The following is a 576716-nucleotide window of genomic DNA, read 5'->3' on the forward strand; positions in this document are numbered from 1 at the left end:
AATGTATACTTGGCTGAATTTTCATATTGAAAAATTCCACAAATAACTCTCTAAACATTACATAAGTCAAGATTTTTGAATTATATTTTACATTTATACCAGAGCACATCTTTTTTTGTTCTATTTAAGAAAAAAAATCATCCGTTTTCCCACAAGGGATTGTTAACAATTATAACCAACTTATACGAAAATTTGATTAGCAAAGCTCAAGTGGAATTTGCAAGTATGGCCTTTTTACTGAAAGAATCCATGAAACTTGCAAAAGATTGATAGTAATGTATAACTTACTTTGTCAGTTTCATTTTTTTTCATGTCTTGGTAATAAATATTATTTTGATAAATAAAGATGATTTTTATTGCATTTATTGCACTGTGATTTTTATACAACAATGGCTCCTCAAGTAATATAAAAGGAGGAACCATACTTCAGTACTCAAGCTGTTAACTCATGTTTCTTTTAAAGTTATTTGTCAACATTTCCACAACTGTATAAGAACCAGGTGAATCAATGATGTGGGTTTCTCTAATTCCTACCAAATGAAAATCCAGTCCTGTAAATAGCCCTGTAAGTATTTCTGGACTATCATTAATTCTACTCTATTTGCCTCTCACTATTGCCTTAGGAACCTTTTCGCTTTGGGTCTATTTGAAAAAATAATGGTTAATGACAGAGAAAAGAGGATGTACAATAAACCAAAGAAAACTTGGGTGGATTTGCGTATGCCCCACTTGGCATCAATCCAGCCATAACAGTAGGTGAAAAGGGAAGGAATTCCAGTCCCATCAGGTTACTTGCTTGTGTCTGGAGGAACCAAAACAGAAACAAGGTAGATTAGTTCTGAGAACAGTTTCTGAGCACCATCAAAGTAACGGCCAGAATGGTGCTGGCAGCTCATGCCCTTTCAGGAGCATCAGAAGCAAGGCAAACACTTCTGAATAAAGATACAACCATATAAAGAAGCTTTTACGTTTGACATAAAACTGTTGTCAGAACATTGTACATAAGACATGTCATTACCCCTGTCAAAGATTCTGTGTTCAAAGCCCTTAGGAATTCAAGGTCAGAAAAAAAAACTTGCCACTGTTCAAGAATTGGTATATGACCTTACAGACGGAAATACTAATGATCTAACTTACAGAAGGTCCTCAGAAACATTTTCCAAAAAGCATCTGACAGCCTTATGACATGGTCTTTATTGATTTTTCCCCTCTGTAGGGGACAGAGTAATTAATAAGATGTGACGATTACTTGTAAACAAGGTTATGGAGAACTGACAGTCAACGTCCATTTTAACCACCTACTACAGTGCCTTCCTGTATTATACTGGCTGGAAAGCTAAGAACCATCTCAAAGATCCCCTCGCAGTTTGGATATGATTTGGTTTGGCTAGTCTCCAAACTGCTCAAGGCTTAGAAAGGTGGAAGTAAAGTAGAGGCCGTTTTTTTGCTGGTTTTGCTCTCAAATGTGACTTTGGAAGCATCAGCAAGTTCCCAGTGTCTGGTCACTAGCTTTGTGGGTGCTGAAAGGGAAGATGGGTATCTGCTATGTTGGGGTAGACAGCAAGGGCCCTGTGCAGTTCTGTAGCTGGCAGTAATGACGGTAGCTTCCAGATCACAGGGACTTTGTGTCAGGAGTGGCAGTGAGGTTCTAGAGCAGCAGCTTCCCAATTGAGCAGGCAGTTCTGTCTCACAGAGGAGGGAGCAATTGCCTTGATGGCCTGTGTCCTGGCTTTGGATATTATTCATAAAACTCAATCTAGAGTGCTTCTTCATTTCTCCCAATGATACTGCAATCCATTTAATATGCCATTATCAGTACTTCTCTGCTTAAACTGAATTCTGGTCTCAAGCTGAACCTTGACCTAAACACGTGCCAGCACATACATACTCCTTTCAAGAAATAAATTTCCAGTTTGTAGTGGAGAGGAAGAGGAATACAGGGTTCAAAGTCTATAGGGAAGGGAGCACTTCAAAATAATGTTCAGGGACTAAAGGATGCTACTCAGCTCTCCCTCACTCAGAATCTTTTGTGCTCTTGGTGACGCTGACATGTGTTCAAGGATGAGAGGCCAATGTTTAAAACAGTTCCTTGATGCAAAGTGTCCAGATTGTTAGTAGAAGTACTTCCAGAATAATATCCAAGATTTAAAACCCCAAGGATAAAAGAACAGTAAGTACAATAAGGACTAAACTTTTCAGAGTCAGTGAGACCCTACTTCCCAGGACTGTGTTCCTGAAGCTGCAGGCCCCTATCAGTTTCCGGAGGCAATGGGGTATTGAGATACGCTATACACACTCCCACCATGCAGACATCCAACTTCCCATAAGATGCTATCTCTCTGGCAATTTTAACTGGAAGCTTAATTTAACCGTACTCTGTGTGTGTGTGTGTTCTTTCCCCACCAATCCACAGCTCACTTGAAATAGCCCTTTGATAAAGCTTCCTTTTTGGGTTGATTATCATGTACGGCTTAAAGCTCCTTTGTTAAGTCTCTCCTTGCTAGAAAATAATGGTTTTTCTATCTATCACCATCAATATCTCAACAAAGGTTAAAAGAAGGAAAAAAAAGACTAAGTTTTTGTGATAAAGGGACAGTTCCCTATTATAGTTTGTGAGGCTTAGCCTGCAGGCTGTGGGTAGGGTTGCCAGATTTAGGACAAAAATTTGAATTTCAGGTTAACAATTGTTTCAGATAAATAACAAACAATATCTTTAGTATCAGTATGTCCCATGTAATATTTGGGATATATTTATATAATATTTTTAAAGTATTTATGGGAAATACTGATATTAAAAAAGTATTCATTGTTTATTGGAATTCAAATTTAACTGACCATCTGTGTTTTATCTGGCAATCCTACTTGTGCAAAACCCCTTGCATGCATTACCACTGCAGAGTGATCTTATTCTGTACCAAGCTTAGGGGTCCGAGATTGTCTAAAGGATTTAAGACACCTCCAGATAAAATGAAAGAGCTCAGTGTGGATAATTCATGGCATTTTAAATAATGGGGAATAAAGACTAAATTAAACTCTCCATTGGCCTTAGACCCTTGGTATTTCCTGGGTTTTGTTTCCTTGAACCTAGATTCAAGTATTCTCTTGCCCAGAGGATGCAGCCCAAGTTTTGGTACTCTAGAACCAGCTCTGCCTCCTTTCTTCCCACTGGCTGTCAGGAAGCTCAGAAATAAATCACAGTACTGACTTTTCAGTTACTTCTCCATGCTTTAAATAGACAAGGTACCTTAAAATCTTTTAAAAAAGAGAGGGACCATAAAATGCTCACTGAATCAAATGAGCTGGCTTTCCTTTATGGTAGTCATGGATAATCAGTGATAGAAACAGCTCTAAAAATTACAGACAACAGTAGTCACCTTCCTAATTTTTCCACCTGTGGGGAATAAAACATAATTATTTCCTTTACTTTAATAGCTATATGTTAGAAATTTGGCTATACAAGCTTTAAAAGAGGGTAGTGTCCTATACTATTGCTGCTGTGATGAACGTACAGAGCAGAAAAGCTATTCCAGAGTTTCAACTTTTATTTACTAAGGCATGTACTGGATAACACAGAGAAGAGAGCAGTATATCAAGAAATTTTGTGTTTTTATTTCTTAAAAGTATTCTGTTGCTAAAGTATGAGAAGTGAAAATGTGGTTAAACTTTGAAATGTAATATATATCTGGAATATAAAATAATTTGCAGCATAGTTAAGTTTTGCTCAAGTCTGGAGAGATAACATGAAAAATTCTCAGACTAGCAGTTTGCTGACTAGAAAATCACTGTATTTTCAATCAGCCTAATATGGCAGTTGTTTTTCATAGGCAGAGAAAAGCTAAAGGGAGACTTACAGCCTGTAGATATTCGGCCTAGCTTCGCAAAATTTAGCTGCTCGTTTCTTCTTATCCTTGTTATATGTTTTCCATATGAGACTTATTATTGTCAACGAGAAATAATAGAAGCAAACAGAAGCAAGAGGAAAGGTCCAGACTGGCATGCATTAACTGCTTGTCAACTATGGTTTTCCTAATGAATTGCCCTGTTGCTCTGTATCTCACTGATTACAGTACAACAGCTTTCATTAGTCACTGCAAATAAGACTTGGTGCCACCTTATTTACATCCTATTGCAAATAATTAGCATTTCATATTAGAATCATCCAAGGCACTTCTGAACTTACAGCAAGACTATTTGACATCATCCAATACTTTTTTCCACCCTGAACAAGCTTAAAAACAGATTCTGTGCTTTTTAGTTACAATGGTGTCACCAATGAATTCTACCATGGCTTAAATTCCTGCCAATATTGTAGCTGGGGATATCAAAACGCTGCAGTAATTAGACCTTGCAAGCCTGACTTCCCTAGTGGTAGAACTGTCACAGAAGGGGGGAATTGATATTCAAAGTTTATAATAACTCAAACCTCTACAATTATTGCTAGAACACGAATACTACCATTTTCAATGGCAGAAAGTGACTTATGAAAAATGGCTTATTACAAAGATAAAAGACAGGAAAAAAATAGCATCATACGCTTTGCTGACCAATGTCTTTTCTCTGCTAAAATTTTACAATTACTTATTAAAACTCAAACCTTGATTATTATTAACTTGGGGAGAAAGTATTTCTTTTGAAAACATAGCTGCCATATTTAACAGATTACGAGGTCCATTCTATCACATAAACTAGAACTTCACTTTACAAGTGTTGTATTCTAGAATTAAATGTATAGATTTACATATATTATTTCATATAACCAAATTGATAGAAAGAATGTTGTACAAAGCCAGTTATTTCCACCCCTATATAAATAATAACTGTGTGTGCATGTATATGTATGGACCTACATATGTATCCACATATGTAATTCTTTATATGTAACTGATGTTTTCTCCAGCATGCACATACAATAAGACAGGAATCAATGAATCAAATGATTCTGAATTTCTGTGAATATGTTGTTCACAGATAGAACTAGCTAATCTAAACATAACACCTCGGGATAGGGTAACCATCACCCCCAGGCAGTGGTGGGGTCCATTTGCCTGCTCTCATTTCTCTGACCTCGCCATCGCTGGGCTCTGTACTATGTGTATAGATCCTTATATCTACTTCAGGGCCTCATGAGATAATTGAGCCTCCTGGTCCAGCTAACCAACTAAGGAATCCCCAACCCTTTCTGTATTTCTTCCAATTCACTGAGGCACAGATCTAGTGTGAGAGTCTTCAGATGGCTGATCTCGCGACCCCTCACTCATAAGAGTGTTGATCTTTTGGACTCTTCCTGTCTCAGAGTTAACTATCCTCACTAGACATTTGAGAAAAACAGGCAAGTGGGTGTTAAAATGCAATTTACTAATAATGATGGTAATAATAATAAAATTAGCCTTAGGTAATACAGAGAAGTAAACACAAACACATTAAAAATAATAATGTATGACTTTTGGCTAAGAGCTCCCAATGAATGTATAAGAGATTAGAGGCTAGAAATCAACGATGATAATAAAATGTACTCAGTTGATAAAGGCATTTCATACAAATTATCTTTTCTACAAAAAGACTGAAGACCTTCAAAGAAAGAGGGTCTCTTTTTCACATTAAATATTTTATTCTTTACCGTGTCTCTCAATGGAGGCAGTGAATTAATTCTATCTAAAGAAGCCTCTTCAAAAACAAAGCCAACCTCTGTTGATTTCTTATAAGGTCAGTGTGACCTGCAGGAACAAAGGGGTGTTTATTTCCCCCTGGCAACAGCTAGGTGCTCAAATCCTTAGGGGTATAGGTTGTTGTTTAAGAAACTGGGATAATAATTAGGTCTTATATCCTTAAGGTCACATAAAGCATAGTAAACAATTATTTAATATTCAGGGAAGAGGACTATTAGAACTTGTCTGGGCTGACACACAGTCAGCCTCTTTCTCAAATGTTTACCTGAAATGAACCGGGGAATTTGGAACTCTTTCCCATAGGAGTCCTTATACTCATTCATCCATTTTTCTCAAGTAAAGAATATGGACAAATGCATGGGTTTGAATCCCACCTCGGACACTTACTAGTTATTTAAACTTGAGCAAGTTATTTAACAACTTTCTGTGAAGTCCCTCTTTTATACACACACATACACACACACACACACACACACACACACACACACACACACAAATATAAATATCTATGCCTTATGGGATTTTTGTGATGATGGAATGAGTTACTACAGGTAAGGGCAAAACGCTACCTAGCTATAGTAAGAGCTACATAAATGTTGGCTGTTATTTCTATTGTTAGGAAGATGTGATGTAGAGAAAATAAACCATCGTGAACTTACGCACTTAAAAAAGGAATATCTTGTCTAGTCTATTATTAAAGTGGCCTGGTTATGGTCTTATGCAGCCAGTCTACCACCATATATAGTTGTCACTTGGTATCCAAGGATACCAGGAACCCTGGGCTCCAGGAACCCTGTGGATACCAAAATCCATGGATGCTCAAGTCCCTTATATATAATGGCGTAGTATTTACATATAACTTACGTAATCCTGGAACATCCTCCAACATCCTCTGTATACTTTAACTCATCTCTAGATTACTTAAAATACCTGAACCAATGTAAATGCTATGCAAATAGTTGTAAATACAATGTAAATGCTATATAAATAGGTGCCAGCCTGCTGCAAATTCAAGTTTTGTTTTCTGGAACTTTCTGGAATTTTAAAAATATTTTCTTTCTGGAACTGGGTTGAATCCGTGGATATGGAGGGCCAATTGTACATAATTTGACGTGCAGCACTAATGTTCACATTTTGGTCTCTAACAGTCTTCTCCATTAAAGAAAGTGATTCCAAGTTCTACAACAGGGAAAAAAAATACTCAAAATGAGCCTGGAGCATCTTGTTGCCAAAATGTAAGGACACATTAAAAAAAAGCCTGGGTCAGTGTTAAAAGGATACAGAAACTTGAAGACGGTTCTTACTGGACAAGTCTGACAATTTGGGCATCAAAAAGAAAACAGAGAAATTAGTCTTTCGGGAGTTGAAATATATTCTCTGAGTTTCTTGTTGTTGCTTTGTGTCATAATATCTGGTAAGGCTAGACCTCCACTGGCCTCTCTCTCTCTCTCCCTTTTTTTTTTTTTTAATATTTTTTCTAGTTTTTGCTTCTTTGTTTTTCCATTTGAATTTTAGAATTAGCTTATCTATTTCTAAAAAAAATTCAATGGATAATTTTATTGTAAATGACTTAATGTTGACTGATATCTTTATGAACTAATACATAAAGAATTCCTAGAAAAAAGTAGGAAAAAGACCAAATAACACAACAAAAATGGGAAAAGGATATAAAGAGATGTAAGATATATAAAAATTAAAAGAGAGAAAAGATACTAGTAACATTAGTTGACTCTGAAAAGAAACTGTGTATAAAGGACAGGGGTGGGAGTGAAAGTTTTATAAAGTTTTAATTTTGGACCATAAGAGTATACTATCTATTAAAAATGAAATTAGTTATAAAATAAATACAATCATGGCTTAGTAGAATAAGTTAAGTATGTATAAACAGTAGTCAATTGTGACAATTAAAATGGAAAATTAATATATAGGACATGAAGTAATACAAAAACAGGTGACTATAATAAGATATATAAATTTTTACTAATTTAATACATAAGGAAGTTTTTTGTTGTTGACTTGTAATGTGTCTTTAATGTAATCACAACTATATTCTAAGGATGGAGGTGTGATCTCAATTTGTATGGATGCACACCGCTTTCTCATTTGAGAACATCATTAGTGTGTTGTACACACCTTGTTGAAATGGGAATCTGCCCTGTGGAAATTTAATGCTCTTAATGTAACCAGAAAACATTAATTGTGACAGAAGGGACTGGGTTGAGTCAGATCAGGCATACAACCGAATGCCCTGATTTTCAGCGGTCAATACCAAAGATTCTAAATTCTGTCCCTGACTGAGAACAATACAATGCACTCTCTTCTGAACGTTGATGTTAAAGGGAGGCCCAGCCACCAACTGCAGTGACAACACAAACCACGTGTCTGGGATGGGGTGTTCGGGAGTCATCTTACATCTCTTGTATATATGATTTATAAACTGGATTTGATCCTTGTTCCATAGGGAAGTATTTATACCTAATGAAAAAAAGCCAATACACTTATGTAGGTGAATTTTTCTCCACCTGTATAAAATAGAGAAGCATCTATTTAGGGCACTATAAGTAAGGAACATAGTTCCACAAAGACAGGATATATTGCAAGAAGTAGGAAGAGTTCCAAAGAAGGGCTGCAAGAGGTCAGATAAACTAGTGTTTTGGCAGGAGAGTAGACTCTGCTCACTGAACTGCTCTTAGCTCCAGGGAGCTGAAATCTCTGGAGGACGTCACTAATCATGAGATACTCAGAAGGCACAATAATGCACTTGGTGGAGTAAGTTGGAACAGCTTGTGACCAAAACATTCACATGGTGAAGAAAAAAGCACCAGGTTTGCTGGCAAGGTGTGGACTTTAGAATTTCCACCAATACAGAATGCTGCTGCAAGAGAAGGTGAACTTTGTAAGGTCCATAATGGCAAAAATAGCTAGAGCCCCAGCATCTACGACAGATGCTACCCGGAGCTGCACAATGAACATCTATCTATTAAGTGAGTTCTCAGCATTCGACTACAAAACATTGACGAAGAAACTGTAGAATTTTGTCCAACAGCAAATCATATTTCAAGCTTAAATGTTTAATGCTAATTAATGTCTCATAAAGTTCAAAAGAAAATCCAATCATGTAATTATATTAAAAGAGAACATTTGGAACACTGAGACAAACAAAGCACAACAACAAAAAACAGTGCCATTTTGAAAAATATTAAGCAATCTAATTAGACAGCCACCATACCTACTTCTGTATAACACTTTTGACCTACAAATTGTACCTTCACACAATACAGGCAACTCTGTAATTACAATGATCACCACAGTTAAAAAGCTTAGAAAGAGAATGAGCTAGTAAATCAATGCAAAAGATGTTAATTGCCATATTCAAAGACCATGCAAGCCTGCTTGTTATCTATAGTTCAATATAATTATTCCAAAAAAAAAAAAAAAAGGAAAACAGCAAGAAGAACCAAAAAGTCAGGTTGCTTGCCTTTTCTTAGCTGAAATGAAAATGTTTGTACCTAAATTTAGGAAGATTTCTAGCTTATTTTCTGCTTGTTTTACTTGAATTTGAAGACTTTTAACATCTAGATAGTCTTTACTGATCATCTGTCAGAACCCTGGTGTCTACGTCACTGAAAATATTTTAAAAGCCTATTATTATGAGAACATTGATCTGATCAATGTTCTGATCATTGTGCTAAACTACGCTGAACTTTGTAGGATATTAGAGTAATTTAGAACCACAACAGTGAGTTAACAATCTCCAACTTTGACCCTCATTGTTCTGTAAAATTTGATTTGTCATGTTTTCTTTATCTGTACAGAATGCTATTAAAACATCTTTCCTAAGCAGTCCTTTTCCAGAAAAAAAAAATTACCTTTCTCTACGCCTTCAAAATTTAGTTCAAATAACATTTTCTTTATAAAGTTTTTTAGTCTATCCATATGCTTTCTCGTTAGTATAATCTAAGTATTTATAATTTTATTTGTTATAATCTGATATTAAGAAGGTTGGTTGTTAATGATGTAATATATACAATTGTGTTTGTCCTGTTTACATTTCAGTCTATACATTCCTTGAAGGCCTGGAGCTCAATTTCTCTTACATTTTAACAGGAGACTGTGGGGTTTGCATTAACTTTTCTTTATAATTAATTAATTAATTATTGGCTGCATTGGGTCTTTGTTGCCGCGTGCAGGGGCTACTCTTCGTTGCGGTGCACGGGCTTCTCATTGTGGTGGTTTCTCTTGTTGAGGAGCACAGGCACTAGGTGTGTGAGCTTCAGTAGTTGTGGCACGTGGGCTCAGTAGTTGTGGCTCACAGACTCTAGAGCACAGGCTCAGTAGTTATGGCGTACGGGCTTAGTTTTTCCGCGGCGTGTGGGTTCTCCCCGGACCAGGGTACGAACCTGTGTCCTCTGCATTGGCAGGCGGATCCTTAACCACTGCGCTATCAGGGCAGTCCTAACTTATTAATATAATTAATTTTTTTTTTTACAGAGTACCTCTCAGTTTGGGCTTTAGTGTCTTAATCAGTAAAATGAGAGAATAAAATTAGAAAAGTATTTTCTAAAATATCAGGTTTCTATCCATCAAGACTGGTGCGACATATTTTATTTTATTTTATTATTATTATTATTATTTTTTGCGGTACGCGGGCCTCTCACTGTTGTGGCCTCTCCCGTTGCGGAGCAACAGGCTCCGGACGCACAGGCTCAGCGGCCATGGCTCACGGGCACAGCCGCTCCGCCTCATGTGGGATCTTCCCGGACCGGGGCACGAACCCGTGTCCCCTGCATCGGCAGGCGGACTCTCAACCACTGCGCCACCATGGAAGCCCCCATATTTTACTTTTAATGAAATACAGTAGATTAGAAGAGATTGGATTAGAAAAGAAAATAGACTACATCACAATGAAGTAAAGGTAAAAACTGAACTTTTTGTTTTCTGGTTTTAAATAGGTGTGTGTGCATGTATATATAGTGGGTCTTGTATTATGTTTTTCTAAGTGTGGGTTTAAGTCAAAAAAGTTCCAAAGTCACTGGGGATAGAAGATCTTTAGGTTCCTTCAGTATCTACATTCTGTAATTTCTAAGGCATTCACTTAGGTGTTAATCTTTTTTCTTACATCACTGCTCATTAAGAACTATTCCTGAATTAGATGTAACTTTGTCCAGAGGAGACTATTTAAAAAATTCGAATAGATAAGTACATTAATGAATAAAAAAATGTTCATTACTGAGTAAAACTTGAAAGAAATAGATTCCTTGCAATTCCTTTTTCTCAAAACAAAGCCAGAACTTAATTTCCATAAAAATTTTCAATTTAAAACACCATAATCTAGTATAACTACTGAGAAGAAAATAATAAAAGCTACTATTGAAAAAGTAGTGTATAACTAGCGTGTTCCATCATTTTATTCTTAAGTTTAAAATAAAAATATCCTGAAAGGTTTCTGGAAGACATCCTTATAAAACAAAAATATATGGTCCGGGAAGGTCCCACATGCTACGGAGCAACTAAGTCTGTGCACCATAACTACCGAGCCTGAGCTCTAGAGTCCACGAGTCACAACTACTGAGCCTGCGTGCCACAACTACTGAACCCCGCGTGCCTAGAGCCCATGTTCTGCAACAAAGAGAAGCCACTGCTATGAGAAGCCCGTGCACCGCAAGGAAGAGTAGCCCCTGCTCGCCGCAACTAGAGAAAGCCAACATGCAGCAACGAAAACCCAACACAGCCAAAGATAAATAAATAAATAATTTTATATTAAAAAAGAGTTAAATATAAATTAGAAAAAGAAAAATATATCACCTCTGATGAATTCATTGCAGATAAAATTTGAAGAATGATATCCAAGATATGGTGGTTTAATTATATTTAATTTAAGTCTTCTGTGCCTGCAGTATCAGTGGTCTCTTAGATTTCTGACATACGTTTACTTAGGAAAAGAAAACTCCAAACAAATATTCACCCCAATCTCTTTCCACTATTAACCTCAACAGGTCGAAGGTGCATCCAGAGAGGGCAAATGTTTCCCTTCCCTATTCAGCATCCACCACAGACATCACTAAATGAGCACAATGTTCTTTCCAACTGAGCCTTTCCCAACCCAGTGCTCCAGGAAATGACTGCCAATCAATAGGTTGTTGAGAGGAAACATTTTCCACATCTGGCCCAGATCATAATCCACGTATGTCTGAAAACTTTGGCATGGAAACTAGGTTGTCAACACACATGCACACACATACACACACACACACCTGTATGTTTGCCCAACTGACTGATAACATACATGCCTTCAGAAATCTGTTTTCATTCAGACAATGAGGCAGATATAGTCAGTAATTCAAACCTTCTACTGTGTTTAGTTCCTGAAGTTGCTTTATTCAAGGAAACTCAACTTATTTATATTCTTCAAATTCAGGAATCAAGGTCATATATGAAGGTAGATATCTGGTCCATATTACCTCCCTTTCTTTGCTCCCCATTAAAGCACACATTCCCATCAAATGGCTTAGTAATGGAAGTGATATATAATACATGATGTTCTGCATTAAAACAAATATAGTAAGCATTACTTATAGGTAACAGAGTCTTGGGGTAAAAAGAAAAACATGAAAGGCTAGTCTAACCCAACAAAAAGCACCATAAAGTCTGTCAAAAACAAAAACCTAATTTTCTCTTTTTGCTCATCAACATCATCTCATATCAAAAGTTAAAGTTTGCGGGCTTCCCTGGTGGCGCAGTGGTTGAGAGTCCGCCTGCCAATGCAGGGGACATGGGTTCGTGCCCCGGTCCGGGAGGATCCCACATGCCGCGGAGCGGCTGTGCCCGTGAGCCATGGCCGCTGAGCCTGCGCGTCCGGAGCCTGTGCTCCGCAACGGGAGAGGCCACAAGAGTGAGAGGCCCGCGTACCGCAAAAAAAAAAAAAGTTAAAGTTTGTGAATTATTGAATTGGTGAGTAAATTTGCCCCTCTAGATCATCTGACTTTGCCTCTGAGGGCTCGTGTCACCTCCTCTTCATGTCAATGTCTTGCATGGCTGAGTTGCCACAATCTGCTTTGGTCACTAAAGCTCAAGTCATTCGGAGCCATCAAATCAATTATAACAGCCATTGCTGTCTGACACGGCCAACCAGTGATTGATAACAAAACCTGTCTGCTTTCAGTTCTCATCTGACAGCAACAAACCAGTCCCAGCCTGCTCTTACTGGAATTTGTCATAAATCAATAGCAATTCCACCAGGCAGAAAGGTGCTGGCAACTCTCTTTAGTCCATCTGACCTCATTTTCTTTTCAAATTTAAAAAATATATAACTATTAAGGTAGATTAATGCCCAAAGTTTATTTCTTGAAGTGTCTAATATTACATGAAAGTAATCTCATAATTTAACACCACATAATGTTCTTATTCTTTAATTTGATTTTTAAGGTGAATGACTAAAACACCACTAAAACTTTGCAAGAGGAAATTTTAGATTCAAATGCTACAATTTTATGTATAATAGAGACAAATGACATTTCCTTTTAGATTATTTCAGATCTGACATCATGTATTTAAATGACTATTTAAGAAATATTTCAACAAAATCTCCCCAAACCAGATTTTTTTTTTTACTATTTAGCTATGACATTATAAAATGCACTAAACATTTAAATACAATATTATAAGCAAATATCAGTCAATAAGCATTGAATATTAATTGCTTGTGGAAGACTGTACTTTGCAGATATGCATACATAATTTTTTCTGCAAAAGTTATTACTTATGGACTAAGACTAGTGCCCTTTAAATATTTTGTGAAGTTGAATAACACTGAGTTATTTGAAGGAAAAGAAAACAACCCTGATTGAATTTGTAGAACTTGGAGAACACTTTGAGAATTTGTGACACCTCACTATGCAATTTTCAACATCAAAAAATACCTAATAAAAAACCTGGATACATCTGGCATTGCTTAGGTAGCAAGCTCATTTAAGCGGGAATGAATGATTCTTGCAGGAATCTTGCACAATAAAAGTAAAACAAAGATCATTCATAATAACAGAAGCATTTATATAAGGGGAGAGGACAAGGAAAGGGAAGAAACATTAAGGACGTATTTTACATACGGCACTGATAGGGCCTTTATATACATGATTTCATTGGCTCCTCAAACACCTAAGGTAGACATTTTTATTCCAATTTTCAAAAAAGGACATAGGGGCATGTCAAACTGAATTTGAAGTCAGTTCAACCTGATTTCAAAGCCTATATTCTTTGTATGTTCATTTATCATTTACTTACTACTAATTGAGAACCTATTATGTGCTCTATGCTAAACTAAGCATCAGACATAGAAAAATGAATAAAACACAGGCACGGGGACTACAGGTAAACAAAACAGACACCAAACCAGAGAGGTTGTAGCAGCCATGGTTATAAAAAGAGAGCATCGCAGTGAGTAAGGCAGTAACAGTTCTACCAGCTCCAAACTCCAACATGTATGTACTCACAAAGCTTGATTTAAATCTCAGTTCAGCTAACTAGATACATGATCTGGGATAAGCCACTCTCCTAGCTTGCCTTTTTCTCACCTATAAAAATGGATTTACCTCAAAAAGGTTGATTTGAGTTTGAAATGAATTAACCTATTCAAGAAAACACTGGGCATTTGATAGTTGCTCATTAAATATTACCTTCACTTCCCCTTTATACACAAATCCTCACCTTCAAACACCTTCCAAGTTTAGTTGCCAATCCTCAGAAACGTACAAGACCTACCTTCTTCACTTAAAATGTAAAATTACCTGATTTATAGAATTCCCTGACCAAAACTGGTACCCGTGGTAACAATGGTTTGAGGTCATTTAAATAAAGATCTTCGTCAAGAAGGTAGCCTGCGAAAATACAGGGACCACAGCAGTAAGAGGGTGAAGAATGGGGTCTCAGCACCTGGAGTGGCTGCTGAAGAAGTAGGAAGGGCTCAGCAGAGCTGCCTCCAGAGGGACTGTGCTCTACATGTTGGCCAGACCCAGAAGATGCGGACTTGCCAAAGCAGTATCTAAGGTGCTTAAGACTTGTCGTGTTCCCTTCAGTGCACTTCCTCTCTCCTTCTGCTGGAAAGGGAAGGGGCTGTTATGTTAGGCAGCCCCCAACTGGTAAAGATTTGCCAGACTGTCAAATACTATGACTACCAAGAAGAAAATATGCACAAGAGACTATATTCCTCAACATTATATAATTAAAACCTATAATTCCACTAACCCATGAAGATAGTTTTAAGTGCCATAAGGGAATTCTGTAGATCAAGTCAGTTCTGCATCTGTTACAATAACAGTTACAGATTGACCTGAATTTCTCTTACTAAATTTTAGTTAGTCAGTCAACAATTGAACATTATTACCTATGTCTCTTTTATACTGAAATATTTTTACCAATACATCATCTGTCCACAAAAACTTGACTGTGTTCACAACCAATGGCTTTCCCACTTCTGGAAGTTTTTTTCTTTCCTTGTTTTTTGGTCAAACAGCAGTGAAGCAATTCAATTTCAGATTAAGAACATTTAAGAACATTTCAGGGGTGAAGTTTAAATTCTCTCCTTAGTGGCCTTCCATTTCTCCTGACCATGCTTTAAGGATCTATCTCCCTCATGCTTAGGTCCAAAGTATCAAAACTGACCACTGTTAATAGAGGGATTATTAAAGGGATTTGAAGTTTTGAATCTGCATTTTGTTAAGAAGGTGATCCTCTAGAATAACGTGCTGTATGAAAATAAACTAATGATATTTCATCTACTGAATTGTAATTTGAATCTTGAATGTATTTGACATTCTAATACAGAACTACTGGAAGCTGCAAGGTATAGTAGAAAACCCGCATTAGATGCAAGAATTAGAAATTCTTTATTCTCTATGTACCCATGCGAGATAGTTAATTACTCCGGGTACCCATTTTCTCATTTATTAACTGGGAATACTAATATCAGCATGTGTGGCTCCTGGTGCTGTTCAGAGGACCAACGACAATACCACCAGTGCCAGTAGCATCAGAAGTACAATGCCATCTACTGTTTTTCAGGTCTGTAAGTATCATCTGGACCAAGCATTCTGTGAAAAGCTTTGAAACACAGAATTTAATTAATACCTACAGCAATCTACAAAACACATGCATTTTATGGATTTTAAAGACGAGGATCCTTGAGGCATAGAGAGAGTAAACATTAAGTAAATATCAAAGCTGGGATTTGAACCCCGGTCTGCTTATCCCAATGCATATCCTCTTACCACAGTGCTACATTGACTCCTGTTAAGCACTACAAAAATGCAACCAAGGGCACTGGAAAATACACAAGAGTGTACGTACTTACATGCCAATCATGGAAGTTTAGCAGACATGTACCATGCACCTTTTTGATACCGTGTATGCACCCTTCTCACCTACTTATTCAAGGTTAGGTTGCAGAATCATCTCAGAATATTCTTTCTTTGTTTCCTTTGAAAACATACTCTTGTCTAAGAACAATTAAGGGACATTTTAAGCACAGAACTCAAGAGATACCTACTTTGGAGTCAGAAAGATCCAAGTTCCAATCCATCCCTACCATACTCTACCTATCAGACCATATATTAATGATTTCACCACTCTTTACCTTGGAAATAGGAATAGTCTGACTTGCTTCACAGCATCATTGTAAGAGTTAAGTAAGTACACAGTGCCTGTCACATAGAGAACGCTCAGTAAACGGTGCCTTCTAATATTAATTACAATGATAGTACTAATGACATTTAATTAGCCTGTGTACTGGGATTTCCCACATGCTATGTCTAACACCCTGGACCAAGGCCTTCTAGAAATTGTAAAATTAGCAAACGATGAACATCTAAGAAGTAATAAAAATGTCATGGAAGAAAGTGAAAGCAAGTTAAATTCTAGCTTTGGTATCTTGAGAAAAATGTCATCAAGTTGTATGTAAAGGTTCAAGAAACTTTTAACGAGCTTGAATTAGATAACTTATCTATCTTTCCTTTATAAGTTAGAATCATTTGATCTATATTACAGAAACAATATATTTACTCCTCCTCTCATATTTTTCACACTATAAGGGAAGAGCAGAAGGGGATAGTGGAACAAGAAGATGAATAGAGAAGGTGTCGCCCAAAAGCATGGAGGGCATTTTCTCTGAGCTGGTGAATAGTGGAGTAGCTCTAGGTATCCACAACTAAGGCCGGGAAGGGAAAAGGAACAATGGGGATGGTGAGCAAACTGGGGTGAGGTTAAGAGGTGACCTGGAATTGTAGGGGAGCAAGGGGGCTAGTTATTTCCTGTGCCCCACTCTAGCCATTAACAGGTCATTTTTACAGTTTAACCACCTGTCATCCCTGAGAAGACAAACATGATCGCCTTAAAGAAAAATTTAAAATCAAGCAGGTGCTATTTAAAAGAAAGATAATAGGTAAAAGGGATAGGGTAATTAGGAAAGAAGAAATACACAGAGAAGTTGTTTTTTTCTCCTTGAATTTCCTCCCATTACAGGGATATTTTAGGAGTACGTGCATGGAAGACAAAAACACAAAGAGAAAATGTGAGTAAATATAAAGGGAAAAGAAAAAATTCTAATAGTTCTTATGCTATTATACTACTTATTTGAATTTCTCATATCTGCATAATACTATAAATTTAATATTACAGACTTAAGAGTATTTTAGAAAGAAGAATACCAATGAAAGGAATTGCTAGTAATCAGGGAACTGTAAGTATTGCTAGCAATTAGAGACAGGGTTGCAAAATGTTACTTATTTAGATATATATTCCACTCTATAACGCTAAATTATTTACATAATCTTAAATAAATTAAAAATGATTAGCTAGACTGATAAAGATTTCATACAAGAGTAAAATCTTTAGCCCAATTCAAATATAGCTAATATGCCTAGAGTAAAAGTTTATAAAATAAAGTCTCTTAAATTCCAAAATTGGACCTTTGAATATTATTCAACATAACATGATTTATAAATAGAAGAAAAGAAGTCTGTGGAAATTACTGGGGAAATTATTCATGGTTTCTTATTTGATTTTTTGTCATGAGCACTACCTTAAATTGACATAAGAATATTTTTCAGCCTCCTCTATGTAGTTTCAACAAAATAATGCTAAATCAAATTCATGTAGTGTAAAGTAAAAAATATATGAACAACAAAAAATTTTCAAATATTTACATTTTGCTCTTTTTTGACAGTTTGCACTTTAAAGTTATGAATTAGGAATTGTAAAAATTTGGAATTAAGAGCAAAATATGTTTTTGTATGCAGATCTGGTATTAATGTTACAAGAAAAGTGGGAAGAATTAAAAGTATTATTGTTTAAAATATATGCATAGGATGTGGAGCTAAGGCTTACCGAGTAGAGAGAGAGTTTAGTTGGAGAAGACTGAAAAGTTCTGAAGATGGAGAGTGGTGATGTTTGCACAACAATATGAATGCATTTAATGCCACAGAGCTGTACACTTAAAAATGGTTAAAATGATTAATTTTATGTTACATATATTTTACTACAGTAAAAAATACATATATGAGAAAAAGGATGAAAAATACAAGATAAAGATGTAAATAAAAGGAATACAAAATAGAAGATTAAAGACTTCATATTCTGAATAGTAGCATTAAATATAGGAGATTTAAAAAAATCTTTTTAAAAAAGCTTTTAGAAGAAAATAACATTTATGACCTTGAGGTAGGCAAGATTTCTTAAACAGGACACTAAAAGTGTTAACCATAAAGAAAGGTTCAGTTAATTGGACTACATTAAAATTAAGGTCTTTTTGTTTTAAAAAAATGAAAAAGTGAAAAAGACAAGCTACAGGGTGGAAGAAGATATTTGTATTACATATATCCACCAGAGGACTTGGGTCCAGAATATATCCAGAACTTCTCAAATTAATAGGAAAAAGACAACTTAATAGAAAAAGGGACAAAGACTTAATCAGGCATTTCATGAAAGAGGTTACAAAATTAAAGGAAATACAAGTTAAAGCCCCAATGTAACACCAATACACACCAGTAGAATGGTTAAAATAAAAAAGAACTTTAAAAGACTGGCAACACCAAGTGTTGCTGAGAATATGAGGCAACTGTAATTTCATTCACTGCTGATCGAAGTATAAATTAGTAAGATTTATTTGGAAAATCTTCTGGTACTATTCGTGAAAGCTAAACATTAGCGTACACTATTATCCAGCAATTCTACTCCTAGGTGTTTACTTGATAGGAATGCATATATCTGTGCACCAAAAGGCATGTTTGAGGATGTTCATAGTAGTACTATTCAGAATAGCTCCAAACTGGAAACCAACCAAAGGTACTTCAACAGCAGAATGGACAAGTTATAGACCATTCAAATAATGGAACATTAGCAGTAAGAATTAGCAAACAGTTGTTCTGTGTAACATCACGATTGACTATAATAGACATGTTGAGTGGAAGAAGGCAAATTCCAAAAAGAACAGACTAATACTCCATTTATATGATGTTCAAAAAGAAGCAACAGTACCCAATAGTCTTAGAAGGCACAGAATGGTTATCCTTGAGAGGTGATGGTGCGGGGGAGGGAGCAGAGGAGTTAGGGACTGGAAGGGTCTAGTAATGGGGCTTCTGGGGGTATTGGTGATGCTCTGTTCCTTGGTATGAGTGGGGTTACATGGCATGTTTATTTTGAGAAAATATACTGAGCTATATACTTCTACAATTTGTAACTTTTTCTGCATGTATGTAATATTTCAGTAAAAAGTTCAAAAATGAAACAGCACATTAAAACTTAAAGTAGAAAACAGTTAATGACAATGTAAAAAAATCCTCAATTTTCAATGAAATAATGGAAAGAATCATAAGGCACTAAAAGGCTTATCTGTAAAACACTGAAATGGAGGATGCTAATTGCTGACACATACCCCTGTAGATTTGCAGCAAACACAAATTCTCTAAATTTAAGTTTCAGAGTCCTGAACAGTATTTGATTCAAAAGCCAAATGAAGAAATGGCTGGGGCAAAGGAGAGACAAGTCAGACACCACAATACAGTACAGAATGTAGGCTTGAAGGAGAAATAATGGTGACATACCACCTTCCTAGCCAAGGGAGACAGGCAAAGCAGTGACAACACTAGGTTCCAAGACAAAAAGCCTGTGACATAAGAAGCATTACCACAAGCCACAACTACCTGGACACTGAAAAGCAAGAGAAGACCCAGGGCAATAAGAAAATATTTGAAGAGATTTGAATCTCAGCCTGAGACTACACGAACTCACTGTCACCACCCACCCATCTCAATCCCTCCTCATACTATTTCCAGCAATCCACAAATGAGTAGTAATCTAAAAAGACCAGCATGTGATTTGAATACAGATCCTGCTAAAAGGAGGGAAAAAAAGAGAAAAAGAACAGATCAAGACATGTCTACTCAACACAGTAGGTCATGTTTTTACTTTATTTTATCATATTTTATGTTTATATTGAAGCAGCTTTGACAATTCACCCTTCATGAATTATGACAAGATTCTTCAGAATTGAAGAAATGATAGACTTTGAAGGTGGCAGTGCTCAGAGTGGGAGTTCACATTTTTAATCTTAATGAAATGTTGAATGTGAAATACAGAGGCACCATTCCGAGAACAGGAAGAAACTGCACAAGTTGAAAAGTTTGGGTCACACTGGGAACTGCAAATGGCTCAAGTATAGCCAAGTGGTGGAGTCCGGTGATGGAGCGCAGAAAGGTGAGACTGGGGAGGTACAGGCAGGATTACGTGAGGGGTTACATTCTGAACCACTGGCATTTACACAGAGCATGAAAATGTCTGTATTTTTGGATGATCTCTTTAGTAGTAGTAGTGCAGAGGAGTGAAGTGGATGGGAGGAAACCTGGAAGGAAGGAGAGTAATGGGGATACTATAATAAAACCAACCATCTAGAAATGAGGATGGATGGGAAGAAGGCAGTGGTGTTCAAAGAGAGGGAAGGCCAGGTGTGAGCAACCTCAGGGAAGTGGGATAAACTGTCCTTGGTGACGAATGCTGTGTACATGTGGTAGTGGAGGTGACAAAGCAAGGGAGGAGGTTTCCATCATAGGGATGGTAATAAAGGTTGGGTTAGCAGGAGTTAGGATGTAGGATAAGAGGCTCCAGATGCACCATGTGGTGGAGGTGCCTGAGGAATGACTCCCCACGGAGAGAACTCTCTCATCCTAGCCTCAACACTTACAGGTCTGCATGACAGCCCAGACTGAGGACTGTCCTGAAAAAGTATGAAATTTCCTTTTCTGAACATTTTAAAGAGAAAGTGGCCAATTATCTTTCTGTAATGGCTACTCATAGATCTACTGAAGGGTCTCTTGTAGCCTTTTGATTCTGTGACAACTGCTCTTTTCAGAGTCATATAGGGATGCTTGGGGAATTAATGGGATATTTGTAAAACATTTTCATTTCCTTTAAAGTTTTTATTTACAATCCATTTACATACATTTAAATGCAGCTAGAAAAACACATTTAAATTCAATTTCCTTTGAAATTGCCAAGGGAATGCAAAAGGGAGAATTTAAAAAGCACTTTAATAGAGGAAAAAACTACACACTACAGGTATCACTGTCACTTCCTTGTCTCAAAACATACACACACACACACACACACACACACACAAAATCAAGTAAACCGGTGGCAAACCATTTCTTACACTAAGTTTGTATTAGAATCAATTCTTTAAGTTTCTGTACTGCTGAAAAACCATACGGGTGCTGGTTACATGGTGAGTTCATTTTGAGGAAATACACTGAACTCATGATTTGTGCATCTTCTGCACGTATGAAAAATTAAATAAGAAAATTGCAGCAACTAAAACTAAAACCTCAACTTTTAAAATAATTAAAAGTGTGATACTCCATGAAGATGTAATATCCAATATCTGGATTCTGATACCAGTCAATTATCCGAAAAATTATGATCTAGAGACAAATTACATTATGGGTAGAAATAATAATAACCATTAAGGTCACTTAATACATGTATCTTCTGGGCAGTCTGCTAAGTATTAGGGAATGGGAAATGAAGACGATGGTCCCCGCCCTCCAGGAGTTCATACTCCAGTAAGAATGACAACTGCATCGACAAATAACCAGGTGGCACAGGGAGCAGCACAGAGCAGCTGGGATTATTTTTCTTTGACCAGGAGTGGGATGGGAGGTGGGCCTGGAAGGTAACATCTGAAAGGGAGCTTTGAAACGATGAATGTGCCTGACAAGGGAGAAAAAGAATCTCAGGGAGTAAGATGTGGAGCGAATAAAGTATTTTAGTTAGGGACGAGTAGAGTCGAGTTGATGGACAACTTGTGAAACTCAGGGCATTTTTGTTCCAGAAAGGTTTCTTGCTGCACTTGCTTTCATAAGACCTGACAACTTTAGCCTGCCTGGAAGTAAGTATTTTAAAACTTAGTTACTTTTTTGTCTTTCTTTTTCCTCTGGCTTTAACACACAGCCTGAGGTTTGTCAGCATGTTAAACAAGAACAAAGCAAGAGAAAAAAAAAGATGGCGAAATAGAAGGGAGAAAGGACCAAAACCCAACATGGCAGGGGCCAGTACTATTTCAAGTGTGAATATTGTTTAACCTAGGGGTTAACTATCTTTTAAAAGCAGAATGCAAAAGGTTTTAGCAATTCTTCTGCTATATCTGGAGGGTGATCCTTCCAATACTAGAGGAGCACTTGGAATAAGTATTTCAGGTAAACAGTTCAAGGATACTGAGTTCTCTTATAATTTTAGTGGGTAAAGGGAAGAAATGGTAAAGGGAAGTAAAGCCATTCACTAATGGCTGGTGTGGAAGGAAACTCACAATGGAGACAGTATTGCTAAGCGAACTCTCTAAGATGGAGGCCAGAAGCCATTGAGGAAGCGTAGCTTACACATGTCCCAGTCTGCATGGAATCTCATCTTTTTACCACTTACTGTCCTAATTAAGGCATCCAGAACATTAGCCAGAAACTCAAAATACTTATCAGACTCTTGTCCTGAAAGAACTTGGGACAGCCATTCCTCAAGGACAAATATTTCCTTTCTTGTGTCAGAGTACCACTTCACGGCTATTGCTTTATAAACCCAACTATTGCTCTTCCCTGAATCTGTGTCTCCCAAATTATAATTCTTAAGACTCCATATAAACTCTTTTCTTACTTGCAGGCTTCTGTGCTTTCTTTTCTTTTTTCTTTTTCAGTTGACACTGGTGTGTGCAATAGAGATATTCCTTGTTCAACTGAGAATTACCTGTGAGCCAATGGTTACCAGTTCCCAAGTGTATGTAATATATGAGGCAAAACGAGGTTGCGAATTGATTAGTATTTATCCAGTGCTGGTACTCTAAAAGACAAGCTCTGCATTGTCTGGATTATGGAAAGCCTTGGTTCCCTTACCTCTAAGAACCATAATCAGCTGAGAGGGATCTGAAACCATGACTCCTCGGATTCTCCATTGAGGATGAAGACTTGGTGTTGTAGATTGGTTCAAGATGGCGGAGTAGAAGGATGTGTGCTCACTCCCTCTTGCGAGAGCACTGGAATCACAACTAACTGCTTAAACAGTCATAGAAAGGAAGACACTGGAACTGACCAAAAAAGATATCCACATCCAAAGACAAAGGAGAAGCCACAGTGAGGTGGTAGGAGGGGCGCAATCACAATAAAATCAAATCCCATAACTGCTGGGTGGGTGACACACAAACTGGAGAACACTTATAACACAGAAGCCCACCCACTGGAGTGAAGGTTCTGAGCCCCACATCAGGCTTCCCAACCTGGGGGTCCGGCAATGGGAGGAGGAATTCCAAGAGAATCAGACTTTGAAGGTTAGCGGGATTTGATTGCAAGACTTCCACAGGACTGGGGGAAACAGAGACTCCACTCCTGGAAGGCACACACAAAGTAGTGTGCGCATCGGGACCCAGGTGAAGGAGCAGTGACCCCAAAGGAGACTGAACCAGACCTACCTGCTAGTGTTGGAGGGGCTCCTGCAGAGGCAAGGGGGTGGCTGTGGCTCACCGTGTGGACAAGGACCCTGGCAGCAGAAGTTCTGGGAAGTACTCCTTGGTGTGAGCCCTCCCAGAGTCTGCCATTAGCCCCACCAAAGAGCCTGGTAGGCTCCAGTGTTGGGTTGACTTAGGCCAAACAAGCAACAGGGAGGGAAACCAGCCCCACCCATCAGCAGAAAAGCAGATTAAAATTTTCCTGAGCTCTTCCCAGCAGAGCAACACTCAGCTCTATGCACCACCATCCCTCCTATCAGGAAACTTGCACAAGCCTCTTAGATAGCCTCATCCACCAGAGTAGACACAGCAGAAGCAAGAATAACTACAATCCTGTAGCCTGTGGAACAAAAAACACATTTACAGAAAGACAGACAAGAAAAGGCAGAGGGCTTTGTACCAGATAAAGGAACAAGATAAAAACCCAGAAAAACAACTAAGTGAAGTGGAGGTAAGCAATCTTCCAGAAAAAGAATTCAAAATAATGATAGTGAAGATGATACAGGACCTCAGAAAAAGAATGGAGGCAAAGATCGAGAAGATGCAAGAAATGTTTAACAAAGACCTAGAAGAGTTAAAGAACAAACACCTAGAAGAATTAAAGAACAAACAAACAGAGATGAACAATACAATAAATGAATTGAAAAATACACTAGAAGGAATCAATAGCAGAATAACTGAGGCAGAAGACGGATAAGTGACCTGGAAGACAGAATGGTGTAATTCACTGCTGCAGAACAAAATAAAGAAAAAAGGATGAAAACAAATGAGGACAGCCAAAGAGACCTTTGGGACAACATTAAACGCAACAACATTCGCATTATAGGGGTGCCAGAAGGAGAAGAAAGAGAGAAAGGATCCGAGAAAATATTTGAAGAGCTTATAGTTGAAAACTTCCCTAACATGGGAAAAGAAATTGCCACCCAAGTCCAGGAAGTGCAGAGAGTCCCAGGCAGCATAAACCCAAGGAGAAACATGCTGAGAAACACAGTAATCAAACTGACAAACATTAAAGACAAAGAAAAATTACTGAAAGCAACAAGGGAAAAACGACAAATAACATACAAGGGAAGTCCCATGAGGTTAAAAGCTGATTTCTCAGTAGAAACTCTACAAGTCAGAAGGGAGTGGCATGATATATTTAAAGTGATGAAAGGGAAGAACCTAGAACCACGATTACTCTAACCGGCAAGGATCTCATTCAGATTCCACAGAGAAATCAAAAGCTTTACGGACAAGCAAAAGCTAAGAGAATTCAGCACCACCAAACCAGCTCTACAAAAGATGCTAAAGGAACTTCTCTAAGTGGGAAACACAAGAGAAGAAAAGGACCTACAGAAACAAACCCATAACAATTAAGAAAATGGTAACAGGAACATACATATCGATAATTACCTTAACCGTGAATGGATTAAACGCTCCAACCAAAAGACACAGGCTTGCTGGATGGACACAAAAACAAGACCCATATAAATGCTGTCTACAAGAGGTCCACTTGAGACTTAGGGACTGAAAGTGCACAGACTGAAAGTGAGGGGATGGAAAAGGATATTCCATGCAAATAGAAACCAAAAGAAAGCTGGAGTAGCAATACTCATATCAGATAAAATAGACTTTAAAGTACAGAATGTTACAAGAGGCAAGGAAGGACACTACACAAAGATCAAGGGATCAATCCAAGAAGAAGATATGAAAATTATAAATATATATGCACCCAACATAGGAGCACCACAATATATAAGGCAACTGCTAACAGCTATAAAAGTGGAAATAGACAGTAACACAATATTAGTGGGGGACTTTAACACCTCACATACACCAATGGACAGATCATCAAGACAGAAAATTAATAAGGAAACACAAGCTTTAAATGACACAATTGACCAGACAGATTTAACTGATATTTATAGGACATTCCATCCCAAAACAGCAGATTACACTTTCTTCTCAAGTGCACACAGAACATTCTCCAGGAAAGATCATATCTTGAATCACAAATCAAGCCTCAGTAAATTTAAGAAAATTGAAATCATATCAGGCATCTTTTCTGACCACAACACTATGAGATTAGAAATCAATTACAGGGAAAAAAAAAAACATAAAAAACACAAACAAGTGGAGGCTAAACATTACGTTACAAAATAACTAAGAGATCACTGAAGAAATCAAAGAGGAAATCAAAAAATACCTAGAGACAAATGACAACGAAAATATGACGATCCAAAACCTATGGGATGCAGCAAAAGCAGTTCTAAGAGGGAAGTTTATAGCAATACAAGGCTACCTCAAGAAAGAAGAAAAATCTCAAATAAACAATCTAACCTTACACTTAAAGGAACTAGGGAAAGAACAACAAACAAAACCCAAAGTTAGGAGAAGGAAAGAAATCATAAAGATCAGAGCAGAATTAAATGCAATAGAAACAAAGAAAACAATAGCAAAGATCAATAAAACTAAAAGCTGGTTCTTTGAGAAGATAAACAAAATTGATAAACCATTAGCCAGACTCATTAAAAAAAGAGGGTGAGGGCTTCCCTGGTGGCGCAGTGGTTGAGAGTCTGCCTGCCGATGCAGGGGACACGGGTTCGTGGCTCGGTCTGGGATGATCCCACATGCCGCAAGGCGGCTGGGTCCGTGAGCCACGGCCGCAGAGCCTGCGCATCCGGAGCCTGTGCTCCACAACGGGAAAGGTCACAAGAGTGAGAGGCCCGTGTACCAAGAAAAAAAAAAAAAAAGAAAAAGAAAAAGAGGGTGAGGACTCAAATCAATAAAAATTAGAAATGAAAAAGGAGAAGTTAAAACAGACACCGCAGAAATACAAAGCATCCTTAGAGACTACTACAAGCAACTCTATTCCAATAAAATGGACAACCTGGAAGAAATGGAAAAAATTCTTAAAAAGGTATAACCTTCCAAGACTGAAACCGGAAGAAAGAAAATATGAACAGAACAATCACAAGTAATGAAATTGAAACTGTGGTTAAAAATCTACCAACAAACAAAAGTCCAGGACTAGATGGCTTCACAGGTGAATTCTACCAACATTTATAGACGAGCTAACACCCATCCTTCTCAAACTCTTCCAAAAAATTGCAGAGAAAGGAAAAGTCCCAAACTCATTCTATGAGGTCACTGTCACCCTGATACCAAAACCAGACAAAGACACTACAAAAAAATAAAATTACAGAACAATATCACTGATGAATATACATGCAAAAATCCTCAACGAAATACTAGCAAATACAATTCAATAGCACATTAAAAGGATCATACACCACGATCAAGTGGGATTTATGCCAGGGATGCAAGGATTCTTCAATATATGCAAATCAGTCAATGTGATCCACCATATTAACAAGTTAAAGAAAAAAAAATATGATCATTTCAAAAGATGCAGAAAAAGCTTTTGACAAAATTCAACACCCATTTACAATAAAAACTCTCCAGAAAGTGGGCATAGGGGGAACCTACCTCAACATAATAAGGCCATATATGACAAACCCACAGCAAACATCATTCTCAATGGTGAAAAACTGAAAATATTTCCTCTAAGATCAGGAACAAGACAAGGATGTCCACTCTCGCCACTATTATTCAACATAGTTTTGAAAGTCTTCTCTGATTTTGGGAATCAGAGAAGAAAAATAAATAAAAGGAATACAAATTGGAAAAGAAGAAGTAAAAGTGTCACTGTTTGAAGATGACATGATACTATACACAGATAATCCTAAAGATGCCACCAGAAAACTAGCAGAGCTAATCAATGAATTTGGTAAAGTTGCAGGATAGAAAATTAATGCACAGAAATCTCTTTCATTCCTATACACTAATGATGAAAAATCTGTAAGAGAAATTAAGGAAACACTCCCATTTACCACTGCAACAAAAGGAATAAAATACCTAGGAATAAACCTACCTAGGGAGACAAAAGACCTGTATGCAGAAAACTGTGAGACACTAATGAAAGAAATTAAAGATGATGCAAACAGATGGGGAGATATACCATGTTCTCATATTGGAAGAATCAATATTGTGAAAATGTGTATACTACCCAAAGCAATCTACAGATTCAATGCAATCTCTATCAAATTACCAATGGCATTTTTTACAGACCTAGAACAAAAAATCTTAAAATTTGAATGGAGACATGAAAGACCCCAAACAGCCAAAGCAGTCCTGAGGGAAAAAAACGGAGCTGGAGGAATCAGACTCCCTGACTTCTGACTATACTACAAAGCTACAGTAATCAAGACAATATGGTACTGGCACAAAAACAGAAATATAGATCAATGGAACAGGATATAAAACCCAGAGATAAACTCATGCACCTATGGTCAACTAATGTATGACAAAGGAGGCAAGGATATACAATGGAGAAAAGAAAGTCTCTTCCGTAAGTGGTGCTGGGAAAACTGGACAGCTATATGTAAAAGAATGAAATTAGAACAGTCCCTAACACCATACACAAAAATAAACTCAAAATGGATTTGAGACCGGCCACTATAAAACTCTTAGAGGAGAACATAGGAAGAACACTCTTTGATGTAAATCACAGCAAGATCTTGTTTGATCCACCTCCTAGAGTAATGGAAATTAAAACAAAAATAAGCAAATGGGACCTAATGAAACTTAAATGCTTTTGCAAAGCAAAGGAAACTACAAAGAAGATGAAAAGACAACCCTCAGAATGGGAGAAAATATTTACAAACGAATCAACGGACAAAGGATTAATCTCCAAAATATATAAACAGCTCATGCAGCTCAATATTAAAAAAACAAACAACCCAATTGAAAAATGTTCAGAAGACCTAGACATTTCTCCAAAGAAGACATACAGATGGCCAAGAAGCACATGAAAAGCTGCTCAACATCACTAATTATTAGAGAAATGCAAATCAAAACTACAATGAGGCATCATCACCTCACACCAGTTAGAATGGGTATCATCATAAAATCTACAAACAACAAATGCTGGAGAGGGTGTGGAGAAAAGGGAACCCTCTTGCAGTGTTGCTGGGAATATAATTTGATACAGCCACTAGGGAAAACACTATGGAGGTTCCTTAAGAAAACTAAAAATAGAATTACCATATGATCCAGCAATCCCACTACTGGGCATATACCCAGAGAAAACCATAATTCAAAAAGACACATGCACCCCAATGTTCACTGTAGCACTATTTACAATGGCCAGGTCATGGAAGCAATCTAAATGCCCATCGACAGGTCAATGGATAAAGAATATGTGGTACACATATACAATGGAACATTACTCAGCCATAAAAAGGAATGAAATTGGGTCATTTGTAGAGATGTGGATGGATCTAGAGACTGTCATACAGAGTGAAGTAAGTCAGAAAGACAAAAACAAATATCATATATTCACACATATATGTGAACATAGAAAAATGGTACAGATGAACTAGTTTGCACGGCAGAAATAGAGATACAGATGTAGATAACAAACATATGGATGCCAAGGGGGAAAAGTGGCGGGGTAGGGGTGGTGATGTGATGAACTGGGAGATTGGGATTGACATATATACACTAATATGTATGAAATGGATAATTAATAAGAGCCTGCTGTAAAAAAAATAAATAAAATTCAAAAAAAACCAAAAATGAGGTTGCACCTACGTATAAGTATAGATTAAGTTGTCACTCAGTATAGTCCCATTCCCAATAGCCCAGACTTTGTTGAAACAATGAGCTGCTAATAGCTCGGAAACTGCAGTCTGGACCTAGAGTCGTCCTTCTCAGCTCTAGGTGAACTGTCACTAGCAAACTGACTAAAAATGAATGCATATAATCAATGCACACTTTAGGGTTTTCTAAAAATTATTTTTTAAACGAAGAAATTTTCTAATGAAATTTCAGCCAATTATGTCTGTTGTGTTTGTTTGGCAGTTTCCGCTAATGTTGAAAGTATGTTTCAAGCTAGTCTAAGTAAATAGTCTGGAAGGATATGGATTGAAAATGAATCTTTTCAATCTACTGGTTCATGCAGTCACAATTATTTTTTTTTGTACTCTGGGGTGTGCTTTTTTTTGTTTTGTTTTGTTTTTTTGCGGTACGCGGGACTCTCACTGCTGTGGCCTCTCCCGCTGTGGAGCACAGGCTCCGGACGCGCAGGCCCAGCGGCCATGGCTCACGGGCCCAGATGCTCCGCGGCATGTGGGATCTTCCCGGATCGGGGCACGAATCCGTGTCCCCTGCATCGGCAGGCGGACCCTCAACCACTGCGCCACCAGGGAAGCCCTGGGGTGTGCTTTTTAAAGAACTTTTTATACCTTAAAAACAGCAATTCTGTCCATGTTCTGTATTGCTAAAAATTTATTTCCAGTCAATAAGACTTACATTACCTATTTAACATCGTTTTTTAATTTTATATATCTGTTATAATCAGATATTGGAAATATTTTCATTTTAAAGAAAAACAAACATCAAAAAAGAACCAAAATGAAAAATATGAGCCAGTTAGTTGTGAATATTTCTGGAATTGACATCAACATTTTAAGACTTTTTTTCACATTGAATCCTGATATTAAAAGGTGAGAGAGATTACCCCCAGACCATTTTTTCCAAAATGTTCTTTCTCCAACTAGGGGTATCTTACGAACACAATAATCATCTTAGAAATTTGTTTAAAAACAGAGAACCTACCCCCAGAGGCTCTGCTTCAGTGGGTCTGGAATGAGGCTTCCCAATGATTATGACACACAGCAAGGTTTGGAACCACTGATAGTTTTTCTCATTATGTATAATTTATAGAGTGCTAGTTTCTGGCTTTTGACTAATCATTTTCATGTAATGACTGACAAGGAGAAAAATGAGTCTAACTTTAAAAAATTTAACCTTGAACTATCATCCAAAAGTTATAAAATCATGCTAAGTTTCAAAAAAGAAAAAAGAATATATAATTAGTAGGTGGAATCATTAATTTTCCACCAGTTTTCTTAGGAGCAAATGCTGGGCACAATGAAAAAGAATGTTGAACTGTGAATAAGACATGTTTGGCTAAAAATAATTGAGAAATAACTGTAAAAATGAGCCAAACTGTAAACCACAAAACTACTAAAAAATATCTAACAGGTTGCTAAGGTGATCCATGTTACCAATTACCAATACATAAAAAAAACAAAACAAAAAACGCCACCATTATTCAGGACTGTCAGTGAGGTGTATGTACTTAAGGAATGAACTTCCCGATAATGTCCTTGGAAGACTTGACTGTGGCATAGATCAAGAATCTTCTAATAAATATCCATATGAGGTACAGATTTTGCAGCTACATTTTTAAGTCAGGCTGCCTCCATCTATGTATTGCTAGAATGGTTCATCAGTCTTCCAGGGAGAATCACAGTGGGACATACCTTCTTTGAGCTTCCTTGATTTAAAAGGAGGGACAAGGAGTGAGTGCTTTGAGCTGGGGTTAAAAACGAATTTTAAAATTTAGGTCACTCATTCCCTCATTTTCCCAGTGGGGTGGTTCTTTTAAGCCATCAGGCTCTGTCTTCCCTGCTGACGCCCACCCTCCTCAGAAGAAATCTCAAGCTGAAATGGAGGGCCACCTAACTTCATGACTGCTCAGACACATCTATCTCCTCTTGGGTTTCCTGACACACACCCTAGCAGGCGCTCTCTCTTCAAGAGGCCAACTATCTCACATGTGACCTATCATTTCAGGAAGTGATTATCCTGTCACCCACACCAGACTGAGGCCAGGAGAAGCAGCTTGGGCCCTGGATTCCGTCTCCTCATAGTCAACTCCTCCTTCCCAGGTGATAGTCCTTGTAAGACTCACTCCAATCAAGTAACCTGATTCTAAAAGCCTGTGTACTGTCACGTCCACTAGAAGTTGTTTGGAAATGCTTTGGTTTGTTTGGCCCAAGTGAGCAAGATGTTGGCATGCTGTATCGCTAAAAGCAAAGGCCTACAGAGAACCCAATAAGACAAGCTGGGCTGCAGGTTTCTACACAGGGAGGCTCTGGAACACAGCCTCAGCAGTGGTCTGGGTCTGCCCCTGGAAGAAAGTTGGTGGGGGCTCTAGGTACCACAAAGAGCTGGCTTTCCGGATGAGGTTTAACATTCATACGATGTGCTTTCAGAACACTGCTTGATATCAGAGCACTCCTCATCCCATATTCAGATTTTAGGACTTTCATCTCTCTGGTCATTGAGAAAGAACTTTGGTTGAGTGAGGATGGATGGTCTACTCTGATTTCTCCAGAGGGCTACTGTAGACCAATCGTGATGGAAATCTACCGTGCCGTTTATCATCCAGTCCACTGCTAAGCTATATGTTAACACAAATTCTCTCTACCAAAAAAATAAAAGAAAAAAAATGGATGTGCAGCCTCATGGTAAGGTTAGACTTCATTTATTCTCTGAACACTATGGGAGAAGTCATGATTGGTAGTAAATTTGACAGTAAGGAACTTCGTTGACTGAGGAATTAAGAGGAATTAAGAGCATTAATAACAAATAAGCTCTCTTCTCATTTATTATACTGAGAATGCAGTGTTTTAGAAGTACAACCAAATATTTTAAAGTTGAGGATTTAGTAACAATAACCTTTAAAAGAATATTCCAAAAAAACTTATTAAGGAATATCTGAGATACCTTACATATAAAATTCACAAAAAAGATATATACATTTAAAAAATAGTATTTATGGGCTTCCCTGGTGGCGCAGTGGTTGAGAGTCCTCCTGCCGATGCAGGGGACATGGGTTCGTGCCCCGGTCCAGGAGGATCCCACATGCCGCGGAGCGGCTGGGCCCGCAAACCATGGCCGCTGGAGCCTGTGTTACGCAACGGGAGAGGCCACAACGGTGAGAGGCCCGCGTACCGCAAAAAAAAAAAAAAAAAAATAGTATTTATTATATAGTTTATAGGTATTTTCTTGTCTTAATTAAAAATTATTAAAAGAAGAAAATAGTACATCTTAGAAAATTTCAACAAGTAAATTTCAAGTCTTTCCTCCTTGGAATTTATGGACTGAATATCTAACCAGTGGGATGGGACTAATTTGTTTAGTGTTTGAAGCACACAAATGACTTACTATGATCACTATCATAGGACACTAATTTCTTTCAGGGCACTGAATGATATTCAGGTAGTTGCCTCCCTGGAAAGAGCAGGACAAGCAATAAAATTATTAAATACACATAGAGTTCTTTCAAGGAAAAAAAAAAAAACAACATTGAATTGAAAGGCCTTCTTTCCCTACTTGCCAGTAAAAAGAGGAATCTGTAGTTATGATAGAGCTATCTTTATACCAATTCTGACCATCTCAATACAAACAAATATAAAGCTATAGTGAGGAATAGCTTGCTAAAACAAGCCTATGATACTAGTTCCTCTACATTTTAAGGACATTTCAGCCAGGATGTACCTTTAGTCTATTCAATTGAGAGACACATACGTTAAATTTATACCTAAAAAAATACTTTGAAATTTATTACTATGTTTACACAGTAGCTGCTTTTAAAAATCTCATAAACTTGACTATTTTTAAGGATCAATACACTTTTAAAGGGAAGATATAATAGTATAATTGTGCCTCACATGTTTTCTGTTACATTATAATATTTTTTTCTTCCCCAAGTACCTATAACAATTAGGCTTTACAATGAATCATGAGCCAGGTTAATAACATTTTCTCAAATTAAAGTAGCACGATAGACCACACAATTGGTAGATATCACTTGGTCATTTATTTTTCAAAAGGGGTCTGTTCTCATTTATGTTGAGTTGATTTTCAGTTTCAACACATTTCTGGCAACTAAATCATAAGTCTCTAAAAATAAGGTTTTATAAAGAGAGGGGGGAGTTACCAGTATTAACTGAATCTAATACCTATATGAATTACAATTGGTTGGTTCTAGACAAATGAATTATTTTGCCTTAGGCCACAGTACTGCAGTTTCAGATGGAAATAAAAGGAAGAACCATTGATCTGTCTCCTACAGCCTCTGGGCATTCCAGTACTGCATTTAGCCCAGATAAACAGTTGTTATGATATGCCTACCACCTACCTCTGAGGGACTGGTGTCAAATTAATCTCCATGTCATCAGTACCTTCTCAACAGGTTTTAAACAGTCTTCTCTTTTTCTCTAAGTCCCAGATCAACAGTTGTCAGGGTCTGAGTCAAGCTGTGCTTCTGCCCACAGTGGCACTGTCAGCACTGTCAGCTACTCAAATAATTTTTTAAGCAGAGCAGCCGGTTGCCTTCAGCAGCAATGCTTTTGGGGGCACTTCGTGCTGTTCACCCAGAGTCTCTGGCTGCTCTACAACTGTGCTAGTTAAGGGATCGACAGAAGGAACAACAAATGGCTACAATTAGCATTCGCCCTGCTCTCGCAAAAGAATTTCATTGCTATGGCAACGGGAGTTGCCCAGACAACATAGGGCTTTGGCTGAGAATAGTGTACTGCATTATACCAAGTACAGAACAAAATAGCCAGAGATCAGGCTCTCGCTTCACGGCACAAAGATCTCTGCCACCATATTTAAGTTTAATTAACGCGAGCTGATTTCTTAATTTTGTAAGACAAGGTTCTGGCTGCTAATAGCCTGAAACAAAATATCATTATTGATCCATTCTTTTAAAACTCCAGTAAAATAATTAGAGTGATCACATTAGGTGATCACATTAGATTTGTCTTAACTTGATTTTTCTATTTCCTACCTTAAGAGTAGGAAATACTCCTACCTTCCTACTTATATTGCTGTTAACAGTGTTATTTACAAACTCATTTTTCCCTCAATCAGTTGCTATGATAGAAATGTATACAATGTTTGAAAAATTAACAGGAGCTTCCTTTCACCTGGATATTCAACCAAGCCTTAGCTGTGTGTAATTTTAGGAAGGAACAACAATATCTAAGCAATTTATATCAAGAGCTACAATCGTACAGTTATAGAAAATCATTTAAAATCAAACAGAAGCCTGTTTATCACTGTTTTTAAAGTAAACTTTTAAAGCAGAAAGCTGAAAATATCTTGAAATTGGTTTGGTAGTAATACAAGTAAAATGGAAAAAATTAATCTAAATGACACAGAAATAAGCTACCTTGGCTACCATTAAATGGCTCTGCATTCAAGCTACATAATTGAATCAGCCCCACTCATAGTCATGTAAACCATTCCGTGGATATGATCCAGGAGCACTTTTTAATGAGCCATGAAGGGGAGGATGTGCAGGCAGCACGGGACAATGAGGCTAGTTGCTATTATTTGGCAGATGACGATCCTCTTTTCTAAAATTTCCAAAACTCAAATATTTCCCCCTCCCAAACCAACATTCCTGTCAGCACGGGACCAAATATTATCAATAATAACAGTGAACATTTATTGAATGCACAGTGTTTTGTATGGCTTGTTAAATTCAGTTTTCACAATTACCCTATAAGGTGGGCATAGTTTCCACCCACTGACATATGATGAAACCAAGGTGCAAAGAGATTCAGTAACTGCCAGCATATAAGCAGAAAAGCTGAAATTCAAAACTAGTTCTATCCTATAGTATTCTCTTTATCTCAGCTATATTGTGTTACACCACAACTACTAATGTAGTAATTTTAAAGCTTCAGTCTTTTTTGAGAACAACAGTAAGTACAAATTCTAAAATGGGAAAAGTCTAAATGAAAACAAAATTAGCAGTACATATAATAAGCATAATGATGCTCAATTTAGTCAGATTTCTTAATTATCTGGGGCTATGGATTAGTCGGTGTGAAGAGAGAGAGAAATGAACTCTCACTGAGCATATTAGCTACTGGTTTTGGTACAAAATGTCTGAAAACATACAAACAATCTGACCAGAAATTATAACCCTTAACTTATATAGACATTTATTTTCATTTTATAAAAGATCATTTTTAAATTTATTATTTATTTATTTACTTTTGGCTGCGTTGGGTCTTTGTTGCTGCGTGCAGGCTTTCTCTAGTTGTGGCGAGCGGGGGGTACTCTTTATTGTGGTGTGTGGGCTTCTCATTGCGGTGGCTTCTCTTGTTGCAGAGCACAGGCTCTAGAGTACAGGCTCAGTAGTTGTGGCGCACGAGCTTAGTTGCTCCGCGGCATGTGGGATCTTCCCGGACCAGGGCTCGAACCCGTGTCCCCTGCAATGGCAGGCGGATTCTTAACCACTGTGCCACCAGGGAAGCCCATAAAAGATTATTTTAAAAAGTAAACACTTTATTAGTAGTAAATAGCTATTAATGAAAAGTAAGATTATTTTATTGTCTGGTAGAAATAATCCTGCTTTATAGTTTTTAAATGATACCTCCAGAGTTCAGGTCATACAGTATTACTTAGCACTTCAGTTAATGCCAGGTCAAAGAACAAAAACAAATAATTTTAGAGTTAAAAACATTGTTTATATATGTAGATAAATAAACTTGACTAAGTCTAATTTTAGTCCAGTCTAATGGTAAGGGGCAAATATTAGAAGACTTTCCAGGAAATTCAGCTTCTACTTTCATGAGTCACTAGATATTTATTTATGTAATTCTAATTTAAGAAAACAAGAGTTTTTGTAAATCATTAAACTTCAGACAAAATGCAGTACAAAGTGCTCTTTTTTTATAGTCATAAAAAATGCTATAGTAATGGAAGTCTGAAAAATATAGTTTTTTATCAAACTGATATTTTGGGACTCAAAACTGTATTACATAGGGAAAATTTCTTCATTTTGAACATGTTTGAGCAGTGGCAGTATTGAGATTTTTGAGATAGAAAAACAATGTGTAAAATGACAGGGGAGAAAAGCAAGATCCTCCATGACACTGCCTGATGGCCACTATTTTCCAAATAATACCTACGTTAATTTGACCATAATTAAACGTCATTTATAACGAAATAAACACATTAAAAAGGTACTGCAAAGAAACTCAGTGCAGTTGTAGCTTCCATTCAATTTGGTATAAATGTTTCTTGTACTTACGGATATTTTAGGATAATAGAAGCAAAATTGTAGAAGTGCCCACCAATACAAGATAAAAAAATTAAAGGAATGTATGTGAAAGCCCTCTGAAAACTGTAAATGTGACATAAAAATGTGTGTTTCACCAAAAATGTGTTAGCTTTCAAAAGCTCAAAGAAATCACTCTTGATGTTTACTTATTTTAAGTAAATCAGTGGAGAAAAGAAGATGAAGTACATAAATTGCCTCCGCTTCTAACCCACCCCTTCCAATCTATCTCTATTTCTAAAACCCTCATCTAAGCCATCTCCAGCCTTCTTCTCCCGGGACACCTTCACTTTTTAGCTATTTTTAAACAATTTAAATACATGCTAAACTCAAGACAAAATTCCTCAGTTGACTGTTCCAATTTACTCTGTCACAAAACAGGAAGTAAACACAACTTTTGTCTCCACCTTATCTTTCTGTACCCTAAATCATATTTTTGAGTGCATCTTCTATTCTAGAAAAAAGTAATCTGATTCTGTTCAAGGATGGGCAGTTTATTGAAGTGATTCAAAGAATGGAATTTGCTGTCACATATCTGGGTTCAATTCCTAGCTCTGCCATTTATCAGCTTTATGATTTGGGGCAAGGATTACTTAACCTTTTTAAGCCTCTGAATGAGACAATGCAAATAATGTACTCAACAATGTCTAACACGTAGTAAGTGGTCAAATACTGGCTGCTTCATTCTTTATGGAATCTTATTTTTTGAAATAGATTCTCACTCCCCTCACCCTTTATGTCTGGGGCAATCTATTCTCTCTGTTTCTACCATTTAGCAATTAGCATCTTGTAGACAGAAGTCCTGAGTTTGAATCCTGGCTCTGCCACTCAGTAGTTATAATTATCTGCAAAAGAACCCTTTCCAATAATAAACATAGCACACTGAGAATGAAAATCTAAACTATTTGCTTACATAAAAACATGCTTAAGCTTGTAAAAACCAAAAGTTCCAGATTAGGGACAGATCCCAGACCAATCATCTCTGTGTCACTTAAATTGTTAACCATCAGTCTTGTCAAACCAAACCTTAAATACCTTCCACTATCAATTCCTCAATTAATTGATTCTTAATCATTACTATTTCTTTGAACTGTTGCTATGTATTAGGCTGTGCTGAGAATCTTCCATGCATTATCTGACACAAATTTTTACAACAAACCAAGGCAGGAATGATTAGAATCACATTTTATGGATGACAAAACTGAGGCACAAGGAGCAAGTAACTTGCTCAAGGTTACACAACTAATAAGAGGCAGATGGTACTCTTGACCTCTATTCTCTACAGCCACAGTTAGTGTCACAACATTCACCTGACCAATGAACTGTAGATTCAATGTTCAATTTTTGTGTTTAAATGCTTATATGTCCTGTGTTGTTCATGCAGCTCATGTTACATACACATTCTCCTTAGAGTTAAAACTACATAGAGTCAGATTCAGCACTTATTTTCAACTATTTAGAAGTCATGGAACTTGATTCAATAACACACAACCTGTAAGCACTAAATAAATGTTCACTGATAATGAAGAAAATGTGCACGGCCAGGGCAGAGTCAAGGTAGCATCACACGCACGCTAGAAATAATTTGCAATAAAATTATAAAATATTAAAACTTAATGAGTACAATCTCAATTAGGAAATTGAAAATCTGCTCATTAAACTGGCAGATGATACTTAGTTGGGCAGGGGTTAAACACTTTCGAAGAAAGAAATACAATTTAAAATGACCTTGATAGATTAGAGAAATAGTTCATCAAAAACAGATAAAGTTCAATTAAGAGAAGAACAAAATGGCATACTTAAGAACCAAAAGCATACCACACAGATAAAAATGGGAATGAGTAGCTAGGCAAATTGATGGGGGGGGGGAACCCAAGCCACAAATGAAACAACCTGATTATCTGTTGGCAATATGGGCTATTCTTCTCTCTACCTATCAGTGTCTTACAACTCTGGCTGCACTTTGGAATCACAAGGAAAGTTTTAAAAAATATTGTTCATCATGGACCAATTAAATCAGAATCCGTGGAAATAAGGTTCTATATTGGTGTTATTTAAAAACTCTCTAGGTGTATTTAATGTGGCCAAGGTTCAAAATGACTGGAAATTATAACCAATCATATCCTTTATATCCATATGAAGAGCCTTATGAAAATAATAACATAGCTGTTATGTGTGATTAGATAGTGAGATATATGTTCACAAATAGAAACTATTTAATAAAAAAAATCTAATATTAATCAATCATGATTCCAAATACTCAAGAAACATGATGATAGAAGATCTGTGGTTCTCCAAGTGTAGTTCCTGGATGAGCAGCCTCTAGGAATTTATGAGAAATGCAAATTCTCATGCCCACCACAAACCTCCTGAATCCGTAACTCTGGGGTAGACCTAGCAACCTGTGTTTGGTTAAGCCTCTCAAGGGATTCTGATAGATGCTAAAGTTGAGAACCAAAGCTGTAAGCTAAGGAGTCAACTTTCTTGTTTTCTTACAGTGTCTGTTTTCTCTTATAATTACAATTAGGATTGTTATATGCTTTCTTTTGAAAGCCATCCCAAATTCTTCCTAGAAGTAAGTAAGGTATATAAATTATAAATTTTTAAAAACTCACATTTTAGCCAAGTGCTCATAATGTATAATGCCTTCATTACTGAAATACCTTTTATTAAAAGGATTCATGTGATAAATTCAGTGGAAAAAAAAATCTGTTAATATTGCTGCCAAAATTGTCCCGAAGCAGTTTGTTGGTTGGCTCAGTTTCTTTACCTTTCAACTGGCTCTGCTGGCATCAAGTAGACTGTTTAGTCACAAGCATCTATACAGATCTATTAGCTGCTGCCTAATGACCCAAAACCCCCAGGGAAGGAGGTGTGAGTCCACCTGAGATTTTAGCTTTCCCTTTACCACTTATGTGCCACTGGGATTTAGGTCTGTCTCTGATTTCCATCCCTCTATCTCTACCTCATTACTCCAATAAATCAAGAGATGGTTATATGTATTGTTATTAACAACCAAAATGTAAAAAAAAAACCTACTCCTGGACTAGCAGCATTGAAAAATCATCACAAATAAACAGTAATAATAACTCTTCCTAGCTGAGAAATAAGACAGAAGAGATAACAACATTAAAATGTATGGTTTTTCCTTAATGGATGACATATTTTGAAAAGAAATACTGAGAAAGTTTCTTTCCTCCTCCTCTGTTTCTGATCTCCCTGCTCCTCACATTTTGTCAGTTATAATAAAAGACAAAAAGATATAATTTAATTGCTAATTAAAAATGCAAAACAATGAGATACTATTTTGTCTAATTGCTGAAAATTGTGAAACACATCTAGTGCTGTTGAAGGTTTGAGGAATGGACACAGTCACTGGATGCTGGTAGGAGTATAAATTAGTATAATCTCTTCACCATTCCCACATCAGTGTGGCAATATGAATAACAAAGCCTTAAAATTGTTCATATCTGTTAACTTGTCCTGAATAAATAGTGCTGTTTATTAAACAGTAAAAATTTTTAAACTATGTAAAGGTAAAACCCTAAAGAAGCTGGTTAAAAATGTAGGGCCCATCCTTACTATGGGATAGTCTAATACCACATTTTATAGAGAAGGAAGCATGGTAAGTAATGAACTTAAGAACACATACTTAGTAAACTACATATCATTTTCCCCCTTCCATAAATTAGAATCAACATTTAAAAACTAAGAGTATGGTTCAACTGCTATGGAAAACAGTATGGTGGTTTCTCAAAAAATTAAAAATAGAACTGCCATATGATCCAGCAATCCCATTTCTGGGTATATATCCAAAAGAATTGAAAGCAGGATCTTGAAGAGATATTTGCACTCTTGTGTTCATCGAAGCGCTATTCACAATAGCCAAGAAGTGGAAGCAACCCAAAGGTTCATCAACAGATAAATGGATAAACAAAATGTTGTACATATATACTATGGAATATTATTCAGCCTTAAAAAGGAAGGAAATCCTGACGCATGCTACAACATGGATGAACCTTAAGGACATTATGCTAAGTGAAATAAGCCAGTCGCAAAAAGACAGATGCTGTATGATTCCACTTATATGAGTACCTATAGTAATTAAGTTCATAAAAACAGAAAAGTAGAATGGTGGTTGCCAGGGGCTGAGGGAAGGTGGAAATGGAGAGTAGTTGTTTAATGAGTTATAGAGCTTGAGTTTTGCAAGATGAAAATGTTCTGGAGATCTGTTTGTGCAACAATGTGAATATACTTAACACTACTGACCTATACACTTAGAAATTATTAAGATAGTAAATTTTATGTGTTTTTTTAACCACAATTTAAAAAAAAATTAATAAAAAAAATAAATAAAAACTAAGAGTAGCTTCTACTTCATATTTATTCTGTATCAGTTTAAAACTACCTTAATTAATATGTTGATATTTGACCTTGGAAGATATGATACATTTTTTTGTGACATATAAATGACAGTGATCTTCTAGGAGAAATGTATACATTCATTCACTTAATCTGGATCTAACTCATCAATCGTGTGCATTGAACTGAATTTTTTCTTTGGTAATAGACTATGTATTCAAAAATAGTTTTTAAAAAAAGCTACTCAAATTTTATCATAAAATTAAATCTAAATGCATCACAAGTTTGTTACTTTGAGAGTTCACCTCTGATAAACGTTTGTGAGTTACAAGTTGAGGACAAGGTTTTATGGCAATAGTTTACCATACTCAATATTTCCTGATTAATAGTAAATATTAGGGCATAATGGAATTTATATCAAGATTAGCATTGGAAGGCCCAACTTCAAGACCCAGTTATGCCATCATGTGTTTATTCTTTCTTCCATGTATTCACATATTCACTCATGTATTCACTCATTCACTCATTTATTCATTCATTCATTTTACAAATGGTTTTCTGAAGTTTTACCATGACATAGCTTTTCTAGAATAATGTTCTTGTAGTGTCCCCAGTTCAGTCAGAAAAGCTAGAGGGGCCCTGAATTGCTCTCACATGACAACAAGGAGGAAAAGACAATGGACAGGTACACCAAAGGGAATTTAACAGAACAGGGTAAATAGGCAGCAGAGTCTACAACATGCTTGCTCTTTTAACATATATTGACCAGACCTGTCATTCTAAGGTCTCTTACTAGAACATCTGAGTGATACGGAATATTATATTACTAAAAAGTAACACAGTCTTTCCTTTAATGGGCAGTTTGACATAAGTGTTACGATGGAGTTCTAAGTTGTACCAAAATCTATTTATTCTCAATATGAAAAACACCTACAAGCCAATAGAAAAATATGCAAAAGACTTGAATAGGCACTTCACATAATAAGATATTCAAAAAGACAAAAGAACATGGAATGGTATTCAAGTTACTCATGAGGAAAAGGCAAATCAAAACCACAATGAGCTATCCTACCAGAATTGCTGAAATGAAAATTCTCATACACTGCTGATGGAAGTATAAACTGGTACAATCGTTTTAGAAAACTGTTGGTCAGCATCTACTAAAGCTGAAGATACGCTTATCCACTGAAACAGCAATTACACATCTAGGTATATTTCCTTTTTTTTTTTTTTGGAGTATAATTGCTTTACAATGTGGTGTTAGTTTCTGCTGTACAGTGAAGTGAATCAGCTATATGTATACATATATCCCCTCCCTCGTGGACATCCCCCACCCCACACACACACATCCCACCCATGTAGGTCATCACAGAGCACCGAGCTTAGCTCCCGGTGCTATACCACAGGTTCCCACTAGCTATCTATTTTACACATGGTAGTGTATTTATGTCAAACCTATTCTCCCAGTTCATCCCACCCTCCCGTTCCCCCGTGTCCACATGTCCATTCTCTAGTTCTGTGTTTCTATTCCTGCCATACAAATACGTTCATCTGTACCATTTTTCTAGATTCTACATGTATGTGTTAATATACAATATTTGTTTTCCTCTTTCTGACTTACTTCACTCTGTATGACAGACTCTAGGCCCATCCACATCTCTACAAATGACCCAATTCCATTTCTTTTTATGGCTGAATAAATTGCATTATATATATGTACCACATCTTCTTTATCCATTCATCTGTCGATGGACATTTAAGTTGTTTCCACGTCCTGGCTATTGTAAATAGTACTGCAATGAACATTGGGGTACATGTGTTTTTTTGAATTATGGCTTTCTCAGGGTATATGCCCAGTAGTGGGATTGCTGGGTCATATGGTAGTTCTATTTGTAGTTTTTTAAGGAGCCTCCATACTCTTCTCCATAGTGACTGTACCAATTCACATTCCCACCAACAGTGCAAGAGGATTCCCTTTTCTCCACACCCTCTCCAGCATTTATTGTTTGTAGGGCACAAAAACAGAAACATAGATCAATGGTACAGGATAGAAAGCCCAGAGACAAACTCATGCCCCTATGGTCAACTAATCTATGACAAAGGAGGCAAGAATATAAAATGGAGAAAAGACAGCCTCTTCAATAAATGGTGCTGGGAAAACTGGACAACTACACGTAAAAGAATGAAATTAGAACACTCCTTAACACCATACAAAAAAATAAACTCAAAATGGATTAAATACCTAAACGTAAGACCAGACACTATAAAACTCTTAGAGGAAAACATAAGAAAAACACTCTGACATAAATCACAGCAAGATCTTTTATGACACATCTCCTAGAGTAATGAAAATAAAAACAAAAATAGGCAAATGGGACCTAATGAAACTTAAAAGCTTTTGCACAGAAAAGGAAACCATAAATAAGACAAAAAGACAACCCACAGAATGGGAGAAAATATTTGCAAATGAAGCAACAGACAAAGGATTAATTTCCAAAATATACAAACAGCTCATGCAGATCAATAGGTATATTTCTGACAGAGCCAGAAGACATGTATAAGAATGTTCTTAGCAGCACTATTTGTAATAGCCCAAATCTAGAAACAATATAAATATCCACGAACAAAAGAAAAAAAATTCACATATTCAGAGTGGAATGCTAAATAACCATTAGAACAAACAAATTACAACCTCACACAACAACATGGATACAAAGCGTAAGGTTGTATTTATAAAAAGGACAAAGTAAGTCTAGTTACTGCTGTCACAGTCAGGATATGTGTGGGATGCGAGGTTATGAAAGGGAGAATCTGGAAGGGGCTCTGTGTTTCTAATAATGTTGTTTCTTGATCTGGGTATTGGTTACATAGGTAAGCTTACTTTATGAGCATTCATCAAGCCAGGTACTCAGGAAGTGTGTACTTTTCTATATGTTATTCTTCTATATACAGTATACATTTAAAATGCAGTAAGAAGTATAAGATAAGAAATGTTTAAACAAAACTAAATAATACTTCCCAGTGCAGTGAAATGCATAGTGCCAAGTACTTTACTGAAACAAGGAGAGGGCTTTGCTGAGGCAACAATTTGTACATTTATAAGTCTTTTATTCCTGATTTTGAAATACTAATAAGAACAGATACTACACTTGATCTTAGGCAAAAGGCTGAGAAGCGATAACGGAATCACTTTACTGTACACCTGAAACTAACACAACATTTTAAATTAACTATACTCCCATATAAAATAAAAATTAAATTAAAAATTTTTTCAAATAATAAAGAATAATTTTACTTAAAAAAAAGAAAGTAGAAATAGTATTCGGTATTTCTTGAAAGAGGACAGTGAAGGGTTAAAGAAGATCTTAGTGTAAAACTATAAAGACATTCTAGGTAGGACTACAGATATGTTTAGAAGAGGAACACGTGACTAACCCTATAGGTCTACAACATGGAAACAAATAAATCACACTTTTCAAAACAGATAGGCCTGGACCCAGGGGCAGAGAAACTACCACAAAGAGAGCATACCAGCAAGACATGAAAACTCATCACAAACTAATAATTAAAAACATTACTCTCAAAACCTTCCCTTTTCCTGGCTTTAAAACAAACAAATATGTAGAAGACACAGAGTTAATTTCTAGGAAACATTACAAGTTACTATGACATAGTACCTAGGGTTACTGACTCTGCCTACTTAGTTCCATTACTGAATATATTTATCTCTCACCCTGAGCAGATCATGTCTTTTTATATTTAGGTGAGGAAAGGGAATGGGGATCAGTGAATGAAGAGAAAGGAGGTTAATAGAATGGAGAGTAATAGGCCTTGTCCAGTTTCCAGCAAATGAGTAGCAAACAGACAGAGCAGTGTTCAGGAAGTGATGAAAACCTTGAGACTTATTAGAGAGGATACTGCTGCCAACGGCTGCAAGTGTAGCACGGATCCCAGGGGCTCTCTTGGGCGGTGCTTCTCTCTGCCTGGGAGACTGTACTAGTTACCCTTTCACGCCCTATGCCCTTCATTTATTTCTGTCTGCACGTTCAAAAATAGAGCCTCATCATCATTATTTGAGAATTTGCCTCATGACAGGTCACAATGAATTTTAAAAGATACTTTTCTCTTTTTTTCTCCTCCTTTGGGACATGGGGAAGACTAAGACAAAGGGATGAAGTTATACTTTTCACCCAATGATAAAATATAGTTTGGATTAAATAAAACCCTGCTCATGGTTTAACAAACATCAGCTTAAGAATCCCTTAGCCTAACTATATTAACAAGAATAAGAAATAAAAGGACGAATAATAAAAGTTTCTTGGTTGTGTCTTATACTTGTAACCTTAAAATTCTATGGATTTGGAGTTATTAGCTTGTCAGAATCAAAGTACAAGGTGTTATTAACATTTTTAATGCTTAATCTAAACAGTGTTTTTTGGTTCATCTTTCAATATGGGTTATGAGAATTTTGTTTTCATTTGCATATTAGCACTTTTCTGCTGCATACATGCTTTAATGGGAAAAGTGTGAACATATAATTTAACGGCCTAATCATATTTCAAAATAAAAAGAATTGCCAGAATCTTTTAACCTTGAGGCTACGATAATGCACTGGGTGAGGGTAAATGAAGTCGATATATGAGGTAAACGGTGATGCGCTAACACTTTCTTTAGCATACTTCAATGTTCCTTTATTTCATTATTCCTCTAGAAATCGGGATTAGGCAGCTCCTCTAATTAACCCAAAGATGTTTGACTAATAGAAGGAGATTGCGAGCATAATTAGTTAAATGATAATGTACATAGCATTTAATGATCATTGTCATTTATTCTAATATCAGAGCTAATAAATGGTGAAACTGTTTAAGCCAAATGCTATCATATCACAATAACGTACATCATGGTTAACACTAATAATTTCTAATTTATTTGGGAATCAATGGGACATGCAGCTTTCCTAATGCATGTGAATGCTTTCTTAAATAAATTTATAGACCCTCATAAAGTAGAAAAATATTTACCTCCTTACCTAGACTACATAACAAGTAGTCATACCACCATTCCCCTCCAAAGCACAAATAGTTCTTCTAGCTACATTAGCTACATCCTTGGCTTTCATGAGGCCAGTGTAATGTATTAAGACACTAATTTACAAACACTCACTCAATAACTGTAACTAATATGAATTCCAAATGCAAATCTCATCCCATTCTCTTGTTTCCTAAGGAGTCAGTGAATACAGATTAGCCATCAATTTCTTATGCAGCACCGGAAGGCTACTTTTGCTCTAAAAGGCAAAAAAAAAAAAAAGAAAAAAAAGAAAAAAAATAGAGTGGTGTTTGATTTTCTCTATTATGCATTTCCGTCATTTTCTCTCACATTAAGAATTACAAAGGACAAATATATTCAGATACGTGCTGCAAAATCACTGGCCAATGCTATCTACAGGACACAAAAAAAGTGGGAAGACTGTATGATTTATATGGAGAAGCACAGTCATTATCCTGAGCTAGAGGTACCACCGTAACTCACTCTTATCACCCATATCATCACTCTTTAAGAATGCATAGTGAAGAGCACTTTAGTCTCTGGATCACATAAAAATGAAAAGCTGAAAGCTAGAACAGAGAGAAGTCTCCTTTATACACAGTTATTAGAAGAGAGAAAGTGAAAAAGAAAAATGAAAAATAAAAGTAAAATCTGTGTATTTTAGTAAAGAAGGAGATAAACAACTTACGAGAGATTTTAGCTTCTGGTTATTCTCAATAGGGATAAACTGAGTCATTAGGTGTTTCGCCATCCTGACTGCCCACCTGCTGCCCATTTAGATGTTTCATACTTCTAACTTTAACTTTCTTTAAAGTTAATGGTTACTTTATGAAGAAATCCAAAAGGCTGCCAATGAAACACAGCAGTCCACTGTCCCTGACTCTCTTCCTTATTGATGCTTCTCCTGCTACCTCTTGATTCATCAATTATAGACATTACTTATTGATTTTCTATTGTGATAGATTGAAGCTTAATATCCTCACAGCTTGGGTCTCTCCATAGGGCTGCTCACAACATAGCTTCTCCCAGAACCAAGAAACGGGGAGACACAGCACCCAAGACGAAAGTCACAGTATCTTTTGTAACCTAATCTCAGACGTGACATACTATCATTTCTACCCCATTCCGCTGGTTATACAGACTAATGCTGGAAAATGTTTGGGGGGTGGGTTACATGAGAAAGAACAACAGGAGGCAGCAATCACCGAGGGCCATCTTGGAATCTGCCTACCACAGTGCTTTTACTATTATGACTGTAAAATAGCATACAAGGCCATGCCAAATTCCAGTAGTGTACCATGATTATACAGTTGACCCCTGTACAGCACGGGGATAGGGGCCCCGACCCTCCACGCATTTGAAACTCTGCATAGGATTTATAGTCAGCCCTCCATACACGAGGTTCCTCCCAACTGTGGTTCCACATTCATGGACTCAACCAACAGTAGATCGTGTAGTATTATAATGTTTACTACTGAAAAAAAAATGTGCATATAAGTGAACCCATATAGTTCAAACTCATGTTGTTCAAGGGTCAACTGTACATCACTTTTTTCTAGAATTAACAATTGCTTCTTATTTTCCTAGTGCCTATCACTCTTTCCATACTTGTCCCCAAAGCTTTATAATACAATTATACAATTGTACACAGTCGTATACAGTTATACAAATATAATAAAAATTGTACAGTCAGATATATCAGATTATCTGTAAATTCTACATTTTCCCCCTTATCTTCCCTAGAACTCTGTATGTTTATGCTTTTCAAAATACTGTACTGTTTTTTTCTGCTACTATATTTTTCATATCCAAAAGATTTTTGTTTCTAATCCTTTTATACATATATATATATATCTTATATATATGACATATATCATCCTATTCTTTTCATCATTGAAATATTTGACATCTTTGCAATTATTATGGTGTTATTCTCTGTTTACTAAGAGTTCCTCTGGTTTGTTTCCCTTCTTTTTTCATGTTGAATGTTTTCGTCAAATGTCAGCTGATGAGTCCTTGGGCCAAATTAATATTTCAGAGAAAATAATTTGTGTGGGTAGGCTTGTTAACTAGTGGGCTTCTCTGTGGAATGCTCTTGCAGTAAGTTAGCATGTTTTGAGGGAAGGGGGCCCATAATGCCAGTATCTGAAGGCCTTTTCTCTAGACTGTTCATTATCTCCAGAAAAATCTTCTGTCATCTGCTTGGAGTATAAGCTTGGCTTCCACTGAGTGGTGGCTGGGGCCAGAAGAGGACTGTGCTATTCACGTCTCCTCTTTTCTCCTGGAGATCCACCTCTGTGTTCAGGTAACCCCTGTTTCCAGTGCAGCACCTCACCTCTGGCTTGCACCCCATTTATAGTTTCCAGCACAATTTTTCCAAACAACATCTGTACCTCCCACCTCCTGGAGGGGAGGAGGAAAGGAAGGGAGGGAAGTGCAGCCGGAGGGTCACAAGTCTGGACTTGGGAGCCATGCTGCCTGGATGGAGGTTGACCTGCTCCTTTGCCATCACCCCCACTTTCAGCTGGGTGTCTCATTCCTCTTGTCAGTGGTTCCTGGCACCCGTGACTCCTGAGCCCTTATGTGATGCTGTGAGGAGCGCATCAGTCTGTTTCTCATTGGGATCCCCCACTGTTGGGGATTGAACAGTGTCACCCAAAATTTATGTTGAAGTCCTAACACCTGGTACCTGTGAAAGTGACCTTATTTGGAAATAGGGCTTTTGCAGATGTAATCAAGCTAAGGTGGGGTCACACTAGATTAGGGTGAGCCCTAACCAAATGATTCGTGGCCATATAAGAAGGGCATGTGAAGACACAGAGACACACAGGGAGGCCATGAGAAGACGGAGTCTGAGATGAGAGTGACGCAGCCACAAGCCCAGGAACATCGAGGACTGCCGGCCACCTCCAGAAATGTGAGAGGGGGAATGGGTCCTCCCTCGGAGCCTCCAGGAAGAACCAACACTGCCAACACCTTGATTTCGGACTTCTAGCCTCTGGAATTGTGAGAGAACAATTTTCTGTTGTTTTAAGGCCCCCAGTTTGCGGTAATTTGTTTGGTAGCCTTGGAAATGAATACACCTGGATTCCAATTTCCTCTCTCCCGCAATATCTGCTTCCCTGTCTTTATATGCAGTTGTTCCAGGTTAAACATGTCTTGACTTCATAGAAGTTGACACTGGTTTTCATTACTCCTTTTCCTTGTGGCTTTGTGGTGACTCCCATGGGGAAAAGGAGGTAAAAATACCTTTATTATTTTATTTTAAAACCAAAAGTCTCTATAGACTTTTAATTTTTTGTCTTTTTCTTTTCTAAACTAATTCATACCAATTAATGCACTTTAAGTGCAGTATAGGAACTATTCATAGTAACAGAATTAATTTCAATCTCTCCAATTAGCACACCCATTCTGCATACTACTGTCACTTTGCTCAAGAATTTATAATCTTTCTATTGACACATGCATCATGGAAGGTAGGCAGAGAAGGGGAAGAATGAGGAGGAACTAACATCTATTGAATTTATTAACTATCTACTCAACTGTAGGTACTTTAGTATAGTCCCTATTTAATCTTCCAAATAGTCTATGAAGCACATAGTGTAATTTCTCTTACAGCTGAGGAAAAGGAAATCCAAAGGTTAAATAAGCTGCTAGGGTCACCCTTTTATTAAGTCAAGAAGTCAAACCAAGGCCTGTCTGCCTCTAAAGCCCGAGCCTGACTCCATGCTGTTTTCAAGTCATTCTGTTTGACCAGATCACCCAAGGCTTCTATAAGCAGGATTCAAGAATCTGGCTAGTTTTATGCTTTCACAAATAGTCAGCGAGTAAGAACAGCTATTGCTATTTTTTAAGTAACTACAATACCTGACAGGCACTTGGCAAAACCTTTATTTCTGATACTGATGACAATCTTGAAAAGTGGTTTCTGTATCTGTGGCTACTCCAGACTGAACTTTAATGAGGGGCAAATAAAATAAAATATAAAAGTAAATCTAGTAGTACCTTAGAAATATTGAGTTTAGCACCAAGCGTTGTTTTTGTAGGAAAAGATCTCAGACACATGATGTAGTTGGCACATGCCTGGAGGAAAACCAGCTGCATTAGGGTCCCCACCATCCCTGCTAGAGTGCCTTCCTCATATGTAGCACGACACCCAAACAATGCTTAAACACACTGTTTCAGCATCGTGTTTAGATGGCATAGATGTTCCAACAGAGTGTCCATTATTTTCCTAATTAAGTACTACGCTATTTTAAAACATGAAATACCTTATCCGCTAAAAAAGGGATGACTCTGCTTGGCTGGTGCTCTAAAGCAGCAGTCCCCAACCTTTTTGGCACCAGGGACCAGTTTCATGGAAGAAAATTTTTCCAAGGACGGTGGGTGGGGGTGTGGTTCAGGTGGTAATGAGAGCATGGGGAGCGGCAGATGAAGCTTCACTCGCCTGCCCGCTGCTCACCTCCTGCTGTGCCGGTTCCTAACAGTCGGCGGGCCGGTACCGGTCCGTGGCCTGAGGGTTGGGGACTCCTGCTCTAAAGCACACTCAGTTGGCCTACTGCCAAACTGACCCCTATGGTTACATCTGGAGATTAACCTTTAGAACTTTTAGGCAGTTGGAGAACAAAATGCCCTTTGTCACAGGGCCTGTGAAGCACCTGGGCTACTTTTCTTTCCCTCAGACTTTACGGACAGCCATTATTACACAAGTAATAGCCTCTTTTTTCAGCTGGGCCATTGATGCAAATATTATCTTGCATCTCCCTGAGCAGTAACCTCTCACAATCCATCTAGGAGACATGCCATCCTCCACTGCCCTTGCCTTCCTTCCTCACCCAGAGACTGTCACTTTCAGGAGGAGACCTTATATCCTAGTTCTCAGAGAAAAAAGACTTCATCACGTGAGACCTCCAAACTCCCTTACTCAATATTTGTATCCACTTCTCTCCATATATCCTTTCTTTCCGCCGTCCAGGTGCTCTCCCATCCCATCCCCCAGCAACCTCACCCTCAATACTGCCCCACCAAACACTCATCCCTCCCTTCTGGAGCTCCTTCCCTTCAGAATACAGACAGTAAAGCCAGAGCCACACGAAAGGCAAAGAAACACAACCCCTTCATTGAACTACAACCTGTTCTAGTTCCAGCTATTTCCCTTCTGTTTCATTCTTTCATACCCAGGCTTTTAGAAAGGACAGCCTCCACTACTCTAACCAACACTGTCTGGCTTCAGTCTCTACTATTCTACCACAACTGCTCTTCCAGAGGTGAACAGTGACACCTGTGTCCTTCAATCCAATCTGTGCCTGGGCACTCCTCCATCCTTTCCTTACCTGGCCTTTTTGAAGCCTATGGCTTTGCTGACTGCTCTTTCTCTTGGCCTCTGGGAGACTGCTCTTTCCCAGCTGCATAACCCAGTGAGCCCTGCACACACACCTTCCTGCCTGGGAGATCCAGCAAGACTAATGGCAGTCCTGGGTACAGGTGATGTCTTCCCCTCCCTGCCTCCTGAGTGAACCTCCACAGTAGCACAAGTTCACTGGACCTTAACTGTTTATCCTAAACAATTTATTTGTCACTAAAATTGTAGATCCGCCAACCATTTGATATGCTTTCCACATTTGTGATTATGTCAATGAAAGTTTAGTTTTCAAATGACAAAAAAATAACAGTAAAAGTCATTTGAGAACTAGACTCTTATTGACGTAGTCACAAATGGGGAAAACACGTCACGTATATATGCATAAAAATGTAACATGTAAAAATAGAGAAAATTTGTAAAAAACCAGTAATAAAACAATAAAATAATTATTTTTTATTCTTTGGAGAATTTGATAAAATCAACAGATCCTTTGAGCAGGAAAAAAAATATGCCCAAGCACAAAATCTAAAATGAAAGTACAGAGCTAAAGGAGCTTCTAGAGTCTATCCATTGACTCCTTATAAATTCAGACTCTGAACCTATGCTATAAGAAAAGGAGAGATTTAGAATGGGCCCCCAAATTTAAAGATAACAATTATAGTCCACTGTGTAACACAAACAGAACAAGAGACATATTAATCATAACTATTTCAGAGAAGTCAAGGACATAACTTTTCTTATAAAATAGTTCTTTATCTCCTTTCACTCAATTTAGTCTCAGCCTTCAACTTACATCTGTGAGTACTCATTAAATGAGAGGCATTTGCTATTTCTTGCATAAATGTCGTTTTAAAACAACTTGAGGTCCTCACTACTTGAGAACTTTCTAACCTGTTCATGCTTAAGAGTCTGTTTGATAATGACTAGCCAAAAGGTTGTCCTGCCCTGACTATAAATTAGAAAGGCCTTTCTGTCTACCCACAGGGCATCCTTACCCAGGCAGGAGCCCTGCTGAGTTTGTTCTTCCTTTTGCTTGACTACATAGTAAATAGCAGAGACTGATGTTTGAATAAAATGTGAAATCACCCAAATTGTTTTATATTCTTGGGCTAGAAAAGTCTCCTTAAAAAATGTTTAAGTCTTTTGACACTTACAGGTAGTACTTAATTCTGCTTGAAAGCCCAAGTGTAAGGGTGTCAAAAACAATTAGTATTTTAATAGTTCCCTTCCTTAGGCAGGCACAAATTCATCAGAAAGAGAACAAAAAAGATTCTCAAGAAATTAAGCCAATGACATTTAGCAAAATCATATAATTTGACTATATTATTCTTTATGCTCTTTCTACTTTAAAGTAGGATACAGTTAAAAAAAAATGGAAATAGTAGTTGTCACCATTTACTACTTTGATAGATAAGGTTTTCTAGACAAAGACTGGTTTGGTGTCATCCTCACTGTTTTCAGAAAAGCCTTATGGTAGTTGGCGCTCAATAGACACCACTGAAAAGCTTACAAATTTCATAATTCTGCCTCAAGACAAATTCTTGCTGTTTCGGAAAAAGGTAGGTCAAGAAATAAGGGGACCCAAGGCTGAGTGAAGCAGGGAGGGGGGATGGTTGTGTGTGAAGTCTTAATATATCAACAACAAAGCCTGTCTTGTGCGCCCCCCTTAGTGTTATTTTGTGGGAAATAATGCCAATTCAAAGATATCTACCTAGCTTCACATTTAATTCTGACTTCCAGTCTTGGAGTGGCAAAGCAGCTGTGCCTGGAGGCAATACAATCTTATTTCTATAAAAATCTCTCAAAGCTCCATACATAAGTGGAAGAGTCAAAATAGATAATCAAATCCAAATTAAGGCTATTAAGAATTGATTTGGTGTAAAGATAATATAGCAAGATTTTGTTTAGGTTATGGATGCTCACTGAAAATGTGTAATCCTTGTTTGCCTAAAATTTTGATTATGTTTTATCTTATTTTGTCACAGTTAAATAGTTTTATCATTAGGGATTTTAATTGCATATAGTTTATAGAATTCTTTCTGATTACTCTATATCCAGTTAATTAAAAAAAAAAAATCCCACTGTACCACTTAATGAAAAGAGAACCATCTAATGAGATGCAATCAAACTGCAGGCAGATGCACCATAAGGTGTGGCCGAACAATTCATATTTGTGAAAGCTTTGTCACAAACATTTTACAGAGTCTACAAGGGAAAAGAAGTCCCTGAAGAGAGTAGAAATCACTGTACCCTGAAAAACACTAGTCACTCAGTGGTAATACCACTCAGTTTTATAAAGAAAAAAAGAAAGAAACAACCAAAGAAAAAGAAATGGGAGTCATACCAAGTCATTTCAAGGACTTGGAGCATACCAAGTCCTTGAAAGTCTTCTTTCAACCTTCATAATGTGGGCTCCACTATTATGCAATCCTTCCCATCTTCATCCTTTTTCTGTCTCTCACTCACTCTGTTACTCACCTGTGTCCATTCCTAAGGCTCAGTCCTTGACTTGCATTCTCTAGCTTTGAAGACTTCCTGCAGGTAACTCATCTGCTTATGCAGTGTTAGCAAGTCTTTGTGAGGGTATCAACACAGAGCTCTAGACTTGGCTTCTCCCCTCGCACCTTGATCAGCTCTCTAACTCTCCCCATTCCTTGCAGCCAAACCATGTCGGCTCAAAGCGGCTACAAAGTCCTTTCGATTCTTTCTTCTCTCTAACATTTGTCACTTTGATTCCATACAAACTGCTCAGACCTGTCATTTTCCTGCTCAAAAACCTCAGTAGTCCAAGTTCTTGGTCTGGCATCAGACTCTCAATATACTTATTCCCTATCTGGTCCTTTATTTTTAACCAGTCCAGGTGATTCACTAACACTGATTTCCCAACACCCAAATATGGTATGATTTTATTAAAATCCGTTAATAAATATTTTGATTATCTTGACTTACTATTTTCTACAAACTATAGACAATCTTTAGATTTCAAATGCACTGTATTAAGTAAAGAAATGAGATAATGCCCTGTACTCATTAGCAGATGCTTTCATTTATTTACTGTTGTTAAACTTTGCTTGATTAAGCAAGGGAAAGAAATCTAATTAATAAGTAACTCTCCACTGCTAAGGAGTAAATAATCCAATCAAGATTGAGCCTAACCCTTCACATCTAATGCAACAACCTTCAAACCTGTGATGATCAAATATCTCCTTTTGATGACAGATAACATATTAGGGAGAAGATGAGAAGGATAACTCCTTCTAGCTACAGATAGAGCTTTAGCAATTGGCATACTAAGTCCTACTTATTTGGGTGACAACCGCAGACCCGATTTTGCTCAATGTACACTAATTGTTCTATGCAAGCCTAAACGTAAGCATGTCTGTTCATTCAAAACATTCTTACTAAATATCCATGTGTCGGGCACCAACCCATGGAAGAACTGGGGTTACAGCAGTAAACAAGCCAGAAACCCTCCTTTATTGTCTTGTCTGCACCCTGATGGATCTCAGGAGTAGTGTGGCAGACACTGAATAAGAACATTTTAAGGCAAATGTGTGTTGCATAATAGGAAAAACCAGGATGCTAGTAAGAGCATATAGGTGCTTATAAGAGCATACAGTTTTACAGGGTTCAGACTAAGGTTCAGAAAAGACCTCCTGGGAAAGTGTGTGCATGCTGCTTCTCCTTCTTCGCTCACGTTTGCCCTCAGGGTTTTGCCTCATTTCTACTTATCCTTCAAAACTTAGCTTTGATTTCAGGTCCTTCTAGAAGCCAAGTTTGAATTGTCCTCATAAAGTCTGGATTGGTCTTTCAGACTTCTTGGTGTTCCAAAAGCTCTGTGCATTACCGCTATCTTGGCATTAATCAGATATATGAGAATTGTTGCTCATCTGTCTCCCAACTGGATAGTGGATTCTTAGAGGGAATCACTACATATTAAGTGCCCAGCAAGTGCTTAATACATTTTGCTAAATAAATGAATGAGTGAAGGTTTAGCAAGGAAAAATACCAAATACGTAATTTCTTCCTAGGTCTTAACAGACAAAGCAAAAGATAAAACAGGGAAAGGTTTTAACCAAAGTATTTTGGGTAGAGATTTGGAGCACAACACAAGGGCTGAATTATTCAGTGTGTACAATTTCTGGAGTTAGAATATTGTACTTTTGAGGTCATCTTTTGCCAAAATATATTCCGTGATATTTTAGCCCCAAGGTCTCACAGGATACTTTATCAGGATTTTCTCATTCTGCAATAAAAGATGATCTCTGTCTCTCTCTCTACACACACACACACACACACACACACACACACATATAGTCTAAGTCTATATTTATAATCTATATATAATCTAAAATTTCCATGATCTTTCTAACAGAGTATAAACTTATTAGATTAATTTAGATCTTTTAATAGAGAGTTTATTAAAAGAAATAAATAGTGGTCCTCATTCAAGAAGGTGGTTTATCCTTGTAATCCAAGCCTCAGATAAAGAAAAGAATGCTATCTAGTGGTTCAATCTGAGAACAAGGGAGAAGATAGACCAGAGGCTAGAAAACCTCTGAGAGGGTGTGAGGGTGTATCTCAATAGCTCGAACTTATGTCACAAGAGAAAAAAATGTACACACGTGGTCCACCCAGATGATGGGAAGAGGAAAAGATAGGGATTCAAGCAGTTGTATTCAGAGCACGACGTGGGAGAGAGATTAAGAGCTTGGACTCAAAAGTCAGATGGACCTGGGTTTGAAATTTGGTCATAGGACTGGACACAAACTATCAGACCTGTTCAATCCTTGGTTATTTTTGACTATAAAATAGAGATAAAAACATTGACTATCTAATAGGATTATTGAGAAGATTAAATGGGATATGTATAAAGCATTTCAACATATTGCTTGGCTTTTAACTTAAATAACTCAAGCAAAGTAACAGTAAATATTAACTTTATTATTACTATTAATATTATTATTTTATTTAGGATGCAAACAAATTTAAAATAATTGTAGAAAATCTCATATATCTTTTAAAACTAATGAGGTAATATCAACTACTATATATTTTTAGAAAATATAAATATCAGGTGTTAGTTTTGTTTAAGTACATGAAAGCAAATTAAAAAATAAACGGGGTTTCCATGTTACATTTCAGTTGCATAGTTCAGTTGTAGGGTTAGTACTTCCAGTGAAAACACACTAATTTTTAGAAAAAGATTTCAAAATGAACTCTGAAATGTCACCTTTTTCTAAAAAATATGCATGATGCTTGTTGCAATGTCCTTAACCAAATTCTGCATTTTTCAATGTCTAGTCGGATAAATCTAACTTTATACATACAATCCTTAAAGATTAGTCTGGTGGTTTGAATTTTTTTCACTTGGTTAGAAGTATAAAGGGAAAACAAAAGAAATATCAATGAAAATAAGTTTTTAAAATATTCTAATCCACTACATTTTTATTAGAACAGAGAATTTGATCTTTATGGTATATCTCCTTTGGTTTGCTGTATAATCTACTTGCTTAGTTATCACAAAAGCCTTAGAACTTACGATAGTACATTGGCCTTGGTAGAGATAGAAATGTAATGCTCACCTGCTTTTTTCATCTGGACCAAAAGTATCACAATTTACAATTATAGATGAACCTTTGTAGCCTGGACACTTTACTAACATTACAGTCACAGAAGGACTGTGTTTCTCAAGGCCAGTACACAAACTTATCTTAAATAATTTCCCCCTACAAAATGGCCAAAATATTTATTTTAAATTAAACACAGCATGGGTATATGTATGCCATTATAATCATATCATATCATGGCTGTGGGTCTTTTCTTTAATGACTTACAATGGGGGCTGAGTTGTTTATTTCATATATTGTATTGATAATAATAATTAAAAAATCTAAGTACCTATATTCAATCAAACAAGAAACATGATGGAAATCAAAACTATATTACGGTTGTGTCACTAAAAAGCTCTGTACTCTAAGAAAGTTTTCAGCCTCTCTGAGTTTCTCTGTCCTCTACAGTTTTTGCCGTTATTTAGTATATCACAATGACTCTAAATAATAACCCAAAGCTAGGGATTAATTATCCACAATGAATTTTTCTGACTTATTACAATTTTTTCTTCCTATTGTTAGACTAGGAAAAGGCAAAACAATAAAAACATACTATTGAAAAAAAGTCAAAAGATCTATTTAAAATTTTGGTGTAGATTTTTACCTTTTCTCTCATTTATTAAGCATGTATTATGTATACTTTACCTTGAGCAGTCAGGATCTACACAGCTATTAAAAGATCATTACATCCATGTCTTTTTCTTATTTACCGCATACTCTTTTTTATGTTATCCTAGAAATTCTACTTAAGTTTCTCTACTCAGTCAGACATTAATACTTCTAGAACGTAATTCATCTGTACCCAAAACAACTCTCGAAAAAAATCTGTCAAGTATCTTTTCATTTCTAAATCTGGTAAACTTTGGTAACAATCTCACTGAATAAACGGCAATCACGATGGATGAATTTGACTTTAACTATGAAAGGTAAGCAGAACCCTGTAACACATAACAGTGAGGGAAAGGGAACCAAAGTAAACAAAACCCAATCAACACAAAATGGCATCTTGAAGACAGGAAGAGGGCTCCATGAGGTTGCGTGTTCAGGAGCCAGTTAGAGATGTCTGAAAGGAGTCAGTCTCAGATAAATATCGGAGACTAAGTTAACTCACCTTCTTTTTAGTGATTCTAGCACATCCCGCCACAATAATATCACATGAAGCTCACCTGTATTAAAGATTTTGCCAAAATGCTGGTCACAGTGTTTCACACTGTACTGGCAAATACGGTAGAGTAAAACAGGTAACAATTCAATATTTCAAATTGTATCTTAATGTAAAGCAAATCCACTATTTAAAATAGTTCTAAGAAAGCACAATGCTTTTGAAAGGATACACTGGACAACACTGATCAGAAATGTGTGAGCTAACTTCAAATAATAATATTAAAAGTAAAACATGCACTTGAGACCTGAAAGAAGAATCCTCGACACTACCTCAAGGCAATAATGGAAGGATGGAAAATATGAGTGCACAATCGCATCGCAAATATGTACATCCACACATTTTTACTATTTTAGTCATACTGAAACTCGAGAACTTCACAGCAACCTACTAAAATCACAGATCAAGAGGATAAAAGTAGATAAGGATAATGTGCAATTTATGAATACAGTTTATTACCATGGTTACAAACTTTCAGAACAGGCTGAGACGCTGGACTGAGACTTCGCCGAATATCTGTTAAAAAATATATATAAAAGAATCTTAATATAGAGGTCTGTTCATCTCAGGAAGTATAACAGTATTCGACGTATTTCCAAGGTTAAGTATTTCTGGAAGCAAAGCAATGCTTCAATACCCTGAAATACTTGAAGCAATAATGTTATGACTTTTACTTCTCATTTAATTATGCTACTGTGAACTCCACTGGGATAAGGTACATATGGTTCTTTAGATGAGACCTGTCACACTAATCAGGCTTTTCCAGGTTCAGTGCATTGATTTGTTAATGCACTACTGACACTGGCCAACTGGAACGCTTCTCTCTCTGACACTTGCAAGGGAAGGATTAAACAAACTTATAAAACTTCTGAAGAGTTTTTGCCCACTGCTCTGCATTCTTGACACATGACTTTAAAAGAATTACAAAAAGTGGGGGCGGGGGGGGATGTTGGCGTGCGCGGGGTGCTGGGGGGGGGGTTGTTCTTTGTGATAGTCCCCTAGAAAGGAACAGGAAACAAGTGTAATGTTCACCTTTCGGCTTCGGTGTCCTTTTCCTTCGGTCGCGGAAGGCAGCCCCCGACTGCAAGGCCTCCAGCAGACTATCCATCACTCCTGTCTCATCACCCTCTGTGAAAAGAGATGCAGGGAATTCCATCAGCCCTCGGGGTTACCATAGCAATGTCAAAGCATGCGCAGAAACTGGTGATGGTATGGTAGGGGGAAAAAAGATCAGATGCCAGGACTAAGCCAGCAATTTCAAAATATGATATGACTTAACTCTCTCATAAATCAAATATCTTTTAATGAAATCTGTCTCATTAGTGTCCGTGTTACTGTCACTAAAGACAACCGAGTTCGACTGATTCACTTCAGAGCACTGCTTTTATAGTCTCGTGGCAAAATAACTTTAAATGGAAGGTGGGAAGAAAAAGCTCTGCTTTGAATAAGAATGTGAACCAATAGATGTCAAAGATATAAAGAGGACCGAGTTCCATTAATATAAGAGATAGATAAGGGAAACAGAAAATTCACCATATCACAACTCACACAGTAAGAATTAATTAGGCAGAAATCATCAATGGTTACAAAACCCATTGTATGTAAGGTTATGGAGGAACATGGTATGGAGAAATCTCAAAGATATCACCTTACCCAACTAATCAAATTTGACATCACCAGTAATGGGGCACACTGACAATAATTGTCTCCTGAAGTGATGCACTGAGATGGACACAATATAAACTGTGTAAAAATATTTAACCTGGGAATTCCCTGGAGGTCCAATGGTTAGGACTATGCACTTCCATTGCTGGGGGCACAGGTTTGATCCCTGGCTGGGGAACTAAGATCCCACAAGCCGTGCGGCACGGCCAAAATAAATAAATAAATGAACAAAAGCTTAAAACCATCTTTAACAGAAACAACAAACAACAAAAAAATTTAACCTGCATCTAAACATAAGGAAACCATCTTACAAATCCAAAGTGAGCGACATTCTGTGAAACAACTGGTCTGGTTTCTTAAAAATCATCAATATCATGAAACACCAAGCAAGAGAAAGAGAGGAGAAAAGCTTAGGGAAGCAGCATTCTAGCTTAGAGGAGATTAAATAGACATGGCAACTAAATGCAAAACACAATCTTCCATTAGCTCTCGGATTATAAAAAAGTCACAGGTGACATTATTGGGATAATTAGACAAATTTTAAATTTGCTGGGTATTAAGTAATTATATTGTACCAATGTTGGTTACCTGAGTTTGATAATTATATTATGATCAGGGAGGATAATGTCACTGTTCTTAGGAGATAGATGCTGACATGTTCAGGCTCACTAAACAACTTACATCACAGTTCCACGTTCCCAATTTCACACCTTTGATCATGCTGTTTTGTTTACACAGAACATCCTTCCCACTTTCTTCACCAATCTAACTCCTTCTCCTTCAAGATAGATAACTGAGAATCCTTTCCTGAGCTGTGTGTGCTGAACTGGTTGCCTCTCTGTGTCCTAATGACTTGTGGTACATATAGCAATAAATCCTTTACAATATTGTTTACTTGATGGTTTCTACCACAGAGAGTTTGTTGAGGGCAGGGATTGTGGTTTCCATTTATCTTTAACACCTAGCAAAGAAAGTGTTCATTAACGTATGCTGACTATATTAACAAATGAAGCACTAGCGTGGTCAGCTGGAAGGAGTCACCACGTAGAAGAATAAAGGTCACGATGGGGAGGGAACCAGCGGGAGCACATTCCCACCACCACTGTAAACAGCAAAGCTTTGTTCCCTCCTTTCCCTGGGCTCACACAACCATTCAGTTGCCAAACCTTGCTCATGTACATGCCAGTATCCCAAGAAGTGATCCATTGTTTCCTTTTCTGACTAAACTTAATGTTGGTGGTCCAGAACTGAATTATTTTTCACCTGAAATATCGCATGAGTTGCCTAAAATGATGTTGCTTCTCGTTTCTCCCTAATTCTAATTCATCCCATAGAGCACTAAAGCGGAATTATGATCCCCTGGTCACAAATTTTCAATATCACTCACTTCCCACAATATAAAGTCCCAACCCTTTCTCTTGGCCCTGACACTGACTCCAACTGCTTTCTAAATCTTATCTCTGGTTTCCAACATCACAATCTGTTCTTCAGCTAAAGGCAACTGCCTGTGATTCTCCACAAACATTTTCTCTCCCATACATCAGTCTCTACCTGGAACTTCTATCCTTTGGTCTTGTCCCCCAGAGCTAATGGCTTTGCTTGGCCTTCATTCCCCACTCCCGCAATGGAAAGAATAGTGTATCAGAGAAAGAAGATCTGCATTCTAGTCTGAGTTGTCAACTGGCTACATGTTCCTACATGTTCCTGACATGTGTAATAGAGATAATACCTATCTAGGGTTGATGAGAGGATCAAATGAGATCATACAAATGAAAGCAGTGGTAAATTGCTGAGATAAAAAATGTAGGGAAATAAATTCATAAATGAACTCCATAGTGCACTATAGGAAGTTTATGTAATATCTGATTAGGTTTTCAGCATTGTTTTAGATCCATTATAAATTAAATAACTCTTTAATAGCATATGTGATTAATAACATCATTTCTAAGGGAAGCTCTGATCAGAAATACAGGTAGACTCTTAAAACAATCCAATGTGTAACATGGAGACATAAAATGAAGATGTTTTCCCAAACGCTGAAAATGCATTTAGAATATTCATTTGACACATGTTTATTGAGGGCTATGATGCACCAGAACATTACTAGGCATGAAGGACATCTAGATCCCAAGAATTAACAAGAAATGTTTTCAGCTCTCCAGAAGCAGAACAGTGTGCTAGGTATGGGAGGGTTCTATCGGAGATGTACGTTTTCTTAGTGAATTATGACCTGGTGAACAAGCAGAAGTTGACCATGGCAGGGACTGGGGAGGGAACAGCATACCTGGCAGAAGAGATAGCAGGTTCAAAGGCAAAAGTTATAAATAAAAACAAAAGTGAGGTACAATAAAGTATTTAAAGGACTCATATTTACATTATTCTAATACAAACCAAAGAAATAAAAACTAGCCATTTTTATTGTAGACTAGAATTCAACTTCTTTAACTACAAGTCAATTGATATTCAAAATATTTATTATAGTCTCTCTCCTGCTGTTAAAACTCTTTTAAATAAATAGACTAACTGCAATAGTCAAAGCTGTGCTTTGTGTGAATAACATATCACCTTGTTTAATTTGTAAATCGTATTTTAAGAAGTCGTACAGCATCAAGGGAAATGGAGAAGGGAGAGGTAGGGATGAGACATTTTTAAAGGAGAATCAAGAGGATGTGAGGACAGGCAGAGGGGGATCTGCTAAGGAGATCACATGGGAGACAACTGGGCCATAGGAAAGAACAGTGGCTGAGAAACTAAAAGCAAATCTGCTGGGTTGACCATTTGGAAAAAGGATTGTTCCTTATTTCACAGACCTGTCAGAGAGTTTGGATAAAACAGTGACAGGTATATATACACAAATACCCAGCACATTTTTAAAAAAAATATTAGTATAAACCTAGAAATAATATTGTTGTCCAATAGGAAGTAATCATGGCATGTTAACTGGAGGGGTGAGGAATATTTACACCATTGCACTATTATAAACACTGGCTATTCGTCTGACCATCAGGTATGATAAAATTATAATGTGAAGACAGCAGAGGTAAAGGAGAAGGGGTATACGAGGAAAGTATAAGCGGGGAGAGGGTATGAGGGAACTAAACCTTCTACCACTTAGGAACTCAATGACTAAAATGAAAAACTGACAAATAATAATCTAAGTACATTATCTAGAAATAAGGAAGAGGTAAATATCAGAAAAAAAAAACCCACTAAGAATTAAAAGTGGTTGCCTCTGGGAAAGGGGAGGAAGTTGAGACGGTGAAGGAGAGTGTATTTTATTTTGCTATAAGCCTACTGTATTTCATTTAGGAATGTGCAGAAATCACACTGATACACACAAAGAAACTAAAAAATTCCTGACAGGAAGAGGCAACCAAGAAGGAGGAAGAGGAGAGAAAGAGGTTGCTTCTTGACCTTAACGTGCTTTCCTATGACGAGGGGAAGAAGACAGGTAACAAATGGTCCAATATACAATGATGAGCATTGTGATGGAGATCTCCACCAAGGAAGGACACCTGGCATAGGGCAGAGGGAGAAGGGAAAACCGTCACAGAAGGCCTCCTGAAGACCTAAGACTTAAAGGAGTCTTTACATTTGCCAGAGCTTCCTGAAGAGGGAAGGCCCTGCAGAGTTCACAGAACAGCTGTACGGGGGACATGAAACACTTGGGAGAACACTCATGTCCATGGGAATGGAGGGCAGCTTAGAGTAGGGGTTACTGAGAGGTGATGCTGAGGAGACAGGTAGTGGCCAAATCACCAAGCGCTGAAGAACATGCCAGACTGTGGAGTTTGGAAGGGAGCCATTAACTTATTTTAAATGAAGAATTAACATGGTCAAATTTCTACTTTACAAAGATCACTCTGAGAAGAGACAAGACAAAGGGCAAGGAAAATAAGGAGAAGGCAGGTTTCCTGGTTTAAGTCCAGGCAAAATGCGATTGTGGGAATCAGGTAAAGAACAGAAGTGGTGAAAAAGGAAAAGAGAAAGGAGGAAAAACAGAAAAATCTTGGTCTGCGTGGATGTGAGTACTAAAAAATGAAGTCGAGGCTAATTTCCAAGTATCCGGTTCAGCCAGTTGGATATATGTTGGTATTATTCACCAAGTACTGAATTATTTTTGTTTCATGGTAGAATGGGGCTGAGACAAGAGAAGAATTCAGTTTGGATATGTTGAGATCTTCATGAGATATCCAACTGCAGGTGATTAAAGGTGTCTAGAAGGATGATGGTTTCACAGGTTTAAAACTTGGGGGAGAGGAATTAATTATACTAACAAGTTGAACTTAGAAGCATACTGGTCATACTGGAAGCTATAGAAAAGAACATAAACATAGTGAAATGGTAATGAACACAAGTTTTGAATTTAGACAACCTGTATTTAAATTCTGGCTTTCCAATTAGAAATCAGTGTGGCTTTGGGCAAATTACTTAACCTTACTAATCTCCATTCTTTTTTCCTCAACTTTGATGTGAGATTAATAATAGCGCCTACTTCACAATATTATTGGGACGATTAAAGGAGATAAATCATGTGTAACACTCAGCAGAGTGCCTGGCACATCATAAGAACTTAATAACAGTTAATCTTTGCTGTGGTCATTACTGATGTTATGGCAGAGCATGAGTTCTGTTAGGAAGGGTGTGTGTAGACATAAGGAAAGAGCTGAGGGGAAGCCACATGGCAAGCTAATATGCAAAGGGGATTTTAGGAGGAACCAACTGTTCTCAACCTATGACCATTTTCCATTGTGTTCACTTTGCATGTGCTTCCAGAGCTCCCCTTTTCACTCCCACAGTCTCTGGCACACTTTCTTTAAGTCTCATCACATTTGATATGACTTTAGTAGTAGTAAGACATATAATAACCACCTGGAATTTGGCAAGAGGATAGGGAAGGAAAGCTCAGTTTCTCCAAAGAATTGTTGAAAGTGCACAGCTGATACTCAAAATTCAGAGACTCAGAATTTAACCCACCTCTTTCTAAAAGAAACACGAGACAGTTGCCCCAACAAAATTACATGAATTTACTGTTCATGCTGCTAGTTACAGACCTTCTGGGGACAAAGCTGTATTTGATTTACTTGCTAACCTAGTTCAGTCTTTAACCTTCTAGAACAAAGCTCAAAATACTACTTAACCCAGACAGCAAAAAGACAGGAATAACACAAAACATCTTCGAACATGTCTTAATCTAGATGTGAAACTGAAAATTTATTTGAGTCAAGGGAATTAGCCAATTTTCATTGGGATTTAACTGATAAAATGATAATTAGAACAGTTCTCTTGTATATTATAATGACTGACTCAACCATGAGAAGTGGAATTTTATATTTAGAAACCCAATACTTTAATATTTCTGGTTTTATTCACTATTCTTCATTATTTGCATATCTTGAATTAAATATATTTCCTGTTACAAGTTAGAAGGAAAAATGTAGCATCTTTTACAACGAAGTAAGGTTGTTTTCCTTTTTTCCAAAAGAAACTTAAGAGCAAAGTCAAGGAGCCAAAGTGTTGGGCTTAAATCTTGGCTCTTGCCAGCTGTGTGCCCCTTAAAGACCATCTTGTGCCTCCCTATTTCCTCCTGTATAAGATGGGGATAATAATAGTACGCTCCTCAAAAGGCTGTTGTGAGGATTAAGTGAGCTAATACATGTAAAGAGCTTAGGATAATGCCTCACACACAGTAAGGCTTCAATAAATATTACTATTATTTTTAATATTATGATGACTCTTCTTTTTCACTAATATGGCACACATTGCTGAATGGCCAGTGCAACACATCCATTCCCTACCCTCTCTTTGTCTGCTTCCACTACAGAAGCTGGAAAAGTTAAAACCTCATTTTCCAAAGCTTCCTTGTAGTGAAGCTGAGGGTGGCCCTATGATGCATTTCTGACTGATAAAGTGTAAGTGATCACCTGTATGGTGCTGCTAGAAACAGAAGAGGCAGATGCTGATAGCCACTCTCCCCCTTCCTCCTATCTTGAATATCTACCGGAGCTGTGACAGCTGTGGCTGCCATCGCACGTTGCTACCCCTTCTCGCTACCTTGAATATGCTTGGACATGTGACAGTCATCATAACTCTGAGCACAGACCACGGGGCCATTCTTTTAGTTGCTCTGGATAAAATATAAGGCTATATTTTTCAAAGCTTCAGTGAAAACTATTTTGCAGGTACATTTGAATGTGTAAACCATAATTATTATACTATTACATTGTATTCAGACTGGAATCTAAATGATTTCATGTCTTATAGTAAGTAGAGTTATAGAGATATTTGTAAAATAAAGAATTTTTCTTATATGAACTCTCCAGTCTCAAAAAGAAAAAAAAATCCATTACTGGATGTCATATATAAAGCATGGTTCTATTCTAATTATACAAACCACCAAGAAAAAGGGGTAAAATAAATATACTGTTATATATAAATCAAAGTGTATTGTTATTAACTTTTAATCTCCAGATTTCTTATGATCTAGATTCTGTTGTACGAAAGTGATTTTGGCATCATAGTCATTCAGCTTAACTCATGAAGATATCTAATTTACCTTCTTCTGGAATTTTTTATGAAAGTTCTTTCATTTTAAAAACTAATAGAAACAATTGCCCAAATTCCAGAAAAATAAGTTACTTGTCTGCTCACTTAATTCTCCTCTCAAATAAAAAGGGCATAACCACTTTTGGAATGTAAGCACACTTAAGGCACAAAATTTAAAGAAACCATATAGTCAATGAATGAGTTTGTCATTACGAAATATTATAGCAAAAACTTAGTTGTGCTGTATTAAATAGACATCCAACATTAAAAAAAAAAAATACACCAAAACACAACTTCAATCAGACAGACAGAATTTCCCAAAATGTGTACCACAGAACGCTAGACCCATGAGAAGCTCTGTGTGTGTGTCCACGTGTGTGTACTGTGGGGGAAGTAGGGCGGTTCTGTTGTCAGATATGCTTGGAAAATAATGTATAGTATATATTGCTCTTGGCAATTCATATTGAGTATTGAAACGAAATTCATGGTTGAATTTCACATTGACTAAGAAAACTCAATTCATGATTCATGATAAATGTGGCGTTTCAAATCAGTAGAGGATAAGAAAAGATTCAATAACTACTATGATGGTAGTTTATTTGGATCCCACCCTGCTATTTATACCAAAATAAATCCCAGTGGATCAACTATTTCAACATGAAAAAATTAAACTGCAAAATATAGCAGACAGTATAGAAAAGTATATTTTTCATTGGTTCTGAAAGGAGACGATTTTCCTGGGAAAAATCTGAATAGCCAAATGTCATATAGTTTGTACTATAATAAATGTCTATAAATCACAAGAACAATAAGAACAAAGTCTACACATAAACAATGAAAGGAGAAACCAGGGGAAAAAAAAATTGAAAACAGGTATTCCCTAAAACTGATTTTCTTGAAATAAAGAACATTATGACTCAGGAAAAAAAAAAAAATCAACAATCAATAAAAAAATAACAAAAAATCAGGCAAATAATATGTTCAGGGAATCCATCATAAAGACAAACAAATAGGGCTTTTATATAGAGGATATAATCCACAACGTCATTCATAATTAAAGATTTTCCACGTACATCAATGAGAGATCATTTTTACCTATTAGCATGGCAATAATAACAACTGAGGATAATTGGTAAAGGTTGGGAAACAGATCATTCCACACATTATTGGTGGAAATATAAAACTAATGCAACCTCTTGGGAATGCAATTTGGCAATCTGTTATCAGAAATAAAACTGCACATACCATTTGATGAAATGATTTTTTTCTAAGAAAATTATCTTACTTGTAACTCATGAGTGCAAGGGCATATGTACAAGGATGTTTATTACAATGTTTATAATAACAAGTGATTGAAAATGACCTAAATGCCCATCTGCAAGAGACAGACTTAATAAACTATGACATTCATATACTAAAATATGCCGAGATGAGGAAAAAATAATGAAGCATATTTAAATTGTTGATATGGACCATATCCAAAACATAGTAAGTGAAAAAAGCCAATCACTTATCAATGAGGACATTGAGTACAGACCTTTCTATGATCACTCACGGCTATTAGCTACAAAGCAGAGGATAAATTTCCTGACTTCCTGCTTAGCAATTACTCCACCACATGATGTTGAAGAAAGGCACTAACTAATCATTCTTTCTGTGTTAAGTGTTTGTTAAAATATCTCGCATGTAAGTATCCAAGTGACCAACTCTGATTAGCTTGTTCACAGTGACCTTTTCTAACAATTACGAAAGAAAACAAAATTTAAAACCAGTATTGTCTCCCTGGCAAAAAGAACATTGCCAAGGTTGTGTGTTGTACAGGGCTGAGTGTGCTGAACAGAGGTCTTCAGATGCAAAAGTACAGAGTGTCTGGGGAAAAATAATGTATCTATTTACATACATATGTAGACGTGAAATGATAATGACATTTAACAAGATGTGACTATCACTCACAGTGAACACCCATGACCCTATAATCACAGAGTAACCCAGAGAGGAAAAGGTTAATTACACGGTAGAACACCACCATTCTAAGCAGAAGTTTAACTTGTCACCCACAAGAGCTTCATTTTATCCTGAGAAATTAGTCTGACAGTGCTTAAGCTCGGCAATTGCTTACTTCCTGTTGAAAATATATTAGATGTATTTTAAACTTGTTTTAATATTTTCATATATTAGAAAAATCTGAAAAGACTTTTCAATGGCTTTGTTCCTCATGAAGTTTTTGAACAAAGAATGAAATGATTTCAGATAGAGAAAATAAAAATGCTTATTCAATACCAAGAATCAAGGGGAGGCTAAGCTAGGGAATAGAGGTGATTTTGCAGGAATTTTCTTTCAGGAGAAGCTGGGACAAACGGACTTGAGGCCATGAGAGGCCACTCTCAACCAGCGGTACCTGGAAGAGTGAATGGGGCCCAGAGGGAACCACCAGTCATGCTGTGACAGCAGCATATGGTGCATACTGGAAGAAGGGGAAAATAAGGTCAGGAAGGGAGGCTGAAGGAGCTTGGATTCAAGGCTGAAGAACTGCCATAGAATGTTTTTGAAAGGTGTGAAATAATCAAAATTGGACTTCACTATGATTAAAGCTGGCACAGTGTGAAGGTGTCAAGCCTGGGTGACTGGGAAAACAGTGGTATCATTAACCCAAAATGAGAACATAAAAATCAGGTTTTATGTGGAACATGACAAGTTAGGTTTTAGATGAACTGATTTTGAGGTGCTGGCAGAACAGTCAAACTCTTTTGTCCAGGAAGTAGTTGGAAATATAAAACTATAAAGTCTGTAGTTCAATTCAATCTTACAAATGTGCACCAAGGAATATGTGGCAGGCACTGAAACCAGGCTCTGCCCTGTTCTCATGGGACTTGCAGTCTTAGGGCAATTTCAACACATAATTCGTCACTACCTGTATGACAAATGTTCCAAAAAAGAAAGCCAAGTGGTATGAAATTGCTTAATACAGAGGCAGTAGGTTAGAGGTATAGCTATGGCTGCCCAGTGATGATTTCAGGGGTTATTCTTTGGTACCTGTACTTGTATTTGCACTTAAATTTCTGAAGATAGGTTTTATTTGTACTTTAAAACACATGACCCTATAGATAGCACAGTAAACGGTGGAAATTTGTGTATTAGTATTTTGGGTGCCAAGAATGTAGTCAAGTGCCACCTCACTACTGCCAATCCTGCCCAAAGTAATTTTACTAGATTCAGGTTCTAGGTTCATTTCGAATATGAATTTGTGGTCCAAGTATTAAGTATTCATTATTTTTTCAGTTCATTTCAAAGGAGAAATACAGATTTCTTCTGCACAAATATAGTATTCCTTCCCCAATCAGATGCAGGAATTATGACATTAATATTACAAACTGAAGATATTTTAAAATCCTAATCAGGTTAACAGCAACATATTTTTGAAAGAAAGGAAGTCAGAAAAGATAATAAGGCAAGTCTGAATGAGTGGAAAGTGAGGAGGAAAAGGAATTGACATATGCTTTGAGAAAGCAAATAACACAGAAAAGAAAAGAAAATGGGAGACAACTGAACTTTTGATTAACTCATTAACAATTGCAAAGAAACTGGAGGCAAAAATGTGCTAAACTCTCTCAATAGAACAATGGAAGTTTTTCCCTCAGCTACAAAAAGCTGACAAAATGAATATAGAAGCCCCTAAATAAAAACTGATATTAGGTAAGTTTGAGAACAATTTTATTTAGAAAAGAAAAAATGCATAACAAAAAGAACATAAACTAAATGTGAGTTAGATATATGAGGAAACATCATTGAATGCCCATGTACTAGGATCTGTGTGGAGCGTTTTACCTAGATTTTCTGATGTAAGTCCCCAGCCCTGCAAGGTAGCTATTATCAGATCCATTTTAAAGCCAGGGAACCTGAAGTCCGCAGAGGTAAAGTAATGCACCAAAAGCCCTACAACAGGTAGGTAGCAAAGGGGAGGTTTGAACCAAAATCTTTTGATTCTGAAGCTGACATTCTTTCCATTACACTCACTTTTCTTGACCCTCTGTATTGTGACACACTGATACTACGATCCTCTAGATACTCCACATCTGCGTTGTGTGATAACTGAGAAGTACTCAGACCCTCAGCTTTGTTGAGCTGTACTTAGAGTTGCTTTAGGAAATGCCTCAGGGCACAAAGAGACAGTGGCTTTCATAGCTGGGAACTCAACCAACAAGCACAGATTAGGCCTCCCCAAATTCACTGGGAGCCAGGCACCTTTCTCCAGAACCAGGTGATAAATGAGATGCAGGTCACTGATGACTCCTTCCTTATAGGGAAAGGCCAGAGACATCCTCCTTCTCCCAGGACCAGGAGTACCTGGACATACTAGAATCAGTCCAGTCTGCAGTGGCCTCCTGGTCCCTCCCTACAAGCCACCTACTGGACAACTGCTACAGTTGGATTAAAACGTTGAGGCCAGTCAAACCACTATCACTATCATTCTCAGTTGCTCCATCTAAGAGATAAGTTCTTTCTGATCCCTATTTCTTCCAGTATTTATTAACATAAGCAACTTCTCTACTATCTTGATGTCTTCAATGAACATTCCTTTCACTGCAACTGGAAAACTGGAGGGATGATCTCCCTGCCCCCTTCTAGCTGACATTGCTCATCCTCTCATACTTCTGTCATCTGACTTTGTCACCTGATTCAGTCTTCCTCTGTCAGTCAAGTCTTGCCATCATCCTGCATGAATTCAACTCCATGTGAACTACTAATCCAACAGCAAATGAGTTCCTTGACCTCCCTCATCTCCAGGGACGAATCCTTTCCCCCTACTTTCCATCACCCACCCTCACATCCATAATCTGAACTTTACTACCATCCACAACTATTTTATTTCTATTAATTTGGATTCATACAAGCCATCTGTCCTTATTTTCTCTCTCTTTGTCCCTCTCCCTCCCCCTAACCCTCGTCCTGTCATCTATCCACGGAAATCTCCTACACCCTGGCCCCACTGTCTTCACTTCCTTGCCTATCCGTGGTTCATCACTTTGACCACGGTTCACTGGCCAATATCTTATTTTCCTCCTCCATTACGGTCCTTTCTCAGACTACTGGTGAAACTTAAATGAACTGAAAATTCTATCTTCTTGGCACTACACACTAGCTGCTGAATAACTGTGGTGAAAAATAATACTGCAGGATCAGGGCTGGTACATAGTCACAGCTACCAACCTCAACTGGATTCTTAGTACTATCCAACACACCATCTATGTTTTACCTGGAGGCTCTCACTCCCACTCCCTGAGAGGGGCTGTTTCAATGCTTCTTTCAAGGCTTTCAACCGACTACCCTTCCTCAGCAGAGCACTTGCTCTATTTCATATATAAAATAGAAACTACTTGATGAAAAAAACCCTTAACTTCCTACCATCAAATCTACAAATGTATCTGCACCTGGGCCCAGCTTTTTCTCCTTCCCACTCATCACATTAGCAGAGCATGTCACTTTCCAGGACAACTTCCTCCACCTGTGCTGATATCGCATCCTCCACACTCTTTCCAGCTGCCCTCAGGACCTTGCTCTACTGAGTATCATTCTTCCCCAACCTCCTTTCCTTCCTCATCTTCCCCAACCTACAATTAAACAAATTCAAACACATGCTTTGCCCTCTCGACCCCAAACCCCTCTAGCTACTACCTTTCTTACATCTCAGTCTCCGTTCCCATGCTCATTTATCAACCCTCTCCTCTCTCCTTAGAGCTGATGTCAATGGGACAATTGTCAGTCTGTTTATTCTATGATCTCTTGGCAGCATTTGACAATATTGACTACCCTTTCTCCTTTGAAATGGTCTCTTCCCTGGGCTTCATGATACCAGAATTTCTTAGTTCCCCTCCCACCTCCACGGCGACTCCTTCTCACACTCTCTTCCCGGCTCCTCTTCCTCTGCCTACACGTACACCATTCCTCACAGTCTCCACTGGCATTTTAACTCCCACAGCTTTGCATGTTGAGAACTCCAAGTTTCCATCACCAGAGCACAAGCTCTACTCCTGAGCTCTGGCTACAGTGACCAACAATCCCCATTTGCCAAAGACTAAGGGGTTTCCTGGAATACAGGGCTTACAGTGCTAAAACTGGGAAAGGCTCAGGCAAACTGGGATGAGTTGGGCACCCTAGACCATACCCAATCATTCACTAGACATGGTGACACAGGTGTCCTACAGATACTTCATCACCATTTCCCCCAAACTTCATCTTGTCCTGGTGTTCCTTATCTCAGTGAAAGGCACCACCTGTTAAAGTCAGATGGCAGCTGTTGAAGACAGGTATACATAGAAGGATCTCTCTATCTCAAAGCACTGAGTTCCCAGTCTCTTTTCTTACTGGGGAAATATCCAATAAGTTTCCTATAGAACCTGTTAGCACTTACAAATTCTCCCCAATGAAAAAACAACAAAAACTAATGTATCTTTTATCTGAAACGTTACAGATCTACTGGAGAGCTCCAGTGGGGCAACATTTCTTTCCTCGATGCTGGTGCCACGTTCTTTTGCCATTCATGTTCTTGACACTAATTCTATAAATTATAAAATTATAAAATTTATAAAATTTCTTCTTTAAACTCCTTTGGATATTTCTAACATGCTGTTATGGAATGGTTAATTTTCCTCTTCAATAAGCTAAAATAAAGCAATGTTTCTCGAGTAAGGAAACTCTGGGAAACAGCTTGTATTAACTTATGAATACCTCAGCCTGAAGACATGGTACATATCCTGCAGGTCACTGGGAAGCAAAATGGTTGCGCTTCACAGCTTATTCTGTAAATCTGGGGTCCCCAACCCCTGGGCCACGGACCGATACCAGTCCATGGTCTGTTAGGAACCGGGCCGCACAGCAGGAGGTGAGCCGAGGGCGAGTGAGAAGCTTCATCTGTATTTACAGCCGCTCCCCATTGCTCACATTACCACCTGAGCTCCGCCTCCTGTCAGGTCAGCGGCAGAATTAGATTCTCATAGGAGCATAAACCCTATTGTAAACTGCTCATGTGAGGGATCTAGGTTGTGTGCTCCTTATGAGAATCTAATGCCTGATGACCTGAGGTGTAGCTGAGGTGGTGATGCTAGCGCTGGGGAGCAGCTGCAAATACACATTATCATTAGCAGAGAGGTTTGACTGCACAGAGACCATAATAAATCAATTGCCTGCAGACTCATATCAAAACCCTATCAGTGAGTGGCAAGTGACAATTAAGCTGCATCTTACGGAGTAGACTAGACATAAGCAACAGACTTCGGGTGTCACTCTCTCCCATCACCTCCAGATGGGACCATCTAGTTGCAGGAAAACAAGCTCAGGGCTCCCACTGACTCTGCATTATGGTGAGTTGTATAACTATTTCATTATATATTACAATGTAATAATAATAGAAATAAAGTGCACAATAAATGTAATACGCCTGAATCATCCTGAAAGCATCCCCCCACCCTCCTTCCGTGGAAAAACTGTCTTCCATGAAACTGGTCCCTGGTGCCAGAAAGGTTGGGGAGCACTGCTGTAAATGGTCTGTGGACCTCAGTTATCTCCACATGACTCCTGACTCTGGGTGTGCTCAATCAAACAATGCCTTTAAACTGCTTGGACAAGTAAAATACAGCCCAGTGCACAAAGGAGAATGAAGAAAAGTTTCAGATTAAGAACCTACAAGAGAAGAGCAAGATCTAAGACTCTTTAGACTGAAGAAAATAAGGGAAATAAATAACTTCATGGTACTCAACTTATCATATTTACATCTCCTCATCTTAATTCAGCACCAGACAGTAAAGAGGCTTAAGTTACAATGAAAACTTGAGACCAAATTACAGTTATTGGAAAAGAAACAATTAATACAGGATCAGACTGCCTTATGGGAAAGGGAAATGGTGTCCTTTCCTTTTTCTCAAATTTAAGAAGATATTCTCTTCTATTTCTGGGAGTTTAGGTATAACGTTGAAATGGGAGCCTTGCTGTGCTTTCACAACTTGAAACCTCTTACTAGACACACAGCTACAAACGTATATGATGATTTTCCATGCTCCATATATTCATCTAAGCGTGAACTTCCCATTTTCATCCTCTTGCCAGCCATCTTGTGATCACATTTGTACATATTAGTGCTTTCACCAGGGGGTATATGCATCAGTAAGAGGAGAAGCTGAAATAAGATTAGTTAATTTGCTACTTCATTAACAGCTGTGGTAAAAAGTCCAAAGAGAAAGGAGCTTGAAACTAGCTAAAATGAGGGGTTTGCATTGTAAGCGAATCTAAATTATCTATGTCCCCTACTCCTGCGGATAACTGGGAGTCAGCTGTGCACACATCTGTGGGTGTTTATACACATTCACCATCTGTGAGAAGCTTATGGGTTGTAAATGGTGAGCTAATTAGTGAAATGTTAGTCATTCCTAATGACAGTTTTTATGGATAAAGGTTTTACCCAGGTTAAATTGATCTCGGAACCTTGTTGATCACTGGAGGCTACTCTACGTTTTATTACAAGACTGAGGACCTACACTACGCTGTATAAGTCACACATTAAAGATGCATTATAACTAGATCAGGCTGCTAGTTTATGCATGTTAATGAGTTCTGCTCTTAATAGACTGAAGTGCTGATTGAGTATATGTCAGGGAAGATGAGAAGTTGTCAATCTGTAAAAAGGTCAACCGGTTCTATAATAAATGGCATTTTCATTTCTGTTCTACATAAATACTAACCACGTTCCATTCAGAAAATTAAGATAGCATAGAAGCAAACTAGTAATTGACATGAGACAATTCATTACTGAAAAGATTTGTCCATATACATACATACATACATATCTGCATATATACGTATTTCCCTAAGTTCCCCATATCAGTAACTTTTTCTAAACTCAGGTCTCTCTTTTACTGATCAAAAATGTGGGGAAAACATTCGAAACAGGTTAACTTTCAAATACATTTGTCCTATAACCAAATGGGAAGCAAAACAAAAACAAAAACAATACGCTGCACATGGAGAGAAGACTCCTATTTACTTACTGCCAAATGGAAAGAGTCTTACCATAATAGAGTTTGTATTTTAATAGAGGACAGTGTTGTAGAATGAGTGAGTGGAGAACTAAACAAAGTTTGATTGCCTGGACTCTAACAAGGCTCGTTTTTTTACTTAAAAATTAATTTGCAGAATATAAATGAGATTTCAGAGGCCAAAGGAACCTTATTTTATGGATGAGAAGACTTCTGTTCTGGGAAGCTACCTGGTCTGCAAACCTGGTCACGCTGACCACTAGGCTGGGCCACTCAGCACTGTACCAGGCTGCTCATAGTCCAAGGGGATAACAGCACTGTCCACAACATGGTGAACTGGGGCAAATTAAAAAAACTACCCTATATAAAATGTTACTCCTTCCCACGCTTCCAGTCCCCACGACCCTGCTCTATTTTATTCTCCTCAGAACTTACTGACTTCTAACACTATAGTATATTTATCTTAAACACTGTCTTCTCCACCAGGATACAAGCCCTCAAGTGGCAGGGATGTTTGCTCATTTTATAGTGCCGTGACATAATATGTCTTCAATAAATATTTGTTAAATGAAGGCAACATTTTGATAGGAAGGATATTTTTCACCATTACAGTAATAATTCTGTTAATGAAGGAAGGCACTCCACTGCCAAGTTTTATAAATTTTTGGTCAGAAATTTAAAACCACAAGAGCAAATCACACAGGAACCTTAGGAATGTCTTTTGTTATGCTAGATAAGGTGTGATTAATGCTTTAAAAAAATCACAAAATACTGAAACATCGCATATGCCAGGTAAATAAACAAGAAAACAAATTTTAATACTGAGAATCCCAGAGCCTTGGAACTGAATATCTGAGCTGATACCAGCTGAAGTGGAAGGAGGAGGAGTGACCCATTTTCCTTCAAAGGGGAGAATGGGACACATACTCTGTCTTACTTTACCGGCATCCCAAGCCTCTGTCAGACTCCAGGGGAAGGGTACCCCCAGCTTATCCTTATGATCTAACATGATTTGTTATTAAATGTTCTTGGTTAGTGTAGTTACTAAAACACCTAAACTGTCTTTGTTAACAAAGAAGTTTGTTTCTTTCCTCTAAGAAAGAAGCTAACATTTATGTGCAGTTGTTGTGTTTCATAATCTATGCCAGGCCCTTTCAGGTAAAATTACCCCCCAAATAAAAAGGCTTTAAATTGGAGATGCAAACTCAACGTGTCCTAAAGCTAGTATAGGCATAATCCACCCTGTCGTGGAAGTTTCTCCCTGCCTCCCCACACCCAATCAGCGACACAGGCCTATTGGTACTACCTCTAACTGCCTTTCCAGTCTATCTTGTCTTCCCGTTTTCAGTACATTCTAGTTTGGGCCTTTGGCATTTAACTCCTGCAAAATTGCAACAGATTCCTAACTGGTCTCAGTCTTTCTACTCCCTCTACATATACTCATCCATCTGCCTTTTTGCCATGAGATCCATCTCTCTAAAAGAAGACAACGCCCTTGGAGGATGAAGCAGAAACCCAAAACAGCACACTCCCCAGTCTTCCAATTTAGCTTCATCTTTCCCCACAGCTCTACTCAACGATCATTCCAGGCCTGCTAAACTGTTTATTGCTGTCCAAATATGAATTTGATGCCTCTGTGTCTTAATTTAGCCCATGGATTCCAAGGTTTATTGGAAGGCTCAGTGGAAGCCCTGACTTATTTCAGTTTGTGTTCACTTGGTATCCACCTAATTCAAGATTCTGGATTTCTAAGTACGAGTAGAGGTCTGACCACTACTGCTCAGATGTCAGCCCACCTCCCTTCTTCCACCATAATGTGGAAGCCAAAAGGACCTTTAAAATATAGGGCCTATCCACATAAGAGAGGACGCAAACCACATACTTGGGTTTTTTTTTTTTTTTGGTCACGTGGCACACGGGATCTTAGTTCCCTGACCAGGGATCAAACCCACACCCCTTGCATTGGAAGCGTGGAGTCTTAACCACTGGACTGCCAGGGAAGTCCCCATACTTGGGTTATAAATGGAAAAGATGCCCCCATCTGCTGGGAGAGAGACTAGAAAATGAGGAGAGTCCATGCAGCATAGGATCCCAGCACACTGCTCCTCATTCCAGAAGGATATGGGACTAAAGGGCAGAATTTCCCATGGAGTCACAGAGAGTGGAATCCAAGAGTGGAAGCATCTTGTGTCCAACGAGCAGATCTGGGAGAGCGGCGGATCCAGGGAAGCATCGTGCGGATGCACCGTGTGCTCCCGAGAGGTGGCCCGGGAACAAGTCTAGGCACAAGAGGGCTGCAGAAGCCCCCCTAGGACTTGAGAGCTGTGGGAGGAACACAGGAACTCCCTATGGGCACTGGCTGGGGAGAAAGGAAGTTAGAGAGAAAGTCCAACCAAAGAACACGGATATACTCCTGAGAATCACCAATGTCAGGGAGCAAAGGAGGTAGGTATCTATGAGCAATCTGACAGATCTCCGGCATCACCATTCAAGAGCAAAACAGACATCACCTTTACCAAAAGCAGGCAGGAGAAATTATGTGGAAGTAGGGAGGGTGTTCTGGGCCCAGACAGAACAGAACCAAGAAGAATGCACATTCTTAGATGTGTACCCCAAGCCGACTTTCAAGCTTGGGGTCCCCTTTAGGGAGAGAGCTTGGCAGGGAATTTCAAACATGAATAACTGAATTCTACACTGGAATTACTGAGCTAAAGCACACAGAGACAGAGAATTGACTAAGTTGTTTACCATTAGGCAGGCTGGTGGTTCAGAGTCAGAAATTAAACTGTATTTATAGAAATATTACATCTTTGCGTGTAATATTTCTATTACATCTATAGAAATATTACACATGGATTTGTTCTCTTGACTGAAATACCTATTTGCTACCAATACTATAAAAGCAACAAAACAAAACAAACATGACAGATGTCATATCTCATCCTAGGATTGGGTCAATTTACCTTTAAGTGAGTCTGCTCAAATAGAATATGTACAATTGAGGAATTTTTGTCCTGCAGCCATGAATTCCATAAATATTTTAAAAGTGCTTATTGAATACCTGCTAGGGAAAGATACTATATTAGAAACAGAAACTCACTTTGAAAGGTTTATTGTTTTTTTAAACATGACTAATTTTGTATGAAAGAATTTTATTTTTGTGAGATTTCTTGAGAAATAATAGTATGTTTGATTTTCATGTATAAAGAAGCAGATTTTTTATAGCTAAATCAGAACATTAATTGAAGTATCATTCCAAATAACTATAGCAAATGTTTCATGTCATTTTCTTCTTCTTTCACATTTTATAGAAGATAAATATCTAATTAGTGAAATGAGATAAACCTTTTACTCCAAAGAGGCCTCTGATAAGTTTTTAGGAGGAATACAACAAATTCTCAAATTTTTTGATTTTTATTTTCATAATTAACTGACCTCAGATTGGAGAAGGCTAAAAGCATGCACACACACACAGGCCTCCCTTAGCTAAGCTGTAATTCTCAGATGGAAATTTTTCTACCTTGAAGAGTTCCTCAGATTCTAACAATGTAAACACTGTTGCAGATATTTCTCCCTTCTCTTCTTACCTTTCTCTTTTTAAAGTTGATAGATGGCAACTGAGTTGGTATTCCATTTCTATTCCACCAAAGTGCACTGCTTTAGGAATAGGATGGTGCCAAACATAAAATGGGAATTTCCTCCCCGGGAGGAGGAAAGATTGGAAAAACAACACTCCTTCCCAGGCTCTCCCTTATGACATGAGTGCAGTAGTTCTGAACAAAGCTTGATGTCATCTGGGCTCTTCTAATTTTCCAGGAAGAGAAGAAATAGTTCATAAACTCTCTACTATGCCTCCAAATATAACATGAAGCCATTTTATGTTCAATCCCAGCAGATGATTTAGGAAACATCACTTCCTCAGACTGCAATGCTGGGCACAGAAAAGTGCAATGGGAAAATCAGTTAGGACACAGTATAACCCCAACCCCATGTTTCCTTGGACCAAGTTCCTTGAGCATCCCATGGAAAAGTTCTCCAAGGGCTGCAGTCTACAGGGAAGGTGAGCAACATTAGGGTCTTTCTGAAAGGATGAAAGGTGCTTCCAATGATCATAAATGATATTTTCATCTACCAAAGTTGAAATCAGAGGATAATGATAGAGGCACAGCAAAATGGTAGAATCATCTATTAAAACATTTAACAGATCTATTTATTTACTTACTGATTTAATATCTATCTAATAAAAATACTCCACGCAAACAAGAAATAGTGAGCGACTACTATCAAAAGTTGCCATGTTTTTTTGAGAGCTTAACATTGTTCCATTTAAAATAAATAATGGAGGGCAAAGAAAATGAAAAGAAAGTACTTTTATTCACTCATGAAACCAACAGAAAATATAATCTAATTAGCATTGAGAATATCCACTGGAAACGAGCTAATAACTGCAATTCAGCACTAACACAATCAATAGTTATAAAATATATCTGAAGTGCAATAGAAAAACTCCCTTTTTCTTAATTCTTAGCTTTTGAATACAGAGAGTCCCTTTTGTTCACCAATCTTCTTGACTTTATGACATTTGAAGGCTATTCTGAGTTAACTTAAAAAAGAGGAACTGTTGCACATTTAGAAGCTTAGAACTAACGGCAAGTCAAAGAATCAGAGTGGGAATGGCTTTGGAGGGAAACTATCCAGCCTCCTAATGCTGTATTTCCTTTACACAACCCTCTTGAAAGTTAGTGATGGAGCCTCTGACTCAACACTAATTTGACAAAAAATGTTTCCACTTTGCAAGAGTTGCTGCATGAATACCACTAATAGTTTAAAAATGAACATTCAAAGGATTATATTACTAAAATTACTGTCACTTTTACCCATTAATGATAATTACTGGTGACAGTTCTATGGTGACACAATTTATTCTAGCCAGTAATGTCTCCCAAGAGTTGCTTGTTCCAAAAACAGTCAGTCATCTGTTTTCTGTATTACACTAGTCTGTCAAATTCTTCCTGCCTTGGGGCATCCTCTCCTGTGTTAAGGCTGCCCTCGATGTTGACTTCGTTAATATTATGCTGCTTCTAATTTTCTTGAAGAACATTGGGTACCTGAGGAAGGAAGCTATTCAGGAAACAATATTTTAAAATCCTATCACAAAATAATGTCTAATTTCATCTAAACACTAATGCCTATTTATACCACTTTCAAGTAACACATAAATATTCAATTTCTCTGCTTAATTTTCCCAGTCTGCCCTAGGGTATACTTATTTACCATCAAAAGCCAAATACTATTGAGTTCCTCTTTTACTCAGCAAGATAATCACTTCAGACTTTGAGCAACCTTCATGACCAAGTTCAACGCCACTGAATGGATTTCCTTCAACTTTAAGGATTTAATGTCAAAATGACCAAAAATAGGAAGAGAAAAGAGACAGCCTATTAATAAAGAAAAAGCTGGCTCCCCCTATGACCTTTTGACACATTGATATTTTCATCTCAAAAGATATACAAACAATAGTACAGAAATACTGGGGACAAAAGCTGGGATAAAAGGATAGGAGCACAATGGTTGTGCTAGGTTGGTTACTGGAACAATTGACAGCCCAGGCTCTTGTTAGCATTTCAAAAGTTCAAGTGCACAACTTTCCATTTCAAATTAACAGAATCTAAAAGTCAGGTAATTTTTCTGCTGTTGGAAATGTGTTGAAAGATTAAGTTTTCCCTAACAATTACCATGATTTGTGTCAATATTTTTACTCATTTAACTACTAGATCCTCGTTTTGCAACACAGATCAGCCATTTTGCAAATGCATGCTTTGGCTATAGGAAGATAAGAAAAAAGTTAACAGAACAATTTTTTTACTCTGTGTCATAAAACTCAAAAGAATAGTCTCTATAGATTATTTATATTAGGAGTTGGCAAACTTCTTCTGTAAAGGACCAGATAGCAAATATGGGACAAATGGTCTGTGTCCCAATTACTCAACTCTGCACTTGTAGCAAAAAGGCAGCCACAGACAATAGGTAAAGAAATGAGTGTGTCTATTTTCCAACAAAACTTTACTTATAAAAAGAGGTGCAGGCTGATTTGGCTCAAGGGCTGTAGTTTGATCTACATTTTTACTTTACATATAAATAACAATATGCTCAACTGAACACAAAATGGAAGAGATGTCTTTCAGCCAATTAAATATGTATCATTTGTTTGGCAAATCTTCTGACTGCCTTCCATGGTATTTACCATGTGCACACAGTGTGCTAAGTCCTACGAGAAGAACGCATAAGGCCATATTCTTGAAAAATGCACAAACTATTAGAAGCACAGGACTAAAGCAAATAAAATGAGGATAACCAAATATTCTACACATAATTTATATGGCAAGACTATAATGGTTTATAAAAAATAGACTATTATCAAGAGCAAATGTTAGGAGAAGACTTTTTGGAGAATGCAAGAATTGTTAAATCACATTTTGTTAGATTCAGTCAGTTAAGAATTAGAGAAAAGGTATTTATGGGAGAGAGAACATCAGAAATAAATTCAGAGAAGTAGGAATAACTATGCCAGAGGTACACTGGATAGTATAACCAGTTCAACAGAGACAGAGGACAGTCACTGAGAATTTCAAGTTCATGGTCTCTTATCTGTAACCTCTTCAGTCAGATATTTCAGAATTGAAGTTTTTCAGACTGCAGAAAGGTCAAAAAGGTGTATATGCCGTAAAATCATAATACACCCAGAGCAACTTAGAGCAGCATCCTCTAATTAAAAATTTTATTATTTCTGCAGCATGAATATTCACATTTGATGGAACCTCTTATCAGTTCAGGTCAGATTTGGCATCAGATCAGTTTGGACACTAAAGTTACTTTAAAAATTTTGGTTTTCAGAGCATCCTGCATTTTTGAATTATAAAAGGGGATGTAGACATATTTAACTGCTTGAAGGACCTAAGAAATTCTGTTTTGGTTGCAATTTTGTCTGATTGTTTGCTATAGTTTTTTTGACTAGCATACACACACACACACACACACACACACACACACACACACACACACACACATATATAACAATTGGAAAAAAGGTAAAATTTATACCATCCCTGGTACGTGTGTGTGTGTATATATATATATTACACACACACACGTATGTATATACATACACACATATACATACATATACGTGTATACATATGTATGTACATACATATGTGCATATATATATGTGTGTGTGTATATATATAGTGTAAAGTGTTGGGTTGGACTCTATTAAGGTAACAACCAGGTTCAAAAGTCTATCTTCTATGGATCTAAAACAATTGGAGGTTTATGGAGGCCTCTGTTTCTCAGGGTAAATGCTAAAAACAGAGGTTTAAAAAATGTTTAAAGGGAATACATTAGATTACAGAAACAAGATAAGTCTGTTAAAAGACAAAGAGATTTGTGATTATGTCTGAAATAAGATAACATTCAATGTCTATCTCTGAAATTGAAGAGAACAACTTCCCATCAAATACAAATAATAATTCCACTCAGAACTGGCAATCTGACTTGGAAGGGCTCATGGTGACAACAATCCACTGGCTTGGAAAGTGTACACTGTGTAAATAACTACTGATTAGGGAGACAGTTATCTAAGGAGTACTCAATGTTATACACAAAGAAGATGCTACTGTGATTGAGTTCTCAATTATAGTACAATAAGTGTAACTGATGTTATCAAAGTTATAGCATCTCCATATTGTAATAAGATCAGAATTACTGATTGATATGATTTCTGCCTAGAATATAAACAGGGTGAATCTAGGCTTAGTAACACAAAAATTTATGAATAAGTGATGTTAATATAAAGATTTCTTTGGTAAAATTCGTAAAAGAAATCTGTGCTATAAAGATTTAAATGATTTTCCCCCGATGATTGGCATTTAATCTCTCACTCCAAAACAAACCTAAACAACAAAAAACGGAGTCTATTTTCTACTTGGCATGTAGTTAATATTATATAATATTCATAAAAAGGGCAATGCAAATGATTTTTATTCATTTATTTATTTTTTGCGGTACGAGGGCCTCTCACTGTTGTGGCCTCTCCCGTTGCGGAGCACAGGCTCCGGACGCACAGGCTCAGCGGCCATGGCTCACGGGCCTAGCTGCTCCGCGGCATGTGGGATCTTCCCGGACCGGGGCACGAACCCGTGTCCCCTGCATCGGCAGGCGGACTCTCCACCACTGCGCCACCAGGGAAGCCCTGGTTTTTAAATATTGGATGAGCAGTAAACCAATCAGTGTGAGGATGTACCATAATGATGTTTAACAAAGAACTACACACATAGCTCAAAGTTAAAAAAAAAAAAAAAGAATCAAGGTTTCAAGATATGTTGTGCTAGAGAAGTCTGAGAGCCTCCTCTCCTAATTTCTCTTCTCTGAGGCATTTTGGAAGGAGACAAAATGGTATGTGAGCCTTGCACAGCTACACAGAGAAGCCATCTATGAGTGCACACAAAAGCTATTCTCTAAATGAGTTTCCACAAATTGAAGCTGTGTTTTCCAGTGAGAGACTCCTGCACACAAATGAAAACCTGTATAACTATTAGTGAGACTCTCTAGGAAAAGTCTCCCACCAGACACCCCTTGATACTATTCATGGGGTCTCAGTCTCTTAATACCATCAGAAAAAGAAATGTCACATGGTAGAGATGGGGGGTGGAGACGGGGTGTCTCAGGGCATTTGTGCTCCAGTAAAGCACACTAAGGTGTTTGTGCCCTTTCAAAAATACTATACTGCAAGTTCCCTGGGTCCTTAACTTCTAACGTGGGTCAAACAGTGAAAATACTGAAGACAGTTTCACCCCTTTCAGAGCTGTTGAGCTCTGGGCCCAGAACTATTTAGACTATTGAAAAATCCCTCCTTCAAGAGGGGCAGGGTGGGGCAGAAGACCTAAATAGACATTTCTCCAAAGAAGACATACAGATGGCTAAGAGGCGTATGAAAAGATGCTCAACGTCACTAATTATTAGAGAAATGCAAATCAAAACTACAATGAGGTATCACCTCACACTGGTCAGAATGGGCATCATCAGAAAATCTACAAACAACAAATGCTGGAGAGGGTTTGGAGAAAAGGGAACCCTCTTGCACTGTTGGTGGGAATGTAAATTGATACAGCCACTATGGAGAACAGTATGGAGGTTCTTTAAAAAGCTAAAAATAGAATTACCATATGACCCAGCAATCCCACTACTGGGCATATACCCAGAGAAAACCATAATTCAAAAAGACACACGTGCCCCAATGTTCACTGCAGCACTATTTACAATAGCCAGGTCATGGAAGCAACCTAAATGCCCATTGACAGATGAATGGATAAAGAAGATGTGGTATATATATATACAATGGAATATTACTCAGCCATAAAAAGGAACGAAATTGGATCATTTGCAGAGACGTGGATGGACCTAGAGACTGTCATACAGAGTGAAGTAACTCAGAAAGAGAAAAACAAATATATTAATGCATGTATGTGGAATCTAGAAAAATGGTACAGATGAACCAGTTTGCAAGGCAGAAATAGAGTCAAAGATGTAGAGAACAAATGTATGGATGCAAAGGGGGGATAGTGGGGTGAGGGTGGGGGGATAAATTGGGAGATTGGGATTGACATATATACACTAATATGTATAAAATAGATAACTAATAAGAACCTACTATGTAAAAAAATAAATAAAATAAAATTCAAAAAGAAAAAGATACAAATGAACTTATTTACAAAATCGAAACAGACTCACAGACTTCAAAAACAAGCTATGGTTACAAAGGGGAAATGTGGGGTGGGGGGAGGGATAAATTAGTAATTTGGGATTATATATACACACTACCGTATATAAAATAGATAATCAACAAGGACCTACTGTATGGCACAGGGAGCTCTAGTCAATATTCTGTAATAACCTATATGGGAAAAGAATCTGAAAAATAATGGATATATGTATATGTATAACTGAATCACCTTGTTGTACACCTGAAACTAACACAACATTATAAATCAACTATACTCCAATATAAAATAAAAATTAAAAAAAATTAAACCTCTTGTAAATCATGTATACTTCAATAAAAAAATTAAAAAGAAAAAGTGGGGCAGGGAGGTGCTAGTTCTAGGCATTGGGATATACAAATCTTTGGATAAGCAGAAGAATCAAAGTAGAATCTGAAGCATTTGGGAAGCATTCCTAATTTGGCAATTCTCTCAAAACTTCCCAAGACAGAGGAAGAGGCTATCTAGTTTAAAACCATTGATATGGCACTAAAGAGATAGTTGTCCCTCTCACAGGTTTTAAGGGAAGACAATTCTCAACAAATGTATACAATACATAGGTATAGTCTAGTGCCAGTCACCAATTACTAAAATTGTTTTGGTCCCTATTTTCTATACTATAGAAAATTTTTTCTATAGAAAACAGCAACTATTGTGCTGTTTTCTATAACAGCACAATAGTTAAAAATACGACTTCTGGGACTATCACATTAAGTGAAGTAAGTCAGATGGAGAGAGAAAAGTATATCACTTAGAGATGAAATCTAAAAAAATAATATAAATCAACTTATTTACAAAACAGAAACAAACTCACAGACATAGAAAACAAACTTATCGTTACCATAGGGGAAAGAAGAAGGGGGAGGGATAAATTAGCATTATGGAACTAACAGCTACACACCACTATATATAAAACAGATAAATAATAAGGATTTACTGTATAGCACAGGGAACTATATTCAATATCTTGTATTAACCTATCATGAAAAAGAATCTAAAGCTGTACACCTGAAATAACACAATATTGTAAATCAACCATAGTTCAATTAAAAAAAATTTAAAGAACTAAAAATAAAAACATGACCTCTGGTCAGAAAACATGAGTCTTGGCTTCACTTCTTGCTAAAACTGTGACCATGTACAAAAGGAATTAACTGACTCTTTGATAAAAATAGTCTTCTAAGATCACTGCAACTATTGCATGCAATAATGAACACATACAGAGCCTGGCAAATATGTGATACATAAAATGGTGGTGGTAGTGGTAATGATAGCAGTAGTAGTGGGTGTTGTTGCTTTTATTATTATTATTATTCCTTAAAAGATGAAGGTAAGAAAAGAGAAATAATCAATGCCAATGCAATCTAATTTATTTATTCTTCTAAGTAGAGAAATAATTAAAACTGTTTGATATGCATAAATGGCCAAAAGATGCTAAAAAACTGAAAGCACTACTCTATAAAACTAGAATGTATGCAATTATGGAAAATAATCTAAGTTTTACGATATATGTAGAGGACACGGTAATTGTCAAGCCTTTGAAAGCAAGTACACACATTAATTGCATAACTTTGAGACTGGAAGAGACATTCCCAAGTAGTATTTCTGTAATATGTACTTCCTCTAAAATGGAGGCCTAATTGCTTAGTTATTCTAAATTGCAGAATGGAAAACAAAGGAGCAGTTTTGGCCATGTAGGTAAACAACAGATTTCTAAAAGCTAATTATCTCTTTATTTAATAGACTGAAGTTGTACCAAATGAGACATTTAAGTTTAATAAATAATAAACAAATTGTAACCTAAAGACTAAAATATAGAAGCTGCTCATACAGTTTTTATTGCTCCATTAAATAAGCTCTTATTTACTTCCTTCACAAAACATAATTATACAACACTGGGTCCATTTCAAGACCATTCTGATGTGCTATTTAAAAATTAAGTGAATCAACTTACATACTCAGGAAGTCTTAAAGCATAATATTTGAATTCTATTATCAAACACCCTATTCATTTCCATGATTAAGAAACAGAAGTGCAGCTTTGAAAAAGTTGTACATAATCACATAAAATCACTATGTGTCTTACTAGAAATGATCACACATAAGGATAGCTACACACTTTAAATAAATTTCACTGTCTACACTTTAATTTCTACATCAGATGTTTAATACTTTCAGTATCTTCTAAATAAAAATAATTCAAATTTAAACATCAACCTCAGAGAATGTATTCAAAATTCAACCAATTAAACAAGGACATCGTGAAAATGTAGTTAATTTGCTTGTTTGTTTAATGTAATACCGAATCATTCAACAGAAATAACCACAACTGCGTATGTGAATATTTAAGAGACCTCCAGGCTCATCATTTTTAAAGAAAACAAAAATGAGACAAATGACCTTTTAATGCCATTACATAATACAAGATGCTGTGCTTCTTAGTTTTGCTGCTCAAAAGGATTTTTAATGCTTCATTTTTCTTCTTAGGGAAACAGCCCCACCATCCCATGTTTATTTTCATTCTACTAACAAAAATAAGATTCTGAAATGATAGTGATAATAAATAGTAGACTTGAAAATAGTTGCTTGCTGTCTTGCCAAGGGCAAGTAGTGATTTATGATGGATAAGAAAAGCAGGGATTGAATTTACTCTACTGCCTCGGGTGATGGTACAAGAGTTTGTACATCTGTGAAAAAACACAGTTCTTATTTGCATGGTGAAAATACTAAAGTCATGAAAATATACGGAAGGAAGCTTCCTGTGGGTTTAGGGTAGGGTTATGTGAAGATTTTTCTCCTTCTCTATCATTCAGGGGTATGTGCTCTACATACAGAAATAAGAAAAAACAAGAAGTTCCTGGTCCAGAGAGGTGGCAAAACACTACTATAAATTGAACAATTTGCCCTTCTACATTCTTTTGAAAAAAGGAAAGCCAGGGCAACAACTTCTACAAAGATTAGAGCAATACCATATTCTGTATGAAAATATAACACCCAGAAAGAAAAATAATATAAAGTTTTAGCTGATCCTCACAATAAGATGTTTAAAAAATGCCTACTATTAGCATATATAGCATAGTAAATATACAGGAGACCGGTTATCCTATCAGTTTATAAGGAGTTTTAAAACCAATATTTTAAATGAATAAGTTTGATATACATTAATATTCTCTTTAGTTCTGAAGACCAAATTTCATCTCCAGCACACACCAACACAGCCAGTCTCTATTTTCATCTCATTATCCTGTCTTACTTTACTTCTCATAACTTTTTATAATCTGAAATTATCTTACATATGTGGTTGTCTGATTCACTCATTATAATTATAAACTTCATCACAGCAGAAACCTTATTTATCCTTATTTACCACTGTAATCACAGCACATAGGAAAAAAAAACTGTTGATGAATAAAAGAAACAAAAGTGGCCTAGCTAGTAATTTTTTCTATACCAATAAAATAATAATGGAAGACCACTGCAATTATATTTTTCATAATAATACAATGTATTGACGAAAAGCATGTTCTACATCTAATATGGAAACAAAAAGGTGACTTCATATTTGTACTATTTTTAAAACAGTACTATTTTTAAATATGAAAAAAGGTATCAACAAATAGTAATAATATATTTGATTCTTATATGACTTACTTGGCTATAACCACTACATTAATACTGAGACTGAATATTTTGTTTTTCTGTGCTAATAATCATGTTATGGTTAAAGGAAAATTAAAGACCATTCAGAATAATCATCATCTACTGGGATTTTAGAAGAGGTCTTTACTTCAGTGAGAAAATTATATATTTAGGTGCTATGAAATTTGGGATATAGCCCTAAATTCTTTAAAATTCTACAGTACAGGAAAATAATTCAAAGTTGATTTCCAAAATTTTCAAAAGAACTGCATCATAGCTTTCTATTGTATCAAATGCTGTATGCTCTTTATCAAATGATTGATTAAATCTATTAAAATATTCACATAATATATAGTATTAAAATATTTATTTAATATTGTTTATATAAATCAATGTTAGCCAGACTATCCTTTGAAGAATACTCTCCGGAAAATGTCAAAATGTATGGTACATATGGACCTCTGCATATAAAGGCTTTGGGAGCTCCCATCAAGTGAGAGCCTTACATTTATTTGAAACCCATCTACGATAATTTCCAGACCATGTTTGGGAAGAGATAGTATAGAAAAATCTCATAAAATAATCCAATAGGTCGAATAAGATGAGCTCCAATTTACAAAAGATGTAATAGAAAACTTTCCTTAAATTTATCTGAAAAATCAAAAATATTCAAATTTATTTTAATAATTAAGAATAGAAAAGTAACAACCTCAACATAAAATTACGTATCTGAAAACAAAATAAACCAGCTATTAGCCATAATTGATCGTCAAATTTTAGAACAGTTTTGATAGAATTCAGAAACAGACCCTAGTAAATTAAAAATTATACATCAAATATATGAATGATTAAGAAAGAATTACAAATAAATGGAGCAGAATAGTATTATGAATAACTTAAACTAAAAAAAGATTGAAGCAGAATATGAAATTGCTGAAGGGATGATTTTCTAAACCTAAAGATGATAGAAAAAAATCACAAAAACAACGATTATAATAAAACATTACATAAAAAGAAACACATGTCAAGATATAAAAATAAAAAGCCAAATTGAGAAAATCTATTTAAAAGGTAAATATTGATGCATAATAAACTAACACATAAATCAATTAGGAAAAAGACTAAGACAACACAATTCACCAAGGAGGATATACAAATGCACCATAAACACTGAAAAAATGTCCAGATTCAGTAATATTCAAAGAACTGCAACTGAAGATAATGAAATACAACTTTTTAATCTATTAAATTAACAAAAACCTTAAAAAATGAGAATACTCAACTAAGACACATTCATAAACTAACTAAATGTTAAAAGTTGGTGAAATTAGAATAATACTTCTGGAAATCAATTTGGTAACATGCACCAAAAGTCTTAAAAATATTTACCCTTTTCTATTCCATATTCTAATAATTACAAATAGTTTCAATTAGTTATAAATAAATAAATATCACACTGAAAAGTTGGAAATAACTATTGTTCTATGACCTCACATTGACAAATGTAACATGGTATATCCAGTGGAGGCAACAACATAGATATTACAAATTACAAATTAAAAATCACAAGTTATGTAAAACATGAAACATTCAGAAAGTTCAGCAAGGTAATGTGAGACACTAAGTTCACGTTGTTAAAAGGTACAAGCTTTTAAAACTGAAGGAAAAATGTGTCAAAATATTAACAGTGATTCTTTGGATTATGGATAATGGTCTTTGATCCAATACTTTTTAGGTGATTTTCTATAACATGAAAATATTATTTTCAAATTGGAAAATAAAATAAACTTAATTATTTTTAAAAATGAAAACTTCCTTCAGGAGAAATAGAAATTTAAATGAAAACATTATTAAGATTACATTGGATGTGAGGTTTCATTAAAATTTTTGCTTCCTGTCAGGTTTCAACTTTCCAGACTGATTGCTAAAAAGGCTCTGTGTGACAGACGCGTAGGTAAAACCCACAAACAGTACACAGCCAGTCTGCCATCAAGTAACCCATCTAGATGACTTGTTAACCAACACAAAATGAGCTAATGTTCAAATATCAGAATGTCTGGTAAATTAGGCAGTAATACATTATTTTAAAAAGGTGTTCAGAAGTTTCTTTTAAAAATCAGTGCTAAGTTTTCCTGATCTCCATTTTGTTAACACTTTAAGATACCTCTGAGAACACTTCCTGAATTTCAAATGTACTCCTGTGAACAAGAAATTGTGCTTGGATAATTTTTTCCCCTAGAAGAAACATGTACAATACATTAAGATACTCAGCTTGCTTTATTAAAGATAAAATATGCCTGTAAAAGTGAAAGTAAAGAAGGCAAAAAAGGCACCTCGGTTTACCCCAGGGAAACCTTAGGTGAATTTGCAGCCCTGAGTTGTAAACTATGGTAATTGAGCAGTGAAGTTGATGGATTTTAATTAAAGTTTTCTGCAATCCTTAGTGGCTTGGAGGTGGAAGAGACGGAATTTTGAGAGGGTAAAAATATAACTACAATTTACTTAATTCTTTTGCTTCTAACTTAGTGGTAACTTTTAGCTTTAGAAAATATACATATACGTCTCTGTAAAACAGTAGTTTTCCTACGTTTTCTTTTAAATTTTTTCCAAGAACTTTTTTTTTTTTTTTTGCTGTATGCGGGCCTCTCACTGTTGTGGCCTCTCCCGTTGCGGAGCACAGGCTCCGGATGCACAGGCTCAGCGGCCATGGCTCACGGGCCCAGCCGCTCTGCGGCATGTGGGATCCTCCCAGACCGGGGCACGAACCCATGTGCCCTGCATCAGCAGTAAGACTCCCAACCACTGCACCACCAGAGAAGCCCCCAAGAACATTTTAATAAAGAAAATTTCAGGGATTGCCCTGGTGGCACAGTGGATAAGAATCCACCTGCCAATGCAGGGGACACAGGTTCAATCCCTGGTCCAGGAAGATCCCACATGCCACACAGCAACTAAGCCAGTGTGCCACAACTACTCAGCCTGCACTCTAGAGCCCGTGAGCCACAACTACTGAGCTCATGTACCACAACTACTGAAGCCCGCATGCCTAGAGCCCATGCTCCACAACAAGAGAAGCCACCACACTGCAACGAAGAATAGCCCCCACTCACAGCAACTAGAGAAAGCCTGTGCGCAGCAACAAAGACCCAACGCAGCCAAAAATAAATAAACAAAATAATTTAAAAAAAAAAAAACAGAAAATTTCAAAATACAAAGGTAGAGAAAATGGTGTAGTGAACACATCCAACCCTCCAAGTACCCATCACCCAACTTTACCGCGTAATATTTACAGCCAATCTTGTGTCATCTATACACCTGCCTACTTTCCAGTCATGCTAGGCTATTTTGACTGAAATCCCAGATATAATATCTTTTCATCTATAAACTTTCAGTACGAGTCTCTAAAAGAGACTTTAAAACATATTCACAACAATGTTGTCACGTCTACAAGAAAAAATAAAGTATTGAAATTTTTCAGACTACTTTTTTCTACATTTGTTTGGATCAGAGTATATATAAGTTTCATTTATTACAATTAGTCGATATGTCTCTTTAAGTCTCTTTTAATCAGTAAGTTTCCCCTCCATCATATTTTCCCCTTCCTTAAGAGTATTTTGTTAAAGAAAACAGGTTACTTGTCCCAGAGAATTTCCCACAGTTTCCTATAGTTAATTTATTCACTGACATAAATTCTTGCAGATTGATTATTTAAGTAGTAGCCAAAGAACTGGTTATTTAAGTAGTTGCCAAAGAACTGCTAATATAATGGAACTACAACAGTACACCAGAGGACCAAAATCACCTATGACCAATATCAGAATTAAACCACTACTTGTTAGTAAACTAAAGTGGGGAAAGCCCATAAAAGAAAGAATTGCTCTACTGTTTAACTATACAAATAAGCGATCCTGTCTTCCTTTTTCACAGAAGTATATTAAACTGCTGATAAAGTAACCCATATTAATCTTGGTGTACACAGTATAAATAGCAAATTTGATAGTACTCACCAGTCTTCATTTCTAACAGGCGCTTTTTCTTTCGTTGGCGTTCAAGTCTTTCCTTCTCTGCCAATTCTTTGGCTATCCTGGCACGTTTTTCTTTTTCCTCTGCTTCTCTTTTTTTGAAATTGTCCTTCATTGCTTGCTATTACAAACAAATTTTGGAAAATGATCAATATTAACCACAGGGATTCCACAAAGAAAATGGAAAATTATTAATCTGTAGAATTGTGATTAAATGTCCTTTAAGTAATGGCTACTTCTTATATTAGTAACACAGTCTTTTAAAATATTAGCACATGAATAGCTACCTTATATTACAAACCATTATTTAACAATTTCTTTCATACAGAGAGAAGTGTCACAAGGATGACTAAAGAAATATTTAGCATTTCAAAGTCAGGCCCTCTGACTGTTCATCAAAACCAATAATGACATGTGAACCATAAGAAGATCTCAATAGATATGTGATTAGTTACTTTCTTATTTTTTAAATTTTTATGCAAATCAAGAAATGCCACTCATGTGGCATTTGTGGGAATTAGCAGGTAATCACAGATATTTCAAAGTGCCAACAAACAGCATGGCATAATATTACACTCTCCTGTGGAGATCATATTCTCAGGACCAATGAATCCAAACAGGTTATCTAATTGCTAGTTTATCACTAATAGAATTAAGTAGAAAAGTATATAATTAAACTTTAGCAAGTAGGTGGCATGTTATTTTGGGGGGAGGCTTTAATTTCTTCTTTACTATAATATTCTTCTTTTTTCTTTACCCTAGGGATAATGCAAGTTTTTCTTTAGAAATAAAATAAAAAACAGAATAAAGTATTATTGATCAAAACAATAAAAGGAAAATTGCAAAGAAAAAAGGAGGAATAAAAAGCACAGAATAAAGGGAATATTAAACTCAGCCATTCATCCATCCATGCAATAAACATTTACTGAGAGACTGAATAGTAAATGGTACTAACCTAAAGACTTGGGAAATAGAGATATAGTTCTAAAACAAGTTTACATTCTGTGTGATAGGGTGGGACAGGAGGCAAAGACAGATGATAAACAATTAAAATCTTTAATAAATATAGTACTACAAAAAAAAAATTAAAAGAATGATGTGATAGAATGCCTGGACAGTTAACTTACATTAGGTGGTCAGATAAGGCCTCCCTTTCTGATTTGATTCAAGCTCAAAGTCAAGGACCTACCCAGATAATGATCTGGGAAAAAAACAAATGCAAAGGCTGTTGGGTTGGAGAGAGAAGAAAGAGGCCAGTATGGTGGTGTTAGATAAGGTCAGAAGATATGCTGGGGCCTGATCATTTAGGATCTTCTAGAACAAGATAGGGGGTTAGAGTTTCTTTCAAGGAAGTAGGAAACAACTAAAGACTTTCAAGTAAGAGAGTGCGAAACTAAGTACTCTAAGATACAAGTACTAATGAAGCACCTTTGTTCCAAACTATTTTTTCAAAGATATTTATATAGTGAACACTCTTGGTAGAGGTAGTGTCTACCTCTTAAGCAAATGGATATGTTTACTGTCCAGTATGATAAACTGGAGCAAAGGTCAAATAGTCTTACTAATTCTGAAAAACGATTGGGTTCCCTAAATTCAGGATTTCCTTCCAGTAATACAAAGCACTATGTGTGTAGGTATTAAACCCAGCCCTCTTCACATTGCCCTGTGGGAACCTGAGATCAGTAATCTATGAAAATATTTACTCTAGCTATGACTAGTGCTGTAATAAACCATTCTTTGTTTCTGACCCCATGGTCTTTTGTTTTTACCAACATCTACGAAACTATGGAAATCATGAAACTTTGATAAATTCTCAGATTCTTCACAGTTCGTGACATATAGTAACACTAAATATTATTGCTAAGCTATGAAATACCAGCTGCAATAATACATATTTTAATATGCAATCCGTCCTTTCCTCAAAATGGAATCTGCATCCCCCATTCTGACTCAGAATGATTGTGTGCTTGTTCACTACAATGAAAGTAAGAGGCAGAAGCAAGACTTGAAAGCTATCTACAGTTTATATTTTTTCCACCATGTGGCTTCATATTGATGCAGCATACGTTAAGCACCAGCTATAAGACGACAGCTGCTAAAAAGTCAACATAAGTTAGGAAAAGTGAAGGCAACCTATAAAATGGACAACCACGAATAAATGGACAAATTCTTAGAAAGGTATAATTTCCTAAGACTGAAGCAGGAAGAATTAGAAAATATAAGCAGACCTATCACAAGTAATGAAATTGAAACCATAATTAAAAATCTTCCAACAAACAAAAGTCCAGGACCAGATGGCTTCACAGGCAAATTCTATCAAACTTTTAGAGAAGACCTAACAGCGATCCTTCTCAAACTCTTCCGAAAAACTGCAGATGGAGAAACACTCCCAAATCCATTCTACAAAGCCACCATCACTCTGATACCAAAACCCGAAAAAGAAATCACAAAAAAAAGAAAATTATAGAACAATATCACTGATGAACATAGATGCAAAAATCCTGAACAAAATACTAGCAAAAAGCACATTAAAAGGATCATACACCATGATCAAGTGGGATTTATCCCAGGGATGCAAGGATTCTTCAATATATGCAAATCACTCAATGTGATATACCACATTAACAAATTAAGGAATAAAAACCGTATGATCATCTCAATAGATGCAGAAAAAGCTTTTGACAAAATTCAACACCCATTTATGATAAAAACTCTCCAGAATGTGGGCATAGAGGGAACCTATCTCAATATAATAAAGGTCATATATGACAAACAAGCATCATACTCAATGGTGAAAAACTGAAAGCATTTCCTCTAAGATCAGGAAGAAGACAAGGATGTCCACTCTCACCACTATTATTCAACATCGTTTTGGAAGTCCAAGCCATGGCAATCAGAGAAGAAAAATAAATAAAAGGAATACAAATTGGGAAAGAAGAAGTAAGACTATCACTGTTTGCCGATGACATGATATTATACATAGAAAATCCTAAAGATGATACCAGAAAACTACTAGAACTAATCAATGAATTTAGTAAGGTTGCAGGATACTAAATTAATGCACAAAATCTCTGGCATTCCCATACACCAACAACGAAAAATCAGAAAGTGAAATTAAGGAAACACTCCCATTTACCATTACAACAAAAAGAATACAATATCTAGGAATAAACCTGCCTAAGGAGGCGAAAGACTTGTACTCAGAAAACTATAAAACACTGATGAAAGAAATCAAAGATGACATAAACAGATGGAGAAATATACCATGTTCTTGGACTGGAAGAATCAATATTGTGAAAATGACTATACTACCCAAAGCAATCTACAGATTCAATGCAATTCCTATCAAACTACTAATGGCATTCTTCACAAACTTAGAACAAAAAATTTTACAGTTCATGTGGAAACACAAAAGACACCTAATAGCCAAAGCAATCTTGAGAAAGAAAAATGGAGCTGGAGGAATCAAGCTCCCCAACTTCAAACTATACCACAAAGCTACAGTAATACAGAATGGTACTGCTACAAAAACAGACATATAAATTAATGGTACAGCATAGAATGCCCAGAGATAAACCCACGCACATATGGGCACCTAATCTATGACAAAGGAGGCAAGAAAATACAATGGAGAAAAGACAGCCTCTTCAATAAGTGGTGCTGGGAAAACTGGACAGCTACACATAAAAGAATGAAATTAGAGCACTACATAACACCATACACAAAAATAAACTCCAAATGGATTAAAGACTTAAATGTAAGACCAGACACTATAAAACTCTTAGAGGAAAAACACTCTTTGACATAAACCACAGCAAGATCTTTTTTGACCCACCTCCTAGAGTAATGGAAATAAAAAGAAAAATAAACATATGGGACTTAATTAAACTTAAAAGCGTTTGCACAGCAAAGGAAACCAAAAACAAGACACAAAGACAACCCTCAGAATGGGAGAAAATATTTGCAAATGAAATAAGAGACAAATGATTAAACTCCAAAATATACAAATAGCTCATGGAGCTCAATATCAAAAAAACAAACAATCCAGTTAAAAAATGGGCAGAAGACCTAAATAGACGTTTCACCAACAAAGACATACAGTTGGCCAAGAGGCACATGAAAAGATATTCAACATCACTAATTATTAGAGAAATGCAAATCAAAACTACAATGAGGTATCAACCTATGCAGGTCAGAATTGCCATTATCAAAAAATCTAGAAACAATAAATGCTGGAAAGGGTGTGGTGAAAAGGGAACCCACTTGCACTGTTGGTGGGAATGTAAATTGATACAACCACTATGGAAAACATTATGGAGGTTCTTTAAAAAACTAAAAATAGAACTACCATATGACCCAGCAATCCCAGTACTGGGCACATATCCTGAGAAAACCATAATTCAAAAAGAGACATGTACCACGATGTTCATTGAATCACTATTTACAATAGCCAGGACATGGAAGCAACCTAAGTGTCCATCGACAGATGAATGGATAAAGAAGATGTGGCATATATATATATACAAGGGAATATTACTCAGCCATAAAAAGAAATGAAATTGAGTTATTTGTAGTGAGGTGGATGGACCTAGAGTCTGCCATACAGAGTGAAGTAAGTCAGAGAGAGAAAAACAAATACAGTAGGCTAACACATATATATGGAATCTAACAAACAAACAAACAATAAAACATGGTATTGATGAACCTAGTTGTAAGGCAGCAATAAAGAGGTAAACATAGAAAAAGGACTTGAGGACATGGGGTGGGAGGGTGAAGCTGGAGTGAAGTGAGAGTAGCATAGACATATATACACTACCGAATGGAAAATAGTTGGCTGGTGGGAAGCAGCAGCATAGCACAGGGAGATAGGCTCAGCTCGGTGCTTTGTGATGACCTAGAGGGTGAGAGAGGGAGGAGCGGAGGGAGGCTTAAGAGGGAGGGGATATGGGGACATGTATATGCATATGGCTGATTAGCTTTGTTGTGCAACAGAAACTAACACAGTATTGTGAAGCAATTATACTCCAATAAAGATCTATTAAAAAGAAAAGACATGTGGTTTCACAGACAAGTGTGTATATCTGTATGTGTGTGTGCATGTGCACCTGTGTATGTATGTATAAGGGAGATGGGAAAGGAAAGGTGGATTGTGGAGGACAAAGGTTAGGCAAATATTTGGGAATCAAAGCTTATTTCTTGTTTGAGGGAAATGAGTAAGAGGAACGGGTAATAGATAAAAAATATATCATGTAGCTTATTTTTCAAACTTATTAAAGCATACAATTTCCAGATGTGAATTTTCTACTTTAATGACTGGATGCATTTCAATGAGAACATTGAATAGATCACCTATTACCAGATATAACTGCCACACCCTTTTAATATTCCATTGGGCAATAAAAAGTCAAATTTACTTCTTAGGATCTATAAAAATAATGTCTACCTTTAGAAATAAGGTCTGAAGTAGTTCTTAAAGCTATTCTGTTTTATGGAAAATGCACTATAGAGTTTCATTTAAAAGCCTATCTCATTGAAAACATATCTTATTCTAACATTATAACTATTAGAAGAATTTTAGCTGGAAAAATACCAACAGACAGCACAGAAATAGGCAGTTAGTCTGAAAATACTATCTCAGTTCAAATAGTAATTTGGAGTTTTCTTTTATTCTAAATTTTGAGAAGTAAAAGCAGCCTAAAACAGAAAAGTTTAGAAAACCGCATTGTTCTAGATATAATTGCCTCTTAGTTACTTCAATTCTAAAATTTGAAGCCAGAAAGGAAAGTTACGGGTGAACCATATACATAGTTATCTATAAGACAACAATTTCTTTTTTAATCAACTTATTCTTGACCTGGTTTTCCATATAGTCAGTTGGTAAATAAATTGCCCTGCCACTAACTACTTTCATCTATGTAAAGCCAAAAGAAATTCTTTGAGTGCTTGCAGAACTTCCAGACACACCCTGGTACATGCTCTTATCTGAAAGATCTATGGGCTTACCAGTCTAGAGGATTTTAAAACGTCAGTCACATTTTGACTGTTCACTTCAAAGGTATAACCAATAATTTACCTGGGTTCCTAAGGCTCACGTGCTTTTTATGGTAATAGAAGATTCTAAAATATCTCTAAAAAATACAGAGGTATATTAATAAATGTACATATAAAAATATATAGATATATGTTAACAAATATACATGTGTCTGTATGTGTTCATGTCTGTGTATTTTGGAAGAAAATAAAATACACCAGTTCACAATTGTTTTCCTCCTATAGTTTGTTTTCTACATGACTAAATGTAATAACAAGAACTTTCCCACAACTAGTTTAAATACACATTATAGCATTATACAACACATTTTCTCTCAGAGAAAGCAAAATAAACCAAAGTCAGTAAATTTAAATGAATGTGTGTATGTGTATGTATGTAAAATTTAGAAGTCTAAAATTTAGAGTATAATCCTCCAGAAATCGTGGCTATTATCATAAATGTTATCTTTGAGTTTTTTATATTTGCATTATCCTTTATTATAAACTTCTATGACTTGCTTTTTTCACTCTACATTTCTAAGATTCATCCATATTTTTATGTATAACTTGTGTTTTATTATTTATTCTCCTATCAGTGGGATTTGGGTTGTTTCCAATTTGGGGCTATGATGAACCATGCAGTTACAAACATTTTTGTATGTTTCCCTGTGTATATGTGTTAAGAGTTTTTCTTAATGGCAGGTCTCGTTGGCTCTTAGATCTGTTTAGAAATTGTTGAAAGATACTCTTTAAGTGAAAGAGAACAGAACATTTTAGAACATAACATAAGCAGTGAGGATAAGTATTGCTTGTTTCTGTTCAAAAAAATATATAAATATAAGAGTTCTGGGTCCCATTATAAAATATTATTTTACAATGTGGGTTAGGGTCAAATACTTTGAAAGCCACTGCTTTCTAGGATAGGAGCACAACTGACGAATGAAAGGAGAGGGTTGTCTTCAGTCTCACTAGGTGATGTAAAAGTGTTTTCAAAGTGCTTGAGTCAAAGTACACCCCCACCATCAGTACATAATCATAGCCTACATACTCACCAAGACTGTTATCATCAGTTTTTACCTATATGGAAGGTATATAATAGTATCACATCATGCTTTTAACTTGTATATCTATGTTATTAAGTATTTTCTCACATGTTTATAAAATATTTGTATTTCCTATTCTATGAAATGCCTATTCCTATCTCTTATCCACTGTTCCATTTGGCTATCATTTTCTTAATGACTGTAGTTCTTTAAATATTTTGGATGCTAATTTTTGTTAGCTTTATAAATATGTCCTGGATTGTAAATGTCATTGTACTTTATGTATGTTGTCTTGCAGTAAACAGAAGTTCTCAAATTTATGTAGTAGTCAAAAATCTCTTTTCCCTTATTGTTGATACCTTTAATATATTATTTAAGAAATCCTTCCCTACATCAAAGACAACAATATTCCTCCATATTTTCTTCTTAAAATTTTAAATGATGCTCACATTTCAGTACCTACTTTATTTAACTGGGATCAACATTTGTGAATACAGTTGTGAATAAAATGAGCTGGGAATCCAATTTCATTTTTTCATATGAAAAATGAGTTGACCCATAACAATTTCACAAGTAGCCTGTCCTTTCCCCCATTGATCTACAAAGCCATCTCTTCTGGATTTCAAGTGTCCATATACATGTTGATGTTTTGGGGCTGTTTTAATACATTTGATCAATGTATCCATGTTTGTACCAATAACACTCTGTCTTAATTATGATAGCTTATATATTCTTCTTTTTCTTCCTTTTCTTCTTTAGAAATGACTGCACTATTCTTGGGCCTTTGCTTTGTCATCTATATTTCAGAATAGACTTATTAAGAGTTTTGAAAAAGCTTATTAGGATTTTGAACAGAATTGCTGATTCTGTAGATTAATTGAGAATTGATATCTTTATATCAATATCTTTATATCAATATTGAATCTTTCTATTTATGAACATGATGTGGCTCTCCATTAAGTTTCATCTTTTAAAAGTCTATTGAAAAAAACTTAGAATTTATCCCATTCAGGTCTTGGACATCTTTTGTTAGATTTATTGTCTGTATCTTCTCTTCCTATTTCTTATAAATGATGTATTTTTTAAAAATTATGATTTTTCAATATTTTGTAACTAATGTGTAAAAATGTATTTGATTCTATACATTCCATTGACAAAATTTATTTTTAATAATTTTCCTGTAGGTTCATTTTTGCATTATTCCTATGATTTTTTCCTATGAATAATGCAAAAAGGAACCTACAGGAAAATTATTAAAATTATTAACAATAAGAAATACATAATGGACGATTAGTTTCTTCCTTTTCAGTTTTTATACTTTTCATTCTTGTCTTATTGTACTGTAGTAGCTAAAAGTTAAATTTCCATTATTAGGTAAAGAAGGTTCCCTTTGTCCTACATTTCATATTTAGGGATAGAGGGTTCAACCAGTTTATTGTTCGTGCTTTAAAAGATGAACAACAGTTGAATTTTATCAAATGTTTTCTCAACCTATTGAAACTCTTAATGTAGTGACATGGATATTCTAATACTAAACCACACTTCCATTTCTGAGATAAGCTCAACTTGGACATGAAGAATTTACCTTTTTGAACATTTGGTCATAATTTTTTTTACACTCTATTAGTTTGGAATAATCGTTTAATTAAAATTTGGGAAAACTCATTTGTAAAACTTTCTGGGCCAAGTATTTAATTTGTTGGAAGATTTTAAGTCATTGAATTAAAAATTAGTCATAGACCTATTCAAGATTTCTATTTCTTTTAAAGTCAGTTTCAATATGTAATTTTTTTCCTAGGAACTTATCCATTTCATTGACCTTTCTAATTCTGGCCTACAAATTTTTACAATATGCTCTTTTTATTAGTATCTTCTATATCTATAGTTATATTCCTTACATTCTCAATATTGTTTCTCTTTTTTCTTGATTAATCTCTTCAGAAACTTATCTAATTAACTTGTCTTATTGAAATAAGCACATTTTGGTTCTTAAAAATTCTCTAAAGTCATTTTTTTCCCCTTCATTTCCTTCCATTTTTTCTGGATTGTATAATTGTTTTTAAATTTCTGAAGTCAGATGCTTACCTTATTAACTTTGTCTTTCTGATTTTTTTTTTTTTTTTTTTTTTGGTGGTACATGGGCCTCTCACTGTTGTGGCCTCTCCTGTTGAGAAGCACAGGCTCCTGACACGCAGGCTCAGCGGCCGTGGCTCACGGGTCCAGCCGCTCTGCGGCATGTGGGATCTTCCCGGACCGGGGCACGAAACCATGTCCCCTGCATCGGCAGGCAGACTTTCAACCACTGTGCCACCAGGGAAGCTCTGTCTTTCTGATTTTTTAATATAAAGACTTAGGGTATAAATTTCTTTACACAACTATTATTTTGGCCCACAAATTCTGATGTATTTTCAGTACTTTCAGGTCTGTTTGTTTCTATGATTTCTTCCTTGATACATGAATAATTTAGTATGTTTTTAGAATTTTTTAAAAAGGTTTTAAAAGGTCACCCTTTTAAAATTTTATTTCTAACTTCATGTTATTGTGGTCAATGAATAAACCTGAAACTTACAAGATTTGTTTCACAATCTCTAGTATGTGATTAACTTGACAAAAGGTCTACCTGTGATTGAGAAGAATATGTGTTCTTTAATTGCTGGGTTGGGTTCTATACACATGTATCAAATCAAATCAATTAATTGAATTGTGTAAAGCTCCCATATCTTTGGCAATATTTTTATGCTTGACACATGAATAAGTTAGAGAACTTTGTTGAAGTTTTCCAATATAATGCTATCTGTCAACTTATTCCTACAGTTTACTATAATTTACATGTTTATTTTGATGCCATGTTATAATGCACATGCAAATTTTTGAATCATATCTTTCTGGTGAATTAAGCTTTTTATCATGAAATAATAGTCCTTTAAGTCTATTTTATCTGTTATTAACATAGTTTCCCTTTTTCTTTTAATTAATATTTGTCTTGTATTTCACTAACTGTTTTGTTACTTCAAACTTTTCCATATCCTTGGGTTATTGGTTATTTTCTTATAAACAGCATAAGACTATATTTTGTTTTTTGTCCAATCTTATGGTCTTTTAAAATGTTATTATAATTTATAAAATATTTGTGTCCACAACTTACATTATTTCTTCTATTCTGTTTAATCTATCCTCCTTTTACATGTAGTTTTTGTCTGTTTGTTTTACTTCATATGTCTTTCTTAGTCCATTTCTCACCCTATAGTTTGGAACTTATACTATTTTTTACTGACTATACTTGTAATTTTATCACACAAATTAATGATGTTTAAAGTTAATTGATATCTTGACCTCCCTTTCTCCCCTTTGAACAATACAGAGAATATAAAATACCTGAACTCTAAACATATCATTCAATTTACTTAACAATTTGTCCAATAGTTAAGCTCTGTCTCCCCTTCTCTGCAAAACAAGCTACACATTGTTTTATTGTATACTTCATTTCTATACATTTAGTTTCATGGTAGGTATGCCTTCTTGTCTCTCAACTTTTTCTTTAAGTAAAAATTCTGCTTCTTTAAATGCATCCTTCAGAGCAGGAGTGAGTAAACTACAATACTTGTTCGGCCACCTATTTTTGTACATGGAGTTTTACTGGAACATAGCTGCACCCATTCATTTACCTACTGACCGTGGCTGATTTTGCATGGCTATAGCAGAGCTAAGTAGTTGCAACAGAGGCTGCATATATTTAATATCTGGCCCATTGAAAAGTCTGCCAATCTCTGCTTTAGAAGGTCTTTTAACAAAGGGATATTCACAGAAAACACCTTTATTATCTGTTTACATGAAATTAGTTTAATTTTGCCCTTGTTCTATAAAGAGCTTATGCTGAATACCCCAAATTAAGAGAACAGTAATTTTTTTTCAACACTTGAAAATATCTCACTTTCTTCTATTTTCCATTTTTGCTAATGAGAAGTCATCTGTATCTAACTGTCGTTGCATTAGTGATTGTATCTTTCTCTTTGGCTGCTTTTAAGATTTTGTCTTGTAGTGTTCTACAGTTTCACTACAATATTTGTTAAGTGAATTTCATTTTATTCATCTGGCTTGGTATAGGCTGTACTTCCTATTCTATGGATTCTTGATCTGGAAAACTCACAGCCGTCATTCTGAATATTGTCTTTCATTCATTCCTTCGAGTCTATCTTTCTGAGACTCTCATGGTACAAGGGGTAGCCCTTCTCACCCTGTCCTCCATGTTTCTTAACATGTCTTTTACACTTCTTATCTTATTGTCTCCCTGGATTGCACTGGACAATTTCTTTAGATCTATTGTCTAATTCACCATTTCTTTCTTCAGCTGAATGTAGTCTGCTGTTTAATACATGTTTATGTTCAACCATCATGCTTCCATTTCCTTCAATTCTATCTTAATTCTTTTTCAAACCTACTTCGTCATTTTTGGTAATTTCCTGTTTCTTTCTCTCTCTTTAATCTCATCTGTTATTTACTTCAACATCAAAAATTGTTATTCAATATCTAGAGTCTTGGGGGTTTATATCTATTGTTCTGTTCTATCATGATCATTTCACCATACAACGCCTTGTTTCTTTGTGTGTTTGTTGATTGCAATTAAGTGCTCTTATTTGATTAAACTTAATTTGCAAGAATCTAGAGGATCAAAATTGTAATTGCCTCTTGCACAGAGATTTTAATTTGCTTCTGTAAATAATCAGGTATCATTTGTAACCTGTATAAGTTTAATTTCCTTTGTCCTAGGCTTGGCATATAAATCTTATGCAGTGTACCTAACCTGCATTTAGCCCTGGTCTTAATCTTGGCATCCCAGGGCAAGCTTGGCTTTCCCCCTTGTGTACCTATGTTATGTTCAACATGTAAGTTTCAGCTTTGTCCTTTTCTCTTTAACCCTTTTTACCCTCAGAGATCTCCCTTGCTTTCACACAAAACAGCCATGTTTTAAAATGCTTTGTTGTATTGCAGTGGGATGGATATTTAAGAATCCATATTAACAGATCAATGGGACACGATAGAAAGCCCAGAGATAAACCCACACACATATGGTCACCTTATCTTTGAAAAAGGAGGCAAGAATATACAATGGAGAAAAGACAGCCTCTTCAATACGTGGTGCTGGGAAAACTGGACAGCTACATGTAAAAGAATGAAATTAGAACACTCCTTGACACCATACACAAAAGTAAACTGTAAATGGATTAAAGACCTAAATGTAAGGCCAGACACATTTTTTTAGAGGAAAACACAGGCAGAACACTCTATGACATAAATCACAGCAAGATCCTTTGTGACCCACCTCCTAGAGAAATGTAAATAAAAACAAAAATAAACAAATGGGACCTAATGAAACTTAAAAGCTCTTGCACAGTAAAGGAAACAATGAGCAAGGTGAAAAGACAACCCTCAGAATGGGAGGAAATATTTGCAAATGAAGCAACTAACAAAGGATTAATCTCCAAAATATACAAGCAGCTCATGCAACTCAATATCGATAAAACAACCCAATCCAAAAATGGGCAGAAGACCTAAATAGACATTTCTCCAAAGAAGATATACAGATTGCCAACAAACATATGAAAGGATGCTCAACATCGCTAATCATTAGAGAAATGCAAATCAAAACTACAATGAGGTATCATCTCACACTGGTCAGAATGACCATCATCAAAAAATCTACAAACAATAAATGCTGGAGAAGGTGTGGAGAAAAGGGAACCCTCTTGCACTGTTGATGGGAATGTAAATTGATACAGCCACTATGGAGAACAGTATGGAGGTTCCTTAAAAAATGAAAAATAGAACTACCATATGACCCAGCAACCCCACTACTGGGCATCTACCCTGAGAAAACCATAATTCAAAAAGAGTCACGTACCACAATGTTCATTGCAGTACTATTTACAATAGCTAGGACATGGAAGCAACCTAAGTGTCCATCAACAGGTGAATGGATAAAGAAGATGTGGCACATATATACAACAGAATATTACTCAGCCATAAAAAGAAACGAAATTGAATTATTTGTAGTGAGGTAGATGGAACTAGAGTCTGTCATACAGAGTGAAGTAAGTCAGAAAGAGAAAAACAAATACTGTATGCTAACACATATATATGGAATCTAAAAAGTTTTTAAAAAATGGTTATGAAGAACCTAGGGGCAGGACAGGAATAAAGACGCAGACGTAGAGAATCGACTTGAGGACACAGGGAGGGGGAAGGGTAATCTGGGACAAAGGGAGAGAGTGGCATGGACTTACATATACTACCAAACATAAAATAGATAGCTAGTGGGAAGCAGCCACATAGCACAGGGAGATCAGCTTGGTGCTGTGTGACCACCTAGAGTGGTGGGATGGGGAGGGTGGGAGGGAGATGCAAAAGGGAGGTGATATGGGGATATATGTATATGTATAGATGATTCACTTTATCATAAAGCAGCAACTAACACAACAATGTAAAGCAATTATACTCCAATAAAGATGTTAAAAAAAAAAGGAATTCCTATTAACATATTGTGAAAAGCAAAGTCCTCAAAAGTTTGTTCTTATAGAAGGTTGACCAACACATAATCTTTATTTCTTAAGTACTTTCGTAGGGACTTCCCTGGTGGTGCAGTGGTTAAGAATCCGCTTGCCAATGCTGGTGACACGGGTTCGATCCCTGGTCCGGGAAGATCCCACCCGCTGTGGAGCAATTAAGCCCATGCGCCTCAATTACTGAGCCAGCATGCCCAAACTACTGAGGCTCGCGTGCCTGGAGCCCTGGCTCCGCAACGAGAGAGGCCACCTCAATGAGAAGTCCGCACACTGCAATGAAGAATAGCCCCGGTTCACAGCAACTAGAGAAAGCCTGCATGCAGCAATGAAAGACCCAACGCAACCAAAAATAAATAAATTTAAAAATAAGTAAATAAAATGAAAAATAAATCTTTAAATACTTTTGTATAATGTGGCAGTTCTTATACACTGTATATTTCTCCCTGGGTACATTATACATGTATGTTTTAGAATCTAAAGGTAAACAATTTAACATTGCACAGCCATATAAAGTCAGTCCTAGGCAGGCACTCAAAACAGTTTGCTGAATGAAAAGAATGTCTTAAAAAATACAGTAAATAATACCTTTCACTGTTTTCAGAAATTATTTTTAAAAATCTATCTGAGCTTATTACTGTATATTAGAAAGAGCATACTGGTTAGAAGGAGGAAATCTGAAGTCATATTGCCTTTGTTTGAATCTCCACCTGACACTAAATAGCTGTGTGACTTGTATCTCAGTTTCCTCTTCAGTAAAATGCGTAAAATAATACTTACTTTATGAGGATATTTTAAGAATTAAATAAATTAATGCATGAAAATGGCTTACAGAAGTGCCTGGCACATAGTAGGACCTATATAAATGTTAGCAATTATTAATATTATTAGTAGTAATATTATATTATTACAAACTTATAAAATTATTTTCATTATTACTATGTCATTAACCAAATACCTCAAACACACAATTATTTGTCTAGTAACAAATCAATGAAGAGCCATTTCTAGCTTACATCATTTATATGTTTCTATCAAGAAAAAGGGGGGATGCCAATTTTCACAGATCTTATGAGAATATAAATTCCTTCCATCCAGAGACGTTGGAATATGATTGTACATGGAGTTGATAGGAAGTACCAAAGCATGCATCCAATACAGCTAGATTACTTGGCAGGGAAGATAAAGAGATGAACTAAACATGGAAGCTAGGTGTACTCTTGACCTGAAGTCTAGCTATTTACTGCTAAAAATTTAACATATATATATATGAATTATGTATAAATGTACACATACACAGCTTATAGGGATATTTTAAGAATTAAACGACCTAATACATGTAAATGGCTTACAGAAGTGCCTGGCATACACACACACACATTGTTTTTAATACTCTGGTAAACTTTAAGAGATTTTTTCTGGAAAAGAGTTTAGTTTCCTGTGTTCTTCCCCTCGATAAATTCCTCACTTGAAATTTGACTTTTCTGATAAACTTAAAATATTGCCCAATTATACAACAGTCGTTTTATTTTCCCCAAAAGTAAAATTTTAAAAAATCAATGTGCATATTACCCCCTCCCAAAAAAGCCTAAGAAATAGTCTATATTCCAACTACGCCTTTACTTGACAAATATATTAGCCTTAAGTTATAAGATAAAATTGTAGTAAAATAAAATTTTGAGTATAAGACACAAGCAGACTTCCACAGATCCTGACTTTTTATTTTTTAAAGAAGATGGTGGGGGTAGGAGTTTATTAGTTTATTTATTTTTGCTGTGTTGGGCCTTCGTTTCTGTGCGAGGGCTTTCTATAGCTGTGGCAAGTGGGGGCCACTCTTCATCGCGGTGCGCGGGCCTCTCACTATCGCGGCCTCTCTTGTTGCAGAGCACAGGTTCCAGACGCGCAGGGTCAGTAGTTGTGGCTCACGGGCCTAGTTGCTCCGCGGCATGTGGGATCCTCCCAGACCAGGGCTCGAACCCGTGTCCTCTGCATTAACAGGCAGATTCTCAACCACTGTGCCACCAGGGAAGCCCGATCCTCACTTTTTGATTGCATTTCTCCATTTGATTCTTAGCCTATTTAAATAGTTTAATCTGTCCAACTCAACATTTTTCAACATATGATAATGTCTTATATATTTTTGTAACAGAAAATTTTGGCAATTTTATTAAATGAAAAAAATATTAAGTTTATAAGTATCTTCTTGTTCAGAGTTATATTTCTTTCACCATTAATGGATATTTAACCTATGTCAGCCAGGGATCTCTTAGTACAGTTTTTACTAAACTCAAAAATCTTTTCTTCTTGCCTAAGTATTCAATTTTGTCTCAAGTCCCTAAAATGAGATTAGACAAACTGAATTTAAATCTGCATGCCTTCCAAAGAGATGGATGTTAGGACTATGAAGACATAGGCTAATTCTCTCAAAGTAAACAACCACATAAGAGTCCAGCACATTCCCACTAAATGCTTGTTAGGACTTTACCTAACCTTAAGAGGCAACACTCAGCCATATGGAATGACTGCTTCCCAGAAATTCCTGATGACTACTTTAAAAACGCATTCCTGTACTCCTGTATATACACAACATGAAAGAAAAAACATTTAGATAATTAATACCAGTCATAAGTCTCTAAGAATGTAAAAGGTATGTGATCTACTTATCAGTTTTCCATCAAAATTACTTTTTTAACTAAATAGATTATAACTACTTCATGGAAAATACGTTTATTCTTAGAAACCTTTATTTGCAATAATTATAAGGTAGATGCTTTAGAAAGGAATCTAGAATGACAGTTAAAATTAATCAGATTATTTTCTCTGGTATTACCAAATCCAATTAAAAAATGCTATCAGTGAGAACAGGAAAGCATGATATACTATACACCGGCACCAACGCTTCATCACCTTAACATTCAAGACAAAGTGTTTTTAGTTGAACTTTCTACGACCCGAGAAACTTATGAAAATGGAAAACTATCCTTTGAGAATGTCCCAAAGGATGTGCAGGTGCTGATGATTAAACAGTTTTAGCTTCAAGTTGCTCTTTATTGTAAAGTCAGCCTCAGATGAAACACCAAATTACTTATTAGCCCATCAGGGACTTAACATTACTGGCCCTTCAATAATTATGCCATGAGTTTGTTTGTAATTCGTCCAAGTACTTTGCAAAATTTTCAAGCAAATGAGATTTTTCAAACTATTAAACAATGTCTTTAATAAATAAAGTATGAAATGTTCACAATTAAGGTTTTCCCAAAGTAGAACTTGATTTTTCCATTAAATATGTTCTCTTCTCTTGTGTTCTGAAGTGATATACTATAAAAATATTCTTTTTCTTTTTATCGGCCAATCATGAGGCTAAATAAAGGCACGATTAGGCACAAGACAGCAGCCATGAAGAATGGTGCTTAAAGATAGGCCTGTTGATAGGACAGCATGGTTTTTTTTTTTTTTTTTTGAGCTATTGCTAATCAGCTCCTCAAGGAAAACATCCAACCAAAGCCCAACAATATTCCATATAAACATGGTAATATTTAAACATAACATAAAAAGTAGCCTTAAGCCAATAGTGTTTTTTCTGTCCTTCTCTCTCTCTTTTTTTTTTTTTTTCGGTACACGGGCCTCTCACTGTTGTGGCCTCTTCCGTTGCGGAGCACAGGCTCCAGACACGCAGGCTCAGCGGCCATGGCTCACGGGCCCAGCCGCTCTGCGGCATGTGGGATCTTCCCGGACCGGGGCACAAACCCGTGTCCCCTGCATCGGCAGGCAGACTCTCAACCACTGCGCCACCAGGGAAGCCCCTGTCCTCTCCTGTTCAGGACATGGAAGACCAGTATATCTGATGTACAAAGAATATGCCGTTTTATTCATTTTCATTTGTGGTATCCTCGTTTAGTGCTATCTTTCCAATTACATGGGTTAATATACTTATTATGCTGTATCAGTTATGTAGTTGATTTCTTTTTTCTCCATTATCAATTGTGGTTCTTATTACAGTATTAAAATAATTCAGTCTTTACTTTTTGCTATATTATTTCCATATACAAAATACTTAAAATGTAAAAGGGATATACAAATCACCATTTAGTCATACAGAAATCTGTCAGTCAAATGCATTTATTATCCCACTAAGCAATGCATACTAAGAATAAATCTTATCAGTAAAGAGAAAAATTAAGCCAAGTAATCTAGGTGTGTTTTTATTGTGAAAAGCCTAAAGAACAAGGATTAGAAGAACCAAACAGAATTCATTTTCAAGGCTGCAAACCCAAATATTCAGCACCTGGAATTGATCTAGTTCTTTAAATAAACAGATGCTAACAGGTAAGAAGAAAAGAAGATTCTATAGTTAGAATATTTATTTTGTTCTAGGTTTGGAGCTTTATACCTCTAAGCTTTATACCTCTAAGTACGATCTCAGAATAACAATGGTGCCAGTGAAGATAATTTTCAAGTCGTAACCTCACTCAAATCAGCAAGGATAGAAGATACTTCCTATTATAATTACCTAAGCTGGCTCAACATCCAATCACAGGACTTTTACATGATTTTCTTTTCTCTGACAGTGTTAATGAGTCCATCTACAAGATTTAAGGAGCATACAGAAAATGCTAATGCCTTGGAGTTCCTGCTGGTCACCCAGTTGGTCTATATAGTAATCATCAGAAATGACATTTAGAGTTGAGAAGCATCAAACTGGGGTAATTTAAATGATTCGGCAAAATGAGTTTTGTTCTAGCTGTACTCTATATGAAAAAAATTTACACTAAAAATACCCTCTCATTGGATGATTTCATTTTTGTTTGGCAAATCACTACTTTAGTCTGAGTATTCACTAGAAGGATAAATTGTATTTGATCAACACATGCAGCAAGACAAAATGAGTTATAACTGATTTTATATTTGTTTACTACACGGTATCTTTCAATTGTGTGAACCAAAAATCAACTTAAAGTCTGCAAACAGCATGAATGATAAATCTTTAACTAGATGAAACATAACTTTAACAAAACTGTAGACATAATCTAAAGACAAAGCTATTGATGGAAAATAGATAGCCATTTATTTCAGAGTATTTTATATGGAAGCATAAAATTAAAAAGAGATAAAATCCTTAAACTATAGATCTTATTAAAATGAAATGGGAAAGGTAAAAATTAATTCTATTCTATGTAGAGAGATCACTTATTTTGAGGGTATATGAACATTATGTTATTTGATCTTCAAACTGTAACATCCTTAAGAAACACATGCTGTTATTAATGGGGAGCTGAGACTCAGGAGGTTAAGTAATCTGCCTAAGTCATAACACCCAAGGCACTCGGATGCCAAAGCCTGCACTCCCAGCCACTGCTGTCTCCCCAGTAGTGACGTGGACAGGAAAAACATCACTATTTAAAACAAACAAAGTGTGAGGCTTATCATAGGCAGAATTCAGCAATCATTTAAAATGTGAAGAAATCAGAGGAAATTATTTTTCTTTGACTGTCATCACACAATTCAGATGGGAGGTATATATGTGGAAAACAAAATTTAGGGAGGAACAAACTGGACTTTATAGACTTTAATAACTGCAAATTTCAGCACATATATCTAAACCCAGTGCAAAAAAAAAAAAAAATACAAGGCACCTCCACCTTTTGTGTATGCAACAGTAATCCCTTTTAAGGTAGGGATTGCTTTCTGCTATCCTCAAAATCCTAACGCTAAAGTGGGGTGTCCAGATATGCAGGGTCTTTGAACCTATTAATAAAGAAGGATGTCTAGTGACTTTTCTAGTACTTCAACATCCCAACAGAGAATGTTTATGTGCTCAGGATAAAAGCTACGTGAACAAAAAAGTTTGACTTCTTTAAGTGTAATCACATCAATTCTATACACGAATATATAATATTGTAAACTCAAAGGGTCTACATAGTTACATATGTCTAATTAAAACAGAAAAATGACATATTCTTAATAAGTAAAATTTATTAGAAAATTTGTTTTCAAACATATTACTTATAAGAAGACAAATAACAAAGGAATCCTAAGCATTCGGAAGTATTTCTCTAAGATGAGATGTTAAGTAAAATAAATGAGGTGTCAGGTGAAATTTGCTCAAGGAGTTAAGAGTGTTGTTGTACTGTGCTAATAATTCTGGGTAAAGAAAGAAAATAGCAAAAGACCTTCCAATGATAAAAAAGAAGCATCATCAGGATAAGACATGAGTGTGTTGAAGAAGAAACCATGTAATTTGGGCCCAAGGGAGTAAAAGCAGTTTGAGCAGCCTATGTAATATAAAGATGAGTGGGAGGTGGGACCAGGACATACATATGCTTCAAAGCCACAGTGACCAACGAGAGACACAAAAATTAGTTTTAAACTCAAATGACAAACATGAGCCTGCTACAGCTGTTGGATAAGATAAAGGGAAGTAAGTCAGAAAAAGAAAAACAAATATCGTATGCTAACACATATATATGGAATCTAAAAAAAAAAAAAAAGTGGTTCTGAAGAACCTAGGGTCAGGACAGGAATAAAGACACAGACGTAGTGAATGGATTTGAGGGCATGGGGAGTGGAAAGGGTAAGCTGGGACGAAGTGAGAGAGTGGCATGGACATATATATACTACCAAATGTAAAATAGGTAGCTAGTGGGAAGCAGCCACATAACACAGGGAGACCAGCTCGGTGCTCTGTGACCACCTAGCGGGGTGGGATAGGGAGGGTGGGAGGGAGACGCAAGAGGGAGAAGATATGGGGATATAGTGTTATAAAGCAGAAACTAACACCATTGAAAGTAATTATACTCCAATAAAGATGTTAAAATATATATATAAAGGGGGACAAGAGGGTCTTTGTAAGATCCAACCAAAATTCCATAATGAGCTCAATTCATCCTGGAGAAGCATGTTATCTCTTTTAATAACAGGTGCATTGGTAATGGCATACAACAATGAGTCTAAAACCAGACCACAGTGGAAAACGATGATTTCTATGTAACACTACACCACTGAAGGCACGAATTTCATTTGGTGAAGTTTGATTCCTGGTGGGTCACCAATTTGCTCAGCCTATAGTGTGAGGCCAAACATTTCCACCTAGTACCTCCAATTTGAACTTTATGCCTCACATGAGTCCTATGGGAAATAAAAATCTATTACAGAGAGGTGCTGACTCTGTACCGCTCACCTTAACCCTCATCCCAGCCACAAGGCTTTGCATTAATAGGCCTATAATTTTAAAAGTGAACATTTTATGCTTTGAAATAGAACCAGACCTGCAAACATTTTTCTATCGTGAGCTCATCAATGTAAATAGAAAGTTATTCTATCAAGGGGTGAGGAAATAAGGTGAGCCTTGTGCTGATTCCCTCTAGTAAGTTATAAAAAACAACCTTAAAAATTACATTTTGATTGTTCTTACAAACTCTCTGAGAGCAATGTACTTGGAAATGGTAAAAAAAAAAAAAAAGTACAGGCTTTGGAGTCAGGCAGTCAGGCCTCCATTTAATCCTGCCCCTGCCAATTCTGAAGTGCGTCTGCCAAGGCATGGATTTTCTTTCTCTGGCCTGTAGTTCCCTCCAGGTAACATTCTGTATCTCATAAAAATGTTGTGAAGACTAAGTGGGATGACACATGAAGAGCACCTAGCACAGGGTCTTAGCAATTCCATCAGTGGCAGCTGTATTTGGTTGAAGATGATAGAAAAGGGGTAAGTTAAACTGTCACAATGAACAGCTGTTCCTCAGAGGAAGCCACAAGATCATGAAAGCTTCCCCCCTTGGTCTACTGGGCTTGAGGCAGCAGACTGAAACAGATGTTCCTTTGTTACCTATTGTAAAAAGTCTCTCAGGGAGACAAAAGGAAGGAGGGAAGGAAGGAAGGAAGGAAGGAAGGAAGGAAGGAAGGAAGGAAGGAGGGAAGGAGGGAAGGAAGGAAGGAAGGGAGGAAGGAAGGAAGGAAGGAAGGTAGGAAGGAAGGAAGGAAGGAAGGAAGGGAAGATGCTGAACAGCTCTATCTATGCAAATTAGTTGAGAGATCCTAGTTAACACTGGTGAGACTCCCTGGCTTAGCATCTCCGTTCAGTCACCTGCTAGCTGTCACTATCTATCTAAGCCTCAGTTTCCTCATTTGTAAAATGGGAATAATCCAGTACACATACCACATCTGTTTGTTGTTGTAACGACAAAATGAATGAGAACACCTGGCACTTGGTTGGCAGTATATGTGTTAGCTATTAGAGAATGCCACCCACTGTAGATGGGGGCATCTGATACTAGATGAAGGAAATTCTGAGCACAGATTAGAAGTGCGAGTACAATAAAATAGCCCGGCAAAATATGGAGGGAGTGTGCCAGGCATAGGGAACAAAGAGCAGAGTGGCCAGAACTTGAGAGAAAACATTCCATAGTAAGCTGCTGTAGTGGAGGGCAGGTGTAGAATGAGGACAGTGCTCCAACTTCTTATGTGTAATACAAAACGGACCTCCAATTTACCGGAACATTTGCTGCTCATTCATGACCAGGGATCATGAATGTCAGTGGATGAAGTAATAGTGTAAACATAGTTTAATGTATCAACTATACTTAACAATGTAAACATATCTTAAGTGTATCTTAAAGAGAAAATATATTTTTTGCCTACTGTATTAATGTGGCTTTCCAGAACAAACCTTCAACATATTAAAGGTCCACATCTATCCCCAATATTTTCACACTAACTCATTGAAATTAGCCTGGTTTCCACAATTGAATTATATGGAATTAAATAGCAACCTAAGAGATCAGAAGACATTGACAAATAGACATCTATTTGTCAGTAATTTCTATCAGTCTTGACGCTGTGGTCTTTTTAAAGATACAGTGTCCAAAATTCAAGGAGTATAACTATAAAGAAAGGAAGAAAAAATTTGTGTGTGAAATTATACTTCCTTTACAGTCTTCTTTATGCTTATTTTTATTCTAAAGAAAATTCCCTCTCCAGATTACTTATTTAGATAAAGTGTTTTATACTTAGCTCTAATGATTTTAATTTAGTACAATGTGTATATGAGTGTGTGTGTGTGTCTGTGTCTATATGTATGTGTGTGTGATAGCAGCTACTTCTAGGACCATGTAAACTGTGAAATAGGCAAAGTATAGCTGTCACTCTATGACCCTCCACCTTGAATCCTCCTCCATTCAAACACTTTCTCTCTCTGCCCATCACCTAGTAACAGAAATGCCAAGTCACCCAGAGAACTCCTACCAGATCTCAGGAAGATGTGGAATTAGATCTGGTTTCAAAACCAGACAATACGGCCTTGGTCTCTTTCTTCATTTGCCAAAGGGGGATAGAAACAACGAAAAGATACAGAATTATCATGAAGATTGACTGAGGTAATATATGTTAGGCATTTGGAAAAATGTCTGGTTCATACAAAATACTCAATATCTGATGGGTAGTATTATTTTATATATGCATTTTATAATTTTATGCATAATTGTGTCATGGGTCCCCAAGACCACCCTCAGGCTTGATAATTTGTTGGAAGGACTCACAGAACTCAGAAAAGTTGTTACACTCACTGTTAACAGTTTCTTACAGTGAAAGGATATAGATTAAAATCACAGTTGTCTTCTTCCAGTGGAGTTTCATTATTCCAGCAACAATGTGTGACAACACGTGTGATGTACTGCCAACCAGAGAAGCTTACCCAAGCCTTGATGTCAAGAGTTACTGAGGGGACTTCCCTGGTGGTCCAGTTGTAAAGAATACACCTTCCAATGCAGGGGACATGGGTTCGATCCCTGGTTGGGGAACTAAGATCCCATATGCCTCAGGACAACTAAGCCAACTACTGAGCTCGGGTGCCTCTACTAGAGAGCCCGCATGCCAAAAATACAGAGCCCACTCACCCTGGAGCCTGCGCGCCACAACTAGAGAAGGGAAAACCTGCATGCCACAACTAGAGAGAAGCCCATGCACCACAACAAAAGATGCCACGTGCCGCAACTAAGACACAATGCAGCCAAAAAAATAAATAAAATTTAAATAAATAAATAAATAATAAGAGTTATTGAGGTCAGTCATGCAGGCATGAATATAGACTCCCTGCATGAATGACCTTGGCTACTCAGTCTCCAGCACCCCACAGACGACGAACTGACAGTGTGGCCCAAGGCCCCTGGTGAACAAAAGTAGGTGTTCACCGTAAATCACATTTTTTGCATAAACTATCTAGCTTGGCCCAAGGCCCCAGGTATACAAAGAAGGCCATACCGGGCAGGATATTCCAAGGCTCACAGCTGCTCTCTCCAGAGCCAGTCAAGGGCCACTACTTTCTCTAAAATGTACAGGGTTTGAGTACCTTAAGCCCACTGAGTTAACCCTTTACTGCATAATAATTTATTAAGCAACTACCATGCACCAGGAGCTATGACACTTAATATATATTATCTCATTTAATATTTAAATACTCTCATGAGAAAGGAATTAACATCCCCTTTTACAAATATGGAAACTGAGGCTCGAGAAAGTTAAAAGGAATCATAGTCATATATTAACTAGTGTGGAATCCAAACCTTGCTCTCTCAAACTGCAAAGCCTTTGCTACTTCCACTAAGCCATGTTGTCTCATAAAATATTATAAAAATTAAAGTAGTATATTATACGTCACGAATATAGGCACATAATAAATATATTTAATAGATTCATTTCTGGTAGTGAAAAAATAATTTAAAAAATCACTTTGAATTTGTGGAAGAAATAAACTAGAGCTGTGAGCAAATGTGCACTTATTGTAGACCAGTTTTCATTTAAAATATTGAGTTTTTATTGAAAGGGTATCTAGTCACAACCAGGTGATTATAATCAAGTCCAATAAATTCAGCAATAAAGTTTTCCTGAGATTAAAAAGAAATTCAACCTTCTTTAAATTCAACCTTCTTTTTCTTTACACCTCAAAACTTTTTAATCCCCACAAACATTTGCTGAAACATAAAAGTGACTCACCCATCTATTAAGAATAACGTAATTTTTTGTTGTAGAAATGTATTACCAGTTTCCCTAGAGGAAACAATGCTTTCTCACTTTAATACGTGTGTGGTTTTCTCCCCCATCTAATCAGCTAATACTTTTCAAAAGATCTTTTTAATGCCTAAATGAAAGGATTCCACATCAGAGACCTGACCTCCCTATTAAAGTATCTAAAGGAAACCCTAGGAATGTAAAATCCATTCAAAGGCAAATCGCAGGTAGCTTATTATACAATGCATTAAGAAAAGGGGAAAAAAGCTTCATAAGAACTGCACAGAATTTGGTAAAATTATACCACAAAAATACAAATTGATCTTAAGTATAAAGAAACAAATTCATAGCCAAAAGCTTACTACAAAAGTGCTTTGTAGTCAGCCAGGAGGGGAGTCTTTACGAAAAGCTTCAGAATTTGTCACTTTTTCAATCAAAATTTCTGATTACAGCTTAATGTTGGGAAGGCCAAAAAAAGGACAAAACACATTTTTCAATAGATTTAAAAATCTGAAATTTTTAAAGCTAACTTTCAATATCAGAAAAGGTAGATTTTACTACAGACAACAGGAGTAGAATGAAGTAATAAGAGTAATAATAGATAGTAATATATTACATTATATATATAATATAATATATAATTATAATATGTAATATAGTAATATATTATAGTAATATAATAATAGTAATATAGATACAAATACTTTTAAAAAACAAATTAAGATTTTTAACATACCATGAACATGGTTCTGAAGTTATTCAAATCAGTCAAAAAGTCTTCCACAGACACCTTCTTCACATCGATGGCATAGTACCCCATTATACTCTGGTATAACTTGTCCATGTTTTCATGTAATTTTGAAAGTTTCTCATAGTGTTCTTTTGCACTGATAACAAAGCTGTATATTACAGTTAAGGTATTCTGAAATTTACAAAGTAATGCTTTAGGGGAAAAAAAATCCTATAAGTCCAATGTTTTAATTTAATTGTTAGTCATTATTACATATCTCCAAAATGCCAAAATTAGCTCTAATAGTTAACCATTCTTACAATTCAATCTACACTGTACAGTGATGAAATCTTAAGTGTGCTTCCTAATTAACACTGGTGAAGTTATCAGAAAAGTTATTTATATATTTAATATTTCTCTTTTACAATTAAGTTCAAGGAAATTTTTCTTCAAATTTGCCTATCTTATCAGATCATGCAATATGATTTAAAATTATAGTTCAGTAGTTTCAATGATATTGAAATCAATAACATAGGCATTTTGCATAGTAGTTACACTGGACAACCTGGGGTCAATTTCTAGCTCCTGCACTTGGTAGTATTGTGCCTGTGGACAAATGCCTTCATTTCTCTGTGCCACAATTTTGTCACCTGTAAAATGGGAATAATAATAATAACATCACTTATAGGGCTGTTGTGAGGACTAATGAGTTAAAACATACAAAGTTCTTAGAAAAATGGCATTTCATAATACATATAAATACTTGGTCTTATTATTGCCCACTTATTCAATTTAAGCTTTACTTAAGGTTCTAAAAGCAATAAATTTTTTGAGTTACATTAAAAACTTCTTATATTGTATAAGTAAATTCATGTTTTAACTTCTTTGGAAAATTGGTATACAATTTCTTCTATGAATTACATGATTTAAAATTATGATTACACACACACACAGAAATGTTCTTTTCTCACTTATTTATGACAATTAGTTGAAAGCACACTGAGACTGAGAAGACTAACTTTCTGTGAATGTGGTGGTGGCATTAGAACACATTTTCTAAACAAACAATAGAATTTCCTTTGTGGGGTGACAGATTGCTGTGGTAGCCAGATAAAAAATCTCCATACCACATTCTGAAAAGGCGACTCCGCTACAGCATCAGTCATAATTATCTACGGCTCCTTTAAACTGGGACATTAAACTTACTGAAGTCATTATATTGTCTCTAACACAAAAGGATAAACAGATATTAACACATTTTTTCAGAAGTCAGAAGATAAGAATAACTAGACTCAGACTGGGAGAACAAAATAAAAAAATGGAATGTTTATGTCTAAAAAGAAAAATTGTCCACAATTTCAAAAAGATATGGTTCCTCTGGTCAGAGCATTCTCCAGTACAGGATGAAATAAGGAAAATGATCCAGGCCCTCTGTTTTGAGAAAAAGAATGAAAGAAAGAGGTAGCACTGTTGCCAGATATGTGGTGAACCTGGGGCAGAGAAGAATGCTGCTCCCACAAGGAAACAAGGCATCCCCATCAATCACCTGTACCCATGTCTACGGTCAATCCACAGATTACATACTGCCCTTCCATGCCTGTTTTTGTTTGTTTGTTTTTTAATACTATGCTCTGCTTAATTAAATATATAGTATTTTAGAAGAACAGACTAGAATGTAAGGAGTCTAGATTCTAATGCAATAGGTTAAATTGAGGTTTTTTTTTTCTAATGAGCTTAGAAAATCTATGGATCTTTCTTTGGCTAGTTTAAACAGCAAAATGCCTCCTCATACTTTCTAAGAATCTAAATCATAATAGTACCAGTGGTCGATGCATTTATATGTAGCATCATTTTTTAATCCTTGGATGAACAAAAGATTTTGTATTAGTGAAATCACAAAATCATAAGAAATTATAATACAGTCACAAGTTTCCATATACTTTGTCTCGTGAAACATCCATATTTGTGAAATGCTGTAAGTAAAGTAAATTTATGTAAATAAAAATCACACTTGAAATGCATTCAGAAACTATCATTAAATGGAACATATGGTGATTGATTTGTAATGTGCAGTAAGTATCCCTTCATTTACCTAGCAAATTGAGAAATCAACATTGGTTTATATATTCCATCTATAAACTCTCACCTAAAATTTATGTCCCAGATAGAGACTATATCCACATGGATTATTTATATATCCTTAACTCCTGCCTAAAAGAGGAATCATTTTCTGCCTTTGCTTGTCCAAACCTATCATTCCAAGTTTGGTTCAATTCTTCCTCTTCCATGAAGCCACCTTCTCTAATCTCTGCAACTGTGAGTGATCATTTCTTCCACTGAATATATAGCACTTTTAGTCCAGGTATCTCTGTAATGAAGTTCTCTGTTTTCCCTTCTAGTACAATCCCCTAGTAGTGTTTTGTTTTTGCCATGTGATCACCTGTGATTATTAACCCTTTTTCTAGATGCTGTATTAAGTCTAATCATCTGCAGCTACATTGGTGCCAATGACTTATTTCACCCTACTGTCATCACTCAAACTTCGGTGGGAAGAGTAGCAGGCCTCCTCAAAAGTCTGATGTAAGTCAAGGAACTTCTCTTCATAAAATTGCACATATACACATTCACACACACACACAAACACATACAATTTGGATGTAATGTTAAGAGCTAACAGAGTTCCTAAAAAGTAGTTACCCTGGACAACAGGTTGCACTACTATGGTGGGTGTTTCTAATTGTATGGTTCTACAGGTACTCCTTTTTTGCCCTTATCACTGCTTATAAGGCTTTGAGTTTTAATAAATATGAGTAATTTTATTCTAATACCTGGGAATATGCCCATTCACAGGAATCAGTTTGGCAAATAGGTTAAAATAAAGCTCTATTACTCAATAACACTTCTTAGATTGTAGGTTAAGAATCAAAAGTTAATGACATATCAGAAATATGCTTGAGCATACTTAAATAAAACAGTAAAATTCTATTAAATGATGTGATGGGAAAGAAGACCAAGAGCCAGAACGATGGAAATTACATGGTCTTGTTTTAACAGCTAGAGAGTTTTATAAGTTAACTTTCTTATCATTTTTATCTACAAAACAATTTGCTCCCAAAGGAAAGTAAGTAGAGCTTTAAATAAGTGGAATTATCCACAAAGACGGTAAAATTGTGATTGAACTGAAATAATTCTGGAAATAGCCAAATAAATTCTCAGAAGTTTAAAATGACTATTTGATAGAATGGAATAAATGGTTACCTTAATGAGGCACTCTACATCATTACTGCTGGGTACTTTCTCATTAACAGATGAGGGGACATTCACATAAAAAATCATCATTATCCAAAAGAAAAAAACAAACACAGATGTTCTTGTACCAACTGTTAAACTCCAGCTAGAAGTTAATGCCCATATCCATAGTAGTCATAAGGCTTTATTTTCTTCCCCAGAAAGTTCTATATTTGTAAAGAGCTTGAGAAAAATAGGTGAGCTATACAACAAAATTAAACTCTGATAAAATTCATTACAGAAATATTGATATATATCCAACTACTTGATATTTTTGTAAAACCTATTTTCTTTTCCTTTACCAGGACTAAGGCCAAATTCTGATTAACTTCTACTTGAACAAGTATAATTTTCCCATATGAAGGTACATGACAACCAGAACTGTGTTCACACACATTGAACCAAAAATGTTTAGTGTTGGCCAACTAAGTAGTCAGAATGAGATGTGGGATTTAACTCCTGGTTAGCAAGTACTGTTCATTCCCAAGCCACCCAGCCACCCAGCATAAATTTATTCTAAATGTAAATCTACATTTATTCTCATGTTTTGCCCCCATTATTGCACCTTCCCCACCAAGGATGTCTATTACTTCCATTAATCATCTTACAAGGACCAGCTTCAATCAGTCCTACAATGTTTATAGTCTAAAAATTTTTTTTTTTTTTTTTTTGCGGTACGCGGGCCTCTCACTGTTGTGGCCTCTCCCGTTGCGGAGCACAGGCTCCGGACGCACAGGCTCAGCGGCCATGGCTCACGGGCCCAGCCGCTCCGCGGCATGTGGGATCTTCCCGGACCGGGGCATGAACCCGTGTCCCCTGCATCGGCAGGCGTACTCTCAACCACTGCACCACCAGGGAAGCCCTACATCTAAAACATTTTATAGATCTTCTTCAGTACCCGGGATCTGGCCAGCCAGCCAGCCAGGTTGGCAGCCAATCTATAAGTAGTCACTAAACACCACTAAGTACCACTCTTCTAGACATGAGGAAAACGAGTAGTTAACAAGGTAAACAAAGTCCCTGCTTTCATGAAACATGAATTCTAGAGTGTGGTGAACAGGTAATAAAGAAGAAAATTAATGAGATATTCAGACAATAATACGCATGATGAAGAAAACAAAAGTTTGTGTGTGATATTGTATACAGTGACAGAGGCTAACTTATGCTGCGTAGTCAGGGAAGTCCTGGCAGAGAAGGTGACAGTGACTGAAGCATGACTGTCAAGAAGCCGTGAACACGACGTTATAAATGTAGTAAGATTTCTGAGAAGAAAGAGATCATCATAGACTTGAGGATTCATACAGGATGAGAAGTATATACAATTTTTTAACATATTTATTGGAGTATAATTGCTTTACAATGGTGTGTTAGTTTCTGATTTATAACAAAGTGAATCAGCTATACATGTACATATATCCCCATATCTCCTGCCTCTTGCGTCTCCCTCCCACCCTCCCTAACCCACCCCTCTAGGTGGTCAAAAAGCACCAAGCCTATCTCCCTGTGCTATATGGCTGCTTCCCACTAGCTATCTATTTTAAATTTGGTAGTATATATATGTCCATGCCACTCTCTCACTTCGTCCCAGCTTACCCTTCCCCCTCCCCATATCCTCAAGTCCATTCTCTACGTCTGCACCTTTATTCCTGTCCTGCCCCTAGAGTTTTCAGAACCATTTTTTTTAGATTCCATATATATGTGTTAGCATACACTATTTATTTTTCTCTTTCTGACTTACTTCCCTCTGTATGACAAATTCTAGGTGATCCACCTCACTACAAATAACTCAATTTCGTTTCTTTTTATGGATAACATTCCATTGTATATATGTGCCACATCTTGTTTATCAATTCATCTGTCGATGGACACTTAGGTTGCTTCCATGTCCTAGTTATTGTAAATAGAGCTGCAATAAACATTGTGGTACATGTCTCTTTTTGAATTATGGTTTTCTCAGGGTATATGCCCAGTAGTGGGATTGCTGGGTCATATGGTAGTTCTATTTTTAGGTTTTTAAGGAACTTCTATACTGTTCTACATAGTGGCTGTATCAATTTACATTCCCATCAACAGCGCTAGAGGGTTCCCTTTTCTCCACACACCCCCGAGCATTTACTGCTTGTGGATTTTTTTTTTTTTTTAACATCTTTACCGGAGTATAATTGCCTTACAATGGTGTGTTAGTTTCTGCTTTACAACAAACTGAACCAGCTATGCATATACATATATCCCCATATCTCCTCCCTCTTGTGTTTTCCTCCTACCCTCCCTATCCCACCCCTCTAGGTGGTCACAAAGCACCGAGCTGATCTACCTGTGCTATATGGCTGCTTCCCACTATCTACTTTACATTAGGTAGTATATATATGTGCATGCCACTCTCTCACTTTGTCCCAGCTTACTCTTCCCCCTCAAGGCCATTCTCTATGTTTGCGTCTTTAACCCTGTCCTGCCTCTTTGTTCTTCAAAGCAATATATATATATTTTTTACATTCCATATATATGTGTTAGCATACGGTATTTGTTTTTCTCTTTCTGACTTACTTCACTCTGTATGACAGACTCTAGATCCATCCACCTCAGTACAAATACCTCAATTTCGTTTCCTTTTATGGCTGAGTAATATTCCGTTGTATATATATGCCACATATTGCTTAACCAGTCATCTGTCGAGGGACACTTAGGTTGCTTCCATGTCCGGACTATTGTAAATAGTGCTGCAATGAACATTGTGGTAGATGACTCTTTTTGAATTATGGTTTTCTCAGGGTATATGCCCAGTAGTGGGGTTGCTGGGTCACATGGTAGTTCTATTTTTAGTTTTTTAAGGAACCTCCATACTGTTCTTCAAAGTGGCTGTATCAATCTACGTTCCCATCAACAGCGCAATAGGGTTTCCTTTTCTCCACACCCTCTCTGGCATTTATTGTTTGTAGATTTTTTGATGATGGCCATTCTGACTGGTGTGAGGTGATACCTCATTGTAATTGTTATTTGCATTTCTCTAATGATTAATGATGTTGAGCATTCTTTAATGTGTTTGTTGGCAGTCTGTACATCTTCTTTGGAGACATGTCTATTTAGGCCTTCTGCCCATTTTTGGATTGGGTTGTTTGTTTTACTGATATTGAGCTGCATGAGCTGCTTGTATATTTTGGAGATTAATCCTTTGTCAGTTGTTTCATTTGCAAATACTGTCTGCCATTCAGAGGGTTGTCTTTTCATCTTGTTTATGGTTACCTTTGCTGTGTAAAAGCTTTTAAGTTTCATTAGGTCCCATTAGTTTGTTTTTATTTCCATTTCTCTAGGAGGTGGTTCAAAAAGGAACTTCCTGTGATTTATGTCAGAGTGTTCAGCCTATTTTTCCTCTAAGAGTATTATAGTGTCTGGCCTTACATTTAGGTCTTTAATCCATTTTGAGTTTACTTTTGTGTGTGGTGTTAGGGAGTGTTCTAATTTCATTCTTTTACATGTAGCTGTACAGTTTTCCCAACACCACTTATTGAAGAGGCTGTCTTTTCTCCATTGTATATTATTGCCTTCTTTGTAATAGATAAGGTGACCATATGTGTGTGGGTTTATCTCTGGGCTTTCTATCTTGTTCCATTGATCTATATTTCTGTTTTGTGCCACTACCATACTGTCTTGATTACTGTAGCTTTGTAGTATAATCTGAAGTACAGGAGCCTGATTCCTCCAGCTCTATTTTTCCTTCTCAAGATTGCCTTGGTTATTCGGGGTCTTTTGTGTTTCCATACAAATTGTGAAATTTCTTGTTCTAGTTTTGTGAAAAATGCCATTGCTAGTTTGATAGGGACTGCACTGAATCTGTAACTTGCTTTGGGTAGTATAGTCTTTTCACAATGTTGATTCTTCCAATCCAAGAACATGGTATACCTCTCCATCTGTTGGTATCATCCTTAATTTCTTTCATCAGTATCTTATAGTTTTCTACATGCAGGTCTTTTGTCTCCCTAGGTAGGTTTATTCCTAGGTATTTTATTCTTTTTGTTGCATTGGTGTATCGGAGTGTTTCCTTAACTTCTCTTTCAGATTTTTCGTCATTAGTGTATAGGAATGCAAGATATTTCTGTGCATTAATTTTGTATCCTGCTGCTTTACCAAATTCATTGATTAGCTCTAGTAGTTTTCTGGTAGCATCTTTAGGATTCTCTATGTATATTATCATGTTATCTGCAAACATTGACAGCTTTACTTCTTCTTTTCCGATTTGGATTCCTTTTATTTCTTTTTCTTCTCTGATTGTTGTGGCTAAAACTTCCAAAACTATGTTGAATAACAGTCGTGAGAGTGGACAACCTTGTCTTCTTCCTGATCTTAAGAGGAAATGGTTTTAGTTTCTCACCACTGAAAAGATGTTGGCTATGGCTTGTTATATATGCCCTTTATTATGTTGAGGTAATTTCCCTATATGCCTACTTTCTGGAGCATTTTTATCATAAACTGGTGTTCAATTTTGTTGAAAGCTTTTCTACATCTATTAAGATGATCATATTTTTTTTCCTTCAATTTGTTTATATGGTTTATAACACTGATTGATTTGCATATACTGAAAACTCCTTGCATTTCTGGGATTAACCCCACTTGATCAGGGTGTATGACCCTTTTAATGTGCTGTTGGATTCTGTCTGCTAGTATTTTGTTGAGAATTTTTGCATATATGTTCATACGTGATACTGACCTGTAGTTATCTTTCTTTGTGACATCTCTGTCTGGTTTAGGTATCAGGGTGATGGTCACCTTGTACAACGAGTTAGGGAGTGTTCCCCCCTCTGATATATTTTGGATGAATTTGAGAAGGGTAAGTGTTAGCTCTTCTCTAAATGCTTGATAGAATTCACCTGTGAAGCCATCTGGTCCTGGGCTTTTGTTGGAGAACTTTTAATCACAGTCTCAATTTCAGTGCTTGTGATTGGTCTGTTTATATTTTCTATTTCTATTTGTCTGTTTCTATTTTCTATTTCTTCCTGGTTCAGTCTTCGAAGGTTGTGCTTTTCTAAGAATTTGTCCATGTCTTCCAGGTTGTGCATTTTATTGGCATATAGTTGCCCGTTGCAATCTCTCATGATCCTTTGTATTACTGCAGTGTGAGTTGTTACTTCTCCTTTTTCACTTGTAATTCTATTGATTTGCGTCTTCTCCCTTTTTTTTCTTGATGAGTCTGGCTAATGGTTTATAAATCTTTTTTGTCTTCTCAAAAAACCAGCTTTTAGTTTTATTGATGTTTGCTATTGTTTCCTTCATTTCTTTTTCATTTATTTCTGATCTGATCTCTATGCTTTCTTTCCTTCTGCTAACTTTGGGTTTTTTTTTTTGTTCTTCAGTCTCTAATTGCTTTAGGTGTAAGGTTAGGTTGTTTAATTGAGATGTTTCTTGTTTCTTGAGGTGGGATTGAATTGCTATAAACTTCCTTCTTAGAACTGCTTTTGCTGCATCCCATAGGTTTTGGGTCATCGTGTTTCCACTGTCATATGTTTCTAGGTATTCTTTGATTTCCTCAGTGATCTCTTGGTTATTTAGGAGTGTATTGTTTAGCCTCCATGTGTTTGTATTCGTTCCAGATTTTTTTCCTGTTATTGATATCTTGTCTCACAGCATTGTGGTCAGAAAAGATACTTGATACGAGTTCAATTTTCTTAAATTTACCAAGGCTTGATTTGTGACCCAAGATATGATCTCTCCTGGAAAATGTTCCATGAACTCTTGAGAAGAAAGTGTATTCTGTGGTTTGTGGATGGAATGTCCTATAAGTATCAATTAAGTCCATCTTGTTTAATGTGTCAATTAAAGCCTGTGTTTCCTTATTTTCATTTTGGATGATCTGTCCATTGGTGAACGTGGGGTGTTAAAGCACCCTACTATGATTGTGTTACTGTTGATTTCCCCTACTATGGCTGTTAGCATTTGCCTTGTGTATTGACGTGCACCTATGTTGGGGGCATAAATATTTACAATTGTTATATCTTCTTCTTGGATTGATCCCTTGATCATTACATAGTGGCCTTGTCTCTAGAAATAGTCTTTAAAGTCTAGTTTGTCTGATACGAGAATTGCTACTGCAGTATTCCTTTGATTTCCATTTGCATGAAATATCTTTTTCCATCCCCTCACTTTCAATCTGTATGTGTCCCTAGGTCTGAAGTGGGTCTCTTCTAGACAGCATATATACGGGTCTTGTTTTTGTATCCATTCAGCCAGTCTATGTCTTTTGGTTGGAGCATTTAATCCATTTACATTTAAGGTAGTTATCAATATGTACGTTCCGAGTACCATTTTCTTATTTGTTTTGAGTTTGTTATTGTAGGTCTTTTCCTTCTCCTGTGTTTCCTACATAGAGAAGTTCATTTAACATTTGTTGTAAAGCTGGTTTGGTGCTGCTGAATTCTCTTAGCCTTTGCTTGTCTGTAAAGGTTTTGATTTCTCTGTGGAATCTGAATGAGATCCTTGCTGGGTAGAGTAGTCTTGGTTGTAGGTTCTTCCCTTTGATCACTTTAAATATGTCTTGCCTCTCCCTTCTGGCTTGCAGAGTTTCTGCTGAAAGATCAGCTATTAACCTTATGGGGATTCTGGTGTATGTTATTTGTTGTTTTACTGTTGCTGCTTTTAATATTTTTTCTTTGCATTTAATTTTTCATAGTTTGATTTATATGTATTTTGGCATGTTTCTCCTTGGATTTATCCTGTTTGGGAAACTCTGTGCTTCCTTAACTTAACTGACTATTCCCTATCCCATATTAGGGACGTTTTTAACTATAATCTCTTCTAATACTTTTTCAGTCCCTTTCTTTTTCTCTTCTTCTTCTGGGACCCCTATCATTCAAATGTTGGTGTGTTTAATGTTGTCCCAGAAGTCTCTAAGACTGTCCTCAATTCTTTTCATTCTTTTCTCTTTATTCTGCTCTGTGGTAGTTATTTCCACTATTTTATCTTGCAGGTCACTTATCCGTTCTCTGCCTCAGTTATTATGCTATTGATTCCTTCTAGAGAATTTTAAATTTCATTTAGTGTGTTGTTCATCATTGTTTGTTTGCTCTTTAGTTCTTCTAGGTCCTTGTTAAAGATTTCTTGTTTATTCTCCATTCTATTTCCAAGACTTTGGATCATCTCTACTATCATTACCCTGAATTCTTTTTCAGGTAGACTGTGTATTTCCTCTTCATTTGTTTGGTTTGGTGGGTTTTTACCTTGCTCCTTTATCTGCTGTGTTTCTTTGTCTTCTCATTTCGCTTAACCTACTGTGTTTGGGGGTCTCCTTTTCACAGGCTGCAGGTTCATAGTTCCTGTTGCATTTGGTGTCTGTCCCCAGTGGTTAAGGTTGGTTCAGTGGGTTGTGTAGGCTTCCTGGTGGAGGGTCTGGTGCCTGTGCGGCTGGACCTTGTCTTTCTGGTGGGCAGGACCACATCCAGTGGTGTGTTTTGGGGTGTCTGTTAAGTATTTTGCCTTTAGGCAGCCTCTCTGCTAATGGGTGGGGTTGTGTTCTTGTCTTGCTAGTTGTTTGGCATAGAGTGGCCAGCACTGTAGCTTGCTGGTCATTGAGTGGAGCTGGGTCTTAGAGTTGAGATGGAGATCTCTGGGAGAGCTTTCGCTGTTTGACATTACATGGAGCCGGAAGGTCTCTGGTGGACCAATGCCCTGAATTCAGATCTCCCACCTTAAGAGGCACAAGCCTGACACCTGGCTGGAGCACCAAGACCCTGTCAGCCACACGGCTCAGAAGAAAAGGGAAAAAGAGAAGAAAAGAAAGAAAAAGAGAAAGAAAGAAAGAGCGAGAGAGAGAAAAGAAAGAAAAGAAAGAAAGAAAAGAAAGTTATTAAAATAAAGATTAAAAGAATTAAAATGTAATAAAGAAAGAAAGAAAGAAAAAAAAAGACAGAAAGAAAGAAGAGAGCAACCAAACCAGAAAACAAAGCCATAAATGATAACCAGCACTAAAAAAAAAAAAAAAAGGACAGACAGAACCCTAGGATTTATGGTAAAAGCAAAGCTATACAGACAAAAATCACACAAAGAAGCATACACATACACACTCACAAAAAGAGAAAAAGTAAAAAGTGTGTGTGTGTGTGTGTGTATATATATATATATATATATATACACATACATATATATATTAAAAAAAAAGGAAGAGAGCAACCAAATCAATAAAGAAATCTACCAATGATAATATAGGGTAAATACTAAAGTAAGGTAAACATAAAACCAAAAACAAATTAGATGCAGAAAGCAAACCCTAAGTCTACAGTTGCTCCAAAAGTCCACTGCCTCAATTTTGGGATGATTCGTTGTCTATTCAGGTATTCGAGAGATGCTGGGTACATTGAGTTGATTGTGGGGATTTAATCTGCTGCTCCTGAGGCTGCTGGCAGATCCTTCTCTTCCTTGTTCACACAGCTCTTGGGGTTCAGCTTTGGATTTGGCCCTGCCTCTGCCTGTAGGTTGTCTGAGGGCATCTGTTCTTCGCTCAGACAGGACGGGGTTAAAGGAGCAGCTGATTCGGGGTCTCTGACTCACTCAGGCCATGGGGAGGGAAGGGTACGGAGTGTGGAGCGAGCCTGTGGCGGCAGAGGCCACCATGACGTTGCAACAGCCTGAGGTGCACCGTGTGTTCTCCTGGGGAAGTTGTCCCTGGATCACGGGACCCTGGCAGTGGCAGGCTGCACAGGCTCCCAGGAGGGGAGGTGTGGATAGTGACCTGTGCTTGCACAGAGGCTTCTTGGTGGCTGCAGCAGCAGCCTTAGCGTCTCATGCCTGTCTCTGGTGTTTGTGCTGATAGTCGCGGCTCGTGCCATCTCTGGAGCTCGTTTAGGCGGTGTTCTTTTTTTTTTTTTTTTGCGGTACGTGGGCCTCTTACTGTTGTGGGCTCTCCTGTTGCGGAGCACAGGCTCCGGACGTGCAGGCTCAGCGGCCTTGGCTCACAGGCCCAGCTGCTCCGCAGCATGTGGGATCTTCCTGGACTGGGGCACAAGCCCGTGTCCCCTGCATTGGCAGGCGGACTCTCAAGCACTGCGCCACCTGGGAAGCCCTAGGCGGTGCTCTTAATCCCCTCTTCTCGCGCACCCTGAAAGAATAACTCTTGCCTCATAGGCAGTTCCAGACTTTTCCCGGACTCCCTCGCGGCACACTAGCCCCCTTCAGGCTGTGTTTACGTAGCCAACCCCAGTCCTCTCCCTGGAAACCGAACTCCGAAGCCCGAGCCTCAGCTCCCAGCCCCCACCCGCCCCGGCGGGTGAGCAGACAAGCCTCTCGGGCTGGTGAGTGCTGGTCGGCACCGATCCTCTGTGCGGGAATCTCTCCACTTTGCCCTCTGCATCCCTGTTGCTGCACTCTCCTCCGTGGCTCTGAAGCTTCCCCTCTGCCCACCCCCTGTCTCCACCAGCGAAGGGGCTTCTTAGTGTGTGGAAACATTTCCTCCTTCACAGCTCCCTCCCAGAGGTGCAGGTCCCGTCCCTATTGTTTTGTCTCTGTTTTTTCTTTTTTCTTTTGCCCTACACAGGTACGTGGTGAGTTTCTTGCCTTTTGGGAAGTCTGAGGTCTTCTGGCAGCGTTCAGTAGGTGTTTTGTAGGAGTTGTTCCACATGTACATGTATTTCTGATGTATTTGTGGGGAGGAAGGTGATCTCCACGTCTTAATCCTCTGTCATCTTGAAGGGCTCTTGAGCAGGATATTTTAATCTGAGACTTAAAAGTTTATTAAGAATGGGTTAAATGGAAAACAGGTGAGAGAGAAAACAGGCAAGGGAGGAAAGAAGACTAATTCAAAAGAAAAACTCTCCTCTTACAAATCACTCAATTACGCAACTTCCCACTCTTGCAAATGGACCATGTATTATACTAGTTTACATCTCACCCATTCTACTCTTCTATTTTACTCCTAACCACAGTTCAATTAAATAAAAATGTACTAAATTCATTTACCTGAAAAATGCTGTGCTTTATGCAGTGTGGAATATAGATATAAGTAAGATGTAAGTCTTTCTCTCAGTTTTAGCATCTACATAGTAATTTGAGGAGCATCCAAAATATTGCTATACAGTGTAATAACAAAAAAGAAAGTGAAAATAAAGTGCGATAACAATGAAGAAATTTAAAGACTATAAAATGGAGAAGAGTCGAATAACGTGTCACGTAAGTTGTGTGACAAATACAAAAATATAGAAATGTCTAGCAAAATGATTTTTTTCTAAGAGACTTGGGAGAGGGGGTAGGATGAGGAGAAAAGAGAAAGGTAAAGCCTTGTGCAAGGAGAATTTCAAGGGTGATGCTCTAGGATCTATTTGTTATTTTCCTCAAAATAACATATATTCCAGAATGTAAAGTTCAGAAGAAATGCAAAAGCATCGCATGACACCAATCCTGGCATTTTCCTAATTTTCTCACTGATAAAGAATTTAATAAATGTGTATACCTCACATATAATACTTTATATATAACAATATTGGTGACCCTACCACAAAACACATTACACATTTTCAAGCAAATATTTACAGTGAAACTACTCTACTCTAATTATACTTTTGACCAGGCTTTGCAATTGAAAAGTAACATAATTATTACTAAAAAGTCAATGTGATATATATGAAATAATTGTGCATGCCTTTTAAAGAATGTACTAAATTTGTATTTTTTAATATTAAGAAGTGTATGTAAAGAAAGCAAGTACTCGCAGAATAAAAATACAGTATACTATAGTTGAGTGCTATTCGTGAAATTTCATTTTGTAAAATTATAACAAAATTGTACACTATAGTTTAAAACAATTCAGTTAACAGATTAAAAGTTCACAAAATCATGATTGTTTAACGTAAATATCTATTTGCAAAAATGCATCCTTAAAAACTTAGGTAACACACATATGCTTTCAGAATTTGTTGATGATCCAAACATTTGATATGTGCTTTAGCTAATAAGCACTAATACTTAAAACATAAAATTCCAGTGTTAACAACCCAAACTTTAAACACATTTTTATTCATTGTGCATTTAGTTTCCAAATTCTTCCGGTTTCTAAGATGTAAGAAGCTCACAATTTGCCATTTTAATAAGGTCTGTATAAATGCATTTAATATTCAAAATCTGACTTGTTGTCAGTCCTAATTAAAGTAAACAAAGCTTTGCAATGAATGAATTTAATTACTTTGAAACTAGTATGTCTAACTAAGATGAAAAGCAAACGAGTACAATCTAATCTCAGCAAAGAATATTTATGATTATAAGCTTTGTCAATAGCAAAGTGCACCAACTGTTCATATATCTGACTTCCAAGAAATACATGAATGCTAATCAGTTCATTAGAGGCTTCTAGGTTGTGATATTTAGCGACAGGATGTAGAAGCTTTCTTGTCCATGGAGTGTAATTGTACTCAGAATGAAAAATTGTTTCCAACAAAGCTTCATCCTTCCTACTTCTGATTTCCTGCTCGTTGCTTTTTATGAGCTACATACCTTTCAAGAAGCTGACATCATTCAGCTTCTGTGTCATATGAACACAAGTATGCATAGGTCCTGAGATCACCTGCTGAGCAGGATTCTACCACCTGTATTCTAAGCTCAGGAATTTATCTCAGGTCCTATGTTCCAGGTAACTGAGCTTCATAATTAGTACACATACAGTATATTACCAGAAACTGTATGCAAGCAAAACCTTTTATAAAATGCTTTCTATCTATAGGGAACAATAAAAAGTGCCTCAGTGAACAGTTCTTAATGATTATAATAAATTGTCACATATGAATATTTTAATATGATAAAATTGGGGGGGAAGCTAAGAATGATGAATCTGATACAATTCTACAATAACAAATTTTGTTTAAAAAGCATACTTTGCCAAATTAGAAGGTGTGGCAAATATATATTTGATGGATAAACACAGATTTTAGTTTTAAAAAAACAACCTTCTCAAATGTAGTGATAAAGGCATCCTGCCTAATAAAAGAAGAAACTGGGTGGATAGGAAACATATGAAAGGAAACAAACACATTAGCATGAATTGATTGTTGCTGGAGTGCATTTTTATGATATCTCCCAAAAGAGACAGTGAAGAAAGCTAAAATTGAACTAATTAACAATTAAGCTGAAAGTATATAATACAATAAAATCTATGACAAGCCAGGTAATAATTTTGTGATTTGACAAATCTCAGGGGAGAAGAGATAGAAAGAGGAAAAGTAGTTACTTTATTTCAAGTATCTCAGTTTAAAATAAAATATTAGGAGTATCTATTTATAAGAGCTCGTTTAGAAGTGGGTTATCCTTTCACATAGAATTCTGAAGTTCATATGGAATTTTGATAATGCATAGTAGTAATACTTTATTAGAAGGCAAAAGACATCTAATTTCACAGAATGGTTTGGAAAGCAACTCAACATTAGTTTCTGGAAATAAAAAAAAAAGTTTACTACTTCAATCACTCATTAGAGATTAACTGACAAACTTAGTAAAACCGAAGATAATTGAATATCAAGGAACCTTAAATTAAGCAGGACACAATCCTAATGCTATTAGTTTTTATGTATATATGTATATCCACACACACACTTCCACATAAACATACACACACACATATTTTGTCAATGTTATTTTGGGTCTAGAGAATACCTACACCAGTAGTGACTGGGATAGGTTCGGTTCTGATTTTGGAACCATGTTGTATTTCTAAAGGAGATTTTAAAGCTTCTTGAATATGAGTTAATTTTTAATATATAACAACTCTTGAAATTAAGCTGACTAGTCACAACAGTTTATAAAGTCTTCATCTGCTTCCTAAAACATTTCAAAAGTATCTAAATCACAACATGACATTAGATTCAAACTTCCTCAAATTGAGTTTTCCTATCCTTTCAGTTTACCATGAACATCAGAAGGAAATAGGGCATATGGAAGGAAAAAGATGAGACAACATATTATTCATATTAATAAAAAGGAAAAAAAGGATTGAAATCAATAAACTTCTATATTATTCTTGATAGGTAAAAGCCTTGATAAATTTCCTTGCAAGAAGGCAAAGGTTAAACCTTCTATAATTTGGCTCTTGGCTCTGTAGGGTGATCTCTGGTTATGCAAGTATACTTAAAATGTTAAGTAAATCGTACTCCTAATTGACTAGTGACTTAAGCTATTTAGATATCAAAGGATATGGACATCTTTGTCACAAACTTATCATGCAAGTCCTCAGGAGGGGGAAAGATTTTCAAATCTTTCTCAAGCTGTTGAAGCTGCCTTCCCATCTGCTTCAAATTCTTTTCCAGCGTTTCTACAGAAACTGAGAGAATATTATACGCATTAGAAGGACAAAATTATAATATAAAAAAGTAAAACACTCTAGAAACAAAACATTTGTGAAAAACCTTAAAATAATAATGGAAATCCACTAAAATAAATGAAAGGTAAATTTCATTTAAATTTTTTGATTTTTAAATCCAGAAATGAAGAAAATTTAATAAAAGATTATTTAAAACAGAAGATGAAATTTAGGAAAAGCTCACATGTACAAACCACATTCAAGAAATACTTTTTGTTGAAAATCAGAGTCCTTGACCTCTACAAACAAAACAAAATAAACAGTCTATTCAGAAAAAGAAGGCAAAGAAAGACAATTGTTTTTAAAATTAAAACTATTTCAATATAATTTTAGCATTTTTCAAAATCATGATCTTTTGAGAGGGAAAAATAAAATATACATGGAAAACATGGAGAAAGTATGCTCTTCTGTTCAAGGTCTCCCATGACAGGAATGAAAAGGTATCAGGGGTTATCTGAATAACATGTGAAACAAATGTCAAACTTTCTTTAGTGGTACTATGAGGACAATCTGTGTTTATTAACTAATAAAGATTTTTTTGTGTGTACATTCTTGCCCAGTGCAAATCACAAGTGATTTCACATACAGCTAAACCCAGGATGGATAGATAGATGGCTGGATGGAAGAGAGATATACTATAATTTTTAATTAACATTTAAATTGAATGTGTTAGCACACCATTGGACAAAATCACATACTTAAAACATTATGATTAAGTTTGCTGATCAAATTTTATTACACACACACATCAAATTTGGGAAACACCTAGTGAAAAGACAAATAAAATCTGAGGAACTCCCATGTAACAAAACGCACAAGGCAAACACTGGGAAGGAACATAGGTGGATTATTTGTTTTTTTCTGACACCTAATACTTCATTCCAATAGCTACCAATTCTCCAACGCCAACTGGGTGTCTCCCAATTCACTTCAATTCTGACATGCATTGCCTGGAGTTAGCCCAGAACCCACAGATTTAAGGACTTAGTCCCACAAGACTGCCCTCACTTCACAGGACAGTCACAAGTCCCAGGGATCACCCATACTTCTAACCAATGATAAATTCAAGGGTTCCCATGCCCTCCCCACCAACTCATTTTTTTTTAGAATGTGAAAAATTATAATGTGAGTTCCCTCACAGAACTCTGGGAAGTACTTACTATACTTGCTACTACAGTTTTTATTATAAAGGATATAACTCAGGAATAGCCAAATGGAAGACATGCATAGGGCAAGGAATGGGGAGGGAGGGGGTAGCACAGTCTCCATGCTCTCTCCAGGTACGCTGCCCTCCCAGCATGTCCCTATGCTCACTACAGCAGAAGCTCCCTTAGCTTCGTCATTTCAGTCTCATCGCAGCTTCACAACACAGGCACGATTGAGTACATCACTGGCGATTGGTGACTGAACTGGAGCTCAGAGGGTGGGCTGAAAGTTCTAACCCTCTAATCACATGGTTGGTACCTCTGTCAACCAGTGCCCCCATCCTGAAGTTCCCTAAGCTGGCCCTCCCCCCCCATCTGCCTTGAGTCATCTCAGTAGCATACAAAATACACTCTCATCATTTAAGAAAGATTTTAGGAATCAGGAATAAGACCCAATATATAGTTTTTACTCTGCCGCATGGACACTGAAGTGCATGTCTGGTCAGAAGGCAGAACTCCAGTACCTGTGAGGAGGTATAAGATGAGTACGTTTTTGATTTATGAGTTGTCACCCTCAGAGCTGCCTAACAGCCTGGGCAGCCCTCAGAGGAGACCAGCTGCTTGTAATTGAACATAAAGCTATCCCAGTGAGTGAGTGCTTCTCAGTGGGAAGAGAGAAGGGCTTCAGGTTCAGATGAAAGGCTTATTAGGGGATCCTCTGAGCCTCTTCCAACTCATTGGTAGCAGTGGGTCAGGGACTACGTTCTATCACTGTGATATGAAGCAACTTCTCACTGGCTCAATTTCCACATGAGTGAAATAGGAAGAATCTCGTCTCATACCTTTACCTCATTGCTATTTCATAAAGATCAAATGCTATGATATAGGATGAAGAATTTTTTTTAAAATAAAATGGATTATGAGATGTTACTCTTATTCTTAGAACTCAGTAAGACATGAAGACCTTAAAGATTAAAGTCAGTAATATTAGAATCTAAGGAAACTTAAAAAAAAATCGTCATCATCACCATCATCATCATCATCAACATGCCAGGAACAGTGTTGTAGAACTCAGGCTAAAAAGAAAAGTTGCTAATTTCAAGAGCAAAATGTTTGGGATGTTAGGAAGTTGTGGGGCATATTCAAACATTTAAGGTTGACATCATAAGGAGTAAGCAGGTTGTCTTAAAAAGTGGTTCTGTGGCTACTCTACAGATAGAAATCCCATTAAGCCATTACTTAAGCTTCATCAGCACTATCTGATTACATTTATGTATTATAGTTAAGAGAATTTAAGTGTGATTGATCAACTTTTAGTGAAACCAGCAGTGCTGGTTTTTAAATGAAGACTAAAGCACAACTGAAAGAAAGAAACGTGTGTGCAAGTTCTAGGAGAATAAAATACTATCCAATGTTTGGGGCCATCTGATGGGTAAAACTAAAGAGTATTTAAGAATTTCTTTGGTGTTTTTCTTTTTCAGCAATTATGTTTACAAAGATAGCACCTTTATACATCCGTGAACATCATTTAGCCACACTTTTCTCATGTGTCACGTTTTTTGAGGTCAGTGACTATAATTTTTTGTATTAGAAATCCCAACTGGAGCAGAGAATTTTAAATTGTACACCCTCAAAGAAGTGTTAATTTACTGGTGTCTCTGTATCTGACCTGTGTATGAATTTTATCTTTCAACTTTGTCACATTTCTTGACCAAGAAATTAATCTTATTTTTTATTTTTAATTCCTTTTCATTATTTAGAAGTAACAAAACATAGCCATCATCAAACAGAATTCACTAGATTTTTTTAAGGCAATTTCAATTTTTGCATTTTACTCAATATTCAATCAGATGGGATGTCACCTCAGATACCATGTATCTCTGTCCCCAGCTAACTGCCCATCTGTAATCTCCACACGTTAGTGGGCAGCAGAACCATAAATTCTGTTTCCTGTGCTAGAAACCTGCTAGTCTTGACCCTTCCCTCTCCTGAACCCTCAGATCCAAAGGATCGTGACATTCCTCACATTTTACATGACAAATAGGACCTACTTCCTTGCTAGGTTGAACACTATTCAAGGCATCTGGAACACTTTTCTCTGCCCTCTTGTCTCCTACTGTTTCTCTCAGAGCCATATCCACACTGTACATGGAAGTTTCCAGACAAACATTAATTTAAAGATGTCCCTTCCCTGCTTAAAAACCAGGCAATAAACTGTTTACATGACAACATGGGAGTTCCACCCACAACTTGGCTCTACCTCCTAATCAGCCACACTTTACTCCCAAGTCAACAGTCCTGCTCGTAGCTCCCTTCCTCCCAAACCCTTTCATCTGTTCCGTACCTGATGATGGAAATACCGTGTCTATTTGCCTTGCCCACTCCACCCAAGTCATTCTTATTCATACTCTACAATATGAGTCCAAAACCCCGGTCAGGCCCCTGGTGACATGCCTTCCCTACGTGTCATACCTGGTAATTATCTCTATCTTTGCAATTACTACACTCTATTACTTTTATCGTTTTATGTGTCTTCCTCTCCCAACTAACTGGGGATTCCTAAGGGAAGAGAGCCATATTTTATTCATCTTTGTACCTTGGGTTACATAATACAGTGCAGATACTCAAATGTTTGTTGAAGGAATGGATTTTGTATTTAACTTTAACCTCTTGAGATAAAAGCATTAAAATGGGAAAATATAACAGATTAAATATCTAAAACCTTAAAATCCAAGACACAGACTTTTCTCCAAGTGCCTAGTTATTATGATAATTATACACTAGAGGTGTTAGAAAAGTTCTGAATAAAAGTTAAAATCACAACCATAAATATTTAGATTTACAGAAATCATGAATATAGGCTCTCTGTAATACGATGGCCTCTATGATTTACCACGTTAAGATTTCAAATAAAAAAGGAGAAATTGTATACATTTAAGTAATCTCTGTAATTAAATAATAATTGTCTATGAATATCTCCTGGAGGTATTGGTCATTATTTTATAACAAGCTTACTAAGAAATGTCACAGTCATTCTTACATACCATGATACATTTCAGGGAAGTTGATTCCTTTAAAGAATGCTTAAACAGCAACTTATTAACAAAAAACTGTAAACATTCAAACTAAATTACCCTCCCTATGCTCCTAGACACAATTGTTTTGTGAGAGAAACTATAGCATTTCAAGCTTTCAACATAGTGATTTTTCCTAGACAATTGTAATAATAAAGGTATTAATAAAGCTGTAAGAATATTTCACAAATGCACATTAAAAATAATAAAATGAATGGACAAGATGGACAAAAACCTCAGTACCATTAAAAGAAATCCCTAACATTAAATAGGCCTAGAACAAAATCTAAGATCTACAGTATCATTATAACATTCATTATGTTGATGGAAAAGCATAAAACTGAAATAAGATGGTAAAAAAAGCAGAAACTCAAAATAAATTGCAGCTTGGTTTATAACAGGCAAAGGTGTAAACTGAAAGAAGCAATGCTAAGTGACTGGCCAGTCACCCTCAGCTTGTCTTCTGCTCAGCTTTTCCTTCTTCCCATTGTTCTGATTCTTGATGGAACTCCACATAATAATACATTATAATTTGCATCCCCTAATTAACTTCTTATATTGGGTTGGCCAAAAAGCTCGTTTGGGTTTTTCCATAAGATGTTACAGAAAAATCCGAATGAACTTTTTGTCCAACCCAGTACTACAGAGGACCCCTGACTTACATTCCACTTAACAATTTTTCAACTTTACGACGGTGGGGAGAGCTATGCATTCAATAGAAACCATACTTCATATACTGAATGCTGACCTTTTCCCAGGATAGCAATATGTGGTACACACTTTTGTGATGATGGACAGCAAGCCGCAGTTCCTAGTCAGCCATGCAAGAGTAAACAATCGATACGCTTACAAACCATTCTGTACCCAGAGAACCATTCTGGTTTTCACTTTCAGCACAGTATTCAATAAATTGCATGAGCTATTCAACACGTTATTATAAATTAGGCTTAGTGTTAGATGATTTTACCTAACTATAGGTTAATGTAAGTGTTCTGAACACGTGTAAGTTAGGCCAGGCTAAGCTATGAACTTTGGTAGGTTAGGTGTATACAATGAATTTTCAACTTATGGTATTTTCAACTTGCAATGGGTTTATCTGGATGTAACATCATCATAAGTCAAGGAAGATCTATACATGCGATGACGGTTTTGCTGTTACCTTTTTTATATACATCACACTGCAAAGGAATTGCCTATATTTGTTATGGAGTCTGGAGAGAGGACAGGTAGGCAGAAGGCAAGCAGAGGAAATGACAAGCACAACCAGTGAAAGGGCTCCAGTCGGTTCTACTGACCCATTTCCCCCACTCTGGGCAGAAAAGAAGTAGCTTTGTCCTCTCTGACTATAAAGAAGGTGCTAAAGGCATAACAACCTTTTTACAAGAGAAAACAATATTAGTGGGAGAAGCCTATCTAATGGAAAATCATGTTTACCTATAAGAATTTGAAAACTCCTTTCTGCAAATAAGATGTTCAAGAAAATGGTAAATATTAAAGAAAAGAGGCCCGTAATAGAGATGTTTGTAACAATATTCAAAATATTCCCTCAAGATAATGGTTTTGTGTGCATGTTTGTGGGAGGGAGGTGTGGCTGCTTTTAATGTGGCCCATGATAAATACAGACTAACTGACATGCAAATTATGAGATGAGTTTTCATGTATGGCTATTAGAGACCATGCAGCCTAACAAGTCCTGGACTGCATGCATATCTCTAAACTTGAAAAATTCCAAATTTTTTCTCCTGCTTAGATCTTTCCCCTGAACTCCAACTGCCCATTGAGTATCTTTACTTAATATTTAATAGGCACCTTAAACTCACATTTTCAAATTGGAACTTATCTTGCTTCTGGAATCTGCTCCTGCACCTCAGTAAATGATTGGTGTTATGACTCCTCTCTTTCCCTCATACCCCACATACTCAATCACAGAGTAAATCCTGTTGATTTCTACCTTCAATGTAGGTGCATTGCCTAAATCCTTCTCACCTCCCTTGCTACAACCTCTCGGTCCCAGCCAACATGCTCTCTCCCCTGGATTATTCTTACAGCATCAAACTGGTTTCACTGCATCTGCCCATTGTTCCTCTACATTTTCTCCCAAAGAAGCAGTCAAAGCAATCCTTTGAAAATGCAAGCCAGATGTCACTCTTTTGCTCAAAGCCCTTCCAATGGCTCCCCATCTCAGAGAAAAGTCAAAATCCTTATAATGGCCAATAACGTCCTACTGGATCTGCTACCGTTCTGATCGTATCTCCTATTACGCCCTCCCCCCCCCCCCCCCCCCGCCTCCCTCTGATCCAGTCTCACATTCATATCTAGGGCTTAGGCACCTGCTCTTCCCTCTGCCTAGAGTGCTTCTCTCACACACCTTGTCATGCCTCCTCACTCCTCTGTCAGGCTTTCACGCAAAGGCCTTCTCTATGGGGCCTTCTCTGACCTCCCAACCTACATTCCAAAAAACAAACAAAAAAACACCTGGCCTAGGATTCCACAGCTAACCACCTGACATAATATACATTGACTTCTTTCTTTGTTCTGTATCCACTACCTAAAATGTAAATTTCAAGAGAGTAGAGACTTTTTCCTTTGTGTTCATATACTACTCTATCCAGTACCCCAAATGGAACCTGAGACAGAAGAGGCATTCAGAAAACAACTCATGAAATACTGAATGAATGAATCTTATGTAAGCCACTGTTACTTTTTTTTCTGTCACTCAAAGTCAGTCTAATCCTTATTCTTTTTTGTTTGGTTGGTTTTTGTTTTTTGTGTTTGTCTAATCCTTATTAATACAAGTGCCTAGGACAGTGTCTACCATGCAGCAAGAGTTCGATAAACTTTTTGGAAAGAATTCTTTCCTTATAGGGTCAAAACATCAAAAACTATTAATGAGCACTAGCTCTTTTTTCCGTAAAATATGTAGTTTGACAGACAGCTACTGAGAAGCTGCCATCAAGGTGACAGACATATTTACATGACACAAGGGTCTCCCAACGGATCAGTTTTAAATCTTTGCTTCTGAGGACAGAGGGGAAGATTAACTAAAAAGACATTTTCTTTAGGTTTTCCTATGAAGGAGAGTAAACATCTGTTTAGATGTTTCTATTACTTCTATCATCTATGTTCAGTATTAGTTCATATTTCCATATGGCATTCCTCAATATTTCTGGGCTGATAAATTTGATTTTACATAACATGCAAACACCTCCAGGAAAAAAATAACTATAAGTTGTTGAAGAGCTGCTGGAGACTAGTTGTTTTCAAAGGTTGTTTAGTAGTAGGAACCCTTTTTCAAAAGAAATTTTATATCAAAGTTCAAAATATGAATTAAAAATAGTGTCAGGCTGAAGCACAGAAGAGTAAATGGAATTTTCCATATTCCATTCCTTATGCTATTATGTCCAATTGGAGAAAATGCATTGAGCTGTACATTTATGATTTGTACAATTTCCTCTATGTATATTATTATCTAATTTTTAGAAAGTACAACAGTTTTTCAATAACACAAATCTACAGAATTCTTGGCCTTGTACTCTAAAGCTTGCATGATTTTTAGGCAAGACAGTTGGAATCCGTTCAAACAATTTTCGAGAATATATATTAAAATTCTATAATAATATATTATATCCATGCTTACCTGCATCATTAATGACAGCATAGGCAGATGTGTGTAAACAAGGGGCAAGACGGGAATAAAGACGCAGACCTACTAGAAAATGGACTTGAGGATACGGGGAGGGAGAAGGGTAAGCTGTGACAAAGTGAGAGAGTGGCATGGACACATATACTCTACCAAATGTAAAACAGATAGCTAGTGGGAAGCAGCCGCATAGCACAGGGAAATCAGCTTGGTGCTTTGTGACCACCTAGAGGGTGGGATAGGGAGGGTGGGAGGGAGACAGATTCAAGAGGGAAGAGATATGGGGACATATGTATATGTATAGCTGATTCACTTTGTTATAAAGCAGAAACTAACACACCATTGTAAAGCAATTATACTCCAATAAAGATGTTTAAAAAAAAAAAGAAAGAACCACTGAAAAACAACTACAACAAATGTAGAGAATATTTACATAGTGCTTACTAGGTGTTACATACAAGCTTTATAAAGATGTACACATACAAACCTATTTAATCCTCACACCAAACCTCTAAATTAATACTACTATTATCCCCATTTTATATACAAGAAAACTGAGTCCTAGAGAGGATAAGAAACTCATCCAAGGTTATTCCTCTGGCAATGGGCAGAGTTGGGGTTTGAACCCCAGGTGTCTAGCTCCAGAGTCCATGACTGTAATAACAGCCTCTCCTATAATATAATGCCTCTATCACATTTTTATTTCACCCACTGAAATCATTTATTGGAATTACTGTAATTGTCACTGCCTGTCAATAAAAACTCCTTAAATTCAGCAGCATATTATGAATTTCAGCTTTAACTGCTTCAGTATTTGCATATGATGATATAAGAAAAAGGTATTTCGAAGCTCATCATCAACAATAACCCTTAAACACCAAAACATTTCACAACATAATATAAACGCTTTCTATATATAAAGCTAACAGTGCAGTTACCCTTAACTATTTCACAATACTCAGAGATGATGGTGCTGCCTCCATGCACTTATAGGAGTGATGACAAGGATGACTGGAGTGGGTTGAAGAGTGTCCCCCAAACTCCATGTCCACCCAGAACATCAGAAAGTGACTTATTTTGAAACAGGGTCTTGCAAAGAGAATTAGTTAAAGATCTCAAGATGAAACCATCCTGGATCTAGGGTGGGCCCTAAATCAAGTGATTGCTGTCATTAAAAAGAGATGTGAGGATACAAAGACATGGAGAAGAAAGCAATATAAAAATAGAGGCACAGAGATGCCAAGGATTGCTGGCAGCCAATAGAAGCTTAGAGAGAGGCATTGGATGGTTTCTCCCGAGAGACTACAGAAGAAACCAATCCTACCGACACCTTGATTTCAGATTTCTGTATTCCTGAACAGTTAGAGAATAAATTTATGTTGTTTAAAGTGACCTGGTATGTGGTGATAGTTTATGGCAGCCCTAGGAAACTGAAACTACTAATTCAAGATTTTGCAAGCTATATAAACACAGTCTGGTTTTGGGAAGCAGTTGGCAATTCTACCTTCGGCATCTTATCAGCTCCATGCCTCTTCACCCAGTTGGTAACACGTCAGTTTTGTGAGCAATGAGATTCAACAGACAGCCATAACTGTGTTTGCTCCATCCACTGCTTAGGTTTCTTTATAGTATACAGATTTGTTATGTTAAGCTACCCTTCAAAATGCTGGAAAATTTTCTTTCATCTACCTGGTTTGTAATTTCTCACTTCATGTTGCAAAACTGAAGTGCAGTAAATACTGCTTCCCAGCCAGCAGTCTAAGAATAAGACCTTGGTCATCACTGTTGATCCTGTCCTGTTACTTGATGTTAGCTATGGCTCATAGGTGACACTGATAGAACTATTCAAATAGCTATTTCAAATCTGTAGCTGGCCAAAAATCTGCAAACACTGTAAACTGTTAGTGTCTTGAAAAGATTAATGCTGTATTGATGCCACTTTCAGTCTGCTAACCTCCAAAAAAGATACAGAGGTCTTCCTGGTGTGGTTTTCTTCTTCATCATCATCTATCAGCCCAAGCAGCAGCCAATTCAGGAAATGTTCCTCGCTCAGTATCTTAAAAAGCAATCTTTAGCTGCAAGTAGTTCCTCCATGGCAGTGTTCTTCAACGTCACTCTAAAGAATCCTTAATCCTTCTAGAGATTCTGGCCATGTTCTGTCTATATTCCTTTCTGCTGCCTTCCAAAATAGTTTATATTTGCACCATAAAATAGTGTAATACAACCTTATCACACTCAGGTCTCCAATTTAAACTTTTGATGCCAATCTACATAGATAATCCTTGGAAATAAACTGGGAGGACTTAAATAAAATGTTGCTCATCAAACAACTTGGACCTAGTGGCTCTTTACCAGTACACTGCACTCCCAGTACACTAGAAATATTTTTCATAAATCCTGCAATTACCTTGTGAATGGTTCAGTTATATTTCATCATAACTTTTTATGTTAAAAGTATTAATTTGCTGAATGTAAAATTTTATATATATAGTCCTTTTAGTAAGTATATGGAGACCTACATGTGAATTGCCTTTTAAAAATAAATTTATTTTTAAATTATATTTAGCTTGTAGTAATATTAAAACTGTTTTACAGTCCCTGAGCATATGTATTAGATGGCTACAGACAGTCAAAATAGTTGAGATATAACTACATAGGAGTCATAAACTAGCTTTCCAGACACAGCTTCTTACTCTTCATCTATATGTGGAATCAATGGTACACAAGTAGGAGACATCGAATACTTTCACTATTTCCACAGGACAATGAAAAAAAAAAAGGTAAAACCATCTATTCATACCTCACATTTAGAAAACTGTCAACAGATAGTTCAGAGTGTTACTAGTCTTTGTTAGCTACTTGCTTATAAGAAAATTACAACTATTAAAGTAGCAAAACAGGGAGAAGTGGTAAAGAAATATATGTAGGGATATAATGAGTAAAAGACATGATAACACAAACAAAAAATTAGTACACTTAGTTCAGTGTAAATGAATGAATTTTAAAATAAGATCCAGGATGCCACAGATCTCACCCTGAAAATTAAATGTAAATGCTCATGAATATATTTATTTAGAATGCCTCAATATTTTCTCATACATGTACTAATTTATGTGTCTATTCAAAAAAAGTAATTGAGGCATACTTGGAATTATTTAAAATCATGTGATAATTCATGGTTTGTGTAAGAACCTTTGCTATTCCTAAATTGATTACTAGTGAACATCCAACACAGCAGGTCTAGGGCTGTTTCTTCAAATTATCTGATAAAGTAAAAAATCATGCAGTATAGGCCACTCTATTCTAAAGCCAAAAAACTAAGCAAGAAGAATGTCTTAAATTATTGGATTAGTTTGCTAGGGCTGCCATCACAAAATGCCACAGACTGGGTGGCTTAAACAATAGAATTTATTTTCTCACAGTTCAAAATGTTGGTAAGTTTGATTTCTTCTGAAACATCTCTCCTTGGCTTGCAGGTAGCCACCTTCTCTCTGTGTCCTCACATGGCTGGTCTGGTATGCACACTCCTGATGTCTCTCTGGGTCTAAATTTCCTCTTCTTATAAGAACATAGGTCAGATTGTACTAGGGCTCACCCTATGGGTCCCATTTTAACTTAAGCACCACTTTAAAGACCCTCTCTCCATATACAGTCACATTCTGAGGTACCAGGGGTCAGGGTTTCAACAAACAAAGGGCTTCAATATATGGGGACAGAATTCAGCCCATAACAGAATATATTTTGTGCTCTTTATTGACAATTAAAGCAATATCCTACATGGTTGTCTTCTGTAACTAAATTATCTTACTATAAATGCCCCCACCAACAACAATGTGTCCTGTCAAATTATTTCATTGTATTGTCAGAAATATACATTAAGAATGTGTATTTTCATAAAACTCTTAATACTTTACAATTGGTTTAAAATACCAAAAGAATTTATTTATCTTGCAAAATTATGAGGCCCCAACTTTAATCTCCATGACTTAATGGTTCCGACTAACACCATGTTGGTTGTGTTGTTAATTTTGTTGCATAATAAACATTTTTATATATTTACAATATACACTTAAAATATAAAATGCAGTTGAATTAATAACTAATACTGAATATCTAAAATACATATCCAACTTGCTAATACATTTTAATTGGCATTTTTGGAAGTCTATAGTATAAGGAGGTTAATGGAAGCCTTTGAAAATGCTTTTTGCTTGTTACAGCAGATGAATTTGAAATTTTCAAACACTCTGCATTTCCAGGTGACAGCCACCTGGAAATTAAGCGTTCTACGTGCTCACAGTAGGTGAATAAAAGACAAGCATTCAGTATTTAGTAAGGCATTTATCATAAAATGTTGGAAAGTCATGAGGAATTGAAAACCAGGAGATGTATTTGACTAGATAAATATTTGGGCCAGACCAAGGTATTACTAGCTAAAAGCAAACAAACAGCCTTAAAAGCAGAGAGGTCTATAAAACAGAGCAAACAAAAACTCAAATATAAAACATCAAAGAATGCTCCTGAAAGGTGAAAATGTGGAAATGGTAAAAGTGAAAAAAATTTATAATGGGCAATCATTAAATCCACTCTGATAATACACTGAATATTGTCCTTTCTCAAGAAGCTAATTTCATTCCCAGCAGTTCCAGGAATAGTCTCTAATCTAGAGTAGTAGTTCTTGAATAGTGGTCTAAGATTTTCTGGAAAACCTATGAATTTATCATTAAAGAAAGATTGGAATACACAGAAACTTAGGTGAGGTTCCCAGCAAGCATCAGGAAAAAGTACCAAAGGGAAAGGGACATTTGCTTTAAGGTACCTGACAAAGGAGAGACCTAGACAACATTCTAGGCCACAGCTGCCACTTCCCACAGAACCTACCACACAGCTCTCAGCTGACGTGCTGAAGGCTAGAGGCAGGGGAAATGAGAAAAAGGAAATCAGAAGAAAGTGAGCCAAAAAGGACATTTCTCAAGTAAATAAAATCTGGGGAGGACAGAGTAAGGGAGTAGGAATCAAGAGCCACATTTTTTTTTTTTTTTTTTTTGGTGGTATGCAGGCCTCTCACTGTTGTGGCCTCTCCTGTTGCAGAGCACAGGCTCCGGACGCGCAGGCTCAGAGGCCATGGCTCACGGGCCCAGCCGCTCCGCGGCATGTGGGATCTTCTCGGACCGGGGCACGAACCCGTGTCCCCTGCATCGGCAGGCGGACTTTCAACCACTGCGCCACCAGGGAAGCCCCAAGAGCCACATTTTACAGCACATCATGATCTACACACTGAAGTGTAGCTGGAGATGGCAAGTAAGATGTTGGATATGCAAGTGTGGAGCTCAGAAGGAAGTCTGGGATATAAATCTGTAAGTCATTAATGTAACGATGCTATTTAAGCCCTTGGAGACTAAAGAGGTCACCTAAGGAGAAGCAACAGAGAGAAAAAAGAGAAGGACTCAGTATTAGGCTAATAATATAAGCAATACTTAGAGGGTGCATAGAAAAAGGGGAGGAAGTTGCGTATATAAAGAGAGGAGACAGTTGGGACAGAAGTCAGGTGTGAGTGAGGTAACCAGGGCTGCACCAAGACACAGAAACCACACCTTGGACAAGCAGCAAGACAGAGCACAGTTTCTGACACAGTAATCACACAACACATGCTTCTTAAATGAATGAGTGAACAAGTGAGTTACAGACTAGACTAGCATGGTATCTCTAGAATTCAGAGTTAACTATTTAGGGAAAAATGGAAATATATGGAAGAGCTATAATACCTTAAAAAAGACATGGGCTGAACAAGGTGACACTGTAAATTTACCTTGGTTTTATTTTAATACACTCCAAACCCCCCCAAAGTTTGGTCATATTTTCTATTCATTAATAAAATACCATTCCAAATTAATATGAAACAGGTTATTGTGAATAATCAATAAAACCATCATAGATTAGAGTTCATTAATTTCAACTGTTTAGACAAGGGAAAAATGTATTCAACCCTTAGAAGTCCATAAAGGAAAGAAATATTACAATGGTATACAGAAATACAATAATGATCAAAAAATATTTTCACTGAAATACAACAGAAAAGCTGTAAGCCGTTATCTTTTAGCAAAGAAGCAGCCCTAATGAAGTAGATTCTTGAAAACTGTCATACGGGTAAGCTCATTAGTTACAATGAAAGCTCCCCCTGCTGATCCAGGAGTACCTAATGGCCAGGATATGTTATGTCTCAAAAACAAAGGTACTTTTAAATTCATGTGATAGCTCACTGAGGAGATTTCAAATCTGGAAACTTTCAAATGATGATGTATAATATAAGAGCACCGAAATTTTCCAAAGAAAACAAAGACTTATTTCATCCAAGACTACATTAATTCCTCTAAAATCTCATCCATTAATAGGGTAATAAACTCATGAAAAGAAATCTAGCTCAACAATCACCTACACAGTAAAAAAAATTCTCTCAGTGATGGCTTTTCTATTTCAAATATGAAGTTGGCTACTCCCTGTGAAACACATTCTCAGTATCTGCTGGCCCATACACATATGCATGCCTCCGCTATAAAAGATGGAAACTAAAACCCCTAAAGGCCCCAAAATGCCCCCCAGAAACACCAAGAAAGAAAACAAACAGAAGAATATCATTACCAAGTTACAACTCTGCAAGCAAACCCATAGGAAAGTTACATACTTTTCAAAAGCAAAATATTGTAATATTTATACAGAATTTTAAGTACAATCAAATGAGTCAAAATAGATAAATGACATTTATCTTAATTCATAGCAAAAACTGCTAGAAAATGTATTATACAATAAAAAATACATCTGAAAGAGAAGTATGTTCCAGCTTACTATTTTGTTTAAGAACTAGTAGGAAAAATAGTAAAGTGACCAGAAATTCAAACTGCTATTATGAGAAAATGCCCACATTGATTTTATTTTTGCTAAAAACCTAATGCTGATGTAAGCTATTAACTACTCAACCATCTTTTACCCAGAAAAAGAAATTGCTCTATATTTCAAGGCACTTGAAGGTAGCACTTCTTCACCTAGTACTCTGTTGCTTATCAAGCTTAATATTCATCAAGAACATGCATTTTCAATTCTTTTTCATCCCATTTACTTAAATTTTATTCCAGAATTCCAGAAATCTCATTATAAGAAAGGTGCCTTCCTTGAGTTAATGAACTAATCACATAAAAGCTATTGCGAGTATCTGTGAGTTATTTATTTATTTATTTATTTGGTATGTGGGCCTCTCACTGTTGTGGCCTCTCCCATTGCAGAGCACAGGCTCAGGACTCACAGGCTCAGCGGCCATGGCTCACGGGCCCAGCCACTCCGCGGCATGTGGGATCTTTCCGGACCGGGGCATGAACCCGTGTCCCCTGCATCGGCAGGCGGACCATCAACCTCTGTGCACCAGGGAAGCCCTCTGTGAGTTATTTTTAATGTTCTTTTCCTCTGTGCCTTTTTGCCCAGTCTCACATTGTTTAATATGAGAAGATGATTTGGATTATTTTCCCTTCTTAAATTTCCTTAAAACACTTACAACTATACATAGGGACATTATCTTCTTATGCCATGAACATTTTAAGGTACACAAGGGCAAAGTAAGGAGTAATCCATTAGAACATTAGGATGCAAGAGTGAAAAGTTAAAAGACTTATTTTTGGCTTAAAAATCCATATTAATTGTTTCCAATTTTTTTTTTCAACAGACTATATGAGATATACACTTCAAACAAACATATATCTCAGGAAAAAGTGTGAAAGAACATCTCATCCAATCACATGCCTCTCTGCAAAAAAAACGTGCTACAATCCCCACTTTATAGAAGAAACAATTTAAACAGGGTATGAGGACAGCAGAAGCAAGAAGAACTACAATCCTGCAGCCGGTGGAACAAAAACTACATTCACAGAAAGACAGACAAGATGAAAAGGCAGAGGGCTATGTACCAGATGAAAGAACAAGATAAAACCCCAGAAAAAACAACTAAATGAAGTGGAGATAGGCAACCTCCCAGAAAAAGAATTCAGAATAATGATAGTGAAGATGATCCAGGACCTTGGAAAAAGAATGGAGGCAAAGATTGAGATGATGCAAGAAATGTTTAACAAAGACCTAGAAGAATTAAAGAACAAACAAACAGAGATGAAAAATACAATAACTGAAATGAAAACTATACTAGAAGGAATCAATAGCAGAATAACTGAGGCAGAAGAACAGAAAAGTGACCTGGAGGAAAGAATGGTGGATTCACTGCCACAGAAGGGAATAAAGAAAAAAGAAAGAAAAGAAATTGAAGACAGCCTAAGACCTCTAGGACAACATTAAACGCAATGACATTCGCATTACAGGGGTCCCAAAAGGAAAAGAGAAAGAGAAAGGACCAGAGAAAATATGTGAAGAGATTAAAGTCGAAAACTTCCCTAACATGGGAAAATAAACAGCCAAGCAAGTCCAGGAAGTGCAGAGTACCATACAGGATAGACCCAAGGAGAAACACGCCGAGACACATAGTAATCAAATTGGCAAAAATTAAAGACAAAGAAAAATTATTGAAAGCAGCAAGGGAAAAACAACAAATAACATACAAGGGAACTCCCATAAGGTTAACAGCTGATTTCTCAGCAGAAACTCTACAAGCCAGAAGGGAGCAGCATGATATACTTAAAGTGATGAAAGGGAAAAAACCTACAACCAAGATTATTCTAGTCAGCAAGGATCTCATTCAGATTCGATGGAGAAATCAAAAGCTTTACAGAAAAGCAAAAGCTAAGAGAATTCAGCACCACCAAACCAGATCTACAACAAATGCTAAAGGAATTTCTCTAAGTGGGAAACAAAAGAGAAGAAAAGGACCTACAAAAATAAACCCAAAACAATTAAGAAAATGGTCATAGGAACATACATATTGATAATTACCTTAAACGTGAATGGACTAAATGCTCCAACCAAAAGACACAGGCTGCTGAATGGATACAAAAACAAGACCCATATATATGCTGTCTACAAGAGACCCACTTAAAACCTAAGGACACATACAGACTGAAAGTGAGGGGATGGAAAAAGATATTCCATGCAAATGGAATTCAAAAGAAAGCTGGAGTAGCAATACTTGTATCAGATAAAACAGACTTTAAAATAAAGAATGTTACAAGAGACAAGGAACAACACTACATAATGATCAAGGGATCAATCCAAGAAGAAGATATAACAATTATAAATATATATGCACCCAACATAGGATCACCTCAATACATAAGGCAACTGTTAACAGCTATAAAAGAGGAAATCGACATTAACACAATAATAGCGGGGGACTTTAACACCTCACTTACACCAATGGACAGACCATCCAAACAAAAAATTAATAAGGAAACACGAGCTTTAAATGACACAATAGACCGGGTATATTTACTGATGTTTACAGGACATTCCATCTAAAAACAGCAGATTTCACTTTCTTCTCAAGTGTGTACAGAACATTCTCCAAGAGAGATTACATCTTGGGTCACAATTCAAGTCTCAGTAAATTTAAGAAAACTGAAATCATATCAAGCATCTTTTCTGACCACAACACTATGAGATTAGATATCAATTACAGGGAAAAAAACGTGAAAAACACAAACACATGGAAGCTAAATAATACATTACTAAATAACCAAGAGATCACTGAAGAAATCAAAGAGGAAATCAGAAAATACCTAGAGACTAATGACAATGAAAACACGACGATCCAAAACCTATGGAATGCAGCAAAAGCAGTTCTAAGAGGGAAGTTTATAGCTATACAAGCCTACCTCAAGAAACAAGAAAAATCTCAAATAAACAATCTAACCTTACACCTAAAGGGACTAGAGAAAGAAGAACAAACAAAACACAAAGTTAGCAGAAGGAAAGAAATCATAAATATCAGAGCAGAAATAAATGAAATAAAAACAAAGAAAACAATAGCAAAGAACAATAAAAATAAAAGCTGGTTCTTTTAGAAGATAAACAAAATTGATAAACCATTAGCCAGACTCATCAAGAAAAAGAGGGAGAGGACTCAAATCAATAAAATTAGAAATGGAAAAGGAGAAGTTACAACAGACAATGTAGAAATACAAAGCATCCTAGAGACTACTACAAGCAACTCTATGCCAATAAAATGGACAACCTGGAAGAAATGAACAAATTCTTAGAAAGGTATAACCATCCAAGACTGAACCAGGAGGAAAAAACAAAATATGAACAGACCAAACACAAGTAATGAAATGGAAACAGTGATTAAAAATCTTCCAACAAACAAAAGTCTAGGACCAGATGGCTTCACAGGTGAATTCTATCAATCATTTAGAGAAGAGCTAACACCCATCTTTCTCAAACTCTTCCAAAAAATTGCAGAGGAAGAAACCCTCTGAAACTCATTCTACGAGGCCACCATCACCCTGATACCAACACCAGACAAAGATACTACAAAAAAAGAAAAAAAATTACAGACCAATATCACTGATGAATATACATGCAAACATCCTCAACAAAATACTAGCAAACAGAATGCAACAACACATTAAAAGGGTCATACACCATGATCAAGTGGGATTTATCCCAGGAAAGCAAGCATTCTTCAATGTATGCAAATCAATCAATGTGATACACCATATTAACAAACTGAAGGAAAAAAACCATATGATCATCTCAATAGATGCAGAAAAAGCTTCTGACAAAATTCAACACCCATTTACGATAAAAACTCTCCAGAGACTGGGCATAGCGGGAACCTACTTCAGCATAATAAAGGCCATATACGACAAACACACAGCAAACATCATTCTCAATGGTGAAAAACTGAAAACATTTCCTGTAAGATCAGGAACAAGACAAGGATGTCCACACTCACCACTATTATTCAACATAGTTTTGGCAGTCCTAGCCACGGCACTCAGAAGAAAAAGAAATAAAAGGAATACAAATTGGAAAAGAAGGAGTAAAACTATCACTGTTTGTAGATGACATGATACTATAAATAGAGAATCCTAAAGATGCCACCAGAAAACTAGCAGAGCTAATCAATGAATTCGGTAATGTTGCAGGATACAAAATTAATGCACAGAAATCTCATGCATTGTTATACACTAATGACGAATAATCTGAAAGAGAAATTATGGAAACACTCCCATTTACCACTGCAACAAAAAGAATAAAATACCTAGGAATAAACCTACCTAGGGAGACAAAAGACCTGCATGTAGAAAACTATAAGATACTAATGAAAGAAATTAAGGATGATACCAACAGATGGAGAGGTATACCATGTTCTTGGATTGGAAGAATCAATATTGTGAAACTGACTATACTACCCAAAGCAATCTACAGATCCAGTGTAAACCCTATCAAATTATCAATGGCATTTTTTACAGAACTAGAACAAAAAATCTTAAAATTTGTATGGAGACACAAAAGACCCCGAATAGCCAAAGCAGTCTTGAGGGGAAATAATGGAGCTGGAGGAATCAGACTCCCTGACTTCTGACTATACTACAAAGCTACAGTAATCAATACAATATGGTACTGGCACAAAAACAGAAACATAGATCAATGGAACAAGATAGAAAGCCCAGCGATAAACCCACACGCCTATGGTCAACTAATGTATGACAAAGGAGGCAAGGATATACAATGGAGAAAAGACAGTCTCTTCAATAAGTGTTGCTGGGAAAACTGGACAGCTACATGTAAAAGTATGAAATTACAACACCCCCTAACACCATACACAAAAATAAACTCAAAAGGGATTAGAGACCTAAATTTAAGACCGGACACTATTAAACCTTTAGAGGAAAACATAGGAAGAACACTCTTTGACATAAATCACAGCAAGATGTTTTTTGACCCACGTCCTAGAGTAATGCAAATAAAAGCAAAAATAAACAAATGGGACCTAATGAAACTTCAAAGCTTTTGCACAGCAAAGGAAACCACAAACAAGACGAAAAGACAGCCCTCAGACTGAGAGAAATATTTGGAAATGAATCAACGGACAAAGGATAAATCGCCAAAATATATAAACAGCTCATGCAGCTCAATATTAAAAAAACAAACAACCCAATCCAAAAATGGGTAGAAGACCTAAATAGACATTTCTCTAAAGAAGACATACAGATGGCAAAGAAGCACATGAAAAGCTGCTCAACATCACTAATTATTAGAGAAATGCAAATCAAAACTACAATGAAGTATCACCTCACACCAGTTCGAATGGGCATCATCAGAAAATCTACAAACAACAAATGCTGGAGAGAGTGTGGAGAAAAGGGAACCCTCTTTCACTGTTAATGGGAATGTAAATTGATACAGCCACTATGGAGAACAGTATGGGGGTTCCTTAAAAAACTAAAAATAGTATTACCATATGATCCAGCAATCCCACTACTGGGCATATACCCAGAGAAAACCATAATTCAAAAAGACACATGCACCCCAATGTTCATTGCAGCACTATTTACAATAGCGAGGTCATGGAAGGCAACCTATATGCCCATTGACAGATGAATGGATAAAGATGTGGTACATATATACAATGGAATATTACTCAGACATAAAAAAAGAACCAAATTGGGTCATTTTTTGAGACGTGGATGGATCTAGAGACTGTCATACAGAGTGAAGTAAGTCAGAAAGAGAAAAACAAATATTGTACATTAACGCATATATGTGGAACCTAGATAAACGTACAGATGAAGCGGTTTGCAGGGCAGAAATTGAGACAGAGACATAGAGAACAAACGTATGGACATCAAGGGGGGAAAGCGGTGGGCGTTGGGGTTGGTGGTGCGATGAATTGTGAGATTGAGATTGACATGTATACACTGATGTGTATAAAATTGATGGCTAATAACATCCTGCTGTATAAAAAAATAAATAAAATTCAAAAAAATAAACAGGGTATGAAATGATAAAAGTGATTTTTTTAATTTAAAAGAAAAATTCACTATAATACCGGAAAAAAGTATCTTTCTTTAAGTTGACAAATGACCATTGGTCTGTACAAAAAGAATAGAGATACTCTCCCAGACCAAATGAGATGTCTTCCAAAATGTATATCTATACATTTGTATATATTCACACAAATGTGTATTCGTAAATTCATTATTTTTTGAGGCAAGTAAAGTTTTTTTCCCACAGAACTGATGTGATATATAACCTGGATGCTTCAGATGTTCAAAAAACTGCATAAGTCATATTTAAACCAAATATAAATAATAGGACTATCTTTTCTCTGACCCTTTCTGTAACCAGATCTAAGCCCACAGCAGGGGCTAAGAAGGAGCTTAGAAACTGAGCTATTAGGAAGGAGTGATTGGAATCTATGGCAGTTTGGTGCCTACTGGGGCAAAGGAAGCAGGCTCTACTTGCAAGGTAGGCAGATGGAGATTCAGAATCAGGCCAAGGGGGACACTGACTACAGGTGCTTGGCTCAGATGCATAATCATCCCAGGTGCTTATGAATGACTCATCTAAAGAGAACTGCACTGGACACAGTGGAAGTGGCTTAGCAGCAGAGGGTGGGGCTGGCAGGTATTCAGAAGGTTTAAACTGCAAAACTTCCAATGCAAGAACATGGTATATCTCTTCATCTGTTTGTATCCTCTTTAATTTCTATTTCTTTCATCAGTGTCTCATAGTTTTCTGCATACAGGTCTTTTGTCTCCTTAGGTAGGTTTATTCCTAAGTATTTTATTCTTTTTGTTACAATGGTAAATGGGTGTGTTTCCTTAATTTCTCTTTCTGATTTTTCATGACTAGTGTATAGGAATGCACGAGATTTTTGTGCATTAATTTTGTATCCTGCAACTTTACCAAATTCATTGATTAGCTCGAGTAGTTTTCTGGTAACATCTTTAGTTTTCTCTATGTATAGTATCATGTCACCTGCAAACAGTGACAGTTTTACTTCTTTTCTGATTTGGATTCCTTTTATTTCTTTTTCTCCTCTGATTGCTGTGGCTAAAACTTCCAAAACGATGCTGAATAGGAGTGGTGAGAGTGGGCAACCTTGTCTTGTTCCTGATCTTAGTGGAAATGGTTTCAGTTTTTCACCATTGAGAAAGATGTTGGCTGTGGGTTTGTCATATATGGCCTTTATGATGTTGAGGTAAGTTCCCTCTATGTCTACTTTCTGGAGAGTTTTTATCATAAATGGGTGTTGAATTTTGCCAAAAGCTTTTCTGCATCTATTGAGAAGATCATATTGTTTTTCTCCTTCAATTTGTTAATATGGAGAGATATACCATGCTCTTGGATTGAAAGAATCAACATTGTGAAAATGACCATACTGCCCATAGCAATCTACAGATTCAATGCAATTCCTATCAAACTACCAATGGCATTTTTCACAGAACTAGAATAAAAAATTGCACAATTTGTATGGAAGCACAAAAGACCCCGAATAGCCAAAGCAATCTTGGGAAAGAAAAACGGAGCTGGAGGAATAAGGCTCCCATACTTCAGACTATATTATAAGCTACGGTAATCAAGACAGTATGATAAAGGCAGAAAAACAGAAATATAGATCAATGGAACAAGATAGAAAGCCCAGACATAAACTCACACACATATGGTCACCTTATCTTTGATAAAGGAGGCAAGAATATACAATGGAGAAAAGACAGCTTCTTCGATAAGTGGTGCTGGGAAAACTGGACAGCTACATGTAAAATAAATAAAATTAGAACACTCCCTAACACCATACACAAAAACAAACTCAAAATGGATTAAAGACCTAAATGTAAGACCAGACACTACCAAACTCTTAGAGGAAATCATAGGCAGAACACTCTATGACATAAATCACAGCAAGATCCTTTTTGATCCACCTTCTAGAGAAATGGAAATAAAAACAAACAAATGGGACCTAATGAAACTTAAAAACTTTTGCACAGCAAAGGACACCATAAGCAAGATGAAAAGACAACCCTCAGAATAGGAGAAATGGGAGAAATTTGTGTCCTTTAGGTAATATTTGCAAACGAAGCAACTGACAAAGGATTAATCTCCAAAATATACAAGCAGCTTATGCAGCTCAATATCAAAAAAACAAACAACCCAATCCAAAAATGGGCAGAAGACCTAAATAGATATTTCTCTAAAGAATATATACAGATTGCCAACAAACACATGAAAGGATGCTCAACATCGCCAATCATTAGAGAAATACAAATCAAAACTACAATGAGGTATCACCTCACACTGGTCAGAATGGCCATCATCAGAAAATCTACAAACAATAAATGCTGGAGAAGGTGTGGAGAAAAGGGAACCCTCTTGCACTGTTGGTGGGAATGTAAATTGATACAGCCACTATGGAGAACAGTATGGAGGTTCCTTAAAAAACTAAAAATAGAGCTACCATATTACCCAGCAACCCCACTATTGGGCATATACCCTGAGAAAACCATAATTCAAAAAGCAACATACACCACCATGTTTATTGCAGCACTATTTACAATAGCCAGGCCATGGAAGCAACCTAAGTGTCCATCGACAGGTGAATGGATAAAGAAGATGTGGCACATATACACAATGGAATATTAATCAGCCATAGAAAGAAACAAAATTGAGTTATTTGTAGTGAGGTGGATGGACCTAGAGTCTGTCATACAGAGTGAAGTAAGTCAGAAAGAGAAAAACAAATACCATATGCTAACACATATATATGGAATCTAAAAAAAAAAAAAAAAATGGTTATGAAGAACCTAGGGGCAGGACAGGAATAAAAACCCAGAGGTAGAGAATGGACTTGAGGACATGGGGAGGGGGAAGGGTAAGCTGGGGCAAAGTGAGAGAGTGGCATGGACATATATACACTACCAAATATAAAATAGATAGCTAATGGGAAGCAGCCATAGAGCACAGGGAGATCAGCTCGGTGCTTTGTGACCACCTAGAGGGGTGGGATAGGGAAGGTGGGAGGGAGATGCAAGAGGGAGGAGATATGGTGTTATATGTATAGATATAGCTGATTCACTTTGTTATACAGCAGCAACTAACATGACATTATAAAGCAATTATACTCCGGTAAAGATGTTAAAAAAAAAAAAAAAAAAACAACTGCAAACCTATATGTTTTTGTATATAGGGCCTCACTACCCAGTCAAAAAATTAAAGTCATAGCTCCAATAATGACAATTGATAAAGTAAATGTCCTACAACTTTCTATTTTTAAAATGGCATATTCAGTATGAAAACACAGTGACAAAGTGGCAAGTATGTTCAAATAAAAGACATTATTTTCTGTACCAACTGAAGACCCAGAGCACGAAAATCTTTTCTGTAAAAGTACAAACCTTTACTAGCTTTGTCCAAATGTTCCAAATCATTCACAAAATTGAGGATATCAGGGTAGTTTTCTTCACATATTTGCACAAGAAAATGTAGTAGTGTTGTTTTCTGATCTGCTGATTTTGTGTCCTTTAGCTAAACAGAATGAGAGGGAGAAAAAATACAGAGTCAAAAATATGTTGATAGTCTCTCTACTTAAATAATGTTAATACTGTTTTTTACAGATAAGAAATAAATGAGCTGTAAAATTAGTTAATGCTATTTTTGAAAAGCCACTATTTAAACACTTGAAAAGCTACTCTTCATATACTGTTGTTTGGTCTAAGTCATTAATATTTACTGTAAAGAAGGAATAAGCTTAATTCAATCTAGTATGCAATGTTTCATGGGGAAAAAAAAATATGGTGAAATGCCCAGGAAAACAGGACAACCTGGGAACGTATATAATATCAACACTTAAAACAATCCCACATGCTTGCTCATTTTTTCATTTGGCACAGATTTATAGAATGCCTACTAGGTACAGCAGGAGTCGGAGACGCAACACCAGTAAGTCATTCCTCAAGAAGCCATTTAGTGGGGGCGGGGGGGAAACCCCAGAAAATATGCATTTCCCCTGTGTGACAAAGAGTATAGTAAAAATAATCATACAGTATGCCTAGGAGGACAGGGCACCTGAACTGAACACCAGCAGGCAGGAAGTTGTATGGGTTGAGGAAGGGAAGGAAAAAACTCAAAGGCACAGTTTGAAAAAGACCGTAGATGAGGAAGAAAGTGGCACTTTAGAGGAGTCCAAGTGACTCCAAAATAAAAGTACATGTTGCGGGGAGGGGGAAGTAGGGAGAGTAGAAAGAAATATGAGGAGAAGGCCAGAAAATTAAAAGAAAGGCAGACCATGCTATGGATATAGGATTCTGATCCCTAAGAACTGGGAAGTTTTAAACTAGATGAGAGCTAATCAGACGTACATTTTAGAAAGCTCCTTGTAGCACAGTGTGGATAAAAGATTAGAGCAAGGGTAAAAACAGAGCAGGAAGAATACTTTTAAAAGCTGTAGCAATAATCCAGGCAGGGAAAGAAAACAGCCTTGAGATGAGGTAATGCCTTAGGCATGAGATAATGGGACAGGGTGGGCATGGAAACCCACATGATGACATCTATTGAAATGGGACAGAAAGAATGAGAAAAAGATTTGGGTGGGGTGGAGAAAAAAGAATTGTTTCAGTTTGGGACAAGTGAACTTGAAGTTTTTGAATAACATCTAAGTGGAGACGCTGGGAAAGGATATAGATATATATAGGTGTAGAACAGTGTTCTCAACCTTTATTTCATTATTGCTGGCTAAGTTTTTTTAGGCGTATTTTTCCGAATCATTTGCACCTATGAAATTTTAAAATGATACATATACTGTATACCTGTTTATGTACTGCATGTACATCTGTGCTTTACACATAAAAACAGAGGTAGATAGGAAAGATATTTTTGCTCCCCGAGAACCAATTTTCCATCCCTTGAGGGTGATAAACTGTAGAGAATACATAGTGAGAACTTACTCTAGGATTACCGGTTTGTGAGCTCTTAGCCTCTAAAGCTAAAACGTTGACCAAATAAACACAAATAAGTACACAGCATAAAAGAAAGGAGAACAGAGGCTTGAAGAGAAGGCCAGGATGGACCAATCCTAATCTGAAAAGGCCGAGGAATGAATTAGAAGGGAGAAAGGCTAGGCTACAACCTAGGTACAAATAGAGGTCAGCTTAGCTTTTGTGAGTGATGGGGGTAGGGGCTGTTGGGTGTGAACACAGGGCAAATACATAATCTGATAGTGTTCCCTACAAATGAGTAATCATCCAGATCAGATACACATATAAGGGGAGAAAAAAATCACTCTTTTCACACCAGGATTTAATTTAGAGTTGGAAATTCTTGGTATACTTAACTGTGCACAACCTTATTGCTTCCTTTCCAACAATTTCCTACCGTAAAATAAGTGTATACACACACATACACATATATATCCATATGTATTTTTTTCAAACTCTATGTCACTAAGTATTATATCACTATCAGAAAAATATCAAATGAAAGTTACTATCCGATTGTAGCAGAAGGAGATATTCTGTGCCATCACAAATATTAACAAATATTAACATGACTTATTAATGTAAAAACTATCTTGTCCCTGGAAACACAGAGCTACCCTACTATAAACAGCCAGGCTTTCACATGATTACTCTTATAACAGGTTCAAATGCTGCACTGGCCTATTCGGCATGCAAACCATTCAGCAGCAATTGTTCCTGGCACTTTAAAAACTGACTGATATGAACAGAGTCCATTATTTGATGCCTCTTAAAAGGAACATAAATCACAACATTCATCTGAGTGTTCTGAAAAATTATTCCTCAAAAACTGACTCTGATCACTAGCTAGACTGATTGCCACTAACGTGTGAACGAACAGCTAAAACATAACACTAAAACTGGCCTTTAACTAGCTATGTCACCTTGGGCAAGTTACTGGACCTCAGATTCACATAAATAAAGTGAGAATATGGAACTGGACAGAAAAAGGAAACTCTAAATTCACTTTCCACTCCAAAAATATTAAATATACTTTACAGTGGACTTGTGTTAGTAGACATTGCAAAATCTATTTTTAAAAAATACTAGAATAAAAATGAAGAAACCTAGTTATAATCTCAGTCCAGAAGTTATTTTTGCATGCTTGGGTCAGTTAAAATCTTTCAGTTTCAGCTTTCACATACACTGAGAATGTTAATCCGATTTATAAAAGTTACCTTTCAACTCTACAATTTCATTCGTACTATCATCTTTAATGGATAAGGCTAGGGTAAAAGTAGCAAACTTTCACAAATATAATAGTTTTCCCTGGTACAACCATCAGTCAGTATAAAAACTGTCCTTTGATTTTAATTTTGCTATTTTTTTAAAGCACTCTAATGGTTAACTCTTCTGTTCCCCCACCTCCCTCTTTATAGCAATGACTAGAGAATACCGTTCCTTCGGTGGACTCCCAGTTCCTGACTGTCACCAATTTACACCTTTCTTATCATGCTCCGTTCATGTGAAACTAGACACATGTCCTGTGTGGAATGTTGATTAAGACAAGCACCTGGAAAGAGCTTTCCAGGGCGCTATTTGTGATATAGCTAAATGGCCAGCAATTGCTAGGATTAATATATCAAGAAATCTCTATGATCCAACAATAAGCAACTGGATCAATCTTGATCTTTATTCATGAGCAATAAGAATTCAGAATTAGAATTCTATAACCTATATAGGATCTACCAATTTAATAAATGTTAAGGATGCCGGTCAAACACAGATTCAAATATTTAGAGACAATCATAAAGCTAAATACTAACTTATGGAGGAGGTTGCTATCCTGGCTGTACTATTGAAAACATCAACTGGTTAGCAACTCACATACTGGTCACAGTCTAATATTTAAAATATACTCACTGAATAATAAATAGAAGTCTCCCATCTCTCCAGAACAGAATCTATATTTAACAACCAGGAGACTTAAAAAAAAAAACACTCAAATTCCCAAATAAATAAATCTGAAAATATACCTAATAAAAGATAAGAAGTTAAGAAACACAGAGAGTGACTATTTGTTGACAATGCACGGGTACTTACAAACTACTAGTTGCTCTAAATTCCAGGACAGAGATTCTTCATTCAGTTCCTAACGTTCTCAGGAAAAACTGCACAGTGCTGGGAAGGTATTCTTCCTGCCTCAATTACTCTATGCCCTTCCTTCCTTCCTTCCTTCCCCCAAATCACTTTAAAAAAAAAAAAAAAAACCCAAAACAAAAACCAAACAAAAAAACCCTCCCAGAAAGCACATGAAAATATATGAAAGCAGAGCAAAATATATTTATCACAGTCTTCATTTACTTGCTCAATATTTTTTCACCTTTTGATAAACATTAACAACAAAAAGGGCACACTCTATTTCTACTAATTATTCATATCATACATAATCAGCGATTGAGCTAGAACAAGGAAAGCTTGAGAGATGGTGCTAATTTTGTTGAAGAGAAAAAACAACTTGAGCATACTCTGTAGTGCTAACTCTTGGAAAGAAAATGAAGCTAAAATATCTGGCTTAAAAATTTATTCTTAAGTTTAAAAAATATGCTTTTTAAAAATTTTCACCGACATTGCTTGACAGGATTCCTTTGGTATCACTGTCAAGAGATTTATCTTACTGATGAGTAATCGTCACTGTTAAGGAGAATTTCTTGTTTATATATTGTTTCTTTAAGGAACATTTAATGTGGCATAGATGTCAAATAAACAAAAAGATGGATGGAGTTTCTTCAACCGCTCTTTTCATTCTAGACAAAATAATGTTAAAAGTAGATCCTGTAATAAATCATGGCCTAGTTGTCAGTCTGGATAGAACTCCTTTGTAGCTACAATGCAAGGTTTGGGAATATTTTTAAGCTATTCAGCACGAACTTGGATTACATTTAAAGAAAATTCCATTGTTTTAGTCACAAGAAAGAAAATTCCTAAAATAAAAACTAAGTATCGTCTTGGTGATTTTCAGAATCCAAAGAACTACAACCCCTTACACTCTGAATAATAAAACTTTATCTTAAGAATATTGTTAAACTAGTAGCTGTTCCCCATTATCATGTTCCTATACTTCAATTACGTTATCCAGACAGCACTGACTCTTTGGATGTTGTAGACATTGCTGAACACCAGAAAAATGACAAAATTATGAGGGTCTGTAATGGCTCCATGAACATTCTAGAAGACCCTACCTTGTAAACAGTATGAATGCTGAGGACAACAGCAGCCACTCTTATTTGTGTGGCACTTCCTAAGAGACAGGGATTGGCCAAATAATACAAACTTGTTAAGTGCTTGAAACACACACCATCCTTATGAGGAAGGAACTGGTACTAAGAGGGCAAAAGAGATGTGAAACATCATGTAGCATACCCCAGATCACATAGCTACTATCCAGTTGAGCCAAGATTTATTTGAACCCACTTCTGTGTGAATCCAAAGCTCTTAACCACTATAAAATGCAGTTCCTCTACAAAATCTTTATTTAATATAGATTATTATGCATCAAAAGAAACAAAATTCTCAAAAACACAGTGGATAAAAATAGTAGTAAAACAGTAAAATAGTGTTCATTAATGCAATTTAAAACACTGAAGCCCTATAACCTGCTAATTCTAGCCTGGAAAGCCTCTACACCCCTATCCTGAGGTCACTTCTAGTTCTAAAAGCATGGCATTCTTTCTATTGTTTTATCTATACAATTAATAAAATGCTACCTGAATCTTACCTCAAATGCAAAGTCTTTCCATATTGCTAATAGATCAGTGCTCACAAAATATGATAAAAATATGGTTGAATGACACTGTAAAGTTTCATCTTTAACAGACCCAACCAAGTATATCTACTAACATCATACTCCATCTTAAATCATTTGCAGAATAAGGTGCTTTGTATATGTTTGAAACATCTCTAAGTGTAAGTTACATGTATCCACATGAAAATGGATGTGTGCATATGAACTGCCAAAGAATATATCATAATTGCTCAGATATGAAGCTCAAAAAGTCAATGCGTGAAACCAACCAAAATTCACTAGTGAAACCAACTACAATTATAGAATGAACTGTTTCCTGATATATATAAATACATTTTTAAAAATCAATCATTGTGCTGATTAAATTTTTAAAAATACTGTGTATCCCTCCAAAATGAATGGAAATTTAAAATCTTAACATAAATTAAACAATATGCTTTGCATCATCTATGTCACTGCCGTCACTATTAATACCTATAATAAAACTTTCATAGTGATTTAAAAGATAGGTAGCGATAAACTAATATTAGGTAAAATAGATATTAGATAAATTTATAGCATTCACATATTAAAAAACATATTTATTGTTTAGTTTTCATTTTAAAATGATGAGAGTTGAAACATTAAATAAGGAAGAAAATGCTTTAAATGATGTCAGCTTCTATAATTAAACTGACTTCTACTATATCTCCATAGACACACTATCTCTGAATTATATTTTAAACATATTTCTCTTGGATTTCAGTGAGCACTTCAGCATGAAAAGCATTTTTGCATTTTAGTAAAATTTTATCTTGTTGCATTATTATATTGTTCAATGTTCTATTATTTACACTATTCCCTTATTTCACAAGAGATTTAAAATAGCTCAGTGTTCTTTAGTTAATATAAATGGCTCAAATACATTAATTTTAAATTAAATGGTTTTTATACTTCTTAATTTTTTTAATTAACAGACTTTATATTCTAGAGCAGTTTCACTTTAAGACAAATAGAGCAGAAAAGACAGATTCCCATATACTCTCCCCTCCACATACACAATTTCCCCTATCAGTAACATTTTGCATTAATGTGTTACATTTGTTAAAATTTATGTACCTTTATTGATGATATTGATACATTATTATTAATTATTAACCTTCGTTTACTTTTGGGTTCACTCTGTGTTCTAAAGTTGTATGGGTTTTGCCAAATGCATAATGTCACGTATCTACCATTACTGAGTCATAGGGCATAGTTTCAACATCCTGAAAAATCCCCTGTCCTCCACCTATTCATCTCTTCCTTCTTCCCCCTCCCCCCAAACCTCCAGAAACCACTGAATTTTTTACTATCTCTATAATTTTGTCCTTTCCAGAATGTCATATAGTTGGAATCAGAGTATGGAGGCTTTTCAGATTGGCTTCTTTCACTTAGTATTATGCATTTCTCCATGTCTTTTCTTGGCTTAAGAGATTTTCTTTTTATGACTGATTTAATAGTCTATTGCAGGGGTCCCCAACGCTCAGGCCACAGACCAGTATGGGTCCACAGCCTGTTAGGAACCTGGCCGCACAGCAGGAGGTGAGCAGCAGGGAGGCGAGCAAGCGAAGCTTCATCTGCCACCCCCTGTCGTTCCCCATCGCTGGTCTATTGTATGACTATATGTATGACTATATCAGTGGGTTTTATCCATTCAGCTATTGAAGGACTTCTCGAGTTGCTTCCAAATTTTGGCAACCACGAATAAAACTGCTACTTGTATGCAGGTTTTTTACTCCTTGGGGTAAACAGGAATGTGATAACTGAATCCTATGTTAAATCTATGTTTAGCTTTGTAACTGCCAGTCTTCTAAAGATGCTGTACTATCTTGCATTCCTTTCATCAGTGAATGAGTGATCCTGTTGTACCACATCCTCAGTAGCATTTGGTGCTGTCAGTGATTTGGATTTTAGCCATTCTAATAGATGTGTAATGGTGTCTCATTTTTTTAAATTTGCAATTCCCTCACGACATATGATGTTGAGTATATTTTCATACAGTTATTTGTCATTTGTAAATCTTCAGTAAGAGGTCTGTTGAGGTCTTTTTAAAAAAATTGGGTTGTTTTCTTATTGTTGAGTTTTAGAGTTCTTTGTATATTTTGGATACAAGTCTTTTGTCAGATAGGTGTTTTGCAAAGATTGTATCCCACTCTATGGACTGTCTTTTCACTTCACAGAGCAGAAGTTTTTAAATTCAAATAATGGCTAACTTATAAATGTCCAGTTTTTCCAGCATCATTTCTTTAAAAAACGATTCTTTTCCATTGAATTACCTGTGCTGCTTTGTCCAGGATCAGTTGACTATACCTGTGTGGGTCTATTTCTGGGCTCCCTATTCTGTTCCACTGACTATATATTTCCCCCCCCAATACCACAGTTTTGATTACTGTAATTTTATAGTAAGTCTTGAAGTCAGTCCTTCCCCTTCCTCCTCCTCTTCTTCCTCCTTCTTCAGTGTTGTATTGACTATTCTGAGTCTTTCACATATCCATAAAAAATTTAGAATCAATCTGTTAATACCCACAAAATTACTTGCTGAGATTGTGATTGGAATTTCATTGACTACATGGATCAAGCTGGGAAGAGCTGACACCTTAACAATATTGAATATTCCTTTCCATGAACATGGGATATCTATTTCTTTATCAGATTTTTTTTTATTTCTTTCATCAAAGTTTTGTCATCTGCCTCATACAAATATTGTAGAAAATTTTTGGTGCTAAAGTAAATGATATTCCATTTTTTATTTCAAATTCTAATTTTTCATTGCTGATATTAAAAAAGTAGTCAACATTTTAATGCCAATCTCATATCCAGAAACTTTGTTCTAATTGTTTATTAAGTTCCAGAAAGTGTTTTTCTTTCTTTCCTTTTTTTTGATCAATTTTAGGGGATTTTCTACATGGGCAATCATTTTACTTATGAGCAAAGACAATTTTATTTATTCCTTCCCAATCTGTATACTTTTATGTCCTTTTCTTGTCTTGTTGCATTAAGCCAGGACCTCCAGTACGATGCTGAATAGAAATGGTGAGAAGGGACATGTTTCCTTGTTCCTCATCTTAGTGGAAAAATATTTATTTTCTTATCATTAAGTATGATGCTCTCTGTAGTTTTTATAGATGTTCTTTATCAACTTAAGGAAATTCCCCTGCATTTCTAGTTTGTTGAAAGTTTTTATCATGAATGGGTATTGTACTTGATTAGCTGTCTTTTCTGCATATATTGATATGGTCAAATGGTTTTTCTCCTTTAGAGCCTGTTGATTTGATAAGTTACATTAATTGATTTTCAAATGTTAAACCAGCCTTCCATACCTGGAATATATCCCTCTTGGTCATGGTATCTAATTCTTTTTTGCATATTGTTGGCTTTGATTTATAATATTTTGTTGAGGATTTTTGCATCTATGTTCATAAGAGATATTGGTCTATAAGTTCCCTTTCTTATAATGTCTTTGTCTGGTTTTGGTGTGCACTCATTTCATCATCAGACTCTTCCCTGCTACCTAAGCACATATGTTCACAAATACTATTGGCTAAGTATTACTATACAGATAATAGTGTTGCATGTTTTGTCTCTGATCCAGACCTTTGATAAAAGAAATCCTCCTAGAGTATCAGGAATGGGGTATCTTGTTTAATTTTTTATTTTCATTTATAAAATGTGTAAAAACGGGAGACTAGATTGAACCAAAGATGGCTGGTAAGATTCATTACTACCTCTGATGGGTAGTAGCTATCTCTAAGCATGGTGTTAAGGAGGATTCTGAGGCTGTCTGCTTCAGGGAAAGGAAGTTTGACAGATTAGCAATGCTGGTTTTGAGAGTGGTGAGACGACAGCACATAAGCAGTGCATTTGCTGTTCATGAGCAAAGCCACTTATCTTTTATAATTTGATTAAAGGAATAATTCTAATTTACAATGTTTAATAGTAACTGAAAAAACAAAGGTAATGTGAATAAATTTACCAAAAACACTACTTAGTAAAGCTAATTAAATAATTCCTGGAAAATGCTATAGACTAAATGTGTTAACGAATGAGTCAAAGAGGGTTAAGGACTCTAAACAGTTTCACATTGCTTTGGAAGTCAGTATTTTTCAGTGATTTAATTGGCTGGATGTAAAATAAGAATGGCATTTGTTATCTGTAAGTCTTTGGCCAAAAACTGCTTTATTTTCGAAGGGTGCCAAAACTTACTAGGGTGGTTTTCCAATCTGATAAAGAATAAAAAGTCCTCTAAAATCCTTATAAAACAGTAAATGCAGATGGAACAATGGATTTGTTTGGGAGAAGTCTTTCTTAAAAATAACTTCATGGAGTAAAGGAAAAGGTGATATACAAGAATCAAAATTTCACAAAGATTCACAGTGGCAACCCACGTGACTGTGACAGGCTTATGAAATAGAAACTGTCTGTGACAGGCAGAGGGATTTGCCTCCTGCTTTTCATAATCACTGAAACTCTACTTTCCAAGGTCAAGTCCTGCAAAATAACTCACAACACTGACCATCAACTTATTTCAGTTCCACCACGTGCCTGAGATTTATACTCCTTTCACTCCCTTTCTTCCTTTCAGAATAATGTCCAGCGTGGCATGAAAGAAAAGCAGCAGTTTTGGAAATATTTTCACCTCTCATCCTTAAGTGAGGAAGTAGAGTTGTTTCATGTCTGATTTTGTTCTTGTGTTGGTTAGGTTTTGCTTTTGTGTGTTTGTTGGTTGGTTGGTTCCAGGCCACCAATTGGGTTTTCATTCTGGGATAAGTAAGCAGGGCAGAAGACAGACAAAGTGATTTTCAGTTCAGTCTGCACATTAAAATCACCTGGGGGAGCTTTTTAAAAATGCCACTAAACAGGATCCACATGCATACATGCTGAAGTAATTGATCTGACGTGAGGCTGATGCATCAGTATTTTTTAAAGGGCACTGTGGGTTGAGAATTGATGTCCCACAAGGAGAGCTGTTCACAACTTTAAGAAATCACTCACTAGAGTTGGTGACAGCATTAAAGAATGAGGAAACTAAACATTTTTTCTAAAAAATCTTCCCCATCACAGCTTTGGTGAAGTTATTCTACTTTTGGTTAGCCTGTGCTCGTGAAAGAAATATACAGACCAGATAAGAATTTCATGCACTAGAAAAGATAACTTAGACAAAAATCAATCTGACCTGCCACCACTGCCTTTTATCACCTAACTCCCAACACCAACAGCCCCATTACTATGTATCCTTTGATAATTTCATCTTTGAGAGGAACTAATTGCATATTCTATTGATAACAGAAAATTTCCCACAAAGTAATGATATGGATAAATTTATAGAGGAAATCAATAGTGAATTTTTCTGCAATTTCCCCCCAAATAACAGCATAAACTGATAGAAATAAGTTATTACAATTGGTAAACTCTTTCAAAATTTATATTTACTATCCCAATACAGGTAGTCACTTTATTTAGTTATACAGAACAAAGAGCTACAATTTACAGCTCCATCATCCAGTTGTATTGATTGAGATGATTTGTTACTCAGGAATCAAACATTTCAGTAGACATTAGTAAACATTCTCAAACACATGTTATAGTCATTGTGCATGGATTAATAACGTCTGCTTTTTAAATAACAAGTTAAAATCATCTCATATATTTAATATGGTGTTGAACTTTGATGGTTGAGTCAACTCATTTTTTGCTAGAATGCTGATCTACTTGGCTCTACGCACAGATCCACTACAATCACTAATTTCAACACTAATGACATACAAATTTTTCTAGGTGGGCATTCTGGTCAGGCAAGCACCTACTATTTGCTGATTGTATTTCTAAGGATACAAATTAACCAATACAGGTCCTGAAAAAAGAACATAATCTCAAACTGCTTATTATCCAAATTTATCTAAAGTTTAGTAATACTAATCTTTGGAGGATTTTATGAATGACAAGCAGTCTGTCCATTCTTCTATATAGTCTGAGGTTTATCCTTTTAAAAAGCCAAGTCGCCAGAAAGCAAGGTATTGAATACTTACACCATTTTGATTAAACTAGGGATAGCATTACTGTAACTGAAAAGTACATATGTATCTTACTATGAGGGTTCTCTTGGAGTGTTACCTCATAAGAGGCTCTGAGTACATATCTGTCAGGGGAGGGGAGGGGAGGGGAAGATGGAGGAGAGAAGGGGAGATGGTTCTAAAAGAAAGAACCTCATGAAATGGATTTTTTCACTTGCTGTTTAAAGGAACACTGCTCAACACTGTATTTTCCCTTTATAATGACACAAACGCAAAATTTCTCGTGAAGTTCGCTTTGGCTAATAAGAGAAACCACAATTTTTAGCTCATGAAAAGTTTCATGACCATGCTTTGCACTTCACTTTTTCCATCCGAAAGCCTCAAACCTATACGTCTACTTTAATTTATGTTTACATCTTAATACATTCTAGTCTATGGTTACTTTATATCTCATATTTAACATTTATATTTATTTATCACAGACCCTATCGAATCTTAAAGTAAAAGAAAATAAAATCTTTTCTCTCTGAACTCATTTATTGTAGTTAGTCATCTCAATTACAAATGTATACAAATATATAATATAAACCCTAAAACCAAACTACAGTGCATACAGGATTCATGACTCCTGTATTTATTTCTAAACAACGCAAAGTTAACAATTTAATATGAATTTTCACACACTGTTCATACTTAAGCTAAATTTATAAAGGGCATTTAAAAGTAAAGATTTTGGATATAGAATAGTAAATGTCATATAATTACCCAGCATGTTCGAACAGATTAAAATATTACCCTGTCTTTCTACTGTCAAATAAATATGGAATTCCCTGTGTGTGGGCTTATTATCAAACCAAATGCTTTACACTCGGTGTGAAATTCACAATTGTCAACGATCAAGCTGCTACTTCTGATGACAAACATGATGAGATATCATCTTGTTCAATATATGCTTATATAGCCTACTTGACATGTAGGCTAATAAAAAAATATGAAGTTGTAGTATTTATTTTGTTTCTTGTACAACATAAGGCTCCTTATAGGGATGATCAAAATAGCCAGTACCACTGACTGAAAATAAAGTCAACTCTATTACCTGGAGACAGATTAACTGGTTTGCAGCATGACTATAGTAAAATCGTAGCAGCATGCATTTTATTTGTAAGAGGTTTTAAATCACTATGCATCAGTGACTGTATATAAACATGAGAGGATTTCTATTTTCAGCTACATAATAACATTGTCTCTACACAACACTGTATGTACTGCATTGTGTCCACTGCACTGTTATCCATTCAACAGCTATTTGTTCAGTATTTACTATGTACCAAGTACTGTATTAGGGAATTCCACCTCATTAATCAGACCTAATCTCTTGTCTACACTTCTCTTTCAAGGCAGAAATAAGGGAGGGTATGTGGTCAACTTCTTGTGAGTTGGCTGTAGTTCTGAGATGCAAAATCTATAGAGGAACAGACACTTGGCACTATGAAACAAACTCCAGTAGGTCTGTACGTGTGGAATTAACTTCTCCCCCACCTCGCTCCTCATCCTGTTTTTCTTCCTTTGCTTCCCTTCTCAGAGAAAGCCTGAACCTGGCAGTCTTAACTTGCCTCCTTATCCTTCAACCTCCAAGTTAATATTCACCATGCCCTGACAATAACTAGATGTTCCTTAAATGTGTACACTTCCCTCCATCCCCTTTCCCCTTCAACGCCTTTACCACTACCTTAACTCAGACCTCCAACATCTCAAAGCACAGTGACAGTTTCATAGTGGACACTCAAATATTTGGTAAAACATTTGAATAAGGCAGCTTCAGTCAGATGCCTTCTAAGACACTGAGGTAAGCTAGGAGAAGGACACACCAAAATCAGCCTGAACTCTTTTCTCTTTTGAGCAACTACTTCAAACATGTCAGTAGCAAGGAGTTATCTTTGACCCCTCCCTTTTTCCTTCACCATTCCCATCTATCTTCTCAGCTCCATTTCCTCTGGCATCCTCCCAGGTCACATGACACAGGTCAGCCAATCACCGAGTCTCTCCCCACTATAACCCCCACCCCCAACCCAGTGCTGTCCAATAGAACTTCCAGCAATGATGAAATGTCCCATATTTGCTGCCAGCATGTATGGACACTGACTCACTTGAAACATGGTAAGTGTGAGGAATTAAATTTTTAATTTTATTTAAATAGTAATTGATTTAAATTTAAATATGTATGGCTAATGGTGACAGTACTGGGAAGTGCAGCTTACCTTTCTTCCATACTGCTGTTAGAATTATCTTCCTGGAAGACAGATGATAATATCACTTGACTTACAGAAGTAACATGTCTCCATAAAACCTTCAGTATAAGGTGTGACATTTGAAGCTCTTCACCATCTAGACCCATTTACTATCACATTTCCATTTTCTCCACTCCTCTTCCATCCAGGCTCCAACTGTGCCATGATATAACCCTTAATGTGAACTGTTGACACTTGCTTAGAATGCCCTTTCCTCTCAGGGAACATCCACTCGTCCTTCCAGATCCAGCTCAAATTCCTGATCCTCTCTGAGTGTGAAACTGCCCTTCCTTAGCCAAGCTAGCCACTCTCTCTTAACTCTGCTGCCATAACTTTAGTATAGAGCGCCATTAAAATATCTAAGCATAATTAATGGCTTACATGTGAAAAATATGAGTCCCATTATCCCAGGTAAATATTAATCACATACATTAAATGAGATGATCAGGTCAAGCATTTGGCACAGGGGTGAGTAAGCACTCTGTAAATGTGCAGTCTTATGAATCACATCATAATACTTGCTAGGAATCTTAACTGGACACAGCAGGCTATGAAAAGCAAGGAGAGGAAAATAAAAAGATGGAGATGGGAGAGGGGAAAAGCTCACAAGTCACCGATACCAACAGAAAGCATAAGCCAGGGAAATTGTGTAAGAAAAGCCATGAAAGCACGAAGAGATCAACTGTTCAGTAAACCCATAGCTAAAGTTGAACTTGTTTCTCACCTTCCAATCTAACCGGTAATCGCAATAATCAAATTCCTTAATCAGGGAGCGTAGATGTTACGAGGTCAAGAACAAGAGAAAGCTTTTCTTGTGATGTGTAACTGAGAAGAATTTGTTGTAAGCTGATCAATAAAGCACTGTTACTATGGCCCACTTCTTAAGACAGAGAGCTCTGTTATATACAACACTGAATACATTTGCTGTAAGAAAATTTAAACTATGGAAGAACCTGGAAGAAAAAAAATCTCTAAACTTACTCAATTTTCATCTCCTCTAAAATTATATTTAGATAGAAACATTTCAAAATAATTAATAACATCTGAGTTATGTGTATTCCTAATATAATGATTTTCCCTTTATATAAAGCAGTCTCACTTTTCTCTCCCTTTAGTCAGCTTTCAAAAAAGAAAAATGCAAAGAGATACTTAAATAGTTAAAGGTAAAGATTTTCGTGGCAATTCCAAGTAATGCTCAATATATATACTGTCATATGCACGTATTTATATTGAATGAATATTAGATTTAAATAATATTTTGATGTTCCATTTCATCAGTTCGAGAAAGCACAGGTTTACAACATAAGTTTGCAGTTAAACAAAATTCTTCAGTTGAATTTGCAGATCAGAGAAAATTAACATTTGGATTTAGTTCAGAGGCTAAGTTGAGCTCAGTTCACTCTGGGTTTGGGTTGATGGTTCAGTTTAAGTTCTTGACAATGAGCACATCAAAATAAAAAATACGTAATGTAATCAGGGCTGACATTTAAGAAGAAGTGTTCAGGCAAATTATATGTTCTGAAAAAACAAACTCACTTTACAGAGAGAGCTAAGGTTAAATCCGAAGGTTTGAGCATTCCGAGAGCCAGCATTCATGTAGTTTCCCATTAGCAACACAAGTTCCAGCAACTTGCTAAAGCTCCTGCTCTTCTTTATCTCTTCGCAGGCAGTACTGACAGCCATGATGTCAGGTTTGATGTTGTTCACCTGCTCTTCAAACTGAAGCTTAAAGAGAATAGCACTGAGCCGTGGCCGTAGTCTCTTCACATTGCTCATCTGATTGAAAAGAAAATAGCAGATTTCCTTTAAAATGCATGGTATACTTTAGTACTGTGCGGCTGCAAGTAATCTGGGATGATTTATTGGTATGACAGTATGGAAAAAGCAATATGTCCCCTGAAACTGATAGCAGGAAGAGAGAAAAGCCCTGCGTGTTTTTGTGAGGAATCCTGAGTCATCACTCAAAGAAAACATTAAAAATTTAGATGCTCGATGAAAAGAGAGCTTTACTTAAATGACAAAGTTTAAGAAATAAAGTACATATATCTTTTTTTTTTAAAAACTGAATTTTTAAAAGGTAACAGGATACAGAGGCAACAAATTACAAAGCATTCATAGCACTGCTTTAATTTTTGTTCAATACTGAAATATGCTGGGTCATGTTTAAAACATATTCAGAAAGGTCTAAAGAGGGTTTGTTTCTTCAAATAGCAATTGATGTCCACAGGAGCCCTGCTGACTAACAGTATGTGTTAGATTGAAGGAGAGTAAATAGGTCCCAATTTGTACTAAATTGACTTTCTTCAGAAACACAGGACAGCAGAATGACTCCTGACACATGCTAAATTAGCAGAGTCAGAGTTAGAAAACATGGGCAGAGCAGGAGACAGAAGCGGTGCAAAGCCACAGGTCTACCACGTGCCAGGTTAGCCCCGTTTGGGACTCTTTGTTTCCTTACTGGGTATAAAGGGGGTTGAAAGTGTTGAAAGAACAAAAGGGCTAGAGGGTCAGCAACTTCTTGCCTTAAATTTACCCCCGAACCATGTGCTAGCAACACACGTGAGGGGGTAGAGCCTGAAGGCTGGAGACATACCACATTTAAGTTACGTGTGAATTCCTTGACCAAACATGTTAGGAATTTGAGACTTAAAACAGATTGATGGGGCAGCAGTGGTAAAACAGGTGAACTTCAACAACGATTATAAACATCAAAAGCACTTTGAGGCAAGGTCAGAAAGAAAAAAAACAGTGACAGAACATGATAGGATCAAAATAGGGAATAGTTCTGTTAATCACTGACCCTCAAGGAAAAGCTAAAAACCAATGCCACATGAAGCTTATAGGATTTCTGTTAAAAACTATCTGCTCATAATATAACGATTGTTATTTAAAATAAACTGTACCATACAAAAGCCTGAACTTATTAGATTCCAATAGGATACTACAGGCACTGCTTTAATGACTTAACAACATAACCCAGTTTACTCATCTAACAAAATCGGAGCAATAAAGAGCTCTCAGTAGATACCTCTGAGAGAATATCTTCAGAGGAACCAAGTTCTTACAGTCACTAAATAGTTTCTCAGCAAATAATATATCTAATTTACATAAAGCATTCTCCCCAGCAACTTGACGTGTTAAATGCTTATGTGTATGCAACCAAGACTCTAAGAGCTCAACTAATATAATTAGTAAGAAGTCTCCTCTACAAGTATTCTAAGGAATGTCTTAAAATTCCTTGAATTCAAGAAACGTCTTCAAAATCCCATCTAGAGAAAATAAATTTTTTTCTCCTAGAAGAGAGTAAAGAAACTGTAAGCTCAAAAATGACATTTTTTTAAAGTACAAAGAAACATTACTAATGATGGTTTTATAAAATATATTTTAGTAATATAAAAATTTATGAAAGACAAAGTGAGACCTTATTAGAATTCCAATTCTTAGTGGGCATGAATCATTGTTTGGACATTGTATGTCTAGCACACAAAGTAGAGGTAAGCAGTGATTACTTCTGATAAAGTCATTTTATTTGTTTTAAAATGCTCCCAAATGGACTCACTTACCTGGAACTTGTACCCTTACTTAAATATTACAAATGTAATATTTGTACACATTCATATTATACTGGACCAAGGCTGTACCATGCTCTGTTACATTTAATTTATCCTTTAGAATACTAAGACATATAAGGGAACACTCACATGAGCTCATACAGTTATGGCCATTCAGAAGGTGTATGATGGGCCCACAGCATCTCTGCTTTCATCCTATGCCCTCATTCATGATTATGAAATCAGGTATTTGGTACTTTGCAATAACAAGAGAAGAATTCTCCAGTACCCCATGCAAAACATTAGTATTGCAAAATATATTAATTTTAACATATATTAATGTACCACTTCATGTGCAAAGAGAAAAAAGACTACTTAAATGTCTACATTAAACTACCCTGGGGCTTCCCTGGTGGTGCAGTGGTTGAGAGTCTGCCTGCCGATGCAGGGGACCCGGGTTCGTGTCCCGGTCTGGGAAGATCCCACATGCTGTGGAACGGCTAGGCCCGTGAGCCACGGCCGCTGAGCCTGCGTGTCCAGAGCCTGTGCTCCGCAACGGGAGAGGCCACAACAGTGAGAGGCCCGCGTACAGCAAAAAAAACAAACAAACAAAAAAAAAACTACCCCAAAGTATGTTAAAGCTTTCCTGCTGACAAGCTAGCCATATGTAGCCAGTACAAAGTAATTAATTTTCCTAGAAAAATATAACCTAGATTTGTATGAGTAATGAGTCTACCTGGCACGAGGGACAGGTACCTTGAAAAAATAGAGTAAGTCTGTGATGTAATGCAGAACAAAGTGCTGAGTTTATCAAATACCCTGACAAAGCCAAGTCAGGAAGGGTAACCTAAACAGATCTTTGAACACCTTTTTAAATTAGATGTCCTTTTCATATTGTTCTTTCTTCCAAATTTTGAAAAAGTGAGTATTTTGGCTGATAAGAAACAAATGCATTTTAGTGAACAAAATTACTGCACTGGAAAGGAATTTGAGAGATCACCAGAACTAGATCCTGTCCAGGGTCTACCATTTAGCCTACGCTAATCTCCTAGGCCAAACGGCTGCCCCTTTTATTTTAAAAATAACAACAACAGGGCTTCCCTGGTGGCGCAGTGGTTGAGAGTCCGCCTGCCGATGCAGGTGACACGGGTTCGTGCCCCGGTCTGGGAAGATCCCACATGCCGCGTAGCGGCTGGGCCCGTGAGCCATGGCCGCTGAGCCTGCGTGTCCGGAGCCTGTGCTCTGCAACGGGAGAGGCCACAATGATGAGAGGCCAGCGTACCGCAAAAAAAAAAAAAAAAAAAAACAAAAAAACAAAAAAAAAAACAAAAAAAAGTCAATGAAAGTTAATGTTCTAAGATCTAAATCTTGTAATCTATGAAGGTAATAGCAGAGTTATTTTTCTCACTGGGCAAATCAAACTCTATTTCTTCAGATGGGATCAAAGAAAGAAGGTAAAAAAAGGGAAAATATTATATATTTTTTAAATCCTGAAGAATGTTTCTTCACCCCCTCACATATTCTATCAACACTAGACATTTGCTGGGACTTCCCTGGTGGTCCAGTGGTTAAGAGTCGGCCTTCCAATGCAGGGGACGTGGGTTTGATCCCTGATCAGGGAACTGGGATCCCAAGTGCCGCAGGGCAACTAAGCCTGTGCACTGTGGAGCCCGCGTGCCACAACTGGGGAGCCCATGCCTCTGGAGTCCATGTGCCACAACTAAGACCCGATGCAGCCAAATGAATAAATATTTAAAAAACAAAAACACTGGACATTTGCATTCTGTTTGCTTGCCCAAGAATCTAGAACTATGACTTGTCTGCCAAAGACTAGACTGAATGCATAAATGGAGAGCTATGATGCTCAAATAATATTCTCAATTGTAACAGAAAGTCATTAAAAAAGAGATAAAGAAAGGAAGGGTTACTGCAAAAGTTTAACTGTAAGATAGTTAATAATTAGAATGTTAGAAGAAATTAGAATTCATTTTTACAGAGGTATCCTTTACATTTATTAGTACAGAGTCCTAGCAATGTAAACACATAGCACCAAAATCTGACAATAATGAGTTATAGTCTGAAGACCAACCTAAAGGCATAAAAAAGAAAGTTAAAATATTTTGGTTTTATTACTATTTTTTGAAAGCAGGCAGCAGTACTCCGGCAACCACCCCATCACACCACCGCAGATGTCATGGGCCTGAATGAAAACACCTTAAGAACAGTGACTGGATAAAATCAACAAACAATATCCAGAACACTAAGGGTAATTTTTATTTCAAAATTTTGTTTGTTGGCAATATACACATTGTTGGAGCAGGTACAAAGTAAGATGAAAAGACCTTGAGAAAATCTGTGAACCAAAAAGCATTGACTGGGTGCCCACTCAGTGTTGCAAAAGGCACAGAAGTGGTGGTTGCTGCCCTTGTATCACTGAATTCTTTCCATCTGTCTTAAAGGGCAAAAAGGAGAAAAAGTCTTCAGGGAGATGTACTCTCCCATAATCTCACTATGGTTATCTTTTTCTCATATAATTTTAAGTTTATCCATTATTTCACAGGGGGAAAAAACAGAATCCATCTGACATTTTTATACCAACTACATTTAACACTATATCCTCTTTATTCAGTTTCTTTTATAAATATGAGATTTTCAGGAGCCAACTTATTCAAAACTTGTTGGGTTTTCCCCCACTTCTTGCCTGCAGCCTTGTGTAGGCGCACCTCAAAAGAAATTTGAGAACATCCTCTATATCTTCATTATTCTTCCCTAAAGTTGTGGTAAGACTAATTAATCATTCAACTTTCCTTCTAATACAAGTAACCTGCTGATTGAAAAGCTACTAGCTTGAATCTTAATTGATTTACTACTCTAAACCTTTACGTTATACATGTTGTAAATACATAATTATAAGGAATAATGGGACGGCATTTCTGTAAGGTTAAATGACTCCTTCAAGGGCACAGGGACAGTAGGGCATGAGCCTAGAGCTAACTTGCTGCCAACTAACTGTGCATGCCACTCAGAGAATCACAATGTGGAAATTAATAACCGCAACTTAAAAGCCACCTGATACTCAAACTATCAATACTTCTACTATGTTTTCCTATGAGTAGGAAGAGACTTTAATTTCCCCATGGTAGTTATCAGACAAATCACTATGGAGACAGGTTGACCCTGCTGTGAGCTCTGCCTGCTACTACTTCATATTTCTTTCCTTTCTTCTTGGTATACCTAACTACCCCTGTATGTTTCCAGATCCACTTTTGTTGTCCCATTACACTGCACTCTCCACTCTTATTTCCATATTTGCTAATTCTTCCACTCCCCGTAACAGAGGTGTGAGAAGCAAGGAGACTGAAAAAACGAGTGCATCTTTGTGAAAGACAAAACTAGAGAAAACAACAAAGGGTTGAGGGAGAAAAGTGACATCTGAGAAAGGAAGGTGATCTAACAACAGACTTAAGACACTTAGGAAAAAGTTTTGAACTTGATTTTTCTAATTAAACTATATGAAAAATGTCTTCCCTTTACTGTTAGCTGGCCAATATTTTCATAATCTCCAGAATTCTCAGAAAAAAAAGTTCATTTCACTTTAGGAAAGGCATCAAAAACATAGCTATTCAAGTGCCTTATGCCTGGGTAGTGCTTAGAATATCAAGAGTATTTTTAAAATAAATGTGCTCTTATGATAATAAAACTCATAAGCTAAAATTATTTTTTTTAAAACTACACAACAGCAAAGTACATTTTTTGTACTTTGCTATGGCAAAGTCGCTTTTTTTTTTTTTTTTTTTTTTGTGGTACACGGGCCTCTCACTGCTGTGGCCTCTCCCGTTGCAGAGCACAGGCTCCGGATGCGCAGGCTCAGCAGCCATGGCTCACAGGCCCAGTCACACCGCGGCATATGGGATCCTCCCGGACAGGGGCACGAACCCGTGTCCCCTGCATCCGCAGGCAGACTCTCAACCACTGCGCCACCAGCGAAGCCCCAAAGTCGCATTTTTTACATTTTTCCAAAGGAGCAAGGTAAAGCCAAGAATTATACAAAAAGAAAAAAAAAAAAAAAAGGATAAAATGTATATTCCTCCAGGTAGTCAAGAAATAGACAATTAGCTATAGACATCAGATATGCTTTCTCTTTGTCTACAAATGCTTATCAATTCTGGACCACGAAGGATTTCACAGGAGGTCCAAATGAGTTCCACAGATACTCAGGATCTGAAAGTGGTAAAGTTAGAGAGCGAGAGACTTCTTATTTAATTTGGCAGTCTTAGCAAACACTCAACACATAAGTTTCATATCTGATGAATTAAAAAGCTGGCATAAAACCCAGAAACTTTCTGGTGTCTTAAATTCATTCATGTCTGCTTCCAGACGATCCCCACCCTAACATAGGAAACCAGTGTTTTGATTGCTATCACTATAACTAAGTTTTGCCTGTTCTTGAAATTTATATAAATGAAACTTTCAGGAAACACTATTGGTGTCCGCCTTCTTTCACTCAATAAAATGACTTTGAGATTCACACACATGTTAGTATGATTGAGTACTGTGTTCCTTTTTATTAATATTTCATTGCAAGAATGAGCAATATTTCATTGCAAGAATACACCAAAATTTGTTTAGCCTCTTTCCTAAACCAAAAAGTTGATGGACTTTTTGGTTTCTTCCCAGTTTGGCGCTGTGTAGTGGGTTGGAATGAATAGGCATTGGAAGGATAAATCCTAAACCAGGTACCTGTGAAGGTGACCTTATGTAGAAATAGGGTATTTACAGATGTAATTAAGTTAAAGATTTCCAGGTGAGATCATGCAGGATTCAGGGAGATCCCTAAATCTAATGCCATGTCATTTTACAAGAAAGGAGAGAGAAAGTCACACACAGGAGGAGGCAACATGAAGACTGTGAAGATGGAGGCAGAGACTGGAGTGATACTAAAAGTCAAGAAATACCAAAGGCTACAAGCAGCTACCAGATGCTAAGGGAGAGGCATGGAACAGATTCTTCCTCAGAGTCTCCAGAAGGAACCAACCCTGCCAACAGCTTGATGTAGGACTTTTGGTCTCCAGAAATATGACAGAATAAATTACTGTTGTTTTAAATCACTAACGTTGTGGACATTTGTTATGGCAGCCCAGGGAAACTAATACAGGATATTATGAATATTCTCGTATGAGTCTTTTCATTTCCACTAAATAGTATAGTGTAAATGCATACTTAACCTTACAAGAAATTGTCAAACTTTTTACAAAGTGGCTTATGACACTTTACGCCCCCTTTGCCAATGTTATGCTTTATTCTTGAAGCTTTTATCTTTGAACATTTAGGTCTATATTCCATCCCTCATTAACTGTTCTGCGTGGTGTGATGAAGGAGTTGAGATTCATTTTAGTCAATAGAATATCCAAGTTTCGCAGCATCATTTGGTACAAAGAAGTTCCTTTCTCTACTCACTAGCCTTAAAGTCTTTGTTGAAAAATCAATTGATGGTATCTTTGTAAATCTATCTCTATACTTTTGAGAAAAACATTTATATATCCTTAAACCAAAACCTTACTGTCCTGATATCAAATCAGTAGTCTAGGTCCTCCAAGTTTGTTTTTCAAAATTGATTTTGTCCATTCCAGGTCCTTTGCATGCCATATGAATTTTTGTGATATCTTGTCAGTTACTATTATAAGACCTGCTGGGATTGATTGAGAATGTGTATCGTATGTGTATTACGAATCTATAGATCATTTGAGGGAAAAATGAGGTCTTAACAAATTGAGTCTTCCACTCCAGGAGCATGGTATGTATCACCATTTATTTACAACTTCTTCAAGTTCCCTCACCAATAATTTGTAGTTTGCAGTGTAGAAAATTTGCGTATGTTCAGGGAAACGCATCCTTAAGTATTTTACATTTTTTGATGCTATTGAAAACAGTACTATTTTTATTGTGCTTTCCGATATATCATTGCTTATAGAGAAAAATACAACTGATTTTGGTACAGTGACTATTTTGTGACCTTCTAACAAAGTTTACTACAGATTCCTTATGTATTTACATAGATAATAAGTTCACTTACATCATTTCCAATGTACAGGCCTTTTATCTCATTTTTTTTTATTACACAAGTTAGAACATATATTATAATGCAGAAAAGTGATAAAAATAGATATCCTTGCCTGGTTTCCAATCATAAATGACAAAGAATTTAATCTTTCCCAACTAAGTATGAGGATAGCTCCGTGTCTTCCATAGATGTCCTTTATCAGGTTGAGAAACTTTCCTTCTTTTTCTACTTGCTAAGAGTTTTTATATATCATAAACAAGATACAATTCTGTCAAATGCTTTTTATTTTGTATCTAGATAATTATATGATTTTTCTCCCTATTTTCTGATAATATGGTCAACTACCTTAATTTTCAAATGTTAAACCAACCTTGCACAGCTTGGTAATGACACACTCTCCTTTTTAGGCATTGCACTATTTGATACAAAAATATTTTGACAATTTTTGTATATATGTTTATGTATGATATGGGTCTCTAATTTTCTGTAGTAGATTCCGTTCTTTGATTCCTGATGGAAATATGAGAATTTAGTTTTCTTTTTCAGTGCTTTCATTTTCATTAGGTTTAAAATTATTTCTTCTTTGACCCATAAATAATTTAAAACTATGTTATCCAATTTTCAAACAGTGAGAGATGTTCTATTATTGTTGTCCAATTTAATTCCAATTTACATAGAAAACATACTCTACAAGATTTCAGTCTTTTGAAAATTACTGAGACTTATTTTATGTTCCCATATAGTCTACCTTGGTGAATGTTCCATGTGTATTTGAAACGAATGTATATTCTGCAGTTATATGGGCAATGTTCTATAAATACCAATTAGAACAAGCTGGTTGATAGAACTGTCTTGATTTTCTAATTATTTACTGATTTGTTTCTTGATCTACTTTTTCTAGAATTTACTGAAAGAGGGCATTAAGGTCTCATTATGATTGTGAAGTTATCTATTTCTCCATTTAATTCTACAGGTTTTGCTTCATGAATTTTAATGTTCTTTATTAGGTGCATGCATATTTAAGATGACTGTTTCTTGTAAATTACTCCTTGTATCCTTGTGTAATGCCTCTATTTCTTATAATATGATTTGTCTTGAAATATACATTCTCTGAAATATACAAAGCTATGCTACTTTTCTTATTGTCTAGTATCTGTTTTCCATTTGTCCTTTCTGCTTTTTACCTCTCTTTTATCCCTTCCTGCTTTTGTGTTTATCAAGCAATTTTTAGTATTTCATTTTATTTCTTCTACTGGCTTCTTAACTATATCTCTTTACTATATTTCCCTGGCTGCTCTAGGACTACCAATATGCCTCTTTATGTAGTCTACTTAGAGGGACTATGAAGTCAGTATTGTGCCTGTTCGTAGGTTTCATTTCCTGCCTCCCCCTTCCAGTATTTCACTCACACTTCCCACCTTCTGGTTCATTTCATGTGTGGTATAATGTTACAACAGCATAATTCCATTTGTCCTACCCAATCATTTGTGCTACTATCATATCTTTTACTTCTATATACATATAAACCTCATCCTGCAATGTTATTTTTTTAATTATTAGTTTTAAGTAAATTATGAGAAGAAAGAAAACATAGTTCGTTGATTATTTCACATGGTTTCCATTCCTTTTTGTGGATATCACTTTTCATTTAGTATCATTTCCACTTGGCCTGCAGGACAACTTTCGCATTTCTTGTAGGGCAGGTCTGATGGTCACAAACTCTCTGTTTTCACAGAACTAAAAATGTATTTATTTTACCCTATTTCGGGAAGAGTATCTACTAAAGAGATAATTTTGAGTTTACAGTTTCTCTATTTCAACATTTAAAATACACCCTAATGTTGACTTCTGCTTTCCATTATTTCTGCAAGGGCAGCTAAATCTCTCTTCTCGTTTTCTTACATGTTTTCCCCTCCTCAAATCACTTTCATGACTTTGTCTTTGTCTTTCAGCAGTTTGACTAGAATGTGCCAAAATGTCTTTCTCTTTATATTTATCCTGACTGGGTTTTGCTGAGGTTCTTGAACCATAAGTTTATATTTTCCACTCAATTTGGCATTTCTTGGCCCGTATTTCTTCAAATATTTTGCCAGCCACAATCTCACTTTCTTCTTTTGGGACTACAATTACAGGTGTTTTAGACTGTTTATCTCCAATATACTATTAACCCATATACTGAATATTTTAATTCAGTTATTGAACTTTTCAGTTTGAGAATTCCCATATGGCAAATTTTTATAGTTTTCATTTCCCTGCAAAGATTCCTTAATTAAGATCATGTTTTCCTTCAATTCTTAAAAGATAATTTGCTTTAGTTCTTTGAACATATTTATAATATGCACATTAAAGTCTTTGCATTTGAAATCTAAAACCTGGGCTGTCTTGTTTATTTGACTGTTTTTTACAATACATCCCATTTTATTAATCTTTACTTCTTAATGAAATGATGAAATGTTATAACCCCTCTTGAGTTGCAATATTCCTTTGAAGAATGTTCCTTCTTGTTTTAGCAGGCAAATCAGTCATTGGGTGATCACCTTAAATTTCTCAGTAGGTTTATTTAGAGGCCTAATAGGCTTGAGCTCACACTTTGTTAGTGTGGCTCTGTGGAAAGTGGGAGTTGTTTCTCTAGCCCCTCTAACTTGGTAGGACTCATTATTCCCAGAGAAGCCTGTAGACTTGATTACAGGTTTTCTTAGGGTGAGTCTAGAGTAGGTACTCCTTTAGGATGTTGGTCTTCTTTCCTAAGGTATAACCTTTCCAGTTGTTTGAGTGAATACCAAGTAAGTTAATGAGGTGTCAAGAAGCTATCTCTATTCTGGCAGGGCCAGAACTCCAACGCCTCCTAGGAATGTGGACCCCTAGTAGCTCTCTTCTACTCTCACTGTGCAGCAGGTGCTATCAGGCAAATCTTGCTCAGTATATGAACAGCTCAGCCTCCAGGCACAGACTCCAGGGAGACTCCCACAAGGAAAACTGGAGTCCCTTTCTGCACAGTTCATTCCCCTATAATGGCCTGCCCTGTTTCAGCTGCTATAAATTCTGATCCCTGCTTCCACGCTCCAGAGAAAACCACACTTTCTGCTCAAACCCCAGCTCTCTGTGCTATTATCGGAAAACTTTCGCCCGACCAAAAGCTGGGCATTCACAAGTTCATGCAGTTTCTATTCTCCCAAAGCTTGCAGTTTTCTTCTACTGGTTGTCTACGGCCTTAAAATGGAGGACCTGAATATTTTATCCATTTTATCATTGTTAGTGGTTTACCCAGCTTTTTAAAAATGTATTCCTAAGTATTTTATAGTTTTGTTACTGTAAATGGAATTTTAAAACCTTTTTATTACAATTTCAGTTCTAAGAATACAAAAAACTCTTTACTCAGATTAACCAAGTGTTTCCATTTTGTATCATTTGCTCCATCATATTCTCTCTCTTCCTCTTCACATATATGTATTATAAAGGAAATACATATGTGTATATATACTATAATATAATACATAAATATTTAGCTAAGGTTATGTCCACCAGTTTTTCCAATCAATGTAAAGTTACAACATATTCCCTATATAATTAATGTTACTTATAGGAAGATGCTTTGAGACTATATAAATATAGTATGCATACAAGTTATTTTCATCAAATTTTCACCTTTGTGTTAATGGGGAGAGCCATTAAGTAGAATACTGGTTATAGTATTTACTGAACTTTATTAAAAATGCACTTTACAGACCTTTCCAGATGGCGTCAAGAATGAGATATAAAATAAGCCAGTCTATATCTACAACAATTACACCTTAAGCCACCACTGCGATAAAACTGCCTAACTCTATAGTAATTTAGTTTCATTAGTCCAGTCTCCCTTTTCCATTATGTTTCCAAAGTAGTCTTAGAGGAGAATATCGAGACCTGTATGATGAGATTTGCAGAATACAGGAAATGCTTCTCAGGCACTAGATGATACTCAGATCTAAAAAGCAACCTTAAAACAATGTTGTTTGCAAAGTGATGAATCATAAGAGACCTTTTTGCTTACAACTACAAAATGCTTTAGGCTTTATTTCAAATGAATGATGCATGGCTAGTAATTAGTATGTGACTATAATGATGTTTTGTTTCATTTTTGCAAATGAAACACATTAAGCAGATTGTGCCATAAAATTTCAATACTACATAGATGGTCTAACTAGAAAGCATCATGTTTCTCTACCAAAAAACAACCATAATTCCTATTATGGACTCAAATGCCCCACTTCTTTTTTTTTTTTTTTTCTTTTTCGGTACGCGGGCCTCTCACTGTTGTGGCCTCTCCTGTTGCGGAGCACAGGCTCCAGACGCACAGGCTCAGTGCCCATGGCTCACGGGCCCAGCCGCTCCACGGCATGTGGGATCTTCCCGGACCGGGGCACGAACCCGTGTCCCCTGCATCGGCAGGCGGACTCTCAACCACTGCACCACCAGGGAAGCCCAATGCCCCACTTTTTAGTTGCCTATTTAGAAGATTTAAAATCCCAAAGAAGAAAAAGGAGTAACTGACAAAATTTCCTAAAACTTAATTTCAAGTTCAACAACTCAATAATTTAAGCTCCTACATAAACATACTAAGTAATTTGTACTTATTATTAACTCAAGTTAATCTTTAAATGTCAAAAATAAATTTTCTCCAGTGATGAAGCATACAGAAACCAGTGCTAAAAGCAACTTCGAGTACAGTGGGCACCTACAGCAAACAAACACACAAGAGTGACTGCCACCATAAAAAATGAAGGACATCCTTTAATGTCATAAAACTATGGTTCACAGCTGAGCGGTACTAGTTACTAGTTGAGTGAACAAGTTGCCTCAGCTCTGAAATGGTAATGCCTATTTCTGGAGTTATGTGAGAGTCAGATATAATTACTCATTTATTTATGTATCAGAGTATTTACTGAATACTTATTATGTACCAAACTCTGTTTAAGGCCTTGGGGAATCACACTGAAAATAAGATGACAGGGACCTGGTTCAGATGGCTGTACTAAAGTAAACAGATGGAGAAAGGGAGAGAAAAAGACAGAAAAACAATAAAACAAATAGACAGGATCACTGTAGTTAAGGATAAGTGCTCATGAATAAGTAGGATGATGGTGGGGGGGACACCAGGATGATGAGCCCTACCACAGGAAAGTGGCACCTGGGCTGAAGCAGAGGTTGCAGCAGGAGTAAGTGCAAATCTGAGGTGGGAGCAAAAAACGAATGTGGCTGAGACACAGCGGACAATGAAGGCAGTGGTAAAATATGAGACTGGGGCTTCCCTGGTGGCGCAGTGGTTGAGAGTCCGCCTGCCGATGCAGGGGACACGGGTTTGTGCCCCGGTCCGGGAAGATCTCACATGCCGCGGAGCGGCTGCGCCCATGAGCCATGGCCACTGAGCCTGCACGTCCAGAGCCTGTGCTCCACAACGGGAGAGGCCACAACAGTGAGAGGCCCGCATACCGCAAAAAAAAAAAAAAAAAATATGAGACTGAAGAAACAGACACAAGATTATCTTACAAATTATAATGAAAGTAGAAACCGTTAGAATGACCAGAAGGAAATTCCCCTTCTGGCCAAAGATGGAAAAACAGGGACTGGACTTATCTCCCTTCCCCCTGCTGCCCTGAGGCAACAGTTTTCAGGCACTGACTCCAGGCAGTGTGGGATGGTGGTGCCTGAGAAAGGGGAAACAGGTGTGCCCCGTGACCATCCCAGCTTACTGTTTAGAAAGAGTTTCCAAACTGCAGCACAGGAAGAAGGAACCCAGGTGGAGCAGGAGGTGTCCATGATTGAGAAGGAGGTGAGAGTCTGGGAATGCCAAGGCAGCTAGAGTTCTCAGGACAGAGTATCAGAAAGGAAAGAGTAGCACAGACAGAAAGCTCCAGAGATCTCAAGAGTTTCCCGCTCATGTCTTTAACTGTAGTATCCACCACATACATGTGAGAAAATTACTGAAGGCTGGGGAACGAATCAGTCAAAAGCACTGGAGGTAATAGTGCCCGATTCTCAGACAAAGCTGGGAACACTTATTTGTTCTCAACAGGCAGAGTGGAAAAACCTCATAATTCATGGGACATTGAGTAGGGTACTCAGAAGGGTATTGCCTTAGCTGTGGGGAAAAATAAGGTCTAGTCTCAAGGCTACTCTGATACCATGTAACAAAGTTTAAAAACAAGCCATAAAAGTCTGAAACAGTTTCCAAGTAATTTAACTGCCTCCTAAAACAAAGTTCAAGAATATTTATAAGAATACAAAGGTATCTAGAGTACAACATGGTAAAATTTTTGTTTGGAGCCCAAAGGATCAGGAAAATACAAACAATGAGGAAAAAATTTGATAAAAACAGACCTACAAATGCACAGATGATAGAAATACTAGACGGGAAAGTTTAAAGTTATTATATTTCATATGTTTGAGAAGGTTGAGGAAAGATCAAGGATTTTAAGCTGAGACATGAGAGGTATTTTTTCAAAAATACCTGAACTGAATTTCTAGAACAGAAAGCTATGATATCTGAGCTGACTAAATAGGAAAAACAGCAAATTAAACACCATAAAAGAAAAGATTAGTGAACTGGAATGCATGTCCAAAATGAAAAAAGAGGAAAAAGAAAATAAAAAGGGCATCAATGAGCTGTGGAACAAGTTTAAGAAGCCTAACATATATGTAATAATAGAATAATATATGTGTAACTGAAGTCTCTGATATAGAGGTGAGAAGGGAGGTATAGAAAAGATATCTGACAAACATAATGGCTAAAAAAATTCCAAATTTAAATAGAATTATAAACCAACAGATCCAAGAAACTCAATGAAACCCAAGGACAAAAATATGATGAAAACTACACCCGAGGTACATCATAATCAAATTATTCAAAACAAGCGATAAAGAAAATCTTCAAAAACAACCAGAGAAAAAAAGAAACATGTACAGAGGAACAAAGTTAAGGGTGATGGCAGATTTCCTGCCCAAATAATTCAAACAAGAAGACAGTGCAGTAACATATTTAAAGTGCTGAAAGAAAGAACTATCAACTTGGAATTTCATACCCATGAAAACACTTCAGAATGAAGGTTAAAAAAGACTTCCTCAGACATATAAAAACTGAAAGAATTCATTAGCACTGGAAGAAATGTTACAGGCAATTTTTCAGGCAGAAGAAAGATGACTCCAGATGGAAGATGTACACAACAGAGTGAAGAATGCTGGAGTATGTAGATAAAAAAGACAAGTGATTTGCTGAAAGTAAAAATAACAAAATGTTATGAGTTTAAACATACGCCAAGGTAAGATGTGTGATAACAAGTGCACACAGCCCAAAATGGGAGAACATTGTTGTGAGGTTTCACACCACACTTAAGGTGGTATCATATCCTTTGAAGGTAGTTAAAAATATATTATGTAAACCCTAAAGCAACCATAAATAAAACAAAAAGTAATAACTAATTAACCAACAGAAAAATAAAGTTATTAAAATACTCAATCCAAGAGAAAAAGAATACCAAAGAATAGATGAGATAAATAGAAAATAAGTAACAAGATGGGAGATTCAAATCCCACCATATTAATAACCACATTAACAGAAAATGGTCCCTCTAGTTAAAAAAGAGAAATCATCACACTGGATTTAAAAAAAAAGCAATACTCAACTAATATGCTGCCTGTAACAACAGCAGGTTAAAAGGAAAAGGACAAAAATTAGTTATCAGTAATCAAAATAAAGCTGGACTGGCTATATTAATATAACACAAAGTAAACTTCAGACCATTAGAGTATTTTAAGCCTGGAAGTGACATAATCACATCTACTTTTAAGACTCTGCCCCTCACCGCTGTGGCCTCTCCCGCCGCAGAGCACAGGCTCCGGACGCGCAGGCCCAGCAGCCACGGCCCACGGGCCCAGCCGCTCCGCGGCACGCAGGATCCTCCCGGACCAGGGCACGAAACCGCGTCCCCTGCATCGGCAGGTGGACTCTCAACCACTGCACCACCAGGGAAGCACACATTTACTTTTATACTAAAAGATCTCTAGCTGCTATGTGGAAAAGGACAGAGTATTCAAAACATGAGGCATAGGGCCTGAAACACAATAGGTTATCAACAAATGGCAAACACAAAAATATATAGTTATGATGGGCTGACCCAGCATTACCACCCCTGAGATTTTATCCTTTCTCAACAATATTATTCTAAAATGAATACCCATGCTTTATTCTACTTTAAATTTGTCTTCCCATTGCCATTCATTAACATGTATGAAACAAAAGCACCTTAGGCGTGGCAACCCCTGCCTGACTTTCAGAATTTCATTTAACAAAAGAGGGATTATGGGAAATCATTAAAATACCATAAACAAGCTACTTACATTCAAGAGGCACTTTGGCTAAATCCCCTAAACTCACAAGTGGTTAATTAATTACATGTTCAAGATTAATCAGTGGACCAGGTAAAGGTTAGTCACAGAGTAAAAGGGAAAGTTGGAGCTGGACATCAAAAAGTCGAACTCGGATCCTTGGATGCGATGCCAGCCAGCTGACCCTTTTATCTCTATCTCCAGAAGCTGACCTCACTAGCGGGCACTAAAGTTTGGGGTGGTACTTCAGGGTGGCAGGGTCAGGGTAGTGGAAGTAAGAGAAAGTGACACAGGAAAAACTATGGCATAGATTAGCTTACTCAAAAGTAATAAAGAATAAGAGGGCCTTTTCCGGTAACATTTGTTATCTGAGTCATATTTTAAAATAATAACTGTCCTCAAAATACCCTTAAATGATCTACTCTTTGCCTCGACTTTATTTTTTCCTATGCCATTTTACAAATTCTTGCTCCTTCTCTAATACCAGAATATTAATGGCAAAGCTTTTTCTGTATTTATTCCAAACTGAAACCCATTAGGAATGACACCTTGCTGCATTTCTTAGTATTGATTGCTTGCAGTTTTTATTCTGTTTCTACATTAGGACAAATACAGTTCATTCAGGGGCTTCTAAAAGCAAATCAATGGCCTTTCAGAAATTCATTCAGTGTTTGGGTTCATGCTTCAGTTCAAGCCATTGATTTGGTGGGTGCGTTTTGGGAGTGTTCAAATCAAATCACCCTGATACATTTTTCAGGCAACTCTTCTGCCCATCATAATAAAGTATGTCTATTGCTTTGTCTGAAGATGCCAGAGGGCCCAGGTCTGTGATCTGCACTTCAGGCAAAATGGGAGAATTATGTGGATACTGACTAAGGTGTGGTAAGACAAAGGAAAGTGTGAAGGCAGAATTTAGACAAGGCACATAACTAACAAAGGATTAGGCTACAGCTAAGACCCGTGGTTAGAAAAAAACATGGAAACCTGAATTTTGGGGTGGTTAAAGTTGAGGGGAAAAAGTAGTCTTCAACTGGCAAAAGAGGTAATTACTAAAGCCAACAGTCAGAATGAGAGTTCCAAAGGAGATTATAAAAATCCACTAAGAAATAAGAGGCTAAGAACAAGCAAAGCAAAAAAAAAAAAGGCAAAAAGAGTGCATAAAGTAATAGAATGAGAACAAAATAGCAAACAGACAATTAAGCAATAAAGGAAAGGACTGTCATGAAGCTAACTGAACTAGTTTCTTCTTAATTGCATTCAAAATACAGAATGCCTCGGGATTCCCTGGTGGCGCAGTGGTTGAGAGTCCGCCTGCCAATGCAGGGGACATGGGTTTGTGCCCCGGTCCGGGAAGATCCCACATGCCGCTCAGCGGCTGGGCCCGTGAGCCATGGCTGCTGAGCCTGCGCGTCTGGAGCCTGTGCTCCGCAACGGGAGAGGCCACAACAGTGAGAGGCCCCGCATACTGCAAAAAAAAAAAAAAAAAAAAAAAATATATATATATATATATATATATATATATATATATATAGAATGCCTCAAAAAATTCTGGGTCAGAAATTAGAAAAAGCATAAATAACGATAGTGTCAAGGAAACCCATAATACAAAACTACTGGAACCTTAAATCCTTTCAGAATATACCAGCATTCAATTGATCAGAATGACTGAGGTGCTTTACTGTGGTGAGTAGTTCCAAGTGGAGCTACTTACAAAGTAAACACTGATAAAAGAGGACTGAAAGACTACTTGCCCATAGCACAAAACTTCAGTAAAGCAGGGACGGGACTAGTCCTGAGCAAAAATGCAATGTAGGCTAAAGTCTACCTTTAAAAACCTTCCCTTTGCATTCATTAGCCATTCCCACCTCTCGTATATACACAATTGTTTACCAATAGATCAGGACTCTTGTATTTAGAAGCAACACGGTATGGAGAAAACAAAATAAAATATGGAAATGTGGGCTCAAAAATCCTGAATTTCTTTCTACAGGATGAAACCCATAATGTGACACCAATGAACAAAACATTGACAGAATACTAGTCCAATCAGTTTCAGCATAAAGCCACAAACTATGAGAACTCAAACATATTACAATTTATACTGAATTGACTATTTAATATATTAATGTAAGTCAGTGGTGGTCAATAACGTTAAGTCAATAAGTGGTACAGTACACATACACACACTCAGAATTAGATATTTCTAGCAGATGGGAATTCGGACAAAAATAAAAGTCAAATGATTTGGTAGCAGTGATATTGGTGGTATGGAAGTTAACCTTAGCTTTTCACTAAAGGGGAAAAGAATTACTTTGTTCCCCATCTTATTCCTTAAATAAATATGTCAACTTGGATACAAAATTGGCATTCTTGGTAAAGAAAGAAAAATAGCATTAATAACGGATAATAGCTAAGTTTCAGGACAGGAAACTTGACCCAATGTTAGAGAAAAGAAAACAAATACATTTATCCTTTCAAAAGAGCCAAGTCTGGTATGGAAGATAAGGATGTTTAATGAAACATACAATTTAATACAAAATAAAAATATAAGCAAAGAGGGAAAAGAACCAAAAAGCAACAACAAAAAAAGTTTTTAAAGCCCAGACAAGTGTGTAAAGAACCAAATAAACATAGGACTGAAACACCGCCATCCTCTGTGCCAGGAGCCACAAGCAAATTAAAATGAATAAAACTTACGCAGTTGAGGTTCTGGGTATCCCAAAGATATTTTCAAGGGCTCTTAACACCAATTCCCTGTCAACTAGGGGACAGAAAATGAGGAGAAGGCTTCTCAAGTGAAGTGAGTGCTCACAGAGTGATGGAGCCAGATAAGGCAGTTTATATTCCAGGCTCTTCAAGGGAAGGACAGAAGATTTCCCTCCCATTTGGGCCCTGAGTTTCTAAAGATAAAAAATGGTTAGCATTTAGTTTCTACAAAGAAAAGCAGGGATGGGACTAGTCCTGAGCACAAGTGTAATGTAGGCTAAAGTCTACCTTTAAAAACCTTCCCTTTGCATTCATTAGCCTTTCCCACCTCTCGTATATATACAATTCTTTACCAATAGATCAGGAACCTTGTATTTAGAAGCAACATGGTATGGAGGAAACAAAATAAAATATGGAAATGTGGAGTCAGAAATCCTGAGTCTGAATCCTTCTCTTCTGTTTATGAGGTGGGGGGGGGGGGGGGTCCTGGGTTGTCACCTCTTCTATATGAGTTTCAGTTCTTATAAGCCTAAGAGGCTGTCGTATCAGAGGGATAGATCTACCAGGTCAATGTATACAAATATACCTTGTGAACTGTGCATCACTAAAGCCAAATAATGTAATTGTCATGTAATTACTTGACTGTGGTATAGTTGCTAATTTGATACAATACCTATGTCACTGACCTGAAACTCCAAAATTAATCTCTCTCCTTGCTCCTATTATCCAAACTCTCGTCTTCTAAGTGTAATAAGTCTCAGAAACCATATTAAAAAATAATCAGACTAAACTAATGTAGAGTAAGTTTTTAATCTCCTCTAGCTCTCCTATTGCATGACATGATTTACAAGCGGAAGGTTAACCTCCTATATTATAATATCTCAGATAATTAAAATGAATTTGGGAGTATTTTTTGGTCCTTGAGCACACCTTCTATAATAATCATCAAGCTATTATTGTATGCAACTGGGTGATTTTAATTTCAGGAGATTCCTAAGGCAGAGACCCTCAGTTGGATATACCTAGTCAGAGAGCTAGAGGTTATTTCTGGCTCCAACACGTGCCACTAATACGAGACGTTCATCCTAATCAGGTTTTCAGTAATTTGAATTGTCCCCCTGAAAACTGGTCCCACGAACAGAAAATAAATACTCCAGCACCATATCTCATCATGAGACCTGGAAGTCATGAAAGCTGATCATAACTGAGATGGCTCATGAGTCACAACTGGCCTTTAGGCCACACTCCTAACCCATGACCTTTGCTGCTTTGGACATTAAATTGTGTATATTTAAAAGTCAAAGTACAAAAAAGTCTGGGAGATCTAAAAAAATGGTCAAAGAGAGTTATTAGAAAACACTGTGGAGTGATTAAAATCATTGAGAAAGAGGAGGGTATGAAACAGCTAACAGAATTGAGCACTTATTATTCACTATTGACTCCACACATGCACGCTCTCCCTTAAATCTCACTACAACCTAATGAGATAGGCTCTAAATTCACATACATTTTATAAATAAAGAAAATTAAATTGAGGGGTATTAAGAAACTTCCCCCAAATTTTATAGCCAGTATATGGTACTTTAAGAATTCAAACCCAAGTCTAATTAGACCAGAAATGCAATGGAGGATATTTGAAGGAACCTGGAATACCAAGACAAAGTCATTTTAACCCAGATTTGTGTTTCAGTACTAGGAACATGTGGCATGGCAAGTCTCAGTAAGCCAAGAGCTAAATGGTTTTAGTTTTTCAGTATTTAAAATAAACCATAAAGCACCTTAGGGAAAGTTATTTATCCATCTATCAGATATTTATTAGTGATTATTACATGCAAGCTATTGTTCAAGACATTAGAAATTCACCAGTAGGTGTCTAAGAGAATGATTCCTGCCATGATCACGGTCATTCTTATGATAAACTAATAGACAGATTAATGGACAGAACTTAATATAGTAAATGAGAAGGTAATGAATGCTTGAGGGAAAGATAAAGCAGGGAAGAGGAAAAGAAGTGTTATGGGCAATTTCAAATAGGGTACTCAGAGAAGACCTCCAAAAGTTGACATAGGAAGAAAAATCAAAAGGACATGAGGAAGCAAGCCATTTGGATATATGTAGGAAATAAGTCCAAGGAGAATAAACAGCCAATGTAAACCTCCCAAGAATGTGATTGGCATGTTTGAAGAACAGTACAGAGGCCACGTGGTTAAAGCTGAGTTAGGGGAGAGTGGTAGAAAATGAGGCACGAAACAGCGAGGCAGGGGCACATATGCAGAACCTTGTCAACTATAGCAAGCATTTAGGCTCCTCCTCTGAGGTGGGAAGCCAGTATAAGGTTACAGGTAGAGACAGAAGATTATCTGCCTTATGTCACTAGCTGCTGTGTTAAGAACAGACTGTGATATAGATAAGTTGACATAGATATCACTTCTTAATATTATCAAATTATTTCACAACATTTTACATTTTACTTTCATGTTAGATAGAACACAAACAAAATTGCGTACCTTTTGCCACCACATGAAAAAAGGGGTAAGATCAATATAAATCACAATTGAAAATTCAGTTTTTGAGAAATTCACTAGAGTTGGCAACTCAATGAAATAGCATATCATTCTGATCATGCTGTGTTTTTATTCATTCTAATAAATTAAAGAATTGCAAAGTTATTTAATATAGCTGACATTCTACTAATTTCAGGGGAACAAAGGTAACAAAAGCTCATAAGAGAATTCATTCAGAGTTCAATTCCACTTATCCTCCCACTCTACAGAGAACACAATTGGTAGTATGTAAGTGATTTTTTTCCATTAATGGCAGGATTTGATATTACTATTTTGATGTAGATTTGAACTAAATGAACTCAATCCCTTGATTAAACAAGACTTTATCACAAAATATGCCTGCACACTTTTGGCATTTTAACTTTATCTTAGTTCATAATATAGGCGCTATACATTTATTATTATGATATATTAGAGATCATTCCATTTTCTTTCATATGAGAGCAAAATCTAGAGGCAAAAGTAGTCTTTTCTTCCTTTCCACAGATACACATTCTCATGACCACTAGCTTCTTTCCAAAGGTCCCTGATGAATTATATTCCACAAATGCCAAACAGCCCTCTCACCCTTCCTCATGCTTAGTTTTTGAAACAAACTGCAATAGTGTCACATTATAAAATCACCTTGTACAATTCCCTAGACCATGGATTGCAATTTTCCTCAGAGAGGTGGTAACCAGCAGCAAAAACAAACAAAACCTTGCTGACGATGAGTCTCTCAAAGGAGAAGATTGAGAAAACCAGTAAGCTTTGCATATTTTGCCTTACCCTTCACTGTCTCCTGTGTTACATTTCTAATTCACTCCCTGGCTGATCTCATCCAGTCCCACAGCTTTAAATTCCACATGTACATGACTGGCTCCCAAATTTATGCCTCCAGCCCTGAACTCCCAGTTTACATCCTAACTACATATTTCATAGGTCCACTTAGATGTCTATAGGTGTTTTAAGTGATCTTCCCTCCCAAAGTCTGTCTCTCTTACAAGTCTTTTCCTCTTCTCTGTAAACAGGATCTCCTATCTTTCAAATTATACAGGCCAAGCACCTTGGGAGTCATCCTTGACTCCCTCTCATACCCTAAATCCAATCTGTCAGAAATCCCGGCTTCTGGATTTGGAATCTGCCCTTCTCACCAGAGACACTGCCATCAAGCCTGTCAAGCCACCACTATGTCTCACCTTAATCATTGTCATAACATGTTAACTGGCCACTGCCTTCAATTTACGCCCCCAGCCCGCAATCTGTTCCTCACACAGCTGCCAGAATAATCAATCTGATCTAAATCTAAAGCACAGATAGGATAATTTCACTTCTTTGTTTAAAACTCTCCAATGGCTTTCTCAGGATAATGTCCACGGGCCTCACAACATGGCTGCAAGGTCCTGGTGGCATCTCTCTGATGTCCCCTCCTATTCCCACACCCCCTCATTCACTTTGCCACAGCTCCAGCCTCAGCTGTGTCACACTCACATATCCCTCAAAGCCTGGCGCTTGTGGTCTCCTCTGTCTATAACATGCTTTCCCAAGACAGCCACACAGGCTTCTGCTCAGACGGGAGAGGCCTTCCCCAGCCATGTTAATCTCACACGTATGCACCGCCCTCATGCCACCACTTCCTGAGGAGTACTTAGTATTACTTGATATTACATCACGTTTTTGTTTCTGTGTATATTGTTACTATACTCAACCAAAATGTAAGACCAAGAAGGAGTAAGAGACATGTTCACTGCAACAAACTCAGAGTCCAGAGCAATGCCCAGCACACAGTAGGTGTTCAATAAATATTTGCCAAATAAATGAACAAACAAATGAATCATTGCTGAGCCAAGGAGACGGGTATTGAAATAAAACACATGAGACAGCAGTACAGTTACCAATATAATCTCAAGGTCTAAATTCATCCATAAAACACCTGGTAATCCAGACCCCTGTAACACCAAAAGGCTGAGGCAACACTAATGGACCCGAAGCTATTTCCTCAGAAGCATCTAATGAGAACACAGATCAATACCAGAGATGTTCTTAAATATACTCAATCTATCAGCAGTGAAGCTATGTTAAGTTCCACCATAAAAAAGCCTCTAATTTTCTGTGAATTTCAGTATATTTGCCTAAATCGATAAATCTGTTACACATTTTATACTACCTGTTAAACATGTAAAGAAAAAGGTGTAAATGGCCTTTTAAGAGTTCTGTCAACATGTACCCCCATTGTGTCATATGTAGACAGAATTAAGAAGAAATCTGTGAGAGAAAAGATCTTCAGAGAAAATACTACGATGGGCAAGACAGATATTAGCTGACAACTGATGTTTAACTACTTAAACCAACAGACATTAGCTGACAACTGATGTTTAACTACTTAAACCAACAGAATTTCTATAAGTTTCACTAAAAATTCAAATGGCACTGTGATCATTTTGACTTAGGCTGCTAAAGGAGATGAAAAGCAGAAATCAGATCATAAGGAAAATGACAGAAGTATTACATGTCTGAAGAATTTCAGGCTACAGATCAATGACAATTGAAAGCAAGCTAAATTAATAAGCCCTAAACTAGGTGGAAGAAAAGCCATCTGCGCTAGTGAGCCTATATTAAGTCCTGGATCCTGGTAGAAGCATGTCAAGAAGGTTGCAAAGCAAAGTGACAAGAATAACTGAACAACAGCTGAACGTTTGTGATCTTAAGAGAAGCAGACCTCTAAGATTTAAATAGCTATGGATAGAGTTATAACAGTTTATTATTCTAAACAAATGTCCTCCTGGGTAGATTTGCAGATGAGACTGCCAGAGTGCTATCTAGAACATCATGGAATATGAAGGACCTGGGACAACTGGACAGGTACCAAAAAGCAGCAACTGAAGACAAACAGAACTTCATATTTTCCAGGAGGAGAGACTGGCAAGATTTATGCCACTGACAGACAAGACTGAAGATGAATTATTAAAGAGTAAAGGAAATAGTAATTATAAGAAGCCAAAGTGGGTCCTTGAAGAAGACACTGTATTGCACTAATTCCATGTCTTTTGTTAAGTTTTAAAGTGATAATTCTGTGAAACATGAATGATTTTTTGTCTGGACATTTGCAAAGCACTCAAAATAATCAGCACTTGAGGAATGAGAGAGATGGATATTTTAAATATGGGAAAGCGATGGCTCAGTGGACATCTTCTTTCAGGTCCCTCACCAATCTTGATCAGTCTTTTCTTAAATTGTTTCAATAAGCTGTGATTCTTATACCAAATCACAATTTCCTCAACACTTTTTAGAATATACAACCACTGAGTACCTGAGTATTGACAGACTTAAACACCATAGCCTTCTGAGTTAAAGAAGGATCAGGAAAAGGTCCAACGTAGGTGTGGTACCAGGAGAAAAGTGGAATACTGTGACAAGTCTACAAGTTAGGTGGCAGAATCATATAGGGTGATTATATTCTGTTTTGAAAAAAAGCGTGAAATTATACTTTTATGCCCAAAAGTGTTGGGTAATTGGTCTACTTTTGAATTAACCCATTCTTACCCAGAGAAATAATTGTCTGGAGACCCATTTTAACAAAAATTAAAATAACTATCTCAGGGCTTCCCTGGTGGCGCAGTGGCTGAGAGTCTGCCTGCCAATGCAGGGGACGCAGGTTCGTGCCCCGGTCCGGGAAGATCCCACATGCCGCGGAGCGGCTAGGCCCGTGAGCCATGGCCGCTGAGCCTGCATGTCCGGAACCTGTGCTCCGCAACAGGAGAGGCCCGCGTACCACAAAAAAACAAAAACAAAAACAAACAAAAACAGAAAAACTATCTCAAGAGTATCTAACATTTTCATTTCAAAATATGATTTAAAAAAAATACTCTGTATTATACCATAATGATGGATACATGTCATTATATATTTGTCCAAATCCACAGAATGCACAACACCAAGAGTGAACCCTATAGGGAGGGTGGAAGGGAGACACAAGAGGGAGGAGATATGGAGATATATGTATATGTATAGCTGATTCAATTTGTTATAAAGCAGAAACTAACACACCATTGTAAACCAATTATACTCCAATAAAGATGTTAAAAAAAAAAAAAGAGTGAACCCTAAGGTAATCTATGGACTTTGGACAATTATGATGTGTCTGTGTAGTATACCATGTCAAGAAGTTCCAAGCATACATGAATACTATGACTATATTCCAGGGTAATAAGAACCATTTAGATATATACACTGGGCATTATGGTAGCAAAGAGGCAGGATCCTGAATTCTACAGGGAATAACAGAAATGCTAGGGAAAGAATTCCAGAAAGGGCTTCCTCAAAGCAAAAAGAAAGGAAAAGCAGCCTATTGACAGCCCTGAGTGTGGTGCCTTGAGAGCACAGCAAGTTGTGGAGGAAAGACAAAGCACAAGGAGAAAGTAAGACAGCGGACGGGGTAGGGATTGCCTCCTTAAAGACCTAATGCTGGGTGACTGGGTGGCTAGGAAGGAAGGGATTATGGAGAAGTCTGAGGAAACACTTGGGGGTGATCGGTATGTTCATTATCTTAATTATGGTGATGGTTTCATGAGTGTACTTATGTCAAAATTAATCAAATTCTGCAAATTTTAAATATGTGCATTTTACTGTATGTCAATTATAGCTCAATGAAGTTTTGTTGGTTTGTTTTTAAAACTTTAATGCTATTCTAAAAATTTTAGACATCCATGTAAAAGTTATGGGAAGCAACTGAAGCAGTTTAGGGAGCTAGTGAGGGATGGTCAGTGGCATTTCATTGCTTATTTTACAACTTTACAAGATGTTCCACACAATCAAACGAAAGACTTAATCCACTGCTATTTATCACGTTCCTATTATGTGCAAAGAACCAAGCTTCTCCCAAAACACAGAACGTTCCTTTAAGTAAGTAATGTGGATCTTCAATTCACTCATGTGAATTACAGATGTATTCTATTTAAATAAACACTCAAATTTGATACAATCGATAAAGTCACTAAGGTTGTTTGCATTATATAATCAACTTTAATTCCAAACAAGAGTTATGTAAAATAGTAAACAAACAAAATGCAGCTTACCTGGACATCTGTGTTTGTTTACAGTATTTCTCTTTGGTAGAAAGGCAGTGTTCAAAAGTAACACATCCAAAATGCTAATAACCAATGTCAATTAAAGACCAAACAGAATATATAAAATATAACATGTAAATGAGAAATATGTTTTGTCATGTATTACTTACATACAACTATCCAGGGTTCTACGTCCTATAGAGTTTGGTATACAAATATAGTATTCAGAAATATGTGAATATCCATTAAATTGTACGTCCTTGAAGCTTTCTTTCAACTATCCTTCATTAAGGGAATAGTTACAGAAAAAGTCATAGTAGGGACCATGAAATACCACATAGGAATTTCAAAACAACACATTATAAAACTAAAAGCCTCCAAAACATATTTCACGGTGAAAACTTTCAGAACAATGTGCATATGAACATGCATACATTTGTAAATATAAAGAAATAGGATCGGAAAGTCAACAAAATGTTAAAAATGATCATTTATATGGGATGCAGTGGGTAGTGAGATACAAGGAGCTTCTACATTGTATTCAATATTTTTATATGCTATTTAAATGTTTTATAACACGAATATTTAGGTGTATTTTAAAATGAGGCATTTTTAATGCAGGGAAATTTGCATGAACTTCCTACAACATTTTTTGATTAAAAAAAAAAACAAAACAGGAGGTCTCTACCGCACAAAGTTTAAAAGCCCTGCCCTGCAGTGACACCAAATGGTGGTAGATCAAAATACAGTACACAAAAAGAACATTGTTTAATTCAATTTCCTATAAACATTATGATTCCTTTGAAGAATTGGCAGCTTAACAGAACTAAATAATGTGGAAACAAATACTCAAAAACCTAGAATTTTTAATCAAAGAAAGTCTAGTACACCAAGTTTCAAATGCAAATTGTAGGCCTCTTTGTAAACTTCAGCTAAATCTTGTGATCCCACTGAATATTTACATATCTTATTTCTCACACAGTTAACCATGCTACTGTGAGCACAGTGATTTTACCTAATGGCTTATTGATCAGAAGATCACTGCTAATATAAAAAATACAGTCACGTAACTAAAATCAGGTTCTACACAATGGGAACCAACTTTTGGTAAGTAGGCAATATTTTGGGGAAATAAATGAGAAGGTTCTGGGGCTAAAGAGGGAAGGGAAGAATCCAAGAAAAGAGACAGGTAACTGATCCAATGAGTGAGAGTTTCTAGGAAGAATATTTTCATTTCTAAATCTTATTGATAGAAAATTAAGTTGAATAAAGCATGAGGCAAGGACATGCTAAATATGAACCAATTTCTCAGCAAAAAGTTGTGTCCTGGACTATCCAGGGAAAAGAATATTTCAAGTTCAGCACATCAGTTAGTACTCAGTGTCTTCTGCCCAAAACCTAAACCAACAAATAAAATTAGCATGTAAACGGTCTCATTCATTTCAAGTCACACAGAAAGACATAGAGATGAACCGCCTCCCAGAATGCTCCTCTAAAATAACAAAATACCATTTGACTAGAACACTTAGTCTCTCAACATTAAATGACAGCTTGTTCAGACTTTTTGATGGGCTATTGTTTTCCTTATGCCAAAATCCCCTGGAAAACAAAGGACATATAAATACACTATCAGCCACAAAACAAGTCAATAATCGCATTAAACTACTAGGTCCTGAATTCACAGCACTGGATATCAGTTCTAAAAGGTACCAGCCACCACCATGTCAACACCACTACTAGACTACAAGGCATAGACAGGGCCAGCTCTGGAACACCTGAGAACTGTCCTGCTCAAACTGGCCAATGCCCGAGTCAGAAGGGCTGCAGGGAGAATTAGTTCAGGGAGATACCTTAAGATTCTGAATTACCAGTAATAACAGATGAGTGACTAAACCCTTAGAACCATAAAAGTACCCAGGTCTAGTACACCTGCATTAAGACTGCTTTTTAAAGAATAGAGATAATATCAGGATTAAAGAATTTTACTTCCAATTTCAAGGGAGAAATAAATAAAAGTGGATACGAAACTCTGTATTACAGGAAACCTGGAAAGAATATAGACATAGCAAATGGTTTAGTGGTTGAAAGAAAGCTTAAAGGATGTACAACTTAATGGATATTCACATATTTCTGAATACTATATTTGTATACCATACTCTATAGGACATAGAACCCTGGATAGTTGTATGTAATACATGACAAAAGTAGAACATATTTCTAATTTATATGTTATATTTTATACATTCTATTTGGTCTTTAATTGACATTGGTTATTAGCATTTTGGATGTGTTACTTTTGAACACTGCCTTTCTACCAAAGAGAAATAATGTAAACAAACACAGATGTCCAGGTAAGCTGCATTTTGTTTGTTTACTATTTTACATAATTCTTGTTTGGAATTAAAGTTGATTATATAATGCAAACAACCTTAGTGACTTTATCGATTGTATCAAATTTGAATGTTTATTTAAAAAGAATACTTCTGTAATTCACATGAGTCAAATGAATGAATTTACATAACTGGATAAAAGAAAAATGTAAACTGACTGGCAAGTAACATAACTGCAGGGTTTTAACTGATTTTTGTTAAAATGAAAACAATGCTAGAAATCACAATATCAGTGTATAGAACCTGAAGATGAAACAGAGCTAACAGCAAGTCTATCTATAGTGAAAACAAATAAAAAGGCAAGCTTTGGCCCTATTTGGGTGCAAAGGCTATCCCAACCTTTGACTCTTCCTTGTTTATGACTCTGTGATGATTTTGCATCTAGAAATGATTAGCACTTTAGGTTTAGTCAATAAGTAAAGGCTTTTCTACAAGAGAAAAGTCTTGTAGGAATCTGCAGTTTAGCTTACCTCAAGATAACAGCCCGTCTTTGACATATACACAATTACATTAAGCATATAACTTTTAAAATAAAACAGGGCTTCCCTGGTGGCGCAGTGGTTGAGGGTCCGCCTGCCGATGCGGGAGACGCAGTTTCGTTCCCCGGTCTGGGAGGATCCCGCATGCCGCGGAGCGGCTGGGCCCATGAGCCATGGCCGCTGGGCCTGTGCGTCCGGAGCCTGTGCTCCGAAACGGGAGAGGCCACGGCAGTGAGACACCCGCATACCGCAAAAAAAATAATAATAAAAAAAATAAAAATAAAACAGCATTATGGGAATCTTTAAAAATGTACCTGGTAATTATAATCAGTTTCCTAAAACCACCAAATTTATATCATTTATACAATGTTGATAAATTGAAAATACATCACTCTTTAATGAATTAGTGAACTTATTGAGCTTTTAATCCAGAAAGGAGAACAGAAAACTTCAAGGCATTCCATGCTGTTCATCATTTTTTGGGTAACTCTCAAGTATTGTTGAGAACTCTAAGCAAATTTTCCTGTCTTTTGGGGGATGGGCAGGAGTTTGAGAAGTAGGGAGAGCCAGATTGGAAATGGTGAATAATTGATATGGAAAAAAAGGTGAAGTTGAAGAACATTACCATTTGTCACCCCCTCCCCCAAAAAAGAGTATATAGAAAGTTTTCATTTTTTCTTCAACTGTCTTTCTGCTTTCTTCACCAAGACAATTATATTTTACAATGTTAGTACAACACAAACCAGAACTTGAAACAATATTTTTAGGAATATTCATAATCAACAGGTAATGAAGCTCTGTTCATATTTCCATAGCAGATGGTTTTCAACAGCATCACTCCCTTTCTCATTATATTCCATTTGTAGTCAGGTATGATCCAGCATGGAATGTGGAGAGTCAAGGTCAAGTTTGTGTTGACATGTCCTGAAATGGAAGTGATCCATTTCTGTCTTAAAATCAAAACTATAACCTCTAGCCCTGGTATCTGGGAATATAATTGTTTTAACTTTCTGATCCCTCTGAGCACACTGCTTGTAAATCATATCTCTTTGATGTGAACTCTCGTTTTCAAAGGCGGGCATAACCTGGCTATTTAAATAAACCTGAAATATCTGCAAGTTTGAGTTCATTCTTCTGTGACAATCACTAGAAAGAACATGGGATAGTTTTAAATCTCTGTGATGATATGCAATATAAAAGGTTACTCGTTAAATAGACATTTTCACATAAGTTTGTATGTGTTTCAGGCTTAATGTGGATGGGAATATTTCAAAATTATAATTTTACATGTTATGCTTTTCATTCAAGAGTCAAAAAAGATGGGCAAAAATCAAAACTCTAAGTAGTCTGTGGTTGAAAATGTAATGCAAATTCTCCTGTGTCTCATATGGAAGATATTATGCCAAATAGGGATCAAGAGAACGACAGAGTGACCAGGTGAAAGAAAATAAATAAGGAAATTTAAAAAAAAAAGAAAAGAGAAAAACAAGATGAGGAGGAAAGAGTATTCTGGAGAATTGGGAAAAAAAAAAGCATTTTTCTAAAGATAATAAATTTAAAAGTTTCATAATAAAAATTATAAGGCTGTGAACAGGAAAAAGGTGCTTTTTTTTCTTCTGAGTTTGTGAACTTTGGGTTCAGGATGGAGGGTGAGGGAGGAGGGGAGGTGCTGTAGGAAGGGCTGAGTAGAATGGGTTCATGAAGACACAGGAAGGAGTTTAAGAGCAAACATCGACAGCATGCCAAATATAGTATGTAGACATAGTCCTTTAGTTATCCAATCCAAATTTTCAAAATTATATCAAATACAATTCCATCATGTCCCTGGAAGTTGGTAATAATATAGCTGAAAGCTGCAGGAAAAAAATAATCTTATATATTAAAAAAAAATGAAATACTACTTTAAAATATCATCATGATGGCTGAGTGTAACCAATCTCAAAATGATAATTTAATGGTAGAAGGAAAGAGCAGGAGAAAAGAAAGCTTGATAAAAAATCTTAAAGTTACAATACCACTAATATATAACACTGGAAAGTCTTTTTTCACCTCTTTAGACCCCAACTTCTATAAAGTAGGAAGCCAGAACAAGGTGATTATCAAGGTATCTTGAAGATTTTCTAAAATGTATTCATTTTTCACCCTCATTGCCAAGAAAGAAACTATATTTCTAATTTCAGAGTCTAAAATATGAGATGAACTGAAGTGAATGATTAGAATGAAAAACTGAAGCTACTCTCGCAATATGTTGGAATACACAGCACTAGAATAAATCACAAATATACTCTCCAGTTTTAGGAGTACAGGTTTCATTTTACATTTTGACATTAAAAAGAGAACTTAAAAAAAATCACGTTTATGCTTTTGAAAAAAATTCTTGGACTTCATTTATGGCTAGAATTTCAATATATAGTTTAAAATCAAGATAATTTCCCATAAATATCCTCAGGTTTAAAAAAAATGCAAGATGGACATTAAATGTTTTTGAGCAATGATGATGTGAAAAGCCTTACATTTCCTTTTCTCTATTTTTGCACAGTATAAAAATCCCCTCCAAAGAGAGCTGACACTGAGAGACAGTACTTACCACAACAGCAAACTGCTCGGGTTCACATAAGTTGTTATAGTCACTCTTGAACTGAGACAGTGAATTTAACTGTTCTTGATCAGGAAGATGCTTCATTAAGTTCTAAAAATTAAAACCAAAAGAAAATATCTTCACTAAATATGCTTCTTAAATTCTAGGAAAATTTTTTAATAAACTATGGGAAGGAAGTCATTGAAGAAGTTAATCTTTAGTTTTATTTCTAGGTAACCTCCCTAATACTAAACCTTAAGTTACATTCTCTGCATCTTGAAAGCAACCAATTTTCCTCTTCTCTATCCAGGGTTATTATATATTCAAATCAAGTACTACTGAATATTTATTTGATTAGCTATATATTGGAGAAAGAAGAATTCAACCTATACCAAAGGAACAGCTTTCTCACCTGGATAAATGTGATCAATTACATTTCAGCTTTAGGGAATTAAATGTCATAAATTTCAGGCAAAGCCAAACATATTTTAGCACTTCACTCACAGGGATAAAAGAAATCATCATATTGCTATTAATAGGGAAGGTAAAGAATGGAAAAGAAATCAAGGGAATTGTAATGACAGCATTTGCAAGATTTAACCAATATGATTACAGTTTTAATAATAAAAATGAAGACATCTCTAAAACAAAGTAACTTTTCTGATGTGAAAGAAAATTTGAAAAGGCATTGAAGACACAGGATGATACACCTTGCAGATGAAAGCATATAGAGAGAACTTAAGTGCCATGGCTGTAACAGCCCTTTGCCTATATCATCTGCAGCCCAGAAACCACAGGTTCATTTGGTTGTTCTGGCTCCTTTGTCCACGCACAGCCACAGAAATGGATCACTTCCATTTCAGGACATGTCAACATGTCACAAGCCACACAGAAAACAGAAACACTCCCAATGGAGAAAGACCAAGGGAATACGTATAATTACGCTTCTCTGTTAAACCATCCCTTAGACAAAGTCTATATAGATCCTCTGTATCAAAATATAATCAAAATATAATCGACTATAATAGTATTATAGCGAGTTAGTATACGGATATTAAAATTAAGAAAGAAAAGAGTGGTTGGTGCTCACAATTCCAAATTACACCATCTATAAACTCTGTACAAGCCCAAAGTCAAGTACAAATTATAATTAACCCTACATCATGCTGAATATATTTAAGGAGGAAAAAAAAACCCAAAGGTGTTATTAGTTAAAAAATAATGTTAGAGAATGTTACATATCAAAGAGTTAGATCAAAGAACAAGTTTTTGACTCACTGTGTACCTTTGGACATAAACTTGATTGACTGGCCAAAAACAAACAAAAAAGTGGCAATTTAAGATCATCCCTAAAGAAAGTATTCACCGTTAATACTATCAAACTGAATAAAAACAATAAAGGTATATGATTTTCCCATATAAACAGAAGCTTCCCTTAGTAGAATTGCCTGAGATCAAAACACCTGGTTATTAATATTTTCTTTTAATCATTCTAGTTGACATCTGATCTATTTATTACATTGGGCTTCTGAATTTCTTCAGCATCCTTTCAGATAATCATCATATCCCCTTAAGTATTTTTAGTTAATATATACTTAAGTTTTCATCTTTCATCACAAATTCATTAATTTTTCACTTCATTATTTTTGCTTTCTAAAGTAATGAAACTATTGTGATTTATAAGAGTACAGGCCCGACCTTCCTTTGTCTCTCCCTTTATCATATTTCCCATCCTAAGCTCCTATCGAACTAAATTCTTCAGTTGCCCCCACACACCCAGCTTTTCCCTCACACGATCTCTCTGCTCTTTTCTACATACATGCCATATTCAACCTTTAAGGACACTTACACACAGATACGCACACTTAGCACATTACCTAGTTCTAAAACAACCTCAACACAGCCATGTTTATCCTGTATTATAGTTATATATAAATGCCATCTCCCTTGCCACTCCAGAAAGGTAAAGTCTATGTCCGATTGAGCCTAACACCATGCCCTGCACATGGTGAGCACCATGAAATACGTGCTAAATTAATTAATTAATTAAAGACTGGTGGGACAAAGGTAAATGGGTAACAATGAGGTGGAAAAATAACATGCAAAGATGACATCAATACTGACATCTTGTTATATATGAATAAATAACTAGATATGCCATAATAAGATCATGACAATGAACAAAGCCTACCAAAATAATGATTTATTACAAAGTAATGTTTTTTCCATGCCCTGTTCAAAACAGGCAAGTTCTTCACTTTACAATTAGAAAGTATTTTTAAAATTAAAAACAAGACTTCAAATAGCATAAAATTCTTATTGTTAATGAATATTTGAAGACTTTGCATATGTCCAAACTAAATTTTTAGATTTTAAATTCATAAGATTGGTTTTATATTTAGCAAGTGTGATAACCAGAATAATGCCCCAATCCCACTAAAATGTTCACACCTAATCCCCAGAATCTGTGAAATATTAGGTTACATGACAAAGGGAATTAGGGTTTGGGATGGAATTAAAGTTGCTATCAGCTGACCCTAAACTAGAGAGATTATCCTGGATTAACCAATGTGCCCAATGTAATCACAAAGGTCATTAAAAGTGGAAGAGGGAGAGAATAACAGAGTAAGAGGAAGATGTGACTATATAAGACAGGAACAGAGAGCTGCAACATTGCTGGCCTGGAAATTAAAGGGAGGCATCGACCAGCCAAGGAATGCGGGCAACCATGAAGAGCTGGAAAAGACAAAGAAATGAACTCTCCTCTGAAGCCTTCGGAAAGGAATGCAAGTCTGCTGACACCTGGACTTTGGCACGGTAAGGCCCACACCAGACTTCTGTTCTACAAAAATGTAATACATTTGTTTTATAGTAAGCCACTAGATTTGTGGTAAATTGTTAAAGCAGTAATAGAAAACTAATATATTAATAAATTATATGGAACTGAATGTTCTTAGGACATGAATTTTAAAATGCAAACTTTTTTCCATCTCAAACAACAAAAGCCACATGATCATCCAAAATATTCATATAATCAACTTAAAAGCTACTCTGTAAATATTTAACAAATACATTGTAAAAATTACATATGCATTAAGTAGAAATATTTTATTGAAGGGACTTGGAAATCTACTCTCAAGAACAAAGCACATTCACGATCAACAGGAATAAAGACAAAATGTAGTAAAGAGAAACTACTAGAGGAAAAAAAAAAATGCTTGAAAAAGGTTTGTTGAATTAGGTAGTTTATGAGTCTGGGACTCAGCACAAATCACTGATGGGATTATATATTACCACCACACTTAGAAGATGGGACAGACAAAACCAAGAACTTCCAAGGATACCACTTACTGATGGATTAAAACATCTAGAATATTTTTAATCAGTTGTTAACAATGGATTAAAACATCTAGAATATTTTTAATCAGTTGTTAACAATGGATTAAAACATCTAGAATATTTTTAATCAGTTGTTAAAATAACCAATAAGAATAAAAGACAGCAAACTGAAGATATTATTCTCTCACTGTATGATTTGTGGTCTGCTTCTCCAACTTTAAATTCTGTCAAGACATGCATTACTGTACCTTATGTATAGAATTCAGCAAGTAATTCTGAAACCATACTAGCATTCGTTAAATAATCCTGTGAGTAGAAAATATTTTAAAAATCTTCCAGCCTTCTGAATGATTCAGAATACCATGCAAACAAATTTCTAGAATTCATGGGAACACAAATGACTCAAGTAAGGGTTGTTAATCAAGGTAACTCTAAATAAAGAGAAAACTCCCTCAGTCTTCTATACCAAACAATAATATACCTTTATAAGACATATAAGCCCAAGAAAAATACATTCTATAAGGATTATACAAATAAATTTAAATTAGCATATTACTAGTCTTAACTGTAACATAAACGTACATGTAAAAGTAAACAATTTGCCTTTCAAAAACAGTCATTTGAAATAATTGAAATGTAATCATTTGATAGCATTATATTTAGTTTGCAGTTAAGAGAAGATGCAGAGCTTTATCTTCTGGCAATGCAGAAGTTATGCTCAAACTAATTATGCAGCAATGATTTTCCAGTTGAATGATTTAGTTTAAGAATTTTGCTTCACTTACAGATTTCTATTTAATGAGAAGCTTGCAATGAAATATTGGAATTTAAGCTCTCTGCCTGTTTGTTTACCTGAATCATAGACTCTCCCAACTGTGTTTCATCCACTTCCAATATCATCATTTTGATTTCCTCATATGGCACCCGAAAAGAACTCAGGAAGATTGCTAAGAGGAAGAGGAAAAAAAAGGTTAATAATGAAGAAGGTAAGAAAACAATTTGAGATGTAGTTCTATATATAAAATCAAAAATAATTCATAAAGTGAGAGATTTTAATTATTTAATATAATTACTGTGGGGGAAACTTTCATTAGCACATTTTATACCCTTCTCCAGTTTTAGAACTAGTGTTTAAACAACAGTCCTATATTATTATGCTGGTTCTGAGGTTGATTTTTAATGCTTAGTTATTAGCCTAACATAGGAATGGTGCCAATTTTGATGTGATTTTAGAAAACTGAAATATGTTTAGAACACTATAGAGATATCACATTGTAATGAAAAGAACCATAAAACCTCAATATGTACATGTAATATTTATCTACACATGTGTGTTATTAGCCTGCATAATATCTTCTGGCCTTACTAAATAGTTCAGAAAAAAATTTTTTTTAAGAAAACTGCTAAGCAGTGCATTAACACTTTTCCAAGTTATAATAGCACTTCACTGTTCAGAAATATTGTAGACAATATGCCAGAGAAATACCTTTTTTATGTAACTAAAGCTTAAATATGCAATATTAGAACACAAATTTCAATGGAAAACTGTCCAAATGGACTAGATGGGATAATACGTTATTACTGAGAATTTCAACATTATTTCCATTTTTATACCTCATACATCTTATTTTAAAACACAATGATTTCAAAAGTATATAAGAATATTTTCATAGCATTAGATTTAATGCTTTTACTGTTTCCCCCCTTATTTGACTAGTATTATTGTTTCTTCTGTCCAGTGACAGATGTCACTTCTTGAACACACACAGACCTTGCTACCACTACCTGCTACTTTGTTTTATATACCAAACATATCATTTCACTTGTAGGTATTTTCATATAAAAACACTATTTTACATAAGACAGAGAAAACATGATCTTTCTTGGAGTAAGGCTGTATTCCTAAGGATACCATGGATCAATTACAGACGAACAACGAGAGCACCATCTGTGTTCTTATTATCAGCTTCATTCACACATTTTGAACTCACACATAAACGTGGGATAATAGTGCTAGAAATTATAAATGTGTATAACCCTCAATATCCCAAGCATAAGATGGAACAAAGGAGCTAAATGATATTGTAAAAGATAGAGATTAGTGGAATTATAAAAGGATAACCCCATTATAGACATTAGAAAGCACAAAAATATAATATATATATATATGATCTCAAAGAGATAATCAATGAATAATTGATAGAGAGGGAATAAAATCTAAATCTGTACATCATGTATAAAACAAGTTGCATATGATTGTAGGATTAAATATAAATATTAACAAATAGGAATACTAAAAGAAATTTAGCATGGCAAATTAGCTCATTTATGGTTAGAGAAGAACTTCTTAATCATAAAAATCAGTGAAAAACATATGAAAAGATTGATATCTGACAAAATAAAAAGAAAACACTAAAACAATTAAAAGCGCTTAAAACAATTAGAAAGCAAGGAAATTGAGGGGATGAACCTGCCTCAAAATTCAGAGGGCTTTCTCCCACTTCATTTAGAAAACAGTGAGGTCCAAATAGGAAAATAAGAAAAATGTATGAAAACGCAAAGGAATAAGAAAAAAGTTACAAAAAAATAATAAATAATATGTTAAACATCAGAAGTAAGCAAATTGAGAAGGCAAATTGTTAAGATAGTACCTGTATTGCAAACTTAGAAAGATAGTAAGATTAATCAGAATCCTTAAAATTCCCTTTGAGAGACAGTAAATTCTACTCAAGAAACCTAACCATGGACACAATAACAAAATGTAGAAAAGGTTATAATGTTAAATAGCAAGATTAAAAGGAAAGAATTATACCAAGGCATAATATAGTAATTGAGAGAAAGAAATTATAGTTTTGTATTTCAGGCAGCATGGCAAAGTAGACAGAGAACCTTGAAATCTTTTTTTAAAATTATTTTTTATCTTAATCTTAAATCTATTTCTGAGCTGTAGTGAAAGAAAGGAAAATAGAAATCCTGGAGAAAATGAAATAATTACTTAAAGAAATGAAAGAAAAGTTTGAAACACTGGACAGGAAAGAAAAGAACATTATGAAAGAGAAACAAAGATTTGAGGGAGAAAAAACTTTAAAAATATATATATTTAGCTACTGAAATGGAAAACTCACATGGATTAGACATCAGATAAAGAGAAAATTGGTGACATAGGCAGAGAAGCTACCCAAAACACAAAGACAAAGAGATGGAAAAGTACTAGGTTAAGAGACATAGAAGATGAGTAAGGACACCTAAAAATGTCTTCTTGGAGTTCCAAAAGGAACACATGCACATACACAGATGCATGCACGCGCGTGCGTGCGCACACGCACACGCACACACACACCAGGGAAGAAGGATATTTAAAGAGAAAATGTCATTTTCCAGAATTTTAGAGAGAGACAAATCATTAGAACAAGGAGGCTCAACAAGTCCTAAACATAATTTTTTCTTTAAAGCTACATTAGCTTCTTGTAAAACACCAAGCATGGGAGAGTTTGTACAGTGGGAACACTCAAGCTTTCATACTGGAAGAGAAAATTTGTACGAATGCAGAACAGGTATATATACTTAGGGTAGAGGTATACTTAGAGAAAAGCCAAACGTTTTCTGTAAACGGCTACATGGTAAATATTTTAGGTTTTGTGAGCTATACAGTCTGTCACAACTACTCAACTCTGCTATTGCAGCCCCCAAAGCAGCCATAGATAATATGTAAAAGACGGCCCTGGCTAAGTTCCAATAAAACCTGTTTAAAAAAGCAGGCAATGGATGACATTTAGCCTGAGAACTATAGTATGCCACACCCTTAGTATCACCAAAAGTAGGAAACAACCCAGAGGTCGAATGAAATAAAGTATAATATTCAAAGAATGTTATACACACTAAACTGCAATGAAAATGAATACACTACAGCTAAATGCATTAACATGGTATGATTTTATACATGTAATATTCAATATTAGTCAAAACCAACAACTTATTGTTTAGGAACATGTATGTGGTTGGTAAAACTGTAGAGAAAAAAGGAAGGGAATATTTAACTCAAGATTCAGGATAAGGTTACTTCTCATAGGAAGGGGGATAAGATTAGAGAGGGTCATATATAAGTCCCTAAGTATTAGTAATGTTCCATTTCTTTAGGTATGAATGTTTGATTTATATATCATGCATTTCATATATTCTCTTGTATGTATAATACGTCATAACAATATATGTAAAACAAATTTAAATGAATAATATGAAAACAAAATGCATCTGGTGGAAAATGGTGACATAATGTGTGGTAAAGGATTAAGTTTTGGAAAAAGGTGACATACTGTGTGGTAAAGGATTAAGTTTACCCAAGTAAGGTCTGGCTCCTGTGAGGTATTCTGTAAGCCCTAATGCCCTGTGTGAAAAAAGTGTCTTTGTTTACTGGGGGCATTCACTGGACCACACCAGACAGTTTATGCTAATAATGTGATTTATGGTGGGGGCTTTGGGTCACACAATATTAGCTTGAACTGTGGAGGGGCTGGGAACTAAGGCCATCATATGGGGGTTCAGCTATAATCAAGACCCAGTAAAAACTCTGAACACCAAGGCTAGGGTGAGCATCTCTATTGGCAATAATCTGTGAGAACTGTCACACATCATTGCTGGGAGAAGCTACTACTGTCCATGGCTCCACTGGGAGAGGACAACTACAAACTTTATGCTTACAACTCTCCTGGACTCTGCCCCACATGCCTCTTCCCTTTGCCAATTTTAGTCTGTACCATTTTGCTCTAATAAACTATAACCATGAGTAAAACAGCTTTCAGTCAATTCTGTGAGTCCTTCTAACAAATTATCAAACTTAAGAGTGGTCTTGGGGACCCCCAAATTTGCAACTGGTGTCAGAAGTGAAGGTAGTCTTGGGGACCCCCAACTTTGCAAATAAAACAACTATATGATCTCACTTATACAATTACGTAACTATATAAACATAAATAACATAATGTACAATTAATAATACATGTTTAACAACATACAATTATACATGAAAGAAAAAATTAAATGCGAATAGAAAAATCTACTTTGCAGACAGACGTAACTTATTCCTTAACTTTCTTCTATATTTGTAATTCATCCACTACTTTCAGGTATTATTCCATAATTAACATATATATTAAACAGATATATTTATAAAGATTGAACTATGTTTTTTTTATAGTTTATGAATAAGTTTTGGGGAAAACATTTGCTATAACTAAGGGCAAATAAACTATAGAAGAGTTGAAAATGGCCTAATGCATAACACAAATCAGAAAATAAGCATAGACCTTTAAAAAAAATTTTAAGTTATTGAGAATAATGAGATACTCATTTAAAGCTTAAAAAATATCCATTAAACTGAATCTTTGTACTAGCATGCATTTTATCCTTCAAAATGTGATTATATTGACCCCAGTGGGAAGCTTTGAATGCAGTGAAGGAGTGTAAAGTGTGCAGATTTTGGAACCAGTCACACATGTTTTTTGCAAGGGAACTTACAAATATTTAAACCTTTACATTAATTCCTAGGTTTCAGGGTTCCTCCCTTTATAGCTCTACTACCCACTCCAAAAAATCTGGTAAAGCATATGAACCTTGTAAAACTCCTGAGCCATCTCTTGATCCTAGAATGGCTAGAATTCTCTCTTTTAAACTGAGCCCAGAGTCTGCCAAAACCTTTACAAACTCAAAATATAGGGACCCCAACCCACCTTTAAATAAATAGGTAAATAAATCTGTAGATTTTAGATCCTTTCTGCAAAACTCTGTGAAATATTTCAGTTAAGGGAAATCTAAGAGAAAGTATCTTAGATTTCTAAGTGATATGATAGAGTCTTGTCACCATCACAAGACTCTTCTCAGAATTCAGTATCTCAGAAGACTCTGAATTTCCTAGACAAAAACCAGCTGTGAATCAGACTATAATTACAGTAAAGATTATAGGCTGCTAAAGCTTCTTAAAGCTTAAATCATAACACTTGCTACAATCAGAGAGGGTAAGAATAATCTGAGATGGATTACCTCATAATATGATGACCTGGTATGAATTCTGACCTTTTGATCTTATACATTAAAACATGTATAACAATTAAATGAATGAATACATATGCCCTAGCTACAGCAACCCAGACAACAATATCCTTCTTTATGATAATATAATTTTGTTATCTCTAAACAGGAATAAATATGCCCTATACCTACTGGCCATTTTCAAAATCAGCAATCTTTTTCAAGTCACTGAACTGCTACACCCACCAGATACCCTACTTACAATGTCAATACTACTACCTACATGATGAGACTGTAGTAAAGGTTAAAGAGCTAAATACAGAACTAGCACACCAGCTATTACAATTAAATTTGAAATCCCATTTAGCACATGTGTGTAATATGTAAGTAGAACCCTATTCAACAAGTCAAGTATTCAACTTTGAGATGGCTATTTAGGCTATCTTATCATGGCTAACCCATCTAAAAAGAATTATACTCAAAATGATATTTCTTTAGGACACCTACCTAACAAGACAATTTGTAACGCAGGTCATAAACATTTTTCAAGACAAAAATCATCTTTCAAATCACAGAGTATAGAACTTTTTGACATTATCTAAGTTACTAATGCTTTTAACAGAGACAATGTTCCTTTAAGAGGGAAATGCCCTGAAATATCTGTATCACATAACAAACCCCCAAATTTCACTGGTCTAACCTCCCCTGCAAAACATATTTCTAATTCAGACTACATGTCCATCACACACCAGGAAGACAGGCTCTTTTACTTATCATCCTCATATCAGGATGATGAACACCACTCTGGGTGCGGGGCAGAGAGCACTGCTCCCATCAGCTATTAACGCTTCCACACATAAGTTACCTCATCCCCATTGATATTTTCATTGGCCCAAGCAGGTCACATGGTACCACCTAACTTGAAAGGGGCAGGTATGTGCCCAGAAATAGAAAACTGTGTATTGGCCAATAGCACTAATGTCTGCACACTGCCCGTGGGGATTCTGTCAGGCTTACACTGCAGACAAGAGATGGCCCTCTGCCATAATGAGTTGCAAAACAAGAGGGTTCCAAACCTTTCACAAAAGGAATGTCAACTCTGCCTTCTCTGTACACTAACTTAACTCCCTCTTTAATCAATAGCATGGATCTTTATCCTCTCATCAAGAATTGTTTTGTCCCAATACTTGCAAAAAGCTCACTTGAGGAATGTAATAATTGAAAAGCAGACTAAAAGCCATGTTAGCTCTTCATGCCTCTAGACTCTCCAAATTTTATCCCTCTTATAGCATCAGAAAAGTAATATATCCAGATCATACTATCTCAGTTCCAAATAGAACTATCTTTGATGCATTTAAGATGCAGTTAGAAATCAGTCAAAAGCAAAACTGTTTGCCCTCTTCTCCCACAATAATTCAGTCAGGAAAACAATTCAATACTAAGAATTTAGCTCCTGTAACAATAATTAAATCTAAAATATTTCCAGTCAGTACTTTTGAGGAAAGGCTTTGAACTGCTCAGATGGGATAACAGAATTCATTTTAATCATCATCTTTATTTCCATTAACATTCCAACCTCCTTTGTGTGTGATCAAGTATCACAAATAATAGAGATTCAGCGGTATAGAAGAAATAATCCACTACCAATATTTTTCAAAATATTATGTCATCACCTAAATTCCATAATTCTTTACTGTTATACTTAAAAGAAAGACTTTAAAGGGTAGGTCTCTTTTCAGTTACGGGAGATATATTTCCCTTTCTTAGTTTTATCTTCTAATATGCATTAATCTTTTGAAGAATGTAACTCATAATTTACCTAAAGGAAAGGAAAATTATCTTTGAATTTATTATAAATAATAATAAAATTAACATAAAATGAAAAGCAAGTCAAAAAGAAAATGAAATAATTTAAACGAACCAGTGTGTTCAGTGGTGTGTTTCACTAATTTAATTGTATTGAAATCTGATACTTACAAAGGTTCTGGGCAACTTTAGAATCTAGAAATTTAAGTTCTTTAATTCTTCTCTTAATAGCTTTCTTCTCTTCAAAATCTTCTTCTCTTCTCTCTGTAAAATCAAGGATAGATCCATGTTAAGGGTGGTAGGCACTCAATTGCCAAAAGACAGGATACGAACTTTGTCATAAAAGAATCTAAAAAAAGATATAAATCATTTAAATCAGTTATAAAAATAATAGAATAATAGATATCCCAAGACCTAAACTATTTCAGATAGGGAGTGGTGGCTCTTTCCCTAGAAAAACTACTAAGAGTAAATATTTAGAGGTCTAAACAGCAAAAACAAAAACAAAGCTGATGTGCACTATGGAAACCAATGCTATCAGGTGAAGAATAAGTACAGTTGGCTCCTTTGAACAATGTACAGTACACAATTATAAAAGTAAATGTATTACACTTAGGATAGGTTAAGGAGTTAGCTCTAAGAGCGCTAAACAAAGACAAACACCTAGCTGTTTTACGTTTGATATACCTTGTTCATTTAAAAAGATAGCTCATGTAAAACTTGAAGAGTAGAATGTTTACAATTTGTTTTCCAAATCTTAGAAAAATATTCAAATTTTGATAATCAACCTACTTTATCTGAGCTTTTAAAACTCAGCAAATGCACTTAACCTCTCTGTCTTTGCTAAAAAATAAGTAAGAGAATAAATACATCATGCTAAACAACAATATATGAACTGTGATTATAGCACAGCACATGAGAGTCAAGGTTAACAGCTGTAACCTATAAAGCGATCCTGTCATCTTTTCTCTCGTCTCTTTTGCATACGTTGACAGCACTTCTGATGAACGTAAGTCATCTTTACAAAATTAGGATCTTGATAACAAAGAACAACGGATCAAATTGTTTAGTTAGATACGTACAAATAAATCACAAATGTTGAGGAAGAATAATTTCGAAAACAATCTTCACATACAAGATAGCACATTATAATTAAATTCTTTGCATATCAGAAAAGCACTATAATTACATGTTTAGGTACACAGTGTGAAATAGGGATCAAATTTTATACTTTTCAAAATGTTTATTAACTAATTATCTCTATCATTTTATGAATAATCAACCATCTTTCTCAACTGATTTTATATTACACTTTTAGTCTATGTGTTTTCCTGGACTTCTAATTCTGCTCCACTGTTCCATGTACTACTCTTGTGCTACTATCATTCTGTCTTAAGCACTATAGGATTTATGATATATCTTACTATATAATTGGCTGTTCAAATTACTTTTCTTCCTTTTCTAAACTTGCTTCACTTTTCTCATTTATTTTTCCACAGGAACCTTAGAGTAATTCCGAAGTTCCAAAAATAAAATCCACTTGAATTGTATTTGAATTGCAAGGCATTTGTAAACAGATTCAGGCAAATTTGATATGTTGACAATTTCTAAACTTCCTAATCATGAACATGACATGTGTCTATAACTTTTTAACTTAACACAGTACTCTGCGTAGGCATCCTGTATATTTATTGTTAGTGTTAGGTATCCTAAGTATGTCTATTACACTCCTATTATACTCCTGGGGGTATTAATTCTACATTTCCCCACTATACTTTGCAACTAGTTACTGCTGGAATACAGAAACTGTTGAATTTTACATATATGTTTTATAATCATTCACTTTACTTATTTATTCTTTCATTCAAGTAAGAAGTATTTATTAAGCACCAACTAAAAAAGACCATGCTAGACAAAATGGAGATGTCTTGACCTCAAAGAATTTAAGGACCAATAGAGAGGACTGCAAAGTAAATGGCAATTACAGTACATAGATATATCTTCCGTGTTTGGGTAAGAACCACAGGATATTAAAGAAAATTAACCTATACTTGCCAGAGACAGTCTTCATGGAATGAATGATATCTAAGCAAAAGCTAGAAAGCGAAAAGAAGTTAGTCAGGTGAGAAAGTTTTAGGGTGCGGGAAGGAAGGACACAGACAGATAACGGAAAGATAGTGTTTCAGGTTCTGCAAGAACTTGAAGGGCACAGAAAGAATTAAGAATAATAAGAGCTGGGGTCTTCCCTGGGGGGCGCAGTGGTTGAGAGTCCGCCTGCCGATGCAGGGGACACAGGTTCATGCCCCAGTCCGGGAAGACCCCACATGCCACGGAGCAGCTGGGCCCATGAGCCATGGCCGCTGAGCCTGCGCGTCCGGAGCCTGTGAACGGGAGAGGCCACAGCAGTGAGAGGCCCGCGTACCACAAAAAAAAAAAAAATAATAATAAGAGCTGGACTTCCTTGGCAGCGCAGTGGTTAAGAATCTGCCTACCAATGCAGGGGACACGGCTTTGATCCCTGGTCCAGGAAGATCCCACATGCCACGGAGCAACTAAGTGCATGCGCCACAGCCACTGAGCCTGTGCTCTAGAGACCGCAAGCCACAACTACTGAGCCTGCGTGCCACAACTACTGAAGCCCACGTGCCTATAGCCCATGCTCCACAATAAGAGAAGCCACCGCAATGAGAAGCCCGCACGCCACAACAAAGAGTAGCACCAGTTCACCTCAACTAGAGAAAGCCCTTGCGCGCAACGAAGACCCAACGCAGCCAAAAATTAATTAATTAATTAATTAATTAAAGAAGAAGAACAAAGAATATTTGGTGTAAATAAATGACACCAGAAATTAATCAGACATCAGATCATGCAAGACCTTTTAAGCCATGATAAGAATTCTGGCTTTTATCCTCCGAGCAACATGGAGCCAGTGAAGGCTTAAGCATGAGAGAGACAACAAAAGAACTGAATTATAGAAAAAACTCAGCTTACTGAAGGTGTATTGAAAGAGTGGCAAAAATAATTGTAGAAGGGCAAGACAGAAGGGAGTTGTAGTAATCCAAATGAGAAAAAAATGGGACCTCACCCAGACCACCAGGATGGAGAGAATAGATGAGCCCTCAAAGCAGAATCCAGTCCAGACCCATCTCTTGAGTTCCAGCTTGACTATCCAACTGCCTAGTCTCACACCTCTACTTGGATGTCTAATGGGCACCTTCAACTTCACGTGTCCAAAACCCACATTCACACACCTCCATGCTGCTCTTCCTGGAATTTTCCTCATCTTAGAAATGGGAATGCTCTTATTGCAATTGCTCAAGTCACAAAGCTTGAAGTCATCCTCTTTCCATTAACCCAAAACTACATTTAGTCCATCAGTGAACCCCATCAATTCTAATTCTAAAATATTCACTAAAATTTAGTATTAAATTTAAAATTTAATATTCACTAAAATAAGCAGGGGCTACTATACTCCCCTGCTTGTGGCTACCATCCTTTCTCACCTGGATCACAATTGCTTTCTAACTAGTCTCCCCATTTCCAAGCTTAACCAACTGCAGTCTCTTCATCACAACGCAGCAGAAGACTCCTGTTAAACCTTAACAGAAAAGGTTTACTTCTCTCACTTCCTTATACAGAATAGCACCCCAAGCCCCACCCAGTATTTTCTATCAACATCACTCTGCCTTTTTTCTCCTCCAAAGCACTTACTCCTCACATATCATAAATCTGATACTGTCTCTCTTCTCCCATTAGAAAGCAAGTTGCTAGAGGCAGGAACCTTGTTCACCATTGTATGCTGAGCATCAAGCCTGGAACATAACAGAAGCTCAGTAAATGTCTGTAGGTATGTACGTACCTGCAGACTAAAGGAGAAAGAAGGATTTAAGTAACCAGGCAGATGATGATGGTGCTGTTTATTTAATTCAGCAACAAACGAGGAACAGTTTTGACCTAGTCCAGTTTTAAACATGTGTAGTTTGAGGAGCTCTTTTATCTACACATAGTCATGTACAAGAGGCAGCTGAATGTACAGAAGAGAAACCTGAAACAGTGATACAGGTATCAGTCCTAATAATTATTCTACTGACTGTCACAGGTTCTCCAGGTATCAGCAAATAATGACACATTTGTCTCCTTATTCCTAGTATTGAAATCTTTTCCTTGTCTTGTTATACTGGTTAAAATTTTCAGATGAAGGCGAGTAAAAATTTTATTAGTGAACTTCCTTTCCTCAACCTGACCAAATGGCAATACTTTACTCGTTAGAAAATGTATACATTTTATTTTCCTACCTTTATCCTCAAGAAAAAGGCTGATTCTAAGTTTTTAAAAATCAGTTTATTTCTCAACAGCAGTAACCTGCCACATTCTGAAACATTTTCTGGTCTACATAAAGAAAAAAGTCAAAGAAACGAATAACCTTAAATTTTAAATAATATTGACTGAACATCTACTAGGCATTGCACTGAACACTTTCTGTTGCACTTGCTTATATAATTCTCATAAGAGTAATACTATTTCTGTGACTACTATCATCATCATCATAATCATGATGAGAAAGATAATGCTTAAGGTAAGTAGCTTTAAAAGCAACAGATCTGATAAAAGAATAAGGGTCACTACACTTTGACTCTAATATTCTTTCCACTAGTTGTCAAATATGTTAGGTGTCACATTAAAAAAAAGAAAAAAGTTTATCTAGCAATCTTGACCACTTTAACCTGCAAATCAGAAACTGAAGCAATTTTAACCATTTCGGCTTTTTTATAAAAACGACAAATTAGACTCTTATTGAGTTTAATGTATCAGCATACCCATAATGCAATGAAATCATGGCTTTCTCCTCTCTTATCTGCTCCATATAGTCAAAGGATGGCTGCAGAAAGATGGAATGGAAATAGGGTAAAGGGGGGAAGAAGCAGAGTTTTCTAAGACAGAAAAGAAGATTCAAAAAAAAAAAAAAAAGGTAGAAATATGCTTATGTAGATATGAAACCAGATAATCAGTTTATTATCCAAACAGACTGATTTGGTTAAAATCTTTCATACTGAGAAATAATGAAAAGTACTGCTGGGGGAAAAAACACAGCCAGATAATGGACTGCCTCAAATCAGAGTAAAACCAGTGAAAATGTTTATGCAAATGTCACTGATAAAGCAGAAAATACATGTTGACAACAACAGGGATGCATTAAAGAGGAATAAGAATAAAGGAGGCTGTTTAGCGGGAATGAAATTTTTTCACAAAATCCTGTTTCAGTTTCCCATGCTGATAGTATCTTTGTGGAATACTAGCCAGGAGAGTGCAGGGTCCTGCAGGGAACTCAGGCTTGGAATCTCAATGCCACGTTCTGCCATCCTGGCCCCACAGAGTACCAGACACAGTCCACTGCGGCTTACATCCCTCACCTGGAGACACTGGCCCTCTAAGGACTTGTGAGAATGAAGTGAAATGATCATTACCTTCCTGAAACCATCCCCTACCTCAGCAGTGACAGAGAAAAAAGGGATAAGAAACAGAGTGCCTGACCACAGCTCAGGAGCCCAGAGGCGAGCACATTTTAGATTCATCCCATCCACTGGTGGAGCTCCTATTCTAAACCCAGTACCAACACATTTTCACTAAAAGACTAGCTCTCCTCAAGTATGAGTCATAAAGTCAGATTATTAGTGCCATCTGTACTTGTGATCTAGCTTTTCTGCCATTAGAAGTCCGTGTTTAACCTTACTTCCTAGAGATGTTGAGTAAGGCTACATTCTTCCGAGAGAAGATTAATCCTGTTCAAGAATGGTTCTGATCACTAACACAGCATATGCCGCATTTCATGAGGGTTTTATGTCAGAAAGAAGTCAAAGATGGCAAAACTCTTTGTTGCCGAGAGCTATGAACTGAAAAAGTCTTTTTTAATTACATTTTCTCTTTATTCTTTTCCTATTTTCAAAGTTTCAAAAATAGCAGCAAAATTATATAAAGAATCTCCTTTCAAAATCTTTTCTTTCATACTAAATTTTCCATTAAATATCACAGTTCCATGGTACATGGTTATACATCTTACTCTAGTTCATTTTCCATTATTTTCTAATCAGATTGATTAAAAATGTGACCTTTTTCTAGGAATAGGATTCCACATAAATTTTACAGTACATTATTTAACCACTGCAAACAATTCTAGAATATGCACAATTCTAGAATATGCACAATTCTCACAATTCTAAATGTGTGAGTACCTAGTAGAAGCACAAAATGTAATAAATACTATGTTTCTCTTTCCACAGTTGAGTATTTTAAATCAGTAAATGTGAATAATAATTTTTTATTCTATTTTTGTCAGAGCTTCCTGGGTAACTATCTTATGACAACGTTTTTAAAATACTAAGCATTTTAATTTTTTCTGGTTTTCATTTAGTACAAGTGCTATTAAATTTTACATGTTGTATGTTTAAAATAAATTACCTTTTTTTTGTTCATTAGATTATTATAGCACTAGCCTTCAGAGGATAAAAGGAAGTGACTGAATGATTAAATAACCATTCTCTATGACACTGAAAGAAGCCAATAAAAATCATCTCAACTACAGAAATAAAGCGAACATAAATCATATGATTAGGAAATGAAAACTGAGGCCTACCACAACCTTCAAATAGGGTGAAAGGTGGGGGCAGGGAGAGAGCTATAAACTAGAGATTATTTGCACAATTGTGGTTGTTTTCCTTCCTGACTTTTCTAACTACTGAGGTTCTAAGAGGCCAATAAAGAGTATCAAAAATTTATTGGGCCGAAATTTAGAAGCAAACAGCCCTTGAATATGAAGTTTAACTACCTCATCTATCAGTGAGGAAACCTAAGTAGAGAAAATATGAGTTACTTGCACGAAGTCACACAAAGGCCTCAGCTGTCACCAGATCCCAGACAAGAACACTGACCACTGCATCACAGGCCCAGAGCAGCTCTGGGACAGGGAATCTGCAGCAGGAAAACAGTCTGCAACCAAGCTCATAAGAGAAAGTTAACTCCCCAAGCGTTGCTTTTTCAGGTAATGGAATTTTCCCTTGCTGCACATGTTTACTGGGAGAGCAGGTGAGGCAGTGAGTGGACCCGGGGAAGGAAGAGAAATGCTTGGTCTCCTGAACACAATGAGCAGAATTTAAAGTTATGGAAAAAAACTATACTTCCAAAGGGAAAGTTGAGAATTCACCATCACTACTCTCACATGGTGGCTCCCTTTGGACGAGGCTCAGTTATTCAGCTACGTGGGGTAAACGGAATGGAAGTCTTAGGGGTGGTATTGAGAACAGGTGAATGGTTGAGAAAAGAAAGCAGATTTCTGAGAGTTAGTACTGCTGGAGTTGTGATAGGACGATATGGTTTCAAGGAAGGTTTAGACAGCTCGAAGATAGAAGATACATACAAAATCCATAGAAAAAAGTGAAAACTTGGAATAAATTAGCATTTTTTAAGTTGGCACTATCCCCTTGGCAAAATATCAAAGTAAACACTTTGGTACTGAAAACTATAATTGTATAAATAGCTTTAGTCATATCTGTCAATGGTTTGATCTGTCAAACCCAGTTTTAATATTTCTAGGCACAAAAATAAATGGCTATGTGCCTAACTGCAAAGAAAATAAATAGGGCAGAAACAGATTTTTTTTTACTCAAATATTAATATATGACTGCCATAACTAATCAGAGCATTTTACTAGCAAAAAGATATCTGTTTGGCAACCCAAGGCTAAGAATTATATAGTATATAAGAAGACTAGTTGAACCACTAAATAAAATCTTATGGAATAGATGATTTCAACATCAGTAACGATCAAAAGTATAGCAAATAAATGCACATTTCTCTATACAATTAGAAGACAAGGGTATAAAACAACTTTTCTTGAAGGACTTTTTCTCTATAACTCAAGTCCTATATGGATAAGGGAGAAGGATTTCACTACTTAACAAGCCTTGAACTAGAGGTGTAGGTAGATTTTTTTTTAAACGATGTACAAAAGGATTATTAAGGCATTGAGAATACACTTTATAAAAAACTTAAAACATACACTTCAAAGTGATCACGATTTCTACATACTTAACTAAAAGCACTTTGTTTTCTATGTCTCTTTTTCCTTTATCAAAAAACAAGCTGATCAAAACAAACTGTTATAGAAACTACTTCATCTCTAAGGACCTTTGCAACCACAGAAATAAGCAATATTGCTCATCTCAAAAGTATTACCACTACAAACTAAAAGAACCACTTTCTTCAGGTTCCCTGTGTGAATACCCCTTCATGACCAAAGACTTAAATAGCAAAAAAACAGGAGTTCAAACCAAATAAAATTATCAACACCCTTCAAAATCACATATTCAACAACTTTTTTTAACTCAACAAGCTTTGCTGGGGTGAAAAATAACCCTAGGACAGTTAAGCCTATTTATCATGTATATCTTAGTGTTAATTGTTTTAATTAAATTAGTTACAAATTGAGATGAGTTCTGATTGCATAAACCACAGGTATGAGGGAAGAAAGTAAAAGGAATCACTCAGCTACCAGAGAATGAAGCCCAATCTCACATGATCTTTCTTGGCTCATCACAACTTCTATAAAAACATCCCTAAATTGTATCCTCAAAATCTCCGCACTATAAGGAATGTTTCTAGAACCTACCCCTATGAATTATTTCTGAATGTTGCTGTTTCCCATTCATAGAATAATATGTGTATTCATAAAAAATAATTTTTCTAACTATTGTTTTTGCCAGTACAAGCTACTCCCATATATCCTCTGATGATATTACAAAGTAGAAATATACCTCTGCTAAAGAAATTACAAAGCAAAGAATAAAAGTTAATGTATGACATGCTAATGCATACACAAGAGAATCAACTGAAGGGGAAAAGAACCTTATTATGAAAAGAATGAGAACTCAGTGTACATTCCTAATTTAAAAGAAGGATTAAGTCCAAATGAGGACACAGGTAATTCAGGATATCTAGCATGCTGTAGAATGGAAAGACTTAATAAGCCAACTTATTAGTATTTGTACACACAGTGCTAAGTAACCTGGGAACAGAAAAAGTAACAATAAATTATATTAACTGACAGATATAAAGCCATGCCATATTAAATAGGGAGAAGGTCGATGCTCTCACTCCCTCTTTCGAGAACACCGGAATCACAACTAACTGCTGAACAATCATCGACAGGAAGACACTGGAACTCACCAAAAAAGACACCCCACATGGAAAGACAAAGGAGAAGCCGCAATGAGATTGTAGGAAGGGCATTTTCAAAATAAAATCAAATCCCATAACTGCTGGGCGGGTGACTCACAAATTGGAGAACACTGAGACCACAGAAGTCCACCCACTGGAGTGAAGGTTCTGAGCCACACGTCATGCTTCTGAACCTGGGAGTCTGGCAACGGGAGGAGGAATTCCTAGAGAATAAGACTTTGAAGGCTAGTGGGATTTGATTGGAGGATTTCGGTCCAACTAGGGGAAACAAAGACTCCGCTCAGGGCACACAAAATGTAGTGAGCGCATCAGGACCCGGAGGAAGGAGCAGTGACTCCATAGGAGACTGCACCAGACCTACCTGCTAGTGTTAGAGGGTCTCCTGCAGAGGCGGGGGTGGATGTGGCTCACCAAAGGACAAGAAAACTGGCAGCAGAAGTTCTGGGAAATACTCCTTGGCGTGAGCCCTCCCAGAGTCCACCATTAGCCACAACAAAGAGCCCAGGTAGGCTACCGTGCTGGGTAGCCTCAGGCCAAACAATCAACAGGGAAGGAACGCTGCCGCACCCATCAGCACACAAGCAGATAACAGTTTTACTGAGCTCTGCCCACCAGAGCAACAGACAGCTCTACCCACCACCAGTCCCTCCCATCAGGAAACTTCCAAAAGCCTCTTAGATAGCCTCATCCACCAGAGGGCAGACAGCAGAAGCAAGAACTACAATCCTGCAGCCTCTGGAACAAAAACCACATTCACAGAAAGATAGACAAGATGAAGAGGCAGAGGGCTATGTACCAGATGAAGGAACAAGATAAAACCCTAGAAAAACAACTAAATGAAATGGAGATAGGCAATCTTCCAGAAAAAGAATTCAGAATAATGATAGTGAAGATGAGGCACTATGGAAAAGAATGGAGGCAAAGATCGAAATGATGCAAGAATTGTTTAACAAAGATCTGGAAGAATTAAAGAACAAACAAACAGAGATGAACAATACAATAAATGAAATGAAAAATACCCTAGGAGAAATCGATGGCAGAATAACTGAGGCAGAAGAATGGATAAGTGATCTGGAAGACAGAATGGTGGAATTCACTGCTGTGGAACAGAACAAAGAAAAAAGAATGAAAAGACATGAAGATAGCCTAAGAGACTTCTGGGGCAACATTAAATGCAACAACATTCACAATATAGGGCTCCCAGAGGGAGAAGACAGAGAGAAAGGACCCGAGAAAATATTTGAAGAGATTATAGTCAAAAACTTACCTAACATGGGAAAGGAAATAGTCACCCAAGTCAAGGAAGTGCAGAAAGTCCCATACAGGTTAAACCCAAGGAGAAACATGCCGAGACACATAGTAATCAAACTAGCAAAAATTAAAGACAAAGAAAAATTATGGAAAGCAGCAAGGGAAAAATGACAAATAACATACAAGGGAAATCACATAAGGTTAACAGCTGATTTCTCAGCAGAAACTCTACAAGCCAGAAAGGAGTGGCATGATATACTTAAAGTGATGAAAGGGAAGAAACTATAACCAAGATTACTCTACCCAGCAAGGTTCTCATTCAGATTCGATGGAGAAATCAAAAGCTTTAGAGACAAACAAAAGCTAAGAGAATTCAGCACCACCAAACCAGCTCTACAACAAATGCTAAAGGAACTTCTCTAAGTGGGAAACACAAGAGAAGAAAAGGACCTACAAAAACAAACGCAAAACAATTAAGAAAATGGTCATAGGAACATACATATGGATAATTACCTTACACGTGAATGGATTAAATGCTCCAACCAAAAGACACAGGCTTGCTGAATGGACACAAAAACAAGAACCCTATAAATGCAGGTTACAATGGACACACTTCAGACCTAGGGACACATACAGACTGAAAGTGAGGGGATGGAAAAGGATATTCCATGCAAATGGAAATCATAAGAAAACTAGAGTAGCAATACTCATATCAGATAAAATAGACTTTAAAATAAAGAATCTTACAAGAGACAAGGAAGGACACTATGTAATGATCAAGGGATCAATCCAAGAAGAAGATATAACAATTATAAATATATATGCACCCAACATAGGAGCACCTCAATAGATAAGGCCACTGCTAACAGCTCTAAAAAAGGAAATCGTCAATAACACAATAATAGTGGGGAACTTTAACACCTCACTTACACAAATGGACAGATCATCAAAACAGAAAATTAACAAGGAAACACAAGCTTTAAATGACACAATAGACCGATAGATTTAATTGATATTTATAGGACATTACATCCAAAAACAGCAGATTACACTTTCTTCTCAAGTGTGCACGGAACATTCTCCAGGATAGATCACATCTTGGGTCACAAATCAAGTCTCAGTAAATGTAAGAAAACTGAAAAAAATATCAAGCATCTTTTCTGACCACAACACTATGAGATTAGATATCAATTACAGGGAAAAAAACATAAAATATACAAACACATGGAGGCTAAAAAATACGTTACTAAATAACCAAGAAATCACTGAAGGAATCAAAGAGGAAATCACAAAATACCTAGAGACTAATGACAATGAAAACACGACGATCCAAAACCTATGCAATGCAGCAAAAGCAGTTCTAAGAGGGAAGGTTATAGCTATACAAGCCAACCTCAAGAAACAAGAAAAATCTCAAATAAACAATCTAACCTTACACCTAAAGGAACTAGAGAAAGAAGAACAAACAAAACCCAAAGGTAGCAGAAGGAAAGAAATCATGAAGATCAGAGCAGAAATAAATGCAATAGAAACAAAGAAAACAATAACAAAGATCAATAAAACTAAAAGCTGGTTCTTTGAGAATATAAACAAAATTGATAAACCATTAGCCAGATTCATCAAGAAAAGAGAGAGACGACTCAATTCAATAAAATTAGAAATGAAAAAGGAGAAGTTACAACAGATACCACAGAAATACAAAGCATCCTAAGAGACTACTACAAGCAACTCTATGCCAATAAAATGGACAACCTAGAAGAAACGGACAAATTTGTAGAAAGGTATAAGCTTCCATGACTGAACCAGGAAGAAACAGAAAATATGAACAGACCAATCACAAGTAATGAAATTGAAACTGTGATTAAAAATCTTCCAACAAACAAAAGTCCAGGACCAGATGGCTTCACAGGTGAATTCTATCAAACATTTAAAAAAGAGCTAACACCCATCCTTCTCAAACTCTTCCAAAAAACTGTAGAGGAACACTCCCAAACTCATTCTATGAGGTCACCGTCACCCTAATACCAAAACCAGACAAAGATACTACAAAAAAAGAAAATTACAGACCAATATCATTGCTGAATATGGATGCAAAAATCCCCAACAAAACACAAGCAAACAGAATCCAACAACACGTTAAAAGGATCATACACCATGATCAAGTTGGATTCATCCTAGAGATGCAAGGATTATTCAATATACGCAAATCAATCAATGTGATACACCATATTAACAAACTGAAGAATAAAAACCATACAATCATCTCAATAGATGCAGGAAGAGATTTTGACAAAATTCACCACCCATTTAACATAAAAACTCTCCAGAAAGTGGGCATAGAGGGAACCTATTTCAACATAACAAGGTCATATATGACAAACCCACAGAAAACATCATACTCAATGGCGAAAAACTGAAAGCATTTCCTGTAAGATCAAAAACAAGACAAGGATGCCCACTCTCACCACTATTATTCAACATAGTTTTGGATGTCCTAGGCATGGCAATCAGAGAAGAAAAAGAAAAAAGAGGAATACAAGTTGGAAAAGAAGAAGTAAAACTGTCACTGTTTGCAGATGACATGATACTATACATAAAGAATCCTAAAGATGCCACCAGAAAAATACTAGAGCTAATCAATGAATTTGGTAATGTTGCAGGATACAAAATTAATGCACAGAAATCTCTTGCATTCCTATACACTAATGATGAAAAATCTGAAAGAGAAATTAAAGACACACTCCCATTTACCACTGCAACAAAAATAATAAAATACCTCAGAAAAAACCTACCTAGGGAGACAAAAGACCTGTATGCAGAAAACTATAAGACACTGATGGGAGAGAGGGGGAAGATGCCGGAAGAGTAAGACGCGGAGATCACCTTCCTCCCCACAGATACATCAGAAATACATCTACACGTGGATCAACTCCTACAGAACACCTACTGAATGCTGGCAGAAGAACTCAGACCTCCCAAAAGGCAAGAAACTCCCCACGTACCTGGGCAGGGCAAAAGAAAAAAGAATAAACAGAGACAAAAGAATAGGGACGGGACCTGCACCAGTGGGAGGGAGTCGTGAAGGAGGAAAGGTTTCCACACACCAGAAGCCCCTTCACGGGCGCAAACTGCGAATGGTGGAAGGCGGAAGCTTCGGAGCCGTGGAGGAGAGCACAGCAACAGAGGTGCAGAGGGCAAAGCGGAGAAATTTCCACACAGAGGATCAGTGCCGACCAGCACTCACCAGCCCAAGAGGCTTGTCTGCTCACCGGCGGGGGCGGGCAGGGCTGGGAGCTGAGGCTCGGGCTACGGGCTTCAGTTGGAGCACAGGAAGAGGACTGGTGGCGTGAACACAGCATGAAGGGGTTAGTGCACCATGGCTAGCCAGAAGGAAGTCCTGGAAAAAGTCTGGACCTGGCGAAGACGGAAGAGACCTTTTCTTCCCTATTTGCTTCCTGGTGCATGAGGAGAGGGGATTAAGGAGCTCCAAAGACGGGTGCAATCCGCAGCTAACAGCGCCGACCCCAGAGACAGGCGTGAGACACTAAGGCTGCTGCTGCCACCACCAAGAAGCCTGCGTGCGAGCACAGGTCACTCTCCACACCTCCCTTCCGGGGAGCCTGTGCAGCCCGCCACTGCCAGGGTCCCCTGGTCCAGGGACAACTTACCAGGGAGAATGCAGGCCGCGCCTCAGGCTGGTGAAACGTCACGCCAGCCTCTGCGGCAGCAGGCTCGCCCCGCACTCCGTGCCCCTCCTTCCTCCCAGCCTGAGTGAGCCGCAGCCCCCGAATCACCGGCTCCTTTAACCCCGTCCTGTATGAGCAAAGAACAGACGCCCTCCGGCGACCGACACGCAGAGGCGGAGCCAAATCCAAAGCTGAGGCCCTGGGAGCTCTGAGAACAAAGAAGACAAAGGGAAATCTCTCCCAACAGCCTTAGGAGCAGCGGATTAAAGCTCCACAATCAACTTGATGTACCCTGCATCTGTGGAATACCTGAATAGACAAGGAATCATCCCAAATTGAGGAGGTGGACTTTGAGAGCAAGATTTATGGTTTTTTCCGTTTTCCTCTTTTTGTGAGTGTGTATGTGTATGCTTCTGTGTGAGATTTTGTCTGTTTAGCTTTGCTTTCACCATTTGTCCTAGGGTTCTCTCCGTCCGTTTTTTTTTTTCTTCTTTTTTTTTCTACTTTAAAAAAATTTTTTTGGCTTAATAATTACTTTTTTTATTTTAATAACTTTATTTTAACCTTACTTTATTTTATTTTCTTTTATCCTCTTTCTTTCTTTATTTCTACTTTTTCTGCCTTTTATGCTGAGCCGTGTGGATGAAAGGCTCTTGGTGCTACAGCCAGGAGTCACTGCTGTGCCTCTGAGGTGGGAGAGCCAACTTCAGGACACTGGTACACAAGAGACCTCCCAGCTCCACGTAATATCAAACGGCGAAAATCTCCCAGAGATCTCCATCTAAACACCAACACCCAGCTTCACTCAATGACCAGCATGCTACAGTGCTGGACACCCTTTGCCAAACAACTAGCAAGACAGGAACACAACACCACCCATTAGAAGAGAGGCTGCCTAAAATCATAAGTCCACAGACACTGCAAAACACACCACCAGACGTGGACCTGCCCACCAGAAAGACAAGATCCAGCCTCATCCACAAAAACACAAGCACTAGTACCCTCCACCAGGAAGCCTACACAACCCACTGAACCAACCTTAGCCACTGGGGACAGACACCAAAAACAACGGGAACCACGAACCTGCAGCCTGCAAAAAGGAGACCCCAAACACAGTAAGATAAGCAAAATGAGAAGACAGAAAAACACACAGCAGATGAAGGAGCACGATAAAAACCCACCAGACCTAACAAATGAACAGGAAATAGGAAGTCTACCTGAAAAAGAATTCAGAATAATGATAGTAAAGATGATCCAAAATCTTGGAAACAGAATAGAGAAAATGCAAGAAACATTTAACAAGGACCTAGAAGAACTACAGATGAAACAAGCAATAATGAACAACACAATAAATGAAATGAAAAATACTCTAGATGGGATCAATAGCAGAATAACTGAGGCAGAAGAACGGATAAGTGACGTGGAAGATAAAGTAGTGGAAATACCTACTGCAGAGTAGAACAAAGAAAAAAGAATGAAAAGAACTGGGGACAGTCTCACAGACCTCTGGGACAACATAAAACCCACCAACATTCGAATTATAGGGGTTCCACAAGAAGAAGAGAAAAAGAAAGGGACTGAGAAAATATTTGAAGAGATTATAGTTGAAAACTTCCCTAACATGGGAAAGGAAATACTTAATCAAGTCCAGGAAGCACAGAGAGTCCCATACAGGATAAATACAAGGAGAAATACTCCAAGACACATATTAATAAAACTGTCAAAAATTAAATACAAAGAAAGCATATTAAAAGCAGCAAGGGAAAAACAACAAATAACACACAAGGGAATCCCCATAAGGTTAACAGCTGATCTCTCAGCAGAAACCCTACAAGCCAGAAGGGAGTGGCAGGACATACTGAAAGTGATGAAGGAGAAAAACCTGCAACCAAGACTACTCTACCCAGCAAGGATCTCATTCAGATTTCATGGAGAAATTAAAACCTTAACAGACAAGCAAAAGCTGAAAGAGTTCAGCACCACCAAACCAGCTCTACAACAAATGCTAAAGGATACTCTCTAGGCAAGAAACACAAGATAAGGAAAAGAACTACAATAATAAACATAAAACAATTAAGAAAATGGGAACAGGAACATACATATCGATAATTACCTTAAATATAAATGGATTAAATGCTCCCACGAAAAGACACAGACTGGCTGAATGGATACAAAAACAAGATCCATATATATGCTGTCTACAAGAGACCCACTTCAGACCTAGAGACACATACAGACTGAAAGTGAGGGGCTAGAAAAAGATATTCCATGTAAATGGAAACCAAAAGAAAGCTGGGAGGCTTCCCTGGTGGCACAGTGGTTGAGAGTCCGCCTGCCAATGCAGGGCACACGGGTTCGTGTCCTGGTCCGGGAGGATCCCACATGCCACAGTGGGGCTGGGCCCGTGAGCCAAGGCTGCTGAGCCTGCGCGTCTGGAGCCTGTGCTCCGCAGCGGGAGAGGCCACAATAGTGAGAGGCCTGTGTACCGCAAAAAAAAAAAAAAAAAAAGAAAAGAGGGCTTCCCTGGTGGCGCAGTGGTTGAGAGTCCGCCTGCCCATGCAGGGGACACGGGTTCGTGCCCCGGTCCGGGGGGATCCCACATGCCGCGGAGCGGCTGGGCCAGTGAGCCATGGCCGCTGAGCCTGCGCGTCCGGAGCCTGTGCTCTGCAGCTGGAGAGGCCACAATGATGAGAGGCCAGCGTACCGCAAAAAAAAAAAAAAAAAAAGAAAAGAAAGCTGGAGTAGCAATTCTCATATCAGACAAAATAGACTTTAAAATAAAGACTATTGGAAGAGACAAACAAGGACACTACATAATGATCAAGGGATCAATCCAAGAAGAAGATATAACAATTGTAAATCTTTATGCACCCAACATAGGAGCACCTCAATACATAAGGCAAATACTAACAGCCATAAAAGGGGAAATCGACAGTAACACATTCATAGTAGAGGACTTTAACACCCCACTTTCACCAATGGACAGATCATCTAAAATGAAAATAAATAAGGAAACACAAGCTTTAAATGATACATTAAACAAGATGGACTTAATTGATATTTATAGGTTATTCCATCCAAGAAAAACAGAATACATATTTTTCTCAACTGCTCATAGAACATTCTCCAGGATAGATCATATCTTGGGTCACAAATCAAGCCTCGGTAAATTTAAAAAAATTGAAATTGTATCAAGTATCCTAGCCGACCACAACACTCTGAGACTAGATATCAATTACAGGAAAAGATCTGTAAAAAATACAAACACATGGAGGCTAAACAATACACTGCTTAATAACGAAGTGATCACTGAAGAAATCAAAGAGGAAATGAAAAATTACCTAGAACCAAATGACAATGGAGACACGACAAACCAAAACCTATGGGATGCAGCAAAAGCAATTCTAACAGGGAAGTTTATAGCAATACAATCCTACCTTAAGGAACAGGAAACATCTCGAATAAACAACCTAACTGTGCACCTAAAGCAACTGGAGAAAGAAGAACAAAAAAACCCAAAGTTAGCAGAAGGAAAGAAATCATAAAGATCAGATCAGAAACAAATGAAAAAGAAATGAAGGAAATGATAGCAAAGACCAATAAAACTAAAAGCTGGTTCTTTGAGAAGATAAACAAAATTGATAAACCATTAGCCAGACTCATCAAGAAAACAAGGGAGAAGACTCATATCAACAGAATTAGAAATGAAAAAGGAGAAGTAAAAACTGACACTGCAGAAATAAAAAAGATCATGAGAGATTACTACAAGCAACTCTATGTCAAAAAAATGGACAACCTGGAAGAAATGGACAAATTCTTAGAAATGCACAACCAGCCAAGACTGAATCAGGAAGAAATAGAAAATATGAACAGACCAATCACAAGCACTGAAATTGAAACTGTCATTAAAAGTCTTCCAACAAACAAAAGCCCAGGACCAGATGGCTTCACAGGCGAATTCTATCAAACATTTAGAGAAGAGCTAACACCTATCCTTCTCAAACTCTTCCAAAATATAGCAGAGGGAGGAACACTCCCAAATTCATTCTACGAGGCCACCATCACCGTGATACCAAAAAGAGACAAGGATGTCACAAAGAAAGAAAACTACAGGCCAATATCACTGATGAACATAGATGCAAAAATCCTCAACAAAATACTAGCAAACGGAATACAACAGCACATTAAAAGGAACATACACCATGATCAAGTTGGGATTATTCCAGGAATGCAAGGATTCTTCAATATACACAAATCAATCAATGTGATACACCATACTAACAAATTGAAGGAGAAAAAATACATGGTCATCTCAATAGATGCAGAGAAAGCTTTCGACAAAATTCAACACCCATTTATGATAAAAACCCTGCAGAAAGTAGGCATAGAGGGAACTTTCCTCAACATAATAAAGGCCATATATGACAAACCCACAGCCAACATCGTCCTCAATTGTGAAAAACTGAAAGCATTTCCACTAAGATCAGGAACAAGACAAAGTTGCCCACTCTCAACACTCTTATTCAACATCGTTTTGGAAGTTTAAGCCACAGCAATCAGAGAAGAAAAGGAAATAAAAGGAATCCAAATTGGAAAAGAAGAAGTAAAGCTGTCACTGTTTGCAGATTACATGATACTATACAGAGAGAATCCTAAAGATGCTACTAGAAAACTACTAGAGCTAATCAATGAATTTGGTAAAGTTGCAGGATACAAAATTAATGCACAGAAATCTCTGGCATTCCTATACGCTAATGATGAAAAATTTGAAAGTGAAATCAAGAAAACACTCCCATTTACCATTGCAACAAAAAGAATAAAATATCTAAGAATAAACCTACCTAAGGAGACAAAAGACCTGTATGCAGAAAATTATAAGACACTGATGAAAGAAAATAAAGATGATACAAATAGATGGAGAGATATACTATGTTCTTGGATTGGAAGAATCAACATTGTGAAAATGACTCTACTACCCAAAGTAATCTACAGATTCAATGCAATCCCTATCAAACTACCAATGGCATTTTTCACAGAACTAGAACATTATATTTTGCAATTTGTATGGAAACACAAAAGACCCCAAATAGCAAAAGCAATCTTGAGAACAAAAAACGGAGCTGGAGGAATAAGGCTCTCTGACTTCAGACTATACTACAAAGCTACAGTAATCAGAATAGTATGGTACTGGCACAAAAACAGAAATATAGATCAATGGAACAGGACAGAAAGCCCAGAGATAAACCCACGCACATATGGTCACCTTATCTTGGATAAAGGAGGCAGGAATGGACAGTGGAGAAAGGACAGTCTCTTCAATAAGTGGTGATAGGAAAACTGGACAGGTACATGTAAAAGTATGAGATTAGATCACTCACTAATACCATACACAAAAATAAGCTCAAAATGGATTAAAGAGCTAAATGTAAGGCCAGAAACTATCAAACTCTTAGAGGAAAACATTGGCAGAACATTCTATGACATAAATCACAGCAAGATCCTTTTTGACCCACCTCCTAGAGAAATGGAAATAAAAACAAACAAACAAAAAAAAACGAATGGGACCTAATGAAACTTAAAAACTTTTGCACCACAAAGGAAACCATAAACAAGACCAAAAGACAACCCTCAGAATGGGAGAAAATATTTGCAAATGAAGCAACTGACAAAGGATTAATCTCCAAAATTTACAAGCAGCTCATGCAGCTCAATAACAAAAAAACAAAGAACTCAATCCAAAAATGGGCAGAAGATCGAAATAGACATTTCTCCAAAGAAGATATACAGACTGCCAACAAACACATGAAAGAATGCTCAACATCACTAATCATTAGAGAAATGCAAATCAAAACTACAATGATATATCATCTAACACCAGTCAGAATGGCCATCACCAAAATATCTAGAAAGAATAAATGCTGGAGAGGGTGTGGAGAAAAGGGAACACTCTTGCACTGCTGGTGGGAATGTGAATTGGTACAGCCACTATGGAGAACAGTATGGAGGTTCCTTAAAAACTACAAATAGAACTACCATATGACCCAGCAATCCCACTACTGGGCATATACCCTGAGAAAACCATAATTCAAACAGGGTCACGTACCAAAATGTTCATTGCAGCTCTATTTACAATAGCACGGAGATGGAAACAACCTAAGTGTCCATCATCGGATGAATGGATAAAGAAGATGTGGCACATACATACAATGGAATAATACTCAGCCATAAAAAGAAACAAAATTGAGCTATTTATAATGAGGTGGATGGACCTAGAGTCTGTCATACAGAGTGAAGTAAGTCAGAAAGAGAAAGACAAATACCGTATGCTAACACATATATATGAAACTTAAGGGGAAAAAAAATGTCATGAAGAACCTAGGGGTAAGAAAGGAATAAAGACACAGAACTACTAGAGAATGGACTTGAGGACATGGGGAGGGGGAAGGGTAAGCTGTGACAAAGTGAGAGAGTGGCATGGACATATATACACTACCAAACGTAAAACAGATAGATAGTGGGAAGCAGCCACATAGCACAGGGGGATCAGTTCAGTGTTTTGTGACCACCTAGAGGGGTGGGATAGGGAGGGTGTGGGGGAGGAAGATGCAAGAGGGAAGAGATATGGGAATCTATGTATATGTATAACTGATTCACTTTGTTATAAAGCAGAAAGTAACACACCATTGTAAAGCAATTATACTCCAATAAAGATGTTAAAAAAAAAAAAGACACTGATGAAAGAAATTAAGGATGATACCAAGAGATGAGAGATATTCCATGTTCTTGGATTGGAAGAATCAATATTGTGAAAATGACTATACTACCCAAAGCAATCTACAGATTCAATGCAATCTCTATCAAATTACCAATGGCACTTTTTACAGAACTAGAACAAAAAGTCTTAAAATTTGTATGGAGACACAAAAGACCTCGAATAGCCAAAGCAGTCTTGAGGGAAAAAAGCGGAGCTTGAGGAATCAGACTCCCTGACTTCAGACTATACTACAAAGCTATAGTAATCAAGACAATATGGTAATGGCACAAAAACAGAAATATAGATCAATGGAAAAGGATAAAAAGCCCAGGGATAAATCCACGCACCTATGGTCAACTAATCTATGACAAAGGAGGCAAGGATATACAATGGAGAAAAGACAGTCTCTTCAATAAGTGTTGCTGGGAAAACTGGACAGGTACATGTAAAAGTATGAAATTACAACACCCCCTAACACCATACACAAAAATAAACTCGAAAGGGATTAGAGACCTAAATGTAAGTCCGGGCACTATAAACCCCTTAGAGGTAAACATAGGAAAAACACTCTTTGACATATATCACAGCAAGATCTTTTTTGATCCACCTCCTAGAGTAATGTAAATAAAAACAAAAAGAAAGAAACGGGACCTAACGCAACTTAAAAGCTTTTGCACAGCAAAGGAAACCATAAACAAGACGAAAAGACAACCCTCAAAATGGGAGGAAATATTTGCAAATGAATCATTGGACAAAGGATTAATCTCCAAAATATATAAACAGCTCATTTAGCTCAATTTAAAAAAAAACAAGCACCCAATCCAGAAATGGGCAGAAGACCTAAATAGATATTTCTCCAAAGAACACATACAGATGGCCAAGAAGCACATGAAAAGCTGTTCAACATCACTAATTATTAGAGAAATGCAAATCAAAACTGCAATGAGGTATCACTTCACACCAGTTAGAATGGGCATCATCAGAAAATCTACAAACAACAAATGCTGGAGAGAGTGTAGAGAAAAGGGAACCCTCTTGCACTGTTGGTGGGAATGTAAATTGATACATCCACTATGGAGAACAGTATGGAGGTTCTTTAAAAAACTAAAAATAAAATTACCATATGACCCAGCAATCCCACTACTGGGCATATACCCAGAGAAACCCATAATTCAAAAAGACACATGCACGCCAATGTTCATTGCAGCACTATTTACAATAGCCAGGTCATGGAAGCAACCTAAATGCCCATCGACAGATAAATGGATAAAGAAGATGTGGTGCATATATACAATGGAATATTACTCAGCCATAAAAAGGAACGAAATTGGGTCATTTGTAGAGATGTGGATGGACCTAGAGACTGTCATACAGAGTGAAGTAAGTCTGAAGGAGAAAAACAAATATCGTATATTAACGCATATATGTGGAACCTAGAAAATGGAACAGATGAACTGGTTTGCCAAGCAGAAATTGAGACACAGATGTAGAGAACAAACATATGGACACCAAGGGGGGAAAGTGGCAGGGGCTGTGGGTGGGGGTGTGATGACTTCGGAGATTGGGATTGACATGTATACACTGATGTGTATAAAATGCATACGTAATAAGAAAAAAAATTAGAAGCATTAAAAAAGAAAAGAAAAACAGTAATATAAATAAATAAATAAATAAATAGGGAGCAGGTCATCCCTGATGTATCAGTGTGTGGGGAAAACAATACAGAATTTCATCAGAGTGGCCTGCAAGACTATCCAAAGCTTGGTAGGAGAAATGTGATCAGACATCAAAATGACCATTATTCCAAAATACTGAGAAAGAATTTCAGGTTTAAGAAGCAGACGGCTTCCCTGGTGGCGCAGTGGTTGAGAGTCTGCCTGCCGATGCAGGGGACGCGGGTTTTTGCCCCGGTCCGGGAAGATCCCATATGCCGCATAGCGGCTGCGCCTGTCAGCCATGGCCGCTGAGCCTGCGCGTCTGGAGCCTGTTGCTCCGCAACGGGAGAGGCCACAACAGTGAGAGGCCCACGTACCGCAAAGAAAAAAGAAAAAAAAAAAAAGCAGAATTTTACAATGAACATAATTCTATTCAATGACAGCATGCTTACATTCTTCAGGATCTTGTATTTTTGCAAAAAACTAATCAGAGTGTGGAGGATACACACAAATTTCACATTAACATTTTAGTGTTAGGAAAAGAAAAATGAAGCTCTGGTACTCTATCATAAAAACCTTGGACTTTTCTACAACTATGGGCTTGGCATTGCCCTGGGAAAGGGGTATATATGTCGTCTCTGATCAAAAAGATGCCGTAGAGTGTGTGTGTGTGTGTGTGTGTGTGTGTGTGTGTGTGTGTTGTGTGCACGGGAGCCAGTATAGGGAAGAAGAGATGGAGACAATGCCTGGATGTTTATTCAATTCAATTCAACCTTAATTATACAGCCTTTCTGATAAGTAGTTATCCTGTCCCTCTGATTTTATATTCCTGTCTCCGATAGCTCCGTTAAAAATTCAAGTTATTTGCCTGATTTCTCAGTTATTGAATCTTTATTCCTCTGTGTTCCAGGATACTGCCCATGTTCTAGACCATTCTGGTCTCCAGGTGTTCTACCTAAAATGGAGCTCCATTATTTGTCTGGGCTATTTTCTAGAATCAACTATTATGTGCTAATTTCCTTCCCATAACCACCTGAACTTTGGCTCATGTACACACCTGTTTTCCGTGCATCACCTTCCTTTGATGCAACCCAAATGTTCCATATGTACCTTTCCACTATAGGGAAGTGGTTAAGGGAGCACTAGGAGGGTACATGTTATACTGTGACTGGGAAACTGTTCTAAAAATGATCTTTATTTGGCAGACAAGAAATTGGGGAGTTAATGCTTGATGGTTACAGAGTGTCAGTTGGAGAAGATGAAAAAGTTCTAGTGATGGATGGTGGTAATGGCTGTGCAACAATGTGAATGTATTTAATGCCATAGAACTGTGCTTCAAAATAATTTAAATTGTAAAATTCTGTTATGTAAATTAACCACAATTTTCAAAAATAGGAAAACTATTGATTAAGGCTAGATTTCAAACCATTTTTTTAATAATATTAATTTGACCTCTTCTTGATTTGGAAATATATGTAGGAATGAGTACAAACTTTTTTTTAAATAGAAGAAACAGAAATCTAAGTGATTCCAAAATTCTTGAACCAGACCAAGCTGGGATCACTTAAAATGCGTATGGTTTTTCCCACTTTCCCAAGAAGTGGTGAGGCCAAGATGGTACTTACTCTGCACAATACCCCCACACATATACAGTGGTTTGACTACTTCTCTGATGACACAGAAAATACTGCTACAAAAGAATCCTTCCTCTCTTACCCTTCACCCTGGATTATCTCTTCAAATTGTACAAGGAATTTAATTCTCGGGCGATTCAGTGTTTTAAGTACCTAATCATATTTCCATTTTCTTGAATGTCACAACCCAGCTCTCAGATTTCTAAGAATATGGTAGCCTATGTCAACTACTCTGCAATTAGAGATGACAAGCGAGAAAACAAGGGTGGATTTTTATACAAAAGGAGATCTAATTCCTCTTCTCACTTCTTCTTATCCCTCCACTTTAAGAGGTTAGGCACACAGTGTAGTCCTCCCGCCTTTTAATTCCTTCCTTGCTTAAGAGTTGGCACAGGTAAGACAGCCTGACATTTTCTAGCACTGGAATTGACCCTCTCATCTCCTTGGTTGCTGCTCCATCTAGGCAGCTGCTACATGGGTTCTTAGCCTCAAACCACTTACCTGAGGCCAGAGAGTCCTATTTAGCATATTCAGACAAAAGCCACTGTAATAAAATGGTTTTATCTTCCTGTGCTGTGGATCCCTACGGGTATATCTTACTACATAAAAAGGAGAAAGGAGAGCTGATCCAAGACTGGATTCAGAAACCCCTGATGCTTTATAATCTCCAAGCCCAACAAAAATTCCTCAGAATTTAAGAGGAACATAATTTCCACCTCCTTCCAAATGTCTATATTTAGAGTTACTGGTTTTTAAATCATAATTTCCCAATGTCTTCCAGCCTGCCTCCTGAAAACCATCTTACCTTTAGTAGACTAACCAAATGTGCTATTAAAAGGAAAAAAGAAACTACTTAACAGACCCTTCTGTGAAAGGGGAAGGGAAGAAACCTTTCATTAATGGGAATGCAGTGGCTTAAATTTTATTAGAGAATCTCACTTTAAACTCAATTACTTCACAATTATGTAGGGCCACCTGACAATTGAGCAGAGAAGCATTAAATCTTAGTGGGGAAGAATCTACAGGAACTGAAACATCACTCACTTACTGTAAACTATCTAAACTTACTAATTAAAAACTATCTCTAGTTTAAATGCTGTATGAAAATCTCAGACATTATAAGTTAATGAACAAAAGACATATACCAACAAGCCAATGCAGAACAGGAAATGAAATATTAAACAAAACAACAATTTTGACATCTAGGAACACCTATTAATTGGGGTTCTCTGGTGCATGCCAAAATTCCTAACCTTTAAAATGTTTTAATATATTGTATTTCTATTCTTAAGACTATTCTACTTCATGCTAGAAACATCGACTCCATATATCAAATGATTACTTGAATTTCTGAAAGCTTCAAATCCTTCTTTCCCCCAATTAAAATGGATAGTAAAAAAATCATCTAATAAAAATCTCAATTTACAACAAGAAAACTAAAGCAGAGTGAGGCTAAGAGTCTGACAAATGCACATCAGGATTCCGGACTCCTGTTTCTTGTGCTTATTCCACTGGAAATTTTACCATCCTGGCCACTTGAAACCTATCTAGTCTACCTATCAGTAGAAACTGCAAATGTGATGATGTGAGAAGTGAACAGAATTAAAGGGGGGGAGTCATTCTACCCTGCAGAGAAAGTAGAGCCAGATAATAATTGGAGATGATACCTGAAGATTAATTTTTTTTCTTTGCTGAGATTTTTCCCACAGCCTTGCCATTTCAGGATCAATGGCATTTATTTCCTCTGGGGTAAAGATAACACTTAGAATAAGAGGTCATCCCTCAACACTGAGTATAAAATTAGATTACTGTTAATATCTACAGTGAGACAAAAGTCTTGAAAGGTATGTGGTTCAATTGCAAGAACTGAGTACTTAGAGGGAAAAAAAGTTTAATGCATTTGCAGAATTTTCCTTTAACTACATAAAACTGAGGACAGGATCCCACGAGCAGTGGAAAGGAAAGATGCAGAATGTAAGGGAAGCATGAAGTCTTAGACACAGGGAAGACAAAAAAACCCTTCTTGGGCCAATGGAGAATTTGTAGGGGATCAGATTTTAGACCCAACTGTGGAGGGTGTGTTCCCCTCCTCCTGCCACAGATGGAAGTGGGCTGGGGGAGAGGCCTGGGGAGTAAAGAGACACCAAAGAGGGTTTGGAAACCTCAGAGCAGACTGTCTCTCAGTGGCCTTTTACCAACACAGGGCAAGCTCTGGAGAAGAATGGCGCCCACACATTTAGACAGTGAGGGCGCCTGTAAGAGTATCTTGCTCTGTAAACGGGCGTGCAAGTGCTAAAGCATCAGTAGACATATTTTCAGAAATATGTGCTCTACTACATTAGCTTCTCAAATAATGATTGAGAAATCCACACTGGATGTAAATTCCCCTGCAATTCTAATAGGAAAACAATCTATACTAGCAGTAAATATTATATTCTAAACTTTAAAGACTAAGTCGGTGAGAGGAACTGCAAAAAAATATTTCTTCCCAATATGTACATACAAATGCCCCAAAGTAAAGTAACATGTAAAATATACTTTTCTATTGACACATAAAACTTGACCTCAAATTATCAAATTTAAAATCTTATCCCAATACTTAGTCCTCCTAGGTTACTTGAATACTCACAATGCTTTCTCAGCTTTTCACAAACTGCTCCTTCTAAGCCTGAGGAAGATATATGCAACTTTTCACTTCATCAATTACTTCTGTCCTCACAGGTGAGCAAACATTCTTCAGGAATTACCATTACACAGATTCCCTGTATTACAAATGGGTGTCTCTTTTGATCACTGGCACCATTTGGAATAATTAACTATCAAATATATTGCCTTCTGAATGCAGTTTACTGAATTAATGGAACCTTGTGTATGTAATATACTTGACAAAAATTTCTTCCACTTCAGAAACCTAAGGTCATTCCTAAGCTGTGACTGTTTAAAAATAAAACAAATGACTTACATATCTTGTTACAAGTTTGGGGATTCATTTACATTGACTAAGGCAAAGTCACCCTTTTACCTTCTGGTTAAACAATACACATATAAAATATATAAGAATATTTTTTTTAAAAGCCTGAACATAAAAATTCCAGCTAATTGCCAAATTATTCTGGAATTGTTCTCTAGGAAAAAGAAATTAATTTTAAAATTCATTATAAAACAATTCAAACAGTATAAAAGTACATAAAGTGAAGGGTCCTTTACACATTACTATAAATATTCCCCAAAGATAATGAGTACTGGTAATGATAGTTACTGGTAACAAAAACTGCTACTGGTAGTCTTCTAAAAGGCTACACATAAAATGGGTATGAGTATAAACACAAACAGATGTATATTACGTGCATACCAAACTACATTTTAGGGTTTTTTTTTCTTTTTAACCAAATTAGCTTTTACCATATATAATATTTTATATTTTACTTGTTTCACAAAGCAGTAAACCCTTAATATTTTTCTATATTCATATTTATGGATTGACCACATTCTTTTTAACAGCTTCATAGTATATCTCCTAGGTACCGTAATTCAACAATATCATAATTTAACTATTTTCCTTATTGGTGAGTATTTAAGTTGTTTCTAAACTTTTGCTATCAAAAATGTCATTACAGTGAACATCCTTATACATATATTTTTTCCTATGTGTATAAGCTTTTTTGTGTCTGCTTTTAACTGTGCCTAAGTGATAATCTCATTCCCTTATATGAAAAAAAGAAGTATGGTCAATTTATCACTATTAGCACAGTTCTTCTACTACCTGGATAAAACAGATTTTTTAAAATTTATTTTGGTAGCTTATAAATATTAAACTAAAATTAACTCTGATTTTACTGATATGTAACTGAGGCCAGGAGAACTAACCTTTCTAAGGCCATACAACTACCTAGTGGTAGATTCAAGACTAGAATCCAGCTTGATTCTAGGCCATTCTCACTGTACCATACTCCACTTCCTGGAAGAGGACATCCAGGGCAAAGAGCCCTGTCAGAGCAGTGATAACAACTGGACCTGTAATGGTTGTCAGTATGGAGCTCCCCAAGGATGCCTTTGCCACTATAAAGACAATCTTAAGTTTCACTCACTCACTCACTTACTCACTCAGAAGGCACTGAGGCTATCCACAGAAGAACTGGGAAAGTAAAACAGTCCCTGTCCTTAAAGAATTTTAGTTAAAGTTGGAGCAATAAGATGGGTAGAGATAAAATTATAGAATAATACAATCACTTACATAAAGTGGAAAGTTTTAGAGAAGTCAGCATCATTTGATACATAACCAATCAAAAGCCCAGAAAAAGAGTTTATTGAAAAATTAGTAAAATTTTGAATGACTAAAAGAAATGAGGCCAATCAAGAAAAAGATGCATGGAGGTTCAGAGAAGCAAAAAGAATAACCTATGGCCAGATTGATCAGGGAAATCTTCATGGAGCAAGGGGTACCAGATGTGGGCCTTAAAAGATGAATAGACAGGACTAGAATGCATTCATTTTCTCTCACCCCCATAAATAGTCGCTTTCTATATATAAATATATGAATTTGTATATACACACAATATAGTAAAATATAGTCCTGAATAAGTTTTCTATAGAATGTAGAAGGAAAGTTGAGTAAGAAACAAATCCAAAGGGCAAGAGCTTCGGTTGTTTCCAGTCTTATTCCACTTAAGGCAGCTGCAGAACAGGAGGGTTTAATTTAAGAATTATCATCATACATGAACTCCTCGTGAATCTCTGAGACAAAAGAGAAACCAATCCTTACAGGGAAGCAGAACTAAAGCAATGGACACCATGATTTGTATGCAATGGGATTTTTGATAGTTTATTTATTTAAATATATTTATTTATTAATGCAGAGTTGACTCAAAAACTAATTAGTTTCAACCAAACTTTTCTGTGTGTTAGAAATAAAGGGGCTATAGACCTTTTCACCTCTTTTAAGAGAGGAAAAGCCTCTAAAAATAACTTGCCGTTAGCATCAATCTTTCTAGGCTCGTAGCAGGCCACTTCCTAGCTTTGTAACACCACCACCATCCAACCTGGCCAGCAATGCCATCATCATCACCATCTACCTTCCTATGCCTAAGTTAGCAGGCATTTCAATAGTGTGTCAGTTCTTCCTCTGCCCCCACCATTCCTTCTGCAGGAACAGCGTTTTCCTTCCTCCCTGCTTTCAAAAATCATAGTCATCCTTCAGAACAACTCAGATTTTCCAAACAGTCCAGGCTTCAGACTTCATCTCCTGCCATTTTCCACTTCACATAATGTGCCCAAGCCATACTGAACTTGACGGATCCTAGGTTACAGATTCTTTCCAACCTGAGGAACTTTGAACGTGCGATTTCCTGCATCTGGAGATCTTGTCCCTTGATCCCTTGCCTGGCAAATTCCTACTTCTTTTTGAGTCTCCATTTAAATGTCATGACCTCAGAGGCTTTCCATGACCATCCTCTCCAATCCAGCACATATCACAACTTGCTCATTACTTTCAGAGCACATTCAAAAACTATGGTTATTTTTCTTTATCTACCTATTCATTTTCTATCTTCTCCATTTGAAAATACACTACACGAAGGCAGGATCTGTATCTGTCTTGCTCAGCACTGCATCTCAGGAGATAGCACAGTACCTTTTATAAGGGAGACATCCAATATTATTTGTTGTTTGGCTGACTGGTTGTTTGGTCAGCTGGCTGGTCGACTGAGCTGCATGATTTGCCATGATTTATTCAATAACCAAAACCAGAGCCATTGCTTGCTGATGGCAGATAACTGCAATCCTAGTCATGGAATTAAGAAGTAGCTAGCCCTGAGGGAGTATGATTTGTATATCCAATTTCACTCACTGACAGAAAAAAAGCCACAGGAGCACGAAAACTTAAGCACTTAATACAATAAGGATTACAGAGCTCTGAGGAGAAATAGTCCTTAAGCACAAAGCTGCTGGGCTAGAGATAAGAAGGCCCCTCTTCTGCAGAGGAGTATCGATCCGCAGAATAGATGTGGGAACAAGTGCCAAGAGGTACGGGTGGGTATTCCTGTCCTGTTTCTTTCAGAACTCAGGGTGTGTGCATGAGTATTTTCTATAATAATCATGAATTAATTTTTATTTAAACCTATAAATTAAATTTTTAAAAGCAAGCTTTACACATTAAAAATATGCTTATATAAAAAAATTAAGAATAACCTTCTGGGTTATTATTAGAATCTCTTACATTAAGTAGGCAATGAATTATAGGGAATATAAAAAAGAAAGAAAATATTTCTCAATGATCAACAAATAACCCAAATGTATCCAATGACGGTTCTATTGGCAAAGGCTTTAAGTCTACTATGTTTAGGCATCAAATTTTTCACCTATTAAATGATAAAATGATCACTATAGATCCTATTAACTTTACCAATTAATGTTTATTTAACAAACATTCCTACTTTTTCTGTTACAAGATGCAAAGCACTATGATCGTTATGGGTGGTCCTTTTGGCTAAAAAGGTTAAAAACAAATATCTGTATAACGTTTTACACTTTACAAAGCATAGTTTCCAGTTGGAACATCAAGTTCTAGTTTATCAGTAATGAAGAAAATGATGAGGAAACAAAAGCCCTATCAACACTACTTCATATTGTTCCTTATATTGTCATTTCTTTAAAAAAAAAAAAGTACAGTTCTTGTTCAATATATAGCATATGAAATGCAATGTTCGCAAAGATCAACCCGAAAGATTCCAAAAGAATATATACACAACTAATTTTAATAATTACACAAATAACAAAATACAGGCAAACAGACACAAAGGAAAGGACATGTTGCTGATGAATATTGGCCCAGGCTTATCAACATGAACAGCTACTGGATACAATAATTTGATCATACTTAAATTTGCAGTTATTAGTCTAAAAAAACATAAGTACATAATAGACATGTTGAAAAATTTGTTAAACGACACCACCGCCAGGCACATCTTTAAAATAATGTGTAATATAAAATGAGAGAATGTGAAAATCTAGTACAATAGAAAAAAATGGAAATTATAAAATAAAACTGATGGCTGAAGTGTGGTGCTGCACTGGGGGTCAACAACACTGTGTCTATTGTTCAGCTGAAACACACAATGTGCCTTTATATACCACTATAATGTTCAATCAAAAACTGTCAATCAGCACCATTTGTTTGTAATCCCTCATCAGAACCCATTGCCTCAGTCTGAACATTCACAGGAAAGAATGCAGAGAGCATATCTGCAACCACTTAACCTTCATCAACCAACATTCATGCACACTCATTAACATTTTTTTCATACCACTTTCAAGCATGACACAGCTCATACCAGAATAATAATTCGCTGATAATTGTTCAAGACAACAGCTGGACAGGCAGAGTGCAGAGGTGAACACTCTCATAGATTATGGGGTACAGTAATGCATTACAATTAGTATAAAAACTCATATGCTCATGTTCAATAGTTTTCAAAAACAGTTAAGAAAATGTCATTAGCAAAAACAGTGATCCTAACTTTAACTCTGCATGGCCCACTGTCTGGTTCTTTTAACACTTTACTGTTTTGAAATAAACCAGTGGCAGCCATCGACCCCAGTTACTGCACCATTGCATTAACAGAAGCAATAATTTTGATGCAGTACCATCTGACATAATCTAAACCTATGATCTAAGTTAAAGACTATCAAGAGGGAAGGGAGAGTTTCACATCTTTCTAATAACATTGTTTTGTAATAAATCTCATAAGATTATTCTTTATTAAAAAAAGTGGGACTAAATACTATGCTTTAAAAATGTGAATTCAGGGCTTCCCTGGTGGCGCAGTGGTTGAGAGTCCGCCTGCCGATGCAGGGGACACGGGTTCGTGACCCAGTCCGGGAAGATCCCACATGCCGCGGAGCGGCTGGGCCCGTGAGCCATGGCCACTGAGCCTGCGCGTCCGGAGCCTGTGCTCCGCAACAGGAGAGGCCACAGCAATGAGAGGCCCGCGTACGGCAAAAAAAAAAGTGAATTCAGAGAAATTAATACCACTGAAGAAACCTGGAATGATATCAATAAAAAAGAAATCCTAGATATAGAAGGGAACTTAGAGAATATCCAGTCCAATGTCCCATTAATAGAAGCTTCAACAGCTACTCTACTTCTTTGCCATGATGCAATACAAATAAAATGAAATTAATATAATGATAAATTAGTTGCCATTTATGAAGTAATGTGAATCAGGTATCATGCTAGGTATTCAATAGACATAGTCTCTTAATAATACTTTAAGAAGCTATTAACCTTCTTTTTCAAATGAGAAAATTGAAGTTAATCTGAAAAAGAGTGAAAATGTATCCAAAGTCAAAGAAAACCCAAACAAACAGGAAAAAAAAAACACAGAGATAGGATTCCAATCAGGCAGTCTGATTCAAAAACTGAAGGTTTTCACTGTTAATTTCTGCATTAGAATCTTGTTTCTATTTCCATTATTTCATTTTAACATTCTGGCTGCACGATTGTTAGAATTAGACCTATCTCTGCAAGGTTTTTATAGTAAGTCCCCTACGAGCTCCGTTCTGAGAGCTCATTCATAAGTCCAATTTGTTCGTAAGTCCAACAAAGCTGGCCTAGGTACCCAACTAACACAATTGGCTACACAGTACTGTACTGTAATAGGTTTATAATACTTTTCACACAAATAATATATAAAAAACAAACACAAAAAATGAAACATTTTTAATCTTACAGTACCTTGAAAAGTACAGTAGTACAGTACAACAGCTGGCATACAGGAGCTGGCATTGAGCGAACAGGCAAGAAGAGTTACTGACTGGAGGAGGGAGAGGAGGTGGGAGATGGTAGAGCTGAAGGATCATCAGCAATAGGAGACGGAGGGCAAGCTGCAATTTCACTCACGCCTGACATTGATGGCACAGGTTCTGGTTCCTTGCTGGAACAAGATGCACGTTCACATCTTTGAAAGTTCACAACGTTAAGGTTTGTATGTAGGGGACTTAACTGCATTCCAAGACACAGCACTTAATGTTCCACAGTTTTCTACTCTTCTCATGTCCAAGAAACCTGCTCTTAGCATTCATAAAATCTCTAACCCTGTAATTCTACCTAGTTTCCCTCTGACACTCCACCAGCCTTTATTTCTTTCACCACCCACCTTAGATTTCCAGATCAAACTTCTTAAGGTAGCTCCTACTATGTCTTTTCCGTCTTGCTTATTTGACATTTAACCACAAATGTCTGGGAGGTGGATCACCAAACCTAAGTAAATACAATGTCTGTTTCTGCAGTCCTATTTCCAATTAGTGATCCTTGTTGAAGGAAATCACATAACCTACATTGGGATCCACTATGCTTTAATAATATTCAATATGATCTAAAATAAGACCTCAGTAACATAACCCAGGGATCAGCAAACTATAGGTCCATGGGCTAAGGCCCATCTGCCACTTGTTTTGTAAACAAATTATTAACTGGAACACAGCCATGACCAATAGTTAAAATAGAGTCTGTGGCTACTTCTGTACTACAACAGCACAGGGGCATAAGTATGACAGAAGCGATAAGCCCACAAAGACTAAAATAGTTACTATTTTGCCTTTTATAGAAAAGCTTTGCCACCCTATGCTGGAGATCCATAACAGCATCTCAAGTCAACTGGATAAAAACCCATTTGTCTTCAGTCTAGGATTTATAGACACCAGCCTAATTCATGCTATAAACCTAAATTACCCCATGGTTCTACAATTCTTTCCAAAGTCCATCAGCTAATGATTATCTAAACTTGGTTGATTATACGTCCACAAATCTCTCTCCTATGTATGCATTCCCATGGAAGTATCCTAGATTCAGGACTTCATCACCAATCCCCTGGTAATTAAATTAGTCTCTTAACTGATATTCCAGCCCCTGGACTTTCTACTATGTCACAGAGCAACTCGATACTGAATTTTCATGCCAAAGCATAGATTATATCATGTTATACATTTATTCAAAACAGTCCAACCTTTGTGATAGAATTTAATATATTTAATATTTTAAATTATTAACTTAATATATATAAATGAGTGACATGAACCTCTTTCCAGGTTCATCTTCCAGGTTCATCATTGCCCCATCCATCTCCCCATCCCCACAGAGACTGAAGTACACTCCATCAGTACTCTTAACTTCCAAGCCTACATATTTGCCAAACGTGCCCAGCAAACACGTTCACAGTTTCAGCTCCCTCTCCTTGTGTGTTCATTCACTCATCCATCCGACTGGCTTATAAAGCACAATTAACATCAGACACTGGCCTGAGTAAAGGGAATGCAGTAGGGAGAAGACATTTATCTGCGCATGGAAAGATTACAATCTAATAGGAAAAGAAACATTAAATAAACAAACAGATATGAATTTTACTTGAATCACAAACCAGTGTAATGAATGAAAAACAAAGGGCAATGTGGGACTGAATTACAAAGGGATCTACCATAATCTGGGAAGTTAGAGAAGGCATGTCTCTAAGAAAATGACACATAAGTCAAGAAATGAATTATGTATGGGGTCAGCAAGGTGAAGCTACCTCCTTCATAAGGTCTTTTCTAATTACCCCAGTATAAATCAACAGATTTTTAAATATGTCTAATAGTTGTGATATAATGACTTGATGTAATATGGTCAGTCAAGATATGATAAAAGCTACTTAGCATAGAAAGTATGTATGAAAGTAACAAAAAATTATACTGCATATACAAATGTTGAAAGGATAAAAGGAAATACAGTCAAATCCTATAATTAATTCAAGTAAGGTAGTAGAGTTTAGGGTAGTATTTTTTCTTTCAGCCACTTCTAAATTTTCTCTAACATAATAGTTTTATAGCAGTTTAAATAGTTAAGTGAATTATCTTTACATAATTTTAATAAAAACATAAGTAATATTTTGTTGCTTGATTACTAACACACATATAATACTTTATAGTTATAATACAGAATAACCCATAAAACATTTATCTTTCATGTAAAATTGCAAGCTTCCCAGTTATAATATCTTTGAATCCTATACCACATTTCACTCAATAAATTTGTTATATTTAAATATTATTTGTATCCAAAAAAAAAAAAAGAAAAAGAAATATTAGCAAGGATGTGGAGAAACTGGAACCCCTGTATGTTGCTGGTGGGAATATAAAGTAATTCAGCTGCTTTGGAAAACAGCTGGCAGTTCCTCAAAAAACTAAACATAGAATTACCATAGGATACAGCAATTCCACTCAAAAAAATCAACCCAAAAGGGTTGAAATCAGGTACTCAAACAAATACACGTACAAAAATGTTCAGAGCAGCACTATTCACAATAGCCAAAAGGAGGAAACAGCACAAATCCATCAAAGAAAGAATGGATAAACAAATCATGGTATAATACATACAAGGGAATATTATGCAGCCATTAAAAGGAACGGAGTAGTGATATATGTTACAATGTGGACGATTCTCAAAACTGATAGCTGAAAGAAGCCAGATACAAAAGGTCATGTATGGCATGATCCCATCTAAATCAAACACCCAGCTTAGATCAATTCAGAGACAGAAAACAGACTAGTGGTTGCCAGGGCTGGAGGGAAGAGACAATGGGGAGAAACTGGTTAATGGTACAGGGTTTTACTTTGGACTGATGCAAATCATCTGTAACTAGATAGAGGAGGTGGTGGCACATGTGCTAAATGCCACTGAATTGTATACTTTGGTTAATTTTATGTGATGTGAATTGCACCTCAATTAACAACAACTATAAAAAAATCAATACTCAACAAAGGAGCAATTTTAAGGAAAAAAAAAAACTATGAACAATAAAATGTGTTACAATCTGTTTGCTAACAGTTATTCCTGGGGTTTGTAGACATCAAATCAAGGTCCATCCAACGATAACAGAATTTACCTAAACTTTTTCCTCCTTCTTATACAGATTCTTGCTGCTAAAACAGGAGAAAAAGGTGAAGCATTTTAGCATCTAGATTCTGAACTTACCCCACTCTCAACCACCTTCATTATTCTCTGAATTTTTTACCTAATTTAGCCCGTTATTCACTTAGAGCTAAAGTCATCAGTGGTAGAGTTAATTGGAATCTAGATCATTTAAATAATTCTACTCTCCTTCCAAAATTCCTATTTGCTTAAAATGAAAAAAGACAGTTTGCTTGAGGAGGTTGAAATTATTATATTTCTGCTTTAAAGGAATAAAAAACCATTAATTTCAGCCAACATTAATTTGGTGCCCACTAGGTGCCAGGCAGTTCCCTAGGTACTTAGGACGAAACAAAGATCCTTCTCCTAAAGGAGTTTAAATTCCAATTGGTGCGGAGAGAGAAAAAGACAAATGCATATCTACTAAATAAGTAATAAACAATATGTTAGAAGGTGATAAATGGTATTTTAAAAAAAGAAAAACAAGGTAGGGAGAGTTGGGTTGGAGAGGTTGTGGGCGAACACAGGCAGTGTGGCAGTACTAAACTGGGGCTAAGTACAGGAGCCTCATTGAGAAGGTGACATTTAAATCAAGACTTGGAGGTGGTAAGGGGCTGACTCGAGCAGACACCTGGAATAACAGTGTTCCAGGCAGGAAAGAGCCCAAGGCAGGAGTCTACCTGGTATGTCTGAGGTGAATCACAGAGGCTCTCCAGTGTGACTGCAGTGAAAGAACTGAGACGAAGGTTGTAGCAGAGGAAGTGAGAAAGCAGAGGAGCAGGAGTGAGAGTGGTTTCCAAAGCTTCAGCCCTCTCCCAGCAGAAAGGGCTGGCCCACGTAACAGCAGACGGGACGGCTGCACAGAGGTGGAGGCCAGGCAGGCTCTCCAGTGCTAACCTGGTGAAGGACACATCGGCAGCAAGGCAGCAGAGGCTCCCATGGGGAATTTTCCTAGGAGATAAAGAATGGGTAGGGACTGCAAAGAGAGGCAATGCAATGCATGGCCAAATTTAATGGAAAAAGTAGACCAAATTTACCGGAGAATGGTGTGTAGAATAGAAAAATAGCAAGAAGTATACAGCTAAAAATACAATTTGGTCCTGAATGCAGAAGGCTACAAATGCCAGACAGGGAAGGCCTTTTTTCTTTTAATCCCTTAGAATGAATGCACATGTGGGAGACCTGTAGGGATGATAAATCTGAAGACAGTTTATATTACTGTCTTAAAAACAGAAAGACTATGAGAAAACAATACAAAAAAAAAGATTTGAAGAAAGTACATAATGAGTGAAATGGCTATCATGGCTTCTAAAGTTTAAAGGACCAAAACAGAAGATACGTCATTATGCTGCACTGTTAGTCACGGTAGCTGGTCTCAAGGTCATTTCCACACCGATGCATATCGACTTCCACCCAGGCTCCCCTCAACATGCTCCCACGCCTTTCCCTCCCTCCTTTTCTCTAGTGTCCCAACAGGAGACAGAGGAACGAACATGAGGCATGAAGTTAAGAAGTAAACCCTTGACTTTCAACTGCTTTCTAATGATGCGACCTTGAGGATTAGATTTTTAACTTCTCCAGGCAACAGCTTCTCACACTAACTCTTATAATGTGAAGACCGGGCCCAGTTAGGAGCTGAGCAAGCACCCACTTCTCCTTTACTTTGTAAGTCAGTTCCTTTCTCTCATTCTTGTTTGCTTCCACCAGCTGTTCTGGCCTTCTTATAACTCTAGAATAATCAAGAATAATGAGAAATTTTGATTTACTGAGATTGTAGGTTATGCTTATTCATCAAGAACACACTGAAGAAAATGGCTCTTTTGACAAAGCACACCTCAGAGATACAAAAGTGGGCATGGGACCATCATGTCAGTTTCATTCTCTGCACTCAACAATCCTGCTGAGGAAAAATGATAGCTAAAAAAGAAAAAACCAGTAATCCACTGATTAGTCATTTTTGGATTGCCTAGTCTACAGAACAGTATTCTTTCAGATATATACATATATGTGTATATATACATATATGTATGTATACACACATATAGAGTAAATTCTATTACAAAAGTACAGTTACCACACTGAAGTTGATACAAACTGCTGTTTTCCTTGCTATTGGTATTAAAAGCAGATAAATCTGCTTAAGTCTAATGGAAATACAAATGACTGGTCAATTTTAAAAACTCATATTCACTTTTACAGATAGATAAGATTTTAAATGAAGTTAAATAAAACTTGGGAAAATTAAAAAATATTATTCAGAAAAAGGATAATTTTTAAACAAAAACTTAGAAGCTCTAAAAACTAATGTCCATCATTTAAAAACAAACACAATTATCCCACTGGCTATTTCAACGCTTCTGGGTTGAATCTTACACTAACGGGACCAAGAACGCCAAACTATTCCATTGTGACCTGTGAACCCTCAAAAATAATTGGTTCTCTAATTGAAAAAGAAAAGAAGATTAAAGAAGGGAGAAGAGCCCTGCTTCAGGAGGAAAAAGTCTCAGACAATACGATGACAGAAGAGTAGACTGGCAAGTAACTGAGCCAACACTTAAATTAAAATAAATTGCTTACTTTGTGTGAAATGTGGTTGTATTAGATCTTTTGATAAATGTGATATCCCTCAGTGGTGAAATTTTTCCAATTAAAATAAACTTTTTATATATTGTATTTAAATTATCCAGTGAAATATGCAATTATAATAACATTTCCCAGCCTGTAATGAAACTGTATGTTCATATTAGGTCTGAGTAATATTCGGACTAGGAAAAGGTCCCTCTTCCAGAAGTCCCTATTATATAAATATTATATAAATATTGTATAAATATTTATAAATATATAAATATTACATAAATATAATAAATATGATTCAGATAAAAATATGTTGTGAAACATCGTAAAACAAGAGTAACAATCTGTATTTTAAAATATAATTAAACTTTAAGGTGAGGGAACTAAGTTTTTTAACAAGGCAATATAGAAACAGTCATCTCCCACAAGTTTATAATGTATAAAATATAACACATTTCTTTTTCTAAATTAGAACCAGTCTTTCTTTCTTCCTTACATAGTAACAAGTGAAAGTCAAGAACCAATTTGTTTTTAAATACCAGTGGTTCTTTACCCTAGCTTTTTGAAGGGTATTTCTGGCTTGGAAAAAAAAAAAATTAAGTAAAAACATATATACAGAATTTACTAACATCTTAGAAAAAATGAAATTAATAGTATACATTACAAACTGGAAAATATACAGTAGGCTGTGATACCTTTTCACATTAATTTAATATAGTATATTTAAATAAAGAAGAGGAAAAATCATTCCTGGCACTTAGACATATGAGGATTTTTCCTAAAACTCCGGAAAGGCACTTGGCTGTGGTAACAAAAACATATGTTGGTGTGATTAGTAAAGATCCAAAGCTCAATAAACATTTAGTGAACAGAACAAATGATTTAAACAGTTAAGCCAAAATGCCCCAGGACCCAAAAATGACATTCCTATAAAGGGAATGCAGGGCTAAAGGAGACTGGCATAATTTTAATGAGCGGAATCAACAGGGCCAAGTACCTTGTGAAATGCTACAATTTTATGGCATCCAGTTATCCCAAACCCCGTCCTCTGTCAGGAGTGTCCACGTCCTAATCCTTGGAGTCTGTGAATATCTTACCTTACATGGAAAAGGGAACTTTGCCAGTGTGGTTAAGGTTAAAGACCCTGAGATTAGGAGAGTCTCCTGGACGATCCAGATGGGCCCAATTTAATCACATGAGTCTTTAAAGAACCTCTCCTGACATAGGTCAGAATCTGAGAAGCATGTACTCAAGGAAATCAGGTGGGGAAGACTCAGCTCGCTGCTGCTGGTTTTGAAGAATCTAGAAGGAGGCCACAGACTGAGGAATGTGGGCAGCCTCTGGAAGCTGGAAAAGGCAAGGGACAGATTCTCCTGAGAGCCTCCAGAACATAGCCCTTGACTTTAACCCAGTGAGACTAACCTACAGAACTGTAAGATGGTAAATTTGCGTTATTTAAGCTGCTAAATTTGGAGTAATTTGTTATAGCAGCAATAAAAAACTAAGACAAAGCCCCACCTGTGAGCATAATAATTCTTCCCACCTTTGCCAGCTAAACTATGCTGAAACTGGAGGGAAAGAGAGGAAAACGGATGAGAAGCCAATTGAGAGTCCTGACATCACTGGGATACTGAACTTACTAACTCTGGGACTACCAACCACCAGACTTCCCTTTTAAATCACTTTTAACTGGGTACTGTCTCCCGCAGGCAAACTTTCTCACAGAGTCACCAGAAAAGATTGATTTACATACACTAATGCAGCATGTAAGTTTCTAAGTTCATCATCCAATCTTAGATTTGGGGGCTGTGAGTCATTCTGAGATAAACACTTTTCACTTCAAGAGTTTTGCCTCCCCTATCTATTACTAGACAGGCTGTCAGAGAAGAAGAAATACCAACACCCATTTTCAATTAAGTTCCAGACATCTGTTCATGTATTTCCTTAATTTGTCACCAGTTCAGGAAACAAGAGTTAGGCTAAACCATATGTATAAAATACAATTGTATACAGTTGACCTAAATAATTTCTTTAGCTTACATCACAGAGCTGGAGGAGTAACCTATTCTTGAGAAATTATCACTCCTGTGAACATCATGCTAACACTCTATGAAACGAAGAAAATGAACAGTTATCATCCTTCCTGCAAACCCTGGGGGGAATTTAGGCCATCAGCTCTACTTGGTACTCTTATTTGCCTATCAACTAAAGGTTCCCTACGCCTTAATGCACCCCAGTTCCACAATGACATTAAGCCGTCCGTACCATCCTCATTAGGTTGAAACTGTAAATAAGTGTCAAAAATAATGAATTATTGGGCTTCCCTGGTGGCACAGTGGTTGAGAGTCCGCCTGCGGATGCAGGGGACGCGGGTTTGTGCCCCGGTCCGGGAAGATACCACATGCCGTGGAGCGGCTGGGCCTGTGAGCCATGGCCGCTGAGCCTGCGAGTCCAGAGCCTGTGCTATGCAACGGGAGAGGCCACAACAGTGAGAGGCCCACGTACCGCAAAAAAAAAAAAAAAAAAAAAAAAAAAAGGAATTATTGACACGATCCAGTAAGGTTTTATAAAGAACTGAATGAGCTTTCCAAGATCACTCTCGAATCATCAGCTCAATGCTCTAAAACAGAATCACACCAAGAAAAACAAAGTTAAATTTTTCAATTTTTAAAGTTCATGAAATTACACACCAGCTCCATTAATGGGCACCAGCTCCATTAACGACATAAACTGAAAGAAAGAAAAAACATCACAGAAAAACTTTTAAAAAAAGAGGGAAATAAAATCCCCAACAGGTCTTTACATTTATTCCTGATTCAACAGATCCTTCTCTACAGAAACTTAATAAAGCATTTGACAGTTAAGATGTACACAAAAATGCAAGAAACAAGAGGTATAGACCAGTATTCTAAAAGTCTTCCTAAGTGGCTATTAACATAGGTCCATTAACAGAGCAGTTTCATGGTTTAGAAAGCTTCATTTGGAAATAAGGCCAGGGACTTCCCTGGTGGCACAGTGGTTAAGAATCCACCTGCCAGTGAAGGGGACAAGGGTTTGAGGCCTGGTCCGGGAAGATCCCACATGCCACGGAGCAACTAAGCCTGTGCGCCACAACTACTGAGCCTGCACTCTAGAGCCTGCGAGCCACAACTGCTGCTACAATGAACTGGGCATTGCAAAATATGTTTTAAAATATTCATCATATAATCCTCACAATAAACTTATGAGCTGGATCTTAACTCCCCCATTTTAGAGAGGAAAGACCTACAGCTGTAAGGGCTGGGGTCGCACACTTGTAGGTGGATTCCACAGTGCCTCACTTCTCCTGCAGACTCCACAGCATGATGTTAGTATTTACAGTTCAAATACTTACAGAAGTAAAGAGAGGTACCAAATGATGAAAGATGGTCTTAATAAAAAACGGCAGGTTTTTAAAGCCTTTAATATAAATTGTGGGATGAGGATGAACTGCTGTGGGGCAGTGGTAAGGTGGCAGGAGATGAGAGGAAAATTATTTTAAATCAAAGAAGAGCACTTTAAATAAAACATAATAGGATTTCTTTTAATCAGAGAAGCAGCATGGCATAGCAGAAGGAGCAATGGCTTTACACTCATATCTGTATTCCATTCACAGTGGCGGCTCCTTTTAGCTGAACTTCACTTGAAGAGCACAACTTTTTCTTACTGATAAAATGTATACAACATTTGCCTGGGGCCCTTTGCAGAACTGTTTTGAGGAGCAAATAAAACGATATAAATGAAGTAAACATAACTGCTAAAAAGAAAGACACATTATTAATACTGTTGTTTTATTACTGTCTAATTAGGGAATAAGTTTTCTATTTTTTTTCCATTTTTGATATATGCTTTTATTAACAAATGCATTATGGCCTGTTAACATGGATTTAAAAAATGGATGGCCAGATGTTGGAACCACCATAAAAACTTATTCTAAGCTGGATAAAATATCTCATTACAAATAACACACTAGCCCTTTAAATTACAAAACAAACCCAAAAACCACATACCTGTGAATAGGCAGCAGTTGAGGCGAGGCCCCTGACCTCCACCTCACTCCCACCTCTACATGCTGCAGCAGGGTCCTTAACCTTTTTTGCCATGGAGCTCCATTGGCAATCAGAGAAATGGACCCCTTCTCAGAATAATTTTTAAATGTATAATTTAAATACATAAGATTTCAAAGGAAGCAAATTGTTCTCGAACGCAGTTATTAAAATGCACTGTTTATGGACTGGTAACAAACATGTATGGCAACCATGGAGATGGACTGCTCAGGTCTCCCTTTAGGAAAGAACTTTCCACTCGGTTACAAAGGAACACACTTAGCTGACAGGCTCCAAGCCATGAGCACCCTCAGGACCCTCCTCAGTTTTGGAGCCCCAGCCAAGGACTGAGCACGGCAGAAGTAACCAGGCCTGGCCATCACGGCCCAACCTGGGACTCCTCTGACAGGCATTCTGGGCTCCAGCACTCCCTCCCAGCTGTGCTGGCTGAGAAGATTTCTCAGATTTGCATCACAGTCCCAGGTTCTTCCTGCCTAGTCCTGCTCTCAACTGCCTTTACCTTTCACATACATAACCCATCCCTTGCCCCTTAAAAAAACCCTCCTGCACTTCAACATCTCAGCATCTGCTTCCTGGAGGACCCAACAGACAAAATATGCTTCTTTATTAATGTCTTAAGTAACAAGGTCTAGCTGCAGGTCTAATAATTACTCTAATTTTGAAGTAGTGATGAGTTTCAATGATATTTCAATGTACCTGAAGCAATTCTCATGTGATATGAAAGTACGTATGAACCTTACAGGTAGAAACGACATAGGTACTGCTGTGTTTGTTGCCTATATTTATCATTGAAGGAAAAACTAAATTTCAGTTAGAGGTTAATGAAAGTGATGATGCTAAATTTTTTTTTTCTTAGCCAAGTTCATAGGCCTCAAGTTAAGAACTCCTGGTGTAGTGTGTGTCTGACTTTGAAATATCCATTCTTTTAAGGCACAGACACCTACTCAGACAAGTCAGAGCTGTGATAAGCAAAGGTCTCTAAACTGGCATTCTCCTCAGATGCCATGACAGCCATGAAAGCTTGTGGTAAACACAGAACATGTTCAAGGTATCAGAGCATATGCCCAAATGACCTAACCTTGAGGGACCAAGAAAACAACAACAACACCCAGCTTACCTAAACACATGAATATATAATCACCTCCAAACCTAAGTTATGAAATTCAAAGTTATAAAATTACAATAAAGTTATTTCCACAGAAAGTTTTTTTTTCTGTTACAAAAGAATTTACTACACTGTTTATTTAATATCGAATTCCTATAGCATGGAATCCAGCAAGAAGCGCTTATCTCCTTATGACTCTCCTACCACGATCCCACTCCCTCCTTGTGCTCCAGGGATGGATCCAGGTACAGTGCTAACTCCATGTGATTCTCTCTCTTCCAAGCCTGGCAAGTGGTGTGTGTGGAGGAGGGCATGGGGGTCAGAGAGAGTAGAGAAGAGAGGAAGTGAATGGCCAGATTTACAAAATATTACTTTAAGATTAAAATAGCACATTCAGAAGGAGGAGCCTCATTTATATTTTCAGAAGAACAATGGTGTGCACTAACTATGAGTGGGAGTCCTGAGTGATAGAACATACTGCAGACAAGGCAGTCGAAAAATGCACTTTGAGCAATCAGAGGGCAACAAGAGATGCCAGGGTAAATGGGGAAGAAGACAGAAGAAGGAAATGCAGGAAATGGAAGAGAAATCCTAAGAGACAAAATCCTAAGCGATGACAATGGCATGTAATGACCTTACAATTTTGTTAAGGTTTGACAGCTACAGGCGCACCACTGAAAACTGCTACCAGAATTAAAATACCACGATGAGCTACTTGTAATACGGAAGGGAGACAGCATCCCCCAATCTACCACTAGTCAAGTGACACTAGTTGAATCCAGTGCCCTAATACCATTCTTTTCTCCAGTGGAAGAAGAAAAAAAGAGAATAGAAAAAAGGAAAGAAAAAAAGCCATGTTTATGGGCATACCCCCCCCAATACAATACATACAAGTCCAAGCCTCCTCCTTTTCTGTTTATAGCATCAGTACAATATATAAGAAACATGCCTATTTACAGGGACCTTTAAACCTTCTATCACACCATGCCAAAGATATGCTGGGTAACTAAGTGTGTAACTGAAGCATTTTGTGGACTTGAAAGTTGCCTGTGGCTCCAACCTAAATAACCCCTTTCTTTACGCTCTCTCTATAGATTTTATTTCTCTAAAGCTTTCAGAATAAATTTCTGTTTCTTTTGCAACCCAACAGAGAATATAATTGGTAACAATGAGATACTCTCTAATGGTGAAACAAGCAAGACATTCCTGACCTATCTCATAATTTCCTTAAGTTCTTTCCAGATTCAGCCACAGACAAGAACCAAAATAAATCCCTAGAGAAATATTTAATTTGCCACTGACTTCCTCCCCAATCTTCCCAAACTAGTGTTTGTCAAATGTCTTTTCAGAAACCTTTAAGATGTTGAAGATATGTTACATTCATTTTGGCATCATCTCTATATTAACATGCTCTCAAGAACCATACTTCTGTTATAAATTATATTGTTCACCTTAATGTAGGCTTCTGAGGTAGTTCAGGATTTTTTATACACTTTGGTTCATACAGAGGAATAAATTGTGTTTCAGATACAAAGCAACAAACTGAACACAGCCAAGTCACAGGGATACTCCATGGTTTATCACTTCCTACCCCAATACTTTGTCCACGGAACTATGATGTCAGAAATCGAAGCTTGATTTGTTTTTAAGTACATAATCCATTAACTGTTTCCATATGCCATAACTGTTCAGTTGAGAAATTATTTATAAACCAGTTTATTGGCCCTATCTGGCAAATATGATGCACCTGTTATAAAATTTGATTACTTCAGAAAGCTAACAATTGTGGAACCACATTTTCATAATAAATCAGTCTATGAGAATTAGACTATTCATATACTTTCAGAAAGCCCTTTAATCCCTATTAAGTTAACAGTTTGTGAATAATGAAAGTAATTAATATTAATTTTAGTCGATAAATCCAACACCAATAACCCGTTAGTATACGTTAATCCATTTTCCAACAGCCTGTAAAAATTAACCAACAGATGCTTCCACTCTGGTAAAAAATATGCAGGCCATTAGCATTATTTTGATGATACCAAATGTTCAATATAGTATATGAACATTGTGATTAAATTTCTGAGAGATATACAAACAATGTTCTTTTATAACCTTGTTAAGTCTTAACAGAAGCCAGAGACTGTAAAACATGGCAGTCTTTTCTACAATCAAGATCAGTACTGGTTGTCCCACTCCTTGTTCTTAGACTTCACCTGCGAACTTGACTGCGCTTCACCAAGGCCACAGAGTAACATGAGTACAGGGCCCCTCACCACAGTGTCCCCAGTGCTAAACACAAGGCCTCACATTCAATGTGTCCCTTGTAAATACTTGTCGACTTGAACAATGGTAGCCAAATAGGATAAAGAGAAAAAGCAGAAGAAATTAAAGAGGCAGATGAGAAAAATAAAAGAAAAAGATGATCAGGAAAAATGTCTACATGTTATTTTCAAAAGAATCTAAACTATGGAAAGCTAAGATGTATCTCAAAAGTTCAGGATGGAGAGAAGCAAGGAAAACAAAGTGAGATACTTAATAGGGAAATAAAGTATAAAAAAGAAAATGATACTACTGAATCAGAAAAAAAATGTTGATTTCATAGGAAATGGCTTAGAGGGGGGTTTCCGTACTCCTTAAGATATGACACAAGGGGGCTTCCCTGGTGGCGCAGTGGTTGTGAGTCCACCTGCCGATGCAGGGGACACGGGTTCGTGCCCCAGTCCGGGAAGATCCCACGTGCCACGGAGCTGCTAGGCCCGTGAGCCATGGCCGCTGAGCCTGCGCGTCCGGAGCCTATGCTCCGCAAAAAAAAAAAAAAAAAAAAAGATATGACATGAGGCACGCTTCATTGAAGCAATGCTATAAAAATCACAGGGAGGGGATTAGTTTAGAAAGCAAAGTAAGTAAAATCTAACTGGAAAAAAAGGAAGAAATATAATAAAGGCCAATATGAGTTAAGAGGGAACGTCCAACTCGCTTACCAATAACATCTTGCTCCATCTATGAGTCAGTGGGGCAGGGTGCTATTGTGGGGAGTTAGAACTGTTTTGCAATCGTAGACCAAGAGAAAAACCTCAGCAGAGATGTGGTAAAGTTTAAACAAAGTCACATGAAGAAGACCCAGCTCAGGGCTGGTATACCACAGGTACTCAATAGGGATTATTAGTTCCTCTTCCTCTTCCAACTCCCAGGTTATGAGACCTCTGAAACCCAACAATCTTAACCTAAACGTCTCATAAACCTAAAGCAGTGTAAAATAAATAGCCATACTTAGGACAAAAAATAAAGAACATGAGAGAAAATCCCAAGGTTCTTTTTAGATTATTGGATTCAGTTCCTTTCTTTCTTTTTCCTTTCTGCCAATTTTAAATGCTTAGGAAGCACAAAGATTGGCATCTACCATTTAAAATGCCTGGAATGGAACATTCAACTATGTCAGAGAAAGAGCCCTAGTTCTTAGTCCAAACAGGTACTTCAATTAAAAAAAAAGTAAAAAAAAATATTTTCTCTAAAAATCCACAAGTCTTCAGTAATCTGAATTCTTTGTCCTTCCCTGCCAAGTTGTGATGCAAGCCAATGATGACAATCAACTAGCAGCCCGTGCCTCTATCTCCCCCTGCCTGCTAGAGAGTGGAGAGCAACTATATTTCTACCTGGAACTCAACAATGAATAATAGGTTTAATTTTGAATTCTGCAGAAATGACAAAATTGATTCAAAGTAACCTTTGGTGTCACGTGAAACAGGCAAATATTCGCAGCCAGGCCACGAATAAAGAGACAAGGAGCAACCTATCCACCAGCCCTCTGTCTTGTCCAAGTTTTCTAAGCACCTTTCTCTTACCTTCCTTTCTGACCTTTCCTATAAAATATCTACTGAAATCCTGTCTTTCTGAAAGCAGCAATGAATAGCCTTTTCTAATGAAATACTAATAATGCCAAAAAGAACACTTAAGGCTCCTCAAATAATGCTTTCTAGGAATTATTCTTTAAAATCCGAACCAAAAATAGTCACCTTCTCAGCTCGCCACCTGTTGGCATTGTGAAATGTTGGCACTGCCCCGCGTTACAACCCTGGGCTTCCCTATCTTTCTGTTGATTATGGAAATATCATCTACTGGTCCCAGAAAAGAGGCAGCAGCATTTGAGCTGAGAGAAAAGAAGTCATAGCCTCTGCCAGCCTCTAAGTCAAACCAAGGAGAGATTCAGGGCAGTGTGGATGCATGCACCAATCCAGAGAGGCACTAATATATGGAATATTCAGAAAAGGATCATTATTTCCTCACCTTAATCTTTACAACTAGTATTAGATTGAGCAAATATGTTGATTTTTTTCAACCTTAAATCGTAAGACTAAAGTTAGATGACAAGAATTTTTTAAAGGTCCAATTATTTCATTTAGGGCTAACACTACAGCTAAATTAAAGACATGCTAACAAGTTTCCCTTTTGAGCCTCATTAATTAAGAAAGTAATCAGAGTAAAGAGGGAAAAAAAATAGAGAAGCTGGATCCCAGAATTACTTAAATAGCTTTTAGGTACCACCCTTTCTACCTACTAGAAAAGCAGAGGGAAAACTAATCAATTCCAGATTATGAAATCTGAAATTCTGAAGTGTTTTACATGTAAATACACATTTTAACTGCCATATATTTTCCCTGATTGCCTGAAGAGTGCACTAATCTTATTCAAAGAAAATTTTGATTCTCCATAATCAAAAGATAAAATTAAGATCTGCTTACTTCACAAGTTTTCCTATGGTAAGCTTGCTAAGAAAATGCCCCTGGTTTTCAAAGATCAAAATATATCATTTTTACTATTTTGGTCAAGACCAATGGTGTTCCAAAATATCTGATAAAGGCTTTGGATTTAACACAAATTCTAGAAATCTAATTTACAATTACCTTTTAGAGTTTCTAACTTACAATTATTTTTTTTAAGTTTTTAATTTATATTTTAGAAAGCATTTCAAAGGAAAGCAAATGATTTTTTTTGCTATCTGCCAACATCCCTTGGTTGCTGTGATGATCAAGTTAAATCACGTATATAAAGCATCTAGCATGGTGCCTAGTACCCGGTGGGCACTTTAAGAAATCAATTCTTCTGTCTACACCAAGCCTTCCCATCTCCATCCAGATGGAGAAAAGCCCGCGCACAGCAAAGAAGACCCAACGCAGCCAAAAATTAAAAAACTAATAATTTTAAAAAATAATTAAACAAAAAAAGATAACGACTGACCTAAGTGCCTTGTACTACAAACCTAAAATGTGTTACTTAAAAATGAACTGAACAGTATATGTGCATATCAGTCCTGAAACATAAGTGGTAGGCCCATGATACTGGATGAGAAAAAATCAAATTTCAGACAAGAGTAATTCCTAAATATAATTGTTAAAAAGAGAAAAATCACACTGCACAGGTAAAAGCTATCTGTGATGGCTTTTGAAAATGAATTCCATTGCATTTAATGAAAAGATGTTATAATCTACTCATAGACTCTATTTCAAACTAATTTTCAAGATGCTCTATAAATTTGATATTTCTATCCCATGTGAGTCATACTAATTAATTATGTGATAGCCACTGTAACATTAAAGGGTGGGAAAATTCTGACTAGAGGAAGAGTTACATTTTGTTTTCGTTTTTCTATTTCTCATTGACTACAGGGAATTTTCACACCAAAATTTTCTCTGAAAATACCCTCCTTTACGAAAGTCTAATTTAGAATATCTTCAAAGAAGGTATTATAAAGAAATTTTTTTAAGTTTTGTATTAAATCATTTGTATTTTAAAAATTGTTCAGTTGATACTCTATATAAAAAATTAACTTCAGATTATTCATTGGATTATTCATTTATCCATTAGTAACATAAAAAAATACCATTTATATGACACAAATAATACTTTCTAAAGGTAAGCATATAAAAAGTTACAATATTAAAATACTAAGAGTAACAAATAACCAAGATATTAAACGTACCTTTTGGTTGGCAACAAAACATATTCTCAAGTTTACAAAGCAAATCCACATTTTCATACTTATTTTCATTTGCTTTTACCCAGAAACAGTCTTCAGTCATTTCCTGAGGTCTGATCTGCAGCCAGAGAGAAGACAGATCCACACACAGTTGAGTGTTTCATCTGTCCCCCACACCCAATCACCATGTATACACCCAGTGCCCCAGAGCTGCCAGTAGATGTTTATGAAGTAATCTCTGTAAGATTTTTTTCCCAAAGTATGTTCAATGAAATACAAGTTCTGCAGGAAGTTAATGTGTTATTAGGGAGAAAAAAAAAAAAAAAAAAGGTTCCGCTCTCAAATAGTTGGGAATTTGAAGTTGAATGAAATGAAGTTTGTTTCTTCTCAATTATACTTCTCCTAGTCTTTAGCAATGCTCAATTTATGTGACCATGGAACCATCATTCTGCAGGATTCAAAATTCCTATGTCTCGACTAACTATCCACTTCTGACAAGTAGTAATACTTTTCCCAATAGCTATCAATATAAAAAAGTTCCTAAGAATACTATTTTTTTTCTACTTTTGAAAAACACTTCAAAATACAGAGTATAACCACAATAATGTTGAATTGGCAATTTAATTACAATCAAATCCCATTGTAACAACTAACATCAATTCCTACCCAATTTATAAACCAGAGAGCTTTAGTCAATAGCAAAGGGCTTTGACTCAACATTTTTATTTAAAATAATGCCTGTTTATTTAATGTCATTTTGAATAGGGATCCCATTGGAAACTAAATACAATTATATTTAAGTTTTAATCTAGGTAACAGTATTATTTCTCTATTTATTTCTGTTTTACCTTTAACCAATTCAATCTTCTCATGCTGTTCTCCGGTTTAAATTCTTTCTTTGGTTTTAACCCAAAAGGCAGGGTTGGTGGTGGGGGAGAGGTTCGTCCACAGAGAAATCCCAGGGGAGGTGGTGGAGGCACAGGACCACCACCAAATGGCATGGGCATTCCTGGAAGGGGAGGGGGTGCAGGTGGGGGGGGGAGGGGGTGCAGGTGGGGGGGGGAGGGGGTGCAGGTGGGGGGGGAGGGGGCAAGCCTCCACAAGAGGGAAGTGGCTGCGGTGGAGGAAGTGCTGCGTGGCCAGTTCCATTTTCTTTTGAAGAAGGCAAATAGGTACCCGGTGGCAAGGCACCAAACTATAGGGGAAAGAAAAAGAAGAAATATGACAAAGAACTCTCTATAAAACATGTTAAAGTACACTTTTCACAAAAATAAGGTATTATTTTAAACCAAAAACAACTGAATTTCAGTAACGTCATGTGGTTTAACCTAAAAACAAAATTTCAAAGATTTTTTTCCCAATTTAAGAATATTATAGCTTTTGTTTTCATAAAAATGTAATTGTCAGAAATATTACTCCCCGTTTTGAGGTAGTTATGGCCAACCAGGTGGAGATGTCCAGGAGGCAAATGGCAACATGGGCCTAAAAGATCTGAAAGTCAGCAGTCTCTACAGGACAGCTGAAGAAGGCATGGGTGTAGATATGTTCACCCAGAGTATGCAGCATGAGGAAAGGTTTGTATACAGAATTCTACAGGACACCAGCATTTAAGTGGTAAGTAAAAAAAAAATAAGATCCAGAAAAAGAGAGGTAAATAATATTGCCACATCGTGCCTTTGCCCTTGAGAAAAAAAATCTAAGATTCTTAGTAGGACCTTCAGAGCATCTCACGATCTGGTCCCTGTGACCACTAGGCACTTCTGTCCTTATGTTTCCATGGCATAATAACAATAGATGCATTTTTACTATCATAAAGGTGATCTGGGTTGATAAATAATTTTTTGTGATATGGTTATTTCCTGAAATTACTAACTTCAACTCTGAGCCATATAGCTATAGGAGTATTAATAAATCATTTAAAAGTTTTATGGCACAATTATGGAAAATAGATCATGTATAAAGGCTTGAAATCGATATCCAAGGTCAGCACAAAGAAAAAGTATTTAAGAGAAGTTGAAACCACAGTCAAAAAACATGCCTTATCAAAAACATTAAGTATAAAGAAGAATCACTTTAGTGTTATGCTGGGTTGCTGTGATCATGAATAGCACAGCCCTCTCAATGTAAAGGATGTATGTACATTATACTCACACTCAGTATACATTTATGGTTAACAATTAATGTCTTAAAACAAAGGTATGGTTGAATTTCTGCTCTAGATTTTGATGGGTGTGACAGACTTACCACTGATGGGGCCAGACACTGTGACCACCTTGCCCCCCATTCTATCCCCAGCACCTAACAGTACTTGGCTGTTAAGTGACTGAAGGAATGAAGTCACAGATAATAAAACATATTTTATTCATAATCTTTATAATCAGCATAGCTTTGATCAAAGAGAAGTATATTAAGACAAATGCATAGATTTCATGAGAAATACAAACTTATCCAAAGGAAGTATTTGTCAGTTGTTATTCAAAAATGAATAATTGTGGCCAGTGTCAAGTCTCTAATTACAGGCTTTCCTCTAATAGACATAAACAAAGGTCATCACTGTACACAATTTAAAACAACACAGGAGATTCCTTGATTTAATCTGCTTCAAAATGTAAATATATTCCCATTTTACATAAAAGCACATGCAGCAATAACATATCCAAAGATGGTGAATATGTTTTCTATAAATTGACATTTTCTAGAGTAGATTTACGAGTAATGCTTCAACTGGGAAAAATTAAAAAGAAAGGAAAGTCTAAATTTATACTAGCCCAGACCAGGAAAAACTTTTCATGAATATTTCAGTCATTGTCTATAACTCAATCTGAAATTAAAAAACACAAATGTTTTTTTTAATATGAGAGACAAGGAGCCACATAAGAAAGATGAAAACTTTCAATAAATTGTGGTACCTTCTCTTGCAGCACTAAAGAAAGATGATCAGTGAGAATTTTCTTGTAGATAGATTCTATTTTTTTTTTTCCAAAACTGAACACTAACATATAGCTCTTAGGGTATCTTCAAACAGACTCTGCAACAAAACTATACACTAAAGTATAAAAGAAAACAAACTCTCAAAATAACATAAGAAATAGTATACCTAAGACTATTTCAACATAACCATAAATTAGGATGAAAGGAAAACAGCAAAACTATACTTATTGCTCATCATCTTATGTGTAAATCTACAAGAAAAAATTTAGCTGTGAAAATTCTACTTCCTTACTTTCATCCATTTAAAACATGCAGATGATGTATTTCTTGCTACCTAAATGCTTTATGTGTAGAGAGCGTATGTGAGTGTATGTATTATCTGCTCCATAATCCAGATTTGCTCTCTTTTTTGTCATGTTTTAAATGTTTACTTTTGGAAATTGAAAAATTATCAGAAAATGTTCTCATTCAGCTAGAGGTTATCTTTCACTGCAAGGTACCCATAGGCTGAAGGTTTTCAAAAAATAAATAGCTTGAGCAATAATTTTCTGTAGTGGGATAAAGATCAGTGATGAATGACAAGTCTAAGAATAAAAGACTTTCTTACCCTTAACGCTTAATTACCTAGCAAACACGTGACATCAGGTACAAAACCCAAACGAAACATAAGGAAGTAGATTAGTAAAAGTTTAGACGTTCTTAAAAATGCAAGCAGAAAAAAAGGGGCAAAATCATTTTAAAAATAAACACAGCGGAATAGAAATACATATAAACAATAATATGAAAACATACAAGGGAAATTAAAGTTTCAACATTTTGATGCTATGAAGATATGATACGACCTTTGTTCCCCTGGTGAGCTTTCAATACCCAAATTCACTCCAGGTAGATGGTATTTTACCTGTGATTTAAAAGCTTGTAACTCTGCTTGAAGCTCGTTAATCTGTGCCTCTTTTTTCTGCAATTGAGCCTGAGTTTCTTGGTGGTCGGTAAACTCTTTTTCAAACTGAAAAGGAAAAAAGAAAAAGAAACAAAAACACACAAGAAAGAGAGTAAGATGAAAATACAAAGCACTATTCTTCATCTAGAAATTTGATTCTAATGATCTGTTGGTAGAACATAAACTTTTATGAAAGGAGTGGTAGATTTTTGCTAAGTCACCCACAGCTTTTCTCTAGGTCCCTCTAGGTCCCACCAAAATCATTCATTTGCAAAGGAGCAGACAAAGCCATAAATGAAATCTGTGACCATCTCCTCTCAGCAGAACAAACTGGGCCCCCAGTTATCCGGAACCCTGGCATTTTTCTTAAAAGTCCCTAAATATCATGGCAACTTTGTGTAAAATAATAGAGAGCTAGGCATTGTACTGAATTCCCTGACCCCTACCTGCAAAAACTTATACTTGAAACTTGTCTGAAGTTTATCAACATGATTTAAAAGAATTCCACTTTAATATTTATTTATTAATAAATAACTCCACTTTGTAAATGCATCAATTACTTTCTTTTTTCTTACTACAACATCATGAGGTTTAAGGACCTGATGCAGGCTCTAACCTTCAACAACAGTTTAAGAGGATAAAGTCCATTTTATTTATCATTAATCTTTGGGAAATTAATGATAAATTAGTCTTTCAAAGTCCTTAGTGCTTCACTTTGTGGGAGGAAGGCAAATAATAAAATTTGGTGAATCGAATGAGTTTTCTAATTGATACAGCCACTCATCACAAGTCACCATCCTGTATTCAAACACCTTCACCTCGCCATCATCATGACTAAAAACCTCTACTAGCAGAGGTGAATTCAAATAGAGTACTGTCTCATAATCAAGAACAAGTATTTGACTGCCTTTTAAAAATAAAAAATAATAATAATCATTTAAGAAAATACAAATATTTCACAAATGTAGCCTTGAGAGAGTTAGGGTTGGGCTCAGGGTTAGGATTAGGGACTCCATACACTGATGGCTTCCAAGTCCCTACCACCAGCTCAGCTTCACATCTACACTCCAAACTGTAAACCAGTCTATAAATATATTTCCAACTTAATGAACATTTTTCAAGACTAAGAAAGCATTCCAGTATTTTCAAAGCCAATATTATCATCTTCTCTACAAACTTCGATTTTTGAATACTGCTGTTCCATCTAAAAGATAGCGCATATATCATGACTCCTTTGCTCTTAAACCTTTAGTGGCTTCATTATAAAAGCCACACTCATTAACCTAATATCTAAGTATCCCCTGATATCTGGTCCCATACCATCATTTTCCTGTATTCAATAAATATCTAATAGCATGACTATTATGTGTTTCTCAGAGTAGCAGGGACTAGGGGTACAGAGTTTAAGAGAGTATGATCACTGTGTTTAGTAAGCACAGTGTCTGGTGGCAAAGTCAAAGCAAACTAACCACCCAAAATCTATGAAAATTACCAGCAATAAAGAGAGAAAGACTGGAGGCATGTGCAATCTCAGGTTTAAAGAACTTGAGTCATTAGCTGAGAAGTGTAGCTTGCATTTCAAATAGAGTGACTAGCACAGGGTGTACATGAATGACAAGCCATCCCCTGTAAGGGGCACAAAAGAAGGTATGAGAACAAACTGCACAGGATGAAGCTGGAGGTAGACAGGAGTGAAACTGTTGAAAGGAATTTCACAATAAACCAAGAAGCTTTTTTCTTTTTTGTAAAACCTAAAAACTGTAGAGAGCTATTAGAGTATTTATCATAAGAAAACAACATAATCAAATTTGCACTTTGGAAAACCCAACCAGCAGCAGTGTGGACAATGGACTGAAAGATAAATACTAGAGGCATAGAAATGAGTGTAGAGCTACTGAAGTTATCCAAGCAAGAACCGAAGCCCTTCCTAAATGAAGGTAGAAAATAGGGTAACGGAAAGAAAAGAAAAAAATATGTATTTTATATATATATTTATATATATATATATATATATATATATGAACACAATCCAAAATATTAGTGTCTGACTGAACAAAGGAAATGAGTGAGGGGAATATATCTAAGATCACGACATTGTTCTGTTGCTTTGCAAGCCAGCAACAAAGTACTATAATTTGAGGGAATGACATACTTATGGGCAAAAACGATGAATTTGGTTTTGAAGGTATTAAGCTTCAGATACTTATGGGAAATTCAAAATAAATTTATATATGCCTCCACGACTTCCTTGGTGACGGAGTGGTTAAGAATCCGCCTGCGAATGCAGGGGCATGGGTTCAAGCCCTGGTCCAGGAAGATCCCACATGCCACAGAGCAACTAAGCCCGTGTGCCACAACTACTGAGCCTGCACAATAGAGCTTGCATGCCACAACAACTGAGCCCACGTGCCACAACTACTGAAGTCCACGTGCTTAGAGCCTGTGCTCCGCGACAAGAGAAGCCACTGCAATGAGAAGGCTGTGCACTGCAACGAAGAGCAGCCCCCACTCTCCGCAACCAGAGAAAGCCCGCGCACAGCAACAAAGACCCAATGCAGCCAAAAATAAAAATAAAAAAATAAATTTATTAAAAAGAAAAAATTTATATATGCCTCCTCCTTGGCCATCTCACCTTGTTGCCTCACACTAATACATCAGGGCTCACATTAGCTCTTACTTCCTTGGGTAAGTCTTCCCTGGCCACACAAGATCTATAGGCTTACAAACCACATAGGGTTTTCCTACCACAACAATTATCACACTGTAATACAAAATTATCAAAATGTAGTATCACACACCTCAATAATACCCACCAACCTGGAAGCTCACTAATAGTGAGAACCTTTTCTATTTTATTCATCACCTTTCCAAAGCTTTATACTTATAATTAAACTCAATAAATATTCGTTGAGTGAAGTCATGAGACTGTTTCTGTCACAGCTTCCTTTATATGTTGTATAACCACGTCAATATCATATATACCTTTAGGTCCTCAATCTCCCAGCCTCAAAAATCTTTGAGAGGTCATTTTCTCTACTCTCCTTTATACAACTGCTCAGCCAATGTTTACTGCTACTTAGCAAGAAATAAAAAACTAAATTCTTAGGAGATTAAGAATGAAGAAGTCTTTTTCACAATATCAATATGTACACTATCCTATCTTATAGGCCTTACAATAAGATGCAAAAGGAAAAAGAATTATTTATAGGAATAAAAATAAAACTATAAAAACAACCAGTCATAATTAGTACACTCAAAGAAAACTTATTAAAATTAACTTGACCATACTGAGAGTATCTGTATTACTTACCAAAGAGATAAATTTCTACAACTTCCCCTATAAAATGATCAGACGAAATATAAAGTGTGCTTTAGCATTTTTATATCTATAGTCAAATCACAGTAGCCTTGGGGATAAAATGAATCTCCATTAAAGACGTACTTTATAAAAACTGATATGATAGCCTTCTTCTCCAAAAGAGTTAGCAGAGCAGTATTATGCTTACAAAATTACATGCAAAAATGTCAAGAAACACAGTTAAGGTTGAAGCTCTGCTTAATTTCATTCCCTAGGGTAAATGTATTAGTGCATCTGTACAAGAAGGTGGATAACTCAATATACTCTATGTACTTTCTGACATTTCTGGTCTTCATTTTTCAAATTTATGCACTAAAATAAAGAATGTGTCTAGCAACCATGATAGCTTCCTGCCTAAAGCAAAGTATTTACATGTGTCCTTATAAAGCTATCAGAAAAAAATTCTTGCTGACACATACAAAATGATGTGGCAATAGAAATTTTCTATGGAGCAAAAAATATTTTCTGAATATACCTAACACATATAACTGCTGACTAAAAGGAGACAACTAACCTTGAACAAGTTCTTTCTTCTATTTACATGAAAAGCATACAATTTTAAAACAATGTCTTAAGAAAGATATCAAGTTTAACACCAGTCATATATGAATACTGTATACATAAAAATGATTATAAAAGCAAATGTAGGGGAGACCTTCAAGATGGCAGAGGAGTAAGACTTGGAGATCACCTTCCTCCCCACAAATACATCAGAAATACATCTACATGTGGAACAACTTCTAGAAAACACCTACTGAATGCTGTCAGAAGACCTCAGACATCCCAAAGGCAAGAAACTCCCCAGGTACCTGGGTAGGGCAAAAGAAAAAACAGAGACAAAAGAATAGGGACAGTACCTGCACCTCTGGGAGGGAGGTGTGAAGGAGGAAAAGTTCTCACACACTGAGAAGCCCCTTCACTGGTGGAGACGGGGAGTGGCGGGGGGAAAGCTTCGGAGCCACGGAGGAGAGCGCAGCAACAGGGATGCAGAGGGCAAAGTGGAGAGACTCCCGCACAGAGGATCGGTACCGACCAGCACTCACCAGCCCGAAAGGCTTGTCTGCTCATACTCCCGCACAGAGGATCGGTACCGACCAGCACTCACCAGCCCGAAAGGCTTGTCTGCTCATCCACCGGGGCAGGTGGGGGCTGGGAGCTGAGGCTCAGGCTTCGGAGGTCAGATCCCAGGGAGAGGACGGGTTGGCTGCGTGAACACAGCCTGAAGGGGGCTAGGGGGCCACAGTGAGCCAGGAGGGAGTCCAGGAAAAAGTCTGGACCTGCCTAAGAGGCAAGACATTGTTTCTGGGTGCATGAGGAGAGGGGATTCAGAGCACCACCTAAACGAGCTCCAGAGATAGGCACAAGCCACGGCTATCAGCACGAACACCAGAGACAAGCATGAAACGCTAAGGCTGCTGCTGCAGCCACCAAGAAGCCTGTGTGCGAGCACAGGTCACTATCCACACCTCCCCTCCCGGGAGTCTGTGCAGCCCACCACTGCCAGGGTCCCATGATCCAGGGACAACTTCCCCAGGAGAACACACGGCTCGCCTCAAGCTGTTGCAACATCCCCAGCCCTCTGCAGCTGCAGGCTCTGCCCGCATTCCGTACCCCTCCCTCCTCCCGGCCTGAGTGAGCGAGAGCCCACGAATCAGCTGCTACTTTAACCTTTCCTGTCTGAGCGAAGAACTGACGCCAGAGGGTGACCTACACGCAGAGGCGGAGCTAATCCAAAACTGAACCCCAGGAGCTGTGCAAACAACGAACAGAAAGGGAAATTTCTCCCAGCAGCCTCAGGAGCAGCAGATTATATCTTCACAATCAACTTGATGTAGGCTGCATCTGTGGAATACCTGAATAGACAACGAATCATCCCAAAATTGAGGCAGTGAACTTTGGGAGCAAATGTAGACTTGGGGTTTGCTTTCTGCATCTAATTTGTTCCTGGTTTTACGTTTATATTAGTTTAGTATTTAGAGTTTATTATCATTGGTAGATTTGTTTATTGATTTGGTTTCACTCTTCCTCCTTTTTTTTCTTTTTTTAATATATAGATATATATATATTTTTCATTTTTCTCTTATTTTTAGTGTGTATGTGTATGCTTCTTTGTGGGATTTTGTCTGTATAGCTTTGCTTTTACCATTTCTACTAGAGTTCTGTCTGTCCATTTTTTTTTTTTAAGTATAGCTTTTAGCGCTTGTTATCATTGGTGGATTTGTTTTTTGGTTTGGTTACTCTCTTCTTTCTTTCTTCTTTCTATTACTTTTTAACTTTTTTTATTTTTAATCATTTTTTTTAAATTATTTGATTTGACTTGATTTGATTTTTCTCTATTTTTCTCCCTTTGCTTCTGAGCCGTGTGGATGACAGGGTCTTGGTGCTCCAGCCAGGTGTCAGGCCTGCGCCTCTAAGATGGGAAAGCCGAGTTCAGGACATCGGTCCACCAGAGAACTCCCGTCTCCATGTAATATCAAACAGCGAAAGCTCTCCTGGAGATCTCCATCTGAACGTTAAAACCCAGGTCCAGTCAACAACCAGCAAGCTACAGTACTGGACACCCTATGCCAAACAACTAGCAAGACAGGAACACAACCCCACTCATTAGCAGAGAAGCTGCCTAAAATCATAATAAGGTCACAGACACCCCAAAACACACCACCAGAGGCAGTCCTGCAAGACAGAAAGACAAGATCCAGCCTCATCCACCAGAAAACAGGCAGTAGTCCCCTCCACCAGGAAGCCTACAAAACCCACTGAAACAACCTTAGCCACTGGGGGCAGGAACCAAAAACAACGGGAACTACGAACCTGCAGCCTGCGAAAAGGAGACCCCAAACACAGTAAATTAAGCAAAATAAGAAGACAGAGAAACACACAGCAGATGAAGGAGCAAGGTAAAAATCCATCAGGCCATACAAATGAAGAGGAAATAGGCACTCTACCTGAAAAAGAATTCAGAGTAATGACAGTAAAGATAATCCAAAATCTTGGAAATAGAATGGAGAAAATACAAGAAATGTTTAACAAGGACCAAGAAGAACTAAAGAGCAAACAAACAATGATGAACAACTCAATAAATGAAATTAAAAATTCTCTAGAAGGAAGCAATAGCAGAATAACTGAGGCAGAAGAACGCAGAAGTGACCTGGAATACGAAATAGTGGAAATAACTACTGAAGAACAGAAAGAAGAAAAAAGAATGAAGAGAATTGAGGACAACCTCAGAGACCTCTGGGACAACATTAAATGGACCAATGTTCGAATTATACGGGTCCAAGAAGAAGAAAAGAAAAAGGGTCTGAGAAAATATTTGAAGAGAGTATAGTTGAAAATTTCACTAATAGGGGAAAGGAAATAGTCCAGGAAGCACAGAGAGTCCCATACAGGATAAATCCAAGGAGAAACATGCCAAGACACATACTAAACTATCAACTATTAAATACAAACAACAAATATTAAAAGCAGCAAGGGAAAAACAACAAATAACACACAAGGGAATGCCCATAAGGTTAATAGCTGATCTCTCAACAGAAACTCTGCAAGCCAGAAGGGAGTGGCAGGACACATTTAAAGTGATGAAAGGGAAAAACCTAAAACCAAGATTACTCTACACAGCAAAGATCTGAATCAGATTTGATGCAGAAATTAAAACCTTTATAGATAAGCAAAGGCTAAGAGAATTCAGCACCACCAAACCAGCTTCACAACAAATGCTAAAGGAACTTCTCTAGGCAGGAAACACAAGAGAAGGAAAAGACCTACAATAACAAACACAATTCAATTAATAAAATGGTAATAGGAACATGCATATCGATAATTACCTTAAATGTAAATGGATTAAATGCTCCAACCAAAACACAGACTGGCTGAATGGATACAAAACAAGACCCGTATAGATGCTGTCTAAAAGAGACCCACTTCAGACCTAGGGACACATAAAGACTGAAAGTGAGGGGATGGAAAAGATACTCCATGCAACTGGAAATCAAAAGAAAGCTGGAGTACCAATTTTCATATCAGACAAACGGACTTTAAAATAAAGACTATTATAAGAGACAAAGAAGGACATTACATAATGATCAAGGGATCAATCCGAGAAGAAGATATAACAATTGTAAATATTTATGCACCCAACATGAGAGCACCTCAATACATAAGGAAAATGCTAACAGCCATAAAAGGAGAAATGGACAGTAACACACTCATAGTAGGGAAGTTGAAAATTTCCCCACTTTCACCAATGGATAGATCATCCAAAATGAAACTAAATAATGAAACACAAGCTTTATATGATACATTAAACAAGATGGACTTAACTGATATTTATAGGACATTCCATCCAAAAACAACACAATGCACATTCTTCTCAAGTGCTCATGGAACATTTTCCAGGATAGATCATACCCTGAGTCACAAATCAAGCCTTGGTAAATTTAAGAAAATTGAAACCGCATCAAACATCTTTTCCGATCACAACACTATGAGACTACATATCAATTACAGGAAAAAATCTGTAAAAAATACAAACACATGGAGGCTAAACAATACACTCCTTAATAATAAACAAGAGATCACTGAAGAAATCAGAAAGGAAATCAAAAATACCTAGAAACAAAGGAAAATGAAAACACGCCAACCCAATACCTGTAGGATGCAGCAAAAGCAGTTCTGAGAGGAAAGTTTATAGCAATACAATTCTACCTCAAGAAACAAGAAATATCTCAAATAAACAACCTAAACTTACCCCTAAAGCAATTAGAAAAAGAAGAACAAAAAACCTTCAAAGTTAGCAGAAGGAAAGAAAACATAAGGATCAGATCAGAAATAAATGAAAAAGAAATGAAAGAAACAATAGAAAAGATCAATAAAACTAAAAGCTGGTTCCTTAAGAAGATAAACAAAATTGATAAACCATTAGCCAGACTCATCAAGAAAAAAAGGGATAAGACTCAAATCAATAGAATTAGAAAGAAAAAAGGAGAAGTAACAACTCACAATGCAGAAATACAAAGGATCATGAGAGATTACTACAAGCAGCTATATGCCGATAAAATGGACAACCTGGAAGAAATGGACAAATTCTTAGAAAAGTATAACATTCCGAGACTGAACCAGGAAGAAATAGAAAATACAAACACACCAGTCACAAGCACTGAAATTGAGACTGTGATAAAAAATCCTCCAACAAACAATAGCCCACAACCAGAGGGCTTCACAGGTGAATTCTATCAAGCATTTAGAGAGTTAACACCTATCCTTCTAAAACTCCTCCAAAATATAGCAGAGGGAGGAACACTCTCAAACTCATTCTACTAGGCCACCATCACCCTGACACCAAAACCAGACAAAGATGTCACAAAGAAAGAAAACTACAGGCCAGTATCACTGATGAACATAGATGTAAAAATCCTCAACAAAATACTACAAACAGAATTCAACAGGATGTTAAAAGGATCATACACCATGATCAAGTGGCGTTTATCCCAGGAATGCAAGAATTCTTCAATATATGCAAATCAATCAATGTGATAAACCATATTAACAAACTGAAGGAGGAAAACCATATGATCATCGCAACAGATACAGCTAAAGCTTTTGACAAAATTCAACACCGATTTATGATAAAAACTCTCCGGAAAGTAGGCACAGAGGGAACCTACCTCAACATAATAAACACCATATATGACAAACCCACCACAAGTAGCATACTCAATTGTGAAAAACTGAAAGCATTTCCACTAAGATCAGGAACAAGACAAGGATGTTCACTCTTGCCACTCTTATTTAACATAGTTTTGGAAGTCCTAGCCACAGCAAGCAGAGAAGAAAAAGAAATAAAAGGAATACGAATTGGAAAAGAAGAAGTAAAACTGTCACTGTTTCAGATGACATGATACTATACATAGAGAATCCTAAAGATGCCACCAGAAAACTACTAGAACTAATCAATGAATTTGGTAAGGTTGCAGGATACAAAATTAATGCACAAAATCTCTGGCATTCCTATACACCTACAACGAAAAATCAGTTAGTGAAATTAAGGAAACAATCCCATTTACCACTGCAACAAAAAGAATAAAATACCTAGGAATAAACCTACCTAAGGAGACAAAAGACCTCTATGCAGAAAACTATAAGACACTGATGAAAGAAATTAAAGATGATACAAACAGATGGAGAGATATACCACGTTCTTGGATTGGAAGAAGCAACATTGTCAAAATGATGATACTACCAACAAAAAATTTCACAATTTATATGGAAACACAAAAGTCCCCGAATAGCCAAAGCAATCTTGAGAAAGAAAAACGGAGCTGGAGGAATCAGGCTCCCTGACTTCAGACTATACTCAAAGCTACAGTAATCAAGACAGTATGGTACTGGCAGAAAAACAGAAATATAGATCAATGGAACAGGATAGAAAGCCCAGACATAAACTCCCGTCCATATGGTCACCTTATTTTTGATAAAGGAGGCAAGAATATACAATGGAGAAAAGACAGCCTCTTCAATAAGTGGTGCTGGGAAAACTGGACAGCTACATGTAAAAGAATGAAATTAGAACACTCCCTAACACCATACACAAAAATAAACTCAAAATTGATTCAAGACCTAAATGTAACGCCAAACACTATAAAACTCTTAGAGGAAAACATAGGCAGAACACTCTATGACAGAAATCACAGCAAGATCCTTTTTGATGCACCTCCTACAGAAATGGAAATACAAACAAAAATAAACAAATGGGACCTAATGCAACTTAAAAGCTTTTGCACAGCAAAGGAAACCATAAACAAGACAAAAAGACAACCCTCAGAATGGGAGAAAATATTTGCAAATGAAGCAACTGGCAAAGGATAAATTTCCAAAATATACAAACAGCTCATGGAGCTCAATATCAAAAAAATGAACAACCCAATCCAAAAATGGTCAGAAGACCTAAATAGACATTTCTCCAAAAAAGATATATAGATTGCCAACAAACACATGAAAGAACGCTCAACATCACTAATCATTAGAGAAATGCAAATCAAAACTACAATGAGGTATCACCTCACACTGGTCAGAATGGCCATCATCAGAAAATCTACAAACAATAAATGCTGGAGGTGGTGTGGAGAAAAGGGAACTCTGTTGCACTGTTGGTGGAAATGTAAATTGATACAGCCACTATGGTGAACAGTATGGAGATTCCTAAAACACTAAAAATAGAACTACCATATGACCCAGCAATCCCACTCCTGGGCATATACCCTGAGAAAACCATAAGTCAAAAAGAGTCATGTACCAGAGTGTTCACTGCAGCTCTATTTACAATAGCCAGGACATGGAAGCAACCTAAGTGTCCATCGACAGATGAATGGATAAAGAAGATGTGGCACATATATACGGTTGAATATTACTCATCCATAAAAAGAAACGAAATGGAGTTATTTGTAGTGAGGTGGATGAACCTATATTCTGTCATACAGAGTGAAGTCAGAAAGAGAAAAACAAATACCATATGCTAACACATATATATGGAATCTAAAAAAAAATAATAATGGTCATGAAGAACCTAGGGGCAAGATGGGAATAAAGACACAGACTTACTAGAGAATGGACTTGAGGACATGGGGAGGGGGAAGTGTAAGCTGGGATGAAGTGAGAGATTGGCATGGACTTACATATACTACCAAATGTAAAATAGATAGCTAGTGGGAAGCAGCCGCATAGCACAGGGAGATCAGCTCGGTGCTTTGTGACCACCTAGAGGGGTGGGATAGGGAGGGTGGGAGGGAGACACAAGAGGCAGGAGATATGGGGATATATGTATATGTATAGCTGATTCACTTTGTTATAAAGCAGAAACTAACAAACCATTGTAAAGCAATTATACTCCATAAAGATGTTTTAAAAAAAAAGGAAATTTAAACTATCTGGGATGCATTCAAATCAAACAGTTGAAAGTTTGCTACTACTTTCCCACGATGAATTGAAGTATTTACTGAGCTTCGAATACAGAGTCAGTGAGGTGAAAGGTCACCATACAACACAAACATTTATCAACTGGAACACTTATGACACTTAATTTAAAGGATCTAATAATTTGTTTCCCCCTGTAAACTAAGTTGCTTCGCAGCAATGGTGATATATCCACAGCTGTAATCCAAGCCTACAGCCAAAGGCCTGGGAGATAATATCCTCTCACTAAGTATTTGATGAAACTTAGGACTTCTTAGACAGGATACTTACAAAGTTTTTCATAAGTTACAAATAACTTATGAAAGTGTCTACCATTTGCAAGTTATGTTTTGTCTTAAAAGTCTATAAAAAATGTACAATTCTCTCAAGATTCATTTAGGGCCTGACACATCAAAAATGTAGACTCTCTGGAATAGTGCCTAACTCAGTGTAAATGTTCCTTTTGTATGTGTTCATTGAGGTGGTGGTAGCAGTAATTACCATGATTCTTTGAATGTGAGGAACCAGCCCTAAGAATTCAAATCAGAATGACTACTTAAAATGTAAAGAATCCAACAACAACAAAAAATAATAAAATTTAAAAGTAAAATTTTAAAAACAGAGAAAAAGTCCAATAGATACCCATTAAGTAGAGATAAAAGCACAAAACAGTACCTTAAAGAAAAGTGGGGAATGGCTAGATGGTCAGCAATACTATTGGCCAGAAACAAATGAAACTGCTGACATTCAATACTTTTTATCTATGAAAATGATAATTTTATGTGGTTCCTCTTAGTCTAATGAAGTAACTTTAATCAAAACAGAAAGCAAGTTAAACTTTTTCTCTTAAAATTTTTAGACATAATTTCAATCTTAAGGGCCTGAATTTATATGATGTCTTGGGAAATACTCCAATCTTAAAATGCTGACTCTATACATTGTCAATCATTTATTCATTCAACTCATTCAAAGAATATGTTTTAGTTCTCAGTCCAGGAATTGTTCTAGGTGCCAGGATAGTGAATAAAGCAAACACAAATCCCTCATAAAGTTTATTCCAGAGGGAGAAATAAACAAGACATTCGCATATACACACACAGATACCTAAATTGTGCAACGTATCAGATGGTGATAAATACAACAGTAGAAAAACAAGAAAAGAAGCACAGGGAGGGTCAGAGTTGGGAGTGGGGAGTTTAAATGTTTAAATATAATGGTCCAGGAAGTCCTCCTCAGAGAATGGCATTTGTGCAAATCCCTGAAGGAGGTAAAGAAGGAAGTGAGAAGGCACAGAGTCCATGAGGCAGAAGCAGAGCTGCAGGAGCCCCCATATAGTCTTGCAAAGTTAGTCAAATTACTTACTTTCTTGTTAAGTTCTGATGCTTTCTCTTCAAACTCTTCTAGTTTCACCTGATACATGCAAATATCTAAAATTGCAATGACAAAATTTTTATTAAATTCATTGTTACTTTAAAAGTTTAAAAAGAAAAAAACCAGAAAAATTAGAAATAGTGTCAGTAATAAAATCAACAAAATGGTGAAACATATAATGTTGGAATGGAGGATTTTCTAAGCATGATACCAAGGTCACAAAATATAAGGAGAAAGATAAACCAAATTACAATTCTAACCTTGTATTAGGCAAAAGGAGGAGGGAGTTCAACTGTAACATACAATACTAAAAGGTTGCTATCCTCAATTCATAAATATTTTGAAAAAAGAGGAGAAGAGGATAGTCAATACCAACTAGGAAAATGTGCAATAGTAATGAGCAGAAAATTAAGAATAAAAAAATTAAAAATTGCTAAATCATAAGAACAGATACTTGATTTTCCCTAGTAATATGAAAATATAAAAAGTTTTAATGAGAAATAAGCAAAGATTAAATGATCCCTAATGTCAAGTATTGGAGATAGCACAGGGAACCCTACTCTCCTAAAAACAGTGGAAGTATAATTAAGGAACTTTGCTGATGAGAAATGATGCAATATGTACTAAAACTTAAAATTAATATTTTCTTTCACCCAGTAATGTATTTCTAGGACTTCGCCTTTAAGCAAGAATATTCATTAAAATATTATGTTAGCAAAAAACTGCAAATAACTTAAATGTCCACCAATAATAGATTGACTAATAAGCTCTGATATGTATCCACATGATGGGATACTTGGCAAGAGAAGTAATTCATATTATGAATGAATTCATTATGGATGTCTCATGAATGTACTGTATCCCTTCTTTCTTTTTTTAATGAAAGTAATAATGAAAATGGTTTAAGAAAATATACCACAGAACAAGTTAGAAGAAGCAAAAGTCAACCAAATCATTGCATCCAAAACTCAGCCCCACTTCCTAAATGCTTCCTCTTACAGCTCTGGTGGTTAGCTTCCTAACTCTAAATAAAGTGTGTACACCATTATTTTCTGATTTAACTATTTAGGACATTATAGATAATTTCCTACTATGAAATAAGAAAACACTGTTTCCCATCTAATCCCAATTTTTGATAATTTTACTTTCATTTGGCTGGCTCTGTAGCACTAAATTAATACTTAATCCTCTGATTCCTGTTGCACAGACAGCATCTCTTGAATCCCTCTTTTAATATATGGAGTTATCTGTGCCCTATACTTTCCAATATCTGTCTCCCCTACTGTCCTCTCTCACCTAAGCGTGTAAATACAGGGACACTCTCTTCTGTACTTAAGTCTTCTGCATTGTGTCTATAAGTTTATTCTAAACATTTACAATAAATAAACACAATGGACTTATTATAACTATGTAACATGTTTCACTTATATAGCCAAGAAGTATTCAAAGATTATATAGTATTTCCTTCTCAAGAATTCAATGTCAAAACCTCTCACCTACTCAAGAAAAAATATTCCTAATGTCCAGGTAGAAAAAGTTTTCTCTTCAGACACTATTCAGAATCATTCCAGATTTTAGTTTGCTACATATTTAGAGCATATTTTTCTTCATTTCTATGTCCCTCCCACCCCCAAGAACTCCTAATTTCTTCTCTCCTGCAGAGAGAAACAAGTATTCACTTTATCAGTCTCACTAGTATTATGTACTCCTTTCTCATTCTATACATTCCACACTTCTTCCTGAACTCAAATATTATATGAAGAAAAAACAACTTCATGCAAATAATAGATATTCCTTTTTAATGCTAAACCAAGATTTGACATACGGTAACTTCTTAAACATTAGTTACAATGTGGAATCGGGTATGATGTCAATGACCATTTTGTACTGTTACTTTTAAATCATTTAGACACATCAAGCCCTGGTCATTTGGGAAAGAGTGGTTTGCAGAGTCATGCAGATCCTCCAAATGGTGACACATCTCATCATACAATATCAAAATAAACAGATAGGGTAATACCACCACTGATCTCATCAGAAAAAAATTTAGGACCGCAAAGCTGCCAAGATGATGGTAGCAAGTACAAGTTTTCCAAAACTCAAATATTTACCTGAATATTCCAATTTTATCATTGGTAACATATTCTATCATTTTCATTGAAGTTACAGACACATTTTATTTCATTTTTAGGAAAGTGTGTGCCAAACACTCACATCTGAGTAGCCACAATTTGTATGACGATCCTTTTTTCAAAGTTAAAAAAAAAAAGCAGGCATTTCAGCTGGCAGCTCAGACGATTACACAAGTATTTCCAATTGGACTCTGGTTTGCAGCACAAGTGATTCACACACACAATATATTGAATATTGAATATATTCACACAGAATATTGAAATGATGTGTGTGCAAAGGTAGATATTTAATAAAATTAACTTTTTTTAGTTCTTTATCAAGGACATTCTTAAATAAAAAATGGCACTTTTTTTGTTTCATTTCCTTTGTTTTACTGAGAATAAAGAATCCCATGGCTACTAATACTGTTTGGTGCCACTGCCTTGATTCACAACAAAGTACCAGCAGTTTTCCCAATATTGCTCTGAAAATACCAACAGAGTAAAAATGCCAAATAACTGTCTCAGTATTGTTATGAAAATAGTTTTGACTATTAGGACCTCCTGAAAAGGTATCCAGGACCCTCTGGAGTCTACAGCCCACACTGTGAGAAACAACACTCTAGCACTAACCCATGGGTAAGGGACATAAGGTATTTTCATTTAAATAACAGAGAAACACTCACCAACAAACTGACTTAAATCTAAGTCTAGTCTTTTTCGATATGTGAAGTCTGGATCCATCCCATCTCTATGCAGTACAATCTGGGATACACACTCATCAATTAATTTGAAGTACTGTTGCCTAGAACCAAGGAAAAGAATAAATGTACACTCTATTAGTGTAACTTTACATCAAAACATTTCAGTAGCTTGATTTCTACTTCAATAATGTACAACTGTATAGTTTCAACAGTTGACATATAGATTTAACATGAGAGTGAGAGTAAATACAACTGCCACTTTCCTTCTAATGATTTTAACACATTACATTTTTTATGATCTTTTAGCTATAAATACAGTGTGCTTTAAAGATCATTTTCTTGCAAAAGTCAGAATCTCCAGAAGATTTTACAAACAAAACCAAACTACAGTGATAGAGACAGTGATAGAGAGGGTGGGTAATATTCTAATGAATACAGTCCTCCATCCGAACCACCACCTAGGACTATTTCTTCTCAATGACTTTTTGCACAGTTTTCCTCTCCAACCCCTTCTCACCACGTATGTGATGATGCCTCCAGCTACTTGAGACTTCCTTCCCTGTATACTATGACCTACTGCCCTGGACCTATTTACCTGGTACCTAATAAACCATCCATTATGCTGAATAAAATTCACTACAGCTTAACATTAGCAAATAAGACAATGTTCATTAATTGTCATAGAGTAAAAATATTCAAGACATAGTGTTCTTGGATACAAATTAAAGCAAGAAGGTATTATCAATGCTTTCCTCAATTTTCTCAACTTCTTTCAATGAAATAATCTCCCATTCCCTAATATTTTAGCTATAATAACCACATTTACACTTGAGGTACATAAATTGCACACACGTTTCTAGCTATCACATTTAAAAACTGAGATGACGCACTCTGTCCCTTTTTTACTCTTATTTAATGTTATCTTGATGTTGTTTTAATAAAAACATGGCTTAAATTAACACCAGCTATTGTGTATAATGTTTTTAAAAAACATAATGTCATTAAGTGTTTTCTCACTTCCACCACCCTAAATTATGAGCTCATTTATAATGTAGCTGAAAATTCATGCAAAAACTCTTTCAGTAAGGCAATACTAGTAAAGAACAATGTACGTCTGGAATTCAGAAATGTAAATCTAGAAAATAATCTCTATGAGTGATACTGGTAAGGTAGTGAATATGTCAAAGGAATATGTAAACAACCTAATTAAGGGATAAACATAAATGTCATTACTTCATTAATAAAAGTCATTTTTGTTGGAGAATATTTTGAAATCACCTTCACTTTCCCTGCAGTTTTTTTTTTTTACCAAATATCAGAAATTATCTCCCATGCACATTCAACTAACATGCTATTCTGCACACAATAAGCCATTAGTAATTTGTTACAGAATTGAATTTGATCTTCTATCCACCTTCCAATTATCTTACTGCATTTGATTTTTCTTGGGGACCTTTGATGTACATTCTCCAATCGAGTTCCATTTCAGTAAAATTTCCTTTTGTTCCAGATGTGAAAGTAAGCAAAGATTTTAATTTTCCTATCCACTAATTCTTTTAAATGACAATATTTTGCATTCTACAATGAAAATTAATTTATAAAAAACTTCAAAATTTGTATTTATTAATGTTAATATTAATTTTAAATGTTCATCAGTTGAAAATGTTCAGATAACTGAATATTTCTGAAAGGTGAAATCTAGGTCCATTCGAGATAGTAAAACCGAAAAATGAAGGTAAAACTAAAAGAACAAGATTTATGAATCTTGGACTACACAGCAAAAAGAGTAAAATTTACTGTATGTTAATTAAAAGGATGAATATATAATAAAAATATTATGTAAGTGACCACAATTCTGACTCTATCTTGTAATAAATGTATACTCACTATAAGAATCAACAACAACAATAATAGTAATAAATAACTGAGAATTTTGGAACATAGGAAAGAATCGATGGGATCGTCTTCACTACGGCAGTCATGGGAAGAATTCTGCCTTCATAGCAACCATATCTGGAACAAAGACCAAGGGCCTCGGGCTTAAAGAGCCAAGAAAGAAGGCAACATAGACGAGTATCAAACTTAAAAGGTGCTACTCAAAAAATGACCAAACTAGATGAACTTCTATGCCTCACTAATGTCACTTTGGTAATGCTACAATGTAATATTTCTTTAGACTCTTGATTCCACTAAAGTGAAAGGCTCGCCTGAGTGTGCCCCACTACAGTTGTGCTTTTTAATCTGTTTTGAAGTTAGACACAACCACATGTTCCCTGGAACACAGATGAAGGGATTAAATAACCCCCTTTGTAACACTGTAGACACATTCAACGCTTCAAAAGCAAACAGCAGTCTTAAATTCTTGGAAATTCAAGCGGCAAAAAATCAGAGGATGACAGGACCAATCATACAGGTATCAAGAAAAGGATGGGGCTACTTTAGAATAAATGGAAGTTCCAAGTTTATTTTTAGGTAAATCTTCAGGAGAGTATAGTATTACAATTAGTGGGGTACCTATGATACTTAAAAATATTATTAATCAAGTATTAGTATTTTTTATCTAGCATTTATAGAGTGGTTAAATATTTAAAGTGTCTTATTTTAATAAAATATGAGAAAGAAGCAAATGAAGTCTCAAAACAGGTTCCTGAACTCTATTTTAGAATATCACTGGGACTTCCCAATTCTACAAAGGAAAGAGGTAGGGTGGATGATCTGTGCTCATCTCGAAGAACCTAAAGTTTTACCACGTTTAGACTTTTATTCCATTCACTTGTTAGGTACATCAAAAACCTAAATTGCACCCTCTGACATCACCTAGAGGACACAGCCTGAATGAGACTGTCTAGCAACTCCTTCTACTTGAAATTAGAGTAAGAAAAGACATACTACCCATAGTATTTGAGAATAAATTTCAGCAAAATTACATTAAAGGTGACCAAAATGGTTTTATATTCAAAGATCTCAGCTTCCTTCATAAAACAGTAATAAAAGAGTTAAGAGGGTATAGAGGACATTTATTGAGCATACACCACATGCCAGATATTTGGCTAGGAGTCTCACTCATGTTACCATTTTAATCTTCATAACAGTCCAGCAGCTTAAGTGTTACTATCCATATATAACTACAGATAAACATGGATAAACAATTATTTTCTTTAAACAATTTGTTACGCTCAAGATGTCTAGGATATAATCAAACTTGAGAAGTCATTTGTCTAGCTTTCTGATACATTAGCAACATTAAACACAACTGTATTATTAAGGAACTTGCTAGCTACTTAAACACTAATAAAAGTGATGTTTAGTATCTGCCATTCCTACTGCCTAGGGACTAACCAGAAAACATTATTCATCACCCAGTAAACTAGTAATTTGTTGCTAGTTTGCATTTTTATTCAGCTGAAAAGTTGTAACCAAGAATCTGCTGGAGCTTAGAAAGTAATAGTAATATCATTTTATACCATTTTACCATTTTCAGAGGAAACAGTGCATTCTATGAATCAATACTATGAAAGAAATACAAAACTTAAAAATATTTGCTTGCCCAAATCAAACATCAGGTGAATTTCACAATTAATAGAATTTTATTAGTGAAAGAAAATATTAGAATATAGCTTCCTCTTACCTTATAAAATAATCATTTCGAATCAGCAAAAGATGCTGCAGAATTGAAATGAAATATCCCTCTGCTCTGGTTTCCTTAACTGTGTTCCACACCATGTTGTGAAGATCATTCGCTTCAGTAAACTGATTAAGGAATATGTGGATTTATTTATCCTCTATACCGAACAACTGCAATAATGTGACACGGAATCTGCTCTGTAAGGCTTCGAAAGATTACTGTGTATCTTAACCTAAAATAGGCATCATATATACTCAGCATATAATAAAACACATGTAGTTAGGAATGAGAATAGAGGGAAAACTATGTGCAAATGACAACCTGACCTGACACTTCCTGTCTTCTCCTCCACAATCAACTCCAACCAATATTCCTCTCTTGAGCCAAGATACTGCTGGCAGAAAGAGTAGTGGGCAGCTGGTTGTGAATGAAGTCTTTGGCTTCTGGGGGAGCCCTGACCAAGAGGGCTGGTGCCAGGCATTACCTACCATGGAGCAGCCCCAGTGGAAGACAGAAAGGTGGCAGATCTCTGGACAAGCACAGACATCTGCAGATGCACAGAATTAACAAAGGCCCGTATGAGGATACACCCAAGGTACAGGGTAGGAACTAACCAGCAGGCTAAGGGCACCTATTCCTAATGATGAAGGGACTAGGGGGAGGGGAGGTGCCAAACAAAAAGAACAGATTGTACATGTATACATAAGAGGCTTGTCTAAAAAGCATCCATTTGTAGATTGTAACATCCATTTGCATATGCATGTATTCACAAAAACGCACATAAACTAATAAAATAAAAAAGGTTTATACAAACATCCTTCTGATTCAATAAAGGTTTGATTTTATATCATTTATCTAGAAATGGCTTCAGAAGTTTAATATTTTATGGGGTGGGGGCTGTTTAAGGGTTAGCAGTAATTTTACATATTTGATTAGACTTCAGAACAAAAGGATATTCAAGTTCAGCTCTAACATCTTCGAGGCGATGGAAGAACTCAATCAAATCCTCTTCCTTATGCTCGTCAAAGACTTTAAGTTGGATATCCAGGCCATCATTCTTAATACGCTTTAAATTCTAGAGATATTAAATAGGAGTTATAAGGAACAGTTTTGTTTTTAACGATGCAAAAAATTAATGAAAAACATAAACAATAAACCAACCATTCAACTTGATTTACAGCATTCAAACACTTAAAGTGTTAAATAATACTCAAACCTTATCATCTATTTCAAAAATAGATTTTATACTCAAGCCTTTTTTCCCACAGATAAATTATTCTTAAAGGTAATTTATCTAAATTTCCCCCTACTCAAGTACTTCTCTAATTTAAATATTAATAAGGAGACTGCAGGGCACTTACTGGCAATATCTCTTTCAATCCACAACGCATAAATTCATTTCTGATGTGAAGCCTGAAGTCCAAATCATCAGGAGATGTAACAAGGGCATTGATAAGCTGCATACATGCTACCTACAATAAATTACACAGCAAGACTTAGACTTGGATTCTGACATTAAAGGAGTAATAGAACTGAAACATCAAGGCTGTGTTCCAAGTATTATCAAATATCTTCCTTCACAGGTGAGTCTATTAAAACGATAATTTGTATGTAAAATATTTTAGTCAATTATAAATTAGACAAGAAATATAGTTTCAGGGGAATTTTTAATTCACTCCAACCAAAAGTTAAGTTCTTCTCCAAAAATATCATACCATACACATAAGACATAAACTGAACACACACTAGTTGAAAAACTATAAATATCCTTAGATAGATCCTATCCTAAAATAGGATAATAAAATAATTTCTCATTCATCAAGAGAAACCCAAAGACTTTAAGTCAATGAGAGTTAGCAAAGGCCTGAAACTAGTTAATGGGGTTGTTATAACCAAAAATTATATTATGAACATTGCACAGCTAATTACCAGAAGTTAACTTATCAGGCAATGGTTCCTACACTTTGACAAAAATTCAGCTTACTGTGTGTTACGCTTATTAAGAAGACATAAGGAAATAACATAGCTAACTAAATGCTTTAGTTTATAACTTAAATGATGAAAATTAAAAATCGCTGTATTTTCCCATTCATATTTAACACTCCAAATTTCAACCTGGATCTCCTTTTTTTTTTAATCCCTGGCTGAATTGTATCTTTCATTATCCAAAATCTATATAATGGAAGCAAAAGAGGTTGCTTCTAGAGAAGCAAAGAATTCTTTGCTGTTGTTGATGATGTTATTTTTCTAAGTCCATATTCTACCAAAATCTAACAAGAAAGACCAGCTTACTGATCAATGTGTTTAACCTCATGCTGTTCCCTAAATTGTCCTTTTTCCATCCCTTAAGGCAAGGTTTATATGAATTTAAAATGCCAGTTTGGGATTAAGACACCAACAGGGGTCTCAGTTCCTGCTGGTTGAAATATATTATAATTGTTCTATTTGATATCTAAACACTAAAATCTGGCCAGCATGCCTCTACTGTCAAAACTTGAAAGAGAGGGAAAAGGAAAACATATTTAAAAGAAAAAAAGAAAAAACTTATAAACAGCGTCTACCTTTCCAGTACACGTTCACTCAGCTGTAACCAGTTCATGTCAGAAAGTCAAGTTTAAAATGCTTTCTTTCCACTTCCTTGCCAGTCATTACCCAATACCCACAAATGTTTTTTTCAGCATTTTAAAAGATCTCAAACAGCATACAAATATTTAAATTAGCATACTAATTTAATTTCTCTACGTTCAGAGAAATTAAATTAGTATTAGCCACCAGGTTTCCAGGAAAAGATGCAAATTATAGACAACTCAAAGAAAGAAGCAAAAATAAACAACATAAAAATTAGCAGCAAATATCACCTAAATGGAAAGTTGATATGTGTAGAATAATATTAGCATGAAATTGAGGAGAAAGAGGGAAAAGAATCATCCAAATTATTCCCAGGAAACGTTTTAAAAGGCAATTTTTCATAAAAAGAAAACTAGGAACTGACTTAAGCCGAAAGAATGAATTTAATTCTTTAGGATCCCTTCCCAACTGTAACAGTAATTTGCCACTATCATGACCTACAACCACTCTTTGATTAATTTATATCATGTAAACATATGTCTACATACAGTAAAATGTATTGATTTACATCCTTACAGATAAAAAATTCTATAATCAAGATAAAGACCAAAGAGTTCCTTCTAGGTTTCTAATACATATATTGAGACATTTAGACCTTTTTTATCACATGATTTCACACTGGTATAGCATACCAGCATAAGTGGGAGCCAATCTGGCATCTATCCCATATAACTCAATTCCTAGAGACAGTAGAAAAGGCTCAGGAACTAAAAAGGTAAAATAGGACATGTTGCCTCCCCTAGTGAAGATAAGCAGGTTCAGTAACGCAAATATACTATGTACTGTAAGAGATGTGTTCAGTATATGATGAGAATGTGGAGACAGTAAATAAAAACAAGGAAAGCTGAGGAACAGTACTGACTCTTAAGGATTAATAGGGAGACAGCCAGATGAAAAGGAGGACCAAGATGTTTAAAGCAGAGCAGTTTACATGTTCAAAGATCTGGGCTCTTTTGCTGAGTTACAAGGAATTCAGATTTCCTGAGCAGTTTGTAAGGCGGAAAGTGGGAGAACAGGGGAAGGACCCAATAAAGATGAAGCCAGACAGAGGAGGCACAGCTTCATGTGCCGAATCAGAACTTTCTGACTCAGCTGGAAATAGGGGAAATCATAAAGGATTTTATGCAGGAGCGGCGATAATAGAGGTAATAGATTCAAGTTAAGAAGTTATCATACAGGTAGCTTCGTTGAGCGATGAGGAGGTCTTGAACAACATTTGAAAAACATTTGATGGCTGGGTGAACATGTGGTTGAGGCAAAAGAAAAGAATTTACAAGTCCTCCCACCTTTGTTGTTCAACTAGATAGGAGGTGGGACCATTAACGGAGACATAAAATGCAAGGAAAGAAACAAATTTCACAGGAGAATAGGATAAATCCTGCTTCTAAAATTCTGAGATTGAAATGTACATTAGGAATCATACATTCATTTAAGAAATTAGTGAATGCTGGAATATTAACAGAAGCTCAAGAAAATAATGAAATTGTGATATTCATCATAAAGAATTAATCACCATGTTCTGTTTGATTTTCCCAAAATGTAGCATATATGATCTCCATTAATTTGCACTAATTATGCCATACTAACAGTTTCAACAGCAGGCAAAAGCCATCTTCCTCTGGAACTGATGAGGGTAAGAAAACAAGAGTTTCTGCCCTCCTGGGAGCATCCTAACTTATCTGAAGGTTCTATCTTTGGGCACCAGACCTTCTCTGTTTACTAGCTCATGCATTTCATTCCTTCCAAGCCTGTCAATGATGTCTACTAAGCACTTCTTGGTGCTAGGGATGCAGCTATGAGATGAAAAAGACAGAAATCACTACTATAGAAAGAGAGGAGGCAAGACTGAATCCACAGTTTGAATTGCCTGGGCAATTCAAAGGCTGACATTTATTAAGCTAGAAAAAAAATCAGCATAAACAGAGGAAACAGGCTTGGGAAGAAAGATCAGGACTTAAGTTTTGGAGATGTTAAGTTGGAAATATTGTCTATTATTGATCCTCATCGAAAAAACTAGAAAAGGAAATTGGATATAGGAGACTCCAGTTGGAGAAAGAGATTACCATAGCATTTGTATGTAAAAACCAAGACCTTAGATGGAATCACCGAGAGAGTAGTAAAGAGAGAGAGAAGAGGAGGTACAAGAACTGGTTGGGACATTTCAATTGTAGGTTTTGATTTGAAGGTTGAGGAAATGAGTTAAAGAAAAGTAAAAAGCTGTCAACGTGGTAGAAGATAAATGAAGAGATTGTGGTGTCCTGGAAGAATGGGAGAAAAGTGTGTCAATAGGGAGAGTGATCAACTGTGTCAAATGCTCTAATAGGTCAAATAAGATAATTACCACTGCATCTGGCAAATTGGTGACTTGACGAGAAGTTTCTACAAAGGGACAGAACTGCTGCTGCACATGGAAAACATTTTCTTCTCACATGTACCATATGCAACCAGTAAATGAAAGCATACAATTAAAATTGGCTCTAAAATATTCTCCTTGCTCCAAATGTACCTTTATACTTTAGAAATACTGCTCATTAACCTTTGGTTTAAACAAGGCTTATAAGTTCGACACATCTTTAGGTGTTAGATATGTACTCAGTTCTAATGATATGGAAAGTAAATGCTGTAACCTCATTTGTTACTCTTGCCCCAATTATCAAAAAGGAGTCTTACATGAGAAAAGGTATTTTTAACATAACTTCTAGCTATAAAGATGTGTCTGCACACAGAGGCACACACATATCCAGCTAGAATTCGGAACAGTTGAGGATTTCCTCAAGAACAGCAACAGACAGAAAATGTCCTACAAAAGCTGAGACCAGCAAACCCCACATAGCCAAGGATTAGGAAAATAAGCAGACAAAACAGTAATTACAAATAGTGGGACAAACGTCAGCAATGTTGTAAACTAGAGGGGTAAAGACATATAACAGGGGACAAAGTAGATAAACTGTAAGCAAAAATCTCAAAGATATTCAATATGAGGGATAAAGCTTGTCAAAGGCAATCTTAAGAACAAGGCAAATGATCAAAGGAAAATCTTTAGAAGTAGAAAGAGGTTAAACAGCAAGACAAAGACACATGCTGGAATTGACATCACTTAATCAGCAAAGCAGCTTTCTGCCCTTGAAAATGAAGTGAGAAGGTTTCTTCACATGTGAATATGCATCACCTAAAGTTCCTCTAGCACACAATTTAATTTATTGCTGTCTATCACTATGTGCAACACAAACAGGAGAAAAAATAAACACTTTATGCATCTTTAACCTTTGGTTTCCAACCCTTTTCAGACAAACAAGTTTAAGTACAAAATGCCAGGTATACTAACAGCAGTGATGCTTGAGCCTCGAACACAGGCCTGTCCAGGTTTTGCAAAGACCACCAACACAGATGCTTTCTCCACGATTATGTGGAAGGAATTGAAAAGGTATCCAACAAACAGCAAAAGCAAACATTCTTTAGAAAGTTCACACTTGGTCAACATATTCATCCTGAATATAACATGTTTTCACATGTAAAATGATGGCTATACTACACTGAAAACATATCAGCTTCCAAAGCTAAATTCAGACTGGAAACAAGCACCAGTAAAGTACTTAAATAAAAATCCTATCAGAATCTGTTAATACTTACTATCTGGGCCTGGAAGACACAGGTCAGACCGCTATTCATCTTCTCTACCCCATAGCAGAAATCATCTGTCTCTCTTTGCACAATCAAATTCTACATTATCAAGTTAAAATGAGTAAATGATCCTTATAGAGAAATATCTTGCCTCCAGTGCAACTAAAGAAACTCCAAAGAATTTTAAAATCTCATGTGTTAATTCAGAATATAAACTAAAATAGACTACTACATTATGTAGACAAACACAGAAAGAGTGAAGTATATCAGCATATGTAAAGTCCTATAATTTTACTTATATTTCCAATTAAATATTCGGTAAATGAACACAGTGAGAGGACAAGTCAGAGCTTGAGGTAACTGCATATATTTCATACAGATGCAGAGAAATAAACTGAAGGATTCAAGAGGCCCTAATTTATATGAACAGGAACAGTTGGATTCAAGACAGAACTTGGATTTTTAAAGGTTTATTCAGACACTCCCCCTGAGACATCATGAATTTCTTCTGTGTTCTCCCATTTTGTTGAAACTCCTAGTATCGCAATTTTCATATGAAACATTAGCCAGCTATAAATTCCTGAGTATAAGCTTCTTAAGGACTTAAGCAGTGTATTTCATTCATCTTTATAGTTCTAATATCTAGCAGAACCCTGAACGGCAATCTCTGAATAATTAACTAATTGACTGGTTAATTATGAAATTTTGCAGTTACCTTGAGTCATGAATTAAGTGTATCTTTTTGGTGGTCTATCTATTGTAGCAGAAGTGAAAAAATGTATTACACAGACTCAGAAAATTGGCAGTATACTCTAGGACAAAAATGTTTTTTTTAGTTTAGTAGGTGTGTGCTCCACATGACAATATGAGTTCACGTTGGTGTATTATTTTACTGTTTCTTTAATGTTTATTAGCTTAATGGCATATTATTTACTAGTCCATTTTAATATGTTTAACAGTTTGATTCATATAGATACAGTAACCAAACTGCTGCAAACCTCAATAAAAGTAGTGGTAAAAAAAGAGAGGAATTAAAATAAATTGATCTCTGCATCCTTCTGGAATGCCCCAACAGTGATCCTAAAGATAAACGTTCTACTACACTCTGTATCCTTCATTAAATGTGCGAACGACTTACTTGATATTAAAAATAACTCTAGTTAACGTTGACTTTTGTGAGGGGGTAGGAGATACTTGAAACAAAAAGAAACAGTAAATCAAGATATGACTATTCATTATAGGAAGACCTTCGTTTGGTTTCGTGCAAAATTAAACTTGGGTACATTTTGAGCATTTAAGGGGTAAGGGAAACAAAACAAACAGAAGCTAATAAACTTGGCTAAATTCAAAAAGGCATTGTAACTGATTTGTTTCAATGTCATATTTGTCGATTATTGCCAAGTAACATATTTCAAAGTACAGAGTACTTTGTACTACTACTCTGTAATATCATATGAACCGAAATTAGTGAAGGTTTTGTTCCATTCACTCAACATCAAGGTACAACAAACGCACACCTTTGTGTATACAGGAACAACACCAGGAGCATCAGGCTGAAGGAAAAGAAGCCAAAAAGGTGACAGAAGGAGGTGCAACAGTCTGCTCTCTGCTGCCAGGCAATTCTCTCTGTGTCTCTGCATGTATTGCAAGTAGAGGTACAGATGGTTTTCTTCTGCAAGACCTTGACAAGGATGTCTGTATAGCAAACCATCTTGGAAGACAGAGACAGCATCTCCCCTCCAGAGCAAAAGGGAAGGCAGACCCACAGCCCATTCTGAAAGATCTGTGTTCTCCAAGCTCCTGTAACACGACCTGCCATTGCAGCCATGTCTTCAGACAGTCCCTCCAAAATAAAGACTGGACTCAATTATTTCCTGAACTGAGAACCCAAAAATTTATCAGCTGGCTGGGAGGCCTTGTTGAAAGCACTGTCACCTGGTAGCCCCAACTGATAGAGATCCCAATTGGGGGTCCCCAACAACTATAAACAACATGTTCCTTCCAGGAACACCATGTGCACCTTCAAAACTATGTATCTTGTGGGGAAGCCAGGCATTAACATGCCTCTCTCTCCGAAAACACCATGACTTACACCACAGAGGTGCTCATAAGAGATGCTCAGGTGTGTGAGGAAACAGTACCAGCACACGTACAGCCTCAGACAACTGTGGCCATCTCTCCACACCCAGGCGAACTTTGGTTATTCTGGGGAGTTTCCTGGAGAGAACACTGATCACTACATACGTGCACCTGCAGACAGTTATCCCTACGATGAGTCACTGAATTAGAACAGATGATACGAAATGTGTCCCTGGTTTTAGCTGAAGTAATCAGTGACACTGCAGCAGCCTTGCAAGGCACTCAGGTCAGCTTTCACTCACTGGCAGGGTTGTTACAGATGAAAGAGTTGCCCCAGATGTCCTCCTTGCTGAACAAAGAGAAGTCTGTGCAATCATTAATACCTCAGGCCGAGTGAAAGAGCAACAGAAGAAGATAAGAAAGCCTCCTGGTGTCCTAAGATAGACCCTGACGGTTTACAGGGTTTATTCAGCTGATGGGATCTGGGACCTGGAAGGCATGCCTGAGGTCAGTACTGCAGGGCAGCCTCAACCTGCTGCTTGGAGCACTGCTGACCAGCAGGCTTAATTAAATACTCTGGGAGACAAATGGAATGGAGCTCATCACAGCCTGTATCAGTCAGAGTAACTGCTGCCCATGATACCAGACTTGGATTCTCTAAGCTCAGGGTGTCGTCCCTATAACACAACCCACTGAAACTGGAAACTGGAGTTGACAAAGCTGATACCTGAGCTACTGCTATGGCTGTGGGTAACTGAAGTCCTTTGTTTTTGACCTAGGAGTTTGTGTCTTTTGACAGCAGCACCCATACAAGTGTGGCAGACTAACACAGTAGTTTACAAGTAGCATAAAACCACAGATTCTTTGTGTTCTTGACACTCCAGGAGTCCAGGAAGACACCATAGGAAGGGAAGGTACAGCGTGCCGTCACTGAGGACACAGATGCAGAGGAAAAGTCAAATAGCCAACCCCCAAAAACTCCAGGATTCCCACACTTTGATTCCTTTCCTGACAAAAATCTACCACAATCCCATCAGCCCTATGCCCAACAACATGGGTTTGAACAAACTCTTTAGGATCTAGATAATGCTTCAGACACTCTAGCAAAGTATGGCTCTAACAAGAGAAGAAAGAAGACACACATAGAAAGAAAAAATAATAATAAGAGGATAGAAATGAAAATAACAATGAAAATCAAAGTGTGACAGATACTAGAGATTGGTGCACTCACATTATTCCAACCCTCTTCTAAGGAAGACCCAGGCAACACAAGGAGCTAATCACACACATGAAGACTGGACCCTATCAGAATCAGAGGTAGTCACATTATCTTCATCATTATTATTAGCAGACTTAAGTAAATGTAACAATCCTCCCTTAAAAAGTACTTTGAAATAAATATACTTTGCACTAAGAGAAAAATGAGGAATTTTTTAATTTTACTATCTCCCATTTTCTCCAATTTAAAAGCAAACAATTGGTTTCTATTTTATTCAGAGACAAACAAACAAGTTTTATTTTTAATTTCATTTGCTAATATCACCCCTGACTAGTACATTTTAATAAATGCAACTTAAATAGCTAATGGAATAAAATGGGTACTTAGAGCAATAGCTTTATGGGAAAATTGATAATCAGCTAGTTCTAAAATATTTTTTTATTTTTGTTAACTTTAGAAACACCCAGAGAGAAAAGTATTTAGATATTACTAAAGTACTGCTTGATCATTTTAAAGGAAATAGAATTAGCAAAACCAGAAAAGAGAATCTACTTACTTTTTTCCCCCTAAGTTAGCTATCAGGAAAACAATAACTTTACTCTTAACTTAAGCTTGCTACCTGCTAGCTATTTCATACATTTGACTTAACAGGAAGAAGAAACATCCATTAGAGTATAAACACACAACAAAATGGTTTAGTAGGGAATATTAGAATTGAGAACAATTCTTTGAATTGTTCAATTGAGAACAATTCACAAGAAATGAATTTAAATGATGCTAAAATGACCTTTCACTTCTCACTGAAAATTAAACTTTAAAAACTATATCAAGAAATTATAGTGTTTATAGGACATCAAAAAATAATGACACTACTAAGTGTAACAGAAAATATACTTAATTACAACTTAAGCAATTAGTTTCATAAAAGCTAATATAATCAGCCACCTGTATCCTGATAAAAATTCTTCAAGCAATTTCCACAGCTGTCCAGAAAGAGGCTGCTGCTAGCCCCTCCTCTCCACCCTTAATGCCTTAACACTAAATATGGCAAATAAGCCGTCATTAAGAAAGAAATCATCCCCACAAATATTCACAGTAGCATTGTTCACAATAACCAAAAAGTTTAAAACAGCCCACATGCCCACCACCTGACAACTGATAAACGAAATGCCGGATACCATACAGCAGCATCATATATGGCATCAACAACAACCACAACAAAATGAGGCTCCGATACATCCTACAGCATGGATGAACCTTGAAAATACTATGCTAAGTGAAAGAAGGAAGAAAAGACCACATACTCTGTGATTTCACTGATACCAAACATCTGGAATACAAAACTCTATAGAGGGAGAAAGTAGAGTATTGGCTGCCTACAGCTAGAGATAATGAGGGCACCGAGGGGTGACGGCCAGGGCACGAGGGCTTTCTTTTGGGGATGATGAAAATGTACTAAAATTGATTGTGGTGAAAATTGCACCGTTCTGAATATACATAAAAACATGGAATTGTACACTTTAAATGAATAAATTTTATCTCAATAAAACTGTTAAAAAAATCATTTCAAAATTATATCAATTCTCTAGACGAATATATTTTCATTTCTTCAAGTCTTACTGTCTTCTATGGAATAGTAATCTTAATTTATAGTTTTTAATTAATAGTTCTTTTTATCATATTTTATCGTAACTATAAAGTTATTTTTCCATAACTTAGCACCTTCAGTAAAATCAGACTAACTACCCATAATAGAAATGAATAAATTTACCCAAGAATTTTTTTGACTCATGTAGTTTGCCTTCAAGTTCATACAGTAATCAGGATTTTAAAAGACCAGATAGATTTAGTTTAATGTCTGGTAGCCAAAACAAATTTAATATGCCAAATAACCAAGAATTTTAAGGTTGCAATAGTCAAACTTTCCAATTAATGAGTCAATCATGTCATTTACCTAGGCAAAACTTGACTTTGTTCTTAAAGAGCCCTTCTTTATCCTTTCCCTCACAGCTTTCAAACATCAAATGATGTAATAATGTTGTAAAAAAAGTTGGAACCCCAATTTTATCAAGATTTTTTAAACTTTTATTTTGAAGTAATTATAGATTCATTGGAAGTTGCAAAAAAAAAAAAAAAAAATACGTACAGGTTGGTCCTGAGTACTCGTCACACAATTCCTCCCATTGGTAACATCCTGCATCATTATAGTACAATACCAAAACCAAGAAGTTGAAATTGGTACAATCCACAGAGCTTTTTCAGATTTTACCAGCTTTACACTCATCTGTGTATGCATGTACAGTTCTATGCAATTTCATCACATGTATAGATTTGTGTAACCATCACCACAATCAAGATACAGAACTGCTTTAATTGCACGACACTCCTTCCTGCTATTTATTTACAGCCACACCCAACACTTTCCCGGACCCCAATCCAAATCTTTGGCAACCAGTAAAGCAGTAAACTGTTCTTAGAGAACTGTTCTCTATAATCTGGTTATTTCAAGAACGTTATATAGGGCTTCCCTGGTGGCGCAGTGGTTGAGAGTCCGCCTGCCGATGCAGGGGACGCGGGTTCGCGCCCCGGTCCAGGAGGATCCCACATGCCGCGGAGCGGCTGGGCCCGTGAGCCATGGCCACTGAGCCTGCGGGTCCGGAGCCTGTGCTCCGCAACGGGAGAGGCCACAACAGTGAGAGGCCCGTGTACGGCAAAAAAAAAAAAAAAAGAAGAATGTTATATAAATGAAACCACACTGGGCAACCTTTTAGGACTGGCATTTTTCAACAGTGTGTAACCTTTTAGGACTGGCATTTTTCAATCTGCATAATTCTCTGAAGATTCACGCAAGTTGCGTTAAGTCAGTAGTTCATTCCTCTTTGATGTGGAATAGTATTATATGTACGGTGTACCACAGTGTAACCATTCACCTGTTGAGGGACACGGGGTTGTTCCCAGTGTGGGGCTATGACAAATAAACCTGTTATAAAAATTTGTGCATGCATTTTTGTGTGAACATAAGTTTTCATTAGCAAGTTTTCATTAAATGCTGGGTTGTATAGTAAAGTATCAATTTTAATATCAACACTGGTAATGTTTCTTTAAAAAATGAAGATCACATTTAATCTCCACTGACTTTATTTTTTTAATTTACCAAAATTACTTTTTAAAGCTAGCGTTTACTGAACGTTTCTTCTAATGAACCAAGCAGCGTACTAAGCATTTAAACCTATATCCTATGTAATCCTTGCATCAACAGTGAGCTAGGTACTGAGATTATTGCCATCTTACAACTGCGAAAACTGAAGTATAGAAAAGATTTGGGAACTGATCCAGAGTCACTAAAGCTACGATGTGAAGAGCTGGGACTCAAATTCAAGCCTGCCTGACTCAGAACTCTATTGTTTTCATCATTCCTGTAACATGTGTGTCATTAAATACAAAAAGTATGCATTAGAACCAAAAGGTCTTTACTTAGGGAATAAACTTTACATGGGACTATTACATTTCATAGTGAGATTTTTAAACTAGACATAATTTCTAATAAGCTGCACAAATTACCAAAATTAATCTAATAACCTAATGGTATTTGCACAAACACTGTGCAAGTAAAAGTTACATGAGTACTAGAGGAAAACCCAGATAAAGTAATTGTTCAGCTTTTCTCTACACAGTTTCTTTTAGGCTCACGCTTCATTAGTCCTGTGGTGAACAGGAAATCTGGGGCCAATGAGAAATGAGAAGGAAAGGGAAATAAGGGTAATGGTAAATGGATTAACAGACCCCAGCCCACCGAGGAACTGAAGGAGCAGGGTTGAGGTCAGCGGTGGACACAAAGCCCAGGCCCCCACTCCCAGATGTGGAAGGAGGAGCTCTTTTCCAGAAGCTCCAGGAACTGGACCCACGCAATAGTGACCATACACGTACTCAGATCTTCAAGTCTGCATACTGTCCCGAGAAACCAGTCACACAGGGTTCCTCACCACCATTCACAAACACTGTCACCAGAAGCAGATTCACAAAATACCGTCTTCAGAAATGTCATAATAAATTATTAATATGACAGTCCCTAACATTTTCTGATTTTTCATCAAATACCATGTTTATTTTTTATTAACTTAACACTAAGATCTGGCTTTTCCATTCCTACCACAATGAGAAACAATTAAATGGCTAAAGTACACAGAGCTTTCAAGTAAAAATTAAAACTATAATATTTTACTATTAAGTGTGAAACAGATTTACTTTAGCTATTAGCACCTTGGTTTCCAAATTTTATTGCACATTAGAATCACCTGAGGATCTTTCAAAAATCCCAATAGCCAGGTCCCAACCACACCAATTATTCTTTTTTTTAATTTGAAGGTAGGAATCAGTCATTGATAATTCCTTAAAAATACTTAGGTTTGATTAGCAATGATTGTAACAATAGTTCCAGCAATAAAATTCTTGTGTCTTTAAAAAAAAGGGATAAATTAAATGAATATTAGACATGCAGCTTGGGTATTACAGTGTTTCAAGTCTAAATGTGACTTTTTGGGAGTGCTTAAAAATCTCTGAAAGAAAAAAAAATCTTTGAAAGGATTTTTCTAAGTGTATCTTGGTCTTTTTACTCATGGACACTCTCAACTTTTCAGATATAAAACTAATACAACGAAAAGCCACAATTCACTCAATTGCCTAGACTTCTTAAAAAATTATAAAAATCAACAATTGAGATAACAATTCATGGACTAGGATTATATATTTCACAGAGAAATCTAGTAAGTCAACTTCTAGGAACCTAAGGAAATAATTATAGGTGTACATAAATTTGTATCTATAAGATAAATTATGATATGTTAGAATTCTGTATTTATTTAAAATGCTATAAAATATTAAATGGCATGTGGGGTTTCATACTACAGTATTAAATATAAGTCAATCAGGAAACAGTTACAAAAAACAGTATGAATGATAAACATGAAACCTACTTGCAATTGAACTGAATTGTGCCGAAGACCTTCCACAATAGAAGAAAATCTGTCAATTTTTCTTTCTTCTCCAGATGATGTTAAAGCTTCTAAAACTTCTTCAAGGCTATTGGAAAATTTGAAATTATAAAGTAAATTACAAACAGCAAATAACCCAATACAATAGCTTAATCTACTAAACTCCAGAGTGACTACTCCTAGGCAACCAATAACATTTTAAAAGTAGCTTACTGATCATATAGCACATATCAAGCATGACCTATGTTACATGTTTTAATTCATTTATTCCTCATAATAACCCTATGATCATGTTTATTTACCAAGCATTTATATAGTACTTACTACACATCAGGCACTATTTAAACCAGTTTACAAATATTAACCATTTTTAATGTATATAATTCTATGAACTCTATAATATGGGATAATTATTTTTATCCCATATTATAGGTTAGGAAACTGAGGAAGAAAAAGGTTAAGCCATTTGTCTAGGGTCTCAGGTCTACTAAATGATAAACCTGTGTAGTGAGCACTATATAAATGCTCTTAACCACTATAACCCTACTCTGTCTTGAGTATAAATAAATGAAGCTCTGGTGCCCAAAAACATATAGTACTAAGGAATTACAGTCAAATATAAAGAATAATGGTTATGCAAGAAGTATACTTGCTACTTCTTTAAAGAATGCTTATGCTAACAGTACCCAGCATACTGTAAAAGCTCACACAGTTTGTGGACGTAGACACTTTAGTCCTAAGAGTTATTTACTCATTTTGATGACCTATCCTGAAGTCAAGAAATAATAAGAATAATATGGAAGTGGAGGAGGAGGAGTAGAAGAGGGAGGAGGAAAAAGAGGAAGAGGATTAAGAAAGAGAAGGTAAAGGAGAAGGACAAGAAGAAAGGAAAGGAGGGAGGAAGGGATAGGGAAGGAAAAGGTAAGAAGAGAAAAGAGAAGAAACAAGAAGTAAGGGAGAGGGGGGGAAGAGGAAGGAGGGAAGCCAAGGGAGGAGGATGGAGGAGGAGCAGAAAGGAGTTGGGGGAGAACAGGAAGTATCTTATGTGTCGACATTAAACTCACACTTAGGTTTCTGCACCAAAATTAACATGGCCTTTTTAAAATGGGAAAGTGCAGAAGCTGTACGCCTGGCTTTGCAGCTGGGACTGCAGCAGGCACGGCCTCATCCAGGGATACACACTATAGCTACATATGGGGGCAGAGGGCCGGGGCTGAGTGGTGCCTGTTGACTCTCCAACTAAGTCCAAACTGAGCGGCGCAACAGTCATCGGCCCCACAGGACCTCTACATGGACAATTTTTAAATGTGTGCAGGAGGTTTCACTTACAGGGCTCTGCCTACCCTTATAGGAGGGAGGGCCATTTCTGTTTGTTCTTTTGGTTGTTCAGCTTGTATATCTTTATCATTTATAAAAAGTATTTTAAATAAATTTTAAATGCTTTCTTGTAATAAGAACACTAATCTTCCTTAAAAAGAAAAACAGGTTTATTTTTATTTATCTTTTAATATGTATATAATGGTCTTTTAGTTACAGCTCTAGCAATTGTGGATAATGTCTTTAAAGTTAAAACTTTAGTATGTACCTTACTGTCAAGGACCTTGCACCCTCAACCATTACATTATCAATTACACACTTATTATTGAATTAATTCTATCCAATAAATAAATAAGAAACAGAACCAATTTGTATATTTTTCAAAGTCTCCATTTAGAATATTTATTTAGGTTTTGAGTTCAGAACAGTTTAAATATAATGAAGAAATCCACTTTTCATAGAAACATGTTAGCCCATAACTACTATATTGATTAAGAGAAAAAAATTACTACTCAAACATTTCTGTTCAGCCAATATAAATCTAAATCACCTGCTTAAGTATAGTTCATTTTTTTAAAGTAAATTCTAGACTAAAATAGAATAATGAAAACATTATATGACTCAAACTGTATTAAATTATTATGTAATGAGAGAAATAAGTTGAGAAGACTTACATGCTTTCCTCCCCTACAATGCACACTGCAGAAAGGAGTTTAACCACATCCGTCATCATACTGGGCTTCTCAGGATCAATGGCTCTGGCTAACAAAGAAAGACTCCTCTCTTCACTCATAATTCTTTCCAAGCCATACTACAACATTTTGGAAATAAGAGGTTAAATTTTAGTGGTTAGTTGAAAAAATAGTGCCCTGAAGGAAATGTAGTTATTTTTAAAATGTTTATAAGATAATACACGTGTACATGTAGTAAAGCCAGAAAATATAAAGAATGCATAACATCCTAAAAAAATTCATAGAAGTATTCCCTTTACATTAAGAACTATGAGAATCAATCAAATATAGATAACCCCTCAAAGGTAATTTTATAGCAATATGACTGATAATTACTAAGATAGATAAGTGGCCAACTAGAGAAAGAGAGAAGCAGTGAGGAATACTGAGATTCCCAACAGGAACATACAAAATGAACAGACTGATACTGAACCAGACACTGAGGCCGTGAGGAGCTCTACTGGGAAGGAAGGTTGGTAAGAGGTACCACAAATAAATGCACAGATCACTGTCCCAGAGAAATATAATGTGAACCACATGTGCAATGTAAAATTTCAAACAAAAAGTAAAACTGATTTTAATAGAATTATTCCGATATACCCAAAATATTATCATTTTAACATATAATCAATATAGAACATTTATTGATGAGATATTTTTACTTTTTTTTTCTTCCTAAGTATTCAAAATCTAGTGTGTATTGTACACTTACAGCACATCTCAGTTCAGACTAGCCACATTTCAAGGGCTCAGTAGCCACATGTGGCAACCACATTACACAGTGCAGGCCTAGATAGTAACACTTAGTTCATGAACAGGCAAAAGCTGAAGGGTGATTCGGGCTGATACCATGTAGAAACTGCCATAAGAACATGTGTATTCTGATCTGAACGATATTTTGTTATCAGAAAGACAATGCAGTTGTAAACACATTATATAAATGGAATGATTTTGAATGAGGCCAAAGTTTGCTACTGCCAGGATGTCACATTCAATTGGAAGATGGGAGTTATGTTAATGACTTAGTGTTTTGATTTAAGGATGTATACATCTCTTAGGGTCTACTCACAATTTATGGAAGATAAGTATCAAATAACAGAGGATGAATAGAAGCAATAAAACAGTACTATTTATCTACCATACATCCCAGAGGATCCTTTTAAAGAGTGAGAATTTAGTTTATTAGAATTACTACTAAGCACTAAAAAGGAACTTAATCTCAATTACAGACCTACGAACTCAAAATTAGCACTAGGTATTGGTATCAAAGTAAAATCTATAACAAGCTTAAATCCAAATGCTTTGAATGTTATGAATGTTATGAAAACTTATTTATAAGTTTCCTGTCTTGTATATCGCATTTACGTAAAGAAGCTTCACACTGTGGTGAAATATTGCACTTGCTTTAAACCACTATCTAAAGAACACAGGTACAAAGGAGGAAGTACAAACAGAAGGGTCAAGGGCCCCAGGGTATGATTTTTGAAGGGACTTCTCTGTCCTGTTGGTGACAGGGAAACGTTTACAAGGAAACAGCTAAACCAACCAGGAAATGCTCACTTTTGTGGTACTCTGGGCTGTTTCATAACTGGAAACAAAGAAAAGCAGGCATGGGGCCAAAGACTACAATATGCCTCGACAATCATTCCAGGGAATTGTCAGAGTTTTGTAATGTACCACTTAGACCCAATTCAAAAAGTCAATCACCCAATGATTACCAAGTACCAAAGGGTTAGCTCTGTCCTAATAAACCTGAGACTGAGTAAAGCTTGCCTTCAGCACTTCCTCCTTCACTTCCCCCACTCTGGGCTGGCATGAGCCAGCACCTGCCCTTCTGGAATCAGAATCCTGTGGCTCCTCCAGCCATTCAAAGCAACTCATACTGATTTCCTCTAAGGGATACCACCTACCTTCTCTGTCAGGCCCTCTGACCCTAAACCATGTGTCAAGAGTGGAACAGGAGCATTCTCTGATCTCCTAGTTTCGACCAGTGTCCTGTGAACTCAAAGCTGCATCACTGGCAATATTCTCTGACTTCACTAATGGAAAATTGTACGGTGCTCATTTTGAGACTGGAATGAGGCCAGGTTACCACTACTGTATCTAGAATTAAAGACTGAACTGCTGCCTACTTGTATAAAATTAATCATTCAATTATTTAAAAAAACAAAGCAAAACTAAACCCGTTGACTCTGTGAGAGAAATAGTCAACTTACCAGTGATGGCACTTAAAGTGCATTAAATGAAGGCTATTAAAAGGTTAGAGAGATAGTGACCAATTTTGGAAGGTCTGTCTCTCCACTGAATGTCAAGGATCCACTCCAGAGTTTAGGAAAACTCAAATTTTCTAAACTGAGGACCAGTGATAGGTTCCCTTTGCATTCTACTTGAGGCCTATTATTACCTCATAGAACTACAGGCCACTGAAGGTGTGTTAGGCAGGAAAAGGTGAATACCCTAAATCCCTGTGTCAGATGCCCTACATGAACATTGGTGCTGAATGACTACCCACGTTGAGTTAATACCAGCAGCAGAGATAACGTAGGGAGGGGGCTGGCTTCAGGAAAAAGGCACCCTCGCTGGGGGTACACACCTTAACACAAAAGGTTAACTGGCCAAAAAGAAACCCCTGTTTTGACTACCTCTTAATTTAAAGGTATTTAACTTTTCATCTTAACTTTTATTTTCTTCCTAATAAATACTCAAAATCTTCTTCTATTTAAACACTATTATAAAGTTCAATTTAGTATTATAAAAAAATTCAATTTCATACAATGATATAAGATTCACTCATAATATCAATTATATGATTAATTACTAGTACCAAATAAGGTACTAGTACATACATTTTTTTCTCTTAAAGCCTATATTTTTCATCATTCAATGAACTTTTATAAAGACTGCACAGTAAGGTAGAGGAAAAACCATCAACCAATCCTGGAAAAAATATATTTACCAAAAAATTTCACATATAATTATGTTTAGAATTCAGACATTATAATTCCACGTATCAGTAACTTTTTATTCATAGCAGCATGACAGTAATAAATGCAAATGGAATATATTCCAGCTCCACATAAACTATAAACAAAATAATCCATTATTTAACAATAAATCACATTATATTAATTAGAATATAAATACATAAAGTTTACTCCCTTTCCAATTCAGTCTTAAACCAAGTAGGAATATTATCTTCTATATACCACTTCACTTTAACCATGACATTCTTAAATTCAAATTATGATCCAAATACCCCGTGCCCCTTTGTTTTGGAAAAATGTTCCTGGGTTTTCGCTGCTCTTAGCCTTCCCATCACCAGTGAAATTTCCAGTTGCTATATTCTTATTTTAGAAGCCCCCCCACTCCACCTGAAAGCAAGTGTTATATACTCAGTGTGAAAAGATGTCTCCCTATGAGCAATTTGATTCCTTTATTCACTCACTCTTAAAACATACTCTACAAAGGTTACATAATATATCTAAAATCGAATTCTCACAAAACAGTGAGTTCAGTACAGAAAGTACTTGTGATTTCTACATCAGATATTTTCCCTGAAAATCGTATCTGATTGGAGGAAGCAGGGAGGTGAAAAATATTTCATTGGTTAAAAATAGAAAACTCCAGAAAATGATGAAAAATCCATAAATAATTCAATTAAAAAATAATTATAAAATATAAATATTTGCTGAATTTAATAAAAAGAAATGTAAATGTCAATAATTTAAGTACAAGTACTTAAATACGAAGCTCTCTAAAAGTTTATTTTAAAAATGAGGATAGGGTTTCCCTGGTGGCGCAGTGGTTGAGAATCTCCCTGCTAATGCAGGGGACACGGGTTCCAGCCCTGGTCTGGGAGGATCCCGCATGCCGCGGATCAACTAGGCCTGTGAGCCACAACTACTGAGCCTGCGCGTCTGGAGCCTGTGCTCCGCAAAAAGAGAGGCCGCGATAGTGAGAGGCCCGCGCACCACGATGAAGAGTGGCCCCTGCTTGCCACAACTGGAGAAAGCCCTCGCACAGAAACGAAGACCCAACACAGCAAAAATAAATTAATTAATTAATTAACTCCTACCCCCAACATCTTCAAAAAATAAATAAATAAGGATAAGGCAAAAATATTAAAAATTAAAATTAATCAGAAATACAGTTTTGCTATAAAACACAAATCATCACCCAACATAGATAAAAGTTCCTCTCCCGCTGTCTAATGAATGAAAACACCTATCATTACTGCACACATCATGAGATAGATATGATTAGATGTTAGAGCTAGAGACATGGCATGGAATAGAGCTAATTTCTGCAATTAACAGTATGAAAAAAAGGAAACACAGTTTGATAAACCCAGCTTCAGTACAGAGCATAAACCATTTCTCTCTTCTAATATATCCTCTTTAAATATTCAAACTGCAGACCTGTCATATTATATTTGGTTTCAATATTACAGTTGGCTCTTGAACATCACAGGGGTTAGGGGCACCAACTCCTCATGCAGTCAAAAATCCGAGTATAATTTCTGACTCCCCCAAGATTTAACTACAAATAGCCTACTCTTGACCAGAAGTCTTACCAATAACCCAGAGCTGATTAACACGTATTTTGTATGTTATATGTATTATATACTATATTCTTACAATAAAGGTAGAGAAAAGGTTATTTTAAAAAAGCAGAAGGAAGAAATAATACACTTACAGTACAAATATGTATTTATTTTTAATAATCCACATATAAGTGAACCAGTGCAGTTCAAACACATATTGTTCAAGGGTCAACTGTACTTGCATTAAGCATCATTGTTCCTCCACCTCTGGGACCTGTTCATATCTGTTCACATTAATTTCATTAAAAATTTAAATCTCTAGACTATAAAAATGAAGTCTTTCCAACTTAATTCTTTGGTAATAAGTATTACTGCAGACCACATTTAATAATCGTTTATGATTTCAAAGCTGATTCATGCTATACTTCTGAAAATTAAAAGAGAAGACGGAAGGGAGAAAGAGAAGGGAAAAAAAAGAGGACAGATAAGGATGTAGAGAGGTAGGGAGGAAGGACAGGAGGAAAAGAAAATTAATCTGCGCATGAAGGGTTAAGCACCAGAAGAGGATCTATTCATCCCCAAGTTTCTCCTGTTGAGAGAGTTGATTTGACAGAAAACTAGAAATCAATACTTCAATATTTTTTCCATTGTATACTGAAGAGCTTATCAAAGCAATGCATCAGTTTAGTGCAAATTCTATATTACATAACTCTTCTTTCATAAGAATTTCTGTAAGAACTGATAAAGAACAACTACAATTACCTATGTACATACCTGGGTGTTCATCAAGGCCTTTAGACACTGTATGACTTTGTGCTGATTCTTCTTTATCATTTTTTCTTGTCTGCATAAAAGATATCAATGTTGGAATCATCACTGGACATGCAAATGTAGCTTAATTAGAAATAATGATTAGCAATACTTACATTTTGCCACTAATCAGCTTTTCCAAAATGTCCAGTAATAATCCAAGCCCCTCATGTCCAAAGCTCTCCACCCAACTGAAAAACAGAAGAAAGGGTAGTCATATATTAAGTCAGTATTCTAGTTTGGAATATCACAATAACGCTATATACTCACAAATATTTTGCACTTGTTATATTCTAGTCATAAATACAATAAAAGAATAACACTATGTGTAAAATCATTCATGATTCATAATCTTTGTGAAAAAAGGAGCGATGATGTGATAAGCCAGTGATGTGCTGAACCCAGCTTGCACTTGGCTTGTGAGAGCTGAGTGTGCCCAGCTCTTCCATGCCCCATGTCCATTGACATCATGTTAGTAGCTTAAAACCTGCCATGTTGGAAGTATTGACACTACAGAAATCAGCAAATGCTGCCAATCAGAGTATCCCCTCACCCAGAGCTGGCTGTTAAACATTTAACAGCACACCACTGGATAAGCCTCACTCTGGACTATTCCAAAGAGCAGAAATTGGGCAAGGGAGCAATATTTAAAGAGAAAAGATTCCGGTCTACATAAAGAAAAAGATTACTGGAAAAATTAGTCAAAATATTGTAAAAGCATGTTCTAGGAGAATTTTCCAAACCACTAAAATACATCTTTATAAATGTTAACAACTTATTAAATTTCAACGTTCAGTTGCACTTTTAAAAACAGCTTTATCATTATTTTTATTTATTATTTATTTATATTTTTTTGCGGTACACGGGCCTCTCGCTGTTGTGGCCTCTCTCGTTGCAGAGCACAGGCTCCAGACGCGCAGGCTCAGCGGCCATGGCTCACAGGCCCAGCCGCTCCGCGGCATGTGGGATCTTCCCGGACCGGGGCACAAACCCGTGTCTCCTGCATTGGCAGGTGGACTCTCAACCACTGTGCCACCAGGGAAGCCCTATCATTATTTTTAAATAAATATTTTCATCTTGACCCAACCACCTCTATTCCATTAAACCCATTAATATAATCAAAGTATGTATGCAATTAGGATAGCAGTGCCAATAGTCAACAGCTCACCTTGATTATAGGAAAACCACCTTAGGACAAATCAGTGTTGATTTGGAAAGCCTAGCACAATAAATAAAATAATGTTAACAAAAAGTCTTCCAAAAAGCAGAGGAAAGAAAAAGATATAATATGCTATATATGTGTATTTCTTTGTATGTATGTGCTTGTATACATATTTGTTTGTATGTATGATTTTATGTGTGTATGTGTGTCTGTGTGTAGCCTTTGAAAAATGGAATATTAATAACAAACTTTCATCCAATAATCAAAAGCAGGATGTTATATAAAGAATAAAAAATTTAAGTCACATACCAGCTTATAATGCCATTTTCTTACTTAAGACACAATATTAATTCCTTAGAAAATAAGAGTAAACACCAAATGTAATATATTTGCATGAAAAATAAAAATATTATTTTAAAAATTCCAGGGACTTCCCTGGTGGTCCAGTGGTTAAGACTCGGCACTTCCATTGCAGGGGGCGCAGGTTTGATCCCTGGTTGTGGAACTAAGAGCCCACATTTTTGGCATGGTGTGGCCAAAAATTAAAAAAAAAAAATTCCCTCTTCTTCACTTGTACACTTCTGTGAACATGGCTTAATCACCTACAAATAGTCAGAGTTTCTGATTTTAACCACCCCCCCACAAAGAAAAGAATTTGCCATTTAGATTGGCAGACTCATCTCAGACTATTTTACTCATCTCTTCTCTATGAAAACCACAGAATAAGTAATTCAAGAATGCACTTAAACAGGAAAGATACTCCATGTAAAAGAAAAGACTGAAGATCACTACTATAGCTAAGGTGAAGAAAAAAGTTCAATATAAGTTGGTGTTTTCAAACCAGGATGCTACTTCAAAAGTTAAGAGTTTACTCTCCACTATCAGCATCGCACAGATTACTTGTAGGCATTTCAAATCTTGCTTTCATATTTCATGTAAACGCCTACAGCATCCCACTTAACTGTTTGCCTTGTTGACATCCAATTCTGTATTTATTCTTATTTCACTTGCAACAGGGAAGCTTGAAATCAAACATGCAAGGAGTAATTTGAACGTTTTACTTGGGCTGGAACTGAGATGTGTGGACCGACTGTTCATCAGACCCTCCTGTCTTAGTACCTCACAGTAAGACTTCAGTATTTTGTTTGAAGTGTTTCTCAACAATCTCTATATTCAAAAGTATATCCATTAAGATATCGTAAAGCTAATATAAATGGTTTAGGATTCTTCATACTGCTATCACCTTCAATCATCATACAGAATAAAGTTACTATTCCTAAAACTGCCTTATAACAAAATACACAAAGTATTTTAAAATTATGTTAATGTAACAAAAAGATTTTCTTGCACATGATATGCTCATGTTGGAGCCCACTATAAAATTCAGGAAGCATATCAATCCAGGTAAATCAAGTCTGAGTAATAAATAATAGAACACAGCTATTTTGAAGATTTATCACCCTATTATAACAACTATTTAACTACACAATACTGGGATCCACAGAATTTCTCAAATCAACTATTTCTGGACCCACTAAATAACTCTCTTCTACAATGCAGAACATGAGTCATTAAAGTAAAACTTATGTCCACTCATGCATATTACATATGAACTAATTCTCTATAAAAGAAACTTACTAAGGTTGAATGTAAAGAAGCATTATACCCAGTTACTTTACACTACAACCTTTTAACTCACGGTGGGAATTAATTTCTTGACAATGATAATATCAGAGAGATTGGCAACAGCCTTCTGAAAGCCAGACTATACTTTACATCATAAAACATATCAATAACAAGGAAAGTCAGACAGGGTGCAGGGAAAGGAAGATAAGATGCTTGATAACAAAAGAAACACTAATATGTAAACATAAAAAGAAAGCTGATGAAAATACTTAGTGAAAAGGTAATATTATAAAACAAACTAAATGTGCATAAAAAGTTTCCATGTTTTTCTTAAAAATTTGCAAGGCCAACATATTCTTGTATTAACAAGTTATCATTCACAAACCCATTCTCTCAAAACCCTTGCCCTCACCCCTATTATTTTCAGCAATGTTATTTTTAAGAATAGGAGCAAATATCATTTCCTATCTCTTCTGGAAAAGATGTTCAAGATAAAAAAGTGATATTGAGTAGACAGGTCTGCAGTGCTGACAGAGGTTTATTAAAATCGATAGCTTTCTACAGAAGTGAAAAATTTCTCATCATCAATGTAAGAAGCAACCTGGAAAAAAATTATCAACTGATCTATAAATGATCAATATTCAGGAAACAAAATCTATGCTATTTATTCTGTGCCTGACAGCATAGTGCCATAGGGCATTATGTGGTTTAACTAAAACACCTGCATTCATGGATGAATAAGCACTGGGCAAATGTTTTTTTATTTGTGAATAGAAATGACAGAGATTAGTATGACGTGTAATGGAAAAAAAAAAAACGCTTTAAAACATCTGAAAGTAATGTGCTAAGTACTAATTTAACACAAAATCTACCTCTTAAAATTCCATAACGGGAGAAGGTGAGATTTCCACTATTGAGAAACAACGGAAATGAGCTACAGCTGCTCACTGGAGAACTGAAAGATCGAGATACAGAGCTCAATGATATGGGTGCAGTACATCAGACACAACTTCTTTCACAGGAAGAGGATCGGCAGAAAGCGTTGACTTTGGAAGAATGTTGCAGCAAATTAGAAGGAAACTTTATGTCTTGATTCCATCAAGGACGAATCTGAGAAATGAAAACTGACAACAACTCTCTCGGACACCTTAACCGGACAGCAGCTACTATTAGAAGCCCTCTTTTTGAAGAGAGAGGGATGCCTACCGTCCCCATTCCTCAGAGAGGGTGATCACAGAGAGGACATTCAGATGTTAATCCTGTGGTTTGTGAGCAACTTGTATTTTCTAGAGATTTCACAATGGAACTATCCATTAAAAAACTACTGCTAGGGTGGACCTTCAAAATGGTGGAGAAGTAAGACGTGGAGACCACCTTCCTCCCCACAAGTACATGAAAAATACATCTATGTGTGGAACAACTCCTACAGAACACCTACAGAACGCTGGCAAAGGACCTCAAACGTCCCAAAGGGTAAGAAAATCCCCACGTAATAGGAACATACATATCAATAATTACCTTAAATGAAAATGGAGTAAATGTCCCAACCAAAAGATATAGATAGACTGGCTGAATGAATGCAAAAACAAGACCCATATATATGCTGTCTACAAGAGACCCACTTCAGACCTAGGGACACATACAGACTGAAAGTAAGAGGATGGAAAAAGATATTCCATGAAATGGCAATCAAAAGAAAGCTGGAGTAGCAATTCTCATCAGACAAAATAGACTTTAAAATAAACATTATTACAAGAGACAAAGAAGGACACTACATAATGATCAAGGGATCAATCCAAGGAGATATAACAATTGTAAATATTTATGTACCCAACATAGGAGCACCTCAATACATAATGCAAATGCTGACAGCCAAAAAGGGGAAATTGACAGTAACACAATAATAGTAGGGGACTTTAACACCCCATTTCACCAATGGACACATCATCCAAAATGAAAATAGATAAGGAAACACAACCTTTAAAAGACACATTCAACAAGATGGACTTAACTGATATTTATAGGACATTCCACCCAAAAACAACAGAATACACTTCCTTCTCAAGTGCTCATGGAATATTCTCCAGGATAGATCATATCTTCGGTCACAGATCAAGCCTTGGTAAATTTAAGAAAATTGAAATCCTATCAAGTGTCTTTTCCCACCACAACTCTATAAGACTAGATATCAATTACAGGGGAAAAAAACTGTAAAAAACATAAACACATGGAGGGTAAACAATACAGTACTAAATAACCAAGAGATCACTGAAGAAATCAAAGAGAACATTAAAAAATACCTAGAAACAAATAAACAACCTAACCTTACACCTAAAGCAATTAGAGAAAGAAGAAACAAAAAACCCCAAAGTTAGCAGAAGGAAAGAACTCATAAAGATCAGATCAGAAATAAATGGAAAAGAAATGAAGAACACAATAGCAAAGATCAATAAAACTAAAAGCTGGTTCTTTGAGAAGAAAAACAAAATTGATAAACCACTAGCCAGACTCATCAAGAAAAAAAGGGAGAAGACTCAAGTCAATAGAATTAGAAATGAAAAGAGAGAAGTAACAACTGACACTACATAAATACAAAGGATCATGAGAGATTACTACAAGCAACTCTATGCCAATAGAATCGACAACCTGGAAGAAATGGACAAATTCTTAGAAAGGCACAACCTTCCAAAACTGAACTAGGAAGAAATGGAAAATATGGACAGACCAATCACAAGTAATGAAATTGAAACTGTGATTAAAAATTTTCCAACAGGGCTTTGCTGGTGGCGCACTGGGTGAGAAGCCACCTGCCAATGCAGGGGAAACAGGTTCAATCCCTGGTCCAGGAAGATCCCACATGCCACGTGTGGCATAACTACTAAGCCTATGCTCTAGAGCCCGTCAGCCACAACTACTGAGCCAACGCACCTAGAACCCGTGCCCCACAGCAAGAGAAGCCACCACAACAAGAAGCCTGCAGGCGGCATGAAAGACCCAAAACAGCCAAAAATAAATAAATTGATTTTTTAAAAAAATCTTCCAAAAAACAAAAGCCCAGGACCAGATGCCTTTACAGGCGAATTCTATCAAACTTTTAGAGAAGAGCTAACAGCTATCCTACTCAAACTCTTCCAAAATATAGCAGAGGGAGGAACACTCCCATAATCATTCTACGAGGCGACCATCACCCAGATACCAAAACCAAACAAAGATGTCACAAAAAAGGAAAACTACAAACCAATATCACTGCTGAACATAGATGCAAAAATCCTCAACAAAATACTAGCAAACAGAATCCAACAGCACATTAAAAAGATCATACACCATGACCAAGTGGGGTTTATCACATGGATGAGAGGATTCTACGATATACGCAAATCTATCAATGTGATACACCATATTAACAAACTGAAGGATAAAAACCATACAATAATCTCAATAGATGCAGAAAAAGCTCTTGACGAAATTCAACACCTATTTATGATAAAAACTCTCCAGAAAGTAGGCATAAAGGGAACTTACTTCAACATAATAAAGGCCATATATGGCAAACCCACAGCCAACATCGTTCTCAATGGTGAAAAACTGAAACCATTTTCTCTAACATCAGGAACAAGACAAGGATGCCCACTCTCACCACTATTATTCAACATAGTTTTGGAAGTTTTAGCCACAGCAATCAGAGAAGAAAAAGAAATAAAAGGAATCCAAATCGGAAAAGAAGAACTAAAACTGTCACTGTTTGCAGATGGCATGATACTGTACATAGAGAATCCTAAAGATGCTACCAGGAAACTACTAGAGCTAATCAATGAATCTGGTAAAGTAGCAGGATAAAAAATTAATGCACAGAAATCTCTTGCATTCCTATATACTAATGAGGAAAAAAATCTGAAAAGAAATTAAGGAAACACTGCCATTTACCATTGCAACAAAAAGAAAAAATACCAAGGAATAAACCTACCTAAGGAGAAAAAAGACCTGTATGCAGAAAACTATAAGACACTGATGAATGAAACCAAACACAATACAAACAGATGGAGAGATATACCATATTCTTGGATTGGAAGAATCAACATTGTGAAAATGACTATACTACCCAAAGCAATCTACAGATTCAATGCAATCCCTATCAAACTACCACTAGCATTTTTCACAGAACTAGAACAAAAACTTTCACAATTTGTATGGAAACACAAAAGACCCCGAATAGCCAAAGCAATCTTGAGAAAGAAAAACAGAGCTGAAGGAATCAGGCTCCCTGAATTCAGATTATACTACAAAGCTACAGTAATCAAGACAGTATGGTACTGGCACAAAAACAGAAATATAGATCAATGGAACAGGATAGAAAGCCCAGACATAAACCCATGCATATATGGTCACCTTATCTTTGACAAAGGAGGCAGCAAAGTACAACGCAGAAAAGACAGCGCCCTTAATAAGTGGTGCTGGGAAAACTGGACAGCTACATATAAAAGAATAAAATTAGAACATTTTATAACACCATACACAGAAATAAACTCAAAATGGATTAAAGACCTAAATGTAAGGCCAGACACTGTCAAACTCTTTAGAGAAAAAGCTAGGAGGAACACTCTTTGACATAAATCACAGCAAGATCCTTTTTGACCCACCTCCTAGAGAAATGGAAATAAAAACAAAAGTAAACAAATGGGACCTAATGAAACTTAAAAGCTTTTGCACAGCGAAAGAAACCATAAACAAGACGAAAAGACAACCCTCAGAATGGGAGAAAATATTTGCAAAAGAAGCAACTGACAAAGGATTAATCTCCAAAATATACAAGCAGCTCATGCAGCTCAATATCAAAAAAGCAAACAACCCAATCCAAAAATGGGCAGAAGATCTAAATAAACATTTCTCCAAAAAAGATATACAGATTGCCAACAAACACGTGAAAGAATGCTCAATATCACTAATCATTAGAGAAATGCAAATCAAAACTACAATGAAGTATCACCTCACACCAGTAAAAATGGTCATCATAAAAAAATCTACAAACAATAAATGCTGGAGAGGGTGTGGAGAAAAGGGAACCCTCTTGCACTGTTGTTGTGAATGTAAATTGATATAGCCACTATGGAGAACAGTATGGAGGTTCCTTAATTAACTAAAAATAGAACTACCATATGACCCACCAATCCCACTACTGGGCATATACCCTGAGAAAACCATAATTCAAAAAGACACATGCACGCCAATGTTCATTGCAGCACTATTTACAATAGCCAGGACATGGAAGCAACCTAAGTGTCTATCGACAGACGAATGGATAAAGAAGATGTGGCACATATATACAATGGCATATTACTCAGCCATAAAAAGAAATTAAATTGAGTTATTTGTAGTGAGGTGGAGGGACCTAGAGCCTGTCATACAGAGTGAAGTAAGTCAGAAAGAGAAAATCAAATACAACATTCTAACACATATATATGGAATCTAAAAAAAAAAAAAATTGTTCTGACGAACCTAGGGGCAGGACAGGAGTAAAGATGCAGACATAGAGGATGGACATGAGGACACGGGGAGGGGGAAGGGTAAGCTGGGACAAAGTGAGAGAGCAGCACTGACATATATACACTACCAGATGTAAAATAGATAGCTAGTGGGAAGCACCTGCATCTCACAAGGAGATCAGCTTGGTGCTTTGTGACCCCCTAGAAAAGTGGGCTAGGGAGGGTGGGAGGGAGATGCAAGAGGGAGCGGATATGGGGATATATGTATATGTATAGCTGATTCACTCTGTTATACAGCAGAAACTAACACACCAGTGTAAAGTAATTATACTCCAATAAAGATGTTTAAAAAAAAAAGTTCCATAACTGGAAATACCAAACCCTTCTCTTTTAATTGCTTCAAGAAAAACTAAGTGTATTACCATTTAGCACTTCCTAGTAGGGGTCTCAATGTAGGAGAAAAAAAGAGGTGAAAAGGTGACAGAAGAAATAAAAAGAGGGAGAGGGGCAACTGGTCTCTAGGATTAAATGTTCAAACCACCTTCAAATGTTCAAAGCAGCTTAGGATTGGAAATTGTTATTGCTTCCAGAGACAGAGGACGAAATCAAAAGTGCAGAGTGGTTTACAGTGTAATTTTGGGTTTATGAAGCAAATACAGTCACCTCATAAAGCAGAAATGGTAATCAGGTCTCAAATTTACTTCCTGGCCAAAGGAACAAACCACCATCTATATGTTTCCCATAGACTAAAGTTAAAGATATTACCTCTCTTCCCAAGTGTGCTCTAAGGAAGAGAAAGACAAATGCATCATGGATTGTCAGAGTTGGAATAAACCTACCAGATCATAAGGGCAACCTCACCTGTTACATACACCTGCAGGACAGGGACTATTTCTTATTTGTCTTTGAATCCCAGCACCTAGCACATATTAAGCACCAAAATAGTTTTGGAATGAAAGTGAAACTCCTTCCACTTTTATATACAGTTGACCCTTGAACAACACAGGGCTTAAGGCCACTGACCCTCCATTTAGTCAAAAATCGGTGTATAACTTATAGTAAGCCCTCCACATCTGTATCTGCAGTACCTCCATATCCGCGGTTCAGCATCCTCAGATTCAACCAACCTCAGATTGTGTAGTATAGTAGTATCTACAATTGAAAGAAATCTGCTTATAAGTGGACCCATGTAGTTCAAACCTATGTTGTTCAAGGGTCAACTGTATAAGGAAAGGGACACAGAGAGAAGTTAAGGTCGCTTAGAAATAGCACTAAGTCTGCCGATGCATGCCCTGGCTCATGACCTTAACTTTATATATTTAGAAAAAGGCACCAAGTGATGACGCATTCCACGCAACATCACTGACACTGTTTCAATCTTCATGCCAGAAACATCAATTCTGATTCTAGAACTGGTACTTATACATACTTAACCAAGAAGGATAAATCTGAGTCCCTGTCCTACATCACACTTTAGGACTTGACTGCTGCTCAAAGGATGATGTTTCACCACTACTAAAACAAATGTTCATTAACTAAGTCAGTCAGCCTTTAGTAGGGGCGCACTGTGTGCTCGATACTGCACTAGGGATGAGAAATACAAAGCTGAATAAAACATGTTCTCTGCCCTTGAAAAAATTCACAGACTACTGGTTGAAACAAATGTCGAGCAAAATTATTTCCATAATGTAAGACATGCTATAATCATGGTGCTAAGGGAACAGAAAGAAGGTGCAGCACCTACCTCTCCTGGGAACAAAGCAGCTGATGTCTGCCCTGAGTCTTGATGGATAAGTCACAGAAAGAAAGAGAAGTCGCTAAGCCAGAGGGAATACATGCAAAACATTAAATATGAAAGGCATGGCCTGTGCTAAGCACAAGTGGCTGTATCTGAGATAAAAAACCAAACAGGTAGGAAGGAGCTTGTGAAAAACCTATATACAGTCAGCACTCCATATCCATGGGATCAACAAATTGCAGATCAAAAACATTTGAAAAAAAGAAAATTCCAAAAAGTTCAAAAGGCAAAAGTTGAACTTGCTACACACCAGCAACTATTTACATAGCATTTCTGTTGTATTTACAACTATTTGCCTAGCCTTTACATTATTAGGTATTATAAGTAATCTAGAGATGATTTAAAGTATACAGGAGAATGTACATAGGTTATATGCAAATACTATACTATTTTATGTAAGGAACTTGCGCATCCTCAGATTTTGGTACTGATCCCCCACAGATACCAAGGGATGACTGAACAATGCCATGGGCAATAAGAAGCCACTACAGGGTTAGGCATACGTGGTAGACAGAGTAATCCCACCCCTACCCCTCAAAGATGGCCATGTCTCAACATCAGAACCTATGAATACCCTACATAGCAAAGGGGGAATTAAAAACGGAATTAAGGTTGCTACCAGATGATTTTAAAATAGGGAGATTACTCTAGATTATCCAGATGGACCAAATCTAATTACGTAATTCATTAAAGCTGAGACCCTTTCCCAGGTGGGTTAGAGAGATGAAATGGAAGAAAGGAGATTCAAAGCATGAGATGGACTCAACCTGCCTTTACAGGCTTTAAAGATGGAGGAAGGGGAATATGAACCAAGGAATGTGGGTGGAATCTAAAAAGCTGAGACAACCCTAAACTGACAGCTAGCAAGGAAACAGGATGCCAGTCTCACGAATGCAGGGAATTGAATTCTGCTAATAACCCAAATGATCAAGCAAACAGGGTTGAGTCTCCTCATTCTTGAACACACAACATGTCTCCATTTATTAAGACCTTCTTTGATTTCCTTCACCATGATTTTGTAGTTTTCAGCATAAAAGTCCTATACACAATTTGTTTAGACTTACACCAGAGTATTTTGTTTGTTTGTTTGTTTTGGAGCAGTGGTAAATAGTGTTGTTTTCCAAAAGTCATTGCTAGAATATAGAAATACAATTGATCGTTTTGTTCAGGTAAAAAACAGATAATATAAATTTACCCTCTGAATATTTAAGTGTTCAGTACAGTACTGTCAACTGCATTCCCACTGTTGTACAACAGAGCTCTAAAACGTTTCCTCTTGTGAAACACAATTGATTTTTGTTTATCCTGAATCCTGAAATCTTGCTGAACTCAGTGATTAGTTCTAGTTCAAAAAGTTCTTTGAACTTTTCTGTGTAAACAACTATGTCACCTGTAAATACGGACAGTTTTATTTCTTCCTTTCTGATTCATGTGTTTTATTTCATTGTGGCCTCATTGCTCTGGCGAGAACTTCTAGCACTGTGTTAAGAGTGTTAAGAGGGAAAGTCCCTGCTTTGTTCCCAGTCAGAGGGGAAAAGCATTCAGTATTTCACCACTATATACCATAGTAGCTACAGGATTTTTGTAGGTTCATGTTATCAAGTTAAAGTACCTCTCTGTATTAGTTTCCTAGGGTTGCTATAACAAAGTATCACACAGTGGGTGACTTAAAACAACAAACTTATTCTCATAGCTCTGGAGTCTGGAAGCTCAAAATTAAATTGTCAGCAGAATCAGGCTCCCACTGAGGCTATGGATAGAATCTTTCTTTGCCTCCTCTTAGCTTCTGGTGGTAGCTGTTAATCTAGGATTCCCATACCTCTGTCATCACGTTGTGTGCTCCCGATGTCTCTTTTCTTCTTATAAGGACACCTGTTATATCAGATTAAGAGTCCATTCTACTCCCTATGATCCCATCTTAATTAATCTGCAATAAAGTCACATTTCTAAGGTGCAAGTTAGGACTTAAACATATCTTTCTGGGGAACACAATCCAATCCATAACATCTATTCTTATTTTTATGACAGTTTTTATCATGAAATAGGGGTTAAGTTTTATCAAATGCTTTGTCTGCATCAATTGATATGATCAGGCGACTGTTCTTCTCTAGCCTTGTCCATATAGTATATTACAATAAGTTTTTTTGTCTATATTCATGATGGACATTGCTCTGTAAAGGTGGAGGTTTCAGGTTTGTTTTTGTTTTGTCTTGTTATTGTTTTTGTCTGGTTTTGCTATCTGTACAAGCTTCATAAATTGCAAACTGTTCCCTGCTCTTGTATTTTCTGGAAGAGACTGTGTAGAATTGATATTATTTTTCTTCAAATATTTGGTAAAATTCTCTAGTGAAATCATCTGTACTTGATCTTTCAAGGAGTTTCAAATTAGTAATTCAATTTCCTTAATAGAGGACTATTCAAATTTTCTATCTCATATTGGGAATGTTGTAGTACTTTATGCTTTTCAAAGAATTGGTCTTTTTCATCTAAGTTGTCAATTTTGTGTGTTTACAGTTGTTTGTAGCATTTCCTTATTACCCTCTTGATGTAGGGTCTATAGTGATATTCTCTGTTTCATTCCTGATATTGGTAACTTGTGTCTTCTCTTTTTTTCCTCATCAATATTAACAAAGGCTTGTCAATTTTATTAATCTCTCCAAAGAGCCAGCTCCTTGTTTCACTGATTTACTCTATTGTTGTTCTGGTTTCAATTTAATTGATTTCTGCTGTTTATTATTTCCCTCCTTCTGCTTGCTTTGGGCTTACTTTCTTTTCTTTTTTTTTTAAGATTCTTTTTTTTTGGCGGCACCACACAGCTTGCGGGATCGTAGTTCCCTGACCAGGGATTGAACCCAAGGCCTTGGCAGTGAGAGCACGGAGTCCTAACCACTGGACCACCAGGGAATTCCCTATTTTTTTTAGATTCTTAAGGTGATAACTGAAATTACTAATGTGAGCCTTTTCCTCTTTTCTAATGTATGTGTTTAGTGCTATAGTACTGCTTTAGATGTGTCCCACAAATTTTGAGATGTGGTATTCTCATTTTCATTATGCTTGGTATATTTTTTGTTTCTTTCGAGACTTCTTCTTTGACCCAAGGACTAGATAGAAGTGTGTTGTTTACTTTCCAAATGTTCAGAAGTCTTCCTGTTATCTTTCTGTTAGTGATTTCTAGTTTGAGTCCATTTTGGTGAGAGAACACATTTAGTATGATTTCAATTCTTTTAAATTTGATGAGGTTTGCTCTGTAGCCAAGGATATGGTCTGTCTCGGTATATGTTCTGTGGTAATAAGAAAAGAATGTGTATTCTTTTATCATTGGATGGATTCTTCTATAAATATATGCTTTTGCTTGATGGTGGTGTTGAATTTTTTATACCCTTTTTGATTTTCTGTCCACATGTTGTATCAATTGTTGACTTAGTAGTTAAGTCTCCATATCTAATTGTGGATTTATCTATTTTTCCTTTCAGTTCTATTATTTCTTGTTTCATGTGTTTTGCATATCTGTGATTTGACACATACACATTTAGGATTGAGCTTTTGGTGGTTTGACTCTTATTATATAGAATCAATCTCTTTTACTTCTTTACTCTGAGGTCTAAATTATATTAAAAATAGCCACAACTGCTTTCTTTTGATTAACATTTGTATATATGTCTATTATGCTTTTACTTTCCATTTGCCTATATCAATATATTTGAAGTAAATTTCTAATAGAAAATATATAACTAGTGATATTTTTAATCCAGTCTGCAAATCTCCTGTAATTAGCATATAACCATTTACACCTAATGTAATTATTAATATGTTAAGGTTTCAGTCAACCTTTTTTTTTTTTGGTTTTTGTTTGTTCACTTTATCTTCTTTTTCCTGACTTCCCATGGTTTACTTCAACATGTTTTAGAATTCCATTTTGATTTACCTAATGTGTTTTTCATGTATATCTCTTTGTATGGCCTATTCAGTGTTTGTTCTAGATATTGTGTCATAATATGTCACAGTTTATTGGTGTCACCATTTCACAAGTTTGAGTGAATTATAGAAATTTTGCCTCCTGTTACGGACTGAAAAGTATTCCTCAAAATTCATATGTCGAAACCCAAACCCACAATGTGACTATATTTGTAGATACGGCCTTTAAAGTGTTTATTAAGGTTAACTGAGGTCATAAGAGTAGGGCCCTGATCCAGTATGACGAGTGTCCTTACAAGAGTAGGAGACACCAGGGATGCAGAGAAAAGGCCAAGTGTGGACACAGTAAGACAGTGGCCGTCTACACGTCTAGGAAAGAGGCCTCAGAAGAAACCAACCCTGCTGGCACCTTGATCTTAAGGTTTCAAGCCTCCAGAACTGTGAGAAAATAAATTTCTGTTGTTTAAGTCATCCAGTCTGTAGTATATTGTTATGACAGCTCTCCCTTTACTCTTCCCATTTATAGAATCATTGTTTTTTAAGTATTTCTTCTACATGGATTCAGAACTACATCAGACAGCATTATAAATTTTGCTTCCACCATCAAACATAATTTACAGAAATCATGAGAAGGAAAGTATATTGTATATACCCTTATCTTTACTTACAGTGTTCTTTTTTTCTTCCTAATATTCCAAGGTTCCTTCTTTTATCTTTTCCTCTGTTTAGAAAATGTTCTTTAGTCATTCTTTTAGGTTAAGTTTACCGGCTACAAATTCTCTTGGTTTTCTTTCATCTAAGTATGTCTTGATTTACCCTTCATTCCTGAAGGATATTTTCACAGTATGTAAGAGTCTGAGCTGACTGTTCTTTTTTTTCTTCATTTGAAAACTTTTAATGAGGCTTTTGGCCTCCATAGTTTGATGAGAAATCCAATGTCATTCAAATTGCTTTTTCACATAACTAAAGTGTCATTTCTTGCTGCTTGCAAGATTTTTCTCTCTAAAAAATCTTAGCTTTCAGAAGTTTTACTATGATTTGTCTTAGCGTGAATTTCTTTGGGTTTATCCTGTTTGTGGTTCATTCAAGTTTCTTGAATCTGTAGGTTGATGTCTTTTGCCAAATTTGGGGAGTGTGCAGCCATTGTTTCTTCAAATAATTTAATATCCTGCTCTCTTTCTCAAATCCTTCCAGGACTCTGAAGACAGCAATGTTAGATCTTTAGTTATAGTACCATAGGCCCCTAAGGCTCTGTTCTTTTTTTTTTTTTTTTATGTTCTCTCTATTGTTCAGATTAGGTAATTTTTAATTTTTATTATTCTATACTGCAGTTCACCAATCCTTTCCTCTCATTCCTACATTTTGCTATTGAGCCCCCTTCAGTAAGTTTTTTTTTTTTAATTTCAGTTGCCATATTTTTCACTTCTACAATTTCCATTTGGATCTTTAAAGAAGAATACAGGGAAAAAAAAAAGAAGAAGAATAAAGTTTCTCCTATTTCCTTGCTGAAGCTTTCTATTTTCTCTTTTGTTTCCGCATATGCATAATTGCTCATTAGAATAGTTTTATGATGGCTGCTTTAAAAATCCTTGTCAGATAATTCTAATATCTACATCATCTCAATACTGGCATCTATTAATTATCTTTTTTATCTTATCAGTTTGAGATCTTCCTGCTTCTTGGGATGACAGGTTTTTATATTGAATCCTGGAAATTTTGGGTACCAAGCTAGGAGACTTTGGACCTATTTAAATCTCTTATTTTTAAGCTGGCTTCTTGTGATACTGCTCCAGTAGAGGAGGGAGAGGCAGCACATCAAGACTGCAAGGTGGGAACAGAAGTCCAGGTTCTGCACCTGGCCTCCACTCACATCTCTGAGGAGAGGTTCCCTGTTACTGTGGACATGGTGGGTGTGTGGGCTCCCCACCTGGCCACCATGGTACCTCCCTGGCAGGGAAAGATAGGACTGCCTCATTATGCTCACCATGGAACTTCCACTGGCACCAACAAGGGAGGTAGGGAGGAGGGTTATCTTGTTAACCAATGGATTGTGGTGCAAGTTTTGACTCTCTACTTGGTGCCCTATGACACCATCGCAGTGGGGAGAGGGAAGAGCTCCTCGCTATTGCTGTCTGGGGGTCTAATTCCAGGCTCCCTACTAGGCTTTGATAGTGAGGGTGGGGATGGGGCACTATTTTTCTTCTGTGGTATTTGGTAGGCATACACTGGTTACTGTCACAGTTTTCTGTCTTGCTGGCTGCCCCTTTCATGGTCCCCTGGCTTAAGAGTAGTAGTAGCCTTTTATTGGGATTTTGTCTACGCTTATTAGTATTTCTAGGTTGCTGACTTCTTTAGGTCCAAATCTGGGATCGAAGAGGCAAAAAGAAAATTCACAGAACTCACCACCATGTTGTTCCTTGGGTCCCAAGTTCCCTAGCCTATGTGCCATTTTGTATTTATTTCATATACAATGTCTTATTTTTTTAGTTGTGCTTAGTGAGGAATAGGTAAAAGTACGTCTACTTCATCTTCTTAGAAACACAAGTTTGAAACATTTACAGTTAACATGTGAGAATAGGCAGAAACTCCCAACCAAGGCACCTGAGAAAAGGCAGTGAAGATGACATCAAATCTTAAGGAATACACCAGAAACTAATACAACATTGTAAATCAATACTTCATAAATAAATAATTTTTTTAAAAAAACAAATCATAAGAAGAGAGAAAATAGATAAGAGTCAAGGGCCAACTGCTGAAGTGAGGTCAAATAAAAACTAAAAAGAACCATTAAAAGCTGAATTCAAGACCAGTTTATAAATAACTCTGTAATAGTAAAATTCTGATTGCAGAAGAATTAAAAAAAGAAAAAGGGTGATTAGAATAGGCATAATAAATGTAATAGGGGATAAAGATTTGATGGGAAAAATCTGAAGGAGAAACAAGAAGAGGTAAACAAACAAATAATTAAAATAGGGTATAACAAGCATTAGGACAAACGTAAGCAAAGGATGCTAAAGAAGCAGGTAAGGTAAGTACCTAATGTGGCAGGGGCTAGAAAAAAATCCTCAATCAAAGAAAATTTTATGCCTACAATTTTCACATGGAAAGATGCTAACATATCTTCAGTTTAAAAAGCAGATATGGTAATATGGTAATTTCTACTTTTTTTCAAAAATATGTGTTTTTTTTCCTTTATAGGAAATGTGTCACGTATGCGGAGCTATACACATTCTTAATTATCTCCTACCTAATCAGCTCACTCATTTACCTGCTGGTTTCCAATCCATGTATGAAACACTGGCTAACATCCATTGCAAAATGAGCATTCCAGGCAAGTGTTCTACTCTCTCATACATCCACATGCTTCTGCTCCCACCAAGAATCAGATGGATTGGTTTCCAAATCCATTTTTGCCAGTTGTACTTATTGCTATAATTATGTAATTTAAACTACATAAACAGACAACATATCATTGGGAAAAGTGTTGTTGTTCCTATGAAAATTAAGTCTAATGCTTTGGAAACATTTTTTAAAAGATGACATTTAAACAGTGCTATAGAGGTAGATGTAGACGCAAGCGTAAATATATTGAGAGATCATCAAAAAGACTTTTTTTAAAAGAGTAAGAATTCTATTCTCAGGTTACTTTGTAGAGCCCCCACTTTCCTGTTCCCCAGTAAAACACCATCATGAGGGCGACAACGCATCATGACTATGGTTTATGCAGTCAGCCTTTGTCTCCTCCAAGAACAGCTCTGGGTTCCACATCGAATATCTACAGAAAAAAATGGATGTTTATGTTTTGAACTTTTAAAAAAAAAGGGTATATGTGAATCATTTAGTTTATGATACCCTGCTTTAACCAACTTTTTTCAAATAAATAACAATAGAGGTAAACAAGAGAACCTCCTCACACACACCCACTCCTACCCAAGAAGTTACAGTGTCCAAGTAGGTGATGCTATTCATTTCTCCTTCATTTTGCTTTTGTGTATTGTTTATTTTCCTGCCATGAATTTATATTTTTAATAGTAAGACAGCATTTTTTAATTACGAAAAACAATAATTTTACATGAACGCCTAGGGAAGCACAAAGTTATTTTGCTAAAAATCAACATAAGGAGCTTCTTGAAAGAGGAAAAAATACATCACCGGTCACATGTGACAAAGTAACAAATTTCAGACCTTAAACTTAGAAGGTCAGCTTTAATATGTATAATATCCAGATCCAATTTACATTCCCATGTCAGAGCAATATATCACCAATGCCGAATATAATTATAGCTTATTTTAAGCTTTCATTTTTACCTACTCTTAGCAAGGTGACTAATTACTTAAGATGAAGAGTTCTGGGGAGAGTACAAAGCAATTAACATGCTCTGTAGGGCAAAACAAACATACACCTACATCCCATTCAACAGGCCATCCACAAAAATGACACTAAATTATACAGGCGGATAGGGAATTTAGGAACTAAATAATGTTCTGATTGTAAAATCTACCAAACTTCAAAATACAACCATTAACGTATATTTTCTAGGAATTGACTTTTAAAGAAATTATGTATTTAAAACTAGCTATTTATTCCCCCCTCTAATATTAGATGAAATAATGAAGTAACAAACTGAATAATCCGTTCTCATAGTTACTTTTTAGCTACAACATATTCAAGGGTATAAAATGTCTACAGAAAGTATTCCAAATAAAATGTAAAGAAAACCAGATGAACTGCAATGACGAAAAACAAAGCACTTTATACAAGAAACATGAGTTCTTTATCTTTAGATGAAAAGATAGTAGGAGAACTACAGATTTAACATAATCACTATGCACTCTAATGAAAACTTAAGCCTACTATTAAAAGTAACACATTGCAGAAATTGAAATAGTTTAAAACTATTAAATAGTTTAAGTATTAGTAAGCAAATTTCTTAGTATCAAATGCATCATTACTTTAGGAAAGCATTAACTGAATTATTCATTTTAGTATTAGTAAGCAAATTTCTTAGTATCAAATGCATCATTACTTTAGAAAGCATTAACTGAATTATTCATTTTAAATACAGACTAATTTGACAGCCAACAAATGGGGAAAGAAAAATTGTCATCACACTTTAGGCCTTCCACCATCTGTTCCCACCCTAAATACTTGCTACTACTGCCCAATACTAGTCCAACAGATCAGATCAGTCCATAAATTTAATTATTAAGTCCATAATCTGCCCTTAATTCTGTCAAGTTCATTCCTAGCTTCACTCATAATGCTCCCCTGCACAGAATTACCTCTTCTCTAACCAATGAAACGATTTCATCTTTCAAGGGCCAGTTCAAGTTTCCTCCTTGTTTGAACTCTCACTAATTTAAGTTTCTCCATTTGCTCAAAGGGTTTCATTCTCGTGATCCCAGATATTCCTCCAGTTACTGTCCATTTATTTCTCTTCTTTCTTTTATAGCAGAAGGTCTCAAATGATTTCATCACAGGTGTAATCAGTACATCTTCATCCATTCACTCCATCTCACTTCAATCTGGCTTCTGCCACGCAGACTCCACAAAATTACTTTTCTCAAAGGTCACTAACAGCCCTCCCCTTGCTAATTCCCACTGTATTACCTTGCCCCACCTCAGCAGCATTCTATGTGGTTTGCCACCCCCTTCTTTTGAAACACTCTTCCTCTCTTAGGTTCAGGAAATCAGCCTCCTGGTTTTTCCTCCTCCCCACCAGCCAGAGCTCAATCTGTTTTCCTGGCTTCTCCTCCCTTTCTGGGCCACAAATAATTGCTGAGTTCCTCAGAGCTTCTTCCAGGAACTCTTCTGTACCTTGCTCTCTTTCCAGATGCATGTGCACAGATACACACACCCCAGCCCTGGATCTCTGCCATTCTCAGAGCTTTATGTACAATCCACATATAAACAACAGTACATATCTCCACTCCACAGTTCTCCACTGAGCTGCAGACTCACATATCTGGCTCCTTGCCCGATATCTCAAATTGTGAAACTCTTGGACACATCAAACTTAACACGTTTAAAAGAGATATTTGATTTTCTTCTCCAAAATGCATGGAATCAGTAACAATCATTTTCCTCTTTCCCAGCATGGATGACGAATGTCGCCTGCCATGCACAAAGGATGTTGTAGACATCAGCCTCTGTAGCCACCCCCAATGGTGCACCTTGAGGGGATTCAGGATGGAGAAAAACATGATACTGGCCCTGGATAGTTAAGGTGCATATCAAAGAACAATTTCGACAAGCCCAGACTCTTGCATCTTCCCATACACAGAAAACTGCTAAATTCATTAACTTGAGATGTCTGGTTTTCTTTAATTAGCAGTAATTTTTAGATATTCTGACTACCTGGGGTTTTTTTTTTTTTTTTTACAAAAGCTCCTATATATCCTGGCTCCTCCCTTACCTCTTCCGAACAGTCCCTCAGAGCTATCTGAGAGGCTGTCTCCTGGGCTTAAGTCCTCAGTAAGTCTGCTAAATAAAACATAACTCTCAACTTTTAGGTTGTGCAATTTTTTTTCAGTCAACACCAGTTAACAGCACTGCTATCGACCTCTTTGCTCAAGTCAAAAATCCAGGTTTTGGGTTCTCCTTTTCATTCACAGCCTACATCCAATCCATCAACATGTCCTACTGTTTCTACTTCACTTTATCTGCAAAATCCACCCAGCTCCTCGCCCACTACTACAATCCTTATCCAAGTCCCCTCATCCCTCCTGTGGCTACTTCCACAGCCTCCCTTCTGCTCTCCCTGTCCACTCTCTCCCATCTTGAATCTATTCTCTCCACAGAGCAGGAGTGATCTTTTTAAACAGGTAAGTTAGAATACATCACTTCCTGCTTTAAGCTCCTTAATAGCCTCCCACTTACTTAGAATAAAAATCCAATTTCCCTACCATGACTTTAAGACCCTCATGACCTGGCCACTGCCTACCTCTCTGACGGCCCCATCCGCCTGCCACTGTTTCTCCACCTCAGGTCTCTGCTGCCCAGGAGATGCTCCAGGACCAGCACCAATGCCTAAGCTTCTCTTATCTAATTCCTTGTCCTCCTGATCTCTTAAACTTCACCATCTCAGACTTTCTCTGACCAGCTTGCATCTAAAAGCTCTCTATGCTTTACTGTTGGTCCCATACATTTTCTTGACTGAACTGATGATATCTTTTATTTACTTCTATTTTCTATGACTTTCCCCAGTATGCCTCTTGTTACTGTGGTACCTCACACAGGTAGAATATTACACCCTCGGCTGTACTCTAGTGGCATGTTATCCATGACACATACTTAAGGACTTAATTAGATAAGAGCTGGTGGTACATTTATTCTTTACTGTTTGTTAGGCATTTCTCTCCAAATGGAATCTGAGCAATGTGAGGACCAGGAGAAGTGCTTGCACCTCTTCTAGTTTTGTAACAGGGAGGTCCATATAGGCACTAAAGTACCTGGCCTTCTACCCTGAAGAATGAGCAAGACAGGCTCATGCATATCACTTCATTTCATGCTTTAAGTTCCCTATTCTCTCCTTACTATTTAAGTTCATTTAACCTGCACTCTGATATTCTCTTCTGAGCCCCATATTAAGGTTCTACAACAACAGAACATTTTGTCCCCCTCCTCAGAAATTCACAGCATGACAGAGGAAGCAGTCATACCTAGACTCAAGAGTGAAAAGGCTCAAAACAAATGCACAAGGAAAATTACATGAATTTCTGATCTCTACAACTGTGTTGTCCAATAGGTAGCCACTAGCGACGTGTGTATACTTAAATTAATTAAAATTTGATTGCTCAGTCACAGTAGCCACATTTCAAGTGCTTCATAGCCACCTGTGATGAGTTCGAAACACCATAGACACAGAGCATTTCCATCGCTGTACAAAGTTACTGGACTTCTGTTCAAATGAGCCTAATTTCTCTTTGGCCCTACAGAGACACTCCAGGTGACCTTCCTGGTTCTAAGCTTAATGTGAGTGTTTCTTTTCTGTTACCTTTTATAAATTTTAACATACAAAAGATGTTTAACATATGAAAAGTATACTTATTTCTTTCTGATGTACATTACACCTGTAACAAAATAAACAGAAATCTGTGGCCAGTATAAAATTGAGTTTTACTCTATACAATTTTCTGAATCTAAGAAATTAAAACTTCCTTCTATTGCCAATATATTGTGCCTCCTTTAATATTAAGGCCTTTCTTTATTTATAGTTATATATTTCTCTATGTAGAGTTATGTCAGAGAATATCAAGACAAGGATCAACTTACTTAAATTCTTTACTTAACCCACTCAGCAATATACTCAACACATAATGTCAAGACCAAAAAATTAGTCTCAGAATTAAACTATACAAATTTTCGTTTGTAGGATACCAAATAACTAGAAGCTTTAGTGCCTGCAGTACAAATAATTTTTCCACTGAAAATATTTATCTTTACCAAAGAAACCAAAGTATTCAGTAAATAACATCATACTGATAGCTATTATAGATTTGAACACAGAAGGTTTACATTTCTGAAAATGCAGACAATTATCACCGAAAAGAAGAAAGTTTCTTATATTTTGCCTTTACATCCATAAAAACTTGTTTAAGATTAACAGCAGTTTTTTTTCCCAAATTGCAGTAATCGAATCTTTTCAAATAGTTTTCATTCATATATTCTCCCTTTTATGCCTGAATATCAAACTACTCTATTTTAAAAGCAAAAATTTGAGACTCTATGTTACATTGTAACTGACTTTATATTTGAATAGGATTTTTTTTAATTAATCTTGGCTATTCAAACAGCAATTTATATTTCACTTTGAATAGACTGGGAGACATATATTTTAAAATAGATTGGCAGCACTTTACAATTCTAGGACTTTTCATGTCAAGTATAAACTGAGCTATATAGCTCTTATTCACCATTTGCAGAAAATATGTATTTCTCTGTTAAAAGCAATTACTCTATTTTCGATGTACTCTACTTTTATTGTTAACCTTGCATTCAAAGTCAAAGCTTTAAGATACAGGTAAAGTTAACTTTGAAACCAAATAATTATAATACATTTTAATATATCTATGAGCCAAAGCCAAGCTACAGTATGAATGACAATACACAAAGGAGAAAGCCTCCCAACTAGTGGGGAACATTCAACCTTCTAGAGAATCTCTCAGAAAAATGACACCAGCTTTGGAGCTGTTGTGAAAAATGCATTGGAAAGTAATGGCTTGCCCTTCAAAAATATCAAGTTAGTATTCACTTGAAAATATTAATAACTATTTTCTTCCAGGGCATGTTTTATTAATATTTCATTCATTTAAAGCACTTTGGAAAGAACAGCAAGCAAAATGGCCTAAAATCAGAGGTAATTCTCAACAAATATTTCTTTAATAAGCAATACTGTCATAAAAGTTACAAATCCTGAATGATAATTTACACATAAATAATGCAAGGCATATCCCAAGATATATGGCAATGTCTAAAGAGGTAAAGAAGAATATTAACATCCTACCTTACGCTTTGACTTCTTACTGGAAAACAAGCTGGAAAAAATGCTTGTAAGAGGTAAAAGTAAGCACATCTCTGAGGAAATTTCTGTTTAAAAAAACACGAACCTCACTAATATTTTTACTCTACCAAAGGGGATGTTTCTATGATGTGCCATATTGCCAATTTCCTCATCCTGACCACAGGTAGCCAAAGTGAAGGCCACCATGGACCAAAGCTATAGCACTCTGTCAGACCAGCCTCTCCTTTCCTTTCCTACTTTTTATAGTTGGTATGAAGCCCACTCCCTTAGCCTTATCCCACCAAGACTATAGTCCCTGCCGTAGGCAGCCTCCCTTAGATCACTCTTTGATTCTCTTGATATGAATGTCTACTCATCCTTGGAGGTTTTAAAATATAAGCTTTAGTCTTTAAGACTTTAACTTCATATGTATTCTCATAGTCTTGAACATAACTTTGAGAAAATAATAATCATGCAATAAATATATCAAAGAAATATGCAGCTACTCAGAAGAACCAAGGCATTTAAGCAGCACTGTATAATAAAATATAACAGAAATGGTATGTATGTGTTGTCCAATATGGTAGCCACAGCCACATGTGTCTACTGAGCATGTGAAATGTTGCCCTTTTTTTCATTAAACTTTAATTAATTAAATTTAAATAGCCACAAGTGACTAGTAGCTACTGTATTGAACAGCACAGGAAAGAAAACACAGAGTCATCTACATTACTAACCTTTCTGACATCATTACTGAAGAGAAAGAAAGAGAAAGAAAGGAAAGGAAAAGGAAAGATGAAAACTACAAGAATGTACATTACCAAGGAACACCTTTACTCCTCTTGCCCATTCAGAAATTATCACTGTAAATATGTATAAACTGCTAGTTTTTCTAAGGCTGATTTTCAAAAAAAAACTTTTTATCTCATGTCTTAATTTAAATTCCAAAACACCACGAGAATAAAAATAAACTGGAGCATATTATTAAAGAACATTATCCTCCTTCCCTCATTTCTACAAAGGGAGAGGTCTCCTACTATATTCCCCATAAAGCAACATTGGGGGTTACTTCTGGTCACTCCCTCTACCTCGTTATTGGAATATCCCCCAGGAAAAATTACTTTATCCAATTGGTGAAAGCGGAGAAAAAAACAGAACGCTCCTACCTACATAGGAACCTGGCCTGCAGTTACCTATTCTCTCTACCTATTACTACATGATAAGTGATTCAGTGGGAAGAAGTAAGAAGTATATTTCACCTTCAAGCCCCAGTTTTGCTTTTCACTCTAGCTTTTCCAGCAGTACAGCTGATTTTGTTTCTTTCCCTGCTTCTGTATCTACTTTTTAAATGTATTTCAGAATGCAAAAGCAAAAAGACGGTGTAATTAGCATCACCATAAAACCCAGTATTTTGCATGTATACGTGTCAAACAGGACAGAAGTTGAATTACAGGAAACTGAATACATGGTAACAGGTCTCTTTTTTGTGGGATTTAGGGGTGAGTCATAGAGAAAGAAGACTTTGGGAGGCCAAGCAAAAGAAAGATACTGACAAAGTGCTGAAGCAAATGCAGGACCTGAGAGATGACTGTTTATTTCACTTGACCAAGTTGACTGTGTTTAAGTAGAGGTCGTTTCAAGAAATTCAGAGCAGGGTAACCCTTTGTATCTTAGAAAGTTTTTGACCTGATTCAAGTCCTGAGGCACACTATAAAAGCACTTTTGTTTACATTTTCTAATACTAAAATAAAGAACCTAAGTGTCCAATGAAACTAAAAACTGGAAGAAACAAAAATTTAACACTTATTGACCTATTATGTATCCCAATAAATAATGCACTGGTACTCAGCCCATTTCTTCTCACTCCCCTTCCCCACCTCTATTCTGTTCTGTTCTTGTCTCAAAGGGGCTGAACCTGCAGGCTGCAGTTCCCAGGCTTTGTAATCAACTGCTCTCTGCTAGGTTTGACCAGAGGGAAGGTGAAGAAAGAATAACAAGGCCTCTCTCTCTCCCTTGGCAGTTTCTCTGCAACAGTTGCATCTTCCCCATGGATCCAGTTTCTTCCACTCAACACCAGGCTGTGAGCTTCCAGAGCATTGCCTTTCCCTCCAGCACAGGGGTGGAGCAACTTCCGGCTGTTGCGAACCTCCACTACCTCACTGCTCCCTATTTGGTTTCTCAGTCTTTCCATCACCCATTTAACCAATTTCTGGCATTAACTTCTTTTTTAAAAAGCGTATAGCATGCGCTCTGGTTCCTGTTTTCCTCTCAGGACCCTGACAACATGTATAATACACACATATACATATATGTGCATTACAGTTTGATTCCGATTTCATCTCCAACTTCTTCCTAGGAAAGCATCTTTGGTAAGAACAAGGAAAGGAACAGAAACTCTTTAAGAATCATAATATGGTATAATAAAGCTTTAAGAAGAGAAACGTTTGACTTGTAGATGTTTTAGTTTGAGTGCTCTAAAGAGCCTGCACCACCCTTACCCCACCACAATGTCATTGATAGAATCCACTGACCAAGACGAGGGACTCTGCAGGCACAGTTGAAGGATGTGAAGGCCTGCGAGGATTGGCAGTGATAATAAAGGAGGGACAAGAAGCCTTCCTCACTCAAGTAACACCCAATCTCTACATCATATTCATTGTCCCTTCCCTCAACTATGGGAGGGAAAGGGGATGTAGGAAACCCAGACTTTTACCGGGTTCACTCTCTCCATGAATTTCTTGGATGTTTCTGAGGAATATTAACACACCCACAAATGTCTAATGTCAAAGTATGATTTTCAGAAAGATAAAAACATTGCTCACCCCAATAAAGCCAGCAGTGTCAAATACTTACCACATTAATGAGAGAACCAGCAAGATGGTGAGGCTGGTTCAAAAAGAATTGGAAAAACATCAGAAGATATATAATGACTTAAAGAAAGGATAGTAGAAGAAGAACAATAATTTAAATATAAAACTAATTAATATCCTGCAGGGCAATAAACCTGCAACTTCTGGGGTTTATCTTTAAAAAATAAAAATTTAAAAAGCAAGCAACAGTAAGGTAAAATAACATAATACTAACATATGCATTAAAAATTTAGGGCAAAGGCACACAAGACCCTATTAACAGTTCACCACTGAGCAGCAGGCTTTGACAATCAAATGACTAAAGAGATGAAGACTTTTTCTTTTCTGGTTATACCCGTCTAAGAAATTCAGATTTTTGACATAAGAATACAATGCCTTTATAATTTTAAATTTCTTATCCAACTTTCTTTTTCCTGGTATTAAACTAGATATCCATGACCACCCTTCCAACAACAGTCACTGAGACATGATTTTAAAATTGTGTCTGAGGTGACAAGAAAGTACAGTCTCCTCAAAAGCAAAATTTAAAGAGAGAGAGAGAGGAATTTAGACAGGTAAGCCTGCCTCAAGCCTCATCTGCTCTGGGGGACAAACATGAAGCCCTGGAAACCCAACATCTCCTTTGTGGTAGCTGAGCAGAGCGAATAGAACAAGTGTTACAGCCTCAAGCCTGAGAAACGCCGGCAAAAAGCAAGGCTCTCAAAGGGCCACACCTTAAGTAAGAAGGTGACCTAGCAATAAACCTGCCCCGTAAAGGAGGACATCAAGGCAAATTTCTTCTGATAATTCATAACCCAGTCACACACATATGTGGAGGAAAAAAAAACGAAAAAACAAAAACCTCAAACTGGTCATTTTAGTTTAAGGCAGCCCTGGATCATTACGTTCCTAGTAGTAGAAAAGCATTAATTCATTCTAGCAAAATATCTTCAAAATAAATCTCAAAGAAAAAGTTCCAAGGAATAGGAGGTCACACTCTAAAATTACAAAACACACAAAGAAACAAGAAATGAGTAAAGGTGAAAACAGTAAATAAACAAATAACCACCACCAGGAGTAGGCCTAGGAAACCTTTATTTACTAAAATTACAGAGAATATAAAATATTTAATATGTTTAGAGAAATAATAAACAGGATAAAAATAAGCAAGGAGGGGCTTCCCTGGTGGCGCAGTGGTTGAGAGTACACCTGCCGATGCAGGGGACATGGGTTCGTGCCCCGGTCCGGGAAGATCCCACATGCCGCGGAGCGGCTGGGCCTGTGAGCCATGGCCGCTGAGCCTGCGCGTCTGGACCCTGTGCTCCGCAACGGGAGAGGCCACAACAGTGAGGTGCCCGCATACCAAAAAAATAAAATAATAAAATAAAATAAGCAAGGAGTATTATGAAAAATCATGAAAAAAGATAAGGAGTTTTGAAACAGCCAAAAATATTATGAGGATGAAATTATAATAATGGAAATTTAAAATACAACTTATAAATTAAATAGCAGATTAGACAATGGTGAAGAATTAGGAAACTAGAAGATATTACAAAGTATTCCCAGAATACAGTACAGAGAGACAAACAGATGGAAACTTCAAAGAGATTAGGAAATAATGGTGTATGGAGTAAGAAGCTCTAACACATACAAAACTGAGAGAGGGGGGAATCAATATTCAAAGAGTTAATGGCTGAAATTTTCACAGAACTTATGAAAGACACTAATCATATTCAGGAAGTCCAAAAAAATCCCTAGTAAAAACAAATAAGAAAGAAATTCCACCTAGACACATAGAACACACTATAGAACACCAAAAACAAAACATAATAAAGCCAGAGAGAAAAGGCAGATTACCTAGAAGAGCATGAGTTTTAGATAAAAGAGCCTACCTCTCAAAAACAGCAATGTAAGACAGAAGAAAAAATAATATCTTCAATGGACTAAGAAAAGATATCAGAAAACCTTAATTTCATGCCCTTAGGAAAACTATTCTTCAAAAGTAAAGGTAAATAAAGTCGCTTTCAAACAAATAAAACAAAGTTTTACCATCAAAGGACCCTCACTACAGGAATGTAATGATATACTTGAGCTAAAAGTAAAATCAGAAAAAAATGTGCAAGAACCAAAAAAGGATGAGTATGTATGTGTATAAACACATATACATAAATACATATTTGTAGTATATCTCAGTAGTAACAATAGCTAATTTACAATACAAAAAAAGAAAAAAGAGAAAATTAAAATATCACACAGAACTAGCATACAAATCAAGAGAGGATGATTGGTGTTAACGTATTTTAGGTTCAGAGGAAGAGAGATTGCTTTTTTGTGTCCCTTTTAAGTACACGCATGCACAGTTTCCTTTTTAAGAGTGTGCATGATAAATTTCTCTTCTGTTTTAAGATCAAAGAGAATGTCTTCCAAATTAGCAAATGAGGAAAAATGAAATGAGAAATTTAAAATCTATCAAAAGAATTTGAGGAAGAAGAAGGAAGAATACAGAAAAGAATGGGGGAGGGGTGAGCAGGAGGAGGAGGAAGAGGAACATGGAAAAGCAGCATAAACTGAAAATTTTAAATGGAATGTCATATAAATCCCAATATATTTCTACAATTGATATGAACAAAGATTATCAGACAAGATTTTTTTTAAAAGCATCCATGTACTATTTACAATGGATGTTCCTAAAATATAAGAACAAGGTATGAAAAGTGATTAATTGTGATAAAATGTGAGTAGCTGCACACAGCATACATAAATATATGAAATACTGAGAGGAAAATGCAAGTCTTCAAAGAGCACATAGAAGATGATGCCATTTAAATAATGTTCAAAAAGATATAAAACCAAGCAATATATTAGGAATACATATATGGTAATCTATAATGCAAAGAAATCCAAAATTCATGACAGTGGTCACCACGGAATAGTGCAAGAAAAGGACACTGAATTAAGGAGGGAGGCATAGAAGCTTCAGAGTTATAGGCAGTAATCTATATGCTAGCCTCATTAGTAGGTGAGTGGGCACTTATTTCACTATAATGACAAACAGCCTTTTTTTATATGTTTAACAGTTTATAAAAATAATTTTTATAGTAAGTCAAACTATTAGTAACTTCAAATTTTTGTCTTGACTTTTTCTCTTCAGATCAGGTTGACATCAAGGAATACAGTGATCTCGTTGCTTGCCACAAGCCTCCTGTCTCTATCCTCATGTGCAGTACGTGGCACAAAACATTCAGCAATCCAAAGATAAGCTCTCCTACCAGCTTTATGTTTTCAAGCCCAGAAATGCAGGAAAACTACACTCTAAACATAGCACTGATTAAATGGAATAATGACACATACAGGCTGCTTACTTGCTCTGCAGTAAACATATATTTTACTGCAAAATTTTCTAAAGTGATCTTCTAGAAGTTACAGTTAACTTAATCAAATCTAGTTCCAAAACCTCCTTAGAAATCTTCTAACAAAATGATAAATTGTAAAATATCTCTTGTAAACTTCAAAATGCACACATTAAGCATGAGTAAAGGAAGATAATGCCTAGGGCTTCCCTGGTGGCGCAGTGGTTGAGAATCTGCCTGCCAATGCAGGGGACACGGGTTCGAGCACTGGTCTGGGAAGATCCCACATGCCGCGGAGCAACTAGCCCCGTGAGCCACAATTACTGAGCCTGCGCGTCCAGAGCCTGTGCTCCGCAACAAGAGAGGCTGCGATAGTGAGAGGCCCGCGCACCGCGATGAGGAGTGGCCCCCACTTGCCGCAACTAGAGAAAGCCCACGCACAGAAACGAAGACCCAACACAGCAAAAATAAATAAATAAATAATTTTTTAAAAAAAGATAATGCCTAATATCACAAAACACAAAAATCTAAGAAGACTGGTATTTCTGAGACAGAAACCTTATCCTTGACGACCACATCAACTTGAGCAAATGAAGATGCATTCTATAACTAATTTGCTATATGCAAAGATGAGTAATGGACTAAAACGCTTAATATCAATCATAATGATGTTAGTGTCTACCTTTTTATGTTTCTACCTCCACGTATTTGAAAGCTCAAACATAACTGTTGACTGTGTTGAGATCCACTAAAAGTTATGTTTGATAATTTGAAGAAATTGGTCTTTTCACTTGTGTTCCAAAAATAAAGCTTCTATGTCTTTAAGCTCAAAACTGTCCTTGATGTTGAATAATCAATAAAACTTCAAACAGAAGAACTATGTGATCTTCAAATCAAGTCTTTATAAAACAAGGCCAATAATTTGGCACTTAAAGTGCTGGTTTTCACATAATTCACTATGCAGATAGTCAAAGGATGACATGTCTCATAATCGTTACGCAGACTTTCAGAGGTTGGTGAATGGTTCTAAAATACTGCATATCAGGGATGGGGTGGTGCAGGGGTGCTCTAATTTTTCCTTGATTTTTTTTTTTGGGGGGTACGCAGGCCTCTCATTGCTGTGGTCTCTCCCGTTGCGGAGCACAGGCTCCGGACGCACAGGCTCAGCAGCCATGGCTCACGGGCCCAGCTGTTCCGCGGCATGTGGGATCTTCCCGGACCAGGGCACGAACCCGTGTCCCCTGCATCGGCAGCCGGACTCTCAACCACTGCGCCACCAGGGAAGCCCTCCTTGATTTTTGATTTAAATAAATCCTGATCCCAAACCAGCACTGGAGAACTGTCATTAATTAGTTCACTTGCTTCTTTTTCAATTGTATTCACAGACATTAAAGAATTTCACTCTGATTTTCTCAATAATACTACAGATCTAATAATAATCTCAAAAGCTTACAAAAAGTTGGAATTCCTTCTCTCTTGAAATTTAGTCACATACTGTACATAAAAAAGAAAATATGAAAACTGACTTTATCAGCAGACACATCATAACTAACTGCAAAGTCCAAAGATTTGATCAGAAATAGCTTCAAGTTTTACATGTTCAGCTAAGTCATTCCTCTAATTGGAGCACTGGGCACAGAAATACTCATGTCTCAATTTTCTATCTACATAAAGTGCCATGATTTCAGAAAAATTTCTCCAATGACATGGTTTTCTATTCTTTCCAATTAAAAAGACTACTTCGTAGGAAACAGCAACACTTGTGAATTGCTGATAATATATTCTATTGTACGTATATTGGCTCAATAGAACTGGCCACTCTCAGGGAAATAATTCCACAAATTATTATTTTTGAAATATTTATTCTTTCAAATGAAAGAAACATACAGCATTATTTCCCACTGTCTTTATATGGAATCACAATAAATAACTGTATCCACTGTAATATGCCTGAATTCATACATAAAATCCTCTCACAGTTTTTCTTTCACTATCATGTTCATCTACTCAAAATATGAAAAATTAGAAGAGGTAATGGCAGGGTCTATTTCTTATTATACTGAAATTCCATGGTTATTTCCAGTGTCCAGTAGCTGCCGGATAAACTGAAAAATGACTGTAGCTCCCCAGTTGACCCCAAAATACCCTCTTCCTACATTTAAACTCCACAGGAACAGGGCCTGGACCTGCTTTGCTATTTACTCAAGCCCCACGTCTAAGATGGTACTTGGAAACAAAACATTGGTACTTGGAAAACAGCAAGTGCTCAATAACCATTTTTTAAATGAAAACATTTAATAGGTAAAGATTAAGATGGAGACCAGAGCTCTTCATGTATGACTATACCTGTCAAATAAACAAACTCCTAATTCAACTTAGTTTCTAGCAATAGCCAACATAAAACTGAAGAAGGTTAAAATTGTTTCAATCAAATCTTCACTGAGCACTTTCTATGTGCTAAAAGCACTGTGCCTGGTAAAGAGAGGTATATAAGACATATGAAATCCCTGGTCTCATGCCCACCATTAATTTACAGCCTAGAGAACACACTGAAAGTGGTAAAATATGGAAAAATAAAGATAAAATTGAAATAATAGAGATTCTTTGTTTACTCTTCATGCTCCTTACTTAAACCTCACTTTCATGTCTCTCAGCAGGTAGGGTCTTTTTATTTCAAATACTTATACTGTCAAGGATCTTTATCATACTGTAGCCAAACTTCAGAAACATTCGGAATATCAGAATACCAAAAAAAGTCTTTTATATATCATTAACCTCCAATCATAGTTTTTCATTCTGGCCCTCTAGCCCTTTGTCTATATTTTATACACACACACACACACACATATATGCATATATATATATATATATGTATATAAAGAGAGGGCTAGAAAATATTCATATATATTTATGCAGAAATAAGCATTCATTATACAATAAGAAATCAAAACTAATCTACCATAGACTCTTGCAGCTCAGAAATTCTGATTCTATGACTGTTCAGACATTTTATAACAATTCCTACTTAAAATTTTTCAAGAATATGCTGGACTAAAAGGTCTAAAAACTGATTTATCAAGACACCTATTGTAGTGTGGCTAGATACAGGGCACCCAGTTAAACGTGGAATTCTGGAAAAACAACAAATAATTTTTTAGCGTAACTACGTCTAAAACCCAGATTTTACTGGGCGTCCTATATTTTTATTTGCTAAGTCTGACAACGCTAACCTCCTATGGGCTCTTACAAAGATACCAATTCCAATAAAGGAAATAATAAATTAATGGTATTTCTTGTATATCAAACAGGAATGAGCCAATATATATGTACAATACCAAAATTCAGAGTGAAACTCAGCCCCATTAAAATGACAGTTTCTGATGACTGTTCTCTTTTGAAAAACACCTCAAGTTTTTAAAAATTCTAAGAAAAAAAAAAGAATGACTTTTTTAAAAGTCCACAGGCTACATATCACTCAGTAATAAACACAAAAGGTACTATTGAGACTGTATTTCCACATGCATATAAAAATTATGTATTCAATTTTTACCTTGAGAAGTTGTTGAGGTAGACCACCTATTTACTCACAGGCACCATGAAGTACTGCATAAAAGTGGCAGATCATGGCATCTGTTTAATTCAGTAATATGCCCTCATGTTCAGAAAGACGAATTACCTCACGGGATTACTCGTCAAAGACACGCGGAGGGACTCCAGGCACGTGAAGAGCCTTTCATCTGCAGACTCCATCTTCAGTTCATGGATGAATTCCTGAGGTGAGATCTGTCGACTACTCTTAACACTTCCCTGTAAAATAAGTTAAAAATTTTTAATTCATGTTGTGTGAAGATTATCCATTAAAATAGTAACTACATTAATCCCACCTTTCATATTAACAGCAGCACACAACTACTCTGAGTAGCATTACTTTGAGAGGATGATTTCCTTACTTCTGCCCATAAATCTATAAATTCATAATCCATGGTATCCACAAAAGATAGCAACATAGTATCAAAAGGTTTTCAAATTAAAATAATTGCTTTGTCAAATCCAGACTATCGTGGAAAACATAGGAAATATCTGAAAATATACCAATGTGTTTTAGGCACATGTAAAATAAAAACCAAAACTTAATACAAGAATGACCCTATTAAAATTAATATTCCAAGCAACACAGAAAAAGCTGTAAATCTTTAAGCACCTAGTTCTAGGCAATACAGACACAGAGATTATCAAAACCTAAGTCTGGAAGGAGAAACGCAAGCAAGGAAACAGTACTATTCAGAGCAGTCTAATTCCTCTAACATGCCACCAAGGGACCAAAGGAGGAACACCCAACTTGGCAGAACAGACAAGGGAAGCCAAGGGGAAGGTAAGTAAGAGGGAGGCAAAGACTTAGACAAGAATACCTTTCAGGCTAAAACATCACACAAAAGCACACACCCAAAAAGAAAAACAAAAGCACATAGCACATATAACTGAGGATAGACGCCAGGTCCTGGAGTGGTAAAGCACTACCACACAAACAGCTTTTCCAGGGGGGTTGGAAGGATCACACTGGCAGCAGTATGAAATACATATGAGAAGAGCTGGAGTTCATTCATTATTCAACAAACATTAATTCCCTACTAAGTGCCTGTCGCTGTGCTAAGTGCTGAAAAAAGACCAGTGAACAAGAGACAAAGATACCTACCTGCACGGAGCTTTATTCTCCACAGGGAAGAATAAAGAATGACAGACATTAAATGTAAAATAATTAACATACATCTCACTGTAGTGTTAAGTGCTATAGAGAAAAATAAAAACAGGAGGAGGAATAAGCAGCATTAGGAGGTGGGATGCAATTTCAAACAGGGTGGTCGAAGAAAAAATAAAGTCTCACAGAAAAGACTCTGAAGGCCTCAAACCTGAATGTTAGAATAAAGGTTTGAAGGAGGTGAGAGCTCTAAACATGCAGATATCTGGAAAAAATTTGTGATGGAGGGGACTGCAGTCCTTACAGGCCACCAAAGAACTTGACTTTTACTCTGAGATCAGAAGCATCAGAAGCAGAAAGACCTGTTGAGAAGGTATGTGTATAGTCCAGATGGGAAATGATGAGGATGCCCAACTAATAATAAACTCCAGAATTATATCTATTTAAATTACAGATTACAAATCTAATGGGAAGAAAAGGAACTGTACATGCCCAAAAGCAGCTAAGTTGAGATGGTAGGAAATTAGATGTATTTTTTCATTTCTTTTTATTTTTATTAATTTGCTACAGCATTGCACAAGGAAACATTCCCAATAATGCAAAACAAATTAGCCCTGGGAAACAGGTGATTTTCATAAATAGCAAGTCATAATTTACTAAAGAAAAATATGCCATTCCATGAAATGGGAGCTAACTGAATCCACATTCTATGGGATCCTTACAGCAAAGTTCCTAAAGAGATGAGTTCAGGCATCCAAAAACCCTAGGAATAATTTGCCTTAATGACCCAGAATAGGGCACTTAATGAACAGAATGTCCCCATTAGTAAAGTCTTCCAGCTATTATAACTTCCATGTTGGTCAAATCAACATGTTGGTCCCCCTAAAATTGGGAACAAGAGAAGAAATGTCAGCTCTCACCATTCCTATTTAGTATTGTAGTGAAGGTCCTAGATAGTGCAGTAAGGCAGTAGCAACAACAGACACACAGATTAGAAAGGAAGAAGTAGGTATGTCTATTAGCAAATGAGATGATTATGTACATGAATTTAGCAAACTCACAGAATAAAATTCAATATAGAAAAACAATTTTTTTCTAACTACTACCAGCAATTAGAAAATAAAACTTTTAAATATATCGTTTTCTAACAGCATCAAAAAAATACAAAATCATTACGAAAATTTTTAACAAAAGAAGGGAAATATCTATACACTGAAAACTATAAAACATTGTGGAGAGAAAAACGACCTAAATAAATGAAGATGCTATACCATGTTCCTGGATCAGATGACTCAATATCAAGAAATCCATTAATAAATACATTTAAAAAATAATAATTTATAGATTCAATATAATCACCATCAATGTTCCAGCAAGCTTTTTTGAAGAAATTGAGAAGCAGTTTCTAAAATTAATATGGAAATGCAGAGAACCTACAATAGAACAATTTTGAAAAAGAATAAAGTTAGGGGCTTACTTTATCCGGTTTCAAGATTTACTGAAAAGCTACAGTAATCAAAGTAGAATTAATGGAACATTAACAGAACAGAAGAGAGTACAGAAATATATTGAATCTATGTAGTCAATGATTCTCAACAAAGATCTCAATGTAATTCAATGGGGTAAGAAGAATCTTTTCAACAACTGGTGTTAGAATAATTGAATATCCACATGAAAGAATGTGAACCTAAATGCTAGACCTAAATGTAAAAGCTAAAATTATAAAATGTCTAGAAGAACACATAGTGAAAATCTTCACTACCCTGAGGAAGGCAAAGGTTTCTTAGGATACAAAAGCACTAACTATAAAGTTGGATTTCATCAAAATGTAAACCTTCCACTTTTCAAAAACCTCTTTTTTTATTAAGATAGCTTCATTAAGAAAATGAAAGGTAAGCCACAGACTGAGAAAACATTGCAATATGTGTCAAGAACTGTACAGAGGCTGAGATTTTACCCCACATACAAGCTAAGTTAGCCTGTTACTATTTCATGAATTCCGACAGAAAACACAGGACTCCTCAGTTAGAGACAAAAGGACTCTATTATACATGTTGGTTCCCTAACCCACCAACCCACAGGGATGATGCAGAGATCCCTGATGAATGACGGATACTACACACACAGTGGACTGTATAACAAGGGAAGAACACTGAGCTTCGGGCAATCACCACTTTTATAGTGAACAGTAACAAACCCGCTCATTATCCACAGAGATATAACTTCATCTCTAAAGTTGCTTCACTGTAAATGCAGTCCTGAGAAATGACCTGGATAAAGAATGGTCAGGCCTTGCATGTTGGCATAACCAGAAAGAATATACAGGGATATCCAGGGCCCATGGTAGACTGGCTCTCCCAACGATAAATATATCTCATAAACAGCAGTCCCCAACCTTTTTGGCGCCAGGGACCAGTTTCGTGGAAGACAATTTTTCCACAGACAGAGGGGCTTGGGGGGATGGTTCAGGCAGTAATGCAAGTGATGGGGAGCAGCAGATGAAACCATTTAATGAACTCCTACAATTCAATAGTAATAAGACAAACAGTCCATTTAAAAACGTGAATAACAGACTTTGCAAAAGAAGATGTATGAGTGGCCAATAAGCACATGAAATGATGTTCAAGATCATTTGTCATCAGGGAAATGCAAAATAAAACCAAAAACAAAATAATGCTACATACCTCCTGGAATGGTGAGGGTGTGAAGCCCCTGGAACTCTCCTACACAACTAGTGGAGATGTAAAACAGTACCACCACTTATAAAACCGTTTAGAGATTTATTTTAAAGTTAAATATACACTGACTCAGCAAGTGCACACTGACTCAGCAAGTGCACAAGCAGGAGGGGAAAAAATCCATACAACATTCAGAACAGCTTTATTCATAAAAGCCAAAGACTGGGAACAATGCAAGCAATCATCAACAAGTTGTTGTGTATCCATACAATGGAATACTATGCAACAATAAAAAACTTCACTGCTGATAATGCAACAAGATAGATGAATCCAAAAAACTATGCTGAGTTAAAGAAGTCAAAACAAAAAATAGAGCATAATGTATGGTTCCCTTTATAGGAAAGACCAAGACCAATCTGTCAATCTTTTCTCTGGGGCCACTCTGGTTCAAGACATAGAAGCTGAGCTGTTAATTATCTGTGTGTTTGATTAGAGAATGAAGGTAAACGCAGACAACATCTTAAATGGGGCAACAAGTAGACTTTCCCAATAAACACTGGGAAAAAAAGAATAAACTTACTGGCAAAAAATAATTATTTATTTCAACCATATTAGGTTTTTCCAGTTTGAAACATTTACTGTGTAAAGGTCTCTGCACTTTCACCTGAGATTCCTGCCTTAACACCCTCCCCTCTTACCCAAACCCACAGCATCACTACTATGCAGGTTCCTCGTGCTGGCTACTCGCAGACATCAGTTAGATCTGGGCCAAAACTAACTTCCCGGAAGGATTTTTTTATAAGCCACACAAACTGAGTCCCCCCCACCCCATCTATGGATTTCTTTTTCAAAACACTCACCACTCTGTATTGTAATAACTTTAATTGCTATTTATTGCTTAAAGGATATATTGAGTACCTACTGTGTGCCGACATTGTTTATATGATGTGGCTACACTGGTGAAATAAAAGTCAAAGATGACTCCTAGGTTTAGGGCCTAAGCCAAAATGTAGTGCTAACTACTTAAATGGGAAAGGTGGAAGAAAAAGAATGAGTAATAGAGGAAGCAGCTATTTAAAAGTCGTAAGTTTGATCAAATGACATTTTTTTCTGTCTAGGAAAATAAAATCAGAGCAGAGACCAAAATAAAGAAAAGCAGGGAACATGGGCATTCTGGAAGAAGGGTATTTCAAGCAAATAGAAAAGCAAATACAAAGCCCTAAGGTAGGAATGAACTTGGCATATTTGAAGGACAGCAAGAAAATTCATCTAAATCCCAGTGAGTGTAACAAAGAGTTATAGATGACAAGGACAGATAAGACAGGCAGACATCTAATCCTGGAAGCAGGGGACTGACAAACCACAGCCAAATGTTTTTGTATGACTTGAGCTAAGAATGGTTTTCACATTTTGAAAGCTTGTAAAAAAGAAGAAGAAGAGGAGGAGAAGGCGGAGAAAGAAGAGAAAGAAACAGCAGCAGAAACAACTGAAAGCATACATAACACCCTAGCCTAAAATGTTTATGATCTGGCCATTTAAGAAAAAGTTTACTGGCCCCTGATAAGGTCTTAAAAACCATGGTAGAGACTTTAGCTTGTATTCTAAGTGGATGGAAAAACATGCATAGAAATTATAAGATAGAGCAAACATTTTTAGAAGATTATTCTAACTACTGTGTGGCACCAAACTCTTAAGTGGCAAAACATGAAACAAGGAAACAAAGTAGAAGCCTTCTACATTGTCTGGTCAAGAGTTGACAGCAGGGCTTCCCTGGTGGCGCGGTGGTTGAGAGTCCACCTGCCGATGCAGGGGACACGGGTTCGTGCCCCGGTCCGGGAAGATCCCACATGCCGCGGAGCGGCTGGGCCCGTGAGCCATGGCCGCTGAGCCTGCGCGTCTGGAGCCTGTGCTCCGCAACGGGAGAGGCCACAACAGTGAGAGGCCTGCGTACCGCAAAAAAAGAAAACAAAAAAAGAGTTGACAGCAGCCTAGTATATGACGTCAGTGATGGAAGGCACAGATTTGCTCAATATGAAGGAAGATCAGATCAGACTTACTGATAGTTTGGATGTGAGGGGTGAGGTGTGATAGAATTAAAATTCAAAGATGATGACAAACCTTTTGTTCTCAACAACTAAGGGAATGGTGTCACCATCTTCTGATTACTGTGACCCTGACAAGAGCAGCTTGAATGGTGGATTGGAGATAAGCCTGAACAGAAATTCAAGGGAGAAAGCAAGAAGAAGAATGGACAACTCTTGAGAAGATTCTGTAAATGGGAGCAAAGAACAAGGGCAGTAGCTAGAAAGGAACCTGCAGTGTGATTTGGGGTGTTGGGGGGAAAACCACAACATGTTTGCATGCTGATGGGAATAACCAAGCAAAGAGGAAGAAACTGATGATGAAAAGCATAGGTATAGATGCAGGAAAACAAACAAGTGAACAACAACAAAAAACCCTTAAGTAGGTGACAGAGGATGTGACCTACTATACAAGAGGAAGGATTGACCTTACACAATTGCAGGGAAAGTGGATCATTCTAAGAAGAGCAAAAGCAGAATCTAAGGGAACAGATTCAGGTAGCTTGTTAGATCTGGTGACTAGGAAGTAAGGTACGGCAGTTCTATTCTGATTACATCAACAGTCTCGGTGATAGAAGCGGCAATATAACCAGCTAAAAGTGAGGATGCAGAGCTAAAGGTATGAGAGGAGATATGAAATCATTTTCAGAAAGTAAAAAAGCACACTGACAAAGGCCATGTGGTAGAATATCTGTTAACGTAATCTGTTAAAGGCTCGCTTTGCCAACTGTGGTCATTCAGAAAACACTAGTCAGTGTGGCTGTGTGCTTCCTCCCAGATGTATGCTGTGCTGACGTGCAAGTGCAGAGGAAGTGGGAAGTTCCATTTAACCAAGGGCAGAGTTTATATGAACAGAGAGGCAAATGAACTGAAAATTTATGTAAGATAACAAAGGACTGTGTGTCTAAGGTCAATAAGACAAGAAGTAAGAGCATGGTGAGGGTGGAGAGGAGATGGACATGAAAAAATGGTAGAGTCAACAGATTAGCAGTTCTAAAAGGGTTATAGAATTCTTAACGTGGGAATGTTAAGTAAGTAAGTAGGTCAGGAAAGGAAGATTGTAAACCATATTTAGAGGTGGTATTTTATCAATATTATCCAAGGAAATGGATGGGTGAGATTGGGGGGAAAAACAAAGATTGTTGGGAGGGATAAAGTCAAGGAGATAAGAGGATGAAGTATTAGATTGATCATCTATGTGAATGATCAAGTCAGGAAGGATGATGACAGTGGAGGGAGCAGGAAGAAAAGCAATAAGCTAGGTCAGCAAACCTCCTGGGAATAGTCAGCACCTCTGTGTGGTATCATCTTCTCCATTAGAACACATCTACTAGGGCAGCGTCTGCTTCTGGGAGCCTAATTCAGCACTGTGTCATCAGTCCCTGGTAAAGTGCCTAGCATTCAATGAATGAATGAGGTTATAAAATGGAAGGCACACATGGACTAAGGATTACAACAAGAAAGGAGAGGCAGATAAGTCACACCAAAAAAAAATTCTGAAGAATGAATGCTTAGCTAGAAAGGACTATTTCAATGTAAAGACATAGGAAATAGACCAGATAATTGGGAGATTAGTTTTCAGCACCATTTCCCCCCTTTTATTATATTACTATCAAAATACAGGTACAAAAGAAAGGAAATTGAGGGGAGAAAATATTATGTTACATGAGTAATCAGAAATATTCCTTTTAAACAAAGCCCTTCCAGTGTTTCTTTCATTTTACATAACTTCAAAGGAAGCAGGCAGCCAGGAAGAAGAGGATACTCACGTCTGCCTATCTCTAAGTCCATTAGCCATGAAGATGAAAATACTTAGAAAGCTTTATCCCGTGGCATCAAAACACATTAGCGAGAGAAGGATGTCCGCCTGACATCACAAAAATTAGAATGATATTTATCCAACATAGTTTTTAAACCTTTTTTAATCCCTTAGTAAATTTTACTCTAAAATACCATATGCAGGATAAAAAGAAAAGTACATACACTATTCTTGTCATTTTTTATTAAAAAATATTCTAAGGTACAAAAAGTAATATACCCTTTCACAACTTATTTCCCTTACCTGTTCTATTTCTCTAAAATCAAACATTCATTCTTTTGCTATGTAACTATTAAAGGTAATAGTAACCATTTCCTTTGACCTGTCTTAGAACAGATTCATTTGTACCTGCCTTGATGCCGGCGTTTCATCTCATTTTAGGTGTAAGACTTATTCAGCATATTTCTTCATTATTCTGTCTCATTTATTTGTTTGGAGAGTAATTTGGAATACCATTTCTATGACAAATTAAAAATACTGTATTGTATTTTGTTTTGTTGTATTTCCGAGTTACTAGTGAAAAGTACTAAAGAGCTGACTTTCTTTCCTTTTTCAAATAATTGAATTATTTCTATACAACCATGGTGAATCCACCACTTAATGATGACCTGATTTTTAAAATAATAAAAGTAAAAAGCTAAATCTAGAAAGTCTGCATGCTCTGCAGGAAGCCGACACAGCATAATGCCCATGTGGGTGAGGACAATGGCCTTTTAGTCCCTAGTAGAGTGTTTAACACATGGTAGGTTGCTTTAAGCAAAACTTTGCCTACATTATCTGAGACATCACAGAATTCAGGAACTGTATCCTTAAAATACTATTCCAATCACTGTAAACTATTGCTCAACTTGTTAAATCATATCTTATTCCTCTCAGAAAGTAGGTAGCCTATACCAAAATTCACCGTGCAGCATCTCCAACTGCAGGGAATTGTTCAGTTTTTTTATTATACCTAAACCTATCAAGAAAAATCAGCATTTCTTAACATGAAGACCCAAAATATAGCCTCTAGAGATTAAAAAATTAAAATATTGGGGGACTGTAAGAATAGATTGAAGATTTAAGTGCTTTTTGTATGAAGATATGAAGAGTTACTAGACTCAAGATCCTTCTCCATGACATTCACTTTGTAATTTTCAGCAGGTTAACTTCAGAATACAGAAAAATTCCATAAACAAAAAGCCAAAATAGTCAAAACACCTAAGTTCTCATAGTATTGAGTATGTGTACTCTTGCATGGGTGTGTATATGTCTATCTCTATGTCTGTTTATTTATGTCAGTAACAAATTAACTGCCTCAGATTCTCTTTAGCATTGCAATTCCCAAATTCCTGGTACCTATTCAGATGATGAGACTTGTGAAGATAAATAAGATAATATGAAATATGGAGAGTATTTAAAGAAAAAGTTTGCATTGATAATGACAACATTTTAAGAAAACAGCAGAGTCACCACTGTACAAAAAAGGGGTGGCACAGTTGCTGCCAAGCGGGTAAATAAATCTAAATTACTATCATGTATATTGCTATTAAAATGCATTGTGACAATTTCCTTGCATTTTTCAAATGATTTCTAGCATCTCTAATGTTACTGATCAAAAGAAACACCAACCTGTCACTGCAGTATGAATTACTTGTTTTCAGAACATTTGTGATCCCAATAGATCTCCACTGCCAATAAAACCTGTCATTCAGAGATGATATTATGCTATTATGCTATATTATGATATTAAGATATTGTTTCATAGTAGAAACAATGAGCGATGAAAAGTACTGCAGAAAGGAGCATTCACTAACAAAATTAAGTTTAGCAAAGAACTCCCTTAACGAGTTATTTTTTTCCATAAGCATTTAATGAACACCATTATGAACCAAAAATTCTGCCTATAATTTTGAAAGCTGCTTTTAGTGTACAGTAAAAATAACATATGTTAAAAGTTTAGAATTACCAAGTACATTTTACAAAGAAACATGATAAAATACAGAAAATCTACTGCTCTTCCCCGTCAGTTTCTAAAATATCTTTATAGAGGAAAAAAAAAAACTGATTGACCCCATACTAATTTTAGTCACTAAGAAGTTAACTTGAATAAATAATAAAAGAAATTCAACACACTATATTTCTCTTATTATCCATCAATACCTAACTAGCATCGATTTCCCTTCCATTCACAAGGAAAGCTTTCCTTTGCTGGCCCATTGCCTTCAAAAGACACTCAACTATTTAGACAATTTTATGTATTTAAAAAGTGTTGCTCCAACTGCTGAATGCATTATAACATTTCCACCTGCTTACCATGAGCAGAACTAAGGTGTTCTTTAGCTTTTAAGCCTCAAAAAGGATATACCATAACAGTTAACAGTCAGCTGCTTCTACCAGAGAATAGTTACTGAATAAACCACGGTGAGCCATACCCCACAAACACACTACAAAAACTATAGCACCACACACCGTGAACACATAGCATGAAATACAACATGCAGTTATAAAGAATGAAGATATCACTATGAACTGACATGGCATGCTTATCAGAACATATTTTGAAGTGGAAAAATTATAAAAGAATATCTGTAGTATAATACTTTGTATATTATAAAAGATAAATAAAATATACATATATCTGTTTATTTGTACAGGAAGACACAGGAAGGAATAACCAGGAACTAATGAGACTATCCCTTCCAGGGGTGAAAGGGAACATAGTAGATAAGATGGGAGAGTAGGACACCTAAGAGAAAGGACGGTAAGTGACAAGTCTCAGAATATACCTTTTTGTATAGTTCAGATTTTTGGAACTATGGTGATGTTTCATATACTCATAAAGAAAAAAATCAAGAACAATGGGAAGAAAATTCTAAAATGAAATGAATCCAAATACAAATGGATTTCAAATGGATAATAATGGTAGAGAAATAAGCAAGAATATAAAATTTGAAGGTGTGGTTTTGGGAGGGGGGTATTTAGATAGATACAGAGACAGAGAGATACATAAATAGATAAAGATAGAGAATGAAATATATGTAAGATCCATGTCTGTATACACATATCATGTGTATTCCACATATGGATATACATATATTATATATGTACACATTATACATACATATATGCAATATCCAAATATGCACACTATATATACGTGTCATACATACAAGCATATACATGTATGTATGTATGTATGTCTACATGCACATACATACACATGTTTATGTCCTAGCTCTGTCTGAAGGGCCTAGAAGTAAAGCCATCCTATTAGTAGAAGACCTAGAACCCAGATAATGATTTTTAAATTGCATTCTCCACAAAAAGGATAAGGGCTAGGACAGAACAAGATGATCTTGGAAGATTTTATGCAAGACAGTAAGGAAGTGCTCAAAGAATGAAGGGGATATGCCGAAGGACAGAAGAACCAGCTTGAAAGGGTTTCTACTGGTCAAATATAAAGGGGGGGGGGGGGTAGGGGATGTAGAGTGACTGCTTAAAGGACATGTGGTCTCCTTTGGGGTTGATGAAAATGTTCTGGAACTAGATGGTAGCAATGGTTCCACAACACTGTGAAGATAATAAATGCCAATGCATTGTACACTATAAAATGGTTAAAATGATGAATTTTATATCACCACAAGAAACTTTTTAAAAATTTATAAAACAGAAAAAAATAAATTTGTTGTGTTAGAAGTCAGAACAGGAAATATCTTGGGGAGGAGGAAGGGGAATGACTGGGACACTGGAGCTTGCTAGTGCAGTCCTAGTTCTCCAGCTGAGTCCTGATTACATGGGTGCATTTACTCTGTAATAGTTTATCTAGCACTAGACTAAAGATATGTGGACTTTATGAATGTAGAGTACTAAAAAGCCATTTTCAAATTTGCTAAGTTTGATGCCTTATGCTATTTCTAAGGTTAGACAGGTACATGCAAATAGAATTCCTTTTAAATCTTTAATTTACATTTAAAAATCATGCCATTTAGGAGGAGCTTCAAGATGGCGGAAGAGTAAGACGTGGAGATCACCTTCCTCCCCACAAATACATCAAACATACATCTACATGTGGAACAACACCTACAGAACACCTACTGAATGCTGGCAGAAGACCTCAGACCTCCCAAAAGGCAAGAAACTCCCCACATACCTGGATAGGGCAAAAGGAAAAACAGAGACAAAAGAATAGGGAAGGGGGCTTCCCTGGTGGCGCAGTGGTTGGGAGTCCGCCTGCCGATGCAGGGCACACGGGTTCGTGCCCCGGTCCAGGAGGATCCCACATGCCACGGAGCAGCTGGGCCCCTGGGCCATGGCCACTGGGCCTGTGCATCCGGAGCCTGTGCTCCGCAACGGGAGAGGCTGCAATGGTGAGAGGCCCGTGTACCGCAAAAATAAAATAAAATAAAATAAAATATGGACGGGACCTGCACCCGTGGAAGGGAGCTGTTAAGGAGGAAAGGTTTCTACACAATAGGAAGCCACTTTGCAGGCGGAGACTGCAGTGGTGGAAGGGGGAACCTTCAAAGCCACAGAGGAGAGCGCAACAACAGGGGTGCAGAGGGCAAAGTGGAGAGATTACCGCACAGAGGATCGGTGCCGACCAGCATTCACCAGCCGAAGAGGCTTGTCTGCTCACCGGCCAAGATGGGTGGGGGCTGGGAGCTGAGGCTTGGGCTTCGGAGGTCAGATCCCAGGGAGAAAACTAGGGTTGGCTGCCTGAACACAGCATGAAGGGGGCTACTGTGCCACAGCTAGCCAGGACAGAGTCCGGGAAAAAGTCTGGAGCTGCCGAAGAGGCAAGACACTTTTTCCTCCCTCTTTGTTTCCTGGTGCACGAGGAGAGGAGATTAAGAGCATGAACCCCAGAGACGGGCATGGGACGCTAAGGCTGCTGCTGTTGCCACCAAGAAGCCTGTGTGCAAGCACAGGTCACTACCCACACCTCCCCTCCCAGGAGCCTGTGCAGCCGACCACTGCCAGGGTCCCGTGATCCACGGACAACTTCCCCAGGAGAACACACAGCGTGCCTCACACTGGTGCAACGTCACGCTGGCCTCTGCCACCGCAGGCTCGCCCCACATCCGTACCCCTCCCTCCCCACGGCCTGAGTGAGAGAGAGCCCCAGAAACAGCTGCTCCTTTAACCCCATCCTGTCTGAATGAAGAACACACGGCCTCAGGTGACCTACACACAGACGCAGGTCCAAATCCAAAGCTGAACCTCAGGTGTTGTGCGAACAAAGAAGAGAAAGGGAAATCTCTCCCAGCAGCATCAGGAGCAGCGGATTAAATCTGCAGAATCAACTTGAGGTACGCCGCATCTGTGGAATACCTGAATAGACAATGAATCATCCCAAATTGAGGAGGTAGACTTTGGGAGCAATGATATATATACTTTTTCCCTTTTCCTCTTTTTGTGAGTGTGTATCTGTATGCTTCTGTGTGATTTTGTCTGTATAGCTTTGCTATTACCATTTCTCCTACGGTTCTGTCTCTCCGTTTTTATTTTAATTACTTTTTTAAAATATTTTTTAATAATTATGTTTTTTTACTTTAATAACTTTATTTTATTTTATTTCATTTTATCTTCTCTTCCTTTCTTTCTTTCTTTTTCTCCCTTTTATTCTGAGCCGAGGGGATGACAGGCTCTTGGTGCTCCAGCCAGGCATCAGGGCTGTGCCTCTGAGGTGGCAGAGTCAAGTTCAGGACACTGGTCCACAAGAGACCGCCCAGCTCCACGTAATATCAAACGGGGAAAATCTCCCAGAGATCTCCATCTCAACACCAAGACGCAGCTCCACGCAACAACCAGCAAGCTACAGTGCTGGACACCCTATACCAAACAACTACCAAGACAGGAACACAACCCCACCCATTAGCAGAGAGGTTGCCTAAAATCATAATAAGGCCACAGACACCCCAAAACACACCACCAGATGTGGACCTGCCCACTACAAAGACAATATCCACCCTCATCCACCAGAAAACAGGCACTAGCCCCTGCCACCAGGAAGCCTACAACACCCACTGAACCAAATTAACCTACTGGGGACAGACACCAAAAACAACGGGAACTATAAACCTGCAGCCTGTGAAGAGGAGACACCAAACACAGTAAGTTAAGCAAAATGAGAAGACAAAGAAACACACAGCAGATGAAGGAGCAAGGCGAAAACACACCAGACCTAACAAATGAAGAGGAAATAGGCAGTCTACCTGAAAAAGAATTCAGAATACTGATAATAAAGATGATCCAAAATCGTGGAAATAGAACGGAGAAAATATAAGAAACGTTTAACGAGGACCTAGAAGAACTAAAGAGCAAACAAACAGTTATGAACAACACAATAAATGAAATTAAAAATTCTCTAGAAGGGATCAATAGCAGAATAACTGAGGCAGAAGAACAGATAAGTGACCTGGAAGATAAAATAGTGGAAATATCTACTGCAGAGCAGAATAAAGAAAAAAGAATGAAAAGAACTGAGGACAGTCTCAGAGACCTCTGGGACAACATTAAACGCACCAACATTCGAATTACAGGGGTCCCAGAAGAAGAAGAGAAAAAGAAAGGGACTGAGAAAATATTTGAAGAGATTATAGTTGAAAACTTGCCTAATATGGGAAAGGAAACAGTTAATCAAGTCCAGGAAGCACAGAGACTCCCATACAAGATAAATCCAAGGAGAAACACTCCAGGACACATACTAATCAAACTATCAAAAATGAAATACAAAGAAAAAATATTAAAAGCAGCAAGGGAAAAACAACAAATAACACACAAGGGAATCCCCATAACGTTAACAGCTGATCTTTCAGCAGAAACTCTGCAAGCCAGAAGGGAATGGCAGGACATATTTAAAGTGATGAAGGAAAAAGACCTACAACCAAGATTACTTTACCCAGCAAGGATCTCATTCAGACGTGACGGAAAAATTAAAACCTTTACAGACAAGCAAAAGCTAAGAGAATACAGCACCAGCTCTACAACAAATGCTAAAGGAACTTCTCTAGGCAGGAAACACAAGAGAAGGAAAATACCTACAATAACAAACCCAAAACAATTAAGAAAATGGGAATAGGAACATACATATCGATAATTACCTTAAATGTAAATGGATCAAATGCTTCAACCAAAAGACATAGACTGGCTGAATGGATACAAAAACAAGACCCATATATATGCTGTCTATGAGGGACCCACTTCAGACCTAGGGACACATACAGACTGAAAGTGAGGGGATGGAAAAAGATATTCCATGCAAATGGAAATCAAAAGAAAGCTGGAGTAGCAATTCTCATATCAAACAAAATAGACTTTAAAACAAAGACTATTACAAGAGACAAAGAAGAACACTACATAATGATCAAGGGATCAATCCAAGAAGAAGATATAACAATTATAAATATTTATGCATCCAACATAGGAGCACCTCAACACATAAGGCAAATACTAACAGCCATAAATGGTGAAATCGACAGTAACACAATTATACTAGGGGACTCTAACACCCCACTTTCACCGATGGGCATATCAACCAAAATGAAAATAAATAAGGAAATACAAGCTTAAAATGATACATAAAACAAGATGGACTTAACTGATATTTATAGAACATTCCATCCAAAAACAACAGAATATACATTCTTGTCAAGTGCTCATGGAACATTCTCCAGGATAGATCACATCTTGGGTCACAAATGAAGCCTCGGAAAATTTAAGAAAATTGAAATTGTATCAAGTACCTTTTCCGACCACAATGCTATAAGACTAGATATCAATTACAGGGAAATATCGGTAAAAAAAAATACAAACACATGGAGGTTAACAATACACTACTTAATAACCAAAAGATCACTGAAGAAATCAAAGAGGCAAGCAAAAAATACCTAGAAACAAATGACAATGAAAACACAACAACCCAAAACCTATGGGATGCAGCAAAAGCAGTTCTAAGAGGGAAGTTTATAGCAATACAATTCTACCTTAAGAAACAAGAAACATCTGAAATGAACAACCTAACCTTACACCTAAAAAATTAGAGAAAGAAGAAACAAAAAACCCCAAAGTTAGCAGAAGGAAAGAAATCATAAAGATCGGATCAGAAATAAATGAAAAAGAAATGAAGGAAACAATAGCAAAAATCAATAAAACTAAAAGCTGGTTCTTTAAGAGGATAAACAAAATTGATAAGCCATTAGCCAGATTCATCAAGAAAAAAGGAAGAAGACTTAAATCAACAAAATTAGAAATGAAAAAGAAGTAACAACTGACATTGCAGAAATAAAAAGGATCATGAGAGATTACTACAAGCAACTCTATGCCAAAAAAATGGACAACCTGGAAGAAATTGACAAATTCATAGAATTGCACAACCTTCTCAGACTGAACCAGGAAGAAACAGAAAATATGAACAGACCAATCACAAGCAAAAAAATTGAAGCTGTGATTTAAAATCTTGCAACAAACAAAAGCCCAGGACCAGACGGCTTCACAGGCGAATTCTATCAAACATTTAGAGAAGAGCTAACACCTCTCCTTCTCAAACTCTTCCAAAATATAGCAGAGGGAGGAACACTCCCAAATTCATTCTACGAGGCCACCATCACCCTGAAACCACAACCAGACAAAGATGTCACAAAGAAGAAAACTACAGGTCAATATCACTGATGAACATAGATGCAAAAATCCTCAACAAAACACTTAGCAAACAGAATCCAACAGCACATTAAAAGGATCATACACCATGATCAAGTGGGGTTTATCCCAGGAATGCAAGGATTCTTCAATATATGCAAATCAATCAATGTGATACACCATATTAACAAATTGAAGGAGAAAAACCATATGATCATCTCAATAGATGCAAAGAAAGCTTTTGATAAAATTCAACACCTATTTATGATAAAAACCCTCCAGGAAGTAGGCATAGAGGGAACTTTCCTCAACATAATAAAGGCCATATATGACAAACCCACAGCCAACATCATCCTCAATGGTGAAAAACTGAAACCATTTCCACTAATATCAGGAACAAGACAAGGTTGCCCACTCTCACCACTATTATTCAACATCATTTTGGAAGTTTTAGCCACAGCAATCAGAGAAAAAAAAAAATAAAAGGAATCCAAAACACAAAAGAAGAAGTAAAGCTGTCACTGTTTGCAGATGACATGATACTATACATAGAGAATCCTAAAGATGCTACCAGAAAACTGCTAGAGCTAATCAATGAATTTGGTAAAGTAGCAGGATACAAAATTAATGCACAGAAATCTCTTGCATTCCTATACACTAATGATGAAAAATCTGAAAGTGAAATCAAGAAAACACTCCCATTTACCATTGCAACAAAAAGAATAAAATACCTAGGAATAAACCTACCTAAGGAGACAAAAGACCTGTATGCAGAAAATTATAATATACTGATGAATGAAATTAAAGATGATACAAATAGAGATATACCATGGTCTTGGATTGGAAGAATCAACATTGTGAAAATGATTATACTACCCAAAGCAATCTACAGATTCAATGCAATCCCTATCAAACTACCACTGGCATTTTTCACAGAACTACAACAGGAAATTTCACAATTTGTATGGAAACACAAAAGACCCTGAATAGCCAAAGCAATCTTGAGAAAGAAAAACAGAGCTGGAGGAATCAGGCTCCCTGACTTCAGACTCTACTACAAAGCTACAGTAATCAAGACAGTATGGTAGTGGCACAAAAACAGAAATATAGATCAATGGAACAGGATGGAAAGCCCAGAGATAAACTCACGCACATATGGGCACCTTATCTTTGATAAAGGAGGCAAGAATATACAGTGGAGTTAAGACCGCCTCTTCAATAAGTGGTTCTGGGAAAACTGGACAGCTACATGTTAAAGAATGAAATTAGAACACTCCCTAACACCATACACAAAAATAAACTCAAAACGGATTAAAGACCTAAATGTAAGGCCAGACACTATAAAACTCTTAGAGGAAAATATAGGCAGAACACTTTATGACATAAATCACAGCAAGATCCTTTTTGACCCACCTCCTAGAGAAATGGAAATAAAAACAAAAATAAACAAATGGGACCTAATAAAACTTAAAAGCTTTTGCACAGCAAAGGAAACCATAAACAAAACAAAAAGACAACCCTTAGAATGGGAGAAAATATTTGCAAATGAAGCAACTGACAAAGCATTAATCTCATTTACAAGCAGCTCATGCAGCTCAATATCAAAAAATCAAACAACCCAATCCAAAAATGGGCAGAAAACCTAAATAGACATTTCTCCAAAAAGATATACAGATTGCCAATAAACACATGAAAGGATGCTCAACATCACTAATCATTAGAGAAATGCAAATCAAAACTACAATGAGGTATCACCTCACACTGGTCAGAATGGTCATCATCAAAAAATGTAAAACAATAAATGTTGGAGAGGGCGTGGAGAAAAGGGAACCCTCTTGCACTGTTGGTGGGAATGTAAATTGATACAGCCACTCTGGAGAACAGTATGGAGGTTCCTTATAAAACTAAAAATAGAACTACCATACGACCCAGCAATCCCACTCCTGGGCATATACCCTGAGAAAACCATAATTCAAAAAGAGTCATGTACCAAAATGTTCACTGCAGCTCTATTTAGCCAGGACATGGAAGCAACCTAAGTGTCCATCAACAGATGAATGGATAAAGAAGATGTGGCACATATATACAATGGAATATTAGCCATAAAAAGAAAGAAAATTGAGTTATTTGTAGTGAGGTGGATGGACCTAGATTCTGTCATACAGAGTAAAGTCAGAAAGAGAAAAACAAATACTGTATGCTAACACATATATATGGAATATAAAAATAATAATAATGGTCATGAAGAACCTAGGGGCAAGATGGGAATAAAGACACAGACTTACTAGAGAATGGACTTGAGGACACGGGGAGGGGGAAGGGTAAGCTGGGACCAAGTGAGAGAGTGGCATGGATACATATACACTACCAAACTTAAAACAGATAGCTAGTGGGAAGCAGCCACATAGCACAGGGAGATCAGACTGGTGGTTTGTGACCACCTAGAGGGTGGGATAGGGAGGGTGGGAGGGAGGGAGACGCAAGAGGGAAGAGATATGGGGACATATGTATATGTATAGCTGATTAATTTTGTTATAAAGCAGAAAGTAACACACCATTGTAAAGCAATTATACTCCAATAAAGATGTTAAAAAAATGCCATTTAAAATATTTTAAACAGAATATAGTATATTTCCCTGCTAAAACATTAAATTAAATGAAAAAAGTTACACTAAGTCAAATAAGGCCAACTTGTTTTTATTTAGCATCTTCAGTATATTTTTTGGAACTGGGGGGAAAAAAGCCCAAATTTGGGGGTGGACGGAGCTGATTAAATAAACATGGATGTTCTAATTTGTTCTCTATTTGATGGTTCAATGAAGGATAAAGATTTATTTGGCATATCTGAACAGAAAGAAAAAAATGTGCTGATGTTCTTAGTCATTGGTTCCTTATCTTCTTTACTGTGTTGATTATGTTTATGTAGAAAGAAAAAACACAACAAAACTTCATTGGGCATTTACCGAAAAAGGTTGTAGTGGGGTGAGGGGTTAGAAAACACCAGCTGTTCCAGTCTTTAAAATTAGGCAATTTGTTTTTCCACCCCTCCAGGTAATTACACAATTATTTGCCTCCACAATTCTGAATACTACTTTCAAGTGTCACTGTCACATTCATAGTGTAAGCCCATCTTCCTTTGTTTCTTCTTTCTTTTTCTTGATTTATAGAAGAAAACCACCCTGCCTCTTCATATATACATGCTAGCCTACAAATCTAATCTGTTTATGTTAGTAAAAAGCTCAAAAACATATAACAGCACAAAATCTAATACACTTCTGAGATTATTCTTCTTATAAATAACATTAACAGCTAAATATAGGATAAAAATAAATAGCAGAGATGAAGAAACAAGATCTTTGCATCAGAATCACATTCCACCGTGACCTATGATTTCCTCGGTGTAAAATATTTACAGTGCTTATAGAGTGGAGGAAGTTGTGCAACTGAAACACACTTGAAATATACCTGTATTATCTGTTTTTGTCATAATAAACAAATATTCCCTTCTCTTAAATTAAGTTTTAAAGCTGTGCAGTATACAGATCAAAGCAAAGGAAAGGAAGGAAGGACTCACATTCTGTAGGGTGGGTGAGAGAAGGAGCCACATGAACTAATGAATTCATCAAAATGAGGAGAAACAACTCAAGTCCAGAAGGGGTTAGATGTTCACCCTCCTTGAAACTAAGTATATAGATATGAAAAGGCTGAAACTGTCTCAAATTTCTTAGTATTTCCCAGAATCCCTGGCCTTATTATGTTCTAAGCAGATACTATATAAATGCTTCTTAAATAAATGAGAAAATAAAGAGGGTAACGGATCTGAATTGACTGAGCAACTTCTGTGCTCCTGCTAACAACATCCAAAAAAGGTTAAAAACTTTGATAGTAGCACGGTAACAATTTTACAAGTTTATAATTTCTAGGATGTTCTATAAAACCTATCTATCCATCTAAGAATTGATTCAATAATAACCATCTGTATCTTTTATGTACCAACCATTATTATGAACACTGAGACTCAAAATCAAGTTAGGAGAAAATCCTGTCCATGAGGTGCTCGTCATCAGGCAAGAAAGAGCATCTAAACAGTTGTAAGATGGGGGAGGCTGGATATGAATCCATTCTCAATAAGCAGAAGGGAGGATGTCCCAACTGTCATGTGGATAATCAGGGAAGGCTGCCTATTAGAGATAATTCAAGAACCAAATCTTAAAGGATGGGGAATGCAAAGTAGAATAACACAGACAACAGTTAGGTGAAAGAGCCAGTGCCTTTCAGGAACTACATGTCTACATACATCACTGGTGGTGTAGGGAGGAGAGAGAATGCAGTCAGAAAATACACAGGAACCAGAACACACAAGGTGCCTACTTCACATCAAGGAAAGCAGACTTTCACCCACATATAATAGGAAGTCACTGCAGAATTGGAAATAAAATACAATAAGCTGTATGTTAGACAGATACTCTGGCAATAGTGAGGAAGGCAGAAATGTGAGCCTCTAGAACGCTTATAAGGTTAGAGAGACAAGGCCAGTTCAGAACTTGTAAGATAGAACTCATCTTCTCAGCTCTATTATAACCTTAAAAAGAAGAGGCAGACAGACAGACAGAAAAGCAGAGAGAAGGAGAGAGAGGGAAGGATGGAGGGATGAATGAATGAGTTACTAGAGTTGGTCACAAAAGTGGGTTCACCTCACATTAAGGAGACCTAACACGTTCGGTCTCCAAGGCACTTCAGACAAAATACAGGAAGAATCGTTTCTCCTGTAATTAGACACAAAGGACTTTCTCTCTAAACATCCCACTCTTCTCAAAAATATTCAATGCTCTACCAAAGAAAAAATATATATATTTTTCCAAGCCCATATCCCACTGTTCTCTTTCATAGGAACTTCACCGAAGACAAAAGAACAAATTCCCATCCACATGTGCACATCACAGTTTTCCCCACATACATGCATCTTTGCCGGTGTGTTTCCTACAGCTATGTTTATATGCATCCCAGAAAACAGGAACTCAAACCATTTAAGAAATTTAAAAATCTTACCTTCATCAAAACTATTAATACATTAGGGCAGTTGGTTAAAACAATAGTTACACTCACTCATTCATTCAAAAATATTTGCAGAGCATCTATTACATGCAGGCAGTGTTCTATATGTTAAAAATGGTGAAATGAACAAAACCATCAAAACTTCCTATTAAGTTTTGGAAATACACTCTTGAGATTTTTACCTATTTGGTAGGTAATTCTTTCCTTCCCAGAGTAGTTCCAGTATCACTACTACTTAGACAGTGATTCAGCATATTTCCTTTCAATTACCTCCTAAACCTTTCCTTCAGGTATCTACCAAGCACTGCCCCTCATGAACCTTATGGATAAATAAGAATATCTGTCCTGGTAGAAAGGATAAACATGTCAGATTCTCAAACTCCGTGGTAGTCTGGAAGAATATGAACATAAATACTACTAGTAAAAAATAATTAATACAAGTTCCTCGTGTTCTCAGACCCGACCTTATATTACATATTTATTGATTATCTGTCTCCTCTATTAAAGTACAGGCTACATGAGAGCAGGGATATGGTCAGCTTTGTTCATCACAATAACCCTACTGCCTAGAACAGTGCCGGGCACAGAGCAGTATTTCTTTAAAGAAAAAAGAAAATGAATTAATGAATGGACGAATGAATGAGAGTTTAACATCTCTATTATCCTAAGAGATACACTGGTACTATAATGACTCAAAATAAAGATCATGACTTGGAGACCAGCCCTGTGTCAATCCATCAACATTTTTCATCTCTGGACTGGATCTTAAAAAACAATTTTCGGGGCTTCCCTTGTGGCACAGTGGTTAAGAATCCGCCTGCCAATACAGGGAACACGGGTTCGATCCCTGGTCCAGGAAGATCCCACATGCCGTGGTGCAACTAAGCCCTCATGCCACAACTACTGAGCCTGTGCTCTAGAGCCTGCGAGCCACAACTACTGAGCCTGCATGCCACAACTACTGAGGCCCACACATCTAGGCCCCATGCTCCACAACGGGAGAAACCACCACAATGAGAAGCCCATGGGCACCGCAACAAAGAGAAGCCCCTGCTCGTTGAAACTAGAGAAAGCCCACACAGCAACGAGGATCCAATGCAGCCAAAAATAAATTAATTAAATAAATTTTTTTCAAAAATCCCCTGGGTAGTTTATAAATAGGCCACCTTCCCAGCCCCTGTCATTAACTTGTACTGTCATCACTGCTAACACAAGAGGAGGGTAAATCCACTCATCATAGCTTTGAGCAACAAAACACAGTGCTCCATAAAGAACTGTACACATTCACGTATAGGAAGGAGATAAGGTAATTAAGTATCTAATTTGTCAACAGAAAACCAATGAGAAAATACAGTGGTCCTGAAAAGGCATTATTTAATCACTGCTTTGATTGATATATTTCAGAATGATGAATAATGCTCACGATCTGTAGAAACTTATACATTCCCTACAAATTATTACTAAATAGCAAAATAAAATATGACTTTTAATAAAACATATTTCTTGATAAACAGGCTAAGAAAATTCAAGTAGATAATATTAATTTACAGGAATATAATTTTAATGCCATTTCCATTCACTGATATGTATCATAAGCATAGGTCACTTACTAAGCATAAACTGGGATTATCATTGAAGTACTACCACACCCAAATGTATTAATGGAAAAGCAATAAATTCACACTTGAATTTTTAAGTAAGAATGCATAAAACAAAATTATAAAGTTTTAAGTATAAGAAAAGCAAATATCCTGTATGTTATAAACATGTTACACTTGAATTCCTGATAAAAAAACTAAATTCTGGAATATATAATTGGTTTTCCCTTTTTTACAGCTACCACCTCACAGGTCATGACTTATAATTAAATACAGTGGCGTTGCTGGTAAATGTTTTACAACCATCTCTCAGGGAAAGAAAAACAACTTATTGGTAGTATTTGCCAATGTATGGGATGTTAAGTACTCCCAAATGGCCGATTACAAGCAACAAATGCAATGCCACCAAATGTGACAGAGAAACTGGCTCTAGACCACCAGTGAAAAATACACTGTGCTAGACTAATTTGTGTTTGGCACATACTGTACTTATAAATCATGGATTTATTCATCAGTAACTTACTGTACATGGAGGCATGATAAAAATTACACAATTCCTGCCTTCAGTGAAATTAGAGTTCTTGTGAAAATCGGAATGGCACAATGGCATGTAATTTCAAATTACTTAAAAATCTAAAACAAACATATTTCTTTCATCTTCACATTTGCAACAGCTAATATTCATTTTAGGTTGCTCAACCACCAATCTCACTTCATCCTGTCTCAATATTAAGTAACAAGTTAACCTAAATATAGCAAAGTGACAATGAATTAAAGATTTCTTCCTAAGAGTTTTATGCTTATTACATGTATGTAATCAGTACTCTAAATTATATTTTTTTAATTATTTTCTTTCTAAAAGTCTGATTCTCTTTTAATTTGCATCTTCCAATACATTTACTCAACCAATATTATTAAGCATTTTATATATGGGGTGGGGGAGGGGGAGCACGAGCATGCCTGGTGTGTGTGTGTGTGTGTGTGTGTGTGTGTGTGTGTGTGTGAGAGAGAGAGAGAGAGAGAGAGAGAGAGAGAGAGAGAGAGAGAAAGAGAGAGATTCATTAGGCATATACATTTCTGTGCCACCAGGGAAGCCCGGCATACACATTCCTTTATTCAACATTTATTAAATGCCAGATATACATATATACACTGATAGCAGACCCCTTGCTAGGATAAGAAGATACAAAAGTGATTAAGATATATCACTGCCTCAAGTTTATTTCCTTCACAGTAAATCTGTTAGTCATCTTCAATTTATGCCCAAAGATCAGGGTCTTCAATGATTCTCAACTTCTTTAATTTGAGTAGTGGGATTTAAAACATAGCATTCTCAGAAGGAACTGGGGGGTGGGGGTGGGTAGGTGAAGGGGATTAAGAGTACAAACCCCCAGTGTTATTATTATATAATAAATAAGTCATGGGGATGTGATACACAGCATAAAGAATATGGACAATAATTTGTAATAACTTTGCATGGGTACAGATGGTTATTAGACTTATCATGGTGATCATTTCATAATGTATGCAAATGTAAGTCATTATGTAGTATACCTGAAATACAATATTGTACATCAACTATATTTCAATGTAAAACATGTTATTGATAAATGTGACATTCTGTAATCCTTTAGTATAATTTCTGAGTATAACCAAACCTGTATTGCCATCTTGATAAGGTTTTCATAATTTTTAAAACTCTTAATTTCTTTATTCATGTGTGTGTGTATACACATATATATAAAACTTCTCATAAATCCATAAAAGTGAAATTTTTTACCTAGCTGCTCTTTCCCCACCTTCCCATTGTAAGGTAACCCATGTAAAAAGCCTGGTATATATAACCTTCCATATTTTAACCCAGGCTCACATAATTTCATACATATATACATACATACACACACACACACACACACACACACACACACACACAGAACTATACAGGTAGAAAGTTTATTTATTTATTTTTTTTGCGGTACACGGGCCTCTCACTGTTGTGGCCTCTCCTGTTGTGGAGCAGAGGCTCTGGACGTGCAGGCTCGGTGGCCATGGCTCACAGGCCTAGCCGCTCCGCGGCATGTGGGATCTTCCCAGACCGGGGCACGAACCCGTGTCCCCTGCATCGGCAGGCGGACTCTCAACCACTGCGCCACCAGGGAAGCCCAGAAAGTTTATTTTTTAATGTTATCATCTTACATAATTTTCTTTTCAGTTATTGTCTTGTTCATCTCTGTTTGTTTGTGCTTTAGTTCTTCTAGGTCCTTGTTAAACTTTTCTTGTTATCTTCTCAATCCATGCCTCCATTCTTTTCCCAAAATCTTGAATCATCTTTACTTCGGAATTCTTTTTCAGATTGATTATCTCCTTTTCATTTAGTTGTTCTTGTAGGTTTTTATCTTACTCCTTCGTCTGCAACATATTTCTTTATCAACTCATTTTGTCAAACTTTACTGTGTTTGTGGTCTCCTTTCCACAGGCTGCAGGACTGCAGCTCCTCTTGCTTCTGGTGTCTGCCCCCTGGTGGGTGAGGTTGGTCCAGAGGCTTGTGCTGTTATCCCCTTGACAGGGGGTTTTTGTTGTGGTGACCAGAGCCTGCCCTAGAGATTGAGTGGGACCTCCCCTTTGTTCTGTGGTTGTCACTGTCAGGGGCAGGGGCTGCTCCCTAGTTGCTGCAGTTGAGGCCCCCGGATCTGTTTCTCAGCTGTGATTCTGATCTACGGTGTGAGGTAAGTGGGACTGGAGCACTCCCACTAGGAGAGAAGCTACTGAGTTTTCTCCCTTTGGAGCTGTTCACCTGTGAATGCGCTCTGTTGTGTCCCCTTTCACCTGTTGCGCAGGCTCACAAAGTACACTGTTGGTGGCACTGCTCTCAGTCCTGCCTTAACTGGGGTTAGGCCGGCAATTGGCCCTGGTGACCCTCAGGAGTTGTTTTCACTCGGCCACCAGCACAGGTCCACTGAGGTGAGGTCCCAGTGCCGCACTAGTCATGCACCTGGACCCGCTGTGGGAGCTATGGAGGCCACTTGAACTCTGGCCTGGCCCAACCCCCACGTGTACGCGCCCACAGAGCCCACAGCTGCTAAAGCCAGACCCGTCCCAGCTGCAGGAGCACTTGTCCTTTTGGATGTTTCACAGCCGCTGAATTTAGGAAGCCATCAGCAGGGGTGTAACTCTGCAGTTCATACAGCCACAAGGAGAGATTTCAGCTCTTATTCCTTAGTCACATAGCCCCTGGGGCTCAGCTGTGGTTTCAGCCCCTCTTCTGGGCAAATTTCCTAGTGGGGGCACCTATCCGCACCCTCCCGGGCCAGCAGGGCAGGTCCCAGCACCCACTGAAAGATTTCCTAGTACGGAGAGCTATCCGTGCCTCATGTTACATAATTTTCTGCATCTTGCTTTTCTGTGATTTAAACCTCATGGAAGTTTCTCAAATTATCTAGTATAACTTTAATTCATTGTTTTTAATATTGGCATAATACTCCCCAGTATGGCTACCCATAATTTATTTAGCCATTGCCTTTTGTTTCCAGGTTTTTAACTTAGTAAATAATAATGAAAGAAGCATCCTTGTGCATATGTCCTCATCTATTAGTGCTTTTGCTCCTTCTTCACAGATTCCCAGGAGTGGAATCCCTGGGTCAAAGAGCATGTATATTTTCCTTTTTTCATAAATATTTAAGATAGCTTTCCAAAAATGCTGTATTCATTTTACAGCTCCACCAGCAACATATGAAGGTACTTTTTCCCCACATTCCCACTTAAACAGTAAATATCTGATGGATATAGTTACTTTAATTTGAATATCCATAACTACAAATCTTTACATATGTATTTATCTTCTTGGATTTGTTCTTCTTAAATTGTCCTTAGCCCATTTTTCTATTGGATTTTTTTCTAGTCAACTCATGAAAGCTCACCGTAGGGTAACAGATATTAGCCCTTTGTCAAAATCATTAGTAATATTTTTTACTACATCTATTGTCTTTTACCTATGCTTAGTTTGCTATACAAATTCTTCTTTGAACACTTGATTATGCCCATGTTTTCTTTTAGTTTCAAGGTTTCCATTTCTGGGGGAAAGCTGTTCTGTAGTCAGAAGACAACACCAATGTTCAGAGGCCAAGGGGAAAGGGAAGAGAAGGTCCTGGCATTAGATCTTCATTTTAGCCATCCCTTCTCTTCCAGGTAGGAGTCAATAAATCAATAAATTGCCTTTTTTGCTCAAGTTAGTTCAAGGTAAGCTTCTATCACTGACAACTAAAATAGATTTGATTAATACTGCAATGTTCTTACCCAAATGAACTGCTAAGTTTGACACAATGTGGGTTTTATGACAGTACCAGAAAATCAGTACTATATCAATTATTTCCTATTCTCATTACCCATGTCAATGTTCCTAAGTCTCCACATATTTATAAAGAGAAAATATCACTACATGGTTTAAGAAAAATGAATCTAATTATTTCTTAATGCACAACAGCTAAAGCTTTTGAAACTTATATATAATTGACAGTATTATTTAAATTACCCTTAAGAACTACAGTAAAAGTACACTCAGAGTTTCCATTTGAAAAATGTGTCTTTTTCTTAGCACACAATTTCACACAATTTTTATCCTTTGAATCTTATCTTTTTATACCATAAGTGAAGTAAGCTTCATTTCCAGATACTGGGCTAGAAAGTTATGGATATGACGCCTAATCCTTAATTTTAGAAAGTACAATTTTACATGGCTGTTCTCATTTTAAAACTTAAGATTCCTGAAGGCCTTGTTCCTATATATATAATTCTACAATTCTTCCTCTTAACAATTAGAGGAAGATGAGAAAAGAAACTTGGGCTACATAATAACCATTTAATAACAACCACATAAGGCAAAATTTATGTCAACACTTTGCTGCCCCAAATACCCAGTGCTGAGATCCTCTCGTGCTGGGAGGAAAGGAGTGAGAATTCAGGCTCAGCACACAGGAGCTCTGAATCTGGGCAAAAACAGAGCCATGAACCCTTATCAAGATCTCCAGGAAGTTTTAATAAAGCCCACACTGCATTTACACAACTTGATGGGCTATTGCAAGGCCTTCCCTGAGCTTTACAAGCCACATTTCAAGGCAGCAGCAGACTCACGGAAGCACTGAGTGCTGTTTGTAGCACCCACGCAAGGGGATATTGAGGAAGCCTCCAGACACCTCCTCTCAACAATGGCCAAACATAAATCCAAAAGCAACATTTGTCTTTAGTCCCCAGACCTCATTCCCAACACCAACACCACACTCAGACTTATCCATACCCAGTGGTATCACAAAGATGGGATGACGGCCAGTCACTCAGTACTGACCTCATCCGTTATACTGTTTCTGCACAACTTCTCTTTGACTCCCAGACTTCTGGAAGCACTTGCTTAACATGAACCCCTCAGAACCACATGTTGCTTCCTTCTTTGGATGATTTCCTAGGCATGTATTCTAGCTTCTTACTTGAACTTCTGGTATTTACTTGCTCCTCAGCCTGGCCTTAACCTGGGAGTCACTTGAATTGGTGCTATTTGCCGGATCAGAATTGTTTTGGCCCATTTGTAGTCAAAGGGAAGATGATATCAAGGTTCTAATTTATCATCTTCCTTTACTGTGCCTTCTACTTGTCCCCTATCAGGACAGGCTATGTTAGTCTATACTGTATCCCCTGGAACTCTAGGCTTCTGTAGACGTGGTCAGAGTTGACCACAGGAGGGTTAACCATGGCCTCTAAGGCCCACTACTCTTTTTCAACAGAACAGATCCACTTTTATTTTTGAGATATGATGGGGGAGTAGTGAGGGAGCTATATAAGACTATATAGTCACAAAAAGGTTCTTACACTAAAGAGAATTTTCATTAGTATTTGTTTATATTTTCCAACCTCACATGGGCCCTCAAGAAGCTTTCAGATATTTTTATTCATATTCCATTCCTTCAATACCTGTTTAAATCCCATCGGCTCTTTTCAAAGCTCTATCCCTGTCTCTGCCCTATTCTTAGCGTTATGACTTTCCCCTTAATTCACTAAGAACAGTGAAACTAGGCAGTTGACTCAACTTTCCTCTTCCATCAAGGAAACAGTTTTCTTCTATCTTTACCAGACTCCCTGCCCAGAAAAACATGTGTGCTTCTTTATTCTTATGACTTTTAACATTAAACCAGCAGTCTAATCCCAGTCCTTATTTCCCTCTTTCTCTGTAGTGATTCCTTTTCTACAAACCTTTCAACCAGACCCACCCTCTCACCCAAACCTCCCTCAATTCTGCTTCCCCTCAGGCTACTAATTCATTTCTTTTTTTCTATCACCACTAAAACACTGACAAGTATGGTGTGTATTCACTTTCCCCCCTTCCTCAATATGCATTCACTTCTTAAGCCTTCATAGATTTGCTTACCTCTGCCCTCATCAGCCCTCTCCCAGAGTTTCTCTTACAAATGACCATCAGGGAACTCCTAAGCCATGTCTCTTTTCGGTCCCCCTCTGCTAGTCTCCCTGAAGCAAAACGTTTTTTGTATTTTCCCATCTGAGCCCTCCTCTCCCTAGACTATCCCTTCTAATTCTTCTCTAGCTGTCTATATCATATCTCTAGATGAAGATACAGCTGTAGCACCTTTCCAGAATCTCCTCCTCTATCCACTTAACAGAAGCTTTCACAATGGTTCCATCATTTGTCTCTTCTTGCTAAGTTAACTTCATTGAGAAGTTTTCAACCATGTCTTTTTACCAAGAAACATGAAAACTAATCTCTGGCATGACCAATTTCTGACATGCCATGACCAATTTCATGAATTTCAGGAAAAAATATGTACTTCTTGAACTTCTATATACACAAACACTAAAATTTTCTTGAAATGGGACATTGGATAATGCCAAAAAACACTTAGAGGACAAATGTATTTTTTACAAAGAGTATCTTATACTACTTACTATAAATTACAGTTACTAAGGGTCTCTAACCAGTCTCAGAACAAAAGGAGTTGGAACATAATTAGGACAACATTAAAAGAAAAAAAAGAAAAACATCAGAAATAATGCTGACACTTTAGAAAACAAAGAATATACCTTTCATTAGTACTACTAGATGCTTTACCTAACATATATGCCAGATACCATGTGTGTGGTAATAACACTCCGTATTTCATTCTTTCCACAACTACATCTTGAGGTTGGTATTCTCAACCACATTTTCCATTCTGAATAAAAGTAACCAAAAATGTTTAACAACAGTTATCTCTAGTGAAGAAATTGTGGATGGTTTTCATTTTTTCCTTTTTGGTTTATATGTATTTTCTGCAATGATTATATATTACTTTTGAAACGTATTAAGATGAAGACATCAAGTTTTTGAAAGCAGGAAATCTAACTGAGAAACATTTCCTGGTAAAGGAAGGAATCAAAGAATTTTCAGAAATGAAAAGTAACTTAGATGTTATCAGATCTATCCCCCTAATTTTTCATATTGAAAAAAAATCAATTTTAGTAATACTTAATAAATTCTAAGGCAGACAGAAAAATCACATGAAATACTTCAAGTATAAATAATTATTTTCATATATTTTAATGTAGTAATACACCTCTTATGAGTCAAGTCTCCAAAGTTTCCTATATTTTTCATTTATTATGGTATTTGCATCATCCAGCATTGTCACACATAGGTAAGTGCTTAATAAACACTATTTGGCAATGATCACAAACTGAACATTTAAATTATTCATAGATTTATCCAGATGTTTCCAAAATGTAAGTTCTGTAAATAAAAGTGATTATTAAATGAGTGCCAATTTACTACAAGAATGTAAAATGAATCTGTGTGCTATTCCAAGTTACATTTAAAAGCTCTGCAAACAGCATACTATTAGCTCTGCTGATTTGTTTTTATTTTCCTAATTGAAATGTGGTCCGTGTTATCAGGCCATCTGCGCCATGGCAAAATGACTTGGTAAACAAGATAAAAATGGTATTTTCTGTTAGCAACAACATCAGATTTTGTTTCTGCTAAGAAAATATTATTCTAAAAAGACAGTTTCTGGTACCAGTACCGAAAACTTGGATAAAGGAAGCCGCAGTAGGAGCAGCCCGTAGGAGACTGCGGAGAGTCCAGGGTCTCCCCACTAACCCTCCCAAGACAGAGTATGAGGCCTTCTCAACATGGCTGCAGGCAACAATCCAGCACTTTAACATGCACTTAGGGCCCATGTATTCCACTGTACTCGTTTCACCTGCCGATACACTTTGTCTCTACTAAACTGTGAGCTCCTTGATGTACTTGAGACCTTGTCTTAACTGACATTAGCTTCTCCAAGTTTCTCGCATGTAGTAGAAGAAAGACCAGATCACTACAGCTTAAAATCAAGGAGCAAGCACTTGGCAACATGCAACAGTCTGATATAATCTGGTAGATGGTTGTCCCACTCTTCCCCCCATATCATCCTCTTTGCTTTTTGTCCAAAAAAAAAGCCCTGTTCATCTTGAGAAATACACAAAAACAACAAAAAACAGGTCACCCATAATCCCACTACTCCTTTTTGTTTGAATATGAGAGGAAATGGGAATTCTTTCCTCAGTTTCTCCAATTCTAGGCCAAAATGACAGACAACTGTGAGTGTTTTAACAAGTTTGGTTAGAATACATAGAGTTTTCCTTTAAATGAATAAATACACACAGGTACCAACTCATTCACATATACATGTACATCCTCACACAACTTTCTTTAAACAAAAAGTGGTTCATACTATACATGTGCTTCTATACCATTTTCTATATCAGCTAACTTTCCAAATCATAAACTCATTCATTTTAATAGCTGTATTATCGATCACTACATGAATGTGCTATAAATTACTTAATCATTTCTCCATTGATGGTTATTTTGGTTATTTTAAATTTCTTTGACATTTTACCCAGTGCTACAAGGGACAACCTCATACATAGATCTTTATATATTAAAGCTATTGATAAAAACAGACTCAAAATCTGGGACTGTTAGATCAGTAGGGTATGCAAGTTTTTTATTTTGAAAGATACTGTCAAATTATACTCCCAAAAGGTTGAATTGCTTTATATTTCTACACCCTCACCAAACACTTACTGTCAGCACTCTTTTTTAGCTTTTCTATTTTGACAGATGAAAAATGCTCTCCATACCTATTTTAATTTACATATTGAGATTGAACATCTTTTCAAGTGGCTGCTTGCCATTTGTATTTTCCTTGGGCAAATTGCTTACTCATACTAAGTAAAAAATTTCCTATTGGGTTATTCATCTTTTTCCTAATGATTTGTAGGTGTTCTTTACACGTTAGTGATACGTTAGCAACTATTTTCTTCCAGTTTTTTATGTCTTCTAACTTTGTTTACTCCCTCCCTCTCCCTGTCACTGCCCATATAGAAGTTTTGAGTTATTATATTAACAAATGTACCCATCTTTTCCTATACAATTTCTGGATTTAAACTTGCTTAAAAACACTGTCTCACTCCAAGATTATTTTTAGTAATATCACCCCAGAATGATATTCCACATTTCATATAACTTACCCAGCCTAGCAAAGATGAGTTTTTCTTACTGAAGAGATAGGCCTAATCTTAAAACTTCAATCTTAACTAACTTAAAGTTCCCCTTTCCTCAGTGTGGCCCTCACTCGGACTAGGAAATCTATAATGTTGGACAGGGCTGTGGATCTTCACTATCTTCCCACCTTGTCCTTCAATTCCATCATCGCTACTCACCACGTTTCCTCCAACACCTTCAGGGTTTAAAAGAGAGAGAGTAGGGAGGAAAGAAAGTTAAGGTGTAGAAAACTGCTGTAATCAGGTATCACTGTCACACGCCGGTGCCACTGTCCTCTGGATATGGCTGATAGGCAAATGCTGCCTCCTTCTGTGGGATGCGCATGTGGGTTACTCAGACTCCCTTGCTGAGACTTGGCAGTCCACTCCACATAGACTCTCTCTGTTGGGGGTCATTGCATGTGCAGGTGGGCCCCTTGGGCAAAACTCCTTCCAAGACAACTCAAAGTCAACTCCCTTCGGAGAGATCCACATCCAGTCAATGTTCTGGTACAAGTTCAACTTGTTCCAACAATAGGTCTAAGCCGTTCTCCTCGCTCTGCCACCAAAGCACTTCACATAGCCCTTACCTTTAGAGCCAGTTTCTAATTCCTATGTCCTTAAATTGGAAAGGATACAGTCAGCTTCTCTCAAATGTCCACTCATTTGGTTCTACTCCCTTAAAAGGTGTCGGAGATAATGCCATAGCTGACACCTGTATCTCCAAAGAAAGCCTCTATCAATCTTCTATTTTTTACATATTTGTTAACCTATTCTTATAGAGCCTGGATTTGAATGAGCTAATGGTAGCACAATCCATTTCACAATCACTTTTCATGGCCACACTGCTCTGGTATCTGCTATCATTAGCCCACTTGCTATCCTTGGCCTTTGTACTTCTGCCAAAATGCTAACACAGTAGAAGTCACATTAAATATTTCTGCTATAGAAACCTTAGTTTTACTGTTATAATAATTCCTTTTTAGACTTTTTCAGAATCAAAACAGCCTTAATACTGTAGCTGAATGCCTTATCTTGGGTTGATAGATTTTTTTTCTTTCCTTCTTTATAATGTCTTATACTTCCTAAATATTCTGTAACAATGCATTATTTTTGAAATAAGAAAAAAAAGATTGTTAAAATTGTTACAGTTTAAGTACCTTTATTCAGTCCATTCCCCATTAGTCACATTCTTAACTTAGATTTTGTTATTAACTTTAAATAAGCTTTATACAAAAGTAAATAATTGCTTACAGCCATTCTATTCATTCATTTATTTATTTCTATTTTGTTTTAAGATGATATTTGAATTCTGATCACATCTCACAAGAAAACCAGGCCTCTACAGAACTTTTAATGTGAAAAGTATTTAGAAATCATATACTTTTCTCAGTAAGGAAGAACAGACAAAACAACAGGATAGTACCATATGGGTTGAAGACCACCTCATTAAGTGATACTCTGTAGCTTTTTAAGATGTATCTTTGATTTTAATAATTTAAAATTTGAGCATCTGAATAAATGAATGACACTTAAAATGTTACTTGATTACTAAATAAGTTGATCTTAGAATTTCTAATCATTTTGATTATTTAAACAGCCTTTGTCTCCTAAGAAATTTTTTTTAAATGACAGGGGGAAATATATAAAGATCAGAAGCTATAAAAATAAAAATTCTTAGTGAAAGAGTAAAATGAGGACACCAGTTCCTGTCACTTTCTCCTCTAAAAGGAGTTAAGAAGTGAACCTCAAGGGAGGTACATTTTACCAACTGTTAAGATACCCCCATATCTTAAATTACAACTGACTTCAGATAATGAATTACGAAAAATCAAAATATTACAGATAATTAGCCTCATATTAAAATGACCCAAGAGATTACACATGTGCATCAAGATCAAGAATTTATTTTAATTACAATAAAAAGTATGGCCTCCAGAATTGCAGGGTACTCTAACAGTGGTGAGTATGTGCTATAAGAGGAAGCAGTCTGCAGGCCTACCTGCAGACATGTCCAGAGACCCAGAGTTCTTCAGAGAGCCCCACTAAGACTCCCCAGGAAAAGGGGTGCCAGAAATATTAACACAATCATCTAATTTGTGCTGCATCATGTATTCCCTGCCTTCATGGGGTTTCTAGTCCATCACATTAACTCAACTAATTTAATTTATACATGAAGTATGAGGACAGTTCAGATAGGAAAAGCATATGATGCTATGGGCACACACCCCATTATCCTCATAGTAGATCATCGACAAACCAAGTAAGCAACTCTCTGTCATTTGGCATCCAATATAGACTAGCCTAAAAAGAGAGAAGAAAATATAAGAATTTTCTCCTTAATAATAGTATTTCTGATTACGGATTGTTAAAGTGATATTTGGATTTTTTTTTTTTTTTTTTTTTTTTGTTTTGTTTTTGCGGTACTTGGGCCTCTCACTGTTGTGGCCTCTCCCGTTGCGGAGCACAGGCTCCGGACGCACAGGCTCAGCGGCCATGGCTCACGGGCCCAGCCGCTCCGCGGCATGTGGGATCTTCCCGGACCGGGGCACAAACCTGCATCCCCTGCATCGGCAGGCGGACTCTCAACCACTGCGCCACCAGGGAAGCCCCGATATTTGGATTTTAATACATCAGTCCCTATTAGCTTAGATTGTATACCTGCCCACAAAATACATACTGAGTCTTAGAATGTTGACCAGTCAAGTTTGTGAGGCTTCAAAATCCATCACCTGTAGACAGTCATGAATTCACAAAGGTAATACTGTCACAAAGGAATCTACCTTGTCCAGATAACTCATGAGCTCGATGCATGTCTCTCGTCTGTCTTTTTCCTCCAAGTACAATACACAAAGGCAGAGCCAGGGCACGTTGTACCTTCTCTGGGCCCTCAAGCACTAACCAAGTTGGCAAAGAGAGTGGCAGTACTGAGGTCAAAACAGCACAAACTGAGTCTTTAATTAAATGTGGCTAAGTGGAGGATGGGAGTTAGATAGCGGTACAAGAATAGAGGAACTGGTACAGGCAAGAACAAAAAAGGGTTGATGTGGACAAGATGGAAGTCAACAGGAACTTCGGGGAACAAAGGTTTCCCCATGAACAAAGGTTACTGCAGGTTTGGACATGCTCCCAGAACATTCCTGAATGGCTATGATAGATTCCATTATAAGAGGATGAATATAATGGGTAACTAAATTTAAAAGGAGATTTAAAATTGGGGGTTAGAGTATAATTTTTAGAAAACTGATAAAAAAAAATTTTTAAGTTAAAAGTTTACTTTTAAAAAGGCACCAAGCCCAGAAACTTGTATAGTTCTTGAAAATAACAAGTCATCAAGTAATTTGTAGGTTGTGCAAAAATATGTGAGTAGGGAAAAAAGGCATATTTATCTGTTTGCCATGAATCTAGTATAGTTAAAGTGTGATAAAAAATAAACAAAAGGGCTTCCCTGGTGGTGCAGTGGTTGAGAGTCCGCCTGCCGATGCAGGGGACACGGGTTCGTGCCCAGGTCCAGGAAGATCCCACATGCCGCGGAGCGGCTGGGCCCGTGAGCCATGGCCTCTGAACCTGCGCGTCCGGAGCCTGTGGTCCGCAACGGGAGAGGCCACAACAGTGAGAGGCCCACGTATCGCAAAAAAAAAAAAAAAAAACTAAACAAAAAAAGACAAACCAAATGGGTTTGTGAATGAGGCAAAATTTTCTAATGAATTATTAAAACTTTGATTTATAAATCTTAATGATATCTTCAATTCATATTATATATTAGGGATAAAATATTAATACATTAATTTATATTACTAAGTCCCCTACATACGAACCTTCAAGTTGTGAACTTTCAAAGATGCAAATGTGCGTTCGCATGTCCAATCACGTAAGGTGTGAGTGAAATTGCAGCTTTCCCTCCGTCTCCTATTGCTGACAATCCTTCAGCTCTACCATCTCCCACCTCCTTCCCCTCCTCTAGTCAGTAAATCTTCTTGCCTGTTCACTTGATGCCAGCCCCTGTATGCCAGCTATTGTACTGTACCACTGTACTTTTCAAGGTACTGTACTGTAAGATTAAAAATGTTTTCTTTATTTGTTGTGTTTGTTTTTTAATGTATTATTTGTGTGGAAAGTATTATAAGCCTACTATAGTAGAGTACTATATAGCCGATTGTGTTAGCTGGGTACCTAGGCTAACTTTGTTGGACTTACAAACAAATTGGACTCTTACGAATGCACTCTCCGAACAGAACTCAATCATATGTAGGGGACTTACTGTAATATATATGAAGTATTAATACAATAGACATGTTTATAATAAACATTTATTGGCTTAGTGGCATATATGATCGGCTTTTTTTAAATTGATAGGGTAAGTGATCAAAAAATTTTGGAGACTACTGACCTAAAATACAGGAAACAAGCCAGAAGCTTCTGTTAACCATCTAGATATACCATGGAAAGAACCTGCGTGAATAAAGCCAAGACATAGCGAAACAGTGCTAAGAGATACGGAAGACCGAGTCCTTACGTCACCTGAGAACTTAGATCCAGGCCGGCCTGAAGCCAGCATATCCCAGGGCTTCCCAGATGCAGGAACCAACATGTTCCTGTTTTTCTGAGTCACTTGGAGCTGAGTCAGTCACTTCTAACAGAGGGTAGAACATTCACATAGGGTAACAAAATAAAACGAGTTACAGAAAATTGTATTTTTACGACCCCACTGGAGAGATAAAGGAAAGAAAAAAATAACGTTCACCGGAGTGTGACTTGTTTAAGGTGCTAGAGACAGACATCCAGTATCAGGCTTTCCACTAGTCTGTAATAGAGTGATTGATGCCCAAAGTATGCTGTAGGCGACACAGTTACTCCTATGAATCAAATTCTGTAAATACCAAGAGGTGATTTTTTTAAATAAACCCCAAACTGTTTATGAAGTATGATAATATCATTCTTGTTAATGTAATAATATACAAGAATGAAAAGAGTTGTTTCTGTAACAATTAATGCTTAGAAACATCAAGATTAGGCTGAGTTGCTTTAAAAAAAATTTGTTTTCAAATTAGGTATGATCAAGAGAACTGAAAAGATCTCACTGTAAAAATCATACAAATTCTCATAGGTCTGAACTTAGACTGTTTTTACAAGTATAAATTCTTGGCTGAATTAAAATACACAAGTGGTGATCACAGATGATGCTTCATGCTTTATGTAGGAAAAATCAAAGTAGGAACAACTCCTACTCAAAGAAAAGGGCTTGGCTCTGTATTCAAATACTGAGATGTGAATATATAATTTTATGCTCTAAGTAGAAAAAAGATTGTATTTTTTTATGATGACCAGTTTTAATAATTTGTATTTAACTTTTTATTCCAATATAATCAGATTTAAGAATGCTTCATCTGTAGCATTCACACAGTCCCATTTTACACTTTAAACTTTGATAAGATGACTTATCAAGAGATTTAAGATAAAGATAACATAAGAGACTTTATTTAATCATTGCCCTACTTCTCATACCATAATTCTCATAAAAACACTCCTAAATTTTATTATTTGGTAAACTAAGTTTTCAAGAGGCATAATGAATTTTCTGAAATCACAAAGCTAGAAGTAGCAAAGCTGTATTCTCAACTCCTAAAAACAAAGTATAGTGTGCCGTGATGAATAAAATAACCTTTTATAAAATATTGTAGAACACAGCTTTAATTCACACCATCCAGAAAAAAATATAATGTATTCTTTGTTCCTATTTCAAATCATTAATATTACTATACTATTTCAGTAATTTTCTTAGTATTTAAAAATAGTATCTAAATATACTCACCATTTTTGTAATTTATTTTACTACTATATATATAATAAAGTCCTAATGTCCATAACATTTTACAATGTGTTACAGAAATTGATGAGTTTAATTACTTAATGTGCACAGATCAATTTGAAATAAATTGAAAATGAGCATGCCATACACTCTACTTAATCTTGTTACAAACTTGTTTCAAAATTCACTTCCTAATTTGCAACCCAGTTGGTTATATTTTAAAATAATAAATAGAAAACTTTCTTTTACATCTCAGCAATTTAAAGCCAAAGCAACTAAAGGTAAGAAGAGTCCTACTAGTCAAAAGATCTGACCTCAAGGGGAAAAAAAGTCCTATGCTTTTATTATCTAAACCAACACATCCGGCTTGTTATACTCTTTTTCTTCTTAAAAATGCAAATGAAATAACATTATACTTCCTTCTCTGTCTATAGAATAATTTTCAAATGAATTACAGGCATAAAAGGTAGAAAAATTGGTAGACAAATGGAATAACGAAGGAAAATAATCATTCAAAGTCAATTCTAGTTGGTTAAGGATGGCACGGAAGTACATACGTAAGATGAATAATACATTTTCATTCTAAGTAATATAGGTATCTGCATAAGGGGTCACACATCACTTCTCACATTGCTAAACCATTTTAAAGCACAAGGTGATAGAAACTCTCAGATGCCTATGAACTCCATTTACATGGAGTACATCACTATAATTTTTTAAATGCATTCATATTCAAATCTGAGAAACATGATTCTGAGGCTCATCAGTCCTGCTTAATTGCACCAACATCTGCAATCAATTTAAATTCTTTAAGATAGTCTTTCAGCACTTGAAGTGATTTCATGCTGTGATAGATTTAACACACTCACTAATTTATAGACACACACAAGCAGATGAGACCTATTTTTCCAGGGGTGGGGTTAAAGTACTGAAGGGCAGTCTGAATTTCCCAACTATCAGTGGGATATAAGAAAGAATGCATTTTGCATAACTTATTTAAATTATATAAGATGATAGCACTGCACAAACATAATATAGAAATTAAGACTAAAACTAGTGTTTTATTTAATTCTACTTGTAGGTCATGGACCATTAAGAGGTTTGATGACAGTTTACCGGTAAAATAAACAGCAAAATCTAGAGCTATCATTTGACATTATATAGGAAAAAGTCATGAATTAATATATCATCATTTTCTCCACTGAAAGTCAAGAGGGGCTGGGGGAGAGCAAGAGGAAGAATACCAACAATCCAGAAATGGTTTTTTAACCAAACATATAAACTGACCTAAAATGAGGAAAATAATTCAAAAATCAGAAGACTAAAGGACCTGGGCAGATGGCAGCAGCAGCATAGTTTCCAGCATAGTGCCTGGATCTCCACAGAAAAAGAAACAAAACAACTAAATAGCAAAACCAAAAACCTAACAATATTGAGCAATAAGGTATCTCCATGATCCTCAAAATACAAGCAGCTGGAGAGAAACCACTAACAGTCACACGATCTGCACAGCATCACGGTCTGTGTGGAAAGAAGCAGAGAAATAAACAAGATGTCTGATGATGTGAAAACAGGAGAATTCTAAAGTAGCCCAGAGGTATTCTTTAGCAATTTGAGAACAGCAGCTGAAAATGATTGGGGTTTGGCCCACACCAGCTGTGGGTGAGTGCAGGAAGCAGAAAAGAGCTGAAGAGACTGGAACTGTCAATGTCCTCTGAGTCCCAACACTGAGGTCAGGGCTCCCTTCCAGGACAGGACCCCACAATGTGGAGAAAGTGTTGAGAGTGAAATCAACAAGGAGCTAAACATTCCTACTGACCACAAAAACATAACCATAAAACACAGCAAACTGTCACTTACGATTTCAAAATGAACTAAGAGACATTTAAAAAATATATAAAACATGAAAACAAATACCTAAAGCAGAATTAGAAAAACTCAGACAAGTGAGGAGAGCAAACTCAGGAAAAAGAATGGAAATAAATCACTTCAGAAATGAAGCTTGAACTAGAAGAAATATAAGAACAAAAAATAATAAATCATATTATAAGAGATTTAGAAATGAAATACAGAATTTTTTTTCAAAAAAAATCAAAAAGAAATGAATAAGGTAAAAGGATTTGGGAAAAAGTGGCATATTGAAGATATATAAAAATCCAACATACCGATAATAGGATCCATGAGGAAGAAAACCAAAGTAAGTACATAATGAAAGGGTATCTGCATATTTTATAATCCCAAGTCAGACATATAAATAAAGAGAGCTAGTAATCTATAGGGAATGAAAATTAGTTATCTGCAGACCTTTTAAGAGCAATGCTGTCATGCTTTATGCTAGAAAAATTTTTAAATTGTGGGACTTCCCTGGCAGTCCAGTGGTTAAGAATCTGCGCTTCCACTGCAGGGGGCATGTGTTCAATCCCTGGTCAGGGAACTAAGGTCCCACATGCCACAAGGCCAAAAATAAAAATAAAATTTAAAAAAAAAGAAAAGGGAAAAAAATTGTAAATTTAAGATCCTACAGGAAAAAAACATGTGAGCCAAAGTTTTTATATCCAGTAAAACTGACTAAACAATAATGGGCAAATACTGTTATCAACATGAAAAACTCAAGGAATACTGTTTCCATGACCTCTTCAGACAAATCTACTAAAGAACAAACTTCAGACAAACAAAATGACTAAGAGAAATATTAACAAAAGGACTAGTTGTGAGCATTAAAATACAGTTATTCAGAGAATTAAAGACTAAATAGGGGTTAAACACAGTTAGTAAATGCTAAAGGAGTATAAAATGTAATGGCTATATGCTCCATTAGTACAAAAAGAAAAACAACAGCTGGAGATGTGGGCAGCACATGCGAAAGAAAAAAATTTTAAATACATACACATAAATACATACGCATACTTTTTTCATTTGCTCTCTCTCCACTGAAAAGGCCTACAAACAGTGATTAACCCAATAGCAATAAGTATCCTTGACCCCCAGATTGTTCTTGAAATATCATTTCCCACTAAAAGAAATGACAGATTCCAGGTCTAGTGTGGGAAAAGAGGGGAGTCTGCGTAATCTTACCTTACCAGATAGAAATGAAACAATGTAAAATAACAGGGCCATGCCAATCAAAATGACTAGAAGCCAACTGGACAAGGAACCACTGGTTGCAGATGGGACAATTTAAGCTTCACTAAGAATAATAATATTAAAAATAATATAACACCTTTAGAGGATGATAGGGAACCAATTCAATATCTTGAAAACTGGCAAATAAAAGAATCACGCATTTATCCTAAATTTCCTATATCATAAGGTAATCAGTATTTGTGAGAAAATGTCTCTTTTTAAATATATTCTAACTAATAAATGAAAATAAAATTACAGAATTTTAATGATAAACTGGATATGAAGTACTCCCTAATACAGAACATACCTCCTACGGTCTTACCAAAGGGATCAAACCTGAGTCTGATCAAGCCTCTGGATCTAGCTGCAGCTTTGCAGGAAATGCAAAGGAAAGAGAAACATGTTAACTCTACCACGAGTATGCAATCGGCAAAATACAGACTGCCTTAGATAAAATAAAGGGAACCTGAAGATTAAAAAAAGTTAAAGATATTCCAATTTTAAAATATAAGCAACAATAAACTATGATGTCTAGTGGTATAATTTTGGGAGATAAAATTAAAGAAAGTCAAGGAAGTAGTTCCTATAAAAGTCAAGGTAGTGATTTAGGAAAAAAGCAAGATTTGAGACAGGGTAGATGGAGGGCTTTCTAAGTTGGCTGACAAGGTTCTCTTTATTGATCTGGGTGGTGTTCTTATGAAAACTTATTAAGCTACATATTTATTTGTTGGTGTTTTCTATAACTGTGTTTCATTTTGTAAATCAAAAGTTAAAAAAATCAGAAACCCTGGTTTCTAGTCCTAGCTACTAACTGGGGGCTGTTGCACACTTCATTTGCAAAATGTAGAGATGCTCTAAGATAATTCCAGACCTAATAAAAATTAAAAAACACCTCAGGGCTTCCCTGGTGGCGCAGTGGTTGAGAGTCCGCCTGCCGATGCAGGGGACACGGGTTCGTGCCCCGGTCCGGGAAGATCCCACATGCCGCGAGAAGGCTGGGCCCGTGAGCCATGGCCACTGAGCCTGCGCGTCCGGAGCCTGTGCTCCGCAGCGGGAGAGGCCACAACAGTGAGAAGCCCACGTACCGCAAAAAAAAAAAAAAAAACCCACCTCAGTAACTACAAAAATCTCTACTAAATGAAAGAGTATAACAAAGCCATCCTTAACAAAAAAAAGCCAGAAGATGATTTTTAACTCACCAAAACAATGCAATACAGGTTTCCCAAAGGCTACCAAAGAAAAAAGAAAAAAAATCTAGCGTAACAGTAATAATATACAAGGAGTAGACAAAACCTAAGACTGCCTGAAGTTTCTTTTGGACAATTTTATTTTCATACCTCAAAGAATCCCAAGGGCAGGGTTCCCAGTTTATGTAAACTACCCTGGAAAACTTCTGACAGTAAAAGAATTTGAAATAATTTTTACATTGAGGGTAAGAAGCTATACCAACCACACTTATTTTCTTGAGGGTGGGGAGAAACCATTATATTGTACCAGTTAGGAAATGGTAGTAAATCAGGGAAGCATGAAATTAGGAATGAATACCTTTTGTACATCAAGATGATTAACCCATTATGGATTTTTAAAGTATGTATAGAATTTATTCTCTTTAGGAATAAGAACTGAAAGGATGTCTCTCAAGTACAAACCAAAATAAAGAGGGGTTTAAGTTTACTGCCACCATTAAAGCTTTAAAACCAGACACACTCTTCTCCTCCTTGTTCATACGTGTTCTACTGGGCATCCTTTTCCAAAAAAGACCAAGTTCTTCCATCTGTTACAGTAGATAACCTTCCCCCCTTTGATGATTTTTACAAGAGGCCAAGTGTCGGAGAATTTCTTCGTAGCTACAGTATGCCCTTTGAACACTCATTTTGACGTTATGCACGTGCAAACTAGCGTGGAACCCACAATGGCTTGATAACAGTTTTATGAGTAATGTTCACCATGTTCAGCCTTTCAATCCTATTAACTTCTAGTCTTTGGCTCAATTAACGTTACACTAAAAGACTCTCATCTTGTCCAGCCCAGTTCTCATCCTTGACTGTACCCTAGAAACACCGAGAGAACATTACTAAATACTGATGCCTGGGGCCCACCTGACTTAATTGTAAATGACAGCACCCAGATATCAAGATTTTTAAAGCTCCCCAGATGATTCTAATGGATATCAAGGTTGAGCGCTACTGTTCCTGGCAACTTTTTTTCCTATTTCTTCAATTACCTAATAGAAGAAATTTTCACATATTGAGGTACGGGGACATTATTCTGGTTTATACATGAGTTAATTTGTATTTTATGCTGACTAAAACAGTCTGTTTGTGGCCTATCAAACATACATTGTACAATTGCTTTAATCATTAAAGAAAAGTGTGCACTGACCAGGAGTAAAGAATGTCCATGTTAAAAATAAAGATTAAATGCCTCCCTACCTGGGAGGCCAATGCTGATACTCCTTAAATGATAAGACTCCCTTCCCAGATGCCAAGGCCGTACTGTGTACATGCTGATCTGTGTTTTAGGTATTTTTTTGAAACCCTGAAGGAATGTATCCCTGACTTGTTTGATGTTCTTTGTTCTGACGAGACATAAAACTGTGCTGAAAACCATGCTTCTCCAGAGCAGTTCCTCAGAGTTATCTGAGAGGCTGTCTCCCAAGCTATAGTCTTCAGTTTGGCTCAAATAAAACTCTTTTCTATTCCCATTATAGATCATTTATTGATTATTTCCACTGACATACCTTTTCCATTCATTCACTGAAAAACAACTGTACATCATACATAGCATTTTTCTCAATTTTTCACTTATTCCTTCAGAACTGTTCCTTCTTTCAAAAGGTTCATTCCATATGGATATTTGCTCTTCACTTTCATCTCCATTATAATCACATGCCTCTTCTTTCTGGCACTTTCAAAGTTTTCACTACTTTTGCAGTTATCAGAAATAAGCTTAATTATATTCATTAAAGTCTAAAAAGTAAGCATGAACATAGAAAAATATCTTAGATTAAGAAACAACTCAATAACCAAGATGAAAACAACCTCAGATGACCTCTAATGCCGCAATTGGTATAAGCACCACTGGCCCTCTCAGGCTCTAAAATTCTAGTAAATTTTACTAGTAACTAACAATGTTTCTATATCTGGCGAATCTTTTAAAAAGTGCTATAATGAACGAAAAGATGTCTTAACGAGCCATAACATTTTTAAAAGACCCAAAATACACAATTCTAGTTTGAACCTAATATAATTTCATCCTATATAAAAAAAGAAAAGATGACTGCTTTCTTCATATTCATCTCCTGCCTAAACAAAAACACAATGCAGTAACATCAAAGAACACTATACACCACTGGTGCTGCTCAGAACGACGTGTAAGAAAGCTGGATGAATCTGAGCTGTTAGAAGATAATTTTAATTGTACATAAATAAAACCTGTCCTATATAGGCACAAATGGAAATTAAAATGCCAGACAGATTAGGAAATACTCTCAAGAAGAAGTTGGTTCATTGCCCTGAGGCTCTGAAATTTTCTCCTAGTCAGCAAGCAAGACGTGGAGACAAACAGGCAAAGTATTGTAAGGGTACTGATGATAAACAGGTAAGTGTCTAATACTGAGCTCCAGCCCCTTTTACCAAGTTTTTATGTGGCAGGGATGCTTTGATCAAATCCCTAACCTGAAATGTAAGCCAAAAAATAACCCATGTTTATTTTACCAAGAATGTGTAACTATTTATGGTTCATCTAAGTTTCTAGTGGTTAAAATATATAAGCTTTTTAAATAACAACGATGACAAAAAATAGAGGAAATAAAACAAGGACAACAACAACTTGATTTACCTGTATCTGACAATGTTTCCAAAATTTACATATGAAACTGAAATCTAAAAAATAAAACACACACTGAAAGTTATGAAAACACCCTCAATCAAGTCTAGATTTTCTACTTGGAGAAAACGTTCATACATACAAATGAACACACAACTAATATTTTCTCAAAACACAGTTCTCTTCTGATCAAAATATGCCTAGAAGGCTGATACTGCAGAAAACTCTGTCCTCCATGTTTGAGAACACCATGACCTACTGAGCTAGAACAAGTGATGATACCTTTCAAAATACTTTTAACACTACATCTACACACCTACATACATACACATATGTGAAAGTCTATAATCCTGCACTTACGAACTCAATTTACACTCAGTCATTTCATCATGAGAAACTTTTGTTACAATCTTTCTATGTGCCTTTTAAAATTATGTTCTATAATACTTGTTATTTAACTTTATTTTTTGTTAAAGAAGACTAAGCAAGAACTACAGAAATACTTAAGAAAGGATTCAAGGAGTAAAGCTAAACGCCATCCAAACTTTTCTAACAAATGCCTCGGAGGAGCCCTTGAAGTCACTTGACTGCAGTCTAGATTGACTAGGAAAGAAAAAAATTAGAAACAAAGTCAAAGGAAGCTAGTAAACTTCCAGGAGCACTTATAAAAGAGGATTTCTGCTTCATTCCCTGGAAAAAGAAATCAAAAAGGAAAAAACTAAATACAAATAGGGAATAAAGGATGGATGTTATAATTATGCACCTTAGAAATGTGAGATTAGGCCTTTTTTATTTCATGTCAGCCCACCTAAAATGAGCTTGTTACTTGCAGCTGGGATACAGTTTCCTATGACATATTGGGGGGCGGTGGGGGATGTCAAGGAGCCTGTAAGAACTTTGGATTCCAACCTAGTGCAATCCTCGGGAACTAGAAGTATGCATTTTGAAGAGAGATTTTTAAAGCATTATATCCACACCTAATGGTACAGCCAAAAAAGACCATGTGCTGATAAGTCATAGTTGTAGTGGTTGTAGTCTGTAAAGAAGTAAACTGCCTGGACAGTGTCGCCATCTCAATGTATAAAAATAAATTAGGAAAAAAAGAAGATGAATGGTTCTTAGAGACATAATCGTTCTTAAAGACATCATAAAGGTGTTATACTACACAGCATAAAACAAAATGTCCCTCAAAACTCTTTAAATGTCTCTCTCTCTCTCCCCCTGAAACTCCACCTCCCCACAGAGGACCAGATATCTTTCTGGTTCTCCTGTCCTATCGCTCAAACACGCCTGGCTGATTCTCCTCTTCCTCCTTTCACTTTCTGGGATATAGGTTTTGGCCTCTCTAAGTTGTCTCTAGTTTTGAATTGCCACGCATCACCCTGAAAAAGCCTAGAAGTGGAACAGCAAATTTTTTCTTCTCAACAAATAGAAAAGAGATTTTATTTTTACTAATCCTTTGCAATGCGTTGGGGTGGGAGTAGGGGGGTGTAGGCAACTCATTGATCTAAATCCTACTCTCTACAGCTATCCTCTTTAACACATTCTTTAGTTGCATATAAATTAATCCATGGTTTTCTGTTAACCCTGTCATGGGAGACTTCCATATTACCCAGACAAAATACACCCAGAAAATGAACACAACATATACACTGATGTCACAGATAAGGGGTATGGTACACCTAAACAAAGAAGAAATAAGAAAAGGAAAACTTGGTGAAGGCAGCAACTCTATTAGGATATATCTCCCAAGCTTGGTTGGTTCCACTCAAAGGAATCTTGACTACAAAAATCATCACTTAATATCTGAAGGGGGCTTTAAAATATGTTTAAGGAAAAAAAGGATTAAAAATAATTGAGCCACACGTAATAAAAGAGAATTATACTCACAGTTGGGATAAGCATAATTAAATACATTTATATGGTAGATTTGTATTTTAAATTCTAGCTCACTTCCATTTAGAAAATAGGAAAATTCTTTGGCAACTGTGGTTTAAGAGATCCTCTCTTGTTCTAGAATTTTCTTCATCCTACCTTGTTCAGGAACTGTGGGTTCTCTTCCATTTGGACTATCATGTCACATCCTACTTATAAGGTCCTTACCACTAATTGCAGAATAGTCTTACCCTCCAGCAAGTCATAGTACATAGGTAAAATCTGTATCGTTCTTTCTTGAAAGAAGTTTTCTCCAATAAACTTGCTGCTAAGCACAAGTCATTTACCAAGGGATGGGCACCTGGCCTTGTAGTGCCTCCCCATCTATGCTCTGAGTATACTGGGTGAGGGGAGGATCTTTTAAGATACTCCTTTGGATGGAAAAAGAAATTTCCAGAGTGAATTAAAGAAATAGCCCACGTAGGCCAAAATGTATCTGGATGGTCTATCAGGATGTTTACAGCAGCAAAGCAAAAACCCAGCTTAAAGCAGCTTCAATAAGAACTGGCATCACCTCATATAATGGAAGAGTTGGGAGGCAGGACTGCACTGGGCCAGAGCAGCAGCTCCATGACGTCAGGCGTCAAGCACCCCACACCCCCTCACAGCCACGACAAGTAGCAGGGAATGGCAGCTTTCCTGCTCTGGACCCTTTTATGAGGGAGAGAAACCTTTCTCAGAAGCCCCCACCAGACCTGGCCATCAGACTGTACTGGCCAAACCTGGATCACATACCCATGCCCTAGGAACTTAGAAACACGTGAATCTGGCATTTTTAGCCTCAAGTATGATATTTGCTTAGTAAATTTTAATAATCTTTCCTAACTGAAGAAATTCAGTCTTACTATTTGGCCACCTAAACTGAAACCTACTAAGATCTTGGAAACAACCTAGTTTGATCAATGGTTTTTATTGTTTTTTTGTTTTTTTCTATTTTAAAACCAAGCTGATCTACTTTAGGGCTAGTTTGAATGTTAACATTTCAGAAGCGTTTTCAAAAAATCAACTGTAGGCATCAATACTATTTTCCAAAAAATAATATTAATGCTTACCCACAAAAGAGAATCTCAAAGCAAATTCTAAGGCTAAAATGTTAACATCTGACAAAGTCCCCACATCCTCTCTAGAACAACCTATCTATGAACTTTGTTTTTCTCAGAGAAACTTTTTCAGTACTCATTGACCTAAATATACTGGCATAACAAAGTCCATATCCTAGAGTTAATAAAATGTGTTTTTACTTCCAGAGCAAAAACAGATGACTGGTCAGTTTGAACTTTCTACAATGTTAATCATTTGCTGAATTATTCAGAACCCTCCTAGGAAAAGCCATGACTCTCCACACACCAATTAAATGCTTTAATCATACTTTAGATAACTAATCTATTCCAATCCTGATAACCTAATTACTTAATTCTAGTAAATAAATTCCAGCCCAAGTCCAAAATAGAGTATTAAACTTTAAAATCAGTGAATGTAAGCTGAAACAGATCCACTGTGAAGAAGTTCAAAATGTTTTATTCTATAAAAAAGTCTGTTTATCTGAAATTCCAGAATTAAACTGCACTATTATGCTAGGGTTTTCTATACCAGTTCTAACTAATGTATTATCTCTTGTAATTATATTAAGTGGATTCATGCTTGTTGGATTTAAAATTCCCTAACAGGAGACTCTGCCCTGATGACTCAACATAAAACAGGTACACCATCTCCACTCCCCCTGCATTTTTTTCCCCACATCACATTTCACCTCCCATTACATGTGTTTGTGTGTTTCTGTCATGTGTGTCTCATTGCTCCATAGGAAACAATGACACACTATCTTGGTGCTCAGTCTCTGGGGCCTTAAATACAGACACTTTTATTAAGTGCCCGACATACAGACGCTTAATAAATGTGTTGAGTGAACAAATGAACGTCTTAGAAATGTAGACTCACTAATAAGAAATTTGTATTTTTACTGAGGTACATTTACTTATATTTTTAATTGTGGTGTAATGATTTCAACAGTAAGAATTTCAACAGTAAATCACAAAGAAAAATAAAAAACAAACAATTGCTACTACAACCACTGCTACCACAAGAGGCAGCCACCAGTTAAAAATCTGTTACGTTCTAATCACAGAATAAACAATTTAATTCTAACAACAAGCCTATGGTGTACGTATTAGCCCCATCTTATGGACGAGGGGATTGAGGATCAGAAAGATAAAATAAGATGTCCAAGATCAAACAGAGGATAAACAGTCAATCCAAAACACAGAGCTCTGACTCCTAAATCCCCACTGTTAATTTGTGATGGCCAAGTATCATCAAGGGACAAAAGCAATTCACATCTCAATGGCAAGATACAGAGCCCATAGAAAGAACTGGGAAAAGCACAGTACTCAGTGAATTCTACACCTGAACATCAGGCAGCCAAAAAATGAGACATGTTTAAAAATTAAACATCACTTGAGTCTTTCCTCCAAAAGAAATACCTCAGAATCACTGACTGGTCTAGTAGATAAATGGAGTTAAAGTATAAATAACTTACATTCTTAAAAGCTGCCCTTGGGTTAAAGTATCCAGTGAAAACTACAGTGTGTTTAGTTATTTTTCTTAAATCCAATTCTATTTTATGTTCAGCCAAAAGCATTTTCTACTGTCTTTCTACCGAGCCTTGCTTCTTCATTAGCTTCCATCTTATATTTTTCATCCAATCCAGTTAGTCGCAATTTTTTTATGACAACAAAGCTCATTTGTTGTTCCATGAAATAAATATAATTGATTCTGTGTGCTGGTCATGTTTCTCAGACATTTAGTTATTACTTCCACCCACATATTTCATGTTTCCCTAGAAAAGTGGCAGCCACGTGGATTCTTAATGCTCCTTGCAGTGTCTACATTTATAATTTGTTGCAAGCTAATTTTATCCACAGGGAAACTCACATTAAAGATAGGCCTCTAAGCCACTATTATGTATCCTGATTTAGGTAGTTAGAGTAAAATCAGTCTCACTTTTCTACAATACAAGTATTATCCCAGTTTATAAGTGACATTAGAAATCAATACCCATCTTAATTCACTAACAAGGAGGGGTGTCCTAGAGTGAGTGGACCAAGCAACCACAGTGCTTCTTAACAGTGTGAGTGGCCAAACAGCAAAAGCAGTTTAAAAGTTATAAGGTGAGAAATGCTTTCAATTAAACAAACTTATTATAATACTTGTACCTTTAATTATACATACAAAAGCTCTATGATTACAGCTGCCCGCAAACTTAGGCACTTCATTAGGCAAATGTATTGTTTTCCATACCACAACATGCTTCAGCAGTACTTCTCAACTTGACAGTTTTACTTACTGTCTTGGAAGCAGTATTAATGTACTGCATCACCATTTCTTTTTTGATACTGAAGTCCTTTTCCCGCAATGGTGCCTTTTTATCTTCATTTAAATTCATATCTTCCTGGAAAACACAATTAAAAAGCCTCGTTTTAGAATCTAAGTAGAGCAACAGTTCTACATACACAATGAACAGAAAATCAATACTTTGTGACTAAAGCAGCATTAACTGTTTTGGAATGATTTACATGTAGCTCTGCCAGGAGAAAAAAGAGAAAGGACCTGGAGATACAGAGAACAGAGTATTCTAGATCATTTTAGCAGGTAAAACACTTACCAGAAAAACTTTTTAAATTCACAGCAGGCTAGTAAAATTACATTCACATCACTATAGATAATTAGACAGTTGAAGACTTCTGCCTTCCATAAGCTTATTAGGATTCACAATTTATATATAATTGTGAAATATATATATTACATATAAAAATATATTTATCTATATGTATTATAGTCAATATATAATATTTATAATTTATATAAATATATTTTAAAATATAAACATATTTTTACAACAGCTGTACCTGAAGCCATCTTGCACCATTCTGAAAGCGCTCCTCCATATATCATAAGAATTAAAAGGTAAATAAGCCAATCCCTTTTCAGATTCTGATAAGCTACAAGCACATACCAAATACCTAATACTGATCCTAGCAAAAGGTGAAGCATCCTACAGTTTTAACTGTCTCTTCTCCACCCCTATCAAAAATATTCATTAATTTATTGCATGTTCTAAATCACATAAAAGTGGCACTCATAAAAAGAAGTACCACCTAAAAACCTAACATTTCTCAACAGCACCAATCAAAATAAAGGTTTAGGTAAGCTAGATCTTGCTACAGACCTAATTCTGACTAAAAACTGCAAGTCAATAATATCCGCATAAAGATATGAATTGCGACCAGAATCCATCAGCTCAGTTGACAAAGGAAGGGAGGCTGAGGTAAGACAAAAATGGCTGAAGGAGAGGGCAGCTCAAATGGATTTCCTCCTGATCTTAGCCTTGGGTCATCTGTGTGCAATGTAGGACATCTTAATGTATATAAACTACATATCCACTCAGAAACGTGCCCATAAAAATCAGGACTTTGGATCACCCAGTGAGCCCAGAAAGTTAAATTTCTTCTAAGTTTTATAAGGGTTCTACAATTCAGACACTGTAGTTTATGCCTTTAGCTGACTCAGTTTTTGGCTACCAAAACTGTGAAGCAATTAAAAGTCAAAATTCCCTTCATTTCACCTTGATACAAAATTTAAGATCTTAGAAGTTGTCCCGTTTGATACTCCAATAAAAGGTAGCAATTAGTAACGTCACTCTTGGCTATTCTGGTTAGAAATATCCTATTATGTGAATAATGGTTTAGTTTGTTTCTTTTTTTTTTCTCTAAGCCAGTGATTTTCAATACACCTTAACACCACTTAGGAAGCATTCCGGAAATGTCTCGGGGCATTTTGGTTGTCATGGTGACTGAGGTGATGCTACCAGCATTTACAGGGGAAAGGTGTGCTAGACATTCTGCAACACATGAGCTAATCCTACACAATAAGAAACTGTCCTGTGTCCCACAGAGAGATAAACAGAGAGAACGAGAGAGGGAAAATCATAATTATCTATGCCTAGACTCTAATTCAATGAAATTAGATGTAAAACAGAATATGTAAATTGTTACATATTTAATACTTTATATATTATGTAACTTAATATACATTGAATTTTCCAAGAATCCAACTACTCTGTAAATTATAGTTGCACTGTTTTTGTTTTAAGCGTTACCATCATTTGTGTTCCATTTCTGAAATTTAGGTATCCCAGGACAATGCTGCTTGTGGTATCTGAATCAACAGAACAACACACCTATATCAACCTACATTGTAGCTGTTGTACTCACAGTGGCATGAGGCAAAGACTCCAGAATGTGACTTTATTGTGCCTTCTTGAGTAGTCGATGGCCAACTGTTTACAATGAAATACATACTGTTTTATTATATAGTACAGTAGGCATTATATGTTGATTTTTTTTAAATTATGAGTGGAGATAGTTTATATAATCTATAAAGAATTGAACTAAGAAAAAGTAATGAGGAAGTTAAGGAGCAATTGCTATAAAAGGTGTGTGTGAGGGGCACCTAAGAGCACAGAGAACATCTGTTTTAAATTATTCACTGTATTTTTTATTTTCTGTCTAATGGCCAAATGTGACCCAGCCTCTTTAACCAGCAAATTAAAATACTTAACAGATATAGAAAACTAAAAAACAGAAAACCCATTAGCTGTGGCTGAAATCAAAATAAAATTTTAAGGTGGGGAGTTGTAAGAAAGAAAAGACTACTGCTTTCTTTCTGGAAAGGCATCTTCACGATAACATGAGCTTATACACAAAAGTTGTATGTTTGGAATTAAGGAAGAAACCCAGAGTTCTCCCAACTTCTTTCCTCTGGCTTACCCCACCTCTCTTGTCTAAATATGACACTCAACTCCATAACGAAAGTTTAATGACAGTGGCTGCTTAAAAACAAGAGGAAACAAAGAAGAAATGATACTACAGAGAAGTTTGGAATCACCTACATAATCGCACAAACCTTCCAGGATCACTCACTAGGTATGTAACTTCATCTAACAGATGGTCCTTCTCTTTACATCCAGGAAGAAATGGCACTCGAAAGAGTAAGAAAAGTTCTGCCCTTTACAAAAGGAAAAAGAGAAATAAGGGAGTGATGGAAAGAAAAAAAAAATGTATGTATCTATGGAATAGGGTACAGGATTTTTAGAATGGATTTTGAATCTTTATCAGTGGAGAACAGGGCTAAAAAAGAAGAAAACTCTACAAGACACTGGCACTGAACCTCTGAGGGTCACAGAGTCCTAGCAAAATGTATTGGAGCTTCTTCCCAGAAAATGCACATCCATATTTTATGTTATAGTTCCAATTCAAGTTAAGCTGAACATCTTCCAAAGCTATCCAAGAACCTGGAGGTGGGAGGCAATGCGGGAGCCAAGCATCTCTATTTAATAAGCCCCTGCCTTAAGGCAAAACCTTCAGCATGAGATTTTGAATATCACATAGTCTAAACTCCATGTATGTATTACACAACAGAAAATACAGGCTCATAGAAATGAAATGACTTTTCAGAGCTATCTGGTTGTTAGAAGCTTGAGAACTGGAGCCCAGACACCCAGTCTAGTGCAGTTTCCAGATAACTGTAAAGGGTCTCTTGTGAGCAAGTCATCAGTTTTCACATTAGTGAGTTCACAGCTGGTTAGTATGATCATATCGCATTTCCGTTGTCTTAGGGCACGTTCCCTAGAGGCAGACCTGGGACAGGGATGCAGGTGCAGGTGATTAATGAGGGGGATGCTCTCAGGAAAAGGGGACTGAGACAGGGACATTCGAAAATGTGGCCTCAGCTGGATTCTTGCTTCAGCCTGAAGTGCACAGCAGTAGATAGTACCTGGAGGGAGAGGCCAGCCTTGACACCACCCAAGTCAGTCAGCCATTAGCTGCAGGACCCCAGTTCCCTGAGGCCAAATCTCTGGATTAAGAGGGCAGATGTGAACCACCAGGAGCCAACACTCACACCTGGGTACGCCCGTAACCAGCCTGGTGAAGGGGGTCTTGGAGGGGCACCAACAGTGTCCACTACAGCATTTGAAAATAACTTACTTTATATTATAATAAGCCTTCTTTCTAAGCAGAACTGAATAATACAGAAACCCACATTTATGGCCTACACAAGCAATATAAACCTCTGTGTGTTAACCAGTTCTTCCATTCAAACACAGGTCAGGACATGTAGTACACTGTGTGGATACAGAATGATACTGTAGCTACAGATTTTATAACAGCCCTGAAAAACAGCTTACTTCAATATATATATCTATACATTGATATATATGTAACTCAATAAATATCTGTAATAAATAAAATAATAAACAGCAAATACATAGAACACATAACTGTACAAGGCCTGAGGAATGATTTGAATGAGGCTAATATTTCAGTGGGTATGAGATAAATTCTATTTCTTTAAATGGAAAAACCTTATCAGTTGGCTATTTAACTGAATATAGCTCATTTAAAAATATTTTTTGAGTAGTCATCAATCAAAACTTTAGTGTCTGTCAATCTGAAGAGTAATTATTGGTTTTGTTGTGAAAGTTCTATTAATACCTTAGCAACATACATAATGAATTAACTCACTTATAGCACTACCTTCATATACATGCTTAAACACAGTTTTTTGCCTGGGGAAATTGGGAGTCGCAGCATCAAAAAGTAATTTTCCTCTAGTTAATTACTTTCTAATTAAAAACTATACTTAAATTGAATCACTGTGTTACTTCACTATGTGAGTCTGACTGGCACTAGGGGCAGATTTCAGAAATACAGGGAAGAAATACTGAAGAAAAAAAATTAAGGGGCATGCTAAAAAATAAGCAGGATTCTTGGAAAGTGTCAAGGTCATGAGAGATGAGGAAGTACTACTGATCAGGAGATGAAAGAAACATGGCAAACCAAACATAAGATGTGATGCTGGGCTGTAACCTAGAACAGGAAAAGCACATCAGTGATAAAACTGCTAAAATCTGAATAAAGTCTATGGTTTGGTAACTACTGTACCAACATTAATTTCTTAGTATTAATAATTGCACTAAAGTTATATAAGATGCTGGCATTAGAGGAAGTTGGGTGAAGAGTATAAAAGAATTCTCTGTACTATTTTTGCAATTCTTCTGTAAGTCTAAGATTATTTCAAAATAAAGTTTTTTAAAAACTAAATTAAAATATTCATAAAACTTCTGCTTTAAAAAACTAATTTGAAAAGAACAAGAAAAATGGAACATCCTACATTCTTTAAAAATACAGTAGTTTTTTAAACATCCACTAAATAAATGTTTGTAGTGTATTGGCCACAATAAATACACACAAACTTGATGGAGGGGAGGGAAGTAAAGAAACCACTATCAAGACAAATCTGAGGCTACCGAGAGGAAGAGTTAAGACACAGGTAACAGAAGCCCATTCAAAATCTTTTAAAGGTCAGGCATCCTTCGGAATTTTCCAAAACACAAAGTTCAAGTTGCTCACATGTCTTCCCATTTTCATTCCAAATCTACTCTCTGAACCATCCTTCTCATTCATTCTCGAAGCAACACTTGCTACACCTTTTCACAAGGACCTGGTATTTCTATAATCTTAAATAGCGGTTAAGTCTGAGCCAGGCATTGTGCTAAAATACTTATAAGCACAATTTATTTAATACTCAGTAATAACCCTTTGAGGTATGTACTATCCTCTCTTTATTGATGAGAGAACTAAAACTTAGGGAAATCCTGTAAATTGGCCACAGTCCTGTAGCTTAGATTTGTCTCTCCATTCTTATTTCCATATTATTTATCTCCATTATCTAAAATCCCACTTCCGGGCTTCCCTGGTGGCGCAGTGGTTGACAGTCCGCCTGCCGATGCAGGGGACACGGGTTCGTGCCCCGGTCCGGGAGGATCCCACATGCTGCGGAGCGGCTGGGCCCGTGAGCCATGGCCGCTGAGCCTGCGCATCCGGAGCCTGTGCTCTGCAATGGGAGAGGCCACAACAGTGAGAGGCCCGTGTACCGCAAAAAATTAAAATAAAAATAAAATAAAATAAATAAAATCCTACTTCCTCTGGGCCTAATGCCATCTGACATGCTCGGCAGCCAACACCTTGTGTTGACTCCTCTGCCAGTCCATGCCTTCACACCCACAACCAGCAATCTTCATTTCCACTTTCCTCAGCCTCGGTCTTCATGACCACACCTGGGCCTTTTCATTAGCTAAAAACTGTTCCACCTCTAGTATCATCATAATCCCCAAGATCCTTTTCTCTGACCTGAATCTTCTATCTTTTCACTTCTCCCACTCCCAAGCCACCTATTTTTTGACCTCAATAAAACCTCCAGTGTCGTGACCCCCTCCATTTTCTCCCAATTAGTCTCTTATGGTCCATCACTTCCTATAACATTGATGGAAAATCCTAGTGGTCTCTCCTCACATTCCCTAGAGTACTCATTTCAAACTTGCCATTTCCAGGAGCTATGAAACCATTGCTTCTACCTACCATTTTCAGTAAGCAAATTTTAATTTCCTCCATGAAAAGGAACCTATAATTCAATTTCCTGTTTCCTCTATTACCAATTTATTTGCACACTAATTTTTCTGTGCCAACTCTTGCCTCTATCCAAAGATAATCCCATTCATTTATGCTCTGGATCCTCTTTCCTTTCACCTCCTAAAAGGGCACTGCACATCAGTTACCCTGTTTTAATCCCGTTTCACTAAATTCTTCTCAGTTGGTTGGGTCTCAGTATATAAACATGTTAATCCTTAATGGATTAAAAATTAAAAGAAAAAAGCCTCCCCTCAACCCTAGCTCTCCTTTGTATATGCCTTTCTTTTTCCTCCTTCACAAATAATTTTTAAAAGAACTTTTTTCTACACTTGCCGTCTCTTTTACATTGCATATACTTTTTAGATATTTGTCAAATGAGATATAACAAAACTTCCCAGATAGAATTTGCTAATCCTATTTTGGGACAAACATGAAATGCAGGTAATTTTCTGGGAAATGGAGCTGGAGCCAGAGATAACATTCACAGCCCCAGTCTTGAAGAGTAATGGAAACAAAGTCCAGCTCCAGAGGCAGGGTCTCCAGGCAGTGGCACTGGCACAGGTAAAACTGGCCAAGCTAAAATCCATCATGTCTTCAGGGAGCACTAGCAGAACCACACACAACCTCTGTGACCTGGAACCGTCAGTGTGTGGTTGAGCTGTGCAAAGCAGCACCTGCTTGAGAGGTGAATAGCACTGAGATCCTACCAAGACTTCACTCACCAGGCTGTGTGACTTTGTGTGGTGTTGTGTCCTCTCAGAGGAAAGAAGGTGTACACATTTTTCTAATTTGCACAAGGACACCAGATGGGTAGCTGTGGCCCTGACCTGGAAACCAGGTCAATGACATGTAGTCAAGCCAGCAGCTTTTAAGATGCTCCAAAGGATTTTTCCTATGTGTCAGATGGGGCCAGAAGTTCTCACAAACCAGGAAAATCCAAGTTTGCTACTATCTTTAGACACCTTGACTCCATCCTAGGCTGATAAAATACCAACACAAAATAAATACCTTCTACTTCTTCTCTGGCAAAACTGAGAGAGAAAAAAAGATGTAATCTTAATACTCATGCACATACATGCAACTAGTGAGCACCAAGGTGTAATCAAGCAGAGAATGGCAAACAGAGAGTGGACATTTTTTCAACTGAATTACAAACATTAGACTCACTATTTTCATTCATGGATGTGGATTTTACAAGACAGCATGTTCATTAAATTTACATACATCAAGTTGAGTGGGATAGTTAATGTCATGGAGAGTCAGACTAAATTTAAAATGATTGACTTATTTGGAGAATTAAGTGAATATACAAGCAGCAAATTGAAGATGGTCAGGTGTGAGGAAATTTACCCAGAAAGGAAAAACACTACAGACAGGCAGAAGCACGACTAGAGTTATAAAATGGATCCTGGAAAAACAGTACAATAATGGATCAAAACATTCATAAGGATCAATAAGCATAATATTAAAAGGTAAAAATTGGAAGCACAGCAATATCAAAACCAAACACTCTTATTGTCAACAGCTATCATCTCATTTCAGTAGTGTTCAATGCTTTGTTTCATGGGTTAAAGCCAAAATAATTGTTCTTGGTAGCAGTTTTGCTAATGTTTTTTTTTCACTACAGCCACAAATTGGTTATACGTTTTAAGAGGTCCACAGTGATCCCCTAATTACTTCTCCTGGGACCTCAGAGTTCAACATCCTACAAGAGCAATTTTACCCATACTTCTTCTAAAAGTATAATTCTGTCCTTCACCACACTGGAATTCATCTTCCATATCACACAATGTCAAAAGGTCTTGCTGATGTGTATCCCTACTGAGGAATGTTCTTACTACCATGAGTGGTTTAGTGCCAAATAAAAACATCAAAGATTTCATGATCTCATTCCAGGTAATTATATACTCCCAAATAGTGCACATTAACTGAATCTCATGTAGTTCTGCAATTTAATATATTGTATTCTTAGATTAGGCTTAAGTAAAATGAGAAAACCTGTAAAAGATAAATACAACCAAAACCCTGGAACTTGGAATTAACTTTATTACTACTATTTTTTTAATAAATTTATTTATTTTTTTGTTTGTTTTATTTATTTTCGGCTGCATTGGGTCTTCATTGCTGCACGTGGGCTTTCTGTAGTTGCAGGGAGCAGGGGCTACTCTTCGTTGCGGTGCGCGGGCTTCTCATGTTGCAGAGCATGGGCTCTAGGTGCGCGGGCTTCAGCAGTTGTGGCTCACGGGCTCAGTAGTTGCGGTTCACGGGCTCTAGAGCGCAGGCTCAGTAGTTGTGACGCACGGTCTTAATTGCTCCATGGCATGTGGGATCTTCCCAGACCAGGGCTCGAACCCGTGTCCCCTACATTGGCAGGCGGATTCTTAACCACTGCGCCACCAGGGAAGCCCTATTACTACTTTATATTGAAGATGCCCATAAATATGCTAAAGCTATAAAACGGCTTATCTTTCTTTGTCCATCATTTTTACTATGTTCTTATATTAACCTTTATATAATCGTTTCATTTCCTTTACATAACTTTGATTATAAAGAGGTCAGATTTTTTGGTTTCACCAATAGTGGGGTTGGATTCACTGTTCTATCCACAATGTCCTTACTCGATCCCAATTAAAATTAACAGGAAATCAGATAGCTAGCTCATTAACAGGACAGCAGCCATAAAATAGCATTTACCCAGAGATTGACAACAAACTCATAAACATTGTTATTCGACCGAATATTCTAACTGGAGCTTATAGAAAGAGTGCAAACTATTTCAATTTGAAACCAAATTACAATTTAACCTAATGCCAGTATCAGGGAATAAACAAACAGAGAAGAAACTTAAATATCACTTTTTTTTCTCACATGCTATAAATTTTAGCAGAATAGACAAGAAATGAGATGAATATGCAGCATGCTGCACAACTCTACTTTGGAATATAATCTGGCTGAAACTGTTCAAGCTTATGCATAAGCACCTACAATCACAGGCAACTGTTACGTAATCCAGCAGAAAAGAACACTGCTACTTATAAAAAGGGCTTCATTCACTTATTTGCTTTTCAACTTTTCTAAACAAATGGCCATTCCTTCATAAATTACATAAAGGATAAAATGGTTATTTCACAAAGCACAAAGGCTGACTTTTCTAGAGAAGAAAATAAGAATAAAAAAAAGCCTTCATCGTTTGGAAAGGCTGTACCTGCACACTTCCTAATTAGTGAAAGAGCAAGCTTAAACATTAACATAACCTTTATCCTTTTAAAACTCTCCTTTCTAATCATTTGACTGGTTCCACGAACTCCCACCAGGCAAAATCTAAGGCTCCTAAATCATTTATTTTCTCATTTATCTGGATCTAGAAGAAACAACGAGGCACTGACATTATCCCCCTGACAAACACAACCCATGAATCAAGTTGACAATAGCCTTACACTTCTACCCTCTCTTCCTCCTCCTCCATTTGGATTATTATTTGGATTGCTTTTAAACAACCTTTCCCTGAATTTTTCAATTTCTACCTGAAGGAGAGGGAGATGGGTGACAACTAATAGATCAGAACAAAGCATTACCATAGAACCTCTCTCGTTTTATCTGGTCAACCCAAAATATACTTTTATAGTTTATAAGAAATAAAAAACACCCATGATACGGAAAAGTAGATTTGCAAAAAATGCTAATACTTGAAATGAGCGAACTGCCAGTAGGAATCTATAGCAGTCAAGTAGCCCTTAAAGAACTAACACAAACGAGTTTTCCTTGGTGTTTCATTCAGACTCCTGGTGACCCTTAAGACATCACTTACACATCCAACACAATAGGTGTTCATTTGTCTGACTGAAGAAATAGCTATGCATAAATCTTTAACACCAACAATGAAAGCGGAAAAAAAGATGAAAAAAGAAAAATTGTCTTTAGCGTGTACCCAAAGAGTGGCAATGTGGAATAAAGATAGCAGTAAGAGCCCTCCTCCCACCAACTGTACCAAAAAGAATCAAATTCAATTTTATCAGTTCACTTGAGCTCTTCTTTCTTCCTCTGGACCTTAGTTTCAAAGATATCTGAGTTGACTACAAAGCAAAGAACACAAAGATATCTCAGTATTTAACTCGACGTGTACTAATTTATATCTTTTCTTGCTTAGACATGGTATTCACCAAAGCAGAAGAAACAGACTAACTCATTCAACAATACATGAAGTATGCACTGTGAAGACACGAAGGGAACAAAGATGAATAAAGTTAACTGTTCATAGTCCAATAAAATAGAGTTCTTATGAAAAGATTAGAAAACTGATCTAATGCATAATAAATAAAAGAAAACAGAAATGTATCATACATAGTCACTCATTTAATCAGTAATGGAGGATATACTCAGTTTAAAGGATAAAAATTAGCAGAACTACACGTCAACCTCATTGGAAGGCGAGTCTAGTGAAGGGCTAGCCAACTTAATACAAATAACTGAAATGTAAAATGAAAAAAAGGCCTTTACCAAATACTTCAGGAACAGGAAAAAAAAAAAAAACTCTTTTCTGGGGTTTTCTACTCCAGAAGGAGTAGAAAGGAAAAAGAAAGGAATAAGAATAGGAAAAGATACAAAAATTAGTCACAGATATTCTGATTACATACACAGAAAACTATGAGGAACTCTACAAAGAATAAAAACTGAGAATTCAATAAGATTACTGAATACCAAAAGCAACATGCAAATTAATAATCTTAGTAAAAATGTTAATTTTTTTTAAATACTAGTTACATTTTAGAAATAAACCAAGGAATAAAGCTCATAAAAGATGTACACGACCTCTAGGGAGAAAATTATAAACTTTGCAGTTCAGGAACAGAGAAAATCAAAATAAATAAATAGATATAAGATATCCAATGTTCACAGAAAAATTTAATATCACAAAGGCATTTATCCTGTCTAAATCAATAAATTTATTGCTATTCCAGTCAAGATCCCAACAGGGTTTATAATAAAACTTAACTAATTGATTGTAAAATTAATATAAAATCACAAAGGGGCCAAGAAGAGCCAGGACAATTTTGAAGAAGGGAAGGGGGTCCTAGATATGAAGGCTTATGATACAGTTATATTAATTAAGACAGTGGATATAAATGCAGAGCTAGACAAACAGACCAATGGACAAAATCAAACCTCAGAAACAAACCTACATATGAGCAATACCTTGATGTATAACAGTGGTGTTATTACAAATGATGGACAAGAATGGCTATTCAATAAATTCTGCTAGAAAAACTAGTTATCCATGTAGGAAAAGTATTGGATCCAATCTCTCACGTCAGACATAAAGATATCATAATTCTAACAATTTTAGGACTGTAGAAGAACAGATCTATAATGTCAGGATAGAGAAGGATTTCTTAAATAATATACTTATGACATATTTAAGACCGTTTAAAAATCAAAATGGAGCAACTATGGCTCAGGCATCCAAAATGGAGCCAGACCATTGTTGATGTGGTTTCAGACACATTCCTGCATCTCTAAGAACTTGAATTTTCTCTGAACTGTATCAAATTCAAGAACAGGACCAGCCATTTCAAAACAATATCTCCTAGTATCTGCCAGCTGCACCCTTGTAGTTTTCTAACAGAGAAGAACAAACCTGACTCCATATTGTATCTATTCCTTTAGCTCTAACCTCTGTGCTCTGTTGCCTTGCTTAGTCATGCTGACTGTGCACCTTTGTAAAAGAAGTTGCCTATAGCCTGAAATATACATGATAGCCCATTCTTAAGGGTCTGCCTCCCAGGCTTGACCTTTAAGGTATAAAACTTTCATTCCTACAGGATAAAAAGTTCCGGAACAGAAATAACATTTGTCTTGTTGACTATTTAAAGGAACATTGTGATCAGACCTAAGTGGACAGCTGCAAGAACAAGGGATTCCTGCACCAAGAAGTTTGCAAAACCAGCCACACCTCCACCTTTTTTAGTATAGAAGCCTGAATTCTAACTCGGGTAAGATGGTTCTTTGGGACCCTAGTCCACCATCTTCTAGGTCTGCTGGCTTTCTGAATAAAGTCACTATTCTTTACCCCAGCACCTCAGTCTCTCCATTTATTGGCCTGTCATGCAAGGAGCAAGTTAGCAGCTTGGACTCCGTAGCAGTTTCAAAGTCTGTCCCCCTTCACAGTTATGTAATCAGTTCAGACCCCAGCCAATCCCTGATTAACAAGCACCCTTACTTCTTTCTAACTCCAGTCCTAATTCTTGACAGACAACTTATGTAAATAACCTTGCAGGGTTTTTGCCTTTATAACCCTCCCCAATTTTGTGGTCCAAAGGAACACAATTCAAATGGTCCTTGAATCTTTATCTCCTGGGTTGCAATCCTAACAAACCCTAAATAAACACCTGTTTATTCAATCAGGTCTCTGTTTCTGAAATTTTGGTTAACAATACAAAAAGCAGAAACCATAAAAGGATTTATAAATCTGGCCACATTGATTTTTACATTTCTATACTTTCATCCATCCTACCACCCCCAAAAGGAAGTAAAAAGACAAGACTCAGACTGGGACAAGATACTTACAACTCACATAAACTGACATGAGTATTAAGGATATGTGATGAATTCTACAAATCAATAGGAAAAAGAAAAAAACCTCAACGGAAAAAACTGGCAAAAGATATGAACAAGAAATTCACAGGAGAGTAAACCAAAGGGCCAATAAGTGTGTCAAGAAATGTTCAACCTCACTTATGATCAAAGAAAAAAAAAATGTTTAAAGTATTAGGTAACCTGTTTATATCCAACAGACTTTCAAAACTTAAAAAGCCTTATTATACCACTGCAAACTCAGTGACATTCTACAAATTAATTCCAATCACTTGGAATCTTCAAGTGTCAAATTCATAAGATACAAGATTAAGGACCTCTTCTAGACTGAGGAGATTTTAAAACATGACAACTGAATACAACACACAGTTCTGAACAGGATTCTTTTGCTATAAAGAGCACTGCTGGTACTACTGGTAAAACTTAAGAGCGTGAGGATTAGTTGACAGAAATTGATCAGTGTTAGCCTCCTGATGGTGGTGGTTATATTGTGTTTAAGTAGGAGGATGTCCTTTTTTGTAGACTAATACTAAAATATTAAGGGATTATGAGGCATTGAGTCAGCAACTTACCAGCAAGTAGTTCAGAAAAAAAGTCTTTTCCTGTACATTTATCATTAAGACACAGAAAACTTTTTTTTTTTAACATATAGGAATAAAACCAACAGATTCAGGGTATTGTTCACCTTCAGGAATTAAAGAAGAATGTTATTGAAAGGAGTACACAAAGTATTTCAATTAATTACATATGTTCTATTCTTTTTTGTATACCTCACATACCCTATTTAAAAATACCACTGAACAAAAATAGATTCAACTTGAAAGTACATACTGAAAATTGTTTCAAAATTAACTTTTGAATGCCTTTTGGATTATCTATACTATGTTTCCCCACACTAAAAGCTAAAATATGTATTAAATAGTAGGTCATCTAAGCTCTTAATGCCAATAAACACTTCAAACACATGCTTAAGAGATAATGCTGATGGCATTTTATAAATGTGCTCCCTCCTACAGTAAACATCTTCCCAAGAAAAGATTAGATCATTACTATTCATACTTAAGTATTCGTGCAACTTTATTAGACCATTTCTTCCATGCTTACAAATGATGACAGGAAGTCCAGAATTTAAATAATTTTTGTTAGAGTAATTCTGTCATCATTGGCATTCATTTAATGCCTGTTGATGATCACATCTTGATAGATGACCTTTCTTGCAGCTTTCGTTCTCTCAACAGATAGTGAAAGTGAGAAAACAAAGAAAAGATATGAATGCATGAAATCTCTCTTCCTATTCACTATTTTAACATTTTTGTGTTATTTAGCAAACTGGCAATTAAAGCTAATTTCCACCTAAACACAGTATTGAAGGTGAAAAGAAATGTAAAGTGTTAGAAATCTTAAAAGTTAGAAAGATGCACCTAATTCAACAGGCAGTTATTTGCGATGATAAACCAGTTGGATGATGCTGCATGGATTTAATCTAGCAGAGAGACATATCAAAATAATAAATAAAGGATAAATTACACAAGGGACTTATACACAAGCAGCTCGGAGGGGTGAAAGATCTGTACACTGAACACTGTAAGTCACTGATGAAAAAAGCTGCAGAAGACACAAATAAAAGGAAAAATGTTCTGTGTTCTTGGGTTGGAAGGATTAGTATTGTTAAAATGTTCATCCTACTCAAAGCCATCTATATATTCAATGCAATCCCTATCAAGATTCCAATGGCATTTTTATAGAAACAGTCCTACAATTTGTATGGAACCACCAAAAACCATGAATAACCAAAGCAATCTTGAAAAAGAACAAAGCTGGAGACATCACACTTCTCAATTTCAAACTATATTACAAAGCTATAGTAATCAAAACATTATAATACTGGTATGAAAACAAACACAAAGAACAACAGAACAGAATCAAGAGTCCAGAAATAAACCCATGCATATATGGTCAACTAATATTTGAAATGGGAGCCAACAATACTCAGTGGGGAGAGATAGTCTCCTCAATAAAGGAGGAAAAACTGGATAATCACATGCAAAAAAAAAAAGAAAGAAAGCAAGAAAAGAAAGAAACTGGACTCCACCTTATACCACTCACAAAAATTAACTCAAAATGGATTAAAGACTTAAATTTAAGACCTGAAACTCTAAAACTCCTAGAAGAAAACATAGAGGAAAAGCTCCTTCATGTTGGTTTTGGCAATGAGTTTTTTGAACATGACACCAAAAGCACAAGCAACAAAAACAAAAATAAACGTGAAGGATTTCATCAAATTAAACAGCTTCTGCACAGCAAAAAAAAAAAAATCAACAAAATTAAAAGGCAACTTATGAAATGGGAGAAAATATTTGCAAACCACATATCTGGTAAGAAGTTAATATCCAAAATACATAAGGAAGACATATAATCCAAAAGCAAAGAAACAAAATCTGATTAAAAATGGGAAGAACTAAATAAACATTTTTCCAAAAAGGTTAAACACATGGCCAATAGGTACATGAAAAGGGACTCAACGTCATTAATCATCAGGGAAATGAAAATCAGAACCACAATGGTTATATCACCTCACATAGTCAGAATGGCTGTTTTCAAAAATATATATATTAAGTGCTGGGGAGGATGTGAAAAAAAAGAACCCTTATGCATTGCTGGTGGAGTGTAAATTGTTATAACCACTATGGAAAATAGTACAGAGGTTCCTCAAAAAATTAAAAATAGAACTATCACATGATCCAACAATTCCACTTCAAAGGATACAAATTTACAGTTATAAAATGAATAAATTCTCAGGATGTAATGTACAGAATGGTGACTCTAGTTTAAAAAAATATTATATAGTTGAAATTTGCTAAGAGAGTAAACCTTAAAGTTCTCACCACAGGGAAAAAAATGATAATTATGTGAGGTGATGGACGTGTTAACTGACCTTACTGTGGCAATCATCTTAAAAAATATACCTCTATCAAATCATCACATTGTATACTTTAAGTTTACACAATGTTAAATGCCAATTTTGTCTCAATAAAACTGGAAAAAAATAAGAAAATAAGTTCAGTTTCTGGTTTGTTGAGGTTTAACATCTCTTCGAGAGCTTGATTATAGCTGCTCTTTGTAGAAGACACAGCAAAGGGTCAGAATATAGGGAATATTCTACAGCATGAAAGGGCTCCAATCCCCTAGAAGGAGTGTGTAGGGAACAATTGATAAAGAAAAGACAAGAGGGACGAGGCAACACTCAGAGGAAATAAAAAGAAGAGGAGGCATGGAAAGTAAACTGGTATGAATTGGCTAGAGAGGAGAAAAATCAGGAAAAGGAAAAAAGTGTCACGGTACCCAAAGGAAAAAGAGAAACACAAACAAGAGGTCAGCTGTGCTGTGTTACATGTTGCAAACAGGATCTGATGATTGGAAAGCCACTTACAGTTAGAGGGGTAAACATCTACAGCAAAACAACAGCAAAAATGAAAAGCTATTGGTAGAAAGAGCCAGAGTAAACTGTTCTTTGTGGAGGACAGGCTCTGAATGGAACAAGATAAAGGACAGGAGCTGTGGTAAAGGACACATGAGCTTCCCATGGACAGGATATGGATCCCAGGGAGAAGCAGGCCCGGGCCATCTAAGAGATACTGCATCCCAAAGGTAACCCCACCAGAGGAATGGTTTCATGGAAGCCTGGGGCAGAAGGCCAAAGGAGACGTCACCAGTGACAAGGGAATTATAGGTGAGACTGGGAGCAGGGGAGCCTGAAAATACCATAGGAGAAAGGAATCCACATTTGTAATCCCCTAACCTCTGACAGGCAAAATGGTCCCCCAAAGATATCCATGCCCTAAGCCCTGGCTTCTGTAAATACGTCAAATGACATGGCAAAAGGGACTCTGTAGATGTAATTAAGGTTACAAACTTTAAAACAGGGAAATTATTTTGGATTTTCTGGGTGAGCCCAAGCTAATACATAAACCCTAAAAAGCAGAGGACTTTCTCCAGATGGAGGCAAGAGATGCCACAGAAGGGGAATTCAGAGAAATTCTAAGTGTGAGATGGATGTGATGTATCTGAGATGTAAGGGCCCATGTGAAGGATAGGAAAGAGGCCTCTCAAAGCTAAGGCAGCCCCCAGAGGACAATCAGGGAGAAAACTGGGACCTCAGTCCTACAACATCAGGGAACTGGACTCTGCCAACAAAATGAAATCAGAAGAGGATTCTCCCCAAAGCCTCTGATAAGAGCCTCTGACACCTTGTCAGCCTACAGAAACCAGCTAAGTCGACCTGGACTTCAGCCTACAGAACTATGAGACAATACAATGGTGTGGTTTTAGCCACCAAGTCTGTGGCAATTTGTCACGGCCAGCAATAAAACTAACACAACATCCCACGGCACCAGCGCTAGATTATAAATACCCTCAGCCAGCAAAGTATTTTTATTCCTCCTCCCCTCATCTCCAATGTCATCCTGGAGGAGATAGGTTCAGTCTGGAGAGCAGGAAAGAAGGGAACTGCAGTGTGGGGAAACAGAGCAGAGCCCACCAGAGCCCCAAGCACGGCCCCAAGCATGGCCCCAAGCACGGCCACAACCACAGCCACAAGCACAGCCACTACCACAGCCCCAAGCACAGCCATGACCACAGCCCCAAGCACGGGCCTGACCACGGCCCCAAGCACGGCCACGACCATGACCACAGCCTGCACTGGAGGCTTTAAGTGGAGCAGCCTTGAAAGAGGGAAAGTGAGAGGCTTTCTCTGGATAAAAGTTAACTTATTTAAATTAAACTAGGGTTTTCATTATCTGAAAGCAAACAGAAAACTCTGGGACCTACGGTGAATTTTATCCAGGGGCAGGAAAGAACAAGCTGAAAGAGCTGGTTTAAAGGGGCAATGGCTGGAACAAACAAGTCACTTTCAATCTGTACCTACCATGTTCACCTCGGTCAAAAAGCCAGCTACACAGATCTACTGTGAGTTCAAGAGCAACCACTGAAATTTGACGTCCATAAATCAAAGCTGTATACACAGCAATGCTCACACAACTATTTCACATATCTAAGATCTAAAGAGAAACCAAGATGAGTTTTCAGATAAAAACTCTGCTTTCACTGGATGACAAACAGGAAAAAAAGCCCTTAAGAAGTAGCATAACTAAAAATTCATCACTACTTTTAAAAAGTGCACTGAAAATGTTACCCAGCGACCAACTAAATTAATTTCCTAAATAAAAGTGAAATGAGTACAAATGTTGAAGGATTACACTGTACTTCGCATTCATTAAGTAATCAAGTCAACACACTGTCTTTCAAAGGACCGTCTTGAGGAGGGAAAAGAGGTGTTCTTCAAAACAAAGATTTTACTTCATGTAAAAAATCATCTAAGTACCTTTGATAACGTTAAACAAGATTTTTTTAAACTGTACAATGCCAAAACAAAGAATCTAGATACAACTTCTAAATGAAACCTCATTTTGGCAAATGCCAAAAAATGAAAATGGCAGATTATTCAATGTTGCTTCCTCAAAAGAATTTTTATTAATAAAAATGGTACAGATAGGTGCAAGCCAAAAATAAAACCCAACCTAAATCTAGCATCCTCCCCAGATATAAAAACAGCTTTAAATTTGTCAAAGATGTGGTATCCCACCTGACAAGCCTGAGAAATATCACTAGTCCACATTTAAAGGAGAAAGACCCTTCTCAGCTTTAGAATCTCCAGCAGGTTTTCCCTGCATTGACCACTGTGATATGGTCAAGGTATCAGAAAGGGAGAAAAAAAAAAAAAAAAACCTTTATTTTTTTTAAAGTCTTTAGTTGTGACAAACTCACTCATTAGCAAATTGGGCAGCCCTGAGAAAGCAATCATTCATTTTACTTCTGCTGAGTAAAGTGAGTTTGACTGCAAAAGGTCTTCTGCCAACAAGGAGACTTGTTTAAGCTTTAACAAGTGGGGCTTCCCTGGTAGTGCAGTGGTTAGGAATCCGCCTGACAATGCAGGGAACACAGGTTTAAGCCCTGGTCCAGGAAGATCCCACATGCCACGGAGCAACTAAGCCCATGCACCACAACTACTGAGCCTGCGCTCTAGAGCCCGCAAGCCACAACTACTGAAGCCCGCGTGCCTAGAGCCCGTGCTCCACAACAAGAGAAGCCACTGCAATGAGAAGCCCGCACACTGCAACGAAGAGTGGCCCCCGCTCACCGCAACTAGAGAAAGCCCGTGGGCAGCAACAAAGACCCAACACAGCCAAAAATAAATAAATAAAATTAATTAATTAATGTAAAATTTTTTAAAAAAAGATTTTAACAAGTGATCTGACCCAGTTATTAAAATGTGTAAACACTTCAAAAATGCCAAAATCCATCTGCCCTGTTCATACAATTAAAATTGATACTCTTAGCTAGGAGAAGGGTAAGAAAGACTAACAGAAACATACTTCTAAAGTCATCATGTTCAGAACAGAATACCATCAACTATGTTCTGTACTTCCTAGGTAGTTGTACTTTAACAACTCCTAGCTGCGGTAAGCCTCCATAAATGTCTAACATCACTGGCCTACTTGCTTTACTTACTCAGATGACACCAGCAATTATGAACCAAAAGAAAAATTTTTCTTAACAAGGTAGTCACAAGTGAACCAAAACAGTACCATTCCAGAATCTCACAGATAATTTAGGTAGTGCTTCCACATATGATACGTGAATGAGGGGGCACTTTATTATCGTGAGTCCTCAAAGGTAGTCTTGAAAAAATCTACCTTATACAAGTCTCATTGACAGATGCAAAGGCTAGCAAAAATGGTTACGTTCTTTTGTTCTAGACTGAAATTATATCAACTTGTGGTGATAAAAGAATTACAAAGGCACACCCCAAATTCAGTGAGTTCAAGTGCAGATTTAACTGTTGCAGTACTATGCAAACCTGGTTATCGTGAGAACTGAGAAAGGACTCAAACAAGGTCCAAAAATCAGCACACTTAACAATGCACACAGCAGAGAGCTGTGACCGTCATTCTCAAATGCAACCGACCCAGACAGACCACTTAGATAATCCATTTAAGGCAAAAAGTATATCATTTGATACTTTAGAGGTTTACGTTTTTATGTATTTCTGTGTAAAACAACTGGTATGACATTTTTCTTCGGATTCTTAATTTTGTAATCCTAAAACTCTCTATGCCTTAAGTACTATCTTAGTGACATCAGAAATCACCTATGGAACCTGAGTTTCAGACATGTGTGGTTCCATTAACATGAGCCGAAGCAAAGGCTTTTTTTTACATCAAACGTTATATAAGGAATCAAAATTCTTACCATCATCTTTTCAAATAGCTCTAAGATTTCCTTCTCTGACAGTGGCTTTGGAATGTTTTCATTCATCTCTGAAGAGCAATCATTGCTTGAAAATGCAGTCTTCAGGTTGGAAAGTGGAGTCCTTTCTTTCTTGCTCCCTGGAATTCTTATGCTGGCAAATCTGTCCAGCTATGAAGAAAGATAAAATAAATAGCACACACGTAAGTATTCTCTTCTCCAACATTATTTACCTAATTCCCAAAATGAAAAAACAAACAGGGTCAATTACATTATCACTGTGATTTCATCAGGAGGCTTTCAATTAATTCAGCACTTAATCTTTAAAATTAAAAGAAATAATAAATATAAAAATAAGAGTCTTCATAACCATCCTGTCTAAAGGCAGAAGAGATATACAACCTCAAAAGATTCCTTCTAATCTTAAGATTATAGAATTAAGAGTCTAATGAGTGACGTTTGCTTTACAGATTAACAAATTAAGCATTTTTACAAAGGTAACTTAGCTAATTTAGTGGTTGGCATTCTAACTAGTACTCAGTGTCCTGCCCCCCAGCCCCTCATCCAGTGTCCTTTTCATAGTACAGACTATGGGGTGGGGAGGTGGGGGAGCAGGGCATGATTTAGGCATTTTAAAAATTGACTTTTACTTACACCTCCATAACTTGTTGGCCTGATAGACATCACATTTCTCTTTATTCAGGTTGGTCTGTATTTGAACTTCATGAACAACTATAGAGTAGCTAAAGCCTCGGGAAATAAAACTGAATTTTTGCTGCAATGAGATTTCTTCTACAATTATATCATCAAATAGTCCACGGATATTTGAAAATGCATAGACTAGTTTACAAAGTTAATTGTTCATTCATTGAAAATTGCTTGAATTTCACAAGTTCTATTCCTAACAGAGAATCCAGACACATACAGTGTTTCAAGTGGTAACCAGCAAAAAAGGTAAAGAAGTGTGTACTTAAAAAGCACAATGATTCTGGAATTGTTCAGCATAACTGTGCACACATTAAGCTACTATTTTCACCATATATATGTGTAGTACATAGTCCTGTACTATTCATTGTAGTAGCTACTAGCTATGTGTGGTTATTTAAATGTAAATTAAATTTTTTAATTCAGCTCCTTAGTTGCCCTAGTCACATACCAAGTGCTCAAGAACCACAAGAGACTAGTGGTTCCCGTATTGGCCAAAGCACACAAAGTACTTTTCTATCGTGACAGAAGGTTTCTACTGGATAGGGCTACTACAGCCCATTAAAGAAATATAACACTTAAAATTCTGTTTAAAAGGACAGTAAGTCACAGTATTGATTATTCACTCCACTAAAGAAATAGGACTTTTTTCAAATAATGATATGCAAAGATAATAATGTTTATCTTTCAAAATAGGTCTTGAAGTTCACTTTGGAGATAATCCCTAGGAAAAACACCATGTACTATACACTCACACATGGTCCATCTAACATGAACTAAACATTAAAGTACTAACAATATGACAGCTTCTGGCAGGATTACAAAGTAGTCACAAAACACCACTGCTCTCATCCTAACAACAAAAGCCAGATACCCTACAAAATTGTACTTGCTACTGTTTTCAACCCATCAGGAAGCTGAGGAAACAAGAAAACCTGTAAGAACTAAATACTGGGACGTGACAAACTGCTTTTATCCCTGACGAACAGCTGAAGAAAAATAAAGGTAAAGAAAAACCAGCCAAGTCTTTTTTATGAACTTTGACAGCTGCATGGGTACTGGCATGAGAGATTAGAATTCCAAGGGCCTCGGTCATGAAGCCCCAACCATGGAGCAAGTCTGCACCCTCCTACCAACTCTTTCCCGCAAGTCTTCACCAGCTACACGGGGTAGGAGGCCAATGGCTGGGGGCAGAGCAGGAAAGCTGAGTGGGATGCTTGCTCCCTGAAGCATGAAAGGTCTCTCCCAATGCAAAGGAGTTGCTCTCCGAAGGCTCTGGACCAGACAGAAGACCTGAGAGAAATCTAGGCCTTCTGAGAGCACACAACAGCTGAGCACAGCTGACAGAGAGCACACGAAGGCTGGGAGCAGGATAACACGTCTCTCTGAAGAAACAGAGAGACAGCAATGGAACTGAAAACAAAAAAGAGAATGCTACAGTAACCCTAAAGATGGGCATCAGGACTTTAAAGCAGAAAGAAATATTCCACGGTTTTCAAAGCTAAAGTTCAGTTGTAATGTCAAAAAGCAGATTTCCAGAATCTCATTAGCACTCAGATCCTAAGCCCTCAAAACATCTGAGGCCACAGATGAGCTGAATAAAAAACCGAAGCAGCAGGAAACCAAATGCAGCTCAACTAGAGATCACAGTGACTCAGACCCCATTCCAACAGCCTGAAAGAAGGGCATGCCCTTTCTTGGAAGCAAGTATTATTTAATTTCTACTGTAATTAAATAAAATGTCCACCATACAATCAAATATTGCTAGACACACAAAGGAGCGAGAAATGCACCCATAGTCAAAAGAAATCACCTAGAGATGGCCCAGAGGGTAGAATTACTAAACAGACTACTTAAAATAAGATTTATAAAAATATGCTAAAGGATATAATGAAGAGTGGCCATCATGCATGAAGGATGGAGAATTTCAGCAGCAAACCATGGATACTATTTTTTTTTAACTATTAGAATGAAAAATGTATCAGAAATGAAGAGTTCATTAGATGGCCTGAACATTGCTGAGGAAAGAATTGGTGAACCTAAACACATATCAATAGAAAGAATCTAAACTGAAACAAAAAGGAAAAAAAAATGGGAAAAGGGAAAAAAAAGAATAGAGTAACTACAATCCGTGATACAATATTAAATGTTGTAACACAAGTGTAACTGGGGTCCAGAAGCAGGAGAGGATAGATAGATAGACAGACAGACATATACATATATCAATTCACAGATCCAAGAAGCTCAGCAAATGCCAGAAAGAATACTAAAATAACAAACAAAAACAGCTAGGAGCCTCATAGTCAAACTGCTGAAAATTAAAAATAAATGGCAAACCACAAAAGTACAGCCAGAGAAAAGAAGACATTATATATAAAACAAAAATGATACAAATGAAAATTTCTCACCAGAAACAATGCCAGCAAAAGACAATGGAATGGCATCTTTGAGGTACTGAAAGAAAAATACCCTTATCCTAGAATTCTATGTTTAGTAAAAATACTTTTCATAAATAGAAGCAAAAGAAAGGCATTTCCAGACAGACAAAAGCTAGAGAATCTGTCGGCAGCAGATCTCCTCTACAAAAAGTGTCAAAAGAAGCTTTTCAGGCAGAATTGATGGAAATGGAATCCCATATTTACAAAAAGAAATGAAGAGCAATGGAGAGGTTGCTCTATTAGAAGTTGGCGATACAAAGATAAATGCGCTATTTAGAACGTAAATAACAAGTAACAGTCCAGTGGAGGAGACAAGCACATAGACAGGTAATTATAAAGCTATGTAGACAATGTAGCAAGAAGTGTATACAGTGTATCACAGTAGCAAAGAAGAGGGCCCTCTAACTCACCAACATAAACTTTCCCTGCTTTGAAATAACCCGGAAACATAAAATTATATCCACATGAATATATGTCCAGAAGTTATGTCTCTATGTACATCAGTACTCCAATCCTTGATACTTGTTTTAAAAAACTAGGGACACCCAACAGCTGTTTTAAGAAATGGGGCTGGTTCCTCTGTCTGTCTTCTGAATCACTACTTCATTGCCATCATTTCTATACATGTAATATCAATTCTTGAGTGTAGAAACTATGCTAACTCCTCTTCACACACACACACAAAAAAAGTTAATTAATATGCTAAACTTATAATGAAGTGAAATTAAGCAAAACATCATTAATGCAACATCAATATTATAAATGTAAACATGTCAATGAATGGGAATAGTAAGTTTAAGCAATTCACAAGCTAATTTGTGAATACTTAACTTCCAACAGTGTAGAAGAAATCAAAATTTTAGTTTTCACCAAAAGTCACAATTTTTTTAAATAAAAATCTCTGAAAGTCATAAAAATAACAATGACTAATATTTATTGAGCCCCTTCTATATCTACACACTGTGCTAAGAGCTTGAAATGAAGCATCAGGTTGAATGTATTTGTTTAATCCTTCAATGAGGAAACTATATGTTTAAATAACAAAGAACAAGCTCCAAAACACTTTTAAACATAAAAATGCCATAGTATTTAGCATAAAAAATAGCATAAAGAAAAAAAAAATCAACCCATTATGTTTTTAGATGTAGGACTGCATTTGTATCAATAAACAATACCAGAATTTGTACAATAATACAAAAACAGCACACCTCCCCCACATGCTTAGCACCTAAACTCTGCAGGAGGGTTGCCTTCTATCCAAGTGTTAAAACAAATGTGCACTGGACCACTAGCCTAGCTAGATAAAGGCAAGATAGGAAAAATTAGCATATTCCTTTTCTAACTTCTAACTCTATAAAGATGAAAAAAATCAGTGTTTCATAATTTCAATGCTTTTATTTATTTTCCCTGATTAGAAAGGAATGAAAGACAAAATAAGGAAGGAGCCGTGGGAGAAAAATAAATACAATCCGTCTATATTAGAACAGTAAACTGAATTTGTTGAATACCTCGGGCTTAAAGTAAAAGCATTCCCAGGTATGTGATGCTCTATTGAGCACTACAAGTAGTTTCCAAATAATCTGGGCACTATTACAAGCTAGGTACAGAGTGAACATTACTATCAAATCAGTGTAAATGTTCTAAAGAAGTTTCATTTATTTTAAGGGATGATACTATGACTCCACACATAAATGGGGGGAAAAAAAACCACTCCTAATTTATCTTTCATGGAATTACACATACAATTTGCTTAAACACGACACAAGAGAACATAAAAGCAAACTTTTAAAACACTTTTGTACATAAAAACACGATAGAAATCCCCATCATACTAACTGTAAGTCGATTGTTATTTAATTTGGCAATTTCACTGCAAGGGTATGTGTTTTACAATGTGCACTTGGACTGCTACTCCTAATTTCACCTGAAATTCTCTTAAAGTTCAGCTAGAAACACAACCCAAGCAGGTGAAGTACACAATCTGCCTTTGTTGAAGAACTGGTTAAATACACAGAAGACTCGGGGAATCCTATTATAATGCTGTTTGGAGGTGGTACACAACACAATTAATATGGCTTCAGCTGTGTCTGGGGTGTACTGGGTTTTGCAAATTAATATCACTTATCTTCAGGGGAAGGTAAATGAGCACTCTACTGAGTATTATCTCATACTGATAATCAGTAATGACAGTTTTAAAAAATTTAAAACTCTATCTGGATGTTTAGCTATTGTATAACACTGTAAGAGTGAAAAAACAGTTTTTACTGTTACAATGTTTTAAATGCTAACAGAGCAGTAATTATTTTTAATTTAAAAACAAAAGGCAGGGGAGGAGCTTCAAGATGGCAGAAAGTAAGACGTGGAGATCACCTTCCTCCCCACAACTACCTCAGAAATACATCTACATGTGGAACAACTGCTACAAAACACCTATTGAACGCTGGCAGAAGACCTCAGACCTCCCAAAAGGCAAGAAACTCCCCCACGTACCTGGGCAGGGCAAAAGAAAAAAAGAACAGAGACAAAAAGAATAGGGACGGGACCTGCACCAGTGGGAGGGAGCTGTGAAGGAGGAAAGGTTTCCACACGCTAGGAAGCCCCTTCACGGGCGGAGACTGCGGGTGGCAGAGGGGGAAAGCTTCGGAGCCGCGGAGGAGAGCACAGCAACAGGGGTGCGGAGGGCAAAGCGGAGAGATTCCCACACAGAGGATAGGTGCCGACCAGCACTCACCAGCCCGAGAGGCTTGTCTGCTCACCCACCGGGGCGGGTGGGGGCTGGGAGCTGAGGCTTGGGCTTCGGTCCGATCGCTGGGAGAGAACTGGGGTTGGCTGTGTGAAAGCCTGAAGGGGACTAGTGCGCCCTAGGTAGCCAGGAGGGAGTCCGGGAAAGTCTGGAGCTGCCGAAGGGGCAAGAGACTTTTTCTTGCCTCTTTGTTTCCTGGTGCGCAAGGAGAGGGGATTAAGGGCGCCACTTAAAGGAGCTCAGGAGACGGGTGCGAGCCGCGGCTAGCAGCGCGGACCCCAGGAACGGGCATGAGACGCTAAGGCGGCTGCTGCTGCCGCCACCAAGAAGCCTGTGTGCAAGCACAGGTCACTATCCACACAGCCCCTCCCAGGAGCCTGTGCAGCCCGCCACTGCCAGGGTCCCGAGATCCAGGGACAACTTCCCTGGGAGAACACATGGCACACCTCAGGCTAGTGCAATGTCACGATGGCTCTGCCACCGCAGGCTCGCCCTGCATCCGTACCCCTCCCTCCCCTAGGCCTGAGTGAGACAGAACCCCCGAATCAGCTGCTCCTTTAACCCCATCCTGTTTGAGCAAAGAACAGACGCCTGCAGGAGATCTACACACAGAGGCGGGGCCAAACCCAAACCTGAACTCCGGGAGCTGTGCGAACAAAAAGGGAAATTTCTCCCAGCAGCCTCAGAAGCAGTGGATTAAATCTCCACAATCAACTTGATTTACCCCGCATCTGTGTAAAACCTGAATGGACAAGGAACCATCCGAAATTGAGGAGGTGGACTTTGGGAGCAACAATGTATATATATATTTTTCCCTTTTTCTATTTTTGTGAGTGTGTATGTGTATGCTTCTGTGTGTGATTTTGTCTGTATAGCTTTGCTTTTACCATTTGACCTAGGGTGCTGTCTGTCCGTTTTTTCGTTGTTCTTATGTTTTTTAATTAAAAATTTATCTTCTTAATTATTTTTTGTTTAAATAACTTTATTTTATTTTAATCTTCTTCTTTCTTTCTTATTTTTTCTCCCTTTTATTCTGAGCCATGTGGATGGAAAGGCTCTTGGTGCTCCAGCCAGGCATCACAGTGGGGCCACTAGGTGTGAAAGCCAAGTTCAGGACACTGCTCCACAACAGACCTCCCAGATGCACATAATATCAAACAGCAAAAAACTCTCTGACATCTCCATCTCAAGGCCAAGACCCAGCTTCACTCAACGACCAGCAAGCTACACTGCTGGACACCCTATGCCAAACAACTAGCAAGACAGGAACACAACACCATCCATTAGCAGAGAGGCTGCCTAAAATCATAATAAGGCCACAGACACCCCAAACATACCACCAGATGTGGACCTGCCACCAGAAAGACAAGATCCAGCCTCATCCACCGGAACACAGGCACCATTCCCCTCCACAAGGAAGCCTACACAACACACTGAACCAACCTTAGCCACTGGGGACAGACACCAAAAACAACGGGAACTACGAACCTGCAGCCTACAAAAAGGAGACCCCAAACACAGTAAGATAAGCAAAATAAGAAGACAGAAAAACACACAGCAGATGAAGGAGCAAGGTAAAAACCCACCAGACCTAACAAATGAAGAGGAAATAGGCAGGCTACCTGAAAAATAATTCAGAATAATGATAGTAAAGATGATCCAAAATCTTGGAAATAGAATAGAGAAAATACAAAAATCGTTTAACAAGGACCTAGAAGAACTAAAGAGCAAACAAACAATGATGAACAACACAATAAATGAAATTTAAAATTCTCTAGAAGGGATCAATAGCAGAATAACTGAGGCAGAAAAACGGATAAGTGACCTAGAAAATAAAACAGTGGAAATAACTACTGCAGAGCACAATAAAGAAAAAGGAATGAAAAGAATTGAGGACAGTCTCAGAGACCTCTGGGACAACATTAAACACACCAACATTCGAATTATAGGGGTTCCAGAAGAAGAAGAGAAAACGAAAGGGACTGAGAAAATATTTGAAGAGATTATAGTTGAAAACTTCCCTAGTATGGGAAAGGAAATAGTTAATCAAGTCCAGGAAGCACAGAGAGTCCCATACAAGATAAATCCAAGGAGAAACATGCCAAGACACATATTAATCAAACTATCAAAAATTAACTAAAAAGAAAAAATATTAAAAGCAGCAAAGGAAAAACAACACGTAAGGGAATCCGCATAAGGTTAACAGCTGATCTTTCAGCAGAAATTCTGCAAGCCAGAAGGGAGTGGCAGGACATATTTAAGTGATGAAGGAGAAAAACCTACAACCAAGACTACTCTACCCAGCAAGGATCTCGTTCAGATTTGATGGAGAAATTAAAACTTTTACAGACAAGCAAAAGCTAAGAGAATTCAGCATCACCAAACCAGCTTTGCAACAAATGCTATAGGGACTTCTCTAGGCAAGAAACACAAGAGAAGGAAAAGACCTACAATAATAAACACAAAACAATTAAGAACATGGTAATAGGAACATACATATCGATAATTACCTTATATGTAAATGGATTAAATACTCCAACCAAAAGACACAGATTGGCTGAATGGATACAAAAACAAGACCCATATATATGCTGTCTACAAGAGACCCACTTCAGACCTGGGACACATACAGACTGAAAGTGAGGGGATGGAAAAAGATATCCCATGCAAATGGAAATCAAAAGAAAGCTGGAGTAGCAATTCTCATATCAGACAAAATAGACTTTAAAACAAAGACTATTACAAGAGACAAAGAAGGACACTACATAATGATCAAGGGATCAATCCAAGAAGAAGATATAACAATTGTAAATATTTATGCACCCAACATGGGAGCACCTCAATACATAAGGCAAATACTAACGGCCATAAGAGGGGAAATCGACAGTAACACAATCATAGTAGGGGACTTTACCACCCCACTTTCACCAATGGACAGATCATCCAAAATGAAAATATATGAGGAAATACAAGCTTTAAATGATACATTAAACAAGACAGACTTAATTGATATTTATAGGATATTCCATCGAAAAACAAAAGAATACACATTCTTGTGAAGTGCTCATGGAACATTCTCCAGGATAGATCCTATCTTGGGTCACAAATCAAGCCTTGGTAAATTTAAGAAAACTGAAATTGTATCAAGTATCTTTTCCAACCACACTATGAGACTATATATCAATTACAGAAAAAAAAATCTGTAAGAAATACAAACACATGGAGGCTAAACAACACACTACTTAATAACCAAGAGATCACTCTAGAAATCAAACAGGACATCAAAAAATACCTAGAAACAAATGACAATGAAAACACAGTGGCCCAAAAGCTATGGGATGCAGCAAAAGCAGTTCTAAGCGCGAACTTTATAGCTATACAATCCTACCTTAAGAAATAAGAAACATCTCAATTAAACAATCTAACCTTAAACATAAAGCAATTAGAGAAAGAAGACCAAAAACCCCCCCAAAGTTAGCAGAAGGAAAGAAATCATAAAGATCAGATCAGAAATAAATGAAAAAGAAATGAAGGAAACGATAGCAAAGATCAATAAAACTAAAAGCTGGTTCTGGGCTTCCCTGGTGGCACAGTGCTTGAGAGTCCGCCTGCCGATGCAGGGGACACGGGTTCATGCCCTGGTCCAGGAAGATCCCACATGCCGCGGAGCGGCTGGGCCCATGAGCCATGGCCGCTGAGCCTGGGCGTCCAGAGCCTGTGCTCCGCAATGGGAGAGGCCACAACAATGAGAGGCCCACGTACCGCAAAAAAAAAAAAAAAAAAATCCATAGTAAAAAGTTGGTTCTTTGAGAAGATAAACAATTGATAAACCATTAGCCAGACTTACCAAGAAAAACAGGGAGAAGACTCAAAACAATAGAATTAGAAATGAAAAAGAAGAAGTAACAACTGACACTGCAGAAATACAAATGATCATGAGAGATTACTACGAGCAACTCTATGCCAATAAAATGGACAACCTGGAAGAAATGGAAAAATTCTTAGAAATGCACAACCTTCTGACACTGAACCAGGAAGAAACACAAAGTATGAACAGACCAATCACAAGCACTGAAATTGAAACTGTGATTGAAAATCTTCCAACACACAAAAGTCCAGGACCAGATGGCTTCACAGGGGAATTCTATCAAACATTTAGAGAAGAGCTAACACCTATCCTTCTCAAACTCTTCCAAAATATAGCAGAGGGAGGAACACTCCAAAACTCATTCTACGAGGCCACCATCACTCTGATACCAAAACCAGACAAAGACGTCACAAAGAAAGAAAACTACAGGCCAATATCACTGATGAACATAGATGCAAAAAACTCAACAAAAAACTAGCAAAGAGAACCCAACAGTGTATTAAAAGGATCATATACTATGATCAAGTGGGGTTTACCCTAGGAATGCAAGGATTCTTCAATATACACAAAACAATCAATGTGATACACCATATTAACAAACTGAAGAAGAAAAACCATATGATCATATCAATAGATGCAGAAAAAGCTTTCGACAAAATTCAACACCTACTTATGATAAAAAAAAAAACCCTCCAGAAAGTAGGCATAGAGGGAAATTTCCTCAACATAATAAAGGCCATATATGACAAACCCACAGCCAACATCATTCTCAATGGTGAATGACTGAAACCATTTCCACAAAGATCAGGAACAAGACAAGGGTGCCCACTCTCACCACTATTATTCAACATAGTTTTGGAAATTGTAGCCACAGCAATCAGAGAAGAAAAAGAAATAAAAGGAATCCAAAACACAAAAGAAGAAGTAAAGCTGTCACTGTTTGCAGGTGACATGACACTATACATAGAGAATCCTAAAGATGCCACCACAAAACTACTAGAGCTAATCAATGAATTTGGTAAAGTAGCAGGACACAAAATTAATGCACAGAAATTTCTTGCATTCCTATACACTAATGATGAAAAATCTGAAAGTGAAATTAAGAAAACACTCCCATCACCACTGCAACAAAAAGAATAAAATACCTAGGAATGAACCTACCTAAGGAGACAAAAGACCTGTATGCAAAAAATTATAAGACACTGATGAAAGCAATTAAAGATGATACAAATAGATGGAGAGATATACCATGCTCTTGGATTGGAAGAATCAAAATTGTGAAAATGAGTCTACTACCCAAAGCAATCTACAGATTCAGTGCAATCCGTATCAAACCACCACTGGCATTTTTCACAGAACTAAAACAAAAAATTTCACAATTTGTATGGAAACACAAAAGACCTGGAATAGCCAAAGCAATCTTGAGAAAGAAAAACGGAGCTGGAGGAATCAGGCTCCCTGACTTCAGACCATACTACAAAGCAACAGAACCTAGAGAGTATGGTACCAGCACAAAAACAGAAACATAGATCAATGGAACAGGATAGAAAGCCTAGAAATAACCGCACACACAGATGGTCACCTTATCTTTGATAAAGGAGGCAAGAATATACAGTGAAGAAAAGACTGCCTCTTCAATAAGTGGTGCTGGGAAAACTGGACAGCTACATGTAAAAGAATGAAATTAGAACACTCCCTAACACCATACACAAAAATAATCTCAAAATGGATTAAAGGTCTAAATGTAAGGCCAGATACCATCAAACTCTTAGAGGAAAACATAGGCAGAACACTCTATGACATAAATCACAGCAAGATCCTTTTTCAGCCACCTCCTAGAGAAATGGAAATAAAAACAAAAAGAAACAAATGGGACCTAATGAAACTTAAAAGGTTTTGCACAGCAAAGGAAACCATAAACAAGATGAAAAGACAACCCTCAGAATGGGAGAAAATATTTGCAAATGAAGCAACTGACAAAGCATTAATCTCCAAAACATACAAGCAACACATGCAGCTCAATATCAAAAAAACAAATAACCCATGGGCTCCCTGGTGGCACAGTGGTTGAGAGTCCGCCTGCTGATGCAGGGGACATGGTTCGTGCCCCGGTCTGGGAAGATCCCACATGCCGCAGAGCGGCTGGGCCCATGAGCCATGGCCGCTGAGCCTGCACGTCCAGAGCCTGTGCTCCACAATGGGAGAGGCCACAACAGTGAGAGGCCCGCGTACCGCAAAAAAATAAAAATAAAAAAAAATAACCCAATCCAAAAATGGGCAGAAGACCTAAATAGACATTTCTCCAAAGAAGATATACAGACTGCCAACAAACACATGAAAGAATGCTCAACATCATTAATCATTAGAGAAATGCAAATCAAAACTACCATGAGATATCATCTCACACCAGTCAGAATGGCCATCATCAAAAAATCTACAAACAATAAATGCTGGAGAGGGTGTGGAGAAAAGGGAACCCTCTTGCACTGTTTGTGGGTATGTAAATTGATACAGCCACTCTGGAGAACAGTATGGAGGTTCCTTGAAAAACTGAAAATAGAACTACCATACGACCCAGCAATCCCACTCCTGGGCATATACCCTGAGAAAACCATAAGTCAAAAAGAGTCATGTACCAAAATGTTCATTGCAGCTCTATTTACAGTAGCCAGGACATGGAAGCAACCTAAGTGTCCATCAACAGATGAATGGATAAAGAAGACGTGGCACATATATACAATAGAATATTACTCAGCCATAAAAAGGAACGAAACTGAGTTATTTGTAGTGAGGTGGATGGACCTAGAGACTGTCATACAGAGTAAAGTAAGTCAGAAAGAGGAAAACAAATACCGTATGCTAACACATATATATGGAATCTAAAAAAAAGGAAAAAAATGGTCAGAAGAACCTAGGGGCAAGATGGGAATAAAGATGCAGACCTACTAGAGAATGGACTTGAGTATACGGGGAGGGGGAAGGGTAAGCTGGGACAAAGTGAGAGAGTGGCATGAACATATATACACTACCAAACTTAAAATAGATAGCTAGTGGGAAGCAGCCGCATAGCACAGGGAGATCAGCTTGGTGTTTTGTGACCAACCTAGAGGGGTGGGATAGGGAGGGTGGGAGGGAGTGAGATGCAAGAGGGAAGAGATATGGGGACATATGTATATAATTGATTCACTTTGTTATAAAGCAGAAATTAACACACCATTGTAAAGCAATTATACTCTAATAAAGATGTTAAAAAAAAGGAAGATATGTAATTATTAGTCATCTTAGAATTTGAAAAGTCAGAAAAACTATTTGTGATCATAAACATACTTCCTTAGAACCCAGAAGGGATTATTTTCATGCAACGCAGGAGAATTATTAAGCAAATAACAGTTCATTTTAAGTAATGAATTAATTCTATTTGAGGGCCTTCCCTGGTGGCAAAGCAGTTAAGACTCTGTGCTCCCAATGCAGGGGGCCTGGGTTCGATCCCTGGTCAGCGAACTAGATCCCACATGCATGCCTCAACTAAGAGTTTGCATGCCACAACTAAGGAGCCGGCGATCCGCAACTAAGACCGGGTACGACCAAGTAAATAAATAAATAAATAAATATTTTTTTAAAGTTCTATTTGAACACATATACCTGAAATCCAGAAAAATATATCACTTAAAATTATCAATTTTCATGCAATCTTGTACTACATTTAAGAGAAGGAAAAACCTTAACAGCTAAAATAACTTGGCTTTTTAATTATCTTTATTACTAACCAGGCAACTTGCTGATTAAAAACATGGCTCCAGAGTCTGACTTCTGAATCCTGCCCAGCCCCTTGCTTGCTGGGTTACCCTAACCAAACTACTTAAAATTTCCATGATAGTATCTTTGGTGAAGAACTGGTTAGATATACAGAAGACTGAGGGAATTCTATTATAGTGCTATTCGGAGGTGGTACACCATACTTAATTAATATGGCAGTGAGTTGTTAATAGGAAATAAAACTACTTCTCACTTTTCAGCTTCGGGTTAAAAGGCTGACCACTCTATCTAAAGTAGAACATGAGCTCACCCACTCCCCTTTCTCTGTCACAGCACACGGTTTATTTCCTTCATACGTCCTGACAGATGACTTACGAAAACCTATAATTTTCATATATTTTGTAATTGTTGACTCTGCCTCTTTCCCACCAAAATGTAAGTTCCATGCTAGACAAACCATCAACTGTCTTAGTTGTGGTGGCCAGTCTCTAGGACAGCCCCCAGTGATCCCCTGACTTGTGTAACCAACAGCACACTGTGAAAATTATGGAGTGTCATCTCCAAGACTAGGTCATAAGAGACATTACAGCTTTTGTCTTGCTCCCTCTTGGATCACTCACTCTAGGATATGCCAGCTGCCAGATCACGAGGACACTGAAGAAGACCTAGGGGGAGGCCCTAAGGGCAAAGAACTGAGCTAAAGAAGCCAGAGAAGCAGGGAGGCATCTTGCCGACAGCCATGTGCTTAAGCCATCCCAGAAGCCCATCAAACCTTCAGATATGAGAGCTCTAGACAACCTCTTCACCGCAACCTCCTGAGACACCAAGTCAGAACCATCCAGCTAAGCAAATTCCAACCTCCTGACCCACAGAAACAATATGAGATAATAAATGTTTGCTGTTTTGGCTTAGTTTGTTACACAGCAGCAGGTAACTGTTACAGCCACTGTTGTGTGTTCAGCCTATGGAACAGTTGCTGGCAGAAAGCTAGCAGTCAATAAGTACTTGAAGGTATGGATAAATAAGAAATTACTAGAGATAAAACACATAAAACATAGTGCCATCCCACAAATGTTTACCACTTAAGGGAAAAATATAATAACAAATTACAAATAAAGTATTGTAAATGCCCTCAAGAAAATCATAAGTAAATTAGCAACAGATAGAGACCAGTGATTAATTCTGGGGTTGAGAAGGAACCTCAAGAGAGGCTTTGGAAAGGGGATACACAGGGAATCTGGTGAGGCTGATATGAGAATTACAGGAGATGGTGCATGTTACGAGCTAAGCAGTATACCTGCGTTGTTCCATGGTCTTTACTAAAATGCAAGTGACATCACTATTACAAAGAGACATCGTGGTGGGGAGGAAAACTGGCCGTTCATTGTTTCAGGTGTGATAAGCTAACCACCCCAGTCATAGGTTCACCCAATAACAATTCCCGCAAACCCACCAACTACCTCATTCTACCTTCAATGTTCCTAAATATTACAAATGGGCATTTCCCACTTTTAACTTGTATTATTGAAATTTATGAAAAGGTCTTTAGCCAGACGCTTCTTTGAAAAGATGAAAAAGTACCACCCCCCCCAAAAAATTAACTACTTACAATGATTTGCTCACATTTAGATTTCATATAGTATTTTAATATTATTAAATGAAAAACATTATATTATTGAAATTCCTTTAAATTTCTTGAAAATAAGTTACCACATGCAATACGTATTCCACAGCCAAGTGCCATGTGCAGAGCAGCCAATGGAAATGCCCACGTAGGGAAGAACGAAGGCCTCAGTCTTTCTTTATCTGTGATAAAGTCACAAGTCCAATCCTAGCGTGCATGTGTTCGGTTGCTCATTTGTTTTTATGTTTTGCCTATGTTTATAATTTTTTTAAATACTAAGTTTCACTTAAAGGTTAATTAAAAAGATTTAATCCTTTCCCATTAAGTTCAATAACACCATGAATTCTACCACAGACCCCTTGGTAGTCCATAGACCACAGGTTAAGAGTTCCTGGTAGGTAGATATGGAATAATAACAGAAATAGTGGTGGAAAAGAAAGCAACTCAAGTTCTAATGCTTGCAGTGAATCAATGGGAGGGACTAGATGACCTACAGTTGAGACCAACATGGAGAAATGAAATAAAAATGCTCAAGAAGAGCTGGAAGTTTTTGAATGAAGAGCTACCAGGAAAATAAAGTCCTCAAATAACCCCTAGGTTTCAAGTAGAGCAAGAGGAAAGCAAACATTCAAAGATAACAGGCTTTGAGTTCCAAAGAACAAAGTAGGAGGGTTTTCGAAGGCTGGAGAAGTTGGGAGATACTGTCAGATTAGAAAAATAAACAGACCTGGATGAGGGAGAAGCACATAGGTGCTTAGTGAAGATGTGGATTGATTATGACTTCTGATGTTGACTCTGGTCAGTAGAAAAGTGATTTTAATTGTAATAATTTTAATGAAAATTAACTAGGAAACATAAATCAAACCATGTGGACTGTATCTTCTCAATTTATCTTCTCTCTGCTCTCTGCCCCTACTGCCACTACCCTAGTTCAGGCCACCTGGACAATTGCTGCAGCCTCCTAACTTGTCCCTGTGTCTTCACTGCCCCCTACCTCTACCCCTCCCCGAGCTACTCCCTGCACTGATGTCAATTTGATCTTACCGAAACGCAAATCAAATCATGTCCCTCACTCCCGTGCTTAAAACCTTCAGCCTTTGTAACCCCATTACTCAGAGGATGACCCTCAAATATCTTACCATGGCTCAAAGGTCCACTTTAATCTAAATCTTACTTCCTCTCCAGACAATCTCTTCACTACTCCACCACCCTTATATGATCTAGATGTAATGAATAACCTAGAGTCTTCTACACATGCACAAGCTATCCCTCATGCCTAGAACCTATCCACACCCACAACTCCTATCCCATCCCCTTTATCTGGCTAATTTCAACTCAATCCTTAGCTTTCAGTTTGAACTACATCTCACATAGGAGCCTTTCTGACACCTCAAGACTGGATTAGATGCCCACAGACCTAGTGCTTTCCATTATATTATATGTATACTACTCTGAAACTGCCTTTCATCATACATATGTTTACTCAACAAACCTTTAACTCCTTGAGAACAAGAATTGTTATTTTATTCACTAAATGTTCCTGGAACTTGGCATGGTCCTAAGCATGTAGTGGGTGTTCTATTAATATTTGTTAACTGGGTTAATTAATGAAGAGCTTCCTACCTTCCATGCCCAGGACACAAGGTACTGCATCTTACACTTCTAAATCCTTCTCAACGATATTTTAAATAAGGAATAATTAACACAGCATATCACGGAGAATGCCAGACATTATGCCTTTTATATATTAAATTTAAAAACCCAGACTCTTCCCAACACTGTTATTTCAAAGTGCAGTCCCCTACACTAAAAACAAGTATGAATTTCTGTAATTTAATACCATGGTATAAGATAGTAAGGAAAATACCCACTCAAAGGAAAAGAGCACAAATACATTTTAAAAGAATTTAATATTCAAAATACCTCAAAGTTATATATACCCACATCTACTCAAATAGTTTCTAATTGCATATATTCAAATATTATAATACTATATGCTTGAAAGGAAATATAAATTAGCTCTGTAAATAAGTATCAGACTATTTTTAAGACATAGACCAATACTACCCATACACAAAAATTATCTGAAGACATCAACAATGGCTTTCTACTTGCCAACCTGACACTTCCACTAGGAATCCATTCCACTGATATCCAGGAAGTAAAATTATTACAGGGTAAAAAAATTACTACCACTCCTGCCAGCCTGTATTCCAACCTGTCCTTTAAAACTCAGCTGAAAAGTCACCTTCTCTATGAAGTCTTCTCAAAGACCAAAGTTGACCACACCACTGTGCCATTCCAGCCCATATCACTGCACTACAACTGTACACTGGTTGTGTACACATCTGTTTCCCCACTGTTCCCAGAGGGCAGAGACAGATTATTCATTTCTGTATTCCTATACTAGTACTAAGCCCTCAATAAAGGCTTCATGAATGAATGGATAAAAGGATGAATAAACAAGTCTGCATACCCTACTACATCTTAGCATATTCAACTCTGAGAGCTCTTGATCTTATTCCCAAGTTTCTACTGATTTGAAGAGGAGCTCTCTAAACCAGTCCATAAATATTTAAAAAGTCCAAGATAGCACTTAAGTGTTACTACTGAAAATCTAAGTACAGGAAGCTCTAATTAACTCATATTAATGGACTCAGAAAGGCCCACCCAACTTAGTAAATAGTTTAAGTTTTATAGAACTTATTTTCATGTATATTCAGTTGTCCCAGTCCATGCTGGTATACCTACTTCAGACAGAATATTTTTAATATATAGTTTTACAGAAAAGCTATTGAATATATTATCATACTTTTTGCTTTATCATTCGTTTTTAACTTAAAAAGGAAAAATAAGAATAAAAATGCAAAATAAACAAATTATAGTACAGAAAGCTTTATATCTTACTAGGCCAATATAATTATTTTAAATTATTCTTTTCCATTGAGCATTTTGTAAAGTTAATGATTTAGGTCCCGTGACCGTACTTGCGAGTTAGACACAAATTCAGATAATCAAAATCATTTTATTTTCTTTCATAAGTATGACATCTAATTTAACATATATCCCACAAGACACAGCACATCTAGGTAGGCACAGGAATACTCTGCAGGTAGACAAAATCCAAGCCTGTCAGGCACATCCATCTGGAAACTCATCTTCGAGTGAACCAGTCTCACAGAAAACACCCAGGAATATGCTGGAGTGGTCTGGCAGCAGTTAGTTATACTGAGTGAGTCTGAAGACCCATGGAGAACAGGGAAATCTCAAAGCACCCATCAGAATGCACACCCAGACCATGAACCCCTCAGCGTCTCTAAGACCCCATTCCCGAGGGGAACCAGGAAAGCCTGCACGTATACCTGGCAGCAGGCTGCCATTGTTGCTAGATCTGTGATTTCCATACAGAAGTTTTTCTACGCCCTTTGCAATTAAGAAACTTTATATCCTTTACCTGTTGCCATCTCTCAGTCACACATATCATTATTCCTTTCGGACAGACCTTTTTCAGTTTTGTTTACTAGAAATATTCAAAACAGTTCATTTCTTATCACAGAAAAATTCTTAGATACACTATGTCTTTACAATTATAATTTTCTCAGGATTAAGATCGATGGCTATGATACAACTTTCCCTTGTCAGTTTCAAGGTCAGTAGTCTCATATGGGTGGCTGCAAGAGAAAAGCAGAAAATAAGGAGATATATTGAATACGTCTAGATTTTACACTGGCACTCTGAGTGGAGAAAGGGATAGGACTTAAGTGGCAGTATAACTCTCTTGGTAAAGATCATGTTCTCTGGGGCCAGTCTGCCAGTTTTCCCAGCTGCCTCATGTGACTTTGAACAAGTTACCTATACTATCTCTTGCCTCAGTTTCTCTGTATTTGAAAAAGGGAATAATAATAATGCCCACTCAGAGGCTTGTTGTGAAAACTGAATGTGTTTATAAAGCTAACATTTGGAATGCTACTTGGCACATAGCTAGTAATTAACTGTCCTTACCATCACATAACACTCCTTTTTCCAATCAGCAGCTGTGTTTCTACATTCTCTAAGTAAATTCTCCAGCAACTTATCTTACATCTTTCTATTCCCTGGAAGATTCCTGCATGTTGACTGAGAGACGTATACCAAGTTAGAGAAGCAGGGTTCTACCATGGAGGCCTTATGTGCCACGTCAAAAAGCTTTAGGCTTGACCTATAGATAACAGGTGCAATTAAGCAGTTTCAAATAGGATAAAATATGGTCAGACATGCAATTTAGATAGGTCACTCTGGTTTCTGTGCAGGAAGTTGGCTTTTTAGGAAGCAATAGAAAGTTGTGAGAGTCCTGACGAGATAATAAAGGGACTAGTGCTGTCATAGAAGACTTGAGAGAAGAGAATATATTCAAGAAATAATCAGAAACACTGGAAGGGTGAAGTTACCGTCTATGAAAATATAGGAATAGAAATGTGTTTAAGAGGGAAGTAAAGCGTTTAATTTGGGGCACATAGAGTTTCAAGTACAAATGAGACATCCATGTGAAGGTATTCTAGGTCAATGCATGAATGTCTCAACTTGAGGGAAAGATCATAGACAGAGATATACACAAAGATATACCAAGTCAAGGACTATATACACAGGAAAGGAGCAATGGCTTCAGGAAAGCAACCTGAGAAATGACAATAGTTTTAAGATAGGCAAAGGAAAAACACACACACAATACAGATAGAAAAGGAAAAATCAGAGGGATATGAAAACCTATAGTTTGGTGCCACAGAAGCCAAGAAATCTTTGTTTTTCAAAGAGGAAGGAAATAACTTTATCAGGCAGAGCAGAGAAATCCATTAAACTTCCAAAGACTAAAAAGTAATGAATATCACTGGGGATAAAAAGGATTATTTTATAATGATAAATTGAAACAACAATCCAAAATGTATATGCACTCAGTTGCAGAGCTTCATAAAACATGAAGCAAAAGCTGAAAGAACTAAAAAGAAAAATTAAAAAACCCAAAATTATACTTGGAGATTTCAACACTCCTCAATAATTTTTAGAAAAAGCAGACGGAAAATCAGAATATAGAAGATGTGAACAACCCTATCGACCAACTTGGCCTATTAACTATTTATGGACCAATTCTAACAAAAGCAGAATATACATGGAACATCCACCAGGACAGACCACATTCTGGGGCAGAAAGCAAGACTCAAATTGAAAAAGACTAAAATCATACAAAGTATGGTCACTGGCCACAAGGGAATTAAATTACAAATCAGTAACATAAAGATATCAGGAAAATCTTCAAATATTTGAAAATTAAACAACATATACCTAAATAATCAATGGGTAAAAGAAGAAATCAACAGGAAATTTAAAACTATTTTGAATATTCAGAAGATTAGCAGCTAAAGCAGCTCTCAGAAGGAAATTTATAGCATAAAATTCTTATTAGAAAACAAAGTTCTCAATTATTTAAGCTTCCACCTTAAGAAGCCAGAAAAAGAATAAAGCAAAAGTATAGAAATGATAAAGATTAACAAATAAATGAAAATAAAATAAAGAAAATCAGTGAAACCAAAACCTGGTTCTTTGAAAATATCAATAAAATTGACAAACCTCTAGACAAACTAATCAGGGGAAAAACAGAAGACAAATTATCAATATCAGAATTGGAAAAGGGGGAAATAAATACAGATCCTACATTAAAAAGATAAGGAAATATCACAAATAATTCAACAACATAGATAATATGGAAAAGAATTCCTTAAAAGACAAACTACCAGGTCTCACTCAAGAAGAAACAGAAAATTTGAATAGTCCTATATTTAGTAATAGACATTTCATTTCAAACAAGATAGGAATGGCAAATAAACACATGAAAAGATGTCCAACATAATTAGTCACTGGAGGAAACAATTTGTCAGTGTCTTATAAAGTTAAAACCACATGACTCGCCCTCCAAAATGAAAACATATGTCCAAAAACAACTGCACTCAAATGTTCATAGCAGTTTTTCCTAACAGCCAAAAACTGCAAACAACCCAAACTGTTGAATATATAAACCAACTTTAGTATTATCAAACAAGGGAATACTATTCAGTAACAAAAAGAACAAATTTCTGATACACCCAATCACTAGATGAGTCTCAAAAGCATTATGGTAAGTAAAAGAAGCCAGACACAATGGCAAAATACAATGTAATGCCATTTATATGAAATTCTAGAAAATGAACTACTGTATAGTTCAGAAAACTGATCAGTATTTTCCAAGAGCTGGGAAGGGGGAAGAGAACTGACTGCAAAGGACACAGCGGAAACTTTCTGAGGTGATGGAAATGTTTTATATAACTGTAGTGTATGCATGATTGTATACATTTGTCAAAATTCAGACTGCACTTTTAAAATTAATACATTATATTATATGTAAATCATACCTCAATTTTTAAAAGTGCATATTACTAATCACTAATATTGTGAATGCATGGTTTACCAAGCATTTTAGTATATATTACTTAATTTAGCGCTTATAAAAACCCCTATAAACAAGGATGCCAAGGCTCAAAAGCTAAATGACATTCAAAGCTAGTACATGGCAGAGCTGGCACCCGAACCCCGCTCCCCTACATTCACCTACATGTAATGAAGAGCAGACACTAATGGAGATCTCAGAACTTCCTCCAGTTGCTGTACAGGACGATGTCTGTTTTGCTAGCTGTAATTGTGGACTACCTGGTGTCTTGAAGTCAATTTAGTGGAATGGATCACCTTTCTTTTTTTTCATGGAATGGAGAGGAGTAAAAAGGAGTGGAAAGGGGCTTCCCTGGTGGCACAGTGGTTGAGAGTCCGCCTGCCGATGCAGGGGACACGGGTTCGTGACCCGGTCCAGGAGGATCCCACATACCGCGGAGCAGCTGGGCCCGTGAGTCACGGCCGCTGAGCCTGCGCGTCCGGAGCCTGTGCTCCGCAACAGGAGGGGCCACAACAGTGAGAGGCCCACGTACCGCAAAACAAACAAACAAAAAAAAAAAAGGAGTAGAAAGGAAGGAAAAGAAAATGATTAGAGTTCATTATGCTTAGAAACATTAAATATTGGTTCTTAAAAAAACTTTCGTTTTGACAGAGAGAATTTCTGTATGTGTGCTGGGCTACAAAATAAAGTGTGTTTCTCACTGTGGGTCCTAGTCAAAAAAGCTTGAAAACCATCGCTGCAGGCCACACAAGGGATTACGGCAGTAACGTTGGCTGCAGAGAGATGAAAGGGGAGATGAAGATCAGCAGGAGCGCTGTACTTTAGGCAAATAGTTGTGAGGGACAAGGGAGAAAAAAGCAGGTCAAAAATAACGCCTGCCCCACAGAAACACCCAGTGGACACTTTGATGGAAAACTCAGCATTGTGACATCCACATTCAATTTTGTCCAGCTTACCTTTTCACACATGCCCCCCTTCACTGTCCTCCTCCCAACCTTTTTGCCTCTACAAGGAAAGCTTTCCTTTCAACCCAGGTATAAACAATGAAGCGTTGTAAGCTAAATGATTTTTTTCACCTTTATATTACCCTAGCACCTTGGACAGCACTTTATACCTAGCGGGTGCCCAAATATTCGTAGAGCAAATGCTGTTTAAAGTATATTAAATCTGCCTAGGGGCCTCAAGGCTACAGTAATACTTCATTCCTTTAACCCAACAGTGTCCTATGAAATTAAATTCTGACAGTAATTTAAGAAATAACCTTGAAATGTGAAGTACTTTTGCAGGCCTTTAACAAAGCAACCTAAAGAGATGGGTTTCTAACATTAATGCTTCCCAGGATGTTTCAATCTAATGTTTTTAAAATACTGTTATTCAAACATATGACTACAGCAGATGCCATTCTTATATTTCTTCTCTCAAGTCCTGCCCAAAAAAGGCTATTCACTTTAGGAAGTTCTAAATTAAAAGCACACATGCAACACATGTTGCAGGGGTGGCAAACTTTAATTACAAAACATATCGCTAGCACACATCAAAGCATAATGGCAAATGTTTCCCTGCGCTCTGACTCACCAGAAATAGTTTAAAGAGCCCTCAAAATATCCAGCTATCCTCTCCCTCCTCAAAGCTCTGCATTGCTCTGTAACACACATACCCTGTAAGGGTCAACTGCAAATAAGTCAGTCACACCACCCCTCTGTCCATACATCGGGAAGTATTTTTTAAAGGGGGTAAAAATGGACAGAACTGAATGCAGTAGTCAAGATACTTGAGCTTAAATGAGACTCACCAAAACCCTGTGAGGAAGGCAGAGAAGGCATAAAATTAGTCCTGCTTCACTGACAAGTGAACAATCTAATAATTGATCTGCCAAGGTCACAGAGCTAAGTGGTGAAGTTCTGTCTTCCAACGAGAGTCTTCTGATTCCAAGTCCAATTCTCTTTCCACACGGCATCAATCAACAATGACCAAGAAAGAACTGAGTTGTCAGTGTCTCCTGTTCAAGAGAGCCGTGCTTATTCTCTGACCTCCACAACAATGGGCCAGCTGCCTAAACTAGACTGCCTGCTCAATCTTTCCCTGGAAGGAGAGGGTAGCAAGGAATCCAGGACAGTCAATCATGTGAACATCTAAGATGAAGGTAGGTCAAGGCAACAGTCAGAAATCCAGCCAGGTAGTCAGAAAGGCTGACATCAGGTCCTGGTCAAAGCTTCTCTACTCTGTGCAAAGGCAAGACTCCATCTCCAGGAAGCTTGACCAGGACCAAGCCAGGCCCAGATCCCAGGAAACCACAATACCAGGCAGGTTATCAAAAGAGAGACTCGTTCTTTCATTTGTTGAACTAATTTATGAAAATGCTTAACATGTGCCAGACAACATGCCTGGAAGTATTAATAACAACTCACTGTCTCTGTGTTCAAACGGTTTAAACCAGTGAGAAAGACAGACCATAGGCCAACATCAAAAAAATCTACAGGGCTTCCCTGGTGGCGGAGTGGTTGAGAGTCCGCCTGCCGATGCAGGGGACACGGGCTCGTGCCCCGGTCCGGGAAGATCCCACATGCCGCGGAGCGGCTGGGCCCGTGAGCCATGGCCGCTGAGCCTGAGCGTCCGGAGCCTGTGCTCAGCAACGGGAGTGGCCACAACAGTGAGAGGCCCGAGTACCGCAAAAAAAAAAAAATCTACAAACAAATAGATGCTGGAAAGGGTATGGAGAAAAGGGAACCCTCCTACACTGTAAATTGGGAATGTAAATTGGTATAACCATTATGGAGACCAGTATGGAGGTTCCTTAAAAAACTAAATATAGAGCTACCATATGATCTAGCAATCCCACTCTTGGGCATATATCTGGAGAAAACCATAATTCGAAAAGATACATGCACCCCAATGTTCACTGCAGCACTATTCACAATAGACAAGACATGGAAGCAACCTAAATGTCCATCGACAGAGGAAAGGATAAAGAAGACGTTGTACATATATACAATGGAATTTTACTCAGCCATAAAAAAGAACTAAATAATGCCATTTGCAGCAACATGGTTGGACCTAGAGATTATCATACAAGGTGAAGTAAGTCAGACAGAGAAAGACAAATATTATATGATATTATATGTGGAATCTAATAAAAAATGATACAAAGGAACTTATTTACAAAACAAAAACTGACTCACAGATCTGGAAGTCAAACTTATGGCTACCAAAGGGGAAATATGGCAGGAAGCGATAAATTAGGAGATTGGGATTAACATATACACACTACTATATATAAAACAGATAACTAATAAGGACCTACTGTATAGCACAGGGAACTCTACTCAATATTCTGTAATAACCTATATGGGAAAAGAATCTGAAAAAGAATGGATATATGTATATATATAACTGATTCACTTTGCTGTATATCTGAAATTAACACAACATTGTAAGTCACCTATACTCCAATAAAAATTTAAAAAAAAAGACAGACCATAAATCATGTACTGCTTTGATAAAAATATGCACAGGGCACTATGGTAAAACCCAAAAGTTCTGACCCTACCAAGCCCAGGGGCAAGGATGAGGGGAGAGGCAAGGAATGGAGACAGGATGGACAGAGAAAGTCTTCACTGAGGAGGAACCCATTTACTAATGTAAGATCAGAGCACGATGGCTTCCAGAGTGGCCCACTGAAGCCACTCCACAACATGAGTCTGTTTCTAGAACTTGGAATAGAGATTATGTGTTGGCAAAGTGCAGAGACAGAGTCATGAAACAAAGGTAAGGGTGGGATCTGAATGAAAAGAGGAAAAAAAAACTGTAGAGTGCCCACAAAATATGAACAAACCTCAAGAATATCATAACATAGAATACTATTCAGCAACAGAAAGGAAGCACTCACACACACCACAACATGGATGAACCTTGAAAACATCATGCCAAGTAGAGGAATTCAGTCACAAAAGCGCACGTAAGACTCCATTTATATAAAATGTCCAGAAGAGGCAAATCTATAGACAGAAAGTGGACTGGACATTGCCTAGGGCTGAGCGAGTTGGGAATAATTCGGGAGAGACTATTCACAGGCATAGTATATTTCATATAAAAATTCTATATAGTATATTCTATATAAAAAGAATATATATATATATTCTTTTTGGGTAATGAAAATGTTCTTAAATTGATTGTGGTGATGGTTCTACAACTCTGCAAGTATACTAAAAACCATTGAATCATACACTTTAAATGGGTGAACTACATGCTATGTGAATTATACCTCAATAAGGCTTTGCAAATATACCACTGTAGATTCTCATAAAAGTTAATACTTAATAATTGCACATGGTTTTATTATTGGCCTTAGGAGCCATCTGAAGGCTAAGTCAGCACAGCAAGTGTGTGGGTTTGGAGCTACATGGAACAAGACTCAAGCCACAGCTACACCACTTGAGAGCTGTGCATACTTGGGTAAGCTACCTACTTAGGCTGCCTGAGCCCCGATGCACTCCGCACTACAATAAGTACATCACCCACCTTGCAGGGTGAGAAGTTATATACATAATCTGCATAAGTGCTCAATATTACTACCATTTCTGAATATTATCCTATGAGAAATAAATGTTATCCAGAAAAGTTTACATAAATATCCTTTTCTTAGATACTATCCAGAGGAATAAAACACAGCGTTCTGATTCAATTTTTTAAATTGTGCATGTCCAGATCTACATCTCATTCATCTTTTTATGCCCACCTAAACCACGTGCCTAAGATGTTACTTTGGATATTGGGGGTGCTAAACACTTTTTGAGCGCTCAGTGAGTTCTAGGCACTGTTTCATATTTGACATAAAGTGAAGCTGAATTCAAATCCTAGTTATCGAAGTGCTGTGCTTGGTCCTCCTTATCATGCTTCTGTGTTTTTGGTGCTACTGTTTATTTGGGTCTTGTTGTTATTCTCATTGTTATTTTTTACCGTTAACCAAGAGTTACATTCAAAAATATACTTCTCAGAAAAATTCATTTGAACATATAAGAATCTGTAACGGTGATATAAAATGTTAAGTACTTATAAGAAAGCTGATTATTTTCAGCATGCAGAATATAGGATAAGGCATGCTTAGTTCTCTCGTTTTTAAACAAAACTTTTAAAAACTATATGTGTGATATTTTAGTCTGGTTTACTTTAATTAGCAACTACATATTTTTGAAAAGCTGACATGTCTTTAGCTATCCTCTGTACCTCTTTTTGAAGTGTGCGATTCACCCTCAAAGAAAGAGAGATGATTTGAATGATTCCAAGTTGACTAACAACTTGTGATTAAACAAAATTTTTAAATGAACATATTGACTAGTCCCTTTTACTATTTGAAAGCAACAATCTAATGTATTTCACAACCAGTTCTACCTCTTACTTTAGCACTATAAAGAAAGTCCATTTCCAAAACAGGCAGTTTGTAGCAATTTCAAAGGTGTTAGTGCAGCACACCATCAACATTACATGGTTAGTTAAGATGCACAACAAAGGAAACATCAAGGATAATCTTACCATATCATCTGTCAGTGTCCTAATATTTAAATGCTGCAAATGAAAGAAACCAATCATATCAGTAATTTATAACAGCTTTTTTAATATTAGTTAATAGAGTACATTTAAAATTCTACAACGCTAAGTTGAATGTAATTCAATTTCTGACAGTCTGATAAAAATGCATTATATATTGTTTTAATCACTTTCTCAAAAAGATGGACAAAAGTTACCTTGAATGTGATAGTCTCCTAAAATTTCTTGTCTTTGTAAACCTCACAAACTAGAAACCTCACTGTAGAACAATAAATATATTCTCCCAAATAACAGTATTAGCTACCATACAGACTTAGAATGCAATGGATATAGGGGTTTAAATAAGATTTTCAGAAAAGTGTTCAAATTATAAAAGTGAAACTTTAAATCTACCATTAGCATGCAGCATAATAGATAATGAAGTACTTTGCTGGCTAATTAACTTAAACAATTCTAATAAAAGAGAAGAGAGTACTGGAATGACTATTTGCATCTTTAACATCAGTTTGATTTATCACCAGTTATTGACAGTAGACACTTTTCAATTTCATTGCTACTTCTTTGAGAACCCTTTTGCCAATTTCCTTGCTAGACATACACAAGGCCACTTTAGAAAGTGAATAAATTAGTTTCCTGCAAAGTGGAGTTGAAAGCAAAATTAAGCATTTAGGGGGGAAAAACAATCCAAGTTTTTATAAATTCTGGAGCTGGGGAAGATTTTGTATTTAAGTAGCTGGAATCAATTTCCAATTCTCCTTCTTCTTATTCATTGTAGCATTAGACCTTTAAAAGGGCAGAGAAAGTGTCAAGCACATTTCCTAAACAGGAAATTAGGTCAGGTCTATGAAAAGTATAAAAGGATATGTGTTAGCAATCATCATCTAACGGAATAAGTGGCAAATAGGTATCAATAAATTCAATATTTATTGACAGAATGAAATTTATCATTCATGCTTGTAACTAGAATGCACTTTTTTTTTAACATCTTTATTGGAGTATAATTGCTTTACACTGGTGTGATAGTTTCTGCTTTAAAACAAAGTGAATCAGTTATACATATACATATATCCCCATATCTACATCCCCTTGCGTCTCCCTCCCACCCTCCCTATCCCACCCCTCTAGGTGGTCACAAAGCACCGAGCTGATCTCCCTGTGCTATGCGGCTGCTTCCCACTAGATATCTATTTTACATGTGGTAGTGTATATATGTCCATGCCACTCTCTCACTTTGTCCCAGCTTACCCTTCCCCCTCCCCGTATACTCAAGTCCATTCTCTAGTAGGTCTGCGTCTTTATTCCAGTCTTGACCCTGGGTTCTTCATGACCTTTTTTTTCCTTTTTCTTAGATTCCATATATATGTGTTAGCATATGGTATTTGTTTTTCTCTTTCTGACTTACTTCACTCTGTAGGACAGACTCTAGGTCCATCCAGCTCACTACAAATAACTCAGTTTCGTTTCTTTTTATGTCTAAGTAATATTCCATTGTATATATGTGCCACATCTTCTTTATCCATTCATCTGTCGATGGACACTTAGGTTGCTTCCACGTCCTGGCTATTGTAAATAGAGCTGCAATGAACATTGTGGTACATGACTCTTTTTGAATTATGGTTTTCTCAGGGTATATGCCCAGTAGTGGGATTGCTGGGTCATATGGTAGTTCTATTGAGGAACCTCCATACTGTTCTCCATAGTGGCTGTATCAATTCACATTCCCACCAGCAGTGCAGGAGGGCTCCCCTTTCTCCACACCCTCTCCAGCATTTGTTTGTAGATTTTTTGATGATGGCACTTTTATGCTCATGAATCTACCTCGATGATGATCCAGGTTAAAAATTTGTACAGTGTAAATCACTATCCCAGATTCTCCACCCTTTCAGAGAAGATGTTCCTTCTTCTACGGCAGGAAAAACAGTAACTGGAGGGACACAGCATGAGCTTTGCTTATACTAAAGAGAATGCAGCTGGATAAGTGATCATGCCAGTTCTAGACTGAATTACGTGATCAGTAGACCACATATGCTGACCTAGGAGCAAAGAAATAATAATACTGGATTAACAAAGTTTAATGTTGAATCCTGGGTTGTAAAATTTACTTTTAATCACTATTAACTTCAGCAGTTGAAATTAACAAGTATGCACAGAGGCCCGTGAGAGTGGGTGTGATCCTGAGGCACTTAGGGGCACAATCTCATCCCAGAGACCATGACTAGAATTGAACCCAAACCCACATGGCTACTGTCTGTGTGCTTTCCCACTAGTAGAGATTTCCAGTCCACTGCATTTGGTTAACCACATTGCTCTCTCCCTCTCCAACCAGAGGTATCACCCCAGTCACAACTCACATCACACCTGAAAGGAATAATTTCAAGTTCCTCTGACAAGGAAAAAGGAATAGAGACAACTTCTGACACAACAGCATTCTAAGTGGCCTAATGCTTGAAAAGTAAGGCTAATGAAAAAGTATCATGCAGAAATCCTACTTGGAATAGTATGCCACAATAAAGCGAAAACATGTACTAACACAAGTGAAATATTCCAAAATGCCAGTTTGAGTTGCCTTGAGGAAAATGCCATAAAGTGATGTTAAAGAAGAGAAAAGAAACAATGAAAGCAGACAAACAATTTTAAGAGAAATGACACTAGGGCCTATGTAAGATTTATGAACTAAAAACTGCATAGAAGATACAGAAAGTATTATACAGAAAACGTAGGGAATGTAGGTTACATGATGTAAAATTCAGAAGATGTAAATAACCAAGAGGAACATTTTTATTTACCTTCAATGGCCTAAAATAGGACAGGCTTTTAAATTAGAGTTGGACTCATAACTTACAGAAGAAGAGTAGTCACTCGAGTAGAAACAAGACACGTAAGGATTCATTTTTTTGGTCATAGTATTTTTTTAATTTTTTTTTAATATCCTTAAACTATTTCATTGAGGATCTAGCAACTCAATTAATTTGTTAAATGCTTGGCCTGTTTTTTAAACACTATATAGGCATGCATGTAAGTCCAATTACAAGCTATATTATTATACACAATCTTTCACAAAAAAGAACACGCAATGAATTACAACAGAATTATAATGCTTACATAGAAAAATAAGAAAACTCAAAGGGATGTAAGCATGGGAAGTTTAACAGTCTGAGAGACAAGCAAGAAGTTAAGGTCAGGTTCACTATTCCTTCTCTTCTGGGAAACACTTATCTATCAATTCTTACCACCAGCAAGATAAGCCAGTAGGGCATGATGACAGCAAATTCAAGGGCCCATGACAGAACTAACAGAGTAACAGAGTAAACAGCTGGAAAACTCATCTAAAAATGTTGGTTTCTATATCCAAACAGTAGAGACAGAATAAGTTTCAATTCAAGATTCAGCTTTCAGAAAACAGAGATTACATAGGTATTTGTTTACCCACATGCAATCTGAAAGAAACCACTAAACACAAGCTAGCATTAAAAAATTTGAGTAGATCTAAGTGTGAGTAATTTCCCCTACAAACTTAAATGTCTAATCACAGTCCACTTCAAATATGATTGGGAAAAATAAGAAAGAAACACTAAATATTTAGTGAAAAAATGTAAAGGTTAGATCAAGTGGCATCCTTTTGTAGGATCTTTGAATGTTAATATTAATTCAAGTTTATTGTAAAGTTTACATTATCTCAAAGTCCTACCTGTTTAGATTACAGACTTCTAAAAAGTGGAGGGAGAGGGAGAAGAGAACGACTGACATAAAATCCTCAGATAACTCTGTGGGGTTTTGGCCTTGCTTTTGGAGATACAAAACTACAAGGGTGACATCCTTAATGTATAAAAGAAAAAAAACTTTATTATAAAAAAGTATTGCTTTTATACTAGTACTTGAAATACTGTTCAAATGTCTGGTTAAGTAAGACACTTAAAAAAATGAAGTATTTCTGTTTTATAGCTACCAGCATGCTCTTTACTATATGGTCTGGTTGGGGAAAACAGAAACTGCCCATATCAATCCAGTTCATGGGTAGAATTTGCTAACATTCATACCAAGTAGGAAACAGAATCATAAAACCACTATTAAATGGAATCAAATAGGAACACTCTTAAAAATAACAACCTGATAGCAACATTAGGGTTATATTTGCCAGGGGGGAGAAAAGTTAAAAGTGTACAATTTTAGATATATTAAAACACTTACACCTAGATGTGACTTTGTGACCTTTAGTTACATTACCTGGCCTATGACTCTATAGTGTTAATGCTTTATGACAATGAGATAGAATAAAAGTGGTGATAATATCAAAATATAAACAACTCTGAACACAGGACCACTGGTAATTAATTGGCTAAGGTGTGGTACTAAAGCACACTGGGGCTCTTTTCCCAAGCCAAACCTCACCCTTCTTCCTGTGGTCCTATGTTTCTCAAACTGCTAATTCTATTTCTCCCTAAAAAGAAAGCAGCTCTACATGTAGACAGGTTTTCTGCTAATGACAGTTCCTAGGATGAATGGTCAAGAGGATCACTCTGGAATTGGAAGAGAGAACAAGTCTTTATAGATTTTTCTTCAAAAGAACATAGAATCAAAAAAGGGGGGGGGGCAGTTTTGACAGAAACACAGAACATCGTCCTCTATATTCCCATTTAAGCAAGGCATCAAAACCTTTATTGAAGACAGTACATAATGTCAAAAAATAGATCCAGAGCTTACAGAGCACTGTGCAAAATGCTGTCAATATCGAGGTATGGAGAACACCACCACCAACTTAGTTGACAAATAAGTAACAAAGACCAAATAAATTATATAATACAAAGCAACATACAAACCCCTGAGGTTCACATGCAATGAAAAAAAGATTCCAAGCTGTAACCTAAGCGTTTTAGCAAATTTTACATTTTCTTTCATTGGTTGGCACATGTGGATTAGCAGACAGCAAAGGCTCTGTCCACTGATGTCCTTAGACATGTGAAGGCCCACCAGGCATCAAGCTAGCAGGCTCGGATCACTGTCAGCAGAGGCAATACACAGTAATATTTTAGAATAATCTTTAGCTGTTGCAATTTAATTCTATTAAGTTTACACCACTTAACTGGGTCATTATGAGAAATTAGCAACAAGAGGAAAAATTAAAAAGATTAAAGCCTCCAAACACAAGTGACTTGGACCCAATTCTCATAAACTAGACCCTCCAAACCAAGTGGTTTTCAGCTTGTTAGTGTGCACAAGAAAAACACCAAGACTTTCTTTGTAAAAGTAGATGGCAGGACCTCAGCTTCCCAAGATCCTGGTGCAGTAGGTCTAAGGTGGGGCTTAGGAACCTGTACACTTAAGGGGCTCGAGGGCACTGCTGCTGCAGCGAGTCTGGGACCACACTCCACCACTATCAGCATTAAACATCCCCTGGGCTGCACACAGACCAACGTCTGTCACGTGCCTCATTTAAAATCTATGTCGCAGAAACAAATGAAAACAAGGGTGCAGACAGGAAGCACAGAGGATTTTAAAGAAGTGAGAGACAGGGAGCTGGTACGGTTGGGACAGGCTTTAGTGCCCTGAAGTGACTGGCACCAATTAGCACTGATTTAAGAAAATTCAACGATCTCTGAGTGCAGGATGAATCACCAATTGCATCACTTATTCAAATACTTAGTCTCTCTCTAAGGTACAATAATTCAATCTCATAAGCATATATTTAGTACTTAAGTATTAAAAATTGTTCATTATATCAAACCACGACATGACACTATTTGCTTGAAAAAACGGGTGACAGGTTCTGATCAACAGAACACAGTTACACCTTAAGGAGAAAGGGCCAGGCTCAGTCCTCTCTTAATCGTAATCTGTTTAATCATAATTATAATCTGCTCAAAGTTTTGTTTTAAAGTCCAGCTTATTCCCTTCCACTAATACACTTATAAATATGTGTTTTAATCTAGTAACATTTCTTATCCACACACCTGTCTTTATTTTAATATCAATGCCAATTATAAAGATTGTAGCAATGTGAAATAATACTACTAGCAACTGTGACACTAAACACACCTGTGGATGGGTCGAAGAGGTATCTCCCCAGCACCCACACAACACACCTAGATCTGAAAATATTGTTCTTCAAGGGCTCCAGATTTAACAGCTCAGGAGGGTCCAAAAATAATACTGAAGCTTTCCCAGCTCTGAGGACAAGAGTAGAGCTGGCTCTTTGATACTATAAAGTAAAGCTTTTAAGCTGCCTCGCTCTTCATGTGGTCATTTTTTTAGTTTGAGGTGGAGAAAAGTGAGAGCGATGTTACGAACAGGTGAGAATCAGAAAAAGCTCACCAGCATCTTTTAATCTGTTCATTTACTCAAAATTGTAATCCTGCCCATCTTAGGATGATAAACACCTGTCCACTGCCCATTTTCCAAGGCTTATGCACCTTAGCATCCAAGAATCCAGACCTGCCTTCTCCATGACTCCTTCTTTGTGAAAGACCAGGTTTCAGAAGGAGGCATCATTCAACCATTTACAGACATGAAAAGATTCATTTCTAAGAGGGCACAAGGTTTTCAAAAGGATCAAAAGTGTACCACATAACTGCTCGAAAACAACCACCTCTCCAGAAAAACCAATTCTCAAATTGCTACTTGTAACTCTCACCTGAATTACACATCACAGGGGCTGAACACCTAACAAGTCATTTTTTATTCTAGCAGAACTCTAGTGTTCCTTTTCTTTCAAAGAGAAAACATAATGACTAATCCTAGTAACACAGCCTTCATACCTATTTTAAGATATTCTCTTCAGCTGTTCCAGTTTCTTTCACTAAATTACCAGATCAAAAACGCTTCTCCAACGGGTCCAGGAAAAGACAATTCAAATCCCTGAACCCCTTTACAAGTTAGGTCTGGTTCGAGGTCATCAGAACCCAAGACCTTTTTCATTATCTGGAGAAGGCTGAAAAGTAAGATATTAGCTGTAGACGGATTTTAAATGGTCCCAGAGCTTCCAAAATCACCCTGAAGTTTATCTAATTACTATGTTATTTCTGAGAGTGCCTCAGCCTCTTAGATGTCATGTCTAAGACACGAATTTAGACTGGATATTCCTGAGACTTATATAGTACCACGCATCACACTGCTCTATATTTGAGAAGGGTTTTATTTGTTTACATTTTAGCATCACCATAAGGAAATAAATCTGGTGAAACCTTCTGAGAGAACAATTTGGTGAAACAAATCCTATGTTCAACCTAGTAATTCTACTAGTAATTACTCTTTAACCTAGTAATTCTATTTGTAGAATCTATACTTAGGAAATAAGAAATACAATCAAGTATTCTTATACATAGATATATACCACTACAGCATTATTTTAAATAGCTAGAATTGTAATCAACCTAAAACTTCCCAGAATACGTGCAAGATTAAATTACAGTCTTACCATAGCAAAAATGCTTACAATATAATGTTACATGAAACAAAGCTGTATTTAAAATTGCATTTGCAATATAATTCTAACTTCATTAATATACACATTTATGGAAAAAAAACAGACAGGAACCACTGTTAATTTTATATATCTGGATTGTGGGATTTGAAACAATTTTTTTTACATTTTTCTGTATTTTCTTAGCTGTCTGGAATGAGCATATTTATTTTTATAATGAGAAAAGTTTCTTTTAATTACTATGGATATTACTTTTCACACTAAACAGAAAATATAGATTTGTTCCTTTTCAAATAAAAATGTATGTATGAGACAGTAAAAGAAATAAAAATCTAAAAAATCTAATAAATACTGTGAACAGAGACTTTTTAATAGGCTGGATTTTTAATGCATATTTTCAAATACGTCAGAATACATTAAGCACATTATTCATTTGTTTTCTAATCCACATATATAAATTAACCAATCTCAAAAGTCTCCTTGGTTTTGTGAATTATTGATGTTGTCACCTGCTAGAGACTTAATTCCAAGAAAACTATATGAATCACTACATCACAAGCACAAATCCTTTTGACACAAATTCAATTTCTGTGGCAACAATAATATATTGACTTAGCTTTATTTTTCTACTTTGACACTTATTAATGTCAGAAATAAAAGAAATCTATCATTTTTCCTTATTATAAATGTAAACTATCTCATGCCATCTTAAGAAAGCTAAGGTAGGGCTTCCCTGGTGGCGCAGTGGTTGAGAATCTGCCTGCCAATGCAGGGGACGTGGGTTCGAGCCCTGGTCTGGGAGGATCCCAGATGCATGCCGCGGAGCAACTGGGCCCGTGAGCCACAGCTGCTGAGCCTGCGTGTCTGGAGCCCATGCTCCCAACAGGAGAGGCCGCGATAGTGAGAGGCCCACGCACCACGATGGAGTGGCCCCCGCTTGCTGCAACTGGAGAAAGCCCTTGCACAGAAACGAAGACCCAACACAGCCAAAACTAAATAAATAAATTTAAAAAAGAAAGCTAAGGTAAATACCACTCACTTGATAACTCAATGCAAATGAAGACATGATAACAAAGTATAAGAAATAAGACATGATTGTTCAAGTAAGACCTAGTCTCATAATCCTTTTTTCTTTTTTCTTTTATTTATTTATTTGTTTGTTTGTTTATTTGGCTGTGTTGGGTCTTAGTTGTGGTACGCAGGCTCTTTCGTTGCGGCATGCGGAATTCTCTCTAGTTGGGGTGCGGGGGCTCAGTAGTTGCAACACACAGGCTTAGTTGCCCTGCGGCATGTGGAATCTTAGTTCCCCGACCAGGGATCGGACCCACGTCCCCTGCATTGGAAGGCGGATTCTTAACCACTGGACCACCAGAGAAGTCCCTCATAACCCTATTTTTCTACTACGCAATACAATTAGGCTGCCAACATGTGCAAGACACTATATTAAATACAAAGAAGACCCACCCAGTGGTTAAGAATCCACCTTCCAATGCAGGGGACGCAGGTTCGATCTCTGGTCAGGGAATTAAGATCCACATGCTGCAGGGCAACTAAGACCACGTGCTGCAACTACTGAGCCTGCGTGCCACAACTAGAGAGTCCACATGCTGCAACTACAGAGCCCAATCGCTCTGAGCCTACACGCCACAACTACTGAGCCTATGCACTCTGGAGCCCACGTGCCACAGCTAGAGAGCTCACACGCTGCAACTACTGAGCCCGTGTGCTCTGGAGCCCGAGCACCACAACTAGAGAGAAGCCTGCGCACCACACCTAGAGAGAAGCCACACGCCACAACTAGAGAGAAGCCCACACACCGCAACAAAGAGCCTGCATACCACAACTAGAGAGAAGCCACATGCCACAACTAGAGAACTCACGTGCCACAACTACTGAGGCCGTGCACTCTGGAGCCTGAGCGCCATAACTAGAGAGAAGCCCACGCACCACAACTAGAGAAAAGCCACGCACCACAACTAGAGACAAGCCCACATGCTGCAACAAAGAGCCTGCGCACCACAGCTAGAGAGAAGGCATGTGCCACAACTAGAAAGCTCATGTGCCATAACTACTGAGCCCGTGCACTCTGGAGTTTGAGCGCCACAACTAGAGAGATGCCCGCACGCCACAACAAAGAGTCCACACACTGCAACAAAAGATCCCACGTGCCAGAACTAAGACCTGCTGCAGCCAATAAATAAATAAATAAATAAATTTTAAAAGAAAAAAAGAAGAAGAGTGCTAGGAGGTAGAGTCAGAGACAAAAGGGATGGGGGGGGTGTCTAGGGCCAAAAAAAAAAATATATATATATATATATATAAATATATATATATATATATATATATATATATATATATATATAAAGAGGACCCAGTCCCTGCTCTTATGAGCTTACAACCAAAGGAGCAGCAAGACAAGTAGCTGAATAACCAAAATGCAAGACAGTGGGATAAGCACCATAACAGAGGTATTTAATGCTGACAGGAAGAAAAGGCAGCATTTTTAATCATATGTGCATAAATACTTGCTAAGGAACATGCAAACATTATAGCAATGATCTAAAACTAAAGTCAAATTAAGCCATGATTTAGGTATAACTGGTAGTACAGAATTTGTCCTTTTTACACAATGACAGATTCCTAAAACATTCATTCATTCAACAAATATTAAACATTTCTATGTATTGACAAGGGAACCATCAGTAAATAAAACAAAGATTCCTGTCCTAAAGAAGCTTACCTTCTATTGGGGAACAGACAACAAACACATTAATAAGTTATAGAGGATGTTAGAAGGTGATGAGAGCTCTGCTAAAAATGAAAATTAGCACAAAGTAAGGCAGGCTCAGAAAGCAGGGTTGCAATTTAAAACGTGGGAATTGGGGTAGGCATAAGTCTGAATGGGAAGGTGGCATCTGAGCAGACTGGAGTGGACTAAGGAATCAGGGAAAGTGTTTCAGATAAAAGAGCAGGGAGAACAAAGGCCATTAGGAAAGAGCACCTCTAGGGTTCAAGGAAGGAGGGAGCCAGTGTGGCAACAGCAACATGAAACAAATCAAAGAGGAAGGAGGGGCAGATCCATCCCAGGCCATCTTAAGGACATGGGCTTTTATTCTTCTAACAGAACAGTCACAAATGTTTATGTATAAAAACATGTTATAAGTAATCAACTTAACTAGTAAATAACAGTTGAATCCACTTTGCCAGCAGCTCTGCTTTGCTGGGTGTCAGTTGCATTGGACCACCCTCCTTTCAGCTGCTGGGGCCTCTCACATGCTGTGATTTTTCTTTGGGAAAAATCTCAAAAAACTCCCAACTCCCAAAAAAAGGAGTTGACCCACTGAGTCCCTCTTATTCCTTTCAGGTGGTAATGGGGAAGCTGGTCATGTAGGTAAGAGACCCCCAGCATGAACAGACTTGGGGCATCCTGGTACCAAAATGCTTTGCATGTATGCTGGTGGTGGTTCAAGACCTGCGGACAGCACGTGTCCTGTGTGTCAGCCTATGCCTGAGATCGCCAGACCCCTTTCACTGCATATCCTTCTGCTACTGCTGTGCTATATCCCTATCCTGTAATAAAAATGTTCTGTGTAGGGCTTCCCTGGTGGCGCAGTGGTTGAGAGTCCGCCTGCCGATGCAGGGGACGCGGGTTCGTGCCCCGGTCCGGGAGTATCCCACGTGCCGCGGAGCGGCTGGGCCCGTGAGCCGTGGCCGCTGGGCCTGCGCTTCCGGAGCCTGTGCTCCGCAGCGGGAGAGGCCACAGCGGTGGGAGGCCCGCGTACCGCAAAAAAAAAAAAAAAAAAATGTTCTGTGTATATAAAAAAAAAATTCCTTTGGGTCATTGATCACTCACTGTCTTGCAGTTTGTGGGTTTGTCTTTTTTTTCTTCTTTCCTTTTCTTAAAAAGTGGCAGGGACCTTGTTTCCCTTATCTTTGAACTCCTAGACATACCACAGCGCAGGGAACATTTAGGCCAGTGGTTTTTCAATCTGAATATGAGAATCACCTGAAGAGCTTTTGTTTTCTTTTCCTAATACAAATACCTGAGTAATATCCCAAACCAACTGAATCAGAATACCCAAAGATAGGGCCTGCCATAAGTACTTAAGCTACCCCCATGGTGACTCTAATATACAGCCAGGGTTAGAAACAACTAAATTGGGCAAGCTCAGTCTTCCAGTGCCTAGCATCACCAAAGTCCCACATGTGCAGATATGGCAGACACCTGTTGGGTTTATCTGTCTCGTGCACACAATCCCTTCTCTATGTCATAGGGGTGGGACCAGCAATCTTCATCATTCTTTGTGAGCCAACCCTGCCACAGCTGAGGTGAGCAGAGCTCAACACTTAAATCCAAGCAAAGCCAATTAAATCCTCACTCTCCCAGAAATGTGGACTTGGGATTCAGAGATGAGAATCAGGACCAAGAACATATATGTATACCTGGAACTGTGAGACTCTGGGCTTGGCTGTGTGAAAATCAAGGTAGCAGAAGCGATACAATGCAGAGATACAACAGTGGAGCAATGCCTGGTAAGAAGCACCACAAAAATGTATGATCCCAGAAAAGGGAATGAGACAAGCTGCCCGTTTTCAGTTCTCCGCTCCAATCCAAGTGAAGCAGCTAAACTCACTGTGCTTGATCCCAGGAGATAGCCCTGTGCATCTTTACAACTGCCCTTTCTAAGGTTAAACTAGATATTGTTATGTTCCTTTAAGCCAAAAGAGGCCTTGACTGACACAGAACCCGAGACTGCAAAATAGATCCCTAGGTACCCATATCATATAGCCCACATCATCACCATTTCCACCGTCACCTATTGAGCATTACCATAGTTACTAATATACCCAACAATCCTAAACATCAGCCATTATCCCATCTTACCGATCAGTAAATTAAGTGTCACAAAAGTGATCTGCCAGAGCGGATGAGTGGCCGGGCTGGGAATGGAACCTTGGTCACTGTGACCCCAAACCCAGGCTCAATTTCCTTCCCTTCCCTTCCCTTCCCTCAGTCCTCGCCACTCCGTGGGACAGCAGCTGTTTCAAACCTAGGGAGGAAGACTTACAGTAGAAATGAAGCAGTTTCTGAGTTGTTTATGAGGCAAAGGAATTGGAAATGAAATCTTAACAAGAAAGGTAAGCATAGGGCTTCCCTGGTGGTGCAGTGGTTAAGAAGCCACCTGCCAATGAAGGAGACACAGGTTCAAGCCCTGGTCCGGGAAGATGCCACATGCCATGGAGCAACTAAGCCCGTGAGCCACGACTACTGAGCCTGTGCTCTATAGCCCACGAGCCACAACTACTGAAGCCTATGCACCTAGAGCCCGTGCTCCGCAACAAGAGAAGCCACCACAATGAGAAGCCCACTCACCGCAACAAAGAGTAGCCCCCACTCACCACGCGCAGCAGTGAAGACCCAACACAGCCCAAAAAAATAAATAAAATAAAATAATAAAATAAATAAAAAGAAAGATAAGTATAATTCCAATTGAACGGTTATTAAGTGTTATAACACTGAGTACAAAGTCTTATCTTAAAAGTTGAGGTGATAAGAAGCTGGGGGGATTGTAATTTCTGAAAACTGACTAACACAAAAATATATGTTTTGCTAGGGAGTTTCCCCCTTTATTTTTTTTAAAGTTGCTTAAGTGTAAAATAGAAATGTAATCAATAGTTTTTATATTTTTATTTGTAGAATTTAAGCGTTAGTACATGCCACAAGCCTTATACACCATGTCCTTCCAAATCAGACTAAACATGAGCCACAAAAATATCCACATTTCAAAATCTCATTCAAAAAAACACACACACATACTGTCAGAAATTAATTACAGGGCAAAAGCTAAATAAAGAAAATTTAATTTTTAAATTATTGATGTTTAAACTCTTTTTTAAATAATTAAATCACCACTAAGTTTTCCTGCATAATTTGATTACTACTTTTTATTACTACCCTCTAAATTGGTTTGTCACTTAAGTCAAAAAGGTGATTGCATATTTACAAATTTAATATCTGAAAAAGGAGGAAAAAGAGCACAATTCCAGCTCTTACATGCAGTCCCAGTACTATACATAAAATGTGGTTATGTTTTACATCTCTTAGAAATACTAACCAAGCCAGATATCATTATTGCGCATCTAAGCTAACAAAACATCATGCCTGGCCTGGTATATAAAGAACTATAAAACACAGCACCTGCCCTGAAGGAGTTTACAATTCAACAGGTTCTAGAGGAAAACATAAATAACCTGGGTCACTTATTTTCCCTTTTCAGTGATTCAAAAATAATGTAACATAAGTAACCATCATGCCACTGCTACACACACAGAAATACATGGGTTCCTCACCTTAATACTTTTCATTGCACTTCTCACCCAAAGAAATTTGGGGAATTTGGAGAGAAAAATCCTTGAATGGGGTTACATACAGAGCAGTCCAATACTATATCAAACTTACACTATGTCACACGATGACATAGTGAAATTCCAACACATAAAATTCTATCTCACAACTTAGGTTTTGAACACACCAATTTCTGTAGTCAAGCTGCAGGCTCAAGAAACTACAGCCTAAACTGCCCTTGGCAATCTTCCAACAACACCAAGGAGACTTCAGTGATGACTCTCTAGTAATAACCCAAGTATATTTGTAAAGGATTTCTGAAAACACATAGTTTCATATTGATTCATATTCATAATTTCACATTACATATTGATCATCGCACGATTCAAACACACTAATAAAATGAGTCAACAAGGTTTATGGGGAAGTCAGCAGCTGACAGCAACAGGCACGGGAAGGCCCCCAGTGATCTTAATAACCTATTGCAAATGACCAAGGACTGCGGGTATAACTTACATATAACATTGTGTAAGTTAAAGACATACAATGTGTTGATCTGATACATTTATATTTTGCAATATGATTGCCACAGTAGCTTTAGCTAACCACCTCTATCACTTCACATAATTATCATTTCTTTTTTGTGTGGAGAACACTTAAGATCTAGTCTCTTAGCAACTCGGAAGTTTATGATACAGTATGGTTGACTATAATCACTATGCTATACATTAGCTCTCCAGAACTTATCTTCTGATCGTAAGTTTATACCCTTTAACTCATCTCCCCAAAGTTTATCTCCCTTAACACATTCCCCCACCCTTCTTTTTCAGATTCCACATATAGGTAATATCATATAGTATTTGTCTTTCTCCCTCTGGCTTATCTCACTTAGCATAATGCCCTCAAGGTCCAACCATGTTGTCACAAACGGCAGAATGTCTTTCTTTCTCACAGGTGAATAAACATTCTTTGTGTGTGTGTGTATATATATATATATATATATATATATATATACCATATCTTCTTTATCCATTCAACTGTTGATGGACACTTAGGTTGCTTCCATATCTTGGCTATTGTGAATAATACTGCAATAAACATGGGAGTCCAGATACCTTTTAGAGGTCCAGTTTTCGTTTCCTTTGGATATATACCCAGAACTAGGATTGATGAGTCATATGATAGTTCTATTTTTAATTTCTAGAAAACCTCCGTACTGTTTTCCATAGTGGCTGAACCAGTTTACATTCCCACCAACGGCGCACAAGGGTTGCCTTTTCTCCACATTCTCACCAACACTTGTTCTCTCTTCTTGATGACAGCCATTCTAACAGGTGTGATCCCATGCCTGTTTCTGTCATCGTTGATGTCGTTTTGCTCATAAACCCATCATTGAGGGTAGCTTCAGAGGCTAAGAAAGTGTACCATCTTTGCCTGAACAAGATGTACAAGTTATCCAGCAGGAATAAACTGTCACATCATTGGAAGGCAGTCTGACCTGTAGATGGCCTGTGCCTGAGGCCACAGGCAGTCCATTTAAACATGAATGTGGGCCAAAGTCTAGCATTAGCCACTAGCCACATATGGCTATTTCAAAAGTTAATTCAAATTAAAAAGTCAGCCCTTTGGTAGTATTAGCCACATATGACTAGTGAATATCAAATCGGACACAGCAGAACAGAACATTTCCATCATCACAGAAAGTTGTACTTAACAGCACTGATCTAGGTGGTAGTAAAAGCTAATGAAATGAATGAGCTCATGCTGGAAGGAGGTATCAAGTAAAAAAAGTAAAAGATCAAAGAGACAGTACTTGGGAACACTAAGAGGGTAGGAAGAGGGATGAGCAAAGATTAGAAGAGAAGAATAAGTTACAGCAAAGGTTTGAAGAAGTGAGGGATCAGTGCTAATACCTTGACATCTAGTAAGATGAACCTTGAAAATCGGCCACTGGGTTGGCAGTTGTTGACCTGCCAAAGCAATTTCAGTGGAATGACAGAAGCAAAGACAGGTTGAGAAGCCTATGGGAGGTGTCTGAATCCCTCCCTTATGAGCGCACTCTACCCTTGGCTGATGCCATCATGACAGCAGCAGCAAGCTAAGAGCTATTTAGTACTTACATGTTAACCCCCATTATAACACATTGAAACATCATGTCTAACCTATAATACGGGTACTACTGTTCCCACATCATACATGAAGAAACAAACAACAACAACAAAAGTAATTTCCCAAGGTCACACAGCTACCAATTTCAGAGCCAGGACTTAAACCCAGGTTAACTTCAGGGCCCGAGTTCTTTAAAATTACACAATATGGACTCCCTGGTAATACCACACACTTGGTCTGTACCACTATTTTCCATGCCAGACTGAATGGGAGCCTCTTGAAGTCAAGAACCAAACTGTACCCACCTGTGCTATGCTTGGTATTAAAGGCCATTCAAATATTTACAGAATAAATGAAAACAGCTAATTCACAGAATTTGGCTATAAGGGAAGGAAACAGCATGGTATTGAGTGGGTCACAGGGTCATGGGAAAGTTGGAGAGGGAGGTTGTTTGGTTTTCCTTCTGTTTTTTCTTTCAGAATGGAAGATATCTGAGCATTCTTACAGGATGGAGCCTGTGAAGAGTGAAACAGCTTCATGGAATGGGACTGGATCAAGATCAGTGGCAAAGGGATTAACCTTGAATAGAAAAACAGACACTTATTCTGTGGATATTGGAAGAGAAAGGATGAAGAGTTGCAGATATAGAAGATAACAGCAGCAGTAGCAGGAAATTGAGCCAGTTCAAGCAGTACGGCCTTTATTTTCTCTCTGAAGAATGTGTCAAGGTGAGTGTGAAGAGTCAGGAGAAACCATCTCTAAGATCATTTCAGCAAATGCTGTGGCATGTTCCTGTGCAGTATCAAGTGGGAGCTTCACACACACAGAGAATATCATTAAAGGATCCAAAAGAAAATAATAAAAGTCATCATTGCCTCTGTATGGGGAAAATCTGAACTGGTGGTCTAGGATGTAAGGGAGTCTTAGTGAATTTCACTCTGAACTCATACACTGTTGGGCTTTTTAAGAGTTTCACACATTACTTTTTCAATTTAAAAAACGATTTACAACAAAAAGGAATCAGGCCCATAGAGAAGGTAAAAAGAGTGAATACATACAGTCTCAGCATAAATGCTGAGAGAAGTAAAAAAGGACGTAACCAAAAAGCTAGTTCAAAGCCAGGGCTCTGGCCCAGCCTGGTTGCTTTCACATCCATCATTCCCTGTTCCCAGCTGCAGGACCTCAGGACCATCCCCAAACCTCTCTCCCTGCCTCAGTTCCATCAAGTGTAACACAAGGGTACCTACTTCAAAGCATTGTATTAGGACTAAGTGATTAAAAGAGTATCCAGCCCACCAAGAGAGCTGAATAAGCATAGCTATCATGATGATGACTGTGATCAACATCTCTGAAGACCCTGCTAATCAGTGAGTCTGTAGATTCCTGATGTCTAAGGGCGTCAGTTCACAGAGCTGGAGGGGTTTCCACCAGGATGCAGCAGCACGGGTCAGCCACAGAGAAGCCTATCAGGTTGTTCCAGTCTTGGAGATAGGAGGCAAGTGGACAAGAAGGCCAGAGCTGCTTTATTTATTTATATTCTACCTTATGGCAGGTTTGAGGAGGCGAGGAACGTGAAGGCATCCTAGTTCAAAAGAAAGCCCTGGGTTACTTTCATAGGGTGTGGGTTTAGTGTAGAGCAAGTGTTGTCAGCAGGAGGCTGACAGAGAAAGAAAGAGAGGCAAGGTCAAGGGATGGAGGTCTAGATGAAACAGAAAGGAGGGGATATATGTCCAGGGACCAAGCCTCTTGGCATGTTCCCCACTGGAATTAAGGTCAGGTCCCTGGACACAATGCAGGTGTCCAGCCGGAATGGAGGAAGGAGGAGGGAGGGGGGAAGCAGAAGAAAGGTCAAAATGCTGTCAATAACTGAGATCATGTCACATGCCCTTCAAGATGACCAGCCTGAGAGAATTCAACACTACAGAGGTGGAATCTCCCCTATTTTGGGGTTCGGGAACCAAAAGAATAAAACTACAGTCTCCCACTTACAAAGTTGCAACTTTACGATGATGTGAAAACTATACTCATTCAATAGAAACTGTACTTCAAATTTTAAATTTTGATCCTTTCCTAGGCTAGTGATAGATAGGTGGTAGGATACTCCCTCGTGATGCTGGGCGGACAGCATCCGCAGCTCCCATCAGCCACGCGATCACGAGAGAAACAATCACTCTGGACCCACACAACCAGTCTGTTTTTCACTTTCAGTACAGTATTCAATACATGAGATAGTCAACACTTTATTATAAAATAGGCTTTGTGTTAGATGAGTTTGCTTGACCATAGGCCAATGTTAAGTTTTCCAAGCACGTTTAAAGTAGCCTAGGCTAAGCTATAATGTTCAGTAAGTTAGGCATATTCCATGCATTTTTTATTATATTTTCAACTTACAACAGGTTTATTGGGCCCCAACCACATGGTAAATCCAGAAAGATCTGGAATAACAGCTGTCATGTATTAACTGTTAGGCTCTGTGCCCAAGCTATTGTAACATGCATTACCTCAACTAATCGCCACAATACTACGATTATCTATTCCATTTTACAGATAGGATAACTGAGGCACAGAAGTTAATTTTCCCAAGGACATACAGCCATATTTGAATCCAGCCCAAGCCCTCTTTATCACAGTGGTTGGAGGGTTGGAGGGGGTATTCTAAAGCCACGCTGCCAGGCCCCTGGAGGAGCTTGAGTCGGCAGGTTCAGTTCTCCAATGACCCAGATGTTTCTGGTAGTCTTTACATGCCCTCACCCACCACCAATGCAATCTTTTATAAAAATAAAATAGACATTTAGGGTATATCAATATTATTTAAATTAAAATTAATCATGAATAGATTAATGAACCAGGTGGTGTAAGGTTACAAGAGTAGTTTTGCATAGATTTTCAATTAGCCAAGTGTTCACATCATAAGCTCAAGCCTATATCAGGCACTACCATGAGAGAAAGTGACTTCCAAAAGCTTAGAAACATATGCATACAGCAACTGAAAGCAGGCTCGAGATAACATATCAATAAGAGCAAAATGATACCCTCAGAAGATAGGATGAGTGCAGTTAGAACATGGTTTTAATGAAGACCATCACCTTTTATAAAGAAATGAAACTGTCATACTGAGTTTCTGAATGTAGATTATGTGCATTCTATTTTTCATGTTCATTTCTCGGGCTGTCAATTTTTCATTAGAAATGAATTGTAATTGTCTTTATGAATTGCATTCTATCCAATGTTTTGATAAACAAAAACAGTTTAATACTACAGTACAGTCCATAATCAATGTCACCAATTTGTAAATCCTGGTTAAAAACTGAATGTTACAAAGTTTCATTTTTATGACACCCAAATAAACAGCCTGCCTCAGGAAAATGCAGCAATTATAGGATAAACTCCCCCACATCTTGGGAAGACACCTCACAATAAAATTAGCTAAAGAAATGTAACATTACAGATCTTACAATTAGATTAATCCATGTATCTTACTGAGAGTTTCAAGAAATTCCTCACCTTAACCCCAGAAAAGGCATATACTTTTTTTTTTCTTTTAACATCTAGAATGACCTAGAATTAGCAACAATTTCCTTGGAGAGCTTTGAGCAGGTTATTTAGCCATCTTTAATCCATGAAGGTTTGACATAGACCACAGCTACTTGGGTATACCCCAAGGCCCTCAGCACACAGGATGCTCTTAGTACATGTTTGATACATTAAATCCCAGTGCCCCCTTTATTTCTGGTATTTAAGATGGGCTATGATGCTAAAAGATGGAGGGATTAGAATGTTATTAGGTATTAATTCCATTCATGTATCTATTTTCACGGAAAAGAGAGAGAGATATATTGGAAACCCCCACAACAACAACAAAAATACTAATCAAAATTTTTAAAAAATTAAATCCTGTAAGCCCTTACTTCAAAGAAATGAGTAAATATTATAAGGAGATATAAATAGAAAGGGAAGAAATGAACATTTCAATAGAATTTACGATGTTTCATTTCTGAAGCTTACTGGTGAGCAGTTACATTGTGTTCTATACCTCTTTTGTATGATAAAGTATATTGTTTAAAGATTGCAAGGGAAATGTTGACCCTTAGAAAAGCACTTAGAGGTAAACTGTTTTAAAGCACATTGTATGCATCCTTCACTACTGATAATTACTTACTAATCACTTTTCGCTCTTCACGGAACAAAAGACTAAACAAAGGTGCAAAACCTTTGCCTGTTCAAGGACTCTCCTAACGTCTTGTCTTAAGGCATCTCCAGGTTCCTCAAACTGAGGTCTGCAGGGCCCTTCCACAGACTCTCCGATTCTATCAGACTTTTGAAACTTTGTATTTTTCCAAGATTATATTAAACGTTAGAAATAAAGCAAGCACGTTCTGTACAATCTGAATGACCCCTCTAGAACCACGTTCCATCAGGCACTTTTGGTGACCATGCCTGCATCTGTGTGCTCTACCAATATGATATCACCAGGCCCAACAACATGGACATCATGCCACGTACGGTTCACAAGCTCCTGCACTTAAGAAGAATTCAGTTTCAAAAAGTTCTAATTCCAAAATGACACTATTCAAGGAACGATATACCCAAAGCTATGGAAAGTTAAACTTCAAGAGAAAAATGAATATAGAGGCTGGTGGTCTTGGCTCCAATTCTTTCTGCTCTTTATCAACAGTTTCATATAATTTACTAAAAAAAAAAAAAAAAAATTTACATATGGCTCTTTTCTTTTTATCATAAGAGTTCATTACTTCACCCAGAACCTCAAGTCCAGACCTTGTGAAAATAACAGGGATGTTAGATAACAGGCTTCCACCAACAGTGTGCAGCCAGATCTTTGGAGCCATCAGTCTGTGCTTAGCCTCCTCAGCTCTGGAATTCCATTTCTATCCAAGAGTCAAGTTGACAAAAAGGAAAACAGCAAACCACACACATATCTTTCCAGTATTAAATCCAACAGTGATGACTTAATTTCAACAAAAATAATTATCAATCACATTAATGTTGTTAATTTCAATTTTATGGGTTTTATACCTTTGTTTTGGATTTTATATGTAAATCTGTTTTGTAAAATAGCCATAAGCATAAAGAGTTATACTTGGTTTTATATCTATACATATATAAGTAACATTTTTACTATCATTCAATCCACAATGGAGTATCACAAGAATTTTTTTTTCCTAAGTTTGAGGTCATTTCCTTTGACAGTTTCTTTTTGTAAGTTTCATTGGTACCTAAGTTTCATAGTTGCATAAAACTCGTTTTACAAATAAGAACATACCCCTCAGAAAGCTCCAGAAACTTGCTCTGACCTTTCAGCCATAAGAATCAGAAGTCTGCATCAATGCACATGTCACCACCTGACCTGCCAGGATAAGACCTGGGAACAGAATGCCTCCGCCTCAACATGAGGAAAAAGTCTGCTCCAATTAAGATTTCCCAGTATAAGAAAGTTATTCCAATATCCAATGTAACATCCCCAATGCCCTAAAATCTAGACCAAAATTGTACTACTACTACTATTACTACTAATGATGACAACAACAAACCTATAAATGGTAAATATTTAGAGGTTACAGTGCTGTTACAGGTCCTGTTCTCCGCCCATCACATTAACTTTTAATCTTCCCAACAACCCCATTTTACACATGAGGAAACAGGCACAGAGAGAGGCTAAGTTCACCCAAGTTCACACAGCTAATATGTGACATAGCTGGAATCGAAGCCCTAAAAATGGTACAAGTCACTGCTTGTAAACATCATTCATAATGCCTCTTCTACAAAAAACTGTGAGAAAGGTTGGCAGTGGGTCCTTTGAAGAATAAAATCTATGGCAAAGCATTTCCGAGTACTTTTCATTAATTAGATAGAAACTTGAATACTCTAGCACCAAAACTTAACTTACTGAAACTCTGAAATTCTCCTCTAAGTTAATAATGATTATGTGATTTGCTATTTGAGAAAATTACTCCCAATGGTAAGGTATTTCAATGCCACCCTGCTGCTATTGAGAGAAAGTTACCTTTGTAGATCCTGTTCAAAGAAAGCTGGTGCTTTGATCCTTAATATCTCATAAAGTAAAAGGTTATGCTTAATCTATATTTTATAGACCTAAAAGTCAAATTAGTTTCTGGGATAAACAAGCAGAGTGTGATGGTAAGCATATTCTGTAGCATTCATTTCATTCCTAGTTTGGAGAATACTATGTGCTGAGTTAAACACAATTACATTAGTGTAATACATAGCAGTTTTTTCTTGTATTATTCTGCAAGCATAAACAAGTTACACACAGGTTAATTTGCATTCTATGTAAAAAGCCAATTTTAAATCCAATCTATAAGGCAGTAAATATATAAAGATTCTAGGACACAGCAATAAAGTTATGCCGTATAGTAGAGTTAATTTAAGACAACAATAAAAACATGACAAATTTTCACATTCTACTAACTGCACAAAGGTATTTCAGGTAACATCTGTTCAGAAGCAATTGTTACAAGACAGACTAGATGAGATGCAAGGTTTCACAGTGCAATAAATGTATGTCAGTTTGCTTCTTCATAATTAAAGGCCCAAGTCTTTGAAAAAAGCAATTAAGCCTTGCTCTAAATCTAAGACAATTATCCCTGCTCCCACCCCTTTTTACTCACAAAGAAAAGATCCAGAGTGATCCAGAAGTAATAAATACCATATATTATCTATTTTCAGCAGCTAAATATACTCCCCAAAAGCCACTTGATATATTTTGTTCTCTTGATAAATCATCTATTAACAAATAAAAGTAAACTTATTTTTCCTGTTAGAAGGATAGAAGAAAAGAAAGTCTGGGATGATTCAGAGCAATTTACATTCAACGCTCTGTATCCGCAGGTTCTGAATCTGACTAGTCAACCAAACACAGATCAAAAATATTTGGGGAAAAAAAGTTCCAGGCAGTTCCAAAAAGCAAAACTTGAATTTGCCGCACACTAGCAACTATTTACATAGCATTTACATTGTATTAGGTATTATAAGTAATCTAGAAATGATTTCCTGGAGAATGTGCATAGGTTATATGCAAACACTATGCCATTTTATGTAGGGGACTTGAGCATCCATGGATTTTAGTATCCAAGGAGGGTCCTGGAGCCAACCCCCCGTGGATAACGAAGGACGACTATACTTAGAAGACTGGACTGAATAAAGTGATTTTTACCTTATGAAGGTTTCAGTGCCTGCTAGGTTAGGTGGAATTTTGACATGAATAAAACTCAGGTGCCTAAAGCCTTCAACTAAGAACACCATCTCCAATTCTTGACAGTGTAACTCTAGGACAACTGAGAGCATCACTTTAACTGAGGACTCAATGAAGAAATAAATTCAAAAAGAGCACATAGAAATCACCTGTATCATTATCATAGTTGCTTTATGATAATGATACAGCACAGCAAGATGAATGAAGGTTCTAGTCATTATTCCAGGAAACCAAACTGTGGTTATCTAATATTCGCTCAAATCACAAATCTTCCAAAATAAACGATACCACAGGAAGAGATTTAAATGAATCTGATGGTTCTCCTAAAACATACATTTATAAACTGTGAAACCAAAACTTTCAATGTGGTCATCCTCATAACTGCTGTTAGTTTCCTGTGGCTGCCGTAACAAATTACCACAAACCTGATGGCTTAAAACAGCAGAAATGTGTTCAACTGGGCTAAAATCAAGGTGTCAGCAGGGCCGATCTCCCGATACGGGAGAAGGGTTCCTTGCCTCTTCCAGTGTCTGATGGCTGCCAGCATTCTTCGGCATGTGGCTGCAACCCCAATCTCTCTGCCTTGTAGTCACCTCACCTTCTCCCTTTCTGTAGTCAAATCTTCCTCTGCCTCCTTCTCATAAGGAAGTGTGTTTGCATTTAGGGTCCACCCTGATAATCCAGGAAAATATCCCCATTTTTTAAAACTTAACTTAATCATGCCTGCAATGTCCTTTTTTTGTCATAAGGTAACGTTCACAGGTTCCAGGAATTAACGTGAATGTTAAGAAGTGAATAACTTTGGGGGATCATTATTCAGCCTACCACACCTGCCTCCAAATAAGCCCAAGGAAATAAGGCGAGCAGGCACTATTGTCACCAAGCCCACTACGATTTCAACTCTCAAGTTCCCAGAACAATAAGCAAAAGTTCTCCAACCTGATACCTCTTCCCACCTCACAATCTGCCTATAATCAGGAAATCACTAATTCTATATTCATGAAAGGCATTACTAACTATTGTTAATGGTTCCTGAATGAAAAAAGAAGCAGTAAAACAGTAAAAGTAAAACTCCCACTAGCATGGGAGAGTAATACAGGATAGGGATTAAGGATGTGTACTCTGAAGCCAGCTTGCCTAGGTTCAAATCCCAGCCTCACCCACTGGCAGCTGTGCAACCAAAGGCAATTTAACCTCTGTTCCTCAGCTTCCCCTTCTAGCAAACAAGGCTAATTAATACTATCCACCTCATAGGCTTGTTATAAGGATTAAAGCACTTGAAAGTTATGAAGCACCTAGAACAGTGCTCGGCTCACTAAGGTTAACTGTTATTGCTAACAATGACCAAACATAGTAGACATACAGATATTAATGGACATGGTGAAAAACCTCTCACAACCAAAACTGATGGTACTGTAATGACATAACTGGACAGTAACAATCTATACAATGGAAACCATGATTAGATAGATGCCAGATTTACACTAAAGTCTGTGAGAACTTAAAGGATATTCCTAATTGAAAAAGAAGAGCTACTCTTCCAGCTTGGATCATGGAATTTACTGGCCCCCTTTCAAAGGGCTGGCACACATCCTAGGGACGGAAACTTCTCCAGAAGCCACAAGTCCTGCTCTCACTCTGGATCTGGTAGCCACCACTGTGCGTACTGTGTGTTTCTAATAGTGGGAGGTAAGAATGGAATGCCCAGAATCACTGACAGGCTTTTCATGACGAGTAAGAAACTGTTTTGTTTTGTTCTAGAAGGGAAATAGGACTCGGGTCCAGGTACTGACGCTGTGACCTAGGGCAGGTACAAGTTTAATGATCCTACTGAATTCTATTCACCTTCACAGTCTTCACCCAGGTTCTTGCACTGTCCTTCCAGCCTCCACTGGTTGCAAGCCATCTCCCCGTAACTATCCCAGTAACTTAATACACACACACTGCTTGCCATATTCCCTGCTGAAACCAAGTTGGTTAGTTCGCAAGCAGCCCAAAAGAAGTTGATTCATTACGCAGCCAAACTATCCTACGTTTATAATAGACAGACTTCTACTATTTACACACATCTATGGGGAGAAGTTCTATGCTAGAGATGTTTATAAACAATTCAGAAGTAACTTGAGGCCCACAACCAAACATGCAGTAGAAAACAAGGATTTGTTTGTCTGCTTTATCCAGGTTCAAAGTAAAACAGGATTTTTACACTTTTACACTTTTACCTTCTTACACTAAGACAGGAGTCAGTGGCCAGGTTAGCCCTGAGTCCACTACCAGTCTGTAGCTTTGTGGTTGCAAACACCAAGCACCTACATTATCCCTACTCCTGTCCCATCACCAACCCGCACTACTTGTTCCAGTCAAAAGCAGCTGCCCCAGGCAACTACAGGACCTAATGACTAGGTGACCTGAAGAGATTCAGGCTAGCTAGCATCACTTCATCCCAAATCAAGAGAAAGCCAAGAACCAACTTGATGTCTGGCAATACAGCAGACTGAACAACCGAACAATCATTTTTTGAGGCATTGCAGAGATCTCGTGAGGAAGAGGTGGTCTCCAAAGATCACCCTCCAACCCATTAACAAGTGTTACTGGAGTGGGACTGAGAACAGTGAGAAGTAGGCAGACTGGGAAGGGCTGCTCAGAAGGTAACCTTGAGATTGGGATACTGAGCCTAGGCCAGGACAGAGTTAGAGCTGAGCCTGGAACCCCAGGCCTTCTAAGAGTCCAGTTCAATAGGGAGGTGGCACCCCCAGGCTCCTGGTGGAAACAGATCATCTCCAGAGAAAACCCTCCCCGGTTAGGCCTCCTAGAAGACAGGTTTAAGACAAAGCAATGAAATTATTGAATTTGAAATTATTGAAATACAAAGTTTAACAAGCGCAGAGGGAGAGACCAAGCTACCATGGTTGCAAGTCAATGTCAGACAGTTCAAAGATGCACATACCAGAACTGCCAAATAAAGAATAAAAAGAGTAAAGTAGGAATCGTCTAAAGAAATAAAGGAATAAGAAACAAGGAATATCAGGAATACAGTAACCAGGCAGATTGGAAAAAGAAGCAAATGGAACTTACAGAAATAAAAAATAATTGATAACACACATATTCACAAGTTAGATAGATTAGACATAGCTGATAACAAAATTAGTGAAATGTAAAATACCAAGAAATTACCATGTAAGCAAGAATCTAAATTAGTTTGCGAGATTACAAAGAATCCAAATTACTTCTAAATTAATTTAAAGTTTTGATTCAAATCAGACCCCTATCTAAAAACACACACAGTATTTTAGATGTGTTTATTAAATTTAAGGCTTAAAAGTGTTGCCTTCAGACATTTTTTTCATCTTTACAAAATACCTAAGAAATGAAAAACAGCACAGATCCTAGAACTCACATCACCTGATACTTTTCTCAAGGAAACTAAACTTAAATATTATCTTAGGTTCTGTTTTCATGACCTCCGTTCTGGAATGAGTCACAGAAAATTACACTTCATGTATTCCAGAGCACAGAAGTCGGAGACAAAATGGAATGACAACATTAACCCAGATGGTAAACTGTAAAAGGAAGAAAAGTCATTGCCCAGTGGATTCTTCTCATATGGGATAGAATCTTTCATTGCCAGTCTAACCCTATCTTATTTATTCCTCAGCTCTGTCAAGATAACAATCAACAACATAGTTGATCCTCCTGTGAAATTTCACCATTCCTATGGCCATGTTGATACTTAATTTTGTGTAATTAATCCATGTTGTCCCTCATTTTCAGTATTCTGATACATCTCTTAGCTCTACTCTCAGTTTTATTCATCTATCATTTTTAATTGTTACATGTAGCTACTCACTCCTCCTCCAGAAGACTTTATTCCCTTAATTTGCGTATCCTGACTTACATTCCTAACAACTTTCATTTGTTCACAGAAGGCACATGCTGTGCTGTAAAATTTCACCTATGACTAAAATGTTTTTCCATATTCCTAAGTAAAATGGAGGGGTTAGTATTAAATTTTCAATTCCGTTGGTCCCACCCCAAATGTATCCACTCTCTATGTGATTAATTTATGATTTATCTACACACACACAACAAAACAATCTTCACTGTCTATTCTTTCACTAGTTGATGCCAACAGAAAGATTTACAAGGCACTAATCATGACACTTCCTCTGACTGTTGAAGTGAGTCAGAGAAGCAACCAGAACAGCAGGTTTCAAATACTTAGACTTCTTTCCAAACTAAACAAAACATTCTTTAGCAGTGACCACATGACCCGCCAATTTTAAACGAGCTGTTTCAACTTGGAAAATCATAATCTACTTTTAAAAATTCTTCTTGGGATTTAAATATTAAGCAGAAAAAGAAATACTATCACCTAAAAGTTCACTTTGATATATCTCATACCCTCAGATGCTGGGGGGGAAAGGAAAATTTTAACTTAAAAAAATGTGAAGTCCATAGTGACGTCAATATTCAGACATTTGAACTGCTTCTCACGTCAGCCTTAAAAAATCTGGGGCAACACACTGATCAGGGTATTTGTCAAAGGATCCAAATAGAATTGGACCCTGCCGTCATAAGTCTACGAAGAGATTGGCAGCTCTGACAATCTAGAACAAAATGTAGCCCCCAGTTAGGCCCTGTGGTCCCACCCACGCTGTCAGTCAGGTCAGAGCTGAATGACATTGAAGGACCCGGGACCGAGCCGCAGCCTACCGGCACTGTGGGAGCTGCCCCACCCCCCAGCTTCAGGCCTAACTTACAAACTTAGGGCGTTTCTCTCCAGGCTCCTCGGGGCCTCCGGGCGGCGGAGGGTGCTGGAGGCCCTTCCTGCGCGGCATCTTGCTGTCCCGGCAGCTGCGGAACGAGGCGGAGGAGGGATAGGGGGCTCCGGCGGCCGAGCCCTGCGCCGCGGGGTGCAGCCGTGGCCGGTACCGATCCATGCTTCCCCGCAGCTCCGGGGGAGTAGGAGAAGAAAGAAGGCGGGAGCTCTACAAGCCACAGGCGGGAGCCCAGGGGTCTTCCCTGTTCCGCCCACCACGCCGCCAGTTGGGTTCAGCCCAACCGCTGCCTCCCGGGCCACATCCAACACATCCGAAAATTCCCGCCGCCGCTGACCGCCCGGGACCCGCCAATCGCGCGCTGCGCGGTCAGTGACGGTCCCGGGAGCCGCCCCTTCCGGGAAAAAATAAAAGTGATTGGCTGTTCCGCCCGTTCTTTTCGCTGTTCAAGCTTCTGTTGGTCCAGGCAGCCCACCTTAAGGGAACTGGGCGGGATTGGGTTTGGGGAAGTGTGGAGGATTTATGGGGAAGTCTCTTGTCTGGGTGTATTTGGAATTTGGAGAATGGGTTCTTGCTAACCTGGGAGTCTGGCGAGACCCGCCCTACACCACCATATGAACAGCGCTGGGATGTGAAATCATCTGCTAACCTTCTCTGCAAGTCTCGGGAGGTCTCGGTGCGATGGCCACTGAGAAAAGTAGTTCTGGGACCCGTACTTGAAGGGGTGCTAAGCGGGAGAGAACGACAGCGCCCAGGGCGCTCCATAAGGATGCTTTCTCAACAGATTGTCGGAATGCCTGCTGAGTGCCGGAGTACTGCGAGCCCGCTCAGGGTGGCAGAGACGGCCACCAAATATCAGCGCTGGGCCACGCCCTTAGGGAGCTCACAGTCTAATGTGCTTCACAAATCCTTACACAAATAACGAAATAATGTAAATGTTATAGCAGTTATTTTAAAAGTTCATTGAGAACAAAAGGGAGAGGAATTGACATTAAATCTGAAGGAGGGGATTTGGAAAGACGAAAGGAAGGATGCCTAGATTTTCTCTGAACAGAAAAGAGTGGCAGGACTTTCAGATAAAAGACGTTCCAGGCAGGAGCAAGGCCAAGAGGAGTGAAGATCAAAGAGTTGAAAAAACTTCAAGGGCATGTAATGAAGGGCCTCGAGCGAAACCATTCCGAAGAGTTTATTGTATATAGCCAAGGTCGAGATACAAGGCCAAAGCGGTTTTCCCACACATAAGCGTGTTTTCTTTCCCCTTTAAAAGCAGTCTCTCCCTTTGAACTATTTCCTTAAGCTACCCATCTTCTGACTCCATGGAGGTGGTGTGGGTAAACATGCAGTACTGATTTGGGTACAAGAAACAACTCTAAGAACTCAGGAGATTAGCACAGAGGTTGAGAAAATGGGCCTTAGTTTCAAGTAAGTCTTCACACTACAGTTTTTTTTTGGGGGGGGGGTTGTTTGTTTTATGTTTATTTGTTTTTATATTTGTTTACTGTACCAAACTTTCTGTGCCAGTCTCTGTCCTCAAAAATCACCTTATTTTTAGGGGAAAGTCCAGGAGAACAGAAAGTTCAGGAGAACTGCAAGTCGTTCCTATGTATTGGTGACCGTTAGACCCAGATGCAAATTTTATTCCCGTTATTTACTAGCTATGTGATGTTGGAGGTGATGTTAAAATTTCTTTCTGTTGCCTTTCCATATGCAAAAGGGGATGATAATAATACCTAACAAGCAGTGTTGTCAGGCTTAAATGAGGTAGCATATGTAAAGTTCTTAGAAATGTCTGTGAAAGCCTCTCCCACCAAAGACCACCAGGAGGAACATGTGTAGTTGAACCAGTGGAGTTTGTTACTCATAAAGAATGAGGACATGCACTATGGGATGGGATTTCTCAGTAAGAGTCCAGAAAAAGAATGAGAAGGGTTACTCTGAATTTCAGCACTGTCAGGGATTGGGGACAGTTCGAGGAGTGTGTAGCTTAGTAAATCTTATCTAGAAGGATGGCAGGCTAAAGAATGAGGCTAAAGCTGTAACTGACAAAGGAGGAGCAGTCATTGATAGTCTCGGGAGGTTTGGTATTTAGTGATTTGCCCACTGACCTTATTCTGTAAGATGGGTTATTTCCTTGAGAAGAACAACAGGGCCTATCTGTGAGTGTCAGGCCAGCTTCTAAAAACACTGAGGCCCAGCTGGAAGTGGCAACTAGTTCCCTCATGTCAAGGGCTGCTTTTTTCTTTCTCAGGTCCTTGGCATGTAGATGGTACTAAATATAAATAAGCAGGAGCTGTTATAATTGATTTTCAGGCTTTACATAGAGCACTCTGACATTTTTCTCATAGAAATTCTTTGCAACCACAATGCACCTGTGAAAATAATACATTTGTCTAAATTTCACATTTTTAAAGTGCATTTTATATGTGTTTATTATTTAGACATCGCAACAGCATGCACTGCCCCTCGTTCTGATGCCCCAACAAGAAGGATATGATGTACCCTACTGAGTCAACAATTTTGGAAGTGCTACCTTGTGCCAGCCTTGGTACCCAGGGCTGGGACAAAGTTGAATGGCACCAAAGGCAGACCTGGAGAAGCTTGGAATCCAGGAATATGTTTCTTTCCTTTATCATGTCTGTTCATTCTAAGCATCTAGACAATTAGTAATGCAATCCTTGTGAGGGTTCACTCTTAATGACTATATAAGAGAGAAAGTTGTGAAAAGTTGAGGGAAGGGATGGATCATTCCCATTCAAAATTTTTTTTTAGTGACAAACAATTTTATGAGATACCATTTTACCCTCATCAGACTGGCAAATATTACAAAGTTCCACATCACCAAGTTTTGACCAAGATGTAGGGATTTCTTCGTAGATGATAAGAGTGCAAAACTGGTACAGCCAGTTTGGGCAGCAACTTGGAAACACCTAGTAATGGTGAGGGTACATGCACCTATGACCCAGCAATTCCATGTCTAAAGTCTCCCTGGAGAAGGCCAAAGATACCGTACAAAGGTATTTCCTGAACATCTGTAAGAGCAAAAAAGGGTAAAGCATTTAGCCATCCTGCAGTCAGGGAATATCTGGATAAATCTCAAAAATAAAGAGGAAAATCAAGTGGCAAAATATATATATATACACATATATATATATAAATGTAATGTGTATGTGCGTGATAACACTGCAAAAACACGAGGGAAATTAACACAACAACGTCATCTAGTTCCAAAGAGGAAAGGAAGAAAGAAGAAGGAAGGAATTAAAGCTGAAATGTTATAGCTGAAGTATCGGTAAATGTTTTTATCTATTAAAAGTGAAACATCTGAAGTAAATCTAGCAGAATGTTAACACATTTAATCTCAATGGTGGGTATATTTGTGTCTATTTTATTTTTTATTATTTTCTGTAATTTTCTGTTTATTGGAAATGCTTCATATTAAGGGTTTTTTGGGGGGTTGAAAATAAGTTTTTTATATATAAGGTTTTTAACAAAATACGTAAGCTAACAGAAATAAAGTAACTTTAGAAATAGCTCCCTTAACTCTTCCTATTCCTTCAGAAAATTTTAGTTTGTTGGCATTGAGACCACAATGAGCTATTCAGTTCATGTAAGGAAAAATTAATTTTCTTTTAGGATGACTTTAATTTTTTTTTAATTTTGAGTAGTCAGTCATATTTCCTCCTCCACCTGCCTTTCCACTTTTTTTTCTGTCTTCTCTTGTCACGTGAATTTCCCTTCTCTCCCTTAAATTAGCACAGAGGTGGAGAGCTAGGAAACAAGGAAAACCGCTACATTTCCCTCTTTCAGTTAAACTACAAGTTCAGTTCTTTGCCATGAATACTTTCCAAGTGGTCAGTGCATTAAAACAAGAACCACTTAATAACAAGCCTAATTCAAGCCTAAATAATTTAACTTTATCATTTTCATCATTGCTTTACCACCTGACTACAGTGGAGGAATGCCTCACTGTACATAAATTCTGTAGCATTTTGTGCTTAATAACAGTGTATTCAAATAATTGTCTGGCCATTAGCACCGACTTTGCGCTTTCATTCCGAACCCTCAATGACAAGATAAAACAGTGTTGCCTCCCGGACGGGATATGAGGCATGGCTTCTTCCACACTTCCCACATGCTTGTCCATCTTGGTTAAAATTGCTTCTGTTTTACAATAGAATGTTAGATGAGAAAAAAGCAAATCACATCCTCAGAATGACCACTGATACAGTTATATGATGTATGTGTCTACACCAGTGTTTCTTAGCCTCGGGACTATTAACTTCTGGAGCTGGATAACTCCTTGTTATGGGAGGGACTGTCCTATATACTGTAGGATGTGTAGCAGCATTCCTGACTTTTACCCACTAGTTGTCACCAAAAATTTCCCCAAGCATGGCCAAGTATCCCTGAAGGGCTGAGGAATATTTCACTGTATGGATATAGCACATTTTGTTTATCCATTCATCAGTTGATGGTCATTTGGATTTTTTTCTACCTTTTGACTATTATGAATAATGCTGCTATAAATATTCATGTACAGGTTTTTGTGTGGACAAAAGTATTTCTTCTCTTGGATACATGCACAGGAGAGAAATCGCTGGGTCATATGCTAACAGTTTAAGGAACTGTCAGACTTTTCCAAAGTAGCTGCACCATCCTACATTCTCATCAGCAGGGATGGTTCCAATTTCCCCACATCCTTGCCAACAATTTTTTTTTTTTTACCTTTTTGAACTTAGCTATGCTAATGTGTGTGGAGTGGTATCTCATTGTAAGTTTGATATGCTGCTTATTTTTTGTAAAGAAAATGTTACTGAAATACAACTATGCCTGTTCTTTTACGTATTGTCTATAGCTGCTTTTGCTCTACAACTGTAGCATACTTGGGACAGAGACCATATGGCCTGCAAAGCCTAAAATGTTTACTATCTGGCCCTTTACAGAAAAATATTTTCTGACCCCTGCTAAATTATTTTTCCCCCTTGGTGTATCACAATTTGTTTTGTTCGGTTATTTATTTTTCTTCAATGAGAGTAGTATTCCAGTAAGAAGCAAATATTAATTTTGGACAAATGTTCATGATAGAGCCACATTCTTCCCTTTGCCGTATTACACATTTACACAGGCTTTAACAGTTTTTTTTAAGTCTGTTTAGCAAGGCCAAGAAGATCTTGCTACCATAATGAGTCACTGTGGAGAACAGTTGATTCAAGGTAGGTGTGAAAAGGAAAATTATTATATAGATATGTGATTCTTCTTAAAACACATTTAAGTAATTTGTGCTCTGCTAAGTTTTCTCCAGGGCCTTATGCTGTAAGTTCAGATAGAAATTTTTCATAGGGAATACAGTTAATATATTAACACAGTTTAATGTCATGCTTAATAGTTTCCTGGGATTAGAAACTATCAGATTTTGATTAGAAAATTAATTTGCCCATGTTTGTAGATGATAGAGCCGTTTAAAAGGGAACAGGAATATTTCTTAATATTAACTAACTTACATTATCTAATATTAACCTTTAACTAAGGTTCAGTTGAAAGTGTTAGATGTCACTACCAGATCACACTCCCAATATTTGAAATAAGTAACAAAAAGGAATTAAGAAATCATTAAGACTGTTGTAAGATTACAGTTTAATTCTTTCATATTAAAACACAATTACTAACACCCACATATAATTTGTTGAGTCACTTGGATAATAATTTGTCTAACAATAGCAAATAGTAACTGCATAACTCAAAGCTAAAAATACATGTAAAATAAGCTAGAATTCTATGGTACCCTATAGAGATTTTCAAATATTCTTTTTCTTTCATTAATGTCTCTTTCTCATCACCATATATGTTTTTCTTTTTTTAACCTCAGATGAATTTCTGTGTTTTGGACATTCTGTAAAATCAAATGTACATAAAGCCTGTCTTTATTGACCTCTCTCCTGAAGGCATTCTTTTGTGTGTATTATTTGCTTTGGTTCTAATTCTTTAGCTGAGCCCATCCTAATACAATAGAATAAATAAGTTTTGTCAGTTTGCCGTGATTAATCTATTGATGTCTCTATCTGGTCATGAGAGGGTATTGTATAATTAGTTGCAATGGTTAGCAAAGTTAACATCCTTAGGTTTTTTGCCTATGATGTCTGAAATATTTACAATTTCCTGTGAAATCAAGCTCTGCCTGCACACTGTTCTGAAACTGCAGTCACAAGTGACCAGAAAATTTTGTGCTGTCAGGTCTCAATCCTTTTGCTCAATCTCCATTTGCTGCCATTGATAACAGCATTCTCTTTATTTTTCTTTTTTGACATATAATGTTGTATTAGTTTCAGGTATACAATATAATAATTTGATTTTGTACATATATATATATATATATATATATATATATTTTTTTTTTTTTTGGCTGTGCCACGTGGCTTGTGGGATCTTAGTTCCCTAACCAAGGATTGAACCCGGGCCCTTGGCAGTGAGAGCACAGAGTCCTAACCACTGACCACCAGGGAATCCCCTGTATATATTTTGAAATGATTCCACAATAAGTCTACTTAACATCTGTCACTTTATACAGTTACAAAAAAAATTTTTTCTTGTGATGAGTATCCTTCTTCAACATCTCTACTCGCTTATTTCTCTCATCATCTCTCTAAACCTTCTTTCCCTGACCTTTGCTCGGGATAGCATCTCACCCTATAGTATGCCTCAAGGTAGAAAACCTAATTCAGTTCCACTTTTTGCAGAGCCTCCAAATAACAAATGACTGGTGGAATTCATGCTTCTGCAGTACATGCATGCTTCAGTTTACTCATCTGAAAAATGAAGAGGTTAAATTGTTCTTCAGATATTCCAACTAAGATGCTCAGAGCGCTAATCTTTCATATCAGTACCTCCAGGGCCACCACAGAAGGGGAGGGAAAAGGAAATGGAATGATTCTGGGCCCTCTCCCAAGAGACATTTAAACCAACACTGCTTTTACTTGTACATAGAATTCTTCAACATGAGGTTTCATGTGGAACAAAAAAGGATTTGGAAAAAAGTAAAAAAAATTATAAAATGAAATGGAGTCTAAATCAGTTTTTCTCAATCTTTTTTTTATTATCTTTCCCTTAAGGAGCCTTTGTAGACATTTTTCCTAATTGCCTCCCGGTAAAATTTTAATACTTTAGATATGCCATGTATTTATCAGTGCTTTAGACATAAAGAGAGACCTTTTTTTGCCCCCTAAGAACCAGTTTTCATACCTTTGGCATGAGGTACCAAGGGTGATATCGGCTCCCTTCCCATCCTCTAAATGCTCTAAATAATCCACTACATAACTAACTGGGTCACTTTGAGCTACTTACTATCCTCTGAGAATCTCTATTTCCATTTACAAAACAGGAGAAATAATTTACAAGCATATTATCAAGATTAATTGAAGTAACATATACAAAAGTGTTTTAGCAAAGTGCTAGGTACGTATTATATATTCAATGTTATTTTTCCTTCTCCTTGAAAGTCCCATCCATGTTGACATTCTATGATATCTCAATTCTAGTATATTCCCAATTTAGGCATATAACAAAACTGAAGCTCTCACAATCTCCACCCCAGTTGTTAATGTTTGCCAGCACCACTGCTGTTCTTCAATATTCCAGACAGCAATCCTGAAAGTTCTCTTTGACGTTTCTTCTCTTTGACAAATTACACCCAAGTCACGGTGGTACAGGGTGAACAGTGAGCACCACCCCAAAATCTGAAAAGGAGGAATGTTTGCCCTTCTGATAATCAAACTAATTAAATTAACATATAATCAGAAATTGTTGGGTTTTTTCCTACATTAAAGTGATAACTTTGACTTCACGAGTATATTAATCCATGTAAAGAAAAATATTCATCAGAAGGCGGGCAGTCAGAACTGGAGAGGGGAAAAAATGAGACTATCCCATAGACACCTAAAATCCAACACATACAAAAGTGAAATCAACATCTTTGTCTCTTTACCTGCCTCTCACCCAGTCAAGTCACCTCAGCAGATAGCAACACGGCCTACCCACTTACCTTAGCAGAAACCTGCTCCCTTTGGCATCCAGTCTCTAAATCCTGTCAATTCCTAGCCCTTAACACGCCTCAAATCCATTCTCTCCACACCATTGCCCTGCCTTAGACACTGTTCTCCTGCACAGCTGAACCAGCCTCTGACTGCCTTCTCAGACTCTGCTCTGGTCCCACCAGTGTATCCTAGAGGCTGCTGCCACAGAGCTCTCTCTGAAAAGGTTATCTGATTGCCTAATTTCTCCTCGGGTTTAAAATCCAGCTTCTCCAGCTATCACAACTCTGATACCTCAGAAGAATAAGACTGGAAACCTCTCAAGCGGAAACTGCCATAAACCAATGTGGCATACGCATTGCCTTGACTGGAGAATGGGCAGCTGAAAAACATTTTAACTAGTTTCCTGATATGAAATATCTACCTTCTCTTGACCTTAAAAGAAAAGTTGGGGGCTTCCTGGGTGGCGCAGTGCTTGAGAGTCCGCCTGCCGATGCAGGGGACATGGGTTCGTGCCCCGGTCCGGGAAGGTCCCACATGCCGTGGAGCGGCTGGGCCCATGAGCCATGGCCGCTGAGCCTGCGGGTCCGGAGCCTGTGCTCCGCAACAGGAGAGGCCGCAACAGGAGAGACCACAACAGTGAGAGGCCCGCGTACCGACAAAAAAAAAAAAGAAAAAGAAAAAAAAATTTCTTCGGGAACTCTGTTCAATTTCTCAGTACTATTCTACTCTTTCTATCATTAGGAAGCCTGATTCATAGCTCTGTGTCGTTTAAATTACTATTTTTCCTTTACTTATTTTCCTAGTTTTAATTTTACTGTAAAATCTCTTCAAGATTCTGCAATTTAGACTCATAATGTCATCTCTCTTTCTTCTATTTTCCGATAAATCTTTACCTTTACCCCAGGTTACGTCTTCATAAATAAGTTTCCAAGATTTTTCTTTTCTTAAAGGCAAATGCTGGAGGCTAATTATCATCTCACCGTATGGTTTCTCTTCTCTTCTTTATTCCTCAAAACTATCACGCAGTTCTCCTGCGATTGCTATCGAAATTCATCTGACCTCTTCCCATTATATTTGTACACCTCTAAACTTACCATCTGTTATTGTCCTTCAGATGGTTACTAAATCCTGAATTCATTTTAAGGTCCTGCCATTTCTCTAACTCTATTTTCACCTCTCTCAGTTATGTGATTCCCTAGACCTAATTTTCACTTCTTACTACCAGGAGGGAGTGAACTGTTGTAAGCAAAATAAAACATCCTCTCTTCATTTACACTATGACAAGGAAGAGCTGCACCTCACCCATTTCCTGAAAAGTGGTCTTGAGCAAGGACAAACTAGGCTGGCAAAGGAAGAAATGAGGAGAGCTCAGAAGGAGGCTGAACAGACAGCTGGGTACACCAGGCCCTCTTAAAGTCTTCAGGTGGGATGGACACACAGGGGACTCCAGCCCAGAAATTTTTTTTCTCCTAATTTTTATATTTTTGACAGATAAAACCACAGGGCTATGGAAACATGTGTTAGCCCTCCACCAAACCTGTGTTAAACCTTAGTGTTCAGTCTTAGTTTGTTTACTTTTAGTAACCACATGTTTCTCTGTCCTTAATAAATTTGCTCAAATGCTTTTTGAAATTAAGTAGTACTTCTAGTTCAACCTAACTTTCTAAACTCAGGTTTTAGAAGACAGGACCTCATTTTAATATTTCAGAATGTAAAGCACATGTTCTTTTTGATCTAATTCATATATATGATTTCGTGTATTTTGACCATGTCCTCTCTTAGTTTTCTCTCTTCCACTTGAAAGAATTCCTGTCTTTGAGTTCTTGTCTCAGTACAGCAGCACCCAACCCCTTCAGCTGTTTTCGTTGATCATAGATGAATTTTTCCCTACTTGTCCAAATTTTTACTAACTTATAATTACCAGTACCACAAACTGAATTTCAGATGTAGGTAAACCATGCTTCTGTAAGGCAGTGGATACAATTTTCATTTGTTTTTAAAATACTAAAATGCAAAATAATTTACCTATCAATAGGCCCAGTAGCTCTATTCAAAATAGAGAACTTCTTATAGTAATATATGTATAAACATTTTATAAATTGAAAATCACTCTAAAGTATATATATATTATAATTTTCCCTGGCATGTATTTGCCACATGCTATATAGGTATCAGATATGCTTTTTTTAAAATATATTTTAAGTATTTATATTTTATATAAATGAAACATATATATTTTTAGGAGTTGTTAACATTAGTTTTCATTCCATGGACTATCAAATTGATGTTTTGAAGCTAGCTGAAAGCATGACAGATGGCCAGAAAACAGCACTTAGTGTTAAAACTGTGTCATAAATCATTCATAAGTGAGTACCTTACCCTTCACATATGATCAAGGGTTGATGGTATCACAACCTGAAGACTGATAGAAAGTGCAGGTTTGAAGGTATGTTTGTCACAACTGTTTCCGTTGCAAGTCACAAATTCTCAGCTCAGACTAGCTGAAGCACAGAAGAGCATGTCTTTTCGTATAACAAAAAAATACTAAGGAAGTTCACATAATAAAAAGAACTAGATCTCAGAAGCTGGGCCTGGAGATCAGGATTGGCTACATAATTTGCATAATGAAAAAGCAAGATGCCCTGTTTAAAAATTATTAAGAATTTCAAGATGACTACAGCAGTGCAGTCAACATTATGTGTGAGGCCCTTCCAAGTTCAGAATCCTGTGTGACATGCAGGTTGTATGCCCATGAAGATGGTGTGCTAGAGATTCAAGTCAACCAGGACCTTCCTTCTCTCTTTCTCCCTGACATCGCTCACATTCACTTTTCTCTGTTTCTTTTTTCATGTTTTCCTCATTCTTTCCTACTGCAATGGCTGAGCCAGTCTTCTTTGCTAATTCAAGCAAATAATGTTTAGAGAGGTCTCCGACTGGTCATATCTGAGTGAAATGCCTAGGTTTGTTGAGGGGACCCAGCAGGGGAGAGGTGGAGTTACCCAAGTGAGAGAATGGGGTGGGCAGATGCATTCAAATCACAAGGAATTGTTGTGGAGTTCCTTAAAGAAAATTGGGATGCTTGCACTAATAAAGATGAGATGGAACAGTATCCTGAGTAGGCAAAACTGAAATATCCACATAAAACCCATTGGGTTTGACTTGTCATCCTTATTGTTTGTAGTTTTTTAATCTTTCTGATCCACAGTGTAAAGATTATGTGAGATGATTAATACTATAGTATGGACATTCAGTAAATATTAGTTTATTTTACATTCTCTAATGTAAGTGTGCATCACAGGGTATAAAAATGTCATCATTAATTTGGGATAGTGGTACAGTTTTTGGATTTATATATAAAAAGATAAACTGCACAGTGAGTCTGGCTGGCTCTAAACCTTTTCTGCAAAACTCACATAAGAAACGGTTGAGGGGCTTCCCTGGTGGCTTAGTGGTTAAGAATCCACCTGCCAATGCAGGGGACACGGGTTCGAGCCCTGGTCCGGGAGGATCCCACATGCCGCGGAGCAACTAAGCCCGTGCACCACAACTACTAAGCCTGCGCTCTAGAGCCCGCGAGCCACAACTACTGACCCCATGTGCCACAACTACTGAAGCCCGTGCGCCTAGAGTCCATGCTCCACAACAAGAGAAGCCACCGCAATGAGAAGCCCGCGCACCGCAACGAAGAGTAGCCCCCACTCGCCGCAACTAGAGAAAGCCCGCGCACAGCAACGAAGACCCAATGCGGCCAAAAATAAACTAAATAAATTAAAAAAAAAAAAAAAAAAAGAAACGGTTGAGAGAAAGCTGGAGGACAAATGGAAGGGCAGTGACGAGAAACTTGTGTTTACAATGTGAAGACTATTACTCTTCTCCAGAGCAGGTTTCATAAGTAGAGCCAGTGCACATTATTTGTAAAGATTTGATCTGTCCCTTAATTCCCCTCAGTACGGATGGACAGTCTGCCATGATAAACAAATCTCTTCTGAAGATTTGGAAATAACAAGAGGGAATTTTTAAAATTTACCAAGTATAACTTTCCTAAGAATCCTAAGAATCTCCTTTATAGACATTCCCTACCTGCCATTACATATTCAGGTATCCAGACTGTTTCATTTCTTTGCCTTTTTCATTCAGCTTTTGGACTATATAGAGTTTCCTTTCTTTTACACATGGGTATACTGGCTACACATTTGCCCATGCATTACTGAAAGTTTATGAAGAATAGAAAGAGGCTCTTCACACTCTCAGAGAGAAAGGAATTAAGTTTAATTTCTAGGAAGAGCTGAATAGGGAATTTATTATAGACAAGAGAATTAATAAAAGAAAAACATAAAGGTAGAATCAACATTTTGTTTTTGTTATATAGTCAGGATAACAAGGAGAACTGCACAATCACTAATGTAAATAGCCAGTCATCTTAAAAGCTAAACATTTTGAAAATTATCTATTTAACTAACTTGATTCTTTTCTGTGCTTTACTTTTGTTAATATGGACTATATCTTGAGAACTAAACTAAGAAGGAAAAAAAATTCAATCATGGTAGGTGATTAGTAGGTTTGTGTGTGTGTGGTTGCAAAATAAATCATATAATTGAAAATATAGAGTTTTATATGCACTGGTTCATGGAACCTCCTCTGTATATATTTAATCCTTTATTTTTTCATGAAGAAATCATGCTAAATGTTACATATATAACCAACCTCTCTCTCTCTCTCTCAAACTCTGAGGAGTCAACGCTTTTGTAATAGTTCTGGAAAAGCAACAGTCATAGCTGCAAGATGGATTTTCACATGCATTCAGAGATAGCTGGGACCAAGCAAATAGTCTATTTGCCTTAATTGTCATGTATAAGATTAGACAACAGAGGTTTTCTTACATGTGATTTGCTAATTTATTTCATTCTTTCTGTCCATTTACACAATCCATTCTGAAAATGAGTATTGAGAAAGTGTAACTGAATCTTCTGCTCCTCTTTTTTTTTTTTTGCGGTACGCGGGCCTCTCACTGTTGTGGCCTCTCCCACTGCGGAGCACAGGCTCTGGACGCGCAGGCTCAGCGGCCATGGCTCACGGGCCCAGCCGCTCCGCGGCATGTGGGATCTTCCCGGACCGGGGCATGAACCCATGTCCCCTGCATCAGCAGGCTGACTCTCAACCACTGCGCCACCAGGGAAGCCCTCTTCTGCTCCTCTTGAAAAACAAAATCTAATTTCTCACATTAATATGTCATCTTTCAATGCCAAAACTTAGGGAGAAGAATGTTTGTTACCAACCACAACTTTATATCATGCACAAATAAAAAATCTTTATTCTTTAGCTCCATACAGAAATACCAACACACACCCTTCGAAGAACAGCAGCAGCAAAGCAAAAAAACACAGCTGCTACCACACTATCATGCTCTCCAAGGTATTTAACATCTATAAAAGTTTATCTTATTTTTACTCATAAATTCTGGCAAATTCAGTCACTCTCCCAACCCCCACCATATTCATGCATATTCACACATTCTCTGGAAGTCTGGAAATTTGCCCACAATTATGTTTAAAGCCATGATTTAAATGTGACTAGTTTTGAATGAAATGAATGACTTCTACTAAAATTACTCAACATCAAGCATGTTTTAGAAAACCTTTTAGATCAGGACCCATTTTTCTGTTATGTCTGCCCGATAGTAGTAATGCTAAAGTTCCTTGATCCACTTAATGAGGAAACTGACACGGTTTTCCATTATATAGTAGAGCTGACCATAGAATATTTAAATTGGTTTCAAATTTTAGGTTAATGTTCTTACTGCTGTCCTGCTACTTACCTTAATTTATCTTAGTATTTTATGGTGTTGGACATTACTGTCTGCATAATGATCACAGAAGTTTTAGATGTAGTGTCTCCTCTCTCCTCATTAATGCTGCTACTAAACTTCACTTCTTAAGAAAAAATGATTATATTATATACATATTTCAAAACAGATAATTATGCAGTTGAATGATTACTGCCGTGTGTGGTACTTTAATTCTTATGTGGTGTGTAACTTGATGGTAATCACCCAGAGAATATGTACCCAGTTTACCATTCTTTTAAGCTATAAAAATAAAATAAATATGGTAATAAAAAAATCCAGTTTACAGAAGATTATAAAGCACAAAGCAAAAATCTCCCATTCTTTACTCCTACTTCTGTTTAGCAGAGATAACCACATTTAACTGTTTTTATTTCAAGTTCCTTTGGTCATTACTTCTGTAATACTGAATATTACACTTACATCTTGTTTTTGCAATTTATAAGTACTCAACAGTATCAACTGACTCTATTATGAAAGATGAGAAAATTAGCTTACCCCTACCCCTTCTGCTACCTCCTCACTCCAAGGTTTGCTAATTTAACTTCTATTTCTGTTTAATTAGTTACCTTTATTTTTATTTACATATATACACAAATATTTTTACATTTATAATACATAAATGTGATAATATAGTATATCTTTTATCTTAGTGCAGTTTTTTTCTTTTTTTTTTTTTGCCTAATTTTCCCTCCCTTTATTCAGAAACACAGTCCCTTTCCATTAACAAATGTTTACAGCCTATAAAGAATCTTCTGATATTTCTTCATGATTTTATAATCATGTAAAACATACACATTGCTCAATGGATATAGAGTTTCAGTTTTGCAAGAAGAAAAATTTCTGGAGATGTATTGTATAATAATGTTGATATGCTTAACACTACTGAACTACACACTTAAAATGGTTGGAATGAGTAAATTTTATGTTATGTGTTTTTACCAAAATTTAGAAATTTTAAAAATACATGATTATATAATCATACACATATGTTCATATATAGGAAGTCTTCACTTTGCACAGTTCCTACATAAACAAATTTCACTTACCACAGTTCAGTTGAATAACACCAGTCTCCCAAGAACATGGTTTAAATTTCAGTTGCCACAGTATATTAACTGTGAATGATTGCATAAAGTACAAACTTCAGGACTTCCCGGGTGGTGCAGTGGTTAAGAATCCACCTGCCAATGCAGGGAACACAGGTTCGAGCCCTGGTATGGGAAGACCCCACATGCCAGGGAGCAACTAAGCCATGTGCTGCAACTACAGAGCCTGTACTCTAGAGCCCATGAGCCACAACTACTGAGCCTGCATGCCACGACTACTGAAGCCCACACGCCTAGAGCCCATGCTCTGCAACAAGAGAAGCCACCACAATGAGAAGCCTGCACACCGCAACAAAGAGTAACCGCCTCTTGCCACAACTAGGGAAAGCCCGCGAGCAGCAACGAAGACCTAACGCAGCCAAAAATAAATAATTTTATATTAAAAAAAGTACAAAGTTCACTGCTAACTTGTCAGTCTACAAACCATCTTGTAAATAACAAATGTACACCATGATCATAACCAGTCATGGCACTTTTTTCAAAATCTGTTGATTGATTGGTCACGGCACGTCTTTTATTCAGGTCATGCACAGACAGCAAAGCATGTAGTGTGTTGTGTCCTTGTCTCCCGTGATAAAACTACACGACATTTTACAAAATGAATAATCAAAAATGGAAATGGGCAACAAAGATCAAAGTGCAGCCATAAAAGGAAAAGTCATAATGCTGGTAGTGAAATTCCAACTGAACATAAATCGAGTTATGAAAGAAATAACTGGCCATGGGAATGCTGACACTGCTGCCATTCAAGAGACTCTAGCTGTGCAGCCAGAAGGACTTAGTGAAGATGAACTTATCAACATAAATAAGGAAAGTGATTGTAATAAAAAGAATGATATCCCTGAGGAAGTGATGCCAATAAAAAAAACTTCACGTTAAAAGCATTTCTGGAGATATTTCACAACACTGAAAGGATAAAATGTCAGAAGCTGAATCAATCTTAAAAAGAAGAATGACGTGAGTTCCCTGGTGGCCTACTGGCATGGCCCGGGTTCAATCCCTGTTTAGGGAACTGAGATAGGACAAGCAGCACGGCATGGCCAAAAGAAAAAAATTCAAAAAAAAGAAGAATGATAATTTGCTAAGGCATAGAAAAGATACTTACTCCATATAGTAAGTTATCCAATGGAGAAGGCAGTAGTCTTCCAATCATCCTTGATAAGTTTGTTTTATAAGTTTTTTACAATGAAATAAAACGATTTAATTCTTAATGCTCCTAATGTTTTAACTTACAGTGTACTAAATATATCGTTTTACATTTGCTAATTTCTCTATACCTAATTGACAGTAAGAGCAATTTTAATGTTTTGACTAAACTTGTTAAGGGTTTCAGAACAATCTTAGTTTTCTCTATTGATTATTAAACCAATGCGTATGGTTTCAGCTTGCACAGTCATTTTTTATGGTCTTACTCTACATGCAAAGAGATGATACTGTAGAAGTTCTTTTGGTCATTGTTTATTTTACAAAATTGAGATCATGTTACCTACACTTTTCTGCATTTTCGTCTTCTCACTCATTTTTTTTTGTGGAAATATCTTTAAATTGATTAGTATAATTGTAAGAGATTCTTTTTAAATAGTTGAAAATTTCATAATATACATGTACTATGATTTCTTGAACCATGCCTTTACTAATGGTCATGAAAAACGTTTTTAGCTTTCTGCCACAATGATCATTGCTGAATAAACATTTTGTAGAAATAGTCTTAAGTACTTTTTGATTTATTTCTATGATATAGATTCCCAAGAGTGAAATTGCTAGGTCAAATGTATACTCTTAGATATCGAGATAGCTTCACCAAAGGCCGTAACAATGCATATTTCAGTCCCTTGTCACTAAGGTAAGTATCCTTTTACTTTGCATTCTCACTGGAAATAGAAATTAGAACTCTTAAATTGTTGTCAGTCAGATAAGGTAAGGTTATACCTTATTGTTAATTTAATTGACTATTATTGAATATTGGAGAGTTTTATGTTTGTTGGTCATTTGAACTTGCTATTTGTAAATAACCTTTTTTTGTGTTCTTTGGTCATTTAAAAAATTGAGGTGTCTTTTTCTTGTCCATCTTGAGCTCTTTGTACATTATATTTTGACTAGCCAAAAAATGTAGAAAGAAAAGCAATTTGGATGGGGTCAGAACTTGCTTTACTAATTAGCTAGAATGTACATTCAGCAAATCAGTAAGATATTGGTTGGTATAGGAAGAAACAAATAGATCTGCATAACAGAATAGCCTTCAAAAACAAATCCAAGTACATATGATAATTGATTAAATTTATTTTATTTGTTTACATAAGTGGCAAAATGATGGATTATTTAATAAATTTTTCTGGTAAAACTGACTAGGCATACAGGAAAAGTCAAATTGGAAACTCTTCTAGACAAAAAATAAATTTCATATGAATTAAAGTTATAGCTGTAAAACTAAAAAAACATTCTTACACAAAAATCTTTGATACTCTATGTATAATCTATGGATAGGAAAATAAAATTTCTGGCAAAAAGGATGAGATCTATTTGACTATACAAAAATTAAAATTTTTCCTGTGGTTGCAGTCAAATTACCAACCAGGACATCAGTGTTGTCTGAAGGTTCACTGATGGGGAAAGGATCACTTGCAGGACTTTTCACCACATTGTCTCACAACCTGGCAGCTGAGCAATCCAAGGAAGCACTCAGGGTTAAAATCACAGTCTTTTTTTAATAATCTATCTCAAATTCACATCCTGTCGTTTCTGCTGTATTCTATTAGAAGTTAATCAATAACCCTAGCCCACACTCAAGGTTAGGAGATAACACAAAGATGTGAATACCAGGAAATAGGGATTACTGGGGCTACTTAGACGCTGCCTACCACAATATATTACATTCATAATTTTAAATAATATGCATACTTAAATCTTGTTTCTTATTTCAGCATCTTTAGATGACATCTCTCAACTACCGTAAAACGAGGAAATTAACTCCTTCCACCTCTCTCAGCAGCGCCCCCCACTGCCGTTTCTATCATTTAGACTACTGTCTTTACATTGTCAACATTTATAACATTTACCTGACAAATATAATTACATCTATTGACTCTCTTCACTTTAAGGGAAGGAATAGGCAGGGAGTCCTCTTCTCTCCCATCTTTCAGTCTGAGGGAGGCTTATTCTGGTGGATAATCCCCACACTAGATCCTTAGCCCTCCTTTGGCAGGTTACCCCATTTATTTTTAACCTAGAGATGCAAATGACGAAAATTGCACAGCTGTTCTATAGACTTTGCTTCACATAATCACCTTGATTTCCGTCTCACTTTATTTTTAAACTGTCCAATACAGAATCTGAAGTCTCCCATTACTTAGCAGGAAATAACCATACTCATTCCCCCTATAAGATTTCCTGTGCAGGTATTGGTCTGTAGATTCTTCCAGTCCAGATTACTCATAAATATGCTCCAAACTACTCTCTGTCTTCTAAACTCTCTTATCTGTTGATGTTCCCACTCTTCTTTTTGATTCTTTAATGAATGTATTCTCCTATTTGCTTCTTTACTAATATTTCAATAGAATTCTGGGAAGAATAGGAGCTAAATCCCTTTACCCAGTTGGTCACAGTGGAACAGAACCAACCCTATCTATCTACAAGACAGGTAATGGATGCTTGTAGAATAACTAAATTAATTAATACATTAATGGTTGGAGGTGAATGTGATTGTATTAGTTTCCTATTGTTATCACACAAATTACCACAAACTAAGCTTAAAACAACAGAAATTTATTATCTTACAGTTCTGGAAGTCAGTTCAAAATAGGTCTCACTAGGCTGAAATTAAGGTGTCAACAGAGCCCATTCTTTTCTGGAGGCTCTAGAGGAGAAGGCATGTCTAGACTCATGCAAGTTGTTGGCAAAATCCATGTCTTTCTGTTGCAGACTGAGATTCCCATTTCTTCCTGGCTGTCAATTGAAGGTTGGTCCCAGCTTCTAGAGATGACTCACATGCCTCAGCTCATGGCCTTCTCCCTCCATCTTAAACCCAGTAACTGCAGATCAAGTCCCACTCATGCTTCAAATCTCACCTGCCTCTTCATGTGTCATCACATCTGTCATGTGCAGTCATGTGACTCTTTAGTCTTGTTCTCTGTTTTTAAGGATTCATCCCAATTATTAAGTATAATCTCATTATTTTAAGGTCAGCTGATTAGCAACTTTAACTTCATCCGCACCCTGAATTTTCTTTTGCCCTGTAAATTTACATATTCACAGATTCCAGAGATTAGAACATTGACATCTTTGTGGGGCCATTATTCTGCCTTCCACAATGGTCAATACCCATTGCCATTTATCAGGAAAGGCAATTGTACAATTCTACAGTTTTGGAAAAAGTTTATGGAAGTGTGATAGTGATTTCGTATGCACACAAGCAACAGGGAGCAGTAGCTGGAAACAAGATCTTAGTTCCCGGACCAGGAATCCTAACCACTAGACCACAGAGGCCAGCGACTAGGACCTGGATCCCCAGTTCCTGCCTGCCTTGTCAAGAAAAAATTCAGGCAAGGAGGCAGAAGGTAAAGAGAAAAGTAAAAAGTTTATTGGAAAAGCAAAGTACATGCAGAAAGACACACAGGCGAACTTAGAGAGTCGCGCCTTTGGGAAGTTTAAATCCTTTATAAGGGGGCAGTTTTCCGGGTCTTTGTCTTCCTTCTGGCCAATTATCTTGATTTGTCTCCCCTGCCTAGTCTGTCTCAGGACCCTTCCCTTAGGTGCACATGCACTTCTCAGCCAAGATGGATCTCAATGCAAAGGAGTCTGGGGGAAGCAAGACTCGTTATGGCCTGGTGTTGTCCCCTGACTTTTGACCCCCGAGGAGCCTTTCTGAGCATATGTAGTGCTTCCCTTGCCCCAAGGAGGGGGGAAGCGGAGAGCCCTTGATCCTTTACTCAAACAAGGTTTTGCCCTCTCTTTGTTCTTACCATGACTGTTATATTAAGGCATCCATAAGAGACAAAGCCTGGCTATTTACCCTGTCTCTGTTGCTTCCATTTCAGAGAGTAAATTGGAGGCTGATTTTAAATGTTTAACCTGGAGACCATCTATCTCCTGTCTCAGGAAATGCAAACAGGAGACTAGTTGTAAGTGTCTGGCCTGAACTCCACTTTTTCCTGCCCCATGAAATATAAGCAGAAGGGCAGTTGTAAATGTCTAACCTGGGGCCCATCTATCTCCTGCCTCAATATGATTTCAGTAAGGCGGTGAAGAAGGTGAGGAATATACTTGACCAAGCAGAGCAAGGTATTATGTAGGTGGCAATGAAAATGAAAGCATAGAACATTAATTCTTAATCATAGAGGTAGAATAAATAACTGGGAACAGGATGTCCTATGTCTCGCATATTTTACTTGTAAGTAACTAAAATATTCTTATAGGAGAATTTATAAATTTGTCTCATTTACAAATTAAGGCAAATAGTTACCTCAAAGAAATGTATACTACTAGGACTAAAAGTAGAAATGGAAAAAATTAATTTGGTAAGCTTTGCAAAGATATTTCTGGTTAAACTGAATATATGAACCCTGAGATTTCAAATATGTTTCCTTAGAGAGTCAATATATGTATGAAGATAGTGAAAATAACAGTTTACTGGAGTATATTGAAAATGATAATTTTGTTATACAAAATTTAACCATCCCCTAAAATCATAAAATCCTTATTTCCACATTTGCAGTATGATAAAGCCAAGTGTCATATTCTGTGAAGTGGTGAATATCATTTTCTCCGTCATAAGGGAAAAAGACATTTTTCCACAGAAAAATACCTCCATTAACAAATTTTGAGAATTTCATTGCTAATACATACAGCACAGAATGGAAGGAAACTTGGCAAATGAAATTTCATAACGGTCTGTAGATGAATTTTTCTATTTTACATGGCATAGGGAAAAATATACTTTTAAAATGTCCATTTATTGTTGTTATACTATCATTTGTGTTAGTAAATAAGTTTGCAGTTATATTACATATTTCCAACTCTGTATAAACTGTTTCACTAATCAATTCTTGCTTCTAATGCCAGGTAAGGTAAAGCTAAAGGATAGGTTCAGACTTTCATTTAAAGGTTGACCATCTGCCAATGCTACTGTACCATGCAGACAAAAACAAATAAATAAGCATGTTCTGTATTTTACTGATGAGCATATAGGTGAATAAAATTCACCTGTAGTGCTAAGTTCACTATATATAGTGCCTACTGAGGTGTCACGTTGCTAAGAAATGTACCTTTAACGTGTTTAAATACACTCATAAACATTGAAAGCTGATCTGAATATAAGTTTGCTAGTATTTCCTACAAATTGCAGATCTCAAGATGTAATCAAAATAAAAAGTGATTGTACCTCACCAGGTTGAAATATGTACTTAATGCTCATATTTACAGTTCACAATCATAAAAGTTACTCAAAGTAGATTTCAAACATCTGTAGGAATGCTAATTTTATTTAATAAAATTCTTCTGTGTAATTTCTTTGTTCAGATGGAATTTCTAGGTAATATTACTTTTTAATGACTATAATATCATCCTGACATCAAAAGATGGTTGTGGGTTTATGAGCATTTTTATAATGTCAGAATTTTAATATTTTAATTGTGAATCCTTAATAACATGAATTCATTCTTCTGTGCTAACTCTGACATCTTTTCTTTTACAAGGGAATATGTAATTTTATTTTAAGCAGAACAGAGTCAGTATTTATTCTCTTAAAATTACCATTTGTTTCATTTTTGTGCCTCTTATAAAGAGTGTTAGATAAATTGAGAAAACTCTGTTTGTTCTAGGACTTTATCAGAAAGAGAATAATGACTAAGACTCTCTCCTTTTTTCTTTCTACCTACATTTTTTGAAGACTTCTCTTATGTGCCATCTAAAAAAAATAACAAAATTAAAATCCTGTGAGAAATCTCATTCTTTTTTGTTTTATAACCTTAGATTTTCAACTGTAGTGGACCCTCACTATATCTTTGCAAATTGCTCTATTTCTAAAAACCACCTTTATGCATAATTTGCACCAGAAAATGAATATATAAATCACTGCACACAAATGTTTTGTGTTTATGAATCACTTTGTGGGTGGCCCTGAAAGTTGCTAAACACAAGGCTGATTTAAATGTGTATGTGGGTTGGTAAGCTAGCCTTACTTACTCGCTAAGGGACAGCTACATTGTAAGACAAAGAACTAGAAATAACACCTGCAGCAAAATGACAAATTATTATATGACATGCAAATTTGAGGTCATTCATAATTAGTGATAAGTGAAAAAGTCAAATGTGTGAATGCTTGAGAATAATTTATTAGGCGTAGTTTCCCAACATAAAATTTATAACTGTCAATACTGTTTGTAAAATCTAAAGAGACGTCAAGTGAAATGGGAAAGAATTAAGTAGAAGGGAGGGAGCTGGGAAATTTGGGTCAGTCAGAGAAATGTAGTGGTATAATGTGATATACCAGGAAGGTCCTGGGATCTATTAGAGATTAGACAAAAGTTCTAATTCTTCCACATCACATCTTCTCTTAAGCCTCATTAATCCTTTCATTAAATGAAATGTTGTACTCAACCCTTTTGTACCACATCCCTGACAGAACCTTAATGAACTAGGAGCCCAAGACAAGAGCAGGAGAGTGTCAATCCTAGAATGAGACTTAAGGACTCATGCATTTAAAGTTTGGGAAGAAGAACTAGGTCTTGAAATATCCTAGCCATTTCTGTTAGCTTGTTTTTTGTGTTAAGCTCTCTTTTTATTACTCTGACTGCCTTTCTGCTCTGTCTCCTTCAGAACACACCTCCTCTGACTTTCAACTTTGCCTGTTCTCAAAGCCACCACACATAGAAGATGTATTTCATGGCTACTGGTGTGTTGTCTGTGTTACTATCTTCTATTCACCCATCCAGGTCTACTCATCACCCTTCTCTACCCAGCCCTGTGCCCTAGGAGGGTGACCTGCATAAACTATATCTGTGAACTCCTCTGTCCCCTGGCTTTCAGTTGTTTTCAGCTAAGGGCAGATTTACTGTAAGAATGGACAGAAGGGGGAGGATGAGCTTGAAATACTGATCCTCCCATGTGTCCCCCATAGCACAAATTCTCCACAGAGGCAATAATAACCTTGTAGAGGGTGAAAATTGGTACATAAGGGCAAAAAAGTATTTAACTAGTTACAATGGTTTGTGGCTGTCTAAATGACCACAGTACAGAAACACTAAATCTGTACTACTAAACTTTCATGTAGGAGAAGTGATTAGGTATAAAATGTATGTAAAGGATCTTTGGGGCAGGGAAAGTGACACCCTGTCCTATACAGTCAGTATACCCTGGCTGCATTCTCCAGCTCGAGGTAACAGCTGTTCTGAGACATGGGCTAGGTAGAAAAGAGAGATAGTGGGAGAGAATAGAGAAGCTCTCTTAATTAACTTTAACTACTGAGAAGAGAAAAAAAGAGAACTAAGTCTTCAAAAGAAGAAGGGAAGGCCTCTCTTTTTCCTTGTTTCTCTAACCTCAGTAACTAACACCTAATCTTATTTTAATGTGTACACTTTCCCCCAGAACAAACCTTTACCTATAAATCAATTAACATCAGATTTTCTGATCCCTTACATAAACAATGAGGGAGTGTTAATAAAACTTAATTTATGTAGAATGTGTTGCAACTTACATAGCTCTTTCAATAACATGTGCTTATTTTATTCTCCAAATTACTTCATGTTAACATTTATAGATGAAGACTAGACACAGATCACTTATGTAACCCAACCAAGATAATAGTTAGTAAATTGCAGTACTGACTCAAACATTTTTTTAAATAGATTTTGTGATTTTTCCATTTCAACAGGTTAAATCCAAATAATCCTCAGATGCATCATTATGTTCTTAAATTAGTTCTTTATCTTAAATTTTAGATTCTTAAGGTGTTACAGAAGAGATGGAGGACAATGCCTGTCTTTTCAGGAATTTTTAAAAGATATACTGTTGTTGAAATATAAGTATTTTATACAACATTATGGATATAAAAGCAGATATGAGTAGAGAAAATTAACAACTCCAGTATAACAGTAGAGACTTGACTATATAATAATTCATGAAAAAAAATACCCAACTAATCCAAGTGCAGAGAAAAAAATATGTTAAAATCAAGAGGTGTGAAGGAAATGTTCAATCTAAGAGATTTTAATGAAAACCCAGCTTAACATTTAACTCCTTAAGGAATGAGAACTCTATAGAACAAGTGGCTTGAGCACATACCACTAAAAGATTTTGACGAATGAAATCTATTTGGGAAATGAGATGACAAGGAAGCAAAGTAAACACATAAGGAGACAATTTTAGTTGAAAAGATATATGTTTGCAAGCAAGCAAAATATTCTAATAATATAAAAGATTAACACTAATCAGCAGGGTGTTAACAAATATATCAGGGGAAGGAATTACAAAGAAAGGAAGCAAGCTTACTAATAAATGAGGACAAGCATGAAATCAATTATATCCTATGACACTGAAATTGTTTTTTTTTTATTTTTCTTTAACAAGGAAAATGAAGAGGAATTTTTGCAATTTAGAAATAATGAAGTAACAAGTGATAACAAGTATGAAACAAAGTAACAAGTGATAACAAGCATGATAAGGAATTTAGGTATTCTGGACACATATAAATCAGCAGCCAAAAATGACTGGCTGGTCAGAGGTGAAAAGCAATTAGACAGAGTTTGTTGAGTTCCTTGCAAACCTCATTGTTAAAAGCTAGTGGATATCTTTGAAAAGAATTTGTTGAAAAGAATTTTTCACTGCTGAAGAGAAAGGTCAAAGAACCAAAGCAGGGAAAATGACCATCTGGGAGATATATTGTTAACTATTAACAAAATAATGGTTTCACCACTACAGGAGGAAAACTATGTATTAGAAAAAAATGATTCCAAGAAAAATGAATAACAGCACATTATCAAGATAAAAAAAATCCTATTCAGAATTATCTTTTCTATAGAATTATCTAGAAAATGTCTGGTATTTCAACATTCATAGTATTTCCATGCAGCCTTCCTGAACGTTTTATTGGACAAAATGAGTTTGATTTAGATGGAATGTGGCCAAGAGAAATCAAAGCTTTCTGAATGTCTGTAGTAAAGATTATAAGATGAAAATATATCAGATAGTTTTCATACAAGCTATTTGAATTTATCAGTGGAAAAAACATACTACTCAATTTTTAACCAAGCTGTTTTAGCAAAATTAAATTAAAGATTTCTAGTATTGAAGATAGAAATTAGATTAGAAATTCAATTAGATTGAATTAGAAATATTCAATATAATAGTTTCTGAGTCAAAGTTATTTTTTTAAAAGTAAGTGCAATTTGTTTCCATTCACAGCTTGACAATTCTTGAATATGTTTATCAGCTGGCTGAAGTACGTTTCAATTGTTAGATGTACATGAGGGAAAAAGTTCAACAAGTATGAATTTTAAATTTATGTTCATTCTTTTTAATAGCTATGTAATATTCTACAGTATCGTTGACTTAGTTATTTTAAGTAGGGACATGTAAGTTATCTGGAACATAATTATAGTAGTATTTATTTAGATAATTGTTTATTCATATCAGTTCATCAAGACTGTCTTTGAAGGAGTTACTGATATTTGAAAAAAAATCCCATGTCAAAACACTTTTATCTATAAAACAATTACATGCTTGAATTTCTCTCCTTACTACTTGCATCTCCCCAACATACACACAGACACACAAAAACTCACTCACACACACAAACCTCAGAGAACCAAGGGCAACAGTGTGTTAAAATATCAAGAAATAGAAAGAGAAAGAGAAAGGGGCAGAGAACTTATTTGAATAAACAATAGCTGAAAACTTTCCTAAACTGGGAAAGGAAACAAGATCCAGGTCCAAGAAGCACAGAGAATCCCAAATAAGATAAACCCAAAGAAGTCCACAACAAGACATTCTAATTAAAATGGCAAAAGTTAAAGATCAAGAGAGAATCTTAAAAGCAGCAAGAGAAAGCAACTATTTTGGTAAAGTGGAACTCCCATAAGACTATCAGCTGACTTTTCAGGAGAAATTTATCAGGCCAGAAGGCAGTGGAATAATATAATAAAAGTAATGAAAGAAAAAAAATCTATAAGAAGAATGTTCTACTCAGCAAGGCCATCATAGAGCTCTGAAGAAAAGGAAGAATTTTACAGACAAACAAAAGTTAAAACAGCTCAGCTCCATTAAACTGGATTGACAAGAGTGTTAAAGGAACTTCGCTGAACATAAACAACTGCAACTAGAAATGTGAAAATTATGAAAAGAAAAAAATCTCACTGGCAAACATACAATAAAGGTAGTAGAAAAACCACTTAGGAAGCTAGTAGAAGAGTTAAAAGACAAAGTATTAACAGCAAAATCATCTAAATCCACAATAAGTAGTTAAGGGATACACAAAACATTAAAATCTGAACTAAAAAACATTAAACATAGGGAGGTGGAGAATAAAAATGCAGGGTTATTAGAGTTTGTTCAACCTTAAGAAATAACTACCTGAAAATAATCAAGTATATATAATTATATATAATTTACATATATAATTATATATAATGAGTAAATTGTATATAATTTATATACATAATTATATATATAATCTATATATATTATATATAATTATATATATAATTTCTGAAGCATTTATAAATTTTTATGTATAAATTATGTATAATAAAGTAAATTACATATTATAATATAATTTAACTTATAATATATTATAAATAATATAAAGTATTACATATAACTATATGTAATACTTATTTTAATGTAATATATATTATGTATATTATACATATTGCATAATGTCATATATGTTATATATTATGTACATTATAATGTAATAATTATATATTAATATATTATATTATACATATTAATAATACAAATAATAAAAATTAAATATACACTAAAATTAGATATTATATCTTAATAGATATTATATATACTATAACATATATTATATATATTATATATAATTATATATTGTAATATATAATATATATCATAATATATAACATAATATTATACAATATTGTATATTATGAAATATAATATGTAAACATTATATTTATAATATATTATATAATAATATATTAATAAATAATATACCTAATATATAATATTTATATGATACTATATATTTTATTTTATTTAATTAATTTATTTATTTTTTGCGGTATGCGGACTTCTCAGTGTTGTGACCTCTCCCGTTGCAGAGCACAGGCTCCGGACGCACAGGCTCAGTGGCCATGGCTCACGGGCCCAGCAGCTCCACAGCATGTGGGATCTTCCCGGACCGGGGCACAAACCCATGTCCCCTGCATCGGCAGGCGGACTCTCAACCACTGCGCCACCAGGGAAGCCTGATACTATATATTTTAAAAACTGTATTACCTACAGTATATTATATATAATACATAATAATGTATACTATAATATATAATATATATAATATATTATACAAAACATATTGTATATATAATATTTATATATAAGTATGCATTATATATAAAGTATTTTATGTATGTGTAATATATATTTAATATTATGCTATATATATTATATATCATTAAAATTATATATTATATTTAATACATATGATATATATAATTATACATAAAATAATATAATTATCTTGTATAACATATAAGAATATATAATCATATATTATATGAAATATCTAATGTTATATATAATATATATAATTATGTAATAAAAATGATATTATTTTCGTATATATAGTATACTATTATTTTAATATATATAGTATAGTATATAATTATAAATAATATATTATAAAAATATATTATAAATAATATGTAGTATATTATTCATATATTATATATATAATATAATTGCATATAATAAAATATATGTAAATATTATAAATTAATATATATCATATATATCATATATGTATATATAAAATATACATATAAAATATACATAACATGTGTACATAATATATTATGTACATAATAATATTGACATATATGCATAATATATTATATATATATAATTGTATACTACAATTATGTATATATATGCATAATTATTTTAAGTTGATGATATACATATGCACACACACACGCACATATATGCTTGCACATATGAATGTCATGGTAACCACAAACCTATAACAGATACACAAAAGAATAAAGAAAAACAATACAAACATAGTACTAAAGAAAGTCATCAAATCACAATGGGAGAGACGAAGAGAAGCTAGAAACAGAGAAGAACTCCAAAAACAACCAGAAATCAAGTAACAAAATGAAAATAAGTACATACCTAATGAATAATTAAATGTAAGTGGATTAAATACTCCAATCCAAAGATATAGGGTAGCTGAATGGCTACAAAAACTAGACCCATATATGTGCTACCAGAGACTCTCTTCAATCTAAAGACACACAGGAGATTTCCCTGGCCATCCAGTGGTTAAGAATCCACACTTCCAATGCAGGAAGCACAGGGTCGGGGAACTAAGATCCTACCTGCTATGTGGCATGACCAAAGGAAAAAAAAAGACACACAGACTGCAAGTGAAGGATGGAAAATGGTATTCCATGCAAAAGGAAAGGAAAGAAAGCTAGGGTAGGAATATTGATAATAGGCAAAATAGATTTTAAAAAAGAAAGATTATAAGGCACAAAAGACATTACATAATGTTAACTGTTTTACATATATATAATAAACAATGATATATATATATATGTGTGTGCGTGTGTGTGTGTGTGTGCATACTTTTGCAGGCTAAATAATACATGACTAAACAACCAATCAGTCACTGAAGAAATCAAAAAGGAAATCAAAAATACCTAGAGATGAATAAAAACAAAAACATAATGATCCAAAATCTGTGGGATGCAGCAAAAGCACGTCTAAGAGAGAAGGTTATCATGATACAAGCCTACCACAAGAAACAAGAAAAATCTCAAATAAACTAACTAAGTTTACACCTAAAGGAACTAGAAAATTAAGAACAAACCAAATATAGGTTAGTAGAAGGAAAGAAGTCATAAAGATCAGAGCAGAATTAAATGAAATAGCAACTAAAAAAAAAATAGAGGGACTTACCTGGCAGTCCAGTTGTTGAGACTTTGCTTTACAATACAAGGGGTGTGGGTTCAATCCTTGATTGGGGAGCTAAGGTCCCACAAGCCTTGCAGCCAAAAACCCAAAACATAAAGCAAGCAATATTATAACAAATCAATAAAGACTTAAAAATATAGAAAACATCAAGGAAACTAATAGCTGTTTCTTTGAAAAGATAAACAAAACTGATAAACTTTTTTTTTTTTTTTGCGGTATGCGGGCCTCTCCCTGTTGTGGCCTCTCCCATTGCGGAGCACAGGCTCCGGAGGCACAGGCTCAGCGGCCATGGCTCACGGGCCCAGCCGCTCCGCGGCATGTGGGATCTTCCCAGACGGGGGCACGAACCCATGTCCCCTGCATCGGCAGGCGGACTCTCAACCACTGCGCCACCAGGGAAGCCCAAAACTGATAAACTTTTAGCCAGACTCATCAAGAAAAAAAAGATTGAGAACCCAAATACAATTAGAAATGAAAGAGGAGAAGTTACAACCAACACCACAGAAATACAAAGTATCATAAGAGATTACAACAAACAGTTATATGCCAATAAAGTGGATAACCAAGAAAAAATAGATAAATTCTTACAAATCTCCTAAGACTGAGTCAGTAATAAATGCACAATATGAACAGAATTAAACTGAGTTAGAAAACAAAACAAAAAAACCTCCCAACAAATGAAAGCCCAGGACCAGAAAGTATCACAGGTGAATTCTACCAAACATTTAAAGAAAAGTTAACACTTATCCTTCTCAAACTATTCCAAAAAAATTGCAGAGGAAGGAAAACTTCTGAACTCATTCTACCAGGCCAGAATTTACATCTTATCTGATAACAAAACCGGACAAAGACACTACACCCACACACCCACACACACAAATTACAGGCCAACATCACTGATAAATACAGATACAAAAATCCTCAACAAAATATTAGCAAACTGAATTCAACAATATATTAAAAGAATCATACACCATAATCAGGTGGGGATTTATCCCAGGGATGCAGGTATAGTTCAACATCTACATATTGATTGATGTGATACACCAAATTAACAACCTGAAGGATAATCATATGATCATTTCAATAGATGCAGAGAAAGCTTTTGACAAAATTCAAAATTTCTCAAAAATTCTCAACAAAGTGGGTATAGAGGGAACACATCTCAAAATAATAAAGGGCACAGTTAACATCATGCTCAATAGTGAAAAGCTGAAAGCATTTTCTCTAAGATCAGAAACAAGGCAAAGATGGCCACTCTCACAGCTTTTATTCAGCACAGCTTTGGAAGTCATAGCCACAGCAATCAGATAAGAAAAGGAAATAAAAGGAATCCAAACTGGAAAGGAAGATGTAAAACTGTCACTGTTTGCAGATGGCATGATACTTTATATAGAGATTCCTACAGACACCACCAAAAACTATTAGAACTAATAAATGAATTCACCAAATTTACAGGATATAAAATTAATATACAGAAATCTATTGCATTCTATACACTAACAATGAATTATCAGAAAGAGAAATTGGGAAAGCAATCCCATTTACAATTGAATGAAATACAGTAAAATACCTAAGAATAAATCTAACCAAGGGGGTAACAGACATATACTTGGAAAACTGTAAGAGGTTGAAAATGTGTTCATGGTCAATTAATATTGTTAAATTGACCATACTACCTAAAGCAAAATACAGATTCAATGCAATATCTCTCAAAATACCAAACTCATTTTTTCACAGAACTAGAACAAATAATTCTAAAATTTTATGGAAACACGAATAGAGAAAGAAGAACAAAGCTAGAGGAATCATGCTTCCTGATTTTAAACTATTGTACAAAGACACAGTAGTCAAAACAGTATGGTGCTGGCATAAAAATAGACATATAGAACAATGGAACAGGATAGAGAGCCCAGAAATAAACCAATGCTTATATGGTCAATAAAACCAATGCTTATATGACAAAGGAGGCAGGAATATACAATGTGGAAAAGACAACTTCTTCAATAATGACATTGGTAAAACTGGATAGCTACAAGCAAAAATATCAAACTGGATTATTTTCTCACACCATATCCAAAAATAAACTCAAAATGAAAGAAAGAATTAAATGTAAGGCTTGAAACTATAAATCTCTTGGAAGAAAACATAGCTGTATGCTCTTTGACATTGGTCTTAGCAATTTTTTTTTCAGTCTATCTCCTCAGGCAAAGGAAACAAAAGCAAACACACACACACACACATACATACACACACAGAGACACAGAACCCCAAAAGACAGAAAACAAATGAAAAACCCAAATGGAACTGTATCAAACTAAAAAGCTTTTGTACAATAAAGGAAATGCTCAACAAAACAAACAGACCACGTACTGAGTGGAAGAAGACATTTGCAAACAATATATCTGATAACAGGTTAGTATACAAAATATACAAAGAACTCATAACTCAACATAAAAAAAAGCAAGCAATCTGATTAAAAAATGGGAAGAAGATCCAGATAGACATTTTTCCAAAGAAAACAAACAGGTGGCCAACAGACACATGAAAAGATGCTCAACACCACTCATTATCAGAGAAATGCAAATCAAAACCACAATGAGATATCACCTCACACCTTTCAGAATAGCTATTATCAAAAAGACAACGAGGGCTTCCCTGGTGGCGCAGTGGTTGAGAGTCCACCTGTCAATGCAGGGGACATGGGTTCATGCCCCGGTCTGGGAAGATCCCACATGCCGTGGAGCTGCTAGGCCCACGAGCCATGGCCGCTGAGCCTGCGCATCCAGAGCCTGTGCTTCACAATGGGAGAGGCCACAATAGTGAGAGGCCTGCTACTGCAAAAAAAAAAAAAAAAAAAAAAAAGACAATGAATAACAAGTGTTGGAGAGGATGTGGAGAAAAGGGAACCCTCATGCACTTTTAGTGGGAATGTAAATTGGTACAGTCACTATGGAAAAAAAATGTGGTGTATATATATAATAAATAAATAATATTCCATATATATGTAATATTTCACTCAGCATAAAAAAGAATGAAATCTTGTCACTTGCAACAACATGGGTGGATGTAGATAATATTATGCTAAGTGAAGTAAGTCAGGCAGAGAAAGACAAATAGCATATGATTTCACTTCTATGTGGAATCTAAAAAGCAAAACAAATGAACAAGTGAATCAAAACAGAACCAGACTCATAGATACGGAGGACAAACTGTCAGAGGGGAGAAGGGTAGGGGGTTGAGTGAAATAGGTGAGAGATATTAAGAGGTACAAACTTCCAGCTATAAAATAAATAAGTCATAAGGATATAGTATACAGCATAGGGAATATAGTCAATGGTATTGTAATAATTTTGTATGGTGACATGGTAACTGGACATTAGCATGGTGATCATTTTAGAAATATATAAAAATATCAAATCACTCTGTTGTACACCTGACACTAATATAATATGGTATGTCAATTATAATTCAATTTTTAAAAGTAAGTAATAGTAAGATTGGAGACCTAAATGCAACTGTGTCAAATAAATAAATAAATAAATATTCTCTGGGGGGAAAAAAAGGAAAAGTTTTTATTTCTAAACGTGCCTGCTTAATCCATTCAGATATCACATTCTGCAAATCACAAACAGTACTAAAATTAAAAGCTGAAGTACTAGCTAAATCAGAACATTTAAAAGAATGACTGATATACTTGACAATCTCATGGGGGCAGAGAAACCATAAAAGTAAAATGAAAAGAAAAAATAAATACAAGGAAAAAGATAAGTGACAAGCATGCGGAAAACTGTTGTGATGGCATGTAAAGGCTTATATGAAGAAGGCAATGTAAAAAAATGAACCGAGGATATGATTGATGAATCTAGAGAAGGAATAAAAATGACCAGTAAATATTTAATCTAATAATCAAAGACATACAAAGTAAAATAACAATTTGATATTATTGTTGATCCATTGTGCATAAAGAAAAATTATTAACTCCTGTGATTGGACAGAGCATGGATAAACTAGGACTCTCATACACTTGGGTATACACAAAAGAAAAATTGGTACAATGAAAGGGACAATTCATTTTTACTTCCACCATAAAAGAAAATCAATTTGGTAACAAGTTTCTAAGTGTAAAATGTGCATACACTTTGACCTAGAAAATTTGTTCCTAAGGCTTTTTTTTTTAAATAAATGATTTCATAACTGATCAGAATTCATTTCTGCGTTTTTAAAAAATATTTATTTGTTTATTTATTTATTTGGCTGTGCCGGGTCTTAGTCATGGAAAATGGGATCTTCAATCTTAGTTGCGGCATGTAGGATCTTTAGTTGTGGCATGTGGGATCTTTAGTTGAGGCATGCAGGACCTTTAGTTGCAGCATACTAACTCTTAGTTGTGGCATGTGGGATCTATTTCCCTGACCAGGGACCACACCCGGGCCCCCTGCATTGGGAACACAGAATTTTAGCCACCAGACCACCAGGGAAGTCCCTGCATTTTTATATTAATAAACACTTGGCAACAATCAAAATGTCCATCAAAAGGGAATTAGGTAAATAAATTCCAGAGTAACCATATAATAGAGAATATTCTACTATCATTAAAAATATTGATGGATGACAGATGAATGGATAAAGAAGATGTGGTACATATATACAATGGAATACTACTCAGCCATAAAAAAGAATGAAATAATGCCATTTGCAGCAACAAGGATGCACCTGAGATTATCATACTAAGTGAAGTAAGTCAGAAAGAGAGAGACAAATTCTATCACTTACATGTGGAATCTAAAATATGACACAAACGAGCCTATCTATGAAACAGGAACAGAATCAAAGACATAGAGAACAGACGGGTGGTTGTGAAGGGGGAGGGGGTTATGGGAGGGATGGAGTGGGAGGCTGGGGTTAGGAGATGTAAGCTTTTATATATAGAATGGATAAACATCAAGTTCCTACTGTATAACACAGATAACTATATTCAATATCCTATGATAAACCATAATGGAAAAGAATATTTTAAAAAAGAATATATATACTATATATATATATAAACTGAATCACTTTGCTGTATGGCAGTAATTAACACAACATTGTAAATCAACTATAGTTCAATAAAAAAATGTTGATGGATGTTTATATGAACAGAGTTAAATTATGGTTATATTAACCCAGGTTCTCTCTCCACCTATCATTGAATCAATGCATTTAGTGGCTCAGGAGGAGGGCAAATATAACATAATACATATGTATGTGAATGAAATTTTAAACTTAAATCAAGAAGTTTAGGTTTTAGAAGATGTGGTACACATATACAATGGAATATTACTCAACCATAAAAAAGAAATGAAATTGAGTTATTTGTAGTGAGGAGGATGGACCTAGAGACTGTTATACAGAGTGAAATAAATCAGAAAGAGAAAAACAAATACTATATGCTAACATATGTATATGGAGTCTTAAAAAAAAAAAAGTGGTTCTGAAGAACCTAGGGGCAGGACAGGAATAAAGATGCAGACATAGAGAATGGATTAGAGGATACGGGGAAGGGGAAGGGGAAGCTGGGATGAAGTGAGAGAGTGGCATGGACATATATACAGTACCAAATATAAAATAGATAGCTAGTGGGAAGCAGCCACATAGCACAGGGAGATCAGCTCGGTGGGATAGGGAGGGAGGAAGGGAGACGCAAGAGGGAGGAGATATATGTTTATGTATAGCTGATTCACTTTGTTATACAGAAGAAACTAACACACCATTGTAAAGCAATTATACACCAATAAAGATGTTTAAAAATAAAATAAAATAAAGGCAAAAAATTAAAAGTTTAGGTTTTTAAGAGCTGGAGTTTGTGAGAGAACGATGTTTAGTTTGAAAAGTTTGGCTTTGCATATTAGAAGCCAAAGCTCTGAAGTGTTCAAACAAATGATAGATTTGGATGATTGTCCGGTGAGTTTCTTCTCCTTTCTGGACAAAGAAACAAGTTTATTTTTCACAGACATAGAGTAGAGTAATAAACTTGGCTGCTATCAGTGGTCTCTGAGAAGGAATATAGTTCTCTGCATTCCTGTTGACTAAGCTTTGAAAGTGGGATGAGTGGGGAGAATAGAAATCCAATTTCACTTAAGGTGCACCAATGAAGAGGGTACCTAGGTTTTACTTCTCTAAGTACACCCCAGGGACACTGCAGGTCTTTTAAAGAAACTCTATGTTTAGTGCGTGTATTAGTTTCAAATTGCTGCTATAACAAATTACCAGAAACTTGGTGACTTAAAACAATACAATTTATTACCTCATAATTCTAGAGGTCAGAAGAACAAAATTAGTCTCAGTGTGCTAAAATCAAGGTTGTTGGGAAGGCTACATTCCTTCTGAAGTCTTTAAGGGAGAATCTATCTCTTGCCTCTTCTAGATTCTAGAGGCTACCTACATTCATGTGCTCAAGACCCCTTTCTCATCTCTAAAGCCAGCAGTGTAGCATCTTCCAGCCTCTCCCTCTCTCTGCTTCTATTATTATATCTCCTTTTCAGCTTCTGATCTTCCTGCTTCCCTTTTATAAGGGTCTTATGATTATGTTGGGCCTACCAAGAGAATCCAATATCATCTCTGTTTGTAAATATCTTTAACTTAATCACACCTGTGATTACTTTTACCATGTAAAGTAACATAATAACAAGTTCTGATGATGAGAATGTGAATATCTTTGGGGGCCATTATAACATGGTACACTAGCAGTAGAATAGAAATGACTGTATTAGATGTGTCAGCAGGTGGTCCCAAGGGTAACATCAGTTTGGCATTGGAAAAAGCTGAGAGGGCACAGGTGATGTTAAGCAGTGGATGTTTGTGTCCCTTCAAAATTCATCTGTGAAATCATAACCCCGAAAGGTGATAGTATTAGGAGGTGGGGCCTTTGAGAGGTAATTAGGTTATGAGGGTGGAGCCCTCATAAATGGTATTAGTGCCCTTATAAAGAAGGCTCCAGAAAGCTGCCTTGCCCCTTCTACCATGTGAGGACACAGTGAGAAGACAGCTGTCTATGAACAAGAAGTGGGCTCTCGACAGACACTGAATCTACTGGCACCTTGATCTTGGACTTCTCAGCCTCCGGAACTGTGAAAAATAAATGTTTATTATTTAAGCCACTCAGTCTATAGTATATACAGATATAGCAGGCTAAGGCAGATGGGTTGGTGGGCAGACCTGAAGAGACCTTGTGTTTGGTATAAAGTGGATGGAGAATGTACAATCTGACAGCCAGATGTCAAGGAATGATTCCAACCCTTTGACCAGATGTGACAAGAATGAAAACTGCTGCCTAAAGGGCAGATAAAAGGCAGCATAAGACAGAGGAGGATCATTAAGGATCTAACCTTGGTTTTCCTCTGCCAAGATGATTCATATCCCTTGACCATTAACCAAAAAATCACCCTGGGTGAAGTGAAGGAGAAAAAAAAAATCCTGAAGTTCTGTGACTATGTCAAACCATGAGTAACCAAGAAAACAGTGGACTGAGTCCACCATGAATTGCCAAGGTTGACTTTTCTACTAGCTGTGGGTCTTCAGAATAAATTAAGCAGTATTTTACTGTAAGTTTCATACACTTCAGTAAATATTTTGAAATTAATAACTAAAACTTACCTTTATTAATATGTAAATAAAGCTAAAATTTATTATATGAGAAAACACACTATAAAAATATGTTATTCTATTTTAATTGCTATATTGTATTTACATGTGTTTATGCATAGAAAAACGTTTAAAGTTTATGCTCCTAATTAATTTAAACATGGGTCTTTCTGGCTGATTGGAGGATGTGATTTTTCTGTACTCTTTTTCTTTACACCTATCCAATTTTAGATCTGCAATGCACATCTATTATTTGAATAATCAGCAAAAATAACAAAGCTGTTTCCATTTTGCCAAAAGCTATGGTAAAAATACTATCATTTATTTTAGATAGTGAGATGGTGTGGATAGAACACTGAACTAGCTGCTGGCAAAATGAGATCAAGTGTCAGTTTTCCAGTATGCTAGTCATGTGACCTTGAATAAGTCACCTACAGTTTATGGGCCCCATCTGGAAACTGGGGACAATGAGGCTAGCCATACTACCTCACAGTGGTACCATGTGGAATGCATTGGGCTTGACATTTAATGTGTTATCTAACCCTCAAAACAATTCTTGATGTGTCTATTATTTTTTTTAATTTTATTTTTTTGCGGTATGCAGGCCTCTCACTGTTGTGGCCTCTCCCGTTGCGGAGCAACAGGCTCTGGACGCGCAGGCTCAGCGGCCATGGGTCATGGGCCCAGCTGCTCCGCGGCATGTGGGATCCTCCCGGACCGGGGCACAAACCCGTGTCCCCTGCATCGGCAGGCGGACTCCCAACCACTGCACCACCAGAAGCCCCTGTGTCTATTATTACCCTCATCATACAAAATCAAATATAGAAAATACATATTACAGTTCTTTGAAAAACATAATATAAACCTAAGCTATTCCTGCAATATAATCAAGAAGAAATGCCTTGCAGTGCTAAGTGTAGATGTGGATGTCACATAGAAGCTCTTTAAACAATATACAGATAGATTGATTTCCAGTATGACGATCAAATTCCTTTAAGGTATTCAGCAATTTGAAGAGAGATCTGGGAGTTCTCCGCCTGAAGATAGCCTCTTTAAAACCAGACATTTCAGTGGTATCCTATCACTGCCAGGGTTCTTGATTTAAGCTTTGCTTCTGAGAAATAGATTGTTGATTGAAAGTATCAATTATAAACCTGTGTTTACTAAATTTGAAGTGATTTCCATAGTGGTTCTGTGTGTGTATTTGAAAACACATAAACATATATCTGTTTTATATATGTATATACACATATTATCATGTTAAGTGCTTAGCTATCATTAATTACCTAGTATTCCAGTTAAGATGAGATATAAGTTATGGATACAGATGAGGAAACTAGAATCAGGAATATGGACCAAGTATATTGCCATATGAAATAAAGTGTCTAGAATAATTCTGTATAACCGAATTAGAAAAATGAGTACATACTTCCTTATCTAAAAGCTTTGAGGTTACAAGTATTTTAGAATTCAGAGATTTTTGAGTTTCAGAAGGTAATTAAATGCATATAACTTATGTAATGTGCTGATATGTAATATAACCTCTCCAACAGGTCTGTGCCTTATAATCAACCGTATTGTTATTTCTGCAGAAAACTGAATGAATAGTCATACTATAAGTAGGATAAATAGTCTTTAAACAGTCTTATATCAGTTCAGGCTTTGCTGCCAAGTGAGTTTGCAGCAAGTTTCGGAAGAACTTTTCAGTTCAATTAAATGAGGTGCTTCCATTTCCAACTTGTTTTCAGGTTTTCATTTGCTCTTCATTTTCCTGCTCTTGCTGATGTGCTGAGAAGGGCTCACAGTTGTAGAAAGAGATAATGTGAAGACACTGTGTTAACAGAAGATTCATCACTGATGGTGATAAGAAAGTTGTCTACAGAGAAGGAAGTGCTTGTTTCACAGCATCAATGTGTACTCCATAGATGAATAAAGCATTTCCATGTCACTGGATGGAAAGAGCTGATAAACAGTTTCCTATGCTAAAGATTTTAGAAGCCTTTAGTTTGTATGAAAACCTAACTAACTCTTGACCTCTGCTTTATGGGCTCTTCCTGGTGATAATGCTTATTATCAATTTCAAGTTCTGACGACCTAGTTGAAGTTATTGGCAATGTTGATATGCTTAGGACTGTAGATACTTTCATAATTTGATGATTATGTGAGTAAGGTGAATAAAGGGTATATTTTTCCTGGACTTTGGGTAGAATATTTCCATTAGCAATAGGTCAAAAATAAATGGTGACTTAGGGTTGAGGAAAGTTCCCTCTATGCCTACTTTCTGCAGGGTTTTTATCATAAATGGGTGTTGAATTTGCCGAAAGCTTTCTCTGCATCAATTGAGATGATCATATGGTTTTTCTCCTTCAATTTGTTAATATGGTGTATCACATTGATTGATTTGCATATATTGAAGAATCCTTGCATTCCTGGGATAAACCCCACTTGATCATGGTGTATGATCCTTTTAATGTGCTGTTGACTTCTGTTTGTTAGTATTTTGTTGAGGATTTTGCATCTATGTTCATCAGTGATATTGGCCTGTAGTTTTCTTTCTTTGTGAATCTTTGTCTAGTTTTGGTATCAGGGTGATGGTGGCCTCGTAGAATGAGTTTGGGAGTGTTCCTCCCTCTGCTATATTTTGGAAGAGTTTGAGAAGGATAGGTGTTAGCTCTTCTCTAAATGTTTGATAGAATACATCTGTGGACCCACCTGGTCCTGGGCTTTTGTGTGTTGGAAGATTTTTAATCACAGTTTCAATTTCAGTGCTTGTGATATGTCTGTTCATATTTTCTATTTCTTCTTGGTTCAGTCTCAGAAGGTTGTGCACTTCTAAGAATTTGTCCATTTCTTCCAGGTTGTTCATTTTATTGGCATAGAGTTGCTTGTAGTAATCTCTCATGATCCTTTGTATTTCTGCAGTGTCAGTTGCTACTTCTCCTTTTTCATTTCTAATTCTATTGATTTGAGTCTTCTCCCTTTTTTTCTTGATGAGTCTGGCTAATGGTTTATCAATTTTGTTTGTCTTCTCAAAGAACCAGCTTTTAGTTTTATTGATCTTTGCTATCATTTCCTTCATTTCTTTTTCATTTGTTTCTGATCTGATCTTTATGATTTCTTTCCTTCTGCTGACTTTGGGGTTCTTTTGGTTCTTCTTTCTCTAATTGCTTTAGGTGTAAGGTTAGGTTGTTTATTTGAGATATTTCTTGTTTCTTAAGGTAGGATTGTATTGCTATAAACTTCACTCTTAGAATTGCTTTTGCTGCATCCCATAGGTTTTGGGTCATCGTGTTTTCATTGTCATTTGTTTCTAGGTATTTTTTGATTTCCTCTTTGATTTCTTCAGTGATATCTTGGTTATTAAGTAGTGTATTCTTTAGCCTCCATGTGCTTATATTTTTAATAGATTTTTTCCTGTAATTGATATCTAGTCTCATAGCATTGTGGTTGGAAAAGATACTTGATATGATTTCAGTTTTCTTAAATTTACCAAGGGTTGATTTGTGACCCAAGATATGATCTATCCTGGAGAATGTTCCATGAGCACTTGACAAGAATGTGCATTCTATTGTTTTTGGATGGAATGTCCTATAAATATCAGTTAAGTCCATCTTGTTTAATGTATCATTTTAAGCTTGTGTTTCCTTATTTATTTTCATTTTAGATGATCCGTCCATCAGAGAAAGTGGGGTGTTAAAGTCCCCTACTATGATTGTGTTACTGTGGTTTTCCCCTCTTATGGCTGTTAGTATTTGCCTTATGTATTGAGGTTCTCCTATGTTGGGTGCATAAATATTTACAATTGTTATGTCTTCTTCTTGGATTGATCCCTTGATCATTATGTAGTGGCCTTCCTTGTCTCTTGCAACATTCTTTGTTTTAAAGTGTATTTTTCTGATATGAGTATTGCTACTCCAACTTTCTTTTGATTTCCATTTGCATGGAATATCTTTTTCTATCCCCTCACTTTCAGCCTGTATGTGTCCGTAGGTCTGAAGTGGGTCTCTTGTAGACAGCATATATACGGGTCTTGTTTTTCTATCCATTCAGCCAGTCTATGTCTTTTGGTTGGAGCATTTAATCCATTTACATTTAGGGTAATTATCGATATGTATGTTCCTATTCCCATTTTCTTAATTGTTTTGGGTTTGTTAATGTAGGTGTTTTCCTTCTTTTGTGTTTCCTGCTTAGAGAAGTTCCTTTAGCATTTGTTGTAAAGGTGGTTTGGAGGTGCTGAATTCTCTTAGCTCTTGCTTATCTGTAAAGGTTTTAATTTCTGCCTCAAATCTGAATGAGATCCTTGCTGGGTAGAGTAATCTTGGTTGCAGGTTTTTCTCCTTCATCACCTTAAATATGTCCTGCCACTCCCTTCTGGCTTGCAGAGTTTCTGCTGAAAGATCAGCGGTTAACCTCATGGGAATTCCCTTGTTTGTTATTTTTCCTTTGCTGCTTTTAATATTTTTTCTTTGTATTTAATTTTTGATAGTTTGATTAATATATGTCTTGGCATGTTTCTCCTTGGATTTATCCTGTATGGGACTCTCTGTGCTTCCTGGACTTGATTAACTATTTCATTTCCCATATTAGGGACGTTTTCAACTCTACTCTCTTCAAATATTTTCTCAGTCCCTTTCTTTTTCCCTTCCTCTGTTGGCACCCGTAGAATTCAAACGTTAGTGCATTTAATGTTGTCCCAGAGGTCTCTGAGACTGTCTCAGTTCTTTTCATCCTTTTTTCTTTATTCTGCTCTGCAGTAGTTATTTCCACTATTTTATCTTCCAGGTCACTTATCTGTTCTTCTGCCTCAGTTATTCTGCTATTGATCCCTTCTAGAGAATTTTTGATTTCATTTATTGTGTTGTTCATCATTGTTTGTTTGCTCTTTGGTTCTTCTAGGTCCTTGTTTAACGATTCTTGTATTTTCTCTATTATATTTCCAAGATTTTGGATTACCTTCACTATCATTATTCTGAATTTTTTTCAGGTAGACTGCCTATTTCCTCTTCATTTGTTAAGTCTTGTGGGGTTTTACCTTGCTCCTTCATCTGCTGTGTGTTTTACTGTCTTCTTATTTTGCTTAACTTACTGTGTTTGGGGTCTCCTTTTCATAGGCTACAGGTTCATAGTTCCCGTTGTTTTTGGTGTCTGTCCCCAGTGGCTAATGTTGGTTCAGTGGGTTGTGTAGGCTTCCTGGTGGAGGGAACTAGTGCCTGTGTTCTGGTGGATGAGGGTGGATCTTGTCTTTCTGGTGGGCTGGTCCATGTCTGGTGGTTTGTTTGGGGTGTCTGTGCCCTTATTATGATTTTAGGCAGCCTCTCTGCTAATGGATAGATTTGTGTTCCTGTCTTCGTAGTTTTTTGGCTTAGGCTGGTCAGCACTGTAGCTTGCTGGTCGTTGAGTGAAGCTGGCTCTTGGTGTTGAGATGGGGATCTCTGGGAGATTTTCGCCATTTGATATTACATGGAGCTGGGAGGTGTCTTGTGGACCAGTTTCCTGAAGTTGGCTCTCCCATCTCAGAGGCACAGCACTGACTCCTGGCTGGAGCACCAAGAGCCTTTCATCCACACAGTTCAGAATAAAAGGGAGAAAAAATAGAAAGAAAGAAAGAAAGAAAGAAAGAAAGAAAGAAAGAAAGAAAGAAAGAAGATAAAATAAAATAAAGTTATTAAAATGAAAAATAATTATTAAGAAAAAAAATTTTTAAGTAAAAAATTAAAAAAATGGACCAACAGAACCCTAGGACAAATGGTAAAAGCAAAGTTATATAGACAAAATCACACACAGAAGCATACACATACACGCTCACAAAAAGAGAAAAAGGGAAAAAAAAAATCTTTGCTCCCAAAGTCCACGTCCTCAATTTGGGATGATTCGTTGTCTATTCAGGTATTCCACAGATGCAGGGTACATCAGGTTGATTGTGGAGATTTAATCCACTGCTCCTGAGGCTGCTTGGAGAAATTTCCCTTTCTCTTCTTTGTTTGCACGGCTCCCGGGGTTCAGGTTTCGATTTGGCCCCGCCTCTGCGAGTAGGTCACCTGAGGGCGTCTGTTCTTCGCTCAGACAGGACGGGGTTAAAGGAGCAGCTGATTCGGGGGATCTGGCTCACTCAGGCCTGGGGGAGGGAGGGGTACGGCTGCGGGTTGAGCCTGAGGCGGCAGAGGTCAGCGTGACCTTGCACCAGCCTGAGGCGCGCTGTGCGTTCTCCCGGGGGAGTTGTCCCTGGATCCCGGGACCCTGGCAGTGGCGGGCTGCACAGGCTCCCGGGAGGGGAGGTGTGGATAGTGACCTGTGCTTGCACACAGGGTTCTTGGTGGCGGCAGCAGCAGCCTTGGTGTCTCATGCCATCTCTGGGGTCCGTGCTGATAGCCGTCACCTGCGCCAGTCTCTGGAGCTCCTCTAAGCAGCGCTGTTAATCTCCTCTCCTCACGCACCAGGAAACAAAGAAGCGAGAAAAAGTCTCTTGCCTCTTTGGCAGCTCCAGACTTTTTCCCGGACTCCCTCCCGGCTAGTTGTGGTGCACTAGCCCCCTTCAGGCCGTGTTCACGCAGCTAATCCCAGTCCTTTCCCTGTGACGTGACCGAAGCCCGAGCCTCAGCTCCCAGCCCCCGCCCACCCCGGCAGGTGAGCAGACAAGTCTCTCGGGCTGGTGAGTGCTGGTCAGCACCGATCCTCTGTGCGGGAATCTCCCTGCTTTGCCCTCCGCAACCCTGTTGCTGCCCTCTCCTCCGTGGCTCTCAAGCTTCCCCTCCGCCACCCGCAGTCTCCGCCCGCGAAGGGGCTTCCTAGTGTGTGGAAACCTTTCCTCCTTCACAGCTCCCTCCCACTGGTGCAGGTCCCGTCCCTATTCTTTTGTCTCTGTTTTTTCTATTTTCTTTTGCCCTACCCAGGTACATGGGGAGTGTCTTGCCTTTTGGGAGGTCTGAGTTCTTCTGCCAGCATTCAGTAGGTGTTCTATAGGAGCTGTTCCACATGTAGATGTATTTCTGATGTATTTGTGGAGAGGAAGGTTATCTCCGTGTCTTACTCTTCTGCCGTCTTGAAGCTCCTCGTGACTTAAGGTTGGAGAAAAGTTTTCCAGCAGTGACTCACACACTTGTCTGCTTCAAAAAAAGTGGGTATCTATGTATTAATGTCAACACTTCGGATCTAGTAATGGATAGGATATCCATGAAAGATATAATAATAAGAGGAAAGGCTACAGAAACAGTCTTTAATTAACCTCCTTCCCAAATCTTCCAACCATTCTGTCAAACTAGATCCAGCTGTGACTGAAGACAATAGACTGCTGGTATTTATTGGTCTCTAAGGAAGGTGCCTCACCACTGCAGGTTAATGTAGAAAAGTCAATCTGGGCAATTCATGGTGGACTCAGTCCAGTGTTTTCTTGGTTACTCATGGTTTGCCCTAGACACAGCACTTTTTTTCTCTCTTTTCTCCTTCCCTTCACCCAGGGTGATTTTTCAGTTAATGGGCAAGGACTATGAATCATCTGGACAGCAGAGAGGACAAGGTTTTTTCCTTGATGATGCTCCTTGGTCCTATGCTGCTGCCCTTTGAACAGTGTCCTCTCTTCTTGCAACATCTGCTAAGATGGCTGGAGCAAAAGTTTGGTAGAACCTCTCAACAATTTTGAAAGAGTCATCATCCTACTATGAATGGGGAAACTGAGACCCAGAGAGGTTAGGTACTTTGTACAAGGATCACATAGACATAAATGATAGAGCTTGCAGCCTTGTATAGTTCAAAAAATGGAATGAGAATGATAACTTAGGGATAAAAAGTAGAATTTTATTTAATACATTGTCTAGCAAGCTTCTAGAGATAGCTATACTTTATTAAATTGCACATAAAAATATGTGGGGATACTTCTTCAAGGAATAAAATGTATACGAATAGCATCAATTTATGATCACAAGAAATGGACCAAAGAGGAGTGAAAAACCCAAGAATGATGAAAACATCTTCCATATATTCAGCATGTGTATTATTTCTATAGGTTTGGAATGAAAAGACATTGTATAACGGTCTGTGTGCTCATCTAAAATGACAAGAGAGTAGGAGATAAAAATCTCCTAACACAAACAGCAGTTTTGTTTCCAATGACAGTGCAAAGAGCCAAGCAAAATCTACACTAGGTAGTTTAAATTACTTTCTTGAGGCTGACTTTAAGAGTGATTTGATTCCTACTTTGTGCTAGCAAAAATACATCTTTGAGCCTCTCTGTGTTTTATTCCCTTTTCCTTCATTTAAACTCACACACCCACAATCCACTCACCCTCAGACACACACACATAACCCACACAAAATATATATAGATTAAGTCTTCTCTAAATCTAATCACAAATAATACATTTCTAATGGGGGATGTCCAGGCATTGTGATAGGCTTATAAGGAATGATATTTTAGCTAAAAATCCTTTAAGCAGACCTTATGCCAACTGGTCTTCTTAATCAAATGCTTGACACTATAGGAGACTCATCAAATCCTCCTCATTAGTTTTTCATTAGAATAGTGAACAGACTTAATTTTTCAAGGTACTTATTGGTTAAATTGGTTCTCATTTTGATGTTTTCCTGGGGTAAAAAAAGTTGAGGAAGTTGAATTAGATGCTGAACTGAGCCTGTAGGCATGATACTCAGTAAGTCAGACTCACTAAATGGAACCATCAGCAAGAAATCAGAGGGAGGATAAAACCTTATGGGTTGGGTATGTCTGATATATGTGCCTGGCTTGGCATAGTAAAAACAAATAAATATTCAAGAAAATAAATTTTAAAAAATTGGCCTGGGCATCAAGGAATCTAAATTTATTTTTAATTAGATTTGTGACCTCCTGTTTTCCCCATTAAATATGGAATACTTTTGCATGCCAACAGGATAAAGTTGTGAGAAAATAACTGTAAGCAGAAGTGCTTCTAAAACCTGATTTATCCTTCCTATGCCTAAAATACTTTAACATTTCTGGATAATGAAAAATTAGTAGATTAAAATATAATGTTCTGAGGGTTACTACTCTAAAAGCTCATTAAAATTGATAAGAAAAACACTGAGACCCCAATATAAAAATGAGCAAAGGATATGAACAAACAGGACATACCAACAGAGATAATTAGCAAGCAAACATATGGGAAAATGTTTAACCTTGTTAGTTACCAAAGAAATTCCAGTTAAAATAACATTGTGTTAATATCATACCATTTAAATGTGTCAAGGAAATTATATACTGGTGGATTCTACCAAACATTTAAAGGAGAATTAACATCAATCCTTTACAAACCCTTCTAAAAAATAGAAGAGGAGGGAACCCTTTCTTACTCATTCTATGAGGCCAGTATGACCCTGATACCAAAACCAGACAAAAACATCACAAGAAAACTACAGACCAATATGTTTTATAAATACAGATGCAAAAATCTTCAACAAGATACTAGCAAACGAAATCCTGCAAAATATAAAAATATAATACACCATGACCAAGTAGGATTTATCTCAAAAAATCATGGGTAAATATAACATACCACATTAATGCAATGAAGGGAAAAAACAACATATCATCTCAATAGACGCAGAAAAAGCATTTGATGAAATCCAATACCCTTTCATGAAAAAAACACTCAATAAACTGAAAGTAGAAGGGAACTCCCTCAACCTAATACAGGCCATCTCTAAAAATCCACAGCTAACATCATACTTAATGATGGAAAACTAGATCCCCCAAGATCAGGAATAATAAAAGAATATCTGCTTTTACCACGTCTACTCAATATTGTACTAGAAGTACTAGTTAGAGCAAGTAGGCAAGAAAATGAAATAAAAGTAATCCAAATTGGAAAGGCTCTCTATTCTGTTCTATTGATCTATGTGCCTATTTTTAATGCCAATATATGATTATATCTTTTAAATTATTTTTATATATATACAAGGATGGACAAAGAACATGGACACAGGAAACCAAGTGATTCACTAACATGGTATAATCGTTGGTATCCCACTCCTCCTCATAATTGCATTAATTATGAAGATTATGAATCAACCACAATGTTCTTTAGTATTGTGATATCGTTATATTTAAAACATTTTGAAAATACTTGAAGGAGGATTTCTGAGTGTTCCTTTGGATATGTCTAGCATATAAAGAAAGATGTGTGGATACTCAGTCTAGAAAATGATTCTGACCAGGATCATAGCAACACTGAAAGATGTAGCCAAGTGCAGTGAGGTGGGGTGCCTACATCCTCTGCAGAGCAGCCTGGCCAAGATTGTCTCCTGGAGGTGCAGCCAGACCGGGGGGGTGAGATGTGGGCCTTCCCACTGACCAAGGCTAGGACAACAGACTGTGTACTATGAAAAGGAAATTTATAATTACAGGAATGGTGACCTTGAGGAGTGTTCCTTATATGAATCAGAGACTGGAGCACATCACTGGATCTTTAAACAGAAGTTTTTAAGATATAACATGTTTTTACAATTTTTAATATTACAGCATGTTGCATACATATTTACATATAGAAAAGTACACAATTCAAGCTTACAACTAGGTGGATATTTACATAAATATAAGTTAATTTTGCCACTGCCCAGATCAAGACAGACATTTTCTGGCAGTACCAGCAGGCTCTTTGTGCCCACTCACAGTTGATAACCCAGCCAAAGGCAACCACTATCAGACCTGTATCACCATAGACTTAGGTTTGCTGCGTTTGAACTTGACAAATACGGGATTATTCAGGATGTACTCTTTTGTGCCCCCTTCTCTTGCTCAGTATTACATCTGGGAGATTCCTCCATGATATGCATGTATCTAGAATCCATTCTGTTTCAGTGTTGTGTAGTATTGTCAATTTACAATGTGGATTTACAATTCCTGTAATCTGCCTCCTGCAGAATGTAGAAAGGCTAACGAATTTCCTTTTATTTAAATTTCACTCTGATGTTAAACACATGCATGATTAAATAAACTATCTTAAGAGGAGGAAGTTTAAAATAATAAAAAAAGAATTTCCCTAAGACTATTTGGTCTTGATAAGACGTCAGATGTAGTCAGCTGGAGAGCTGTTGCTTCTGAATAAATAAAATGGGCAGATGTTTGGGAAAATCTGTAGCATTGTATGATAATCCTGTGGAGAGGGTAGGCAGAACCATGAAGCAGAGGGATTGACCAGTTGGCCAAAGTGGTAAACAAGGGAAATTTGCAAGTCCAGGAGGGTTTGCAGGGAGCACACAGTGATCACACGGCCCTTTGGAGTTGTGGGTTTGAGGCACATGCAGTGTGACTCCAGTGGTCTGTTCTGTCCTATTGTACAGCCATCTTGCCTGTTTCAGGCAGAAGATTAGATTAGGTTCAAATAGAAGCGATGAGGAAAAGGTTTCATTTCAGTCTTAGCTGTCAGTAAGCTGCTGTTTTCAAACACCAGGCTTTCAGACTACAGCTAACAGACTTAGGTTGGAAAAGGAGAATCAATTCCTAAGAGCTATAAACCACATTTCAGAGCTTGCTCTGGGAGGACATCAGAGGTTAGATTATGTTAAATAGTAATAGTAGTAATAATATTAGTGTGTAAGTGTGTTCTTATTTAATGGGGAGATTGGGGCATGTGTTTTCTGTACCTACAGCTGGTGACCTTCTCAGTGGTTCCTCTCGCCTCTGCATTCTCTTCTTCTCAGAACTTGGTGTACAGAATCTTTATTTCCTAGAAAGGTAAAGTAATTGTTGACTTGTGAATCTATAGAAGCTGGCATGTAAGCTTGTTGGCTGCTCACCAATCCAGCTTTCTACTGACAGAGAAAATTTCTTTGTTTGTCATAACTAAACATATTAAGATGTATAGAACATATCTTGAATGTTCTAACATAAGTTGGCACTCACTAAGGTCTGTGTGACCTTGGGGAAATTAGATCTTGGAGTCTGAGTTTCCTCAACTGTAAAACTATGATTTTAAATTGAGAACGCTAAAGTGCATGTTTAAATGCTGATATAATTTATTTCTAATTCAAGCCATGTAGAGAATCTCAAAAAAGAAAAAAAAATTCCCCTTAGATGTTAGGCTTAGCCTTACAACAGCATTGACTCTAGGAACCAAACATTTGATTTTGAATAACCTTGAATTATATTCTGCTTGAATCTGGGTGCTACATTTGGAGCTCACAATGTACCCCACTGAGGCGGCAGAGAAGCACCAGGAGGCAAAAGAACAATTACTTCTTGAAAAAGAGTGATGAGACCCTGACAATAGAGTGGTCTTTTTGGGATAGATAGAGAAAGTGCCAAATGTCAGATAACATTAGATTAATTTGAGATCCAGAGAACATTTAGGTCAGACTAACAAATTTATCTTTATTTGTGCTCTTAGCAACCTGTGTACCAGGTGTTTATTACTCTTGGACAAGAGCCTTCTGCTTATCTGGGAAGAGTTCATTGAGACATGAGTGTCCATTACGTAGGTGTGACATTAAGTGATAGGAAGTTGGCATGCCAAGCCCATGTTTTAAGGGACCATGTTTTATGAGGAGGAAATGTTCACGATTAAGAATTTCTTAGACAAAATTAGGCTCATGTTTAAATTATCCTGAGTTATAAGATGATCACCAGAGAAAATGTGCAGTCATCCTCCATGGAATTATGCTTATTTCAGGCAAAATTATTCCTAATGCCCATCCCTCCTTTTAGTGTCCAATATACAGCTGTCAAGTGCTGATGCAAGGCATGAAAATTCCATTTTTCTTTTCTTCTATAAAAAACATGAAAATCCTCCCATGCAATCTTCTAAGCTACTGTCATACAGTATGATTTATGTATTTCTTATATGTTTCTTTCTTTTCAAACCTGGAAGTATATTCTTTTGTTTTATTGGGCTATTTATTCTCTTGACATCCTTGGATGTGAGTTAATGGAACCATGATAAAAGGATAGAGAAGTAGAACAAACAAGCCTGATTGTATAGATTAGGACTTCCTGACAGATTAGGGATGGCAAGGATAGGAACAAAAGATAAAAATCACCTGATTCATGTGCACTGGGATGGTCCAAATAAACCAGTGCTTGAAGGTTTTGCTATACTGTGACTCTGAAAAATAAATGCAGGAAAGATTGGGTTATGACTGTGGAGATTAAGGAAAGATGTTTGCTTTCCTTTAAAAAAATTAATTTTGATACATAAAATGTAAATGCTTAGTCTAAGAGCCTAGCACAATGCTTTGCATTAAATGAACATCTAATAGATATTTGTTAAAGTCAGGGAAAGGAGTTGATGCATGTGGGACTAAGGAGATGGAGTAGGCAGACATCTATTAGTTTGTCTTCCCAGAAGAGTTCCCACCCCCTTTCTGGCCAGGCCCCATTCATGTGGCTAAGATTGGAACATGCCACCATCTGACAGGTCCTGCTGATTCTGATTGGTGTAGGGATGGAAACCCAAAGTAAAATAATCCTGGTGCCTTCTCTCCACAGTGATTGGCCCAGAGAAGTACCCTTAACAAAATCTGAGCCAATTGGAAGGCCTCCCCAGGATTTTTCAAATTGGAAACATGGAAAATCATAGTAAAGCTGGAAGAACGTAAGAGTGAAAATTGCTGGTTGTTACTCTTCCATACTCAGGAGGAAATAAGTCTGACGTGGAGAAGTCAACCCACAGATAGAAACAAGAGAGGGAGAAAAGTCCTGACCACATTTGTCCCTGGTTCTAGCTGTTCCCATGGCCCAGTTTTATCCTTGGCCCTTGTGAGATTTGGTCACTTGAGCCAACCCTGCCCCCTTCACCAAAGCTCAAAGAGTCCTAACTAATACAAGGGACACTTAAAGTAGAAGTAGAACTGGACTGATTTGGAAGTAACTAGATTCTGAGCAATGTGAGGTCAAGGATCATGTCTTTCATCTTTATAATCGCAGTGCGTGAAGTAGTGCTTGGTACTGTTGGTAATCAATAACTGCAGAGTCATTCCAAATACATTTATTAAGTATCCAGGAAACATGCTTAGTGCTGGGAATAAAACAGTGAGCAAGACAATTGCAGTCCTTGCCCTTAAGAAGCTTTCAATCCAGAGAGAGCACAGATATAACCCGGCAATGGTAATAAAAAGTGATGCTTGATAGAGGAGTATTTAATTAGGGTTATTAGGTGACAAATAGCGTAGCTAATCTAAGCAAAGAAGGGAATTATTAACTAACGGGCTATTTCACAGAACCCAAGGGAAAGAATGCAGCCTAGCCTTAGTGAGGACAGGGACAAGAACTGGAGAGACATTGTCCACCCAGTAGTGCTCTTTCTGACTCTCCTCTCTGCTTCTCTTTATCTTTTCCCAAAGACTGCCCCCCAGTTTGAGTGCTACTCTAAAGCACTGGTCACAGTTATAAAGCTGGTCACAGCTTCCAAGAACAAACCTGTCTGAGGAAGATAATCAAACTGACCAGAATTCCTCTGAGGAGGAATATCTAGTTTGAAATCATCCTTGGATAAGTTGGTAGGCTGAGTGGGTGAGCCCTCAGGGCATGCTCGAGTTGCACAAGCTAATTGCTGTCAACTCTATGCATAAAACAAGAAGAATGGGTGTGACCCAGGAGAGACAGTTAGGAAGGAGAGGGTTTAGAGAAGAGACTGAATGACCTCTCTACCCTTCATCTCATTAACAACAAAGACTACAAAAGTTAAAAGATACTCAATGACCAGATACTTGTAATGGAAATGGTGATAGAGAGCTGAGTTCTGTCTGGGTTGGAGCAAAACGAGACAGTCCATGAATAGGCAAGAGGAAGACAGCCAAGTTACACAAGTTAGTGGCCCAGCCACCTGGAGAGACTCATTCTCTTTGCTCCTATTTCATGTTGCCAGAAAAGAAACTCTGATTGGCTGATCTTGGGACTGGTCTGTCTGATAGGCATGTACAAAATGACTGTTGGGTCCACAAGGGGGTAGATGGGATAGTTAAGGGGATTCTTGTGAACTGGTCAGATGTTCTAAAAAGCATTTAATACAGGGAAGAAATGGGTGTCAAGGGAACATATAAGAGAGGTGTCTAATTCATGCTAAATATTCTTTGAATAAAAGAATGAGTAAACTAGATTTTCTTGTATGGTTTGTCAAAAGCTGTGATATATACAGAAGGAAGACAAAGCCATGAGGCAGTCAAAGTCAAGAGTAAGAAAAAGCCATGAGGTAGGAAGAGAGTAAGTAGAATACGTGGTTGCAAGAGAAGTAGACGCTGAGACAGAGACTCCAGAGGCTTTGCTGATGTGGGGGAGGGCAGATGATGAGATGTGACCCAGCGAGCAGACGAGCGCTGTTCCTGTTCTCCTCAAGGTCTGACTCTGTGAACGGAGGGCTATTATTCCCAAGACCTGGTAGTTTAAATGCTGGACTTGTCCCTTTTTTTCTTATTTCCTTATTTTCTCCAGTATTCTTACAAGTAACTACCATAGTTGAGATGCCCTGAGCACATTTATGTTCCTGAGAATCTGAAAGAGCTTAATAACAAAACAAGGAAGGAAGGAAGGGAGGGAGGGAGGGAGGGAAGGAGAAAGAAATGAGCAGGATCACGGCTAGCATGTGCATGTTTATAATTGAGTAAGAGTTTCGTTCTCCCCTTCAACCCGGTTCCTTTCTCATAGTTTCTGTTTTCCTCTCCATCCCTACTTCTTTATTCCCTATGAATTCCCTCTCTCAGCCTCCGAATAAAAACCCTATCCTACCCATCTTTCTCCTTCCCCTTTCTATTTAGTTACACATAATGTTGTACAGATGTTCACTGGGTTGCTCAACACTCAACTTATGCAAATTTGACTTTATACAAATTATTACATAAGGCACATAATAAAATTTTAGAGACACAGAAAATTTTGCATTATGTGTGGAAATGAAAAGTATTTTAGTGCATAGATGAATGCTAAGAAGCAAGGCCTAAAATAGCCCCTACGAGGAAAAGGGCAATTGCTCTTCCTCTTCTGCTGTCTCTTAATCCCTGCATTGATAGAGTAACACTCCTCCTCCATCTCCTTCGACTCCACTGTGGTAGGATCTGCAGTGAAGTGCTCAGAACTGGGATCCCACTGCTCTGGGTGTCACATCCTTTTTTTAGCTGAGTGACCTTGGGTAAATCATATAATCTCTCTAAGTCTCAATGTCCTACTCTACAAAGTAGAGATAATAAGGTTTCCTTCCTTGGAGTTGTTATAAGAAACAAATCAGATAACCTTTGCATAATGCCCAGCCTGTAATGAATATACTTGCCTGATATTACTCACCCCAGTAACAGGCTTCTTTCTTTCCTGACCTACAACTTAAGTCCTTTTCAACTTCTGAGTCATGAAAAAAACATAAGAGATCAATAGCACAAACTGGGGAGCATCAGTAGTAGAAAATGTGGTCCTGTGGGGCTTCAGATCAAAAACTAATCTTTTTTTTTTTTTTTCGAAGTGAGTTGGATGGATCTGAATTCATACAGCGATGAAGTGAGCTGGAGGTTCCTCTAAAATGCTTTTCCAGGTGTTTGAAAGGGCTCTCAATTCCTTCTTTCCTGATCCCTTTCTTTCATTGCAGGTTCTCTTGCATAAATAAATGTGGGGGGAAAAGCACTTAAATCAGATTTGGAGGAGGAGAAGGTGGGGAGAGTAATAGTCAAGGTTTGTAACCTAAATATTCTCCCTATGAAAACAACTTCCTATAGAAACTCAGGTCACATGCCTTTAAACTGCAGTACAGTGGAATAAAACGGTTCTCAGCTCTTATTGAATGGGGAATTTATCGGGCTGCCTTTTAAAAAAATCTCCTTTTGTGGAACCAGTGAGAGTCTCGGGAACCATGTTCATATCCATAATAATGAAGTCAGATAAGGGTGAACGACTCAGATTCTGCCCATCAAACCATCCAAGCACCATGTGAAAAGTTTTGATAAGGCCCCAGGAAGACAGTTTATGCAGTCCATTTGTCATTGAATATGGTCTCATCCTTAGCACAACATTTTTAAACAGTTTGATTTTTAAAAAAATCAATAGTCCTAGAGTAAGAATGATATCAGGACAACAATCTTCAATTTAATATTGAGGGCTTTTTTCACATCTCTTTTAGCTTTAAACCAACTGGCTTGTATCATAGTCTAAATTCCAACAATGACGTTCCAATGCTTCCAGATTAATTCTTTCTTACTTTTGTCATGTAACACAGGTACAGACTCTTTTCTTGCTTACCAGTGGTTTCTGACTTGACTTTTGAGCTGAGGAAACTCTTTTATCAAATAAAACCCTACTCAGAACTCAACAGCCGAAAGGAACTGCTCAGGAAGCATCTGCTATCAGGAAGATCATTGGAAAACCACTACCCTATGCTAAGAATGCTTTGTTTGACTGGCAGATTTCATAGCCAGAATAGAGAAGCAATCAAAATGTAATTTGCTCAAAGTATGGAAATTTGTTAAGTAGCACATAAATAGAACATAATAAAATATAATAGCTACATTTATGAAAAAGTTGCATTACAGTGTTATGCCTTGCCACTAGGAATAGAAATGGCTGCAGGTTCAAGACTGCATTTTCCAGTCTGCATTCTCTACTTTCCCTCAGGTGTGACGGGCTGGAGCTCTGGAACAACCCATGATAAGCAGTAGGCTCTCTTGCCTCTCTCCTGAGTGAGCATCCCCCCAGTAGTTAGAATTTGTACATGTCCTAGGACCAGGCCTTTCAATCCAGGTGACTGATCACTGGAAATGTGGTTCCAGATTATGGCCCATCTGGAAGGAACCTCTAGCAGAGATGGTACAAAGACATTCTCCTAAACTGCTCTGACTTTGACATAAAACCGGGGAGAATGGAACTTTTCCTCAACCCAAGGATGTTAAATCTTATTTCGTCAAAAGGAGCTTTGATCCTAGAGGCATTACTTTATAATAACAACCCCCTGTATTATTTTTGAGAAAATTAACCATCTTTATGATGAGCTCCCATTTTCCAACTCCAGAGTGGGATCCTTGGTTTTTATAAACCTAGCGGGGAAATTTTTTCAAGTTTCTAAACAAAGTTACCCAGCAGACTAGTGGAGTAGGGCAGATACAGTAGCATGGTCCTACGTGTGCAGCACAAAACTCGATATGTCAAAGCATCAAGGATTTTTCAGAGGGTAAGACAGTCATGATAATGTATCTTACTCTTGAACTCTTGCATCGAAAAGCTCCTTTTCCTCAGTCTTGCATTTCCTCTGCCATTGTTCCTTCAATGCAGGCAGCCACCATCCCTCCAAGCTGCTGCTAGTCCTATCAATAAGGAAGTTTTGCTTCAGGTCTGTCTCCTCATAACCTACTCCTTTTCACTAAGGGTAGTAAGGAGTAGGGTTGTCCTGGAGCTCTCTCACAAAGGCTCGTTAGGGCTGACTGTTAAATTTTCAAAATTTTTGCAAGCCACTCTTAAAAATTAAATTGTGTAAACTTAGAACTAAGCAAATTTTTTTAAATGAATAAACACTCAAAATTCATCACTTACTAGTTATTTTACAACTACCTGTACTTTTATGCATTCATTGTATGCGTATGGTGGAAATTTCATAGACAGTTATGTTATTTTGTGACTCTTTCCCATTCTACATTCAGTGATGTCAGGTTGGCAACTTGAAATCAATCATGGTAAGAACATTTATACCATGGAAATTGTTGAACACAACAAAATTAGGGCTTTTTAAATTTTCTGGATAGCTAGTTGTTAAATGTTTGCCATCACATTCTTGGCAAAGACAGTATGAATGGATGTCTATTCCTTTGCAGATGCCCAACAAAACACTGAGTTAAATTTACATGACTAGCTAGTGGGACATTTCACCATCAACTAGCTATTTTTATAATGCTGTGAACTCCGATAGTCACAAGTGGAGTCCCTTGTTCTCTCTTTTTCACCAATGAACACTGTAAATCAGTAGCAGTAAAGAATTAAGTTAGGTTTCAACAAGAAATAAAAACTACACCAATCAACTGTGTGGGTAGCACCTTATACTGTTAGAAAAGTGGTAAAGATATGAAACTCATAAATCTGTTGCGTGAATATATCAGACAGAGATGGAGAAGAAGCTATCACAAGAGGAAGGACATAAATTGTGTTGTGTGAAAGGAAAGGAACGTATTAAAAGAAAGAAATGTACTGCATGGGTTCATAATTTGGTAATAATGTGAACTCATTAGCTAGAGTCTGGGATATTTTTGCTGGGCAGTAAACAGTTTGTCATAGGTAGAAAGAAGACTTTACTGAAGTTAGAAGGGTTAGATCATAAAAGAATGATTTAGTGGACATCTAATGGCTATTATCATATGTGCTCACATTCAAAGCCAGGCCCATTTGTATGTGGGGGGATGGGTTCTTTGTGGGTGCCTTTCTGTATAGTGTCCTTCTAGGGATGGAATTGAGCGTTTCTGCTTTCCTGGAATCCAAGCTCTTCACACCTCTGAATCCCAGACAGTGTCCATCTCTGCCTAAGTCCATAATGTATCCCTATTCCCCAGTGCTTTTCTAGAATTAACTTCTTTCCTGGATGATTAATCCTAACAACATTTTCCTTGGTAGATAAGGTGTGTCTGTTTCAAATAGGGCTGGGACTAGGCTGAGGCATGTGGACTTGCGTCTGGTGCAAAATTTAAGGGGCAAGAAAAAACTTCAAAATACTTCATAATCAAGATAAATAATATTTTAATGCAATGTTTCAAGGTATCAAAATTAATGCAAAGATCCATAATTTATGAAATATCCAAATTTTAAATAATGACAGCATTATTGTTTAGTAAGAAGAGTGGGTGTTCTCACTTGTAAACCAGTCTTCCAAGTGGACAGCTCTTGTTCCCATTTTCATGTCTCTCGTGAGAATTTGCCCAGTTAGCTATTTCCTCTCTCTCCTAGATCTTCAGCTTCCTCTTAAGGAAGATTTGCTCCCCAAAAACAAACTGCTTAAGTGTCAACTACCTTTAAAATAAAAACAAAGCTAAGACTGCCTCACCTCAATTGCCTTGACTCCGCTACAGCTGGCACCTCCCTGATCTTCCCTTTACACCAAAGTTTCTTTTCCTTTTTTAATATTGATTTTGAAATTCTTTTTTCTTTTTTTTAAATATTTATTTGGTTGCGCTGGATCTTAGTCGTGGCAGGCGGGCTCCTTAGCTGCAGCATGTGAACTCTTAGTTGTGGCATGCATGTGGGATCTAGTTCCCCGACCAGGGATCAAACCCAATGCAGGGCCCCCTGTATTGGGAGCACAGAATTTTATTCACTGCACCACCAGGGAAGTCCCTATACCAAAGTCTCTTGAAAAAGAGTCTATGCTCAATGTCTTTGTGTTCTCACCTCCCATTGGCATTTGCTCACTGGACAATGTTGATTATTCCTGTCTTCTTGAGGAATCTCTTCTCCTTTGACTTCTATGATGCCACAATCCCCCTCCTGCTTTCCAACTTTCCTTCTCAGACTTGTTTGCAGGCTCATTTATTCCTGCCCTGTCTTAAAATGTTGATAATCCTCGAGGTCTGACACCAGCACTCACTCTCCTCTCCTCCCTCCCTCGGTGACCACATAACTCCCCTGAGATCACTATCACTAATAAGCACATGACTCTCCTTTCCAGCTCTGAAGTCTTTCCTGAGCTACAGATTCCTACGTAAACCACCCACTCACTCTCTTGGCTGTCCCTTAGAAACCTCAAACTCAAAATATCCAAATTGAAATCATTTGCCATCTTCCCAGTCTGCTTTTCCTATATTATATATCTGGTTGAATGGCACTAAAATCCAACAAAGAAGGAGAAGTCACCCTTGAGTCTTCCCTTTCAATGGCCTAGGGCTCTGGAGCCCCATGTTCTTTAGGAGATGCCACCTTCACCATCAATGGAGCTGCCAGCAGAGGCCCCCAGGGATCCCCTTCAATATCTGTGCACAGACCCATAGAACTCCTGTGCTCCTGCAAGGACATCTCACGATGATCTGCCCAGGTCATCCCACTCTTCCTCTCTGCCCTCATCTGCTGCCTCTCTCCACTTCACTCCGTCTGTGCCAGAAATACTAGCCTTCATATTTCCACCTGACCTTTCTTCCCCCAGATGCTCACATGACTCCCCACTTTCCTTCCCTCAGCTCTCTGCTGATACAAAAATCATCAGAAAGGCCATCCCTGTTCACCTGACATAAAATCAGCAACTCACTCCCCTGCTATCCTCTAGTGCCCTATCCTGCTTCATTTTTCGTCACACCACTTATATACACCTGACTTATACTTATTTGTCTGTTTACTGTACCTGCCCCATCAGAATGTACATTTCCTGAGAGCAGAGTCTGTTTTATAAACTCTATATCCTTATCACCTAGAAGTGTCTGACATTTAGTAGATGCATAGTAAATATTTGTTAAATAAATGAATGATTAATTCCTGTCACGTCTACTTTAACATGTATTGTCTCTATTAGTTTCCCCTTTCACACATTCTATAAATGTTGACTCAGGCCCTCGTCTGAGCCCTGCACAGTGCTGGTGTTCACCCATCTGCTGCTCCAGACCTCACTCTCTCTGGCCTGGACTCTTGCACATTTCCCCTCACTGGTCTCCTTGCTTGCAGTCAAGCCTCCCTTTTAACTGTTCATCATGCTGTTGCTAGATTATCTTTCCAACAGAGCTCAAATTGATAGTTTCTCTGTGAAAGCTTTTTCAATAATTTCAGGGGAATTGCTGGACCTTCCCTGTGTCCCAGTGTATCTTGTACAGGTGGTTATCATGACACGTATACCACAGCACTTTGCTACACGTATTTACACAACCATCACACTCTACTTGACTGCAAGTCCATTGAGGGCAGATGCTGTCATTTATTTGTCCCTAAGTCTTATTAATCTTCACTACTTAACAGTGCCAGGGGTATCATGAAAGCTTGGTAAATATTTTTGAATAATAATATAATTTTGAATAAGTGAAATAATAGTGTATTCAATGAGTTATTTGCCTTTATGCCAGAGTCCAAAGCACTTATTCACAAATCACGGTGTGTTTGTCTAACTTTAGAAATGATGCTACCACACACCTCTATATAATATGTAAAAAGCAGGTAGTGTTATCTCCTTCTAACAGAAGGAAGATTGGATTTATATCTGTTTCCTAGGATTAGTTTGCACCCAAAACCGGATTGATAGCATCAAGTCCAGTGTGCAGATTATTAAATTAGATGTTAAGGGATTATCAAAGAAAAGTAGAAACATTCTCTGCCTTCAAGGATTATCTTACTTCAAGGACAGGATGACATGCATAGAAAATATATGTTCATCAAACTCCTTTTAACAACCCTAAAAGTGGACCACCCAAATATTAGGACAGAAAAAGGCCTCTTCCAGCCAAGCTGAAACTCCTTCCGCGGGAGATCAGTGTCTTTGTTCAGATGACAGCTGCCTACCTAGTGAGCGGAACTCCAAGCAGGGAACAAGTTGCCTCTTCTAAGCCTGCAGTGCTCCCTAATGGCCAGCTGTCCAGGGCATGTCTCAGAATCACAGCATTCTGACCGTTCAAGTCTCAGCATCACTTCCACAATTCACCTGGAGGGATGAAGCAGCTGGAGCAGAATGCACAGGGAAATGACGATGAATTCCTAAAGACTATTCTACAATAGGTTATCTATCACTGACAAGTCAATAGGTAGATGCTTCCATTTTGAAGGAAGCTGCTAAAAGAAAAAAATAGACTAAGACTATGTTTCTAAAACTGAATCAAAACTACAGTTATTCAACTTCAAAATTGTGATATTCTGGTTTTCTGTGTAAAAAGAAAATGAGGCAGAAAAATAAAGTAATTTATAGGCACCTTTCATGTATTTTGAACTGTTCTTTCAAACCCTGTCCCTCAATTAATCCTCACAACAATACTGCAAGGTAAATATTTCTAGCCCTATTTTTATAGAAGAAGATATTGTGGGGAAAAAAGGTCCACATAAAAATATTAATGATTTCTTTCTCTCAGTATGGATCATGGTATTTTATTTTCTTCTATAGGTTATATTCTATTAGTCTCATTATTTATTTTGTGGCTTTCCCGAGCTTTGGTCAGGGGAGCTCCCTCAAGTGAACTCTTGTGTCTTTTTCACATGCCCTCATCAGTTTTGGGGCACTTCCTCACTCTCTGGCACCACAATATATACTTCAGGCTCCTCTTGCATTTTTCTTGCCTCAGTCCTGGAATCAGCCAGGAATATGCACGCTGCTTTTATTGGACAATGGTTTAAAAACAAAACCAAGATCTGAGTGCCAGGTGGGCTCACTGCTGAGATGTCACTGTTTCTAGGCTCTTGTAGGGAAAAAAGATAAGGAATACATGTGTGCCTAACACATACATTCCACACACACTCCTCTACCTTTCTCTCTCTCTAAATATATTAAAAACTGTGAATTCACACTGATACCTCTGATTCCAAATCCCTAGCCTGCCTCATTTCTTTCTCCAGCAGTGAGAAACCAGACTCTCATTATCCACAACATATTTATTTATTTAATCAATTCTGGAAGGCATGTAAAGAAGTTATTGAATTGCTAACCAATACCTCAGTGAAAAACAAATTTAGTAACAATATTTACTATTGTTCAGTTCTTTGTAGTTAACCTTACAATACATAGTCCAAACACTGTTTTCCAAATTTTTGCTGTGTGTACTTTGAGTTTCCTCTACTCCCTGATTCATTTTAACTATTTATTGAGTATAACTTACATTTAGAATTACCATGATGCCAAAAGTCAAAGTTTAAAAAAAAAAACAAAAAACGTTACACCCAGAGCAGTGTCATTCTTCCCTCAGCCTTTCCCCTGTCCGCATTTTCCTATTCTTTCCATCTAGGCCCACCCACCTCCTTTAGGTGACCAAATTAATTAGTTCTTGTTTATGCTTCCTGTGTTTCTGTTTGCACGAATGAGACAATATGGGAATATTTCTCACACTATATTATACATACTATGACACTCTTTTGCACCTGGCCTTTTCACTTAAAAGTATATCCTGGAGACGGCAGATAGCAGAAGCAAGAAGCACTACAATCCTGCAGCTTGTGGAAAAAAAACCACATTCACAGAAAGATAGACAAGATGAAAAGGCAGAGAGCTATGTACCAGATGAAGGAAAAACGTAAAACCCCAGAAAAACAACTAAATGTAGTGGAGATAGGCAACCTTCCAGAAAAAGAATTCATAATAAAGGTAGTGAAGATGATCCAGGACCTCGGAAAAAGAATGGAGGCAAAGATTGAGAAGATGCAAGAAATGTTTAACAAAGACCTAGAAGAATTAAAGAACAAACAAACAGAGACGAACAATACAATAAATTAAATGAAAACTACACTAGAAGGAATCAATAGCAGAATAACTGAGGCAGAAGAACGGATAAGTGACCTGGAAGACAGAATGGTGGAATTCACTGCCACAGAACAGAATAAAGAAAAAAGAATGAAAAGAAATGAAAACAGTCTAACAGACCTCTGGGACAACATTAAATGCAACAACATTTGCATTAGAGGGGTCCCAGAAGGAGAAGAGAGAGAAAAAGGACCCAAGCAAATATTTGAAGAGATTATAGTCAAAAACTTCCCTAACATGGGAAAGGAAATAGCCACCCAAGTCCAGAAAGCACAGAGAGTCCCATACAGGATAAACCCAAGGAGAAACACGCCGATACACATAGTAATCAAATTGGCAAAAATTAAAGACAAAGAAAAATTATGGAAAACAGCAAGGGAAAAATGACAAATAACATAGAAGGGAACTCCCATAAGGTTTACAGCCGATTTCTCAGCAGAAACGATACAAGCCAGAGGGAGTGGCATGATATACTTAAAGTGATGAAAGGGAAGAATGTACAACCAAGATTACTCTACCTGGCAAGGATCTCATTCAGATTCGATGGAGAAATCAAAAGCTTTACAGACAAGCAAAAGCTAAGAGAATTCAGCACCACCAAACCAGCTCTACAACAAATGCTAAAGGAACTTTTCTAAGTGGGAAACACAAGAGAAGAAAAGGACCTACAAAAAAAAAAAACCCAAAACAATTAAGAAAATGGTCATAGGAACATACATATAAATAATTACCTTAAACATGAATGGATTAAATGCTCCAGCCAAAAGAGAGAGGCTTGCTGAATGGATACAAAAACAAGACGCATATATATGCTGTCTACAAGAGACCCACTTCAGACCTAGGTACACATACAGACTGAAAGTGGGGGGATGGAAAAAGATATTCCATGCAAATGGAGATCTAAAGAAAGCTGGAGCAGCAATACTCATATTAGATAAAATAGACTTTAAAATAAAGAATGTTACAAGAGACAAGGAAGGACACTACATAATGATCAAGGAATCAATCCAAGAAGAAGATATAACAATTGTAAATACATATGCACCCAACATAGGAGCACCTCAATACATAAGGCAACTGCTAACAGCTATAAAAGAGGAAATCGACAGTGACACAATAATAGTGAGGGACTTTAACACCTCACTTACACCAATTGACAGATCATCCAAACAGAATATTAATAAGGAAACACAAGCTTTAAATGACACAATAGACAAGATAGATTTAATTGATATTTACAGGACATTCCATCCAAAAACAGCAGATTAAACTTTCTTGTCAAGTGCTCATGGAACATTCTCCAGGATAGATCCCATCTTGGGTCACACATCAAGCCTCGGTAAATTTAAGACAATTGAAATCATATCAAGCATCTTTCTGACCACAACGCTATGAGATTATAAATGAATTACAGGGAAAAAAATGTAAAAATCACAAACACATGGAGGCTAAACAATACATTACTAAATAACCAAGAGATCACTGAAGAAATCAAAGAGGAAATCAAAAAATACCTAGTGACAAATGACAATGAAAACATGAAGATCCAAAACCTATGGGATGCAGCAAAAGCAGTTCTAAGAAGGAAGTCTATAGCTATACAAGCCTACCTCAAGAAACAAGAAAAATCTCAAATAAACAATCTAATCTCATTCCTAAGGAACTAGAGAAAGAAGAACAGACAAAATACAAAGTTAGGAGAAGGAAAGAAATCATAAAGCTCAGACCAGAAATAAATGAAATAGAAACAAAGAAAACAATTGCAAACATCAATAAAACTAAAAGCTGGTTCTTTGAGAAGATAAACAAAATTGATAAACCATTAGCCAGATTTATCAAGAAAAAGGAGTGAGAGGACTCAAATCAATAAAATTAGAAGTGAAAAAGGAGAAGTTACAACAGACACCACAGAAATACAAAGCATCCTAGAGACTACTACAAGCAACTCTATGCCAATAAAATGGACAACCTGGAAGAAATGGACAAACTCTCAGAAGTGCACAACCTTCTGAGACTGAACCAGGAAGAAATAGAAAATATGAACAGACAAATCACAAGTAATGAAATTGAGAGGGGTGGGATAGGGAGGGTGGGAGGGAGGGAGAGGCAAGAGGGAAGAGATATGGGAACATATGTATGTGTATAATTGATTCACTTTGTTAAAAAGCAGAAACTAACACACCATTGTAAAGCAATTATACTCCAATAAAGATGTTAAAAAAAAAATCTTCCAACAAATAAAAGTCCAGGACCAGATGGCTTCACAGGTAAATTCTATCAAACATTTAGAGAAGAGCTAACACCCATCCTTCTCACACTCTTCCAAAAAATTGTGGAGGAAGAAACACTCCCAAATTCATTCTATGAGGCCATCACCCTGATACCAAAACCAGACAAAGATACTACAGAAAAAGGAAATTATAGACCAATATCACTGATCAATATAGATGCAAAAATCCTCAACAAAATACTAGCAAACAGAATCCAACAACACATTGAAAGGATTATACACCATGATCAAGTGGGATTTATCCCAGGGATGCAAGGATTCTTCAATATACGCAAACCAATTAATGTGATATACCTATTAACAAATTGAAGAATAAAAACCATATGATCATCTCAATAGATGCAGAAAAATCTTTTGAAAATATTCAACACCCATTTATGATAAAAATTCTCCAGACAGTGAGCATAGAGGGAACCTACCTCAACATAAGGCCATATATGACAAACCCACAGCAAACATCATTCTCAAAGGCAAAAAACTGAAAGCATTTCCTCTAAGATCAAGAACAAGACAAGGATGTCCACTCTTGCCAGTATTATTCAGTAGGTATTGTCTTTTTTTTTTTTTTTTTGTGTTACACGGACCTCCCACTGTTGTGGCCTCTCCCGTTGCGGAGCACAAGCTCTGGACCCGCAGGCTCAGCGGCCATGGCTCACGGGCCCAGCCGCTCTGCTACATGTGGGATCTTCCCTGACAGGGGCACGAACCCATGTCCCCTGCATCGGCAGGCGGACTCTCAACCACTGCACCACCAGGGAAGCCCTCGCCAGTATTATTCAGCATAGTTTTGGAAGTTTTAGCCACAGCAATCAGAGAAGAAAAAGAAATAAAAGGAATACAAATTGGAAAAGAAGAAGTAAAACTGTCACTGTTTACAGATGACATGATACTATACGTAGAGAATCCTAACGATGCCACCAGAAAACTATGAGAGCTATTCGATGAATTTGGTAAACTTGCAGGATACAAAATTAATTCACAGAAATCTTTTTTATTCCTATACACTAATGATGAAAAATCTCACAGAGAAATTAAGGAAACACTCCCATTTACCATTGTAACAAAAAGAATAAAATACCTAGGAATAAACTTATCTAGGGAGACAAAAGACCCGTATGCAGAAAACTGTAAGACACTGTTGAAAGAAATTACAGATGGTAACAACAGATGGAGAGATATACCATGTTCTTCGATTAGAACAATCAATATTGTGAAAATGACTATACTACCCAAAGCAATCTACAGATTCGATGTAATCCCTATCAAATTACCAATGGCATTTTTTACAGAACTAGAACAAAAAAATCTTAAAATTTGTATGGAGACACAAAAGACCCCAAATAGCCAAAGCAGTCTTGAGGGAAAAAATGGAGCTGGAGGAATCAGACTCCCTGACTTCAGACTATACTACAAAGCTACAGTAATTAAGACAATATGGTACTGGAACAAAAACAGAAATATAAATCAATGGAACAGGATAGAAAGCCCAGGGATACACCCACGCACCTATGGTCAACTAATCTCTGACAAAGGAGGGAAGGATATACAATGGAGAAAAGACAGTCTCTTCAATAAGTGGTGCTGGGAAAACTGGACAGCTACATGTAAAAGAATGAAATTAGAACACTCCCTAACACTATACACAAAAATAAACTCAAAATGGATTAGAGACCTAAATGTAAGACTGGACACCATAAAACTGTTAGAGAAAAACATAGGAAGAACACTCTTTGACATAAATCACAGCCTGATCCTTTTTGATCCACCTCCTAGAGTAATGGAAATAAAAACAAAAATAAACAAATGGGTCTTAATGAAACTTGAAAGCTTTTGCAAAGCAAAGGAAACTACACACAAGACAAAAATACAACTCTTAGAATGGGAAAAAGTATTTGCAAACAAATCAATGGAAAAAAACTCCAAAATATGTAAACAGCTCATGGAGCTCAATATTAAAAAAACAAACAACACAATCCAAAATGGGCTGAAAACCTTTATAGACATTTCTCCAAAGAGGATATACAAATGGCCAAGAAGTACATGAAAAGCTGCTCAACATCACTAATTATTAGAGAAATGCAAATCAAAAGTACCATGAGGTAACATCTCACACCAGTTAGAATGGGCATCATCAGAAAATGTACAAAGAACAAATGCTGGAGAGGATGTGGAGAAAAGGGAACCCTCTTGCAGTGTTGGTGGGAATATAAATTGATACAGCCACTATGGAGAACAGTATGGAGGTTCCTGAAAAAACTAAAAATAGAATTACCATATGACCCAGCAATCCCACTACTGGGCATATACCCAGAGAAAACCATAATTCAGAAAGACACATGAACCCCAATGTTCATTGCAGCACTGTTTACAATAGCCAGGTCATGGAAGCAACCTAAATGCCCATCGACAGAGGAATGGATAAAGATGATGTGGTACATTTATACAATGGAATATTACTCAGCCATAAAAAGGAACAAAACTGGGTCATTTGTAGAGATGTGGATGAATCTAGAGATTGTCATACAGAGTGAAGTAAGTCACAAAGAGAAAAACAAATATCGCATATTAACGCATATATGTGGAACCTAGAAAAATGGTCGAGATAAATCAGTTTTCAGGGCAAAAATTGAGACACAGATGTAGAGAACAAACGTATGGACACCAAGGGGGAAAAGCAGTGGCAGGTGGTGGTGGTGGTGTGATGAGTTGGGAGATTGGGATTGACATGTATACACTGATGTGTATAAAATGGATGACCTAATAAGAACCTGCTGTATAAAAAAATAAATAAAATTAAATTTAAAAAAAGTATATCCTGGAAACTAATCCATATCAGTCAATAAAGATCCTCCTCGTTTTTTTTTTACAGCTGCATAGTACTTCACTGTGTGGCTATACCATACTTATTCAACCACCCTTTGGTGTGTGGACACATAAGTTGTTTCAAATATTTTACAGTTAAAAATAATGCTGAAGTTAATAGCTGTGTGAGTATACTTTTTCATATTATTGGAGATATATCATCAGGGTAAATTCCTAGACATGGGATTATCAGGTCAAAAAGTAAGCATATATATGATTTTGTTAGAAATTGCCAAATTCCCCCCAAAATGGTTGTACTAGTTTAATTTCTCTCAGCAATGTATGAGAGTTCCTATTTCTCCATAGCTAGGCCAACAGAATATGTTGTCATATTTTTTTTTTAATTTAATTTTTTTTGTCATATTTCTAATTTAATTTTATTTTTTGGTCATACTTTTTTTTTTTTTTTTTTGCGGTACTTGGACCTCTCACTGTTGTGGCCTCTCCCGTTGCGGAGCACAGGCTCCAGACGTGCAGGCTCAGCGGCCATGGCTCACGGGCCCAGCCGCTCCGCGGCATGTGGGATCTTCCCGGACCAGGGCACGAACCCGTGTCCCCTGCATCGGCAGGCGGACTCTCAACCACTGCGCCACCAGGGAAGCCCGGTCATACTTTTTAATATCACCAATTACATAAGTGAGAACTTGTATCTCAAGTGCTGTTTTAATTTGAATTTCTCTAATTATGAGGAAAACACTTAATTAATTAATATTTATAATATTATATTTTTATTGAACTTATTTTCATATACTATGAACCATTTTTATATCTTTTTGGTGAATTGTGTTTGTGTCTTTTCTCCATTTTTCTACAAAGTTCTTAGTCCTTTATTCCTCAATTTTCAAAGGGGAAATTTAGGCTTCTTTCTATAGATGTGTCATTTGAAATTCTGTACACATTCTGATGCTTATGTGATAAACTTTCATTTATCTTATATAGTTTTATTTAACTTATATAATCCATATTTTCCCTTAGAAGGAATTTAGAGCAGCACTTTGCATATTTTTTTGTAGTTATACTGTTTGCATTTTACAAACACATTTTGATCACAATGTGGCTAAATGACAACAGCAGAATCAAAGAAACAAATTCATGCACGACTCTCTCATGCAATGCCTTCATGAGATATTTACTTAGTGAGAACAAATGAAAAATTATTTTTAAGGAAGAAGGTATATCAACTTGTCCATTCTATAATTCTGATACTCATTCTTATAAAAAGCAGGAGAAAGCCTCAGAAATCATTGCACTCAAGGTAATAAATAAAATAAGTGGAAAACATGAAGCAATGGTGAAAAGTACCAAAATGGAGAAGTACCTAGAGATTAAACAGCTTTACTAAGGTCGCATACAGAGTCAAAGACTGAGCTGTGAAAATTCTGGTTACTATTTAAAAGGTTTCATTTAATATTCTTATTAGTTTTATGAGAGAATAAATAAAGAATTTATTAAACTTTGCAGATTGTACTAAATGAGATGTTTTCAACAGAGGAAAGAATAGAACATGGTACATATGGAACTAACAAGGTTAGAACCGTGTGGGTAAACAATCATGACGTGATTAATCTTGGGAAAACACCAACTAATGTTCATTGTGGGAAAACATTAGTATTTCAAGTGTAAAGAAATCCAAGTGGATAAAATTCTACAGGGCTTGGGAGTGACAAATAGACCTATTAATAACTAATACCATAAAATCACAGATATTTAAGTTGAAGAAGCTTGAGAAATAAATGAATAATAATAATCAACTGCATTAAGGAGCATTCATCACTTACACAAACAGCTCACAAGTTGTGCCTGGTCAATTCAGTCAACATGTTTTGTTGGGTCCATTACATTTTTTAGAAAACTGCATTTGAATTCACTTAGGTCCTGCCACTCATTCCTTCTTGTTTACATTTGGCAAATTTTACCCATTTACTTATCTCCTTGTCCCCTTGTAAGCACTTGTGTTCATTAAGTCTTTTGTGTACTACAATATCCCTCCCCTCTTTTTAATGCAGTTTATTTCTTGAAGAAACTTGGGTAGAATGTGCCACATTCTGGATTTGGCTGATTGCGTCATTGTTGTACCATTTTAACTTGATCTTATATCCACTGTATTTCCTGAAAATTATAAGATAGATCTGGAGCAGGGGTTGGCAAACTTCTTCTGGAAAGGGCCAGATAGTAAACATTTTAGGCTTTATGGGTTACAAAGCTCTGTTACAACTACAGTGACTCTGCCACTGTAGGGAAAAAGCAGCAGTAGACAATGTTTAAATGAATGAGCATGGCTGTGTTTCAATACAACTTAAATTTACAAAAACCAGTAATACAGTGTCAGTTGGGGTAGAAGGAGTAACGAGACCTGGAGATGAGTGAGAACGTGTCTTTCTTCCTTTCAAATTTCAATCTGTCCCAAATCTTTTTGGTGAGTCCCCATTGGATTGGAAATTCTTTCTCCTCAGTCACTCCTCCCATCATCAGTAGTAAGTCTGGCCGAGGGTTCCTGGTCATTCAGGTAACAGGCTTCTGCTTTTCTCCCCAATTTCACTGCTGTCAAAGGCTCAGTTCTACCAAAGAGCTGATCTCCTCAGGATCCCAACTTCTATGGAGGCAGTGTTTGTCTCTCTTCTATTTTTGTTCTTCTGAAGAGACCTCAAGCCTACAGGTCTCTCAGGATTTAGACAGCACTGTCCCTAGGATATGGCAAAGCCAGGAACATCTCTGATTCCAGTCACTCATGGGGTCAGTGCTGCTTCAGAGGCCACATCACTAGGGTAATGTGTGGAGAAATGAAAAGGAATCCACCAGATAGGGCTTCCCTGGTGGTGCAGTGGGAGAGAGCAAGGGACATGCCTGCCAATGCAAGGGACACGGGTTCGAGCCCTGGTCCAGGAGGACCCCACATGCCGCGGAGCAACTAGGCCCGTGTGCTATAGCTACTGAACCTGTGCTCTAGAGCCTGCGAGCCACAACTACTGGACCCACGTGCCGCAACTACTGAAGCCCATGCGCCTAGAACCTGTGCTCCTCAACAAGAGAAGCCACCGCAATGAGAAGTCAGCGCACCGTAACCAAGAGTAGCTCCCACTCGCTGCAACTGGAGAAAGCCCGCACAGCAACGAAGACCCAACGCAGCCATAACTAACTAACTAACTAACTAACTAAATAAATAAATTTAAGAATCTGCCAGATAAAGGTCTGGACATGGAAACAGTATGTAAACAGAAGGGCACTGGCCTGGGGCCAGCTTCACCTCCTCTTACACTCCTCCCTCCCTCCCTCCCACACCGCCTGTTGCCTCTTTGCACCATCTCTACCTCTTCTTTCCCCTTTCAAAGCAACTCTAATGTCAATTTTGTCTGCTTTCCTCTGGATGCCAGTGTTAGAGACTGGAATTAGTTCTTTTCTCCAAGGTTTCCCCTTACCCGAGAAGGTCACTTGATAACAAACTTTCCAAACGAATTGTTTCCCACACACCTTTTCAAACACTCAACTAGCCTTGGCTTTTGTAGGTTGCTGTTTCTGGAATGGCTTTCTATGCCTTCTCTTCCTGGAGAGCTCAGCTCAGGTGATAAAGACATCCCTTCCTCTGTCACAGTGTCCCGGGCTCATTTCTCCCTGAAACTCAGCAGAATGAGTTCATGCTTCTCTCTGCTCTTCCATCTCCCCACATAGGCCCTAAGATAGCATTTCCCACTTTCTGTTACTACGTTGTAATTAGGTGTTTGCCATTCTGTCTCCCTGACTAGACCTTGACTGCTCGAGGCCTGACATGTTATGTCATATTCCCCTTTGTGCTTCCAGAGCTTTGCAGTATCTGCTGCATGGTGGGTGCTGAGTAATGTTTAAATGATTTCATGAATTATACTTCTTTGTCTCACATGCACATTTAGCACAAATATCGAAAAGGTACAAACACTAAGAGATTTCACACATTCTGCTAATGCAAGACGGGAAACTAAAGCTCAATAGCTAAGCGAGAAGTTTCTGTTTTTCAGCTGTGGAGTATGAAGTATTGCCTCCCTGAAATGGAGAGGGGCACTGAATGAAATGGACAGTTGAGGAAGTTCCACTCTGTATCAATCTACTCCTTGCCTGGTCACTAAGGTTTCAGAACTCAAGGAGGGGTTGGCTTATGGGATGTCTCTTCCTCTTCTAGGGGACAAACTAATAATTTAGGTCTCTCACCGGATTGCATCTCAACCATGCAACTGACTATGAACGTGATCTTTCAGTTACCAAAACCCTGCTGACCTAGGATTCCTCAGAATCCTCAGCTCAAGAAAATAGCATGTCCCAGGAGAGAGAATTTAAAACATAATAAAATAAAACAAAGGAAATCCGATACCCAGCTATGTTGGTATCTTTCTAAAGCCTTACTAGCACCATAGTAAGGCTTTCTGCTTCTGTTTCATTATGTGACAGGCAGAGAAAACAGTGTCTAGAAACAAATAAGAAAAACTAAAGCTGAAACTGGGAATATGTGCAGAGCTTATGCTTTGGTATTCTGTGGTCATGACAGTTTTTGCTCTTATGAAAGTACTGTGTGTGGTGTTCTTTTTCTCAGTAATGATTTCTGAAACTGTGTGACTTGTGGAATTCGCTTTTAAAAAAATGCGTGAGTGTTTAATCGTTCCGGGTGTGAGTAACCACATTCTGTTCGAGTGTGCTTCCAGCCCTCACTTTGCTCCTTATCAGCGACAGTACTCCAAACACTTGTCTCAATTTTAAGATCAAAGCTGATGAAAAACAGACCTCTAAAGGGTTGAATTGCCTTCTGCATTTTTGTGCATCAGAAGAAAATACCTATACCACTTGAAGGGGCTGAATTTTTTTTAGTGCCTCATCTTCAGATTGTGAATTCTGCTTTGTTCATTTCTTACGCTGTCAATGTCATCTGCTTCGTGAAATGTATCTTTTAATTAATTATTCTTGTCTCAAATTGTCTTCTGTGGCTCACTGTCAGGACAAGAATTCATATTAGTAAAATAGGACCTGTCGATAAAGGGAAATATCTCGGCTTATTTCAGCATGGAATTAACCTCATTTAACCAGTAAATCACCTTAACTGATTTTTCAGAAAAATCTTTTTGTTGTTTATATATTTTTTGAAGTTGCATACAGCATGGCTTTTCTACAAAGCAGCAATTCAGAAACATGAAAACACTAAATTACAGAAGAACCGAGAAGTCTGACTGAGAAAGCATTTGGAGAGAATCCTAAAGCTAGAAGCCAAATCAATAGCAACACAACAACATCAACAACTCCATTCACATTCTGCTCTATGGGGAATCTCCAAAAAGCATCTCCCTGAAATGCATTATTAAATATGAGCAGTTTTCTATAGGTCCTACCTGTCTACTTGGGTTTTTATTAAAATGATGGGAACAACTATAAATAATACAGATAAATGTATAAGGTGATAAAATAAGCAGATAGGACCTTTCTAAAAGCAACCTTAAAAGCACTGATAAATTTTCAAAAGTAAAATATTTACCAAAGCTAATAGAACCAAACTTTCCTGTGATTTGGAGAATCATAATTTAGTCTATGGGAAAGAAATTGAGGTCTGAGGATTTACATAGATTCCCATACTCTTTTCAATATACTCCTTCAGGAGTGAATATGCAGTCCTTTCTTAAGAATGGGGATGAATGTCACCATTCTTTTAGTCCAGATACCAGGAACACTATGATAATGTGCGGTTTGGTCATTAAGATCGACTACATGGTGTAGAAATATCGTTGGACTAGAAATGAAGACCTCTAGGTTCTTGTTCCAGATGCACCATTAACTGGTTTTGTGACCTTGAGAAAAATCAATGAATTTGAAAAATATTCCTTAAGCACCCAGATACTATACACAATGTTGGAGATATTTTGGCAATAGGCAAGATTCCTTGATTTCCAAGTTCTTTCACCTTAGTAAAGAGAGACTGTAAAAATAATCACACTGTAGAATTACAGATGCAACAATATGAAATAGATGGGATGGGGATTGGGGCAAGAGGAGACATTTTGGGAACTTTAAGCCCTTTGGTCTGGCTGGCTTTGAGAGAGTTTGACAAGGTGGGATAAAGATAAATCTGGAGTCGTAGGCAGGAAATAAATTGTGGAGTGGTTTTAACATTATAGTAAAGAGTTGGGACTTTATCATGTATCCAGTGAGTCTCAAATTTTGATATGCAACAGAATTATATGGGGAGCTTGTTAAAACACACATGTCTCCCTTTAGTAATGGCATCAGATTCTTCAGTGGCAGGACCAGGACACTAATGTTTTTGACAACATACACAAAGTTTGCGTCCAACATACACAAAATTTGAGAATAACTGGTATCGTCAGTGGGCATCCACTGAAGGTCCTGAAATAAGGAAATAACACCAGATTTGTATTTTAGAAAGTTCATTGTACCATGTGTGTAGAGAATGGACTAGAAAGGCGTGAGTCTGGGGACAGGGAAACTGATTGAAAGACTATCTTTCCAGTGATCTATGACCCAGTATCCCTTCCTGGGTATGTGTCTGAGAAAACATCCAATATATGTACCTCAGGAGACAAGCACAAGAATGTTCATAGCTGTGATGTGTGTGGTAGCAAAAAACAGGAACAACCCAGATATCCACTAACAAGAGAATGGATGAATTGTGATATCTTTCAAAAAACAGAATATTCTACAACAGTAAAAATGAGTGAGTATTGTCTACATTCAGCAGAATAGGTGAAACTTACAAATAGAGTTCTGAGACTAAAAGAGCAAGTAACTGAAGGCTACACATTATATGATACCATTCAAATAGTTTTAAGGTGAGCACTATTAAACAGTTTGTACACACACACTGTTTTTTTGTTGTTTTGTTTTTAACAAGCAAGAGAACAATTTAGACAAATTTAAGCAATTTAGAATAGTATTTACCACTTGTAGAGCGCAAGGATGCATCAGGTGGAAACAAACAATAGCTTCAATGGTGTTAGTAATGTTTTGCTTCTTTATTTGAAGGGTGGCTTGATGGCTGTTGGTGTTTTGATTATGCATTATGACTTATATTTGGCAACTAGTCTACAAAGATGAACCTCCAATGCACCATGCTTCCCAGTATTCATGCTCCTGTATAATCCCCTCCCACACTGAACCTGGGGATGTAATCAAGAGGATGCAGCAGAAGTGACACTATGTGACTTATAAGCCGAGGTCATAAGAAACTTTGTATCTGCCTTCTTGGCCTCTTAGAGCACACACATCGGGAAAGCAAGCCACCATGTAGGAAGTCCAACTACCCCAAGACAACCATATTGTGAGGAAGCCCAAGTTAGCCAAGGAGAGGCTGCATAGAGACAGGGTGATGTCTGACCAGCTGTCCCAGCTGAGGCACCAGATATATGAGTGGAGAAATCATCATGGGTGCCCAGCACAGGTAAGCTTTCAGATGACACCAGCCCCAGGTACCACCTGACTGCAACTACATGCAGAACCCCAAGTGGGAACTGCCCTGCTGAGCTGAATCAATGCTCAGAATTGTGAGCCATAGTAATAAATTGCTGTTTTAAGCCACATGGTTTGCAATAAATAACCAGAATATTATAAATATGTCACATATATTCTTCTATACCTATCATATAGTACAATTACTTTTCAAAATGAGATTACTAAAATAACTTGTCAGAATCAGACAGTTTTGGTTTCAAATCCTGGCCTTGCCACTCAGGCTGTGTAGCCCTAGATAAATCACTTCACCTTTCTAAGAATCAATTTTCTCATCTGAGAAAGAGGGGAAAATAGTAGCTCCTAATTCATAAGGAGGTTGAGAGGCTTAGGAGATATAGAATCTATACATCCTTATCCAGGCATAAGTTAAGGACTTAATAAATTATAGGGACAGGCCACACTACACAAACTTGCTTCTTCTGGATCTAAGGAGGAAAGAAAAAAGCTTTTGCTAATGAAGAGTATAGATTATAGCTCAAGAACTGTAAATATCCATGGTGAACAGGATTCAGCCAGAACAAGTGACTATAAAGTCTTTTCCCACTCTGTGGTTTTATGAAGCTTCATTGATTTCCTGTGGTTTATTTCAGGTATAAAACATTTGAATTCAGATTTCCCAGGGACAGATTTCCCCGGGACAGATTTCCCCAGTTATTTCTCTATTTTTAGCATTATCTCTGTCTTTGACTTCCCTCTCCTGTGGTGCTCTCCACATTGGGCCCTCATTTCCTATCAGGTGACAGCAAAAAATGTAGGGATAATTCAGTCAGTCCACTTGATGGGTGACTGGTTAATACATCTTACAGAAGGATAGGTAAGGATGGAGGAACATGAGATTGAATGCATGTCCTCTTTGCAGGGTATGAGAAGTCTGGGAAGAGAAGCTGGACAGGTAACTTTAAGAAGCAATCTTGTTTGAAAGATGATTACACTCTGGGAAGGGGTGAAATATGACCATTTTGTGTCCCATAGATATCCTCAGAGTCTAATGAAAGGCAGTTTCTGCCCTTTTGCATTTAGCTTAGTCCACAAGCCACACAGTTCAAGAAGATTAACAACACCAGCTGGGAGGTAAGCATTGCTGTTCTGAAGAGGTTGCTGCCCGTGGAGCTTGTGAACCACGAAACATCAATATCGACGTTGGCTGGAGGAGATCCGCGGGGAATCAGGCATGGTTGAAGCCTGCACAGGTCTGCACAGGGGGCAAGCTCTCTGCCTGCAGACCCCAGAGCTCACAGGATCAGAGGATGACTTCTATCTGTTCTCTTACCAGGACAGAGCAAAGTGATGGGGGTTATAATCCAGCAGGAGGTATTTGGGTCAGATGAGCTCCAGAGGTCTCTTTAAGGTCTAATTCAATGAACAGTATGTTTTTCTTATCTCTGATAAGAGGTAGCATTCTAAAAAAACTTAGTGTACTTCTGAAAAAAAAATTGTACTCGTGAAATATTTGTTGAAACTTCATAAGTGTCTGTACTTAAAAAAACATTTTTTAAAAACCGCAGTTACATAAATGTTCAGACTATGGAACTTTGGGGCTTTATTTATTTATATATATTTCTCTTTATAGATTCCTTCCTTCTTCCACTGAATTTTGAGAAGGACATAAAAGTCATTTCCTTTACAAGAAATCCCTCTACTCCCAGCAGTCCTAAATGTTAGAAGGCAAGGTAAGATCACTGGTGGAACCTCAAGGTAGGATTTTTGATACCAGAAAATTCTCTATAGTTTAGCCATAACTAGTATCTAGAGAGTTGTTATTATTCCAGCTTTTCTTGGGGGAAAATATGTAGATTCACATCTCTATCTCGTTGAGCTTTCCTAATAAATTCCAGCATTGGAATCCAGCATTGGATTTTTTTGGAAACAATTTCAAACTTACAGAAAAATTGCAAATACAGTACAAAGATTTTTTTCTGAACCACTGGGCTTAAGCTGCTGACCTGATGTCCTAAAATCCCCCCAATACTTTAGGGGTTATATTCCTATATAACAACAAGTACCTACGTCAGGAGATCAAAATTGATATTTTACTACCATCTAGTCCTCAGATCCCGTTCAAGTTTTTCCAACTGTCCCAATGATGTCCTTTATAGAAAAAGGATCTGGTAGGAAATGAAGTGTGGCATTTAGTTGTTATGTATCCATGGTTTCCTTTAGTTTAGAACAGTTTCTCAGTCTTTTCTTGACTTTCATGATCCTGACACTTATGAAGATTACAATCCAGTAGATTTTTGTGGGGCTTTTGTTGTTGTTTTTTAATTTTTTTTAACAGAATCCCCTTCATTTTGTTTCCCCATGGTAAGATTGATGTTACACATCTTTGGCAGGAATACCACAGAACAGAGCTCTGTTCTCTTTGCATTCTATCAGATGGAATGTGATTTTGATTTATCTCATTACTGAAGATGTTAACTTAGATCATTTGATTACAGTGGTGTCTGTAAAGTTACAGGTTCCCTTTTTAATTAATAAGTATTTTGTGGGGAGATAATTTAAGATTACAAAAATATCCTGTTCCTCATCTAAGTTTCTATTTCTTTATTTATTCATTCATTCATTCATTTCAGCATGGACTTGTGGGCCCCTATTTTATTAAATGGATTATAATAAGTTACTGTATTTATTTTGATACTCAAATTGTCCCAGATTTAGCCAGTGGGATCTTCTTGAAGCTGGTTCCTCTGTCCTTTTGACATCTCATCAAAGTTCTTTTAACATTTCCTTACTTTCTGGCACAAAAATGTTCCAGGATTACCTCATCCTTTTGCTGCTCTCGTGCTGGAATCAGCCATTTCTCTAAGAAGCCTAGATCCTTTTAATGGAGGATGGTATTTAGAAACCAAGATTTGGTTTCCAAGTGTGCTCATTGCTGTTGGGGTGTTGTTGCTCACAGCACTCTCAGCTCTTTCAAGCTTTTTATATTTTGAGAAATTATCCATTTGTCAACATGTGGCAAATGCTTTTTCTTAGTTTGAAGTTTTTCTTTTGACTTTATCTATGGTTATTTTCCTATGCAAAAATAATTGCTCGTATTGTAGCTTTATCAATTTTTTGTCTTGGCTTCTGGGATTCATGTCTAACTCAGGTATTTCACACTTCAGCATTACAAACATTTCTCCCCATGTTTTTTTCTAGCACTATAGAAAAAGTTTTTTTTTAAATCCTGAAGTGCACCTACCCAAATGTTGGTAAAATATCTGTGTTTCATTGGGAGAGCAAGCTCAGTGCCACAGACTGACACACCATTTGAGGAAAACCAAGACCAAATCCAACTTTTTAGATATGTAGGTATTTTGTGATCTCTTTATACAAACTATTGGTTTTCTGCCCTGGTTCACCATTATCATTACCTTTGAAGCTTTTATAAAATAGACTGCTACCTAGTAATCTACCATACAAAACAATTGAATCAGACCTCTGGGGATTACTGGATAAAGATTTTTTTAAAAATCTCTACAGGCGATCTAATGTGCTGCCAAGACTGAGAACCACTGATCTATTCCTACATCTTCACAGCTGCCTAAAATTCTACTACTAGCAACTGCTTCCTTTGGATAAGCAATTCCTCTTTGAATATCTTCTTTTAAAACATAAGTGTTTTTCAAAATTTAATACTCAAGTTTCTAATAACTTAGCACTGAGTTTAGCAGACTCATATCAAGACATAAGAATTAAAATTATATGTGTAAAGAAACTACATGTGCAGCAGACCCACTCTTGTGGGCTGGTTGTGCACAGAAGGCAGCAGTTACCTGGATAAAGAGGATACGGTGTGAAAACAGGAAGAAAACTTGCCATCACAATGGTCTCAAGAGGAAACTTAAAGATAGTTCTGGACTTCTGGAAAACAAGAGCAACTTGGGAGGAATGTAATATTAAAAACATGGTTCATTATCCGTGTGATTATGGGTAAGTGACTTAACTTCTCAGAACCTCAGTTTCCTTATTGGCAAAAATGAGACTAATATTATTTGTGGGATTATTGTGAGAATTGTATCAGATTATAAAACTAAAGTTCTTTCCATATACCTGACGCACAGTAAATACTCAGTAAATTGTTGCCACAAGTTAGAAAGAGCTACTCTTACTCCTTCCAACTAGCACGACTTCTAACAGATGACTATTTCTGCATGAGCTAAGTTGTAAACTGTAAATTGGCTTAGATTGACTTCTTGAGGGGCCTTTATATAATATTCAGTGATATCATTATTTAACACTAATCTTATCATAAGAGTTTTGAGCTGAGACAAGTTTTTTAGAAATGAGCATGCACTTCTTGGGCTCCCCTCGTGGTGCAGTGGTTAAGAATCCTCCTGTCAATGCAGACAACACAGGCTTGAGCCCTGGTCTGGGAAGATCCCACATGCCGCGGAGAAACTAAGCCTGTGTGCCACAACTACTGAGCTGGTGTGCTACAACTACTGAAGCCCATGCATCTAGAGCCTGTGCTCTGCAACAAGAGAAGCCACTGCAACGAGAAGCCTGTGCACTGCAACGAAGAGTAGCCCCTGCTCACCACAACTAGAGAAAGCCCATACGCAGCAATGAAGACCCAAATAAATAAATTTATTAAACAAAAAAAGAAATAAGCATGCATTTCTTGATTTCTAAGAAAAAGCCAGTAAAAGAAAAACTATACTGAAAGAAATTAGTTTTTAAATAGTTAAATTACTCAGTCTCACTGTTGGAATTGTATTGAGGTAATGAATGAATCCAAAGTGGTAAATATGCTATAACTGTTTATTGCACTAAAACTCCAATGTTGTAACTTTTGCAGTATCTTGTGTAAGTATCATATATTCTGAAAAATAAGTGATATTACAACATGAGTTGGTCATGGATAATACTGAATATAGGAATTTATTATGGAATTTAAATTAGTATGTATATACATATTTCTTATTTTACCTGACATATGTTAAGAGTCAACTGGCCTTGTGACAGTTTGAAATAATAGACAAAGCATTTCAGAAGTAAGCTCAGAATGATGTAGCCTGAGACATGCACAATTTCCTGTAGTGTCAAGTAAAGTGAATATGAAGTACATCCTTAATAAGCAGAAACAGAAACTGATAGCCCTAATAAAGGAGGAATTCCCTTAAGCTTTTATATACATATATATGAAAAATCTATTAACGCAGTTCTTTTATTTAAAGGAAATTGATGGTTTAAGTGAACTGTAGCCATCAATTCTCTTTATAAAGCGCTTCAACAGGGAAAGTTTTGCACCTGTTAATCAGTTCCAAGACACGGTCAGTTGAGGGAATTGTATTGATGCCTAAACCAGGCCACAGGTTGGATGGGTGGAAAGACTATCAGATCTGTTTGCTTTCAGCTAGTGAATTTTTATTAAACATTCAATATGAGCTAGCTCTGTGTTAGGGACTGGGGTAACTCAGGGTCTGTATAATCGAATATGGGATACATGAAATATTACGGAGAAAAAAATTTTTTTTTTTACTAAACAAAAGGGAGATATGTGTATAGATTGAAGTAGTCAGAGAAGGCTTAGTGAGATAGCACTTGACTTGGGTCTTAGAAGTGTTTGGACGGATTGAAGGTGGAGGAGAGGGAAGGAGGCATTCTAGGAAGAACAATGTAAGGATAGAATCAAAGAGGTGGAAATAAGCATGGATGTGTGGGGGCTACATTCATCCATTGTTGCTTATGTAACAAATCACCTCCCAACTTTAGGCCCTTTGCTGTTGCCTATTGTTCTACTGATCTGGGTCAGGCCTAGTGGATCTCACTTAGGCTTGTAGTCAGCTAAGAGGTCAGCTAGGGCCTGGCTAGTCTGGAAAAACTCACTTACATGTTAGGCTTGCTGGCTGTTGTCTGAAGGGCTATGGCTGGTCTCCACATGGTGGTCTCTCATACTCCAGCTGGCTAGTCCATGCTCCTCCCCACCTGGTAGGGGTACAGGGGAGAAGAGAAGAGCAGAAGTATGCCAAGGCCCAGACTCACACCTGGCACACTATCATTTTTGCCACATTCTGTTGGTCAATGCAAATCACAAAGCCAGACTAAAGTGGTGGGGAATTATACTCCTCTTAATAGGAAGAGCTGCAAAATCACTGGGCAAAGGGTGTGGACCACAAGGAGTGGCCATTTTTTTTTTTTTTTTTGCGGTACGTGGGCCTCTCACTGTTGTGACCTCTCCCGTGTGGAGCACAGGCTCCGGACGCGCAGGCTCAGCAGCCATGGCTCATGGGCCTAGCCGCTCCGCAGCGTGTGGGATCTTCCCAGACCGGGGCACGAACCCGTGTCCCCTGCATCGACAGGCGGACTCTCAACCACTGCACCACCAGGGAAGCCTCCTGGAGTGGCCATTTTTGTAAACAGTTTTCCACATGGGTCAACCTCACTGAGGTACAGATGTTGTGAAAAGATAAGGAAACAGGGAAAATATATTTTTAGGAAGACTAGCTTGGCAAGAGCTCACACTCAAATTTGAGAAGTCACGGAAGAGACTGAAGGAGATAAGGAGCTGCATCAATAATCCTAGTAAGAGGTATAAGGGGTTTGTCTTTGTTTGGACTGCTATAACAAAGAACCACAGACTGGGCGGCTAATAAACAACAGAAATTTATATCTCACAGTTCTAGAGGCACCTGCTTGGTCACGTCCTGGTGAAGGCCCTCTTCCTGGTCATGGCCAGTGCCTTCTCGTTGTGTCCTGATGTGGTGGAAGGGGGCTAAGGACTCTGTGGTGTTCCTTTTATAAGAGCTTTAATCCCATTTATGAGGGCTCCAGCTAATGACTTAAGCACCTCCCAAAGGGACTACCTCCTAGTACTATCACCTTTGGAGGTTAGAATTTCAAAATATGAGCTTGGGGGGATAAAAACAAATCAGACGGGACTTCTCTGGTGGCGCAGGGGGTATGAATCTGCCTGCCAATGCAGGGGACACGGGTTCGAGCTCTGGTATGGGGTGATCCCACATGCCGCGGAGCAGCTAAGCCCGTGTGCCACAACTACTGAGCCTGCATGCTGCAACTACTGAAGCCTGTGTGCCTAGAGCCTGTGCTCCGCAACAAGAGAAGCCACCAAAATGAGAAGTCCATGCACCACAACAAAGAGTAGTTCCCACTCGCTGCAACTAGAGAGAGCCCACACGCAGCAACGAAGACCCAACGCAGCCAAAAATAAATAAATGAATAAATTAAAAAACAAAACAAAACAAATTAGACCAATACAGGTCAGGCCAAAGATAGAGGCAGTATTTTCAGGATTTTTATTTGTTTCTTAAAAGTAACCATGAAATAAATGGTTCTATCCCTTTGAAAATATTTTGGGGCATTTTTGAATTGGTCTTGACTCATAGTCGTGTGTTTCTGAACTGTGTCTTTTGCTGTCCATATCTTTGGGCTATGGCCCATCCTTAGACTCTGGAGGGTCGTAAGTACATAGTATTGTGCTGACTCCCCCAAACAGGACAATATCCAGTAAATCTGCTGGTGTGAGCCCTTCAGGTGTACATTCATCAGCACTCAGCTGTTCAACAACTGAAAGATTTGTGTGTGTGTGTGTGTGTGTGTGTGTGTGTGTTTGCACTCTCTTTAGCTGAGTTTCCCGGGAGACTTGAAACAAATTCCAATCCTGGTTTCTGAGCTCCTGTCTGCAACCTCAAGTATGCTTACTTTAAAACTGGGCCTTTGAAGTACCTTGCTTTATTCCTTTGTTTCTGGGACCATCTCACCATAATGTCATCAACTATGACCTGCCAAACATCATCATGTATTAACCTTAACTCTGCTTAGAGCAATAAATGATGGTGCTCTTGCTTCTAGCAACTCTAAATGTTGCATCAGGTTAAAAAGGAGAAGTGTTTTTATAAATATCCTAAGACTTATATGATAGCTAACTTCTATAAAAATTATACAAAATAGGGACTTCCCTGGAGGTCCAGTAGTTGAGACTCCACACTTCCACTGCAAGGGACATGAGTTCAACCCCTGGCTGGGGAACTAAGATCCCCACATGCCACAAGGCACTGCCAAAAAAAAAAAAAAAAGAAAAAAAGAATTATACAAAATAAAACAAATACCATAATGAGTATGTTGAGGTAACACTGGTTTATAACATTATATGTTTCATGTGTACCACACTATACTTTGACTTCTGTATACACCACCGCATGTTCACCACCAAAAGTTTAGCTTTCATCCATCACCATAAGGTTGACCTCCTTTACTCATTTTGCCCTCCCTCCACACCCTTCTCCCTCTGGTAACTACTACTCTGTTCCATACTGATTTTCAAAAGTACATTATTTCTTTAGAAAGTCTGAGGAAAAAAAATAATAATTGAGTTAGGTCTTGGAGAAACCTTAAGAGGTCAGTCTCAGAATGATTGTCTTAGGAGAGAAAAGTCATTTAATGCCAAGTAAAGATTTCAGATACTCATACTTCCCAAATTGATTAAAAAATTTATTGCTTTAATAACTGAAAGTTCATTTGTTATTACCTACCCTGATATGCTTTTCAAATGGCCACATTGTTTTGTTCTAATGATTTTGCTTTTCTAAAGACTTGTAAATCTTCTATGAAAAGATTTAATTGCTTCCTATGAAGGAAGGAGGAGAGGATGAAAATGCATGGTGTGAGGCTCTAGAAAAACAAAGCATTTATCTCTATTTCTGTCTGTTGGGATGCTTTAAGGTTAATAATTGGGAATTGCTCATTTTAAAGCCACATTGCATTAAAAAAAAGACACATGCTTCCTGCTGATAGAGTTTTCAGACTGCCTAGAATTTATTGTAATTTTATGAGAGAAAAATCTTAATAGCTCAGCAATCAAATACATTATAAAATAATTTTAGAAAACCTAAGTATTTATAATTGTTCCTTGTAAATTTCACTTTTTTCCCTCTTGTACAGTTATGTTATCAGGATTTGGAATTTTAATTTGCAGCTTTCATTCATTTTACAACAGTATAATGAATGTTTTATCTTCCCTGGGACTATTATATCCAGAGATAATAAGAACAGTCATCTGTTATATGGTCTGCATTTCTTGAGTTGTCTTCTGTGATTTTGTTGTCAGCCTAGCAAAATTAATTAGATTAATTCCCTAAATTCTAGAGAATATTATTAGATACCAATTAAGCATTCAGAAATGTATATTTTATATACTAGTTTATAGACTAATTTTAAAAGAAAGTAAACCCGCCTAGATTCATACATTTTGATGTTTAGTCTTCATAATACACCCTAATATCTATTAATGTGTCATTAGTTTTGTAGGAATCTGGTAAAAAGTCATTTATATGTATTTTGAATAAGATGCTAGCTGACCTTAAGCATTTTTTCCCTGTTTGTTTCTTTATGTACATTTTTCAAATAGGGCTAGACACTGCTATATCCTCAAAAACAAAACAAAACTCTGAAAAAGAAAATCACATACACAAATCAGATTGGCTGCTAGTCCTAAATGTCTGACTGGATGCCCATTTATTTTATACTTTTATTATTGTTTTTATTTATTTTTTGAAATAATTTTCAAAAAGCCAATATGCACACAGTTTAACCATCAAGTATAATGATATACAATAGTTCTTTGGCTCACTTCTTCTCAGCTTTACTTACTCACCAGAGATACTGGCTTCAAACACAGCTCTTTTAAAAATTTTGGTAGACAATACTTCCCAGTCTCTCTTGCAGTTGGTTGCAGTCAAGTTTTGAGTTCAGGTGAATGGAAACTGAGCAAAAGTGATGTAAGCCAATTTTTAGGCCCATCAAAAATATCCTGTGGGGCTTCCCCGGCGGCGCAGTGGTTGGGAGTCCGCCTGCCGATGCAGGCGACGCGGGTTCGTGCCCCAGTCTGGGAGGATCCTGCATGGCGCGGAGTGGCTGGGTCCGTGAGCCATGGCTGCTGGGCCTGCGCGTCCAGAGCCTGTGCTCCGCAGCGGGAGAGGCCACAACAGTGAGAGGCCCGCGTACCGCAAAAAAAAAAAAAAAAAAAAAAAAAAAAAAAATATCCTGTGTACTATTCTCAACTTTTAGCTGAAAGGAGATGACCCTGGCACCTAGAGGATGGGGAGTCCTTGAGACACTGTTGGTATTCTATGTGTTGGTTACCATACTGTTTTTCATGTACATTTTTGGTGGTGAAATACACCAGAAAGACTAAGTCGCTCCCCAGTGCATGACTTTTTGTCTCCGCTATTATGTAAGAAAATGCAAAAGTGGTTTCTAAAAATGTAACATCAAATTTAATAAAATTTTGTACCAGATTGAGAGTTGCATGTCTTTAAGTGTAGCTGAAAAATAGTACAGGTTTGCTCCATGGAAATGCTTTGTTTTGAAAAGTCCTGCTAATCATGATGGCTTCACTAATATCCCAAGGAATAATATACAGTCATAGTGGGGTTAATTGTTAATACTTGTACACGTAAACACATAGTGCAAATAGTCTTATTCATAATTTAGATTTATTTTTAACAAACTTGGAGTCAGATCTTGGAATCATTATTTTGATGTTACTGTGTAGCTACCAAGACCTCATTCCAGGAATAGTAGAAACATTATCACTGCCACTTGATTGTTCACCTGTATTTATATTCCTACTGTAATTCTTGATCAGTTGTTTGTGTGTAGGAATCCTTTTAAGCCACTTGTCCATTTTATGAAGCTCAGTTAACATTAGGTAACATAATCCAGAAATCCACTGAGTAATACAATTGCAGTATGTGACTATAAGTTGAAATTTGACATAGGAGAAAAGGTGCCATTGTCAACTCCTCCAAGTTACAGAATGTCCACCACCCCACAGGATTTCTTACATATTACACAAGCCATTGTCCAGCAGACAGAGTGAGTGAAGGTACCAGATTTGATCTGTATATTACTGTACAACATTTAATTTCCTACTTTTGTTCTTATTGTTTTTTGTTTTTAAAAATAATTGTTTATTTACTGAACCTTGGGCAGATTAGATACACAACCAATTTTAAATTTATATCTTTTAACTCAGTTTTGCAGTGTTTTCACACACACACGCACACAAATTGGCATGCAACAGTTGTCCTAAGGTAAAACACAGTCACCTTAAACTGTTGCAAGTATTTTCACCCAAGGTTGAAAAATTGCTTATCCTGAACATAAAAACTTTTAATAAATTTAAATTAGTTATATAAAACTCGTTACTTGTAGTTTTCCCCTTGCAAAGATCCAAAAAAAAAAAAAAATGTACAAACCCATCATCAGAGACCAAGAGAAAGTCAATTTATTTTATACAAAATTCACATGTGCCATAAAAGAAAGACCCAGGAAAAACAAAAACAGAAACCCTAATACTGACAGTAATGTTCAGTACTCTAACTTAAACAGTGGCCAAATGCCACTGATCAAAAATAAAACAGTGGCTGTATATCACTGCAAAGAAATCCAAGAGGCTTTTAACCCTTTGGCATCAGAAATCCAGAGTTTTCCAATTACTTGAACGCATACCTCCTATGTGCCAAGAGTAGAGAAAGTGGATGTGCCAGCATAGAAAGAAAAAGAACTATCGTTCACTGCAACACCCAGAGAACTGGCTTTAACAGACACTTCTTACAAGGCTAGGCAGAAACCAATACAAGGGTCATTAGCTGCTTGTGTCAACAATTTTAAGTGGAGGTAATTGAGGTCTAGGGTTCAAAGTAAAACTATAAGGGGAAAAAGGTTGTTGGCTTAAGTCTTATCTTTAAAGCAAAAACAAGATAGGCAAGGTATAAAAGTACCAACCTGGTAGCATATTCTAGTCACAGAGCTCTGCCATTAGGCTGGATAGAAAATGTCAAGATTCAGATTGTTGTTTCTCATAAGGACTCAACAAAATGAATCTTTAATGACTTGAACTGCAGGATAAGGGATCCCAAGAACGCAGTCATTTTAGTAAAGTACTATCCTGAACAAACTGCATTTTATGATGAAAACAAAAGGAAAGAAGATATAATAAGGACTATACACCTATATTCCACTTACAGTGCTTGAGTTCTGGAAGGACCTGTATAATGAAGGCAGAATTCAAATATGAAATCATGCCAATCACATGTCAAATTTCACTATAACTTTCCTAAAAAAGCGTTTTCCCCCAATATCTCTTAATCACAAAGAAACAGAAGCTGTGAATGTACAGTTCAGAAAATAAAAATGTAGAAACTAATGACATTATTATGACCAAGATGTTTGGTAAACAGTGAATTATGAGTTTGGGCTCATCAGGAAAAGGGTTTTTAAACAACCCTCTGGACTGCAAAAAAATCTCTTCAGGTAGTAGATCTGTCCCAATGTCATGGCAACTAGAACAAGAGCTTCAAAGAAGGACCAAAGGACCACTCTGCTGTTTGTGTTGTCATTGATTGCTCTGTGTATTCTCTCCCAAACTCCCCTGTTCATGCTTTACAGCTGTTATTGCCACTGCGAGCTCATTAATCATTTCTTCTAGCTTGTTCTGGTGAGCTTCTGTTTCCATGTCTTGTCCTTAGGGGGCCTCCCCATTATCAATGGTGTACATCACTATCTTTGGAGTCACGGTGGACACCCTATTGCTAAAACAAAACTTATATGTTCCATCCATGTGAGCAGCAAATGTGTATTTCCCACTGGACTCCCTGTCTCCCTTATAAATTCCTTTATTTTCAGGCCCTGTAGCCTCCACATTGATGTCCAGGAAGCCGCCCTCAGCTACCTCGAAGATGAGGCCCATCTTGGTGCCCGAGGTGACCCGTTTGAAGAAGCATTCCTCTGCGTGCGCATCGATGCTGACGAAGTAGCCCGAGACCGTGGCCAGGAGGGCGGCCAGGAGCACGAGAAGCTCAGCGAGCGTCACCATGGTGCTGCTGGGGCCAAAGCCAGCATCGCAACTGTGCCCTCCGGAGCTGCACCACCACAGCCTTCTCCTAATTTCCTACTTTTTTGATTAAGACTATAGATATGTCTTGACATTTCCTTCCCTCACTCCAGTGGAACATTTCCATGTCCACTCTGGAGACTAGTGCGCTCTAAACCCTTGCTGCTCATACTGTGGTTTATGGACTAGCAGAATCAGCATCATCCCAGGAGCCTGTTAGAAATGCAGCATCTCAGGCCCATCCTCAAATCTACTGCATCAGAGTCTGCGTTTCAGCAAGATCCCCTAGAGAATCATACGTCGTTAACTTTTTTTTTTAACATCTTTATTGGGGTATAATTGCTTTACAATGGTGTGTTAGTTTATGCTTTATAACAAAGTGAATCAGTTATACATATACATATATTCCCATATCTCTTCCCTCTTGCGTCTCCCTCCCCATCCCACCCCTCCAGGCGGTCACAAAGCACCGAACTGATATCCCTGTGCTATGTGGCTACTTCCCACTAGCTATCTACCTTACATTTGGTACTGTATATACGTCCATGCGTTAACGTTTGAATGAACCTCTCCCTCGTGCGAAAGAGCCTAGAGGCTGGCATTCTGCATGAAGAGTGGGGCTGGAAGATCCACCTTTCTTTGTGCAGTTTAATGCCCTTGCTTTCGGTTCTGTGCCTCACTCTCATCAGGATCTCTGTCTAGTGTCCCCCAAGTCCCCAACGTGGTCGATTTCTTCAGAAATGAAATTTCTTGTGGCATCATAGTTTTTCAAGCCTCGGTGTCTCACACAGATTCCTTCTCCTTTCCTCTGCCTGAAATTTCTTTCCCAATCCTTCTCTCCTTCACATGAGTCCTTTCAAGACCCAGTTCAGGTGGTATGATCTCAGGAACAGTTTCTCTGGCCTGCCCCCCTCTCCATCCCTCTACCATCACAGACCCACAGACCAACAGAAATGCCTCTTTGGGGGCACCCACCTCACCCAGTGCTTACTCCATCTTTTCACAGGTCCTGGTCATTGCTACCTTATCCCTCTCTTCGACTGAACTGTAAGCACTTAAAGGCCTTTGCTCCCTCAATACTTAGCACAAAGCCTGGCACAGGCACACAGGGAGGTTCCTAGTAAATAGCTGTCGAATAAATGTGTCTGAACTGACCTGAACCTTTAGCAGTTCTCTCACTTGTAGTGAAAGCGCAGGCACCTTGTAAACGTGTCTTCGGTTTTGCCCCGATGATGTGGAGAGTCTTTCCAGGCTTCTTCTGCTCTGGATGGAATTTCTGCTCCCCCTGGTTTCTTACCTGCTGTCTCACATCTGGACTTGGCCTCTCATTTTGGGCTCTGGAGCTGAAACCAGTTAGACTGCCTGCCTGACTTTCTATCTATTAATCTTGACCCTGAGTGCCGATTCTTGACCTCAGTTCAGCACTAGACAGAGAGCACCGTGAGCTCCTTGGTCCTCAGTCCCTCTAGTCAAACTGGGCTAATGAAAGAGAAGAGTGCAGTCAGGAGTGGATGGATTATGTTTAGGGAAAGCTATACTGTGGAAATAGGTCGTTGTTTTATTTTTATATTGTTTTGATGTATAGAGTTTGTTTTATCTTTGCTTTTGCCAGATTAACACAGTATTTATATAACCTTGTGTTTCTTTAGAATGACATTTTGTGGGGGCTTCCCTGGTGGCGCAGTGGTTGAGAGTCCGCCTGCCGATGCAGGGAACACGGGTTCGTGCTCTGGTCCGGGAGGATCCCACATGCCGCGGAGAAGCTAGGCCCGTGAGCCATGGCTGCTGAGCCTGCACGTCCGGAGCCTGTGCTCCGCAAGGGGAGACACCACAACAGTGAGAGGCCCGCGTACCGCAAAAAAATAAATAAATAAAAATAAAATAGAATGACATTTTGTGGAGAATGGGAAATTGTCATTTCATTCTTTCTTAGTCTAACCCTAGGCCACATGCCTGTGATAGAATTTTTTTCTGCAGGCTTTTTGCAGGATTATATGAAATGAACATGAGATTTTTGCGTTATTCCAAATAGTATTTCACAAGCTGACCCTATATTTGCTATCCTCAACCTGAGATAAATATGCAAGAATTTACCATTCTGAATATAGTCTATTAATTTTCAACTTAGTGACCTATTTCTACTTCAATCATAAATGCCAAAATGTATTAGCTTAAATTAGCTTTGTGTCTTATGTTTACACTTCTGTGTATTTATAATCGTTCAACTAAAATGATAACTGAGAGACAGTCCCTCAGAATTGAGAAGTTATATGAGAAACTACCCAGCTATACCTTCTTTTGTTAAATTAAACTTTTTATTTTGAAATAATTGTAAATTCACATGCAGTTTATTCACATGCAGAATAAATGTAAATTCACATTGTAAGAAAAAATGCAGAGAAATCCTGTGTACCCTTTATCCAGTTTCTCCCCGTTATAACATCTTATAAAACTATAATGCAATGTCACAATCAAAATACTAAGATGCCGAACACTTCTACTGCCACAAGTATTCTACATGTTACTTTTGTATAGGTTCACCGCTCATCCCCTCCGCTATCACCCTCTCCTTAACGGCTGCCAACCACTAATCTGTTCTCCACTAGAGAACATATGGTAGTTGCATGTTTATTTTACTTTATTAAGAAACTGCTAAGCTGTTTTCCACAGTGACTGTACCATTTTACATTCCCACCAGTAATATTATGAGTGACTCAGTTTCTCCATATCTTCACCAGCATTTGGTGTTATCACTATTCTTTATTTTAGGGATTCTGATAGGTATATAGTGATATCTAACTGTGATTTAGTTTGCATTTATCTAATGGCAGATGAGGTTGAACAGCTCTTCATGTGTTTATTTGCCACATTATATCCTGTTTGGTGAAATGTCTCTCCATGTCTTTTTTTTTTTTCGGTACGCGGGCCCCTCACTGTTGTGGCCTCTCCCGTTGCGGAGCACAGGCTCCAGGCGCGCAGGCTCAGCGGTCATGGCTCACGGGCCCAGCCGCTCCGCGGCATGTGGGATCTTCCCAGACCGGGGCACGAACCCGTGTTCCCTGCATCGGCAGGCGGACTCTCGACCACTGCGCCACCAGGGAAGCCCTCTCCATGTCTTTTGTCAATTTTCTAATAGGAATTTTGCTCTCTGGTTTTGAGAGTGCTTTATATATTTTAGATACTAACCCTCTGTTGAATATGTGATTTGAAAATATTTTCTGCCAGGCTGTAATTTGTCCTTTGATCTTCTTAACAGGGTCTTTCACAAAGCAAACATTTAAAAACCTTGATGAAGACTAATTTATCAATTTTTCCTTTTATGGATCATGATTTCGGCATCAACTCAAAGAAGTCTATGCTTAGTCTTAGTTATCCAAGATTTTTCAGTTTTTTCCTTAAATTTTTTACAGCTTTAAATTTGTCTGTTATACCTTTTGAGTTAATTTTTTTGAACAAGGTGTGACACTTAGGCCAAGGGTCTTTTTTTTTCTACAGATGATGTCCACTTTCCTTAGCACTATTTGTTGAATGGACTTTCTGTCTCCCATTGTGTTACTTTTGCACCTTTGTCAAAAATCTATAGGACATATTTTTGTGGATCTATTTCTGGGCTCTCTATTCTGTTTGTCTACCCCTCCATCAATACCACAAAGTCTTGATTGATGTAACTATGTAATACATCTTGAAACCGAGTAGACTGATTCCACCAATTTTATTCTTCTTTTTTCAAAAATGTTTTAGCTATTCTAGTTCCTCTGCCTTTCCACATAAAATTTAGGAGATATATATATGTGTGTGTGTGTATATGCATATATACACACATATATATATATATATCTCCTCACAAAAAAATCTTGTTATAATTTTTATAGGAGTTGTGTCAAACCTGTATATCACTTTAGGGAAAATTGATATCTTTACTATGTTGACTCTTCTAATCCATGAACACTGTATTTCTTGTTCTTTTTTTTTAAGATTTTTTTTTTGATGTGGACCATTTTTAAAGTCTTTATTGAATTTGTTACAATATTGCTTCTGTTTTATGTTTTGGTTTTTTGGCCATGAGGCATGTGGGATCTTAGCTCCCCACCAGGTATTGAACCCACACCCTCTGCATTGGAAGGTGAAGTCTTAGCCACTGGACCATGAGGGAAATCCCTCTTTTTTTTTATGCAATTACTTTATAGGAATCAAACTACTGTTCATGGATGTTAATAAGATAGTTTCTATTATGTACCTGGTGTTTTCTTTTTCATTTTTTTTGATTTTGAACTCTGTATTTCTATCGACTTATTTAAATCTTTAATGTCTTATATCAGCATTGTGTAGTTTTAGCATACAAATCCTATGCATGTCTTGTTAGATTTACACATAAGGATTTTTTAAAACTATTGTACAAGTGTTGTGTTTTTCAGTATTCATATGTTCATTGCTAGTATATAAAAAAAAATCAAGTTTCGTATGTAGATCTTGTATCTTGCCACATTGCTGCATTCACCTATCAGTTCTATGAGATTTTTTTGGTAGAATTTGAAATTTTCTACAATGTCAATCATGTCTTCTGTCATAAGGACAGTTCTATTTCTTCTTTTCTGATCTGTATGTCTTTTATTTCCTTTTCTTGCCTTATTTAACTGGCTAGAAATTACAGCACTACGTTGAATAACATTGGTGAAAGCAGATATCCTTGCCATGTATCATTAAGCATAAGGTTAGCTGTAGGGTTTTTTTGTAGATGTTCTTTATCAAGTTGTGTAAATTCCCCTTATTCTTATTTTTCATGAAGTTTTTTGAATGGTTGTTCTGCATTGATTGATTTTATCATGTTATTTTTTCTTCTTTTTTTAATATAGTAGATTATGTCAAATTGATTACATTGAATAGTTTTCAAATATTGGAACTGTCTTGCATCCATGGAATAAATCTCACTTGCTCATAGTATATAATTCTTTTTTTAAATATATTGCTGAATTCTATTTGCCAATATTTTGTTAAAGATTTTGCATCTATATTCGTGAGGCATATTGTTGTACTGTTGTGCAGTTTTCTTGTTTTTTACTGTCTTTGTCTGGCTTTGGTATCAGAGCAATACTAGTTCATAAAATGAATTGGGAGCTATCCTTTGGTATTCTATTTTCTGGAGGAGCTTGTGTGTAGAATTGGTGATAATTTTTTTTTTAAGCATTTGGTAGAATTCTCCAGTAGAGTCATCAAAGATCAGAGTTCTTTTTTGGTAATTAAAAAAATTATGAATTCAATATCCTTAATAGCTTTAGGGCAATTCACATTATCTATTTCATATTGGATGACTTGTAATCTGTGATTTTTGAGGAATCTGTCCATTTCTCTAAGTTGTCAAATATATTTGTGTAGAGTTGTTTTTAGTACTGTTGACCTGTGAACAGCATGGGGGTTAGGAGCACCAACTCTCCATGCAGTCAAAAGTCCATGTATAACCTATAATTGGCCCTCCATATCCATGATTCCACATCAGCATATTCAACCTATTGTGTATTGTGTAGTACTGTAGTATTTACAATTGAAAAAATTCCATGCATAAGTGGACCTGCACACTTCAAACCCATGTTGTTCAAGGGTGAGCTATTTTTCAGGGTGGGGGTGGTAAATGTTTATTTATTTTTCTTTTCTCTTTTTTTATTGAGGTGTAGTTGATTTACAATATTATATGTTTCAGGTGTACAACATAGTAATTCACAATTTTTAAAGGTTATATTCCATTTATAGTTATTATAAAACATCAGCTATATTCCCTATTCTGTACAATATATCCTTGTAGCTTGTTTATTTTATACATAGTAGTTTGCACCTCTTAATCCCCTACACCTATCTTTCCCCTCCCCCTACCCTCTCCCCACTGGTAACCACAAATTTGTTTTCTATATCTGTGAGTCTGTTTCTTTTTTGTTATATTCATTAGTTTGTGATTCTACATGTAAGTGATATCACACAGTATTTGTCTTTCTCTGTCTGACTTATTTCTCTAAGCATAATACCTTCCAAGTCCATCCATGTTGTTGCAAATGGCAAAATTCCATTCTTTTTTATGGCTGAATAGTATTCCATTGTATGTATATGCCACATCTTCTTTATCCATTCATTTGTTGATGAACATTCCCTTATTATCTTTTGATGTCTGTGGGGTTTTTAGTGATAGCTTCTGTTTCAGTCTTGATATGGATAATTTTTCTTCTCTCTCTTTTTCTTTGTCAGTCATAATAAAGGTTCATCAATGTTATTGATCCTTTTAAAGAACCAGCTCTTTGTTCCATTGATTTTCTCTATTGTTTTTCTGTTTTGAATTTCACCAACTTATGTTCTTTATTATTTCTTTCCTTCTGCTTGCTTTGGATTTACTTTGCTTTCTTTATTCCAGGCTCTTGAGGTGGGATGTTAAATTACTGATTTGAGAATGTTCTTCTTTATTAACAGAGATTTTAGTGTTATAAATTTCCCTTTCAGCATTGCTTTAGGAGTGTCACACAAAACTTTTATGTTGTGTTTTCCTTTTCATTCTGTTCATTGTATTTTTCGATTTCCACTTTCCTCTGACCTTCATGATTTCTGATGAGCAATCCACTGTCATTGAATTATTTTCCCTCATTGACAATGTGTTATTTTATCTGGCTGCTTTCAAGATTTTGTCTTTGTCTTTAGCTTTTAGAAGTTTAATGGTGATGTGTCTTGTCATGGATTTCATAGAGTTTTTCCTGTTTGGGCTTCTTCAATCTGTAGTTTTATGTCTCTTGCCAAATTTAGGCAGTTTCCAATCATTATTTCTTTGAGTACTTTTTTAATCTCATCGTTTTCTTCTCCCCTCCAGGACTTGGAGGACTCAAATGTTAGATCTTTTGTTATAGTCCCCCAGGTGTCTGAGGCTCTGTTCATTGTATTTTTTTAGCTTATTTCCTCTCTGTTTGTTCAAATTGGGTAATTTTTATTGTTTTATCTTCCAGTTCATTGATTCTTTACTCTGTCACCTCTTTTCTGCTGTTTTGTCCACTTTATTTCAGTGATTGTATTTTGCAGTTCTAAAATTTCCATTTGGTTCTTTTTTATATCTTCTAGTTCTTTGCTGAGGCTTTCTATTTTTCAAAAGTTTCAAGAGTGTTTGTAATCATTCACTGAAGCATTTTTCGATGGCTACTTTAAAATCTTTGTCAGATAATTCTAACATCTTTGCCATTTCAGCATTGACATTTATCAATAGTCTTTTAAAATTCATTTTAAGATCTTCCTTGTGCTTGGTATGATGAGTAATTTTCAGTGGAAACCTGAATATTTTTGTGTTTTGTTATAAGACTCTGGATCTTATTTACTCCTCTTATTCTAACTCTCTTTCTCTGACACTTGTTCTTTTGGGGAAAGAGGAGGGCACTTCCTTGTTAATGCCAGATAGAGGTAGCCTCTGTGGCCATCCAGGCTCGGTTGACACCTGGTTGGAGGGATCCTCATTTCGCTGGATGAGTGGGACTTTCAGCTCAGCTGCGATCTCCACTGATATCACAGTGGAGATGATCTTGTTACTGCTGGTTGATGATGAAAGTCCTCAAACTTCCTTAGACTTCTTCTGACACTGCCCTAGCAGGGAGGAGGAGGAGTGCCTAATTATTGCTGGACCGGGGTGGAACTACAGACTCTCACATGGTCTCCAGGAATATTGTGTAAGAGAGGGGGCTCATTACTGGTCAGCAGGGGTAAATGTTCCATCTTCCTGCTTGGCCTTCTCAGATATCCCCTTAGTAGCGGTGTTGGGGCATTTTGTTATAGTGTGTGTGAGTGGAAGTCCCAGCTCCTCACTCCACTCAGTCTTTGCCAGCATGAGTGGAGTAGGGCCACAGCCTTTTCTATGGTGCTTGGCTTTTATTGTTTTCTGTCTTGATGGGTTGCCCTTTTTTTATTGCTTGGCTAGAGAAAGCAGGTTTTGTTGTGGCTTTTTTCCTTGCCTCCATTGGCATTCCCATATTGTTGGCTTCTTCATCTCCAGGTCTGGATATATGAAGTTAAAAGAAAACTTAGAGAACCCACCACCATGTTTTGTCTCATGTCTGAAAGTCTCTTGTTTGTCTGCCTTCTTCTCTCTACCTTTCAGTGACATCCTATGTGTTTTATATAAAATGTTCAGGGTTTTAAAGTTTTATTTTATATGACAAACAGGTAAATGATGTTTACTCTATGTTCCCAGTAGCAGAAATACAATACATTCAATTTTAAAAATGAGGAAATTGAAGTCTTGGGTAAGGATCCACAGCTACTAGTGGCATAACTGAATTAGATTCCTGCTTGCTCAACTCTTTGTTCAGTGTTCTCACCATTGTAACAATGAAATGCAGGCATCTGCCTTGAACTGTGATGGTGCAGAGACAGTGTTATGAGAATCCTGTACAGACTCCCACTGCTTCCTGGCCACGTATTCCTTCAGAACCTTTACATGGTCTTAGCTAACTCACTATATTGCTGTCTTCACTGATGGGTCCATAATTCCCACAAATGAACAGCTTCGAGGCAGCAGTGTTAATTTAAGGGAGGGCTGAGGAATTAAACACTAACAAATGCTCTCTTTTTACTTAATTATATATTATTGGAGATGGATGGGGATAATGGATGGAAATAGGAGGTGCTAAATAGCCTCAAGCCATCCAAACATTGCCTGCCTTGTATTAAACTCCAATGATAACAATATGCTGATATGGCAGCCTCTGTTGATTTTAATTAATTAATTTAGGACAATGGTGAAATATTTATTTAATATGAATCTGAGGTTATCTTTGGCAATGAAAGATTAAAGAGGACCTTAATAAACAAATTTGTTTATTTTTCCCATACTGTTGGCATTAGAAAAACATCTATAGCCACATGAAAACAGAATCTGTCATTTATGAGTTCCACTTATCCTTGCATAAGTCTCAAGTATCAAAATTGATTTTTAAGAATGTTCATTTGAAAAACAGCAGAGATAAGATTCAAGGATGCTTGCTTTTAGAGAAGGATTATTTATTAAGGGAAAGACTTGTCCTTTGAAAATTATTATCATAATTATCACTAAGAACCCAATTCTATATTTCTTATTAAGGCAAAATCCCTATTGAGGTAAACACAAGAAGGATGTTGATTGCAGTGGGATATCTATCTGAATAGGACTAAGTAATCAGCTTTAAAATGTCACTCAGTGGAATCAGCAGGGCAGAGGCTATTCCCTGGCAGGTTGCAAAACATTTTTTTGGAATTGCCAAGGATTTTACATCATCCTTGCATAGGTAATTATTAGGTAACTACAGAAGCAATATTTAAAACTCAAGGAAAAACTTTACTGGAACAGAGAAAATAGCATAGAAGTCCAAGGAGCTATATCAACTCATTGACTATGTTGAGAGTCATTGAATCACATACTCTCAGAGTTCAAGCCACTTGGTCCGAACCCACACTGGTGAGTAATTCTACTCCAGAGTCACCTGGCCGTGGTGTTTCTACGTCTCCTCTCAGGGAAGTCTGAGACTGGCACAAATGGCCCACTTCAGTCTCTGTGTGCTCTCCCTGTGTCTTCATTTGTTGGGCTTGACTCTATTCCTTCAGTCCATGCAAGTGCTTGGGGAATAAGTAATGAGAATGCAAATTAGCTTAAATCATTTGAAAACATTAAAAACCTCAATACAGTAGACACTTGACATTTTGAAAGGCTACTTCCCAAAACTTTTAATATTCTCCAGACATGGAAAGATCGCTGTGTCGAAAGTATATATCAAGTTTTCAGGTAGCAAACTACAGCCATCCACCACTGAGTTTTCAGATACCGAGCAGCTGACTAGTTTTGCTCACTCACCAAAAATTTTTATAGAAAACATTATCTCTGTAATTGCCCTCAGCTCACTGATTTACTCTTCACTCATTCTACAAATATTTATTGAAGGCCTAGGTTGTGACAGGTACTGTACTAAGCTCTTTAGATAATAAAACATGTACAATCCCTGTCCTTAGGGTATTAGCAGTCTAGTAGAAGAGGATGTCAATGCACAAGTAAATAAAAAAATATAAAATACAATTTATGATCAGTGCTTTGAAAGAAACAAAGAGGGTAGAGTGATACACGGTACATTGTAGAGAAGGGCTTACTCAGGACTGGTAGGCAGGGAAGACCTTTGAGGGAGTGCCATTTAAGCTGAGAATTGAAAGTGTCAGTTACATAAAAAGTAGGGGACAGGCTATTCTCAGTAAAGGAACAGCATGTGTAAAGTCTCTGAGACTGGAAAAAACACAGAACATCTGAGGGGTTGAAAGGTCAGTGTGGGTGGAGGAAAGTGAGAAAGGTAGATGGGCAGGAGATGAATTTCGTCAGATAGGCAAGGGCTAGATCACATGGGATCTTTGTAGACCATTTGTCTTAGTCCATTTGGGCTGCTATAACAGAATACCATAGACTGGGTGGCTTAAACAACAAACATTTATTTCTCATGGTTCTGGAGGCTGGGAAGACCAAGATCAAGGTGCCAGAAGGTTTAGTGTCTGGTGAGGGTCAGCTTCTTGAATGACAAATGGCCATCTTCTCGCTGTGTCTCCACATGACAGAAGGGGTTGAGGAAGCTTTTGGGGTCTCTTTTAGAAGGGCTCTAATCCCATTCATGAGGGTTCCAACCTCATGACCTAATTACCTCCCAAAGTCCCCACCTCCTAACACCATCATGTTAGGGGTTAGGATTTCAACATATGAATTTTGGGGGGATACAAACATTCGGCATATAACACCATTGTCAGGAGTTTATATTTTATTCTTATGTAATAGGAAGCCACTGACAGGGTTTTAATAGAAAAGTGACATGTTCATAGACTAGGTCAGACTTGTGGCAACCCCGAGTAGCTATTTTACAGTAGCTATAGAATCTGCTTGTTAATTCTAAGGAAAGGCAGCTGGTAATAATTAATGACATATAATGATTACTTTTTGTTGTTGTTGTGGGAAAAGCTGGTTGGAGAAAAAACAGGTTGGAGGAGACATGAGTGTCAGTAACCAGCAGAGAAGCCAACAAAATAGTCTACGTGAGATGGTGACTTAGACTATGGTGACAGTGGTGAAAATGAAGACCAGTGAAAGGACTTGACATGCTTTTTCAATGAAATGACAGAGAAAGTGTGTTGATATCAAGCAGCTAGACTGGGTGGATGTGGTGCTAGTTGCTGAAGTGGAGAAGACTGAGGAGACATGGGTGGTGGGCCACATCGAGAGTGTAGTTTTAAACTGATTTGCTGCATTTGAGATGCGGGCAGACATCTGAACGAGGAGACTGACAAGCATCTGTAAACCAGGACTCAGAGGACAGGTTTTAGGATGTAAATTTGGTATTTGAGGCATAGATATAGAATTGAAAGCCATGGAAACTGAAAAGATCACCAAGAGAGAGGGGTATAAGAGAAAAGGAAAGAGGGTTTAGGACTGAATGAGAGGTCAAAGAGAGAGAGAGGCATCTGCAAAAGAGTCCGAAGAGGAATTGGCAAAGAGACAGAAGGAAAACCAAGAAAACAAAGAGTTGAGGAGAGGAGGAGAAGGAGAAAGATGAATGGTCTGCTGTATTGAATGCCACCGAGACTGGTTCTTGACTTCAAAAAGCATAAACATCAAATCAAAATTAGATATATTTAGCATCTGTTATTTCATGTGTTTTACCTGCTAACATGTTTTTCCTGCTCACCTGCAGAAATAACAACTGCTGGGTCATAACACTGTCAAATCACATTCTTTAAAGAAAAGTCTCCCATCTTTTCTTTCTTCATGAATTTTGATTCTCCCTGAATTCTCTGGATAACTTCTACAATTCTCTCCATTTTCTTGTCATACACAGAATCTACAGTCTTCAAAAGTCTCCACTTTCCAAATGTAGAACTATTTTAGATGCAGTTTATTATCTTTTGAAAATTATCCATGTTCATTTTAAAACATATTAGTCCTTCACCTTCAATGTATTTGAATTGCTATGTTGTCGGAGCCTTGAAATATTAAGCTTATTGAAAAGTTAAGACAAGTTTTCCCTAGAGGGCGGCAAGTAGTTTTAAATTCAAAGTGGTAAAAAACAGTCCATATCTTAAAATAGAAGCAAATTTTTTCTCTGTTTCACATTCTCTCAAGATATCCACAATCCTTTTAAACTCTCTATTTATTATTAAATACAAGCAATTTAGCTCCTTTGGGAGATTATGCAAATAACTCATCCAGAATTAGCATTTAACATGCAGTTCTTATATCCACACAAATGTTTTGTATAAAGTTGTTTTAAAAAGATTCAAATCTTTATAATTAGGAAGAGAAAATATATTAATAGGAATAAAGGGATACTCTGCTAATCTCCCATATGTAAATTAGCTTATAATTTTCCATCATTTACTTTAGAAGCAACAGAACAATGGAACTTCTCTTCTTCAATATTGCCGTCTCTCTCTTTCTCCTGTCAAAAGTATGTGCTTGTACATGTATATCTAAAAGAAAATGACAAGGAGTGTTAAATACTTTAGTTTTGTAGGAAAGAGAGGGTTGGTAACTTGTGAGTGGGCTTGAAGTTGATGCTTTGTGCTTTGGCCGCAAAGGGATGAACTGCAACACAGACCCCCTGGGGTTCTTATTTCAACTGGCTGTTTGTCCTTGTCCTCTTTGCTAGGGGCTAGATCCACTCTTGCCCATCTGATCCTTCCTCTACAGTCTCCCCACCCCTCCCCAATCTTTACATGAAGGACAGTATTGTAGAATACATGGGGAAATTGTTCACTTCCATGGGGAGCACTTCCCTGGGGAAGTTCACTTCATTTTCACTTTAGTCTCTAGCTTGGCCCTTGGAGAAAATGATCATGCAGGCAGCACATGGACAGTTTCCAGAAGTGCAATGCCCAGTCCTAGGAGTTTAGCATAATTAGGTGATCTAGGATGGTGAAGGATTCACAACCAAGTCAGACACTGAACCATTGAAAGCATTAGGTTGTTGAACCTGGAAGAGGAAAGGGGAACTCTGAAGAGACTTTAAATACAAAATGGGTTATTACAAAAAATTTTTTTTAATTAGAGTATAGTTGATTTACAATGTTGTACCAATCTCTGCTGTACAGCAGAGTGACTCAGTTATACAAATACAGACATTCTATTTTAATATTCTTTTTCATTATAATTTTTTATTTTCCTTTTTTTTTTAACATAAAGTTGGAATAACTTTCTTGAAAAATCCAGTCACAGAGAGCACTGCCTTCACTGATGAAATAGACAAACATGTGAAGCATCAGTTTTATCTAACAGGGCTTTCTGGGATAATGTTTTTTTTCTTAAATTTTGAATTTTATTTATTTTTTTAAACAACACGTTCTTATTAGTCAACAGTTTTATACACATCAGTGTATACATGTCAATCCCAATCTCCCAGTTCATCACACCACCACCACCACCCCCCGACTGGTCTCCCCCTTGGTGTCCAGACGTTTGTTCTCTACATCTGTGTCTCAATTTCTGCCCTGCAAACCAGTTCATCTCTACCATTTTTCTAGGTTCCATATATAAGCATTAATATATGATATTTATTTTTCTCTTTCTGACTTACTTCACTCTGTATGATAGTCTCTAGATCCATCCACGTCTCTACAAATGACGCAATTTCATTCCTTTTTATGGCTGAGTAATATTACAATATATATATGTACCACATCTTCTTTATCCATTCATCTGTCGATGGGCATTTAGGTTGCTTCCATGACCTGGTTATTGTAAATAGTGCTGCAATGAACATTGGGGTTCATGTGTCTTTCTGAATTATGGTTTTCTTTGGGTATATGCCCAGTAGTGGAATTGGTGGATAATATGGTAATTTTATTTTTAGTTTTTTAAGGAACCTCCATACTGTTCTCCATAGTGGCTGTATCAACTTACATTCCCACCAACAGTGCAAGAGGGTTCCCTTTTCTCCACACCCTGTCCAGCATTTGTTGTTTGTAGATTTTCTGATGATGCCCATTCTAACTGGTGTGAGGTGGTAACTCATTGTAGTTTTGATTTGCATTTCTCTAATAATTAGTGATGTTGAGCAGCTTTTCATGTGCTTCTTGGCCATCTGTATGTCTTCTTTGGAGAAATGTCTATTTTGGTCTTCTGCCCATTTTTGGATTGTTTTTTTGTTTTTTTAATATTGAGCTGCATGACTGTTTATATATTTTGGAGATTAATTCTTTGTCCAATGATTCATTTGCAAATATTTTCTCCCATTCTGAGGGTTGTCTTCTCGTCTTGTTTATGGTTTCTTTTGCTGTGCAAAAGCTTTTAAGTTTCATTGGGTCCTATTTGTTTATTTTTGTTTTTATTTCCATTACTTTAGGAGGTGGATCAAAAAAAATCTTGCTGTGATTTATGTCAAAGACTGTTCTGCCTATGTTTTCCTCTAAGAGTTTTATAGTGTCCAGTCTTACATTTAGGTCTCTAACCATTTTGAGTTTACTTTTCTGCATGGTGTTAGGGAGTGTTCTGATTTCATTCTTTTACATGTAGCTGTCCAGTTTTCCCAGCACCACTTATTGAAGAGGCGGTCTTAACTCCACTCTATATTCTTGCCTCCTTTGTCAAAGATAAGGTGCCCATATGTGCGTGAGTTTATCTCTGGGCTTTCCATCCTGTTCCATTGATCTATGTTTCTGTTTTTGTGCCAGTACCATATTGTCTTGATTACTGTAGCTTTGTAGTATAGTCTGATGTCAGGGAGTCTGATTCCTCCCGCTCCATTTTTTTCCCTCAAGACTGCTTTGGCTACTCGGGATCTTTTGTGGCTCCATCCAAATTTTAAGACTTTTTGTTCTAGTTCCTTAACAAATGCCATTGGTAATTTGATAGGGATTGCATTGAATCTGTAAATTGTTTTGGGTATTATAGTCATTTTCAGAATATTGATTCTTCCAATCCAAGAACATGTATATCTCTCCATCTTTTGGTATCATCTTTAATCTCTTTCATCAGTGTCTTATAGTTTTCTGCATACAGGTCTTTTGTCTCCCTAGGTAGGTTTATTCCTAGGTATTTTATTCTTTTTGTTGCAGTGGTAAATGGGAGTGTTTCCATAATTTCTCTTTCAGATTTTTCATCATTAGTGCATAGGAATGCAAGAGATTGCTGTGCACTAATTTTCTATCTTGCAACTCTACCAAATTCACTGATTAGCTCTCATAGTTTTGTGGTGGTATCTTTAGGATTCTCTATGTATAGTGTCATGTCATCTGCAAACAGTGACAGTTTTACTTCTTCTTTTCCAATCTGTATTCCTTTTATTTCTTTTTCTTCTCTGATTGCCGTGGCTAGGACTTCCAAAACTATGTTGAATAATAGTGGTAAGAGTGGACATCCTTGTGTTGTTCGTGATCTTAGAGGAAATGCTTTCAGTTTTTCACCATTGAGAATGATGTTTGCTGTGGGTTTGTTGTATATGGCCTTTATTATGTTGAGGTAGGTTCCCTCTAAGCCCAGTCTCTGGAGAGTTTTTATCATAAATGGGTGTTGAATATTTTCAAAAGATTTTTCTGCATCTATTGAGATGATCATATGGTTTTTATTCTTCAATTTGTTAATATGGTATAGCACATTGATTGATTTGCATATATTGAAGAATCCTTTCATCCCTGGGATAAATCTCACTTGATCAAGGTGTATGATCCTTTTAATGTGTTGTTGGATTCTGTTTGCTAGTGTTTTGCTGAGGATTTTTGCATGTATATTCATCAGTGATATTTGTCTGTAATTCTCTTTTTTTGTAGTATCTTTGTCTAGTTTTGGTATCAGGGTGATGGTGGCCTCATAGCATGAGTTTGGGAGTGTTCCTTCCTCCGCTATTTTTTGGAAGATTTTGAGAAGGATCGGTGTTAGCTCTTCTCTAAATGTTTGATAAAATTCACCTGTGAAGCCATCTGGTCCTGGACTTTTGTTTGTTGGAAGATTTTTAATCACAGTTTCAATTTCATTACTTGTGATTGGTCTGTTCATATTTTCTATTTCTTCCTGGTTCAGTCTTGGAAGGTTACAAATTTGTCCATTTCTTCTAGGTTGCCCTTTTTATTGGCATAGAATTGCTTGTGGTAGTCTCTTAGGATGCTTTGTATTCCTGCGGTGTCTTTTGTAACTTCTCTGTTTTCATTTCTAATTTTATTGATTTGAGTCCTCTCCCTCATTTTCTTGATGAGCCTGGCTAATGGTTTATCAATTTTGTTTATCTTCTCAAAGAACCAGCTTTTAGTTTTATTGATCTTTGTTATTGTTTTCTTTGTTTCTATATCATTTAATTCTGCTCTGTTCTTTATGATTTCTTTCCTTCTGCTAACTTTGGGTTTTGTTTGTTTTTCTTTCTCTAGTTCCTTTAGGTGTAATGCTAGATTGTTTATTTGAGATTTTTCTTGTTTCTTGAGGTAGGCTTGTATAACTATTAACTTCCCTCTTAGAACTGCTTTTGCTGCATTCCATAGGTTTTGGATCATCATGTTTTCATTGTCATTTGTCTCTAAGTAGTTTTTGATTTCCTCTTTGATTTCTTCAGTTATCTCTTGGTTATTTAGTAACGTTTTGTTTAGGCTCCATGTGTTTGTGTTTTTTTCCATGTAATTCATTTCTAATCTCATATTGTTGTGGTCAGAAAAGATGCTTGATATGATTTCAATTTTATAAAGTTTACTGAGGCTTTATCTGTGACCCAAGATGTGATCTATCCTGGAGAATGTTCCGTGCGCACTTGAGAAGAAAGTGTAATCTGCTGTTTTTGGATGGATTGTCCTGTAAATATCAGTTAAATCTATCTGGTTTATTGTGTCATTTAAAGCTTCTGTTTCCTTATTTATTTTCATTTTGGATGATCTGTCCATTGGTGTAAGTGAGGTGTTAAGGTTCCTCACTATTATTGTGTTACTGTCGATTTCCTTTTTCAGAGCTGTTAGCAGTTGCTTTATGTACAGAGGTGCTCCTATGTTGGGTGCATATATATTTATAATTGTTATATCTTCTTCTTGGATTGATCTCCTGATCATTATGTAGTGTCCTTCATTGTCTGTTGTAACATTCTTTATTTTAAAGTCTATTTTATCTGATATGAGTATTGCTACTCCAGCTTTCTTTTGATTTCCATTTTCATGGAATATCTTTTTCCATCCCCTCACTTTCAGTCTGTATGTGTCCATAGGTCTGAAGTGGGTCTCTTGTAGACAGCATATATATGGGTCTTGTTTTTGTATCTATTCAGCAAGCCTGTGTCTTTTGGTTGGAGCATTTAATCCAGTCACGGTTAAGGTAAATATTGATATGTATGTTCCTATGACCATTTTCTTAATTTTTATATGTTTGTTTTTGTAGGTCCTTTTCTTCTCTTGTGTTTCCCACTTAGAAAAGTTCTTTTAGCGTTTGCTGTAGAGCTGGTTTGGTGGTGCTGAATTCTCTTAGCTCTTGCTTGTCTGTAAAACTTTTGATTTCTCCATCGAATCTGAATGAGATCCTTGCCGGGTAGAGTAATCTTGGTTGTAGGTTCTTCCCTTTCATCACTTTAAGTATATCATGCCACTCCCTCTGGCTTGTATCGTTTCTGCTGATAAATCAGCTGTAAACCTTATGGGAGTTCCCTTCTATGTTATTTGTTGTTTTTCCCTCGCTGCTTTCAATAATTTTTGTCTTTAATTTTTGCCAGTTTGATTACTGTTTTTCGGCATGTTTCTCCTTGGGTTTATCCTGTATGGGATTCTCTGTGCTTCCTGGACTTGGATGGCTATTTCCTTTCCCATGTTAGGGAAGTTGTTGACTATAATCTCTTCAAATATTTTCTTGGGTCCTTTCTCTCTCTCTCCTTCTGGGACCCCTCTAATGCGAATGTTGTTGCGTTTAATGTTGTCCCAGATGTCTCTTAGGCTGTCTTCATTTCTTTTCAGTCTTCTTTCTTTATTCTGTTCCACAGAAATGAATTCCACCATTCTGTCTTCCAGGTCACTTATCCGTTCTTCTGTCTCAGTTATTGTACTATTGATTCCTTCTAGTGTAGTTTTCATTTCAGTTATTGTATTGTTCATCTCTGTTTGTTTGTTCTTTAATTCTTCATTGTCTTTGTTAAACATTTTTTTCGTCTCCTCGATCTTTGCCTCCATTCTTTTTCTGAGGTCCTGGATCATCTTCACTATCATTATTCTGAATTCTTTTTCTCAAGGTTGCCGATCTCCACTTCATTTAGTTGTTTTTCTGGGGTTGTATCTTGTTCTTTCTTCTGGTACCTAGCCCTCTGCCTTTTCTTCTTGCCTGTCTTTCTGTGAATGTGGTTTTTGTTCCACAGGCTGCAGGATTATAATTCTTCTTGCTTGTGCTCTCTGCCCTCTGATGGATGTGGCTATCTAAGAGGCTTGTGCAAGTTTCCTGATGGGAGGGACTGGTGGTGGGTAGAGCTGACTGTTGCTCTGGTGGGCAGAGCACAGTAAAACTTTAATCTGCTTGACTGCTGATGTGTGGGGCTGGCTTCCCTCCCTGTTGGTTGTTTGGCCTGAGGCAACCCAACACTGGAGCCTACCTGGGCTCTTTGGTGGGGCTAATGCTGACTCGGGGAGGGCTCACACTAAGGAGTACTTCCCGAACTTCTGCTGCCAGTGTCCTTGTCCTTGCAGTGAGCCACAGCCACCCCCCATCTCTGAAGGAGATCCTCCAACACTAGCAGGTAGGTCTGGTTCAGTCTCCCCTGGGGTCACTGCTCCTTCCCCTGGGTCCCGACGTGCACA

At 37.0% G+C, this 576716-nt stretch overlaps 1 protein-coding gene and 1 pseudogene across 2 annotated transcripts; both read right to left on the minus strand.

Moving 5' to 3' along the window:
* Window positions 1-58629: 58629 nt before the first annotated feature.
* On the minus strand, window positions 58630-471948 carry DIAPH3 (diaphanous related formin 3). The gene is given in 28 exon segments (XM_079902970.1): window positions 58630-58736; window positions 59253-59348; window positions 92922-93057; window positions 118298-118460; window positions 134732-134858; window positions 159085-159214; window positions 174303-174542; window positions 206511-206612; window positions 210693-210787; window positions 217839-217931; window positions 267564-267678; window positions 268409-268642; window positions 268645-268755; window positions 271393-271497; window positions 284099-284163; window positions 286905-287023; window positions 290551-290667; window positions 291504-291622; window positions 291909-292015; window positions 305064-305173; window positions 307077-307213; window positions 312451-312520; window positions 312603-312677; window positions 345846-345976; window positions 396318-396422; window positions 416401-416568; window positions 443515-443547; window positions 471393-471948. Coding segments are annotated over 28 exon segments (3360 nt in total). The 5' UTR covers window positions 471573-471948; the 3' UTR covers window positions 58630-58659.
* An 85369-nt stretch (window positions 471949-557317) lies between these two features.
* LOC307176603 (transmembrane emp24 domain-containing protein 2-like) lies at window positions 557318-557948 on the minus strand (annotated as a pseudogene). The gene has a single exon. The product of its transcript is annotated as a transmembrane emp24 domain-containing protein 2-like (transcript).
* Window positions 557949-576716: the final 18768 nt, after the last annotated feature.

This window comes from Stenella coeruleoalba, assembly GCF_951394435.1.
Source record: "Stenella coeruleoalba genome assembly, chromosome: 18".
Taxonomy (NCBI): Eukaryota; Metazoa; Chordata; class Mammalia; order Artiodactyla; family Delphinidae; genus Stenella; species Stenella coeruleoalba.